The 547,888-nt window shown below is 41.3% G+C and overlaps 4 protein-coding genes and 4 long non-coding RNA genes across 22 annotated transcripts; 3 read left to right on the forward strand and 5 right to left on the reverse strand.

Moving 5' to 3' along the window:
• Nucleotides 1-16,488: 16,488 nt before the first annotated feature.
• On the forward strand, nt 16,489-31,642 carry ASB4 (ankyrin repeat and SOCS box containing 4). Its single transcript, XM_005504919.4, has 5 exons — nt 16,489-16,791; nt 20,899-21,198; nt 23,840-24,330; nt 25,963-26,076; nt 28,520-31,642. Exons 1-5 carry the CDS (start codon nt 16,578-16,580, stop codon nt 28,706-28,708), a joined length of 1,308 nt encoding a protein of 435 aa, XP_005504976.1. The 5' UTR covers nt 16,489-16,577; the 3' UTR covers nt 28,709-31,642.
• Nucleotides 31,643-35,472: 3,830 nt separating this feature from the next.
• On the reverse strand, nt 35,473-39,796 carry LOC135578436 (uncharacterized). Its single transcript, XR_010470020.1, has 2 exons — nt 39,504-39,796; nt 35,473-37,118 (listed from the first exon to the last, which is right to left on the reverse strand). It is a non-coding gene; the product is annotated as an uncharacterized LOC135578436 (long non-coding RNA).
• A 3,968-nt stretch (nt 39,797-43,764) lies between these two features.
• On the reverse strand, nt 43,765-54,270 carry PDK4 (pyruvate dehydrogenase kinase 4). 2 transcript variants are annotated; one of them, XM_065051114.1, is made up of 12 exons: nt 54,150-54,270; nt 53,875-54,089; nt 52,962-53,103; nt 51,853-51,924; nt 51,102-51,286; nt 50,585-50,674; nt 49,978-50,055; nt 49,264-49,340; nt 48,501-48,599; nt 48,102-48,212; nt 47,290-47,403; nt 43,765-46,267 (listed from the first exon to the last, which is right to left on the reverse strand). In XM_065051114.1, exons 2-12 carry the CDS (start codon nt 54,011-54,013, stop codon nt 46,124-46,126), a joined length of 1,251 nt encoding a protein of 416 aa, XP_064907186.1. In that variant the 5' UTR covers nt 54,014-54,089; nt 54,150-54,270; the 3' UTR covers nt 43,765-46,123. The 2 variants fall into 2 exon arrangements, with proteins under 2 accessions (XP_064907186.1, XP_064907187.1); XM_065051115.1 differs by having other exon boundaries at nt 54,135-54,256.
• Nucleotides 54,271-54,412: 142 nt separating this feature from the next.
• LOC135578437 (uncharacterized) lies at nt 54,413-75,651 on the forward strand. Its single transcript, XR_010470021.1, has 3 exons — nt 54,413-55,079; nt 57,045-70,981; nt 72,615-75,651. It is a non-coding gene; the product is annotated as an uncharacterized LOC135578437 (long non-coding RNA).
• A 9,567-nt stretch (nt 75,652-85,218) lies between these two features.
• On the forward strand, nt 85,219-278,298 carry DYNC1I1 (dynein cytoplasmic 1 intermediate chain 1). 7 transcript variants are annotated; one of them, XM_065051124.1, is made up of 17 exons: nt 85,221-85,616; nt 102,153-102,267; nt 104,321-104,435; nt 106,758-106,899; nt 125,569-125,628; nt 129,666-129,781; nt 189,273-189,362; nt 198,115-198,277; nt 199,383-199,482; nt 204,454-204,579; nt 225,845-225,991; nt 230,868-230,981; nt 233,767-233,900; nt 236,620-236,764; nt 251,793-251,933; nt 258,066-258,191; nt 277,323-278,298. In XM_065051124.1, the coding sequence occupies exons 2-17, from the start codon at nt 102,160-102,162 to the stop codon at nt 277,431-277,433; spliced, it is 1,938 nt and encodes a 645-aa protein (XP_064907196.1). In that variant the 5' UTR covers nt 85,221-85,616; nt 102,153-102,159; the 3' UTR covers nt 277,434-278,298. The 7 variants fall into 7 exon arrangements, with proteins under 7 accessions (XP_064907198.1, XP_064907196.1, XP_064907195.1 ...); XM_065051123.1 differs by having other exon boundaries at nt 85,223-85,616; nt 102,150-102,267; XM_065051125.1 differs by having other exon boundaries at nt 85,233-85,616; nt 102,150-102,267; nt 106,809-106,899.
• Nucleotides 240,910-245,507, reverse strand: LOC135578438 (uncharacterized). Its single transcript, XR_010470022.1, has 3 exons — nt 244,737-245,507; nt 244,371-244,409; nt 240,910-243,922 (listed from the first exon to the last, which is right to left on the reverse strand). It is a non-coding gene; the product is annotated as an uncharacterized LOC135578438 (long non-coding RNA).
• Nucleotides 278,299-284,178: 5,880 nt separating the features above from the next.
• On the reverse strand, nt 284,179-382,861 carry SLC25A13 (solute carrier family 25 member 13). Of its 7 annotated transcripts, none has more exons than XM_065051120.1 (19): nt 382,721-382,802; nt 380,544-380,629; nt 360,999-361,052; nt 356,775-356,917; nt 350,090-350,205; nt 333,539-333,678; nt 326,828-326,974; nt 325,103-325,241; nt 324,177-324,270; nt 323,916-324,000; nt 321,672-321,756; nt 321,062-321,220; nt 314,265-314,317; nt 313,161-313,241; nt 300,765-300,905; nt 290,247-290,385; nt 286,411-286,569; nt 286,241-286,331; nt 284,179-285,397 (listed from the first exon to the last, which is right to left on the reverse strand). In XM_065051120.1, the coding sequence occupies exons 4-19, from the start codon at nt 356,882-356,884 to the stop codon at nt 285,208-285,210; spliced, it is 1,929 nt and encodes a 642-aa protein (XP_064907192.1). In that variant the 5' UTR covers nt 356,885-356,917; nt 360,999-361,052; nt 380,544-380,629; nt 382,721-382,802; the 3' UTR covers nt 284,179-285,207. The 7 variants fall into 7 exon arrangements, with proteins under 7 accessions (XP_064907192.1, XP_064907188.1, XP_064907190.1 ...); XM_065051116.1 differs by having other exon boundaries at nt 380,544-380,558; nt 382,721-382,795; XM_065051118.1 differs by lacking the exon at nt 380,544-380,629 and having other exon boundaries at nt 382,721-382,861.
• A 105,683-nt stretch (nt 382,862-488,544) lies between these two features.
• On the reverse strand, nt 488,545-495,057 carry LOC102088984 (uncharacterized). Of its 2 annotated transcripts, none has more exons than XR_010470024.1 (3): nt 494,875-495,057; nt 490,646-490,739; nt 488,545-488,754 (listed from the first exon to the last, which is right to left on the reverse strand). It is a non-coding gene; the product is annotated as an uncharacterized LOC102088984 (long non-coding RNA). The 2 variants fall into 2 exon arrangements; XR_010470023.1 differs by lacking the exon at nt 494,875-495,057 and adding an exon at nt 494,637-494,765.
• Between the last annotated feature and the right edge of the window lie 52,831 nt (nt 495,058-547,888).

Consider the following 547,888-nt stretch of genomic DNA (forward strand, 5'->3'; position numbering starts at 1 on the left):
ATATACAAGTTTCCCCCCTAAATGATGTTAGCTCTCACTGCCACGCTCCCTCCAACAGCTTTCTTCTCCATGCAGGAGAAGGACTACAGGAGCCACCATGGTTGCCTTCTGGGTCCCACATGCAGCAGGGTCCTTTTGCATCAGCTGCAGCATTGGCCTCCCTGTACTTTCTGCTTTTGTGGAGAACACACCTTCCTGGATCGATGCAACTCAGCAATTATCTTCCCGTTCTCTGCACAGTGGATGCCCTCACCTGCAAGGCTCACATGCCTTTGCACTTTTCTGAATGGCTGAGAAATCACAAAAAAGCTCGTCTCTGCTCTTCTTGCCCTTGTCCCCAAGGCCAAGCAGATGCTCCACACTTCAAGCAAAGCATGGCAGGGAAGAGGAGGAAATACAGGTCACTGTTGCCTTTTATGGCAATGGTACTAAAATATTCCTCCCCCTTAGTTTTGGAATATCGATTTTCCTCTTTCTCAACCTTGATTAATTTGGAATTACAGGTAGGTGGGACTTACTTTTTTGGGGGCAGGGACATGGGCTGTTTTTTTGCCTGTCCATACAAATCTCACTCTAATGAAGTCTGCTTCAACCCAAGTATATGGTGGGATGGGTGGGAAGCAATGTTTAAAGTTTTGGGGTATTGGGATGACAAAATAAAGTTCAGCAGCTACCATTAAAAGCAAGCATTTATTAATGCAGCCAATCCCCCTATAGGCACGGACTTTGCCTTCCCTATGAATACATGTACCTTTAGAAAATATATTCCATGGCATAGATGAGATCGTCAAACATTGTGCCTTATTTTGAATGTATCATTCAATTGTGTGAAAAGGCTTAGACAAGAATGATTTTTATCTCAGCTTGCTAAAGCATGCTTACTTGGCATTTGTTTCATCTATTTATTTACACCACAGTTTAATCGCAAGAGCACACACTGCTTACTGACTGGGCCTCTGTTTTGGCACAAGGTGGGTGCAATTCATCTGATAGAATGTCTACAGGGGAGATGCAGCCATCAGAATTGGCCATAAGATCCAAACAGTGGCTATACTGCATCAGAGCTAGAGCTCATCTGGCTCAAAAGCCAACAGAGGCAGAGGCTTAGGGAAGAATAAGGAAATGGGGGAAAGTTGGATAAATCCCCCAGCATTTTTTCTCAGCTCCTAACTATTTTCAGCTCAGTATGATAAGTTTTATCTGCTTAGTAACTTCCGAGAGATCTGTCTTTCAAGTACTTTGCTGTCTTCCCTTGAAGCGAGTTGTGCTTTTTCCATACTTTTCACTGATGTTGAGCCACCTAGGCGCCCTGTATAGTCAGGGCAGGAAAACAGTTACTTTGAGGCAGCAATTAATATGAAAGGTGTCTAAAACAGATCAAGAAATCTTCCTTAAGAAGTGGCCATTTCTCTGCATTAATTGGAAAAGGCAACTATGGTGACAAATTCAAGTGCAAGAATCTGCAGGAATTCAGGCTGTCACAAATTCTCCAGAGCTCTTTGCCTTTGGGGCACTCAGGAGGCACCTGGGAGTGACCTCCTGCCACGTAGTACAATGACTCAAAACAGAAATGAGCTGTGTGTATGTAATCAGCTGTAGAGGGATATGTACCAAGCCTGGGAGAGGAGGAAGTGAGCAGAACAAGGAGACAGGATAAATCTTATTCAAATTTAGTCATTTGAACTCCTCTATAGACAAAGAAAAGCAGCCCTCTGTAAGCTCGTCCAAGTGTGGTGAAGTAGGACAAGTAGCACTCTGTAGATGCCTAGCCTCCCAGTCACTCTCTCCACTCATAATAGAGAAAAGTTAGACAACTTGCTAAGAAAATAAAAGGTAGCATTTACATGGCTAAAGATAGGGAATAATTCCTACCAAAAATTTTGGAAGTCTTAAATCTTGCACTTGTGAAAGATAGGCCCTCTACATGTGCTTCTCTACCACATACCATCATCTTTTTTAAGAGATAAGATACAGAAGCTATGTACACAGAAATCTGGATTTCACAACAAACTATTTCAAAATGTGTCAAGCTTGAATCACTAATGAAACACAATGTGTTTTACCAAACTTTAAAAAAGCTGAAACTCGCTTTTAATCCAGGCTTTGCTCTCTCTTATACTGATGTTAATCCGAAGTAAATTCACTGATAACTTGCACTGGTGATTTATACTAAAGATTAAAGGTCAGAATATTATCCTAGAGCACTTCTGGGGGCCTGATCTGACTAAATACAGAAGTCTACAATGCAGACATGACAGTATTAACTAGACCCTTCAGGCTCTAGAGGACACTGAGGGACCCAAGCTATGGAGGGCATTGAGGCCAAATCTGGTTGGCTACTAGTGAGGAGATAGAAAGCACTCATTGACCCAGAGCTGCTTTTACGAATACTGAATCAAATTCAGAATGAGACATAGGGTAGACAAGACAAGGTAGACATGAGGAAGCAGATAGAGACCAAACTTGATGTTGCTACAGCTTAGCTGTAGAAACAAAGAGGAGATGTCAACACAGCGTGGAAAGTTTCAAAGAGAGACTAATGAGATCTTAAATCAAACTCGTCAGTTTTGTTGAATGCAGATCTTAGGACTAGGTTAATGAAAAGGGCACATGCATCAGATTGCTGCTGACGTGCAAGTGCTGCACCAGCTTCAGGTAAAAATAAAAACTGGCAGACAAGAAAGCTGCTCACCACAAAACCAGGCAGAAGTTGCAAGCAAAGCATACTGAAAGATGAGGGAAAAAATTTCAAAAACTGATGATCATAGAAATTACAATATTCTTTACAAAGACTGTGGCCTAGAACCACTTTAACCCTTTTAGCTGATCAAAGGGAAACTGCAAATTGCTCAAGGACCTCAGCAATTTCTTAAACCCTGCATACTTCAGCTCTGCTAGAGTTAAAAACTACTTCTCAGCTCCCCATTCCAAAGCAGGGAGCAGAGATTCCTGCAGCTGCTGAGCAGCTGCCACAGGGCAAGGCAAAGTTGCTGGTCATGCCCTACCACCATACATAAGTACAGTGTCACCAACTAGTTAGAAAACTAGAGTTCGCCATAATTGCCTGATAAAGAGATGGTATCCCACAGGGTTCAATAATACAGATGCATAGTGCCTTTTACAAAGAAAAAGGTAAAAACAAAGAAGATAAAAAGGTAAAAACATTCCTGCAGTCACACAAAGTTATATTGATTTTCTCAACTTCTGAGAAAAATCCGTGTCAAAATGACATCAGTGGATTTGTTGTTGAGGGTGTTGAAAAGGCGCTTGCAGAAACGATCTGGCTTTCAGCCTTGTCCTACTTCAGAGAGAGCAAAGGTCTCTATGTGGCCTTTGCAGAGCCGGCCAAAGACTCCAGCACAGTCAGCCACAAGCAGCCCGGAGGCATCTGTATGAATTTGGATGTTCAAATAAGTTTGTGAGCATATTTTGCTTATTTCATGATGGTGGGAGGTAATGCAAAAGTGCTCAGTGATGACAAGATGTCAGAATATGTCACTGTCAAAACCAGCCCCAAGCAAGGTTATGTCCAGACGCGGCTCTTGCTTATTGTCTCTGATGCAGCAGTGCTTCTTGCTGCAGCTGGAAGCAGCAGCAAAGGGAGCTGCTTTAATTATCTTATAGGTGGCAGAATTGCTAAACTGGAGAGGTGCCAGGCTAAATCGAAAGTCAGAGAGGTCCTCCCAGACAATCTGCCCTTTGCTGCTGACAGTGTGCTGGGTGTGCAGAATATTACTGATGACTTTGACTGCACTGTCATGGCTCAGCCTTGTCACAAGCATAAAGCAAATAACGCTGTCTTTTTCCAGGCAGAAGCACGCTGAGCTGGTAGTGTGCCTTGGCAACACTATGCTTAAGTCTTGAAGGTGAAATTCTGCTATCTCGGCAGCAAGCTCCTCAAAAACCATGATTGATAACAGTTGTGCAAAGGAAGGAGAGGGCCATGGGGCTTTTGAAAGATTAAAGCTGTGTGTGAAATGAAGGAGGCTCCTGACTTCAAACACAAGTAAAGGAGAACCATGTTCCTGTCATCATCACCCTTCCGTACAGTAGGACTCCCAGGTGACACACAACAATTACTCCGAGTCTGAACCCAGTCTATGTGCGCTCCTTTCATGCCCTTGCAGATAAATGGTTTGATGCACTGATGCCATCACAGCATCTCACTGAAGCGGAACAACCCAGTGACACAGAAAAAGAATGAGAGGGAAATGGTTAATTAAGCATTACTCCTGTGCTGCCCCTATTTATTGATGCATTGCAAATATCAGGGAAATTTCTCAGAAAAAACAAAAACAAAAACAAAAACAAAACCACAAAAGCTGAATTTTCAGGATAGATACCTCAGTAAAAAAAATACAGTGAGATTTAGAAATTCCACAGCTTTCTAAATACTTTAACACAAAGAAAGGGGGGAAATAGCCTTGACTTGTAAATACACTAGCAAACAAGAAAAACTATTATACGCACTAAGTTATGATGTTATGTCGTACAGCAAAATACAAGGGTGATTAAGAGTGTTAGTATACAAAGTTTATTTATAAAATGCAAGATCCTTAAATTGTATTGGCATCGTGAAGCATAAAAGAAACAGGAGGAAATGCACGTGTTGAATGAACGCAGAAGTGCACACTTCTTCATGAACTATGATTCCTACACCTGGTTTCTCACTTTCTGGACTGCCCCACATGTACACCACAGCCTACTTTCAGATTTACCTGAGTGTAAATCCAGTAGAACACCACTAACGTTAACTTAACCTTATCTCAGAGCGCCAAGTCCTGGTACTGGTGTTAACGGAGTTGCTTCAAACAACAGGAGTGTAGGTCTTGGGTGTGGAGGCTCTTGGGTGACAAAAAGGGAAGGAGACCTTCAAACCAGACTGTTGTACTGGAGTGATCAATTCCAGTGCTGTGGAAACCACTTCAGACTTCCTGATTGGAGAGACGGTGGCCACAGCCTGAAACCGTACAAGTGGAGTGGGACTATATGCAGCATGAGGCTGGAATATTTGAAGTTTCAGGCAACCAGGAGCAGCAGAGATCCAAATTAACTTCCTCGTCTCCAGGTGAGATGGCACTGGGGGTTTGGTAGTTCTAGGTGGCTTGATCACCTTGTGTGCATTGAGCTGCTTGAGCCACACTCTCACTGTGTGGGTTGCTCGACATTCAGCTTCATGTTCAGCTGTAATCACATAGGAAGAAGCAAAGAGCCTTGCAAGGGGGAGGCTGACCTGAGGTCTCTCCCTCACCAGCAAGGGGAACACAGATGCAGAGAGAAGCCAGAGCTGCTGTTGTAAGGAGATCATATGTATAGATAAAAACACGCACATCCACACCATTCATTTTATTACTAATATACAGAGCAAAGTGTTTACAACCCCAAGAGCAGCCTTGCAGCCATTTCCTTTAGCATGGGAAATATGCCTAGCAGGAGAAGTAGTTTGGAGGCCCAGACAGCAAGACAGAAGAGTCAGTGAATGCAAAGTAACAGAATCAACTTCGCTCACGTTTTGTGGCAGCTTTGAGTAATTGCAGTCTTAAAATATATTTGACAGTTAGACTGGGATCTTGCAAACCCAGTCCATGAGCCTGCCTAAGCGCAAGCAAGAGGAATGACATATCATTGCCATTGCTTTCAGGGGGAAGAATTTTAAACAGGTATTGCTTGATTGGTTTTGTCTGTGTCTGGATTTGCTTTCTGAATTTTCACATCCATCTGGTAAAATTATGTGAAAACCAAATATATGGTTGTAAAGTTATGACTTGCAAAAATACTATTATCTAATCCTTCAGGTATGTAGAGTGGGACAGATGACTAAAGAATAGACAGGATGCGCCTAACATCTGTTGCCTGCATAGAGCATGATTAGCCACCCTCCACTGCAATTAAGATGGAAATAAAGTGTAAAATCTTTCAGCTAAGCCTTGCATAAGCTATGAGAGCAAATTGAGAACAATACTATTCCTGTAGAAGAGGCTGTCTAAATCATACTCAAGTAAGTCTGAAAAAAGCCAAAAGATCCCTGCTGTTATACAGCTATATACAGACAGTTTACCTAATTGCTGTTATGTTCTTAATATTTAGCTTTAAAAATACTTTCATTTAGGTATAACAGTAGATGTCTATATATGGATTTAGACTGTTAGAATAAAACCATATAAAAGTATCATTCATGTAGATTCATAAGCTAGTTTTCTTTTAAGCATAAACTTTGAACAGATTATGTGAAAAAGACTCTAGGACCTAATCCAACATTCACTGAAATCACTGCGAGTTGCTACATCATAGCCTCTCCTCTGCAAACATGTGCCAAGGAGCAAAGAATGTGGCCTTGGTGGAGCCAAAGCCTTTGTAGCATCCAAACCCACCCCTTCTGCACTCTGCTTTTGTGGAGGAGGCAGATAGAGAAGGCACCCGTGGGATGCAATAGAGCGCTGCCAGATGTAGACATCCATCCTGCTCTCAACCTAAGTCAGCTCAAGAACAGCTTGCACATGAATCCCATTAGGCCATGATGGATCTTCTAGGAAAGACAATAGGCTTTGTGTTTTCTGCCTAAAATAATCACAAGGAAAACACAAAGAAGAACTAGAAGGTGCAGAGTGGCATGTTCCACACTTCGCACCCAGAAGCACTGATATTTCTCCTCAACTCCTTGGAGAACCCTGGGTGGCTGGTCCCAGCAGCCCTCCAGGAGGCAGACAGCTTGAGCTATGTGGTATCAAAACTATTAGAATTTGGCTGCCAACAGCTTTTTAAGAGACATTACCTGAAATTTTTCTGTGGTTTTCCTTTTGTTCTAACATGAACATAAATTTGAACTCTAAAAGCAAAGGCAATTTTCTGTATTATAACATGAAAGAAGCAATGATCATATTTTAAATCTTTGCTTAACATTTTTGATGGAAGCTTGAACTTTCTGATCACTGTGTGGAGGTATACACAGTGCAGAACATGTTGCATTCTAAGTTTTGACCACATTAGTTTAACCAATAAATTTCAGCACAACAAACAACAGATGAGTTTGTTTACCTTCACCGTTTAGAAGTCTTACATGCAATGATCAGAAGGGTATAGAGTCCTCCAGTACCAGCTGTTAAAATGTTCTTGTGGTCTACTACTAACATCCCAATATGTACATTCTGATTTTTTAAATTCTATTTTCCATATAAGTGGAGGGAGATTTCATACCAGTCACTTCAAAAATTATTGATTTAGTGTTTTCTTACAACCTAGTGTCACAACTGTGCAAGTCAATAAAATTGCACATGGTTGAAACTTTCAGCACTCCACCTTAAAGCGTAGGTGGGGCTTCAAGAGTTGTGTAAAGTGTCTTCACTGATGCGAGTAAGTGTTTTGCAAAGCTCAAAAGAAAATATGGAAGATGAGCCTGCTGGCATCGGGCTGGCCCAGGGGCTTCTCTGCATAGCGGATCAGATGCAACTGTGGACACTTAGGCTGTCTCAGCTAGGGCACAGAAAAGGAGACCCATCATCCTTGACATCCTGAGCTGGAGACTCACACAACTGGCTCTTGCTTGCTGCTTCCTAGAAGTTTTGTGTCAAGGGTCTAGTTTTGCTCTGAGTCCTAAAACTGCTTAAAGTCTCTTGTGCTTTATGGAGGTGGTTCAGGGATTTATCTCAGGAAGACCAGACCACATTCCTACTGATCTCCTTCCTCTGGGAGTACACCGGGCGCTTTTAGGTGCAGATGCCCCTGGACCGCCAACACAGTGCCACATATGTCCCCTGGGGTGCTGGTCTCAGGTAGGCTTTGGGTGTTGGGAGGGAAGAGCTTGGGCAGGGGGCTCATTGCTGTGTGCCAGAAGCCTCCTGCCATCCCCACCTGCCCCAAGAATCCCCTGCACTCAGTCCTACAGGCACCACTGGCTGAACTGAGGCAAAGCCAAACATCTGGGCCCCTCTGCCCTAGTTTAGCTCTTGCTCATTGACCCACCCTGCTTCAGTTACAAAACAGTGCTCACAGAACCACATGTTATCATAGAAATCTTCCCTCAAGTATTTCCTCTGGAATTCGTTAGATTTCAGTCTCCTTGGCTATTTACTCTCACTTTTTGCAGAGAGTGAAAACTTTCTCAGAGCTTTTGCTGTGTGAACAATAAGCAACAGTTGTAACAAAATAATACAGAATTATATAAGTAGAGTTTTTGGAAAATTGCCACTTATTGTGTCATTTTTAAGAAGACTAAAAATAAAAGCCTTCAGGAGGAAAACTAGTAAGATTTTATTCAAACCTGAGTTCTCTGATTTCTTCTGCAGACCTGTCCTCTGAGAATCAGGCATATTTGCAAGATGAATAACTCCTTCAGTGCACTTCCCATTCACTCAGTGATGAACATTTAGATGGATTAAGAAAAACATTTTCCTGTGTTGAATAGCACAACAGTTGTTTGTATCACAAGTTAGATTTGAATGATAGTTAAATAATACATTTAAATAACAAAAGAAAACCAATAATGTTCTATTTCTTCATAATATTTGAAAGTAGTTTTGAATATTACCATGACACCTATCTTATTTACTAAACAACTTTTATTTCTACATAATTTTACTAAACATGTTCTGAAAATCAACTAGTTAAACTAAATATTGATTAAATTACTGCCTTTGACAAATATAGATACTTTACTTTTAAAAGCACCCTTCTACAGAACCAGATTATATTTGGCTTACTTTACACCTGATAAAGGAAAATTAATATTTCTAGAGTATGTCTGATCTGGTTTTGATTTCAGTCTTCAGACAAGTGAAACTGCACCCTGCAGCCATGTCCACAGGCTCTCCCATGATGTGACAAGCTGAAGAGTCAGATGTCTACACTGTAGGTATGTACATTTTGATAAACAAGGAAAAAAGTTTTCTTGTTTGATCTGAGCATTGTCATGCTGCAAGAGTCCCATAATCTTCCCAGCTCTCTCGCTCCGGCTGGTATCTGTCTTTGCACAGGTTTTTTACACTTCTCTCTGCTGATCAAGGAAACAGAAATCTGGTCTTGAGAAAGGTGATGTCAAAAATGAGTGACTTCATCTTCCCCTGTCTACTTACCCTTGCTTCAGAAATGTTCTCACTGCCTCTCCCCACACAAAAATCTTCCACCAGCCTCGAGAGGAGAGATTACAGTGGTGTGCAGGCTCCTCAGGCTGTCCTTCTCTTAGAGAAGATATATATTTCAAGCAGGAATAAAAACAACACTTCAAGTTACTATTTCTTAGAAGGAGGTACATTATTGACAAGATTTGGGCTGCAAGAGAGTAATAAGTGAGTTGATTTTTTTTAACGGTTTGGTTATAAAGGACATTTTTGAAACCTGGCTTTTCTCCAAGAGCTTTTCAGTTTTAGATGCAATTCACTTGTCTTTGACATGACTATTATATTAATAGTAAAAGGTGTCAGACTCCCGAACCTTTTGATATTTCAATATTTCTTCTTATATTAGATCTGGGTGATCTGATGGTGGTAAAGAAAGCCCACAGTGTGCAGCATTGTATTTTCCTGTTTCTCACATAATTATTTAAAAGGAAGAGTCCAACTCATGATCTTTACTTTTAACTCAGTCAGAACTCTTACTGGCTTTTAATTGAAAATATGGTTGGAAAAGGACAGACTATAAAAAGAATAAAAGTATGTTAAATGAGGACTTGGCCCAGAGAATTCAGGACAAAAAAAATTAAAAAGCAAAAATAAAGCCTACGTACAATTCCTAGACAAAGCTACTGAGAAAGTTGTGATTGGTCACTATGGCAACAGATTTTTAAATTGAAATAAAATGCTTTTAATACAGCAAGCACATTTTTCTATACAAATCTAGGAAATGAACTCAGACCTCTTTAAAGTGAATATAATTTTAAAATAGGTATTCCATGTAATGTTAGAAATAACAATACAAAGACAATAAAAATATAAATAGCTATAAGATGTTGATGTTTTTACCATATTACTGGTTCAGTCATTCAGAGGCTCAGGAGGTAAATGGTAACATTAGTTTTCTTTCCTCAGGGAGTCTTTTGTAATAATACCTGGTATAAATCAAGGCAACTGTAAGCTTAAATGAGAAATATTTGCTTTTGTTTTCTTGGCTTTTATACTAATGGACTCACGTTGGTGAATCAACATATTGAGCTCTATTCCGCAATACAAGAATTTGTTCATAGAGGCTCCACTGACAGAGGCGAGTCACTTCTCACCCACTTTGCCCTGCTTCCCTCACAAAGGCATGGAGGCCAAGCCAACCTTGCATCATTCATGCAAATTTTGGATGTCTGTCAAAAAGAGCTGGAATTCCTGCAGTTGAAGCAAGATATTAGCTGATACTGCACCAGCAAAACCAGCATCTAATGTGCACATCCTGCTTTAGACTAACATAACTATATTGTCACCTCTGCACCTAAGGACTTGGTCTGTCACATTCAGGGAAGGTAGATGACGATACTTGGAAGGAACAAGCTTAGCAGCTTGTGGTGCTTAGAAATGTAACAAGCAAACCAGCATTTATCAGTGACTGATCTATCAGGAAAGGGTGGGAAACACAGGCAGCAGCAGAGACTGAAAACATTCATCAAAAGCACTGGCACAGCCATGCTGATGCAGGATGGCCACGGAGCCAGCACAGACTGGCATCCAGCCGTGGTTGTGATGTGCTGTTTACTTCATGGTATCCCATCTTCCCTCTCCACATGTTCCACCCTTTCAGCAGATTCTTCCACGTGCTTTATTTTGGCATTGCTTCAAATTTAGTCCTTCGATGCAGGAATAGTCTTATTCCTAGGCTGCTTGATGGCTGTTCAAGGTACCTCAGTACAGCCTCTGCTGAACGTATTCATACTCCTTCATACACTGGTATTTTGATCCAAAAGGACTGGCAGTTGCAAAACTGGAGATCCTTTCATACTTTGGCCATTGGCCTATCCTAATCCCCCTGACACTTTATTTGACACATATTTAATATATAGAAAACAATTGAGTATATAGGAAACCCCCTCACATACATCATCTCAGCTCTGCACAAATTTTACTTTGGCAGGCAAGGCAGAAGTTGCTGGGAAGAATCTGATGAGAATGTCTCATCTTGGGCCAACCACTGTCAGGGTTAAGTCCCGGCCAGCCCTGCCGGGGAGCATGGCCAAGGAACAGGCAGCCAGGCAGGGGAGAGGGTGGGAGAGACACCGCCACCAGCGGGGCCCTTTCTGCGGGCAATTAATTATTTTTGTCTTGCTGCTGTGAAGGAACACTTGTCTTTGACTGACTGCTTTCCACAGGCTTCAGCTGAACCCATGGTCCATGCTTCACTTCATCAGGAGGAAAGAAGTGGAAGAGATTAATATTTTAAGTTTGGTTGCAAAATCCCACTGTTTTAAATACTGTCAGATACTATAGCATCAAGCTGCAAAAAATATGAGAAGAATTTTCCAGTAAGCATAGATAGACAAGATGTGTTTTTTTCCATGCCTTGAAAATACTGTCCACTTGATTTTGATTTCTGTGTACATGTATCCTGTTTACAACACTCATATCTCTGGAATCAAAGAGAACCTACAAGCGTCTCAGTAAATATGGTACTTGTTTTAACTGTTTTGTAGAATAAGTGCATTTTGTGCATACTTTTTGTAGGATGACAAAGTAATAATTATATTATCTTAATAGTAATTTTTGAGAGATTATTCCTCATTTTAAAACATCCTAAATTCAACAGCTAGCACCCTAACATCGATAGCTAATCCAACCCTGAACTTTTGGATATCCTAATGCACTGATATCAGAAGATAGCACAATGTGCAGGAACAAAGGAAGCAGATCCCTGGGGCTGGAGATGGAAAGAGCAGGCATAAAAAAACCCAAACCCCATGGAAGGATGGGCTAAGCTTTTGCCATGCAGTCTTCAGATACAAAGTTCCATGAGAACAGAATTCAGGACTGTTGACATCACCCTTGGATTTCATAACACACACATACCTTAAGGCTTAAGTACCTCACTTGATGCATATTTCTAACTTATACTTGCTTTACTGAAAGCAAAACCAGGAGGCCTTGACTCTCACAGATACCTAGGTTCCCATCTCTTAGGAATTCAACTTTCAGGGGTTTTATATCTAAATGCCTTTGAGGATCTGGGACTATCTTTTTTCCCCCTCCCTAGCAATGAGAGAACAAAAGTGAAATAATATAACAAAGAACAAGAGGTGTATTCCAAACTAATGATACTAAGAAGGTTTCAGGTTAACCAGCCACAGGGTTGAATTTAGAGAGGTCTTTTCTCTAAAGGTAATTTACAGCTGAGCACCTGGAGAAAATAGTTTGCACCTGGCACAGCTAAAGAACTTCTTTCCTAGTAAGAAAAAAGCAAAAAGCGTGGGAAAGATTTATGTAATCTTCACACTCAAAGTCAGCATCCTGGAAGAAAAAAAATCAGATAAAATATAGTGATGGCTGAGGCAGACAGAAATGCGTAGAGCAGGGGGAAAAAGGTCAATATTAATATTAGCAAAAAAGATGTATGATATGAATAAGTAAGAGGGCTGTGCTTAATCCAGTTTGGGAACAGAGAGCTGTCAAAAAGATACAAGGGATGTACTTGGCAACACCAAGGATATACAAGACAATAGTGCCCACAGAGTGGGCAGCAGCATGGCAGACGTGTCTGGATGCTGCAGATGCTATAAGGGCCGCAGGAAAGCAAGAGGATTGTGATCACTACTGCAGCAGTATTTTTACAAGCATGCACTGTTCAGAAGAGGTTAAAGTGTGGGGTTAACTCAAGGATCTATTTTTTTCTTTGGGCCCACAGATCCTATTTTCAGTACATTTCCCTCCTGAACCTGCAAGGCTTCAGAGCAGGGCAGACTCTTCACATGGAGGCTGCTTAAGGAACCCGCTTTAGCCAGCAACCTGCCAAGGAAAGGAAAGGGCAGAGTTGAAACCTCACTGGTCAAGCGAGCTGATGTGCAGTTGCAAGGCTCAGAGATGGAGGCTGCAGGCAATGTTTCAAGGTCCCTCTGTAAGGGCTGGGAAGGGGAAGAACATTTGCAACAACTCTGCTAAAGCTGCAGGTAGGTGACCCTGCATCTATTACTGCCTCCCATACCCACGCCACCAGCGCTGCCTTTGGGACAGGGTTGCAGCAGGACAGGCTGGCTGGCAGGGAGCTGGCAGGGGGCTGCCAGGCTTTTCTGTATTGCAGCTGGGAACAACTCCACTGCTCCGGTTGCATGACCATCATTCTTTTGGAGCATTTCTCCTTTTGCTGGCTTTCTGCCTGTCCCAGTGAGGAGTTCAGGATGTTGATTTTCAACTTCAAAACGCTTCTCAAGCCATTCCCAGGACTGCTGTGGGTTATGTACCTGCCAATAGATTTACTGCCGTACATCAGCAAGTGCCAATGGAGAGTCCCTGGCTCCTCAGAAGACATGCTCTGCATAGCCTGCCAGTACATCCTTTCTCATTTTCTCCTTAAGGCTGTCTTCATCTTCTATGACCAGTCACAACTCTGACTTTGATACAAACTCCTGTGCCACCAGTCATCCTTCTCCTAACACCACCCTGATGCTGTTCCTACACTCATCTCCATGCAGCTTTCCCTGGCTCAGTGCTGCTGCTTGATGCCCAGCCTGATAAAGGACATGGCCCACTGGCATCTGTGGAAATACTTCCCTTGACTTCAGTGGGCTTTGGAAAAAGCCTGTGACAACCCTGACAAAGAGGGTCCCCAGCAGCCCATGTGAAGCCAGTGACGACAGTCCCATCACCTGAAGGGGAAAGCAGTGTGCACCCCAAGAGCGTTATCTGCTCTTCTCTTCCTCACTGTGCCCCTTCGTACCTGGTTCTTCTGACTTGCTGTAACCACTTATGAGAGGCAGATCCAGCCTGTCCCCATGTTTGTGTGTCTGTGGTTTGTCCTGTGAACAGGAGTGTGTTGTGTGGCACTGTGTGAAACAGAAGGAAAGCTTGGGGGCAGGAGCTGTCTCCCTGGTAAAAAAACATGCTTTTGAATTAGCTGTGTAATTTAGAAAATTGATCCTAAATGTGGAAACCAGGTTTTCTTAGCAGATCCCATGTGTGAGTGCACAGCACCTATCAGAGTGGCCTCAGGCCTAACCTATAAATATCATAAATACTACTACTGTTATTTATATTAAATAAGCAATGGCCTATTGTTTCACAGTGAGATGTTCAGAATATTTGGCAGCGTTGGGGCTTAGGTGACATCAGTTTTGACTTTCAAAATCAAACTGCCACCTTGTGGTATATAAGGAAGATGTTTGTAGGAAATTGCATGCATAGTAAAAATTTGGATACATAGTGGAAACTGGTCCCTTTGCCACACCAACGATTTACAGCATTTATGTATTAAATACATTTTATACTATACTTCAGGCACACTAACAACAATTATTATGCCATGCTTTAAAAAGTCAGTCTAACTTTTTGTGATTGTTTGTCAATGTAAAACATAAAACCACTTCCTCATTCTTGTATGTAATTGTACTGAAACCAACAGTGCACTTACATGAGTAGGCTTTTCAAGATTTTACCCAAATGGTGCTTACAGGAAAACACTAACTGTAAAGGCTATAGATATCTATAACTGTTTCCTTTCTCTCTTTAAAGGTCATTACTGTTAAAAAAAAAAAAAAGTGAGAGTCAGAGCACGGCCACTCAAATTGCTGACGGTGAGCAAGTTGTAGTGCATCATCTGGTCTGAGGTGCTGTCCCTGTGCGTCATCTTGGACCATGATGGATGTAAGGTGATTTTAATCAGCTTTCTCTTTCACTGTGGGCCAAGCCACCACAAATTACTTCACCTTGCTTGTCAACCAAGAGCGAGCACGATGGATCAGCACATATGCAGTAATCTGTTACAACAGTGTGCTTGTGCATCCCAGTCTTCAAGCAGCAGACCAGCATGGAGATGTACTGGCACGATCCTTTCAGCTAGATTGAATGTTCTTGTGTCCTCCAATACTATTTATGGAAGATGATAGATGAAAAGCTAGTCCATTTCAAATCAAAATATAGCTGAGGTGAACAATTTCTTGTAGACACATACCAGTGCTTTGTGCATCCATGACTTTCCAGGAATATAGTGGTTTAAAAAAAAAAAAGGTGCAAGTAACAAGAAGCCCATAAGATCTACAGTTCACATCTTGTCCCATTGCTCATGCCAGACAGGCATTAACACTTTTTTAAAAGCATGAAGTGGAGTCATCCACTGCTGAAAGTAACCAAGTAATTCCCTCCTCTTGTGGGAGGGAATGTAAAGGTGTGGAGAGCCTGATGCTGACTGTCAAGTAAGCCTAGAAAGACCCAGATGAGCTGCTTGGGACCTATAGCACTAGGGCAAGCTGTTTTCCTTCCCACAGTGTCTATAACAAAGTGCAATTCTTCAGGGAAGTATTTTTTTATAGAGTTTTCTTCATACAAAAGCACATAGGTAGAAGGAACTCCACTTTGCTGGGTGATTTAAATCAAGGGTGGATAGTCTCCTTCCAGCTATGGTCTCATCCAGCAGGCCAAGTGGGTGCAGGTGTGAACCACTTCTCTGTGATGCTTGGCAGCAGCTCATGCTGGCCATGTGTGGGTTGGCATCTTCACAGACTGCTGTCAATGCAGGGACAGGACTGGCAAAGACAGAAAGAAAAGGGAGGGAGAGGGAAGTGTTCAGTGGGTGATCAGGTTGTGAGGGTGAAAGTGTGAATTTAGGTGAAGGGTGGGCAGGGGAAGGAAAAGAGCCTATGGACCCATACAGCCTTCTGTGCTTGCATGTGAGTTAATTCACATGTAAGCCCCCTTCTGTTTATGAGATCTCCCACCCCATAATGTGGCTGTACAGCTCTAAAGCCCCCTCAAATCAGCATTTCTCCTTCTTAGGAGCATGGCTTGTGACCCCTGAGCAAACTAGGGAAATTCTGCTGCTCATGGTATTAAGCAGGAGACTGAGCTGGATCAACACAATGATCCCTTGGGGCTTCACTGTGAGACCTGTGTGGTGCAGGGGCTCTTGTGGAGCCCTGCTTGATGGTTGAGAGAATGAAAGCAGGACCAAGATGCTGAATGCTGTCCTGGGGAAAAGTGAGCTACCTCCCACTGGGAGACTGCTTTGGGGATTTTTCTTTTTTTCTGAAATGCACTAGTTAAAAGGCATCTGCAAACACAGCATCACATCCCATTGCAGTCAATACATCAGCAATGGTGACTATGAAAAGAAATACGAGTGCTTCTCCAGCTGAGAAACAACACCCAGGACTAGTGTCTTTTAATATAAGTGTATGGCAGGACCAGAGAGTAACCATGTGGTCAATGAAGCTTAATGTGTATAAAGCCCATGGACATATAACTCTTATTTTGGTGTGATTGCTAGTGAGTCTGTCCTTGCTTTCATAAAGAGTGTGGTGATATCTAAGACTGGCATTTCAATGCCTGAAATGCTCCTCATATAAATAGAACAAGCAGATCAGCATGACCAAGCGATAAAATTACCTTCTGGTCTTCAGGAACTTCAGCATACAACTGTGCTACAGGGACTTCAGTGTACCCCTCCTCACAGCTCAAATACGTTTGGAAATGGATCTGGAGGAGACATATGAAGAAGGAGAGAATACAGAGAGGAAAATAACACGAGCTGCAGCTGCAAAGTTGGTGAAAAAGGCTTTTCTCGAAGCCCTCAAGTCCAATGACTTTGAAACACTGGAAGAACTCTTGAGCCAAAAGAAAATAGATGTGGATACAGTGTTTGAAGTGGAAGATGAAAATCTGATTCTGGCATCCTACAAACAAGGTAATTGTGGCAGCATTCACCAGCCAGGAAGTAGATGGGTTTGCATGATTTGCAAGAAATTGTGGCATTTTATCACTTCTGAAGCTGCAGCATCAGCTGATTCATAGGCAGTAACGTCTCTGTAGGTTCATACAACCATGGCCACTGCAGCAGGGGAGCTTATCAGCTTATCAGCTGTGCCTGCCGGGCTGGGTGGAGGGCAGGCCAGAGACCAGCCTCGGCCTCCATGCCACTGATGCAGCTGCTGCAGCTGGAGGAGTTCAGAAAGAGGACATCTTTGTAATTTCCTCGCAGAGAACTCGGATGCAAAGCCCAGAATAGGCACATGCACGCTAAGTGTACATTTCTTGCATGTACCCAGTCACACGTACAGACCATTTAGGAACATAAAATATTCAATGTCTTCTATTTTCATTTTACAGTAGTAGTAGAGTAAATTCTCCCTAGATCAGGAGAGCTAAGGAACTCCTGTGAACCTTGGATGCTGCTGGATGGGAGGAGACTTATTTTTCAAACTGACAGAAAGTGAGGATGTGCTGGTTCATCAAAACAGAAAAATCATCTGTAAAAACACAACTAGAAAAGACAGCTGTTTTGGAATGTAGAAACCCCAAACTAGTTCTCAGCCGGATGATGGCTGAGTTTCCAAAAACTTACAAGTTGAAGCAATGAAACAGGTTTGCTCTCTGCTAAAATCAACATACTTCATGACCTACTTGCTAACAGATTATTTGTGTGTATCTAGAAATCAGTAGTGATCAGCCTCTGCCAGAAGTTAATCATATGTGGAGATAAACACCTCCAGTCCCAGCAGCACAGTAAATGCACTTTCTTTTCTGTGGCATAAAGAAAGAACAACATCCCACCTCTTCTTTTCTGTGTTTACCTCTTATTTAATGATTGCCTCCTGTTCTTTTGGTTTTGTGAAGGTGAGGATGATGCAGTGATGTCGAACTTCCCTTGGGGACAGTGTCTGAACTAAGCCATGGTGACAAATGTATCTTAAAACACCTTTTCTTCTGTCCTCAGCTGACTGAGATGCATTCTGGTTGTCGTTTGAGACTACAGGATTCATGCATAGATTTTTAATTGTAGATCATTTTACTGCAAGAGACCTGTCTCTTTTAGAGAAGTCTCTCCTTTCTCCAAAAACTAGAGAGGTGCACCCTATGGCCTAAATCACACCAACATATTCACTTTGTCTGAAAGGCAGGAGTCACACTGTGAACTCCTGTGGACATTTTACTTTTATTCTGAATCCCAGATAACTATGGTATGAGAGGGGGATTTCTTTGAGGAGGAAGAGGGGAGAAAAATTAAGTCCAATCATCCCACCATTCTGAGAGCCTCAGCTTTGCCATAGCCCTAACTGATGAAGTGGAAAGGAGATGCCATGGGTGACAGAGTGGCTTTGCTTCCTCTCTTTCAAAGAGGCCGAGAGCTCCCAAGGACACTGACCTTGCAGGCACTGTGGCTTTTTCATGTTTCTAACCAAAGAAGCAGGCAAGCTGAACCAGGCCTCCCATGGAAACCACACCTGCTTCCTGCTCAGTGCCTGATCTCTGTCCCTCTGGGTCCACGAATGTCTGTGGCTTTGGACAGAGGATGTGGGTGATGCTCTCTGAGAAGCTCTGAGCACAGCTCACCTGCAGCAGCACAGGCAAAGGAAATAAACAGTGGCCTCAGGCAGGGAAATTGTGGCTATATAAAATGATAACTTGGCTTCAAGAATGACTTTTTTGCCATTATGCATCATTTATGGCTCACATCTGGCCAGTCAGGGGGTTGAGGGAAGGTTGAACAGCTGCAGAGGAGCCTCTTGCCCTGCTTGGGCACTCAGCTGCCTCAGGGCTGACTGCTGTTGCAATTCACAGTGTGGGTTCCTTGGGGAATGGGTTTAGTAGTCTGCAAAATTTAGTCGTAGAGTGGATGCCACCGTCTGTAGACAGTTTCTCACCCCTGACATCTCACACGCTGGCAGTAATAAACAGTTATACTGGTCAGGAACAAGCCATTGCAGCCATGCCAGAGCAGGAGGTGCAGATGCTATCATGACTGTCCATTTTATGTCTGTAAACTTTCAGTGGGAATGTGGCATTTTTCAGATGCATACAAGAACTGCATTACTGGCATCTATCTCAGAATATACTTGCAATTTAACTAGGAGTGAAGAACTTTAATCCAAGTTTCTCCTTGCCACCAGTACTTCTGTTTTTAGCTAACTCTATTCCTCTCCATCTTCTTTTTGTCTAATACAACATCCATGAATGATGTAAAAACTGTATTGGTATGACATTAAGTTTGAAAAACCACATACAATGAGAGATTCAAAGATTAAGGTCTGAATTTATTTGACCTCATACATCTTTAGTATTTTTTCTGTGTCTTTTACATGGTAACAGTATTCAACCAGGCATTCGTCCAAGGAGAAATAGATATATCAAACCCAGAGAGAGAGAGTGTTTTAGACTTCTCCTGCCCTTCTGCACATTATTATTGTGTTTTACTTTTTTTAAAAGGAATTATTATAGTAATCACTTCTGAGAGTGTCTCTGTGCAGTCATTAAGCATGTGGTTCTATTTTGGGAACAATAATTGAAGTGTTCTTTGGTCTTACACCCGTTTGTAAATTTGAAAAAAAGGTCATTGTGAAATTTTCAGAGAAAAATCTAAACATTTTTGAGTCAAATTTCATGCTGAAGTGTCATTGCTTCTATTTGGTTCTTCCACTCAATTTACATCAGCATTCAAATTCTCGGTCCATGCTCCTCAGGGGCAGCAGTTGGCAGGAGGTCTGTGATACAGCTGCAGCCACATTGCCAGGGGTACAATGTGCAATGCATCCCTGGAGGTCTGAATCCAGCTCCTGACATATAAAATCCTGCAAGCTCCCCCACAAAAACAGCAGGATGAACTATCTGTTGAGTCACTGGCCTAAGCAAATGCTGCCTTCTTATTCCAATGCCACCTTTGTTCAAGTATTGGCAGGCTATAGATCCCATTTCCCCCATATTTATAAGCTGGTGGCATTTCAAATGCTCTAAGCATATTTTATTATTTAGTCAGGTCACAAGAAAAACAAAGGCTGCCATTGAAGTACTGAGGCCTGAGCAATAGGCCCTGAACCAAAGCTGACCTCTAGATGAACCTCCCAACCAAATGTTATATGAGTATCTAATAATTAGTGAAAGACGTATAATCATTACTGAAATATGTATGATCATTAGCAAAATTTGTAGCTTAGATAAAATATCATCATTACTGAAGATGAAATGTCATAAGAATATATTTATGTTTTCTTGTTTACACCAAGAAACCAGGTACCAGGCCTTGTTTAGAAATAAGTAGTCAAAGCCACATATGACCACGGCAATCATCCTCGGAAGCTGTAAAAGCCAGAGATAAATGAGCAGAACAGGAACTCCTCAGACATACCCGTGATCCTGGCCAGATCCAGAATGTGCCCAAGTGAGGATGGTAGCCCACCAGACGTTTTTTGTGCATTTTGATTTATAGATTTGTTCGTTAACCTGTACAAAAGAAGGACCCACTCACAGCAATTATGGAGACCTCACCTACAAGTGGACACACTATGTAGGACTTCCCAGCTGCCGGGAGTGGTTCTCTGATCCTTCGCTGTAACAGGGGCACCTCAGCTGAAGCACAGATCTGGTTGATGGTGAAGTATCAGGGCAATTGCTGATATGTCTTTCTTAACGGTTATACTTAATTCTATGTAGTAATGATTAGATGCATTGCCCTGCTTATTCTTTTGCTTCTTTAAACCAAAGTAAAAGTAAGCTTATCTTTTGAACTTGTCTGTGACCTTTGTGCTGGCCCCATCCACTGGCAAAACAGCCTTCAGAGTACATCTACATGGGAATTATCTCTCCAAAAGGCAGGCTATTCAGCACACATAGTAAAATTGCTTAATGAAAATGAAGTTATGCTTGAGACAACTTTGTGCGCACTAAGCTGTAGCTGGTGAAATTACAGTAAATTAAAGCAAAACTCTAACTCTTCCTTCCCCCTCAATTATTTTCAGTAAGTGGATAGTCCAAAGAAAAGTCTTTGCCAAGGATGGTAATGCATTTTCACTCTGTACAGGGTACTGGCTACCTAGCTACAAATTAAAAATATCCTGGGCAACTGGACTGCATCTAGCTGTCATGTATGGACATCTGGAGAGTCTTTCGGTCCTGCTCAATCACAAAGCCACCATCAACTGCCGGCCCAATGGAAAAGCTGCAATCCATGTTGCGTGTGAAACAGCAAATGTTGAATGTCTCAAGATCCTTTGCAACCACGGAGCTAAGCTGAACTGCTTCTCAATGAGTGGGCAGGCGCCGTTGCACTTCTGTACGACACGAACCTCCATGCCTTGTGCCCAGCAGCTGGTTTGGAGAGGTAAGGTAAAGCTCTGGAGTGTCTCTCACGGCATGGCCAGAGATGGTGGGCATGGTCTTTGGTTTCTCTTAGCAGGCAGCTTGTCAAAGTACATGTGTATTTGACCCCTCCATCCACAGCTGACCCATGTCTTCATCTCAGACATCTTTTCCCCATCTCTTTCATCAGAGGAAGTTTTTCCCATTCTGATTCCTCACCAGATCTGTCCTTCCCTCTCCCTGGCCACCAGCCCTTACTCCAGGGTCGTTTCCCATGTCAGTACCTCTAGCCTGCTGTCCAGTCATTCCACAGCAGAAGGGCTCTTCTGAATCAGGGAGTTTCTATTTATCTATTTTTTTTTTCCGTCTTCTTCAGGTAGGTTTACTATTGAGATGTTTTCACATAAAAGTGCACCCCTCTCCTCTTCTTTCTTGTTCAAATTTCCTTGACCTCAGTAAAATTCTTCCAACTGCTTGTTTTTTAAGACCTGCCCTTGAAAAACTGGATGCAGTTTTTCATACTGTCTCTTCATTTGTCAGCAGCCAAACTCCTGCACCCATGTAGTGATTAGGAAAAAAAAAGGCTATTATATATGATTTTTTCCCCCAAAGCAACATACATTATACTGCCAGTCATCTGTAACAAATGAAGCTATGAATAGGCATAATTCCTGGGTAAAGATATTGCTGTTGCACACTATTTCCTTAACATGAGGATGCTGACTCAGGACACAGTAAAAGACAGACATAAAAGGTACAGTAAAGTCAGGTAGTTCAAGACTTAAGCTGCAAACAGACAAATTCCCCTATTTATCACTGTGCCATGGCAAATACAAATGCTTTGGGGGCTAATTTTGCTACACATGTTGTTATTGAAGCTTTTTCTTGAGATGCAGAGCCCAAGTGTGCTTTACGGGCAAGGCAATCTGCAGTCCTGAATGAATAACCACATCACTTTTCTTCTGCTGGAAAGATACGTATTATTTTGTTTGGTAGAAAGGAAAATAAATGCTGCCAGTTGTATCCTGCCCAAAGCAAACAGTCCTGACAGCAGGAGTTGAATTTGCTACCATGGAAAAGCTTAGAAGTCACATGTAGTCTTATAAAATGTAGCATAGCATGAATGCAAATGGAAGGATGTATTTTGTAGGCTTTCTCCACCCACTCGTCAGCAACAGAATAATACTTTACAAGCCACTTTTCATCCCAAAGCACTCTATAAACTCAGATCTCCATATGAACTAAACATTGAGACTCCAAACAAAATGGGAAAGGTCTGCACCAAAATGTGGCAAGTGTGCACATTCACACAGGAGCACCACCCAACTGGTGAAGCCAGGGTTTCATTGATGTCCCTGCACCAAGGTGTCCCAGATACATCTCCCACCTTGCCAGCTCCCCTCAGCAGTGTCACAATGGATCAGTTCAGGTAAATGCACCTTAACCGCTGTTGGTTTGGGCAACTCGCCAACCAAGCAGATCTGATCCCACATTAATTTACCACCTCCGAACTTAATTTACAGACACTTTCATGGACATGTAACACAACTAACACTAAACATGGCTTAATGGCATTACCACTCATGTTTTCCAGCCTAACGATAATTTCTGACTCCTCTCTCTCCTTCCCTGCCCTTACAGCTCAGTCTTACTGTAGGTTTGGCCACATAAGGGCTTTTGTGACCATGGAGAGAAAAGTGGTGGCCACACAGCATGCACTTACTCTTGCACGAGCGCTTTATTGGCAGTTTGCCAAGGTCCCCCAGGTTCAAGGAGCCCTTGCCCGTTACATCAGCACCAGCTCGGGAAGAAGCCCCTTGCCCCTCCTGCAGTTTTACCGTTCTGCTTTGCCCTGGGGAGTGGGCTCTTGCCAGTCTTCCCTCTTTTCTAATAAGCGATGTTCAGCATTATGCCGGCGCTCATTTGCATTTAACAGCGAATAGCGTGTACCTGGGAAGCGACAGGGCAGCGGGCGGGGCCTACCGCAGGCGGCAGGCGCTGGTTGCCCCGCCGGGGCAGGGGCTGGCAGGGCCGGGCGGGGAGCGCTGGTTCCCTGCCCGGGCCGCTTTTCGCTGCTCAGTAGATGGTGCTGTTGCTTCAGCTGCGGCAGACGCTCGGCACGAACAGAGCAGCCGCATCAGCCCCCTTAGCAGCTTGAAAACAGGATCCAGACACTCAGCTGGGGACTTTGGCTATAGTTTTTTATATTATCTATGGGTCTATCTTAAAATGTCCTTTCTTCCCGGCTCGCAGTTGATGAGGTGCTGCAGGAAGCGATCTCAGGGTGTAGATCTGAGTGGAACTATTCTCTGGAGTAGGAGTAGAACTCTCTTTTTTCCCCTTCTTCATTTATAGGAAAAACCATTTTACACTGAGATTTGGACCTGCATGCTGCTACAAAATACAATGTCCTGATAAGGCCTTCTGCCAGCTCAGGACCAAGCTCTTACACCTGAAGCTGGATCCAAGAACCTGAAGTTTCTAAAGGTTTCCTGGAACCTTAAGAAATGTAGAATCCATGTCCCTAGCTATTTGCATTTCCATGTGTGTCTTTCATGACAGTTGCCCACCCTCGCCTTTTTCTTGGGTAGCACAACTCAAGCAGAGATGGCCAAACTAGGATTTAGTTGCCTTCATTGTTTCCCATCATCTTTCTTTGGCAGGAGCAAATGTGAACATAAAAACAAACAACCAAGATGAGGAGACTCCTCTACACACAGTTGCGCGTTTGGGGATCCCAGAGCTTGTGGCCTTTTACGTGGAACAAGGAGCACATGTTGATGCTCTCAATGCCTACATGGAGACTCCCCTGGCCTGTGCAGCCTATTGGGCCCTTCACTATAAGGATCAGATATACAGCCCAGATCACCACCTCATCTGTCGGATGCTCTTAGACTATAAAGCTGAAGTGAACGCTCGTGATGAGGATTTCAAATCACCGCTCCACAAAGCTGCCTGGAACTGTGATCATGTCCTGCTGCATATGCTGCTGGAGGCAGGAGCAGAAGCAAACGTCATGGATGTGAATGGCTGTGCACCCCTACAGTATATCATAAAAGTGACATCTGTGCGGCCAGCTGCCCAGCCTGACATCTGCTACCAGCTGCTACTGAATCATGGAGCAGCTAGGATATATCCGCTGCAATTCCACAAGGTTAAGGATGGTTTTGTGCAGAAGGGATATGGACAGAGGTGATGTCTTGAACAGGAATGGGATGAGAGATCTGAACTTTGATGGAATCTGGATTTCCTTGAGTTTTGTAAACTACAGGTGCAGAATGCCAAAAACCTTCTGAGACAACTTGTTGTAAGATTGATATCATCTAAGTGAAGTGCAATTACAGGTGCTAATGCCAGAAACCAGACCCAGGTCCCATTTTTGTTCAAAACCAGCCTGAAACCTCAAACGCTAAATGCTAGTTCAAGCCTAACTTTTCAGAGCTGATTCCCTTTCTCATTTCAGAAAACCTATGGTTTTGTTGAATCTGGCTCTATACAGCCTTAACTAGGTTATACAAAATGCATATTTCATAGCCTTTACCAAAGATTGGAGATCAAGCCAGCTGATTCAGTTTATGACTTCTGACCTCTAATTTTCAAATTTATTCAAAATGAAATGAACCTTAATAAAGTTTTGGCTCATTCCCAGAAAATATAAGAAACTAAGGGGAAATGTGGGGTGAGAGCTCAGACTTGATTAAAAGAGAAAAAAAAAAGCAGGATTCTTCCCAAAGAATTTCTAAAGGTCTGCAAAGTCCAAGGCACCCACAGAAGTAGCTGACAGACTTCCTATATCAAGCAACTAAGTAAGCTTGCTATAGTCAAGACTAATTCTTTTTATCCAGTGCTCTAAGGAACATTCTGCAGCTCCTCCACTATATATGTAAAGTTTTAACAAGCCAAGCAACCCGAAGGCTTTGAATAAAATGTGAAACCTCTGGCTTGTGCCCTTTTCAGCCCAGGAGGTCTGGCCCTGTCTGTAACAGAACAACACTTAGTCCCCTAGAGCGTGTTTGAGAGCCAGGTCTGGGGTCTCTTCTTCCTGCCTCCACCTTTCTCCTCTTGCATGGAGCAAATCTCCTTTCCAAACCATCATTTGCCACATGTAAAATGTGCAGGGTGATATTTATCCCAGAGGGATGTTCTGCATGTTTGTTTGTAAAAGCCTGTCTACTGTGTGGCACAAAAATGTGCCTTGTACAGTGTGAGTGCAAAGTGTTGTTCCCTGACTGTGACAACAGTCTCTGTTTTTTTGCCTACTGAGCTGAAGTTACCAGGCAGAGCAGTTGTTTCAGGGGCCTCGTGTGGCTTGGAAGCCTTACATCTGAGCTGTGTTATCTCCCAGTCATCTTTTACATTTTCCCGTAACAATGCTTTTTTTATTCCTGTGATGGGATTTTTTCTGTATCTGTGCTGCATGACCTGAAGCAAGGACTTTGTGCATGGCTTTGCCTGGTGTTGAGTCACTCAGCTCAGCTATAAACAAGTTCTTTCCAGATTTGTGTGAAAAAGCCCACCCCTTTAGCAAGCCACATTGCTCTGGAGATCTAAACCAGTGCTTCTGTATGATGTTAACTGGGGTGTGCCCAGCTCCACTGGGGCCAAGCCTGGGGTTTCTTGCTGTACTTGCACTGAGTGGTAAGATGGCGCTTCTGTCTTTTGCATCTCCGACCTTAACCCCTCGTGATTTTTGGGCTGCGTTTGTCTCAGTATGCACAGTGCTGAGCATCCAGGCAGGCCCCAGCTTCTTGGTGGTCCTCATGGTCTCTATGTGTCCTGCCTGCAGGTGCTACAAGCCTGTCATTCCCACCCCAGAGCTGTGGAGGTTGTTGTCAATAGCTACGAACACATCAAATCAACATCGAAGTGGAAAGCAGCCATACCTGATGATGTCTTTGAGGTAAGCTCTTAATGACTTGTAACTGAGTAAAATCTGAGCTCATTCTGCGATTATTTGCATTCTCCATATCCAGCTGCAGAAAAGTGATAGTGCTTTTGAAAGAGAAGAACATCTCTGAGGATTTTGGACTTCCCCATTTCATATCACTCACTGACAAAGGACACATTTTTTGAGACATTTTCATAGAATTGTAGTATCATCTAAGTTGGAAAAGAGACCAGGTTAGTCAAGCAGGACCTGCTTTTCATAAACCCATGCTGACTGGGCCTGATCGCTTGGTTGTCTTGTATGTGCTGCGTGATGGCACTCAAGCTGATCTGCTCCATGACCTTCCCTGGCACCGAGGTCAGAATGACAGGCCTGTAATTCCCTGGATCCTCCTTTTGGCCCTTCTTGTAGATGGGCATCACATTTGCCAACTTCCAGTCAACTGGGACCTCCCCAGTTAGCCAGGATTGCTGATAAATAAGGGAAAGTGGCTTGGTGAGCACCTCTGACAGCTCCTTCAGTACTCTTGGGTGAATCCCATCTGGCCCCATAGACTTGTGTGTGTCTAAGTGGTGTAGCAAGTCACTAATCATTTCTCCTTGGATTACTGGGGCTTCAGTTTGCTCCCCTTCCCTGTATTCCAGCTCAGGGGACTGGGTACCCTGAACACAACTGTTCTTACTATTGAAGGCTGAGGCAAAGAAGGCATGAAGTACCTCAGCCTTTCCCTCATCCTTTCTTACTATGCTTCCCCCCCAATATCCAATAAAGAATGGAGATTCTCCTTAGCCCCTCCTTTTGTTGCTAGTTTATTTATAGAAATATTTTTTGTTGTCTTTTATGGCAGCAGGCAGATTAAGTTCTAGTTGGGCTTTGTTTTCATTGCAACATCACGCTTTGGAGCACCCCTTGTCAGGGATGCTGCAGGAGCTCAGCTGTCCCTGCACTCAGCAAGTGTGAAGATTCTGGCTGGGAGTGGTGTTTCTTCAGATCTCTCAGTGTGTATGTTTATATTTTTTTAAGTCAGCAAATATTTAAAAATACTGTGTTACATGTGTGTGACTATATATCTTTAAGTTGTGCTGCATGGGTTGGGTTTCTGTGAGTAGGACTGCTTAGCTATGAATACAAGGGAGAATTTAAATGAAAAATAAGAGGTCAGAGAAGAAAAGATGTCGTCAAAACTACATGCTTTGACATAATTATCCCTTTACTTCAGAAATCTGCATAGTACAAATACTCCAGTTTAAAACTATTTTTTGATTAATACTAGGCTTTTTCAAATCAGTGCTGAAGTGAAGTGCAGCAACATCTGCTGTGCATTATCACTGATGTTTAGGGAACCCCATCTGTATTGTAATGCATAGTTATATAGCGAGAAGAACTGTGAGAATGTTTTTTCAGACCAGTTTTGTTCAACAAGAAATTAAAAGAAACCATTTAGGGTGAACACAAAATTAAATGCTGAAGGTCTTTTTTTCACCTGAATATAACAAGAATAAGAATAAGAATAAGAATAAGAATAAGAATAAGAATAAGAATAAGAATAAGAATAAGAATAAGAATAAGAATAAGAATAAGAAATATAATAGAAAGTTTGCCAAGCTAAGAGTGTGATTAGAAAGGCAATAACTCATTCTTTTTCTCCAAAGAAAAAATTTTAATCTGAAATAGTGAAACATACTTATTTGGAAAAATCTACAGTTGCTCTATTTCTTTGTTGAGATTGTCATTTTTTGTTGTCAAAGCTATTTGCCAAATTTGACATTAAATTGAAGAAAATTTTTTTGTTGACACAAATCTGTACTTTTCAATACATAAAATGTATCTGAAAAAAGGTGTAACCAGATCTGTCAAGTAGGAAGAATATAAAGTAAGGTCAAGTCACATGTAGTCACATGTATTTACCATTTGCTTCTTTTATTTCAACATCCTTGTTATGCATCTGCAATTTTCTTCTCACGGGGATGCAATTTCATTTATTCCACAAGGCCACTGGGACGCTGAGTAAGACCAAAGGTACTTTCACCATTCGCAGTCCCAGCGAACTCCCCAGTCCCACCAGCATCATGCTGCCTCACAGCCCTGTGGGCAGGTTTAGGGGATTAACTCTTCCTGCACTGGCTCTGAGCTGGCTGCAGAGTCTGGCCAGGTCAGGACTGTCACCACACAAGTCAGCAGAGGAACCCCCACCTCAAGCTAATGGATATAAAACATACCAAGCCTAAAGACTTCATCGTGGTCTTTAACTTAAATATTTGAGGCAAGCCTAAGAAATTCGTACAGGTGTTTATCTACCCAAGTCCATGCTGCTGGGTGTGCCTCTGAAGGACGGAGTCCTGTCTGTGCTTTGCCCCTTGTTCTGCCAAGGGCTGCATGTGGGCAGGGGAAAGGGAGGGCAGACAAACAGCCCTATAGCCCTAAAACAGACTTGTGTTTTGTTTTGTTTTTTCAGCGGCACCAGGATTTCTATGACTCTTTGTTTGCTGTGTGCAGCAATTCACCACGGTCACTCATGCATTTATGCAGATGTGCCATTCGGGCAATATTGTCAGACAGGTGCCACCGAGGAGTCCCATTGCTCTCCATCCCACCATCCATGAAGAAGTACTTGCTGCTGGAACCGGAAGGGATCATCTACTGAGCTGCAGCAGCGCTGGCAGTGCCGTCTCCCTTCCCGAATCACACGCCTCTGCGGGGTGCTGGAGATCCAGGCACAACCCTAAGGCAGCCCTTCACTTTTGTACAGTCACATGCCAGCCTGAAGTCGAACTGGGATTTCCCAGCTCTCCTTGGAGCTGTTGTCTTTTCCTGAACAGAGAGATCACAGCTGCAGGCTGTGGGTGGCACTGAGGGAGGCAGAGCTGGAAAGGTTCTGCCCCCCAAACAAATGCAGGGGTGCATACTTCCATGTTTTGTTCAGCCTAGCTTAAACAATGCTTCTGCTGCCTTTGGATTTTACTCTGCTGCCTGCTAGATAACACTAGATTCAATTTGAACAAACTTTGCTACTGTTTCACTGTAATTTTCTTCAGCTGTTATTTTGGGAGTAAAAGAAAGGATACTGTCAAAAAACAGGATGTTCATTAGAGTCAGAGAAATTCTTTCCCAGAAAGAAATGGGCAAACTGCTTTGAATCATGAGCACAGACAGGATTTCAGTAGTTTTTATATTTTCCCGTGGGTTGACTCTCAATTCAATGTTAGTTCACTATTCACTACACCTGCCTGTATCTTATAAAGCTTTGTCATAATAATATCCCTTTTAATTGTAAGGTTTTTTTTCATTATCAACCATAGTCTGTGAACAGGATTGAAGTCTGTAGCACTGAAATTTCTGTATGTCGATATTCATGCCGGGGTAGCTTTTAGCAGATGCTGTCTCTGTTTGCACTCTCATTGTGACCAAAGGTAAATTCATATTCTGGTGTCAAGAAGTGCAGGTAAAATGGACTTGCCCCTGCAACCTGCACAACTGGGCTCATACCCATCCATATATCCCTCCAGATGGTGTTGGGCAGGATCTGGAAGGAATATAACTGGTCTCTTCATTGCCTATAAAAGGAACCTAGCCTGCTAACATGCATTATACACCTTGTTTTTGACAGCTGAGCGCAAGTGAGAGGAATCTCACCCTAACTAAAAGGTGTTTCCAAGACGAAGATTTGTTCGCTGTGCTGTTACAGACCTGCCTGTCCCCATGATTTGCAGGCCCTCTGCTTTTGGACCTGCTGGTGCTGGTATCCCTGCTTGCAGGAAACCTTTACGCCTGATGAAGCTAGTGTGTCCGGTTCAGGAGGATGAAATGCAGAGCAGAGGCAGTTCGCACACCAAGTATCCCACAGCAAGTGCACATGTGTGATCTGGCCTACAGATAGAACACATTTGTGTTCCCTTTTTTTCTTGGATGCAATCCATCTGGGCCGTTCCCATTTCCTTTTAGACCCTGACAATTCTGGGCTCTGTTAAAAGGGCAGCAAGACATGCCCACCATTGGGTGCCAGTCACTCCTGACTTCTCATTGCATCTCTGACCATGAAGCTGTCAGTCCTTATCATTATTATTATTATTATTATTATTATTATTATTATTATTATCTCTTTGTGAGAAAGCCCATAACACATTAAGCTCTTCCCAGCCGGACTGAAGCAGACAGGCTGTGCAGTGTCTCTTTGTCTTGCAAAGTGGCAATAACAGCACTTGAAGACACCTGCAGTTTATTTAGTATTATAAATCACTTTGCTCTCTTTTCATCTCAGTCTTTGGGAACCAAAGCCTGTACGCAGTGTTAGGAGAGAATCCAATTAATGGGTCTGTTTATGTTTAGATAGACAGGAACGCAGGTTGCTGTTTAACAGTTTCCAGTTCCCATGGAGAATTTCAAAGATGGCACAGACCATGTGAAAGTGCTTTCTCATATGAATGAGGTTGCAATGTAAGTCCCCATACCTTACTAAACTTATGAAAGATTTCTATAGAGTTGCAGGGCTATCTCTGTCAGAGACACTACAGTACTGTACAGGGAAGAATGATCAGGATTTGGGGCAGGTTGTCTAGAGAAAAATCCACTTGAAGCAGTTCCAGGTCGATGGGAACCACTGAATTCTGCACTGAGGAAAACCAGTGAATTTGGAAGGATGAAAAAAGCTTACATTATCTAATCCCACTGCTTTTCTAGAATATGTACCTACGTAAAACAGGCACGAGGAAGAGGGTTTGCAAATTGGCTAAGGCAAGAAAATGTTTGTTGTTTTCTGAACAATCTGACAATGGGGCAAGCTGGGTAGTCCAGAAGAGACAGATGGAGGTAGCTGATTTTATTTGGAACACATCCTTGTGTTGCCTGCTTCTGGAAGCGAAATCGTGCATCTGGAAGAGGGAGGTTTAAGGCAGAACAATAGCAGTGTTTTCTGACCTGTCATAGTCAGGACTCTCTTGCTGAGAGAGAAGAAAAAAGCCTGTCACCAGTGTTCCTAAATTCCCTCTGATCCTCCCTTTCTGCACTGAACATGCTTAATTTTTATTCTGTGGGCACCCAGCCTCACTTCCAAGCTTTGTACCAAGCAGGTGCCAGATTACAGCCATTGTGGTATCTGACAGGGAGCACAGTGGGATCAGGCTGATTATAGTCATAGGAATTTGCAAGCTGTTAAAAACACTGGAGAACATCCCTATCACAGGAAAAAAAAAAAAAAGACCTGATTGATGAACTTTAATTACTTCTGTTGTTAGCATTAGAAAGACCAACAGTAAGCAAACCGTATTATTTGTTACTTTTTATCATTTATTTCTTTTTTTTTTCGCATGCGCTGGATAGAGTTGCTCATGTGAGGCGTGGGGGTACTGGACAATAAGCTCATAATTTACTAAATGTACAGCATGCACAGTCTTATTATTCTGACTTAGTGAAGATGCTTTGAAATTTCATATTGTCATGTAACTCCTGATCATGCTTTTATATTTTCAAGGCTGCAACAGATCGGATGGCTGCAGGTGGAAACAATGCAAAACCCAAACTGTCACCCCTACACTGCAAGTTTGAACCTAGTCAAGACCTAAAATGACAGAAAAGTGTTTTCCAGGTTGTCTGATGTCTTCTTTGAAATTAGTTGCTTTTTGCCATTTGGCATCTCAGACAAGATGTAGCCATATCTAAGACATTTCCACTGCATTTCACAGCCTATTAGAATATTTTAAGCCCAGATGCGCACAAAGAACAAACTGTCCTTTCCCATTGGCAAGCCTTCCCACAGCTCCCTTAATGACTTCTCAGTGGACAACAATCAAATTACATTTTTTGGTCCTTGTGCTTTTCAAAAGATACATATGAAGGGATGTTCTTAAATCACGTAATTGTTGACAAAAGAAGTTATCCCATCTATGAACACAGAGACACTCTGCATGTTTTTGTGGGCCAGTGCAGAGCCATAATTTAGCTGCTCATGGAAATACGGACATCGTCTTTGTAAAGTGCTCTTGCAATAATTTTAAACCTACCCCCTGGTGTTTGGTTGGATCCAGCTTGACTCCAAACTCCACTGATTTCTCCATGGAGAGTATGTAGGTGAAAATGAAATCAGAGTTAATCTAACAGTGTTCAGGAATATGTTTTCATTCAAAACCTTTAAATATCTATTCATATTTGGTCAGCCTTTAAGACAAGGACAATGTGCCCAGAACAGTGTGGCTGATTCAGCTCTCTAACACTGCTGTTTATCCTGATGGTCTAATGCCAAGAAGAGGAACCACAGACTGCAAAGTAGAAACTCGGGACATTGGAAAAGGCAGCAGTAAATCTTGACCAGCTCCTGCTCAGTCTTCAGCCAATATGTCCTTAAAATCTTCTTCATCCATCCTTGAGAGAGGCTAGTTTTACAGTGCTGCTGGCAGCAGGAGAGTAAGGATATATTCTCAACTGCATTCTACTTTGCACAGTGGTATCAAGACCATATGGGCTGCATGAGGCTCAGGGATGTGTTAAGTAGGTCTTCTCTCTGCAAAGGCAGCTTTGGATGACTATATCAATTGGTTCTAGAGAATGAAACATGTTTTGTTAAAGTGCTCATTACTGGTACTTTAAGACAATACTCAAGTGTCAATGTCACCAACCCCTACTCCAAAAATAAGCTACATGATGAGATTTTACTGATAAATGGCAGCAATACTCAGCCTTGGGACCTTCAGCATAAGGGGTGCCGGTTCCACATTCCTCCTCCTCTAATAATGAACTGCACTAAGAGGAGTGTGGGTTATGAAGGCAAAAAGCTCAAAGCCCAAACCATAAACCTAGGACATTGGGGCTACCTCGCCTAGGCAGGCAGGACCTCCATGCTGGTCTGCTCTCATCATTTGAAAAGCCATCGCAGGAAGGGGATGGGTTGCCTGTGGACTTTTTAATGCTCTTTCATGGTGTTGTCACTAGGGCTGTGTGGAGGACGATGATGAGGCTGTGTGTATCATCTTGAAAGGCTGGGACCAAAACTCCTGAGTATACAAAAGCACAATGGGGTTGAAATATCCATTTTAATTCTGGCAGCTCCACATGCATCTGTGCGCACATCAGCATGTGTTTACATGGGCGTGTGTGAAGGAACTTGCAGAGAAGCCTCAGTCAAAAATCTTTGCTCTGGTTTCAGAGTTTTTCAGCCCAAAACAGAGTATCAGAGCTGGAAACAACCAACTCCCATAAGCACTCTGGAGTAAATGAAATTTTACTTATTCAAAACCACTTACTATGTTGAAAAACTATTTATCTTCTTTCCATGGGGCAATATCTTACAGCCTATGCACCAGTTTTGACAGAATGAAATTAACTGCTGTGATCACGAATTTATATAAATCTCCCAGACCAAGCAAGACTGACTACTATTTTCGTAAAATGTCAAGAACACAAATATTAGGGTTTAGGGGGAAAGGTCTGGTCTGCCATGGAAGGTGGCAGCTTTACTTTTAGCTGTAAGCACTGCTGAATCAATTAAAATGATCACAGAGGCTTGACTCATTCGTATTTGAGGAACGTCCTTTGAAAACGCACTAGTGCTTTTGGCAGCAGATTTTCCCCATGGGACAAGTACCTTTAAATTAAACATATAAGAGTTCAGACTCTAAGATTGGAAGGAAGATTGAAACAGTCTGGAGTGGCCTATGCTATTATATACCTTTATTAAACTCTGCAAAGCCAAAAAGGCATGTCAGCTTTTCAGTGCGATGGAAGGTTTGCAGGGCTCTTGAAGGGCTGCTGCTGCTTTTCTGAAACACTGCAAGATATAGATGGGTCAGACACAGCAATATTTCCATTTACTTTCAGGACATAGCAGTAGAATTTCCCTGTACTCCCTAGGGTTTGCTATTCTACCAAATGACAGTGCAGAACATGCTATTAGCAGAGATGCCAAAGCCTAGCTAGTCTGACACCTTAACCTCTTCAAGAATTATATTAAAGTAGTGGAAAGAGCTACCACAGTCTCTATTTGTAGAACGGCAGGGACCTCTGGTACAGCAGACGAGTGGGTCAGAAAAGATTGCTATATACAGCAACTGTCAGATGAAATCAGTCGGCTGCTGAGAAATTTGTTTCTGACTCTTTCTCCAAATGCATCTTAAGCTTTGTAAGACACAAAGTGGAAAGGTGACTGTGGATATTATGCATTCCAATGACCTGTTCGATTTAAAAACACAGTTAACATTTTATCAGCACATGGCAGCTGTGTATTGCCCTTTACCTTGCACAGGTACCCTATGAAGTGCTGCTAAATTACGAATAAGGTGTTTCAAACAAGGACAGTAGGGCACATGAGTATTTTTACACCATTGATGAATCATTAAGTTCTGTTCTTGCAAGCTGCGGCTCACTAGAGATATGGGTATCAGCCTTTTGCATTGTGCCAGAATGACTCCACATTTTAACCTTATAACAGTGCAATTGACATGGCTGCTTAGGCTATTTGTACTGCAATTAGCACTACGTTAGATTATGTCAATATTAGCTGTCAGTGAGGAGTTGCACTGCCTGCATATTGCCATAAGCTTGCTGGCTGTTTGTGGCAGAAAAGAGGGTTGAATAAAAAAAACTTTAGTCAAGAATAGGAATCTATTCCTAATCCTCATAACCCTAAAAATACCGCTAGTTGATCAGGGACTAAGAATAAATAATTGCTAAAACCTGAGGAAAAAGGCACAGGAACAAAAGAGTAGCCATACTCGGAGAAAGTCTATTTTATAATAATGAGCTGTAAAGGAGGGGACAGAACCGTGTGCCCTATAAACACAGGGGCGCTGGCTCACGCAGCACAAAATCGCAGGCATCACTGAAGGGCAGGGCAATGCCCGGCTGGCTGCAAGCGCACAGCGTGGTGGAGAGCACAGGTGAAGAGACAGCCCTGCAGTCAGGGCAGAGCCAGTTCATGACAAAAAGCCGTGTACGTATTTTGACATCCATGCAGAGTAAACTTGACCCTAGAGACTCAATTGCATGGAAGTCCATTGACTCACATCTACCTCCCAAAGTTGAGCCAACCCGTTGGTGAGTCTCTCCTGCTGTTTCCAGGTTCACTGCTGGAGAAAAGGTGCATGGCTGCCCTGAATTCAAGGGCACGCTGTCTGCTTTTGGCTGTGGCAAGCACCTCTGGGTGCCAGCATCTCTGAACTAAACCTGAGCCCGTTTCTCCCACAACCCAGCCTTTCTTTCTTCCTTTCTTCTCTTTTTCCCCTTCCCTTCCCACCTTACAGTGTTTTTTGGTAGCTTTTATTTGGGATAATTTTTTTAATACAGTGAAGCAAGTTTGTCCCAGTTAAAAACAATCTGAAATGAGTTGCACAAGGCACCTGCACACAAAGAATAAGACATGGATGAAGTCAAACTTCTCTCAACTAAAGGAGCTGCAACCAGCTGGAAAGAAAAGAAGTAATATATTTTTATATGTAACTTTTATTTTTTATGTGTCGATACAGTGACAGTGTAATTTGCAGTTGGATAGAGTTTCTCGCTTTCCTTTCGATTCTCTCCCCTGTTCACGGGTGGTGTGGGGGGAGTGAGCAAGCAGCTATCATGGTTATATTGCAACCTTGGGTTAAATCGCGACAGGTCCTCTTCGTTTTCAGGTGACCTGAGTGCAGTGGTGAGCCTGGCGCTAAGCGTCTCCACGCAGGCAGGAGCAAACTGCAGGCAGCGCCTGGAACAGACTCCAACGTGGGCTTGGACTTTGACACTGCTCCTTCCAGCAGCCGTGACAGGGAGGGAGAGCAGTGGCGTGACCAGCCCAGGTGGCTGACTCAACAAAAATGTGTTTTTAAGCTCCCAGTGCAGGGAACACATTATCCCTGTGGGTTCCCTGCCTCTTGCCTAGGGTGCTGCCAGAACAACACTGATAGGCACTGCTGCTTCCCATGGCCCAGCCCCAACCAGAGAAGGCCATGCTGCATACTTAGAAAAAGTTTGTCCCTAAAACAAACAAACAAACAAAACATCACAAGAAAAGAGGGAAAAAAAAATGGATGGAAAGATGTAATTGTAAACAGAATAAAAGACCCAGCGGCTAGCAACAGAAAAGCAGGAAAAGCAGTCACACATTTCCTGAAGGGTATTTTTAAAGTTTATAACCTTTCACTTCTTATTTAAAGCACCGTTTTGTGTCCTTTTATCTAGCACGAGCTGCCAGTCTGCCCTCTGCTTAAACCCAGCGTTCACATCCAAGTGTCTGGAGCTCTACTGACTATGGGAGGCAAGCTTCGCTTTTTTAGGCTCCCAGCCCCAAACAGCTGGAATAATCTTCAGCTGTATAGAAGCAGGTTCTCACATTGTTCAGAGTTTGGACATTCCTAATCCTTTTTCAAAAAAAGCCTCAACTGTGTGAAATGAGCACAAGCTGTGGCTGGTCACTGTTGTGTGCCATTAGAGAGTCATGTCCTTCTGTCTTCAGGTGTGGGCAGAGCCCCTTTATCCCAGCTGAACTCTTGGTGGCTGGGGACACAAGGACAAACTGCCCGCTTTGCTGAATGGGGACACAGTTGACTCAGAGACAATGTCATCTCTGTGCCCAGACTTCTGCAGTGTGGACCTGGTCTCACCAGGCTTGAACAGGAAGGCTGAGAGGTGACCTTCCTCTTGTCTGGGACAACTGGAGCTCAGGTTTTCCAGTATAAGGGTTGCAATGGATTGGATAAGGGGGATGGAGTTGAAGCAAGAGCTGTCAGACTGTTCAGTACTTTTAAACTGGCCACATGTGCATATACACATTTCTGTTCAATGTATGTTGAATGTCCAAATGTATGTCACATACTCCTCTCCATCCCTTAGGTGTGTTGCTTGATTGTAAATTCTTCCAGCACAAGACATGCCATCCTGCAGCCCGCATGGCAGGTAACACAGTGAGGCCGGCCTCTTGTCTGGGCTTGCACTCGGAGGTAAAAATTAATTTGCTTGTTGTCTTCTAGAGACCTTCAGGAGCGTATGTGTCTCCTGTACTGACGAGCAGCTCAAATGATACTGGCTTTGTCCACAATTCACTGGTGTCAACAGGAAGCTTGTCATAGGTTTCAGTGAACATGGTGTGAAGTCTAAAGATGAATTATTACTGCTCTACTATTTATCATTTACATGTGTTAATATGCTGATCCCACATTATATTACACTTTTTAGTGCTTAAAGAAAAAAATAAAGGCTTGGCATATGTTAGAATCACATTGCAGAAAAGAACAGTGATTTTGCATCAGCAGAGGTTTTTGGACATGCTTATATACAAGCTATTGATCTATTACTGTCACAGAGGCACTCCAAAGTCAGTTTTAGGTGGACAACGAGTTCCAAACCAGACTTTATTCTGGGTGGAAAAGTGCGGCCAATAAACTGACCAAAACAGAATTTATACAATTAGTTAGCACTCTGGCAACATAAAATATAGATTTGGATATCAGTTGAGGAGGTTATTGAGGTGCAGCAAAGTGAGAATAATGAGGATCCGCAGTGTGCATGCACACACTCACAAGAAACAAACCAGAGCCCTCTGACTCCAGGGTACCCACAAGAAGCTATCACTCGCTTGGCTTAGACAAGGACTCACAGTCGCCTGGTTAGGCAAGGACTTATTCAAGGATATATCCGGTAAATTATCACTCACTCAAATGAGGAGGTGAGGCGCTCCCAATCCCAGGAAGTTTCCTTAGACACCGTTCCCATCTAAGGGGAGGGCTCCAGCTCAGCAGATCCACTGCTCTGAGAAGACCACACCAAGGGGATCTTCTGCATGAACCCTGTTTTGTAGTCTGATCAGATCTGGCTGTGGGCATTCCAGAAGCTTCTCAGCTTCTCTGTGCCCCTCCTCTGCTAATGACCCTGTCAACCGACTCCAGGTCCCACAAAAGAGCCATTAACTGCCCCATTGAAGGCTCCAGTTTTCAGGAGGGGGGCAAATGTGAAGTGCAACTGCCACAATTACCTATATTCTGTATTCCATACCCATTGTCTATAAAAATGAGAACAAGTAAATAACTGCTTTTGAATCTATTACTAAAAAAAACCCCAAACTACCACTTTTATAAGTGAAAGCTTAACATAATTACACCAATATACTGGTATTCTGATAGAAATATTTACTTTAAAAAAAAAAAAAACCCAAACCAAAAACCTTCCAGTGTTAATATACTCAAAAAAAAATGGTGAAAAGCATTTATTTTAGCCTTTCATTGCCAACAGCTTTGCTGGAATCTCCTTTCTGTTCTTATGAAACAACCTCCCTCTGTGATGTTGAGGATAGACCTTCTCCCCCAAAACTCTCATTTCCTAAAGCAGTAGATGTGTTCATTCCTGGGAAGAAATGGGAGGCTTTACAGTTCTTATCTGTGCTATTTGACTGCAATAGTGTAGATTTCATGTCAAGACACATCCTCTCCTTTAATATCGGTACTCAGAGGTGGAGAATATCATTCTGCTATAGAGCAAAGGAGAAGGCAAGGATAACTCTTTGGAGGAGGATGAAAACATCTCTTTCAGTCAGCCCTGAATACTAATCTCTGCAATATAATTTCCAAGGTCTGCCTACATCAATTTATGGTATTCCAGTGAGTAGTTTTGCCATATCTCCAGCTGTTCTGACATGTATGTTGTCATTCACAAGACAGAACCCTGGGAAAATGAAGGAAGTGCTATGATTTTTTTTTTTTTTTTTTTTTTTTTCTCAATTGAACTAATCATCCAGTGGCCTTGAAAAATGATCAAAAACTTCAGCTACAGAAGATGTGCTCGGAGCATGCACAGCCTGGCACTGACACCAGGAGTAGGAAGGAGAGAGGAACAGGAGGGCAAGGCCAGAGAGGCAAAGCTCATGAAGTGATGAAGCAGAAAGCTTCTGGGCATCTCCACAAATAATGTGCACAACGAAAACTTCAGAGCCTACCCAGTGAGAGTTTGAAAATGAAGCTTTCTTCATCATGTGTTTATGAAAAACCTGAGGCAAAGTTGGTTAGAAACAAGGGAGAGTTGTCCATTGAGTTCAGAGGGGTTTGTTACAGGCTCTAACTAAACACAAACAAGTGCTGCTCTGTCAACGCAAACTAAGTTTCATGCCTGAGCAAACAGCTTTCTATGGTCTGTGAACCAACGACACATACCTGTTAATATCCAGAGTGGTATAAACCATCTGATCCACCCCTGCACGAAGGTTGAATTCCTCCAGTAATATCCTTGGTAAGCAGGGGAGTGACTCTGGGTCATCAATACCCTTTGCAATGCACATTAGTCATCATGCTGCATGCCACAGCGATTGGAGGAAAGGACACGTATTCCTGCCAGGTATTACACCCTGTTTACCAGTTAATTTGTTAAAAATCAACCAGAAGTGTTGTGGAAAGTAAAGCCACTAGAAAAGCGAAAGTTAGAAGCTTTCAATACACCCGAGTTCCCAGTATGCCTCATGGAATGTAGCAATCAGCATCAGTTACAGTTACCTCCGAATTTTCTGTTAAAAGCCTGCCCAGTTAGCACGTTCAGTGGTATTTCGGTGTCCCCAGAGGAGTAAGCTCAGACAGAGCTCTGGGGTTCTTGCACTGCTGCCCTGTGGGGTACAGACCCCGAGTTTGAGCCTCACGCTGTCTCCTGCTGTTGTGTGGCACTGTGGCCAGCCCCAAACCCAGACAGAGCTGCGATGCTGGGAAATGCAGACGGTGGTGACGAGCTGTGCAGACACAGCTCCTGGCTGGCACAGCTTGTGCTGGCAACCAGCAGGATTCCTCTGCGATGATCCCACTGGCACTTGCTGCAAGATAAATATTGCCTGGGATTTTCCATTATCTATCCACCCTAGCCAGCAGTGACACAGCAGTGACGTTGCTTTGAGCTCTGTACTTTCAGCCTCCATGACCACCCAGAATTAGTATGGGGACTTGAGTCATTTACCTAAACATAAATGTTCACTGATAATTGAGAAAGCCAAGAGTGTCTATACAAGGTATTTGCATGAGACTGGCAGCCGTGACAAAGTACCTGTAGAATATCTCTGTTCTTCTGGAGTGACAGATGAGAGACAGGCAGAGTCATCCAGGGTTCCTCATATATCATCAGGTGTTTATTTTTAGGCAACTGGATTAGCTGGGAGTCAGATCACAGCTGAAACCATCTAAATACAGGTGCCTACAATCTGCCCCAGGTGTCATAGGTCCCATTGCAGTTACCTGAACTCTGCCATTGAAGACAGGAGAGCTGCTGAGCTGGCCAGATGGTGAGGCCCCACCCCAAATACTGTGTTCAGTTTTGGGTCTCTCACTACAGGAGAGACATTGAGTTGCTAGAAAGAGTTCAGAGAAGGGCAAGAAACTGCTCAAGGGTCTGGAGCACAAGTCTGATGAGGAGCAGCTGAAGGAGGTGGGGCTGTTAAGCCTGGAGAAAAGGAGGCTGAGGGGAGACCTTATTGCTGTCTACAACCACCTGAAAGGAGGTTGTAGGATGGAGGGTGTTGGTCTCTTCTCCCAAGTAGCAAGCGGTAGGACAAGAGGAAATGACCTCAAGTTGTGCCAGGGGAGTTTCAGATTGGGTATTAGGAAAAGATTCTTCACAGAAATGGTTGTCAGACATTGGAACAGGCTGCCCAGGGAAGTGGTTGAATCACCATCCCTGGAGATGTTTAAAAGACATATAGATGAGGTTCTTAGGGATGTGGTTTAGTGACAATGTTAGTTTAATGGTTGGACTCAACGATCTTGAGTGTCTTTTCCAACCAGAATGATTCTATGATTCTGTGTAGGTGCCTGCTTCAGAAGGAGCTGATAGCTTTCTGGGGTCCTCTGGATACATAGACTGTGGTCACTAGAGAGGGAGCTCAGATATCCAACTCATACATTGGCACATACATATAAATATGTATGTAGTGTCATGTTAAGATGTTGTACTTGATGTGCTGAATCCTATGCCAAAGTGATCCGTTTTCAAGGCCAGGACCCTAAGCCACATAGTACAGAAAGTCCTATCTATAAACAATGAAGGAAATAATTATATTATTTTACTTGATTGTCTTGCTTGGCTTCCAGACAGGTCACATCTGGTTGTATCATGTTAATGTGACATCAAATGTAGCCATCCTAAACTAGAAACTCTCTGTCACCTTCCAGAAGGATGCTCTGCATCCCCAGATGGTGGGAATGATTGTCTTGCTGTGTTTCCCAGCATCACAGGTCTGTTTGGGTTTTCAGGATGACTCCAGGAAGGCAGCGTGAGGCTTGTTTCCCCAGGCTTTCCCCTCACATAGCAGGAAATCAGGTAGAACCCTTATTTTCTTGCCTCTTCCTGCTAGGAACTGCAAAGCGAGGGGTGACATGGGAAAATCTGTGCTAATTCTACATGGGCCATTTTGTTGCACTGCTTTGGTTTTCTTTTATAGCTGCAGCAGAAATATAGAAGAGAGCCAGTGAGGAGCAGCTCCTGACAGCCCATTTTTCTACTTATATAAAAGACTATGTTTTAAGAGGTCTCAGAATATTCTTAAGACACAAGATTGTGTTCTAGCCTCTTGCTGTGCCATCCAGTGTTCTTGATGGCAGGGAAGAACTCAGACTGCCCACAGGGATTTTCTGCCCTTTCCTCCCTGTGAAGTGAGTGAAGAGATGTAGGGCCAACTGAGACTGCCCACCGAGGTGTCCTGCTTTCCCTTTGCTGGCTGCGAGGAGCAGCAGCATCTTGCCAGGTACTGATTCAGTCATTCTGTATTGCACATGCATGCCAGCACAGATGTGCAAAGCCACCTTAGGAACTGCAATATGGGATCGAGGTACAGGCACTTAAAATTGCAAACCCAAAGATATTAAGCCAGAAGTGTGCCCCTTTCTCTTCACCATCTGCACCTTCCATCAGATTAGCTGAACTGGGGGATCGTAAACTGCCAAGTTCTACCTTCCGTTGGCCAAAACTTCTCAAGAATTTAAGGGCAGACAGTTCTTGGGTGTTATAACCTGATCATCTCAAGTCATCATCATCAATACTGCAAGGGAAAAAAAAAATATCTATTTTTCCAGTCCAGTAGTGTTTTTTATCAAAGGTAGCAAAGCTTGTTTTGTAATAATGCTATGGGAAGGACATTAGCACACAATAAGGGCAAAGTCTGGTGCATTTGAAAGCTTGGTTAAGCGACAAGGGAAAAAATGATAATGAACAACCACTTATCAGTGCTGCAGGGAGATTAACATGGATGTGTGCCCAAGGTATCAGTAGCAAAATCAGTGTACACGTTTTAGCTAACGATCTGGAAGAGAAAGCATCAGGTGCTTTGGCATGGTTTCTGTTGACCTCAGAAACCTGGCTGTGTAAGGTCCTGATGGAGGGGCAATGGGGGGAAGTGCAACATCTGCTTATCGCCTGTGAAACCAGAATGCATTTTAGCCATGAGTAAACTTGCTGATGTCAGTGAATCTCTGACGTGCTGGAAACCGGTCCTGTACCCCCAGTGCTTTGCTAAATCAGGAGCCGGCTGTGCAGCCTCTGTCACTCACTGCGTTTGTGCTGTGGAAGGAAAAAAAAACATTTCCATTTCTGGCACCTTCTGGACTGCAGGTGCTTGGCTGGAGCCGATGGCCTGCAAGTAGCGTGTTGCGGGGACACTGTGGTGGCTGCTGTGGCCACGTGCTCTCCACGGGGCTGCAGAGCAACCCGGGTACAGCCCTCTGCATCTGTGGCAGCATGTGTGTCTCGTGAGCCTGCCGTGGGTGAGGTACAGAATGCATGTGTATGTATTTCTGCTTGGAAAAACCTGAGGAGAAATGTGCTAGTCCTGTCTCTAGGGACTACAAGACAGTAAAGGTGGATAGGGAAAAGAAAACGCGATGGGTGTTGCTTTTACTGGTTTGGTTTAGTTTTCTGCAGTAGCTTATTAAAGTTGCTGGTGTACTTCTAGTTCTGGGTTGTTGCTCCCAACACACGACATACTGATATATGTCAGAGTGGTACATTTCTGTAATTGCAAAATGCTTAAAGTTTACACCACCTGATCTGCTTCACTGGCATTACAGGTGAAAAAAAACATTCTTAAAAGGGGAAACTCAGCACACAAGGCTGTCACTTGTAAATTTAGTGCCAGACAGCCAGTGGCTGGCTGTTTTTCACCTCTCTTTTTTCAGGTAAAAAGTACCTACACACAATTTTGCAGTTAGCGTATCTTCTTAAAACGGAGATGCAGGACATTCCGAGGCAAACAGAAGTCTGCCAAAGCACCAGCTGTACAGGACTGTTTTATCATGGCACAGCCTGTTCCATCTGAGAACAACTGTTCTCTTATGAGCCAGCTACTCAAAACCAGTTGTCCTGTTGCTTCGGAGCTGGAAGACACCCATGGAAAAAGTTGTTATAGACTTGATGATGCATGTCTTTTTTAATATAAAACTAAAACTCAGGGTGAACTTTTGTTATTTGTAACTGAACACAAAAATATTTTGGAGGGTAGAATGTGCACTGATGAAGGGTTCTCAATGTCATCTCTCAAGATGAATGCTATCTTAATTAGAAAGAATCAGGTGATGTGTATGTGATGCAGTGATTTTAGGTGCTATGTAAACTCACAGCAGATGCAATATTAAGCACAAGCAGGTCTTTTTTTCAGTGTTTTACCTGCTACATCTATTTGACACAGTATGAAATGTGCTTTCCTCAATTCCATTTCATGAGACTTAAAATAAAAAATGCCTTGCTTGCACTGGGCTTCTTAGAAGAAAATGAAGACACTAGACAACCATTTAGAAGATTTTATTATAAAATTATTTCTACATCCAAGTAAAAGGCTTAAAACCACAGCTTTACTTTCAGGAATAAAAATTCAGTAAATGCTAAAAAAAGACACTGTATGATCTAGACAGATAGCCCTTAGGTATTTTTTAAAAGTACAGAGATTCCACGTGGGTTCCTTAAGTGCTATAGACATCTCTGTCTGCAATGTGAATGTCTTTTGCAGCTTCTCTCTGCAAGCAACATTGCAGATATGTTTACAGCACCCATGGGCTTCAGCTGCTTTGAGATAGAAGTTACAGCTGCAGCTATGTTACAGATGTACAATACAGCATGAGATCATAACTCATACTCAGGCATTACTGGGTGCAGACAGAGAGGTAACATTTGTGTTTGCTTGACAACAATGACTATCTAGGTATCATTTTGTGACCTTGTATTCAATACAAAATCAACACATATTCAAGTATAGTAAGGCAGTGATGGCAGCTTTTCCACATCTGTATATTCTAGACAAAGATATTTCATTTCACTGAAGCTTATTCACTGAGATAAAAACAGCCTTGATGTAATACTGAAGTCATCATGCTCAGTAGTTATCACCAATACTTCTAAAGAAACAAAGCATATCAGGTTACTATTTTATTTTTGATGGATAAATCTGTGCAACAGGATTTCTAGAACACAAAAGTAGTTTCAGCTTTCATTCCTGTTAAAAAAAAATACTTCATATTCACAGCAGAATATGGAGTGGCTTTCTGTCCAAGAAATACAAATTTATTTTAGAAAACTGTCATACAACTGAGCAGGATTCTTTAAATGCTGTACTTGCAACTTCTTGTAAAGGATCATATACACCTAAGATAATACGTTACTTGGTAAAAAAATAATCAAGTCATATTATACAGCCCTGATAAACTTTGACTGGCCAGTTTGGCAACATCCAATAGTTTAACTTCTATTCTGTTGTTAAGTGTACCTTGTTTACAAGTGAGAAAATGCACAAGGATGGGAAATGAAGCAGCTTATTGAGAATGGAATAATTTCCCAACAGCTCTCACTGGCACTGTTCCTGTGACAATTCCTCATTATTTTCCTGTTCATAAGAGTCATTCTACAGTTTTCAGTACTGTTCGTATTTTGAAACTTCTTATCTCCTAAGCCCTTTTCATTGCAATAAACAGTTCTTAGAACAAAATTCTAGATCCAACACCACTCTTCCTGAAAACCTTTCTAATAGACTTTCGGTGCTCATCACAGCTTTCCAGGTGTAGAATTCCCACATACCATGAGCTAGTGTGGTCCAAAACAAACTCAAGAAAGATGACCGGCAGATTTTGGGTTTGCGTACCGACCCACTAAACTTCTAACAGCATGACAAAAAGGAACCACAAGACCATGTTTTAAAGATACTGTTGTTTCCTGTGTCATGCCTACATAATACAGATCACCAAACCCTTTCCGTTCAACTTGCACGTCTGACTTGAGTTCTTGCAAAATCCCAATCTACTTACTTGGCACACGCTTTCTGGAGTGCAGGGATGTATGCCAGATGTAGCCTAACCTTACAGCTGCTATAACAAAGTAGCTTTCCGTGTCTTTCCAGTAGCTTTATAAAAATATCCCAATTTCCTTCTTAGTTACCATATGCGCGGGAGCTTTACTTGGCTAGTTTTTCCATGAACAACTTAACATAAAAAAATCTAGCAGTGCAACTTGCAGAGCAAGGCATCAAATTAGAATTATTACTGAAAGACAGGTTTGTTGTATTTTCAAAACAGGACTTCCTTATATACGGAAAACACTTTCTCCCTACCTCCCAGGGCTCCCTCCCTCCCAGTCAGGATGTATTTAAACGCTGTTTGTATCTTGCTACAAGACTGCCATGTTAAGTTGATGTTTTGCAAATGTTATAAATACAGCTTTAAAGTACAGGTGTTATCTATCTACCTGAGAAGTTCTGTAATAAGATGAACCACTGATAACTATTCTAGGAGAAAAATATACACCATCATAACTGACCTTTATCAGTATTCATAATTCAAGCATTAAACAGGACTTAAAAATTGCACACCTCTATTACATCAAGTCTTTGCTCGTAAGAAAAAAAAATAGTCTGACTTTCCTCTATACACATCTCTTCTTTAAAGACCGATGTGCTCCTATTTTCCCAATCCTGAAGCCCGCAGCAAGATTCCACATTCAGTGCATGCAGCCCAGGCTATAACATCCGTATCTTCTTTCCCTTCTGCCAGTCCCGAAACTGAAGAATTTGCTTGTTTGGAGGTAGAGGAATACCTCCAAACACTAGTCTTTTTTAAGAAGCCAGCTTGATCCCCTTGAGTGCCTGGACACCAACTTCTCTTCAGAGAGCTGCACTCTGCTTTGATACATCCTTTGGGCCTTTACTTGGGACACACCAGTCATCCGCCTCTGAGGTAGCCTGGTAATGCTTGGAAGCTGATTTGTTAAAAACTGGGAGTTTTTCTACTGAGTCTGTTGATAGGGCCTAAGAAAAAAGATCATGAAGGAAAAAGTTATTTGGTTTCTACCTGTCAATAATGCCACTTTGCAAACATTCATGCAGTAGGTTTCAAGTGTTAAGCCACTGACACTACAAAGTTATTTATAGAAATATTTCTACAATACAGGCAGTCATTTCTGTGCTTCAGTATCTATGTTTGATTTGGATGATTTGGCAGGACAAACGCAATAACATCAAGTCATATTTACACATTTTATAGGCCTTCAGAGTTACTCTGTAAGCTGCTTTCAAGATAGTCCTGGAAGTCATAGAAAAGAACTTTCATTTACAAAATTCCAGAGAAACTTTAAAAAATATTCCTTTCTTACTTCCTTATTTTGCAGCTAAAATGCGTATTCTATTGGGAAACTGTCGTATATAGCTGAACTGCCATTTCTTTTGTATTGTTTCTCTGTTTGAGTGCCATTGGTGCTTGGAACTATGGTTTTGGTTTACTAGAAGAAATTCAAAGCAAGTTTTTCCCATGGGTAAGCACAACAAACAGAAAAAATACGTAGTTATTTTTTCCGGGTTACTTATAAAAACAGCAGTGCATGTTACATGCCAGGTATTCAAGGTTACTGATATCTGAATCCCACATATGGGCTATATGGCAGGTGTTGAATAGGACCAACTACTAGACTCTTCAAGGATTAGTTTATACAGACTTTCTGGTTGTCAGAGTAAAGAAGCAACAGTAAAGAAATTAGGTCTGTTGCTCACACCTTCCTGTTTCTGTTACTTCACTTTCTCCTACTACTTTGTATTCCATTCTAAACATTATTGGGGCTTTACCTAGAAGATTTTCAAGTAGACTAGTTAAAGCCGAGTGATCTTTTAAATTCTAGACACCAGTTACAAATCTTACTGGCATTTCTTAATAAAAATTAAAGATTTCCTACTCCTGAGGAGAGAATGTTTACTTTAAAATGATACTGAGAAGTTACTTCACTGCATTAATGGTAGTATCAACACTGTATTTGATTTAACCAAATGAAAATACATACCTTCAAGTAGATAATAGCATCTGTTCCATAACCACATATGGAATAGAGATTTAGATCTCCTTGGAAGTATTTAGCATACAGACGAGAAATTGGCAAGCCATACCCAAAACCAGCCTAAAAAAAAGTATAAGACAAAAGTAATTTATTTTTTACTAGCTCTTGTGACTTAAAATTAAATAGCTGGAAAGAGTTCAGAGATTTTAGACTTAGAAGGTCCTATGCATTTACTCGTCTCTTAAAATAAAACAGAAATCTCTAAGCAGTTTCATAAAGAACATTGAAACTGACCATTAAAAAAATCCAAACCACATGAAAGAAAAAACTAATCTCCATGGAAGAGTGAGGGTTTATATACGGGTCTTACTTTTACACATTACATTTCTGTATTTTCCCTGTCTTGTTTTTGCTAGTACAGCTTGATTAGTAAAAGGAGTTAGCTACTGGTAAATAAACAACAATAATCTAAGCCTATTGTGCTTGCCTCCATAAAGACAACATAATTTATAAGTTTGAGGACTGAGTGGGAGTGAAGACCAAGTAAATTACTGTCATTGGAGTATAGGAAAAAAAAAAAACAGTGTTAGATTCAGGCTGGAATGTTCTTCTTCATTTATACCTTTAAAAGTATATTTTTGTCCACTAAGCTAGATATTAAAAATCTGTTTCAGAAAGCATTCATATTTATGAGGCTCAGTCTTTGCACACCCCACAAAGCAATAGATAGACATAGTGTTTCATAATTTATTAACCTCCCAGTTTGTTCAACACTTTTAGCAACCGTATTAGTAATATGAGTACTGCAAATATCTTACAAGAGGGGTCTGTCGATCATCCTCCATGCTTGGCCTCGGTGCTGTGGAATACATGTAGCTAAACAGCTGCTCGATTTTCCTTACTGGAACACCACCTCCTCTGTCTGAGACCTGGTTCAAGAGAGAACAAAGTTAACTACAATCATGTTTTAAGAATGGTATTTAAAATGCTGTTATTTGAACAATCCCTTCCAACGGTATTACATGCAAACATTTATTTTGCAGCATATTATTTTTCAGTTAAATACCTGTACTAAATGGAGGCTATCAACAAAAGGTTCATGCATAGTATCTCTGATCTGTTTTCAGAGACTGCAAGTTCTTCTAATAGAATTTGCTACAGCATATGCAATCATAATGATTACATTAAAACCATATTGTAGTAGGGCAACAAAATACCTTAATTGCCAGGTCTTCTTTTCCTAGAACAACTGTCACTTCAATTGGAGAAAGGGAAGGACTGTCTTCTTGGAATTCAACAGTTGCCCTCATTGAATTCTATGGAAATGAAGGTTACCATCATCAGAAATCTCTGCACTTAAAATCATACCCCTGTTATGCAGAGGCTGAGCACAGTTACCCTCCATTCCTATTGGTGCCTAGCTTCTAAGGAAAACACTTAGCAATTAGTGTAACAGGAGCAGAGGTGGTCTCACATCTAAAAGCAACGAAGCACAGCCAAGACTCTGCTACGCATGAAAGACTATACTCTTCTCAACCAACAAACAGCCCAGCCAATGTCAGTTAAATAACCTTTAAGAGTCACCAGGTTTCTGGAGAAGAGCCAGAATTCTGTGCCCCACACTGACAGCGCATTAGCTCAGCCCCATTCACTACTTCAAGATGTATGCCCTACTCCACAGAAAAGGCACCAGGGCAAACCTGCACTACAGCTGTAACCCCTAAAAGCAGAAGGCTACCAATGGCCACAAGTCCATGTCCCACTTTTACTCTCTCACCCTGTCCTATTTACCACCACAAAAAAGTGTCCAAATACTCTCCTGCCAACTGAAATCATTCCTTTCCCAACTGCCAAAGCTATTTCCCCAAATAAGAACATTTTAGAAATCTCATTTTACTTTATTCAAATCTAGCTAGAGATTTTAAATATTGATGCTCCAGCTTCGATTACTAAGAAAAGCAGCAGTTTATACTGACATACCTTAAAGAGCTCAAAAAGCATGTGAAAAAGATGAGAAGGAACGTATACGATGCTAATTGGCTCTCCTGGATGTTTTCCTAGGGGAAGGGAAAAAGGTAAGCAAGATTTAAAAGGAGGATGGAATTTTTCTGTATTGTATCAAAATTTTAAAATAGCTAAATTGTATGTCAGAACAAACAAGAAAATCAAATCAAGTCTCAATTTTTTTTTCCCCTCAGATGAGCAAATGTTATGCGCTCATAACAGTGTTTAGATTGTAATTACCACTTGCTTAATAACAATTTATTTTCAAATAAACCAGAAAAAAATCTAGTATTAATTCCATTTTATAAGTAAAGGATTTTAGAGATTAAGCAGATTGCCTGAGATAAGACACACACAGGCACCTTGAACCAGAACCAGTGTTTCTCAGTCAGCCCCACTTCCTCACCTCAGATACAGAGCTCCTCTCTAGCAACTCTAAGTACAGGTTAAGTCTTACTACTCTCAGATTCATAAATATTACCTCAGGAAATCTGATGTTTAAGATACAATGACATTTGAGTTCTAGCACAAGACATGAAATGAGGTGCTTGTAACCGAAAATGAAGAGGAACTATCCCAAGACAGATCAACTGGTATGTACCATTACAGATATAGAAATGGGAGACTTTTGATTCAGTAAAAGCAGTTTTGCTGCCTATCGGAAGACAGATATTAAAGGTCTCATCTTACCATTCACTTGAGTAAGTTTCAGTTCTGGAGATGTTAAGTAATACTGGTCACACAGCAGCTTGGAACTTTCAAAAGCGTCTGAAAAATTTATTTAAATAAAATATGTGAAATGTAATGTCGAACACTGTAGAAACTCATTTTAATGCATGGCAAAATATGATTTTTAACTGTGTTAGCTGCTAAGGTGTTACAGACTCTAGGCCTGTGTTTCAAAGGAATGATGACATTGCATCCACTGTCTGCACTAAAAACTGAGAGTAAATAAGCAATTACAGCAACATAGGTAAGTCTTGTACAACTTGATAATTTGGTAAAGTAGATGTATCTGTTATCTACGAGTAGGCAAGGCCAATCTCAACACCATAGGCAACTTTTAACTCCTCTCTCAACTGTCACTTGCTAGGCCTTATTCCAACACATTTTTTTACTGCTACTTTGTATTTGAAGTTCTGTCCTGTAAAAGCTCATGTTTTGACAGACTGCTTTCAACTATTTCAATAAAAAGCAGTCAGCATCCTATACAGCACATGTTGGTTACCCAAACTGGTTGCAATCAGATACAAATACTGATCATGAAGAGAAGTGGTAAGGATTTGAGAATACATACCATTCACTACTTCAGCAACATCACAGCAAGGATCAATACTTCCAATGTGCCTTGGGTGTCCTGAGCGGGACTTATCATCAAAAAGAAGGGCTGTTTGAGATGAAAACAATACAACATTTAATTCCAAATATGGTATTATAAAAAGCCTTAAATTTAGACTAATACAGTGTGTTCACAGCATATAATTGTGTAAAATACTTGAGTGTTTATGCCTTTTGCAAGTTAAAAATGCTATCTCCTGCCAGAAAACTATGTTGGCTTTTCTGTAGTTCAACATCTAAAGGCTTTTCAGATGTAAGCAATGAGATTCCTACATATTTCACGTAAGACTTATTACAATTAGTCTGCAGTCTAGAAAACAAGTTTTCCCGTTACTTTTGTAAGTCATACATTCAGTTTCTAACTTTTCAGTGTCTTACAAAATCTGAGGCAGATCTACAACGGTTTTAAGAAATGTATACATTAACATGTTTCTCATTAGATTGAAGTTTGTCCTCAGGTAAAAATTTCTACTTACTGTGTTGATTCATTAGCATCCGGGTAGAAATACGGCTCATATAAAAACGATCCAAAAAATACTGAATGTTTTGATTGGTGACAGGATCTACTTTAAAAGTGTCTTTGTATTCAATTACTCCTTGTGCCATCGTAGGAACCACATCGTGATGTCTGTTTCGGACTCTAATTAATGTATCTATAAAACTAGATCAAAAAAGAGATCTTTTTAGAATATTATTCTACGACTACATGGAGGCAAGCTTTTACAATGTCATTATCTAATCCAGCAGCAGCATAGGTAAGTGCATAACCACCTTAATATTAAAATATAGTCTATTTTCCATTATTTTTAAAGTAATTCCTCACTGACCTAAACCAGAATAGTCTGATATTTTTAATATAAAAGGTCGAATTAACTGTATGTTTACTCATTCATATTGGTTTGAGCAGAGGAGTGTGTGAGGAAGGGAAAGAGACACCTAGCTGACATCTCAGAAAGAAGCAGGGATGTGACATCACGGATACTTTGTGTTGATATTTCTGTCGTGACAGTTCAAGGGGCAGTATGCCCTGGGAACTGAGCTGCAACGGGTCATATTTATTTGCAATATTGCTAAACATGATCAGAGATTTAAACCACCTTGTTCTATGCACAGCACTTCATGCAAGATTATCAAATTCAGCTCATGACAGCTGTCATTCTAAACTGACAACACTGTGAAAAGCAGAATGTGAGATCAAAAGTTCAAAGAAACAAATGAAAGGCTTACTCAGATAAGACTTTCTGGTCATCTGGGCTTTTGTGATTGAACTCAACTAGCTCCATTAGACTTTGGATGTACCTATTGAAAAAGAACACAAAAAATACATTTGTTTTTTATTAGTCTAGGAACAGCAAGAATACTTTGTCTTGTCCAAATCATTGCTCTTAACAAGTCAGCTAGAAGTGTGAAGTATCTCTGAAGTATCAAAGAACCATCCAAGTATGGAATCATAGATGAACACTTCTTGACTGCCTCAACCTTAAAAGTTTTAAAAGTCTCTTCTTGTGCCTGCCACACAAAAAAGAATCTAAACCCTCACTTTAGGTACATAGCATCCCCTTACAATGCTTGAGAAGAGAGGTGTTTTAAAAGAAGATCCAAATGACAACACTAGTAAGAAAGCCATGTGAACAACACTTTTCCAAATCTGATCAGCTTTGGCACAACTTAAGTACTTGAGCTGCTTGTGCTAACATCTGACAGTCTTGACGCATGTTGCAAAGGCACAATCGTTTGCTAGATTAAGAACAGTTTCTGGATCTAACTCTAATACTTTGTCCTTAATGTCAGCCATCCTTGCAAATGCTGCAGTTGTACCAGTAAAGCAAGGTTAAATCAGACCAAACCACTGTGTCAACCAGAGATTATGTTAACTGAATTCCAAATACTTGCTGCACAGGCCAAGACAATCTGCTATGGAATGGAAGCTCTGTTAGCAATTCCTTCAGTGAGAGACCCAAACAAGTATATAGACTGCTTCTGCAATTTTTTATAGCTCTGAGGGTCTGTAATGCTACGTGAAAACATGTTTTCTTCTCTCCCTTCCCAAACGGTAAGAAGTGAGATTTGCTCTATCAGCTATTTCAAACTGTTCATTTTTGTTTATTTGTTTTTAATACTATTTAAAAATAACAATATAACCATGTTGGTTTTCAGTTTCACTTTGTTATGTTAGAAAAGGGCAGCATATAACACCTTGCAATTCAGCTTTGATGAATGATCTGCATTTCTTGTGCATTTTGAAATTGACCTTCCACTATTCAAAGAACTTTATGACAAGCAAGTTGTCAAAGCTACGTTGTTTTACAGGCTGAATTCAAGTAGTTCCTACTTACCAGCGTTTTACTAATTGTACTGATGGAGTGCCTAGTAATTTAGCAGGAAGAAGATCAATTTCTCTCAGTATGTTTGCAAACCTCACAGGAAGTTCTTGCCGCAAAAACGCAAAAGAAGTTCTCTCACATCCATTAGTTGAGCCTGTGAATAAATCCAAAGTAAAAACCTCTTTTAAAAAGTTTCAAGATGCAAATACAAATTGCTGCCTTGCCACTTCTGTACTATATCCTTTGGAACCATGCTATTACTGGCCAGTTCTAAATGTACCTACATGTTAGTGCTGAACGTTGTTTACACGATGGCAAGAAACAGCGTGTTCTTGGGAGGAACACTTACACTTCCCATTTAGACACGGGACTTTTTTGTAATCCTCTAGAAGCAGCACATCAGCCTCAGTAAACACGGGCTTCTTCAGGGTGACGTCTGAACATAAGCACAGACTTCACAGCTGTCAATGCGGTAATCGGATCTGGGAATTGTTTGTTCGCCTCATCAGGACAAGACTAATGACAAGACTAATGCCCCATCCCATTAACACCACCGAATAAAGCCTGTAGCGTTATCTTCAGCTTCGATCGAGGCAGTCACGGGCCACCATCGCCCGGCAAATCGCCCAAGGCGACCTCTCCACCGCCTCCAGCCCCGGGGGGGCAGGTACCCGAGCGGGTCTCAGCCCCGCCGCTGGTGGGGCCGCTCCCCTCCCTCCGCATCGGGACGGGGGGCGGCGGCACCTCCAGCGCAGGCAGAGCCCGGGCACCCCAAGGCGGGGATTGCCGCCTCGCCCGGCCCGAGCACCGCCGCTCCCCCCGCCCTCGCCCCTCAGCGGGGAAACAAACCTCCGAGAGACAGACCCTCAGGCGTCCCCGCCGACCGGGGACCCCCCGACCCTCCCCTGCTTGTCCTGCCACTTACCGAAGTCCAGCAACTGCTTGATGGAGAGCGGGGAGGGAGAGAAGCGGGAGAACTGCTCCACCTCCCGCGGCAGCCCGCTGCGGCTGCTGGCCCCGGCCAGGGGGGCGGCGGTGCGCAGGGCGATCCGGGCGGCCTTCATCGCTGCCGGGACGTCGCTCGGTCAGTCTGTCGGTCGGTCTGTGGCAGGTGAACCGGTCGGTGCTTGGCAGGTAAATGGGTCGGTATCGGACGGGTCGGTATCGGACGGGTCGGTATCGGACGGGTCGGTATCGGACGGGTCGGTATCGGACGGGTCGGTATCGGACGGGTCTGCAGGTGCCGGTAGGTACCCGTGGGTCTAGCGCTGTCCGCACACCTGAGGCTGGTGGCTTCACGTGCTGCCTCTATTTACAGTCCCCGGGGAGGCGGGGCTCCTGCAGGCCACGCCCCGCCGCCCGTAACGGAACGTTCCCCGCGCGGGCTGGCTCGTGACCGCCGTTGGCGCGGCTCCCCTTTTAGCCCCCCCCCCAATCTGTCCCCGTCCCCCGGCAGCGGGCGCATCGCCAGACCCGGGGGGGAAGCGCCAGGGGCCGGGGAGGCCGCGGGGGAGCCCCAGGGCCGGGCGGGGGGAGCGGGCGCTGGCCCTGCGCCGTCTCTGGCGACCTTGTTTACCGGGCAGGGGCTGGGCAATGTCACCGGCGGCGCCGCCTTGACAGGATCCAAGGTCGCTGCGTTCCTCCCGCTCCTATTGGCTGCGCGGGGGGGGGATCCGGCCTTCCAGAGAGAACCAATGTGCGCCGGCGGGCCCGGGGCCGTGGGGAGCGGGACTGGGCTCTCCGCCCGCTGCCCGGGTGCGGAGGGCGGGCGCTGCCGGCCCGGAGGGGTACGCGGGTGTCTTGCCGATTAACTGAAGGGGAAACTGTCTCTGTGCACTAACTGGAGGGGATGGTAGTGCTGGAATTACCCAAAGTCTAGGGTCGGCGCAGAGAATACGTGAAGGTGCGCAAGGGGAGCAAAATGAGAGCCAAGCCACAGGGTTCAGGGTGCTTGGCACGCAGGTCGTCACCGCGACCTGGATTAATCGTGACCGGATACCTGGAGACATCTGCTTGGATTGTTCACGAGTCCCAAATCGCCATGTGACCCTTATTTACGCTCTAGAGCTGACCTAAGAGGTGGCTGACGGAACTTCTCTCTCTTGGGCACCTCATCTTCCAGGGTCACAGGTGAGCTGGGAAAAGCCTGCACACCTTTTCCTCCCTACTGGCAGGGGAACTCTGAGCTCAAGACGCCACGTCCGCTTCAAAAAAGGCAGAGTTTGCACGATGAGTTGAAGAATGGAGTTTATTTCAGCAAAGTACTTCCTAACATCCTAAGTCTTTATCAGTAATAGCAGGACCACATAGCAATAAAACAGTGATACAAAAGAATAAAGCCATAATATAGTCATACTTAGATATGACTCCTCCATCCATTTTTAATATGCATCTGTTTCTACACACATACACAAATAAGTATGCTTTTTTAACAGGAAGGAACATGCATTCCTAACAATAAATTCATATTTTAATGTTTAATAGGCTGAGGAGAACACTTTAGCTTATTAATTATTTTCTTGAACTTTATCTCGTTTTTGTCTTCCAAGTCATTGTATGTTATCCCTGCTTACTCTTCTACTTCCATGGTACTTTCTGTTCTATTATTTTATTGCTCTCTGTTTTATTATTTTATTGTGAGAATTACTATTATTGTTCCATCAGATATATTAGGTTTTACAACAGTCATTGTATGCTGACATATGAAATGTGAAATGAAGCAAAATGAAGACATCTAATAATGACAAATGTACACATTTTGATTTTTCCTGCGCTTGCCAGAAGTTGAAAATTTGAGAATAGATGTTGGGGTTTGCTTTTGATGGTTTTAACTTTATTTGCCTGCAAGTTGCAGATGACTCATGGAAGTAAAAATATCATACAGATTTGTTTAAATTATGGAGCAGGTGTAAGATAGCTCTTGTTTTGTTTCATGTCCTTCCTGAAGCCACTAGGCTATAGGAAGCAAAAATCTGAAGATTAACACTTTGCAATAAAATCTGAGCCAAGAAAGTCTTCCACACTAGGCAGTTATTCTAGTTTATAAGGTCACTATTTCTGTTTCTATTGAGATACTTTATTTTAATCTCATGGTGTTCTGAGCTGGCTTAATACAAGTAACTTGAATAACCTTTGTGAGCAGTCAGTCTTATTACACACTCTATTCTGAATAAGTCTACTAGGAGTAATTCCTGTTGATTAAATTTCTTTTCTTTACAGCAACTTGTTTTCTCATAGCTTTCCTGGTAGTTACATGCAGTTAGGGATGAACAAAAAACATATTCAGTTTAGCTATGAACAAGCAGCACAATTGTAGTTGCAGGAAATATAGGAAGCGTGTTGCTTTCCCCAATTATTAAAAAGGCAAGGCTCCAGCAGCTGGAAACCTGGATGCTTTTCAAAACAAAACAAACTTTCTACAAGAAGTGTACACATCAGCAGTGCAGCAACTAACAAGAGCTTTATTACTCCAATGAGCTTTTGGAAGATACATGTCTCCATAATGTAAATTTGCTTCTTGCTCTTTGTATGATGGGTTATATATTACAGTAGGTTCTGAACGATGTAACTTTCCATTCTGTAAACATAAATCATCTATCTGGGAGATAATCGTTAAGGGTGTCCTGAATATTGGAACAGACCGGTAAGTTTTAAACACAAAGATAGCAATATATCAGGATTCATTCTTGGCCAAGCTCTGTGTTAAGGAGACTAAATTGTGAAAATTGTAACAACTTCAGATTACTCCACAATCTCTCCAGACTGCAGTACTGGTTGTTCTCACGTTGTTTCCTCTCCAAACCACCATTTCACCCCTCTGCCTGTAGCTCCAGTGCCCATGACAGTTTTAAGTGCAGGTGTTAGAGAACATTTTGATGGTGAAGAGAGTGCCAGATTCTGAACAGCAGCATTAATCAGATGGGGTCTTATTTCTGCTGCTTTATTGTTTTAACTTTCCTCTTATGACCTGCCCTGGGGCAAGTTTCGAAAAGGCAATAACAATGCTTTCAGTTGCTCACAGTAAGGTTTTACTTACAATCCATAAGAAAATGGAGCTACATTAACATTCTGCTGCTTTTTTTCTTTTCGCAATAGCGGGTTCCAGAAGAGTGGAACGGATGAAGTCTGGATTCCTGTCCATCTGTTCCCCAAGTGCTGTCCATCACAACCCACTCTCCTTGATGTTCCTTGTGTCCTTCCTGCTGCCCGAGACACAATGTGCTGTACTTAGATCAGCGCTGTGTTCCTGGCTAGCCAGAACCCGTGACTGCTAGCCATGTTACCGATGCCTAATAGAAGGTGTTTTGTCTGATTTTGCCCTACCTTTTGCTCCAAATGGACACCAGCTGAAGGGTTTTCTGCCTAATCCACCTTCTGACAAGCACTGGAGACAGAATATGCTGTGCTGGGGTGGCTGCCCTCCCTTGACCAGCCAGAATATGTGTGATGACAACTGACGGGATTGCTGCTCTCTAGTAGAATGAGTCTTGTCTGAGTTTCCCCTGCCTGTTCCTCAATGTGGACCAAAAGTTGAATCTATCCTCCCTAAACCATTTGCCAGTTTGCACAAAGTTTGTAGGAAGTTGATTATCCCAGTTTGGTTGATATGGTTAGGAGGGATGGTTTGGCAAACGGATGAACAGGCAACATTACTGACTTTTTTTCCCTTAGGAAACCGCCCTAGCATTTTCTACTAGGGACAAAGGCAACTTCTGATTCAGCTTTTATAAGAAAGGGTAAATGATGACCCAGAAGGAGCAGTAAGTCAGGGTGGAAATTAATGGTAGAACTGGAAAGTTTTAAATGTAAGCAGAAGGAAGAGTCTGATGACTGAAGGGCATGAGCTGTGTGCACAGCACTTCATGACATTTCCAGCAGTAGTTTGAGCAAAGTGTTCACCCTCTGCCTGCAGACGAGTCTGCATTTATGTAATTGGATTGATACTTCAATCTACTAACACGTTTATTTTCTATTTATGTGGCCCTTTGCATGGAAAAAAAAAAAACAACAACAGAAATAGCATTACGAACAAGGGTCATATCTTCCTGTTCTCATCTTTCTATCACTCGATGCTGCAGCCGCAGGAGCTGTCAAGCTGCCGAGGGCTCCCGGCGCGGCCAAAATAGCCAAAGTAGGTGAAAGGTTGTGGAGCAGTACACAAACAGGCTGGCGTGACCCATTGCCGGTTCAGTAAGGGAAAGGTCCTGCAGCTGCTCCAGCACTTGCGCAATCTCCCAGCCTGCTCATAGTTTGCAAAAGTCAAGAGTACAGTAGCTGGATCGTTTTACTGCTGGAGCTGTGTGTGGCAGCTGCCTTGGAGCTGTAAACACTGGGATGTGCATGGCAACCCAGCAGCCCTAAATGGGAGACACCTTTTTTCCTCTTTCCCTGCCTTTGTTATCCATGTCTGAAATGGTATATTAACTGTTTTAAAATCAGGGAAAAGGAGAATAGGTCACTGATTCCAAAACTGCTTTTCCAAAAAATAGCAAGAGGCTTGCATGAGATTAACCGTCGGTGTTTCAAAGTGGGAGTGTAGAAATAGCAGAGAGGGAAAGAAGTATTTTGGGAGGATAGCTGTACCCTTAAGGAAAAAAGCTTGAATTCAAACTGTGATAAAATATCACTTAACAGTATTTGTCTTGAAAATATTGTCATTAGACGATGTTGGATTCAGGAGGCTGCTTACTATGTAAGAGAATAGTAATCTTCAGCCAAGAACCACATTGCGGAGGAAATAGAGGTGAACTCCCAGTGTGGGCTGGTGCTGATCTAAAGTCTATGGACAACAAAATGTCTGGCTACCAGAGCAGTTCTTGTGGAAGAGCATGCGCCATCCTCTATGAGAGCTGCTGACACAGAGAGAAGAGTGGGAAAAAAAAATATAGAAAAAAAAGAGGTAAGGTGTCATCAGGACAGCCACCATTTTGGGCTACGGCTGCTTTTACTGTGAACTGCTTCTACTGGGAGAACGTATGAAAAGTCAGAAACAAGTGAGTCCTACCACGAAAATACAACGTGCATGGCCTAGATATGTTTCAGCAGAATCTGAAAATAGTTACAGTTTTCTATAGAGTTATGGGAAGGGAATTAGTGGAACATGATGAATCATTCCAAAAGTTTTGGATTAGACATCTTAAGAAACACCTCACCCTGCAAAGAAAGAGCTCTGGCTTCACCCGTAACCCTTACAGGAGCCACAGGCTTTGAGCTGGTACACACTCTGCTTTTCTTTCTCAGTGTGGACCACTACGGCTGAAGACAAGTGGTTTTTGCTATTGTTTGCACTTGACACTATTGACTGTAACAGAACAATTGGTAAAGTGGAGGTGGTAACATGAGTTTCTGCTCAGAACGATTACCTTGAACCACTACTCCAGGTTATTATTTTGTCTGATGCTGATCCTAGAAAGCACTTAGCACTGTTTCCCCAGTTGTTCCCTCTCAGCCTTTCTTTCATCAGATGTGGCAGAATTTATTTTCTTTTAGTGTCTGACATAGGAACTTGAATGAGAAATTTACCCAAGGAAATACTAAGATGAGGCAAGAGACATCACCTGGAAGAGGACTTGCTGGGGTATTATCTGGGCACCCTTTCAAAAGAGATGCAGAGTTTATAGTATTAGTATTACTGGAATGGCACTTCCTCCCAGTGTTTCAGGTTACCCAGGGGAAGTTTGTTTCCCATTTGCAACATTGTGACTATTATTACTGAAGCATGAACTCACAGATATTAATAAGTTGATCTCATAAAGACTGGTTTTCCATAATATCCTTTGCAGAAGATATCCTTATAGTAAGCCTGTGGGAGTTTTCTTATTTGATGAACGGTATAACCACAGGCTAAGCTGTAATAGCTGCAGTTAAATGTGAAAATGTGTATTAAAGTAGTCCTGATAAAGAACCAGTACAATAAAAAATGTCAAAGTGCATAATTAAAACGGTTTGCTACTGGGTCTGAATAAGTACAACAATATTTTTGTGTCATATGACTAACAGGTGTCTAATTATGGGTAAATCATCAATGCAACATTGCTGGAACATTAAGACCAGCCTGAACACAAGAAAATCTTTATTAGCTGAGCAACCATTTTAACCTCATTATATACTAGACTCTAGCAAAATACACAGTTTCACTACGCATTATTAATATGCTTGGATTTTTAAACTCTAATTATTTTAAATCTTTTTTTTGCTTTATCCATGTTGGCACTTTCAAATTACTTCTTTGATATAGTGCTCATCTAATAGTCACTGAACTGAAAAATAAAATGATCAGAGCTATGCTGGTACTTGGTTTCCAAGATTTCAATCTGCCTAAAGTGACATAAAAATCCCACACTACTTTAATCTCACTTCATTTCACTCATTTAAATGACACCAATATTCTAAATGAATTGTGGTGGTTATGTTGATACGCAAACATTCGCAACCATACATGTTATTTAGTTTCTACTTGGGAAAAGACCCCTAGACATTAAAAAATACTGAATGAAGAAAGTAGAATTTAAGCTGACATATTTACCTGTTTTTTTTAAAGTTCAAAATGTGTACAAATACAGATCTTGATTCCCTGCTATCTGGGACATAATACCAGGGTACAAATAATCAACAATATGTTTGCAGGCATTGGTTTCACAAAGCCACCTTTGAAAGAAAATATTTGAACATACAGTAGGATACAGTCTGTGAAATGGAAATGAAAAATATCTTTATCTCCTGTGAGACTAATTGAATTATAAACTTAAAGGGAAAGGATAGCTTTTCACTGCACAAAATTAGATTTGCTGAAATGTGTAAGATCTCCAATTATACCTGATATGAAATGTTGTCATTTCTTCTTACACAGTCACACAGCTACTGTTTAAGTGTGAATTGTCAGGTCTTCCATGTCATGGCTAGTAATTTTTAATACATATATAAGTGGGGTTGAATATTTGGGGATCTCTTTATTCTGGGAAAGAAATACAAGCTTACTCTCTGCTTCATTCAGTATTGGAGAGATGTTTTGAAATTTTCATATTCAGATCAAGCAATAAATCTACTATAAACCACTAGAAGATACTCTAGCCAAGAGAAAACTTGGTAACCACCACAAGAGACCTTGCTAGTGTTCTGTGAGTGCTGGGAGCGAGGGCACTGCCTTCCCCCAGGGTACCTGCTGGAGCACCTGCTTTCCATCTGCTTTCCATTCCACTCCTGTTACTTATTTGCAGCCTCCTATATCCTGGAGCTGAAGACACAGGGATGAGAAAGTTATCAAAAAAGCAACCTGGAATTCAGAAATGCACATGTAGTTCCAGCAAGAACAGGATAACAAAGTAAGTAAGGTATTTAAACTGATATTCCATGGGTGGAGCCACACTGAAGTGAACAAGGATACCTGTATTTATTTCTGTGAGTATTTTAGGCTGTCTCAGAGCACGTACATCAAGTGATCTATACGCTAATCTCCTCTTGTATATGGAAACACAGAGTCTTCAAATTATAGGCATTTTCTTTAAAAAGTAGAATCCTTCTGGATTCAAATCAGTGCCAAGAATCCTACTCGGGATGTGATTTTTACTGAAAATGACCTTCTTTAAAGCCTTGGGAAAAAAAAATGAGATTTTGCAAAAGTGAGCTAATAAAGATACTTATATCACATTTCCCCTTAATACATTATATTCAAACCTCCATTACACTTTTGACTCTTCTTGTGAAATACAGCAAATGGACATGGTGTCTGCCCTTTCCATGAGAAAGACTCAAAGGAGTGGTGGATTGCATTTTGAAAAGCAGTCTGTAATATTGTGTGAGCAGTTTTGACTGCTTAAAAAAGGCTGTTTGACCCTGCAGCTCTGAGAGACTTCAGTCGGAGTTGTGGACCCCTATCACCTTGAAAAATTATATGCTAAGTCTGACCAACATCCTGAATTCAACTGTACTTCTGAAAATGTGGGATGAATTTCCACCCTAAGTCACTCAAACAGACAAATTACAGCATTTTGACTCCCAGAATTTTCTCTTTCAAATAAAAAGGGTGAGTGTCCCCTGCTTAACCATTCCTGGAGAAATCTATCTAAAATTGTACTTTTGAAACATCCAGATAATTCTAGTCCTTTACAGTCAGTTCATGTTTCAAATCTTGTGCCAAATGCTTGAATGCCTTGTAGTAGAGAAGACCCAAAGGGAACACATAAAATTATATAGGAAAGGCACCAATTCACTCTTGCTGAGCAGTAATTTGGTTTGGTTTAGTAACCTGTGAAGTGGTTCACTAAAATGATGAACTTTAAGGAAACCATAAAGAGTGTGATTATTGATATCTGCTGTAGGTGACCTTTATGTGCTGAAAAGATCATGAGGTAGTAAAGACAAAAAAATTACAACCTCTTTTTCTTCTTGCCTCTAATGGTCTGAAATTGAAAAATTAGACCTATTGAACCCCAGTTAAAAGTTAGGACAGCCAAATAAAACAAGGCTACAACCTGCAACTTGCAGTTTTCCAAGTATGTTATTTATATACCTTAGACACTAAGTGCTCCTGCTTGAGGGAGTCGTGACTCACCACCCTCATCTGAACAAAAATTGCTTGATCCATTCACTACCTCTTCCATTAACTTCCCCTCTATGGTAAAGAAACATATTTCAACATTTCAAAAAAAAAAAAAAAAAAAAAAGATAAAAGCACAAATGCAGATCATCCAAAGCTTTTTCTCCTGATTTTTGTCAGTGCTGTGATAAGGACTGTGTGCCTTGCTGTCTTCCCTATTTCTGGGTATCCTTCTGGCTGCTCTTTGTTCCTTGTATTAAAGTAATCTAAAGTCCTGCCAGCATTGTCAAATTCATACTGGTATTGATCAGCCTGCAGGATTTGGTTAAAGCTTTGGCATCGTATTTCTTGACATTACATCAATATGTAGCAGGTAACATTTCAAATGTATTAGCTATGCAGGTGACCTTTTAAATCTCCTTGGGAGAATCTTTCACACTTGTACAGAGTCAGCGTGCCAATTACCAGAGATTTTGAAGGTGGCATTTTAAGTGTCACTCATCATCTTGATAAAGGACCAAAAATGCAGTAGCATGCCATCAGGTATGTCCCATGACACAGACAGTGCCTGGGCGTGCTACATGCTGGGAAATGCTGAAGTGGGCCCAGGCCAGAGCCAGAAAAGCATTGCCTTCCTTGATGTAAACAGTTTCTAACAATTGCCCCATAATCACATCAGCTGAATAATTTTTCCACAGTTCTCTTTCCCAGTTCTAGTAGAAGTGTATGGACTGTCTGATCCCAGCTGCTGCATGTATTTGCTACATAGCCTTGGTTTGCCCTAAGAGGAAGTTTTATGCTTGCAGAATAGATTTATTCTGCATTATGACTGGGAAACGGAGCTGTCATGAAAGATGTTCAACCCAGACTTTCAGTGCTTTTTGAAGTATTTGGGGATGTGACAGCTGTGTGTCTGAAAATAGGTTTAAGGAGAAGTTGTTTACAGGAAGGGACAGGCTTGGTGTGCTCACTATCAGCTGCATTGCTGAAGAACTTTCTGTAATGTTCTGTACTTGTCAGAGTTCAGATAATGACTGACTACATTATGAACAAGTAAAGTGGACGGTTTTCAGCAGGATGGTATGAAATCTTGCCAGCTGCAAATAGTATGAAGAATTATGCATAGATATTGTGATATGAGATAACAAAGGGGATCACTGGGACATCACTGAAATGATGGGTTAACTTCTCAGTGAGAGGGAATTTGTGTAAGTGTTATTTCCACTTCCCGGATAGTGTGTGAATGACTGTGAATGAAATCCTAATCCAAAGGCCACTGTATTCAGTTAAATGTTTCGAGTCATCTCAGCTGTAGTCTTCAGTGGGAACTAGATCAAAACTCTGTAAGACAGGAAAGTGCAAAATGCCCAGTGACAGGAAAAAGTCATAGAATCGTAGAATCATTTTGGTTGGAAGAGACCCTCAAGATCGTTGAGTCCAACCATTAACTTAACTCTGGCACTAAAGCAGAGTCCCTAAGAACCTCATCTACCCGTCATTTAAACACCTCCAGGGACAGTGACTCCACCACTTCCCTGGGCAGCCTGACAAACCTTCCATGAATAATTTTTTCCTAATATTCAATCTAAACCTCCCCAGTGCAACTTGAGGCAATTTCCTCTTGTCTTGTTGTTTGTTATTTGGGAGAAGAGACCAACACCCTCCATGCTACAACCTCCTTTCAGGTGGTTGTAGACAGTGATAAGGTCTCCCCTCAGCCTCCTTTTCTCCAGGCTAAACAGCCCCAGTTCCCTCAGCTGCTCCTCGTCAGACTTGTGCTCCACACCCTTGAGCAGCTTTGTTGCCCTTCTCTGCAATCTTTCCAGCACCTCAATGTCTTTATATTGTAGTGAGAGGCCCAAAACTGAACACAGGATTTGAGGTTCAGCCTTACCAGTGCCGAGTACAGGGAGACAATCACTTCACCAGTCCTGCTGGCCACACTATTTCTGATACAAGCCAGGATGCTGTTGGCCTTTATAGCCAATAGCCAGTTTTATGCTGTATATTATAAAATTTTCCATCATTTTTAATATCCAGGAAAGTATTTTGGAGACTGATTTGCCTCTTGTTCATCTTCCTACATTACATATAGATTAATTCAATGAATTAAAAATTGTTTTCTATGACTGTCTGACTTGAGGAAGACAGTGACCAAGGCCACCTTTACAGCAAGGGAAAATAAAACTGGCATTCATATTCTTGTTTTGAAATCCTTTCTGTGCATACTTTGTTGTTTCTGGCTAAAATAAGCAAAACTTTGGTTTTCAAAATGATGTGAGGATGTTGTGTCTGTCATTGGTCATGGATTGTCAGATCCACATTTTCTTAGCAAGGCACACAAGCCTCCTGCATTGTTCAAAAACATCTTTGCTTTTCTTACTCCCTCAGACGTGGGACAGATGCTCTTGCTATCAGCATGAACAATGTTTTGTTTTCCATGGCTCAGTGATGTATCGATGTTTAGAAAACTCCCTAGACATTTTACAGGTGTAACTCTGTTGCCTGCATTACCTTAAATTCTGAAACTAGGTACTCATCAGGGAATCACATACAGGCCACCTCAATCCAGACAGTAAGACTTGGTGAAACATGGGCAAAAGTCCTTATGACCCTCCAATGAATTGCATAAATTATGTGGCCTATAGTAACAGCATCTAGCTCTAAGCTAAACAAAATTCTTCAAAAGTTTCTCACACTCCACTCTGTTCTTTTGAGGGTGATACTGCCAAAAAACACCCCACACCATTTTGAGGTTGATTTTTGCTCTAGGCCTGTATCAAACTGACTGTCTTAATGGGAATGTACACTCCTGAAAATCAATCCATGGAGTGGGCTGTTTCAAGGAAGGCTCTGATGATAGTGAAGAGTCTTCTGGTAGGGTAACCTTCTGTGAAAGAATCCTGGTCCTATAGCCCTGAAATCATGCTGACTGGTGGAGGGTGGCAGGATAATTGCAAAGTGCATCATTTGCACTTTTCATGTCAGGCATCTTCCTCCAAAACACACTTTTCTCTCCACATCTGTGGCCTGTTGTATAATTTTTCGGAGCCAGCAGCCCATAATCCAAATTTAATTCATGAAGTGGAGCATCTCATGAAGCAGCAGGGCATCTCATGATGCTTCCAGGCATAAAGTTAGCACTGACACCTGTTGTGTGTTCCCAGGGTATTGCCTAGGATTTTGGGTTTAGTGTTTCATTAAATCACAACTTGTAGTTCAGAGGTGGAAGGGAGGGGAGGAACTTTCATGTCAAGGACTGACTGACATAAAAGTAATTTTACTACTCACATTGCTGAGAGCATCAAATATAGTTTGTTCCCTAATGTTAAAGGGCAAGTAGAGAATTTTGACTCTTAGCACTGAATTAATCAGCTCCATCAGAGCTTGCTGCTGCAGGAAATCTTCTGGAGAGGTTTTCTGCTTATTTTACTTAACTTTTACTAATTGCTTCAGTGCATACTTTCCATCTTACTTTTTCCTTTCATAATGACCATCCAGTTCATTATTACAGAGAAACTTCTACAAATATTATTAGAAAGAAGGTTCTAACCTGCTCTGAAGATGGTGGAATTGTCTCTGAAATTAACAGGTCCATGAAACAAGCTCTCTGTTAAACCCATATTGACAGTGTATGAATTGTGCATTAACTTTTGCCTTAATTTCTGAAAGCAAACAGGGGATTGAAAGGGCTGTGGTTTGGAGAGAAGGAAGGGAGAATGCAGGAGGCGGGGGGGGGGAAACAATAGCAAAAGGGAAATAATTGAGAAGAAGAAAGAAAATAGAAGAAGTGGAGATAGATTCCTGGATGCGTTCTTCCTTGCATCTTTTGTTTTTGTTTAAGCTCCCTTATACTTTTACCTTATTCCACCTTTTTCTTTTCTCTGTTGTCCTTAACTATCAGTGATCTCTTGTTCTCTTGGTACAATCATTTTGTAAATTAAAGAATTCAGGTCCAGATAGTGAGGCCTTTTTGAATGCTATGAATCCTAAATTCAAATCTTTCTAAATTTCTAGACCCTAAGAAATATTTGATTTGTTTTCTTTTTGTTTCAATTGCTAGAAAAGATGCAGGGTTTTGTTTTGCTTTTATGAAAGGGTAAAATAACAATTTTTTACTTTTGTTCATTTTCCTCTCTACTTGCAAAAACATCTCTAAAACATCAGGGAACCATATTTTAAAACACTTTTTTGTAAAGTTTGTTTCACTTTATTCCACAAAGAATACTTGGTTGTCTCGCAGTGAAGTATATTTTTATGGTCCTCCCTTGACTGTATTTTTAGAACAAAAAATATCTGGGTGAAAGGTTGCTTGCATAGGTGCTGCTGGGGTGAGTAATAATGTGACCTCCAGGCTGAGGCAGTGCTGCCACCTTTGTTCATTCCCTCTCCAACAATTCCAGACCTTTTCTGAACGGTGAAAATTTCCCGTCACCTAGTAGAGTAGTATTACAGTCAGGGAAGCAATTCTGCTTTGGAAGCAAAAGAAAAGCCTCCACATGCAAACTGTTTGTCCAACTAGCAGCACAGAGGAGCTAATTTACCAGCCAGACGTTTCCAAGAACCACTAGTCTTTCATACCCACAACTACCAGCCTGTTTGATCATGACTTTCCTAGAAAGGTTTACGTTCCTCTCTGAATGTTTTAGCCCTTTCTTTCCCCCCCCAACATTATATATTTTATTGAATACTAGTAATTTTCATTTTACGTCACTTCTGCAAAACCCCTAAGCCAGTCAACTCCCAACCAGCAAATGCAGTGAACCAACCCAAAAAGCTCTCCATCCTTTAAGTACTGCTTGTGGTTGGATTTCTGGTGGTGATATTATTCTGATTGACAGGGAAACAAACTCTTTCTGACGTGGAAGGCTTTATGATTAAGCTTTTGTAGAGGAAAAGCAAGATGACTGGCTAGACGTGACATATCTCCAGAAATCATGTTAGGTTTGAACTCCCTGGCTAAATATTAGATTTCTGATAATTTTTACAAAACAAATTGGTAGGATGCTTTATATGAATATCATATCTTCTAACATAATAGGCAGCACCCAGAAGAATAATGCCAAAATCAAAACTATAAAATTTGAGTTCCTATGGGTTATGAGCAACCTTTGATGTAACAATGTGGTTTCTTCAGGTTCTGGTCTGCTAATAGGTAAAGATGTACCACTGTCAATTTTGTGAGCAAGACGATTTTTGAGGATATCATTTTCTGTAAATATGAAACTCACATAAATGCTTTTCTTTCACAGAATGGTGGTGACAACTGACCCTAGTTCTGCAAGGAGCTTCAGTGGAATTGTGCACTCGAGGCACATTGTGGGTAGGACAATGAACAAGGTATCATAGTATTATCTGATTTCCAAGCAAACAGGCTAAGAGCATTTGAACCAAGTCTAGACATAATTAGAATCTGGATTACATCTGCTGCACAATGTAAAAACAAAGCTACTAGCTCACATAAATGGAAACTATTTAGTTTAAGAAAGGTATGAAAGAGGTATAAACATAGATCAGACAAATTAATTTTTGTCAGAAGCATGGCAGTTGCGGGTGTTGATTCTTTAGAAACAGCGTATTTATGAAAAGTAGGCAACAATACAACTTTATGCCATTCCTATTTTACTGTGGAAGGCAGTATTTAAACATAACTTTGCAGCTGAACATAATCAAATAAGAAGTATTATTTACCATTCCATGAACCTCTCCCCCTTCTTATGTCTGACTTTGTTGAAGGCACATTGTTTTTGTCATTGACAAAGTGTCAGCATTTCTATAACATATGAATCTTTCCCACCATGGAAAGAAGTAGTTCCTGATTCATCTGCGTTTGTCTGAGAGCTTGGCATGCCTACATGTGACCAAGTATCTACGTGCAGCATGATTTGTGTTTTGACTTTGAGCAGAGATGGTAAGGGAAAATATGATATAAGTGTACAGAAATAGATTAGGCTTTAGGATTCAAAACAAGTCATTGTCAGATCTAATTTAGGCCTCTGGTTAAGCTATACATATTTTCTCTTTTAACACAGACAAATTCTGTAATATTTTGAGGGAAAATGCAGCAGAGTTGAAAATGAGAACTTCCATAGGGATTCAAGATTATCCTTCTGAAATTATTCTATACATTCAGGTTTTCCACGTAAAATTTTCAAAGCTGTGCCAGTTTTCACTAACTGGAAGTCTGTCACTTTGCTTAAATGAATACCAGCTAAGAAATTAATAGGGGATAATATTGACACTAAATTTCTGTGTGTGCTCCTTGGGCAAAAATGGAAAGAAATGTTTTTAGAACTGACAAATGCCTTTTATATGCCTAAGTTTCTGGAAGTGCAGCTCAAAGCATCTTAAATGAACAACAGATCCCTCTTTCAGAAAGCTGACTTCCAGACTTAAACTGAGCAACCAGACACTACTGTATCCCAACCTTTATCATTATGCAAATATCTGCTAGGGAAGCTGCTGCAAAACATAAAGGCTTGTTCTTCCTGGCACAGAAACTTTCTGCCAAGTGCTTTTAACAAGATTTTAATCCTGAATTGTGGAAAATCTTGGTGTGCACTGTGCAAACATTATTTATGTAGCTGTTAGAAGAAATGTATGTTGTAGGCATTCTTGGTAAATAATCAGAGAGAAAACATGGAATTTAGCAAACTCCATAAATTAATTGTATTATAATAAATGAAAAAGAAGGAGAATTTTGTAAAAACAGTGTTATTTTGTCTTTAAAGCAAAACTTTTTGAAACGGACAGTAAACACTTTTACAATGCATGAATTCTGGCTACATTCTTCAAGACATCCCAGCCCAGCAGATTTCTCTGGCAGTGCAGGATGTCATGACAGTCAATGCAGTCTAGGTTAGATATGTCTGTGTGGAACTCTCTGAGCTCAAGGCTATTGCTTGCTGAGATCCTGAAATACTTTATTCTTACAATGCTGATCCTTTATTTTGCCTGGTTGCTTTTAGTCATACTTAATACTCCTATTTGCAGATTTTATTTTTATTTGTTTTCAATTTTTACAGTTGATAATTTGAGTGTCTTTTGCTGTTCACTAAAGGATATTTTTTTAAGTTTCTTTGAATCATAATTGCAGATTTCTGAGCAGAAATAATGCATTTTTAAGAAAAGCTTTGAGGCTGCTTTAACAATCCCTTGTTTTTGCTTTTTACACTCCTGCACTGTGTCACCAGATATACAAAAAAACCCCCTGTCATGGCATTATATATATGACCAACAGGTGGTCTTACAGGGTGTGGAAAGTCTGTAATTATTTTGGAGGTGACTTTATTGCAAATTCTAGAAAAAGAATATTTCTTTTTTTCTGAACATTTTTCCCATTGTTTCCCTTATTGGTTGCAGGCCAGCTCACGTTTCTGATGGTGGCAGTGACAGCTTAAAATGAAACAGAAATCTTAGCTCCAGCACACATAACACTAAAAACATAGTAGAAAGGGTCCAATCCCACGTCCCAAGTCCAGTCCCCACGCACAAAGAGATGACCCTCAGGTAACCTGGCAAAAGGAACCTGGGGTACTTCTGTGGATCCTGCACAAAGGACTGCCAAACCCATGGAAGTCAGTTGATGTCAACAGAATAAAACATGTTGCATAGTGGGTTCAATATACAGCACAAATTTAGATAGCAATATCTGCAAAATAATAATGATAACAATGCAGTAGGACATAAACAAGCCACAAGGTTCCTGAAATACATTGATGGTAACTCCCTCCTCTAAGTGACAGAGGAGCCAACAAAGAGAGGTGCTCTGCTGGGCCCCATGCTCCCCAACAAGGAAGGGCTTGTGGGGATGTGAAGATCAAAGGCAGCCTTGGCTACAGTGACCATGAGATGGTGGAGTTCAGGATCCTGAGGACAGGGAGGCAGATGAAACACAAGCTCGTGACCCTGGGCTTCAGGAGAGCAGACTCTGGCCTCTTCAAAGGCCCGCTTGAAAGAGTCCTGTGGGATAAGTCCCTAGAAGTAAGCAGGAGGGCAAGAAAGCTGATTAATGATCAAGGATTACCTCCTGAAGGCTCAAGAGAGTTCCATCCCAATGAGTAAAAAGTCAGGCAAAAATTCCAGGAGGGTCATGGGGATAAAAAAGGAGCTCCTGGCCAAACTCAAACACAAAAATGAAGCATACAGAAGGTGGAAGAAAAGATTCGTAACCTGGAAGGAATACAGAAATGTTGTCTGAGCACCTAGGGATGAAGCTAAAGCCCAAATGGAGCTGAATCTGGCCAGGGATGCCGAAGACAAGAAGAAGGGCTTCTGTAAGTACACAGGTGACAAGAGGACGACTAGGGAAAGTGTAAGCCCGCTGCTCAATGAGAAGTGGGACCTGGTTGCACAGGACATGGAAAAGGCTGAGGTACTGAATGCTTTCTTTGCTTCCTTCTTTAGTAGCAAGACCAGCCTTTAAGAGTCCCAGGTCCCAGAGACCAGCAGGAAAGGCTGGAGCAAAGAAGATGTACCTTTGGTGGAAGAAGATCAGGTTAGTGAATACTTAAGCAAGCTGGACATACATAAATCCATTGGTCCTGATGGGGTCCACCCGTGAGTTCTGAGAGAGCTGGCAGATGTCACTGTAAGGCCACTCCCAATAATCTTTGATTGATCATGGTGACTGAGAGAAGTGCCTGAAGACTAGAGGAAAGCAAATGTCACTCCTACCTTCCAGAAGGGCAAGAAGGAGGACCCAGGGAATTGCAGGCCAGTCCCTCAGTCCCTTGGAAGGTGATGGAGCAGCTAATGCTGGAAACCATTTCCAGGCACATGAACAATGAGAAAATCACCAGGAATAGTCAGCATGGCTTCACTAGGGGGAAGGCATGCTTAATCAACTTGATAAACTTCTATGATGAAATGATTGGCCTGGTAGATGAGGGGAGAGTGGTGGATATTGTTTACCTGGACTTCAGTAAGGCCTTTGGCACTGTCTCCCGTAAGATCCTTATAGACAAGCTGTTGATATATGAGATGGATAAACAGACAGTGAGGTGGATTGAAAACTGGCTGAATGGCCAGACCCAAAGTGTTATGGTAAGTAGCATGAAGTCTTTGCTGGACCCTTTCCGGTATATCCATGTCTCTCTTCTAGTGGGGAGCCTTGAACTGGACCCATCAATGGCCTTACCAGTGCTGAGCAGAGGAGAAGGATCATCTCCCTTGAACTGCTGGCAACACTCCTCCCAGTGCAGCCCAGGACACCATTTGCCTTCCTTGCTGCAAGGGCATGTCACTGGCTCATGTTCAATTTTGCATCTACTAGGACCCCAGATTCTCTTCTGCAAAGCTGCTTTCAAGTTGGGTGGACCCCTGCATATACTAGTGCATGGGGCTGTTCCTCCCCTGGTTCAGGACTTCACACTTTCACTTACTGAACTTCATAAGGTTCCCATCCAGCCCTTTCTGTCAAGGTCCCTCTGGATGGCGGCATAACCCTCTGGTGTATTGGCCACTCCTCCCAGCTCCCAGACTTGTGTCATCTGCAGACTTTCTAAAGGTATGCTCTGCCCCATCATCCAAATCATTAAAGAAGATGTTGAACAGGATCCCAGTTCCTGGTCTTCAGTTGCACTTTGTGCCACGAACCACCACTCTCTGGGCCCAGCTGTTCAGCCAGTTTTCAGCGTACCTCACTGTCTGCTCATCCAGGCCATGCTTCATCAAGGTCTCTGTGGGGATCTTATAGCAGACCGTGTTGTAGGCCTTACTGAAGTCCAGGTAGACAATATGTACTGTTCTCCCCTTGTCTTTGTACTTTCTTTATACTTCTTCCCCAATTTCTCTTGGTAACTCCCTCACTATGGTTACCAGGGTGGCAGAGCTGAGTGCACCAGTATACAGAGTTTTCACAAAAGCAGCCTTGTCAAAGAGAGGATCAATTCCACTACAGCTTTAAAGCCACTATCTGAGAAGTGTAAGAGAGTAGACAATATTATCACTAAATTTTTGGAGGAGGTGAGTAAGAACTAAGTTGGATAACCTGTTATTCTGATGGAATGAATAGTTGCCCTGCCACCTAGTGGCAACACGTCACGGTATCGCAGTAATTGTGATGTTAGCTTTATTATGGTTCTTACACTTCTATGAGGTGTTTTATTTTGCTTTTCTATATGTTAAAGCCCTTTGTACTGATGGAAGATCAAGCACCAATCAATGTCAAGAGCCTTAATGAAAATTCTTATATGTAATGAGAAGCGTGAATACATAGGAGGAAAAAGAATACTGAATAGCTGTATTTTACTAGCAGTGTATCAAATACATCAAAACGCCAATATTTGAAGGAACTCAAAATACAGAGGTGAGTAAAAAAACAAAAATAGTGGTTTTGTAATAAGTAATTTAGGGCTGTTTTTCTTATCTCCTTCATTAGACATAAAACTGTGCTTAAAATAGAATTTAAATGGGAAAAAAATGAAAAATGAATGGTGGCTGTTCCAATCACTCTGGTATATCATGCATACGCTCTACCGTGGAATATACCCGTACCCTCTCATCCACATGTCATATTTTCCTGAGAAGTATGGTGATCAATGATACAATGTGTAGTGAAACGATTTCTCCCATAAGAATTAAAGGGATGTGTTTATGGGCTAAAGAAGTATTCATAATGTAAGTATGCAGGGACGGAATCCATGGTTTCCATGATGGAGAGCAGGTTCGTCAGGTCAGGTCAGGTCAGGTCAGGTCAGGTCAGGTCAGAGCAGGTGTTGCAGAGCAGCTCACTCTTCTGAAAGATCCCAGCCACTGCACCTGGGCACTGGACATCCAAGCGCTTCCCATTGCCTGACTTGATTGATCCTGACTTATCTGAAGAAGATGGTGATGACAAAAATGTACTATTCAGACAGAGGTACCAAAAGCACTTACATTGGACATCTCTCTATGGGGAGAGATCACACAACATGAGAGAGGCTGCAGTTTTGGGTAGCAGTACACAGAACTGGTATCAACAACGTGATCTGTTTATGAGGTTCCCAAATGCAGACCTCCTTTTGGCTATGTGAATGGCACAGCTCAGTAACCACTTTGTACCTTTGTATCTTGAAGGATGGTGGTCATCTGAAATAAATGCTGAAGCATGGCAGTGGTATGTAATGAAAAAGCTTCTCCTTCAACATGACACCTAGATGGTGATGCTATCTATCTGGTATGAAGTTTTTCACAATCCATGTTATATGTGCTCTGAGCAAGGAGGATTTTGGTACTAACTTCAGTGTAATCAGCACTGTCTCCTTACACACAGACACAGGCCCTGGGCTGTTCACTGCAGGGTTGCATGCTCACTTGTCCCATGGAGCTCACTCATACTTTTTGCACAGTCTGTTTCACAGGCTACCTATATGCCAGAGGTTTTGAGACAGTTATAGAATACTTGTCAAATGTGAAAGAAACCCATACAAATCAAAATATATACTACAAAAGAATAGAACTATTTCAGCATACATTGAAATTAATTGAAATTAATTTTCTTTTTTATAGACAGAGAAACATTCTTCAGGTATACAGGGAAGATATAATAAAGCCTTTAATAAAAAGTAGAACATTAGCTATCTTTCTTTAGGACAGTCATAAAAAGAAGTACATATATAGGATAAAAAAGTGGAAAGCAGAGTATCTATCTGGTAATGCCCCCTAAATATGTTTATATTTATCTTTATATTTACTGGAGATCGTTGTATGTATATTGTCTAGACACACATACAGAATTACTTTTGTTTTCATCATAGTCATGTTGAGAAACCCATGCTGAGGTGAGGATAGATTTATCTTCCTGATGTGGAGCATGACACATAGTTAATGGTTCCTTTTGCACAGTTTGACATTTTTTCACAGATATTTACTTTTCTATTAACTCTGTATCTCCTTTATAATAATACCACGGGGTTTTTTTTTTAGGGGATGGGGGAAAAGTAGTATGGCTTTACAAATTCATCTACTCTAATTAGTGGTAACAAACATAGAACTCCATCATAATAATATAGTTATAATGTAAAATCAGCAGTGACCTTCTAGATTTTATATGATTTTTTTAATTTTTTTTTTTCACCTGTGTAACTCTGGAACAGAATTTCTGGGTTGTGTAATAGTTTGGGGAACAATCACAGCACCTTTGTAAACTTTTTACTTCTAAGCTGTTTACAATGCTTTCAACATAAGTCCATGTTCCATAACTTTGCCTTGGTATAGTCATATTAATAGGACATTAATAAAAGCTGCCACTGGTGAGTAGGTCTTTACATCTGTACTGTACTGCAAAGACTGACAGTTAATTTTCAAAAACTAATTCCTGCTAATGAGTTACTACTCCTGGATGCTTTTGGAGATGCATTAACAATATGTGCCAGACCTGCCAGCTGCGCTGCTAGGAGGTTGTGAGATCCAGGAAGCACACACGGCCTGCAGGCAGCTGACAGGCAATTACGTAAAAGCAGGTATTATAGAAAACACCGCACAACAGGTGCATCCTAAGGAAGAAGAGACAACACTAGCTGCTGACGTAGAACTGGTAAGGGTTGCTGAGACATGAACTGGTGGCATGTCATGGCTGCCCAATGAAATGCACAATCCCAAGGCTGCAGTAAAACGTCTTCCTTGCTGTTAGCTACAAACAACTACGCAGGAGCAGGCTGTGAGAACTGAAGTGGCTAAAAGCCAATCTCTCACAAGGTGCATTTACATGATATTTTGCAACGGATGGGTAGAGTTGATGTATAGCTCATCTGACTAAAAGATGTCATCCACATTTAGGCTACGTGCATCTCCCAAAGCTGAGGCCTGTGTTCAGTCATGCAGCACATATCTTGCTGCTCTGCTCATGCATGGGGAAGCTCAGAGGCACGGAAGGCTGCAGGTGGAGCTGTGCAGTGCTCCAGCAGCCCTGAGCTGCTGCAAGGCGTCTGCAAGGCAGCCAGTGACCCTCTGCCCCATGTGCCATAGCTCTCCCCCCTCAAAAAAGTCTTGGAAGCCCATGCTCCTCCCTGACATATGGGATCCCCGTGTAACACAAGGTCCGGGAAATGCCAGCGCCGCTGCAGGAATGGAAGGCAGCAGCACTGTTAGAAACAAGCAGATCTCCAGCCTCCTCTGCATTCCCACCACTCAGCCAAATCCCTGCCTTTTGCCAGTCACACCAGTGGCAAGAAGAAACACCTTATCTCAGGAATGACTGGGGTAGAGTGGGATTGCTGTGAGGTACAGCAGCATCTTGGGCAAATATTGCAGTAGAGTCAAGACAACACTGTCAGATTTCTCTGCTGACACACAAAATGTAATGGGCAAAAAAAAATGATCGTTAGTTTGGTTTAAGCATTTTCCCCTTCCCTATGTCCCCAGACTCATGGCACCATGCAGCCAACTAGACCCATGGCAGCTCTGCCTCAGTCCTGATGGATCATGCCAAACAGCCCTGTTGTAAGCAGGTCAAATAGTGTGCAGGCATTAAATTAGTGCTTGTCTTAGCCTCTCCAAAGCATGGCTTCTGCCTCCTACACCATGAAACAACCCTTTCCAGGAGGACAATGGTGTGGTGTGAGGCCTCAGAGATGACAGAACTCTGGCAAGAACTCCGTTTCCTCCTCCACATTGAGCATCATGAAGAGACAGACAGTTTGGGGACTGTCACATTCCCTGAACTGTGCTCTCATGGTCCCACAAGGAATGTGAATCCATGGGTTTCCTACTGTGGTACCTGACTAGTGCTCCACTCTCCAGCATACAGACAGGGGTGCAGGATGTGATTGCATTGCAGCAGTTAGGGACAGGGTTCATAGGGCAAGAAATAACTAATTTAATACAACTGGTTCCTTCTAGCATGGCCAGCAGTAAGGTATCAATGCCGACATGAGGTATCTACTAGTGACACCTTACTACTGATCTCTCAGCACTCAGGCACCACCAAGACAATGCATGGTACTTCTTTTCTGACCAGACTGTACATTTTTCCTTTCTCTGTGCACACCATTGCCAGGTGTCTCACAAGCTACATGGGAATATGGCCTGTGGATGGGCACTTACATGATTTGGCCCTCACAGAATCTGGCCACCTTTAGCAGTCCAAGAGGTAAGAGAGACTTATGTACCTGGACCTTGACCTCCCTAATACTCACCGCCTCTCCCTAGCCTCCACTGTAGCCTGTCACTCCCAAGACACAGTCTTCCTGCAGAAAGCATACTTCTTCAAAGATGACCTTGGTCTTCTCAGTCATTGTCTCAGATTTTGCACTGTCTTCTGAAGATGTCCAATGTGCTTCAGAAAACTGAGGCCAGCAACTACTGCACATTAAGATGTGCTGAGGCACCTTGGCACTGCAGCGCACTATTGCGACAGTATTATCCCTCATGGATATTTTTCCTCCTGTCAGTTACTATCCCAGCACTTTCTTAATGATGAACTCTGTCAAGCTGGTGTGCAGAAGCAAAGCCACCTCTGAAGTGAGATCCTTCTGTATTTGATGATCACAGTCCCAAAAGTAAAATAAGTTGCCATTGTTTGGGGCCATGGATTTCAGGCAGATATCTCCTTTTTCTTGGGTGGAGACACAGACATAGCATCTTTCCTCCTTCCATCACTGTCTCAACATATCTGGTCTGTACTAGACTCCTAAAGTTGACATCACAGCAGCAACATCTTGGGCTATCACCACCTCTCCCTTCACTGCTCATGGAATGATTGTGCTGTGACTGCTGTCATTTATTCACAGAGAACTTACCCTGGAGCTACCACCATTTCAGCCTCTGCAGCTCCTGCCAGGTCCTCCCTCCCCAACAGGCTTAGGGGTGAGTTCCTCCTCCACAATCCTAGGAGACAAGGAAGGTGCAGTAATCTCTTGAAAGAGATTTGAAAAGAGTAATTTGAAAGAGTAATCTCTTGAAAGAGACCCTCCTCACTCCTTTGTACTATTGGTCTTGGACCCTCACCTGTATCTTGCAGAGCTGCTTGGTCTGACCCTGTCCAGACCTAAAGTTAATCCCAGGTCTTAACTCTCCCTAGTCCTTGTTTACTCTAATTGACACTGGCTTTACACCCATCTAGTGTACAATTTCCTAAAGAAGCCTTCTGCCTCCATCTCTTCTACAGTCTCCACTAACCTCTAGGCTAAACAGAGTGGGACAGGAGTTTTTATTACCAGTGGAAAAGATTCATTCTTGCCCCAGCACCTGATTCTAGAGATGCCTTTTTGGTGAAGACATAGTTCTGTGATCCCTGAAGAGAACAGGCAGACAGACCTTGAGAATGGCACTGGGCACGAAATGCCTACATCACAGGGAATGGATTAGAGGAGATGTGTCAGTTGTATATACGTGACAGTGGCATAGGCATCCCTCAAAGCAAAAATGTTGGAACTGAGCTGCCTACCAAGCATAGACATCTCAATGCAGGAGATGGGTGTGTTAAATAACTGTGGGGAACTAGTCAAGATGAATCCTTGTCACACACCACAACGTCTGAAGTGGCATTAGATGCCTGCCTACTTTCAGTCCCAAGTCATAATCTTAGTGTCCTGTGAGCTGAGGGATCCCAAATCACCTCATCTTCTTTATGCCACAGACATTAAGCTCTCTGTTCAGTCATAAAGTGAGGGCAGATAGCCCTGTTCCTTGTGCTTTTCATTTTGGTTACATGGAGGCAGCCTCCTAACTTGGAACTGAAATGCATAAGTGATCCGATTTTCCAAAAGCCTGGGTATGAAGGCCACTTGTCTGCTGAATTTTAGTTTGCATTGTCTTGGTGGAACAGTCTGTGCTGCCATATCTTTTCCCTTAGGCTTCCTTACTGAGATGGTTTCTGTGTCTCAAAGCTCATCACATTAATTAATAATTTTCTCCAACTCCTCCACTATTTATTTTTAGATTTCAAAGAGAAAAAACATACCCATATACAACTTTAGACACTGACAGCTATTTGGGATCAGAAGCAATGCAAAAATAATCAGGCTCACACACTGCAACATTAAATTCTCTTAACCAAGTAGCAATTCAAAGCAATGGAACAGGCCCCACCTTGGAACTGTTTTATCAGCTATCCACTTCTAAGAAGATTAAACTGTTATATTTCTCTGGTGCTGCTTTCATCTTCCCTCTGTGAGTGGCATCCCGGCCCCCAGGCAAGCAGAGCTGCTTATCCTCAGCTTCAGACTTGGAGTCAGGAAAAACAAGGGAGAGAGAGGCAAAAATACTGGCTTATTTGTCAACAAGCAATGGGTATGTATGAGAAGAGGATGGTTAAAGAATGGAAGCTGTGGCCAGGGCTGGATGTCTCAGGCCTGGGATAAGTGGTTTTCTAAGACTAGTGAATAAACCCAGAGCTAAGACCATGCTTGGAAGCTTTTGTTGTGCACCGACACATTGACAGCCACTTCTAACGAGGTCCAGAGCACTACTATAATTAGCACCTATTATTGTTTCCTCTGCAAATGGGACATCAAGGCCACAATTTCCTATTAATTTACACCAATTTGTCCATCCAATTCATCATTAAGACATAATGGAGAGAACAGAAAAGATGACTGTCTTGGGCATAAATAAGTATGAAAAATAAGGGGCATTCCAAAGAGACATTTTAGAGAAATATTTTCTTTTAGGATCTTCTCTCAGTGCATTTCTTCTTTAAATCATATGATAATTTGCCATAAGTTTCAATTTGTTGTCAAAAATAGCACTTAGCTGGTTTCATACATTTTAATACATCTTCAAGATGACTTAAATTAATGGATCAGCTTGTATGTACTGCTTATTTTAACTTTGACTGGTAAAGCTAAGCTTCAAAATAATATTTGGGGGGGGGGCGGGTCTCAGGAATCCTATAAAGAAATGTAGCATACTTTGATGTTAGTAAAATGCAAACTGTTGTTTTAAATCCAGCATGAAGGATTGGATTTCAAACCAAAAGTGGTGTGGGGAAAAGAGGCAGCATTTTGTAAAAAGGACCCAATAACTGCGTGCTGCCAGTAATTCTGTAAACTCAGCCATTTCTTTTGCTCCCTTCAACGAAGTTCTTGAGTCATTAGGAGCTTGAAGCAGAGCTGAATATAGATCTCTGTTTAGTTTGGTTTTTAAGAGAGTATTTCAATGTTCCCTAAGCCACTCATCCAGTCCTGCTAGAAGCCCATTTCTCTTCCAGGTCCTACCATACAAGCTGTGGAGCTCCCCTTTTGCAGCTTCCTCAGTAATCCAGAACATGAGCATGGTAGCAGCACAGTAAACCACTCAAGCCTGAAGTCCTCCACAGGATGCTGAGTCCACAGGACCACTGCCAGGAAGCTTGGGGAGGTGTCTCCCAGAACCTTTCAGTTCCTTCCCAAGGCAGCTCCTTTGCTGCTATGTTTCCAAGCCCTTCCCAGTACACTGAACCTTTTCAAATAAAAGGAACCAGTTTCATTAGGTGGCAAGCACCCACTATTTGCAAAAGAAGTAACAAAATTTCCAGAGGCTTGCTTTCTTGCACGCCGTTTCCATACCTCAGTTACAAGTGCAAAACCAGAAGCCTGGGTAGTAATGTGTTTTAATGGGCAGAGTCTCAAACATGAAGTCATGTTCATGATTCCTATTTCAGATGTATAGTACTGTTGCATTCTAGGGCAACACAAAAAAGACAGTTTCTTGGAGAATGATGGTTGTCTTTTATGGAAAGATTAAGATTCCTTTGGATTAATTATACCTTCAGAACCAGATTGAATCCACAGTCATCCTGCTTACTGTTGCTCTGCTAAGGCTTGATCAATTTGTAGAAATGTAGCTCTAACTTCCAGCTAATTGCTATTTTAGTTGATGCTTATTATTATCACTTCAAATTTATACTACAGCTCACCAAGCTTTTTCAATCACAGTTGACACATTAATCTACTAACTATTGTATAGGTAGATTGACTGAAGAATTTATAGTCTCATATAAACAGCAAATATGGAGTGTACATCAGTCACAATATATAGTTAATATTGTGAATGTGTTTAGCTTTTTATTTTTCAAAAGCAGGCTGGAAAGGACGGCATGCTGCTACTCTTCTTGACCCAGACTAAGGTTCCTCTATAGGGTATCAGGCCATACATTATTCTCCCTTCAGCTTTGTAACTCCACAAGCTAAAGAAGCTGAGAGAGCTTTCAAGGTGAAGCGAACCTGTCAGAGGAGACAAGCCAGGGCTACAGAGTTGTAGTTGTATGAATGGCATGGATGGAGCTAAGGCTTTCTGGGAAGAGAAAAAAAAAAAGGAAAAGAAAAATAAAAAATCAAACAACAACCAAAACAAAACCCCCACAAAACAAACAAACCAACCCCAAAAAGAACCAAAAAAACCCCATAATCAAACCAAACCAAAAAAAACACAACCAAAACCAAAACTAGCTCCAGATGGTTGTCTCAGATGCTGGGGTCTGTTCAAGCTTGGAAACCTTGTCCTCTGTTGCAAGTACCTTGCCCTCCCTTAATTTCCTTTTATGTGGCCTGAAGAGCAGCAAAAATAAAATAACACTGCTGCAGCCTTGCTGCTCCTTCCCCGGACACCCCAGACATCAGGTGGGCCACCGCAACTGGGCTGATTTGCAAATCCTTAAACCAATACATTCTCTCCGCTAAATCCCTCAGCTACCTACCCATGGTCCTATAGAACTTTGTTGAAACTATTATCTCCTGTCCTTCTAACTAAAGCCTTTGGTCCCAACATTGTAGGAAAGTGTGGAACAGAGCAAGAAAAAAGCTTTAGAAAAGAGCCTGTCATTAAAATCACTTTTTTCTAACAGCACACAGTTGCAATACCTTTGAAGAGTAACCCAAACCTGGAAAAACATGGAACTCATCCATCTGCCACAGATCTCCCTTTACCTTCTACTTGTATACCACATCTCTTATTTTTGCTGTTTCTTTCTGAGAAATAATTTGTCCTTTTAAAGATACGTGTTCTTTTTTATCTTTGCACATGTGTTTGTGGAAAGATCCTAGAGCTGGCAATGTACCAACAGCAAATCAATTGTCAGAGGAATTATTTATGACTGTGTAGCAGACACATTTAAACTCTTAATTTATATTCTTGCACCTATTATGCATATTCAGGCTTGCAGAAATATCTACTCAATGATCTGCCTGGAGAACTAACTGTTTTCAGGAAATAGTAAGAAAAGCTCTCCAGTACTTTACGTTTAACCTTTTCATAACCAAGTAACAACCCACATGTTTCTTCCAAGACTAACTAACCAGTTCATTTGTGAAGAAAAGATTTCTAAAGCCATATGGAATACTGCCCTGTAGTGATTTTACTGCTGTAACAATAAGCCTGACTTCAGAAGTAATATTCCACACTTTTTCTAAAGTTTGCTTTCATTTTTCATTCTGCCTTTTGATCCTTTGGTTAAATCACCGTATTTGAAAAGCTGGAAGGCATTTTGTAACATCCTCTGTTGTTTGCAGAGCCCAGGTGAAGCCTATCATGCAAACTGTCTAAAAAGTGCTGCCATTTCCATTAAGCTTTAGAAATGTCTGCTTTGAAATTCATTTTTAATCTTCCAGTAGCACAAACTTCCAAGAGAATTTTCTTATTTGTTACCACCCTTCGTAGAGTAGAAGTTGCTGGTGCCTAAGGCAGGGAAATGCAATACACTAGGAATTGTCTCATTTTGCATCATAAATGGTTATTGATTTGTCAGAGCAACTTATGCCAATCTTCATTAATAACTTACACGTGAACAGCTCTATATGAAGTAGCTTCAAAAAGAAACTATGTCAATATTTTTTTCCCTTCAACTTTTCGAATCTAGTAACCAACCACTTATTACACTTATTAATGTGCATAGAAACCTCTGAGTTTTACAGAGGTGTCTGTAAGACAAAAGAGAGGAGACAGGCAAACATTTCATGTTTGTAATTTTCTCAATAGCTTTTTTTCCACACAATCCATGGGCTGCAATGAGCCCCAAACTTCCCCCCAGTCTTTCAATTTCTCTTTCTCTTCTCAACCATGACAGCATGGTTGCTGTGTCCCCACATCCAACTGACCTCTGCTGGAGAGAAGGCAGCTTGTCAGATGTGTGTAATTGCTGATTGGTTTGCTCTCCCTTGATCTAGTAAAGCAATTTGAGGCTACAAGAATGACCTTCTGAATTCACAGAGTGAGAACTTTGAAGTTTTGAAAATCATCTTAACTCTGCCCTGCTATACATTCACCTGGTAATTAAGACAGATAAATAATCCGATAATGCCTCCTGGCAGAATGTAACAGGTTGGGCAATATTATAGATTTTTGTTTAATGTGAAAATGTAAAAATAGCACACATTCTGCAGTATACTGAAATGACTGGATGTTTTTCATTACATGCTGTTAAAAATACGTTATTGATCATAAGGGTTTTTAAAAACAAAGCTAATATAATAATATCTTGCAATATAAAGATTTTATCCCTGCCTTTTAGAATTAGCGATAATACAGTTTGCATCCTTGCAACAAGAAATCCACAAAAATGTTGAGAGCTTTTGCTGTAGAAGATTAGAGAAGACAATGGTGAGAAAGAGGTCAAAGAGAACAGAGCATCACTTGCAGGAAAATGAGTTCTTCCTTCAGAGAACTCCTGAACTGGTCTGGTTGTGTATTTTTCTTGTGTTCTCAAAGTTTACCGGTCCTAGGATCACCTATTAAGAATATAGAGCAAGGCTCATTTCTTTCCAAATTTCCTTACAATAGTTTATTCTGAGGAGAAATTGTGTATTTTTTATATTACCCTGGCCACTGAAATTCTCTTCAAACTCTTCTGTATAGGATTCAATAATAATTTTTACCAGATCTGTCATTGTGTTTCATGAGGTGCTTTTTTACAGTTTTTCCTTGACATTTCCATTTTCATGCTTTATTTTTATACATTGAAAAGATTGGATCACCTCTGGCAAATGTGAATATAACAAATATCAAAATCCTGTCCCACTGAACTGGGGTTTACATTTTTTTTTTAAATGTCCTGTATGACTTATTGGTGGAACATGAAATACCATTACTTTGTAACAAAAAAGGTAGGTCTTAACAAGACTTATTTATGACATATATCAATGTGCCTGATATCCTCATACAATGTGATGGCATGATACAGTGTATGATACCATGTTGCATGCATATGATACTGCAGCATCATGGTTATATGTATATGATAGGATGTGACAATAGCAGAACCTCATCGGGCACTGTGGACAACCAGCCTGATCTGTCAGTTCATGAATACTAAATGACGGCAAGGCTCTCTTTAGGTCAGGAACAATATAAAGGAATCTGCTGAGTTTGCAGGGAATTTGCAAATGATGCATAATCCAAAGAAACCTAAACAAACCCTGTGGGATTTATGCTAAAGCTGAGACTAAGATCAACACTTCCAAAAGCAAACAGCAGTTTCTAAAGCTCAATTTTGAATGTCTGATTTTGAAAGGGCCTTATTTTAATAAAGAGATGCAAACAAAGTGCCCCAAACTTGAAACTTTCCAAATTGTGTAATTAAAACCACGGGCTCTTTTCCACGTGCTCCAGCCTGCACAAGCAGAAGATGTTGCTCTTTAAGGACTCTTACAGGAGAGCAACATATGAATCTTTCTTGCTTCAACTCCAATTAAATTGAGAAACTGTTATTTCATCACTGTGTCCTCACCTGCAATGGATGCCATTGTCTTCTTCAGGGTTCTTTTTCTCCCAGGCAGGCGCAGTCCAGCTGTGTCCAGCAGGAACTGGAGGTGATGTGAATCCTTGATGGCTTTTCAGGTGTCTGAATATACCTCACTCTTCCCAGAACAGGCCCTGCACCTGGAATGATGGTGGCTGGAGACCGTGTTTCCCACCAAAACAAACCAAACATGGCTCCAGGGACAGGTTTCAGAAGGGTACCTTTCCTGCCCTCTTGAACCAGATAGTTGGAGAACAGTGACTCATACGTCCAAGTCATCATGGTTTTAAAGAACAAACCATAGCACCAAAGGGACATGTTTTCAACACATGTGGGGCAACATACCTGTGTGCAATAAGAGGGAGAGGTAAGCTGGGTTATCTACACCAGAGGTGGATGTTTTCTGCAGGAATGTGGACTACCTCCAACAGATCTGCCTGGCTGCCCTCTCCCAGGAGATGGATGTGTCAGTGTGGGGAAAGGAGCAGGTGTGCTTCCAGGAGTCTGGACCTCCACTCTGGTGTCTGTCACTGCAGAAGTGGTATGAAGAAATGGGGACAAAACAAACCCTCTGCCTTTGTGCAGCCTTGCCCTTGTCTAACCATGAAAGCTGGGTAACATTTCCCTACTCTGAATCTCTCACCGTTCTTCTCCAAAGGAACAGGGCTTCACCAGGAGTCTGCTGCCCTTGTGACATTTGGCCAGACTGCTACAGGGCTGATGGCTGAGATGCTGTGGGGCTGATGACTGGGCTACAGTGGCTGTGATGGTGAGGCTGGCATGGGGAACACATGTAGACACCTTCAAGGGTGATGGCTAAGCCATTGTGGAGCTGATGGCTACTGCCATGGAGATGGTGGCAAGGATGCTGTGGAGGTGGCAGTGGGTGATGGTTAGGCTGTTGTGGGGCTGATGGTCAGGTTGTCGTGCAGCTGCCGGCTAGGCTGCTGCAGGGGAAACCTGAGCCAATGTGGGGGTGACAGTCAGGGGTGACAGCGGGGGGACCTCGGAGCAGCCAGGGGAGCCCATTTCAGACCGCAGCTGCTGGGAAGGACCAGACGCGTCTGTCCAGGCCCGGCGGAGCCCCGTGCGGGGCGTCCCCTGCCCCAGGCTCTCCACCGCTGCCACCTGCTCCACGCTCCGCTGCCCCGCCCCGGCCCCACCGGGCGCTGCGGGGCTGCCGGGCGGCGGCGGGGGTGTCGCTGCCGGGGGCGCGCAGGCGAAGGAAGAGGAGGAGGAGGCGGGAGGAGGAAGGCGGCAGCAGCAGCAGCTCTCGGGAGGAGCCAGTCCAGCGTGAGACAGCACATTCAGCCGGCGGCGGCCGTCCTGCTGCAGCGGCGGGCAGCACGGCACGGCAAGGCGCAGCACCGCAGGGCGCAGCGCCGCGGGCAGCAGCCGTTCGGGCAGCAGGGCGGCCCTGCGCTCTCCCTGCGGCGGGGGCTCGGTGAGGGCTGCGCGGCGCCGGGAGCTCCTCCGCATCTCCCGGGAGCCGGCGGAGGTAAGGCACCCGCGGGGGTCGGCGGGGCCGGGACGTGGCTGTGCCACGGTGGAGCGGGCGAGCGGGAGCTCCCCTTGGGAGCCCAGCTTTGGCAGCGGGGGAGCCTGCCGGGGTGAGGCTCCTCGGGATGCGCAGCGTCCGCGGAGCCTCGGCGCGGCCGCCGGAGGCGGTCCCCGGGCACCGGCCCCGGCTGGGATAGCGGGCATCCCCGGCTGTCTCGCAGGAACCAGCTGGCCCTTGCATGGAAGGAGGGGCTTTTCCACCCTGGCAGCTCGTCTCCGAGGAGGGAGCGAGCGGGGAGGGCTGCGGTGAGCCCCGCCGGCCCCAGCGGCACCTGCTCCAGTCCCGGGGGCTCCTCCCGGCACCGGCGCGGCCCCTTGGCCGTCCCGCTGCGCCGCTCGGGCTGCCACAGGCTCCCCGGCTGCTGTCTCAGCGCCGAGCGCCTTAAAGCAAAGGAGGTGGGAAAAAGTTTCCCATCTTTAATTCTTTGCACAGCGTGAGCAACAGCAGGTTTACTTAAGACTGCAATGACAGCACAGGGAGAATTAGATCTTTTCCTGTTCCTAAGGTAATTCCCTAAAAGGGTGGGAGGAAGAGGGAATCAATATGAGGCCTTTGTCACTGGTAGTCCATCGAAATACATTTTGAAAAGGATGTTATTATGGTTACATCACCCCAGGAATCCCCCTGGGTCAGCTGAGAGCATAAGGCTCCTAGATATTTCCTAGACAAAACCCCTGATTTACTGTCTGGAACAAAGTACATTTTTCTGTCAGTATTGGCATTGACAGAAAGTACAATTTCCAACTATAAATACATATAAAATAAGGATTTGCAGCAGATCAAGGAATCTAATCTGCTCTTATAGGGGGGATGAAATGGAGAGACCTGAATTGAAGTTGGCACGTGGTTTTGGCACTTGCGCCTGGTAATTTATCCTGACATACAGGGTTTTGTCAGCTCTTTGCTTCTGCATGAGGACATTAAATTACCTCTGAAATGCCTCTAAATATCATGAAGCATAGTGCTGCAAAACCTCTTTCTCAATGGAAATGCAAATCCCAGGACCTTCTGTCTCCTGATAGATGGTAGTATCAGAGCCACTGAGGAATTTAATTTCTGTTACTACCAATGTGCTTTGTTGAAGACTCTCATTGTGCTTGCTAAGTTAATGGGCAGAAGTTATATGTTTTCTTTTCTGACTCTTTTAAGTTCCTCTTTTTACTTTCTTTCCATCTGAGATGACATCTCTATAACAGTCTCCTTACTTAGTTGAAGTAGTTGAAATTCCTTCTACAATTTCTGTGTAGCATTCCTCAGCAAGAATGGGTTTCCTCAACATAAACTTTGAGGCTGCACACAGGTCTTTGCCCCTGGGAGTGCTCACTCTGATAACCATCCTCTGCTTCGTTTTGTTTTTCCCAAACCATCTATTTATGATCCATAAAAATACAAAACGTGTTGTTCCTTCTACACCTTCTTCTCTGTACATGGACTGTTTTTACGATGGGGACTTGCTGTTCTCTTCCTTGATAGATGCAAGACTTCTGAGGGTCAGGTATGTGGACATCCAAGAGATTGTTTGGAGTTGGATTAGCTAGATTTCTCCTGGTTCTAGAAAGGTCTGCCTCAAATTAGTTTACCGTAAAAATGCAGAAACTGCAGTGCTGCCTTATCCACAGTTTAAGAGAGGAATCTTTAAAGGAGCAGCAATAAACCACACCCTCTACATGCAGTGATGGTCGAGGATTTGGAAACCTGGCTATTCAAAGAATAGTCAGGCAAATACTGTTGTACCCTGCAGATCTTAAATTAAGAAGTTGACCTTCCAGCACTTTCTATAGGAGGAAGGGCAGTGAACTGCCCTCCTTTGTGATGCCTTTCAGTGGCTATTTTTTTCATTATTTAAATGCATTTGTTTGTTTTCCAGTTTGTATTTTTCCAGCTTCAGGTTCCGGGTTCCTCTTATGTCTCTCATAGATAAAAGCCTTGCTTTAGCAGCTGTCTTCAGGCTCTTCTAAATGATGCAACAAGAGTTCACTTGCTTTATTTTCAGATAAATTATCAAGTCTCTTGGTCTCCTTTTCCTTTGTAAGACAGGTTTCAAGAATCATTCCTTGCTGCCATCAGTTTTCCAATCTGCAAGAAGAGAGAGAGAGTACTAGACAGAGCTGGATGTGGGTTGTGGTAGAGGTCTCACCATTGCAGGATACTGGACAATGAAGTGAAATGGGTTGGGAGAGAAAAGTATGAGGGAGTGAAACAAAAACATAAGGATATAGAAAGGCATTGCTGTTTTTCAAAGCAATGATTCGGGTAATTGTGTGGTATCTTTCAGCTCCTCAAACTTGACTTGTTCTCACAGGGGTTTAAAATATGTTCACAGTCTCTGTCTAGGACTACTCATGCTTATTAACTAGTGCTGCAGCTCGAGTGCCCTGTTGAACTCCTTTGGCTTAGTTTGACCAACAACAGAATTGGTAATTAGGAATCTTTCAGAGTCCCTGATGCCTAGTGCCAAAATGAGCTTCTGCTTGGAGGTGGTGGCGGGACGTTAACAGAAAGATCCTCCCTGTCCTACCCATGGGATTTAATTTCCAGGAAAGTTAGAGGGTGCTAACACTGAAATCCTCACTGAGGTGCATGGGGAAATTAATATCTACAGAGGTATGACTTTCTGCTGCTGTAGCCAAACATCATGACCTCAGTGCAATACTCATCTGATATTTTCATATTTTAATTTTAAAAACCTTGAATGTAACAAACCATAATGACTGTAGATGTAGTCTGCATGTAAAAGGGACATTTTCCAGCAGGAATACTGATGGAGTATGCTGGCAAACTGCCCTTAGTACAGATGCATCTTGTATTAGTAAAACTGTGCTTTTGCCAGTGCAGCTTATTTTAGTTCATCTGAGCAACACAAGTTATACAGGTGAATACACATTTATGTGTCCATAAGGGGACTTGCTTTCCAAATAAGGGATCTTACAGTCTTCCACTTGGCTGACCTATATAAGCTCCTCCTGAGCTTAAAACTCTACACTCTCTGTTGTTTTGTTTTTTTGTTGTTGTTTTTTTTTTTTCTTCTGTGCCTCTTCAGCATTTTTTGTCTTCACTTCAGAGGCAGAAGCATGCTGGTGAGTGTCCGGAAGGGCACTGTAGTAGCAAGAGCCACAGAGTAGGAATTACAGTTCTGGAAGTGTTTTATGGGCAGCACATCATAACTCCATGCTGAAGTTTGAAGGGCAGAGGTTTCAGCCCTATCGCTGCTGACCTGACAGTGATAGGAGTTTCTCTGTGACTCTCTGGTGGTGAATCTAGTCTTTAGAGTGATGACAGGAGTCAGCTATGTACGTTGTTTGAAAGCCATGAGACAAGCTTGAAAAGTAGGCCCATGCAAACCTCATGAGGTTCAACAAGGCCAAGTGCAAGGTCCTGCACCTACTTCGGGGCAACCTCTGGTATCAGTGCAGGCTGGGGGATGAAGGGAGGATGAAAGCAGCCCTGAGGAGACGACTTGGGGGTACTGGTAGGTGAAAGGTTGGACATGAGCTGCAATGTGCACATGCAGCCCAGAAAGCCAATTGTATCTCGGGTTGCATCAAAAAGAGCATGACCAGCTGGCTGAGGGAGGTGATTATCTCCCTCTGCTCTGGTGAGACCCCCCCTTCAGTCCTGCAACCACCTCTGGAGCCCTCAGTGCAGGAAAGACATGGACCAGTTGAAGGGGGGCCAGAGGAGACCACCAAGATGATCAGAGGGATGGAACACCTCCCCCATGAGGACAGACTGAGAGAGTTGGGGTTGTTCAACCTGGAAAAGAGAAGGCGCTGGGGAGACTTTATCGCAGCCTTTCAGTACTTAAAGGGAGCCTGTAGGAAAGATGGGGACAGACCTTTTAGAAGGATATGTTACAACAGGACAAGGGGTAATGGTTTTAAACTAGAAGAGGGGACATCCAGACTAGACATGAAGAAGAATTTTTTACAATGAGGTGTTAAAACACTGGCCCAGGTTGCCCAGAGAGTTGGCAGATGCTCCGTCCCTGGAGACATTAAAGGCCAGGCTGGATGGGGCTCAGAGCAACCTGATCTAGTTGAAGATGTCCCCACTCATTTCATGGCATTTGGACTAGATGAGCTTTGAAGGTACCTTCCAACTCAAGATATTTTATGATTCTACGATCTCCAAACTCCATTGAAGCCAGTGAGTCTTCATTGACTTAAAAGATTTTAGATGAGGTCCTGTGTAACTGCTGCTTTGACTTGTGTGCAGATGACTGTGTTATCTGATGATGACTCTTGTGATTCTTGGCTATTAACATTAGATGTTATCCTGTTTTCATGTTTAACATGGCTTGCCTGACCTGGAGAGACAGGTTACATCAACCTGAGGAACAAACCTTCCTGGAGTCCTTCTGGACCAGTGCAGCTCTACCCTGTGTATTCCCAAGTGCTGGCTGACTGTCCTGGCTTGGCCCTGGGATAATTAATGAGTAATTTGACAGAGGAAGAGGGCTCACTTACTGCCACTCAGCAGAAAACAGAGGGAATCTTTTAAGGACATCATAGCTTTTTGTTTCTGGTGATATTTTCATGTCTTCACATTCCTTTTCCTTCTTGCTGTCATTCTCTGAGGCTTACCCCTTTCTCTCTTCCTTAATACTAGTCTTAACACCGTGTTCCCTCCTCACTGGTCTTTTCTTGCCTTTTGTCTTTTCTCCCTGGGATAGAAGTAGTTTTAGTTCCTTGTTCTTTTCTCCCTCCACCTGTGGTGTGGTACAAGTAATTCCAAATCCTACTCCTCAGTTATCAATTTTTCACTTCAGTCCAGTAGAAAGATGCAAAGTGTTTTTGTGTTTGAACAATGGGTAGTTACAATAAAGCAAAAATACAAAATTGCTGAGTATGATTAAATATAAATAAATATTATGGAGGATATATTGTTTATCTGTTTATATCCATATCTCTGGGCCTTTTCTAAGGCTTTAGTCTAATATTTTCAGGCCGAATTTGACAGTAAAAGCTATCCCCCCACTATGCTATATTAGTATTGAAAGTTAATCACTGCAGGTCCTAGACCACATGCAGGGAAAATATGGATCTCTCTTGCTTTAAACTGTTCAGCCCTTCCGTTCTGTATCCATTAACACAGATCTTAGCTTTTAAAGTGCATAGACATCAGTTTTAAATCCATACTATTCAAGGAATGCCCTTGTTTTGTGTTTTGCACATTAGGCCACCACTGTTAGGATCAGACTGGTTACCAGGTCACTTGGTAATTGGGGCAAAGACATCTCAAATGATTGCTATTGTATATTTTCAGAAATTAAAATATGTAACAAAACAGGGTCACAGAAAGAAAAAAAAATAGTTCCTTGTATTTCAACCTGTCTGTCCTGGTTTAAGGACCGTTCCGCTGACCAAGCATTGAAAATAATTACTTCTTTGATTCTCACAGCACAAAGAAAGCTGGGGGACTATCTAAACTCATGTGACTTGCTTCATAATACATGTTTGTCTTCTCTTTAAGTAATATGAAAGAATCACCGTTTTCCTTAATCACACTATTTGAAGTCATATGACAGTGTTGTTTGTTTTTCATCAATTTGTTACATTTTGAGCAGTTGATGAACCAGAAGTTGGTTTGTATTATAATCCTGAAGGATTTCAAATCTCAGTTTGCCCCTAAATGAATTCTTATTTTATTTGTCTTTTTTAGCTCTGACTGCTGGTAGAGCTTTGTTACACACTCAGAGCAGTTTGTTACAGACTGTCAACTTCTGCCAGTCTTCATTGCCCAGGAACACAAATTACTTCTGAAAAAAATGGAGAAAAGATATTTCATGTTATATATATGTGTGGGTGTAAGCTGTGTGGTGCATTAAACAATGAATGGCTTAAAAATCTATAAACTTTTGGAATGAAACAAGAAATTTGACCTAAATCATACCCCCTAGTGTGCAGTTAGCTATTCATGTACGTAATCTGCTGTACTTGGCAAAGCCCGTGAATGTTGTATTCTTGCCTTTCACTATCTCCATAGTAGTAATAATAATACAAAAAAAATTGTGCTGATGGAAGAGGAGGGTATTGTACTGGAAACAAAAAGAAAAAAAAAACAAACAGTGATGCCCTTCTCTGTCTACACTGAAAGAGCCTGTGGGAAAACTGTCCCATTCTTTCCCACAATATTTTCTTTTTCACAGAAAGTTGATTAATAGCAAGAAGACACAGGAAAGCCTAGTTTCTCAGCCTTTATGAACCTCTTCAAATATATTAAAAACACCCTAAACTAATTTAGTAGTATTTTTATCTGATAATTGTAAATTATAGAGCTTTAGGTTTTTTTCTCATGTTTAAAGCACAGAACTCAAAAAAATGATGCTAAGTTATATTCTTTGGAAGGGGATAAGATGGGGAAGAAAGGTGTTGCAACCTTACTATGAATGTTCTCCAGACCTTTTACAGCAGTCCTTCCTTTATGTACATAGCACTTATTGGATTTTATTGTTTACTTATCAATGAATCGGAGGGCAGGGAAGTAAAATCTATAGACAGCCACACTGACATACAAACATACAAGTGTTTTCAAACAAAATTATAATATAATGCAATATTAATATTGGTCAATACTAGTATTGGTTGTAAAGTCTGTAAATGAAGATCATCCCTCCTCAGTGTTGATTCGGTAAACTTCTAATTAAAGTTCTTAAAGTTTAATTACAATGTCTTCCAAAGAAAGTTTTTAATCTCACTAAACTAGGTGATAAATTAGGAATAGGTGTAATTAAAGTCAGTGCCCATTTTTTGTATTATTATTTTCTTAAACTACCGTATATATCTATAAAGGAATAAGACTGCTGTGCTTTCTCATATCACATACTGTCCATTTTTGCTTAAGGACTAACTGTATTACCTGCTTACTCTTGGGTTCTCCCCAGTTCTCTCTTGTGATGTTGTGATGATTTTTAGACTTTTTACACTACATTCCCCTCTTATTCCTTAAGACTTTCTGTTGGAACCAATAAGCCCTTATGCTTTACAATTTAATGAGGCAGGAACCCAGACATGGACCATTTCTGGTTGCCTTGTGGACCACCGGTGGTCCCATGTTTTGAGAGCCACTAGTAAGAGTTGATTTATTTTCCAAAAATATCTATAGCCCTGAGTTCTTTATTTGGAGAGAACTGATGGCATCTAACTGGTGTCATCCTCTCAAATTCTGGAGCCGAGGTCCTGGTGCAGTGGGTTGTGCACTGAGGCTTACCTCTGGAGGAGTCCTGCAGTGCACTCCAGAGATGTGGTTGCCCTGTCATTTAGGCTGGGGACTTGTTTGCTTCTACCCTCAGTCAGCCCATTTGCAAAGTTTCTTCTCTGTGTAAGCCAGTGCATGTCAGAGATATGTGTCTGTGTGGGAGAGAAGTGCTCTTGTGCAGCCAGCTTTGCCTTGGTAGGAGGCTGAGCTTAAAGTGCAGAGCATGCCCACATCTTGAACCTGGGATGTGTACCTGAATTCCCCACACTTGAAGTTCTTACGGTACCTGGGAAGCTCAGATAGAACTAGACTGACAAACTGGTGTAGAAACAGAAACCCAAATTGCAGTCCTCAAAAATCTCTGCTTGGCTGTCACCCAGCTCTTGAAGCACATGCCATCTCTAAAAACTCCGTTTTTCACCCTAGAGTTCTGCTTCTAGATGTGCTCCTACCCTTGAACCCCCAGACTCAACAGCCTGAGTGTCTACTGTCTGCCTCTCCTGGGCTGCTTCATCTGCTTTGCATTTCTTGAGCCGATCTGTCAGACTGAGTGCTCCATGACCATGTCTCAAGTAATTTTTGCCTTTGCTTAAAGAGATATTTACCTTCATCTATGCTTTAATCAACAATCTGTGTGTCTTCTGCAGTAGGCACCTTCCCAGTCTGAAGTGTTAAAGATTCTTTGGGTATGACAAAGCATGTGGGAGAAAGAGAAACGACTCTTCAGCACCTTACTTCAAGTACTTGGTGAGAAAGAGTAGTGCTGGGTGCCAGATACTAAATAAAGCATTGTATTTTAAACTAAACAGTCATTGCGTATAATGTAAACTAACCCTGAAACAAAGACTAGAACCTAGAGGCCTCAGTTAGGGACTAATGTTCGCTCTCCTGCATCTTCTTCTTCTGCTCCAATGAATCTTTGCAGAAAAGAAATAAACAGAAAATAGCTTCAATGGTTAAGAATCCAATTTCTGTTCATCTAGCCTTTCTCACCCATTAGCCAACAGTCACCCTAGGGAGGTGGGTTTCAGTCCTCTCAGTACAAAAAAACCTCCAAAACACACAAACCCTGAAACAAAATGCAAACAAAAAAACCGCCAAACCACGTTTCTCCAATTTGGGTAAAATACTTTAACCACGGAGGAGATAAACAGAAGACATAGATTTCTTGGTTCACAGTCCTCTTGCATATATTAAAATTCTTTGCAGTTCTTTATATGTCTTTTAAATTACTGTGTTAGACATCTGCATTTATCATCTTGCCCTTTTACCTACATCTATCTTTGTCCACTTATGTGAATCAACAGGGATGATTGGCTGAGGCTGGCTTTGATTGTTCATCTTGCTTTGTTAGTACAGCCAAAGAAGCCATGGGAAGTACAAAGGGAATGGTAGTGTTATTCCACTTTGCTTCCTTAAAAATTACGAGAACTCATGTGAGATAGTCTGTATATGTCTTACAGCCAGGGCTCTCCCCTGCTTTTTAAATCTTTAGGTGTTTTGACTTCAGAGATGAAATAAATGTGCAATATTTTTAGCCCAATTACATCCTTACAAACACCAGCTGCAAAGCATGGTTTTGTTTTAAGAAAGACATGAGATCTGGGTAAGTCTTGCAGGAAAACCTGTGTGTTGGCAGCATAGCTTGTTCCTTGATGTCTGTCTGGCAGTTGTCATAACTAGATTAAGAAGCAAACACTAGAGCATGCATTTCTTATGTTTGGGTAAATGGCTTCAAGCATCAGTTTGCTGGCCATATACCATAGGGTTATGTCAGGAGGAGGGTAGAAAAGTCAGAGGGGTCAGTTTCACCTTCAATAAGGAGCAGAAGTATGTGTTTTAATGTCTGAAATGTTTTCAGGATGGAGAAAATGAGTCTTTGTTCCAGTTCAGGAGAGACTAGCAGACATTTTGAAGTGAAATTCTATGTTAGGTCTTAGTAAGTAATTAAATGTACTCCTAGGAGGTACTGTTATGATGAACCAGATATTTTATATAGGTTTTGAAGAAGTGGTGAAATCAATGATGGCAACAGATATCATTGAAATCTGAGTATTATATACACAGTGCATACAAAAGAAATTGGAATTAGAAACATGAAATACAAGCCCCTTTTCTTCTTTTCTAGACAAATGACGTTCAGATTGAGGATAAGATTTTGTCATCTGTCTCACATTATCCATCTCTAAAATCTTATAAATTTATAGCTTGCATTTGGTTCTCTTTGAATGTCAGAAAACTTCTTTAAACTACCCTTCTTGGTCCTGCAGTTCCTCTCTGAAGCAAGGAGGGAAATTCACAGAAGATAACGTAGCGCAACTGGTAGGGTCCATTAATGTGTGGGGAGTGTAGAGTCACAAAGATTCAGAATCATGGTAAGTCCATTCCCAGACATATGCAGAACCACATCTGGAGCCCTGTGTTTTACTGTAGACAAACACTAAAAAATGACCGAAGCAGAAGCTGATAGGGAATGAACTGACCATGAATACCCAAAGACTTTGTATTCCTCAAATCAAAATGTTGTCAGGCATGCAGTTGATTGTTTTGTTAAAAACATCCACTCTTTTTAACTAGGGCATGATTGCTCAGTCAGATCCTGAAGGAGATACAAGTCAGTACTGGGTGCATCATTGAGGATCATCTCCCAGCATGACATGTGAGATCACTGTGCAGTTAAAACCATCCTCATTAACGCTTATTGAAGAAAACCTAAGACACTTTAAAAGATATTTTTACAATCTGGTTTTCTTTGAGGTGATACATGCAGTCAGTTCTCTCAGTATGAAGGGAAGATACTTGGTGGGAGATGTGCAGCAGCTTTTCTAGAATGACCTGTTAGCGTGTAGTATTTCAATTCATTCTCATCCTGGCTGGAATGTCATGTATTTCTTACTTTTCTCCAGCGAGTTGGTGCCAGCAGCTTGCTCTCTTCAACCTTGATATCTCTTCCATGGAACTGTGCTGTTGGAATGGAAAAGGTTGTGTTAAATTTGACTGAGGGGGCATGAGAGAATGGGGTAATGAGAAAGTGATAATGCTTCGTTGACACTATGCCTGGTGCTGAAAGAATGGGCAATAGTAGAGCTTTGCTCATATACAGCTTTGTAGGGCCCCTGTAATTCTGCTGTAACTGAGTTCATTTTGTTGAAGGGCCATTATGGAAGAACAAGAATGAAAAGATTAAATGGTAATAGATTGTAAGGGATGTATAACTGAGCAGTTGTGGGTGCATATCTTACACCTTGTCAGCCTCAAAATAAACAGGCTGGAGATTCACTGACCTGTTGCGTAGCAACCAGGAGGAAGCACAGAACCAAATCTCTGGGTGCTGTGATTTGTAAACCTTCACAGAACAAAGTCCAAGGCCTTTGCCCATCTGCTAGAAATGTTCAGAAGCTGAAGGATAAAAGTGGCACATTCCATGAAATCTAACACTTAACAACCATTTTATTTATAGATAAATAGACAGATGCAGTGTAAAAACCTAACTGTTTGCCTCAAGCTTATGTAGGAAAAATATTTAGTCCATCAAATTTTGCTTGGTGTTTCCCTGAATCCATCACACAGGAGATTAGTTAAAATACTGCAAATGCTAAGTTTTTGCAGCTGCAAATATTTGCCCATTGTTGTGATCTTGTAAACACTGATATGCTTGTTTAGCCAAAGTATTAATGTTATTCAGCTGAAGTCAAGTACAAGTTCTGATGCATGATGTAAAGAGGTATGCAAATGTTGACTTAAAAATTGCTGTCAAGGAAATGATTCTAGCCCCTCTTGTCCATTTGAAGTATGTTTCAAACATTATTTTCAAAGGAATACCATGGATTAGAATGCATTTCTGCTAGGGTAGCAGCTCCCTCTGGTTTCTTGCAGACCAAAGATGTTTATCTGCTCTGTACAATTTAATATTTTGCATGCACATTCCACACTCTTACAAGTCATGGGTAGATCCCATGGGTATTTTTTCTATTGAAAAATGTGTAATATCCCTAACTGTTGGAAATGTGTTAGTTTGTACAAAATAGAGGCAAATATGGTACGTAATAGAAATGAGTAATTTTTTTTCCAGTAGAGAGTTCCATATGTAACCGTTTCAATAGTAATACTACTCTCTCTCTACACACCCATTCTTTAAAATCAAAAATCACTGATTAATGTATTTTATTATGCAACTTCCTTTGCCTTTCAAAATAAAGACATTTTGCAGTTTTGGACTCAAGAGTAACTGGCTTTTTGTGAAGTGATATGAATAATACATGTACATCTACAAGTACTAGATGCTGCCTATTTATTTTAGAAAAGTATCTTAATGAATCAATTATTTATAATTAGTTCTATGGGATGACTAATGCCATATGTAACAGTATTTAATGAACCCCTTTGGTAATTGCAATGGAGATGATAATGAAAAGGACAACATAGGAAGTCACAAACCAGGAAAGACTTTGAGGCTCATGAAGTGGTGCATGCAGTTCTACTCTGGTGCAGCCTACTGAATGAAGAGCATGTAAAAATCCCAGGAACACCAACAAGAAATAAAATCAGTAGGTTTTTATACCTCCTACCAGATTTGGAAACAGGTTTCTTTTTAGATGAGCCGTGTGCTAGCATACAGACAAGATGCTATTCTAGGCAATATTAAGAACAGGCTTTAAGAGGAGGGAGATGTTATATCTTCTTTTTCTGCTTATAAAAAGTGTGCACTGTAATAATTTTGTCTTTATTTTTATTTTATCATACATTTATTCCTTTATTTTATTCATCATACATCATACACTTTATGCTCATTTTTTCTTATATTTAGTCCAAGCTACATACATGTGTTGCCACTCTTTGTACCTCTGTAATTCTGTGGTCTGGCAAGTACCAATTTATTAGTTCTGCAGTTGTGTTAGAGTAAATATTTTTAGATTCCTGTGACTGTTTCTGCTGTTAAGTCCTCACATAAATGGTTGGAAAAAATATCTGCTCAAATATCGTGATACTGATCATCGATCAGACCTTGTAGCTTATTATAGAACTGTAGTAAGTCTATTGGCTTGTACCTGTAAAAGCACTTGCATGGCTTTTAGTCCAGTCAAGGGGAAAATGCTGTTGTTTGCATCTTCCATGCTTGTGTGCTTACCACTGCCACTAATGAAATGGTTGTGGGATGTTACTACCTGTGTGATAAGCTTAGTGGAGTAGTTCTGCGTATGTTCTGTACAGCAAAGAAGTTTGTGCAAACACCATAATTATACTAAGATTAATGTAAATGGTCTTTCAAAAATCTTCTTTCATACATTGAAAAGCTAGAAGGAACCACTAGGAGCATATTAAGGACAGGATTCTTGTCACCCAGTCTGAGACATTTACAATGGAGATTTCTAGAACTTAACTGATCACCCAGGGCCATTTATCATCACTGGAGAGGATCTGGGGGCTTTGGGACATGCTTAACTGCTTTTAGACATCTGCTTTAGGAAATGTGAAATCACATCCTAGGATACCCAGACTCTTTTGATTTTACCTGCATTGATGGTAAGGATAGCTCTGCATCTGCATTGTGGGCATCCAGATGTAGTGAGGTAAGCCCGGCAGATGGTGAAGTCCCAGACGTGGTCCTCAGAAGCCTCGGCACTGCATTTGTGTGTGCCCAGGTGATGCCATCCTGGTGGGTGTGGTGGCCCTTTGATGTGTCAGTGGGGTTGGCTGTATTTCCAAGCCTAAGAGGGGACTCTGAGGCATATTTTATGCATATGGGAAAAACTGACATCTTGAAATACAACAGTCCACGTCATTAAAAGTCATGACAAGAGGAGCAGGCTCCTTTCCCCAGTAGCTCAAAGGAAGGAAAATTTCCTCAAAGTATTAGGAGCCCAGGTAAATGCTCTCTGTGGAAGGTGGTTCACATCCTCGTATCCTGCTACATCTCAAGAACCTATGTTAGCACATGGGTGGTAAGCTCTTCCAGAGCGGGAGGACTCTTGTTTTAAAACTGTGTCACTTTGCAGTAAACTGGGCCAAACAAAATAAAAATTGATCTAAGATTATGCACCTTGAAGAGGGGAGTCATAAGCTGCTGCCCTGCTAGGAGAACTGTTCCTACGTTTAATGCAATATTCAGTGTGTTTGTTCCTCTGTGTTCCTTCTTCCAAATTGGTGATTTAATTGTTTCACTACAAAATGTTCTCCTTACTGTTTCCCTCTGACCAATGCCTTTTCCCAGGCTGGAGGAGATTAGGTTGTACATAAGCCTTGGGCAGTCATTCTGCACCAAAGACAATGTTAAAAGTTCATCTTCTTTACTGTTTAGCTTTATCTCTCTTGCTGTGGCATGCCTTTTGGCACTCAATGGCAGTTGTTAGAAATTTGTTCCCAGTAATGAATATAAAGTATTAACTCCACGGTTAATGCCATCTCGAGTGACGAGTACGCTTGCTACATTGCTCACTACTGACTTGCTGGCATCTGAGAAAGGTGGTTACATATCCTTGGTGTTCAAGTTATGCTAAAATTGTAAATAACTAGTTTGAAGGTTGGTAAGCTGTTCAGGGGAATAAGGCACAACTGTAATATATTCCAGATGAAAGTAACTTGAGATTAATTTTTTTCTATAACTCAGCTCTGGTGACATTCTTTGAAGGAAATTTAATGCATCATCTCTGTTGTATGTAAGATCTGTTTTGTTAAAAATAGGCCAAAGTTATAATAGGATTTGATCACCCTGACTGCAGCATTTTAAAGAAGGGGCCAGGTACTAAACCACTGATGCTCAAATAATGGAAAAAGCTAGTTAGCTTCCCTGACATTAAGGGAACGAATTTTTAGAAAGCCCGTTCATTGATATCTGACAAACAGCTTGAAAGGGATGTCAAACCCTCAGGGTTTCTGTTATGAGCTTTAAAATGCATTTGCATATTTTTTGCATAGAAACAGGAGCTCGCTTTTTGTTGCCAAACTGCAGAACTAAAAGGATGCAAAACCGCTATCTAGTCCAAAGGGCTCTGAGGGGAAACTTCATAATAAGAATTCAAATGTGTGCAGTAGATTAGGAAAATTACTTCAAATGGGATTTCAGTCATATTTCTGAGAGACCCACAAATCCCGAGCAGATTGGTAGGCAAAATACTACCTGCTCTGCCATTAAAAAGCTTGGTTTCTTCTCTGGGCATTTGTCATGTAAAAAATAGCTCACTGACGTCAACTGATCACACAGATTAATGTTCAAGGTGCTACTGCTCAGTTTTCTTGACATTAAATGCAATTTTTCTCATGGTTTTGATTTCTGTTTCTCAAATTGAGAACAATATCATCATGAACAGGACCAGAGTGACGAAGGAATAAAGAAATAACGGTCCTCCGCATACAGCCAGTGCAACTAGTGGTGCAATTTGTTAGCAGTTTGATGGCCCTCCTAGTTACACCATTCAGTGTGCGTTGTTGTGGATTGAACCAGGAGTCCCCAAGCCTTGAAAGGGCCATGGGGTATCTTGCCAGAATGGGCAGCTCCACTGAAGTGTGTGCAGAATCTGTGATGGTGTGAGCTGCCCTGGTGTGATTCCTGCTGGTGGGCTCCAGCTGGGAGTTTGACTGGGAAATGTTAGCATCTGTGGTGTGGTCCACACACAGATACAGTTGTGCTGTCCCCTCTGACATCTATAATTCTGCTCATCTGCCTGCCGTTTTCATTGAATGGCTTCTTCTTATAATCACACATTTTATTTTTTTCATTCATTAAAGGAAAATGCTTGCAAAGACAACAAAGCTCTTGAGGCTGAGGTTGCATTTAATGTGCAGGTGATGTTGGCAATATCTTCCATATCATGGGCCTATTACGCTTTTATCATTTTGAGGAGGGAGCTGATGACTACTGCAGAATTAATGACGGGTGAAAGTGCCATATAATTTTTAGCATATAGATTTAATCTCCAGCTGTCCATCCACCCAGGCAGTAATATGAGTGGAGTTCTCATTACCTTTAACGGAGAGTTACCGTTTAAATTTCCCGTGCATCAAGCAAACAATAGACTTCCTTTGCATATACATGGCACTGCCATTGATCTGATTGATTCTGGGTTGCAGTGATGGATGTGGTCAGTGATGTGTGAATTAATAGGAAAGGCACAGTTAAGTCTTCTCGTGAATGTCCATTTTAGTCAGGACTGTCTTTGAAGTAAAGTGCTAATAAGAAAATCAGTATTGATGCAGTTAGATGACAACCCATAATGATGATGAGGTTAGAAAATAAATAAATTATCCGTGACTTAAGTTATGGATTTGTGCAACACTGTTAGGGTTTAAAAACTGTAGAAAAAGGTTGCTATCCTGCGTTCTTTAGAGATCTGTATGTGCTTCCTGCATGATGTTGCCTTATATCTCTTTACCCTTGATTTTCATGGCTTGCATAACAGCATTAGTTGAGAGATTTGAAACACAAAGTGTGTATGCGGCTTCATATCACTGTCCTAGAGAGAACCGTGTTTAAGATTAAATGGCAGGATGGTCTTTTAGTAGCTAAGAAGAAATGCTTTAGCCAAGTTTGTTTGATTGGAGTCACATCAGGAATGTTAGGCACATCTCCTGCCACTTGGAAAGATGATGTGGCAGAGTAATGTGATGCTTCATTAAAGAGAAGCTCAGGTTTGCTAGGTTGCCTGGTTTTGTGCCTTGTCTGCAGGCTTTTGGGGGAAATGGCCCAGGTTTCCCTGGAAGGAGTGGAGGAGGTTCCCATGCAGGATAGCCTGGTAGCTCGATGAGGGTGCTCCCCCAGCGCACCAGTGTCACCTGCACATTAAATGCAACCTCAGCCCCAAGAGCTTTGTTGTCTTTGCAAGTGTTACACTTTAATGAAAGAAAATAATAAAACGTGTAATTATAAGAAGAAGCCATTCAATGAAAACGTCCACTGATCCTGAGATGGAGCTGGTGGTCTGTGTGGGGCTGCGCCAGTGGGGTGGGAGGGGATCCTGGGGTGACAGCTGTTGCAAATAGAATTCTTACTTGCCTAAGATACATGGGGCTGTTTGGGGCAGGTGTAGTTCTTGTACTTAAAACTGAAATCCATTTGTGGATCTGGGCCCTGCAGTCTGGCAGAGCTGCTGAAATAAAGGTTGTGAAACAAATATCCTGCTTTCTACAATGTCAATGTAGTCCAAGAGCCAGCGTTTATATAGAAATAGATTTGTAGCAATGTTAGAAGCACTGTTTTTGATATAATTATATTTTTTAAGTAAATAGGAAAAACCTTTAATTATCTTTTCACCTTGGTTTCCATAATTTTGTTTTCAGCAGAGTCAAAATGTCAGACAAAAGTGATTTAAAAGCAGAACTTGAGCGCAAAAAGCAGCGTTTGGCTCAGATAAGAGAAGAAAAGAAACGGAAGGAAGAAGAAAGGAAGAAGAAAGAGGTAAATATACAAAAGCATCTTTTAGATAGCTCATGCTTGTAGAAGGGGCTTGCTGAGGTTTTGCTATCTCAGCATTTTATACCCCAAGGTACCCGTCATGTGGAATGAGATCCTCAAACCCACATCAGTCTAGCCTTAAAATCAACGTGCTTATTTTTAGTTAAGAAAGTCGAGGTGAGGGATTTGCTTTAAAACCAAGGCACTGTCAGGTGACAACAGTTTAGACAACATGATGTGTATGTGTATGTAAAAAGAAAAATTGGTTTGCCAAAATGCTTTTTCCTGGGCTCTCCTTCAATGGAAAGGGAGTGGAGAGTGGGGAAAGACAGAAAGAGGGCTTACAGTTTTTTCAAGCCATTACAATCTAAATATGTATTTTGAAGACTAGTTTGATTACTAGCTAAGGTAACAGATTTACAATTATTATTCTCCAGTAAAGTAAAACATAATTGCAATTGCATTTTCATCTTCTGACATAGGTGTATCTTTCAGTTCTGTTAAAGTTTGATTGACATATTACTGTATTTGTCCTTGACAATATGCATTAGGTTTTTCATTAAGGGATTTGTACTTTTTTTATTCAGTCACTTAGTGGAATAGAGGTGAGAATTGACAGGGAGTGGATATTCATTTTCATGCAAAGTCAGAGAAGCATTAAGTGATTATGTTTCCTTTCCTTCAAATGTCAACACTTACCATAGTTTAAAGCACCTGTTATCCTTTACTAATAACTGGTTTCCTTTTTAACTGACACTTTAATATTGTACATTAATTTCATGGAATTACTGTGGAAATATGATGTGATCCAAGAAATCAGTGTTCCAATTTTGACTGTCTTTTAAATCTTTTTATGTTGAAACCATTTTTTGTGCAATTACCAATACATGCCCGAGTGAGGCTCCTAGAGTCACTAGAGGAGTCCCCTGTAAGCAGAACTTTACATGTTAACATTTCCAATGTTCATTACTAGCCTGTTAATTAATTAGAGGGAAGGAAGCCAAGCTAATGGCTCAAGGAAGCTATTAAGTCCTTTCCTTTGTCCCTTGCCTCTGATTTTATGCCTCGTGGTGATCTTTTGGTGGTTGAAACTTTCAGTTGACCCTGATAGCCAGATCCACCTTGGGACACACAGCTCGACTGAGTACACTGCAGTGCCAAACAGTAGCACTGTAAATGGAAAAGAAAACCTCTCTGTGTGGAGGTTGAGTGGGACCAGTCAATTCTGAAGCAACTTCAGGATCCGAAGTACGGAGGCAGTTGCTGCCAGACATTCTCTGGAAGAACTATGCTGGGATTGCTGTACCTAAGCCATGATAAAATTACAGACATGATCGCTTGCATTTTGTTTTACTTGCATTACTGGTTTCTGCACTGGACTGCAAAGTGGCACATGGGTTCAGTTCCATCTTCTGCTCAAGAAAAAGGCTGCAAGCCTGGTTCTTCCAATGGAGCACTCTAACCACTAAGCTGGCGTATTGGTGTGTTCCTTCCACCATACTAAACTGTGGAGTGATGAGCCAAACGTAAGGGATTCTGGCTAATGCAGATGTTGCTCCTCCTGTTTCTGGGTCCCAGCAGACCAGAGTGTGAGGAGGCTGATGTGTGGAAGCTCAAATGAGCTATAGATATCTAAGCAAAGAGTGAAAGGTCTTGTGGACTATTAGTTTTGGCTGTTAGTGCCCAGGGCTGCCAAAATCCTGTATTGGACACATCAGTCCTTTCTTTTGCCATTTTTATTCAGGGTAATGATACCTGTTATTCTAGGTCAGCTTTTATATTACCTGAATAAGTTGCATCTGATGAGTGAGAGGCAGATGATGTCCTTTAGTGTACTGTAAAAATCCTTGCAAATATACTTGCAAAGATCAGTTTTCCCATACATTCAGGGAAAAATATTGCTACTGAAATGTGGAGTGTAAATTATCTGAGTTATAAATTATTGAAACACAACTAAGTGAATTTCAAAGTGTATCTAAGCAGTGGTGCATATAAATATTTTCCACATAGTTAATTGCTAGAGTTGATGAAACCTTTTTGTTTTGTTTTAACTCAGGCTGATCTACAGCAAAAGAAGGAGCCAGCTCAGGAAGATTCAGACCTAGACCGCAAAAGAAGAGAGACAGAAGCTTTGTTACAGAGCATTGGTATATCCCCAGAACCACCTCTAGGTATTTAAGAGAAGCACACTGTAAAGCATTCAGCTCTGCCACAATGAATGCATTCTTTCTACTAAAGCATGCTTGGCTTTTTGATTTTTGGCTGTATTAGTGAAGTGAACTCTTCTGTTCAAATGCCTGCCATACCATTCACATATACCAGTTCATGGCATTTTCGGTACTTGTCATTGCCAAAAACATCTGTTTCATTTCCTCAGTAAATTTTTGTGAATGTAATGCAGGTTGGTTTTGCATACCAGCAGTGATTTCTTTTCTGATGGACTGTTTTATCTTCTCTCACATCTATCTGATGACCCACAAATAATATTATTTGTTAAATTCTGTTTCTCATTAGCCCTAAGTTTTGTTTCAAAAATTCAGATTAAGCGTTTGCTGAGGAAGGAGGAGCATAGTCATGTGGGAACTCCCATTGATTTTCTTTTACAATCAAGCAAAACTGGAGAAAGGAAATAAAAAGACAAATCACAACTAGCAAAAAGCCTATAATCAGATCATTACTGTAGATTTTAGATCTGATTTCATGTGCTCTACCTCTTTTTTGGCTTTGATTTTTCAGTTCTAGAATCTGAAGTCCTCAGATTAAAAATACATGTGCCGAAGTTTATAGTATCTGAATATTGGTTACCTTGATTAAGTTCTGTCTTACCTACTGGGTGGCCCTAAAGTGAGAAATTTCCTTCCTTCCTTCCTAGTTATGATATAATGACTGAAGCTTTTAAATACCACTTCTCAGAATAATAGTCTGACAAGTAATGGTTAGGTTATTTTATGTATCATATGTTTTGTAAATTATATCGTAATGTTATTAAATCAGATACATTTTAATGTTCTAGCATTTAAATACTCATTTTTATCTAGAAATGATGATATATTTTATTATCATGCTATTAACTAAACACATATATTCGTGTTGCACATTATCAATTCTTAGTTACTTATTTTGTGTTTGATGTTATCAAAAGAAGATAAAAATTCACATATGAGATGATTCATCCTAGTTAAACAATAGTATTTTGTCCTCTTTCGTTCCCTGTATATACACTCACAATTAATATACGAAGGAGACTTTAATTCTGCCTTCACATACACATATGATACCCAGATCTCACTGTGAATATGGAATACATAAAGAGCCACGACATACCTGTAACCTGCCAAAGGCCTGTCATGAAGATGAATTCACTTTTCATGCTGCAGTCATTTCTGTGACAGTTTCTAGTGAGAATCTGCATGAAATGTTTGACCACATGGAAAATCCAAGTCTCTTGACAGGTCTGTCATTATACATTATAGAGCGTAACAAAATAGTTTAAAGTTTTACTCTGCTAAATCTATAAAAGGAAATGCACATGATTTAAACCAAATGGGAAACGTTGCTCTTGCATCAAAACTCCTTTTTGTGTTTTATTCAATGGGGCTTCTTTGAAGAGTACTTGCATTAAATCTTGACTGGAGCCATCTCTGCATTTTAAATATTTTTGAGAAGCCATTTTAAAAGAAATCAGGATTTTTTTACTTTGTAATTTATTATTTCCTTGCTGAAGAGCTTTAACTCAGGCTGACCTTGAGCTATGAACTTCCTTTCCTGTTTCAGGAAACAAAACTGCCTTTGCATGAAATACGCTTCAAAAGCCCTGGCAAGCCAAGCAGTCAATCATGTTTAGAACTTGGGCAAATAGCATCTGAACCAAGGGAAATTTTTCCTTGAGTGTTGAAATCATGTCCCACCCAAAACTGAAACTTTATATGACCTAAATTACTTAAGAAAACATGATCAGTGAGCAAACTAATATGTATTCTCACCATCTTTGGGAAATGATTTTAACTTAGCTGGATTTCCTTATTTGGCTTTTATTTTTGATGTTATATCCACACTGCAGCCATAGACCATATCTAATGGACACTGGCTTTTGATTTAAATTCAGATTTTGAAAAGTATGCTTGCTCTATTGCCTACTTAACTTTACCAGAAGAGTTCACTTAGTTTTTTGACAAGACAAGCCCCTGATATTTCTTCATACTTCTAAAATCTTTTGCAAGTCAACTTTAAGCTATACCCAAGAAAACAATTACTATTTTATTTCCGCAGATATCTCCTCCACTGATTAGCTGTAGATTCCCATTGGGCTTTCAGTCCTGTCTAAATTCATGTCAGTTTTAACACTTACAAAAGACTTAAAATTCACTTGACTCTCTTCCTTTTCTTTTTCTTTCCTTCCTTATTTGCTTTCACCATTTCAAACTCTCCTACTCATTCATCCACTATCATTTTGGTCCATTGGTTTTGATTTGTCTGACACTGCTCTTCATCAGTGCAGTCGCTGCATGTGTTAACATGGGATACCTGTTATTTTCATTATTTAGTCCCAACCCCTATGTCTCCCTCTTCGAAATCAGTGAGCACACCCAGTGATGCAGGCAGCCAGGACTCAGGAGATCTGGGACCCCTAGGCAGGTAAGACACAGAGTCGATGCTAGCATTGCATAAATGTGTTTTTTTCACGTTGCTCTTTCCCATTTTTACCTTTGCCTCTGTAAATGAGAAGATGCCATATCTAATGTGTGCTTTTGTTTCTGCATTATCCACTGGGTGTTACCATCCAGTAAGACCGGTCTCAGATGTGAGGTAAATAAATGCATGCAGCAAGCGGCTCTTAAGCTACAAGCCACATACCTCATATTGGAAGCAAGAGCTGAATTTATACTTCTAGAAAGGCCCACAGAAAGCTATTAATTCTGTGTGGATATGCACTAAAACAGAGGGAAGTGCCAAGTGGTAGAACCTGTTATTCATGTGCATTATCTTTGTTCACATAATCAGTCCCCTTTGAAGTCCTCCCAGGTCTAGGCTACCAGACTACCACAGGTTCTTGCGTGGCTGCTCATTGCAGTATGTGTCATGGGTATTGGCAGGGAAGAGCTTGTAGAGAAACAGGCTGAAATGCCGTGGGACCTGCTGGAAATTCTGCCTTGGAGACTGTGGGAGTCAGAGTTTTGTGCAGAATGGGAGGGAAGCAGCTCTTCTTCTTGGAAAGGAGTGGTGGGGTGTGTATAAGGGATGGGCACAAGGGCAACCTTCTTGTCTTTGTTCATGTGGCTGAAATAGGAAATGCAAGTGGCAATCACTGAATAACTGCTACTCTGGAGTAGCAATTTTCCTGGAAAAGGAGGGAGGATGCTGCTGGTAAAGCAGCATATGTTCAAGTAAGAAGAGGTCCAAGCAACTATACTGTATATTTTGAGAAATCTAAAACATTGGTCCCAGTAGCTCTTTCTATATCAAACTAATTCAACATAAAGCCGAGTTGTCAGCTCATCTGAATCTGTGAACCAAGACTCTGCTAATCACTTGAAAACACAGTGATTGCTCTCTGCAATTAACAGTTGTCAAAGGTAGACACCGTACCTCTACAGACATCAACACTAATGTCACCATGCTTCAGGTCACCAGATCTCATACCACACTGGCCTTCTGCTTAGAAAAATCACACTTCTATAAGGTGAAATGATATTGTGTCCCCGTTCAGGCAGATGCAGTCACCGTGTGTTGTGATGTGGAGGTTGCACAGCTGCTGCTGAAATCCGCTTCGCCCTTCTCCCAGGTCTGACCTCTATAAGAAATGGAGGGTGTTAAATAGAAAAGCCCTCGCCTGTAATACATGGCAGTTCAAAACACAGAAAATAGTGTAATGCTTCATTCGTAAATAAATGCAGCAGACTTTAGCAAATCAATGTACTTTGAGCAGAACAAATTTTTTTTTAAGCAAAGTACAGTCTGCTGTTCAGGACAAAGTTATTTCCCACAGTCCTACGTGCAGCCATGACAACACCGGCTGGAGACTTCTAAATTCCCGTTTTTCTTCTAAACCCTAATGGTGTAACTTTTTTACTATTAAAATAGTGAAATACCCTTGAAAGAATTTATTTTACTGTGACCTACGCTAGCACTTTGAGTCTCTGTCAGCAATAAGCAAGGAGGGCAGGTGACCAGTGCCTTCACAGAGGAGAATGGTGCTTGTCCCCTTCTTCAAAGCTCACGATGTACTGCATTATGGATTTTCTTTTGGGATCAATTTTCTGGGTTGTTGTGGCTATACTAGGAATTCAGTGGCAATCCCAAGACCTTTTTGTGGTTCACCAGTTTGCTGGCCATCCTCTCTGGTATTGAAAGGGCTGTGTTGTGTGCCAGGAAGGCCGCTGGCAGGTGTTTGCCTGGAGTAATTGCTTTGTAGTAATGGAAATTTGATGATGTCTGTTCCAGGCCCTGGGGAATCTCTGTAATCTGTGGATAGTACTAGGTGGCAAATAGTCACTGAGTGCAAGTAGATGTGCTCAGTGTGTGGATGTGTGAACGAGTGCACTCAAGCATGTAGGTATGATAGTGCAGTCAAACCTGGAGAGCAAAATGTTGATAGGCCTGTCATCACAGTGGTAAAAAGGATGAAACCACTCCACTCTTTTCTCTCTGAGAAATACCTAAACCATATTTCTGACTTATTTTGACTACTGCATATATGAATGCCTGTATATCTGTATGAGGAAGGTTATTCTGCTTCATTTTAACCTATCGTTCCATTTTGCTCTCTATGATAGAGAGAGTACTTTTGCTGAATCCCTTCTCATGCCATCTTGCTTGTAACATCCTCCCCTTTTCCCCATTCTGCTGCAAATTTGCTGTACAATGGTAGACTGAGCATAGGCATTAGAGGAGAGCAGATTAGTTCCAAAGCTGCTAATGCCTCAATCTGAGAGATCAGGGCTTGGCTGTTGCTGCTGCTGACACTGCTGCAGAAATAACAAGCTCGCGCAGGCTGGCAGAAATCCTGCATGCAGTCTGGTTATTCGTTGTTGAAGTGTCCTCCAGGGGAAGACACGGATATTAAAAAAAAAAGCTGTGAAGTCATAGATTTTGGTTCAGTACAGGAGAGAGGCCCTATTGAAAGCTTTGAAGAAAGCAAGAATTCTTTGTACATTGCCTTTTGAGGCAGCAGTTTCTTGTGCAGAACTACGCTGGGTTATTTTGAGTTATTGGCACTTCTAGTAATTGTCAAACTTAATCTATTGGTCCCAATATCACCGAGTACATCTGAGGTATGTTTTGATTGGCAAGCATGTGATTTCTTACAGAATGGTGATCATAGTTTAGCCAGAAATGCAGGTTTCTAACATGTGCTTTTCAGGAGGACAACTCATAAATTGGTGGGAGTTTGGACGGTGGTAAGTAGTTGTTATCCTGGAACCACAGACATCACTGTACCTTACTTTACAAGATGAAAACTAACTGCTAACTTGATCACCAACTATAATAGTTATATGGGGACCAAAAGGGCTCCAGCAGACCATGTGCAACAGCAGCAAACTGTTTGGTATTGAAGTGGGACAAAAATAAACCAAGAAAAGCTTTGTAAAATCGTAATGGTGAGATAAATCACTAAAGCTATTTACTTAAGGACTCTATTGGATCTTCTATCACTGGACATTTCTCATTAAGGATAATGTGCCTGCTCAACAGACAAATAATAGGTCAAACAATAATTCATTCAGAAAAGTCATACATCATTTTTGTGGCACAGGAAGAAAAGATAAGTGGTCACAATGGTCCCTTTTGCCATACGATTTATAGACTAGTAGTGCTGTTATCCTGCCGGACCATTGTCCTTTATCTCCAGCACAATAGCTAGAGCAACATTGTCTTTTCCCTGATGCCATTAAGCTTATTAAAAGAAGGTGTGGGGCAGATTGTGTAACATCACTAAATTATGGAACCTGTGTAGTCCAGGGTTTTATGTTTGTTTGTTTGGTGTTCTTTTGTTGTTGTTTGGTTGGTTTGTGTTTTGTATGTTTGGTTGGTTTGTTTTCTGCTTGATCTTTAGTACCCGGTTGCTATTTCTCATAGCCTTTTCACTGGGGGTAATACTAGGCTTTCCAGTTTCCCCCCGAGCTGTGACAGCAACTCTAAGAATGAGCAGATGTTAGATGCATAATGGTGCTAGAGACTACTGACAGTTATGTTTGAGTGCATTCACTTGGACAGAGAGCCAACTTTTGTTTTATTTTGTGGTCTTGGGGATCAATTCTGTGTAGGCAGAAATGCATTATACTTTGATTCTGGGAGATTTTACCATAACTGTGCACTTCAGAAACAGGTTGAATATGTGCTGCTCTTGGTTATCAGGCTGCTCTGAACAATCCATTAGAGCCCTGTTGTTGCACAGCGAGCAACTTCCGTATCTCCATGTTGCGTTGCACACCCTGCTCCACTTCTCTGATGGCAGTGTTGCTTGTGCTGCGCAGAAAGGACAGGAAAATGACATCGCATCCAGAATGGATGCCTGACTCTAGACAGGTAGGTTATTGGCTCACAGGGCTTTCTGTTATGATGTACTCAGACATGACTCGTTTTTCGCAAGGCAGTGTTGAAGGAACCCATGAAGATTCTCCTTGGAATACAGTATGTTTGGCTCTGTCAGGAGAAGTATTTTGTTTAGGGACATTTATACCCAGTGTCTTGTTGCTGACGGTCAGCTTATGCAGACATGCATAACTCAAATGTAGATTTCAGCTAACTAGATTTGAGTAAATGTTTTGAAGAAAGGGGCTGAGTTAAAGACATTTGTCCAGAGCTTTTGTGCTGTAGCATGGTGTGAAATACACATTTGCCTCCACTAGGTTATCAATATGGAGCTGCTTCATGATAACTATATACTTCTCAGCCCTCCCTAGCAGGTAGCCTGAACTTTTGCTGCCTTAGGGTGCCAGAGAAGATGCTGTCATAGTACACCTGTCATAAAACAGTGCCTGTGGAGAGGCATGTTTTACTACTCAACATACCTTAGACATTTCCTAAATGTCACCTCCTCAGCAGTCGCAGCTGTGAACAGCATGTTTGTGTCACCTGGGATGGTACACAAGGACAAACCTTGTACAGTGCCTTGGAGCCAGGCAGTGCAATACCAGGTCTTGCGGGCTGAGCCAGCTCTCTGGAAAAGCCCTGGTGTCCCGTCACAGGTAGAGCCAGAGCACTTGGGTCGGTCCACGCTTTGCATGATGGCTCAACATAAGATAGTAGAAATACATCCGTTCTGGAAGGATGTGCTCTTGTGGCTGGGTAGCTCTCGTGCTAATATTGGCCTGCATTGGCATTCATTCTTGGGTTACTCTCAGGATGTCCGTGTGTTCATCCTGGTATATTGCACACCTGGAGTGTGTTGCCCTTGTGGACCAAGGTGTGGTTTATCTGTGTGGCCCATTTTTTTCCCTGTATCCTTCACTGCTTCTGTATATTCCCAGCAAGCTTTATTACCCTGCCGTGGTAGGTTTGCAGAGTAGCATCCCGCTTACTGTTGAGCTGGATTGTGTGAGTGTGTGTGCAGTAAAGTCTCATGTGCGCGGCACTTCCCTGTGTGCATTTTGTACTGGAACCTGAGAATCCCATTAGGCTGTGTATAAGGTTTCTCACCTTTCATCTGCTCAGTAAACTGCACCAGGCTCAGCTGTCTTGGATATGTAAAGATTAATGGTTGCCTTTCTTTTTGCAACAGCTTCATCTGTGGTCTTTTACTTTTGAACTTGCATATTTTGGTGCCCATATATTTAGATGCCTGATTATTTTGTGGCTCCCATAAAGACAAAGATGACAGGAACTATTCTTAGTCTTCTGGTAGCTTATTTCAGAGAATGATTACTTCAATGTGGTGTCTTATCTACTGTAAAATGATGCACGGTGGATTATTTCATACTATTTATTTCACAGTCCATTGGTTTGAGTGGTTTTGTCTGGCTGCAGCTACTAATTCTATAATTATTGTTCTTAGTTGGATTAGGTCACTACATGATACTTATTTTAAATGCTTCTTACCCTAGTTATGTTGTTGTTCCTTTGATGTCACAGTTTTTGAGATGCGTTTGATGCACTGAAATTGGTTAGCTGCCTTCAGTGTGTGAAGTTTGCTTGCAGTAAAGCATGGTCAGTCCTTATTTAGATGAAGCTGTAAATATTCAATGAAAGTTCCAGTAAGAATGAGTTTGAGTGTAGCATTAGATAGCAAAGAAATGAAAAAATAAAGGGAAATCAGAGGCTTTGTAGCAGTAATGTGCCATTTTTCGTGACAGGAATATGCTATAGAAGTTGGACTCTGGAATCCTGATTGCCTCATCATCACTACAGTCTTTTATTTCTAGATGAAATGTGGTACATGAGCAATGTTAGCAATAGAACAGTTGTCTGTAATGCTGGAGGACTTTTCTCTGAGGAGCAATATCACCTTTGGCTTTGGCTGTTGGCGTAATTTTTTGTCCGCTATGTCAGTCTGTCTTGCAGTTATGTGACCTCTGAATGTGTTCCCAGTTGTACTCCAGAGAATATAGTATCAGCTGTCACACTGGGTTGGATGTCCTCACTTGTAGGAAATCAAGAGCATGTCTTCTCTCTCATCCTCTTCTGAAGTCTGCTGACAATATTAGTCTGCATTCACGTATGTTTTTATCAGATGTGATTCTGAGTTGCTTCCATCTACCATGGCAACTTAGAGCCATTAATATAAAAGCACATGTAACACATAAAAAGAAATACATACGTTTTCTTTCACTGTACTGATGTCCACCCTTGGTTTGTATTGGCCTAATACAGGGAGAAACAGATGTCATTCCAGTCCTTTTTCTCTGCAGCATATTTTTTACTCATTTTTCTATAGTTATTAGGTGTTCTGCTTTATAATGCTATACCTAAGCAGAGACATGAGACTTGTGTTAATGCTGCCTTGCTTCATGTCTGACATTCCAACACAAACAATTATTGTTTCTCAAATAGGCAATCAAAAGGAAAAAGGTAGTTCTGGAGCATCTGGGCAACAAGAGGGTCAGAGGATGTGAGGATGTCATTATTGTATTTACCCTTTTACAGTTTTTTATTTAATCTTGCTCACTCTCAGTCAAGACCAAAAAAAAAAAAAAAGAAAAAGGCATCTCAGTTAAGAAGTGTGTTCTTACCATATAATATTTAAAATCAGAAAGAGTGTTTGCTGAAGTCTCACAAGTGTATCTAAATGTCACTAAAGTCTTTAGGTTGTGTGCTTTATAGGCTTTTTGCCTGAAAAGTCAGACTTGGCAACTCAGCTTTTATTTTCACTGTTTTATTTTTAAACAGCTAGAATAGTAATATAACACATTGACAAGTTGAAGAAAGGGCATCAGAATGCCATTCACCATTTTAAATATGTGCTTTGCTGTTCAGTTAGACAGATAAAGAAGGCAAAGGAAGAAGGTGGATCCTGGGCTCTCTATCATTTATACAGGAAGGGTGGTTTATTGTAGTAGATTGTCTTTTACAGTCCATGCAGTACATTTCCTATCTTGAGCTACAGAAGACATCTCTCGTAGACAGTAACAAAACCATGTTTCTATAAGATCTGCTAAGACCACTGCTGACATAACCCTATCGCCTGGGGCTTAGCTAATTTATCATTAAGTAAATGTATTTGACAGGTTCTGTACAATAATGCTGTTTCATCACTGCCGCTCGGCTTTGCATCACCAGCATTTCATTGTGTTACTGCCCTCACAAATGAAAGGGATCCTTCTTCAGATGTGACCAGTACAAGTGAGCCTGTGTTGTATTGCCTCAGGAGCAGTAGCCATAGCTGTTATTAGTACCAGATTCTTTTTTTATAGTTTGGGGTTTTTTTGAGATCAGTTTATGTGTACAAAGTGGCTTTTAAATGGCTGTTTTAGTGGCATATGTATTTCATAAATGGGCTGAGCCAAAGGGAAGCACAGAACAATGTGAAGACTCTAAAGGAGCTACAGGAAAAACTGAGGGAAAATAATTACTTTATGGTGACTTTCACTTGAATGGTGTTTTATTAAAAAAAAAAAAAGAAGGATTGCAACCCTAGATAGTTATGTAGTGCAGACATGAGTCTTCCACAGTGGAGATTCAAGACAAGGGTTTGCTTGGTGGCTAGAGGCAAGCGGGATAACCCATGGGATGCTGTTTTGGGGCTTGGTATGGGATGTTTGCCATTACATTGGTAAGGCAGAAATACACACCCCAGCTGTTAGGATTTTTTTCCTTATAATTTACTATGACACCATTGTGAGGATCTCTTGGCACAAGTGTTTTCTCTTACAGTTTTCAAAAGTGTCACTTTTGGCCAAAATGTGCCTTAAGCCTTCTTGCCCAGAATGATGCTGGTGTCAGTGAAGGAGTGATGGTGTTGACCCCATCCCCTGGCCCGGGGGACCCTGGCTGCCTCAGCTATCTTTACTCTAGGACCTCTCCTGCTTTTTAAAGTGATGCTACAAATCTCTCATGCTTTCCACCACCAGCCTATTTACAGGACAGTGCCAGGGCTGGCCAGTCTTCTCTCTTTAGAGCGTGGGCTGCTCGGTATGGGGATCTGCGCTGAGCTGCTTGCACACCTCATGGCTCTCCCTGTTACATTATACGAGGCTGTCACAGTATGTGAGGCTGTCACAGTATGTGAGGCTAGAGGAAGGCAGGTTTCTTGCAGTCTTTTCCCACCTTTTGTTCCTGCACGAGAAGAACTACAATCCTTTTCGTTTCTATTCAATGTATATTTAGCCCTAGATATCTGAAGCCTCTCCCTGCCAATTTATTTTTATTTTAGCCTGTAAACATAAGTAGACACCTTAGGGACTGATTTTTGGCAGTTGCTTTCAAGTGTCTGTATATCTGACCTAGAAAGTAAGAAGTGTTTTTCAGTGTGTGCCAGTTACAAAGTCAGAATGGTCTGTATTAATTAGAATCATCTGCAATCCTTTTAGCATGTGAGCCTGAGCCTGTGGCATCATTAAGGATTTTCATGCTTTCATTCCTGAAGGATGGATAGAGCTCAGTCCTCCAGATCTTTGATTATTTTTCTCATTAGCAAGCATCTCCATGCTATAAATTAAAGGAGAAGGAAAGATTGCCATTCCCAGGGTGCTTCATAAAATGCCTTGGAAACCTGAGCCCCAGCTGCATCCAGAATAAAATGATATTAATGTACAAAGCCCCACTTAACCATTTAGGTTATCAGCCCAGCTGTAGTTACTTCTCTCTAGTTATTTCCAGGCATATCATGCATGTATTTGGTCAGACAATCAAATGATTTTAGGGACTAAAACACTAATCCTCTTAAAACAAAACAACTTACGTGCTAATGCCAGCTTGGCTTAAACAGTTCTCTTGCACAGAATTTCATCTTGATTTAATTAAATTGTGTGAGATCACCTCCTATGTTAAATTGGTTAACATAGTTAAACTGGTATAGTTTGAACATGTAGATGTTCTCTCCTTCACTAGCCTATTACAAAAGATTCCCATTCACAATTTTATGTTTAATTTGAAAAAATAAAACAAGGCTCTGAGTAGCTATTTTAGTAACTAATTTTTAAGGAATTTTCTTCAAATCTGTGAAATGGGAATTGCTGCCACTGGACAGATATTGATAAAAATCCACATTTTTTTTTTCTTTTTTTTCAAGGAGTTTTGAAACAACCTAAGCATTCTATATTAAATTTTTCATAAGTAGAACATTTTGGTTTGCTTTTGAAACTGATTTTGACTCAGAAATTTTACTTACTTACTTTAATAATTCAAAATCAGAATGTAATTTCTGAGCTGGTGTGTTAAAAGTTAGATAATTGGGTCATGAAAACTTTTGACATTTTGACTGTTGATGTGAAAAATGTTTGATAACTCTCATACAATGAGGTCTTGTTTCAACCTAGTTATAGCAAAAATCTCAGCCCTTTCTCAAAAGATTTTGCTGTTTGTAGCACAAAATAAATTGCATAGAGGAAAGGAAGCACCAACTCTTCTTCCAGCTAGTAGTTACGGGATTTTAGCACTAAAGCAAAAATGAAAATTTGCTGAAATCTTTCACTTCTTCTTCAGCTGAATAATATCAGACCTAGAAATTGTAAATTCCAGCCTTTGTGTTACCTCTGACTCCTCTGAAAGGCTACGGATTGTCTTTCCTAGATTTGACTAATAAATGTAACTTTGTCTTTTATGTGATTGTATCCAAAGCCTTGAAGTTTATGAGAAAACTTCTCTTGTGTGAACTCTGGATCTAAGTGTCCTAATGTACTACAGTTCCTTTAAAGCATCTGCAGGAGCTGATAACATGTAAAACTTCTCCCACCAAGTTCTTTCTTTACATTTGTGATCATTTCAGTTCTATTTTGTCACTCTTGGTATAAAAAACAAGATAAAAATATCATTTTAAAAAACAATTTTCAGGGTTTGCTACAAGAACAAAACAACTTGTGCCTTCCCATTCCTGAACATGCTTTTTATTACTGCACTTTCAAAATGACTGTTCATGCTGTCCAGCACTTACAGTAAATCTGTGTCAGTCCATAGGCTCGGCAGAAGCTTCTATTTGACCTGTCCTCGCAGATCCAGCCTGCTACTGACAGTGACCCTCCTGGTAAACCAGCATGAATTTGCAGACTAAGATTTCTGTAGCTATAGCATATAAATTGTGAGAATGACAAGGTTAATTACATTGCCAGGAGACTGTATTCTGTAATGCAGACCTGAATCAAAGGACAGACTTTAAATATACCAAATAAGTTCAACAGATTGGATACATTTAACTGCAGATCTAATTAGTGGAATTCTGTGAAAATGGGAATCAACAAGGTGTTGGTCCTGCGATATGTCCTTAAAATTAAAGGCATGCCAGAGTTGTTCATTCTGATTTAAAAGTCAAGTGGATTTTGACCGTTATTAAATACATTCAGCAGCATAGCCTCGATTTTAAGAATAATTGTGAAATATACATGTTTTAAAATTATTTGTCTGTGATTTTTTATAAATATGCCTTAAAAAAAGAAAAAGGAAAAGTATTTTAACTCATGCCCTTTTGAGAAGGGCTGTTATGGTTGCCAGGCAGCTGAAAGATAGCGGTCTGCTCTCAGGGAGGTCAGAGTTGCTCTTTTTATTGGTGAAGACTGGAAGTCAGAGGTGTCAGCCTGCTTGGAAGTGTAAATGCAAGCCCAAGTATCTGGCTGTGCTCCAAGAGTGGTGCCAAACTCCTTGTTAGCTGAATGTATTATGGCATTTGTATTTTATGATTAGCAGCCCAGCTCCAAACACAAGGATGTGTGGTAAGTCACGGCATTCTGCTCTACGACCATAAGTGAGCGTCTTGTTGAGAGGCACAAATCCTCCCTAACGGCTGATAGCCATCTTGCTCATAATGTGCTTCAGAAAACAAGCAGCACAAGGAAGGTATTTTCTTTTTGCCAATCCCTTCAAAGTGGAACAGATCTGCAAAACAGAGCACAGATGGCAGCAGAATAGTGGCTTAGATGCAAAGCATCTATTGAGGAAAGTGGTACTTTTCCATCTATGGAATCTTCTTTTCTTGATGTATTTTGTTTTGGAGACACACTTTAAATGTATGACAAATATCAGAAAGTGACAATTATAGTGGAGAAAATCAAGATTATAACAATCTAGAATGAAAGGCATAAAAACAGTTTATCTAGACACATATATATTTTTAAACATCTGCAGTAATTTCTCACCAACAGTTTCTTAGTTCACATTTTCTAATTAACACCAAATAGGAGCTTTGGAGAAACTAACACAACAACATAGGTAGAACTCTTTAAAATTTTATAACTAAATAACTGTGCAACATTAAATTATTCTGCCCTTTTTTCAGACACTAAGGGAAGTCTAGATACATGACAGATTACATACTGAAATTTCAAATAATACTGGATTGTAATTTCATGACAATATTTGGTATGGCATCGAAAAAATGCATTAAAAAAACATCTTAAGTGTTGTATTCTACTGGTGATTTTAAAGTAGGTCTCATATCTCACAGTTGTTGAATCCAGTATTTTTAAGACTGCATGAGTTGGGTGGGACCTGGTTTTCATTATATCACCCATGTGCAGGTGCACAGCAATTCTGAATCTTTTGGAAATTGTAATCCAAGCCTGTATTTTAAGAGGAGGCTCCTCCTTGCATCGAAGTCAAAACCAAGAATGCTGTTATTCTTTGTGGGCTTAAGCTTTTTGGTTTGCTCTTTTTTCCTAATTAATTTGTTTTGCTAGCTGCATTTAAAGTTAGAAGAAAGCAAAAAGCAGATGAAAGCTTTCAGGCTCCCAAGTAGCTCTCCTGTCAATGCAGATAGCCCCTTGGCTCTTCGTAGGGTGCTGGCAGGAGATGAAAAGGGGAGCACGGAATCACACACCCAAGAATGGCTGAGGTGGAAAGGCACTTCTGGAGATTATCTGGTCCATCCCCCACTGCTCAGAGCAGAGTCGCCCTAAGCAGGTTTCTCAGGCTATGTCCAGTTGGGTTTTGAGTTTCTGAGGGGACAGAGACTTCACAAACTCCCTGGTCAACCTCTTCCAGTGTTTGACTACCCTCACAGTAAAGATATTTTTTCTTATGTTTAAGTGGAATTTCCTTTTCTCAGTTTGTGTCCATTGTATCTCATGTTGTCACTGGGCACCACCAAGAAAAGTCTGGCTTCACCTTCTTTATTTACCCTCCCAAATCACCCACCCAGGTTAGTTGGGCTGTCTCCAAAAATTATTTGTGAATAACCACCTCTAAAACCACGTCACAGTTGGAGTTCAAGCTGGATGCTCTGAACTGATTGCATGGAGCAATCTCCTGTCATTATGTTCATGAGCAGAGAGCCCATGGTGGCATGTTTCATTGCTGGAGCACTTCGCTTAGGTGCCTGAAGATGATATAAATACTCACTGCGATGTCAAGACTGCTTGCTACCACAGATGGGGAAAATGAAACTAGCCACCTTCACATCATTTTAGAAGCATTACTCTTGTAAGCAAAGGTGCTTTGAGACACCATGTGCTGTGGGTGACTCCATATGCTATGGGTGAAGTCCCTCCTTAATTTCTGGTTTATCCGTTTACTAACAGTCTGTGCTCTCCTTAATGGGATTGACCTTTGATCTCTGAAAACCTCAGCACAGCTTAATCGGTGGAGTCATGGCACACTCCTTCACTGTATTTTAGGGTTAGGAGGGCATAGCTATTTCTCACACAAAGGGCTGTTTTAGGACATTGGTGTTGCTGCAAGGGAAGATACTGGTTTGGGACCTGTCAGATCTAATGGTCTTTCATTAGGAACACATATGGAAATCTCAGTTCAGCGGATACCTTGGGACTCAGTACACTGTCAGTGTGGTTTTCTCCTGGTCTGGAAAGCACAACAACTCTTGGTGACAGGAGATGCCAGAAGATGGTGTTTGCTTTCCTCCAGTTCTGCTTGAAGGTGTGATTTGCACTGCTGCAGAGATTCCTGCCCTGCAGGAGGCCCCTGAGAAGTGCAGGGTTTGCTGTTGTTCTGTGAGTAGCCTTTTTCAAAAGCATGGATTTTCAAGCCTGGTTGTTCGTGACCTGGGAAGGGAGAGTGGGAAGAGAAAAGAAGTCATGCAGAACACATGTTCTGCAGCATCAGCAACAGATGAGGGAGGATTTGATTTGTAGTATCAGGGAAGCAGTCAGAACGAAGTTGTCAGCATGTTGCACACTGGCTGGATGAAAAGTGTTGGACTGGGGCACTTACGAGGGCCAAGTTGTACTGCAATATGACCATGATTCCAGATATTAAATATCATTTTATGACGGTGATTTAGTAAGAATATGTATTGGTGCTAATGCCTCACATGTTTCATATACTATGCCTGAGGCCAGAATCAAAGTTGCTTAATTTAGCTGAGAAGTTCGCATGGATTCCAGACGGTTTCAGATGACAGACTCCATGCTTCATTAATGCATTCTGAGGTTAGGAACTCTCCAAAAGAGTATGAATATTTTTTTTTTTAATTTATTTTTAGTTTATTTATTTTAGTCTTTTGCACATTCATAATCTACATAATTGACATTATGCAATCAGAATAAAATCTTCTGGAAGATTCCACAGGTCATCGTAACAGATGGCGGAGTGCCTGGTTTTCCATGGTAGTAATAATACAGAAAAGGGAATGTTTCTGTTCAAATTCCTTTCACCTCCCAGCTAAAATTTTGCGATGGTCTCTGTCCTCTTAAAACTGTGCTCTGAGGATCTCCCTGATGCTTTGAACATGAATTCAGAATACAAAAGCGTAACAAGTTGCTTTACTATCCAATCCTTTAATAAATGAACGACAGCTGGGTCTCTTCCTTCTATTTATTTCTTTCTACAGGTTATTCCCCTACTGATGGGGGAAAAAGAAGATGCATTGTATCAAAATTATCTGGTCCTTTTTCAGTATTAAGAGCCAAAACAGCACCCACGTTAATATTGTCCTAAATTCAAGAATAGATTATTGACATCATAATACAGAGCAAATCGGAATACTAAAATATGACTATCTAAAGGAAGAGAGTCAAAGCAATTCAGTGTAAAGAGAGGTTATAACACTTGTACCTTGCCTACTTAGTGCAAGATCTAAAAGCCCTCATTCCCTTCATGCTGCTTTAGAACAATCTGTTATTTGATAATAGTTACAGCTTTTTATCCTGCAATCAGCCAAGGGCAGCGGTTGTGCACCAGACTTGTAAAAGAAAGATTGATAGCAGGGCTATTGTTTGTCACTGTGTGGGAGACTTATATAGCAACCAGCTTTGAAACAATGTTGGGTAGTTCTGATTAAAATAGTGTCTGTGCTGTCTGTGTGGTGGGAATGGTCTGATCTGGCTTAGTCCTGACCAGGCTGCTTATGCTGGGTGCGTTTCCAGGGCCCCTTCCCATGCCCTGTGTCCCTGCAGGAGGAGGCTCAGCTCTGATGGTCTGCAGGAGCTTTGTGGAAAGCACAAGTGAGCACTGCTTTCCCCCGCTTGGTCTAATGCTTGTCTCCTTTCCCAATAAAAATGTTAAGGTGAAATTTTTGTACCTGTTCTCCATAGATCTGTGCCAAAATCCATTTAATCCATTTAGAGGGATATTCACGATCTTGTGCTCTGAAAGGGTCCAGAGTGGGAGCACCTCTGCCTGAGTGCTGACCTACTGATCAAGCCGTTCTCTAGCCCATGCATTTGGCTTTGGGCTCTGTAACATTACTCCCTCTGACCCTGTCTTTGAGTGACTGGAAGTCTCAAAGCTAATTTCAGTTTTCTTTTATGAAGAAGGAGGGAAAGGAAAGGGGAAAGGAAAGGGGAAAGGAAAGGGGAAGGGAAAGGGGAAGGGAAAGGGGAAAGGAAAGGGGAAAGGAAAGAGGAGTGGAGAGGAGAGGAGAGGAGAGGAGAGGAGAGGAGAGGAGAGGAGAGGAGAGGAGAGGAGAGGAGAGGAGAGGAGAGGAGAGGAGAGGAGAGGAGAGGAGAGGAGAGGAGAGGAGAGGAGAGGAAAAGGACCAATGGCACCTAATCCTTTTCTTCATGAAGAAATCTCTGGAGAAAGAACTCACGTGCCAAAATTGAAAAGGATTGGCACTGCTTTTTCACTGAGATCCAATGGCATTTCACAATCCCCCCTGAGAACTGTCCACAGGAGAACAAGCATAATGGTGATGCTCATCCAAATGGTCAAGGAATGTCATACGCTATGTCTACTCATCACAAACAGATTAGCTTTAATTTCCTGGTCTGGATGACAGAACAGGCTATTCAACATTGTCTTTTGGGTTGCTAATCCTCAAAGAATCTTTTTCTGTGTTATTGCCATGGAAACTGGCTAAATTGCAGGTCCAGATTACATCTTTACTGTTCACTCACTTTCATTTTGATCTGCAGACATTCTTCAGGTGCCAGGAAGAGGAAAAGGAGAAATCAATATTGTTTCTTGAAACATCTAGTCACTCCCTGTGTACTCCAGCCTCCCTTCTGTGAGCACAGCCACTTGCATTTTGTGTCTCCTAGGGCAAGAGACTTAGAACCAGAAGATCTGCTACCTGCAACCTCATCTGCTGCAGTAACATTGCTCAGCCAAGCTTGAGAAGACAACACAGCAGATTTCTCCCTTATCTATTTTTCAAGACATTGCAAGTGGTAACACAACAATGCAAAGAGAATAATTACCATTTGGAGCACAAATCTAGGAAATGTTTTGCAGATGCACTAAACCAGTTGAAAACAGTTGTAATCAGGAGTCAAAGAGAGCTGCTATTAAAAGTATGCATCAATATCAAGACTGATGAAGTCTCTGTGTCAGAATCCAGATAATTAAATACTTAAGGCAAGAACGTGTCTCCACTACATGTAGGGTCTGCATGTAACAAATGATGGTCTGAACCATAGATGTTGCTGTTCTCATGTTTTGGGGATTTGAGTTTTGTCTTGAGCATGGGAGATCTCGAAACTTATTTTGTTTAGGCATTCAGCTGAGTACAAGGTGAAAGTGCCCTCTCTTGTAACTTGGTCTGGATTCTTGGAGGTGGAGTGTAGGGGCTGTACCTCTTTAGACACCTGTTGCAAGCTCTTGCTTTCATCAGATGATAATAGAGATGATAACAGAGTTCTTTCTGATGGAATAGTCTTTATCCCTTGAAAAATTTTGTAGGTTTGAAAGTGGATGTTGGGGGGGGGCGTCAGGGCAGAAAAACGAAATGGGTTATATATGTTTTCTTGTCAGTGTTTGGAAAACCTGGATATGCATGTATAAGTAGCCCCTAGGCAGCTATTAGATTAGAACCTGGCATTTACATAGCAAGCCCTAATATATGCTGCTGATCTTGGTGACATTATAAGAGTCATTTTCACACAGATACCATTTTTAATGGAGTATCTGTAATGCATTGTTCACTGATGCCTTTGCTTTGCATCACACATTCAGATTCTTATGTCTACTTTCCTTTCCACTGTACTTGAGCTACAGTCAAGTTACAAGGAAAAAATCTGCATTGGTGAGGCCACACCTGGAGTATTGTGGTAAAGATATTGAAGTGCTGGAGTGGGTCCAGAAAAAAGCAACAATATTGGTGAAGGGACTTGAACACAAGACCTATGGGGAGAGGCTGAGGGAGCTGGGGTTGTTTAGTCTAGAGAAGAGGAGGCTTAGAGGTGACCTCATCACTCTCTATAACTACTTGAAGGGAAGTTATAGCCAGGTGGGGATTGGTCTCTTCTCCCAGGCAGTTAGCAATAGGACAAGGGGGCATGGGCTTAAACTCTGCCAGGGGAAATTTAGGCTGGATATTAGAAAGAAATTATTTACAGAGAGAGTGATCAGGCATTGGAATGGCCTGCCCAGGGAGGTGGTGGACTCACCATCCCTGGAGGTTTTTAAACTGAGATTGGACATGGCACTTAGTGCCATGATCTAGTAGATGGACTGGAGTTGGACCAAGGGTTGGACTTGATGATCTCTGAGGTCTTTTCCAACCCAGTCGATTCTGTGATTCTGTGATCTGTTCTTTATTACTCTAGTGTTTTGTCTCTGACCCCTTTGTAATGCAGTTTCATTTTGGAGAATTCTTTCTGTATCAGTGTAAAGTCTTTCATGCCAATATACATCACTAGGGATCATAAGAAGTTTAGGGGAATAAGTGCCTTTTTGTTGCATGGAAAAGCACTTTTGCATTACAATTCTTCATTCTTTTTGTACATACAGGGTGTTGAGATTTATTCTGTTTCACTCTGACATGAGAGGGTGCACCCCATGCCCTTGTCTGTCTCTCCAGAGAATGAGTTAATGTTGGTAATAGAATGGGTAAGTTATACTAAGTGCAGGAGGTAGCATAATTATATGGCTTTAGGAGATGTATTTTAACCTAATTCAATAACTTGTTGGTTTATGAGTGATTCATTGGCAGAGGTTGCTATTGTTGCAGAAAGGCTGGTGTAAATTGAGCATGGCTGGTTTTGGCTGGGTCTGGTAATATCATGTTCTCTGTATCCTCGAAACTTGTAGTCAGGAGAAATGAGAGGAGTTTTTAATTTTGAGGACTATAATTATCCAGTGTGTCTACATGACTTGCTTGCTTTAATGAAGGAATGCTCTCCTTTTCTTCAGCCTCTGCTAGTGAGAACAATGCATAATCTAGAGTTCATACTACAGGAAAAGGTGTTCAGGAGCCAAACTTGATTCCTGATTCTGTCACGGATTCTGGCTGTTTTCTTGCATGTGAGATCTCTGGAGGCATTTAAAAGGCATTTAGATGAGGTTCTTAGGGATGTGGTTTAGTGCTAGAGTTAGGTTATTGTTGGACTCGATGATCCTGAGGGTCTTTTCTAACTGAAATGATTCTATGAGATGTATTTTCCCAAAGGAGAAAAAATAAAGTAAAATAAAGTGCCAGGGAACGAGTGGGCACTTTTGATATTGTTGGCCTCAATATGTCAATTTTTGTCTTTCTGAATTGGATGAATGTAAGTATTTCACAGGGCTTCAGAAAGGCCCTTTGAGTGTTTGCAAAGTGTTTTAGAGATGGTAGCATGGCAAGTTGCACTGCAAAGCAAAGGAACATCACTTTTGCAAAGCAAAGCAAAGGAACATCACTTCAGACCATACCTCTGGAGCATTTGGACTTTTGGCAACATTGCCCCATGACAGCAGTCCATTAAGAGACTGTCATAGCTCTGATTTTCCCAGATGTTTCGTTCCCCCCTTCCCCAGAAATTTTATCTGGAGGAAAAGAAGAAGAATTTGTTTATTTGTCCAAGAAGCCCCCAGAATACATCAGAGCTCGTGTCATTGTGCCCTTTGTTGGCATAGGCACTGTGTGATGTTCGTGCCCAGAGCACTGATTACAGGATGGGTGACCATCAGTCTTAGGAGTGTGTGAAGGGCTCGGCTCTTCAGTGGAGTTCATGGCAAGTGCTCAGTCTGCCTTATAAAAACATGATGACAATAAATTGCGCCTGCACATTTTACTGATTATTGTGAATGCATCAACCATAGTTAAAGAGTTAGAAATCTTTCAGAAAAAGAAAAAAATGTTTCATTAACCAGTATCTGAAAGGAAATCCAGCTTCTTCCCTTTGTTTACCAATAATATGTAATTTGAATAAGTTGCCTGCCCTGTCACAGTTTGACATACAAACCTTGTTTGACGTACTATGGCTGTCCCTTGCACTTGGAGGTTGAATGTACTACATAGAGCATGTAACTAATGAGATGGGGTTTTGTTCATCCTTTCAGTTAATTCTGTGTGTTCTTTTTCCCCCCCCTCCCTTTGTGCTGCACGGCTGATTACCACCCTAGGACCTTGCAATGGGACACAGACCCCTCAGTGCTGCAGCTCCAGTCTGACTCTGAACTTGGGTATATGTCAGCTCTTTTTGTTATTTGTTTATCATTTATTTGCAAGAATTATGTTGAAAATGCTTTCCAGTTGAGCTGGTTTTATATAATTTCCTTTGCTTTGTTGACTCAAAAAGACCATAATTTAAGTTTCCTTTTATTTAGTTTCATCAATAAGAAGCTTCAGCAAAGCCATCTTTGTGGAAAAACAAAACGAACCCAAAAACTATTTAGAGAAGCTTGTGAAAAGATAAGCTGCTACTTCTGTTGCCTGAAACACAATACAAATAACAATTTCATTACAGATGAAATGTTATTATTGTGGCACTTAAATGTGCATGTACAGTTACATTGTTCTTGTTTGTACCTATTGATTCAGACTTTTCTCTCTGAATCATTTGCAAGGTACTTTTTCTCCTCCTTCCTGCCTGCAATAGTTACGCTGTTTCCACATGCAGTAACCATTTCCCCTTTTTCCTTAGGAGCTGTGTATGTGCTTCTAATTGTGCACTTAGATGTGATCATAGTCCAAGAGGAATTGCCATCTTAGTTGAGTTCAGGCTAATCAAGCATTTTAAAAATTATTCTAGAGCTAAAATTAGTATTGTCTGGTTTGGGATAGAACTACTCTACCCCAAGCATCTAAAAAAATTAGTTAATTTAAATAATTTAGAAATACCTACCTGCAGAGATATTTAGGATAAACTGTTTCTCTAAAAAAGGATACATAGCAGTCCCTCAGGTTCTTGAGAACTTGAGTTGTAGGCAAAACCAAATCTCTATGTTGAAGAAATTGCTCTGCCTTTGAACTTATGGCCTTACCTGTCTGGGTCTCCAGGCAAGTGTCTTATGCTTTTACTAGTCCACATGAAATTCATTCACCATTCTATAAGAAAAACAACCATTTCCCTTTGACTCCTCATTAACAGTGCTCCCAGCTGCAGTTAGGGATGTTAGGGCTGTTCACCAGGAGAGATCAGGAGGAGTGGATAGTCTCCAGAGAGCTTTCTAAACAGGGTTTATCCACATCCAGAACTGTTAAGAATGTTTGTAATTTCCACCTGAGTGTGGCTTCAAATAGATCCAGCTTCTACAATTTTGCCTGGACCATGCCAAAAAGGTAGAGTTTTTTGGTTTAATATACAGAAGTTTTAGAAATCTCAGCTATCCTTTCCCAGGAGTTTGGATTAAAAGATGAGCACTGCTGGGAGCAGGGTTCCTCAAATAGCTGTGCAAGGCAAGTTCCTTTGTTTGACTTGAGAAAAGATAGCTCAGTGTATAGCCCCAAGACTTCGATCTTTTATGAGCAGTCAGTGCAAACACAGAAAAGAAGCACACCAAAGAGTAAATCCACAGGTATGCTCTGTAATGGAAGTCCTGCTGCTTTTGAAAGAAAACTGTCTTCAAAACCAAGGTAGAGTCAGAGAGAGGACCAGACTTTCCTCTGGTGCCATGAGACTAGGTAAAAACCAAACAAACAAAAAACCCCACGAAAACCAAACCACAATTAAAAAAAAAAAAATGTTCTGCAGTCAGCAATTTAATTCTGTGTGTAGCGAAACACTTCTAGCACAGACATCTTTCTTGTGGCACCTACAGACAGAGAAATAAATTTTAATGCATGAGCTTTAGTCACTGTCCTCCTACTGGCATCCCATAAGCAGTTTTGAAAGGAATCCTTCAAAGCTTTTGTGCTCTCTAAGATGAATATTCAGTGAACTGTAAATTATAAGAATTATGTGAGCACCTCAGATGAAAAATGGGAATGGGAAAGCAATAGGCTGTTTAGTGCTGCTCTAAAAAGAACTAGAGTCTAGAACATTACAGTCCATATTTAGCATAGTCCAGACACTGAAAGGATGCTCCAGTTGTCCCTAAGGGCTTCGGGTCAAGGGCTAGGCCAGCTTTTAGTTACATAAGAACCATGACAGGTTGCTTAATAGGGACAGAAAAGAACTAAGAGGCCATGATCCTCCCTGTTTTCACCAGTACTTACCAGGATATGGGTGACACTAGATGTTTGTACAAGCATCAGCAATTCCAGAATTAGAAATGTTTTAAGTAAAAAATTCCACACATTCTCTCAGCACAAGGCTCTGGGATGGTTAGCAGTCTACAAAGAGGTTAACTCAACTACCAGTTGTATCCAGCTCTCCATTTGAATCAATGTTCCCCATCCTCAGCAGCCGAGGAGTTATGCATGACCTCATGTGGAACTGTTGTTAGAATTAGGTGAGGTTCTAATTAGCCTGGATTAGACACATAATTAGAGATTTTACTTAACCAAGACCACAGTCAAGAAGCTCTTTCAATGCAGAAGGCTTAAGAATCTCAGTAAATGGAACCAGCAGCCTGGGGCAACAGGGGACTGGTTACACAGGGAAGTCTAACTGACCAAGTAGGCAACAGAGATTGCACATCTGGTGCTGAAAGAGGGAAAAGCAATTGAGATTTTGCTGGGGTGAGATATTTATTAAAGCTTGAATTCACACAAACCCTCAGTTAAAGAAGCTACAAAAATGTAATGCTGCTAAAACTTCAGTTAGCTGAAGTATATCACAAACTGCAGAAGTACTTCTGTCCCTGGTAACGGCACAGAAGTTTTTCTGAAGGATTTTCAGACAGTCATAGCTTTAGTTCATATTGCCAAAGTCACAAATGGTTGTAAGGAGGGAGACTTGTTTATTTTTCCTTTTTGAAAAGGAAAAAGACTCAGAGCTGTAACAACTATTTTCCTGCTCTAGTGGTTTGTTATATGATAGGGCTAATTCCTACTAATTACCTGCTGAATCTGATTGCGTTAAGCTTAATAACAACTCAGCTGGTAAGACAGATTAGAAAAATATATAGCTGATGTAGTATGAACCACATGAAGAGTTCAGTAGGTGTCATCCAATGATAACAATTTCTCTTTGAGACTCCCATTTCCTTTCAGACATCAATCTTAATTGAATACCTAAACCTCTGTAAATGAATTAGATCAAAACCCCACTGGCCTCTGTTCTTCTGACAATCTTGAAAATGGAGGAGATATGGATAATGTGTATGAATTTTCTGCTTTTTCAGATTTCTCTCTGTAATGATATGGCAGTTCAGAAACATCATGTCCATTAATTTATTTCCCATAAATGCAAAAGTGTGCTTGCTCTTATTCATCTAGTTAACTGGATTTATGTGGTTGATTTGCATATTATTTTCTCTGCTGAAAGCTGGCATTTTTTCCAGTAAAACACTTGAAAGTAACTGTTTGTTTATTCTTCCCTCCCTACAGACAGTCAAATAATATTCAAGAAATAAATTGAGTTTTTTTCCTCTCACTGTTGAGTGAACTGTGTATGACTAACACTGTTAATGACCACGTGCAGCTGTCTCTCTTCCTTTTCTCTCACTCATTTACAGTTAGTTGGCTTTACTGATTTATTTCATGTGGTTTGTTTAAAGTTAGAGAAGTAGTAGAAGAAGAAGGCTATACTTGCCATGTTCCAGCTGTGTCTCAGAGCTCCCCTCCAACCCTTGCATTAGGACTCTACTAATCATAAACCTACATCAGTTCCACTACTAATGACACCGGTAGAAGGGAAAATCTCCTTTATAGAAATTACCTACCTTGCCAGTTAAAGGCTCTATTATTGCTCTCAGGTGAACATCTGACAGTTCTAATCCAGCCTGGTTTATACCCACCATACCCTTTCCAGTATTGTGTATCTCAGGCTGAGGATTAACTCTGAGCAGGCAGAACATTGCAGTAATGATGATATGAAAGAGAATCTTGTTGCATGTTACAAGGGGCAAAATCTGGTCATTTCTCTCTCCCATTTACAGTCCTTCTCAGCAGCATGATCTAGAGGTTCAGTAACTGTACTTTATTATGGCAAATGGTTCCCAGGTCATTTTTCTTCACTGCAATTAGGTACTTCTCATGCACAGTGTATTGTGTTTTATCTTAGCAAACACTGAAGTATTTTTTTTACCCTATTCATAAAAGCAAACACTCTTGTTCTTGCTTCTGATTTACATTTAACACAACTAACCTTTTGATGTCATGTATTCCATCTTAGACGCAGACTGCACAAACTAGGGGTGTCAAAGATTACCCAGGTTGATTTCTTACCTCGGGAGGTGGTATCATACTCCAAGGAGACACAGACACCTCTTGCCACGCATCAATCTGAAGGTAAGACTGTTATTACTTTTTTCAAAAAAAACCCATTTTCGTAGAAAATAAGTATTTGAGTAAGAGTTAAAGAATGTAAGAAAAATAATAGTAAATCATAATATAGCTACCTCTCACATATTTTCTGCAAGCCAGGTATTGTTTGTGTGATTAATGACTGTTCTGGTGAGAATAATTATAATAATGACTTTAAATTCGGGTGGAGCCGAACTACTTCTGCCTTACAATGGGCTGTGCTTAGATAACAGTATAATGAGAGCATATTTTCAAATAAATCATTACAAATATAATTAAAATGGTGCTTTATTCATTTTTTCTTGGTTTCTCAAGGAAGTTATTCATTCTGTGCTTTGTAAAGAGGCAATGATGGGAAGTTGCCCTCAGATATTTGGTCAGTGTAATTGTGTCCCCCTCCAGTACATGAATCTTAGGAGAAGTTACAGTTTAGTTTTGTGTGCTGAAAAAGGAGGTTTACATATTTGATGTGGACAGTCCTGCTTTCTCTCTGCTGACAGATACATATCTGCATTCATGGAACTCTTTCTTTGCTGCTTGGCTTTCCTGTTGACAAGTAAACATGTGGAGTAGTTAGTAGGGGAGTGCTGATCTGTCTGTTCCTTAGACTACACACTTGCCAGTGTTGTACTGCAGAACACTGATTGCAGGTCAGTTGAAACCATTTAAACTGAATGCAAAAATGTACTTTAGCCTGATGTAATTTTCACACTATAACAAAGCAGGTAGGAGAAATACTGAAGGCAGCCTTGACTCTATTTTTTGCTGTTAACAATGAAGGATGAAGAAAAGTTCAACAATTAGGTGCTTTCCTGCAGTAGATAGTGTAGAACCCCACCAGGCTCCATAGAGAAGAAGATTCATGTATGTTGCAAAAGTTGTACAACAAAATCTGTCTAAACATAACTTACTGTCAAGGAAGATACAGTGATAAACATAGCTAGCTTTTTTTCTGCAAATGGGTTACCAGGTCTGCCTTCTGCTTTTGTAAAAACCAGAAATGAAAACTGCTGAGCTAGATACTCACATTCTGCTTTCCCAGACCACAACTTTACTCCAGTCATCTCTTGACTGAAATAACACCTTCAAGCATACACAACCCTGTTGCTTGGATGCTGCTTCTTGGGTAGCATGTCCTGACAGCTTTGCCTTCTCAGAGGGAGAGGCTGCCTCAGAAGCCTCCCTGATTCAACCCAGATAACCTCTGCTCGCCTCTCTGAGAACTGCTGAAGCTTTGAGAAGATGGGGTTTACCCCCAAGGCCTTGCCTTCCTGGCTTGAGACCAGTAGGTGCTCAACCCTGTGGCATTATCCTGGAGTCATTGTTATATCAGATGGAGATGATGCCCTTCCTCCCTGACACAGGGCCTCTATTCACTGTAAGAGCATATGGATACAGGGAGTTGAAGACACAGCTTTGATGTGTTCACCTCTCTCAGTCCTGCAACTCCAGCACTCAGTAGCTGACATGCCTTTCTAAACAGGCCAACCTCTCTTGAGGAAGCAACTTCTTCCAATAAGTTCTTCTTTTTCCGAGGAGCTCTTCAGCTGTTACAAAATCCTTTTCTTGAGTAGACAAGAGGACAGTCACCTACCTTTCAAGGAAAACAAAAAGAAAACAAACAAACAAAAAATCCCAAACACCAACAAAAACCCCAAACAACCAAAACCAACAGTGTGCTGCTGTGGAGCCTGGCAGTCAGGACAGCAAGCACAGAGGGCAGTGTGGCTTGTCTTGGTTCTCTCTGGTTCCTTACTTGGATGAAAGAAGATAAGTGCAAACATAAAAAGTGGTGGACTTTAAACTGCCCAGGCCAAACCTGTGATGGGAAATGTCAAATGGTGATAAGTGGTTTTGGTGACTGGATTTATTACCTTTCATATTCTCTGTGTCATCACAGTCAAGGAAAAACATCAACAAAAGTGAAATTTTAATACTTAAACACAGAGAAAATATCACTCGATCGCTTGTCTCAGATTTGTGGTGAAGGGAAAGTTTAACTTACACTTCCTTTCAAATCTGCTGCTGGGAATTCTCTGCACATAACTGGGACATGAATATGGCCCTGCATCAGTAAAGGAGAGCCAGGAAGCTTTGGTTATTTCATTGAAATGGTATTTAATTGGAAACTCTCTAGGGGGTAAATAAGCTCTGTGATTTTCGTCTCCCAGGTCTGATGGAAATGACTTCTCAGGTTTTCAGTCTCCCAAGTCTCTTTGTGAATGCTGAGCCCTTCACGCTGTCACTCGAAACATGAACAGCAAACAGAGGGAATTCCTCAGGCGAGCAGTTTTGAGAAGTCTCTATGCTGTTCCTATGCATTCGTGTGATAAAATATAGCCATTATCTTTTCAAGATAGATTATTCAGCCATTACTATGGTTATGTGCTCGGTTATTCAGTGTCTGAAGCTTTAGAGTTTGAGAAAAGGAAAAAGGAAACCACTTATTTACTTAGATAAGTCTGACTTCAGCTTTCAGAATTCACTCTTTCACTGCCTGCCTTGGACACTGGAAATGTCAAAATGTGGAATTTTACGATGAGATTGTCACATGTTTGCTTCTGGTTTGGAAGACGACTAATGAGGGTACAGCTGGATGGAAAGACCTCTCCTATATGATTAAGCCACTGAAAGAGGACTTTGAATCCATTCAAAGTTCTGCAGCTTTTTTGAAATGTCAGTGTCAGGTTTTCTGCACGTTGCGTCTCTAGAAAGAAAGTCTGAGGTACCTTAGACCTACTGCTGTTCTGGAGTTCAGTGAATGTAGGCCTTTGTGGTAATGGCTATTCCCCACCAATCCTTGTAAAACTGGTAAAAGTAGACCTTCATTGTGGTAAGTACAGTGTGGTGCCAGAGAGCCAGATGCTATGAGAACTGAAGTCTCAGCTTGTCAGCTGCTAATTTTAGAAGAAATAATGTGGCATTATTCCTCACTGTATAGAAACAGATTAACTCCTCTTTTCAGAAAAGGTAAATCACTTTATTTCAGAGGAATAATGACATGTCATTTCCCCCACCCACTCTATTATTTAGGGAGATGTGTATATGCATCATTCAACCCTTTGATCACAAGTACCTAATTCTTTTGCTTTATTTAGGTCACAGTAAGCTTCAGCCTTTTCTATTCTTCCTTGTAGGATGACTTCAAAAACACCCAGATCTTGGCTCTGGAGCCTAAGAAAAAAAGTGCTCTTTACTTTTCCCCTCCTCCTTCTATAATTGGACTTGAATTTAGGTATTCATAGGCATTGAGAGACATTTCACTTGTGCTGCTTTTTCCATTCTGGAGTTGATTAAGACCTAGACTATGCCAAATGTTTTCTGAGAGGTCTCTGTGACACATTCGTTCACAGTACAGAGACTGTCACATTGCCCCAGAATGGCAGCCCCACATAGCCTGGGATGGTTGGACCCTCCAAAGCACTGCAGTGCTGCCCTTTGCTGAAGGTACACCTAGGAGAAAGCAGGAACAGGAAAGCCATGCCCTGACCTCTGCCAGGGTGGATCCCACACTGCTGTACAGTAGTGCAAGGAGGTCTATATGTCTGCCTACAAGCTGCCTTTGCAGATAGGAAAACAGCTCATACATTCAACTCTGCTGGCTGCCCACCTCAGCTCCAGCTCACTGTTCTCCTGCTCTCCAATGGGCCAGAAGGTAAAATCTCGGTGAGGGAAACATCACACTGTACCTGCACTGAGAAGGGAGATCATCCTCTGGGAGAAGGGAGATCTGTCTTCCCTCAAAACCAAAGGGGGCAGCAAGAAGGTGAAGGTCTCTGAGCTCATTGGCTTTGCTGACCAGTGTCAGGGATGTTGTTATTCCTCTTCTGTGAAGCACAAACTACTTCTTCATCAATAAAATGAGATATTACAGTTTTTCTGGCTTACCAGACTGTCACTGCAAATAGGTTAGTTTGAAATGCATTTCTGAAAAAGTAGATCCTGTATACAGGGGAAGAAGATCTGACTTTCTAGAACAATGGAGGTCCTGTGTACTTCATCTCTTTATAATCTTCAAAAGATAGTTGTTCATGTGGGGAAAACAAATATGTTGTCATACTCACCTCCTGAGCAGGATGATCTTATCCTACATCTCAAACGTTCACCCAGTTCTGGTAAAGAAAGCAATTCAGGCCCATGCTCCATCTGCTTATCTGCTGTACTCAACTAATGAGGATGTTTTGACTGTTAGGCAAAGAGGAAAAATAAGCCCTCTACTCCATTTGGAAGTGAACTGGAATGAAGTGCAAAACAGAGGTGAAACTCCAGAAGCTTGGTTGGGTTCTGCATCTCTCTGACACTGTAATTCTCTGACCTAATGTTCCTGAAAGATATCCTTTTTAAAACACTGAGGGAGGAGAGTTCTGCTCACAGTCTAAGACTTTTGAGGCCAAGATATGTGAGTTTAGGTATTTGTTTGTGATACCAAATGTAAGTGACTACTGTAGGGTGAACCACAACTCTCTCTAGGTGCCATTGACTGCATTGACTGGTTCTTCACTGGCTAGCTTGACAGCAGAGCACTTCATGTAGGCACAATAATGTAGATTTCTCATTGCTGAGTAAACTGCATATGACTAAAAGTGTCATACACTGACACCATGTGAAGGCTGTGTCCTACTTTGAGTTTTGGTAATCAGATGAGGAATTACATGTGATTAGGACTGAGAAGCCCCCACGCTGTGAAAACAAGTCAGGCCTCTGTAAGTTCAATGATTAAATCCATAAATAAAGGTATTTTCACTTTGATTGTTAGGGACTGAGATTTCCAGGTTTAATCAGTGTGGAGCTCTGGCTCTGTCTGTCCTGTAAGGTAACGCACAGCAGACCTCTAGCACAGCAAATTCTGCACCAGACCTGCTGTGCCTTCCCGTGTCTGAGTGTAGCTCAGCTCTAGCTCTGTGAATGCATGCTGTACTTTACAAAAGCCAGTCCCAGAACTAAGCGAGATCATACTTGAGCTTTCTCATGCCCAATATGTCTAGAGCTCATGGATCAGAAGCTGAGGGTTAAGTTAAAGAGCTTATTTCGGCTTTTCCCTTCCAGAGAATCTTAGAGCTCAGATCCAATCTGAAAAGGACAAGACAAGTCTGGACCCGTTGAATAGAAATGCAGATGAACATTTGTGCATCACCATGCATGCAACATATGCGTCAGGATACGTGAAAATATGTGTGATGGAAAAGCATTGGACGTAATCGGGGGGGAGGGGAGGTGTGAAGCAGAGATCCTCTGTTGTAAACAAAAGGTGGTGGAAAGCAGAGCAGAACTGGGATAGAAATCACTACTCAAAAGAGGATACAACCTAAACATGAATCAGTGTTAAAGCAGAAGTTCTGTTTTTAAAGAGACAGAGCCTTATTATTAGTACTGATGAACACTAATTTTGTAAGAAACATTATGGTCTGTCCTAGGAAGTATCATGTATCACTGAGTGGTTTTAGTTAGCTATAAAAATCTAGTTTGCCTTTTCATCTCAAACCTTCATCCATTGGGGTCATACTGTGGATCTCAATAGCTGGCATAAACACTCTAATTCAAGACTGCTTTGTTTGATTAAACCAACAAAGCTTATTTTGTACGGTTGTACCAGACTGTACAAGATTGGATGAGACTAGAATGAAACAGAAGACAGATTTGAGGTATTGCACTATATAACAGTCTTTCAATAATTCCCCTTTATGCCCATCACAACTGCATCCTCTTTTCTAAATATCGAGATTTCAAAGGTGGAATATTTATTTATTTTTCTAATTTAAATTGGGCAGAAAAATCTTTCCACGGTATTCAGACAGCTCCCTCTGGTGTTAAAGTGATGAACCGACTCGTCATCCCAAAGGGATGCTGGAGGAGAGGGAGGGATGCTGGTGTGACCTGCAGCAAAACACTCCCCTCATCTTTTGTCTGAAGCAAGAACTATACTTAATAGAAGATACTTGAGTTGTACCGTTGAAAAGCTGTATGAATGTAAGTGCTGATGAAAGAAGTGTGAGAAGAGATGAAGTTGAGGAAAAAGATACTATCTAGAAACGTTTAAAAAGCCTTAAAAATTCAGTTACAGGCATTATGACAAAAATCCAGGGGAATAATACACTAGTGAAAAAAGCTGCAATCCCTTGTTCTTACCCATCCCTTCTTGAAGTACAATTTGTAAAGTACAGTTTGCTAAAATACATATTCTCCAGGACAGCCACATCAGGCAGGTACCAGGTGTGGTGGATCTCTGTTCCACTCCTTGGAAGCTACAGACATTAGGTGTATACTGATAAAGGATTTCTTCGCCAGCTGGCTCATGATAATTTTATGTAGTACAGAATTAGGATAAGGGCTTGGCTTTGAAAAATGTGTTTCTGTGGTTTTGGTGTGCAGAATAATGTATTTGACACTGACAAGGGGTTCTTCTGGGACGAAGAATGAAGAGGCCATAATCTGTGGTCCTGCACATTTTGGTGTTTGAGGGCAGGAGGAGACATCAAATGACTAATCTGAAATATGTAGCATGCATCGGCTAAAATAGGATTTCTATAAGACAATCCTATTCCATTCCTAAAAGGTGGCCTATTTACATCCACAGTCTACGAGTATATTTACCAGCGATCATTGCTGCAGTATTTGTTCCTGTTCTCTGACTCTCCTCCCAGGTCCTCTCTAAAGACTTCTGGATGAGGGTTCTTCTTATAGTCAAGATGGTTTTCAGATAGTTTTCAGCAGAGAGCCTTCTTAATACTAAACGGTTTTGAACAAGCAGATCTGAGAATTTATTAAGCATCAGTAATTCTCAGGGAATTATCTACTAAGAACTGATTTAACAGAGGGAAGATTGGACCTGGTTACACACAGTAGGAGGTCTGTGGAGGAAAAACGCTTTAGGGATCTTAGGCTTCGTCCCTGATCATTTCATTACGCAGAGACAGAGAAATTTGACTCTTTGCAGCTCTTCCACAATCCTAACAAAATCCTTGGAAGGTCTCCTGAAAACCAGACCCACATGCATGAGTGTTTCCTGCTCCAAAGTGGCCCAGGTCTTCTGCAGAACCTGGTTTCTCTTGCATGAGGTAGCTCTGCGTTAAATGCAAGCCCAGGAAACACATCTAATTGTTATTTGCAAGGCTGGAAAGAGAACAACAGACTTGTCACAACTGCCCTCACACCTTCTCTAAACCATTCAGGCTCCAGAAGATGCGAAACAAACCAGAAAGGTTAACGGCCTTTCTCAATGAAACGGGGAGCCAGATTTTAGGTTATGGCTGCCTTGGAGGAGACTGGTGTGCAAGCGTCATTCTGTGCATGGAAGGAATACTGCTTCAAATCCTCTGCAGACAGCATGGGGAAGATCCATGCTCTACCTTCCTTCCTTGCAGATCCTGCTTGATCGTCATGGATGATCCTTGCTCTGTGCTTTTGAGCAAGTGGATCCCACCCTCCACCCAAGAGAGAGGAGGCTAGTCTATTCTACAATAAACCAAAAATGTTGTACTCAGCCTCTTTGTGTGGAACCCAACCTGCTCCTTTAGTTGGCAGTGGGAAATCTGTAATTGAATACGATCCTGGTACATCTGGCGTCACTTGGTGGAAAACAAGAGCTCTGATGTTAGCAGCCTTGACCTCAAGCTCCTTCAACTACCTGCAAGTCATCTCACAGTGCCTTTGACCCGTCTTTGTGTCCTGACATCTGAAACTAGCAGTGATCCATTAATTCAGAGAGAAGCCCTGTAACACCTGTATGCAAATGGGATCTTTTGTTGGCTGGAAATGAAAACTTTCCTCTAAGTCTTTCCTCTCTGGAAAAGATCCCAGCCATGTTTTACACATGAACAACTGCTGTATCGAACTGATTTGTTATGTGTTCCCCTCAAGCAACCAAATATTTCTAAACTTATTTGCAAGTATATCACTATGTTACAACTGAGCTTTAACATGAAAACAGAAGGAGACTCACTAATGAACAGCACCGTGATTTCTTCAGTCAGCAGACAGTGAAAAGACAGCGGCCAATTTTTCTCTATTTGCCATTTTCACATGTTCCTAGTTCTCGTTTTACCATATGTATCATTTCAGTTCTATTTGAATATACTTTGAATTAACAATGTGTTGTACGTATTCCAGTGCTCAAATCAGAAGTTATAGATATGAAAATGTAAAAAGGGGGAAAGCTGGATTAACAGTGCTTCTAACAGAACAATGAAGACATAGCTTTTTGTTTTCTTTAGAAACAAAGCATGCTTTTTCCTGCCGTGCCTGTAATTCCTTATTTAGCCTGAAGGATGGTGCCTATTCAGTATATACCAGAAAACTAATGCTCAGCTCCTTCTATTACGTGTTTAGTAACCTTTGGCAAACTCTGGCTTTGTAACATGGACCAATCTCTGCTGGAATTAATGACAAGATTAAGAAAAATGTGCATTGCAGAAGTAGCAGTTATTAATCCTCAGTGGTCTAAGTAGCACTTAATCTTTCTAATCCTGTAAGTAGATATAAAATTAGGGCTGAAATAGACACAGGCCATAATGTGGAAAGCCCTTCATTAGTAGTATTAAAAAGATGTACAGAAAAAAGCAAAACAAAACAACCCACCACTGCTCTGTTACTTCACATTTCTCAATTTATTTCTTGGCACTTGTGGCTCAAAGAAAGGAAAAATATCCACATGTCAAAATCCCCTCCTCTGTTTTAACCCACACTGCTAATGTACTGGGTCAAAAATTATGCAGCTGAAAATTCTCCTGTTCATCACCTCTCTATCTTCAATTCTATAGCTGAGCCACAGCTTAAGAAGCTGGCTGATTGTGCCCCTCTGTAGCCTCCTTTAATGGGCTCATTGTCATAGGAGAGGCCACCTGCCTTGGCTGGAGGAGTGTCAGCTGCTTGCTCACAGACCAACTGGAGAGGGAGCCAAATGGCTGGATTGGGCGGAATGAAGAGGGTTTGCCACACGCCACGTTGTTACCCACCATAAAGCTGAATGGGGATGCATGCCAAGCTGGGTCTTTGTTCACCAAGTGCATCTTCACAGCCTGACCCCAGCACCTGGGCAGAGCCCTCCAGTGGCAACCCCTGAGCTCCCCTTCTCCCTCCCAAGAGGCACTCCCAGGGTTGTGTAAAGCCATGCTGTTGTTTATGATAAAGATTAATTGTAGATCTCATCTGAAGTACTTGAGAATCCCTCCTTCAACATCAATGGTAGCTGGATCCTTTCTGGAGAATCCTTTTGCTTGTTCACACACATTAAGAGTTACTACAAAAACTGAAGAAAGCATCTGTATGAAGAAACTTTTAATGAAATGGATATGTCAGTGAAGTTAAAGTCTCAGTGTGAATTCCCACTGGCCACTATTAATAGAAAATGGAATTCTCTTTCGCTGCAATACAATAGACTGTCTCCACAAATAATGTTACTTTTCAACCAGACCCTGGCAGCCACTTGCCCATCTATCTTATTTTAAATAAACTTAGAATCATTCACTCTGAGCCACAATTAATTTAGATGTATGCCCTGGCCATAACCTCCAAAACAGTGCTAGCTCTTCCTGCAAGTGAATGTCCAACTTAAGGCCCACAGGAAGTGAGAATATAATAGTTATTCTTCTAAAATGTGTTACACTCGAGCCATGAAGTTTCACACTTAGTTTAAGCCTACAACTGCATGTTGTTGCTGTGGATACTCCTTTATTTTTTGCTTTCCTCACCCTGCTCACATTCTGAAGTTTGCCACATCAGAGCTCAAAATGGGTCCAGCTCCTCAAAGTTTGGCACAGGCAGATCCCTGCACTTATAAATAGCCCCACTGGTCTTGGTAGCAGCTGCTGGATTTTGAGGACTCTTTTAGATCTCACTACTTGTTTTGCAGGTGAACCTTTTCTGAAGGTCTGTCCCCAACTTCAGAGCTGGAGAATTTTTGAAATTTTAGCCCTTAATCATGGTTGTTACATATTTTGTTTCTGGTTATCTCCACCCAGATGTTCAGGTTTTGCTCTCCCTCTCGTAGGCACCAGATACTCAGCAACAACATGCTCAAAACAGCCATTCATCTGCTATGAAACAAAGAAAACACTGAAGATTTTGCCTGTGACTGTGTGAAGAGCTCTCTGTGTGCTGAGGCTGCATCACAGATTATGTGCAGGTTGAGAACTCAGCTCAAAACAACCTTCAAGAGTGGAGTCCCAAAATTGCCTTTACTTGTTGACTTCACAAATGAAAGCTGAGGGATATATACATTGTGGTGGGATTACTTTGGTTGCCCACGCAGCCACTCTCTCACTCCCCCTTCTTGAACAGGGTAGGGCAGAAAATAAGATAATAAAGCTCATGGGGTGAAATAAGGACAGGGAAATCACTTACCAGTTACCATCATGGGCAAAATAGACTTGTCTTGGGGAAAATTAATTTATTGCCAATTAAAATAGACTTGGGTGGTAAGAAGCAAAGGCAAAACTGAAATAACACCTTCCACCCCTCTCCTTTTTCCCAAGCTCAGCTTCACTCCTTCAATCCCAACTGTAATATCTCCCCTCTGCCCGAGTGATGCAAGGGGATGGGGATGAGGGGTTGTGGTCAGTCCATAGCAGCTCCTCCCTGCTGCTCCTTCCTTCTCAGACTTTTCCCCTGCTCCTCTTGTGTCCTGCCCACTGGCTGCAGTCCTTCAGAGTAAACCTACTCCTGCATGGCTTCTCCATGGGCCACAGTTCCTTCAGGAATATCCACATGCTCTGGTGTGAGGTCCTCCGTGAGCTACAGTGTGGATATCTGCTCTTGCATGGTCCCCTCCATGGGCTGCAGGGTAATACCTGCTTCACCATGATCTCTCCACTGGCTGCAGGGAATCTCTGCTCCAGGCCCTGGAGCACCTTCTTCCCCCACCGGCTTCTTTTCTCATGTTGGTGCTCACAGGGCTGTTTCTCACTTTTTTTTACCTCGTTCCTCTCTCTACGATGTGATGTTTTGCCTTTTCTTAAATATTTTTTCCCAGAGGCACCAGCAGCGTGGTGGATGGGCTCAGCTCTGTCCTGTGGTGGGTCTGCTGTGGAAACAGCTGTGTTCAAGACAGGGCAGCCTCTGGTCTCCTCTCACAGGGGCCAACCCTGCAGCCTCTCCAATACCAAAACCTTGCCACCTACGCCTCATGCATACAGGTATTCAGAAAAATTGGTAGCTTAGTAGCCAAAATTCAGATGTTTCTTGTCTGACAGGCTTGGGATCAAGTGTTTACTTTGCCAAATAAGTGAATGCTTTAACCAGTAAATTGTTGGGTGATTTGGGATAAGTTATTTGTTGGAGCAGGCACCAGAGTATAGTGTTTAGTATTCTAGATGAATGTTTCTTTATCATCATGACATAGGACTGATCTGTCTGTATATCTAGAGCAATCATCCTATCTTAACTTGATATTTATGGATCTGAGACAAGGGCTTAAAGGCATTGGGTAATTTGGGTCCCTCTGGTGTTTTTTGGCAATAGAAAATTTGGTGATAGACTCCTTACTTTGGAGGAGATCCATTGCTGAGGATGCTGAGAAGCAATGGATGCTTGCCTATACCAGAAGTAGGAACTTGAATCTGGTCCGGTCAGCTACACAGGCTTTATTTTTCTGGTGGTGATCCCAGGGAACGATCCATGATGCCTGTGCCAAATTGTGTCGATTGAGTCATCTCACTTTCCGTGTTAAAAACTCAGTATCTCTTGGAGCAGCCAGTTGATCCCACATTGCTTCTTGCCAGGCTCAAAGCATACTGTGGTAGCCATCATGTCAGCAGCTTATACAATAAGACAGCACAAACTCTTCTCACATGCATTTCACAGCCTTCTTACCTGCGAGAGTGAGACGTGCAAGGATTCACTTAAAGGGATGATTGAGGCCAAGAAAGCTGAACCCAACACAGCCTTGCAAAGCGGAATATGGACCCTAGCCCAGACTGTCCTTCAGTCTGTGCCCAGGTTTCCAGACCGATGGAACTACTTGATTTGGTCCAGATGTGAACTGGGCTTGGTATAACATGCTTACAGTTTGGACTGATGAGAAATAAGGAACTCTTCTTTTTTACTCTTTGCTAGACTGTGGAAAGCTTGGATTCAGGGCTGTGGATTTCCAAACAGGCAGTGTTCCTAGGAGTTAGGCACTGAAGTGTTTGCATGAATTTTAAGGATATAAGAGCTGCTTAAGTAAGTTAACACACAACAAATTTACATCTGCTTCTCAATTATGCAGTCATGAAAAGTTGTCCAGTGAACAAAGTGAGGGCCTTTGGGACAGAGCAATGGAGTGAATGTCAGGAGTCTTATCTTTGTTACAGTGTACATGTGTAATTCAGATGAAATCACTAACTGAGCTACAGTCACCGCAGAGACATAGGTATCTCTCTTCATTTACTCCTAGTGGAGACCAATAACCATTTAAACATGAACTAAGTGAACTCACAGCAGCCAGATTTACTAGGATTTTTAACTGTCACAGAGCTGTCTGGTAGCAGGACTGATGCTAGTATCCAAGCTAACTAGTTACATCCTTCTGTAGCTAATTCAATATTTCAGTGCAATCACATGCAATAGCTCTACTGTGAGGGACCTAGCCTATTTGTGTAAAATTTCTATGGTCAAAAGAGTGAGACAGACCCTTCCAGAAGGCAATTTACACTACCTATTGTATTTACCATGACACTGAAATAATTGCCTTCTATTTGTCCCCTTCTCCATTGCCTACAGGCCTTAGCCAGTACATCTAAATTATAAGCTTCATTTTTAGATGTTGGAGGCTAGATGAGGTAATTCTCACAATTTTGTGATGGGAATATGGGCAAATGCATTATGTGGTGGTTTTCTGTTAACCCCTGAAACAGTTCTGGGACTATTATTGTTGCTATTTCTTGGTTTTCAGCTCCTTCATCTCTTAGCTGTTCTCCTTTGAAGTTGCTTGTTGTGCCTGTGTGAAAGCAAAGTGAAAAAGCAGGCATATTGTTTTCCTCTGAAACTTATGTAATTGAGGACAGCACTTCTACAGCTGATATTTAAAGGCAATAGGACAGCAAACAAATAGAAGAATGGCTTTGCCATTTTGTTTCTTCGGTTAAATAGTGTTTTCAAACTAGTAGGAATACTTCGTTGTGCAGATTCAATACTACAGCTTATGTGCTAACATTGATTTTGATCCATCAAGCTAATTTTTGTATTGTGTAGTTGCTCAAATGCATGTTTCTGTCACATTTTGTTCAAGGCATGTGCCTTACAGTAAAGACAGAACTAGAGCCTATCAAATTCCTTGCCCAAGGAGCACTGAGCATCGAGTGGATACAGATATAAATCTAAGATTTATAGCACTGTGACTATGAAATGGACAAAACCACACTCTGTTTGCTGAGGCATATATACACTTTTGTCTGCTCTTTCCTCACTTTCAACCGTATCACACAGGTTGCTGGACTGTTCATTTGATGTGATGTTTCTTGTATCAGAGAGACTTGACGAAGTATGAAAAATTAATACCCAACCCTTATGTTTTAGCTGTGCAAGGAGCATGTTTTCAGATACAATTACTGAATTAGTTAGTACTAGTTTACAATTATCCGTAATAAGTCTGTATTAGGAATGGTAAGTAAAAGTAACTTTTCTGTTTCACAGTTCATCGGCTTGAGATAATTTAGTAACAAAGGCTCATGTTGCAATCAGGGAAAGGATTCCCACCGGCTTCAATGGGACCTGGACTAGGACCAAAATTAAGTGCTTGCCATGAGTCTAAATAGCTGGCATTGTCACTGACTCATCATGTGAGCCCTTCAGTACATTGTAGAATCATTTTATTTGGATTTGATTAAACATAAAAGTATTTTGCAAGGCTTTCCAGCTTTGAAAAACAAAGTCATTTACATAAGAGCTAAGCAACCACATAGCTATCCTCTTTTAGCCTGGTTAGTAGGCTTAATCCTGCAAATATTTATGCATGCTCTGTACTCATGATTAGTCCCCTGGCAAATGTGATTGTCTGCCATTAGGCATGTATGTGTTTGGAGGAAGAGGTCTGGTGCTGTAACATCTATTTGTTGTATCCTGCTTTGCTGATAGACTGCAAGCTCTGAAGGGCAGAAAATATCATTGTATATCATACTTACCAGTATGGGTTGTAGAAGACATTCTGCAATGAAATAATGATCATTTTAAATGTTTATATATATGTATATATGTTTAAAGGGGAAAATAAGGTCAATTCACTTTGACAACTGCTAAAAATGTGCATTTTATTACTAACACCTTTTATCAATCCAATGAACAATAGAAACAGCAACTCTGCTCCAAGACTGGCCACATCTTGCAATAATTTATAAATGTCCATATCAAAAATAGTACACTTACTCCAACTTTTTCAAAATGTCCCAGGGTGAGCAAATGCTTTTGTATTATTATTAGTTTTGACAAACCTGACTGTATGCTGGCCATTGTTAAAGGGTTCTATCTGCCTCCAAACTCAGTGAGAGACAAAGAATTTTTAACGAATTTAATTAAAACTTTATGTGGTTTATGGTGTTCACCTCCAGCTGGTGTGCCATTCTTCTCTGGTGAATGAAGTTTCCTCTAATGCATAATGATGTGTTTTATATGAGGGATGTTTGAACCCCCTTCCTCGTAGCCCTGAGGTAGTTTCCATGGTATGACACAGTGGTGAAGTATTTAAAAGCAGGTCTCTTAAACTTAAGTGAATTATGTATATGGTTAAATGCACATGCATGAAGGCATGAATATGAATCTTAAAAATAAGTTTAAGAATTTTTTTTTCCCAGAAACAATCCTTGTGGTCTTGCTTTTATGACCCATGCTGCTGAGCATTTGTCTGTACAAATGGTACGTTGACATGAAAGGGTCTTGTTATTTAACTGCTTATATTGGAACTAGGAAGTTGGATAATCCAGTCCCCTTTGGTTAACACACTGAAAACTGACATCTGTACCAGGCACAAGGTCCCAATATTGATGGACACTCCTAGTGCTGCTGTAATAAAAATGAACAATAACATGCAGATAGTCCTGTTAGTAAATGTTACAGTGTGTTTTATGAGACATGCTGAGACACTGCAATGAGCTGGGCCATTCCCAGGGATGGTTAGAGTTACTGGTGGAATTCTAGTCTACTGAATCTCTCGTGCTGGTGGGGCTTTTGTGTAGGGTCCCTCAAAAGGGCAATGGCCTGTCTGCTTTCCTGCAAGCTGTGCTAGGACAATATTTCTTCTGTCTAGAAACAAGACCTTTCAAAAAGAGGTACGCTGTTGATTTGTTTTAAGCACTTGCTTTTCGAAATCTTGGGCCTGGGTGTGGCCGAACTGAAATACAGAGCTGTCTTTCTGTGGTTCTTTGGATGCTGAGATTTCAGTTGTGCAAGAATATTGAACAAGTTCCTCAGGGAAAGAATGAATGAAGCAAGATGTCTTGGACCAAAGAAACAGGGCTTAGAAGAACTCACGTCTCTACAGGGAATAGTGTGATCCCTGGAGCAGTCTCAGTAATGGAGTCTACAAACTTTCAGTGGTTTTGCAGACACCGGAAAAACTTAGATGAATGTTGAAAGGCATCTTCATAAATGATTCTTCTTGTTCTAATGATTGTGAGGAGTTGGACAGGAAACTAGTTACAAAATCACCATGTGCCAGCATCACTCTTTTATATCACTGACCAAGTCACTGAGGGGGGGAGAGCCCTTTACATGGCCTCCTTGGAAGTTGACTAAGAGGAGACGTTTTCCGGGAGGCGAACCTTCAGTGTATCAGCTGGAAGACTGATAATCAGTGGTTGTCTGGGGATAAGACCTTTTTCTTGGGGAAAGGGACTTCAGCTTCTGAATCCACCTGTGAGCTTTAACACAATTTTCCAAGGGTTAGCCAACAGTAAATCACCATATGTGTTGTTCCCCAGCTGATGAAGAAACAAAATCATGCAGGAGAGGACCCACCGTAAACTAAATCAGAAAAAGTCTTTGGAGAAAATAAAGATAACATTTGGCATTTGGTAGGATGGCAAAGAACTGAAGAGCATTGTAAGCTAAGGAATAACTCCCGGCAACAGGGATGGACAAAAAAACCTCCAGATTAATAGAATGAGCAGGTGGATGAATAATAGATTGTAAAGAATGAATAAATACTGATGAGGAAGTGGAGGAGGTCCTGTAAACCACAAAGACATGTTTGTGTTTTCATAAGAAATTAAGAGGATGCTCCTGGAGGTGACAGAGGGAAAGGATGTGAGGAGCTGACATCCTGCACTGGAGGAAGTCTGACCACGGACTAGTGAGTCATTTTGTTGCATTGCTCCTGATTCCAGATGCTCTTATTGTAGTCTCCACTGCACTTTTGCTCCTTAGAGTAAGTAAAAAATAAATTGGGTCTGATGAGCTGCGATGCACCCTTCAGTGAAGGCGAGGCTTCTCTCAGTCAGCACAGAGAGCTCTTGGACTAAATGTACCAGCAGCTGGGTGTCTGGTCATGTCCTGTCTTTGGGGTGTGTTGTTATCTAGTGGAGTAGATCCTGTGCAGTATAAATCAGAACAACCCTGATTTAGGCTGGCAGGGAATGTGGCAGTCTCAGAACTGCCATCCTGTGCATCCCAATTGGGAAGTCTGTCTCTGGAGGTGAGCAGAGCCAGAGGAAGGGAAGATCACACAGTTACAAAGTCATAATTTAATGATGCAACATGGGGTGTGCAGTCTACTAAGCAGTATCAGTCAGTACATCAAAGGCTCTACAACTCATCTCCTGGTAAATCAGTGCTGCTCTTCGCCTTTGGTTAATGTTGTCAAGTGATCAGTTTTTGAGGGTCCTCTCTGTATTCCTCTGGTCTCCAGCTCTAAAACAACATTATGCTTCACTAGTAACCTTTGTTCCTGGAATCGCTTATGGCAAGCACTGTTGGGAACAAAGTAAAAGAAACCTGAGAAGGACTAAAGCTTGAGACTCCAGGGGTTGAGTTTCAGCTGCATATGCCCGTGATGCACGGCTAGTATTTCATCAGCCTGTGAACACTGACACTCTTGACAGTGGACCAGTGGGCCCTTTGCAGGCACAAGCAGAAAGGCAGGGCCATATGAAAGTGTTGGAGTCCAGGTGTTGGTTGTAGTCCTACTGTTAAAAGCAGAGAGAAGAAATCAAGCAGGAAAGAAGTAAAACCACCGAAACCAAATATTTATTTCCATGGTTTGTAGATACTTTGCACAAAGTGGCTAATTAACAAAGGAAGAAGATGCATGAGAGTCTGATTTATGGCAGGGGTTATTTGCACATGAAACTGCCACAGCGACACTGAGGACTGAAGAATGAGCTTAGCTTGAAAAAGGGAAGTTTTCTCAGTTCAGCTGAAGGATGAAATGCAACCCAGCCTGCCACAGTCCTTATGCATTGTATACAAGGGCATTGTATCACATGGTGCTGCTAAGAACACTGGGGTAGGTTGTCAAGGTACAACCAAGGTACACATCCAGGGATGTGCCATGGAAGACACTTGAACCTTCAAGGTACATTTCTAGGTGACCTGAGTGGGAAACTTCTAGATGATTTGGGCCAGTTATAGACTTTGGAAGGAGATCTGTGCACATATGTTCATAGTAACTGTTGGTAGGACAATACTGGGAAACAGAAACAGGAAATCTGTGCTGCTCACACTTTCACCTATTCTATGGACTTATTGAAGTACAAAGTGATTTAGTGCTAGAGCAGTCATTAGGAGGTATTTTATATACTTCTATATATGTACAAATGTCCATTTATTTTTCCTTGCTTACTTTAAAAGTGTCTTATGAGTCAGCCCTACTCTTAAAAAATGAGTTTCTCACACTCTTCTAATCTTACTGTCACTGCCATATATATTGTTGCAGGGCAGCAGTGTGTGATGAAAGTGATTTTTGGTGCATTATTTCATAGCTTTGCAGTTGAAATATTGCACAATCATTTGAAAAGATATATATCTGCATGTACATAGACTGACATGTCGTTTTAAGGTGAAATACTGTCATTATGATGAAGAATATGGACAATTAGTAAGATATACTATAGATAGCCTTTAAGTGTTTTTGGATTGGAAACACTGATCCTATCAGAACATAAAGAGAATCTTATAAAGATAAAAAATAATAGAAACAGACTTACAAAAATAATGGGCATTTAAGAAGTCTGCCTGTATTTTGCTTTGTCGCTGACTTCAGGCCAGATTATCCATGTGTGGAATGTCTTTAAAAGCATAAAGAAATTATACCATATTTTCTTCAGAAGAAATATGAGATTTGGCTCCTGTATGTTCCTTACACACTTGAAAATCCCTGGATCAAAGCCCACAGAATCTCTCCTGAGGAGAGATTTGAATGTGGATAATTATGCAGGAAACTATGAGGACTTTTATGTTTTAGCTTCATGTACTATTTAAGTAGAAGTTAAAATGAAATAAAAAGATGTATCATGTCTTATCTTGACAGTCTTCTTTTCTTTGTTTTGGAATCCAATGTTCACACTGTCTCCAAAGACATAATGAAAATTTTATGTAGGATTAGTTTAAGTCTTTCCTTCAGAAGTCTTTTCATTGAAAAATATTCTATTTGAAAAGCAAAACTTTATCTAAGCTTGCCACTATTGTCAAAATGACATATTTTTTGGTCACCTTTGCAAAATCTGCATAGTACTGTCATTTTTGATTATTTTTTTTCTGCAGTTTAGAAGATAATGTCCTATCTGTGTCCATGTGATGGGCAAAACTCATGAGCACCTCCTTTTCTGATGGCAAATTTTTCTCTCCTGTACTTACCCATCCCTCTAAAAACCACAGCCTTCAGCTCTGAGCCCTTTGACACTCTTGGTCATTTCAGTGAAGGGACAGCAGGAAGCTGTTTAGCAGAGGATATTCAGTTGTGGAGGATATAAATCAACTATCCGTGTAGGATATGAGTCAATCACTTTTTGGCAGTTCAAGACACTTCTTTGGTCACTTTGAATTGAATGGCACTTGCCACATCTGATTTACCTACTGCAGGTGTGTGTGATGTAGCCAGCGAAAGCCATTCCCTTCTTGGACTCTAGGGCAGAAATACTCACTGAAATACTCACAAAATCTTCATAGGCAAAGGTGAGATCAAGGGTTCACCCAAGGGATCAAAATCTCCTGCACAGCCAGGCTGCTTTGCAGTGCTGTGTCAGACCATAAATCACATTTACATTAGCTTTAATGCCCTTCTGCAGTCCCAGTACCATATAAAACAACTTCAGTGCGCCTGAAAATGAAGCCAGAGCAATTTGCATCCATGTGAATGATTTGCCCTGAAGTGTCAGCCATGTGAACCATAATGCTGCAGTAGGAAAAACAGGAACCTAGCCTGAGAACTCCTGTCCCTGCTTGCCCCGGCTCTACCATCCCATTCCCAGACCAGCTTAATTAGGTTCTGCCTTAATAGGGAACACAGAAAAGCACCTAACCCTATAACTGAAGGAAGATGTTTGGTAGACTCCGAGTCTGCACCCTACAGTAAGAACTTGGTATCAAACAGATCTTCAGGCTTCCTCCTAGTGCACCACTGATTCATCTCAGTGGTCACCATTTACAGCGTGGGTTAATGAAGAAAGGCAATGTATGTATAATGATTAAAGTGCTGATTGTTCTGCAGCCTAAGGCTGACTCAGGAAATAAAGGTCTTTTTGCCTTGCTGCTGGGATCTCCTGCTTTATTGAGGTAGACATGCATGGGCTTCATGTCATTAGGCAAGTGGTGTGTTCTGGAGTTGTTATAAATATGCTCGTTTTGGGTCAGGATTAAAAAAAAAAAGAACAGCGGTCTCTCTGATTTGTTGTAATGACGGTGTGCTGTCTGCACTGTGTCATTTTCTTTACCCTTGTAGTGGGATAACGTACAATTAGGGACTGATGTCAGCCTGTAAAATTTTGGTGTAAAATTTTGGTCGCACCAAAATACCATACTTCTTAACAAAGCTGGCAGACATGTCCTTTGGCAGCAGCTGCTTGCCATGTGATTTAAAACTTCCTGTCACCATAATTGATGTGTTTTTATTCTTTCCACTTCCTGAAGCCTGATCAGAATTAAAATTGCTGTTGGAATTTCCTGTCAAAGCAACTCATTTATTCGCTGAGCGCTGTACTGACAGTACTTTGATTGGACATTGCCTTCAGCTATTCTCGGGCAGAGAGATTGCTGTGAATTATGCTCCTTGCCCAGGTTTGACTTCCCTGCATGCCACATCTGCAAATATATACAGATTGTCCATCATGTGGTAACCTTGTCCTAATGAAAACTCCACATGTAAAATGTTAATGATTTGAATATCAAACTTGGCCACCTGCTGGGGCCCTGGCTTTTCTGTTTATTTAGGAAACCCCACAGAGTTTTTCAACTGATTGTCTCACCATAACTTTCATGTCGCCTACCAAAAAGAGCTCTGCTATATTTCTACACTAAGGAGAATTTACACTCTTTTCCAGTCTTCCTTTTAAACAGCTAATGTTACTGTGTCTTTTTTCCTTCCGTTTTCTGCTTCAGTATGCTGTCTGCATTCCTTCCCAGAGGTGGCTGTGTTAGGCTGCCATGTAGCAGTCCTCAGTTGTTACTGCAGAGAGTTTGTCCAGTGCTTTGGGATCATTTGGGGTGAAAGATGCTGTATAGATGCAAGTCGTTATTATTTGCAGTGTGAGTGCAATGTGGTGGTAATTCTGCCCATTAAGAGAATACACCGTTAAATTCACTGAGGGATGAATCATTCAGTTGCCCTGTTTGTAACTTCATTTTCCTGTTAGAGTTGCTTAGGGAATTACAGGTTATTTTGGGAAGCTGAGTAATGGATAAGTATTGGATTGTTCTGCAGTTCTAACTGACATAAAGTCATTGTCACCTCAGAGTAGAATAGATATAATGATACTTACTTAACTGCCTTTGTAAAGTGTTTTGATAACCTAGGTTTAAAGGTACTTACAACCCTGCAAAGTATTATTATTTTTATTATTATTAGGGGCAATATATTATTTTTAAAGTTTTAACTTACATTATTTTGAGGATGGAATGGGAGTCTAAATATTCATGTGCAACCTCCTTTCCTTGGCCAAACTGGGTGCCAAGTACTCTTCCAATAGTTTAAGGAAATGATTGTGACTGTTTTGGCTGGTAGTGGTGGTACGAGATGTCTCTGGATGTGATTTGCACTTTACGTGCAGCTAATGAAAACAGTTCCCACTAGACTCTAGTTGGTGGTATAAGCTGCTGTTGGGGGTTTACAATATTTACTGTTTCCCTACCTTAAAAAACAAACTAAACAAAACTACACAAACAAACAAACAACAACAATAATGAAACACCACTTCTTTTTATCCAAATATTTGCCCTAAGAATAGACTTGCCTTGTATTCATTATATATTCAGGAACTTGACTTTTCACCCAGCACAGAGGCAACTAAACAGCTTGCCCCCTTCAAGCCTCTGCAGTGCCTGGAGGAACTGAGTAGCATCCCTGGGCTTTCCAGCTGAAGAAGTGGGAATGGGGATGCAGGTGTTTCATGGCCGTGGGAGACTAAGATTACAAAGCAGGAGCTGTGGAAGAGAGTGGGTTACAGGGGAACAGAAGTTCAGGGGGGGACAGTGGGACAGCAGAGGAACGGCTTTGCTTTGAAGACCAGCACCTATCTCCACCCCGCAGACAAAGCGTCAGGTGTCATTTGTATTCAGGGTCACTCTGCATTTAGATAAATTTGATATGTAGAAGAAAATATTGAGTAATGTGTTTGAAAAAAGATGCCAAAAAGAAAGGTACAAAGTCAGTAACAGAAGTGTCCAGCTGTGGGAGGCAGAAGCACTAACAGGACCACGAGGTTTCACTGACCTCTGATAAAGTCAGAAGACTGGAAAATTTGTATTTTACTGAAGGAAAGCAAAAGCAAAATTCTACTGGGAAAAAAGAATTGGCTCCTGCTCTGAGGGTCAGGGCAAGGCTAATGACTGCTAATGACTCATTTTAGCGCAGGATTTAAGGAAGACTCAAGCTATTCAAAGGTTGGTCTTTTGGGTAGGGATGCATAGATGAAACTCCTCACCAAAGGGAGGCAGAGGGAAACATCACATTAAAGAATTTCAGCAGGTCACTCACCCTAAGTAGACACCAATTTCTAGATGAGAAACTGTCGAGATGAGGCTACACATTGCAAAATGTTTGACAAAAAAGGTTCAAAGCAAGTCTCCAGCTCTGGGCTGGACTCCTGCCCGTGATGCTTGGTGAGGGAGGAGTGCGGGCAGACTTCTGAAAAGGAGGGGAAAGGATAGTCAAACTGAGCTCAGTTCTCCTGATGTGGGTTGTGTTGATTTTTGTTTAGGTTTTTTGTTTTTTTTGTTGGTGTTTTGTTTTTTGTTTTTTTTTTCAGAAGGGGGGCCAGGATAAAGAGTGAAGTATAATAAAAAACACAAACAAATACACTCGGTATGCTGCTTCTTCAGCCGCCACGTCAGCCCAGCTGTAAATGCCCAGTGTAGGAACAAGCCAAACCACCAGTGCCGAAGGCTCCAGGAAAGACATAATGCTGACACAACAGTAACTGAGTTCCCAACTGATTTCAATCACTAGATAAATATCAGTTTCAACCCTAAATGATACTCTCAAGTGATTGTCCAATGCCCAGTTGGGCTGGAATGGTGTTCCTCTGGAACCAGCTCGGGCCAACTTTAACTGTTTGGGAGTGCGTGGCCAAGAGCAGACTTATGTGCTGGAGCCTGAAATGCCATTAAACAGGCTGTAGTCAAGAGGACAAAATGCCTCGTGTGTTTAGTCTAATGCACCCTGGGACTTGTTTGCTACAGTTACAGTATTAAAGCTGTAATTATAGTCAGTGAACCGCAGATGCACTGTAGCCATAGGGTTTAAACGGGGTGTTATTGCAGCAGAAACCACTCTCAGTAGGTTATAAGTTCAAAGGGTCATTTTTCTCTCTCTGTTTAATCAGATACTCAAGCCTACAAACTTCTTAGTAATGATCATCAGGTATTTAACATCTCAACCTGTTTTATGCAGTCCCCTTGTATTGATTTTTGGTTTTTGTTTCAGTTTCAAAAGAAAAAGTACAGCTTAATGCTTGCATATGACTTTGTAGTAAGTACTTAGTGTGAAATGAAAATGGAATACCATTTTTATGATGTGGTGGTTAGACAGAGGTATGCCACCCTGCTGCAACACTGAGCTGCAGTTCTCAGTAAATAATGATGTAGGTGCTTTGTACTGGAGTGGAGATGATTGAAAATAACAGCAGAAAACATGGATTTTAGTGCAGGAAAGGGCAAAAATAATCTCTTTGAGACAGTGCAAGTAGAACATATTTGGAGATGGTATTAAAATATGCTTTTTTATAATGTTAAAGCAAAGAGATTTGGAGTTTCTGACACTGACAGTGCCATTGCATGGTGGCAGTGTGTAGGGAAATGGTCTGAACATGAACACATGCATTACGCTAGCAGGTATAGGTGTCAAGTCTCGAAGTGACACAGGAAAAATGTCAAAATTCATATTCTTTTTGCTGCCTGTGCTTGACAGACAAAATTTCATATTGAACCTTAAAGAGATGATAGCTGTATATTGACTTTCTATTTTAGCAATGAGCATAACCTTTTTTTTTTTTTTTCCTGATTAAGCAGGACCGTAATGGTTACCATGTAGGAAAATATAAGTAATATTAAACTGAAATATGTCTGTCTAGGGATCCATTCATTTCCCCAAAATAGCTAGTTTCTATTTATATATGAATGTCTGTATGTTTATATATATTTAAATGCCCCATTTGCTACACTGGTTTTAGCTTCTTGTTAGCATCACTTCTTGTTAGCATGATGTTCTACAGCACAAGGCAGCTGGAAAAGTGAAACATGTGTTCAAGAATTTATGCGGTGTCTTTACTTTCTTTCATTAAGAGAACTAACAATAATAGGTTCATATTATAAGTTAGCAGTGTTAAGCAGTATGTTATAGCCATGTCTGACAGACATGTTGTTTACATTCATATTTTATATTGGTGAAACTGTAGCTTTTTTATCAACATGACATTTTTCAAATGCAATATTTATACCTCTTCTTCCATACAGAGGAAACTTAGTCATCTAAAAACATGATACGTTTTAAATCCATTTGTCTCCTTTTCAATAAGAAAATATTTCCAATTATTTCCCCAGCAAAATACATAAGTCAGCATGTTCTGTATTCCAGGCCTTCTATTAATTGACGAGGGGAAAATTTCTCACCTCATACCAACAACAGCCCATCTTATTTTAACATGGCCGAAACCTTCTCTGTGGGTATGCACAGCCCTCCCCTGTTCCCCTTAGCCGTTTCTTTGGGGCTGTGTGTACCTTTATTTTGTATTTGCTGTCTCTGCCACTGTCCATGGGAGTTGTTCAGACCGAGCAGGGGTGGTGGAGCACATCCTACCATTTTCCCAGAGGAATATCCTTGACTAAACTGTCTGAACTGTGATCTCTCTGGCCCTCGGAGACAGCTAAAAATGCAAGATCTTTTCTTACCTACATGTAGCCCAGGGAGATCATGTGATAAGGAGCTCCAAAGTCTAGTTGCAGTTTATGTGAAATTAATGTATATGTGGCTTGAAAAGACATTTCTGACAGCAGAGTAAATAAATAAACAAATAGTTAATTAATTCATCCGAACATCAAGTCCTTAAAGAAACACACATTGCACACAGGATTATCTTACTGTAGTATGCAATCAACAATACAACACAAAGCAGATATTTGGTAACATAAATGCCAGTCTGGATCAAATCTGTGATCCGTCCAGTGTAGTACTTTTATTTTCAACAACATCCAAAACGAGGTATTTCAGTGGAAGGTTTCAGCAGCTCAGAGTCAGCAGAGGTGGATAATTCCTCCCTTTTTTCATCACACTCAGAAAGATCTCTCTTAGTAAATTGAGATTGCTCTAAATCCTGAAGCATAAGGTTTCATTTTTGTTCTCATACTCTTCTTTTTAGCATTAACTATTACAACCCTGGATATTACTACTGTTTCAGTACATGCTTATTCTCTTGTAAGACCACAACCCCAGCAACATCCTGTCGTAATGAGCTCCAAGGTCCAATTACACCTTATTTGAAAAAACTATTGCCTCCTTTCAGGTTTGAATTTGCTGCTGTTCAGTTGCACAGGCTATTCTCTTGTTACAGGAATTTCAAACTGCAGTATAGCAGCTCTGTGTTGTAGACACGCCAATACCTGAAACGTGCCCTCATTGTCAGCTGGCCCCCCAAATGTTGTAGGCTTTTCTCATATTCACCAGTGGATCAAATCCATGTAGATGAAAGTTCCAAGAGACAAGAACTGCTATTCATAAGAGGAGAATAAGAATGATGATGCCCAGCAGGGAGTATTCACCAGGTCAGTGGTTACAGCAAGAGAAGAATCTGAGGTGGGATGAGCTGTCTTTGGGGGATGCCTATCTCGGCCTGTTGACCACATGGAGAGCCCCGATAACTTGCTTAAACTGGACTAAATTTAGGTAGGAGCAGATCCACTCCAGACCAGCAGGCAGCAACTGTGGCAAGCCCAGCAGTGGTCATTGGCTCACAAACACCATCACGGTGTTTCATTACATATTGTCTGGATGGCTTTGCAGCAGATGACTTGTTTGAAAGATGCTTTGGGAAAGAGAAGGAACATATCTGTGGAACTGACTGTTTGCTTAGTAATCAGTTTCCAGCAGTCAAAGTTTTCTTCCACGCTTAGGCAATGTAAGTAATGCTAGATAGCCCCTCTGATTGCTTCCGATTTCATACAATTGCAGGTTGTAGCAACATTTCTCTTTCACTGTGCTGCTGTTTCCTCAAGATTTCAAAAAAATACTAGGTCATAAGACAGAAATAGCTCCATGCATTTTTCACAGTTATTAACGTGTAATTCTGAATCTATTTTAGCAGAATATGTTTGTGTGTGTTTGTGTGTGTAGATTCAATCTCTACATTGTCAGGTTTTTTAAAGTCCTAAAGGGGAATTTTGTGACTCCGTGTATTCCAGAATTTCACTCAGTGATTACACAAAAAATTATCTGAACAAATTTGATAAAGAAACAGTAAAAGTTACAAACAATGCAAAGTGCACACAGCCTGTCTCATTTTCATGTGGTTCAGGCAATCCATTAATTAGAGTGGAAAAGGTATAAGCATGCAGAGATGTTAGTAGTAAGAGGTAAGTATATAAAATGGACTCACGCAATATTACTGTTGGGCTTAGACAAAGAAGAGAAGGAAATTAGTGAGCAGGAACTAGGAAGAAAACCACAGTGGCTTTGGTCATTGCATAGTTTTATAGATTTATTTTGTTATAGCCTTTTGGTTCTGCTTTTGAGGTTATATTTTTGCACATTGTATTCTTTGTAGTACTGAACTAAATGCAAAATCTTCCCTTGAACTGCTCTGCACAGCTTATTTTACCACAAAGTTACACATTTCTTCCGGGTATGAAAAAGACATCAATAAATTAATGAAACTAATTTTTCTCTAGATGTACATACCGAACACATTTGATCCTTATCACATTGTTATTCTTTATAAACCTTCTCTACCATTCTATCCTGTTTATTCTGTTGTTAGACCGTTGCTCACAGGAGCATTGACCACATTTTTCTGTAGTTCAGCAGTCAACTCCTTTGTGTTGCTCATTTAGACCTGTGGGAAGTACCTTAATTTCAGAAACAGTGAGATGCAATGTGATTTCAGGAGATGCTTATGTGGTCAAATGGTTTTGACACACATACTTGATATGGGAGAGCTGTTTCTGACAAGTGGCTCTGCCAATGGTCCCTACCATCTGACCATTACACTTGGCCTGGTAATAATGAAATATAATTCTTTCTGGTGATAATATGAAAGGAAAAAGGACTCTCAGATGTCACTCACACTACTCAGTGTTCCACTGAATAATGCATGGATGCTAGAGTACCATGGAGATGCAGATTATAGAAGAAAAAATAGAAAAGCAGCACATCTCTGAGAGGAACCCAGGGTTCTGGATGGCATCCTGCTAGGACTCGGCCAGGTTTAGAGACACTTAAAACACATATAACGGGCACAGTGAATTCTACCTTTGTAAATTTAGACTGATTGTAATTGCCATATAAAAGGAGACTCTTTGGGCATCCTACCTTCACTGTTATATTTATAAGTATCTATTCCGTTAATTGGTGCCATTGGGAAGTGCAGAGTCTTAGGCCATGCACAGTCCCCTGCAGGGAAGGCTCCAAGAGCCAGGCTCTGAGTAGGTCCCCTTTGCTGGGAAGGAACGCAAAGCTGGGACAAAGTTGTTTTCTGAGATGAATTGTAGTTGTTTCCAGCCAGAACCTGGCCTTATTTTCTGCGAGTAAAATAAAAACAGCTGAATTAGTTTCTGGATATGAATTCCTTTGGCACACTAAAAATCTTAGCTGTCTGAAGCCAACCATTCTTCTGAGCCCATTATGGAGATACGTCAGGGGAGAAGGTACAATAGATTGATGCTGTAGCCCCCCAGTTAGTTCTTTGGGAGATAATATTAACTAAAGTAATTTAGAGCAGCCCTGAGGCTCCTCTAAGCCATGAAACACGCACATTGGTTCCACGGTTTGGGAAGGAGGGAAGGCATAAGGGTGAATGAAAGGTATAGGAGCATGGTTTAGGATCTGAGCCAAAGTTACTGCAGTCAGGGGAAATCTTGCTATTGACTTCAAAAGGTTTTGAATCAAGCCCTAAGGACAAAAGAATTGAAGTCTGACTGGTTGAATTATAATACTAACAGGATTTAACTTCTCTGACAGGGGTAAATTTCTTCCCTCCTTAGCCGTGAGACACAAAGCAGCGTGTGAAATATGTCGGCTGCCCCAAAGATGCCATCCTCCAAAAACTATTTTACCTGTTTTCCTGTGGTACTGTCTGTTACCATATATGTTCTTGTATACAGTGGTTTCATGAAGCACGCTCTTGTCCTGTTTTCCAGATGAAAGAACGGTACTCTATTCATAGGTGCCATTGGCTGAATGTAATCTCTTGTGAACACAGAAAAATAAACTTGAAATTCTGTTGAGAACTTGATAAAGAGGAGTTCAGTTTAGTGCCATTTATAAAGAGTCAGAGGTTTGTGGAGATGATATTGATTTGTTTTCATATAAACTAAAAATCACAACTGCACACAAGAGCCAGTTTGACTTTCAGTGACCCCGGGGAATTGTCTCTTTCTTTGCAGAATAAAAGCCTGGAAGTCTCTTGCAATCATGTTGTCTCTTTTGTAGACTCTGTAAGAGTTCAGTTATATTTCTCCACCTGCAAGCAAAAAAGGCAAAATCATATTAAGTGAATTTATACTAAAGAAATAGTTTATTAATTAAAATCTTTTTGTGTAAATATGAACAAAAGTATTCACAGGATCTAGGGGTTTTGTTACTTCCTTCCCCCCCCTCCCCCTTCTCACTTAATTCTATGTATCCAGTTAGGAGGTTCCTTTTAATAGTGTTATAAGTGGCCTGTACATAAGCAAAGCTGTAGTTGGGGAACGAAGATACATTATTTTTGAATTATAGAGAAGTTAGCATAGAACTGTGATAAGGAAACAAAGATACCTGTAGTGGTGAAATACTGCAAATTGTTGCATAAAATGAAACTTACAGATGCATTTCAAACTATTGCAGTACACTAATGACTACTGATAGTTGTTTGCAAAGCCGATGTTTTTTCTTTAGGAGCTGGGATTCCTTTTCTTCTCTTAAAAAAAGGCAAAAGTTAATGTATTTTAACCTGAAAGAAGAATCCACTGTGCATGACATTCAGGCGTATGTGATAGATTTCAGTATGCAAGTTGGTTTTTTTAACAGCAACATTTTTGGAATGTACTGAATCGGTATATTTTGAAAGGAAAAACACGTTAAAATGATCAGTTGCATGAAACTGAATTCTGTGTACTGGGTGCTAACAGCAGAAACCTCACACAACACTGGAGCACCAGTTTAACTGTTTCTTGTGGTCTAACACACAACTTGGCATGTAGGGCATATGCCTTTGAGATGGACTTTTGATCAGAGTGAATGACATCTCTTTGTAATGTACTCCATGCAAAATCAGCAAAATAGCAGCCTTCAGTTTCATCAGTCATATACTTTCCAGGCAAAATCGTGTATTTGCAGAGAGACACAAAACTAAGGAACAGAAGAAGTTTAACCACAAACATCTTGATAAGTATACAGACATGCATTCTCCTGAGATTGTGCTGCGCTAAAACGTGGAAGAATCTCGAACAACCGAGCTGGTATGAAAGATGAAATTTAAACCTCTACGATTGTATTTTCTTTATTAATATAGTAACAACAGCACTGATACTCTCTGTCTGTGCCTCTAAACTGTGAGTCCATGTGCTTTGCAATGGTTGGTGTCATTCTCCTTATTCTTTTAACATGGAAACTGCAGTGCTGCAAGTGAAGTCATTTAGTCATTTACCTTGAGTAACATGAGTCAGTGGCAGAAGCAGAACTTGCCATCCATGTCCTTGAGTTTTCATTTTTTTTCCAGCTACTGTCTCTGATTGTATCAGTGGAACAGTGAAATATACTGATTTACAGTAATACTTAGGGCTTTGTCTAGAAAACTGCAAGGAAACAGCCAGTAGAGTGTGCTGCTCTCTTAGGATGAAATGAAAAAAAAAATTCATTAGTTGCTGGTTTGCTAAAAACCTCCTGAATATCTTTTACTTTTATTATCTCTTAATGTAAAATTATTCTTGCCAGGTTAGAATTTACATGCTTTTACCACTGCCTTCTCTGTAGTGGCACTCGGAAAATTGACAGGTAAAACAACTTTGAGTCATGTAGAAGACACTGTGAACCCCAAGCCATAAGTACAGTATAGGAGAACCATGGAGTCAGATTATCTCATTTTTCTTTCAGCTTGACGTTCCCATTCTGAGAGTCCCATTCATGAAGGTCCAAAAAAAGTGTTTACATTCCCCCTTTTCCAGCTGACCTTACCAGTTATCCTCTGACCCTATGTTATGATCTCAAAACATCTGTGAAACCCTGGCAACTTCAGCATTTGGGGGAGGGATGGGGAGAGGGAATTGATGTTGTACAGGATCTTTCATCACCTTTTCCTTCGGTTATACAGACTTTGCAGTATTTTCATGCCAGAGCTTGCATAAGAATATTTAAAGTAGTTTAATGAATTGTTTCTGAAAGACTCTGTGACACTGTTATATTATCTTTTACGATGTTGTCATAAGGGTTTGTTTTTCATTTGCCTTTTTACAAATAACTTATTAGAAACAGCATTTCTCCATGTGTCCAAACTTTTCCCTACATGGCACTTTCCTTCCAACTGGGAATGGAGGTGATGAGCATCCTTTGCAGCTGGTGGGTGCCACTCTTGGCTGGCTGATTAGCTGGCACAAAATGTATTGTGACAGCATGAAAAATGTCGTGCGTTGGCAAATGAACCCATGTCTTCTACCACGCATGCTGCTTTTGGACTGGGAGTTCAAAAGAAAAAAACATGAGTCATGCCTCAGAATGGATGAGTTTTGCTGTTCACTATAATTTGAATAAGCCTCTATCTTTAATGCAAAGACTAGGAGAAAAGATTCAGATAGCTCTTAATCTTTATTTCTGGTAAAAATCAATAAACAGAAAGAGGGCCCGTATCTTCCTAGATTCCACATTATCGGCTTTACAATTTAGCTTGTTTTCAGACTTTTGTGTAACGAGAGAGGATCTCTCCAGATTACTATTCTGGCTTTGTATCAAAAAATATTGTCTGTCATTAAAACAATCTTAAGTATTTAACTAGAAACATGAAGCACAAAACATGAAACTAGAAACACAAATTTTTTCTGTGTTTATTAGCACAGAAAAAAAATCCGGCAGAAGAAATGTGATTTTAATGTTAATGAATTGAGATTTCTGGAAATGATGGGATAAGTGACCATAGTTAAAAAGATGGACTAAATAGGTAAAACTTCAAGTGTGTGTGAGATCAAAAGAGAACAGTACCCTACTGCAGACAGCTCTTTGTGGCTTGTATAAACAAGTGCTCCTGTTGTTACTACCTCTGTTGGAGCTGCAGGCATCATAATGATCACAGAAAACACCATGGAAAAGGGCAGATTTAGCAAATGCCTAAGATGACTGAGGGAAGATCACAGCTTTCTTAATGACATTTGTTTAACTTTTCCAACCATATATTTAGCAGGATAGGAGAGGGCTGACTTAAGCCTTGATGAGCCTAAGGACTTAAGTGCATCAGTGCCAGAGGACATGGCAAAATCAGTGTGAGGGTCCATAGTGCTTCATGCAAGTGCTGTTTCTATTATCATAGAGGGGAAATATTTCTGGTGTGATTTCCTATAAATACTCTAGCTATGGCTACACACTCAAAATTGGAAAAGTCAAGATTCTCCTATGTGCTTTACAGCAGGGAAGGCAATACAAATAGAGCATGAGACTTCTCTGAAACTATGCTGGCTACATCTGTACCATTTGTGGGCACCTAGGGCAGGGGCTGAGCTGTAAAGCATAGCACTGTCCCTCACCTGTGTTCTCTCTATGCATACTGTGCACCTTGGCACGTATCGAGGGCAGCCATACCACAGGGTTACAGGAGCTCAGGCTTCAGCTCCTCCACGTTCTGGATCATACACAAACGTGGCTGCACAGGGAATTTGGGCAGACACAGGGACTCTCGTCTTACTCTTATCCCCTGCCTACTGTTAGTAATGTGCCAGGTAGGTGTACCATGATCAACTCCTTGCCAGAGACAGAGTTTACATATCTCTGTTTTGACCCCAGTCTTGCTCTGAGTCTTTGTGACAGCACTTCATACAGATGTGTGGGCTAGAAAACTAGTCCAATTCTTTCTGCACCCTGTTAATGCAACAAGCTTTCCTTCGTTTCCCATCCTAAAACCAAAACAACATAAAAACACAAACAAACAAAAAACCAACCAACCAAACAAATCCCAACACCAAACGCAGATGCACACATGTAGATGCCACTTTTACTATAATCTGTGGGAGATGCACAACTGCCATGAAGATGGGATTTCGTAGTGCTTTAATTTGGGGTACTGCAAGAATTGACTATATAAAGCTTTTGCAGTATTACTGTGTGTACATATGACAAGAGTTCATTACACTAGAACAAATTGTATAGTGTTCAAGAGACATAATCAATCCTACCCAACTTAGAGTATTTAAGTTAATTAAAAATTTGATGGAGCAAAATATACTAGATTGCCAAGTGAAGGTAGAATTTAGTACTGTAAGAATCAGTCAGAGAGATCATCTCAAATCCTGGCATTTTCTTCAGGGAGAAAGAAAATGGAAAGAGAGCATGCTTTGTGTGCTTGTCCTTTGCCTGCGTGCCTTTGTAATATAATTACTAGGTAAAAACGTAACAGCATAAGAAAAAACATGGCGTGTCTGAATTAAGTACAGCCTACCACATACATACATAGGAACAGAGGCTTCTGTTAGATTCCTGGTGTCCCTGTGCAGCTTGTGAAGTAGGTGCATAATTTTTATTTAGCAGCAAAGTCCAGTACTTGTGGTGAAGACTCAGATTCTGCAACAGATATCAGCATGTTATAGTTGTTGCTGTATTTCTTAAAAAGTTTGTGAGAACAAATGTTCCTGCAGTACATGCTTCTAATAACACCCACTGTCTTTTTCCTTGGCACTTCAGCTTTCCCTTTCATATGGCTTGCTCTTGTTTAAAAGAACAATATATGTTTAGTTTGTTGCCAGAGCTATGCTTGAGTAATGCTGTTTGGGGTGGTAGACTTGAGTTTCCAGAGGAGAATCTGAACATCAGCCTCATTATCCCAGATGTTGACACAACAGTCACCTATGCCAGACAGAGGAAAGATGTCACATGAAGTGCACGGCCCTTACGGCAGCTGTACAGTAAGACTGAACAATGCGGAGCACTCAAAAATTTAGAGAGAGAAGGGCTGTGGTATGCGTCTTTTACAAGGAAAGTGTGGTTGAACAGTGATCGCACATTGAGGGCTCTGATGTTCTGAGGTGGAAAGTCTGCTCTCTCCCCAGCAGGCCATTGCGTTAACGTGGTCAAGGTACAACACACAAAAGAACTTGTGGTTAAGTGCGGGTGGCTTTCGGCATCAGTCCAGAAGAACTCAAAACCCATGTCTCTCTATGCATAGCAAAACACCTCAACTGCTAGGGCTCTGTGTGCTCTCATAAACATCTCTTATTTATATATGTGCATTTGCATGCTCCCAGTGTACAGGTTTTGTCCGTGTGAATGCCAGTGTTTGCATGCTGGAGGGACTGTGTAAAAACTGCACCCACAAAATTATGTGTGTCTAAACCAGGCTGTCTAGATCTTTGAAAATGTGACATTTGCTGTTACAGAGATGTATTTTATCATCAGAAGTAAGTGCAAAAGTTATGTGACTGCAGTGGGATCTTGGATTTCTAATAAGACCATGCTTTTTTGACCCTTAGGAGACTGTATAATGAACAGATTTTAAGACATTTATCAAGCTAAGTATAACTAGATCTGTGACAACTATCTGAAAAGATTTACCTAGGTTTCTCAGCACAGACAATTTACATTTTAACTAGCATATAGTTATATATTTTTTTTTCCCCAGGTTTAATCATTAAACACTGAAAATCTTAATTTCATCAAATGCAATCAAAGAATTTTGTATAGTAGCAATTAAAAGTATAAAACTAGCATTCGAGCTACAGCAAATTAAACAGCTGCACTGGAGTATTTTTAGCAGTCATACCAATCAAAATGCACAAAAGGTTTTTACTTTTTTAAGGAGTATCTGCTGGGTCTAACTCTGGTTTCTGTAATTCAGCAACCTCACTAAATATACTCATGTACTTTTAAAAATTCAGTTACTGATAAGCAAGAAACTGTATTTTTTCTACAAGGCAACTTGGGTGAAAAAGTTCAGAGGGCTTGTGCTGACTGAGTCGCTTTTGCAAAAGGGGAGCTTCCAGATGTAGTTGAAGTGTTTAAATAAGGAAACCAAGAGCTACTTTGTTGTTTCTGTTACTTTTACTGTACTTCATGTGTGGCATTGAGTTTTCCATATTGTAAATGCCACACATGAAGCCAGAGGACCTTGTTTCTCATCATTCCTAGCTCCTGCCACATTGTGGCAGTAGGTCTTTCTATTTATTTTCCTTTTTTAAACTGAAATGCCCAAGCTTTTGTGTGTAAGTCAGCCATCAGAGCCCTACATAATCAGCTATATAATTAACCAAGTGGTAGTTCTAAGCTTCAAGTACCAACACGTTCCACATCCCTACTCTGCTTGGAGACTGAATGAACAAATTTAGAGGAATTTTAGAAGCCTTTGTGATTCTGAGTTGCACTGTGGGAATTTGCCGGCACCCCCCCCCGCCATTCCAGGAGATTTAAGAGACCCCAGTATTGTTATGTGATGATAGCTAGAAACACAGAAGGGGTCACAAGTTTGGCTTCTGTCTTGGCCCCTCTGGAATCTTTTGACCAAGTGCTTGAATACAGGATATAGGCAATATACTCAGAAAGGAACAAAGTGGGTCCAAGGTGTGAGTACAGAAAGACGTTTCGGAGTAGAAGGGAGAAGGAGCTGGGTGGGAAAGGCAGAGGTGCACGAGTAGCCCCATTAGTGTATGTGCTCATGGAAAAACCTCTGGCCCACCTCCAATACAGCCATGCAGTGTGGTGTAACTGTGAGGTGGGTTCACATCTTCTCTGCAGTCTGAGCAGAAACCTGATAGTTTGAGATGTCTTGAAACTGCTGTTGGTCAACAAAGACCATTTGAGCCATGGTATGTGAAACAGTCATAAACTGACATGGTTACATATCCAGTTCTATCCTCAGCTTCTCCTTTTTTTTTTTTTCTGGAAAAAAAAAAAAATAAAATGAACATGCTAGGCGCCCATTGGGACAGAGATCCTACTTTGTCTCATAAACACTTATGGAACCTGCATCTTGTTCTTTTGTGTTGCCAGTCCTGTGCTCAGAGGCAGTATTGCCTTCCATTCTTCTAGCTTTCTCCATATTCCTCTGTTTAACCCTTTGCTTCATCTGGGTTTGGGGAACTCCTGATATTTTACAGATCATTTCTTGTTAATCAAAGCTGTTCTCTCTCCCCTAGTGATTCAGTTTGTTGTTTCTCATGAAATGCATTAGCTTCAAGTTAATGAACTTTCACTAGAGCTCTTTCCTATTACTTGCTGCCATGAAGCATCAATCAGTATCACATCAGTAACTGCTAGTTTATTGTGGTTGATATCTTCAGAAGGAACGATGCAGCTGAGGAGGTGAAGGGAAGTGGCTATTTAGAGCTCAAGCCATCAATTAAATTACTCAGTGAGAAAGTCACTGTCTTGTTCTTCAGTGATGTTCATGTCATGTTGCTGTGTGGGGAGGTAGTGGCGCATCATTGTGCTCTAGTGCTTTGTGATGTTGTACCAGCGCTGAAGATATTTTGGGACAGTGCCAATATTCTGAAAGCTTTGTAGGCATGAGATGCTATAATGAACAAGAGAAATAATTACCAAATCACTCCTCCCCTTACACTGGGAGCTGGAACTGGAACTCAGCTTTTATTTAGTGTGTTTTCCAGTGACAGGGACGGCCTCCTCACTGCTACCAAAAAGGCATTCTCTGGCTGGCTGGAGACCATGTTTTCATATGTCTTTATGCCTGCTTCAGGAAGTGACATTATTATTTTTACTGCACTTTTGAAAACTTTCAATCAATACTATAAATAAACAACACTAGTATTGCTTCTTGTTGTAGGCTACTGTTCTCAAGCTGAGAGCCCTCCAGACCTCAGCATCGCTGTTTTAATCCCTGGCATCTGCCTAAAACTTTATTCTGACTTGAAAGGAACGGACAGGGTGTCATTGGCAGTTCCCCTGAGAAGGTTCTGCAGAGGAAGTATTTTCTCAGAAGGTGTTTGGCAGCAATGGTGAGAACTGCAGAGCTGGGAAGATATGGACATTCATAATGGGGAGTAACCAGAAGGAAGGGACTCATGAGCCCCCAGTTTACTTCATGAACTGACTTGCTGCACCACACTGTCTGGAATGGTAAGCCTAGAAATATTAGTGAGGCTGCTCCTAGACACCTCTCTAGGAAAAAAACATCTGTGCACTGTCAGCCAGTCTTGCCCATAGCAACATACAGTGTGTTGTGTTCGCCTGGATTCCCATGATTAAACGTTTCTCTTGCCCAAGATTGCTACTTCTGACTTTTGTAGACTTACGCTTTTGGTACCTGTAGCATGCACTGGAAGCCATTTTGCTATTAATTATTGGCGTGAAAATACCATCCTAAGTATATGGAACACATGATTACAGTGGCATTAATTAAAAATATTTATCAGTCTACCCTGCTGGCAGTGCCTGAAGAGATTTCTGAGAGATTTCACTGGCAGCACCGTAAATTATTTGTCAATGAATGATGAACACATTGGGTTGCTTATACTTCAGTGATGTCCTCTTAAAAAGCGACTGCCTGCCTGCCACTGCTCTTAGGTTTTTTTTTTGTCCCCTTCAGAAAGGTGTCTAAGGTTAGGCTCCATTGTGGGAGTTAAGATATCATGTTTATGTTTCAAAAAGCAAGCTGAAGCCCTTAGATTTCATCTCCAGCTGAGTGAAGCACACATTTAGAAATTACAACATTAGTATTGGCTATCTGGAGCTTTAGGAAGTGGCTGAGAGCTGGCAGTCAATTAAAACTGGGCTGGAGTTCAATATCAGAGTTATGCTGCCTGTTTTTGTAGGATGTGTTTGAATCCCAGGCTATGCTGCAATATGGTTTTGATGTAGAAGTATGTAAAAAGGAAATGTAACCCTTAAGAAGCTGTCTGCATTTTCTGCTATAGACAGGTTGTTCTACATAACTCCAGTTCAGGACCATATTTGGGCTGGAAAGCTGCACTCCACATACTGTGGTGCACGTTCTTATCCCATTTTTTGAGGTGTAAACATGAGGTAAAGCTGTTAGCTTTGCTCCTCTGAGCAAGGAGCTGTGTTATGTGAATATCAGAGTGTGACTGAGGTCAGTCTTTCTGTCTCTATCCGAATGCTGGCTTTGGTATGCGTGCTGCGCGGCGGCAGAAATAAGAGATCCTGCCTCTCTCCAACAAGGAAAGATGTAACTTCTTCTTTCTGATTTTTTTTTTTCCTACTTCCAGAGGTTAGTGTGTTATTCTTCACTCACACAGATCAAGGTCCTAACTGTAATTTGCCTTGTCTGCTCACTGTGAGTGAGGTGCCCAGATCTGTTAGCACAGTCACATTTGGTGCTCCCTGGAATATTCTTGCTCTTATCAGACAAAGCAGATCAGGTTCATATTCCAGAGACCTGTTATGTTTTTTTCCCCCAGTATGGTTTGGGGCTTGTAATAGGAGTGCTTGGGAGCATTCGCAGCACTGTTGTGTATGCATGAAAAATACCTCCTCCCGGCCCCATGAGTTGGAGAACAAGTTTCAAAAAGGAATATTTGCCTTAAGGGCCTTCCCCAAAGAGAGTGAAACTAATTAAAAGTCTCCTATTAACTTCAAGAGGTTTTGGATCCAATCCCCGGTGTTTTTGTTTTCGGAGAGCTGACTGTAGCCGCGGTTTTCAAGCGTTGGTGCAAGGTGGCTTAGCTCCGATGGCGTTCCCAGCAACCGATGCCCCTTCGAACATGCCACAGATGTGTAAAACAGATTCTCCTGTTTACAAAGCCATTCTCAGATGAAACCACTTAAACTCACTTTAAAAAGAAAGGAAATAATTGTTCCATTTGCTTTAAGGGTTAATTACACTGGCTAACTAGACTATGCAATAAGGAAAAGATCCAGGGATCTTAGACCTAGGAGTGAAGTCATGCCCCTGACCAGTAGAGAAAAGAATGGTAATTGCCTGCTGTGAGTACGAACATATTTTGCTGGCTAGCAAAGAAATGGCATTGACAACTGGCAAATCCACTCTGCTGAGGAAAAAATGTATTTTTGAGGCAGGCACACAGCCAGCGTTTTCATTTGGGAAGTCTCATAAGTGGAATCAAAACTCTTGTGGAGGTAACATGAAACTGTGCGTTAGAAGGTTGTTTTTTTTAATCCCACATTTAATTCTGTCAACATTTCATGCTGGAATAAGAAAAATATTCCTTAGGTTGGTTTTAGTCAATTTCCCTCATCTTTTTTCCCCCCCCCTCAGTTTCTTTCTCCAGCCCTCTCCTCAAGATTTCTTTCAGCGACATGCTTGTTTAGAAAGCAGTGGTCCTTAGGAAAAGGACCATATGGTCTGCTCTCAGACGTGCCATGAGAACAGCAGCTCACACTTTGAACTTGGCCCTGATTTGGGGGATGCTGAAGACCAAGGATTCACACGGAAAGGATGGTCTGCTGGACGACTGGTGGGTCTGGGAAGCAGCAGCCCATCCAGTGTGCCTTTGAAGCACCCATGTCTTCCACAGCCCTTCCTGCCCTCATGAAGTGAGGGCAGTTTTGCAGTGAAATAAGAATTGTAAAAACATTGTGTGTTTGTGAAATTCACTGGAGAGGAAGGGGCAGAGCAGAGGCCTGAGGGATGGGGCAAGTCTTACACAGTCAGTGTCTAACAGTAGTAGGCACAGAAATTAACTGGTTTAGTGTATTTCACGATACAGTCCTAGGGTCTTATCTTTAAATACATTTAGGCCTTATTTAGGTCTAAGATAAGCAGACTTTGTAGCTGATTCTCTACAGGCCTCAACGTGGCTGTACTGGGAGTTCTTTGGTATTGTGGTCTTCTGAAAATCTTCTCTAAAACGTAGATTTGCACCTAATCTTTTTAAATCTAATTAAGAACTGAACACTTCTGAAACAGTAACCATCTGCTTTTGTGCTTAAGGATTTATAAAGAGCTGGAACTTTGGCTCGTAAATCAGTATACATGTACTTAAACAAATAGCCTGGTTACCCAAAGTGCTGAGCACTCCACCTTTCCGGCTGATTTTCTAGGGTTTGGCCTAAAAAAGGGCTATAGAGCTGAGCTCCCATTCTTTCCCTTCCTCCCACACTTTTTAGTGGTTTAAACTGTATTCCTCTCTATAGGGCTTCACTCTGCAACTGTGTGTGCTGCATTTTCTGTATGCCATTTGCAAAGTGAATCGCTAAACTCTGTTGCATGTGGAGTTTGAAATCACAGGTATCCTGCAATTGCTAGAACATGATGTCCTTTTTGTACCAAAAGATTCATTTCAGTAAAATTTGTTGACAAGCCCATTTTTAGCTAAACCTTTTGCTCCTCTTTGTGCTTATCCTGGTCTCCTAATGTGTCAATAGACAGCTGACATTTGGTGTGTGCTTTTTGGTATTTGTCTTGTAGGAATTAGACTAAGGTCACCTTCTGTGTATACTCTGGTGAACAGCTTTCAGTTCGCAGTTCCTTCTTGTCATCTGATAGAATTTGATCCATAGAAGTGAAAGTTCCCCAAGTTCTTTGTATCATTTGTTTCCCCCGTTATTATTTTTCCTTAGAACTTGAACACCGCAACAAATGCTCTGTTGTTTAAGTTTTAGCTTTAGAAGTCCATTATGTTCAGTCTTCTGATCTATGTGGATGCTGTTTGGTGTGGTTCTTTATCACAAAGAACCTTAACCTAGGAGAAATAAAATAAGTATCTACCGACATAAATTTCTAACAGAGCATCTTTTTTGTTTTCTTTTTGTTCCTTTCTGTTTTTAAGACACTTCATAAATGAAATGAGCAAACTTGTTGCCAGGAAATTTGTTTGTTCAGGCTTTTCTATTTGTTACAGAACAAGTAGCATAACAAAGTACAAATGTACTACAAAAAATACGTAAAAGAGTGGAAGAGATTTTGGAACAGGAGCTATAGAAGGCATTAACATGGCCTTATTTATGGACAAAGTTTAAGAAAAAATATTTGGAGGCAGGAAACAAGTGTCTTATTTTCTCTAGAAATGATTTTCTGCTGTGTTAGAGTTTTCTGATCTGGCAGTTTTCTGATGGCACTGCAGTGGCAAAACCAAATAAAAATTCCTGAAATTCGTAGAAGAGTAAAAGAATCTCAGGTGATTGTTAGTGCCAGAAAGAAAAAAAAAAATAAAAAAGAAGATAATTTAATAGTCTGTCTGGATTTCCTCTAAACAAAGATGAAAGTCGTTGTGGAGGGAAGTCTGCTTAGAACGGATCGAGATTTTTTTTGCCCTACGTTGTTTTATAGTACTGCCAAAAAAATGTAATTGATGGAAGTAAGTACTAAAGATAAAATATATTTGTTGTTAACTCTGGGAAATATTTTTTGTCTTTTTACAAAAGCATGTATAATAGCTTTAATGGGATGGAAAAGTGAGGGGCAGACAGAAGTCCCCTATTGAGTCAGGGATACAGTGCACCTGCCGACCATTTTATTTGGCCTGGGTATAAATAGAGGGCTTTGGACCAGGTTGCCATTAATCTCTCATCTTTGATTATTATTCAGTAATATAATCCACAAAATACTTTAAGTGGTATATTTTGATCCCTTGATTTCCAAATTATTTTCCTTGCAGATCTTTTTCTCCTTGTGTGTTTATTGCATTCCTGTGCACGTGGAAAGCCTGGGTCTGCTAGCAAGGCCAGGGCAAAGCTTTCCGAACAGAAAACAGTTCACCCTCATGTTTGAATTGTAAAGTACTTCTAAAGAGAGGCTGGGCCCTTTTAAGCATCAGAGGGGAACTGAGCCTGAACAGCCTTCACAGGGCTGAGTCCTTCAGAAGCAGGGCTGGCTTTGCGCCTGAACTCGCACTCGCTGAAGTTATGAGGGAGGTGTGAAAAAGAGCCACGCTTGTGGTGTGTAAAAGAGACCTCTGAGTGGAAATGAAATGTAGAAGGAGGTTCTAGACGTGTTTCATTATTGCAGGCTCTAGAAGAATTACGGAAGTAAAAGAACAGCACTTTTCACTCTCCCCCCAACTAGATACAGAGAACTGCAATTACAGGTAGGGGACACTGGTGTCAGGCTATCAAAAAGGACAAGGCAGAGACTTCAGCTACAAACACTGTGAGGGTAGTTGTTTGTTCAGAAATATATTGAGCATTTTATTAGTAAGTGGTGGCAATGTTCAAACTAAAAAATCCCACAGATTCATCTTCTGTCCAAAATTCAAACAACTTGTATTTTTGAAGACCCAGTTAACTTCATTATTAGTCAGTTTTCACAGAATCACAGAATGGTTGAGGGTGGAAGAGACCTCTCGCAGTCATCTCCTCATCATTTTCCTCTAATACCTTTTGGGCTTGAGCAAGTGCGTGAAAATACATGTGATCAAACTGCAAAATACTGTCTCTGATCTGGATGAAACCTGAATGATGTGGAGGTTTGAGAGCAAAAAAGATTTTCTTGTGACATTTCCAGTGTATTTTCAGAAAAAAAAAAAAAAAAAGATACTGGAATGAAGTCCTCTAAGCTTTGGAGAAACATCTGAATTCCGGGATAGTCACCAAAACAGACTTCAAAAAACAAAAAAGAGCATTGAAATGCAATGAATGTTTATGAAAGAGGCAAGACTGACACCTGAGGAGATCAAACATCTCTGCTTAAGAACAGAGCGGTTGGCAGTGTGGGTTCACATGCTGCCAGTATTCCTCAGTCAGGGCTGAGGTGGTGCTTTTCCTCAAATGAACTGTGTGCCCCACGTCTACAACCTTTTAATTCTTCCATTCTGCTGAAGGATCGCTCCAAAAGAGTCTCAACATTCCCTGTCTAGAGTGTTGGAAATTGCTCTGTGATGAATTTTATCATTGGCATAAATGGAAATTGTGATTTAGTTATCAATTTCCATTCCCCTTTACTCATGCCTTTCTCAAAACAAGTAGTATTTTGGTATAATTCCTCCTGCAAGTCAACTGGTACAGTACACATGATGGCTGGGTAGTTTCACCTCTCAGTTTGACCTCTTGCGATCTGTGGCCATGGCTGCTTCTCCTCACATATGTGTCTAGCTCTTGGGGCCCCAAGATACACCTTAACTTTTGTAGAGAAAGCTTGCATCTAAGAGGCTAGTTCAAGATCTTGTCCTTTTTCTGAGATGACCAACCCATGTGTCAGCTAGTAGAAACACCTGTCCCTTAGGCTCGGAGAGAGAGACTGAGCTCTTCACCTCATTTCATTGCAATCCTCTGCTGCAAATAGATTACGGACCACTTTAATAATTGGTGGTTTTTTTGTTGTTTGGTTGGCTTTAGTTAATAGGAAAAAACAGAAACATTCTAAAGCAAGTTCAAAGGGATCTTGGTCATCTCACTCAGGAGAAAAGGGGTAAAATCTGTTTTGAATTTAGCTATCAATCTAGAAGTAAATTGAATTAAATACGAAAATGTTTGAAAGCCGAGTTGTATTTCATTTCAACTGCACTGCTGATTTAAATGGGGTGGCGGAAGGGGGAAAGGACTTAAATATTCAGCGTTTTTATGATTAAGTATCCCTTGTGCTCCCACCACACCTCCTCTGAAAACAAAACCCAAAGCATGTTTGGAACAGCTCATTACTGCTGTGCTTCAAGGCCCTGATGGCTGTTGTATTAAAGCATAGCCCAAAGCAAGGTGAAGAGCTGAGCTGCACCAGCGCATGTTTGCACCGTCTGTTTGAATGTGCGTGTGTGTGCTTGCACGTGCACAGCAGGCATTGTACAAACACATCACAAGAGCCAGAGCCCGTGCTTTATACATGTTACTGTGGGCTTCCAAGGCAAATGAAGGAAAAGAAAAAAAAAAAAGTTTCCCGAATTAAAAAGCATGCTAGTGGACGAAAATGCCATTTGAATGATCAGTGGGCAGAAGAATAATGCTATTTAGAGTTTTCCAAGGGCAGAGAAAGAAAGCAAGTCTGGCCTTTAATTCTGAATTCCATGAGCAGAACAGGGAAGGAAGTGTATCTCTGGTATTTATTTCATGTAAGGATTTTGTACTCTACAAGTGGTCTGTGTCACTAATTTGTGTAGAATATTCTTTGGTTCTTGCAGTGTCAGGCAGGCTCAGCAGGATGACTGGTATACCAGTCAAAATGAGAAAAATGACATGCATAGAGATGAAGGCTGCTATTCACCAATGTGTAACAAAAGTTAATAGTATGAATAAGCATGTTCATATTCAGCATAGCCAGGAAGTCTGGCATTAACGGCAAAGTTGCCATTGTCCTGGTGTAGTCTTCAGGTAGTAGTACTGATGAAAACTCATTAGATCTTATTTGCTTTCCTGGTGCTAAAGACTTGGATTTGGTCACTCATACAGATTTTTGTGTAAGGCTTCAGATCAAAATACAGAGCTCTGGTCTCAATTCTTATCTCCGACACTTGGGCTATGTCTATACGTTGTTGTGAGGGTTCAAAGTTTGAGCCCCTGCTCCAGGCTGCATACCTTGATGCTCCGTGTTGCCTGACTCTTGACTTTGCAGTGTGGCACAACGGTGAGCCAGCTGTGACCTCCAGGTGGAGAAACTCAGTTGGGTGGGAACACAGCAAGCCACATGAAGCCAGGAACATGAGCAGACATCCAGACATGGCTGAATAGGAAAGGGTCAACACAACCTGAACTGGTGATCTGTGAAGTGGGACATGATGAACAGACAGGACAGACAAAGCATTAGGCCAAATGGTGAGGCATGGACCAACTTGTCTAGGTCTGGCCAGAAGGTAACACAGGGGCTTGTGAGGACTACTGCAACGAGCACTACAGGAGGAAGCTGGGGTGGTATTAATATTTATGTGCTGTCAATGAAGCTTATTTCCTTAACATTTGTAAAGAGCTCTGGAACACACTATCTGCTAGATTAACCTGCACTGATTTTGCATCCATTTATATGAGAAGACATGTATTTTTAACATTAATTCTGCTGCATGTTTAAATGAGACATGTTTCACAGTGTAATTAAGAAACCTTTCTTTTCACACAATTGTCAGCTCGCACTTTTCCCACTTTGCTAATGCCTTCAATGCACAAAAGCCATGAAGAAAATCTTTCCGTGACATGATGGCATTACCAGCTCTTTTCAAGTGGGAGGACTGTACTCCTACACAGCAGATTTTCCCTGTGTTGTGGTATTCATGCAGCAAAGAGCTGTACTTCTGAAGGGTTTCTTGTTTAAGCTCTTTCATGCTTCTTGCCTTGGAGACTTCTTTTAGACTTGTAGCCAAGAGGAGGTCAGGAAGTGCTCCGTGCTGCAGCTTCTTTTTCTGTATATGTTTCTATGTGGTTCTCCACAGCTCCGTGGAACACATTCCCTTCCATCTCTCTCCCTTTCAGAGTAGTTTATGTTTCATCATTTGCAGATGGAAAAATGACAACTTGACAAACAGGGGAGGATCTTTTTATTTAAATCATGGTCTTCTTTCAGGCTCCTATGTAATGTAACAGGGTGATACTGAGAGTGCAAAAAACTGCTTGGATTTTATTTGCCCAGTGCATGGAAAATGAACTTCCGCACACATTTCCATGTGAGGTTATTTTTAGCTGTCATTCTGCTGATGGAATTTGCCCATCTTTGTGACTTTCCAATTTGGCCAAACTACTGATGCATTTACAGATGATGTTACTGCCTTTGATTTTATGGGGCTGAGTTTGGCTTTATAAGGTCTATATTTTCATCTCTTCTGTACTTCTTTTTTCACTGCTAAGCACACAGAGTAACAACAAGGGATAAATCTTGAAAAAGCCACTAGGAATTCAGCAGCCCAAACCATCCCATCTAACCCAAGACACACAAGCTCCATTCCCCAGTTTTGTTTATCCTTTTTTCCTACCACAATTTACAGCCAAAACACACTAGCTGTGCTCACTCCTCATATCCCAATCACAAAACCAGGAAAGACTTTCTTGAACTAAGCAGCCCTGCTAAGCCCTTGTCTTGCCATTTCAGATTCATTTAACTGTGAGCACAGCGTTAATTAAGTTTCACAAAGATGTGGGTGTGATCTCAGCCATGTTAGTAGGAGCTCTGATAAGTGGTGGAGTTTAAAGTGCAATGTCCTACCCGCTGTCTGTGCCAACCTTCTCCTCTTGTACGCCTTTCCCTGCTATTACATTTCAGTGCTATAGGGGAAATGAAAATTTGAGACAGCACAAGGCCATCAGCCAGAACTGATTCAAAATCCTTTGGTGGTATATGCAAAACCAAGAGGTGGGAAAAGGTGGGACAGGCTCAGGGAAGAGTCTACCTCAGACTGGAGTGTCCACTCAGGGAACTGAAGATGGGCACCAGCTGGCATTACTGAATCCATCACTCCTTCATCTTCTACCGTTGCTGGGCTGCCCATGGGAAAGGGCAGTGCTTCCACTTTCCTCCCCCTGAGGGCAGGGCCATTGACTGGAGTGCTTCCCTACCCACCTGGCTGAGCTTCTTGTGCCTGAAGCCAGTCTGCTCCCTAATGCTGTCATCAGGAGCTGCATCACAGCAGTGGGGCTGGCATTGCTGAGCTCAGGGGACATCAGTTAAAGAGGACATCCTTCTGCCTTTCTGCACTACTGGCCTTTGAGCACAGTGGATGATCTGACCACTGAGTTCACTATTTCATTTTGCATTTGTGTCTTCAATAAGAGATATAGTACACCCAGAGGTGTACTCGCCATGCTCTTCCAGCATCCCAGTTTTCTAGCATAGCAACTGAGCTTTGAAGTGACTTGTGTTCCTGAAAGCAAGTAATTACTTCATAGCAGCCTATATGGTCAAGAGTCTGTACTAAGAGCCAGGAGCAAAACCCTAAACTTTCCTGTATCCTATCTTGTTGAAATAGCTGTTTTTACAGAAATTGATGTAATGGAATCAAAACAAATGCTTCTTTTTTTGTGTGTGTTTTGATCTGAATCATGGTTTTTACTGCAGCATAACAGAGTTCTGCTGTTATCTGCCACCTCCTCCCTCCAAAAATCAACCCATAAAAAACCTGTCTGGATTTTAGCCACCTGGTTATAGTTACTTTCTTATTGTAAAAGAGCTTTCAAAATAGATCAGACATTACAACGTTAAAAACAATTTTCCCTGTAGGTATTGAATATCAGACAGGACTCGTAGTAATAACTGATAGGTATCTAGAATAATCTTCAGTATGGACTGAGACTACAAAGACCTGTCAATCACTGCATTTGACTTTAAACACAGATGATTTGAATTCATGTTAGCAGCATGAGGAAATCAAAAAGATGGAATGGTGCTGTCAGAGAAGAGACGATAGGATTACCTCTGCTGTTCACCTTTTCTGGTACTTGTTTGAGATACTAAATCAAGGTGAAGGTTATGAAAAAGGCTACAACAGGGGTTTCTAACTCTTCATTCCTGGTGAGATTTTCATATTATAAATCTGCTGTCAGAAATAAGTGCTTTACTTGTGGCTTAATTTTATGCAGGCACAAACACCTTGGTTCAACACGTTCTGCCAGAGACAGTCTTGACTGTCTTAATGCAACAGAGTCCTCATTAACAGGGACCTGTGAAAAAGAAAAATGCACACATGCTCTTTTGTCATTGGTCATTCATGAGCAGTCCGATGAAAACTGAAATAAACCATAAATCCCGAGGTGGTGTGGAGCCGGTGTGGAGACATGGGTGTTTGAATCACACAGCTTATGTGAATTATCCATCTTGAAGAACATTACACTCCACCTTTTGAATGAAGTTTCATTAATGTGGTGGAAAGCTCACAGTTTATATTTGTTCTGCTGTGGCTGCTGAATTCAGCACTAGCCTCGGTGCTCACCCCCAAAGCAAACACCTCTGTTGTGGCGATTTTTCCTCTTTTTATCCAACTATATAATAGTACAGGAGACTAAGACAATGATTTTTGAGAAGCTCATCAGACCTGCTTGGGCAGTTCTTTCTCCATGCCAGGGCTATTAAGACAGATTGATAGTACTTTGCTGGCTTCACAATGCATTTGTCCCATTCATTTGGAGTTCTGCCTGCAAAAATAAAAAGTCGGGAGCAGGCCTCGAAAGTGATAAATGCCGATTTGTGTATTTACTCCTAATTTTGGCACTGTCTGGTGTACTGGGCTGTGTTTCAAATGCGCAGCGAGTAGATTTGTCACTGGTGTCTGTTACCTTGTTCTCAGGACACGGATGTGAAATTTGCCTTCAGGCACTAAGTACTGGAAGTACGACTCTAAGTTTATCCTGTCTAAAAGAAATTATTAACCTGAAGTCGTAGGAGAGGGAATCTCAGATCACAAGAAAAGAGATCTTGTCGTTACTGTAATGAAAGACATGCTTACCCCCAACCTAGTGTGTGCTTCTGTGTTGCTTTAATATCAGATTTTAAAATCCTCACTGGGCTAAGACTCCATCCCTTAGGCAGTCACAGCATTAAAGTCAGGCCCAGAAGGGATCCCTTCTTCATGCAGTGCTGTGAAATTCCAAATTTCAAAATACGATTTTGTTCCAGGTTGAAAGAAGACTCTGATATACTGTACCTTAAGTAAAATTTTGCCTTATTTTCCAGTCTGGTCACTCAAAACATGAATGTTTTAAAAAAACCCAAAATCTTCTCATTTTCATTTGCTGCTTCTCATGTTTTAAAATAGTCTAAAAGTAAAAAAAAAAAAAAAAAAAAAAGTCCTTTTTAATGGAAAGCCCCAAAAATCCATTCAGAAAATGTGAAAACGAGCCATTTTGATGTTTTGATGTTGTCAGAACTGTCTCTTCATCTTGCTTTGTTTAATCTCTCCCCTGCCACAAAGCAAGTGGCACCATTCTTCAAAAGACTAAGATTTTACAGAGCTGCACCTTTTTCACAGAATATGTCTCTAGTGTTGCTGGCTTTTGTGATCGGCTGTAGATGGAATAGTCAACTGATGAAATATAATGTGCTTTGAATTATCTCAGCAAAACGCTTCACTTGCGGTGAATTCATTGGCATGTATGCACATCATGTTTCCTCAGATCAGGATGACAACCTCATTGCTGGCTGGCTTGTGGCATCCCGAGTTAACACATGTAAATGTCGCAGCTGTGAGCTGTGTTACAACCCAAAGGACGTAGGGGCTGAAACCAGCAACTTCTTTCATTTTCCTCTAAAAAAAATAGTCTATGCAAAGATGCTTCTTCAAGTAAAAGACTATGAGGTGGCATAACCCAGTTTGGTCTATCTCTGTTTTCATGTGGTTCTCTTGACTTAATGCCCCAATCTATAGCTGAGAGCTACTAAAAGCTGGCTGAAGAGAGGGGCTTTACTGTGTTTCAGGAGAAAAGGGGGGATTTTGTTTTATGGGCAGCCTGTTGCACAGCACTTCAAAGCATCCATTTTCCAAGGTGTGACATATAAAGTAGCCACAGAAATTATTTTACTGATGAATCTCAGCCATGAAGTGGGGGAAGGGACACATATTCCAGTGACTGATTGCAGTGCAGTTTAATCTTCCGATGTACCCCAACTGCAGATGCAGTCTTGCCTGTTTAGACATCTGAAGCTGCTGAAGTCTGTTGAGCTTAAGCACAGAAACACGTACCTGATCCTCCAAGCTGCAGCAGATAAGCTGGGTTTTAACCATAGCAACTGGGAACTTGGGGTGCGGGGGCTGGTTTTCATTGTTTTTTGGGTTTGTTTTGGGTTTTTTTAAATGAGTATCTTACAACCAAAGTTCTCAGAAAAACCTTGAAGCGTTCATCTGAGAATCCAAATCAGAGGGCAATTCTGTGTCAGACAGGTATCTGCAGGTGGGTACAGCTCTAGGTGTGCACAAAGCCTCAGATTGCAAGTAGGGGATTTTTGATATCTGCTTCAGGAAGGGCGATGCCAGGGCGACTGGAGAGGGGCCAGGAGGAAGGAAGAGGCCTTTCTGGGAGGCGGGAGGCTTTGAAGTGTGACCCCGAGCAGAACCGGGGTGGGAACGGAGGTGGGGGGCGGCCGGGGCGGGCAGCGGGGTGCAGCGGCTGCGGAGGCTGGGAGGGGAAGGCGAGGGTTGGGGGACAGGGGGCTTCCCGCGGCGGGGACAGCAGCGCTGGGAGCTGGGTGCTCGCCAGACAAGTTGCAACAAGCAGTTGGGGGAAACCAGTTGTGATTTTAACAGCTGGTTTGACACAATGAAAGCTGAGCCCTGATCACATGCCCTGGGGGAAGCAGTGGCAGCCCAGGAATCAGGAGATCAGGGTTTTGTTCCATCATCTGCAACCAGTTGAGAAGTGACTTTGGGCGAGCCGCTGATGTGCTTGTGCCTTGTTTTTCCCACTGACAAAAGGTGTTGCTTACCTTGATACCCCTGAAACTGAGACGCTAGAAGAAGCATCCTCTACTCTCCCAGTGTGGTAGGACAAAAACACTGAAATTAAAATATGGCAAGTTCAAAACTGTCAGAGGGAATTCCTTTTCCTCACACGCTGATGCAAATCAAGGCTAACACCAGTGACTAAGCTGAACTGGCGTCAGTGGGAAACAGAATTAAGTGGGGTCTGTTCAGTGCCTATATAAGTAATAAGCACACACTCATAAGGGCCCTGACCCAGCTACTCTTCTGTAGTTTAATTTTTTAATGAAACAATTTTTTGCCTGCCTTTTTTAAGACAAATGTTGAAATGAACTTTGCTCATGTAAAATGCATTTACAATATGATTAATGGTTATTTTTAAAACGCTGAGCAAAGTGTATGCATGTGTGTGTCAGGGAGACAAAGAGATGGAGTCTTTGTGTATTTGCTGTGGTAACTGTTTATGAATATAGTTGTTTTTTCCAATTATCCTTGTAATGCACCAGCAGTCTTGTCTCCACTTCTCTCTGTTGAGGTTCAAGTATAAATGTAGAGATTTATGCTCTCAGATATTTCAGTTACAAAAGTATGTGTTCCATCTTAAGCATTGATTTTTATTCCTAAAGTGCCATAGAACAGAGAGAGGGTGATTTGTGGAAAAGATGGAGTTAAATGTTAAGCCTTGGTCATGCAAACAACTATGTGGCCATATTGCTCATTTCAGGGCCTTGGACTGAAATGTTATTTCATATCCGAAAAATAAAGGAGAAATTCTGAAAGGCCAGAACTCATGCTAATGCCTGCAGGAGAAGTTAAGCCCAGAGTCAGGGCTGGATAATTTGACCTAAAGCCTATTACGTGGTGTGGCTTCACAGACAGAGACACAGTATGGAAGTGGAGAATTCATTTCTTCCACAATAGCAAGATTTTGTAATCTTGCTCAAGCAAAAGCATGATGGAAAATAGGAGAGGTGGCCTGCGGAGTATAAAGTCATTTGCACTCGGAATAAATGAGTTTACGAGATAAGTCCTAGCCCTTATGTGTCAGCAGTAAAAGTCCCACAGACTTCAGTTGGTCTACGTTGTACTTAAGGTTTTAAGCACCTAGTGCCCAGCTGTGGCAACCGTCTCCTGTGACTGACCTCCAAATCAGGCACTGTGTAAATGCCAAGATATATCATCTGTGTGTGTGTGCGCATGTGTGCGTGTTTAATATGAAAGCAGCTTTTGTTTTACAATTGCTGCTAGTGCCATAGGTTGTGGGGACTGTTTTTCATTAAAATACTTAGGCTTTTGTGATTTAACACTATTAAATGATCTGAGTGTTTGAAAATTACTTGAGGAGGCCCAGTTCACAAAGTCTGCCACGTGTCCGGGTGCCCTTTCCCAGGGCAGGAGTCATCTCATGCTGCTGGCACAACGTGGTTTCTTCCAGCGGCACAGCAGGAAGAAATCCTCACAGGTTCCAGAGGTTGTGAAAACCTCATGGTTTAGCAACCTCTTCTTCATCCACAGAAACAGAAGGGTTTCTGTCACCTTCTTTCTCAAAGATAATACCAGCGCAGTTATACTGTAAATATTTTAAATTTACGCTATTTTTTTTCAAAGCTAGAGGTCTGCAAAGGCCGTTGTAAGGCTCTGCTGTCTGACCATTATTTCATGTTGGCATTTTTTATTTGAAGGCCCAACCATGGCCAAGAAAAGGAAACTTCTGTACTTTTCTTTTTGTGTTACATCTTCCAGCTGGAATATTTTCAAGCACAACAGAATTGAACATGAGCTTTGGGGAGTAGAGGAAGAGGAGAAAAGGGAATCAGCTAGAGGAGATGATGACTCCAGTGGGGTACTCTGCAGTTTAGTTCTCTGGGGACTGAAAAATGCTTTCAACCAGTGTGATGTTGCAACAGTCCAAAAGAGGAGAGAAAAAAATCCACGTCTGGTCTAGACCGACCAGAAACTAAAAACAAGGGACACTTTGAATTCTGAGACTCTCACCACAACTGAAAAATGTGCTCAGGCCAAGTAGCTGGAAAATCAGTTTCTTGGGTTAGAGAAATGCTTCCCTGAAGAATCAGAGGCAGCTTTCCATTTTAATTGGTAAAGAAATGATTATATTCTAAAGCATTGATTCTAACACTTGAAGCAGTGCAAAGGTTTTCAATCAGGGCTGTGAAGAAATTTGGATAGTTTAATATGGAGCTTAATTAAATGCTGCAGTAAAACAATTTTTTCTGTGACATTTTCTTGCCATTTGGCTGTGATAGGCTATCATTTGTCACAAAATGGAAAAATAATATCTGTCTTCATAGTGTACCAAAGGAAGTCTGACTGCAAACACCAGTCAGGAAGAGGCATAGGGACTGGAGCTGAGTGGTGAAACTCTAGATCAGGAGATGGTTATGAGAAATCAAATACCAGGAGACCTGAGAATCCCCTGAACAGGAGTAATTGAATGTGGTAATTGTTAAGGAGAGCTTTAAAAACAAATGTTGAGTAAAAATTACTTACGGGGTGCTTGTTTTAAGAGGAAGTGTAGTAAATTTCAGGACAAATTTTTAAGTGGCAACAGTACAGGCATGGCCTATGCTGCAGGCAAAATAAATTTTCTGAACTAAATGACTCCTCTCAGTCAGCCAGGCTACAGTGTTTGTTTTCGGGTTGAAATATGTACTTCCTTCATTGCACTGGTGGAAGGATGGCTGAAGCCTGAGAGGAGGACTCTGGGGATCTGGTTGTAATGCCTGGCAATACCACCTGCTCCCTATGGGATTGAGGGGGTGAGCTTTGCATTGCAAAGCAAGGGATGGGATCAGAAAATGCTTCTTGCATGTGGCAGAGATACGTGAGCAGTATTTAGTTTTGCAAGAGACAAGAAAACTTAGGGTTTTTTCTACCAGTCCTGCACTTTTAAAACTGGTGTGTTATTACTAGTCTACTGGCTGTGGAAGGTGTAAGCCTAAATATGTTCATTTCAGGGGAAAGTGACCTGCAATCTTCTGGATTAAATTGGTATATACGTGTCAAATATTATTTTATTATTAGATTTTAAAACAATATTTTATTCAGAAAGCTTCAGTCAATATACTTGAGTCTGGTGAAAGAAACATGACTCATACAGACTGCATTTTATCTATATGCAAAGCCTCTCTTTTACAAAAGAGCAACACAGCAGTTTAAGATAAAGAATAATCCAGGGAGTCTGAAGATGCTAGGCAGTCTTTTCTTGTAGTGCTGTAATTTATTCTTGCTCTTGCAGAACTGCAATCAAAGAAGATATAGACAGACCATTTTTTTAAAACCAGTATAGATGGAAAGTGAAGGAAGAATGGCACGTGCTTCTGTTGAAGTCCTTTAAGTGCTGCAGCTGTATGATAGTTCCAGAATTAATTCATCCAATTTTACCCTTTCTTTTCATCCTGTTCCCTCTTCATCTGATGGCCATTAGAAAGCACAACTTCTCTGTACTAGTTTATAAGGACAAGGTGATGTACTGGGAATGTGCCATACCAGGCATGGGGAGCTCTAGAACGATGAGCCAGAACTTTTTAGTGTCCCTGCAATGCACATGCAAGTATCTCTCTGGGAAGGGGGCATAGATTCCTTGCATGCCTGTGACGCTTGCAAGCAAATGTCCTTGCAAGCTCAGACACACATGAAATACTCATCTGAAATTTGTCACACAGAGCTTAGGCCAAGATCTCACCTCGGTTTTTTTCAGTATTCAGCATGGAGTGGTCTTCCCTGCTTTGGCTAACTGAAATACATTTTAGGAGGCAGCTAGCTATTGCCAAGAAGAGCCTGCATGAAGAATATTTCCATCTGGGATGACTAACGTGTGCCCAATGTACGTCCAGTCTCACATCCCACTCTGCAAACAAAATCCACTGATGAATTAATTCTCTTCTTGCTTCAAAGGGCAGTCAAAAGATGAAAGTGAAAAACTGGACATATTTCAAAAAATTACATTATATGAAAAATAAGTCATACAGCCAGACTGCAAATTGTAGATTTTCAAAAATGTGAAATGTCAAGCAGCCCTATTTGAAAAGTATCTGTTTCCTTGCTTGTTGCCTATTTTGCTAGTGATGGAAAGAATTAATTCAAAAAGGAAAGACAGTGTTTTAACTCCTTCTCAGGATAATGCCAAAAGTACTCAACTTGTTTGATTCAGGCTTGTATCAACATAAACACAATGCATTTATCCTTGCTTGCTTTGTAATTCTTTTATAACAGAAACAGCAAAATAAATTTGAACAGTAAATATAAAAGTGATACAACAGTTTCTGGTATTTCATAGTTGCAAATATTAAGTCTGCTTCTTGTGAAGACACTTGATTTTATTGAATGTGTCATATGCACTGCTGATCCTTCCCATGCACGGAAGGAATGTCAGTGCTGATATAAAACCCCATATAATAACCCACTGGCTTCTCATATATCATTGACTCAGGCAATAAAATATATAATTGTGGTGCTAATTAAATTGCTATTTTAAAGATATGTCTTTAATAAAGGGATTGTTTGTACCTACCCAGAATTAAAAACAGAGCTGTCAGTCTAATTCAGTATATCTGTCAATACAATAGTACACAGAAGCTGCAACTTCTTAGCTAATCTCAGAGGTGCAGGTCTGAGGAGGTGTAAATCCTCCACCCAAGAGGAATGCACAACATGCTGCCCGCTGTTTAACTGGTCGTACATATGTTAGCAAAGCAGAAGCCTGTAATTGCACAAATCCTCAAAAAGTTAGCTGTTTACTAAACTGTTTGAGCAGTACCAGTGTTAACTGCCTAAAACTGTCAATGCAAAACTCAGACAACGAACAACGAAAATGTTGACCCAAGCGTAACAGTATTCATCTCAAGAATTAAAACCCTAAGCCAGTGTCATGTGCAGTCCTCTCAGATGTAATCTTTGTATTCTAGTTTGTCCGGGATGTGCCCGGTATGTTTTTGTATGCTATAAAAATAAATACAGTGATTTAAAACCCTGGAAGGTCCAAGCAGGTAATAAATAGTCCAGCTCTGCAGAAATGTGGGGAATGACTTTCTGAGTTGATCAGTGCTCCCTGTGAACACTTGATCCAGTTGAGCACATCTGGGCATTTCTTCTGCAGGTGTCAGGGGCTTCGCCATGTGTTTACAGCACTTCCCCCTCCATTTACTGCAATTGCGAGGTGGTGATCCACCCTTGTGGAGGCCAAGGCAAAGGCCAGGTGTAGAGCAGGCTCATTGGAGCTAGTAGTTGATCAACGTTCAAAAATTAGTAGTTTGCATATAGACTAAACAAAACCAGGTCTGTATGGAGAGGTCATACTTTTTCATTATTGCAACTTCTATAGTTGGAAAAAAGAGGCAAGTGTGTAGACAGAAATGACCCCTTCTGGTGTGGAACAGAAGCAGGAGTGTTCAATGCTAAGTACAAGCTAAGAATGATTGCTCTGCTTTTACTTCATCATGTTAAACAAAGCACTGTTAGGACTGATTGGCCGACTCCTAGGGCCTGGAGAGCCATTGAGCTCTGAGTTAAGAAGAAACAGTGTTTGGTTCCACTATGTCAGTCTGTATCAATCCCACATATGGCTCCCTCAGGTTCAGCAGACAAACATCTTTAACCTAGGTATTTAATGATCATTTCCATTGAGGAATTGTGTCTTTACAGTAATTACGGTATTACAGGGTGGCCTTAGTGGGCAGGTCTCGAGGCTGAAACTCTGAAGTCAACCCTCTATGCTTCACTCAGCTGCTGGTCTGCTGAGTGATCAATGGTGAGCAGATCTGTCTGTCAGCTTCTGCGTGACACATGGGCATAATAAAACTGGCCTCCTGACAAAGTACTTTGAGATCTACAAAGGAGAAGTGTTACACAGCAGCTATACACTTCTTCATTACTAGCTCTTTTTCATGTGGTTTCTTTAATAGACATTTGGGTTCTGATTTAGATCTTCTGAACAGGGTGTAACATTACTGGTGCTAGTAGCAATTCTGTGTTTGCCAAATGTGACTAGAAGACTTCTACTACTGTGATGTGAGCAGCTAAAAAGTTATTTCTCTAAACCTCCCCGTGTTAGATATACTCTTAAATTGCGAAAGGCTATTTGTGCTCAGGAACTACAGAACTGTCTTCACCTCTCTGGACAATTACTGCGATGGCACATCCAATCTGAGTAGGCACATGTGGAAACAAAGAACCATGTAGATGCCCACAGATTCTTCAATAAATATACAATAAATGCTATCTTTTTCACGTTTAAGTAAAACACAGGAAAATGAATGCTGACGTGTTTACCGTTATTCTGTAAGGTATGTGTCTGTACACAGTCAAGTGTACAAATACATAACCATACTTAGGCACAATAGCACTATGAACATGTGTAAGTATGTATTCATTGGCATTAAGTAATGCACAAAATAAAAAAGAAGGCAAATAAACATTCAGGTTGCAAAGCCAAGCAACACTGGATGTTCCAGAATGCAGGTTTCCTGGGCATCCTTAATTAGCGCTTTTAAATATGTGTGATGATACAGTTTGAATTACTTTATAATATGTAGGGGTTTTTTTCCTTAACAGATTTTTGTTTCAAACAGTCAATGAGGAGTCAGTTTTTAACTCTTCTGTTTTTTATCTTCTTCCATTCAGCACTCTAGCCTCAGCTCTCATGTTAATGCACATGGTCCAAGTTTTACACTGAACACAGAAAACATTAATCCTCTTCCAAGCTTTTGTTTCTCTGGTGCTCCCACACAGCATCTTAATATGCCCCAAATCCTGACAAACATAACTCTGCGACACATCTGCGCGGGGTGGGAATAGTACTATCTTCACAACGCTATTGCCACCGTGCATAAGCATAAGGAGAGAAAGGGCAAAATGTCAGAATGAAAATGTCCAGTGAAAGCTAAAAGTGAGAGATGTGGGAGCTTTCCCATGCGTAGCATTTCCTCAGCACTTTCTCTACTCAAAGCACAGGCCCACTTGACTTTCAGCTCTCAGCACTTCTGCGTTTCAGGCCCCAGGTGTCTCTTGTTGTGCACCCAGAACATGAGGCCAAGCACTCAAGAGGGAGGAAATTCCAAAATGATGTCATCATGCCTACATGTTGCGAGGGGGAAGGAGCTAATCATGCCCAGGCAATCCAAATTCTGGCATTTGCTAACATTTTAGTGTTTGGCTCACAACCATATCATTCTTTTAGCTGAGATTCCCTGTGTATGTGTATACATTTCTTTGTAAATAAGTAAGGACATCTGAACTGTGCCTAACCTGCTAAAAACTCTTGCACTGCCTTCCCAGTAAAACTAATTTATTGATGTGTGTGCTCTTGGAAAAAAAAAAAAAAAAAGTATGGCATGTGTTGTAATAACCTTTCCTGCTGCAATTAAATTGAGAGAAATCGATGGAAACTTGGTTTTGATTGTTCCCAGAAGAGGAAGGAGGGGAAGAAGATCTACCTTAATAGAAGCCAAAGTATCAATACACCCCCACTGCTCCAGCTGCGCCTCTGCCGTTCATTCCTTCTCTGCTTTAGAAGCGGGAATGAACAATAGGCAGGCAAACAATTTGGCACCCAAAATCCAGGAGATCAAGCACTTCTAGGGGACAGCAATCACTTCAGCTTGAAAACTTCCTACTAAATCTCAAGTTCTAAATTTGCTACATGATCTCTATCCATTACCAAATTACAAGTGAGACATTAAAAAGCATAACATGCTGCCTTAAAAATCCAAAGATTTTCGGTTAAATGATAGTTTATTTTTGGTTTTCTTCCTACTAGTTTTCTCAAACCATTCCCCTTTTGAAACTTCCTTGCACAAGCAGACAGGTTGGAAACAGGTTAAAAATGGAAGCTGAAATCCATATGTAAACAGCTGGTTCCAAGACCTGGTGCTCTAGGGAATGAAAACTTGTAATGCAAGACTCACGGAACTCTTGTGGGAGTTGGCTTCGTTAGGTATCTACCATAAGCGTGTCTGTGTGCATATACCTGTACACCGCTGTGATCCTATCTGTATATGCACACGTACCTGAGGTTAGCAGAGTATTCACTCCCTGCTGCACCCGTCACTCCTCTCTCTTCTCACACTTCTCATCTGCTCTTTCAAACTGGGAGTGCCTCTCTCTCTCCTGCATCCCCGTCTCCACCAGTGCCGCAGACTAATGGCAGAAGGACCCTTTTTTTTCCCCCTTCCCGTATGTGTACAGCAGGTGATCTTTTCTCACTGACTCTCTGCTGACTGTGTTAGATGTTATCTGTATTTTGGCCAGTGGACAGGGCAATGTGTGTACTCTGCTGAACTGGAATGCCCTGGCTTGCTCTCTAAAAGCTCTCCTCCGTAGCCCTTCTATTATATATAGGGTATCTAGGGAAAAATAATTGCTAAGTGATGCATCAAAGGTAGGCATCATGAGTACCCCACCCTTATCACACTCCGAGTGGCTGTTTCCTCTCATGTTCTGAAAAATCCTTGATAAAGGGGTGGCATTCATTAGTAGTGCTTCCAGTTCTGAAAATGCCTCCCCATCCATGCTGGATTCCTCCTCCCTTCCCAGCCTGGGGAGCACGTGGTCATCCCTCCTGCCTGATGGTTGCAGAGCCGAGCTTTCCCTCTTCTCCTCACTGCAGCTGTTAGCGGTAGGGGAAGCGATGGCAGATCTTATGCCAAGATTTCCTTTTCTTCCCAAGAGGAAAAAGCATATCTGTCCATGCAGATGACTGTAAAGTATGCGGCTAAGCCATGCTCTCCAGCTAAGATGTCAGCTAGCAAGATGCGCTCTGTGGGCTTCTGGGTGGAGAAGTCCTAGGGTAGGCAACATGGTGGGAATAGTATGGTGCCTATTACGTTACTGAAAACAAAATACAGCTGCATGTTACTGTTGGCTGAATGCAACCTGTCAGCACCACCATCTCCCCAAGAAGCCAGGACTGATTGCAGCCAGCCTTCTCAGGAGAAGGTGCCAGTAGCTGAGCTGTTGAAGAAACATGACATGTTGCCCCCTGCCCACTTCCAGGCCATGTGAACGCAGCAGTGTTAGAGCAGGGAGTGTGCCTGGAGAAGCGCCATGTCCCAAGGAACTGTGTGGTGACAAGCAGATTGCTCAGAAAACCCCAAAGGAACTGCAGCGTTTTTGCTGATGGCTGAATGCCCCGGGGCTGGAACAACATGTGTTTTCTTACGCAATGGACTGACCCAGGGAACTGGTAGTGCTTCCTATGCCTTGATGGTACATCAGGCTCCAGAATCACTCCAGAATAATTCCTCCGTAGCCCACAGATTTGCTTATCCTCATTGTTATTCACTGCAACTCACTCTTGTAGGACCAGGTCTATTTTCAGTTTTCGTAGTTCACTGAATCTAGAAGGCTGAGCGTCCCTGCCCTCTCGTGAGTGTGAGTGGGTTGGGTGCTGGCCCTGGGCAGTGGAGAATGAATCATTTTGTTGTAGCTGGGAAGAAGTAATGAAGGTCAGGTAGGTTTTGAGCCATTTTGATGCATCACTGTCTTGCCAGCTCTGCTGTGTTATGTTTTGGTCTGGACAATCAAAACCCTTGTAACTTCAGACAGACATCAAGAAAAGGAATGAATCGTTTGCCCACCTGAATAAAATGAGAACATGGGAATGCGAGGAGAGAGGGGAAGGGAGAGAGTCATTTGCATAGGTCAGGGAAGGTCATTAAAACATCTGGCAGTAGTAACTGACATGTGTCAAATTTTAGTGTTCGTTAAATTCATATTAATGCAAGAATGGTTTGTGAGCTCCACAGGCCTTTTTTGGTTTCCATGTTCCCCCAGTTGATGGTGATGACTTTTCACAACTGTGCCATGCTTGTTTGCTTGCTAGTGGCATCTGACCTCAGGTCAGATTTCTATTTAACCCCTTCCTGTAGGTCAAAAGACAAATTAATCTGGTGAGAATTGAATTGGAAATGAGGTGTCTGGATAGCATGTGTCCCAACCATGGAATAGCTGCCAGGCTGAAACGTGTTTGCATCTGTTTCTTATGCCATCCAAAAGTCATCTCTGAGGTCAAGGAGATATTCAGCTGACATCTGAGATAGGAAGTTGCCACAGGGAGGACAAGTGGCAGGTGCCCTGGGTTAACAGATTGTCTTGCAGTCTGGGTGGAAATGTCTGAGAGCGTCACTCTGAGTATAAATGTAGATGTTTCCATTTATTGTGCACTTTGATTTACCTGTGTTTACTACCAGTTTATAATTGTAAAGAAGATACATGATTTTCTTCCCCCTTAAGGAGGCGAATCTCACAGATCTTTTTATTCCTTTTTTTTTAGAGGATGAAGATGATGAAGAGATGGTGGAGCCAAAAGCACAGGATGACTTGGAGACAGAAAATCAAGACCAGAAGCAGGAAGTGAAAGAAGGTACTTTAAAAATGAAAAGGAGTTTGTTATTCTCATAGGTAGTTTCTATTATTGGGAATACAGCAAAATCAAAACAGTCACCAGTTTTATAGGTTCAGAACCACATGAGTGGCATAAAAGCAGAAAATATTATCCCAGTGACCCAGCTGGTATGTCTGAGAGGCTTGTGAAAGACACAAGACTCTGGCTGTTTAGAAGAAGCAACACATCCTCATAATTTGGGAACAAAGTAGAGATTCTTGGATTCCAGGACTGGTGCTTACTTGTCCTCTGGCTCAAAAGAGACTCCTTACATGAAAGATTTAAAACACGAATGCCAGGCATTCCAGCAGCTGCATAGAGTTTGTTGGTCTTCAGAGATACTTCGAGCCCGTAACTGTCCGACTGCTTGAGAGGGGCAAACTTAAACCTAGTGGTGGTCAGGAATTCTCCAGCAGAAAACTGTTTTGTTGGAAAATGTTGACTGTCAAAACCAAGTTCTTTTGGTAGGAGCTACCCCCAGGGAACTTAAGGTCAAGGCTGAAGCCAGGCAGGTCCAGTCCTTCTGTGCATTTCCCTGGATTGAGACTCTCTTGGGTTACGAGAGACAAAAATACAGGTTATTACTTCTTTATGGTGCATACAAGAGACACATGTCGAAATGGTGCATGTCAGCACTGGACACAGTAGATATACTGAGTGTCTCCTGTTTTATTTTCTTGGACTAGTTCTAGGCTTCATAATTAGAAGAGGGCTGTTGAATTTGGTCTTCTTTATGTGGGAATTCATTAGAGTATTAGCTATTCTGGTGTGTCGCCTTGAACAGAGAAGCCCATGAAACCGTTAACTGTGAATACAGCAGTGAGTGCTTCTACCTCATCCAGGGGAGCCTGGCATGGTTTACATCAGTGTCCAAAAAAACCTGAGTCTGGTGTATAGTGCCCACATTCGCTATCCCCACACACTGAAGTGAGTTGCAGTACCTGCCATGCTGTTTTGATTATAAATTGATCTTTCTTCCTTCTTACGAGAATGATAGCAATCACCCGTGTCATAAGTCCTGCAGTGTCTATTGCTCATTAGATCCTTGTAGAAACATGGAGGGGGAACTCCCTTCTGCTCCTCATCCTCCTGCTTCTCCCACCGCCCCCAGCCACCGCTTGGCAGAGGGAAACAGCGGGAGCAGTGGCAACAGGAGTCACAGAAGAGTCTGCAAAGGCAGAACAGAAGATGTGAATGAGAAACATGGCAACATAAAAAATCACTTTTTCCTGAAAATTGCCCTTCCTCCCAAAACTGTGGGGTGAACTCACATACAGGCTCTAGCAATCACTGGACCTAACGCAGTATCTTTTTACTGGTGACAACACAAAGACATAAAACCCAATATCACTGCACCCAATGCATAAGCACTGTCCTGAGTTGGTGAATGTCCCGCTAGTATTCAGCTTACAGCTGATCCCACCCATTTCTTTCCACATAAAAGTAATGTTAGCACTAATATGTGGGGAGAAAGCATAGACTCCTGCATGGAGAGACAAAGAAAAAATCTAAATACATTCCTCAGCTGATTTATTTCACTTTTTGGTGGCCTTTCAAGTTAGCCTTTTATGTACTTTGCTAACCAAGCATCACTGCCAACATCTTGTATTTCTTTGTTGTGTTTTAGTCTCGGGGCAGTGCTCCCCTTCCTCGCCTAGCAGACCCCCCAGGAATGGGAGATCAACTGGGTTAGTTTAGGACTAGTCTCAGCCCCAGGAACGGCAGGCTGCAAAAGCAAGGCACAGCTTGTTTTAGCAGAACCGGCTTTGTGAGGTGCTAACACTTGACTGGGTGCAAGGAAGAAGAAAACATGCTCATTGCATGATAGAAAGTGAATTTGACCTGCAGTACATGTTGTGACAGATAAAATAGGGCTGTGCTGATGACTGGCATTAAATGCTATGATTCAAATGAAGTAGTCGTCCCCAAATTGACAGGGAATTGAGTCCCATTTTTCAGCGTTTGGTGTCATTCTCTCCCTGTTGGCTTTAGCCCTTTCACCAACAAAATCCCGTTTTCCTCTCTGTTGTAATCACCCTTCTCAAGTTCTGAGCAACATTCAGAGTTTGAAGCCATCGTTTGTGTTTCATGGAAGTGATTAAAACCATGTTACAAGTCAAACGGGAGTTTAGAAGAACATTTCCTGTCGGTGCTGCACCCTGTGTGCCTACTCAGAATTAATAGCTTTTCTGCAAATTAGCACATAATGGGTTAAAAGCATGTTTATGTTGGCATTAAGTACTCTGGCTTCTTTTTCTCTGCAAGGCAAGACAATATTTTGCAAACTTTTTAAAGAATCTCTAATAGATATTATAGTGGCGCCATTCACACTGCTATATAGTAGTTAAGGCTGTGTCAGCACTTCCATTATGAATCCTGTTTTTCAGGGATTTATAACCCAGCCGTAAAAATTTGCTCTGGGCTGAAATTTGGTTTCAGCTCAGGGAGCACATTTTTTAACAGATTAAAAAAAATCAGCGTGGCCCTTTTTGAGTTATAGGAGTGTAAGAAAAAAAAAATGGGAGAAAGAAGTGCAGGGAGAGAAAGGCAGACTTTTTTTCATCAATATAGCTCAAAAATAGATCAGGATGAAAAATAAAGCTTGGATCCAGGCTGTTCAGTTTCCCCCTCCCCAAACCAACAGGACAGGAGGGCACTATTTTTATAATGGTATTTTAAGGGGAAACATTATTTTTCTTTTCCTCTGTGGTTAATAGGTATTCCAACTTAATTCTACAGACGTTTATTGCATGCTTAATTTCCTTGTCTTCCCCCTGCACACCCCAGAGTTGCTCTGTGGGGTTTGGTGGGATTATTCAGCAGTCATGGCTGTTTACAGGGTCTGACTCTGCTTCTGGACCTGTCTCAGCGTCACTGTAAGGCACACAGTGCACCTGCAATAGGGCAGCCTGTTTCGCACAACACCTCTTGGTGGCACTTCAATACCATGGAGGTGCTGAGGGCAGAGGAGCAGCTTGAGCCCCCCCAGAGTGTTTCTGGAGTGGGAGACAAAGACCTGGCTTGTTGACCATTTGAAGTGTGTGAAGCCTTGGGACGCCCTTGTGTTTCCTCCACGGGTTTGCCTGTTGTCATCTGTGTCTCAGGTGCATGGTCTCCCCATTGCTCTTAGAAGAGCCAAGTGGTGAACTGGGCTGGGATCTGACTGTTCCCAGCCTCTCCTGACCACATAAACAAGAGACTGGTCCCAAACTGTGGCATCAAGTGGGTTGGGGCTTTCCACTGCCAGAGCTCTGGAGCTCCACCTAAGGCGCCTCTTTATGTCAGTAGAAACCACATGAACAGTGGGACAGGCTGGATCTTGAAAGTGGGCCTCAGCCTGCATTTATCTGAAGCCGTGGATATATCCACAGAAACTTGCATGAAAGGCTTTGATGGGGAAGGCTGAGGTCTGCAGCTTCAGAGACATGCTGTGCTCCGCTCTTGCCCTGGCCTTGTGCATGGGACTTGGGTGTCCATGAGGCAGGCTGTGGTGGGGGAGATGGTTTAGCTCTCAGCAGCTCAGGCACGAGTATTAGAGAAGCAGAACAGGTTGCAGTGGGGTTTGTAATGGCCTGTAACACCACAGTATCACTGCCACTGACACCACAGTGAGCTCGGGTGTGCTGAGACACATCCTGATAGTCCAGCCCAGTTGTGGGCTCAGCACAGCCCCTGGAGAAGCACAATCAATAGCCCTGCCTGGTACAGATTCTAATTTAAGGCTCTGGAACCTGCTACTTCAGAGCCCAAAAATTCCTAAATGTACCTCAAAATTATGCCGTGCAAGGGTTTGCGATTTATACCCAACACAACCAAGATATGACGTATATGAAACCACATAGCGATAGAACAAGGGGAAATGGCTTCAAACTGAAAGGGGGTAGATTTAGATTAGATATAAGGAAGAAATTCTTCTCCATGAGGGTGGTGAGGCACTGGAACAGGCTGCCTAGAGAAGCTGTGGATGCCCCGTCCCTGGAAGTGTTCAAGGCCAGGCTGGATGGGGCTTTGAGCAACCTGGTCTAGTAGAAGGTGTCCTTCCCATGGCAGGGAGGTGGAAATAGATGATCTTTAAAGTCCTTTCCAACCCAAACCATTATATGATTCTATGAGAATCCTACGATATGGCACATATCAAATCAGGACATGGCAAATATCAAGCCTGACATTAAAGTGAGGAACGAAAAAGAAGAGGATTGCAGGCTATCAACAGGCAAGGACTAAAAGCTGCTGAGAGCTGCTTAGCACCTTGTGGTTCTCACACTGTACATTTCTACTCTCCTCAGTCATCAGCACCTTTAAAGTTTGGATGGTTTAAACATACACTGGAAGAAATAATACAACTTTTAAAAGAGCTTTGCTAATCACCTTCTGTCTCTCGTTATATCTCTTGGCTCATAACAAGGCTGCTTCCTGCTTTACTGTTTTTATTAGTTTGCCTTTTCTTTCATTCTCCTACTCCTTTTGTTCTTTTTTTTCTTCTTTTTTGCCTTTAATGGACTTCACTTCTCTTGTCAGGTTTTTACAATTGCTGAGGTTGCAGGAGAATATTTTTTATGTTCTGTTATATTTATTTAAATATGAGTCTTTTTCCTTTTTTAAAAAAATATATTTTTGGTTCTCTTGTAAGAATACTTGAATCCTGGTATTTAAATATTTGTGAATTTGATCCTGTACTGTCATCACAACTATAAATATTGTATTTACTACAAACCTGCTTCTGCCAGATAGGAATATGTCTGCAGCACTTTTTACTTCAGTTCCTAAATGTCCAAGGAAATGTTTTAATATAAATTATTTTCTTCTGTTTTGTGCAAAGAAATTTGTGGACAAAGGACCAGATGCGAAATATAGTGTTTCTGAGGATCATATTAAATCATATGAAATAATAAAATGCTCTTATTTTTCATAAAGAAGTGTTGAATAAACGAGTTGTTTCCATGTCACGTTCAATTTTTGTACATATGCTAGACCTTTTTGGTCATGCACAAGTGTACAATGTCTTTCATTATGGATATACCTGCCGTGACCTCCGTGCATATACAACTGCACGGTGTTCTAATTTTAAATGTAAATTCAATTTTATTTGGTACAGTATTATACATTAACATGAGTGCAGAACTTCTTTGATCCATGTTGTTGACCTCATAGCCCCAGAGTTGCCCAGACAACACTCTGCTTGTGGATATGCGGCTCCATCGACATTTCAGTGGGTCCATGAATAGATGTGGCCCTGTTAGGCAGAACATGGTGGCTGCATCATGGGTCCTCCTGCCATAAGCTGTGTCCAGCTCCTCTGGGTGGGAAGCAGAGCACAGGCACAATGGTTCATTGCAAAGCTACAGTACAAAAAACAAGAGCAAAGTATGGGTCTTCCTTTGCAAGAGCTTTTATTGCACACCAGGCAGTGAGCATGTAACTTTTAGCACTGGTAAGCTAAGCATTGCACTAGGCTTTGTTAGGCACAGAAGGTTAGATGTGGTTTCTTTAGTTTTTATGCCAGGGAGAGCAGATACTTGAAGGAAAATGCCATATTCTTGCAGGGAATTTCTGAAGATATTGTCACATCACATAGGTCTCCGTGACAAAACAAAACAAAAAATACTTTGATCAGCTACTTAGGTTTCTCAGAGTTTTCCTTGAAGAGAGTCTGTGTCTCTTGAAAGCCGAGATCAAAGTAACTGTAAGCTCCCAGATAGGAAGAAAAATTGCAGAAAATTACACAGATTCTTTTTATTTTATTCAAGATAATGGACAGACAAGGAGAAGGAACAAGGGGGAAATGGAAGTGGCTCTGGAAGATAAATGGTTAGAAAATCTTCATATTTGAAAGAGCAAGCCTGTCTGTTTGGGGTTTTTCTGCTTATACTTCATGAATTTGCAGTAGTTACAGCAATGTTTTAAACTGGAAAAAATAATGATGTTAACATTCTTGTAAGAAGAGAGTGCCTCAAATAAAACTTCAGAGGCAGCCGAATGAAAGAAGAAAATAAGGTTAAAATATGAAGCTTGATATCGCCAGGGGGCATCTGGCGTGTCAGTCAGATGAATGAGGTAAGCTGATTTATGCCCTACAAACTTTAGCCAAGGTGTTTCTGATGCCGAAGAAGGTTTAATAGGCTGCTGGCCTCCCACAGATCATTGCAAACTGCAAAGGAGTTTTTGCTGAGGTAGAACTGCAATTGTGTGTCTCCATTGCATGTGAACACCCCACAGCTCCCAAGCTGTTTATTTTTTTTGCCTTTTCCCTTTCTATTGATTTTTGGTTGTATTTTCTTTGCTAGTTATACTCAGCAAATGGCCGAGCAATAAATTTATATTTCTAAGCTGTAGAGAAGATTTGATTTAGCAAGTAATTTTTACCATTTGGAGCAGTTTAAAATGAGTTTTCCAGTTGCCTTTGCAGTTATTTTCTCCCCTTTTATGCCATTTTGCTGCATTGTCATGCTTGTTGTCTTTGATTCTCGGAAAGCGATGCTTTAGTGGTGACAGTGGGATATTGCCTCATTACAGGCTTCTTTGCCAGATGAGTTCCCTTAGTGCCAATTAGAATTCAGTAGTGGATGCTGCAATAGGTCAACCTGTACTTTTTGCTAGTCATTCTTTTTTTTCACATGCATTGCTTCTGTCTAAAGCACTTAGAGGCAAATTGTGCTCCTGCCTTGGTAATTTTTGCTCTGCTACTCAGGGGGACCATGAGGGAGGACACAGATGTTCTCTGGATATGTGGAGCTCCACAGGGACCACTAACCTGGTGGCAGGAGGCATAGGGCCAAGGCCAAAGGAGATCATCAAAGGCTAAAGTTTCTAACTTAGCTGCTTTGTCTCCTGAGGGCCAGATTGCTCCTCTACCTTTTGCATTTTTCCTACTCTCTATATGTAGCCCACGTGTAGTGCAGAGATTTTGTCTTCCAGAGGTAATGCTTTGACCAGTTGAAGCAAACCTACGTGTGGTGATAACAGCTTCTCCTGACCACAGGGAGTGCTCTGAAAGCTGGGGGAGCTGAGTACTACAGTAATGCTGACCGGGTCACTATTCCTGCCTGCTCTTGTGCCTTTCAGTCTATCCTTGCCCCTGGGGCTGGTGCTGGTGTTGTACTTGGGCACCAGGGCTCATCATGGATCTGGTGTGAACCACGTGAAAATCAGATGGTGAGCAAGGGATACATCACCCTGATAGCTGAAAGTAGCTGTGTTCCAGTAGGAACTGGAAAATAATTTCAAACTGTGAATTTAAACTGTGCCACACATTTAATTAAATATTAAGATATGTATGACAGGGCTTGAAGTTAAATGCTGATGTATACTGGAGGTTCTCTGAGGCACCATGCTGCATTATCTTTTTTAGCTGCTGGTGTTTTAACCCAGTATGGGCTAGGGACACTGCAAGGTCATTTTCACAAGTAAACACCTCAAATCTGTGATGTAAAACCAAATGTAGGGGACCTTTGATCAAAAGTTTGAGTCTCTGTAATTTTGCAATAAATCCGTTTATGATATGTTTTTTGTGTACCTAATTACAAATCTGGAACAAAATTCTCTGTTAGCATAATTCCTGTGATGTCAACAGAGCTTTTCATGCTGGGAATGTAAGCTGTTGTAGTTGCAAGGTTGGTTTGGTGTAACTGTGAAGATACTAGCAGCATTTTTTGAAATACAAGTAATCCTGAAGTATAACTAAAATGATGTTTTGAAAGCACATGTGGGCAAAGGCATAATTGGTATAGAACATTGCCACAGCATCAATATGACCCTGGTAATGTAATTGAGAACAGAAATTTGCATTGTAGCAATTGCAGCATCCCAGTTTCCTTTGCCTCTGATGCTCACGTCATTAAACTGATGGAGACATAGCACTGGTGTATCCTGCAAATACGGTATTTTTCAAATGAAGGGCTGTACTGGAAATATTGGTTTGGAAGTAAAGGTTTACATCTCTGCAGACACGTAAAGAAGTAACTTCATCTTTCAGGAGCCCGGCTGTCCTGACTGGTGCCAGAAGCTTCCCCGAGGCAGCTCCTGCTCCTCCCCAGGGCAGCTTTGGCCATGGCTCAGTGACATTTCTTGCTCCAGCTCTTAGGATTCCTCCACAAGGAATAAAACTGCCTTAAAGAAACTGGTGTTTGGTCAGTTGCTTTCTATTTTGCTGCCTCAGTGAATGTCTTTCGTTATTTACTTCAGTGTTTCACAAAAGCTCTAAAGCAGAGACAGAATTTATCAGTGACACCAAGGAGAAATGGGACTAAGTGAAGGGAGAGATTATGTGAGCCCTTTTAACACAAAGAACTGTAGTATAAGTTAAGAAGATTATTTTATCTTTGGCTTCTCTGACAGGTCCCCTGTTACATAAGTGTTCTGCTTTTTCAAGTTAGGTATTGCCTAAATGTCAGTCAGAGCCATTTCCTGAAATAGGAACACTGAGTTTATTTAATTTGGGGGTTTAAGTATTTTCCATTTCAGAATAATAAATAATTCAGAATAATAAATATATATAATATATAAATAAATATATGAGGATCTCTTCTATGTAAATGCTACATTCTAAAAATCTACAGGAGTATGTTTAGATTAAAAAAAAATTCTTAGTCATGATTTTAAGAGTAAAGCTTTGATTTTCATCCTGCCATTGCTACAACAAGCTTTCATGTCAAAAGAAACCCACTGAAGATGTTGATTCATTGGGAAAGGGGTGAAATGTCATACTCTTAACTACATCTTTTTTTTTTCCAAGCTCCTCCTAGAGAACTGACAGAAGAAGAAAAACAGCAAGTTCTCCATTCAGAAGAATTCCTGATATTTTTTGACCGGACAATACGTGTAATTGAGCGAGCTTTGGCTGAAGATTCAGACATCTTCTTTGACTACAGTGGCAGAGATGTAGAAGAGAAAGATGGGTCAGTTTGGGTTTTTTTTTTGCTTTTATAAAATAAGCTTTAATAAAAGAATTCCAGTGATATGAAGCCTCAATTTTAAAACTAAATTAATCCTTTTTATACTTAAGAAAAGGTTTAAATCTCTCTTCTCCGTTTTGTTTTGTTGTTGGTTTTTATGTATTATTCAGGTGGTTTATTTTTTTGTTTCATTTTGGGGATTAAATTTCAAATTCTGAATAAATAATTGAAATAGATAAACGTGTGCATAGACATGTATATGTAGATGCGCTTGTGTACATTCCGGTGGTATATGTCTGCATACTTATATCATTATATTTTTACAAATTCAAATTATTGTTGTTTATATTTGACTACTGTCTCAGGTCAGCAATGGATCCCGCTGTGCTCTACATTGTATAGATGAAAATGATGGTCTCCCAAAGTGTTTGCATTGTAAATGCTAAGACAAGAGGTGACAGGTTGTGTATTCAGCAGTTGATAGGGGAGTAGAAGCAGGAAAACTTCTTAGTAAGAGAGGGAGTATTCAGGTTTCAACAACTGCGTATCCATTGCAGCCTCATGCCAAATCAGTAGCTGTGTCACACTGAAGTTACTTACTGAAGGTGACTCTAGAGCATCACCCCTGTGGACCCAGTGCGGCAGCGCTTGGGCCAGCACTGAGCTTCAGCCCATCCTAATGGTGGCCGAAGGCATCTGCCGTCTCCATCACTGGGAGAAGATGCTGTACCTTTAAGATTTCAGGAGTCAGAAATAAGAGAGATTTGGTTATAGCTTAGAGGTGAAGATTCAGAAAAGGGGGAGCTGGATGACAGGGCTAGGTTCAGTCCTGAGAGACAAAGGTGGCAGACGTGACCCAGAAAAGTGAGCCAGAAAAGAGTCAGGTAGACAGTGGGAAATTAAGAAATGTGGTTTTGTGAAACACATGTAAAATTTGTTTGTTGGTGCAGATTTGTTACTCTCAGCAAGACAATGAGAGCAATTAAATCAAGGTGGCAGACTTCCCCAGCTTGGGCAGACTGGAGAAGCAGTCAGGAACTTTTGCGTTCTTTTTCACAGCATTTGAATCCTGGTACTTCAAAAAGTGTCACTTTGTTTGAATTCACAGAGATGTTCAAGCAGGAGCCAACCTTTCTTTTAACCGTCAATTTTATGATGAGCACTGGTCAAAGCATCGTGTCGTCACCTGTATGGATTGGTCTCTTCAGGTAAGATTTGAAGCTGGAATATCTGTTCCCATACACCTTCCAACTTTTCCTAAAAAATACAGCCAGTGTCATTTTGCCCTTTGTTTGCAGAGTATGACGTTATTTCTTAGCTGGCAGCAGGGTCTTGAACAAGTGAATGCATGTTTCTCCATAAAGAAGAGCAATAATGAAGAAGGGCAATAATGAAGCCGTCATTTTTTCATATATGTTACTTCGTCTTTAAAACCAGGATATTGTGCTAAAACTATAGATTAACAAACCTACTATGATGAAGGAGTCTTTACTTTTTTTCTCCCCTCCTCTCCTTCAGCACATGGAAATTTTTTTAGGACAAAAGGTTTAAAATTAAACCAGATAAAAATAATTTCCTAAATATGTAGCGGTTGATTTAATAAATAGTTGTACGTAATAATATATATAAAAAAATAAGAGTAGTAAGAAATAAAATTTATTTTTCTAATATACTAAAACTCAAAATGTGAAAGTATCTGAACAACTTGAAAAGATTGAAAAGAAAACTTTTGAAAAATGCTGGGTTCTTTTTTCAAGTCGTGGAGGAGGATGCTGCAGCTGGTCAGGGGGCATGCTAAAGCAGCGTGCCTGGAGCGTATCCAGCTTCTGTGCACCACAAAGCATTGTCATATTGCAAAATAAAACTGATGGTAGAGCTGCTTAAGCTTCCCAAAACCAATACAGCCACATCAGCAAAGCAAAGAAACCAGGTTAATTAGTTGCTCCGTTGGAAAGCTGTGATTAGTGTGCACACACATCACCACAGGCCTGTCAAATTCGTTTGGTCCCAGTTTCACTCCAGTCCCCCTCATCGTCTCTGCTTTTTCCCTGTTAGCCTGTTCCTCAGTTACTGCCTGGAGCAAAGCATCTGGTTTCTCTGGGGAGGAGACCAAGGAGATTCTGCTCCAAGGTCCACGACACAGATATAAAGAAACTGCTCCAGGAGGACATAAACTTTAAAAATGTGAACGCAAGCCAGTCTACCTAGTTGGTCCCAAACCCAGTCTCAGGCATGCCCTGGTGTGTCCGAGCCCTGATGCAGCCTGCTGAGGGTAGCAAAGATGCTGTAAATGTAGCTCAGGCCAGTGCAAATAACAAGTTTTGCTTAGCCTAATCTTAGGAGCAGCTGCTCTTACTCCACCATGTTAGGTGTTGCCTGTGGGGACAGCAAGTGTTTAAGGCCAAGTACCTAAATGGTGCATGCAGGTTGGAAAGAGGCAGTGGGTGAGGAGCACAGTGACTCTCGCATCCATCCTCTCCTTCCCCTTGAAATGGCAGCAGGGCTCCTTCCACCCTTCTGGGTACTTCTCAGGTAAGGTGGCAGCTGACGGCATGGAGGTCGTGGCAGGCAGCAGGGAGGAGCTGTAGAGTCTCATGAGCATCACTGGTAGGCTGTGCAGAGCTGGCTGTCCGAACAGGTACAGTGCACAACAGCCAGCTGCAGAGAGGCTTCTTGTAATATCCAACTCACACCCCATGTGTGAAATGAAGAATTTATCCCTTTGCTTTCATACAAAATACCAGCTTAACAACAGGTATGCACTGGTGTGACGTGGGTGGCCTTTAAGCACATATGGATTTCCACAGAAATCAAATATGAGCCTGAGGAAACACTTATCTTAGGTTGTTCACTTGTTCAGGGGCTGGAAATTACATGGAATTCTTATCTGATATTTTCCTAACAGGCAGCTCTTACTGTATTCCCAGGGCAGCAAGAAAAAAAGCCGCCTCAGAAGAGCACTGCCAAATATAATTGCTCAGCCCCTGGGGCTCACAGGCATGTTCTGCTTCCCACCTCTTTGTTCCAGGGTGGCCCCTCCTGCCTTCCTCTCCATTAATTCCTCATACTCAGCTCCCTGGCACCCCAGTGAGGGCTTCTCCGCCCCGTCTTCTCTGTGCTGGGGGGGTTCTGTGGGCTGCCCCACGCTAGCTTGGGAGGAGGGATTTGCCTCCTCTCTTGCCTGCTTTGAGAAATATCATGTGGCAGGAGCTGGAGCCAGATGGAGGTATTTCCCCTAACTGCTATCTCCGCTTCTTAGCCACACTCCGGGACATGGCAATGTCCAGTATGCTGAAGGATAACTTGAATAATCATGGGAACTGCAGAACACATTGCTCAGTTTTCTGCGATAAAACTGTTGCTGCAAAACAGCCTGGAGGCAAATAGAAGCTTAATCAAAGGACCTTGATGCATTGATTAAACAAGGAATTCTGTTCCCAGTCACATGTAAAATATGGTCCCAAACATGTGGGATCATTCAGACCATTAAAGCTAACCCGCTAGTCCCTTGATTCTTTTGCAGAGCAAAGGGAAAACAGCTTAGATGCTTCATCAAGGATCTAAGGGAAAGGCTCAAGAGACTGAGTGTAAACACAGAGGGTGGGATCACCTTGCTCTGTCCATGAGGAGGTAACTTAGCTTATCAAAAGCCAAGAAAACCACAGTCTCAGGGATACTGCTGTGTCTTTCTGACTCTTGGGCAGCAGCCTTGAATGCTGTTTCCCGCAGTACTGTTTCCATGTTGTTCTCAGTTGCAGTCACAGGACAGCTGGGAACCTGCTGAGGACTAAAATTGTGTAAATGCAAGTAGATGGAGTGAAGCAGCAAGTGTGTGATTGATGCCAGTGCAGATTTAGGTTGCCTCCCTTGGCTGTTTTTTAAGAGTCAGAAAGCCTTATAATGGTGTTGCCCAGCTAGATATGACCCTAACATCTGTACTTGAAACTGCACTTCCAGTCAGATGCATAAACTATGATTGCAAAACCTACATATAGACCAGCAAGATTCGAGTAGGTATTTGTTTATGGCCGGATGTTCTGCCAACCAGAACGTAATTGCTAAACTATCCAGGAGCATGAACCAACCCCAGAGTGCCTCGAAACTGGTACTTCAGACCTGGTTGCACACCCTAGCTGGCTGCAGCCATGCCAGTGGAAAGGCTTGTCACTTCTGCTTACCAAGGTATCTGCCTCTTCACAACTGCGGGCTCAGCTGCTCGCCTGGATGGTACCTAAGCTGTTCAGCCAAAATGAGGTGCACTGGCAAGAACCTACTGTACATGGTGTTTACTTGGACCTGGGCCAAGCTGGATGAAAAGGTTCAAAAGAGAAGCTGAGTGTGTTGTTCAGAAGTGGTGGTAATCTTTGTTGTGGGAGAGAGAAAGAAAAGAGGGCGGGTGAGATGGATGGGAGCACTGGCACAACTGTGGCCAGAGAGGTAGTGTCTCAGGTGCGGGATTAAACCACCCTCAGATCTCCCCCAATTCTTGAGGAGGAAGAAGAGGTGGTTGGTCTGCTGCATGGTCTAAATCCCATGCAAGTGATTTGGGTGCTAAACTGCCCTTACAAGGTGCATCAGCAGCCAGGGTCTGCTGGGATGTAGGTACAATGCAGTCAGAGCCACCCCAAAACGGGAAGGAGGCAGCTGTGGCAGCCACATGTTGCTAGTTCGCCTACATGTGGGTCCAGGCTCATTTGGAATAACAAGACTGAACAGAAAAATCATCAGCTCCATGATGTATTATCCATGGAAGTGTACACAAAGTGGGAAAGAGCAGCTGCTGATGGCAAAAGTTATAGCTATATGCATTATTTCTTCCAAATGGATTTTGAGAGCAGAGAGGTTCAAACCCCAATAATAATGATATAAAGGGTGGTGGTTTTTGTTTTTATTTTTTAAATGCCTGGTTTGAACTAAATTCACAGCTCCAAATAGCACTATTGGCAGCTCCTTTGTCCCACTTCCTTTACATCTACCAGCTGCCCTATTCCCCTATATAGTGGTGAATAGTTTGGCAGGAATTTACCTGGGAACGACAAAAAGTGACAATGATTCGTGGAGATCATTGAGAAATTTTAAGGGAAAGCATTTACAAGAGGAGGGTATGGGTCCTGTGGAACCCAGGCTACTGGCTCATTGGTCTGCAGCAGCCACGTGCTTTTCTCTGGACATGCCATAAAGTCCACTGCCTTACTTCAGCTATTTAGAGTGAAGGACAGAGGCTGCCAGAGGTGCCTAGTGTCAAATATATGAGAGTGAAGAACTGGGTGCTGTTGTATAGGCAGAAAGTAATTGGTGTTTTGTGGGCAAAGTTTCACTTCTTATGGTGTTTTGAAATGATACAAGTCCATCAGCAGAATGTGAAAATCTGATTTTTCATGTATGATATGGTGTGTGTTTATATGTGTATATGTGTATACACAGAGCAAATACATAATGTGTGTATTGCATGTCTACTGCTGTATTTCAGTGGAAAATGGGTATACAAGAAAAAATGGATCAGATTTTAGAGTGCTCATTGCATCAGTCTTACTGAGTCAGTGGAAATCGAGGTCATCCTGTGCTTTACAAGATGACCTCAGCATCTTGCAAAATAGAGCTTCTGTGAAGAAAATGTTTTGTTTGCTATTTTATCAAGAAGAGCTTTTAAGTTGACTCTATGCATAAGTGAATAGGAAGAGTACATAATGAAATAAGAAAGAACAATTTCCAGGGATGCTGAAAAAACTGTGAATTTCAGAATAAAACCAAGTCAACACTATGATCATAGTGTTTTTTCATTATCAAAATCAATTAAGATAATGGTTTGCCCCTGAATAAATGGTTAAGCAAATAAGTTAGAATTACCCAAGCTTTCAGTTTTTCCCTCTTCCTTGCTTTGCATTCCCTTTCTGAATATCCTGATAGTTGTCTTTTCTGAGAATTATCTGCAGAAAATGACATTGCCTTTGTGGTATCTGAGAATAATTGCTAGAGAGCAAGGAACTGGGAATTTAAGGATGTCAGGGACGAGTAAAATATAAAACCAAAATGAAGCTGAATACTATGATTGGAGTAGCATGTATTATAATTAAAACCAGATATTGCACTTCTAGTGTAGATTATTTCTGTCTCATCTGATTGTACATAGGTTCTTCATCATTCGTCTTATTTCATTTGCTTTTGCTTTTTCTTTATAGTACCCTGAGTTGATGGTTGCATCTTATAACAATAATGAAGATGCTCCACATGAGCCTGATGGGGTAGCCTTGGTATGGAACATGAAGTTCAAGAAAACCACTCCAGAATATGTTTTCCATTGTCAGGTAAGACTGAGGAAGCCATTAATTTCATGCTAGACAAAACAGATTTAGTACATGGTGCATCTTCCCACTGTTTATATGGAGAGGCTGAGGTTAAAAATAGGCTTTTTTGGAAAAAGTACAAGTGGCGGTCCAGTGTTTTTAGAAGGCAACCAGCCTTCTCAAACAATGCTGAAAGCCTGTCAAGGCTGCATGTCATTCTTTGTCTATTTAAAACAGTCCCTAGGAGATTTAGTTTATAAAGCCCTTGCACTTATGAAGTAACTGTGGTGTACCACTTCCTCATCCAGGCAGCAACATATGCTTTCCCACCCACGTTCGCTTCCTCCCATCCTCTGCACTCCAAGCTGCCTACCCTTGCCTTGGTTCTGCTCTGTATCACTTTTTTTCTTTAAAATTGGGAAGTACACTTTGCATTTCTGGGTATGTGTCTTACTTACAGCTTGATAAAAACAGTCTTGATTACAAGAACTACTCCACCAATTCCTGATTGAGTGTCCCTTAGGTTAGCAAACGAGTGATTCACTTCACTCAGTGCTACTTTATGACCATGCTAGTTTAGAAGTTTATGGACAATTCAAAAATAGTTGGGTATTTTATTTCTATAGGTGTGTTTATTGCTCTTTTGCCACTGCTTTTGTATGTGAAGTGGCACAGCCTTATATTGACAGAAATGTTTTGCTCATTGGCCATATCTCCATCAAACTGTCCTGTGGGACAGGGCTTGGGCCTAAATATCCAACCTCTTCATTAATATTCTTCTGTGGTAATTAAATACAGGACAGTGGTATTCAAAAAGCCATATGGAAAAGTTTCAGCAAGTAAAACTTAACAATCAGAGATTAGTAAAATGCAGATTATTCTGTGGTAAAAATTGCTTCTCTTGGAAGGATATGTATTACCTGGCTAATTGTGTAAGCTAAGTGTCATTTTACATTCAAGGACCAAACATCTTTTTGAACTAAGTTTATGTTTGGACTTGGGTACATTATCAGATGTAACATAGTGGGAGGGAGTTGCTGGAATTGAAGTTACTGCTTCAACCCGATTAAGTAACCTTTAATTCCAGGCATGTTTTTCTAATTTGCTATACTGAAAAACAACTTCACAAGGAGTCTGGGCCTGCACAGCAAATATGCCATACAGATTTATATAAATATGTGTGTGTGTGTGTGCACGCGCATTACCTTTGAAATGAGAACTTGTATTTTTTGGAGATCATATTCGGCAGACTGATGTGTTCTTTCAGGCTGCTTAAGATCTTAGCTCAGATGCCATGTTCAAATTCTTCTAGGATGTACATGCAGCTTAATCTTTTAAACAAAATATTCAAGAGATTGCCCATTGTATTTTCAGGACAAATAATCCTTAAACTAGATTGATTTTGCAAGATAACAACCATATTTAGGGTAGTCCTGCATACACAAAGGGGAGATTGACTACAGACATAACAATGTGCTCTGTTAATTAAAAATTCTATCTAGTTTTAAAAGTAGGTACACTTAAGCAGGAGAGGTATGACTCACTAAACTGAAGGCACTGAGACAGGCTATACTCTCCATCAGAATAACACACAAAGGACAAAGTGGTGGCCTGGCTGAGCGTCTGTCTAATTCTCCCATTATGCTGGATGTCCCCCTTTTTAGATCTGGAACCTAAAACCTGTGCATTGAGAGACACATATGGCACTGTGCTTTCACATGCACCCTGGATTCATCATCTTTCAGTTAAATGACATCAGTTCTTCTGTCCATGGGAAATATTAATTTTCTTGGTCAAACTGTCCACAGATAATTTATATTATAATTCCATTAACAGTTGGAACCATGTTTCAACCACCATTGTGAGGCTTCTGACATGTGGAATATCTTCTGCATCTCAGATCACATGGGGGTACCAACATGAGACTAAATGGGGAAGCAATAAGCATGAGACTTGGTCTCTTGAACACAGGTTTTGTTCTAACTGACACAGATGGAAAATAAGGGAAAAATATTATCTTAGCTCAGAGTCTGGAATTCAGTTCTGTAGATCATGATGTTATTCTGTTAGTGGAAACCAACTGTATTATTAGTCAGCCCCATATCATTTATATTACCATTTTGCAAGAGAAACGTTCCTTCATTCAGTCCTGATTCAGTCATTCCTCTAGGTCTTCTGTGAGACAAGCCCAGTTTTTCTTCTGCCATACATAACTTTATAACAGTCCAGCCCAGCAGCTAGAGATGAACACACACCTTATCATTACAGCTAGGTTGCCTAGATATGACACAGTACTTTGAGCGTATTTTCCCAACAGACCTCTATTTTGCTTTCCAAAGACTTTCTATAAAAACGTGGCCTTAATAAATACTATATGGTGCTGACTAATGTACCTTTTGCCTTTCAATTTTTGAGCTCACAGAGCAAGATACAAGCAAGTAGAAACTCATTTCAGATGTGACTGTCAAGGAACTCATGCAAGTCACTTCTGAGAAGTCAAATCAATAAATAGATTTATGCAGACATTTCTGAGGGACTTCTAAGAAATTCCACCTCAGGAGTTCTGATAACATCAATAGAGATAGATATGTGAAACATCTCTGGACAGCTAAAGAGCTGGGCTGGCTCAGCGTCAGCAGGTAGAACTTCAGATACCTCTTGTGCACATTTGGTAAATTATTGAAACTAGCAACTGTAATGGTTTTCTGTCTTTCCTGATATATTGTACAGATTTAAGTGAGATGATTACCAAGAAATTTCTTAATTTTCTTACCTCTTTCTATGAATTTTCTTAATCTTACATAGGATCATTTAAATTGTCATAATCAGAACAACAGGCTTTGCTGATGCCTTTGCTGAAAGTTACCAGAACCCAAACGAAAGTTGTCTATCAGCCATGGCAGACAATGATGCAAAAAGTCTATCAGCAATGATGTTTTCTAACTCCAGTCAGCAAAATGTTTTATTTTAGTTCTCAAATGTGAGGGATGCTGTATTCAGTAAATACAAATTTCTTGCCAAATTTAAAGTCATATTAGGTTGTTGCTCATTAATACAGTGTAGGTGGTAGTAAATGTCATAGCTCTACAATATGTTGTGCTACAAATACTGAGTTCAATTTTACTTAATGTGCATTAAGGGAACAATTACTGTTAGCCAAGCGGACTTGTTTACTCATTAATTAATGTAAAGTGCCATGTGATCTATCCAATCCTTTCTAAACAAAACAGTCCTACTGGCTTCTACTCTCTCCTCCTGTGGTATATTTATTTTCTTATACTTGGCTTATTTTTGCCCTTCTTTGGGTTTTTGTATTTCTACTTTACCCAGTGATGTGCTGACAGTATTTTAGCTGGGACTCCCACAGATTTTTTCCTCTATAGCTCATCATACATCTCCTTACCACAAGGTTAGAAATGGGAAAACAAGGAAGAGTGAGGGATTGGGCAATTTGTTCATTTGTTTTCCTATGCAAGCAAAAAAATGTCTCAGAAGCAAAATCAAAGTGGATGGGCAATACCATTTGCTAAAGGACTGAACGCTCGATGCTTTCCTTAGGCAGTGAGGAATACACTGAGCATGCAGTTAATACTACAGAGTGCAGACTGGGAATGTCCTTGTAGGGAAGAGTCAAGGATGTCTTCTTCCCCCACGCTGGAGCATCACAAACTCTTGGTGTAACCCAGTGCATTCCAAAGGCAAAACCCAAGCCTTTCAGAAGGACTTTATGAGACACTGTGGGTGAGTCATCCTTGGTTGGGTTGGTTTGGCACTATCCAGAGAGGGAATGAATTCCAGCAACGACATAGAAATCACATTGAGTCTCCCTCGGTTTGGTGAGTGAATTTTAAGCAGTGGTTCACACTGCTTCTCTCAGCTACTGTTGGTCTCTCTTTAGGTGGTGGTGACAAAAATGAAAATAGTATGGCATGGTTATTGATTATGTGACTCAACATGAGCTCAGTCCTGTATTGCTTTATGCAATGCATGAGGCTGGCCTTGTACGTGAACATCCCTGTACTATTGATTGGTAGTGTCAATGATATTATTTCTCAGTGATATTTCTCAGTCTTACTCTCTTTCTTAGAAAGCACTTATATGTCTGTAATGTGTTTTGTCACTGAACAAACAAATAAAAATCTACATTACCCATTAATTATGAGGATTATTTGCAGCGCAATGCCCATTGTTTATGTACTGCTGGTCATCTCTGCCCATGATGTTGTTTCTGTTTCCTGGTGGTCTGATCTAAGCTTTCTAAACCCAAGTGACCTGAAGAAGTACCTGAAACTTTGCACCAACATAATCTGGTTGAGCGAGGCAGATGGGAACTCAGATTGTGTTTGCAATAAATTGGCTACTTGAAGTCTGAGCTACTGTTCGTATCAGCAAGGCCTGTTAGCATGGGCACAGCACTGCTCTTATACCACATCGCATAGCTTTTGCATTAGAGCAGATGATCTGCAGAGACACAAGCAACAGAAATAATCAGTGGATCTAAGGGACTTTAGGATATTACAAACCATTTCCTTTCTTCTGGAACTAAAGAGGGGTTATTAAGTTGGTTGAGGTATCTGGATCTCAGCTTCAAATATCCATCACTTCAGGAGAGGAGTAGTGGGGGAAGACAGCGGGAAACATTAGTTGCATGCAAATAAACCAAATTGAATGTTACTTTCTAATTTGGAGGACTCTGCATTGTGTTTGGAAAATGTGATTAATACAGTTTTATTACATCCAAACTAATGATAGCAGCAACAACAAAAAAACGACTACACTGTCTGCAATTTTATTTATTATAGATTATTTCCTGATCTATTAATTTCCTCTTTCTCAGCTTCATCTTTTCCAAATGTCTCAACAGGGCAGTGAGAGGTACAAATCTGACACTTAGAAGTAGCTCCTATCAGCATATTTTTAAGGAAGGAGAGCATGTGTGAAGTAGCCTTTATTTGAGGAAGTAATAACCATTTAAGTGTTCTTTCAAGGAGTTAGATCAACTCCTAGCATAATCACAAAAAGATTTCAGCAGTATATCACTTTTAATAGCTGCAGCTATTTCTGTCCTTTTCCTAAAATGCCATGCAGTCAGATTTACTTGGTTGGTTCCATCTCTTTACTAAACTGTCAGGTTTTTGTGGGATATGGGACTTGTGTTTTCTATTTTAATTCCAAGAAGAGCTGCCCATGCTTGGAAAATATTGGTGGATTGGGTACGGAAATCAGCCACTCAGCCACACCACAAAATGTTTCATTCTCCCCTAGCTTTTTTGTAGTGGCTTCTATACACTGCCACTAAGTTATGTGTTCGACCACTCTTCATTGCTTATCCTGGTGTGGTCTTTTGCTTTTCAACTAAATATATGGAGTCAGAAACACATATCTTAGAATTAGATGCACTGAGGTAAGTGAAGGGCTATATTTAGTGGCTGTTATTGGCCTGAGTTGCCTTTTTTTCCTGGTTCCTTTGGTTCCTTTGTTGTTGTCTGCTCTTTCAAAATCAACATAAATTCCTTCAGATCTGCTTTTTGCTCCATAAGCCTGCCTTCTAAAGGTGCTGAGCACCCAAATCCATGAGACTTGTGTGTGGAGCAGGCTGAGGTAACAGTGTGAATGACTAGTATCTTCTTTTCCTCTTGTCCTTGAGTTTCCTTCTCTGTGGAAACCAGACCAGAGCTCAGTCCCTCCCAAACTTTAAAAGAAAAGAAGTACTACAACAAGTTTAATTGTTGAGAAAGTATGGTTGGAATACTTAAAGAAAAATTTCTCTGATAATTACATTGGTGCTTTTCCACAAAGGCTTCCTCACTTTGTTGCTGCAGCTATTGAAGTTTCAAGTAAACATTCAGCTCTTCAGAGTCATAAAATAGATTGCATACCCTAAGCTCCCTCCAAGCTTCCCAGAATGTCCTAAGTCAAATCAATCCAAAGAACCAGCAGCATGGCCCTTCCCAGAGCTGACTTGTCTGGTTCCCCAATTTCCAGTGAGAAGGGGCACCTGTGGTCACTCTTCGAAGTGCTGCAAATCTCAGAGAAGACAAGTAGCTCTGAGCTGACTGCAAATTAAAAAACAAACAAACAAACTCCAAACCCTCCTTTGGAAGAGAAAGTCTTTTCCAACCTGATTTATCCTGTGACCCTATGATCCTAAGCATGAATCAGATTCTGCCTGTTTTCATAGTAGTTCTCTGCTAAGTGGACCTCTGAATGTCTGCCTGTGAAGATGCTGAGGCAGTTCCCATCCTGGGAGAGCTCCAGTACTCAGGAACGCAAATTTGTTGTAGAATCTTTGTAACACATACCAAAATGTTGTAAAATTGAATCCAGTAAGGCTTCATCAGAGACAGAGAGGTTGTTTTGTTTTCATTTCTGTTCGTTTCCTGCTGTGCGTCATTGGTAGGATGATCTCTCTGGAGCTGTGTAGAGCTCTGCTGTGTCTGTTTTCCAGGATTCTTTGTTGTTATTACATTTGTGACTACGTGGTCATTTGCGCACTGTAATAATTCATGCACATGCATAGGTGCTCTATTTTGAATTAAAATTTGGGGGAATTTCAAACTATGCTGCTGGGGGCGGAGAATACTTTGAGCTACAACTTGTAATAGAAGGATATATTTATTCTGTTCTCATTTTAGAACATTTTTCCTCTGTCCTTTTGTGTTTGTCCACACTGGAACATAGAAACACAGAGCACAGTTTGTGCTGTAAGGATTTCAGTAAACAAGAGCTCATGTCTTGTCTTTTAGGTTTTGTTTTAGGTTCTTCCTGCTGTTCTGAGCTGATACCAGCTGTCTTTTTTTGCTCCTCTTATTGGAGCCTACACCACTTCTAGCCTCTGGTGATGAAAAATAACTATCATTTGGCCTAAGTTTAGTGCTCCGATACTTGTGGAGAGATTGTGTGTGAGTCAGAAGAAGTTACACCCACACATCTGAAGGCTGAATGTAGTATTTGGAAAATGCTTTTCGGTGCTTTAGGTGAGAGGAGAGATCTGGGTCCAGGAGATTTCTAGAGGCAGCCAAAGAGGACCAAATATACAAGAGGCAGTCTCCTGTCTCCTGGATGCTGCTGAACTCAGAGGCATCAGTGGGGGGATGACAGAAGAGGCACTGAAACTGTGAAATTGTATTTTCTGTCTTGGGTGTCACAGTGTCTTGTCCAGTCCTGAAGTCATCAGTATGAAATGCTCCAAATTCTGCTTTACTGCTGAAATGCCACAGCTGTTAATGTGGCATCTACTAGCATCTGCAGCTCAAGAAAAAGTATGCCATATTTCCCACAGAGCCTTTCAGTCCTAAAATCCCTTAAAATTGACTTTATTTTCACAGAAAATCAAGTAATTATATTTTTCATAGCAAGACTGGGAAAAGGAAACCTTCCAGGCAAGGCTGGAGAGAAACTAAGCATGGTTATTTAGACTAAAGGGATGTCAGTTGGATTCACAGAGTTGTATGCCTTCACTTGGCTTTACCTCTATCTTTCCCAACCCTTAGCAAAGCTCTTTTTCCCATGATGACTAGGATCTATTGCGATCTTGTGCGGAACCCCAAAGAGCAACACACCCATCAAACCCTATGTGTACATTATAACAGCATAATTGTATGCCATATCCCATCTGTCTGTAAAATTACTGCTAATACAAAAGGTGGGTATGGTTTTCCTATTAGTAATTAACATTCTGAATTACATGAGGATTGTGTTTGTATATATTATACAAAGTCTGCTAGCAACAAAATGCTGCTTTGCTTAGAGCAATGCTTAAGATAGATCATCTCACTCATTTGAAACTGAGATTTCACTTACGAATCAAAGAATTAGGAAGTGACAAATTTGCTTGTCTTGGGTAGAAAATTTTAGGTGGTTCCTGCTTCTAAGCCTTTTTTGGAGGGGGTAAATTATTATACACTTAAATAATATGTTGTCACTACTAGCAATAACATTGTGCTTTTTGTAGGTGTTAAAATAGGGATTTGTAATGAATCTGTACTTAAAGATGCTGTTTCTCTTGTTGAAGCTCATGTAGTCTTCCTTTCAGACCAAATGCAAAGAATGTTTTGGCCACTCGATATGGCAGGCATTTTTTTTTTAAGTTTCTTTGTTTCAATGATAACTTGCATTGTATCTTTGTGAATAACTGGCATCTAATATGCAATATGCAAATGATGCCATTTGAAGAAAACCTAACCTTTGAATTTGTGGAGTTAGACATGCAGTATTTTTAAACTTTAGCTAGCTAAGGCAAAAAAAATCTCAGTCAAAAACTATACTTCATAAGAGAAAATTACAGTGATATTGATGGTTTGCCAAAACCTCAACCAGTGACAAAATCCACAGTGTCCTGAAAGAGATGCCTTTGCAAAACCATTCCCTTGCAGATGGCTTCGATTATTGATACTTATAAACACATGACATTATTCGTTCAACTCAGAATTTTGAAAAACTCTGTTGATAAAAAATGCAAATTTGTCACACTATCCCAAAATCACGGAGAAAAAAGTCACCAAATCCTGCAGTCATTCCTGAGGGTGTTTTATAGTTTATGAGTTGTTGATCTGGTTACATTTCAACATGACCTAGTGTAAAATATTTTAAGAAAAAGGGAGGAAGGAAGGGGAAAAAAGAGCATAATTTTCCTTTGTTGATGTGAACATTACGTTATATAGTTTCTCTCGTATATCTGAAACTCCCAGTGCTAAAAGGGTTTTGGGTGAACAAAAAATGTGGGATCAGATGTGAAATCAATAAGTCAGTGGGATCCTTCCATGGATTTTTTTTTTTCCATAAAGGATATAAAATACCATGCAATTCCCTAGCTGCACTCTGAATGATGGATAAACAGCCATAGGCATGACTTTTCTGTTTGTGTTGTGGAACTGTTCACAGTGCAAGCTACTTGCAGTGCAGAGTACATTTGGTCCGAATTCGACAAAATTATTTCACCTCATGATTTTTGTCTCTGTGGGAGCTCTGTGTGAGGAGTGAAGCCTCTTTCTGTGTTACCTGGAACAAAATATAAAACAGCTACTCTTCTAAAGTGCTGTAATAGGCCCCAGGAAACAAGGAATCCATCATTACAGCCCAGGATACAACTGTCCTCTGCCTTAGGTCTAAAATCAACAGTTTTCCACCCTCTGCCTCCACGGCTGGATGACTGACAAGTACTTCTCTGAAAAGAACTTTTGTATATGGGCAACATTAATTTAAGGATGATTAATGCTCCCTGCTTCCCACAAAAGGAAAGCAAAAGCACGTGCTGACTGGCTGAGATACTGATATTATCCTTGCAACATGTTCCCATGGGGCAGAGAGTCTTCTGGAAAGCAGCAAAAAGGGGAGTTTCTATCAGTGCCCTCAGAGACTGCCCAGGAATTTGTATTGTAGGAGCACTACTCTGCATAATAGTATTGTATTTGTTCTTGCTATAATGATGATTATAAAAAGTGAGCCTCTGTTAGTAGTAAGTGCCTGTAAGAAGTCATTCCGAGTGTTTGGTGAAAATTTCACAATCCATTATATAACATAATAACAGAATATGAACAATGACAAATATCATAGATTTAACTCTCACAAAGCAGGTGAAATGTTATTAAAACAGGATTGTCTTTATCATGAGAAGTTTCAGAAAAGAAAAGCTGAAGTACATTTATTTTAGCATGAAATGACAAGCAAATGTCCTACACGCAAGAAGCAATATGGTTTTATAAACTTGTCATATTGGAGAGATCAGAGCATTTTCATTATCTCTACAACAAAATGTGCCAGAGTGCATTAGGATCTATGATTAATTCATTTTGATTGCACTTATAACAACGTTTAGTATTTTTGTAGCTAATATCATTCTACTTCAGTCCTGTATTGTTCATGAACATACACTGAATCACCAGTCATTTCATGGCAAGAAGAACATGGTTAACATCTGCTATCTCATGTTTACATCTGTAAATAAATAGACTAAGCCAAATTTGGACTGAGTTAACAATGTATAGGAGTTGTGCAGAACTGCTGTTTGTCATGAGTTGTCTGGTGTAAATCCATTCTTCCTGGCAGGATAGTGATGCATTACAAAAATATCCCATCACTGCTGAAAGTGATGACCCAGGCAAGCTGTTTTTTGAGCAAGATGTGCTCCTCTATTACTACAGGAGACATGAATGGTGCAAAGGCAATGCGTGTTCCCATCCTCATTCTTAAATACACAATTGCCTGTGATATCTTCTGTGTTTCCACTAGATAGCTGTTTATCTGTGCTTCTCAGTCTCTCAATTCTCACATCTATGTGCAATCTTTAATTAATTTTAAATTATTTTCAATTATGTAGTGACACTACTTATAAATGATACATCAGTGAAAGTGATGGATTTGGGCAAATATAATAGCCTGTCAGTCTTCACTAGAAGCTACAATTAAATAAAAAAGATAAGAAAAGATTACTGTAATTATTTTGACAGTGAACTGATAGAAGTTTGCCCAAGTGACACAGACTATAGAGTACAAAATGCCAATTTTTTAGAAACAAGTAAAATAAGGTAGTGTTGTCCCTTTGCTCCCATAGGACTTCCTGGTGACCTGTCTCCAGGATCAGGCAGAGCTGCTTTCAATCAAAGACTTGTAGGGTCCTTGATAAGTAAAGAGGGGTCCAGTAAGTAGAGATTCACTCAGTTCTGGGGTCCCCAGTGCAAAAGAGACTTGGACATATTGGAGTGAGTTCAGCAAAGGGCCTCTAAGATGATTTAGATCATGTCTCATACAAGGAGAGGCTGAGAGAGCTGCCACTGCTCAGCCTAGAGAAAAGGTGGCTCGGGGGCCTCTTATCAATGTGTATAACTACCTGATGGGGGAGTAAGGAGGATGGAGCCAGGCTCTTCTCAGTGGCACCCAGTGACAAGATGAGAGGCACAAAATGAAATATAAGAATTTGCATTTTAACATTAAAAGAACCCTCTTTTACTATGAGGGTGACTGAGTAGTGGCACAGGTTGCCCAGAGAGGTCATGGGGTCTCCATCCATGGAGATAACTCAAACCCTGGCTGGACACTGTCATGAGCAATCTGCTCCAGCTGACCCTGCTCTGAGCAAGCGGTTGGACTTGACAGTCTCCAGAAGTGCCTTCCAACCTTGGCAATCCAGTGGGTCTGGCACTTCATGTTCCTTTTCCCTTCCCTGTCTCTGAGGTTATGCAGAAGTCTGCTGGGCTGTGACTGTCTCTAATTCTACAGAGTCTTCCCAGAACCAGCTTTATGTCAGGGTGTCCTTCCTTCCTCCCTGAAAGGTCACTGGCTCTCAGATGTCCTGAATCAAGAAATTGCCTGTGTAGGAATGCACTTACTGTTTAGTTTGGCTGTGAGTGTGCTTTTGAGTCACTGAAGTCATGGGGAACTTAGAAGAATTAAGTTCATGGACTTCTGAGGAAAGATAGACATATATACAGTTCTTTCCCCAGCTGGGGCCCTAAAGTGTTCTTGGTCTGATATGTTCAATCTTCTGACTGTGCCTGGTTTCTCATGGCCTGTGCATTTATTGTGGGGGTTTGGACTGACTGCTACACTTGAGATTTATCTGCAACTCTCTTATAAGGAGCTGTGACTACTATGCCAAACTTCACAGGCTGAGCTGCAGAGAATTGTTCTTGCAGCATCTGTACTGACTTCTAATTCAGCTGTGGCTTCACTTAGTTTGATTGATCGAATGCGTGGTTTGGGGAACTGCTGCCATAGAAACCACCAAGCTACCACCACAGCTCAAGAACAACTTGTGTTTCTATTCTGAGTCTGGAATTTGCTCTCTCTGCATGCTCTGTGAAGCCCAACTCTGGTATTTCCAGAACTTGCCATCAAGTCATCATCTGTTTTGCTTTCTCTGTGTGGAGGAGAGTCCAGGACACCAGAATGACAGGCAAGCCTAGCCCATACCTCACTCTTTGGAGGATCTCTTCTACTTTTGCAATGTGCTAGATGGGGAGTCTTGAGTCTAGCTCCTGAGACTAAGTCGTGGATCCAGCAGAAAGCAGACTCTGCCTGGAGAAGAGGTGTGCAGGAAGAAGAAGCTTAAGTCCTTAGACCAATGGCTGGGGTAGTTTGTGAGCCTGGGGCTGAGGTGACAAGACTGCATTTGTATTTTATATGAGATAATATCAGAAAATACACAGAAGTCATTCAGAAAAGGTGACCAAAACTCCTGGACTTGTCCACCCCAGCCAGGTTCCCCAGGCACTTGCAAGGCAGAAGTGCCTTAACCTTTGTAGATGCTTTTGCCTGGAGTTGCCTAACTGCAATACATAGAGAGGGCTTTGGTTTGTGTGATGTTTTGCCGATGTGCTTCTCAAGCCCTATCTTTCATTTTGCAATTTCGTTATTCCTACCCCACAAAACCTGCAGGAATGCAAAGAGCTAGATTGACCAAAACAGGCTAAACTGAACTTTTTACTATGGACTCTAATCTTGTTATATCTATTCTGCCATCCACATGCATGGATAGTAATGCATGAAAATGTAACCAGCACTTTAAGGCTATGAAGACAGAGACAGCTTTTGAGAACTTGTCCTCTAATAAATACTCTGCCTCTTTCAGGACTTTCTGGCACTGAATGCTGCCATCTCTGCCCTGCTTGCCAAAATAAGTGCTAAAGAGAAAAAAAAAAGAATTAGGGACGCATCAGTTTTCATTCTTTTATTATATTACCAACATATATATATACAGTAAATTTAATATGTACACAGCAGCTTGTGCATAGGGTATAGTTTTCAAGACAGTGCATAGTATTAGGAGTATTTGCTACAGCAGTTGTTGGTGGTTTGGTTAAATTGTCCCTAAAATTCTGCAAAGTCTGTGTCCCTAAGTGTATTTCTGTGGAGTCTGTAGGGAATGGACAATTAAGCATTTCAGTGGAGCTGAAAAGCTGAGTGTAAAATCTTTTCTTTCTCTTCATTATTGTGCCCTCATGAATTACTGCAGACTGTTCATTTTAACTTATCTTACTGATTTTCTGAGTCCAGATGAAACCCAAACACAATTAAGCTAACATGCAGATTGCATGACCACTTCCATGGGAGGGCGGTCACACTAGAGCAAGATGGAGGTAATGGGGTTCTTTATTTGGGGTAGCTATCTCTGTTAAACAGCTCTTTCATATTAGAAGTTCAGTCCAATAAGCCCTTTACTGAACAAAAAGAAAAAAAAAAGAGGGCTGATAACTGCAACCTGACATTATTTGCTGTTGCAAGGAAAACTGTACACATTGTCCGTAGCAAATAGTGTGCAAGCTGAAAATAGAAGACTCACATCTTGCCCTGAATTCGCAATGAAATACAGTTGGGAATAGATTGTTGCTGCATCTGAATTTTGGCTGCTGGTACACCAAAGCTGTTAAGACATTAATTTATGTTCCAGTGATGTTAAGCTAGATTTACAAATGTGGTTAGGTGTCTAAAGATTAAGAGAAAGACAGGCAATGGGATTTGCCAGTGCACTTTGCAGCACCTACACACCTTTGTCTCACCAACCAACTGGTGTGTGGATAGACACCTTTTCTGGTTGAGATGCTTTAAAAAAAAAAAAAAAAAAGTGACTAAATGTAAATGTGTGCAGAACATTAAGGAGGTTTCATCACTAGAAAGTTATTCAGGCTGTTATTCACCAAAGATTTTAACTTCTAAAATCTCTTGGATTTTCCCTCTGTATGAAAACAGCAACCACTAGTTAACAGAATCAGAAGTGTCAGTAGAAACACATCAGGCAACTTCTGTTTTGTCCCATGTAGGTGATGACTTATTTCTAAAGGATTTCTGGTAGTTGGTAGGAACATTCTGCCACCAGCCCCATATTTTGAAGAAAGGAAATGAACACTCTCCAGTGTAAGAACCGCTTCTTACCTAATGGCATTTCTGATCTTTGCGCCAACTAAATTTTTCATGTAATGTTATTATTTGGTTGATCCTAGAGGCCTCAACCAGACTGAGGTGCCTTGGAAATTAATTTGTTACAAACCCATCTTAACAAAGCAGTGTCCGCCCTAGAGAACTGGCAGCTCTACTCAGGGGTGGTGGCAACAGTGACACCGTTACCGGTGCCCTGAGCTGACTGGTGGCCAACAGCTCTGGTCCAGAAGCCTTTTGCTAATACTGTGCTGAACCCAGTGAGCCCTGCTGCCTGCAAAGAGAGCACCGTGCTCGAGCTGGCACCTACTATCTGCTGTAAATTCCGTCCAGCCCCCGGTATGAGCAGAGATGGCTGGAGGTCTCTGAGCTCCATCCCCAGACACATGCCCTGAGGCACCAGGTCTGCAAGGCTGGTGCAGACCCATGACTTCAAGCTTAAGAATAATTTCATCAAAACAATTAAGGGTGCTGTTGTATAGCTGTTAGAGAATCATGAACTAAATAAACCAGATAAACCAAGAACATGCTTGCTTTTCCAACATGCATGTTGAGGATTTGACCCTGCAATTTGATAAGCAGCCAGGTTCTAATCACAGAAAACAGACAAATTTTGGTACTTAGCATGTAAGCAGCTGTCTGGAAAGAAAACTTGATTTTTCTCTGCTCTTGTTACGAAATTGCTCCTTATTTCTCCAGGCTTTAATTCTCTTATCATCAGTCTAACAAACAAAGTATGATATTCAGCAAAGACTGCATTCTTAGCTTGCACATATGTATAGTAATTCAGGGTTACCAAACTGATTGATTGTTGCAATAGCTAGAGGCTGGCAGGATCTCCTTGTATCGTATTTGAGAAGTATCATGTTTATTTGCTTTTGCAATCCAGCAAGCAGTTTTGCTGCTTTTCTGAGTCATCACAACACCACCAAATGAATATTAGCAAATGCACTTTCCGAAAGGGCTGAAGTGCAGATGCCCTTTTGACAAGGCAGCTTGTGGACTTCCCTCTGCTTATTTCATTCTTGTAGTTACACAGGCTGAACCTGCAGTTACAGAGTTGAAAGTAGAAAGCCTCAGCTTTCTGCCCAGCTTAAAATGAAGGCATGAGGCTGGGTATTGCCTTTCTGCAGACTTGGGCAGAGCGCTCTGGTTCTGCTGTAATGCTCAGATGTCAGCACTGGCATTAGATGTCAGAGTTACCTACCCTGTAAACTCAGCTAAGAAAGAGCTGCATTTCCTGACATACTCTTTTCCTTCTTTTTAAGGACTTAGTACTTTTTCAATAAAAATAAATTTAATTTGTGGCTACATTTCAGCTCCATTGGCTTGATGGTATAAGTGGAGCAATACCAGCTTTGGATTTAGAGCAGTCGTGTGGCTGAGTCTCTCTGTGCAGCTTTCATGTGGTTGGGTGAGACATTCTTAGAATCCCCAAACATTTTTGAAGATCCTAAACTGGAGACATTCACAATTCTTCCCTCCCTTTTTACGATTAATCCTTCATGTTTTAACAAGCACTGAAGTTAATACAGCCTACACTCTTTCCTGTCACACTGGGCCCCCCTCCTTCCTTTCTTTCTCTTGAATAAAGCAATCTGTTCTTTCCAGTCCATACTCCAGTAAATCAAAGGGATAGATGTCGACACACACCATAACCAAGCATAAACTTCCCTTTTTTAATTAAACAAGCTTCAGACATTTGGTTTGAAGAAGTGTTTGTTTGGGGTTTTTTTTTTATTTTTTAAATATGTGAAAGATGTCAACTGCTTTTATTTTATTTTTAGTAGAAGATTAATTTTGGATGGTATGACAAATAATATCTAGCACAAAATCTTTCAGATGTTATTTCATAGTTGAATAGAAAGAGCGTTGGGAGGAGAAATACAGAAGTCTTGACATTTAAAGCTTTTAGAATTAAGAGTTAACCTCTTTGGTAAAGGTTTCCATACACATAAATCATGTTTTAGGTACCTTTTCAAATATAAGTGGGAAAAACAGTTGTAATTATGTTGCTATCTTCTCTGTCGTTTGCTTATTACTATTAATTATAATCAGACATTTATGTGAAACACAGAAATATCCAGACTCATAATAGCTGATACTTAAATTAAGCAAGACTCTTGGAAGGAACAGTGTTGTTTCAGTGTACAAATCCAGGTACCTCAACAGCCAGGGCAAAGTCCCCCTGGAATTTAAGGTATCTCACACCTTCTTTTGTAGCGCAAAAAGGATGTAATAGGGCACTCAACCAGACAAACCAGCGTTCAGATCTGATACCCCTACTTTCCATGCTGATTCTCAGTCCTTGGTCTGGCAGGAAAAAAGGGCCTTATTTAGTAACTCGGTTGCTGTTTGTTTCTAGACGATGATTTTAATTCACCTTTGCAGTTGAGGTGTATCATCCGTTTCTGTTCTGGGGCCACGTATAGGTGTGTGTAGCAATGCAAGCATGAAGAGATGGCCTCCTGGTTGCCTGGCTAGAAGAAGGTAGGGCAGCTCTCAGAGGGACTGGAAGTGCTTAGATTCTTTAAATGTTGATGAGCCAGAGTAAGAACAAAAGGTTGTGAGTAAATGCTATATGTACTTTTGGCCTTTATTTATTTATTCCTCAGAAGGGCAGGCATAGGTCATCAGAGGTCCAGTCTCTATTTTTTGGTTTCTATGGACCAAGGACTATGAGTTTGACACCTTTTCGTGATTCCAACTCAGCGGCAGTACCACAGCTTTGTCCCTCTGCTCTCTGTCCCTCAGTTCCCTCAAGCATGGAAAAGGATCTGCCTCTTAATCTCAGCAGCAGTTAATTTTATTGCCCGCCGTTGTCTGTTTTATGCTGACCTATAGTAGCATGCCACAAACTGTGGTGCTTTTTCACACGTGTTTGCTCAGCTAGAAAATCTACCCAGGAGTTTCCTGAGTGCCTGCTGCAATATAACCTGGTATTTTTGAGTCTAGAAGTGCCTGTGAACTCCTCAGATCGCTTCTTCCCACTGACAAAGTATTGTTTTGAGATTCATCTGGTGTCAAGTGTAGGCATATGGCACCAGTATGGCAGCGCTGCCTAAGGGGGTGGTTTCCTGCAGAAGAGGTCTTGCTGAACGCAGTAGTTGTTGCCTATTGAAAGTCATTATTGTTTAGCACCCAGGTCTCTGTGAACTTGTTCAACTGGTGGCTGGGCAGAGTGCCATTGAATCTATGGACATGAGCACAGACAGCTGAGTCTCTGGGGCCTTACACACATCAGATGTGGGTACTGAGGTCAGGCTTCTCAGCAAGGAGAATCCAAATTACTGTCTGTCATGAGCATGTGTATCTGTGGTTGAAGGGATATGCCATCATTAATCCAAATCTGGGCTGGATTAAACTTCTAAAATAAAAACCAGCTCTGCCAGCCACTTGAAGAGGGCCCGGGGCCTGTTTGAGTTGAGTGCATCAGCAGGAAGGGAGGGAGGGGTGGGAGGGTGGAAGGAGAGGCGGAGGCAGCTGAGCAATGTCACCATCCCCTCACCCCTGTAGTGCTTCTCTCCCTGCAGGCTGTGTCCACTTTGTCCCTTTGACTGCAGGCCCCTCCAAGGGCTGGACATGTTTCTGAGGCCAGCCCTCTCTTTGCCTTGACAAGAGAACAAACATTTCATGCTTTGTTTCTTAATTACTTTTTCAACGTGGTTCTTGGTGTTACAGCTGGGAGCAGAAGCTTTAGCACTCAGGGGGTGGGATCCCCATTTGCCAGACAGAAATCTCAGGTTTATCAGCCTAGGCCTGGCTCTCCCTTTTGCCTGGGCTGTGCTCCCACCTGGAGCTAATTTGGGCTCCCTCATCCAGCAATTCGTGAGCTGCTCACCTTCATGGAGAGGCAGAGGACACACAGGGGGAGAGGCAGCAGCACTAGCGTGGTGACACCCACCAGAAAGCCATCACAAAGATAAAGGAGTAGAAAACCTGGGTGGAAGATCACAAAGCCAGAAGTACCAGAAATTCTTTAGTAGGGTTGCTGAGAAAGCTAAGGAGAGATGGAGAAAGCTATGTAGACTGTATCTACATAGAGGGAGAAAACAGCAGAGCATTAAGCTAAGGTAAATGATTAAATGAGTCACTGCACAGAGCAATTCAGAGAAATGAAGGCGACCAAACATGGGGGTGTTCTTGTCTCTTGCGGGTCGCAACAGCTTGCAGATACAGATGCTCTGTGGCACCCACAGAAAGATAATTCTGGGAACCTTATATCCTAAATGCCACTTTTATACTGTGTACACTAAACTCCTTGTGGAATTGCCCTCTGACATGATCCCTTTTGCATTTCTTTACGCACTGTTGCCATATACTATGAAACCAGCTGCCTCTGTCTCCTGCAATGGGTAACTAAGCACCTACAGTGTATAAAATATGGGTAACTGAAAAACTGGGAAGCTTTACAGTAATTATTGGAAAGTGCCGTGAGATTTCCCTGGAAAGGTGTGGTTAGAAGTGCAAAGAGGGATATGCTGTTATTTTAAAACCTGACCATGCACTGGTTCCTCCTCCTTTGAAGTCAGTGGCAAAACTCTGTTTTAGAGGAGCAAGACTGCTTGAATCGACAAACAAGAGGCAGCCCAGAGGCAGAAGAAGTTTACAGGGAATGGTTTCTGCTGCTCTCCTTGAGCACAGAGATGTTCAGACAGACTAGAGACCTGTCTGCTGCTCTCTCCCATTAAGGCTGAGAAATGAATGCTTTCAAAGTTGTTAAATGAATGGGCTGGATCTTACAGCCCTTACTCATCTGAGTACTGCCATTAACTTTAAGAAAATAATCACTTTATTAAGTGCTATGGAGTGGAATCCTTAAATTGTTAAATTCTAATATTTGACATAAGTTTATTCCTTGGTAGAAAAATAGTATCAGCATAAATAAAAGGATGTATATGTTTCATCAGTTGAAGAATGCGAGTTACTCTGGAGCGATACGTAAAACTAGAAGCAGCACAGAGGGCTTAAGTCCGTGTCATGTCTGTAGGTTATTTTTGAACTTTATGAAAAACACACTTCAGCAGTTTATATCCTGACCATTCAACTGTATTCTGGGATTCTAAATTCAAAAACATGCTAACCATGAAAAACACAACATTTAAAAATACACTGTCCACTTGGCAGAATTCTTCATCCTGCTTCAGAGTCTCACAAGTTTGTTTCGGACGAACTGAGAACTTTGTTGTGGAATGACTGTTTGAATTGGGGTTTCTTAAAATACATGTGGAGCCTTGTAGCTGCTGCGGGATGCACACAGCGGTGGAGCTGTACTATTTTAAAATCATCTGACTATTTCACTTCATGTAAGAATATCTGTCAGCTTAGTTATAAGGAATGAGAGGGGTTGATTAAAACAACTCACGAAGCCATTAAACAAAGAGATAAAATGTAGAACATGTGCTGTAGGGTCGTTTTAATTATAATGTATGGGGGATCTGTGGAAACCGGATGGCAGCTGCATTGTAGCTGAGTTCTAAGCCCCTCTTAGCAATACTGAAATTTTGTTACTCAGAGGTGGGTTTTCTGATCTGTAAAACTAATAGGTCCTTTGGAAATGGTGTTTGGAAGCTACGTTTTGTTGCTATGACTGACCATGGTATAATTACTACACTCCAGCGCTTAGATAGATATGAACTAAAATAGGCAATTATGTATACTAATTATCTTGTCACTAGATACTACACCATATAACATCAGAGATATGTAGGCAAAAGCTTTAGTCAAGAAGGGAAGAGATCAAAGATGTCAAGTGGACAGCCACAAGAATCCAGAGAGAATGGTGAAAAAAAGGTAGTGGCAGATTATTTCATTGTCTTGGCAATCTTATTAGGTAAAAAAAAAATGTACTTCTTATGCTATAGGTATGTCTACTAATTAATTTAGCTATAGATATCAGATAGACACATTAATTCAGTAAAAACTATTTAAACTTCACATTTTGCTTTATTTTTATCAACCTAGTTAGAGACATCAAAAGTTAGCATAATTAATTCTATTTCTATCAGAACAGGTTTAAAATCTCTGGTATAAGAGTTCAAACCTGTCTCTAGCCACTGGAAATCAGGATGAGGAGCAGTAAGGAAAGAAGACAACACATCTGCCCAACTCCATCCACCCCTGCCAGAGACTGGGTCTAGTTCAGTTTGGCAGTTTCTGTGTTCCCAGTTCAACAAAGTTTATTTAAATATCTGTAATGCTTTTTATGCAACTGAAATATGGTAATTTAGTCAACCTTTTTTCATTGAGTAAAATGGGTTCGCACAGAGGAACATCACCACTTCAAAACACCCAGTCACTAAACTATAACAAAGATTTGTTACTAAAACTGTTTGGAAACAGAAAATGCATTTTTAAGAATGTGACCGATAACAGTGAATTTAACTTTCTGATTTTAATTGCCACAGCAGTTCAAGTCTTTCTCTATGGCTTGTAAGCATCACTAAAACTGTCAATGAAAAAATGACATTTGCTTCTGTTTGCAAACTGTCTTTATTAGTATGTGAATTCTCAGGAAATTGTATGAATGCTGTAACTTTTGCTTTCCAATTTGCGTAAAACAAAGACATAACATCCAGGACCAATTATATAAAAATGGCAAATAATTCCTTAGAAAGGATGGAGGACTAGAAGGAATAAATTGTTGACACATGAAGGTTCTGGGGCTGTTCTCTTGAGGACTTAAGATGTTGTATGTTATGTTAAAGACATTGGAAGGCAGTAGTTGGGATAGATACCTATCTCCATATTGGCTTGTGGGGCACTCTACCAGATAGCCAGGGTAACTGCTGCACCAGTCTGGCTCCTCTGCATCCCTAGCTAAAGAAAATATAAAAAGGTAACTCGGCTGTCATTCAAATGAGGAAAAATTCATTTCTGCTCAAACAGTGTTAGGGAAAGTATGATTCCCTCTGCTACTAGAAGAGGACCTCTTTGTAGCAGAATAATCAGTCATTGATGCTGTGAAGGCAGCACACCTTGAGGTGAACTTTGAAGTGTCTCTCACAAACTCAGCTCAAAAAGAAAAGCTAGAGGGGAAATCATGGGACAGGATGCCAACCTCTGCTGGGCTGGCATCTTATTACTTGAAGTTCTCACTTTTGGAAATTAATCACTTTCCCATCACTGTCATGAAGAGGTTATCATCTCAGGTTTTTAGCATTATGCTAAGACTCATCCTATGGTCCATATTTTCCCTACAACCAATGGTTGTACATGGTTTAGGGTCAAAATTAGCTCTTTGCATGTGTCCTATTTACTTTAGCAGAATTACTGATGTGCAAGGAATATGAATAGAGCTCATACAGCGATTTCTAAAATACAAAATGCTAATTACAATATACTTCCTTAAGGAGAGAACTGAATATGACTGACCATGTAACCCCTCTTTTCTTCTCTACCTGTTTTACTCCAGTCCTCCGTGATGTCTGTCTGTTTTGCCCGCTTTCACCCAAACCTGGTTGTTGGTGGAACATACTCTGGCCAAATTGTCTTGTGGGATAATCGCAGTCACAGGCGCACCCCAGTTCAGAGGACTCCTTTATCTGCTGCTGCTCACACGGTAAGGATAAAAATCACCTCATCCTTTCCTTAGAGGAAATGGTCAGCAGGGAAGTGGAGCTGTCTCGTTGTGTCTACACAGATGAAAACATAAGTGTGGCCCTTGAAGTTAAAGAAATAGATGAGAGAGATGTACAACCACCTCCTGTAAGTGCTTAACCATCACACTTGATATGGTCAGGTCAGGAGATCATTCTCCTTTCCAAGGAAGACAACAGGATCAGTTACAACACTTAAGTAAGACACCTTTGTCCCAGCACAGTGGCGCTATGACTCTTGCTCTCCATAGCCTGTAAAGAGAGCCAGGTCACTATAGGGACTGTGTGTCTGCCAGTCCAGCATGGCAGGCAATTTCAATCATTTATTGTTGACTTGTTGTACACAAGCTTCTCTTTTGAACCAGATTAGGCACCTATGGTGGTCTCAATGGAGTCCTGTAAGTGGACAGTGGTGCCCTTGAACAGCATGAGGCAGTTTGCTTCTGTTTCCCTGTAGAGTAACACCCAAATGCTTCTCATGGTCTCCTACTCCAGACAGGGCCACAGGGCAGAGCTTCCACAGTGAGGGGGAGTTTGTGTCAACAGAATGATGTGGAAGAGCATTTCGTCAACACACACATGGACCTGCAGATATAGTGATGGTGGCATAGAGCTCTGGTCATGTCTGAGAGATACACAGGCAGAGCAGCAGCACAGTGCCTGAGAAGGAAGAGTTCCTCTGTGATATGAAGATGATGTCTGTGGTAGAAGACTCTCTTACATTGTAAAGCACTCATACTGTGCTGAAGGAAGAGGCAAGCCTGGACTGCCTGCTAAAGTGTCTTCACTCTGCTATGGCACTTAGTCCATCCTGCACTAAGATGTTGTGCATTCTTGAGCTCTTCTCTTCCAGAGTTTGGGCTCGTGCAGCTTCTTCATAGGAGCTATAAGGCATACTCTGTGGATGGTGAACATTATCTCATCTTGGGAGTGGGCTTGGGACCATTCCTGAGTGGGAAGCAGAAAATACAGCTGAAAGGAGGTGAGAAATGTAATAGTATGATATGAGACTGCAGAAAAATGTAAATTTCCTGAAACATAGGAAACTGAACTACACAAAGCACTCTGAGAGACAAGATAATAATCTTGTTCTAGCAGATCGAAGGATCAGATGAAGTGATAGGTCTTTTGCACCTTCAGCTTTTATAATTCTGCGATTCTTAACTTTGAAATTTGCAGATCAAGGTTCAGCTTTTAGCTGAGTGTGACAACATAATCCCTGGAGTTAAAAGACAATGTCTAGAAGCCCTCCCGCATGAATTAATGCAAAAGATTCAGCATGAGGCCAGTATTATGATGGCAAGTCTCTTATATTAAAAAATGACAGGTGTGCACAGACATACTCAGTGGGCCAGGCAGTACAAATATTGTTCCCTAAATTTCCACTATCATGATGTAATAATCTAATGATCTGAGCCATGGGTTGCAACTTCAACATCGTTTTTCATTTCCCTAATGTTTTTGCTCATTTTTTTCACCAGTAATGTTGTTTAATCTGCTTGAAAAGAAACAGTCTCTCCTGGAAGTGCAATTTAGAGATGTAGCAGACCAGAAAACAAGTGGCAAGCTGACTATCACTGAAAATTGAACAACTGGGACTCAAAATCTAGTGGAAAAGGAAAGATTAATGGGAAGTAATTTGTTTACACTCAAAAAACGTTTAAGACAAAATTGTACCTCCTGGAATTATATATTAAACTGGTTTTATTATTGCAATAGAACAATATGTGATGTTTTGCTTTTGACATATAAATAAATGTCTTTCAGTTGTGGATGGGCACTTTATGTGCTGTCATGAATTGGTATAAATACGTGTTTACACAGTCTAACATGAGGAAGCATGATGATTTAAGGGGTGATCATATTCTACTGTAAAACAGCACTTTATGTTCATATGTAGGAATCATGTCATGGTTCAGCCTGAGCCAGCAATACAACCATGATAGCCACTCACTCACCCCCCTCGCCACCCCTCCGATAGGGGAGAGAATCAAAAGGGAAGGGAGAAACTTGAATTGAGATAAACACAGTTTAACAAAATAACAAAATACAAATACACTACTAGTAAATATATATATAAAATAGAAACAGAATATAAAAGATACTCAAAGCAATTGCTCACAAACTCTGCCAACTCTGAGCAGCCAGTCCCAGGCAGCAGCACCTGGTCCTGAACAGCTGATCCTGAAGAGAGAAAAAAGGCAGAAAGGCCCAGAGGCCTCTGCAAAATGGCAAAAGGTCAAACTAAATGTCCCAAGCAGAACTCCCCTGGCTCTGACAAAATGAGCAAAGAAGGCAAAGAAGCGAGAGAGATAGAGAGTGAGAAGAAAAACCCGACTCTCCTTAAATCTGGAGCATAACGCTAATGGATGGAACGCTCTTATTGATCAGTCTGGATGTCAGTCAAGCTCTGCCCCATCCATGGCCCCCTTCCTCGATGCCTCACACCTGTGGCCAGAGCACTCAGAATGTCCCTGGCTCTCAGACCAGAGCAATTAAAAACATTAACTCTATGCTGGGGTGTAAGTCCAAATAATGACCAAGCTAGCTATGAAAAAGAAACATTTCTAACTGCATGAAGAAAATTCACTCATTTGCAGTCAAACCAGCACAAATCACTTACATAAACTGTAAATGAAGTCTTGGTTGCTAAAGGCTGGCTTGGATCCTAGATGCAAAGAAAAAAAATAAATTAAGACAACTGTGGCAATGTTACTTTGTATACTGTTGGATACATGAGTTGAATACTCATTTTAAAATTTGAACTTAAGCCATATGTGAAAAAAGGAATTTTCTGTTTTATTTCTCTCACTTTGTTTATTTGAAACAGCTAGAGTGGGTTGTTATCACTGACTTAAACCTTCCTGAAGTTTAGTCTCACTGATTGCTGCCTGGATTCACCAGGAAAGAGAATTCTACCCGCAGCTTACTCACTAATTTCCTTTCACACCCACCACACATCTGCACTTGGGACAACAGGAAATTTTAATTAAGACAAAACCCTTTTGCATGATGATTTCATTTCCAAAATAAATAAAAGCAAGCTGGCAGCGACCCTTTGAAAAGAAGGGGCCTGTTTAGACTTTCTGTTACATACAGTTGGTTGTCTTTTTCATGCATGTTCTTTAAGTCTTTTCATTTCTGCCCTGAGTTTTATTGTGCATGAAATTGATGGCTGGTAACCCTGATTAAAGCCAGACCTGGCACATTGAGGTGCTGCTGGAATGACATGGCTCAGTCTCTCCCTCCCCGCTAAATACTCTAGATACTCCACCACTTGCTTTGGCTTCCTCCCACCCCTGCTGTCCCCATCCATTTGGACTACTAGTCAAACACCCATTAAAAAATAGGACTGTGCTTGTTTCACACATCAGTGTGTGCTAATCATATTTAGCACTGTGGTCATTAGCTCACCGCTAAGCAGCAAGAATGTCCATCGTACAAGGGTAATAGTGTGAGACATGTGAGGGACAGACTGGGGCCCACTTGATGATCTGTGGGAAAGTAGGTGCCTGGCAATCTGGAGAGAAAGAGAAAAATCAGCATCAGATTGGGCCTTGTGACTTACTGGTGTGTGCAGGTGGCCTCTGAGCACAAGGTGCCATTTCAGCAGCAATAGCTGAGTCCAACTTCGGTGTGCACGTAATCACACACTGTGTGTTCAGATGCTGCCCTTTCTGCACTTAAGGAGGGGGCACTTACCACCCCAGTATCAGACCTGAGAACTAGCCAGTGCCCTGGAGATTTCTGCCTTTCCCTACTGGCTGGGTAGGTGCCCTGCAGCTGGATCTTAGTCTAAAATAAGTGGTAGTTCTGCCGTTCCTTTTGGCAGGAGCAAATACCAGGTTTCTAACCCTACATGGAGCTGGCTTAGAAGCTCTGTGTGGATCTCCTGTAAGTTGGTCCTAATTTTCTTTAAATAAGGAAAGCATTACTTGAAAGTATTTTCCTCTTTCTGGAGACACAGGTCTTCTATTCATTGGAAAAAGAGGCAGAGAAATATAATTTTTCTTTGCTTGACTTAGTAATATGTCTTACCCTTAATTCAGCAGTTATCACTTGTACTGGTCAAAAAAAATGAAATCTCACTGTTTGCTCTGACTGATTTTTCACTCTGGAGATTGCTGAATGCGAACCATCCCTTATATGTCACCATGAGATATCAGGCTCAAAATGTTACCAGGTTCCTTGGAAAAGGAACAAGCCAAGTTTCAGAATTGCATACCAAGTGGAATTCAGCCTCCATGGAATGATTATACTATGGTGAACCAGGTGTAACACCCTAAATTTTGTCACTCCACATATATAATGACAGATCTAAAAAGGTATATTGGCCAGTGCTGGAGAACGCTGATGGACTTTTTCGTGTTTTTCTACTGGAGTACATTTGCAAATATGTAGTATGCAAGCCAATTCTGGAAAAGTTCAAGTTTTGTGCAGCTGTTTTCTTGAATAAAGTTTTCATTTTGGTTCCATTTGGACAATTTGTCTCTTTCTGCCTGTTATTTTCAGTGTCAAAAGCCATCAGTAGAATGCTACATGTCCCTCTGGGTGAAATCTCATCCACATAATACAGTGTTTTCACAGCATTACTCAACTGGGCTGTTGTATTATGAGGAAAATGAAACTTTGAAAACATTTTCACCTTCATAATGTACCTCTTAAAATTTAAATTAGATAAAAAAAAAACAATTTATGTCTGGCAAAAGCCGAGTCCTGTATTTTCCAGGCATAATGTGACTACTTAATCATTCTTTAAAATAGTATATGAGACGTTAGAAATTTGTTTGTGAAGATATGAGAATGGTTCTCTGATTTCCAGTGTTAATGTGTTTTCAGCATCCGGTGTATTGTGTGAATGTAGTTGGAACACAGAATGCGCACAATCTCATTACCGTCTCTACGGATGGCAAAATGTGCTCCTGGAGCCTGGACATGCTCTCAACTCCACAGGTGGGTTTGTTTTCACCTATACAGGGTGTGGGGGGGGGGGAAGCAACTTTGGTAGAGCAGGATACCTGCTTAATGGAACATTGTTCCTAAGAGCCAAAACCTCACGTCCTGTACAAACTAAAACCAATGGATGCACTTGAAAGAGTACAGCTTGCTTCCAGCAGTCTCTGCTAAGAGCCAAAACCCATTTCCTTTACCACAAATCATGTAATTATTGTAATACGTTAATACATAGGTCAGTTTCAAGTGAAAATGAAATAATCCATTTTAAAGTACGGTAATTACAGAAGTCGCCTGTGGTATATATTGTACTTACTCTACAGCATTGTTTAACAAATACGGACTAGATTGCAATGCACCCTAGGCACTATGGGTTTCCAAGGCACACAGTCAGAAAGCTTACTTTGCTGCCTGCCTTCAGTAGCCAAAGGAACAAGCAATGCAAATTAAAAGTTTTAGAGCTGATTTCCCCCTCTGAAATGTTTGCTACTATTGTCTTTGCCCCCACCCCCTCCACCCCCCTGCCCCAGCTCCTCTTCTTTGTATCAGAAATGAAAGGAAATCCAGGAAAATTGTCCAAACCACTAGTGATTATGATAACAGAAACTAAACAAAGAATCTGATGCTGAAATAGATCTGTGGATCTTTTAAGTGTTGTCTTCTGGAGTAGTACATTTTCTATTTTGAAACATCACTGATTTTTTATACATAATTTCTTGGAAAAAAATACTTTGGTATCATTTTTGCTAAACATCATGCGATCTGATCTTGTTTCAAAAGGCTGTGTAGAAACTCCTCTTAATGATTCCATTAATCATGTATTAATGTGCAAGTACTATTGAATTATTTACTTTTCAGTGTTGACACAAGAGGTGGGACGACTCTATCCTAACCTTAGCTATCTAAAAGTTAGGTCTGTGTCGAGTCTAGGCCAGTCATTTCAGTTCCCTTTACAGTTAATGTAGAGAGAGACTGGGCACTTCTGGAGGAGGACTCATCCCATCCCAGCATGAAATAACATTTCGGATACCCTGGGGTACAGAACTGTCAAATCTTAGGCTGGAAGTGGCTTCTGGAAGTCATCCCATCTAATCCTCCACTCAGAGTGAGGCCAACTTCAAAGTTAGATCATGTTGCTCATGCTCATCTGAGGTAACAGTATGGATCTGGTAGTTGCCTACTGGGACTACAAGAAACCAACACTCTTCCGTAATAAAAGTGGAGGCATATAAAATTACATCTATGTTTAGGCATCTGAATTCCTTCCCCAATTTCTCACTTAAACATCAAGAAGATAAATCCCACCCTTATGTATTCAGTTACTGAAATACTAAATTCTGAAGCAGAGATTTGTGAACATCTCAGCACTCAGATGGAACTTCCCCACTCCAAAACCGGCTTTCAAGAAGGATGGGAACACACCCCACATTACACTGAAGTTTGGCGTGTGGCTCATGGTGATCTAGAAAAGAAAGACACAGGACTTGACGTCAAGCTATATGCCATAGCTTTAAATTGGGAGGAGTAGAGTGTTGCTGATATGTGTCAGTCTGAAACTTTCCAAAGACAGAACCAGAGCACTCGTGTACAGCCATGGTGTAGGCGCTGGGAGGAGAACATCCACCACAGGATCTGGCCATGGCTCCAAAGAGACACTAAATGATGATCTCACCCCAGAAGATTTTCACAGAAATAATATGGTCCACAGGTGCTCTGCCAATGCATTTTCCAGGTCTTGGTTTGCCTTTTTAATAGAACCAAATATATTTCAAATAAAAGTGTAAATCAAGCAGAAATATTTCTCTATGAATTTGCAGCCCTCTCCTCTCACAGGGATGCCCACTTTCTTTAGCTACAGGAAAAATCTCTTCTGAGAAAAATGTTACAGACTTTGGCTCTAAAAGACTAGCAGCTTAGACATTTTAAACACAGAAAACATACCCACTTAAATAGGTAAAAATGAAAATTGCTAAATCATTCAGCCATTTTGTGGGTTCTTGGATTACAGCATTTAGGCTGCACAACCAAGAAGTTAAGAGTTGTGCAAAATCTGCTCAAAGCATATGCATCTTGCTACAGCCACAAACTGTTCATGCTGGTTGTACTTGCAATAGCAAAAATTGGCAGGCTGACTTACTTTGAAATACAGCTACCAAATAAAGAATGAAAATATGTTTACTGGTTTGCAGCTTGATGGTGGAATCTAGAGGGAGTGTTTATGGTTACCTCTGAAAATGTCTGAAAATCAGTGCTTAAAATGGTGGTAGTGACAGGACCCCAGCTTTTAATTTTGTTCTGCAAAGGGACAAATGGCATGCTCTGAAAAATGCCTCAGGACCACAGGATATTATGCCTTTCCTGACAAACAATTGGTTTCAAAAATGTTTGTAAATATAAGGGTGTTGAATGTTTCATTAGAGCCTGGGGCTGGAAAGTGTAACCATTAAGGTATTATCTTTAGTTTCTGCACCATTAGATTTTAAATTCTCACCTGTCATTTCTGCCTGATTTAAGATGATGTAACAAAGACCAGTCAGTGCCTTCCAGCCACTCTCAAAAGTGTGACAGACAGTGGAGGGAATGGCAGGAGCAGTGCACCCTAGTATGTGACACTGCATCTTCTCACAACGCCCTATGTAGAAAAAGTCCTCTGGCTGGGTCAAATTATTTCTTCTTCCCCTCATGCTACCCTGCGTAACATTTAGAAATGAATTAAAAAAAAAAAAAATCCCAGCCAAACAAAAGGATAATAATGAAGAATAATAACCAAGACCTGTTTTGGTAGGAGAGCATGGAGCTGGTGTACAATAAGTCCAAACCAGTGGCGGTTACCGGAATGGCTTTCCCAACCGGAGACGTCAATAACTTTGTCGTTGGCAGTGAAGAGGGAACAGTCTACACAGCCTGTCGTCATGGAAGGTGATGTTCAGCATTCTGTACTTAAATGAGGTTGTGTACCTGTGTTGGCGTGAGGTAGCCAAGTGTGTGGAGTGCGTTTCATTTCTTTTTCTTGAATCAACAGTGTCTGTGCTGTTCTGCTTCACACAGCCAGGACAGGAGCCGCCTGACTTTGGGCACCTGTGGAGAGCAATGACTGCTCTTAGGGTTCCATTTTGCTTGCCTTTTTCAGACATCTGCTTGAAGAAGGGGTGACTGGCACCTCAGAAATGCCTCTTTCTCACCAGAGGTCTAGACAGCTAGTTGTGATGTAGGTGTCTGTGTCTGGGCAGGTTGAATCAGGCCCTAGGAGATGGTTTTGTTGCAGGGTAATTAGGCCTAAACCACTTGGAAGAGATGGCAATCTGCTTTATTTTTTACCATCCTGAGCTCCATCTTCAGTCTCCATGGGCATACATCAGAGAAGAGCCACCATGGGCACACGTGTGTGAGGAGCGGAGCAGGCAGGTTCCAAGGCAGGGACACCCAGGGCATGGCCAGGCGGCACCAGGCCAGGCTGGGGACCGAGCCCCGCCAGTCCCACGCTTGGTGGGCTGTCTGGACGTGCCCACCCTCTCCAGAAGCGTGAGAGGGTTTTGCTGTACAGACAGGAGCCATGTCACAGAGTTTGGCTTTGGTCTGGGCTGTCACTAGGTTTATTTGCTTCAGCGTGCCAGGCGTGCACACGAGCTCTGGCTGACCCACTCCCATGACCTGTGCTCCCTCACACACGGTGAGCACATCCCTTCCTTGCTCAACCACCACTGCTATTTAATACTGCAAGTTCTTTACTTTGCACTCTGTAAATCTGCAGGATAATTGTGTGCACTGTTAGCTTCTGGTAGCAGTTTCTTCCTCTGGGATGCTTGAGTGGCTTCTGTAAAGAACAAACTTTTTCACTGATAGATTTAAAGCTCACCCCCACACTTCAATAGTTTGAAAAATTATCTGAATTATTTTATTTTATTTTATTTTATTTTATTTTATTTTATTTCATTTCATTATTTTATTTTATTTTATTTTATTTTATTTTATTTTATTTTATTTTATTTTATTTCATTTCATTTCATTATTTTATTTTATTTTATTTTATTTTATTTTATTTTATTTTATTTTATTTTTATTTCCTTTCATTCTATTTTATTATTTCCCTTGACCAAACAGACATTGATACACTAGTTTAAGATTGTAAGGCTTCTTGTTATTTTTACCTTTATTACACATTCCTAATGTTGTATAAATACCATTTTGAATATATTTTGTTCAATTTAATTTTTATTTTAAAATATTTTAATTTTAGCCTGATTGCTGACAGTATTACAAACTTGTGTCTTATTGAGGCATTACACTTACAGGCTGTGTGGCAGCTGATGGTTTGAATGCCTTTGGCTGCTGGCATAAATGAAGCATACCCATGGGCATTTCTCACTTCTGATCTTTCAAATATGCTTGGCTTGTTCCTCACAAGAGGATGAAGGTGTCAGATCTTCTGGTTAGCCCACTTTTTCAGCAAACCTGCTGACCACTAACCAACGCACTCCTTTTCTCCTCCTGACTTTCTTTCCTAGAGCTTTTTTTCTGTCATCCCCATTTTGTTTCCAGAGGCTCCTGTACCCTTCAGCCCAGCACAGTGCAGGGCCCTATGTTATTCTGTAAAAATGTGTGTTGAATCACAGCAGGTACACAAGTGTTCTCAGCACTCCAGAACCCACCAAGTGCAGGGCAGACAGACGGGGCAGCATCAGAGGTGTGCTTTGTACCCAGCCCTGCAGCGGCACTGCAGAGCTCAGCCCCAGCTCCAGCACACGCGGCCAGGGTGCCAGGGGAGCCCAGGGGTGGCCACGCTGTCATTGCCAACAGCATCGAGGAGGGAACACAACACCAGCAATGTGAGGCACCCGTTTGCTCCAGTGCAGCTTCTCATCTCTTTGCATACACTGCATTCACGCTGGCACAGCCTTGCCAGAGCTGTGGATATTTTTAATGCATTTTCTTCCATTTACAATTTCTCTATAATGTAACTAAGATGGTAATTTATGATTCCACTTTCTATATACACTATGGACAGTACTGACATACACAAGAGTACAGAGTATCCACAGAAAACTGTGGATATTCTCTCTTACACAGCCTTGTATTTTTCCTTCCTAATAGCTATTCTAGCCTCAGGCTGATGAAATGCACATCTCCCCTTGTTCAAAGTAATGACTGTGTGATAGCTGATCACAGGAACAGTTCCTTCACTTTTTTTGAAAATTTGCTTCCTAGTGACTTGATTGACTGCTGTGGAAAGTTATTTTAGATATATAAGAGAAAAATAATTGCTTATGATAAGTCATTAACATATCTGCATTTTTATTTTAATGGTTATACCTTATGATAATGACTTTCTCAGAGGCACAAGCTATAGTATAATTTAGAATTATCTTATAATTATGCATAAATGTTATTTCAAGCTACAGTAGTAGATGGTGTATGTAAAAGTGAGTTCGGCAAGTCTTAAGAAGTAAGAGAATGTCTCCCTGTGATGGATCCTGAGCATTAATTGTGCCCACAGCAGTAAATCTCTGCAGGCTATGACTTTACAGAGGGGAGAGAGATTTACAGATTAAATGGAAACAGGAACCTAAGAGTAAATGAAAACATTAAATCACCAGATGTTAAATCACTCTTTGAATGCAAATGTCTCTTCTTCCTGCAGTAAAGCTGGCATCGGTGAAATTTTTGAAGGCCACCAAGGACCTGTCACAGGAATCAATTGTCACATGGCAGTGGGTCCAATTGACTTTTCCCATCTCTTTGTCACATCATCATTTGACTGGACAGTCAAGCTGTGGACCACAAAGGTGAGAAATCCAACCAAATTGTAAGTAAAATATATATTTAGTGTAACTGTGTCAACCATATTCACCCTGGAGCATAACCTGCCCTTTAAAAGAAGCTTCAGCTGGCCTGCACTTTGGTGTTAACCCTAGTGCTAAGCGATTTCACTAGGCAAGGAGATGCTTTGTCTTGCAAGTCATCAAACAATCTGTCAAACACTCCCTGCGCAGGCTAAATTGCAGGGCTAATACTGTGCACCACGGTGGTGCAGTGGCAGGAACACTTTTTTCTGCTGAAGCAACAGAGGAAGCACACATACAATTTAATGCAACCAATATCACTCATGAAATTCAGTGCTATAGGAGGCAAAAAGTATGAATTGTCCCAACGACATTAGACACCGATGGCTGGAAGCAGGGAGGAAACATATGCTGGAACTTATATTCATGACCACTGGGGATCTGTTGCTGACTACTCTATGGATGTGTCCCTGTGACATCTTATAGGGAGAGTACTGTGAACAAGACAAACGAATATGCAGTCTTGTGAAGCTTTGAAATCCCAACACCCCATAGAACTGTAGGAATACAGGGTAGTGACAGCATTAGTGAAAACTGTGAGACAGACTAAACACACCAACGTAATTTCATTGTACAGGCTGAGTAAAACAGAAGAACGAGAGGTAAAATCCTAATTATATAAGTCATCTAAACTGTCATTTTTGTCATACACCAGAATAGAGAACTGCCTTGCAAATGCCAGTCTTTTGTCTTGTTTTTATGCCTCCGTTTGGTTCCCATCTTTAGCTGCACCCAGCAGAGTTCCCATACTGGAAGCTGACCCCAGCCAGGAAGTGTCTCAGCATGTGTTTCTCCAAGACATCAGTGCTTGGAGATACTGAGACAGATGCACAGCAAATGTAAATACAAAAGTGATCAGAAGGGCTCATGGGACAGCCTTGTGCTGGAAACAGAAGCACAGTTACCTACATAATAACTTGGATCAGCTTCCAAAGTAGCTTCACAATGCGTTTGTCAATGGCCTGATCCAATCTGCATGCTAATTAACAGGTATCTCTTCCAGGAAACTCATTATAAGAAAGGTGAAGAAATTACCTAATTCACATGTAACCATACACATCACTGGACCCAGCCTTAACTGAAGCAGAAGTGGTCCTGGGAGTGGTCATGGGCAGCCCAGAACGGGTCTGGGCTGGTTCCTAGGTGGTAAATGTTAAAAAAGACTGCAAGATGACCAAGTTATGGAGAGTTCAGGTGTTAGCTGGTTGGGGCTGGCTAGGCCGTTTGGTGTCTGAGATAAGGGAGTCCTGGACAGTGGTAAGTGTCGGCAAGGGAGGGTTGAAGCTGAAGCTGAATAAGGAGAAATGAACTTGTGGGGACTGGAGGGAAGATGAAGGCAGGTACTGAATTCCAAACATACATGTCCAGAAGTCTCAACCATCTGCAGCTTCAATGACATATTATATTATATTATATTATATTATATTATATTAGGGCATAATAAGACCTGTTTTTTTTTTTTTAATTTTAAACTCTGGGATTTTAGAAGTTAGCAGTAACACTAACACAGCATGTTTTGGGCACAGACACTACAGTTAGCAGTATGCAGTTACCCTTGTGGAAGAATTCAGTGCCCAAATGGTTAGGCCAGATTCGGTTCAATACAGTCAGTTTTCAAAGAACCAAATAATTTAAATTTCTAATATCTATCGAGCTGTGGCTCAGCTGGCAAGAGGGGCTTCCTGAGAAAGCTGTATGCCCTAGCTGATGTGAGCTGTGGCATGCACGTGACACACCACACCACCACTGAGAGCTGGAAGCTGTGTTGCTTTATTAGATCTCTTGGTTACTTCTGGAGCAGGTTTGAGCAGCAGCAGCCCCAGGCTGCTGCACCACCAGCCACCACCCTGTGGAGACATCCTCTGAGACGTTAGACAAGTTCTTGAGCTGTGATGTTTCATTTTTCTTCCAATTTGACTCCTACAGATGTTTCCTTCCGTACTGTCTGGATAATTCTCTTGGATGGAGCTGTTACATATTTCGGGGTCTCTTTGTTCAGTTCCCATAGTCAGGGTCAGTCAATCAGTGGGCTTTGAGTAAACTCATCAGCATGTTTTCTCTGAAACAAATAGTGGATTGATATGAAGAACTAAGTGCTACTGCTGGCTTATGAGAGTTCACTCAGAATTGTTTTATTCCTTTGGTTTCTTATTTGTACATTTAATCTCTCTATCAGCATCCGATGCCGTATTGCTTTCCTGCTTCCACCAGTGCAGCCTACTTAATTCTGTGCACATTATCCTCTTTAGTCGTGAAATTCAATTCCTTTCTGTTTCACAGGTTCAGAGTCAATGTCCAATTGTAAAGTGAACTATAAAAGATCTGTGTTTATATTGTCTATTGATGTTGTGTAGCACCCTGGGGTGCTTACAAGAAAGGCACTTTCATTGTAGGCATTTGAGTGATGGATTGAAAGCACCATCTCCCTTAAAAACTCGGGCTCAACATTTTATAGTCTGTTTCTGTGGTTAACACATTTTCTATCCAAAGAAAGTTCAACCAGGTGACTGGGAATAAGGTTTTAACTAAGGGAAGAATGAAGGTTCTGTAGATAACACTAATACAAGGTTCGCATTATTACCCATCACATTAGTCAATAATTAGATCCATGGGTGAATAGTAAGCAATCAGAAGCAACAGGAAAAGAAAAGGAATTTGCAAAGATAGTAACTTGATAGCCAGGGCATTACCTGGTTCCTGATGGAGTCAATAGGGCTTTCAACTTGAATTCATGCTACACCACGTGAGCAAGTCTTGGATGCAGAGCTGTCAAAGCCCTCATGTGAAGCATTTGTGGAGCTCTGCCCTTAATTAGGTATTGTCTGTACGGTGCTTTGAAGAGGTAAAGTGCTAAGTGGAAATGCTAAGTGTTGTTAATTAATTAAGCATTAATCCTCATGAACAAATAGCATGAGGTTAAATAATGAAATGTAAGTATTGTTATTATTACAGCAATTGCTGTTTGGAGTGCAAATTTTTAGATATTGTGTCAAGGGACAGGAGCTAGCTTGGAATTGTTAAAGCATAGCAAAACATAAGCTAGTTTAGCTAAAGCATACAAGATGGCTTGTTTGCTGCTGAGGGAGTTAATAGAGGTCTGGATAGTGAACTGGATTTTGTTAGCTCTTTCATCCACATCTCCTTTATCTCTTATCCTGCCATTGAGGGGAGGTGCTAATGACTGTTTTTCTCCTCTTGCATCTCTGTGCAGTTGGCAAGAAGAGAGACTGGAATAACTGTAACAGCATTGCTGTAACCCCATTCATGCCTGTCTCCCTCTTTGCCTAATGTTTAAGTAACTGTGCTAAGTGCCATAATCAGGAGGGACCAAGGTGAGCAGACTGGTAGTAGGACCACCAGCATAAGCATTAGCAAGGACTAATTGAGCCAGAAGATATGTGTGCCTTCAGTGACAGACAACTTACTTCTGTGTCTGTGCTCAGTTTTGCTTTACTAGCATGTACATCAATAGTAGCTAATCCTAATCCTATTCCCTCTCCTTTGTCTTCTCTTTCTTATGCTCCTCACATGCTGCTCTTCTTTTTTGGTGTCTGGTGTTGTTCCAGTATGAAGTTTGTTATGCTTTTTGAGAAACTACATTTTAAACAGCAAAAAAATCACATTTCTATGCTATGTGCCTTCACATATATTTCTGTACCTCCAATATCTTATGCCTATCTGTTTGATGATTATCTGGGTGTGAGCCCGTCCTCCTACTCTTGGAGTAAATAATTTTACCTTGCACTTTCACACCTTCCTATGAGCATATAACTTCCAGCTCCACTGTTTTTAATTTGGTCTAGAGGTTGAACACCATCTCCTCAGAGGTCAAGCTGAAGCCTATCACTAGAGCAATGCAAAGAAGCATTGGTGGTGTTGCTAAAGATAGGTACCTTTACCCCCCAGTCCCAATCCCCAAAAACCTGGCTGATAGGATCCGACAGGATCAACTTGATAAAGCAAACTTACTGTGATAGAAAATGGTGTAGCAGAATGAGTCAAAGCATTGCATGATTGCATGGATTAGTCACCAAGAAAACAATGCACTCACAAATGGGCGATTTTAAAAGTTTATTAAAATAGCAGAGTCAGGTTGTCGCTCTTTCAAGATTAAGAACTTACTATTTTTTACATTACAAATGCCATGTATCAAAATATCTGGTTACTGGCCAGCCTTTTTTTCTAGTATAATTTCAATCACATTAAGTGGGTGAGTGAGAGCCTCTTCTACTATAGATAGCATTGCCTGAAGTTAAAGATCCAAACAGAAACATAGTTCAACATTTAGTCATGATAAAAGGAGAGTAAATTTAATGAACTGTTACAACTTGGTGAATTCTCCTTCATGAAAACTGCTTTAGCTGTAATTGGAAATGCTGAAGTTAATGACTTGATTTAGTGAGATCCTGTGGCAGGTGATAAATAGCATTCCCCTGCCTTACGGAAGATGTTCCTATCCCAGTGAATATGCAATTATTTATGAAGAGTGTAGGAGCTCCACGAGAGGATCCTGTAAGCCAGTGGTTTGGGCACCAAGCCACGCTGCAAAGGGCTGCCTGAGTGGGACTGGAACATGTGTCTTCCCTCAGGGGAGGAAATGCTATGAAGATCTTGCCATTTTGCCCTGAGCTGTATCTTGTGCCTATGAACAACTCTGGTTTCACTGCAAGTAGGATCTTCTCAGACTGAAGCTTTGATTTTAATGTGCTGACGCTTCCTGATAAAAACCAGTTTTGTCCACTTGGGGCAGGTCTACTTCTCCAGTTTGTAACAAGATCAGACTGGTCTCCAACAGTGAAATGGACTGGTGAAATGCAGAGGTTGCTCACACACCTTATCTTGCATACATGTAAGTGGAGATGAGAGCTGGACTCAGTGAAATTTATGAAGTACCACTGTTTTCTATCTTGAACCTGTTCATTCTTAATATTATTTTCTAAGCTTTCCTAAATCCTTTGGGCCATATTCAGTCTTCTTACATTAGTACATGTGGCATTCTAGATGACTCACTGCATATGAAGTTGGATCCTCCTGGATCCTTTATTATTTAGTGCTTCCATACTTTGGTTTCTTATGCAGCCACTGGAAAGAAGTAATTGCAATGCATACATTAGACACCTTTTGGAGGTATCACCATTACTTCCCATCATTGACTATACTGGTGCAGCTTTAGATAACCAGTTATTGGAGCTTCTGATGGCTTTCTTGCATCTGGAAAGTCTTAGGTTGCATCCGAACTGGCAGATGGGGCAGCACTTCTGATCTCCAGAGTCTGCCTTCTTATTCTGGCTTATCCCAAGCCAGGAAGAAATCAGCCTCTTTATCCCGTGCCACACACAGAGGGTTATACCTTGATTCTGCAGCTGGAAAAGCTAAGATACAAGCAGAAGAAAGCCAGGGTGTGCTCTGACCAGATGCTAAACCAAACTATAGGGTGTCAGGACCTCTGGCTTTCTGCACCCACCACCCCACTGAATCTGGATGCAACCTGCATCTAGTGCCATGGTGGATGATCCCAAAGGGCCTGGAGAGTTTAGAGAGGTATAAGAAGTAACATCAAGAAGAAAAAGAGAGAAGCAGTAAGGTACTGTGAGGGAGACGAAAACTTCAGTCTATTTTGGGAGTATAGACAGTACAGTACAGACAGTTCCCCCTATTTTCTTGTCTCTGTGGAATTCTTTGCTAATCCCTCCTGTTGATTCTGGAGGGGCTCAAACATCATCTCAGGGGCTGATTTAACCCCTCTTATTTTGGACGCCTGGCTAGAATGGTCCCCCCACTGCTGTGTTACACTACAGACTTGCTTCTTGACTCTGCTCATAAGGCAATCACCTTCCTTGACAACCATGCATTTCTAGTGCAGGCTTTTCTCTGTGACAAAAGCAATTAAAATGATTAATCTGGTTAATCACTGCCCAAATGCTATTTTTATCTGATTATAGAGAAAGACAAAGGGTGATAAAATAGTGTGCTGGATTTCATGAAAACGGTCTCTCTGTGGTGTGAGTTCAGAATCTTGAGTTTTGTCCAAAAACAAGGCAATGAATGAATTTGCTTCAGAGCTCACTTTTGTCAAAAGGCCAAGCTGACTTGGGGAAGAGGGTGGAGTTGCCTGTTCAGACAGGATTTTTTTAGTTTTTGCCCTTTACCTCTGGAGCCAGAGGTCTGGCTCTCATCCAGCTGTACAAAAAAGATTATGGTATTTTCTAGGTAATTTTAAAGAGCAAAACCAAAGTGAAGTCAGGTGGCTTGAAATCAGCCCCAAGTTCTTCACATGAAATGTTTCTTATTATTTTGGTTTTCGGTGTAGCCATATTTGAAAAGTGATAGGAAAATACTCTTCAGCTGGCCGACACACTTCATTTACTCACACGAACCATGCTGCTTCTTTTTGAAACGTTTTGTGAAGAACGGCGCACACACATACACAAAAATAAAACAGTCATCTAAAATACCAAGGCTGTTCTGAAAAACTCAGTGGACTAAAGTCCATTTCAGAAAACCCTAACACAAATCCAGCTGTAGACAGTGAAAGCTTTATTTGCACATGGAAAGCAGAATTCGATTTTGGGAGCTGTAAGAAACAAAGTCATGATTCCTTTTTTCCCTGAAATCAAAATGCAAACCTCCCACTGACTGTTCTGTTGCAGAATTACGCTGGAGGATCAGGCTCACATATAATAGTGAAACATTTCAAGAAAGTTATCAATATATAAAGCCTAGAACTTCTTCCCTAATGGAAATTTTCTCCCACCTGCTTCATGCAGCCACCCTTTCTCTGCTATGTGAGAGACTTCTGTTATCAGTAAAAAAAAGGAACTGTATTCAAAATCCCACAAGATGGAGTTGTTTTCAGTAATAATTAGCCTCAAAATCATTGCTTGCTGACCCATGAAAACTCTGTAGGCATCCTGGTGGCAGCAACTACAAATACTAATCTTGACTGTTCAGCAGACGGTGCTGTAGCATCAGGTCATGTCAGCCGTCCTGCAATGTTCCCTCTGCTCCTGCCTGTGCTCCTGGCAGCTGGAACTGCAGCAGCAGAGTCACTTGAAAGGCTGGTAATTCTCCAAGTCCACATGCAAGGCTGGGCTGGGTACCCTGTGATGAAGCAGCATTTTCCATTAAAAAGTAAAACTGAATTTTCAGAGGCCTCACACTGAATGTTCCCATCAGACTCACAGGGGTGGGAAACAACCCCCTGAAACATTACCCTGCTCCCCTTCTCGCCTCGCAATTTGAGATAAACTGCCTCTCTTTTAACAACTTGAGGCCCAAAGTGGGGAGACTAATCCCACTAACTCCAGCAAGCGCCTGCTGCTGCCTCTGCTGCACGACGGGACAGCATGAGCACAGTGATCCAGCATCTCCCAAAGCATCCCGCTCGCCCCCCAGCTCTGCTTCCCGGTCCTGCCTATGCAGGATATAAACAATACACAGTAACAACTGGAGGTTGAAGACCCAATCTGCCCTTGTTTGGTGTTTCAGTCTCTGGTGTTTCCTCTGACCAGAATTTGGTGATTCTTCTGTCAGTGTAGCAAAACTATACCTGGCTCATATTTCTCAGCAAGGCCTCCAAAGTGCTGCTCTGAAAAAAATCGAGGGATACAGTAATATAAATGCAGTATAAGCTACAGAAACTATGAATCAGATTGCTAGTCAGAGATAGTAAGACCTTCTACAGTACTTCGAGCTTCTTAAAAGAAGAAATTGAGCCATCTTTATAAGTAGATAGAAGTTCCAAAAGAAAATGATAGTATTTCTAAAGAAATCTGGTGACTGAAGTGCATACTTAATAGCACAGGAAGAAGTTCTGGCTCGCTTAAAGCATGTTTTAAATAAAAGGTGGAAAACTTGGTTAACATTTAGCGATGAAGTCAGCAGTCTCAGGAAATACAGAACAAATGGCAAATACCTGTACAGGCTTCTCCACTGTTGCCATCACACTGCATCCAGCTTGATGTGGGCGAGTACAGCAGAAGGTATTAAACCTCAAGCAGGGGAAACCTGTAGGCACAACTCTCACAAGTGTGAAGTAAGAGGGGCTCCAGACTGGGAATGAAACGGCATGAATCTAAAACACAGAAAGAGGCATACACCAGCCCGGCCAGCAGGAACTGGGGAGAAAAGTTTGTTGAGGAATACTCTCCTCCCTAGTGCCTCACTATAACACAGTCTGCATATTAGCTTCTTCATAAAATCTTTCTTAAGCCTGTTTTGTAGAGTGTCAAGGCCTTACATACCTTCTTATGTTTGTAAAGTTCATCCATGCCAAGCAGATATCATTAATTCATTTAAATTTACATTAGACATCAAGCAATACTCATTTTTATCAAACTCACTGAAAATAGTTCCTCAGCTAATATGCAGTGGTGAAGAGGAATGCCATACTGTCTGCTTTTTTCCTTCAGAAAACAAAAAGGTCTTTTTCCATTGAGTAAGTGGAAAGACAGGGTAGAAGAGAGCTGGAAGACCAAAGCAGACAACTGAAGTCTAGCAGCACAGCCCGAAGGTGTTGCATCTCTATAAAGGACTTAAAACAGTTAAGGAGGATTAACCAAATAAGCAGTTTACCTGTCATTATAGCTTCCAGGCTATCTCCATAGACCCCAAAAGCTCTGCGGTCTAACTTTCTGATGCTCCTGAAGGTCAGGTGATGTCTGACTTCCCAAGTTCTTTTTATGTTTTTTTTCTCCATGCCACAGTATTAGACATTAAGATCAGTTCTCATTAAAACCGCCTGTGCCAACCATCAAATCTTTTTTCCTTTGCTTCCTTCTTGTATGCTGACCCGTGACACTTTGACTTTGAAGGAAACCACAAAAATGTAATCATCATGTTATCTCCAGACTTGGTCCGCTCTCATAACCCCTTTCCTTTCGGTCTCACCCTTGTCCCCTCCTCCATCTATAATAATTGCCACATGTTTATGCAAAAATATTGAACTTTCTTTTATTGTTGACAATTAAAGGAGGCAACAATTTCAGAATCTCTCCAAGACCAATAATTTCTAAAAGTGACCAGTTTTCTGCCTTGACTGTCTGCAACTTTTAGGATGCCAAAAAACCAATCAGTGTAGTAATACTACAGTACTTCAATAAAACAGGGCTGTGAAGAGTGTAAGGATCACTCTAACAATGAAGCCTGTTCCCTTGCTCAAAAATGGAGTTTAGACTTGATTCAGTGCCCTACTCACCATCTGACAGTGAGATGACACATGTACCAAGTTCACAGCCCAGTGAACTCTCCTTTGAGCACCAGAGGCTCACCAGTGATTCAGCACTAAATCTGACCACCAGGAAGAATTTAAAGACAGGGAGAGGAGTTATTATGCATGTAGCTCAATTTAGGGCACTTCAGTTAGCCAGCAACGTTGGGTGGCTAAAGAGCATAAACATCCCCCTTTTGCTTTCCCATTGTCATCCTTGAAGGTCTGGCTAGTCCTGGAAAAGGTGGAGCAGACTGCAAGTTGTGAGTTGTATAGTATCGGGGTCTGTGGGATAATTACACCCTTCAGGGAGAATGCAGACAGGCTTTGCCGACCCATCAGGGCTGTACCTGTAACTAGTGCCTCTGATTTATGGCATCTTTTAACAGCTCCTGAGACTGCTGTAGCTTTTAAAAGCTAACATAAGCTCAACTGTGTCAAGTCCCATAAGTATAGTTTTAAAATAGGAACTATTGGATTATCCTAAATTATCATAACTATCAGAAAACAGATATGGGAGAAACATGGCAGTCCAGAACTGGCGAAATTCCTATGGAGATCAATCAGTCTGAATGAAAAACAGGATGTCTTTGACTCCATCCAAATGGAGAATGTGAAGGCTTACAAAAGTAGTAGAGCCTTGTACACAGTGGAGAACTGACTCCTCACCACAAGAGCTATGCACAAGTAACCCCAAACAGCTGACATTTGGTGACCCAGAAGGAGACTGTTGAAGGAGGAAAGGTCAAAACCAGGGTAAAGCTGATTTGAGGAGTATTTGCCTCAAAATTCCCAGCAGCTTTTCGTTTCTGCTTATACTCTCTGCTTATACTCTCTGGGTTGGCCTGGCTAACTGGCAGGATCAGAAAGGAAAAGATGGGCACAGATTTAGCAAAGTGGTAAGATGTCTCTCTCAAGGTGGAGAAGACTGGGCGTAGCAGCTAAGGTCTGTAAGAACAGTAAAAGAGCTCAGAACCCAAAGTCCTACAGTGTGCCATATCCTGGTTTCTTTTGCATTCCTCTTTCTTGCCAGTGTGACACTGTTAACACTTGCTTTAAATAAAGGCAGCAGAGTTTTTCTGCCCTATGAATTATCTATGCCAAAAGAGATGTCTTCCTTTGACACCATTTTGTAGGTACTTTAATGCATAAAGGCTATTTGTACAATATTTGGTCCCATACGAGCCAAATTAATAGAATCATAGAATGATTTAGGTTGGAAGGGACCTTATAAATCACCTAGTTACAGCCCCCTATTCCCTGGTTTGTTCAAGGGCCACACACAAGAGCAGCCACTCTGCTCAGGACCACTCTGGCTCTGCTCTTTCCAAGTGCCAGAGAGATGGAGCTTGAGCCTAAACAAACACGTCAGCTTGTTCGGAAAGTTTCCATGCCAAGGGCTAATGAGTCCATTGTATTTGCTGCACACCTAGAAAAATCAAAGCAGCTTGAATCAACTTATAATACCACACAACACTCATGGCTGTTGATAATACAGTGTGAGCCAGAACTATAGGTTTGGCTTATTGTCTTTACCATGGAAGACAATGGGGAGACAAGAGAGTATGTGGTGTCACCGTGCATCTGTACAGTCCAGGTGGAGCTGACGCCCACAGAAATTGTGCCAACGTCTAAAATGCTCCTTCAGTGAAACAGGCAAAGCCAATAGCTTTTTCCATGGTTTTTCACAAGTCAGATGCTAGTTAAAACCTGTGGATACATATACATTCCTTTGTATGGATAATTAGCTACTTCATGTGTGGCGCCTTCTGGATTAAAGACAATTCTTCTATGCAAATAAGAAGTGGAATAGACTGGTCAAATTTATATGTGGAAAAAAAAAATATATTTTTTATATAAATATATAGTATTTATTTAGGTGAGTATCTTCTTTCATAGACAAGTGCTAATTCCTAGACAGCTCCCATGTATTTAAAATGTTCACTCAATTGTTCTTTTAAACAATGCCCATATACAAACACTGAGGATGAACAATAGATTTTGACAACATGCTTAAATAAATGAGACAAAAACATGTGTCTTGGAATTGGCTTTTTCACTTTTTCCAGTAAATTCTCGAATCCTGTCCTATTGAAATCAGTGGCAAAATTCCATTGATTCACTAGGGCCACATTTTCACCCCAAACCATCTTTGTTAGTAATAAGTAGATGTGGCCCAAGTTTGTCTGAAGATACTGCTTTAAACTATTTCTTCTGTTCTATTGAATAACAGAGTGGCTTGATACTTAAGAATGAAAGCTCATCAAGTTTAAATTTCAGTTGTTTTATAATAATAGCCATATGTTAGTTATAGATTGCGTAAGCCTGAAGTTTGGTAATTTAAAACTGCTTTAAAGTGACCTTTACATGGTTCCACATTTCAACATTTTCTAAAAGTGGTTGGTATCGGTCCTTACTCATAAATCCTTACATTAAAAGAATCTGCTGGCCTGGGCCCTTAGTTAACAGGCTTTACAGTAAGGAAGTCCTGCAAACATTTATATACACACTTAAACTTACAAATCGAGTATTCCCAATGAAATCAACAGAACTGCTCTCAGTGGGCAAAATCAGACCAGGATGAAATGTCAGCTTTAAAGAAAGATCAGTCGCAAGATGTGAAGCAAGAGGGACCTCCAGCCTGGCCCAACGCAGTTGGGAGGTTCTTCTGTAGTTAAAGGGTGCAAACCAACAAGACATAGTATGGGAAATACTTTATTTTTCCCCATCGAAAGCTATTTGAGCTGAGAGGGCAGATGTGCAGGGTGCACTATGGGGGCTGTAGCTCAGCTCCACCACTGCTGCCTGGCAGTTCCATACCCTCGGTCTTTCTCCATGTTTCTCCAAACACACTGCAGCTGATCTTGCCTTTTGCTTGGGCTGCTCACATGGCTGCCATTTCTTATTTCATTACAGCGCTCCACTCCCTGTTCATCTCCATTCACATCTCACTCCTTGCATGTCTGAGATCTTTCTCAAAAGCCATATTGTTCCTGTTGTTCAGATTTTCCCTCTAACTTCCTATCGGACTGAATATTGCCACTGTCACGGTAAAGGCAACACAGACTGCATATCTGCTATGCTGTTCACCTCAAACACTAGCACTCCAAAAATGTTTTTGTTTTGCTAACAGGGAAACTGAAGCACACCAGCTAAAACTATTTGCCATGGACTATATAGCATGTGAACCCCAAGACATAGCCTAGAACCAAATCTCCTGACCTTTCCTTCTAGCACCCTGGTATTTAGGCATGAATTGGAAAATAAACTAAAAAGAGCATAAAAAAGGTGTCGCACTCAAGATAAGGTCAAAACAAGTTTTGATATGTTGACAAAAAACAAATGCTGATTGAAATCTGCCCTGGGTTGATTAATATTTTAATAGTCCTCCGAATTCTGTTACTTCTGCCATGACATTACATGTTAAAGTGCTACACGAGCAGCGGATTTCCCATGAATAAGGAAAATCGCAGCCACCTAGCCGTGGACCTGATTTCCTTTCCCTTTGCTATAATATTGTGTTCAATGCCCATTTTTCCAGCATTTAGACAGTTTAAGTGTTTGAACCTAAATTAGATGTTTTCGGTGAAAATACACAGTACAACAGGTAGACATTGTGGATCCATATGGCCCAGTCCAAATACTATTTCCCAGCTCACAGCTGAAAAGATTCACTTTGAAATTTCCTACGAAATACCTCTGCCGCTTCAAAAGCTTAGTCTTCCTTTGGCTCTCAACCCTGCAAATGCTTTAGCACAGGCATGTAAGCCAGGCCACTAACACGTGTAAATAACTCCACTGGTACTTATAATATACTAAGCAGATACATATATTTGGAGAACAAGACCTTGTTTAGGTAAGAAAACATTATTGTAATTTTTTTTCCTTTTCTTTTGCAAAACTCCAGCTTTGGAAAAGAAATAATAATGTTACGTAAATTTGAGGTAACAAACCCAAGCTCTAATTTCATTTTATTGTCACACAAACCAAAATGTTTGCTATTCTTAGGAAATGCGCAAAAAACATTAGGCCAGTTGTGAAAATCTGTGACCTGGTCCTGTAATCATTCAAAATGTCTTTTATGAATTCAAAAACTGGCCTATAGAACCTGATCCCTTTGTATCTTCAGTATGTTTTCAAAGGATTAAATCTCAAGATACTTTTTATGGGATTTTTTTGTACTACCTGAACAGAAATATTTCTTAAATTATTTACAACACAGTACTGCAATAAGAACAGGACACGCGTGTACTCGCCAGCACAGCAGTACAGAGATGGGCCTGCACACAGCCCCCTCCACGTGCACTCACACCCCCCTCCACGTGCGGAGCTGCCGCACTGCACCCCCGACACCCAACGAAGCACCACGTAGTGCGGGAGGACCGAGAACAAAACTGGTGGTATTAAACAGATCGCTTTTATGCTTGAAATTAATAATATACAAACGAAAAGCGATATAATAATTGCAATCAATCGCTCCGCCCTTTTTTTTTTTTAATAATACACGGCGACGCAACGCACTGCAGGCGTTCCCGGCAGCGGTTCCTTTGTAAAATCACAAAATGTTAAGGATTGGAAGGGACCTCGAAAGATCATCCAGTCCAGTCCCCCTACTGGAGCAGGAACACCTAGATGGGGTTACACAGAAATGTGTCCAGGTGGGTTTTGAACGTCTCCAGAGAAGGAGACGCCACAACCTCCCTGGGCAGGGGTGCAGTCTAGAGGCACCTGAGCGAGATATCCCATAGGTAGGACTCGGACGCTCAGAAGGGCACCCCGTGTGGCGCTGTGTTTCTCGCAGGAGTCCCCGGAGGGGCCGGCTGGTGCTGCGGGTGCTCGGCCGGCTCTCCCGGCCCGCTTGCCGGGAGGCAGCTGGCGGCGAAGGGCGGGGGGAAGACCCTCGGAGAAGCCCCATTGTTTAGGTTTGTGTCACAAGCCATGAGACTACTTAATTTCTTTCATCTCTGGAGTTTTCATTATCATTCAAATTTCATTTTCCATTAATTGATCGGGGATTAGCGAAGCCATTATGCAAAAATTAGTCAAGCCAGAGGCGATGAATAATTCATGATAGACAATTACACTTCTGTTCCTGCGGTACTTCCTAACTTCCCTCCGACTTCCCGCCTGCTGGAGCGGGCAGCCCTCGCTCCCGGCCGCGGCGGTGGGCCCGGCGCCCCGGCAGCACGGCGGGGCCGCCCGGAGCGAGGCCCGGCGAAGGGAAGCCGGGCCCTGCGGCGAGACGCGGGGCCGGGCCGGGGGGTCCGGTGCGGGCGGTGGTCCCGCCCGCCGCTAGGTGGCAGGCGCCGCCCGCGGTGCGCGGAGGGGCCGCGGAGGCCGCCGCGCGGTCCCCGCCGATCTCACGATCGTTATCGGGTGCGACCGCAAGCGCGGTTGGCTCGGGCGGGCGCGGCGGTGCCTGCCTGCCTGCCTGCCTGCCTGCCTGCCTGCCTGCCTGCCTGCCTGCCTGCCTGCCTGCACCCCCCGCCCCCGCGACGGGGTGCCGGTCGGGAGCGGGAGAGGCCGCGGGCGCTCCCCCCGCCCCGTCACCCGCGCGTCCCACACCCCTCACGCCGGGCATCTCATTTATCCCACCGGACAGTTGTTGCCCCATTAAAGCGCAGTCCCACCCTTCGCGAGGACCTTTCATCTGGGGAAGTTTTATGACACTTTGTAAATGTGCAAAGTTTTTAATTAGACTCGCCAGACAGCCCCAGGCAGCACTAGCGCCACGAAGTCTTCATGCTTCTCTCTGCTTTACAGCACAACAAGCCGCTCTACTCCTTTGAAGACAATGCCGACTATGTCTACGATGTCATGTGGTCGCCAGTGCATCCCGCGCTCTTCGCCTGCGTGGACGGGATGGGGCGCCTGGATCTGTGGAACCTGAATAACGACACCGAGGTGAGGCGGCGCGGCGGCCCGACGGCGGCCGGTGCTGGGAAGGCGCGGGCGGGCGCCGGGCGAGACCTTAACCCTCTGAGGGCCGGTGGCGCTGCCGAGCACCCCCTCGCTACCCCCCCCGCCGGGGGTCTGCGGGGGCGCCGGGCTTCCCTCAGGGCGCGGGGAGCCCGGCGTCGGCTGCCGCCCGCGCCCCGGGGCGCGGCGGGGAGGGCAGGTCCCGCTGCCGGGGGCGCCTGACCGCCCCCCTCTACCGCCCGCCTTCCCTCCCGCCTCCCTCTCTCCCTCCCCCGCGGCGGCGCTGCTGCTGCTCTGGGTACCTGTCGGGCATGGGGAGGGCCGGCTCCGGCACCCCCGGCAGAAAGCCAACACAAATAGCCGCGGTGCCGGAGTCTCCCTTCCCTCTCTGTTATTTCAAGGTGCAGTTTTAAACCGCGCCCGTTTTCTAGTTTGGGGTTTTTTTTTGCCCCCCCTTTTCCCCCTCCCCGTTGAGCCAGGAGCTTCAAACGCGGCGTTGCCGCTGCCTCCCCTCGCCGGGGCGGTCACAGCTTGGCAGCCCTGCCAGCGGCCTGGGCCCGCTGGCCTCCGCGCTCCCGAGCTGCCTAGTCAGAGGCTTCGTTTCCCTCCCTATTTACCCTCTGCTCCGAAATCTCTGGAGATTATAACTTGCAAGCCCCGTCCCGGTACCTCCTGCGTGTCAGAAACCCAACGTGCCCGGGTCCCTTCCCTCACCTCCCGCCTTTCTGAGCCGCTGGCAACGCCGCTTGAGGCTTTTTTAAGCACGGGGCATCACTCTCACGTTATTTGCGATTTCACACCCTCACCTTTTTTCTTTTTTAAAATTTGCAGCGAAAATTAACGGCGTAAATGAAAATGAAAAATAACAAGTTTATTTCCCGTTGCTGTTAAGTAAATAACAGGGACCACTGGGAAGGAGACGTCACATCTTTGAATTTTGCTGATGAGAAAGGATTAATCAGCTTTTTTCAAAGACTGAGAATGATAAATACTGCATTTTTTAAAGTCACTCTCTAGACGTACCAAACACCCCTTTTTCCTCCCATTATTTCAGATTTTTGAAAATGCTGCAGACTTACATATATATATATATATAAAATTTATTTTTTAATTTGAATTTGCTTTGAAAATGGTTTTGAGAAAACCCGTCACATTGCTGGAGGTCAGTCTTAGATGTCCAGCATCAGTGTTCAGCACAAGAATCAAAATATTTTTCCACATCCGAAGTCTTGTGTATTTTCACTTGATGCCACGTAAAATTAAGAACAAATGAGACTTAAAAAAAGTCACGTATTAGCTGACAGCTTCTTTGTATTTCCAAAAAAGAGAAAACCAAAGAGCAAGTAGCAGTATTTCCCGCCATACACCTTTTTACAATTTGAATTATTTATCTTTTTTTTTTAAGATCAGTTTGATCATTAATATGCCCTTCATGTAAACATGCTGTACATTTCACACAGAGTAAAATACGGGCGCCTTTTATGGCTTCCAGTGAGTGGTGTGTGCCATAAATAAGCAGAGACAGGTAAGAGGAACCAGCACCGGGCGCTGCATTGTCAAGGGGAGCAGAGAGGCCTTTTGAAGTGCTCTGAGCAGGAAGCTGCACAGCCTTTTTAATTAGAGCACATACAGCTGGAGGATATACAGGAGGAGTCTCCTCAGAATTTATTTTGGGAAGGGAGGGACATATCCTTCAGGTGTTCTCATTAATGCAGGCTTAAACACAGAGCATAAAACCAGCATTTTAAGAAGAAAAAAAAAATAACCCTTTCCCCCCAAATACCAGGACTGAAATTCTGCGCTGCTTGAAATCTACTGATGTCTTGCCATTTAATTCAATGAGACCACAATTTCTTTCCAAAAAGTTACTATGGACCGCTTGATCCCATTCCCATCAATAATAAGGCTGTATGTGGAAAACTGCTGATGTATTTCAGCATGTTTACATATAAATACGTAGGAACATCAGAAAAAAAAGAATAATTTCAAGCTTGATCCTGCTTTTATTCTGCATGCAGGGCCACCCCTGATTTCAGAAATGATTTCCACTCTGAGAGGTCAAAATCAGCTCTCGTGTAAGGATCGGGCTGGAATTATTTCCATGGTATCCAAGCTTTGTATTTTTATAAGAATTGATTTTGGGTCTCTGGAGGCAGAAATACCATTTGGTTTCCTTACTGAGCACTGATGAAACAAATTAAAAAATCTCTGTAAATGATAAACTGGCAGAATCTGAATAGACGTGAGGTTTTGTTATGTGGGAGAAGCAGCAAAAGTACCACTGAAAGAGAACTGTAAGCAGTTCTTTTAAACATCATAACTGAAAGTGATCGTTGTTTGCTTTTACCCTCTATCTGGTAGGTCATAATTAGTTCATAATTTTCAAGCTTTCTGTAATTGATTGTGCCGTTTAAGTCTGCACTGGTATTTGCTAAGAAAAAGTCCTTGTCAGCACTTTTGCCTTTGTAATAAGAAATCTTGAGAGACCTATGTTTTAGATCATTATTAATTTTAGATGTCAGATATATGATGTCAGAGTATTTGTGAAGACAGTAGAAAATGACAGTTATATGAATGTGTTTAACTGCTAGCTATTGATAAATAGCTTTGCATAAAAACTAGGTCTGATTGTTATTAATGAGACCGGGTTTTGTTTAATTTGGGAAATAAGCCATATTATTATTTAGGTATTATTTTGTAAACCAATGAAGAAAATACCTGGTTTTAGTTACAATATGCTACCTTCACATTTTAAACTCTGTGTTACTCCCCATATTTATTAAAAACATTTCTCCCAAGAGTTAGATGCTTTCTAATCAAAACAACTAAAATCAGATGACTGTACTGTGGATTTAATCAATCTAATTATTCTCAAAATCTCACTGTAAAGTAACAAGGGTATCGGTGTGCTTCATGTTGGTCTGTGGATACCAGAAATTCTTTTCGTAACAGCAGTGAAAGTCATCCTGTTTTATTTTATCTTTAATAAATGAATATAAAACACTTAAAAAAAATCCTTCCCCACTCCTTCATTCTTTTGCAAACTGAATATCATTTTTATGGATCAGTATAGTGAGGTTTGCAGATCAAATGCTGATTTCTTATTTTTGAGTCTGTAACATTTCTTTTTTGATCAAGAGTGAGTGTCTCCAGGTTATTGACGAGTCTTATTTACCTATGAACTGATATTAAACTGACTTACCAAATTGCTTATTTCTGCTGTGTTGTATCCAATTCATGTGTTTGTTTGGTGTTTTCTGCACCAAAGCACCTAAGCTTTGAGAGCGTGAATATGGTGCCTATTTCTAGAAATAGATAACAGATGTATTTGCAGGCAGGTTTTGACACTACATAAGCAGCAAGAAAAGTAAAAAAAAAACAAAAGGTATATTCTTATCATGCAGGTTTTTCTGACTGCATCTTTCTTAATTGGTTACCTGTTAAAATCTCATTTGAAAATTGCTAAAAATCTGACAAGCACCAACTTCAGAGAATTTATAAAGTGTTTCAAACATGATTTTAAAAACATAATTCTACCATTATAAACTAAAGTCTTATCTTTGAGATCTAAAATAAGCATGTGTAATTTAACCTATCACTATTGAGAGCAGACAAATCTATTTTAAGGTACTATAGTTTGACTATATTTCTGTGTCACTGGAGAAAAGACTTTTTATTTAGATTTTTAAAGACTGTTTCATTATCGCTTTTTTTTTTTGTTAGGTAGTTTTGTGGAATAATAACAGGATTTTACAAAACCATTGGGTTTTGAAAAAAAGCATGGGTTGTGTCTTGTGTCTGCAGCATGTGTGCTGCTTATTTTTATGTGGAACACTGGAAGAATGCTGTATTAACAAAAAAATCCAGTTCTAGAGTTATGTATTTCAGCCTTCTAAAAGATTTTGTGAAAATTCAGTGCCTTAAATACACGCCGTGTGTATTTGTGTATGAAACAAATATCTTTGATCTGCAGTTTTCTGAGAAACATAGCTGGCTAGTGGATTAGTGCTCTAAAATGTGGCATTTAGTTGTTGTTTGAAGAAACCCGTTTCCAAATGTTATGAAATATATTTTGGCTGGAATTAAAGTAGCTTTTTATTTTTTTTTTTTTAAAGGAATCGGTGATTGCAGGAGTGAAATTTGCTTGTTTTCTCCTGTGATTTTTATCATGGATTGATGACCCATGTCAGGTTTAGGAGACTGGCGACTGGCTCAGGCCCACTGAGCAGTACCAGACTTGGAACGAGGAGTCAGAGCTTTTCTGGGCAGTGCTGCCTTGGACAGGACCCAGGCCTTGCACAATGGCAGATGAGTCCAGTGGTTGATTTGCATTTGAATGACTTCTTAAAGCGGGGGGAGGATGGTATCTGCTTTCTGATTGCTCTCCAGCATTATTTCTACATCATTCTGCAAGCAAAATCTTCTTGCATTTCACAAGTGGGGCTCAGGACGCTACCATGAAGCCCTTTGCAGAGGTGATGCTTTAGCTTGGCAGGCTCATGCTAGAGGTGCCCGTTTGGTTTTGCACCTTGTGTTGGGGTGGGTGAGGAAGAGGAGGAGTGGGGAGTCTCCAGGGGAGAGGGGCCAGGCAAGTGACCCTAGTTCCACTTCCTACTGGCACTCGTGACAGAATGAAGGTGTTGGAGCTGGGAAGGAGATTGGCACTGGAGCTATAAAATGTTTGCTTTCAAATTATTTTTCTCCTGGATCTTCGGACCCCTCTCACAACTACAGTATAAAGCTACAGCCAGAGAACCGAGGTGAAGTCAGCAAGACACTGGTTTTGTTAATCTTGTCAGCTTATCAGTGTTCAGACCAGGCCTTAATACCACATTCAAGCTGCTTTTTTTCCTGTTTCTGCTGCGGTGTGCCCACCACAGGACAGGAGGGAGTACCTGCCACCCCTCCAGAGGTAGCCTGCACTCTGGTCCCTGCCCAACTACCTTTTCTTGCCTAGACTGCTTTCCAATTCCATGTTTATTTATAGAGTCTGGGACACCCCTTTGTCCCCATCTCACCATGTGACCCAGACCTGTTCCCATGGATGGACCTGGTGGAGGAGCTGCTTTTGCAGCTATCCTATCCCATTTGCCCTGACCCAAAAAGCATTAAAGCTAAAAAGCCTTGTTTGGAAGACTGTCATGCCAAGCTGCAGACTCCTTGCTCAGGCAGGTTCTCCTATGAGAGGCAGCTGGGTGGAGCATTAGCAGACTTGCATGTTACCATCATTTGTCTTACGAGGTGACCTAAGTCAACCAAGTGTTCTACCTATCTGGGACAAACACCTAAACAGTTCCTTCCTCCTGCAGCATCTTTTGGTGCCCTCATTCCAGTATAGAATACAAATACTTCTCCTGAGATAGTCTTCATAGCTTTATTCATCCCACGCATTAACCAGAATCTTTATGTATTCTTGTGGATCACTTATTAAGTTGGTTGACTTGGGGCAGGGAGAGGGGCTGGAAATTAGACAGTATCCAGGTGTATTTAAAGCAGAAGTCCCTTGGGGATGTAAAGGAGAATTGTGGGAAAATATTGTAGGTGTTCCTAAATGTCAGCTCAGCTGTTCTTGTTACTGCCGTGTCCTTGCTCTGAAGTGATTAGCTCAGGATTTTTCTGACATAATACCTAAGTTTCAACCTGTGCATCCAGTCACAGAGGTGAGTATGGATCTAAAGGATCTGTCAGCATGAACACAGGGATGGGTCTGCTGACCATCAGGTTATCTGGGCCAGAGTCAGAAGCCAGGGCAGGACTGAAGCCAGGTCCTACCCTCAGCTGGTTCTTGGTCATAAGTCAGTGACTTTTAAGGCGCAGATGTGGTTTCGCATGTCTCTGAGGTTAAGGGGAAAAAACTGTTTCATTTACTGCCCTTTACTGTGGAAAAGTCTTCCCTGCTCATTGCAAGCAATCTCTTACTCTTACCTCATTTTAGCACATGTGATTGAAGAAACAATGAACCCTTTTTTTTTCTCCCCCTGGCGAGCTTTGCGTGTTACTTCCCGCAATGCCAAGGGACTTGTGACTCACCCAGCTAAGCAAGACATTCAAAACTGACCCCCTGGGTTCACAGGCAGTGTGATTTTATTGTCCTTCCTGTTCCTATTGTTTTGACAGGTTCCCACAGCCAGCGTCACCATCGAAGGAGCTTCTGCCCTCAACCGTGTCCGCTGGGCCCAGGCTGGGAAGGAGGTAGCAGTTGGTGATTCAGAAGGCCGCATATGGATCTATGATGTTGGAGAGGTATTATTATTGTTTGAGGGTTTTTTTTAAAAAAGCTCGGCTCCTGAAGAATGCTACATCCAAGTTTGATAAAAGACCATGTATTGTAACATGAGTAGGACACCTCCAAAGAATAAGCCAGACCTCTTTCAGTGGCAACCCCGTTGATTTTGGTTTGCCTACAGTGTGTTAGTTATAAATCTACCTTGCAAAAGAGTTAACTAGCTAAAGTCTCATGAGAGAAGTCTTTTTTGAAAGTTTTCAGTGTTTTTAAAGCTTTTTTTAAGTGGTTCTATGGATACAGTTGGAAAAAATTACAAAGGAACATGAAGCGGAAAATAGAGGTGCAAAAAGAAGCCATGTTGTTCTAAAGCTGGTCCTGAATGGTTCACCTTTTACACTCCAGAATCTCTTATTTCATGACGGGCTTAATGCTGTAATTTTTTCTTAGTGTGACATGTACAGAATACATCTTTTGATACTGAATAATGCTGAATATGTCTGAATATATGCAAAAGTACTAACAGGAAGAAATGAGAGGTGTCACTGTGTAGGATGGTAGGTGTACGTGTGATAAAGAGTATGTAGGTGCTGAGAAACAGCAGGATGTGTATTCTGTGTCTAAGGCTGCTCTCAATTCACTCCGCTACATCTTATAAAAAACATCTAAACTGCAGTGTATTTGGCACTGATGGAATCTACCTCTTTGTTGATGAATACAGTATAAAGTGTTCTGTCGGCATTACAATCTCTTGGAACAGTTGAGGGTGAATCTCTGAGCAATCAGCTTTTATGTAGAGAATTTGTTTTTCATCATTATCTATGATAGGATACTGAGATATCCATCTCTACACAGTAGGGAAACATTATAGAATACATACAGAATTATCTGTAACTCTCATAAAGTGATTTTATGGCCCATAGCAAAATTGCTTGTGCATGACTCATATTTTTGGATTGCATTCACTTGTGCAGGAATTGCCTTTCCTCATAAATGTTTGCTGAAACTTCTTGCCGTATTGTTAGCATAATTTCTAAATTGTCTAAGGTTACTGCTTTCAGATTTCCACTATGACACTGGCAAGTCAGGCTGTTTGTATTTATTTTTCATTTTTGCATGACTGTTCTGAAAAGGTGTGTTTTCTGTCTTCCAAGTGATACGACAGGCTATGGAAATGTCTTTGATGACAGCACAGTCTGATCTTGTCTGGGAGTCTAGACGGGCTGTAGAAATGTGTCTTTTTGCATATCATACACCAAATCATTCATAGGGTTGTTTAGCCCTGCAAGCTCACCCAGGAGAAAATAGATTTAGTGTTCTATGCAGAAGAAGTAATATTTAAGTTTTTGGCCTTGCCTCTGTATAATCAGACTTCAACTTGCAAAGTGAGTCACAGTGATGTGCTCAGATCAAAAAGAAAGGCTTCTATTACTTGAAAAGGAAGAGAGGGTCATTCAACAGTATTTAGTTGTGTGAGTCCAGATCAGTGTTACACAGAGTGTTCTGCTTCGTGGGTGTTGTGCGCCCTGCCCCTGCAGAGCCCCAGAGTCTCCAGCTCAGCTCCGTACACGCACAGATGGATGTCCATCCACATGGCTGCTGACAGGTCATGGGCCATTCCCTCCCCTCCCCTCTTCAGCAATGAATGGAGGAGCTCATTAATTTGTTGCCTGGTTCATTCTGGCAGCATCAGTCTCTGCAGTAATTCCTGTACCAAATTTAGGAGAGGGGTCTGGGCTACAACAGCTTCAGATACTACCAAGCCTGCTGTGTTTTTAAGGGCTTTTTTCTGGTTCAAAAAAGAACAGTGCTGATGTATTCTGCACCACAGCTCTTCTTCAGTGAGATGCAAAAATACTTTGCAGCTCAAGAGCCTGGAACTGAAGGCTCACACAGTGAGCAAGAGCCCCTTCAGTCTTTAACCCTCTGTGCCAGTCCATAAAGAGCTCTCTGAGTTATTCCATGCTTAGCTGCCCTCAGGCATGACACACAGGGGATTCACAGCACACACATGCACTTTTGGAAGTGTCTGGCAGAAATATGGGAGCCTTTAGGGCTCTCTCTTCAGTCTGCAGACACTGGCTCTTTCCTTGGCTTAGCTGAGGTCCTCCTTTGACTGTCCTCTTTGTATGGGATTGATTCTGGGCTGTGACTGGGAGTTGAAAAGGGGCAGTCCTTCTCCCGCTGCCAGCCCTAGCCGTTCCCTCCCTGCCCAGTTTTTGTGTTGGCAGCAGTGCTTGTCAACACCCACATTGTGGGGAGGGAGCTAGACCAGCAGAGAAGTATTGATTTATTTCTGTTTGGTTTTGTTTTGTTTTCCTGGGGTATTTTTCTCCATTAACTCACTCAGTGTGAGAGTAGATGAGTGAGCATGTGGCTGGGGATGCGGGGCTGGGAGCTGGACCATTGGCACCTGGCGGGACCTACCTTACCTGTTGGACCCAGCAGTATTGCAAAGCCCGACACTGCGCTGGGACAGCTGACCTCTCAGCAATAGCACTACAGCATCGACTTCTGAAAAGGCTTCACCACTGCAAGAACTCATCCCCATCTGACTGATAACTCAGTACTGGCCACTTATTGGAAGGTGCCATCTCTCTGATGTGGGAAGATGGGTGCGATTACTTGAATTAAAAAGTCAGCAGGACACTTCACAAAGACCCTAAATACACTCCTCAAAACCATTAATGCTGTACCTGTACTGCACCCTTTTAAAAACTTTTCTCATGACCGTTCCAAATATCGCATTAAAACAGCTGTAAATTCATACAACTTTAGTTCAATCAGAACAATGTTATGATTATATTTGTATTATTATAAAGCATATTTTCTTTGAATTTAACTTTATAAGCAATTTTTCTTACCTGTTTGAACAGACAAGATAAAGTCTATGAATTTTGATCAGAGCAGGATACATCAGGGTATCAAATCATTAAGGAAAAAATTAAGTTATAGAAATTTTTACTTTGGTAGATTCATCACAGCTTCAAGGAACAATTCTAGAGAACAGTAAAGTTTACTGCTGCTGTTAACCCATATAGTGCAAAGAGAAAACATTATATGGCCTAGGTGAAATAATACGACACAAGGCCTAACCTTGCATCCTTTGTGATGGCACTGTTGTTTTGCTTGTGTAAGAATTTAGGATTTGTGGCCCTTTGTGATCCGTTATCCAGTCATAGTCTTCATGACACAAGAAATGGCAGAAATACGAAGAACGTGACAGGGTCCATGACCAGGGAGTTAAAAATAATGGTGACATTTTCAGTTAGGCTATACAATGTTATCTCCTTAGAGTATGTACTTTTAGTTGTTTGATTTCGGCATCGTGTCTGAAAATAACTGAACACATTTATTTTCACAGTGAGGGGTCTATTTTCTCCTCAATGCATGTGCTTTATGCCCATTAGCATTAATGGGAGTTATACACACACTTCCAGGGGAGAGGAGACTTAAATAGTCCATATAGATGTGCTCTTGTGGATCAGTAACCGCTGATTTAAAGAATGTAAATTATAAAATGAAATAAAAACCCAAACAAACACGTGAAAATTTGGTTGTTTCAGTGTGATGGGATTTTAAATCTATATAACTTAACCACAGAATATGAGTCATTGTAAATACACTTTATTCTAAGATCTAAATATTCAGACCTTTCCTTGTCCAGTACTTGAGTAATTGTGAGAGTATGTATAACATTTTAGCTTCTGTGGTCTTACGGCTTCTTTACTGGGCAGCAAGTTTTCTGTATGGTCAAAGTTGATTTTAACAGAACATGGACCACTGACTATAGATTTATTCACATGTCCAGATGATTGATAGTTAGACCTAACTGCATGTCTCTTTTGTAGATATATTTTCTAGAAAGCTTGCTCCCATTGTGCATGCTTCAGTGATGTTACACAGTTGCCGCTGTCATAAATTTACTCTAACAACCACATTTGTTGCTTACCTGACTTACTGAGAATGCTCTTTGCACCTTTGGTTGTGAAAGAAGCAGCTTCTCATCCACCTTCCATTCTTTTTTTTTTTTCCTTTCCATTAGTCTGTTCCAGGTCATATTCTGCTTGCACTGTGAATAGATAGAAACTGTAAATCATTTATTATTTGATTGCAATAAAATATAAAGTAAGTTTGCAGCACCGGATTGGAGAGTTTGAAATTGTAATGATAAGGAGCTTATTACTGTCCATTGTATTAAACCAGTTACAGGACAAACTATTGCATCTGTTTGGCCATCTTTTGGACAGTTCTAGTCATACATTTAAAGGGTGACTAGCATGACAGGTGGAACTGGAGTAAAGTAAGAAAAGGTCTTTCCCTAGACCATCTAGGAGAAACTGCTATGCCAAGAAAGCAGTTATTTACCTTTACACAGGTATTACCTCTGTCCTCGTTTCCTTGCAGTGAAATCAGAATCATATTGATGTTTATGTGATTCTGTTAAGTTTCAGAGTTAATATCTCTCTCAGCCCTTTTAGGGCTGCTGCATTAGGTTGTTTGTGTACTTCCCTGTTTGCTCTGTGGTGAGCGTTAATCTATATCTCATTTTCAAGTACGTGACCAGTGAGGGAGGAGCTGGCAACTGCCTGAAACATGTGGATGAAGTGGTACAGTAAGCAATATCCCACTGATGCCTATAAAATAATTTCCTTTGTTTTCAGCAGCCTTTGACAGCTGCTCTGAGGTTCTTGGGGTTCTAGACAGAGAGAAATGTGTATTTGTGACCAGCTCTCACATTCCAGCGTGGCTGTTGAGTCACTTATTTTTCTGGGTAGAGTGGAGAAGAGTTGGTACTTTGTGCTCCTGTCTTGAGACCCCTGTGTTTCACTGTGGATTTCATACAGAAAACATATCCCGCATTTCTTTAATGCAGTGAAAACCTGCTGTAGCTTAGAGAGAGAAATATGAAACTAGATTTTGTGTTGTGTAGTTACTCAGGTAGTTTTTCCAGTAGGTTTACTCTGCCATCATAAAGCTCCTGTAGAGCATGTATTGAGTTGGGAAATGTTTTTGCCACAAGAGTAGAGTTGAGACTCGCCATAAAATATTGTATTTTAAAATCTGTGTTGATTTACAAGTATTCTTGTAACACAGATAAATGGCTCACACACATATTGAGAAGGCAGATTTGAGCAGTAATAAGGGGCTGTCCTTACAACCAAGTTTTATGCAAAAGCGCTCAAAGAGAAAGATACAGCAGTTGCAACAACACACACAATCCAGGCATAAATGATGATTAAATGGATTGTGAGGTAGTGCCTTAATTTCACTATTTGATACTTACACCAGGAAGGTTGGAACACTGGCCTCAGAGAATCTGAAGTGTGTTTTAACAAAGCAGAATCTCTTAAGAATTGTTGGAAAACGTAAAGAGGTAAGGTTTTGATTTGATTCCCCTCCACCCCAGTTTTATAATGTTTAGTCCTGAGAGACTTTTAAAATTGGAAGCTCTTAGAGATGACCAAACGAAAAGAAAGAAAGAAAGAAAGAAAGAAAGAGCATACTGGGAACTCCAGCTTTTTGCTTGAATAATAGCTGAAATATTGAACAGAACAAGCTCTTCATCCCTCATCATGTAAATTTTGACTGATACAGACAGTATTCACAAAGTGATTTTTGAAGTAGGTTAAGTAAGAACTCCCTAATGAAAAAAATGCACTAGTTTGAAATCAGTCAATTTAATTACTGTGTTTTATGAAGGCCATTACCCGTTGCTGATTACTAGGGTGATAAAATCTTTAAGCTTTGGTAGCCTCCATAGGGGGTGAGCCGATCTAAGTAGAGCAAAGTCCAGTCATTATCACCCCAAATACTTGTGTTTCTCATTACAATATTCATTACTTTAGGTTACTGCAAATGCTTTGAGGTCTTTATGTAAGCACTGGTTTATGCTGTAGAAAAACAATGTTGTTATGTTGATAAGTTAAAACCAAGCAGTTACATACTTTTACAGTTTCAAATGAGGCTTGGCTACATCCAGAGGTAGAAATAGATACATTTATGCCTCTGAGTACGCATATTCATGGCTCTGTGCTTGTTGGTAGGGAAAAGCATGAGAGTTATTTTCAGCCTGTTTTGATACTTAAATAAGCTGGAAGTTCCAGGGCGGGTAGGAACAGTGGGACAAGCAGCCTCACCAAGTGGAGCCTGTCAACGGGTTTTTGTGATGTTCTGTGTGATACAACAACGGGTGGCACCTGGTGTACAGGGTCACTCTCCTGCCTGATGCCACGATGTACTCTTGTTCTTGCTAGTCACAGTTTCTTCTGTTTCAATATATATATAAATGAAGTTCCACTTTCATTTTATTACTGGAAGTACCAGATTTTTAACGACTCATTAGAATGGTTTGGGTTGGAAGGGGCCTTGAAAATCACCTAGTTCCAACCCCCCTTCCATGGACAGGGACACTTTCCACTAGACCAGGTTGCTCAAAGCCCCATCCAGCCTGGCCTTGAACGCTTCCAGGGATGGGGCATCCACAGCTTCTCTGGGCGACCTGTTCCAGTGCCACACTACCCTCATGGTGAAGAATTTCTTCCTTATATCTAACAGAAACCCATCCTTTTTCAGTGTAAAACCATTACCCCTTGCTCTATCACTACACATCCCTGTAAAAAGTCCCTCTCCAGCTTTCTTCTAGGCCCCTTGAGGTACTGGCAGGCTGCTATAAGGTGTTCCTGAAGCCTCCTCTTCTCCAGGCTGAACAACCTGAACTGCCACAGCCTGTCCTCGTAGGAGAGGTGCTCCAGCCCTCTGAGCGTCTTCACGGCCTTCTCTGGACTCACTCCAACATGTCCGTGTCTCTCTTATATTGGGGGCCCCAGGACTGGTTTCAGGTCTCCAGGTGGGGTCTCACCAGAGCCAAGTAGAGGAAGAGAATCACCTCCCTCGACCTGCTGGTCACGCTTCTTTTAATGCAACCCAGGATACAATTGGCTTTCTGGCTGCAAGTGCACTTTGCCAGCTCATGTTGAGCTTCTCATCAACCAACACCACCAAGTCCTTCACCTCAATCTATTCTTTACCCAGCCTGTATTTATATTTGGGATTGGCCTGACCCATGTGCTGGTCCCTTCTCTCAGTTTTTGATTAGGCAGTAAAATTAAATGGGCATTAGTGAAAACGGAAGGGACAAATGAAGGTGTGAAGTAGTCATTCTAAATATTCAGTTGATTGTTTTTCCTTACCTTCCAGTTGCTTATGATGAAGTATTACAGTAGTTCTCCAGAGACAGCTTACTAGCTCCCCGGAGAATTTCATAGGGTAAAAAGACATGAGTTTCCAATATGATACAAATATATTTTATAAGAATTCCTGAAGTCCTCATCGTATGAAATAAAAAGCTTAAGAAAACCAGCCAACCAACCAACATCTGGCTCCAGTCCCTTTTATTCATTTGCACTCTACTTTTAAAGCCGACGTATGTTTCCTTTTCCCTTCCAAGGGCCCAGATCCTCCCCCTGCAGCGAGGATCAGAGAGAACAAGCCACATGTGACAGGAGTTAATCATGTAGCTTAATGCACTATTAGAAGGCACTCAGATAACGAAGTGATGAGAGCAGCAGAAGAGAAGCCGTAAGAGATCATTCCCTTTCTGCACAGTAAAGCCTGCAGGAGGGGGAGAAGGCAGAGCTGGATCTGACAGTCTTCCTGTGGGTGCTTTGCTGCTGAGCTGGGAAACGGTGTGAAGGGCAGGAGAGAAAGGCAGGCTCCAGATCGGACATACCAGTCTGTCTGCTGTATGTTTAGCCCCTCGGCACTACCAGTGGCCTCACTGCTAACTCCCCAGTTACTGCTTCTCCTGAAAACCTTTCAGGAGGCTTAGTGGAAATATAATGTGGGTGCAAGCTTTCCGTGGTAGGTACAGGTGAGGCTGTGGAAGCTGAGCGAGTGCTTTAGCTGGTCTGCCAGGTCCTGACCCTGCATCCTACAACACTGGTGGGGACAGGGCTGAAGTCAAGGCATGTTAATAGTGTCATAGAGTATGTATTTTAAATATCTAGTTAGTGTGTTGGCTGATATTTTCTCTGAAAGTTTTTACCCCCTTTCTGATGTAAAAAGCGTTACTGAAAAATGTTCATAGCTTTTGGTAACAGAGTATGGAAAGGGAAAAGTAAAAAATTTAGTTTAAGCTCAGTTTGTGTGCAGCAATTTGTGAATGTAATTGAAATTTGTGTGTTATCATTGTGGTGTTAGAACACTTCTGAAACAAGAGTTGCTTTGTATAATTGATTTTCTGCATGACACTTCTGTGGTTTCAGCATATCACATCCAGTAGCAGTTTTCATTTTGAGAATACTTAATTACATTTTTAATCATTTTTTGTGGTTTGCAAAATGGTCTGTATTTTGAACATGAAAAAGAATTTAATTTGTGACTTGGAAGGTAATGGCTAAACTTAAAATATCAACTGAGGATAACTCTGGGCCTCAATATATCCTAATCAGCAGATAAAACTCCATATACAGTGTTTAATTTAGATGTAGAATGTATCCACAAGTGCCTTATATTATGGAAAAATCTATGTCTGAAATGAAAACAAACAAACCAACCAAAAACCCACCAAATCAAACCCCCTGATATTTCATGGATGAGCTTATGCAGCTAATGGAACGTGTACAAAATCTCAGGGAAGGCAACAACCCTCCTGGAAACTGAAATCTTCAAACAGTTTATAAGCTACTTTTGGTGAGAGTCCATTTGCCAACTTAGAGCCAGAAAGATGCAGCAAAAGTCCTTTACAGTTCCTGTTCCACCAGATTTCCCAGCATGAATCATGGTGTGGCCATGGCTGGCTTGGGTTGGAAGGGAAGCAAGTGGAGCTGAAGACACCAGGATTTATTTCTTCCCTGAGGCAATAGTCCTGCACTCAGCTAAACATCCAGGGAGGCACTTCTGCTGGTGCAACCACCCCACAGGCTGAAGCTCTAGTATTTCACGTAAAAATGATGGAACGATTCTTCCAAACCAATGTAATTGTCAATAAAAAAATATGCAGATAATTGCAAAGAACACTAGGTTCAACGCTCCTTACCTTCTAGATTGGATCCATTTGCTAGAGGAGGAATTCTCCTGGTGGCTTAGCTCCAAGCGTTAAATGTCCTGAAATTCATGTAAAAATTACAGGAGTTTTCAGTGACTTTGAAAAATGGCAATCAAAGCAGGACTGAAGTCCCCATGGGAGGTGAATGGCAGGCAGTGTGCCTTGCTGTTTACTTAATCAGTCTGTAAACTGATGACATTATAGAAGTGGTGGAAAGGTAGGAACTGCAAGAACTTTGCTGCTTAGGACACCACCTCTTTTGAAGCAATAGTTAGCTTTTCTGAAGCAAGACAGATGTTCTTTCTGCTCCTGTAGCTGATTAATTGTATTAAATCTCTTTTGTTTCCCAGGCCAATACTCTCTTAGTCTCTGCCACTGAAAGTCTCACTCGAGTCGATCTGTAGGAGAGGACCCCCACAACATGACTGTGGAAACGTTCTGGTGTGCTGAAGAACAGGCCATAAGCTTATAGCTTAATGTTTGCGTTTTAAAATTAAGAAGTGATCTAAGGAAACAAAAGTAATCTAAATTTCAACTTGCAGCCATCTCTTTCAGGATGACTTGTGGTTACTCAATATTTTATCCTCTGTAGTTGATAGCAAGTCCAGTATTTTGATACATTAATTGAGGGAAGAAAAATCTGTTTGATAGCTCGGACATAATTCTTTCTGGTTAATTCAGGAGAGCCTGAGCCAACTCTGATGTTCTAGATGGAACTGTAGCATTGTCCACAGTTGAAGATACTTTCCACTTCCTGGTTCTCTTTTCCACCTTTTCAAGATTTAATCCTCAGGCTGAGGTTTTCCATAACTGATATTTGCTTCTAGCACAAGTTTTGTTTTGTTTTGTTTTAATTTTTGATATTAAAGACAGTATCATAATGCAAAATAAATAACATGCTCAAATTGAGGGAGTTAGCCTTAACTCTGACATTTCCTATCTTTGAAGTGTTAGAGTCTGCAGTCTTACTGTTCTGTTAACATGCATTTGTGGGTCATGTATGTATAATTCATGGACTGAATTTTAGTCTGTTCTCCTGTTAGACTGGCATCGAGATGACTGCTGCAGGCAGAGGAGTAAGTTTAGAAATGAATTAATGGGCATTGAAATGCTTGAGTTCCTGTGTAGGCCCTTTATACAGTGTATCTTTGCACATTACATGTAAATTATTAAAATAACACCATTGTTTGTTTGGTATTCTGAATATAATTTATCATCAACTGCGTAACAATTCAGCAGCTACTGTTCTCCGTAGGAGGAAAAAGTCAGTTTGCTGAAAATGGATTCCGTTTCTGTTTGAAATTAAGGATTTTTTTTTGTCACATAAACTAATATTTTGTCTTCTTTTTACTATGGCAGCACTAGTTAAATCAGACCCTGCTGGTGAATTGCAAAGAAATAAATCACAACAGACATTAATCTAGATGAGGGCTAAGTAATTAACTTCATAGAAGGGTGGCATATACTGTGTCTCTGACACTAGACTGACTGCTGTGCATAGAATAAATGCAGTATTTAGGCTGCCTATGGTATTCCACCCCTTCAATTAAGTAAACAAATATATATAGAGCTACTCTGGAGTGTATCCTTTGTGGTCTAAACACTGTATCTTATTAAAATCATCTGCATGCAGTGTGTGGGGTTTGAGTTCCTGCCAGTGGTTTCATCCATTGTTAACAGTGATGCTCGGCTCTCCCAAGAGTTAAATACAGTGGTAGTGTAGTTATGTGAAAAGGGTGCTCTTGGTTACTTTGGTGGCCATTTCCTTGCATATTACCTCCCACTTTGTTTCCATCCATGTGTGTGGCATAGGGTGTTGCCTGGAAAAATATAGGCTTTTTCAGGGAAAAAAAAAATAAAAAATCCATATAGGTTGAGAAAAATATCAAAGGCGGTCTGTAGTTGAATCTGGGGGGCAAGACTGGGGCCAGAATAGGTGCTTGCCTGCCTGCTGTATGTGTGTCTAGCAAGACACTTAATATTTACATTTACATATCTGGTTTTGCCACAGTGACAATGATAAAACATGTGTTGAACTCCGGAAAATAGGATCAGTCGTTTAAAAGCAAACTATAATTCTTCTTTTTCATTTGTAAGCATTACGACCCTCATCCTACAAGTGCTCTCTTTTACCTGTAAAATTAGAATGGTAGCCTGTTCTACTTTTTAGAAAACATCAAGCTGAAGTAGTTATATTTTATCATCATCAAAAATATTTTTACCTACAATGTAATAAATGTATTCAGATGTTAAAGTATTACACAAAGTATTTGTAGTAGACTTCTTTTCAATACAGCACTTAATTTTAGAGGGCGATATGGACAATATAGGTTGATAAAAATTCTACTTAGAGAAAATAGCTAAAATTATATTTGCCTGAAGCTACGTTTATTTGATGATGCTGTTAAATTGCAGGAATATAAAAATGGTGAGAAACCACATTGAGAAATAACTTAGTGTGGAGTCTGACATTTTAGTCATTCAAGTTAGTTTACTAGGCTTGCTGTTTTCTACAAACTCAAATTAATCTGAATATTTTCTAAGCTTTAATTAGCTGTCTCTTCAGAGAGTGTTTAATTTGCCCTTCTCAAAAATTATAATAGCAAGAGAGTATTTTAGAAATGAGAGGAACATTAATTTTCATATAGTTTTTGTTTTCCCTGCTGGATATGAGATTTTTTTGCAAACACGGCTGTGTTGAAGCAGAGAGAAGTAAACAGGGTTGTCTAACATAAGATCAGCCTTTGCCTCCAAACAGCAACAAACCCAAATGCAACTAATAAAAGATGTGTGTTAATCAGAAGGTTTCTGATCTGTAGGAGCGTGGTGACTAGCTATAGCAACCCATCAGCTTAGATCAGAATAAGGTTTTCTATGTACAAAAATAAGAAAGCATTGCGCCTCTATGAACTGTGTTTGAATGGGTCGCAGGTTTTTGTCTTGGGAGCTGCTGTCACCCTTAGAGTGTGTGTTGGACCACCAAGCAGGCTCGTCTGCAGACGTCTAATTGAAAGCAGTGTGTGGCGATACGGTTGCATGGGCCGGCTGCAGACCACATACTTTGGCAGATCGTTCCAAGTCGTGGTGTGACGGTTCATTTTCAGATTCTCCTTTTACACCTGCGTCCAGGGGACGTGTGCGTTAGGAGCGATTGTAGACCCTTCTGGTTGGAAAAATTCGCCCCTTCACAACAACCCCTCGGTCAGAGACAACGTTGAGGAAGTTCTTCCCATGGCTGTTTTTTGCTTTGAGGCATCTGAACTCTAGGTGAAGACAAAACAAGAAAAAAGGGTGATAATTAGCAATACCTCTACTAGTAATCAGCGGTGCAGGTTATGAACCAGTGTCTCAGTGACAGGTAACAACGAGGTACGGTCAGTAAAAGGAAGTGCAATAGGTTGAACACAGATGACTGTGCTCCCTTTGGGTGTTATGGGACATTGGTTCCTCCAGAGTGGAGACTGCTGCTGAAACTGCGATTGCATTTTATGTCCTTCTCAGGAGAGTCCCCAGCTGTGCTGAACACGAGCATGGAGGGATAAAGGCAGGAAGAGGTGTCCGTTCCCATCCCAAAGATTTAGAGGCTCCAGGGAAGGCAAGGAGCCAGGAATAAAGTGAAATATCCTCAATGAATAATTCATTTGCGGGAAAGTGGTTTTTCAGGGAAACTGAATCTATACAGAGATGTGGACAAATTGAGCTGAAACACTCTCAGCCATAAAAAAGATGGATAGGAGTGGAATATACAAAAATATTGAAATATGTTGTAATATCTTATTTCAGCCTTCTGGATAGATTCCTTTGAAAGGCACATGCGAAGTGGTTTTTTTCTTTTGGTCTCAAAATTATTTCCTTTTTTTTTTTATGAACCTAACTTAAAAGAATGAGTGTTGCTAGAATGTGTTAAATAACCTGAAAAGAGTGTCTTCAGGCACTGGGTTTTGTTGCTTTTCTGCTTGCTTTGGGAGCCCCACGCTAGCTGGCACGAATGGATCCTGCACGAATGGCAGAGTTGTCTGGTCCCGAGCATCTCCTTTTCCTGAGTTCTGTCTGACCATTTGAAGAGAAGGAGTGTTCAGTGAAGCTCCTGATAGCACAGTTTCTGGGAGAACATGGGAAATACAGTTTGTATTCGTAAGATAGCTGGTGTATGGAGACACGGAGATGGAGGAGGCTGTTCCTGGTTAAACTCCCATTCATACTGCTATAAAACCTACACCTGGCTGGCCTGATGGCCTTGGAGGAAGATGGATCTCTTCTTCTCTTGCCAGATGGACAGGAACCATCTCCTTGGTCAGTACGAGCATGTGTTTGTGCTTCAGGGCTGGAAAGTCAACAGGAGAGTGAGGTGGTTGGCTAGAGTGATCACCCAGGAAACAAGGAGAAGCTTCAGAAAGATCAGAAATCCAAGGGCTCTGTGGTGGCACCTTGAGATACAGTCTTGTTGTGCACTGCACAAATCACATAGAATTGTGACACATTGTCAAGGCAAAGCCAGGTGCTTGTCACAAAGATCCTGGGAGTCATTCCCCTTGGGTCTGGTGATTTTGTTCTTTATCTACAGTGGAGAATAGGCACAAGTTGGAGCAATCTTACCTTTAAACTTTACAAGCCTTGTTGTAACCCCCTGACCCTGAAAAATGAACTGGTGGGACCTACTGTGCTTGACCTATGTGGTCCACCTAGACAAGTTCCTTCTTTCCAAATCCAGGTGATATTTAGATCCCTTCCAGTCTTGAAAGCACAGCTCAATGCATTATCGCCACAAAAAGAAGAGGGTGAGAATGATACTAGAAACAAGGCGCTTCTAGCTGGTGAGGAACCAGCCACCTCTAGCAGATGGGAAGGAGAACAAGAGGACAGGGAGATCTCAGCTCCTAATTTACAATCTCTTTGCTGTTACATCCCATCATCAGTGTAGGTTGGGAAATTACATATTAGAGAGCAGTGTAGGGCAAAGGGACCTGGGGGTCCTGGTGGACAACAGGATGACCATGAGCCAGCACCGTGCCCTTGTGGCCAGGAAGGCCAATGGCATCCTGGGGTGTATTAGAAGGGGGGTGGTTAGTAGATCGAGAGAGGTTCTCCTTCCCCTCTACTCTGCCATGGTGAGACCGCACCTGGAATATTGTGTCCAGTTCTGGGCCCCTCAGTTCCAGAAGGACAGGGAACTGCTGGAGAGGGTCCAGCGTAGGGCAACGAAGATGGTTAAGGGAGTGGAGAAACTCCCTTATGAAGAAAGGCTGAGGGAGCTGGGTCTCTTTAGCTTGGAGAAGAGGAGACTAAGGGGGGACCTTATCAATGTTTATGAATATATAAAGGGTGAGTGCCATGAGGATGGAGCCAGGCTCTTCTCGGTGGCAAACAATGATAGGACAAGGGGTAATGGGATCAAGCTGGAACACAAGAGGTTCTGCTTAAATTTGAGAAGAAACTTCTTCTCAGTGAGGGTGACAGAGCACTGGAACAGGCTGCCCAGGGAGGTTGTGGAGTCTCCTCTGGAGACATTCAAAACCCACCTGGACATGTTCCTGTGCGACCTCACCTAGGCGTTCCTGCTCCAGCAGGGGGATTGGACTAGATGATCTTTTGAGGTCCCTTCCAATCCCAAACATACTGTGATACTGTGAGACTGTGATACTGTGATCTCACTTTCTAAGCCCTTTGTATTCTGTTCTGCCCCACCAAGAGTTGCCTTCCCTTGGGATAGGTATGTATGGCAGATCAGGGTAGCACAGGCTGGGAAAGAGTCACATAGGTGTAATGTTATTTATCTGTAAGAAGATAACTGAAAACTGTAATGCCTCACAGGGACAGGCAGAAATCTGTTTAGTGCTCCTATCTGGAGGCCGCCCCTGGGTTATCTGATGTTACCAACCCACCTCTTCAGTGCTTAATACTTATGTGGCTGCCACATCTCAGCCCTGGTGTTCAGCACACAGCCCGTCGTGGTTTGGGCGCTGGGCAGAGCTTGCTGTGCATGGGGCCTGCAGTCGGCAGGGGGGCTCTCCTTTCCCAGCAACGGTATTTGTGCTGCACCGTTCAGCCTGGAGGAGCATACTAGAGAGTGATCTTCTCTTATCCAAAATCTCCATGTCTAAAATCATAGTAATGGAGCTGGTGGACAAATTAGTTCTGAGAGTTTGCATCACATAAATCAGTGTTTTAATGTTGGCAAGGAGAATAGTTTGTGAATTAGTTTAAATGATAAAATCTTAAATGTATCTATTATTTATTATGTTACATGTCTTTGTTATTTGTTACACATTATTGGTCATGTAGGAAGCAGTTGCAGATACAGATACTGAGTGCTTTTGGGATAATATGAAAGTCAGTTGGGAGAAGAGATCTAAAAAGTTGATAGTGATATAGAGAAAACAGATTTTTCTTTTTTAAATGAGAGGCCCCAATTGTCCTGGGTTAAATATCTTAGAATAGTTTGGGTTGGAAGGGACCTTTAAAGATCATCTAGTCCAACCTCCCTGCAATGAGCAGGGACATCTTCAACTACATGAGGTTGCTCAGAGCCATGTCCATCATGGCCCCAATCAAAAATAGGTCACCATCCTGGCATCTTCAGAAGATGTATTGCTGGACTAAATTCTCACTCCTGTAGCCATGTAACCATCTGAGCACGTGTAACTTCACAAGCAGAGGCAGGTTTATTTGGATGCATAAACGTGCAGTCACACTTGCAGCTTGGTACACTTGCAGCCTGAGCTCTTTTGATGTTTTAAAAGCCAGACAGAAGACAAAAGTACCCCTCTCCCAGCAGCTTCACAGACAAAGTTTGGCTAAAGTTACCACCTTGCTTTGATAATACTGGTTTTCCTCATTAGAATTAGTATCTGATGCAACCTAAATGCACCCTGGTATTTAAGTTAAAGCAGTGTGAGTAATTCAGTCAATTAATTAGGTGTGGGTAGTGCTTACGTTCCATTGTGAAGGGATCAAAGGAGAACACTTAATAGCATTTATTTTCTTGTTCTGCTCCGTACGTTAGTGTCAGTTCATTCAAATAACCTTCTGACCCAAATGTTAATATAGGTTATTATATTATTATGCTTTGGGGAATATTTCTACTGTGCATCGATGTAATGACTTCTGGGACTCGACAAGTGCTGCTTTGTAGTAACTGGAACTGGACAGCAAAATGGCAAAAACACCCAACATGCAAGGAACCCCCAAATAGCTCTAAACCTCTGCCCTTCTTCTGCAAAGTATCTCTTCGATTCTTCCGCCCCTGCCCTGATATTTACAGAAAAAACTTGTGTGGAGAAGCTGAAGGGGAGATTCCACAGACAGACCCAGGCCTCCAGCACTTGTGGGTGTCAGTGGGCCCAACTTGAATGGAAATGACTGGAAGGGGAGCATTCATTCAGACAAGAATTCGAATTGGAGTTTGTGGATGCTTTTGTTTTTATTTGCGAACTTTTGCTGTATAACTATTGTGATTTGGTATTAGGGCCTTCACAGAACGAAGTGTGGGGGGAGTAGAAGTCAGTTTGTTCTTTGACTTGATTGTTGCCAAGGTTTCCCTCTGCATCCCTAAGGAATTTATACTAGAGAGGTTTATTCTACTGACAGTCTATTAGCAGAATTGGCCCCTCATTGAAAGCGTGATGCAGTGCATGAGATTCAATAAGGTAAAATAAGTTCTAAGTAATTAGATTGCGTGGGGGCACTGAATGTTTTCACCTCTGCGCTAAAGGCATTCACTTCAATCATTAATTGTTTTGTGAACTGAGTCATTAAAAATGGCCCAGGTCTTGCTAACACTGTCCACTAACAGTAGTGTGTGTAACGCATACATTTATGGGGAGAATCTGAAAGTTTGAGATACCAAGTTACTTTAATAGGCTGGACTTTGTTTGTCTGTGGCCATGCTGCATAGTAAAGGAAATTAAATGATCTCAATGTCATAAATACATTTAATTTTTTTGTTCAGAATGACATATTCTCTTCTTCAGACATTTAATACAATGTAATGCTGTTTAGGACTTTAAAAAACAAGGAGAAATGAGGCTTTATTAAATTCAATAAGTCTTTTTTCCAGATATTGTTCCACTTTAATTATTTGACTACTTGAAATAAGTGAGACTCATTTAATGTTTTCATTCAAGAGTTTGATAAATAATAGTGCCATACACATCACAAGAAATAAAATCTTTTAGGACACAAGCAATAGTAACAGGGAAGTCGCTACACAGCTGGTTTTGGTTGCATCTGTGACAGAAGGATCTCTGCACTGTCCCTTAACTTACATAGAGCAGTTTGTGTAGGTGTGTGGCTGTGACCAGCCTGGGTGGTGGGGCACTGACCTCCATTCTGGTGTTACGTTTCCTTCTGCTGAAGGGTTTTGAAAGAACGGGGCTGGCTTTCAAACCAAGACCGTAACAGATCCACATGGGTGCGTGTGAGCGGGAGAGACAGCTGTCCCAAATGATTTGCTGCTCTTACTCTGGTCTCCACTCCTGGGAGAAGTAAAGGAGGAAAATGCAAACAGTGGGAGACGAGGAGAAAACCCAGAGAGTGCAGCGACATCTATTATTGAGAGCCGAGACGGCTTTCACACAGATTCTGTTTCTTAGTCTGTAGCCTCAGTAAATGCTGAATTGTGCTATATTTGGTGTTTCAATACGCAGAAAACAAACTTGGTGTACACTAGCCCTTCATAACGTAACTGAGTCACTGATACGTGCACCAGACATATTTGTCCCCAAAATACTGGATGTAGAGGCAAAGTTAGATACAAAACAGTCAAAAAACTCATTGGTCCAGTGAGATACGGAGGAGATACTTAGAACCAGTATTGCACATTCCTGTCCATGCCATCAACACTCAACTTGCAGCAGCGTACGTGACACTTCTGCTGTTTTTTTAGAAGTGAGCCAGTACAGATGGAATATTGGGTACTGCGGACCAGATTAGCTGGGATCATACCTGTGCTCTAGTCAAAGACATCCATTTTCTAAGGTGGACAGCAGCTTTCTATATGCCTCATAGTATATCTCACTGCTTCTTGTTTCCAAACAGTTGCCTTCTTCATGCCAAGCGTAATCTTTAAAGAGTTATTTTTTCACATTATATTTAGGACACAATCACAGGTGGCAGTAAAAATGTGTGCGTTTCATCTGGATGTTTGTTGCTGTCTTATGGAATTTGAGTTAACGAAAACAAAATTTGAAAAAAAATGCCTTTTTTTTAAAAAAGAAAAAGAAAAGTTAATCAGCTTGCATTATCTTCCAGAAATTACAATGTTGGACCCAGCTGGAAATGACTGCAGCATTATTTTGCCTTGGCTCTAAAGCATTCTGTCTGGACGTTCAGCTCTTTAGATTGCATGTCCCTCTTGAAGCTTAACGTTCAAGAGCTCTTCATTAGAAACATCAGTGGTATTAAATGGAAATAGATTTTGCATGATGATATAAAAAATCATACCAGTAATACAGTATCCAGTTGATATAACATTTCTGTCATAATGCATTTCATGTAATTGTGAATTCCTTAACATAGAGGAGAGTAACTAAAACAACACAATATATTTATTTTACTACTAAGAGCTCTAATGAACTTCAGGAAAACAGTTTCGATACAGCCTGTAGGAGCTCTGTTGCTTTGCTCAGTCCCGCAGACAGTTACACTTGGGCACAGCCTCGCTGGCTGCAAATGGCCACACGTGTGTGAAGTTAAACATACACGTAGATGTTTGTAGGGATCAAGGCCTCGCTTTAGTTTGGAAAATCTGAAATATTTTAACCAAGGGGTAGCTTTTGCAACAACACTCTGGCAAAACACTTTGCCTTAAAATTAAGTAGATCAAGTAAAATCAAGCATTTTTTTTCACTGCCACTGACTGTCAAAGCTCCTTCCTACCCGAGTAGGAACCTGCCAGGCTTGTCCTGGGAACTTGGCGTCACTTTACAGCTGCAGAAGTAGCTGCCCATGGCGGGTGGGTGAGGTCCAGGCCTTGGTCCTTCACCGTGCACAACCACCCTGACTGCGACAGGAGTGCTGCTCCGAGGTGGGGCTGCGATTTTGGGCCAGAGGGGTGGCCGGCCTCCCCCTCCCGTCTCCTAATTCCCTGTCGCTTTCCCCCCAGCTGGCTGTTCCGCACAACGACGAATGGACCCGCTTCGCTCGGACGCTGGTGGAGATCCGCGCCAACCGAGCAGACAGCGAAGAGGAAGGGGCGGTGGAGCTGTCGGCCTAGAGGAAGAGGAGGAAGAGGAGGAGAAGCAGCGCCCGCCATTGCCAGAACAGCAGCTTTCCCCCACCGAGTACGCCGGTTTTCAGTGTCAGAGTCAGTCTTGCTGTGGCTTTTGATGCCAATGTACGTGCCAGTATTGCTCAAAGCATTCCATATTAATCACGCTGCTTTACACAAGGCTGAAAATATCCAGAGCGTTTTCATACTTTATATTTCTGTCTGAAAAGTAAGAAAGAAAACACAAATCAACCCTTTATGGGTTTAGTTGTTGCCTTTTAACTACTTAGTAGCTGTATTTAATAGCTAGGAACCCCTGGTTAAACTTGTGCTCACATTGCCCTTCTGGCATAGTCCTATTAAATCCATATGAAGCCAGATATGATTATGTGCAGATGTGGTGTGCTTCACTGTATGGGACTGGGCCAAGGACTTTAGATGTGGTGTTTCACATGGTGACTTACATTATGAATGGATGTACTATACGAAAGTTGCTGCTCCCTATTTATTGCGGTGTGCTGCATGGAACATATTTATTTGAAAGCATTAAAATAAACGATCCTAAAGCATGTGCATAATGAGAGAACTGCATTGTCTGTGTGCTGCTGTAGAGGTTACATTAAAGGCCACATAACAATTACAGTACATCAGTTGTGCTTAAGATGTAAAATCTATAAAGGTTGGCTTGAGTGGATGGAATGAGTTTCCTTTTTTTTTTTTTTAAGATGCCTATTATTTCTAGGCACTTTAACTATATTTCAAATACAGTTGGTCACTGATACTTGTCATGCAAGTTAACACTAACAGTCTGATAAAAGGTTGTGGTTCCCGAGTATGACACTGGTATTGCCAATAAAATGTATCAAGCCTGTTCTGTCGCAGTTTGGTTAATCACTCCTTGCCAGCAGCGCTCAGCGTGTTCATTACCGGGCACTGGGAAAGTCTGACTGCACTGACACGCAGAATGCTCATGCAGCTGCTATGTAAATAGGTACCTTTGGCTACGGGGACTGGCCGGTGATGGACTTGCACACATCACATCCTGCTACAAATTTTACATGAGCAGGCACTAAGCCATGTCAGCCTCTAGGCCTGATTTATTGTATTTTTCTTTCCTCTCCTTTATGACAAACTGGTGGCTTGAGCAAAGAAACAGGGTACAAGCTGATCTTCTTGCATGCTGTGCAGCCCAGAGGGACGTGGGTGAATGAGGGACCTTGGTGGTGAGGCTGATGGCTGCGTTCACATCACAGTGTTAGGCTGAGCCAGGGCACGGCTCTGACACCTGGGTTTGACAGTGGTTCACACTTGGGCAGGCAGGTGAACTATTGTGGCAAGAAACACTGAAAGTCAGCAACAAAGGTTTTGTAGGTAAGATTGCATCATCTTCGGGCAGTCATGTCGAGGACTGTATCATTTAATGCTCTTCAGAGCTATGGTCAGAGCCAGAGCCACTGGGAAGTCTGCACTGCTAAAAGCCAGAGCCAGCTAAGAAAATGAATCCTTTGGAGAAGCTGGATTTCCCTTATCCTCTTGGTGGTTAGAAATAACTCCCAGTGAAAGAGCATGGGCTAGGTTCTTCTTCAAGCTGGGAACTGAAGATAAGTCCCAGTGCCTGTGGACACAGGACCTGAAGCTGCCTCCCACTGCCTATGGAAGCAGCAGCTTAGACATCATCTGTGATTCTGTTATCATCTCGGGGTTGTTTTTTTCCCCAGTTTCATCTATGTGGGCAAAGCAGATTGATCGCTCAGTGGCTGGCAGGGCACACTCTGGCCATCGGTGTGCCACGGGTGGGACCAGGCGCCGGCACAGACACGCAGCACATCCGTGCTGTCACAGAGAACAGGCCGGTCGCTTGCTGCCCATCAGCCCCCTGCGGTAACGCCACATCTGCAAGTGAGGGGACACTGTGCCAGGGTGCGCTGCGGCGTTCAGCTGATGGTCTGTAGTCTCCCAGTCATCGTAGACAGTGCTGGGGAAACTGTTGGCAAATATGGTTCCACTTTTTCCATAATACTATTCAGTTTTTGGAACCTAAGGGGGGATAGGCTGCATGTTCACCGTCCAAACTCCCTACTTTATGGCATTAACAGCTTGTAAAATGGTTTTAAGAGCAGCCTCAGAAGACCTTCAGCATTTGCTGCTGTGTGCAAGTGAATATGACCAAAGTCCCTTTTGTTTTTTCTTTTTTTTACATTTTCCCTCCTCCTTTTTTCAAGCGGGCTTCAGCAGTACAGAGCGGGAACAAGGAAAAGATCTGGATTTCCACAGAAGTGACCAGGGTTGCATGTACAGAGCAACACCACAAAAGGGTCATTTCACACAGCTGAAGCAGATAGAAGAGAACCCAACAACAAAAGGTATTTACGCCCCTTCTGCAATGGTGACTGCCAGGTGGTGAAGTTTCTGACCAGCCTTTGTTGCTGCGCTTCCAGGAATCTCCAATGGTTTTTGTTTGATTTTCCTGCTGCTAAACATCTAGCTCCACCTTACTGGCTTTCCAAAAGAGCCTGTATGACAAGATGGTCCTCAGGACCTGCTTGGTAGGGAAATAAATACAAAGCTACTCTATTTTCGGCAAAGAAGCAGCATCTTCTCCAACCCCTTTTGCCTGCAGACATCCAGAGAACAGAAGGATGAGCACAAAGCGTACGCACCGTCCTCTGTCACTGCTGGGATGCTGCCATGCCTGCTGCAGGCATGGAACAAGTTAGAAAACAGCCCTGGCTCTACTCTGGGGCCATCGCAGGTGAGCCTTCTGTGACGTGAAGGACAAAAAGTGTCTGCTCAGACTGCGCCGGAGAGCACATCATAGCCAGAAGGTGAGACAGCAAACCCAACCAGGGAAGAAGCAGGCAAGTGGCACATGAAGATGAGCAACGTGGGCTAAAGAAAGGCTGAATTGAGGTTTAGGATGTGAGATGGATGTGGGAGAGAAAACTGTCCTGCACTTGCTGAAGGGAAGACCAGAGGCTCCCTTCATGTGAGTGCCAAGGATCAAAGCCCCACCAGCACAAGTGAGAGGCAGAGGGATGGCGTGGCCAGGGATTTGTTCTGAAAGGAGCCACAAAAGAACACAGGGAGACAGAGCAGGTGGCACTGGGGCTAGGAGCTGAAGGCATCAGCTAAAGTGGAAGCAGGGCTACTTCACCTTTTCAATGTGCTCTGTTCAAGAGACCCCTCGGTAACAGAGAAAGATGATGATGGCCAGGGCACATGGAAAGCGCACGTTGGTCAACCTGGAATCTGGCCAGGACACACCAACCCTCCATGGGGCTGGAATGCAAGGCCCACAGACTGCAGGACTCCTTGTGTAAATAGTGGTATCTGGACCAAATGAGTGTTTGAAAGGTGAAAATGAAATGGGCTCCCTCCTGGGTCTGAGAGCAGCACAGACATCTCCAAGGAAAGGCCATCAGAACAAGCATTTGCTGCTTGAGATTAGGCTCAGCAGTTGCCACAGGCTTGTTACATCAGAGACAAGGCAAGCGGGACAAATGGTGCTGGGTCACAGTGATTCAGGAGCTGCAGTGTTTTCCACAGGGTAATCTGCTCCGTGGTAAATCTTCCAAGATGAAAGGTACTTCCTCCTGCAGCTCAGAACCAATGCCCCAAGCATTTGCCTCTTCTGAAAACATAGGAGCCCTTACCATGTCCTGGAACATCATGAGCTCTTAATGCAAAAGACAGCCTGCGTCCCTAGTGCTACGGGAACAAATGGGAATAGGTTCTTTCACACGAGACATATGGAAAAAGAAGCTCTCAAGAGTTTTAGCAACTTTAGATACAAAGCAAACACAGCAGAAGACTGAAAATCCCCCACAAAGCAAGAGGGCATCCCGTGTCATGTGGGATTGTCCCCACTGACCAGTGACAAAGGAGACTGCTGTCACCAGGGCAACATCAGTCCTAAGGAAGGACTTGGCACCTAATGGTGCCTCTTCCAGGAGCAGCAGCTTGTCCTTAGGGCACTTACAGGACTGGTTCTCCTTGAAATTCATAAGCAGAGCTAACCTCTGTAGTAACACCACGATGCCCATTGTGCACTGGTTGCACAGCCTGGGGTGTGGGCGAGCACAGAGAGAGCCCAGGCAGCCCTTCACAATGTAACTGGAGCAACTGGAACAAATCTTGCACGCAATGGTATTGCTTCCCAGGGCGATGAGGAGCAGTTAAAATGAACATGCATCTTAAAATGCCATCTCTGTCTGAAGGGCCAGACACCCTGATGACATCCCCGCGCTCAGCACTGGGAGAGGCTGCCTGTGCTCGCACCTGAGCCCCCGCTGCCCACCGCGCAGGAGGCAGAGCTGCCCTGCGGCACACGGCGTTGACGAAACCCCTTCATCCCAGGCTGGTTCTGTGTTATTTGCAGTGTTTGACGCTCTCTGGAGACACAATACAATGTCTTGTGATGTCTATATTCTCAACCATTAAATAACTTCAAAATCATCACTGCCTCTGGAAATTGTCTTCTAGCTTACGCAAAAATGGCACCTATTTCAACCAGAGTCTGAATTTCACAGCAGTGTTCAAACAGCAAAGGTTGGATGACTCCTGTTGGGGAGAGCAGCTCAGCAGCGTGCCGTGCCTGTGCATCGGGTGGCGTACGGCTGGGACGTTCCTCAGCAGGCTGTCCCTTCCTAAAGAAAGATGCAGAGTGGTTTGTCAGGTTTCGTATTTTTAGCAGGTTCAGAAAAACCTGCCCAAGTTATTTTTGAAGCCTGTGGTATGTTTGCTCACAAAAGCGTCCCTGCAAACCGTCAGTATTAAGTCAGCTTCAACCCAACCCATTCCCTGGAGACCAGGCAGAAAAGCATCCCTTGGCTTCTGTTGGACCAAGAAACGCAAATACGGGGTAACTGCTTCAGAGACACCCCCACCCCATTCTGACGCCAAGAGGGGATATCGTGAATATTTGATTTTTTTCTCTAAGTCCTGCCACAGGGAGTTAGCTGGGCTGCAGGAAGCAAGTGAGGTTACAGTTTATCCTGTTCCTCCCACACTTTGCATAACTCACCCAGAAACCCAAAGCGGACAAACATCTAAAGATTGTCCTCCGGGCCTTTTGTTTGTTTGTAAGGCAATCTGACAATTTCTTGGCCTGTAATCGTTTCAGAGCAGGAATGCATCCTTTTGTGTCTGGAGGAAGCCGACTGTGGGCACAGATCTTCCCAAGATCTCCGGGCACAGCCCTAGTGTGCTTTGAAATGTTTTGAACTGGGTTGCATGTAACTGAAGCAGTCACTGGCTCTTCAACCCTTCTGCCCCTGCCTCCATCCTCTACTGGGCCTGAAAAGAGGGACAGAAGGACAGAAACACCCCCAAAAGACAGTTAATGGGGAAGTGCCACCATGGATGGTGGGGAGGTGTCAGTCCAGCCTTGTTTGTCAGCCTGCCAGGGAGAAGATGAAGGCTGTGGCCTTCTGAGATGGACTTGCCATAGGACAGCTGCACCTGAGCTTTGTCCCTTCACCCTTGGGATAAAGGACAAGTCATAAATATACTGCCAGGCCTGAAAGAGAGCGCAGCAGGAGACAAGGGAACAGGCTGGAGTTATGGTTTGCTTTATAAAACACAAGCAATGGCCTTTATCACACGAGCCAAGGAGTTGTGCAAGTCTCACAATAACCCAGCTCTGATTCCTCTCCCGTTGCTGGCTGTGAGGCCCCGGCTGTGTTGGGCTTGGCCTGAGGCAGTGCAGGGACGTGTCCCGGCCAGCACAGCCCGGCTGTCCCTCTGCAGGCCGGGCAAGGGGGGCAGCTGCCGGCTGAACCCCACGTCAGGCCGGCGCTTCCTCTCCCGGAGCAGGGAAATGCGCAGCTCAGTGCTCAGACACCTCCCCGAGCCGCTCTTTTTCCACATAAAACCTTGACAAGGTACATCAGGTAGAAGTGAGCCTGACATGTCAAGTGTGTAGCACAGGTAGCTCCCGGTGAGAAAGTTTAACTTTTATGACAAGCCTTAACCAAAAATCCTGGCAGTTAATTTTCGAGTAATGTAAGGGGCAGCTTTTTACTCCTGCTTCTGAACCAAAGGAGCCGTCCTTTGGGGAGACTTGGGCAGACGAGGCTGAGCGGCGGCTCAGAGCCCAGCGCAGTCTCTGCAGCTGGTTTGTCTGCTCCCCTCGCCTTCGCACACACCGAACTGCAGATGCTACTCCTGCCACGACTCCATTTCACTGGTAACTTCACAACTGGTCCAAGGAAATAATCTTCATGATGACTCAAACACAACTACAACAATAGAGTGATTCCCACTTCAGTTTTTCCACAAGTGTTAGTCCAACAATGTGATATTTCATACCGAACTCATGCAGCTGCAATGACACTGCACCTACACGTTCCCTCAGTTTACAGTCAACGTTGAAGGCACCCACTCCCACCCCATGGAGACAATAAAGACCAAATGCTTCTTGGTCTTCAGAGGTATCACAGGTGACACCCAACAGTACCTTCCAACTGACTAGGCAGTCAGACTGTTCGTAACACATTAAGCTGCCCCCGAAAGTAAAGATCAAAATATCAAACCTTACCCCAATCCTGGTTTTTGACCAAGGAAAAACGTCTTTTTTTTTCAGTGACATCTACACCAACAGATGTCTTTTCTACACAGAGGAATTTGGGAACTTTATTCTCAAGCTGCAGGTGTTTTGTAGCCAACATGCCCAAATACTAACTTTATAACTGAAGTTGAACAAGACATTTGATGTAAGCTGCTGTTTCTGTAACAAAATACCATGTGTGCATCTGTTTGAAAGGTTTATTTCTATCTTCATAAATACATGATTTTCTAAACACTGTGCAAGGCACCAAAAAATTAAGTAAAATCTTTTCTTTTAGAGTATTTTAATCTCTTTTGACTCAATGAAGTAAATAAGAATCTGAAACCACCTATTTGCCAATTACAAGCCAGCAGTTAAGGCAGGTACCATCGATACAGTGCATGAATTTTCTATTGCGGTTATTTAAACAAGCAGCGTTTTACTATAGAAGTGCATATACAAACTGAATTCCAAACACCAGCAACCCAAGATAGGCACCTAGTTATGAAATTTCCTTGTATGTGTAGTAGAATGCCAAAAGTACTGCCATAAAGTGCAAAGACTATGGACAATAACACTTTCTTCTGAGCATGTTGATACCAGTAACATAATACAAGGGCTAAACATTTATAAATGTGGTTTCCATTACAAAAACATGTTCCACATAAAAGCTTCATAATACAATCCAGAAACAGAACTTGTGCGTGTACATATTTAAAAAGTGGAAACTGTACTGGCATACTTAGGTACCGGGGGTATATCTGCTGACCTCTACAGACACGTGCGAAGTTTATAGCCCATTTACACGTACAGTCAAAATCATTCTGCTCTGAGCACCGTGATATCCACTGAGCTTTTCCATTTGAGTGACGATGTGCAACATCCACCCTGGTAATCTGCAACTGAGCGTTGCCTGTAAGATGATCTGGTTCACAGATCTCACCCAGCCCTCCCCAATAAATGGAACCTAAAATTAGTGTCTTCCCAACACAAGCACATGTCAGATGTGGACAAATACATTCATGGTCCCAAACTTAAAACAACTGGTAAGAATTTCACAGTGATCTGGTTAAGGAAGCACAAAGACAAATGATTACATTTAAGATGAAAATTGCCTTAAAACTCAAATGAAGCTAAACTGTTACATGATGAGAAGCTAAAGGAAAAAAGTATTAACCAATTAGAAAAGTGGCTCTTCCCCAACTAATAACAAAAAACCCTACAGCAATAAACTTAGGGTCCTACTGCTGCAGCAGCCTTTGAGGTAGGTGGCGATGGCTTAAAGCGAGGTAGGTAAAGTCCAAACTTGTTTTCAATCCCTGCAAAAGTAGCAACTGCCAATTTATAACCACCAACATGGTCAGGGTTAGGAGCAGGGAGTGTGATCCTCGACTTAGGAACTGGCTCTGATCCAGCTGGTTTTCTGCAAAATAATAAAAATATTAAATTAATTTCCATAGTATTCACAAAAATCTCACCCATAAAGTAAGCTGAATAAGACATCTGAGTCTACCTCCCAGTAAGGAGCTAAATTAAATGTAATGAGAAATACCCTGTTTTAAAACTGTCCAGAACAGTTAGCAGCCTTCATGTGGATTGAGCATGGTCAAATCCATGTAAAATTTGTAGTTTGTTAATGAAAACTGCAGTGTGGGGGAGCAGGGGTTCGTAAGTCTCTGCTACAGTGCACAACCAATCCAGGAACCTAGACCAGTTTAAATAATTTTTGTGGTGGCTTTCAAACTACTGTCCCCAAGGCTTCACGAATGGTCTGCAGCTGCTCCTGGGATCGCGTTAAACAGCCACATGCACATCCCTCTGTGTTGTCAACAAAGACAGGAGGCAGAGCTGGAGCTCCAACAAATAACTTTTGCACTAGGTGACACCTATAGAGTTTTTTGGATGTCAAATGCCCTGCATAAACAGGGGTGCAGCCCCTTCCCCAAACTAATGAGCGTATTCTGACTTGGACACATTCCCCTACAGTTATGTCCCCAGCCCATTATTCATCCTCTCACTGTCTCTGTTTACACTAACAAAGGTCCCCAGATTGAAATGGTGATAGAAAACGTGGCAATGTCTTGTTGTGAAACAGGTACTGCGATATTATCCCAAACTCCACCAGTGTAGTGTGGCTTAAATCATATTTACAAAGCCTTTCCAGTGTGTCCTCTGTAACAGCAAGACAAACCGAGGAGCACCCAGACCCACACAGAACCAAGTGGGGCTTCATGGTGCCAGGTAGATTCAGACACCACACACTTACATTCCCCCGAAGTCCACGTAAAACCATCTCTGCAGTAGCTCATAGGTCACCAGAGTTACACCAAACTGAGGAGAAGATCGAAATACACGAGCTTGAAAGAAAAGAAAAAGTCCCTCAGTGACAAAAAACACCATTAGAAAGCATTTAGTAATCAAAGCTGTTTTACACACCTCCTGCTCCTTTCCACAGAGCCTTTGGACCTTCTTCTCGAAGGATCTTCACAAAGCAGTCCACAACACCGCTGTAGGTGGTCTGGCCTGCCCGGGCTGCCACCTGTAGCCTTGTTTTGATGACATCCGCAGGGGTGACCAGAGAGGCTGCAGGCATACCTGCACACAACACAAACATCAGCAGGCGGGCACCACCGACTTGCCGCATATGCTGCACGCCTCGCGTACACAGGGGTAACTGTGCCTTTCATCCTGCCGCCAGGAGAATCCAGCCACGTGGGATTCAAGCAGAGGCCAGGAAGGAGAACAAGCGACAAGAAGCAGCCGTTGTGGACGTGGCTGCACCCTGAGCAAACTTCTTTTGGAGAAGCAGGGAGGCGCGGGCTGGATTTTCAGTGCTAACCTGAAACTTGCACAGTTAATAAGCACAATGTTATAGGAGGTGAGGTCGATCTTTTCTTTTTCTTTTCATGCCTCTCTGTGGTTCCTGGCATTCTGGCTGCACACTGTGCTAGAACAGCCTGGACATGGACACACGCACCTCCCCACCATGCAGCAATGTCACCAAGAACCAGATACTGCCGTGCATGCTCAGCAAGGCAGGAGAGCTAAGGTTTAAAGAAAGGGTCATTCTTCTGCTTCGGAATGGCGGGCTGCTCAGCTGCAAAGCCACAGCTGACATCCTCAGCAGAACGCTTGGAGAAAGATTTAAATTTACTCTGGCAGATAATCAACTGAAAGCAAAAACTACCAACTTACAAAATGGGTGGTATTTCTAAAATCATTCCTATCCAAACCAGGGCTGCCCACGTTTAGAATAAAAGAAAAAAAAAAAGACAAAAAAAAAAAAAAGCACTGAGACTGTACCCAGAAGACACTGTCTCTTATGGTTTTATTACTTTTCCATTCTGCATCTGTTCCAAACCAACTTGGTCAGATGTAGATGCATAAATCTCCTTTGCTTTTTTTTTTTTTTAGGCTTAATAATTCTGTAACAACTTTCATCCAAACCAGTATGGTCTGGCTTCAAGCACCAGAACACCCTTCTTGCAGACTGCTCTGAGAGATGTACGCGTGTGCCTACCACCAAAATAATAAGTCCCCCCTCCTCTCCTGGAGCCCTCAAAATAATGGACACACTGAACTTGCACCATGGTCAGTCTGGCAGGCGAGTGCTAAAACCTGGTCAAGGTTTCTGAACTCCAGAGATGTGGAAATTCCTCTTTGCATAGCCTTACCCACACCAGGGTATTGGTGGAATCTTCCATTTAAAGCTGGACTTTTGTCCTTCAAAAGCCAACCAGTGTTTTCAAGAAAAACCAAAGGACATACTTAGAAATAATTCTGCTTACTGCACATTGACTTCCATCTCCTTATTCCACATTCCTTATTACTGAGGATATTGTGCAGTTCAAGATGCTTTTAATCCTGTTTTTAGGAGCTATGTGTACAGCACAAAAGATTTTACAGACAAATAAAAAATTACAGGTAGCTGCTGTGAGGAGCTTACAATTGAAATGAGACGAAGGGCACAGCAGGAGCTGACAGTAAAACAAGAGGGCTGAGGGGCAGAGAAGGAAGTTCATGGAGGCAATAAGCAGATGGAGCAAATTAAGGAGAGATCCTGTAGCTGATACTAGTATCATCTCAGAAAATGCCACGGCACAACAGGTTGAGACATCTGGTGAACAGTGAAAACCAGAAGCAGATCAGGCTACATGACACGCATGTTGCATGTGTCCCTAACAATGGAAAGGAAGAAAATACACCCAGCACAAGCAACGTCTGCTGGCACACGACACAGGTGCATCCAGGCATGGCCAGCGGGAACATCCCAGCACCACAGGGCTGGGAAAGGTGGAGCTCCCCACACCCAGACGGAGCTCACGCTTGAGTCCCAAGTCCGATCACCAGGGGAGATCCCAGCCAGAGATGGAGCCGGTGTTTTGGAGGTGGTGGGGTTTTTGTTCTGGCTTCTCCTTGACTTCTTGTGGCAAAACAGCTGACCCGTACACCCTCACCACGCTTTACTTGTACCAAATAAAATAAATTCCTTGTTTTTGTAAACAGTAGGATGAGTGTTGTATCTTTAGCACTGTAATTTGCTCATGAGAGTTAACCTAGGATGGGATTCACAGGAAGCACTGGATAAAATTCACATTATAGCTAGTTTGGTAAGCCATATCAGCAACAATAAAGACTGCTTCTGTGCCTGGACTTCAAAGAGACGGTTATCTCAGTCTGCAATCACCTGACAATGGCTAGAAAGAGAAAAATAGGAAAATCTAAGAAATGACTTGGCTTAAAAATGCCAGCTTATGTTTCAAGTCTGTAAATATGATCTAAAGTTCAAAAATTGTTCTGTTCCATTAAAATGGGTGAGAAATAGGCTGGCTGTAAGATCCTGTTGGGGGGCTTGGAGGCTGGCTCTGGTTGGAGGTGGGGGTGGGGATGGGACAAGGTGGGTTTTAAGCACCAGTCATTTGAACACAGCTGCTTTTCCTAGTGCTAGGTCAATTCCTTTGGACTACGAGCTACTGAATACAGAGCTATATGCTTCAACAAGACAACTTACTGGTCTTAGCTATAGGCTAGGCCCAGATACTGGCTATAATAGGTCCCTGCTCCTCAGCAGACACAGCCCCATGCATAATCCTGATGAAAAACAGTTTCCCCAGGGAGAAAAAAGCTTGAAATCAAGTGAGAAAACCTTGCACTAAACAACCTATCTGTGCTGGATTCATGCCACTCCACCATTTTTCTCGGCCCGCAGGTTGCAGCAGCCAGTCAGGGGCTGTACTGAAGTAAGAGCTCGGCTGCGGGACAGAGAGACCCAGCAGCCCACGATGAACATGATGGCCACCCCTGCTGATGGGAGCCCTCCTGCTTGCTATGCACTCCCCCAAAGGCCCTGTTGCACCAATTTTCCAGCCCACTTGTTTCCTGAAAGGAAAACCGTGGACACATCAGGAGTAGGACTCTCCAGCTGCCCTCTCCAGGAGGCAGCTACCAAAAGGCGGTTGATCTCCCTTGGGTGCAGCAGCTGGGTGCTGTGCCAGGGACCAGCTGCACAGCAGACACAAAGGCCAGCTCAGGCTGCAAAGCCTGGCTCTGCCTTCTCCCTTAAGCTCTGGCACACTCAAGTTAAACACGTCTGTGACAAGTTCAGTGTGATTTAGCTCTCCAGTCTGCTACGTAGCAGATTTTTAGTGCTCAAGATCACACTCAGCACCTCTGTTATATCTGGGTACACCAGGTATCAGCAACCTGTGGCACGGCAGAAACGTTTTCAAGCTTTTCTGTTTTGTTTAATATAAAAAAAGATAATGGTAAAATCCTCATGAAACCAAGTCACTGGATGGGATACTGTGAGTAGCAAGTCACTGTCACCATTTTGTCACATACTGCTTCATTGTTATTTGGAGAACTGTACTGCTAGTATGCCTTTTGGACTCCATTTACCAAAATTCAAGATTCCTTTAATCATAAAGAATTTCATGAATGCCATGATTTTATTTATAAACCATTTCAACAAAACTTTACCAGTCAGTCAGACACAGCCCAAACCAGCCAAGTAACTACACAAAGAATAATTATATATGATAACAAAGCATCAACACTCAAAACTTTTCCTTCCTTTTGCCTCCTGAACATTACGATTATACCAGGAACTTACAATATCTTTATTTTTAACATCAACTCACTCTAGAGCATTTTAGCTTTCTGTTATTCGGGCATAAGGTCGCAAAAACCAGCATTTTCAAAGTTCTCACTGTCGTATCTATTGTGCTGCAGATGCGACATAGTGCCACGCAAAAAGAAATTTGGGCACTTACCAGCTATTGATCCAGCCAAGAGCAGATTTCCAGGGCTAACCCTCCCATCTTCATTTGCAAGTGATGCTTTCAAATGAGCATAACAGGGGAAGTAAATGGCAGAGAAGGGGATGTCACGCAAAAAACACGCCTTAGCACCCTGTGTTGAAAAAAAGAACAAGTTTTGAGAATGAGCAAATTTAACATGATGAACTATGTTCATCAGAGAATAGAGCACATTGTATTATTTTGTTTTGTTGCAAAGGCCTTATAGAAAAAGCAATTTATCCTCTCAAAATTTTGAGAGACCCACGTATTTCACCATGCTGAGGAGTGTATTTATCTTGTCTACTTGTTCTCCCTCACTCCACTCCCTAATACTGTAGTTATTTGCTGGTAAAAGAGAAAACGTCATGTGTTGGAATAAACTCTAATAACACCTTTGCAGAATTTTAAACAGTCGACATTGTCACCATGCACCTGTAGTGGGAGTTCAGGATGTGTCTGGAGAAGACTGAGCCACAGGACAAGTCTATCCCCTCTCATTCACACCTACAACAAATACTTCAGCAAAAATAGTGCCCAGTCCACACATCTGTGCAGACACTGCAGTCGATAATGCAACACATACTGAGGGAAAGAGGGAAAGAAAGAGAGCGGGGCTGTAACACTAACTCTTTCATAGAACAGTAACACGACGCTTTACTTGTGATTTTTAAAGTACAAGATATCTGTGATACAGTTTATTTCAAATAAGTTTCAAGTCTTACTGTTTAATTCGTCTTGCTAGCAATTTGTGTAAGCAAGTGGCACAAACAGCCAATGAAGTTATGAGGAATGCAGCTGTTTTAACATCTAAGAGGGTGGCAAACAGGCAAGGAAACTTTTGGGGTAGCAGCAAGCAACCAACGGTTTTCCAAGCAGGAGGGAAAGAAAAAAAAAAGCCACCAGGGGAGGTCAACCAAAATAAAATATCAAATAATATCCATGTTCCACCAGCAAAAGGGACTCACAGTCTGCCTTTCCTCAATATGGAACACACCAGGACTGAGACCAGCAGGAAGGCACAAACAGGAGGAGGCTTTGAAAAACGGACCAAATCTTTCAAGCTTGAGAAAGAAATTGTTTGTGGATGAGCTGAAGCTTCTCCTCTTGAAGCAAGGGTGGAGTCATGGTGAAACTGCTTGAGGTTCATCCAAGGAGCCCTCCCGGGGTGCCCTTGTTAATGTACTTCTCTTGTGTGCAGGTCTACCAGGGCACAGCTCAGTGCCAGACATTTCACAGGGGACATGCTAATATCCACAGAATTTAATTAAATCTAATGATACGCCTAGACATATCTGTAAGCTTGGCTTGTACTCTAACAGCAGTTAAAATATAGTGCTTGTGCAAGCTGGATGCTGGTTATCAAGTAAAGACGTAAAATCTGCAAGGTGTCAGAAAAACTGAGAAGCTGCCTTTCAGCAAGGCCGGGCAGGGGTGGGCGAGCAGGATGCGTGATGGGAAAACAAGGTCGCAGGAGATGCTAATAGTGCAGCCTGCAGTTAGAGAATGCCCCTGAGAAAATAAAGATTTGGCTAGAAACAGCCATTAGATCTTCTAGTCAGACTTTCTACATGTGACAGGCTCGGTTAGCGAGAGCAGTGAGCACAAGACACTCTGCCCAAGCCCTGCTGCTCTCCAACACGCTGTCTCAGCTTATTTTTGACATTTTCAGACTGCGAACTGACCGCTTCCCCCAAGAGTCTGTGCAGAGGTTAATGACTCCTGCTGCTAAGACCCTTTGCCTTGCTGCTCAGCTGGATTTGCCTGATTTATGCTGCCAGTCGCTGGTTCTCATTACACCTTTCTAGGGACATGAAGGAAAATGCCACAAAGGCTCTCGAAGCGCTGCCGTTACAGCCGCTCCGCTGTTCACCTGCGCTGGATGGGGCCGTCAGCCAGGGAAGAACGCGATGCTGGGCCGGCTTCTCCTCAAAATTACCTGCAAAACCCATAGACTTCACCTTGAGGGCACAGAGAAGATACAAGAATTCTGGCCTTCCGTGCACAACAGAAGCCCATTTTACAGTTTATCTTTAATCTCCACATAAAAAGAAAATACTAGGGCTTTACCAAGTTCTGTATGAAAAAAAGTAACTTTTTAATGATCAAAAGTCTGCACTGTATCTACCTCAGAAAAATTATGTAACTCACTAACATAACATTCACAGACCAACATGGTTTCTTCAAAGATTTATTTTTAGAGCATGCTTTTCCTCAGAGCAAATCTCCTCTCTGCCTTTGCCCTCAGGGCATATTACTTTTATTTTCTTTGCAATGTTGTCATTAAACACTGCACACATTTTTTCCTTCGCATTTTTTTCATACTCTGAAATATCTTGACATAGTTAAAATAACTTGGGGAAATCAATAAACTCCAAATGCGAGCAACTCTTAACTCAACCTGAACTGCTAATATTCCTCCCCCTTCATTAAAAGGCTGTTTTTCATGGGGTAGAAATAGTATATTGTTAATATCCATAATAATCTGTGTTCGGGTATGCAGAGAGGGAGGGATGTCCATCAACTTAGTAGGCTCAGTGTAAACAAAACGTGGATCAAAACTTGGATCCACTTTAATAATAACCCAGCTTGGCTCTGGTCCAGCATCGCAACAGTCTAAAGTTTCCCCCCCATCGCTCGGTTTAAAGTCTGGGAAAGCATGTTTAAAAGCAGGCCTCATTTAACTTCAAGTTAATCATCCGCAACCAGCCTAGGCCAATTAGGAAGGCTTAGGGAGATTGGCCACAGTATCTTGAAAAGCAAAAGAAACATTTATTTTTACTTCTCGCACCTTTTTGATGTGGACAACGTGCTGAAAGCCAAAAGGAGTTTTAATCAATCCCCAGTTTGCTGTAAGGATCATCCACCTGAGTTTATTCTGGCAGCCAAGGCGCAGACCTGCCAGGCATGAAATTGTTGGGAGATCCTGCACACCACGGCGTGCGCCTCCCGCACACAACAGCCAGTTGGCTCCCATCTTCAATCTCTTTAATAACCTTAAAGCTCTTAATCTCGGATAGTATCTCACTGAATAAATCCACGGAGGGAAAAAAAAACACCAAACCAACAAAAACAACCCTGATTGTCCAAGACTGAGATAAATAAGCCCAAATCAGTGCTGGGGCAGGTTCTTTAGCATGCTAATTCCTGCTTCTACCAGCTCTACCTGCAAATAAGGCCCTAAACAAACTATTTCTACTACAAGGGGAGGGTAATTATACTGACAAAGGCACCTCTGTGTCGGGTTGGGCAGAAGGAGCCGGCAGGTCTGGGAGACGCGGGCTCTCCCGAGTCTCCTGCAGTGAATGCACATTGTCTGGGGCAGGGGGAAAAATGCCAGACGGGGGGACCCAGCAGCATTTGGGACAACAGTGGTGCACCTTGTCTGCCAGGGTTATTTAATGCTTCTGGCACCTGTACTTACAGCCACCCCCTCTTTCTCTCCTTTACAGGTTTAGAATTTATTTGGCATGTATAATTGTTATTTTGATCCTATAGCTACAAACAATAGGCAGCATGTCATTTCTTGATCATTTTGCATTCTTCTTGGGTTTTACTACAGACTTAACCCTTTGGAATCGGAGCCCTAACGGCACTTAACAGGTTCTGTAACAATCAGTCAAATATTACTGGTATTTGCTTTCAAGGGCTGTGATTTTTTCTACTGTAAAATGACATTGCCTTAAAGCTGCTATGGGTTTCTATTCACATATTTTTATACTGATTGAGCACATCAACTTAGAGGAACGAAACACTTATTTCAAATGCTTTGCCAGCAACTCAGTTTCCGCACAAAAATTCTAGCACCTCTTAGTTGCAGGGGCTTTTTTGTTCATTATTTTCAAATAAAATTTTTGAAGAGCAGGTTCTCACATATGGCAACACAGCCACCAACTGGCATGGCGCATGCAAATTAACAGAACTCAAAACTTTTACTACTCTATTTCCTATGTTTATCAGCCTGCTGTAAACCCACTACTTGAAGAGGTGAAATACCTCAGCTGTTATCAAAGCCGCCAGGCGGGAGCTTAGTACACAGCCTGTCACCTGAGATTACACTTTCCAGGTCAACGCACCAGAAGCCCCTTTATGAAGTTGTCAAAAAAGAAATGAAGAGGAGACTTTTGGAAACTTTTCTGACTAGCTTTTTGGGAATGCAAACTGTTGGTGGTATGGGCCAAAGCACGAATCTGAGCTAGTTACCTTCTAGTAATTCTAATCAGAAATATTACCATAACTAACATAACCTTTCCTCGAAGAATCATTTGCTACCATATTATTTACCATCTTCCTGGGATCACAGAATAACTTTGTTCTGCAAAATTATGGAGTGGCACTGTCTGTTATGCTGTAAAGCACTATTCAGAATGATTATTTATAAAAACAGTAATATTTTATTAAACATTTCATGGCAGATATTCTATGGCTATGAGTTTCTATGATGTACAAAGTAGGTGTACTTATAATGTGTATTTACCTAAGCACTTTAAAGATACATTTCAAACCCAAGGGAATCTAAATTCAATCTAAATTAACGGGACTTTATGCATATGACTGTGTGAGACAGACAAAACCAGAAAATAGAGTAGCTGATCTTGTCCGATCACTTTAATATTCTACTGTGACCAGAAATTAAATAAAATCTATTAAAAATACTGAAAACCAGAAATATATCCCTTCCCATTTCTGCCAACACAAATGACACTTTGCATTAGGTTAAGTGACATTTTCCCTGAGTGGGATAAGCTGTCTCTATATTTTTAAGAACAGCTGTCATCTACAGAACATCTGTAGCTAAAGAAGATCTTACTAGTTGTAAGCCTCCATGCCCTGGTGCTTTCACAGCAATAATTACTAGCAGAAAGAAGACAGACAGAGGAAACAAACTCCTTTTGAAAAAGTGCTACTATGTGCCTCCACAAAGAGCAGCTGGGTTATGAGAACTACAGTGTTTTAAAACACTTATTTACACAAGTAGTTCCAAATTTTAGACAAAGGAAGAAAAAAATATTTGCTTTCTAGCTTTAAAGAACTACAGGGGTTCGACCCAGCAGTCAGCCTAATGAGCTGTATATGTAAAATCTTTTTATTGCTGGAATTAACGTGCATTTTATTCCGAAGCTGAGTATCACTGCAGGATTGCTAGTATCTGAACACCCAGTGAAGGCACAGTGAGTCTGAGAGGCAGCTTTGACTTTAAATTGTTGTATTTATTATGATGGACAATTAGTTGAAGTAAAAAAAACCCTCTGTTTTTTCCACATCTACTGGTCTTCAGTTCTTTAGTGGGGAAGGAAGAAAAGGAGAGATCTAATTATCTGGCCTGGACCTCCGTGCACCAGAACAGCAACTTTCCCCCAAATAAGAACTTTTAGAGTTACAGAAGTACACTAAGATAATAATGATCTTCAAGGACAGTCTCCTCAAAGTACTAGGATGGTCCACTCCACTGTGCAAATGGTTGAGCAACCATGTCAGAAGGGCACAGGAGATGAACAGGGAACTGATGACTGAGCTCAAATGCAGAAAGCGAAAAGGAAGAAGAGGTGAGTATGGGCTACCCAGGAGAAATACAGAACCCCGGCTTGGGTGTGTAGCAAATGGAGTCAGAAAAGCCAACGGTCAGTTGGAGCTGGATCTAGCAAAGGGAGAGTAAAACCGGTTTCTATAAACACATCAGCAGTGAAAGGACAACTAAATAAATTGTGAGGCTGTTGCTTAATGGGGACAGGAAACCCAGTGACAAAGTACATGGAAGAGGCAAGGAAATAACGTTTGCCTTGCTTTTTAACTAGTAAAATCTGCCCTCAGGTCTCTCCACGAGCCTACCAGAAAAGTCTGCAGGAGCACAGCATCACCTATAGGCAGAGCACTTAACACATCTGCACATACACAATCTGTAAGACCAGAGGGGACACCTCCAATGGTGTCTAGACCGCTGGCTGATGTTGTTGTGCGGCTTTTATTACCTTCAAAAGGTCAAGTCAGTCAAAGGGGTTCTGATGACTGGAAAAAGACAAACATCACACCCATCCTGAAGAACAAGAAGCAAGATCTGGGAAATTACCAGCTGTTTGGCCACACCTCTGTCCCTGCAAGGTTTACGGAGCAAATGCTCCTGGAAGCAATTTCCAAGCATAAGAAGGGCAAGAGAGAGATTGGGAACACCAAATCATGGCTGACCAACCTGCTTTTCAGACCTGTGGACTAGGGAACAGCAACGGATGTTGTAAACCTTGACTATAAGCAAGGCTTTTGAGATGGTCTGCCACAGCACCTTCATAGTGGAACATGAGCCACACTCTCAGCAGCAGATGATACTGAACTGGGGAAGTAGCTAGTGTGCTATATGGCAATGCTGCTAAACAGAGAGGCCCTCACAGGAAGGAGAAGTAGGCCAAAAAGAACATCATGAAATTCAAATTAGCAAATGCAAAGTCCTGCATCTGGACTGGAACAGCCCTATGTAGGAGTACGGGCTGAGTCTGAGTGGCCAGAAAGCAGCTTTGGAGAAAACGTCTGGAGGGTACTGGTGGCCAAGTTGAGTGTGGGTCAGCAGCGCCTTTCTTTGCAGTAAAGACAGACAGCTACACTCTGGGCTGTAGCAGCAAGGGTGCAAGCAAAGTGATTATTCCCATTCAGCAGAAGTGAGACCACATCTGGAGTCCTGCGTCCAGTTCTGGGCTCTGCAGTACAAGAAAGATATTGCTACACTGAAGTGAGTCCAGTGTGGGGCCATCAAGTCGACTGGGTGGCATGGTAGATGAGGAGAGGACAAGGGAACTCAGTGTGCCCAACTCTGAGAAAAGCAGGCTGGTGGGAGAGCTTACTGCTCTCTTCAGCTACTCAAAGGGAGGGTTCAAGGAAGATAATTCTTCTTGGGGATGCACAGTGGAAAGGTTAGAGACAATGGACAGAAGCTGGAACATGGTCAATTCCAGTTAGGTATTAGGGAAGGGTGAGGGGGTTTTTGGCTTTGTTTGTTTATTTAAACCATGAAAGTGGTCAAATACTGTGTGGGGTTGCCCAGATGACCTCCAGACTGGTTTTCCACACAAGTTATTCTGATTCTAGTGCCAAGTTTGCAAACAGAATGAAGCACAGAGCAGAGATCTCAACAGAGTACTACTGTGAATTGTGTCACTAGCATAGCAGAGTGACCCAAAAGAACATTAATCTCACTCATACAGAGGGGCATCGAAACTACACAACCCAGCTTCTCAGTGATCCTCAAACAGCTATTAATTTGGACTAGACTGCCTTGATAATTACAATCATAATCAATACAAGATTCACTCAGCTGGATGCAAAAACAGTTTACATAGTATTTCCTTTGTTAATTTGTTGATATGAGACATAAGATTTATTTGTCTGTGCCTTGGTTTTCTCTGTTAATGCAAGACAGGAGCACTGAAATTACCTAGATCAGAGGTATGTGGGCATTTAACTTTAAAATCCACAGAAAGTGCTTCATAGGTAGAAATCAATACAAAATTTAAGAATTCAAACAACAAGCAGTAGATCTTGTTAAGACACGCAGGAATTTGTCTCATGAAGTTAAGACTAAAATACATAATTCTTTGCATCTTCTGTCTGCAGTTATAATTAATGAAAGTACATTCTTCTTCGCTGACTACCACATGGGACTATTACAGATTTTTACCCAGATTTCAGCATAAAAGATTCATAGGAACTAAGCAGAGCATGCTGGATTGATCTGTGGTGGTAAAAACAGCTTTCAAGATGATTTATTTCTGAAATGGGAAAAGAGAATTTTCACTGCAGTCCTTAAACATGGTAATAGAAACAGCACCAAGGCAGAGCGAGAGGAACAGAAACACTGGTGTGCAGCAGACTGGATGACCACTCCTGATTTAAGGGGTTTGTAACCATCGACACAGAAGTAAACTCACATTGATGAGCAATGGAAACAGTTCAGCTATACTATTATACCAAGATATTTCCACTCTCATTAGTAGAACACTTATTATTATTTGATGTTCACCTGGTCATTATCCCCACTAAATTAATTTACTAAAAGCACCACTAGAGAAGGTAGCACCTACCATATCCAGTCTTGGCTGAAATTCATTTTAGATGATTAATGCCTCTAGGCAGTGTTTTGGGGGGCTGGTGACCTACACCCAATGCGTTATTAATCCCTGCCTGGCCTCACCAGCACTGCCAGCCTCAGCACAAGCATTCAGAACAGGACTGCTTTTGCCCTTAGTGCTGCTCCTACGGGAGCTGCACCTACAGGTAGTACAGAACTCCTCGGATACAGCCTGATGGGCTCCCCATGCCATGAAGCCTCTTCCCTTTCCTGGGTACAACCATCGTCAGGAGCTACAGAGGGAGCTGGTCTGGGTTCAAGCTAAATGAAGCCAGGAGGAGGAGGCAGCTTTACTTTTAATGAGTTTTCCTGCACCACGTGGCTGCACCTACACTCTTACTGGCACCCAGGAGAGGGGCAGACAGGTCTGCCATTTTCTTTTTGGCTACAGTGCCAAGGTGTTTGGTGGACAACAGCACAAACGTGCCCAATAACAGAGCTAGCAGTGACTAAGGGTGCACTTGGACACAAGCCTTCTGATGTGGCCTCTGCTCTGTTGGGTAGATGACTGTGATTGCCAAGTTAAATTCTCTAGTTTCATCAAATCAGCCAAGTTTTGTAGGCAATGAATCCAAACTGGACATAAAAAAAGACATGGAGCTGGGTGGAGAGGTGGAAAAGAGGCAGAAACAGAGACAACAGAAGAGTAAAACAAATACCCCTTCTGTGGCTTTTTTTTTTTGGTGGGGGAAAATGGACTTAAAACTGTGTTGCTTCGTGAATAAATAACTGCCTGTTTCAATGCAATGTAGTGCTGTAACCAGGTCCTCTTCAGGTATATTCCTTACAAATATTCACCAAGTATCTACTCTAGAAAACAGACATAATTCATGTCTCAACCTGAGACATTAATGCCATTTAAAAATGGAAAAACGTAGCAAACTCTGCTCAGCCACCAAAAGCAGGTATTGAGGAAAAAAATGGTAAAAATACTAACTTCAGTAAACTAGTTCATCACTCTTTTTCATTTTATGTTTTATTTTTACTGTTCCAAGTAAAAGTCAGTGGCTGCCCTCCATTCCTGTAGAGCCTCAGGGCCGGAGACTGTTTACCATATCCACGTTTTCAGTTGTAAATGCTGACCTGCTCAACACCATAATGCCATTTACTAGGAGTTTACACAATAGCATCAGCTTCAGTCAAACACCTAAAAAATTAGCAAGTCAATTTAAAGGGAAAACCAACTCCCCAGCAAATCCTATTCAGACCTGCAACTTCTCCCCAGGCCAAAACACACATACATCTCCTGGCAGGCAGGCCTCCTCTTTGTAATGGTAACAGGACAATTGGAAAGGATTGGATGCTTTAAAATGGCGATGGAATTTAAATAATGTAGGGGAGGGGGATGGGGCTCATTTGTTGGTTTTTGAAGCATCTTCAGTTTAGAGTTGAACTGCTGTGAGTAAGAAGGAGAGGAATACTGCCCGCTGCACTGGAAACACTGAGACAAATGTGTAGTATGGAAGTTTCCTCCTGAGAAGTAGGCTGCAGAATCTGAAGAAACACCACACGGTGCTCTGCAGTATGTGGCATTCATTAGAGTTTTTGTTTCAATATTGTGCGTAATGGCTATCTCAAAGTACTCCAACACCTTTCATACTCCTCCATATCTAATCCTCTTCATCTAAAAGTAGAAGGCAGTACGTTAATCCTTTAAATTGTTTGCAGCATACACCCTAATGGATACAACAGAAGATGTTTCTAATCCTGCTGCAGTCTAACATTAAACCTAACTTTATTTTTATAGTCTCATCCATATCTATGTATCTCATGTACCTATGTGAGAACAGTAATGTAGAAAGCAGAATTGTAGCATTTGTACTATACACTCATGAAAGCAACTTTTCTTGATATTATTTGTGGCAATGTTCTTCTAAACTAGCAAGGTGAAGCTTGCTTTAGTAGTTTATGCTGGGCTCCCACTATCTGTATTTCGCAACTATTATTGTGTTGAAATTAATTCCTAGCACCGGATTAATAATGACATTTGGGAAAGTTGCTGAATCAAACACGGAAGAGCAAAAACAGAGCCCCAAAACTGTGAGCTCTGTATCATGAAGCAGATGAAAATACATTTATTTTTACACCAGGCAGTAATCAGGAATAACAAACTAATCCTCAAAGAACTATACTTATACTTGCTGAAGTGAGAAAAGAAATCTTAATAAGATTCACAGTCACACGCTTAAAAACACAAGACAGTTTCTTCCCTTAAGTAGAAAGGAAAAATTAAGATATAATATCACATCACAAGGAAGAATTTAAAAGAAAAGTACAACTATGTCCATTAGTGAAAGTTTGTGAGAATAATTAAATGACAATTTGGTTTGAAATATTCATAATTGGCTTTTAATTCATGTATATAGATTTAAAAAACATACCTTGTAGAGACCAAAGAAGCCTAAGTCCCGTAATACAGTGAGGGCACTAACTCGTGGACCAGTAGTAATTTCTCCAGCCACTTGTAATCTAATCTTGACAATTTCCAATGGATTGGTAAAGATCACTTGAGAACCTCCAGCCTGAAATTAAACGTGGAAGGCAGCACATTAACTTTGCATCCTTTGCAGTGTAAGTACTGTTAAATTCAAGAGAAGACATTTTCAGTCCTGCTGCAGTCGGTTAAGCTATTGGCAGACAAGAGTTTGAGCATTAGTTAATAAACCAAGTTCACAAGGTAAGAAACCTACCCCTCCACAAGCTGAGTGGTCAGGAAAAGCAGCGAGGAAACGGCCCAGCCACTGCAGGACACTGCAGCACATGAGACAGACACACTAGCTCAATTCTTGCTGCAAGAACACATTCACCAACACCAATTTGTGCAATACTGACAAGCCAAGAACGTTGTAAGGCAAGTAATGGAGTGAAAGGAAGAATTAGGAACTAAGAAACTGAGATGTGCATGCCAGTATTTAAAAAGTGAAAACATACTATTGAAGAGTTTTAGTCTGGCAGAAGCTTTTTCATTTTTGGTATGAGCTCATAAAACAAAGAACACATGGATTCCAAAGACCAGAACTGCAGATATATTGTGCTTTTTTAAAAATCCCACTGAAATACCAGTTTCAGTGCTGATTCAAGAGTCTGAGCTCCACATCATTATTTGTGCACCAGGTAATAAAGAAAAGAAGGTCTAGAAGGATTCCATTAATGAAGAACCAATAAATGTTTGGGGTTTTTTTTTTTTAACATGTCAGTTTCCATTTGTTGGGAATACATCACCCGACTGATTTTGAAAGTTAGATTTGAAACACAGCGGTGGCAGAGCATTTCAGACTCCCTGCTAGTTCACATGAAGTTCATCTCATTCCCAACATGTAACGGAGGGCAAAACCTTCCTGCTACCCTGACACATCCCAAGTTAAAAATTTGAAACAAGAAAAAAAAAAAAAAAGTAACATGAAGGTTACCTAAGTGTATTCAAGAAATACTCATTCAAACTCCATCTGGCCCAAATTCAACAGAATGTCTTTTAACTTCTGTTAATTTCTTAATTATGTGGCCCAACAGCTATGCCCTTGTCTGGGTTCTAAAATCACACAAACGATGCAAAGGTCAACCCTCACCCTCCCCACAACAAAACACGAACTACTTTTTTCCAGAAGGTAACGACTACAATGAAATAAGCTGCATTTAAAAGCCCTTGCATCTAGCCACGTCTAGTATGCAAACACTGTGTGCACATCTTTTTAAAATTATCCAAATGCTAAAAGAATTAATCACAGCTCAGATTAACTATCATTCAAAATAAAAAATATTCACAGTAATACGGTTTAAATAATGTGCTAAAGAAACGGCAAATCACACGAACAACTATTCTTGTCGACCACTTAGACTGAGCATACACGGTGTGGTTACAAATTAAAGTCTTTACATAACCCCCAAAATATCCCAAATGTTTCCTATTTTGACCAGAAAGAGCATGCTCTTGTGTAACTCAACTGGTTTTGACTTTCAAATTGGCATAATTTAATTTAACTGCTTTTACCAAACCAGAATCCTGGTACATATAAATCTACCATTCTTCTTGCCATCAGAAATTAGACTGATAAATTATTTGGCACATACACTGACTTCAGTTTTGCACTTAAACTGAAACGTATTAAGTGAGCAAGCATTCAAAACAAAAAAATGGAGACAGTTTCTTTTACTTGTCTTCTCATCTTGCAAAGTCTCAAAAAAAAACCTCCTGGAAAAGTCCTTACGGTGAACTTCAAATTCCTATATAATAAACATTTTGGTCTATGTATTACAAATATTAAGCATTCCCACATGCCATCACACATATTTTTTTCTTAAAAGGATAAAAACCCAATTGCAAGTGATAACGTTCATTTGCAAGTTTGTTATACCACAACCCTCCTCTAAAACACACTACTTAAAAACTCATATCAACTGCTCTATGTTAGCATAAATAAAATCATTTCTCTCAGTATGATATTTTTGCAGTTCATTGTGCCATGACTCCATGGGAAGCGTTCCTTTAATTTTCACTATGGAAAAACCATATTAAAATTTAAAAGATGACACCAAAATTAAGTTCAAGTCATTATTATTATTAATTCACCAAAACACTCAACAATTTAAAAATCTATAAAAATGTTAAGAAGTGATGCCATATCTAAAGAAAGAAATAGAAGTACATATCTGTTTTTAAAGAAGAATAAAGGCAAATAATTTCTGAATTCAAACAAGCAGAAAGTACTTCAGGTGCTATAAATGTTTATGCTTGCATGTCCAACCTGGCTTCACCGACACTTGCAGCATTAGATGTTTGTGACTCTGGGTAAATCACACGAGACTTCCCCTGCTTCAGCTTGCTATTTGAAAAATGGGGATGCTGTTATTTACCCACCTCATACACTCAAGCTTGCTGCATTCTAATTTTTAAAACACTTAGACCTGCATGCACCAGGCACTATTAAAAAGGCTACTTGCTTTGCTGCCCACAAAGGAGGTCTGAAGAAAGACACTGGAGATTTCCAGTTAAGTCTTTCCACAAAACTGTCCAGGTACCAGCCCAGAACTCCCTGAACGGCCTTTGTCATTCTCTAAATATGACCAAAGATATACCCCAAAAATGAAATGACGGTTAACTGAAAGTGATGAGCCAGACAATACCTGACAGAGGGTCTCAGTGGGAGGGATTCTACCACCTGCCTGCTCCTGCGGTGGAGAGGAAGGTGGTTTATCAGCCAGGGCACAGGCAAGTCTAGCGGTAACAAGTACAGTCGCCTGGTGGGGAGCTTTTGTCACCCTGTTATTTAACCATCTATGCTGGTAACTGTGGCTCCTTCCTCTCAAAATTAGGGGAAGCAAACTGGAGATGGCTACTATACTCTCTAATGAAATGATTTCTTGCTTGTCTAGTATTGGTAACTCCTGTTGTGTTATTCATCATCATAGAATGCAAGTATCTCATAAATATTAATGGCTATCTCCTCCCAGCACTCCTGTGAGGAAAGTACAATGACTCGAGTTTTACAAGAAGGGGATTTGAGGTAAAGAGGTTAATTGTGTGCCAGTGTGTGTGCGTCCCTAGCTCAGATGCGCACAACTTCTAAGAGTCTCCAGATATCCTGATCTCCATATCAGCAGCTTGAATCACAATAGCACACGGCTTCTGTCTTCTTTCGCAGCTTTTGCATCGTGAATGCAATGAAAGAAATCTTATCAATATAATTTTTTCCAGTCTCTTCAAGGTGCTGGTATAAACTGTTATGGAAAAACCAGACCAAATATTATCAGCACGTTGTATCACCCTGCTTATTCATTGTGTTTGGCCAGAAGTTGAAGAACATTGCCTTTTTCTTTGCTAACTTTTGCTGTTGAAAGTGTATCTTATTTTAAAATCTGAAATATGCTCCCAAAGATCAGAATTTGAAAACTATTTTTTTGGCCAGAACAAACACAGTTTAAACTCAGGTTGCTCAAGCTTAATGATGCTTCCACTGTCACAAAAATCAGCTTCATCAACTGTTTCATATAGGTAGCTCCCAGTAACACTTATTTTTCTATATTGAAATTACAAACCTGAAACCCCGCAACTCTGAATTCTTTATCACCTCTTCCAATCTTTTTTAACAGAAACAAATGATCTGACTGTAAAACAAATCTATTACTTTTCAGTTATTATCACGATTGAAATAAAACCTGCAAGATTGAGTTATTCATAGGAGTAGATACCTAGAGGTATTGCATAATTACGTGTAAGGGCCCACAAAGGGTCCATATTATTCTGAAAGAATTTAACATTTGACCTAATCACAAGCACTTATCTTGTTTCATGCTAAGACAGAAAATAAAAGGGAAATACCTCTGACATCCGAGAGCTCCTCATACACACATAGCTAGAAATCCGCATGCCTATAAAATGTTCAGTGTGCTTTAACATGTGGACAGCTAGCTGTGCATCCACGCACATGTGATTTTTTTATAAATAAGCTGGGTTTTTTTCATTTTTGCAGTTCTTCAACTCTCACTTGGTATGATATCATCCAACACCTCTCGATGGCAGTAGAGTCTTGTACAGTAATACGGTTCTGTCTATCACATGCCTCCTTTTACTTTCCCACTTTACTGAACGGAAGGGAGAAGTAAAAATAGTTGAGGTATTTTTTTTTTTGTCCATGGGGAAATAAAACCCTCTCTGTAGTGAAAAAAAATCAGTTTAATAACAATCACTTAACAACAGTCCAGTTTAAGAAGTCAGAATTTTTTTCTACTTCTTCATGTGTTCATATCACCCTGTAATAAACTTTACTGAAAAATAAACAGATTTTCATGCTCCTCATTACATTAAGACAAGAAATTCCTGTTCTTTTCAATGTAACTGTATTTTGTGCCCTTATAAGATTAGACAAGAAATGAACACACCAGACCCAGCTCTCCCAGGGCTTTCACATCTCCATTTGAAAGCTCTGGTGTAGGTTCTGAAGAGAACACAGTTTGCAATTCAGGAAGAGAATTCTGTGTTTTCTATCGCAGAAGAAAGTACTAGATTATTTTCCTTTCATCGCTACTGACCATCAACTCTTTTTGTGCCTCTAATTAACCTTATTACCTAATTCAAATCACAGCCTTTTTGCTGTTTGCAGTTACGAGCATTTAGGGTCAGCCTAGATCTTTCTTCTGCACCCCATGTAACTTGTCACATTTCACCCTTTAAGGTTTCACGGATGAAGAAAGCATTACTACCGCTATTAGAGTGTTTATATTTCTCAACGATATCACCCAGGGATAGCAATTATGGAAATTAATGGCAACCATTAAAACACATAAGCAACATATTATACAATAACCCAAAAATCAACCTTTGCAAAATAAAGAGTCTACAATGTCTTCATTACTCTTTCAATTTACAAAAAGACAAGCAGGTGCAAGTTCCAAAATTTTTAGTCAACTGTTTATCACGTTCAGTCACACTGAATATAATACACTGGCCTGGGCTGTTGCTCCTTTCCAGTTGCCAGATGCAGCTTGTTCTCCTGAGCATTTGCTAGCATCCATTAATCCTAATTAAAGTCAAGATTCCTAAAGTGCTGAGCATTGTAGAGACACAAAATAAAGATTGTTCCCTGTCATAAAAAAAAAAGTCTAAATTAAAAACGCACTCGAGGTATGCAATGGAAGAATTACCATTCTCATTGTGTAATAAAGGGCAACTAAGACATAGAACTACGGAATGATTTACCACAAAATCACATACTAACTCTATGACAGAACATGGCTTAGAAGCCAGATTTACAGAGTGCCACTGCAGCGCTTCAAACTACCTCTAAAAGTCTTGGTGTTTGTACAGCAAAAGATCCCAGCTGAATCGTGTTGAGCTGCTGCAGAGGTGATTTCACTACGGACTTGCCTGTTACCAGAAGAGCTACCAAGTAACAGACATCTATCTAAAGTGATTGTTTTTCTTATTGATTTCAAAGGTGACAACCTTAATTACATGGTGCTGTGTGTCAAGGGCAAAGCATACTGGCTTCTCAAAATCTTGGTCTGTGTTCCTCTTTTCTTTTTCCCCAATAAAACCAGGCTTCAAAAATCCAGACAAGCCACCTCATGTTGTTTTGTGTGCTCTCATCTGTGCTCCTATCTATACAGGATCCTGATAAACCTCTTTAGCAATGGGAGTTCATATAGTAAATACCTTTACTTCAGATCACAAGGAGATTTCCTGAGCCCTCAATCATCTGCTTTTCACTATCCCGACCAGGCTAGCACAGAAACAGCTTGCATGCTGCTCAGGCAGAACCGCGTTTTTCTCCAGCTAATCTTTCTTGCCTTCTGAGGACGGACTTCTCTTGGGCTGCCTAAGGTTTTACTTCGTGCAGCTCAAACAGCGAAAGCTGCTAGAATCACAGAGTAGTGTTAACATCCAAATGTACACAAAATGTAAAGCAAGCTCCCGCAAACATTCACGTAAAAGTGCTCATAACCAGAACTGCAATTAGTCTGAACAGAAGTACAGTCCTGCTCCTGCTTCAGATTTCCAAGACTCGGATACAAGTTGTGACAATTGCCCTACAATAGTTTATGAACGACCTGGCTAAAGAGAAACAACGAGGAATGTGGTTTGTTTATAAGCACTGACCAAGTCTGCAGTGGGAAAAAAAATTAAAATTGTGGATTTGATATTTTCCACGTCATAGGTAATGCAGTTCTCAGAAGCCTCGCCAAAAAATCAAAGTGGAGCCTACTTGATTGGCATTATAAAAGCAATTAAGCTGCAGACCTGTCAAATATGTTAACATTTGGCTCTGTCTGCTCTACTTGTCTATTTTGACTAGTTGTAGAATCATTTAATGATTTACAGACCTTTCAAGTCTAAGGCATGGTAGCTGTATTAAAACTGTGACCCATTATTTCTTGGTCACATCATAAATTACTGTGACATCATAAATATCTTCCTTTTTCTCATAGAAAGCTAGATTTTAATTCCTGCTTTGAGTTTGAGGCTTTGTTTTTTAGGGTGGTTTTTTTTTGAATTTGCACTGGTAAACTCTAAAACATTTTACTGCCAGTAAAAGAAAGAGTAATAGGAGAAAGCGATGTGTAATAAAATGTAATTGTCAAAACAAATAAATGTTTTAAACTGTAATGTATGTACATATAAAATTTTGCAGTCATTATTTCTAATATAACAGGGGAAAAAATACATTTCAAATTGAAAGACCATTAAGCATGTTTGTTGGAAAAAAATGGGCTTTTAAAGAGTTCAGAATTGTTTGGTTCTGCAATCAGAAACGTATCAACCTAAATGTATGTATCGCTCCTCGTTTTGCAGTTCAAAAACAATTCCTTTTTTTTTTAGGGAACAAAAGAAATGAAAAGGAAGAGGAGAGGGGAAGCAAAAGGGGAAAGCATCTCTAATTTATTATGAGAAAATACCTTTGGAAAAATAATTAACTAATCCAAAAGGAAAATTTAAAACAGAGTGAAATCACGTTCTGCATAACTCCTTACTGCTTTCAGGAAAGGCCAGTTTAAACAGGTACGACTGGGTGAAAATTTCAGCAAACTATTTTTTAAAACATCCAAACCTGCAAGGAAATGTGGGGTGAGGTCAAAGAAAAGCAGGAACTCTACACCAGGAACTTCCCCACCCTTTGGTACAACCTCTTGGAAGGGCTATCATGTTACTGTGCTGCCTGCCCGAACTTCATTATAATGCTTAAATCTAAGATTAGCGGAAAATTAATCAGAGACAATTAAAACAGAGCCGTGTTGAAATACAATGCGTTTGTAAATGTGAAGTTAAATTTAAGTCCAGATCTAGCTAGGGTTTTTTGAACCAAAAGTTTGCAATTAGTTTAGATTATTTTCAGTATGCTGAAAATAACTACAAATACAGTGGTTCAGACGAGAAAAATACATGTTAAAAATACCTAATTATTTATAGGATATTCTGTTTCATTATATTAATTATGTTAAATAAACTTTAAATCTAATTAATTTAACAACATACATTTTATGTAAAAAGAAAAGAGTTTTAAATTCAATCAAGAAAGAAAAAAAGTATTAGGAGCTTCTGAACTAGTCCTTAAAGAAGAAATGCGATTGCTATGCTTTTTACCCATGCAGGTAGAAACCCCCTTGGAAAGTAATGGAAGTCAGATTCCCAACTACAGGGAGAAATGACCTCCGAGAATAAATCTGTTAGGAGTTCAAAATGTGTGCCATGTGTTTTCAAAGCTAATATGAGCAATCATCAAGAAGACCATCATTACTTAACTATCTCAACACACTATACCAAAACTTTTCTGTGTAATAGCAGTGGCTTTTTGTGTTTGTGTTTTCTTTTTGGTGTTTTTTTTGTTTTGTTTTTCTTTTATGTGTGTGTGTGATTTGTTGGGTTGTTTGTTTGTTTTTAAAAAATTGTTTTGTTTTGTTTTTTTCAGATATCCATGCAGAGATTTTTTTTCCCTGGCATAAATACTCAGTTTCATTTTACCCACAGCTCAGCCTTCCTTGCCAGACAGAACAGAATTTTATCAGACTTAGGTTTCTGAATAACGAAAACAAGAATGATACTTTCAGTCTCCTTTAGCCTGCAACTTAGAAATGTCTAAATTTTTGCAAGAGATGTAAGAAGTGTGGGAATTGCAGTCCATACATCCTCTACCTCCACTGCAATGCCACAGAGAAAATGCAGCTCAGATGTGGACTTATCTTTATTACTCTCTGAAACATAAAATAAATGTTGTAAGTAGCTTAATAAAACTATTTGCACTGGATCGGTTATTTGGCACAATTCATCTGGAATTTCACATAATATTCCTTTATAAGAATTAATTCTGGGATTTTGTACTTTCTAGATGAACTCCATCTTAACTGTATCTAGTTTTTATGTTCCATAGCAGAGTTGAGGCTGTCCAAGAAGGTCCAATATGTTTCAACTTTATTATGATTACTATGAAGTCTCTAGAAATATGCCTAAAATTGTCTTGACAAGTTAAATAAAAGCAGATCTGTACGGGGTCTGTAATTGTACTGTGCTACATGATTTAAACTGCCTAATAGTGAGCACACACTGAGCAGCTGGGAAGGGAAAGACCGTGTGTGCTCAGAAAAAGGAGGGAGAGCAGAAGAAAAGGTTAATAAAGTAAAATGTTTTTCTCTTTTCTGCTGAAAATTAAGCCTCTGGTTTACTTATATAATTGCATTACTATATGCAGACAAGGAACCTATGTGACATAGTTATTTCTTTTTAGTCAAGCTATAATAATTTTTCTGTTTTTCTTAATATTTTCTATGTAGTTTATGATCACTCTTTATTCTGCATCTCCTTCCTGGTTACTTCCAGACACACAATGTAAATTTTTCAATTAAATGTGGAACTGCTTTATTTAACGAACTAAGCAAAATGACTGTCTCACCAAAAAGCTTAGTGCTAAAGGCAACACCTCAAAACCCTCAAAATAAAATTTATGCCACTTTTACAAACAGTTTTCATTTGGTTAATAGAAGTCAAAAATCAGAATAATGAACCACTGCTGTATCAAAAAAAAAAAAGGTTACTTTTAATAGAAGCTTTTAAGTGAATGAAGTTTAAGCAAGAGCCTAAACTCAGTATGACTAGTGATTATTTTTTATTTAAAATGTAAAATAAATTGAAAGACCATGAAAAAAAGCTTACAGAAACTACAAGATCAATGCCACTGAAAATAAATTAAGTTGTACTTACAGCTTACCCAAGACCATCCTTTTATTAAGGAACCCCCGAAGGTAAGTCACAGCATTAGTAGAAATCAAACCTAGCATATTCGTGTACTTTTTCATTCAAGGAGGTGAAGTCAGAATTGTGGTTTAGATGCTCAGCAGATCTTAGCTCTACCGTATCATTACACTATGTCTTGGAACCAAAGCTTTTTACTAGTCTAATAATGATAAGGGTTATCTAGGATTTGCATGAATTATGAGAGTCCTGAATGCACAGCAGAGAATAGAGTTCACGGTGGGTGTGAAAATTGTGCAAATCTGGAAGTTACATATATTTTTATGGGTAACAAACACCAGATTCACTAGGAAAATTTCTTATAAACAAAGGAGATGGAAATTCTGAGTTAGTAATTTACATAACAACTCTCCTTAAGAGTCTGTAAAAAATATAAAGGTTATACTTTTAATTATATTCTTGGGGGTCTCAAAAAAAAAGTCTCAACCAACCTATCACTTTCATCTTCACATAATAAAAAGCCATGAAAGAGGCTGTTAACTGAACTAAGTGCCACAAGGTCATGAAGTAAAAGATCTTTTTCTTCTTTTTTTTTTCTTTTTTTAGGAGAGAAAACAGTTTACAAAACAGAAAAAGACTTGTTCAATGAAACAATCAGCTTTAGTTACAAGTGCAAAAGTCAGCCATGTGTACTAATTCTCAGTAATTATGATGCAAAGTGAACTCCTTGGGGGCTCAAAAGTCAACGCCTGGCAATGGTTGGGCAAACAGCGAGTGGAGCTACTCAGGTGATACTGACCCCTTCAAAGCCCTTTGTGTTACTGAACAACCCAAACCATCCAAGTATCTGCTCTGTATTAACGCTATACTGTGCTCACAGGGCTGGTATTTAGAACATTAAAACCTAGCGTGCATCCCAGCGCACAGCCCTTGCATAAGCACTGCAACAGAAGCACGGAACAAAAATTGAACTTCTTGTAACACAATCACAGCTGAGAACTAGATGTGGAGAGCGGAAAGGTGATAGGGCAGGTGTCTTTTATAAAATTCATCTAAGTTGGCTGCCTCTTTTTAGACTCTTAACACATCATGCACTCCTGTCTTATTGCCTCCCACATAAGCGATTACTACATTGTGAAATGAGGCAAAAATCCAAGACTGAAAATTTTCAAAAGCACTCAACAGTGTCCTTACAGTCTCCACAGTGAAATTGCAGGTTTCACGTTGGTTTCACGGGGACAAAAAGTTAGGCCAATATGATGCTGAAAGCTATAGGAAAAATCCTGTCTTTGGCATCTCATATTTTTTGCATATATTTACCCCCAAAGAAACCAGGCACCACTTGTAATGAGAGTTTCTGTTGCTAGTCTGAATTGGGTTTAAAATTACAAAAAAAGAACCCAAGGACCACCTGCAGAAAAGACAAGTTGCAACCTATCTACCTGGCACTAGACTATGCCCTTAAGTGGAGCGCTCCAGTTAAAAGAAAACTCAGGGCATTCTGCCACCGCACGTCTACTGCTACAACTTCACGCAGCATCTCATTGTTAATATATACCTCAAATACCAAGTAGGACAAGCCAACATTTACAGCACATCTAAAATAAACCTCAAACCACCTATCTCTTAAAGCAGATCCTTAGTTTACAATGAACTACTGCCAAAAAGCCTGCTGCAGCGTTCTCATGAATGACAGGTCTCTGTAAGGAGTGCTTTTTGTACTGCATTTAAAAATTCACAGCAGTCTGTAAAAATAAAAACTCTAGATCAAATGACATTTTAAATGAAAATTTTGCTGAATTCTCTATGGCTGCTATGTTCATAAGACATTTTATTAGTGTAAGGGGCAAATACATTTTACTCCGCAAGCACTTTATTACATTTTTTCTTCATTTACAGCATGCTTTTTATTTAGGGCTTTAGAGACCCACATTCTTCTCTCCCTCCCCTTCTTTTTTTCTCCCCTGAATGCTCCTAAAGTTACAGAACAAGGGGATCCTACCTGGCAGTCTACAACAGGTCAGTGATCAAACGGAGCAGCGAGCGAGCAGCCAAATCCTGCCCCATCTCCTGAGAATTACAGACAGCCAGGGCTTCTCAGCCTGCATCGCACCCGAGCCGCTGCACCCCGAGGCTCAGATAATCGCTGCGAGCACACACCGCACAAATCTCCGCACCTACCCACGTTAAGACACAAGCATTTGTTTTAAAGTTGCTGCTCATGGTAGTTTTCGACATAGGTAGAAGCTGCTTGAAAATGTGACCTCATCTGTCTTATGACAGCAGAAACAAAGATAGATTGAAAATATACCAACACTGCTCTGCCCCAGTGATCAAAGCCGGTTTAAATAAACAGTGTTCTTTATCTGTAAAGTGCACTGGTCTTTGAACAACTATTCATTTTACCTAAAGTATTTACATTTGCTTGAACAAAATCAATACACCAGATAAAGTAAGCTGTAACACGAACAGACAGAACTAGACCAAACCATGGGGTATTATCATTTACCCAGTAATATGCCAGTTGTTCACTAAGATCCTACTTTGTGCAAGCAAAACACTCTTAAAAACTTAGTGGGTTTTAAATACAGCCTACATTCAGGAATGCATTATGTACCAAGTTGACATTACACAGCCTACGTCTGCTGTGAACTCAAAGAGGCATGAGTAGTTTTTGCCATTTCAAAAAGCCAGTATCACTGAGAAAAGTGAAAATTAGTGGGCGCAATAACACATCAGGAAAGAAGTGACGTGGCAGAGTGGGTGCCACAAAGTAGTAACTAATTATTAACTTCTGGAAAGGTTAGCATGAATCCTCTTTAGGCCATAAGCTACAGCCGACATGAATAAAGACACATTCTTTATTAAGGAAACAAACTCCAAGCTGTGAGAATTATACAGCGCAGTTAAAAGGCACGATGCACAGAAACATTTACCCTTTCATCAAGACCGGCTGGCCTATCTAGGAAAGCACTGAGATGCTCTAGCAGAGTCTGCTCTTGAACCGGATCTGTGGTTAAACAGAAGCCTTAGTCCACATAGTTAATCTTACACACTCCACTTTCATGAATCTCATATGAAGGAAATTAAAGATACTTACGCAGCCACCAGCAAGAATTTCTGCAGCCAGTGGGACAGAGCCGTCTTTAGTCATAAACTTATCTCTCACAAAGTCATTAACCTTAAAAAACAAGCATTTATGAAAGCTGATAAATTAAAAGGCTGGAGAAAACACTCATCACCTGCAAATTCTGTGCAACTGAAAATGCAAATACATCCCTGAAACTACCAAGCTAACAGATATCAAACAGATCTCAGATTTCATATGAAATATTGTAAAGCTGACTACACTTTCTTTTTAACAAAGATCTGCAGCATAATTCATTTATTTATTATTGAAAAATATAACAATCACTAATTAAATAAATCATTGTTTGAATGTTCATGATAAAACCGTTTAAGATTTTAGAAATGCTCACTATATTTACAAATCTAAATATATTTCAAATTAATATCAGAATATTCGATAATAAGTTCTAATACAGTAGCAATTCAATTAACAGCATTAAGTACCTTTCTTTTTTAAAATGCCTATTACTAACTTTGGTGAATAACCAATACATTAAGATTGGGTTTTAATAATAAGTTATTCAGTGCCTTAAAATCATTCAAGAAATAACAAAACTACGGAAGTAAAAACATTTTGGTAAAAAAGTATGCAAACAAGTTCCTTTCTTACCAACACTTCATTACATGCTCATATCATCTCCTGTTGTGCTAGAATTAAACAAACAGGATCCATGTGGAGATAAAAAACCAAACCCCTCCAAATCCATAATTATTCCTTTTTGCTAAGAAATAAAACCAAAGACCTGTGCTACTTACAAACAGGCAGATGAGCTGAATAAGTTAAATAAGCCTGTTTTATTTTGTAGCAAGTCCAATAATAAGTTTGCAGTAAGATTCTTAAAATGTACATATATATATATTGCATGTGACTTGTATGCCACTTGTCATGTTCATAAGTCAGATATAAACAGTTGCTTTGTGCTTTTGTAATTAAGTTTGTATCAAGCAAACATGGTGGAATGCACTCTACCGTGTTGCTGACAAATTAAGGACAAAAAACCTTTAATGCGCTAATTGTAATTAGATGGACTTTACAATGTGGAGAAATGTGAAAATAATCCAGTTGCAAACTTACAGTAAGTTTTATGGCCTTCTCTGGTGCTACTCCTAATAGCTGTGGTAAAAGACCTGTAACATGGAAAAAGAGAATTCAATGCATCGAGTAACTTGGTATTAACTAAACAAATCAACAAATATATGTAGAGATCACCACCTAGAAACGGGCAATTTTTACAGCAATTTTGTGCTATTACATTTAATGAGAGTACTTAAACATTCCATTTTGAGAACAAACTTTGTGCTACCACTTCAAGTCAGAGTAACTGCCTATATTCATGTTGCTTTAGGTTTTTTAAATCTGTGACATTAGCTCACTTTAAATGCTAATAGATTTGCCAGCTATGTTTCAGCACTTTGTCTTACAATAACATTTATTTTTTGCATCTTCACACATAAATTAAGACTTTCCAATTAATTTTGTGAGACGCACGATGCATCCACTTCAAAAATCGCAAGTGCAGTACCTTGTCCTGGCAAAAACAATGGCATTAAACGGCAGGACCCAAGGGGATAAGAATCAAAATAATGCAAAACATTCAAACATGTATGACTGCATTCTTGAGCACTTTGCCCAGCTAAGTCACCAGTTCTCAAAACAAAGGAAGTTATGCTGCTTCTTCCCAAGCAGGGAATTTCCTATTTTGTTATGTTGGAAGGGATGCGCTAGAGAACTGCAAGTGGAAATCTCTGACTGCTGGCTTCACTTGCCTGAAGTGAACCGTCGATATTTTGTAAACTGTTGGACAACACATCTTCAAAATAGGCAGAGCTTACCAATGAAGTCTGGGGCTAAAATGGTGTTGCAAGTATATATCAGCATAACAAAATTAGGACACCATTCAGAATGTGAGAAAATCACCCCAGCTAGAGTCCCTCTGTTCCAGTAGCTCAGACAGCACCTTTGGGTACTTTCTACAAACTCTGACATTTGCACCTCTCCACCTTCGGGTACTTTCTACAAACTCTGACATTTGGACCTCTCCGTGGTTTTATTTTTGGGGAAAGAGACAACAATTAAGGTTCCACCTTTAAGAGCTAACTTGCCAAAAAGCATTTCCCAACAGCTAAATGTCAGGATAACAAAGAGAAAAAGCTACATGCGCTGGATCAGTGTATTCTTCCATTCTGCTACCATACATCAGCTTTAATGATTACTACTGATGCTCTTAGCAAGGAAAAAGCATCAGGGAATAGCACCGTTCGGCTTGTGGTAGCAGAAGGGCCAACCATATTTATATAATAATGCCTTTAAAATTTTAATTGCGTATACACTCCTAACATCTACCCAAGACAACGATGTTGAATTACGAGCATATGGCTGCATATGCAAACCAAAGAACAGAGTAACACTAAGTTCACATACAGCTGCTCAAAAAAAGACATTTCTGCAGAGTTAAATTTCATAAGTTAAATTTCAAAATTTGAATTTCTGAATGAGTTTCAGTTGCACAGGTGACTTGAATTCAGACTTCAACAAAAACCCATTAAGACAGTTGGAACTGTATAACTAAATATTACATTTTTCGCAGCACTACGAAGAAAACACAAGGATATTAAACAAATAGGATTTTTACAAGTTTTATCCTTACACAGACCAAATTCTCTTTGTAACTGCTATGATATTTACATTTTACTACAGAATATGTGTGGCTTTGTGTAGACACTATGGCTAATGAATTTGTATCTTCAAAGCTTAAGAAGACGTTCAATTTACTTTACAAGCACAGTACCTGATTCCAAGTCTAAACTAGTAGAATTAGAGCAGGTCTGTAAACAGATACCTAATTTCAAGAGAATCTGGAGATCATTAATATATGTACATGTATTATTACACATAAGCTATATGAAGCATGACTTTCAAGTTATATTGTATCATATAAATTACAGAAAAAGACAATTTAAAGTATAAAATTATTAAAATGCTCCAGGTGGTGATCTGTATGAACCTCCAGGTTTGAAAGCTATATAAGCAGGATAAATCAAATTCATTTTCACTAGACAGATCTGAAGACGTCCTTTTACCATTTTTTATTTTTCAGCTCCTAAGACTTTGCATTTGTAAAAGGAACTTGTAACATCTCAGGAAAAACATGTTTATCTTGGCACAATTTTTTCCCATCTGGTCCATTCCTTTTGCCCTCAAATCTGAATGGGACTCTTATAACTCAAAACTTTCCATAAAACTTCAATGTAGAAAAGAAAGATTAAAGAGAACAAGTAGAAGTTACAAAAAAAACCCCACACCACCAAAAAAAACCCAACAAAACAAAACCAAAACACAACTGAACAGCCAAAAACCAAGAGCCTCTCTCTACTTCACACACGATTTTATAGTATGAAAGTGCTTTGTAAGTTTAATTACAGATAATGTTGTATATGCCTACTGCAACATAGCATATAGTATTCCAGAAAAGGTAGCATTAATTTTAATACGTCTCATAGCCTTACCAAATACCAGCTAGGTCTACTGTCTCCAGAAGCTTAGGAAGGACTCTTTGTTTGCTCTCATACCTATGTAACAAAGCTATACATCAGTGGTACTTGCGCATTCTGTATGTTATGACTATCAAAATGGAATTATCTTTTCTTTATATTTTTGATGGGAGCCCTGAAACATTGTTGAAAGACTGGGAAGAAAGCAAGCACATCAAGGAACACATATGAAAATACCATTTTTCTGTTGGGTTTATCCTGACAACACTGGGAATTTTTCAGTGTTATTACGCATTAGCAGATCAGCAATATGACATATACACAGATGTAGGACAGGCTCAGAAATATCTGACAGTGTCTTAAAAATCTATGCCTCTTATAACATCTGAGAATAATGTTTTGCACGTAGGTGGCCTGCTAGTATAGTACACAGCAAACATTTTAATGCAACTCATTTTTATATATCCAAGGCTCTTTAGTAGCAATGCCCACATGTTTGACACGCTGTTGTAGTAGGATTCTATGGGAAGGTGTGGGTGTATGTGAAAGGGGGCACTGAGAGCTGCATTCAGTTCGTGACTTCATACCAATTACTTTGTGAAAGTAGCCTGTATACATTGTGAATCTACACGCACTAGTTCATCCAGCCCAGCTGCTGTGACGGCACCGAATAAAAAAAGTCTTATTTGGCCAAAATATTCCTTCAGACATCTAACAGTGAAATTTCAGTTTCACACTGAGTAATGGTCGTGCTTTTCCTTTCATATTAGAAAAACCCACTGACTGAAGAAGTCGTTGCTCGGCTGAAACCATTTGGACATCTGATAGAAAGGCAGTAACAGAATACTGCCAATTTTTTCTCCTACATGATTTACACTATTAACTGGACAATTCATCACCAGTTCCCATTCAAGCACTGTTCCCTCATACTGGAAATGGGCTATTTCTTAAAGATTTTGTGCTGTGACAGAACTTTGGTGTTGGAACAGGCTTGTACTTTCATTCCACAAAAGTGATACTTCATCACATACTTCTGGAGGAAAGCTTCTGGCATAGTCATCTTGTATCATTAGCATGGGAGTGCACTGGTATTAATGAATTTGGATTATTACATTCTATGATTAGAAGGCATCTGGAGTCACTGCAGTGCTAGAAGCATCATTGGAAGAAATAAAACTACCAAGTTCCTTAGCAGTTAATGATCACGGGTGACAGTATTCCACAGCATCTCCTGTCTTTTTCATCCTCTAGAACTGGCATTAACAGCCTGGCTACTGAACATTTTCATGAGCTACATCTTATCATCTCTGGTAATTAAATTTCCCATAAAATTTCTATCAAGTACAGGAGAAATAATCTCTACTAGATGCACGGCTTAAGACTGTGAAGCATTCTGTGACTCATCAGGTGGACTTCTGATTAAAATAGTATTCAGAAATGTAGGTGACCTCATCAGTTGGAAGAGATGTTGACAAATCACAGCTTCAAAAATTTTCTTGTATTTGCATATATATAAACAGCCATGAGTTTCTAAATATGTATTCTAGGTATAAATGCAGCCACAGCTGTGAATTACAGGTATATGAGTATTCTTTTAAGCCATGCTGAGAAAGAGACAGATGAAAAATTTATCTTAGATTTACAGTCTAAAAAAAAATGCATCTTACAACACAGCATTCAAATACTGCATATTATAAACATTCTACAGAGGCTTATATGCTGTTTGTTTTTGTTTTTTTTTTAAATCAAAGTATCTCCTAAGTGAAAACACTGATTATCCTTAGAACCAAATTCATATTAAACAAAATTTAGTGCTCTCTTTATATCCACAAGATGGTGTAATTTATCCTTATCTGAGATGGTTGCTTAGAACATGGTGGTTTTGCCCTTTTCAAGTTTGGAATAAAATAATGATACAAAAAAGAAAAATCACTTCACTTCACTGGATGGAAGTATGTGTCTTGTATTAAACGTATCACCTGAAATGGCTGAGTTCAGAGTAGGGTTTATAACTCCTGCTTGCGTTCTTGCAGTGCAGCATGACAAAGAGACCACTGCTTCTACTGTAATTTTTTTTAAAAAGGGTTTGCAGCACTATTCAGCTAATCACGAGAACTCAATCAATTACTCCTCCCTTTTCTAGTGGGGAAAAAAACCCCACATAACTCAGAACCCACCACTGTGTAAGAAAGTATACCAGTTACTGATGAGCAGCAAAATGTAATGCACTCTGTAGTCTGTCTTACCTGACGTAGTATTTACAACAGGGATGAGATGATTCTTGCTGTAACTTTACTGCATTAAATTGGGCGAACATACTATAAAATGTTCCTTTCAAATTTTTTTGTTCTCTCAGGCTTAACCAGAAACCTCCATTCTGCACTCAGTTGCTCAACCTTCTCCAATACGATCTCCTAAGAAATCAAGCAATAGTCCAGATGTACAGAACTGCACAGAGGAAGCTCCACAGTTTTAAGGAGTTTTCCTCATTTGTCTCTTTAAAAAGAGAAGTTAAATCAGGGTGCCCTTTAAGCAGAGAATCTGTAGAAACAACAGGTCTCAATTTGCCTCTGAAATGATGGTGTTCTTTGCCATCACACAATTTCTACTATATAATCCAGAAATGAGATTATTGCCCTGCATTTAGAAGTTCAACTCCACCAAACTGAGTTTTCACTATTTAATACTCCTCAGAAGACTGAAAATTAGTAAATAGGATGGGGAATAGAACGACTATACTGAAGAAGGTTCCTAAAGTTCCCCAAATTTGGCAATGAATAAAATCACTCCAAAAACATGACAAGCAAATGGATTCAAGAATACGCATTTATGACATTTCTGAGGTTTGTTTTTCCAGGTGAAAAAATGACTGTGCTTCAGAGTTTCAATGAGACAGGAGCAGATAATAGTGGAATTCTGCATATTTATTCTTTCTGGATCCTGGAAGACCCAGACATACATTTGCAGGGAATACATCCTGTTCTTCAGCCAGTAACTGGGACTTTTTACAATTCCGATTGCTATAAATCCTTACAAAATACAAACCATATCAATACCGTTTATTAAATTACTGGCTTGCTTAAAAAAATCGCCTCAAACTCAGTCAATAATAACAGTCTTCCCATTTCTAATTGTGCTGAAATAATTACAAAGTCTGTATTTTGCAAAGGAGCTACTTAGCCAACCTCCAGTAACTCAGGTTGTACGTTGAAGAGTGCACACCTATCACACCACTTAATTTAATGTTGTTTCACATACTGTCTTATAAACAGTTAAGGTTTTTTTCAGATGCATATAGCTTTGCCAGATCATAACCATATTTTTCTGAAATCCTTCATTCTTTATTCCTGATTCAACTGGTTCTAGCAATTAATTTCTGTCATTATAAAAGTTTAAAAGGGTTCCTAAGCAAGCTGGCTAAAAATTAAATATAAAACCACAAGTTTCAAATTCTCCCCAATGAATATGGCAGAGGGGGTAAGAGATCTCAATAACTGGGATACTAGAAATATAATTTGCTTTATGTCTGTGGCAGAAAACAACTGCAGTCTTGTGGAGCAGTTCTTGATTCTTTATGACTACTTCCACGTTACCTGAACTTACACCATTAACACCATAAGTGGGACAAGGATAAAATTAAAAAGAAGCCACCATCTACCTGCAGGCACTTACCTAAGATACTCAAAGCAAGGATGATTTACCTCCTGAATACAGTAAATGAGTTTGTGGAGCTTTCTTCATTGACTACAAAGGGAGCTCAGAACAGCTAACTTTATAACTCCGGTGCAGTAGTGGGTTGAAATCCAGCTAATCTTTCTGGCTGACTCAACAGTGACAAGTCCAGAAGAGGTATACATAAAACTCAATAAAGATGAACATTCCCAATGACTAGTGAAGCACATGCAACTGGTTCAGAGAAACATTTTTGTCACAAAAGATATCACAATAGGAGATCTGGTTAATAAAAAGGTACTATATTGTCTCTATTTTTTTTCTGTTTATAAATTGAAAGAAAACAGATAAGAAAGACGACTGAAACAAAAACGGATGATCTCACACCTGCCAAAGATGACCAAATATTCCTGGTACTAAGGGCTGCTTAGGAAATGAAAACATGACTAACGTATTTTTGCTGTAGAAAATTGCTGCTGTTGCCTTATTGCAGATGAGGATGGAAAAGACAGGCCCTACAGAAACATTCTCATTACACTGAGGTTTTAATTATCAAGAAGTTTGCAAACCCTTCATCTATAGCAGAACAGAAGCAAAAACAAAGACCAGGCAAAACTGAAGTCTTAACAAAACAGACTTAAAAATCATGAGTTCCACTGAACTCTTATTAGGATCTTATCATTAGTATATACCACCTTCTACACTTACCTCTATAAAGCCCAAAGAAACCTTCGTAACGTAGCACTTTCTTGAAGCAATCAAAGCTGTTTTTATACATAAGTTCTCCCACAAAAGAGCCTGTAGAGCGCTGGTTTTGCATTCGAGTTTTTACCAAGTCAATTGGGTAGACTGCAGTGGCTCCAACAGCTGCAAATGAAAATCAAGCTATTAGGAAACATGTTTTTGCAGTGTTTGACTGCAACTTTCATCTTTCACACTTATATCTGAAATATCAGTTGTATCTTTTTTCTCCACAGGATATTCTGGATAGATTAAACTACCTCCCATAGTTTTAACCAAAAGCATTTCCTGGACCTATATCATTACTAATCTGATTCTTCTGAACTGGTTTGGTGACAAATCAGATAGCAACACCACCTGCAAACTCCAACGGCTCGTAAATTCCAAAACTCTCGTAGACCCAGATGACCTCTTCCCCTTCCACCTTAGTCATACCATCCCTTAGACACGGCTTCAAGGGAAAGACTGAGAAGCCTTCCACACTTCAGTGAAAGGCAGAAGGGGAAGAAGGACAGAAAAAAACAAGAAAAAACCCAAACGGGGAATACGAATATTCTTTTCCTCAGCCAAGACTAACCTCCAGCAACTGAACCAAGGGCAAACCTGTACGCTGATTCTGCAATCTGGATGAGAACAGGCCGAGACAAATCGCCTGGAGCTTTCTGTCGAGGCAGGATTTAAAACAAAAGGAAAAACAATAATCAGAACATCATATTTCACGAAATAACATCTCATGATCAGAGAGATAAAAGTATAAATATACCTAGAGAAAACCCTACAATACACTGAGGATTTTGGTTTCAATTATTGTTTCTTTTCCACTGATTTCTAAGTGCCATATAATGTAGCCTCTTCAGAGTGGAACAGCAAATAAAAGAAAGACTGATACTACAACAAAAATATACAACTCTAAAATCAATGATCCAAATGTGCATACGAAGGCACACACATTGCATCCTAAGTGATTAATTTTCTACAGCTAAAAGCAACTCCAGTTTGGAATTTCTTTCTACTGTCTCCAAACCCAGGTATACCTATTATTTCTCAGGCTATCAAAACAAGTATGCAAGCATTGTTCATACGTATTAGCTGAAGGAAAATAAGGTGTCATAAAGCACCGCCACAATTTCATTTTGCTCACAGTCTACAAGTGCTAGATCCAACCCCATGAAAAATAAACTTCAGAAGTGCTCTGGACTTAAAATTGCCAACTAGCAAAAGAATTATGAAAACAGACGTTCTGCAGGGGTGTTAGGTCTTCCATACTTGCTAACACTTTTTATAATCCTTTTTTTTTTAGCACACTACAAGTAAAGTGGCAAAATAAAAATATGGATATATTTCTTCTTGTTAATGTGTTCAGATGTTAGCTAATATTCAAATGTAGCTGGAGTTGGCCATAAAATAAATTGAAAGTATCAATGTAGCTGAAAACCTTTTCAGTCTCAGCACCAAGCATCTGACATTAAAAAGAACTGGATGGAAAAATGAAAAGGTAGGATACATATGCAGAAGAAATGGTAAGATTTAAGCAGGCTTGTATGTCCTACCCTCTTAAAATGGCATAAAGCACAAAAACAAAGATAGTAGCCCCAAAGCAAAAACTGAAGAAGCTGCTACTTTCACCATTGCATTTTTGGCTACATTTTACTGCCACCTATTGTAACTCACGTTATTTGATATTCAGTCCAGAGCAAATGCTTTTAACTCCTTTAGGAGTCTTCTAGGAATAGATGGTGAGCTTTTGGGAGCCAACTCGTTTGAATTCATGCCAGCACAGTCAACATTTAGTCACTGCTCAAACAAACAGAAAACCACCACCCTAGATACTGTCCTGGGGCGGCAGTGGGGGTGTTCACATGGCGGGGAAGGAGAAAGAGAAGCAAAGCAGACGCATGTGTACACACACACACACACAGGCCTGGCTTATGGCCTGGTAGTCCTAAAAATGTAGCCTGCATCAACCCATTGTGGTCAAACTGGCGTCTCCGCACAGACCCAGAGCAGGAAAAAAAACCCAACAAAAAGCCCTTAGACTCACAAGACACAAAGTTAAGACTGCCTTAAAATAGAGACAGAGAAAGAGAGAAACAGAGGGTTAGTTTTAAATCTATCTGCATAGAAACTTGTATAAATAAAAATGTAAGATATGCTAAAATAATATGAAATCAACAGGTTTGACATTTAAGGAACAATCCTATTTCTTTTTGTCTCAAACACAAAATAGTCAATTTTCTTTTATATCATTGAAAGTCAATTCCTTTAGTTTTTGGAAATGCAGAGAATAGTAATGCTTTTACTGAAACTGTGATGGTAGACTAAACATATTCTCTCCTATTTTGATATTCAGCAGAGCATAAGGCAAAGGAGAGAGAATACTCTGAAGCTGGGAACACGCATGTGTGTTCAGAACAAGAGCTGCCATTTAATAGGCTAGATGGTGAATTTACCATCCATGTTTGAAGCAGGAAGTCTTATTTCCTCATTAAAAAGAATAGAGAGCAACAGAATTACAAAACATAAACACCTTAATTAGGTATACAACTAATATTTACTGAATGGCTGGATGACACTCATATACATTTTATCTTTCCAAAGTAAATTACATTTAACCTGTCAAAATGCAGCCCAAGAGAAACGGGCACAGAGAAGAGATGGAAAGGACAAGACAAAGGTTAAAAATAAATTCTAAGAAGAAGGTACTCCTCATGGGTGTTACAGAACACAAAAGTAACCTAGTTGACAACACAAAATGAGGTTGGCTTTCTATCTATCTGGCACTGGAAACAGATAATAGCATCATACTGGCTTCTGTTCTTACCTGCCTCTGAGCCTCGGCCAGGTTGTAGGGCAACGTCCCCTCTTCCAGAGGAGCGATCCTCTCAATATCGGCTAACGTCATGCGCCTGAGGAAATTAATTCAGCTGAGCATTTGCTTAGAGATGGCTTTTCAGGTCACAAGCAGCTACCTGCACGTGACCACTGCACTACACTCTCCTGGTCCCCAACACCACCTCCCACTCCTTCCAAGAAGAAGAGAGTAGGAAAGGAAAGAGAGGAGGACGGATAATTCTCCACTTACCCACGGGGTTCATATAGATCTGCTAACTGAAATAAGATGTCAACTTCCATGGGTGTAACCTGACCAAATTTCTGAGCTGCCAGAACAAACTCCTCTGCAACAGAATAAAAATACAGAAAAGAAAAACTAATCAAACCAGAATAAATAATCCAGAGCACCCCAGAACTGCTTTGTATTTTAGTACTAAGTAGAAGATGCTGGTGGGGGAGGGAGAAGGACAATAAAAGTGACCCACCACAAAAGTGTTCCTGCCACTACATAAACATATGCTTTAAATGGTCTGTCCTTCATGCAAGTAAGCACAACTCTCTGGTTTTAAAGTTAAGCGCTATCAGCAGGATTTAGGATATTTGACATACGGTATCAATCAGTTGCAGGTCAGAGGGAAAAAATGAATTAGAAAGCAAATAGAAAAAAAACCCAGGAGTCAAGAGATGTGGAACTTTTCATGCATAGTCCCAGTAGGCCACGTTAATGAAACTCTGGCATTGCACGGGGAATTCTCTATAAAAGTGGTTAGATATAGTAGATAACATCTTGTTCCAAGCTTGTAGATCAGCTTACTGTGCTGCCAATACAAGTTTATGGAATTCTTCAACTACCCTTGAAGGTCACTTTAATAGGCTGCCAATTTGGCAGGAGCCCTAGGAAGTTTTTTAAACTTTGAAATATCTTTACATACTTTCCTCACCCTGCCCCCACCACCAGTTTACTAGGACTTTTTTCCTCATTGAAACAAAATGAAAAACCTGGAGGGTGGACTCCACCAGGAGTGTACAGAACTCAGCGGTATACCAGGGCTCGATAACGAGGGAGAATTTCTCCCCCTCCCATTGATTTAAAAGCATACAGATGAGCTCCTTCCCCCCCACCCACCCCAACCAAACGCCCAAGGAGACTTCCAGACTGCAAACATTTCTACCAACCCTTAGTGACTTCCACATCTTTTCTATTTCCAGCCAGAGTACTGTAGATCTTTCTAATGAGCTCCATGTTGTTAAGTAGAGAATTAAATCCATTAAAATAGGAAAAGCTGACCTGATGGGAAGTGGTACCTCCAGCAGCCTAGAGTAGAGACAGTAAAAGAAAAAAAGAGAAAGGAGACTGTTACAGGACTATGAAAATCTTGAAACAGAGGTTTTCAAATAACGTTATTTTACAAGAGCGACAGTAGCACAGGGTTGCTTTAAACACCAAAACAAAGCAAACCAAAAAAACCTCCAAAATAAAGAAATCTATGAAAGATTCTTATGTTACTGAAACTAATCATGACCAGAATGTAAAACTCTCCCCACCCTACAAACCTAAACAGATACATATGCAGGATTATAACAACATAACCAGTAGTAATTTACAAAGTTCAAGTTTCAGTACTGCTTCAGTTGGAAATGTTTCATAAGTTGGTTTATTTCTAGTAATGAGGAAATCTACTTCTGCATGTAAAGTATATTACTCTACAGAAAATTTCAACAAAATCAAAACATATTCTGAAAAGGTCAACTGAAACATTTACATTCACAGGCATTTCAAGTCATGGAAAACCAGCAGTAAGCTCTCAGGCTTATATAAGGCACTCAAACAAAATGGGAACAATAAGGTTTGAACAGTTATTCATTCTCAAATGAGAACTGAGCCTAAACCTTTATTTTAAAGTGGTGTTGAGTCTGCACACAGAAAAACTACCATATAAAATCCCTATTTAAAGTGTAAGATTGGTGATCAAGCAAATTTCTGAAAACAATGCACAAGCTTGCCAAAATTTAATTAACCTTGAGGAAGAATCAAAAATCTTATTGTATGTTTTATGAGAAAGTACATGACCCAGGAAAGCTGATAACAAGACTGGGGAAAGAATCAAGGAAGGAAGTATCAGATCTCATTGTCGGTCCCTAAATCTTCTGGCTATACATTTGCTGTATGCTTCTTCCAACATTCTGTCCAGAGTTTGCAGTTCTCATCACTTCACACATCTCCCTGGAATTCTCCCTTGAAAGTCAAAGCAGAACAGACTTCTTTAAACCTGGATACAACAGGACTCTGGATTACTTGGAAAGTGCTACTACAAGTTCCCAAGATTAGAAACTATAGTCAAGACTGAATGTATCTTTATTTTTTTTTCTTCAGTAACAATGCAGAACTGTAATATTTAATTTGGTTTATGCACTTTAAGCTGAAGAAAGTGTATACTCAAGTGTAACAACTGTTACTTAATATATAATGTCCTTGGGTGATGTTTCAGTTCATACACTGTCCCAGGTGTTTGGAAAATACACTCAGGAGCTTAGAAATGACATTACAAAGGAAGTACTTCGAGGATGTCTTCGTAAGTGGGATTCAATGGCATTTTGACGTATTTTACACAGTCTACTACGATGGAATGACTGGAAATAGTCAGGCAAACTCTACATTTGTAGGTCATGACTAAGGTCCATCTACCTGCTTTATTTTTTGCCTCAGGAGACCAAGAACATTGAGGATACATATTCTGCAATAAAGGTTAACCTTCATATGTGTAGATAATAACTGCTGAACTTAGAAATACTCATCCATAAGCCAGTCTACATGCTACATATAGTGGTCAAGGTACATCAAAAAGGAATCCCACATCTGTATCCCAAATTTTTTCCAGTTGGGACACCAGAATTACTCACAGCTACTAGACATTCTTCTACAAATGGAGTCAGCATGTGTGGCCGGATAGTGACCATAATGTCCCTGAAGTCCATAGCTGTGACTCTTCCAGCCTGAGCATTGTCCCTCTGCACAAAAGCTTGTTTCGCATGTTCTAACTGTATCTCCTGAAAACATATGGGGGAAAAAAAAAAATAAGAGTTAGGTTCAAAATCATCACCTTAATAATTAGATTTTATATAGCTCAGCCCTACAAAATATCTCATACTTAACAAAAAACCATTACATGTAATCTAATTTTAATTGGATATTGTATGCATAGCATTCAGCCTTTTCAATCAGTGGCATACATGGTATCTACCATCATTCAGCTCAATATCTAGGAAAACCATCATGATTTCTCTGCTGTCTGGACATCAGGTCATGCAATTCCTTTAACAGAAATGGAGGCATGTATCAACACACCAGCGCAGGTAATCTCCCACTCATGAACATTAAAATGTTCCATGATGTTTATTATCCAGTTTATTGCGTGCGTCACAGCAGGTCAGACTACTTTCTGTAGAAGTGTTTGCTAGTCCTTGAAAGAGGACAATGCAATCATCAGAGATTTCCATGTAGACACCCACTAATCTTTAAAGCATTCCCTCAAAAAGCATCCTCATTTAAAACATAGTTATTTGTCTACAAAAGACACCAGCAGTTTAATTTAGAAGTCTGTGTATTGTGACTGATTAGAGATCAGATCTCAATATTTCAGCAGTAGTAACAGGCAGAGATCAATCACAAGCATTATCTGATGCAACCAGCTGATAATCTCATTTTGTGATTCAAAGGTACCCCTGAGAGAAGAGGGGAGAAAAAAGCCATTTAGTCTCTCAAAAAGGTATGTTTTGCTACTGCGACCTTCACCCTTTCTTCCTAAATTACTGTTAGACTTTCTTATTATTTTTCATTTAAAAGGAACAACCCTGCACAGACAGTAACTTGATAATACATACGAACTTCTTGTTCAGTACTACACCTTTGTCAAAACCAGAAATACCTTTTGGTGATACAGTTAAGACTTCCCAATCTATATTTCTTTGCTGAATGGAGAAAAACAAATAATTGCCGTGTCACCCCTTTAAATGTCACGGCTTGTAAAAACATAACTGGAAATACAGTGCTTAGTCTGAATATATATTCAGAATCAGTTATTCAGAAAATGGAATCAAAGTATGTCAGCAATACTAAGCAAGTCTTGCAGTGGACCATGACACTACCTTATTGTTTCCATTATATCTGCAAATATATGCCTTAAAAGTCTTATTAAGCAAAGACTCAGGCTATTCAAGAATCACCCGCACAATGTGTTCACGGTGAATATGATCTCTGGTAAGTTTACATGGATCTCACAGCAGCATTCAAGGGAATGAAGTGAAGGATGAAAGGCAAATTCAGCCAGTGTAGGATGCGACCTGCCAGAGGTCACCAGCCCCAGCCTTCTGCTCATGCACGCTGCCATTCAAATCATGCTTATCTTTTCATTTCAGCCTCCTGACCTCTCCAGCTTTAGTCCTTATTTCTAATTAAAAGACTGTACCCTGACCTGCAAGGTATGATGAAACCTCCTAAATATATCAGGCAGAAGGATGAAAGGGGCTGGGGGAAGAGGACTGATCAATATTCCATGACTACGTTTCACTCACAGAACTATTCAGAAATTTCCGCTTTTGATGAGAAACGCTCATGGGGGTTATAATTTGAAGTGTTACAATTTCAGTTCTGTCACGTTTCTTTTACATTACAGCTCCCTATGTGGAGGTGTTACAATTCAGCAATAATATTCACTCTGGCTGGATGCTGCCATGTAAGTTCTTGCTTCACTCCAATTGTGACTATAATTTCAGCAGAAATTTGGAAGCAGGCAATTTTGGGAGGTTTATGGTGGGAGGAGCACAAGAACACAAAAAAACTTCACCAGCTTGAGGCACGCAGCTACTCGGGAAGCAAAGAGCTCTGAAGAGGAGTTCAGTATAATAACTCTTGTATTCCTAAATACTCACCACCTGGTAGGTGGAAACATCTGAACAAATGAAGAAAAATATTTGTTATTAAGTGGCAGCATCACTAAAGAAAAAATAAATTGAATTTAGCAGAAGGATTACATGGGAAACTGTGCACGTTGCTTTCTTCTCCTTCTTTCATTCAGTCTGCTTGAACAACTGAAGCTGCTGGCAGTGTTGTACTGGCAGAATCCAGCATGCAAATGCAGTAAAAAACCTGAACATCACTTGCAGAAGTCCGATCTGTCACCACCTGTGTACACCCATCGGTGAGTTTGACGGCCCGTATACCATCAGTGGGACCTTGGCTGACGATGATATCTCAGCCACAGATGCAAAGCGGGGCTCGAGTTCCAGAGAGACTCATTAAGCGAATGCTTCTTGTCATCACCCAGCTAACTGCAAAAAGGCTGTTAGTATTATGCCACAGTTGAGAGCAAGCAAAAACATCCCATGCACTCCATCCTAATGTGATTCCTTTCAATGTTCTTGGCACATGTGGAACCCACTAGAGAGAGGAGTTATCCCACTTGGTTACACACATGGTCAAGGACTCCATGCTGCCATTTGCCCATATTTTTGTTGGCTAGGAAAGGGCCACTTTGTTGTAGATAGACAGCAAGACGAAACTCTGAAAAGGATGATGTCAGTCTTCTAGAGTTCCCTGTTCACACCTCCTCCTCAGTTCAGAAATGAAATGGTTTAAGCATACTGCAAATAGATAAAGAAAGCTCATCCCACCTTCTCAGAAAGGTAAGGTCTTTTTAGGCTATGGTTATTTTGAGCTGTGCTGCGCATTTTCCAGTTGCAGAAAACAGCCCAGGGACCATCAGCCATGGAACATTCCCAAACCATGACCATGGCAGCAACACGGGATACAAGAACGTGCAGAGAATTACATGGCAACACAGTCTCAAAACTAAATTTCACCTATAAAGTCTGTCACAAAAAAAACCCACCAACAAACAGATGTCACTTCTCTAATCCATGTACATTGCATAACAATGTAATAAACTCCTTAAAATGTTTAACTCAAAAGAAAGGCTATGTATTCCCTCAGTCCTCAAGCCTGAAAGCTGAGACACCTCACAGCTTGACTACATTTCAAAATGAGGCTCAGCAGCTACTAGCAATTTATGAGGGAAATCTTTATGAGATGTTCATAAAATCGCCTATGCTGTGTATATGTGGCTAATATAAAAAAATGCCACCCTAAAAATACACTGAAAACCAATAAAGTTGTAGTGTTTAGAGATGCTATCTGACTTGCAATAATGTCTATTGTTTCACCTATTTCAGTCCAATACTGTTTACCTAGACAGATTAAGGTTTAAAGAATTACAATGCTCATTACTTTGCAATACAAATTACACATCCTAAAGAACCTTCTCTGACTAGACTGTCTGTAAACTTAGATATACTTAGAAAACAAGCTTCTCTCTTGATGCTGGAAGTCCAGAATTCTCCCAGGTAGCATAAGTCTTTGTGAAAACTTAATTTGCACATCACGGCAGGCATGCTGGCACCAGAATTTTCATGAAATTATTTCCTATCTGGGGATTTTACCTCAGCTTTCACTTACAGCTCATCAAAAGCTTCTTTACTTTCCACTTTGATAGAAATTTATGTTTGTGTTCCACTCCGACGAATCTACAAGTCATCAGGTACAGCACAATCCCTTCCACTGGAGTAGATCCTGGGGTTCAATTATAAAGAGTACTTCATCAACTAGTACGCTGGGTACAAATAAATTCCCAGACAACGTGGAAATAGATTTATCAGGCCCACATTTAAGCATATATTAAAATCTACCCTGCAGAATAGATTTTACATTCTGAGAAAGGGGCCAGTGTTGCTCTTCACGAAGCAGACTTGCCACTTAAGTGGTGATGGAACACAACCATATCCAAACAGACATAGATGTGACGAATATGTAGTGGAGACACAAAAGTTAATTTCAAGCTAGCAAAATGAGAAGTAGGGTAAAACAACACTCCTTGAGCTCTGGGTTGATGCAAATAGATTATTAACTGTATCAGAGCCAAGTAGTTCGGAGGCTATACTTTTGGGCATCTCTGTTACTTGAAACAAAAAAAGTGCTGGCAGGATATAAATATTCAGAATCCCATAAAAAATCTTCTTATTTAAAGCCAGAAGAAATCCCTCTTGTGCATGGATAAAATATATGGTTATTTCCCATGTACCTTCAGCTTTGCCAGAAGTGATGATTAGCCCAAATGCTGCGACAGATAATGAATATGTAACAACTTTATGTGGCATAACAGGACTCAACATGAATGAATTTGAGTCTAGCTGGATTATTTCAATAAAAGTTGCAAATTGCATTGTACTTACAAAGCAGTACCTGAAGCGCCTTACAGAACCATCTGGCCCATGTTAAGTGCAATGTGAAGAACATTCACACATGAGGAATGCAGAAAAGGTAATATAGTATCTACTGTGCTCTCCTGCTGTCTAAGGTCCAAAGTCAAGACATCAGACCAAGGAGACTGACTCATGCACAGGCAGAATGTCAGAAGGAAAGGCTGAGTACAAAGCGTTACAGAGCTTAAAGCAAGATCTCTATGTCTGTGAAGATTAACTCTTCAGTTTGTGCTGAGAGTCATTTCGGAGCCCAAAATTCGGTATCTATAGTGCACTGCTGCAATGCAAGAATCAGCAAGGAAACTTAAGTAGTTCTAAGATTTACAGTTCTAGAAAGTGGGTAAAACGATGTACCAAATTATTGTGACCGATCAAACATCCTAACAGACTGTACTGATAGCGGACGACTTCAGCAGAGTCTTAGGACAACTAATTTATTTCAAAGTACTTGCTGCCTTCACCAATGTTGAGAGCATCTTTATTAGCAGCCTCAGAACTTCTCCTGAAGGCATCTCACTTTTCTAGAGGACACCCAGAATCATCATCCTTATTCTCCATGTGTATACTCTTCCTCCTTCTTTCTGTGCTACACGGATCATCACCAAAAGGGCTGTTTGGCTCATGGGGACCACTGACTCTGCAGTAGCTACTCTAACTAGCTAACATTTCCTTTTGCAGTAGAGGCGGTTAAAAAATAAAATGAAGCAGGGACAAGACACATCAAACCCAAATACAATTCTCTGCAGAATATGATCCCAGCCAAGAAAAGTCTTTTTAGACAAGGAAAGAGGAACACCCTTCCACAGGATGACAAAGTCTAGTAGTTAGGATTCATCTCCAAAGTTAGAAAGCTCCTGCTTCTGCTCTTGCTTTTCCTAATTCAAAGAAAAAACACAAAATAAACAAAAGACACAAAGAAAGAACTCAAATGTTCCAAATGGCCAGCCATGAGGTTAGGAGCTCTTTTAGGCTTGTAGCTCTATCTCTCTGTTCCCCTCCCTGCTCTGTGCCTTTTATTTGGCAAAAAAGTGTAATTTTTTTTCATTCTGGGTTTTTCTTAGGTTTTCCTCCAAACAAACAGATGCCGGAGGCAAACATGACCAGTACTCTGTTAAGACTGTGATTTTGATCCACAAAAATCAGGATACATGAACACGGGAACATGCGGCCAAAGACCTTTTTTCCTAATCAAGTAACATATTTGCTTCTTTATCCAAAAGAGGTTCTAGTTCACTATTCTGTCACAAAACCGGTCTATGTCTCAGCTACTTAGGAGTTACAATAGTCAATACAAAACCTAAGGGAATGCGATTTAATCATATGATATCTGACGTCCTCTTCATACAAAGTTAATTAGGCTCTGTTCTACAAAGTCAATTTGAAACATTTGTCTCAATAGCATTATCTTAATTATTCCTCATCAAAATGATACCACCTCCTACTGTGAACTAACATACTTGTGTAAACAAGAAAAAAAGAAACCTTGCCGTCTTGAAGCAGGTTCCCATTTTAAAAATCTCTAGTGTAAATACTAATACAGGCATTAAGTATTCAGAAGGAATACAAATAAGAAATTCACGTGTTTTACCGCTTCAAGTATCACTTCTCCTGCTGAAGACTATTTTTAACAATACTGCTGAAATGTAGATAATCTGTTTATTTTTTTATTACCACAAGGTTTTGTTTTCTATAACAAAGTACCCTAAAGTGTGAATAGCCAAGAATTCCTTGCAAAAGAAAGACTGTATTTTATTCTCTATATACCACATTTCCCTGAAATACTCTTAATTCAAAAAAGGTCAAAAATAAAGAATTGTGTGGAAAGGGCTTTGCAGCAAAATAACACCTTTATTGGATCTCAGCACTGAATGAAATACAAATTTGGTAAACATGATGTTTACAGACAGTACTTCTTCTTAATACCAGTTGGGCAACTGGGTCCAAAATGTTCAATACTGTTATTTGCTATTCTTGAACTCATTTGATTTAAATATATAGGAGATTTTAAGACACTGAGGTCCAGGGTTTTGATTTCATGTCTCTGTCTACGCAATAGTGTATTAAAAAAAGGTAATCTTCCATCTTCTGCACAGAGATGCCAAAAACAAAAGAAAAAACAAGCAAAAAAACACAGCTAGTCTGAATCAGCAATTTTTCCACAAGCATATCCTATTTATCAACACATTATTAAAGTCCAGCACCCTAACTGTAAAAGTGTACACTCTGTCTCTCTTGCAAACACTTGGATACTTGCATTCTTCTTATTAATCTTGACAAACTGTATTGCATTAGACCCACCAGTAAAAACTGGGTGAACTCCGCATATGTTAGGTGCCTCTTTCTATCCTTTCCAAAATGCAGCTGTACGAACTCCGAATTCCAGTTAAAAGGAATGTGCTGATGAATTGTGGTCTGGCCAAAAACTTGCTTAGCATCCTCTGGGAAGAAAGAAAAATGTTCATTTAATAATAAAATAACAATAGATACAAGTACATATTAACACAAGTAAAACCAAATATGATATTTTCTAACAGGAAATCAGTACTGTTCATACAATTGAGTAACATACTATAAAGCAAATCTGATTTTTTTGTTGTTTACCAAAATCAAAATAAATGAAAAGTTTTGAACACCCTCACAAATACAATCTCTGAATAATCTCTTTATTTCTGAAGTTTTATACTCACAACATTTGATTAGAAGAGACTCAACTAGATATTTCAAGTTTCAAAGTCAAGTAAGAAAAGATTAAAATTAAAAGACAATTTATAAAAAGATAGCTAAACAATTTTCAACATAATCTTTTCAAGCTGCTAACAATGAAAGTTTCATGTCACTATAATTCAGGCTTTTGTATTATTCCCAGAGTTCTCCACATTCAAACAAATCAACTACAAAAAATACCAGTATTTCAAGATCTGCTCTTCTGTAGTTACCTTCCAGGAGCAGCGTTGGGCAGGGCAGGACAAGGGGGCCATGGTAGGCAGGGACACAAACTTATCACTATCTCTGGCACTAAGCAGACTTTAACCCTAGACCTCTGCTACAAGGAGGAGCGCAGTGTGACAAGTTTGTTTGATCACTCCTAAAGGCAAGCTTCATAGTTTAGTTCCGCTTAGTGGTCGTAACTGGGCAATGGTGTATTACAGGTCTGGCAGACTTTTTGGTAATACGTGGCATTTTTGGTGAAGAAACAACTATTTGAAACACACCAAGTTGTACAATCAGTAATAAGGATGACACATTGCTGGAACAGGACTGCACATATTTTAACTAATGGGAACAGCAACAAGATCTGAGGAAGTACTTGTCTCACACGACAGCGCCCACTTCAGTGTGACAGTCTGTCTCAGCCGAAAATATAGGGCAAAGACACCTTCTGAAGACAAGCTCAAGGCCAGAGGTTCCCAGCTGCTATATACCTTCCTAATTGCTGTATGACTTGTCCAGCAACGCCAGCCAAGAGCCAGTTCTTGTCTCCTGCTGGTTCCTGCAGGCACCCAGAGCTGGTTCCCAGGAGACATTCCCCACCCCCAGGCAGGGCCAGGAGCTGGTCTCCTGCTCCCTTCACCTTTGTGAAAAGAAAGACCAGGAGCCCAAACCCAGAGCTCCTGTCTGTCTACCAGCAGCAGAGCTGGAAGCCAGTTCCCAAGCGTGGCTGATGCCTGGGGGCAGGGAAATCAGCCCAGCTTTGTGCCTGCCTGTGTGCAGAACAAGATGGGAGCCACCTGGCTGGAGCCAGGCTCTGCCTGTGGGGCAGGGCCAGGAGCCGCCTTCCAGCTCGCCCCAGTGCCACAAGAAACGGTGGGAGCCGACTCCTTGGAGCCATGAAGTCCCATCTCCTGAGCAGGTTGGGTTCTGGCTTCTGGTTCAGGCCATGCCAGCAAGGCACGGCAGCTCTGCTGGCCTGGGAATACCCAGCCAGGGTGAAATTCCCACTTTCAGGCAAGGAAGCAGGAAAAGAGAGCAGGGTGGGATGGCTGAGAGCCAGGAAGATGTCAGGAAGTGCCAGAGTGAATGAAGGATAAAGAAATAGGAAAAAATGGTCCCAAGGGGGTGAAAGGGACAGGTGTCCTGCCACACAGACCCAAAAGCTGATGTTACCCACAAGGACGGCTTGTTCTAAAGCATGGGGGCTGTTCACATTCTGAGATTCATGGGGAGAGCACAGATAATACAGTGAACCTCCTCCCACCCCTCAACACAGTCAGTAGCTTCATCTTTAAAAACACAGCACCCACTGATCCAAGCGAATCAGTGGTGAAAGAAAAAGTTGGATTTAACTTACAAACAGAAAGACTGACCCCAGTTAACCTCAAATTCTTAAAATTCAGAACTTCAAGCCCTAACATCCCATGAGAATTTTCTTCAAGCAATGTCAGACAGTGGCCCCATGACAGCATTGTTCATTCATGCCTTCAAGCTCCATCACAGCCAGCTTAGATGTTGTTCGCCAGCATTATCCAGGAGTAAAATTCTACTCTCAGAGCAACAGGAAGGAAAGTCAGTCAGTTCAGGGTGAGGTCCTGTCCCTCTGTTCAATGTCTTTTACTTAGGATGCTTCCTACTGACACAGCTTGAGGCACATTGCCACATGTCATTGAAGATCACCTCTCTAAAGCTCCTGCTTTCTGCCAGACTTCCTTCCCCACCCTCTGAGAAGGGAACCAGCATGAACAAGACAGACTACATTGTCCACAAACAAGAGGAAAATAAGGTTTCTTCTCCCTGGTAGTAACCACTCTGCTTTTCTGGAGGAATTAAGATATCCCCAGAATAGCTCTGGTACCTGTCTCTTGCACAGAAATCAGATGCTCATCCTCTTCCTCCTTCTCTCCCATCCCACCTCCTGGACTTTCCCAGGGCAAGACCCTGATATTATTTGGATGAAATGAGGAACAAGTCACTGTTTACCAAAAGCTATTTTTGGTTGGACTCCAGATTTGCCTTTCTCAGAGAAAAAATGTGCTTTCTCACTGGATGCAAGATAAGAGATGGGAAAATCTTAGCTAGTATAAAAGCAGACTCAAATTCCTTTTGAGGGGGCCAGGGTCCTCATGATCTTTTCTTCAACTTGTTAACATGAAAGTTACAAAGTGTCCTCTGATTATGCCACAGCAATTTTATTTTAATTAGTTATCACACATTAGCTATCTTGACAGAACAATGCATCAGCTATCTTGAGGGAACAATGCATCTTGCTCCCCCAACTCTGTGCCTTGTAAACCCTCTTTAGTTGTTGCCCAAAAGAAAAATTCCAGCTCAAGAAAATTAAACATCAGCAAGCAAAAAGAATGGTAATTTCAGACTAAATACAATGCTTAATTATTGGCATTACAAATGCAAAAGGAACTCACAGCAATGGAACTTAAAACAAGTCAGCTAAGAATATAATAAAGTATATATCCAGGGCATTTGCATTGCCTTTTCTATTTTAGAGATTAAAGGCTACACACGTGCCTCAAGAGTTCATAGAAGTATGGAACAGCCCAAGCAGGAGATGTACACTTAATTTTTGCTATGACTTGGAAAATACGGACTATCACATTAGTGTAGGTATTTAGTACAATAACAAGAGAATTCCCTACACTACTTGATCTTTTCAAAATCATACTGTATATTGATGTCAATATGTCTTAGCAACTAATACCAGATGCTTTTCTGAGCGAGTACAGGCTGGATTACAGCATGTGGGTAGCTGGATGGGAGATTGCTCGCTGTGCTTCTGCTAACTCCTCCATGGCACCAGACATGGTATCCCATCTGCCTTCTCACACATACCCTGTACTTGCCTTTCACAACTATTTGTGGTTCACAAACTCCTATATACACTCAGTGGACAGAGTTTTTCCTCTTTTCTTGCTAGTTTCATCACCCATACTGCTACAACAATGTCACTGACTCAAGTCTTGGCTGTAGTCAGATTGCCCAAGTCAGACATTAAAGACCTTTCGTGCTCCATGAAAAATTCTGAGTGTTATTAGCCTGTGATTTAACCATCAACATGTATCCAATTACATACTAGAACTCACTTCAAGTTATTGTTCAGTCCTAACAGTATTATCTCCTAATCATCTAAGTCCAGTATTAAACCAAAAAAAATGGACAATTTAAAAACATGGTTTCACCTTAAACCTGCAGGTGAAGTTCCATGGCTATCCCCAAGTTGCTGAACTAAACACAGTGAAGAGCAGCAATGTCCTTCAGTAGCCTGGAGATATTTTGTTTGTTTTGATCTTTTTATTTAAAGGAACCTGTTTCACAGAGTCACAGAATAATTTGTGATGGAAATGACAATTGGGTGTCATCTGGTACAATCACCTGTCAAAGCAGGTCCAACCAGCTCAGGTTGCTCAGGTCCATGTCCAGTTGGAGTTTGAGTATCTCTAATGATGCAGATTTCACAACCTCTCTGGGCAACTGTGATTTGATCCTAAACCAATATTTAATCAAAATACCTGATAAACTGAAGCTTTTGAATCCCTATTAAAACACTGTTTATTTGTTTTAGTTTTAAAACGTCAAAATGTCAATGTTCCACCCTCTGGAGCTGTAAGAGCACAAGATCTAAAACCAGCAAAAGACAGAACCATTTCTGTGTTTGTTTTGTTTGAACCAGAGCAGTTGGAAAGCAAAATGAACAACAGGTTAAAGGAGAAGATTTTAAACATTCATTTTTAGAAATCCATGCTGTCATCTGTGTCAATCTTTAAAAAAATTAAACTTTGAAATTCGATTTTGAAACGAATTGCAAAGTCCTATTATAAATGCTTTTCCTCATGCTGTTTCTAATGAAAGAATACAATAGATACCTCACCATTTGTTTCTGATCACTGTACAAAAAAGATATTCTATTTTCCCTCCAGGTGAACTGCCTGTTGGTGTATAACAGGGTTTTTTTGTCCTTGGAGTCCTGGGGACCTTCTTCTCCAGTCTATGTCTATATTTAAATGCTTACTGTACAAACAAGTATGCTGCATTCACATTTCCATACTGTGATTAAAAATTATGACTAGAAATAAGGAGGGGTTTGGAATAATCACATACCCTCATGACAAAATAAAGACCACTGGATTCCCCAAGTGAAAATTGTCTATTTGGATATTTGTAATTTTAAAAGGAGCAAACTGAAAGTCATTATCCAACTATATTTTACATTTCAGAAAATAACTCAGAAATCCTCTACTCATTAATCAAGTTTATTGGGAAAACTAGTTGCCTATGACATCTTGCCACTTGACAGAACAAGCTACCAAAATCTTTACAAGCTACAGCACATAAATAGCTGACGTATTAAATCTGAAATTCTTTCAAACTATTTATTTGCACAACTACCTAAATGTTTCGCGCAACATCATCATTCAGTCCAATGAAGCAATGACAATCTCAATGCACACCTAGAAAAAATTTCACAATGGGTATAGAAAATCTAGATGGTATAGAAAATCTGTACCAAAACCTTGGGCTGTGATAAAAAAATGAGATTTACCCTGATGACAATGGCAATAGCAACTTCTGTAAAGAACACAGGCTAGCTTCTGCAAAGACGCAAACAAAAGACAAATTTGAAAAGACATGAACTATCATAAGTTAACAAGAGTTCCACATGCACCAGCAACCTTTTTAAACCCTTCTGGCAGTAACTGCTGCTATCTTCATCATACTTAAGGCCCTGAAGAGGAACATAATGAGCATTATAGCTACAACTTGGATTAAACGAAGCAAAATTAATGCTAAGAGTGTGGAATAGCTATTTTAGTATAAAGAGATAAGGTCTTTTAAGCCTGAATACGCAAATCCCTGTCATTTGGCTCAGACAAAAGGTGATACCTTTATAAAATCACGTTTTGTTAATGGTTAAGCACTTCTGTTCATGCTTTTGGAAACAGTGTCCTTCAAATGGCTGTAATTAAAAAGTGCATTTTTTCAAAGCCATTTTAAATAAATCCTACACAGAAGAAAAGGCAAAGAAGGAATTCCAATTGGTCAAATTAAATTATCGGTAAGAGTAGCTGTTTCACTACTGTGACTAGGAAACCCCAGCACCTTGCGAACGTGCAAGGAAGACCTGACCTAGAGCTCAGCGGAGATGAGAGTAGGATGATTTCCACAAGCTTTGTGATGGGCCCTCACTGACAATTTGAAACAACTCTACATTTTTCCATAATCTTCATGACTCTGAGTGCATCACAGGTTCTGCAACCTCTTCCCCCACCCCACCCATGAGCATGTGGATTGGGGTCCACGCAAAGAGCTACAGGAGAAAGAGCTGGGAGAAGCCTCATCTCAGGTCCTTGCTCCTCCTTGTCTGAGTCACCCTGCAGGGTTTGGTGACTCTGACCCCTTGGCTTGGCTTCCCAGCCTGACTTTGGATCTGTCTCATCCCTGTGGACTTGCCTGGCATTCACTGGACTCTCAGCTGACTCTGGTCACTGTCACCAGATCTGCTCTGCTGTCCTTGCTTGGGCAGTGTGGGACTGCAGCCCTTGTTGGGTGGACTCTGCCCAAGCCCCTGGCCCCCAGCACCCCCACTCAGCTGCAGGCTCACCTGCCTGGCAAGGCCACTGGCCCGTGCTGCTCCTGGCCACAGGAAAAGCACAAAGAACTTGTGCAGAAGCACATGTGTACAAATATGTGCATATATACATGACAAAAATACCCAAGAAATAAAATCTTGTTTTACTGGAATTGTTCAGGTTTATCCAAGGTTTGAGTTGGTGCTTTTCTGTCTGAGATTTTGTTTTGTTTTGTTGTTTTTTTTATTTACTGTTGTGAACTTCAGATACACAGCTGGCTACAGTTTATTTCCATCCTTTTATGGTCTGGCATTAGGACTGTTCTATAATGGTGATTTTTGTCCACATCACATCTCCTCAAGGTAGTACAACAGCATGGCTTGGTTGTCCACTTATTCCCATTCACCCAGAAGAGGTACAACACTCTGGCAGTACAAGCACTACAATTGCCTTCTTGATCTCCTTGCTGCTTCGTCAAGAAAATGTGTTGAAATACTTGTCATGCTGTAAATTAAATAACGCATTGGAATAGCTTGATTACCAAGGACTGCAAAGGAAAGGTACTCATCCCTTCAACTCCCCTCAGCAAAGCAAGAAGAGCAGAAAGGGCTGTCACAACCACCTTCTTGCACAGGTTAGAAGCCCTGAAATACCACATTTAGGCTGCATTTTCACTACTGCTTAATTCCTTGCAAAACATGGACCACAACCTATTCTGCATTGTGAATAAAAAAAATAGGTTCTTTCCTTCTTAAAATATTACCAGGAAGGTGTCTGGGAGAACACAAAACTGAAGATGGCACAGCAGAAACGGCACATGTCATTTGAAGATAATGGGATTGTATTACATGACTCAAGAAGGGGGGGTGACTTGAAAAAAGACAGCAGCTCAGGTCAGTGCAATTTATCTGCACTCTATTATGTGGTAGCACTACTGTTGTAAAACAGATTAATGCAAAAGACTGCAAAACCGTTCATTTGTGCACCCAATCCATCTAGATTTTCACCTGCGGCTGAACATATACACTTGCATATAAATACCTAAAAAAAAAACCCTGAATTCACTTCTTTTGATATTTTTGCGTGCATGTGCATATGTAAGTGGTAGCTTATTTTTTTTAATAGGACAAGTTACTCCAAATTCAGAGAAAATGCCTAAAGACTAAATTCAAATAATAAAAATGGGAATTTCAACCAATTTAGCTATGTTGAGCTAGCCCAGCTGTGGACTAGTGCTAATTGTAATGGACAATCGGGTTTCTGCTGCTTGTGTGCAACCAAAGCTGTCGTATGAAATTCAATGCCCCCATTTCCACGTGGGTAACGGAAATCATCATCTGGACTAATTTCTCTTATCCCTATCACGGAGATGTTAAAAATACAGGACTTCCAGGATCCAGGCTGACTCAACACCTTTCTTTACACTGACAGGGACTGACTTCGCTGTAGTTGTCCAGGAATACAGATTTACTTCCGAATTCACATAATAGTTCCCTGCAGCAGTTTAATATACCAACCAAAGTGATAAAAGCAAACTCTTGGCTCGAAGAAATGATCCTAAACTTTACACTTTACTCTCCAATACAGACTTGGGAGCTCTACTTCTTTAACAGCTATTTTGCTCAGATAGATGGTATAAAAAAAAATATCACTTTCTTGCAAAGCATTAACATACATTTTCCCCCACTTAAATACTTCAATTTCAAATGCACCACAAAATGTACTCCCACAACAGTACTGTATTAGTATAAAACTATTTTAGTTCAATTAAAATGTCTAACTATCTACCCCCAAACCTACCTAAACTGTAATTTTCACTTTGAGCACTTCCAATATGTTCTCAGTTTTGTTTTCTTTTATCAGCTTATCAAATCAGGTCCCGCATTCCAAATGTTGGAAAAAATAGTCATTAACTGCTAGGTAACAGCAGATTTTCCAATTTAGAAAACTAAATTATACACACTCCAAGAGTATGTGTATTTTTCTATCTGAAATTTCATATTAAAATTTGTAATAACAAAACACCTTCCTAGCTATTAGGTTCTGCTGAAGGTTTTACCTTCTAATCTGTAGTGCCAGGACAACCTGAAAATGGGATGGAGAAAAAAATAAAATAAAAATCAAGCTTAAAGTGGTATACTGCTGCTGCCACAGTTTAAATATATTCTGGTGTGGAAGCTTCTGGTTTGTCCTCAAATGCCACCTAGTAATCATGTTGGGCTTTTTTTTTCCAACAGGATATGCAGCTGTATGGAAGATGGCTGACCCTCAGCTTACTGTTAACCAAAGGGTGACCTCATCTAGTTGAAATTTACCCTCAAATTGGCTTTCTCCCACCTTTTCCACACCTATTTTTTTCTTTTTAAGTAGCATGAAGTAGCAGCAGAAAGCACAATATTTTAGCCACAAGAGCATGTAGCATTCTTGAATTATCCCACCAACTAGAGGAGCTCTCTGTTACCTCTGTCTTTTAGAATTGAAGCCATGATAGTCAATCGTGCTAATCTACAGTTAGCCTTTCATAAAATGTGCATTTTTGACCCACTGAACTGGAACAGCTTCTGAACAGTTCTTCTGATCTCTGACAAGATACCATACAACACATGCATGCCAATCTGATATTGGTATGTACAGAATCACAGAATCGACTGGGTTGGAAAAGACCTCAGAGATCATCGAGTCCAACCCTTGGTCCAACTCTAGTCCGTTTACTAGATCATGGCACTAAGTGCCATGTCCAATCTCAGTTTAAAAACCTCCAGGGACGGCGAGTCCACCACCTCCCTGGGCAGGTCGTTCCAATGCCTGACCACTCTCTCTGTAAAGAATTTCTTTCTAATATCCAGCCTAAATTTCCCCTGGTAGAGTTTAAGCCCATGCCCCCTTGTCCTGTTGCTAACTGCCTGGGAGAAGAGACCAATCCCCACCTGGCACCTACATTCAGTTGTTTGGAAAACACTGCTCATAGAAATAATTTTTAAAGTTCCAAAAATCAGGGTGGTTCTTTTTGTAGTACAAATCTATCCATTGAAGAAGTATAATAAGCTCCAGGTAAATAAAAAATGGATGCCTTCGCGATGGTTTTTCACTTCCAGGTAACGTACCAACATCTGGAGTACATCAGTGGAAAGCAAAACCTTATGATATTTGCTGGGCTGCCCTCATAAAATGAATTGGTTGACTGGCACAACTCGAGGCAGAAAAGAGCCTGTGCTGCACCAGCATCAAGGGAGGACAGCACCCTTGGAGGCAGGCACAGCAGGACAGAGAAGCGGGAGACTGGATTCTCCCTCCAACAGCAGCTGCTTCCCTTCAGGTGGGAACCACCTCCCCTTTGCAAATGGAAGAAGCAACAAAGGCCATATGGCACCTATTGTACCCAGAGGTGAGATTCAGATCAGTGCTGCCAACCAAATGTCTTTCAGATGCACTAAGTAGACTTTTGAGAGCAAACCACAAAGGCCAGTACGAATCATAACAAAAAGTTCAGCATGCATTCTCTTTCAGGAGAGAGCTCTAGCTACTCAACAGAATTCCTTCGGTTATAATTTCACTGCCCTATCCAAACTTTTCAATAAGGACAGTGCAGTCTTCCAGATTATGTTTTCGTTAATAAAAACATTATTGCAAGAACATGTTTATGCTCTCATGATTTTTCCCACTCAAAAATTTTATAGTAAGTTTCACCCCTCTGCCGAAAATGTTCTCTTTTAAATCTTTTTACCTCCCTCCTGCTCTAGTTGTTTGTGCTCTTGTCACTGCTAAAAATTATTAATTCCTCATGACATATCCATACACTGTCCAGTTCAGGTTGGCCGTGATTTTTAACCGAGGTGCCCGAGCACATCTGGTACCTCTGCTAAACATTGCAAATGCCCCCAAAAGCAGGGTCTTTCCAGAAGTACCATCACTTTCAGCAGCTAAGACTCTGGATCTAAGCTTGTCTGCTTTTGTCCTCCTTAGATGTCAGGGGAAACAACATGAAATTATACACAGAATATTACATAACAGGCTTACAGAAAAGGTTTTGAAAATTTTTCCAAGATGCAATCCCTTAAAAATATTTCTACTTCTTGTGTAGGTATTCGTAATTTCAGTTTACTGGCAACAGCCTTACATTTATTTATTACCTTTCCTGACCTCCTTAGAAGTGAGCAACAAACTGCCAGAGCCCAAAGATCACAGATTTAGAAAGTACTAGGCCCCATAAAAAACAAATTTACCCCTTTTGCCCTGAATAATAATAATAATAATAATAATAATAATAATAATAATAATATCATCATCATCACCAAAAGGTCACTTTTACCAAGGTAAACAGCATAACCTAGCTAACTAAAATAAAACACCACATTTATTTTTCCATATAAAATAGTCAGGGCTTGGTGACATGACATGCATGGAGAGGCTGATGGTATGGGGTTTTCTCAGCCTGGAGAAGGGCAGGCTGAAGGAGGACCTCACTGCTGCCTGCAGCTACTCAATGGGAGGGTGAAAGGAAGATGGAGATGCAGAGTGGAAGGACAGGAGGCAACAGATGTAAGCTGGAACATGTGCAATTCCAGGTAGGCATCAGAAAATTACTGTTCGCTAGAACAGTGCTTGAACATTGGTAGATGCTTGCTTATAAGGGAAACGGAGTTTCCGTCCTCAGACATATTTAAAACCTTGAATGGATGTTGCCCCCAAAGCAACCTGGTCTTGATGGCCCAGGTCTTGAACCAGATGGCTGCCATAGTCCCTTCCAACCTGAACTGTTCAATGATTCTATGATCATTCCTTGGGTATAGGTAATGAACAAGAGATATGCTCAGACTACAGCCTGATGTTTGTCAGTAGGTACCTCCGATTAAAAAAATAAAACAACAAACCAAACCAACTAAACAAACAACAACAAAAAAAGACAAAACCAACAAATATCAATTCTGGATGACTTAGAAAACTCAGTTGTATTTTCTAAATGAAATGAAATGCAACTGTGTAAAAGGATGGAGCTTCTTGTAATATTTAAAATGACAGATTTACTTTGTGACTCAACAGGCTTTGTTTTACTTAAGATGCCTTCATGAAAGTCTGCCTGGCTACATAGTATCTTAGTTAAAAGAAAAAACAAAACAAGAAAAACTTGCCAAGTTGACATATGTCTAGAAATTAAAATCTCTGAAAATAGTATCAAGATGACTTCAAAAATGGTTTTGAAGAAAATAAACATACTAACAAGTCTGCCTTACATCCTCTTTTAATTAAAACTGACCATTATTTGTGCAAAATCCAGTACAAACAACAAAAAATATCAGAGACCAAACAAATTTTGCATTTGTAATGTTGCTGCTGGATTATCATATCTAGGCAACTGTCATTTATAAGCCAACAAATGTTTCACTGTGTAGGTGTAAGCTAACACCTCACTAGCTTCAAATGGTTTCTAACCAATTTAAACCAACAACGGAAATTTCACCAAGAAATACTGAATATTGCAACTTATCAGGTGATAAGCTTACAGCCTCAGCAATTTATTCTGGTAGCTCAGATTTAGCTTTTCCTTGCTGGGGTAGTTAGTAGGTTGAGAGAGGTTCTCCTTCCCCTCTACTCTGGTGAGACCACATCTGGAATATTGTGTCCAGTTCTGGGCCCCCCAGTCCCAGAAAGACAGGGAACTGCTGGAGAGAATCCAGCGCAGGGCAATAAAGATGATTAAGGGAGTGGAGCATCTCCCTTATGAGGAAAGGCTGAGGGAGCTGGGGCTCTTTAGCTTGGAGGAGACAGAGGGGTGACCTCATTAATGTTTATAAATATGTAAAGGGTGAGTGTCACGAGGATGGAGCCAGACTCTTCTCGGTGACAACCAATGACAGGACAAGGGGTAATGGGTTCAAACTGGAACACAGGAGGTTCCACTTACATTTGAGAAGAAACTTCTTCTCAGTGAGGGTGACAGAACACTGGAACAGGCTGCCCAGGGGGGTTGTGGAGTCTCCTACTCTGGAGACATTCAGAACCCACCTGGACACATTCCTGTGTAACCTCATCTAGGTGTTCCTGCTCCGGCAGGGGGATTGGACTAGATGATCTTTCGAGGTCCCCTCCAATCCCTAACATTCTGTGATTCCGTGAGTGCACCATGCTAGGCATTGCTACGCTAGGTGTTGTGCAAGAAAAAAAAAAACAAACAGAATTGCAGATCCTGTAAGAAGAGCCAAGTTATATCAAGCAATTACAGGGCAAAGCATAAAATAAATAAGCCTCTGTAACAAAAGCAAGAGTTAGCTCACCCAGTCTGAACCTAATCCTTTGGTCAGGAGAGCCATTGTGAGACTCCTGTGATAATTCTTTGCATATTGAAAAAGTATCAGAGCGTTATAAGGAAAACTCTGAAGCTCATCACAATAGCTGTATAGCTATCTAAACCTCTGTTAAGAGCTATGTGCTTTTAGAAAGTTTACAAACAGGTATTCATGCAACCCAAGTATCAGATAAGCAAACAGGAGTGCTTAGCAAGATGTATCCTTAATTAACGTGTTTATCTAAGAACTGTACTGCTATAATTAATAACAGAAGCAGAGCCCCACAATAGCTGCTGTCTACATGTAAATAAAGTTTTGCTTTGAGACAAAAGCAGAATACGGTGCTAGATTCTGCACCTGTTATACTAAACAAGCAACAATTTTGCATTTGGATTTCCCAATCCCTTCACCCCTTCACATTTTTGCTGGGTTTGGGGGGTTTTGGCTTGCTGCTTCTTTTTTTTTTTAATTAAAAGACTGCCTTGTTTTACAGCATACTCGTATTTCTAAGAGCAGCACAGCATCCATTTTGAAACCCCTTCAGGTTGAATTACAGGACCTTAAAAAAAACAAAACCAAAACAAACAAACGAAAAAAACCAAATAAACCACACTATATCACAACTACATTTCATTAAGTACGAGAGCAAGAATTTCTGTCTGGTGGGAAATTCTACTTTAAAACAAATCAGAACGAAAATCTTCAAAGCCAGGTTCAGCGCTGGTTGGCAGCGCAGACTGAGGCAATCACCTCTCTTTTTGTCCCTCTCCTTTCTCTGTGAGCAAAACCAAAACGGACAACACTTACTTTACCTTTCACTAGGGCTGTGAGAACCGGCACTACAAAAGGCAAGTTCCTGTCCCTGCATATCACCACTGCATTATTCACAGCTCAGAACTGTTAGATTTCATCATTTCTTATCCTTTATCCATCCAAAAGTAGAGATGGAGGTTAAGACGACCTAGTTTTTAAACACTGACATTTTTACCCAACCATCTCGCCTTTTTTTAAGCAACGCCATCTAGTAAAGAATTTCAAAGGGCTCTGCTTCTTTAATGAGGCATTAAAATACAGTCATACGACAAAAAAGCAACTCTACTAAGTCTCTTAAACCCCTGGACTTACATTATCAGCTTTTATGTGCCTGTCAACACTCAACAGTAAGAAGCAATGGTTTGCTCTTTGCCTCGAATTTAAAAGCCAGCTAAACTTCCTCCCACTTTCCTGCTGAGAGCTTTAACTCCTTGCGAACTGTCAAAGCTTTTACACTTCAGCAGCAGATAAATCTACTACACGATGCAACAGCCAGGTGTAATCTCCGTCAGCCACTGGCCACTAATTTACTAGTGGCCATTTCATTCCCCTTGAAAAGCAATAAACTAGAAATACTTCCCACACCCACCCCCCCACATACACACACTGCTGGTGGATCAGCCCTTTTAAATAGATGGTAGCTCTGTCAAAGAACCAGGTACAGTTAACTTGTAACCTGAAAGAAATTAAACATTTTAAATTGTCAACATATTGCTAAAATACAAAGGCATTTCCAACCCAGAAGTAAGCGTGCAACATTTTTCAAGAAAAGCGCAAAGTATTAAATACTGGAACTTCTTTACCCAGAACATTTCTCTAAATATCCACAGCCTGGATGCGGCATTCAGTGTAAAAGCTCATTGATGCAAAGCCCATTATTAATTTGTTTACAAAGATGCCAAGCTCAGTGTACCTGTGAAAGAATAAAATTTGGATGATTTACTTAGTAGAAAATGTGAAGCTCACAGCTGGGAAGCCCTATATTCCGTTCAGTATAAGCTAAAATATTTAGACCATTATCTCAGTATATGGAAAAACAATGACTGCACAGATAAGCCATGCTGTTTCTTTACAACAATGCGATACAGACTTATAATGGGATCCTTGAGATACTACACTTAACAGCAGTATAGTGAAAAACGATCCTTTCCCTTTTCTTCTGTTCCTTTCACACTGTAATTCCACAGTATACAAAACCCCTATTTAAGTCTCCTAACCTTGATAAGGACTTGATCCCACTTTCATTCAAGTCAATGGAAAAAGATCTCATAATTAACCTCAAAGACGCATGACTGGGGCACTGAGTGGCAAAGTTACAGGACAGTATTGTAATAATTCATTTGTGAAAGTATTAGGGTTTTTTTTTTTCATAATAGGGGGGGAAAAAGCTTTTTTTCTTATGATAGAAAATAGAAACTAGCTTTGTCTAAAGGTCAACTGTTTCTGCTGAGAAAGCACAACACTGAGACAGCTCTCACTCCCCACTCCAGGCGTTTGCTGGGGTGGTAGCCACAATGTACTATAGAGAAGTTACAAATGCATTTATGCTTTCAAAGCGGGAGAGGAAGGAATTAAAACAGCTATCTGAGGTTCTGCCAATGTTGGCATATCTCCTCTTTCAAATACCTTAAACACAGCTTGGCATGGGAGTTTCTCTCATCACTAGAAGGACTTCAATGGACCTGAAATGCCAAACTAATCCCTTGACTCACTGTGCTAAACCCCAAGGAAAGCATTTGCCAACAGGAAAAGAAAGAACAAGAATGCCAAGAGTTAAAAAGTTAAGTTGGACTGATTCAGCACTCAGATCAAACAATTACAGTTCTTCCGAGATTATTAACGAGCGCTCCAAGCAACCAGGGGCTCTGACGCAGACAAGAACCTGCACATCAGAGGCATTCCAGGAACCCTGGTTTGTTGGTGCTGGAAGAAAACCTCTGCAAAATACATGTGCCCTCCTGATTTAAAAGCATGCTGTCTCTCGTTGCCTCTCTTTCTATACACATGCACGAGACCGTTAGGCACACAGTACTTCCTTCATCAAGGTTATGATCAGCAGAACTTTTTCCTGAAATTCTTTCAAATCTTTTAGCATCCCTAGTAATTTTTTAAAAGCTGTTCTAACAAGTAATATTACACAGAAAAAGCACATCTTTCACAACCTCAACAGAAAACCAAAATAATGAAAAACCCAAACAGACACAAGAAGAGGCAGGAAGTCTTCTCACCAGCCGCAACTTCAAATACAGATTTTTGGAGATGGTAGAAGGAATACAATGATGCTTCAAGCAATGGTAACAGGATCTTGTCAGTTCAAATGGAAAGGGAAGAGCTTTTTCAACTGAGCAAAAAACAACTATAGGGAATACTAGCAAAAGATACGTGAACCATACATTTCAGAAAGACAGAGAGTCAACTTTCCTTTTACTTAAATCTGTTTAACAACCAAACAATAAAACTTGAGACGTACGGATAACGGTGTCCAAATGTAGCAGAACAGAAATAGCAATTTTATCCAGTGTAGGTAGTTAGGGCAAAAAAAATCCCCCATATTTCTGAAGTGCAAGCTCAGTATCTGAAGATATTCAAAACTGCTAATTTCTGAATCCTTCTCCCAGACATAATGGCCCTTATCATTAGGCAGGTAGCAGACAGTCCTGCAGATATCAAAAGCTCTCTCTATGGTATCTAGAAACAAACAGTCCCCATAATCAAGTAAATCTGATGTTGCCAGTGCAAATACCACACCTCAACTGTAAAACTCCTTTTTTTTTTTCTTGGAGAGGGTGGGGAGGGGATGTTTTACTGTAAAATCTCACAGGAGAAAGTTTTAAGCCTCATAAGGAAGCCAGCTTGAAATATAGCCAATTTAAACAAAAAATAATTCAGGGTAATTCAGACTCAATATTCACTCAAGTCTCTGGCAGCTTACTTGTGGTTTTACAATCATTTTCTACAGCCACCTTTCACTGCTGATCTGAAGGCCTGCACAAGCATGTTGGGGAAGAGAAAAAGAGAAGCGACCAGTTCTGCAGAGAAAACCATGAAGATGACCATGACCCTAACTTCATATTGTACACATCTAAACGATTAAAAAAACTCAGCCAGGAAATTGCTTGGCACTAGTGTAGTTGCACTATCAATCCCTGTGTTTCCTGTGATAAGAGAAGGTGAAATGGAGTTTAGCCTAAGTAGGGATTTTTAAATTAAGAGCGTACATTTAAGAACAGTCTTACCAAAAGTAACTTCTCCTTTGCCAGTCTTGTCAAACAGCTGAAAGGCTACTATGAACAATGCATCTGGAGCACACAGGACTGACTCAAATGCCACAAACTCTTGAAAGGATATCAACCTAAGGGATGAAAGAAAAAGCAAGAGCTATGAAACCACTGGCTTGCAGAAAACTGAAATACAATATAACATAGATTGTACAAAATAAATAAGAGCACAACCAAAATGTGTACAAAATGTTATCAACAGTGATTAAAATTTATCCTAAAACGCCCCATCACCAACACTGTCAAGAGGCCTTTATATCACTAGACGGAAATGACTTTGTTGAACAAGGAATTATTCCTCTCAGCAAGCCACAACAGAACATAAAACAAGCAAAGTGCTCAGCATGGCTACTCACCTCGGCTTTACTGTCTAACTGAACTGCCCTCTGGGGGAGCCTACCTTCCTCCGCTGGCAAGACAGAAAGCCAATAAAGACATAAGTAACTTCCCTTAAGACTTAGTACTTCAGGCTTTTGGAAAGCAAATCCATTCAAGACCTACATGCTGCCACTCACTTCAGAAGGAACGGATCCGAATGTGTTATCTGTTTGCTAGCAACTTATTAGTCATCCATGGCAGCCTCCAGACCTGCATGTCGAGTCACAAATTTTCAAGCAGTAGTCTGCACGTTCTTCCTCAGCCCAAGAGCAGTTTATTCAAATTCATCATTACAGCCAGGTTCCCAATATGCAAGAGCAGTAGCAGAGCAGAGATAAAGGCAGAATTGCCATTCCTTAAGTTAGTTAATAAGCATAAATTCATAATTAGACAACTTGGCATTGTTTCCAGCAGTAGATTTGATACAGCAAAGACCCTGAGCAGTTCTAATTTCTCTGGATTACACCCAAGAGTTTAAATGGAGATCAAACTCCTACTCTTAAAGCGGCAAAGGCCAACCATTCGTCTGTTTTGCTACTTCTTTAATGTCTGGGTTGTACAGCTTAAAATCATCTTCAAATATGTGGCCGCGGGGCCTGCTGGTAGTCTAGGAGGTTTAAGATTGCCTTCTCTCAAGGCTGCCTTATCTCAGCGCAGCAACAGCATAGCTTTAATGGGTTCACATGGCAGTAGCTGGGGAACAAAGATTTATTTCCAAGCAGCACAAAATTCACCATAACAAATGTCAAGAAACACACAAAAAACCAAATTATTAATTTCTTTTTATTAGAAGCTGTATCCTTAGGAGTTCTAATCAAAATGACACTGCAGTCACTTCAATGAAAGCTTCCACTTGGTATGCAATAAAAGCAAAGAACAAAGAGTTTGAACAGCCTGGAAAAGACATTCATTCCATCTAGTTATGACGACCCATGACTGTACAAGCAATTTCCAGTCACCCTGTCTTAAGGGAATTAATTTCAAGTCACACAGAAGTGTGCTTGCTGCACATCAGCAGCCAAACATCCACAGGGTAAGAGAGGCTGATTTCCATGAAGAACAGGAAAACATTAACCAAAGAGGACATTAAAAAAAGCATGGCATGGAGAAGGCCAAAAAGCTGTTCTGCTTTTCATCCCTCACTTTATATGCACCAAATAAAAGAAAGCATATGTAGAGTCAGAAATAGTCTAACAAATAATTAGCCTGGGGAACTTGCCACCATAGGTTATTATGTAGTGTGAGAAATAAATAATAAGAAACCTCCTCAGGTATTCTTAATATTAAACTTACAATTGATGATGCCAGTAAACATGTAAGCATGCCTTAAGCTTTACTGGCAAAGAAACCAATGACTTACTCCATATGCACATGTTCGAACACGGGTAGGCCATCGAGTCAATTATTTTAACTTCCTTGGGAGCTCTCAGTACTCCCCACTGTTACACACAGAATACACAGAAACTTCAAATGGAAGTTTCTAGGTCTTTAAATGGAAGAAAACTTCCAAATGCAACATTTCCTTCAATTTTAAACCAATATATCACTACCTACTAAGTTTTGCATTTCTGTATATTTAATTTTACTATGTGACTTACAGGTTACAAAAGCTCATTACTACTGGTTACATACCTGACAGCTTCCACAACAAAAACCAGATACAAAGTACTGAATTCTTCTGTCACAAATATTACAAAACCCACACACAGCAAGAACAAAATAGACAGCAGGCAACAAGACTCTAGAACAGGATTGTTTAGAATTAAAAATGTAAAATATCTGCCAAGACCATTTTGATAAAGCCACTTTTTGTGTGCAACAACAACCTTGTCCTTACCAACAGATCCCAACAAAAACAGTGCTGAGAGCACAGAAAAGAAATATAGCACCTATCCCAACAGAATCCCAGCACCACGCTAAGAACACATTCTATGTTATTAGGCCTGGATTTGATTAAAACTTCACATATTAACACTGCTACAAGATTTTATACTGGTAGAAGCATTCTTTGTCAGTGCTTGCAAGTAATAAATCCCTCTAATAAGTCAGAGATAGAGGCTTAAAATAACCCTGTATCCATTTTTTAAAAACAATTATTCATAGTACTAGAAAGATTAAAAATGTACAAATTGTGTGGTTCTAGCCAGACTATTAAAGAAGAGACATTAATATCTGCTGTGCCAGCTGAATTCAAATTAACCCAATTTTTACATGTTAATTAAACCAGCTATTTTCTTCTTATTGTATTTTTGCTCCCTAAGTAGACTAGTCTGCTAGTGATTCCCAACAGATCTATTCTAACAACAATGACGTATTCATTTACTTCTATTATGACCACACAAAACAGTAACTGAGCGGTAATTTTACACAGTCAATTACACGTGTGATTCTTAATGCTTAAAGATGCTGAAATAATGTGTACTACATAGCCATATGCTCACTTCTCTCTACTGCACAAGGGCAGTTGCCTGGGTAACACATTTTCTCTGCCGTTTAGCAACAACCTTTTGGGTTTAGCATAACCCTTCACTGAATATCATTAGGTGTCATTAAACAGCATATATTAACATGGACTTCAATACAGTACTTAAGAGTTATTTTATCTACCTAAACAAGTGTTCATTTATGTTACAAAAGCAGGGAAAAGTCTAGTGATTTTAACAGTGCAAAGAGAGGAAGCTGAAATGTTCACAAAATTTTACTTCAATCTTATCCGACCCAACTGGTCAAAGTCTTCCTTTACATTCGTGTCCTCATGAACAGCGGTAACATTGTACAATTTATTCAGAAAGACTGAAATCCTGATATTTTAAAATACATCCATACACAAGACCTACAGGCAAAACACAGCAGGGTATGGTGCAGCAAGACCACTATTTACTGCTCCTCTCCTTTCTTCCATGCTGGTTCTCTCAGTGCTGATGCCCATGGCATCTGGGCACCATGTAGACATGATGCATTCCTACCAGAGAAAGTCCACATGTAGCCATACAAAAAAAAAAAAGCCATTACACACTGTGATAATACATACAAATGTAATGATGAAGAGTTTTCTTCAGAAATCAATGCATATGTTTTTACTGTATCAGCAATTTAAACATGATAACATAATGGGACACAAATTGAAGCTACAACTATTATTTTATGCTGCAACCTGGGTAAACTAAGTACAGTGTAAATTGGTGCATTAGAGGATAAATTTATATCGAATAATAATGGAAAAGGCTGGCATTTCCAAGTGTTATTTTTGAATAGCTTGTCCTTTCTAAAAATAAAGCATACAGTACTTCTCTGTAAAGCGTTAGTTACTACAGTCCAGAGATGTGCAGTAAATACTTAATTTGTTAGACAGATGTTTCAAAGTACAACAAAAGACTGAAAACCTGTTACAGTGGGCAGGATGGAAAATGCCTGGCCTGTTACTGATAGGCCTTGAGAAAGCCAGTGTATTCTGAAGGAGTTTTTGATCCAGCTGAAGCCAAATGAAGCATTTTTTTCAACTAAAATTAGGAATGAGAAGCTTAAGGCCAGGCATCAGTCAAAGCTCTTAAGTCTATTTCATACAAACTACAGCCACACAATATAACACTCTTAAACACCTGTGTTATTACGGATCGACTACTTTGAAAGGCTTCTCTGGTCATCGGCAAGAAAAGCATTTCCTTTTCTTAAAGGAAACCTTAAAAAGATGCCTGAGAGGACAGAGGGAAAGCCTACCTCCAAATATCCCTATGTCCCGACTTAAGATGGAGACAAAACTTGCTCCCATGGCAACAGATACTCACTGCACACCAGAGGGTGCCTTGAGAGGTCTCCTACCTTTGTCACACCAACAGCAGCTCCTGCAGATATCCTCAAATCCTTAATCTCTGGCAATGCAGGAATTGTAATAAAACTATGTTAAGAGATTTTGTCCACAGTAATCATAGTGAGATCATACGTAAGAGCTACTGTTCTTTACACTTCACACTAAGGATTTGTTCTGCTCTGGGATAAGCAATTCTTTGCCCATCTATTTGCTCTGCTCATGACTCACAAACTCTTGCGTTGTCTGCCTTTCACTTACTCATTTTAGTATTTCTCACTGATTACACTTTGTGCATATAGCTAATTTCTCACCAAAATCATAAGGAGTTAAAAAACATTTTTAGAAGTGCTAGGAATATCCCTGGTGATTCTGGGCTCAGACCTTTTTGGTGAAGAGAGGTCAGGCTCACCAGTCATGAAGAACAGATGCTTCTTCAGAGCAAAACAGGGATTTGAGACAGTGAATAAATATCCCAGAAATATCCCAGCAGTATTTTCAGAACTGCACTGCTTTAAGCCACTAACACTAAAACAAAATTAACTTGTCATTGCTCTTTTAACCTGATTTCTGTTTTATACTAGAAATAAAGCTAAATTATTTAACAAACTCCCGTGACCTTAAACACCTGTAAGTCTCTAAACACTGACTAGCCTACTAAAAACAAACTCTAACAAAAGCAGTTTTGTACTTCACTTAAAAACTAGGAGCTCTGGACTGCCAAGTTGGAAAGAATTCAATAGGAGATGACCGGTAGGTCCTATTGCCATCCCTAGGAGATTTAATTCCAGGAACCAAAAAGCGATTGCCCCTTGCTTCATATGATCACTCTGCGAGTTATGTTATACACCACTAGAAAAAGGCACAAGTGCCTGGCCACATGGCAAAAAGTGCTACAGTGCCAGGATAGAGATGAATGCTAATCACTTTCTGTACTTTCTCCATTCTTTCACATATTAGTATAGCAGCTATACAGGAACACAGCCTGAGTATCAGAAGAGACTCTCCAAAGACATGTTAGGAACATGCAGTCCCGTCACAGCACAGTCTGGACTGCAAGAACAGTCCTTACTCATGGCAGAAAGCAGCAATTAGAAGCGTTGATACTACACCGCAAAACTCCTGCAAGATCACGCCAAGCTATGAAATTCCAAGTTGTGAACAAGCTCACAGTTTTACATTTTGCTTTTCCTGACATCAGCTTCTGCTTGTGAGGGAGATCCAGATCACAAGGTACAGATTATATTCTCAATCTTCTTATTACAAAATGGATTTAAAGCTGTGCAATTTGGAGAATGCTGTTTTTGCAGGCATCAAACCAAGGGAAGCAATCTGAGAACTGTTTAACATTTTCAGTCAAAGCTATCTGAAAGCACCACTTTCTTGCTGCCATCATGCCAATGTTACCAGTATAACCTTTTACAGAATTCTTTTACCACAGGTAACAATCATCACATTAACATGTCTGCAAGTTTAAAGTGTCCAGCTGCCCGGTATCTGAGGCTGGGTGAGCAGAAAAGAGAGCACAGAAACCACTGCAGCAGTTTTCAGTTATGCATGCATCTGATCTCTAGGAAGCGTGCATTCTCTAGTCATGCTTTATTTATCTCACGTTTTACCCTCTGCAATCATTGATATGAGTCACACCTGAAGTTTTCTGGCTTCTAAAAATGCCACTACAGACTTCAAGTCCATAGCTAATTATTCCAATGTTTCTCTAAAGATACTTTAAAGGCAAGGTTCAAAAAATGAATTCATATGGGAGAAGAGACAGCTTGCCTGGGCAAGTACCAAAAGCAAAAGCTAGGATTTCAGTAAAGAAAGGGGGAGGAAGATGGAAGGGTAGCTAATCTTGCCTATTGGCAAAGCCAGCCTTTCAAACACAAACCATGTGCAACCAACTTCCTTGCTGTCTTCCAAAGACTGTAAAAGTGGCTCCCTAAATACCTTAGCTGCTCCTCCTCCCTCGTAAGGGAAAAAATAGTGGCAAAAACCTTTAACAGTGCTATGGCAAAACAAAGCTAGGGCACTTTTTTCTACGATCTCTTCCTACACCATCTAAACTTATTTTGGATTGCTATTTGAATATATTTGTGACAGATACATAAACAGAGACAGGGAGGCGCATGGAAGGAAAGAAAAGCAGGAGTTAGGGGAGCCAGCCAACAAACATGAAAGGTTCAATGAATTAAAAATACACAGTAGAGAGAAAATGGTTTGCTCAGCTAAGTCGTACATGCAGTCCCAAACATTGTTTCTGCTCCTTCCACCTAAAAGATACTGTATTCCTTTATGTATCTGCAGGAAAGAAAAAACCACCAACAACAAACAACCCTATCACCTTTCAGGGATCAGACTGCTTTGGAAGAATGTTTTTGTATTTTTTAAATGAATAATAGAAAAACAAAACAAAACCAAACCAAACCAAAACAAACAAAAACAACACAAAATAACACTTACCCATCTTTAGTCTGATCCACCACACCTGCAAGGAGCTGTACAGTGCTTGCGTTAGGCAAACCATCTCCAGTTATCTTCAGGTACCGTGTGACAAAGTCATTAGGAGACATGAAGAATTCGCCATTCTTCTCCACACTTGCATACTGTTAAATGAATACAATACTTAGTGCCTCAAATACATCCTTCTCCAGTTAGTTATTACCACCAGCCATAGTTTCCAATTAGGAGCAGGATTACATTACAGCAGATAACACAGTTCTGCTCTGAAGAACCAAGAGCCTATAACCTAACAGGGGAGACTCAGTGCGGGGTACTCGAGCTGCTGGAGGCTTGGCTTCCAAGCCAGAAGAATGGTAGATGAATGATTTTTTGTTTATCATGTCAACAATTTCTCCATGGTAGTCTAGAAAGAGTTAAAGCTCCAGTACAGGATGTTTTTTTGAAGTAGAACAAGAAGGACATGTGCATTTGCAAACCTGTATGTGGGATCTCGGGCCCACTGAAACAGAAACGGGATACTGCGGCATGTTTTACTTTTCCGGAATGACTCCTTTGTGTAGCCATTCTACTTCGGGATGAGAAGGCAGGTTTACACCTGCGAGATGACACCGCAGTGCTAGTGGAATCCCCCTGGAGTGTCCACCTGGGGGTGCTGTTTTGGAGGAGCTACACAGCATCACCTTCAGCCATGGCTGGTCCCTAAGTAAAGGAGAACCTACACATCCTGCTCCTCAGCCGAGCTGCCAAAAGGAGGCCAGAAAATAGCATTTGCAGAAAAATATAACAGAAAACAAGAACTTGGACAGTTCAGCACACCGCAGAAACAAAAAAGGGGTCCAACACCTTACTAAACACTGCTGGCAAATGTTACTCCCACTTTATAGCATAATTGCTGGCATACTACAGAAAACAATTATTGACAGACCCAAGCGCATTTGCTCCCAAGAGAAGCCTCTAGTAACATGTTGCACACCAAGATAAAGGCATATAAAATATTTTGAAGATAATACATAAATAAATAAAATTGCCTTTGTTACCACTCTTACCCTAATTCCTCTGTCATCCCTTAAAGTTTAAAGCCCTCATTTTCTATAGAAGGGTAACCTTGAAATCAACCCAACAATGGTTGTGGGTTTGTTTTGGTTTTTTGTTTTGTTTTGTTTTGTTTTTTGGGGGAGGTTTGGTTGTTCCACTCCCCCCACCCACTTTGTTTTGTTGTTTTTGTTGTTGTTTTTATTTTTTTGTTTGTTTTTTTTTTCTTTTAAGAAAATAAAAAGGATAAGGACAATAATTAAGAGGAAAAGAAATCCCTGGCAACATTTCTATGACAATGCATCAGCCTTAAGGGAAACAGGTTTGTCTCAGGATAACAAACGTGCACTGAGAACAGAAAAGCAACTGTTGCTCCCCACAGAACATTATCCACACTAAAGTAATAAATAAATTAGATGCTTATTGCTATTTTGTAATGTACTTCAAAGACACATGTTTTGCTTTACACTGCTGTGGCTCTGCTAAGGGAAGGAAACTGCCAGTTTTCATTTCACAGAGCCACACTGGTGCCTGTGGAGTATGGTTATACCTGCTGCAGGCACATGCCAAAGTGTAAAAGTAAATAGATTATTTTCTTCTAGTGCTATATAAACACAGTCTTCAGCTACAGCAATAGCTTCAAGAAACAAGGCTTCACAAAAGCAAGCCCAAACAAAATATAACTTGCTTTGGCATCTATATATTGGTTAGCATTTAAGGATTCATGTTCCAATAGACACTGTTTGCAAGGCAAGCTTTCTACTTGATACACTGCAAGGAATTTTCAATTGTATACTTTTATAAGAACTAGCAGATCAATTGATTCCAATGCAATCATTTGCAGGGAGACAAAATCTCTCAGAATCCCAGCCTCAGAAACTTTTAACACAGCTGCTATTGAGAAACAAATCAAATAAGTCAGACAGCCTATGCTTCTATATTTCATCTTTTTCTTCTAGGCTAACCCCCTGCTAGGGCACTCAATAACAGAAAACAGCACAAGGTTTCAGTGTCCCCCTGTTTCCTGTCATCGTGATTTACTCAAGTGTATTTGAAATCCAATCACGTACTCTACAGTACATATAGAAAATGACCTTGGAAAATGTCAGCTTGATCACTTTGACTAAAATCTAATCTCTTAGGGGTTATGGTAGAAGACCTAGAAAAAGTAGAGTTACTCTTGGAAATTATCATAACAAAAAGAGAAAAACATCAGTTCTACTGGTTTTGGAGGAGAGACATTAAAAAAATGGTTCTTTACAATTGTATTTTTACCCATTTTGGCAATTATACCCACAGAGAATTTGATATTACACAATAGTACCTAATGGCTTTTTGGTAACTTATTTCCATATATTTTAGACAGTCAAGTATTAACCAGTTCAACCCCATTTTAAGTAAGATTTGCAAACATTTTATTGGGAGTCTGATGTAAATGCTAAAGGTTGATCATAATCAACTGCATTTAAACTCATAGTCTCATATTTATTTCTACACAGTGGGTACCATTCCTATCTGGTAATCATATTAATTCTTAACTGAAAGAGAAAGAATAGCTGCCAAGTTATTTTATAAGTGAAGATCCCCCAGTCTGAAAAAGCACCTGTATTGGCCTCACCATCCAAAATTGTCTAAAGCAGCTTAATCAACACTCTTATCATCTTTTATCTGTAAGTATGAAACAACATACCACACTCACTCATCTTTTTTCCTTCTCAGTGAGAAGCACAACAATTTCTGTGTTACACTGAAGAAAATGTTTAGCTCATATTTCATTACTCCACTTACTGAGACTCCTTTTCAGTGGAAGGGGAAGCAGAAAAGGATGAAAAAGGAGCTGGAGATGGTATTCAGTGTGTTGAGCCATGACCCATTCAATCTACCAAAACTCAACACTGAGGGAGCTATAATCTTCAGAAACTCCAGAGCAGTGAATATCCATAGGCAGGTAGGAAACAACTTTCAGACTACTCTCAGCAAACCAACCAAACCCCCACCACAACTGAGTGCTGCCTCATATTCCAGAAGGGACCAGGCTTCTCTCTACTGTGTTTATTCCCTTCCTCAATGCTACCATCTTCTGGGGTCAGTGGTCTGCTCCCTGCCTGCCTTTTCTGCTGCCTTGCTCCTGCTCTCCAAGCATTTATCTCTGAAAAAACCATTATCCCATTCTAAAGAGTCTTTTGCTCTTCTGACAGCCACAAGTTCCAGGACTTAATAAGTTAAACCCTGGCTTTCTCAACTAAAGATCTGATTTCAGAGCTATAAATACTGACAGTATATGATAAAACTATAAATACTGGCAATATACATAGTGACACCCACATATATTGTTAATAATAGCTCACAGGGGACAATGGAAAATATGCCAAGTGCACAGAGAGGGGAAAATTATGCTGGATGGAGGGAAGGTAGAGGGAAGAACTTGGAAAGGTATGAGCTCTCTCAGGCATTCAACCCCTTCACAAAAATAATTCAGATACAACAGCTCCCTGGAGCACTGTGGCACCTACCTCACATACATTTACTCTCCAGACCCACCAACCTCTGTAGTCTTCTTTCATACCACACTACCAAACTAATACAGACAACATACCAATAAATCTTAGGAAAGTTAGGAATAGTTACATAAATTTAGAAAATGGGTCAAAGAAAGCCATATTTCAGCAAAACACTAAAGTACACTTCTCTCAAGAGTACAGGCAAGTATTTGAGTGATTTCAGTACTTGCACACCTCTATGGCAGGTCAACACAGAAAGAATTTTACTTAAATAATAAATACACTTTACAAGATGATCTTCCTGACACTTCCACACATTAGAGAAGCAGAAATAATCAGGAAGCAAGCAGTAAGTTTACCAAATGGTCTAACAGCAAGGTGTCTACACAAACACTCCACCATGTGTAGGAACAATATTGAAACTCCCACCCTATTCTCCGAACAATACGGCTTTTTTTTTTTTCTAAGATAGCAATACTTCTTCTGAGTCAATACAATAATCACTCAGGAATGTATCTGACTTCTTGGTGAGCATTGTTCAATTCTGATAATGGTATTTAAGTCTAACATGGTAATAATACAGTGAATGATTAATGGTTCGAAAAACTATCAAGAGTTGTATGCTGCAATAAAGGAGCAAAAGATATGAAAAATTTAAGCAGAAAGAGTAAAATATTTACTTTATACATACCTTTAAAAATATTGTTTTCAACTCAGCTGGATCAGCTCTCTTGGTTAGAGCCACCTACAAGTAAATACAATTACATTAATATGCATAATTCATACAAAAGATGTCAAAGTGTCATTTAAAAGGAAGAATTCAAACAGCAGAACAAGTGACGAAAATAAATGTTCACCTTAGATAAATTAGGTACTGCTTTAGTTGGCCATGCTTATTTTACTCATTTCACGTTTACACTAAGTTATTCAATATTTTTGTCATAATTGCTTCCTTTATGCAACCCTGCAATTCTTAAACAAGCACAAATTAAAAAGCCAGAAAGATATTCAAGTATCAGATCTTTTCAACATACCTCTCTGCTCAGATTCAGCATTATACCACCTTTACCATATAGATTTTTACACTTCCAGCATCTTTCATCTAAGGAGTTCAGAGGTATGGAGCCCACAACTGACAGATGGCAAGAATAAAATACTCAGACTTACAAACTTGTCCAAGAAAGCAACTTCCTAAAAGACTGAATACCAATGTAATTATTTGGTGTATTGATACTTCTGCTTCCTACTTCCAACATTTACAACTATTTAAACTTACAGTGTAGACCTTTTTGACAAGGTAAATTCAGAAAGCATAGTATCTAGATTTTTCGGCAGATGAAACAACCGGTCAGTTAAAACTAAAATGTAAGTTACATTTATCACCACAAACCCAAAATAATTGAAGATTTTTTTTTCCCAAAACACTGACTTAAAAATATTATATATCCACTACGGTGTGAGCCCAACAGCATTTGCCTCCTTGACATGCCGTGCCATCCATTTGCTGCTTTTGGCAGAAAGTGGATTCATCCCTTCAGTCTGCACCTACTATAGAGTTTCCCATTCTTTCTTCAGCATACTTCGATGCAGCCTTCCTTGCCAACGTAACAACCATCACCTGATAAGTCAATTCAGCACATCAATCTATTTCTAATTAAAAAAAAAATTACTTTGCAAGCAAATCTGGATTTTCAAAAAGCCTGGAAAACATCTCTGTAACGGGGAATAAACAGCCAAAGGGCAAGACATAAAGTCTTACACTCATCTAAGTATCAGAAACTTTATTAAAAAAGTGACTACCTACTTTCTTGACTCTCCAGAATAGTGGTAGACTGTAAAGGCAAATGTGACTGCAAGTGCATTTCTAGTAGCAAACTAGAATACTGCAGAAAACAGTAGGAGTCTGTGTAAGTCTGTACAACATATCCTCACACATACATTTAATGAAGAATCTTCAGTTTTCTCACCCTAAATGGGTCATTTTAAAAATCAAACAACAGCAAACCACCAAAAACCCAAAGTATTTTAAGAAAAGTGTATGAATATGGTTTCTTATAAAATTTTAGAAGCTTTTTTAAAAGGGAAAAACCACACCTGAAGTTATGCTAGGACTCTACTGACGGAGTCCACAGCTGGAGTCCCAATTCAGTGTTTGCACAGAAATCCGTGTGGAGGCAGTTGCAAAAAAATCAAAGTGTAATTGTGAACCTGGGAATCTAAAAATGTGTATTTTCTAAAGTACAAGCTGTCCTAAATGTAATCACTGTGGAGTAAGCAGAGAATTACTTTAACCCCATTTGTAAAAATCTGGTACTCTAGAGGAATTTGGAACTTTGTGGAAAGGAAAAGCCAACATTTCTATACTGCTGCAATGCAGAATCCTGCCACTATACAGGCAAACAAAAGACACTTCAAACACCTACAGCCATGAAAAATAAACCAGTATCACACCTCATCCGCCTTAAAGTTTAAATTTTATACTGTCCCAGAAATCTAAGCATGAAGAAACAAGGCATTGAAAAACCAAAGGAAAAAGGGTACAGTCTGATAGCTGAGCTTCTACTCATTTTGGTTTCACTGGCATTAACAATCTTGGGAAACTCAGTAAACAAAACATGCTCACTGCCCAGCTGCCATTTTTCAGCCCCCTTTTAATTACATGGGGATTTTGGTGGGATTTTTTTTTATAGTAAGTTTATTTCAAGACATACAGTGAAAGGCTGAAGCTGGTTAGGTCAATGAATCGACAGAGGCACTGCAGACTGACAGCCCATGCAGAAGCTGCTGGCAATGGTTTCCCTCTATGTCCTACAGCCTACTTCCAAATTCCTCTATTTCCTGGGAAATGGAAGAGGAAAGGGATGGTTAGCACTGCGTAATGGGTTTGTCCATGTGTCACCTACTAATCTCTATTTTGAAAGGTTGATTTGATCCCAAGCAGGGAACAGAGCCTCTGTTACATTATGTTACAGCTTCAGGATGACCAATGCTAACACAGCCATGCCCGTGCTAAGAGAAGTATTTAATTCAGCCTTTCATCCACCACCAGCTGGGGGCAAAGCTGAAGTGGCACACAAAGACACAAGACATGATCCTGATGACAGGCATTACCAGCAGATTCCCCTTCTGGAAAAGATCAAAATATCACTTTCAATGCCATTCTGAAAATTGTTCGCAGTTATGTTAGCAATCGATGGTGGGCTAAGTAACCTGATGCCCACAAGACTGCAAGCCAGCAGGTAGTGTGCCTGGTGGAAAGTGACCCACAGACACGAGCTGTTTCTCCTTCAGTCAAGTCAGGTGACTATTTACTGACTTTCACATAAGAGGTTTTGGGTGATATGATTTGTTACTGGAAAGACTTGTCTATTTCACTTTTCTCTCCATAAAGAAAAAAAAAACAGCCTGAGATAAAACCAGTTATGAGCTGGTAGGCATGACATCTCTCTAGTTGCAGGAAGAGACATTTGATAAAGCAGATCTAAGGGAAGTAATGTTTGTTACTGCTCTTTACAAAGAGATGTTTTGTAAAAAACAGTAACACTTTAAAAAGACCCCAGTAATTTCTATTAAGTAAGGCTCAATGAAGAAAGTTCTCGAACAAACATTTAGTTTTTTAACAAACAGGAGACAACAGGGAGTACAGAAACTAAAATACAGGGTTATAACAAAGACAGGAGATGCTACAGAAAAGACTGGGATAAGAGAAAATGTCAGCAGGGATTTTCTATTCTAAGGTAGATACTTGAAAGCTTTAGCCAACATACTATGTGTATATGTGCATTATGTATATGAAGAACCAGCCAGCACAGGCAATGTAAGAACTGGATTTAAAAGTGCCAAATCCTCCCATTACCCATGATGTTCAGCAAAGGGAGACAGGGGATGCACAGAGAAAGGGAAAGCTCTGGAAGTGAGGGACAGTAACACACAGGTTGATTTGCATGCTGGAGTTGTTCATATTCTCAGACTCCCTTGCACCTTCATCTTAATTTCAGCCCATTTTCCCCAGTGGAGCTCTTTTCTCCTTATGCTGAATTGACACTGACATGCATTTTCAGTCTCACCTTTGCCCTCAACAACAAATGCAAACAGACTATTCCCAGAAAAATCTAACTGTACAACAACACAAGAAAACAGAATCCACTGTGGATCAAGGAAAATTATGTTTCAAAACAGCTCTGTTAATATATTTGTCATATGCAAGGCAGAAGGAACAGGTTGACAGGTGCTATGTGATATCAAAAGATACAAAAGGACAAATGTAGTAAGTGTAGTCCATCCAGTAAAGAACAACAACAACATGGGTGGGCAAGACAGAAAAAAGGCAGTAGGAAAATGAGAATTAATGCCAATGTAGCATTAACCTAATGGCAAATAAAATGTCTGACCTTCTCACTTTTGTGGTGAAGATCACTTTAGTAGCCACCATTTGGACAGTGTAGAAAGGTGATGGGGATCCAGGAACACTTGGGAATTGCTAAAACATTCCAGAAAGTTTACTGGGACAACAACAAGTCCTGACCAAAGATAAACAGGCAAACATCTCTAATAATGTTTCTTCCTCATGGTTTAACCTCAGTACAGCTCAAGTGTAAAAGAGAAAGTTGATGGAGGTAAACACATCTCTCTCTACCTCAGTATCTTTAAAAACTCCTGACACCCAGCAGGCAAGATGCTGGTGAGCAGCCCTTCTGCAAGCAGAGAACTGGGGCTTTGGCAGGGCTGCCTCGCTGCTGTGCACTGGGGAGTTCAGTCGAATTCCAGAGAACACCATCTATAGGCACGTACAGAAAGATGATATTTGATGAAAGGTCTAACAAGTGATCACAAGCTCTAGTAGCTTCATGTTGAAATTAATATTAGGTTTTAAAAAAATTCTTCCATTCTTACACATGACTAATGAACACAATGTATTTTGCACCACTAAAAGATCTCAAATCAAGACTGTCAAACTCATTTTCACCAGGGCCCACAACCACCTCGCAGTTGCCTTCAAAGGGACAAACGTCATTTTAGGACTGTATAATTGTAACTACTCCTGTTCTAGAGGTATTCTTCAACTGCATCACAAGTTATTGAGTGCACCTGTAAGATGCAAACACCTGTGGCCCAATTTATGTAAGAGGTCAGATTAGATCATCATAATGTTTCCTTATGGCTAAAAGTGTACATACACCCTCAAAACGCACAACTCCAAAGGAGATCATGCCAGAGTTCGACCTTACAATTTTGTTTAAATGAGTGAATGCAGTATCAGAAACCAGTTATGTGCAGTTACTGCCAAGTTTGAATTCAGATCAAAAAGATATTGATACTGTGCAAGTATTACGGTAAAACAACACTTTAGTTTTTATTTTAATACAACTAACTTGCTTACATTTATGAGAACCACCCTCTTCCACATTTACACTAATACTACCACAAACATATCAAAATCATTCTTCTAACCTTAGCAACCTGCAACTTGGTCACTCTCCCTCATCACACACAGCATCCTAAGTTACAAGTGTTCTGCATCAACATCTGTCCAGGGCACTATCTCCTGTTTCAGCTGCCCAATAACAATTTCTTGTTAGCCTGACATATTTTGGCATATTCTCATGTCAGCAAAAACACAGTCATTCCTTCTGCATGACAGAATCCAAGTAAAATAACTTTAATGTGGTCTCAAATGGAAAATGATCTATGCAGAACTCGTCATCAGTTTGCAAGGTAGAATGTGGACCAGCTCACCAAGCAGGGAACCAGGCAACTGCAAGCAAAGCAGGCACAGAATGCAGATCAAAATGACCTTCTCTCTAGACCTCTCTAACAATAAGCTGAGTATTTTTCCTAGGAAAATATAAACAGATGGCATTTGGCATGCCTACCCAAAGGCTTAGGGTAAGAAGCACTGGAAGAGAAGCTGGTAACTACTAAGTGGGGACTCCTATTGCATTCAGTCTGATCAGTCAGAACAGCCAGCCTTAAGACAAAAATATTTATTTTGTAAAAATAGTTCTCAAACATTATAATTACATTTTGCAGAAGTGTGATCCTACACTAAGTAGCAGTTACTCCATTCCTTTGTCTAATAACACCTAGATAAGCTAATAAAAAGAGACATTATTAACAATAATCAACAAAGTCTTCTCCGATCCTATAGACTGATTCAGCATGCAGAGCTAGAGAATAAACACAACTGAAAGTAGACAGTTGTGCTGAGCCTACTCCCCACCATGGTGAAGCAGAACAAAATCTGCTAGCTGACAGAGACAACAAATCTCAAGCAAAATTATCTGCATCCATCTTCTCTCTGTCACAATTACAAATCTCTGGTCAATTCCCGGTCTGGCTTCTGCACCATGATAAGTGGAAACCTCACTTTCCCCAAGTGCATCAAAGCTAACAGACCTACTTCATTGGGCAATTATCTGCTAGCTTTGATCCCACTTTCAAAGTCCCAAAGCAAATGCAGCTGGCTTGTTCACAAGACAGCTCTCACACAATGAGATTCCCAATAAACCATAGTATATTTGCATGCAAACTGACTGGGGACCAACACACAGTTATCAATCACACACACACAGGAAAATGCTTGTCCAGTTTGTCCAATGCTTCCAAGTAGGTACAGAAACAACGGTCAGAGTAGTATATATGTCAAGGAAAACTGCTACAAGAATTTCCAAGAACAGCTAATTAATGCTATGTAAAAATACATTTAGACTGTATACTTCTACCATTTTTCTACTTCAAGACCTGGAAAACCAAAGGACCATAAAACTAGCCCGATACTAAGGTTAAAATAGCTAGGCACTGTCATTACTCAGCAAAATTGTTAAAAGGAAAAAGCATCATATTGTAACAATACTATCCACTCCAAACTTGAAGCACCTGTCAGAAGATGCAGTTAGGAACAAACTGGACTATCAGGTGATAGTCAGCCTCTGGACTAGGATGCAGATGCAACTGCTGTCATTCCTACCGCGAAACACGATGCACTTCCCTACAGCGAGAAACTGAACCTGAAAATGAACTCGTCACGAAAAGCAGAAATTTCTCTTTCAGTTTTCACGTTGCTATCAGAAAAAGCTCAGCTCTCAAATCACTTTCTCTACCTATCATAATGTGCTACAGTACTCTGCATCAGTCCATCTTCTTCCTCAAACTAATATTTCCTATTGTCTGATAGCTCCTCTACAACATGTAGAGGACCTCAGATGACCTTGAGGACTGTGATCCAAAGACACATAAGTAAGCTACTTTGCTATGGCCATTATGTAATATTAACACATCCCAATGCATGTCAGCAAACCAGAGCTCATCACTCGAAGAAATACAATAATTATACATGAGATATATTAGAAGTTCTTCAATTAAAAAAAAAACAGTTTATTTCCAAATGAGCTACTAGTGAGAATGGTCAAATGAAATTTACACCACCTCATGGGTATTTTTAAAAAATACCTCCCTCCTGGCTCACCATAGACAGATAGGAAGACAGATGCTAACACTCTGACTTTTCTCTCCCTTTTGCTTCCTTACACCTTTCAGAAATGGAGGCATATCTAAGCATTATGAATGTCAATCTGCTAAAACATATTTGGTGGCTACACCAGCCCAGTTTATAGACTCCCCTTTTGATTCTCCCAGGGTTTGATATGTCAAAATAGTGCTACTGTACAACCAGTACACTGACCATAAGTTCAAGATACAAACTGCCTCACATTCATCTTCCAAATGCAGTCACCCCACTGCTAGCAATTCATCTTCCAGAGCTAAACTTCAGCCTTACATCTGGCAGAATAGTCATCTCACCCAAAGAAGCAAAGGATAGAAAAATTCTCCAGTGTAACAGCAAGATCAAAAGCAGTTCCTGGAGAAAGCACACAATTAGATACCTGTTATCACTCCAAAATTGTCAGGAGGAAGTGGCAGATTATTAGGACAGTATGAATTTTACCTGGCACCCGATGTTATTAGCATAAAATATGTACTTGGACCAGATTAAGCAACAGGTAACCCACAATTAAGGCAGACATGGTTCTCACAAGGTGGTACCTTCAAGAAGTATCATCTCACCAGCTATGCAGAGCACCTGTGAGCTCTGGGAGGGCCATCGCTGAATGCAACACACAAGCTACTGATGAGCCCCTCCAAGGTCCCCATGCTCGTGGTGCTTCAGGTTCCCAGCAGCTCACAGCTCAACACAGACAATCACTCCTGGTTTCACCTGGCTCCAGCCCCCAACACCCAAATGCTCACTCTGCCCCTGGCATGGCACGAAGCAGCTTTCACAGCTTAAATATCAGGTTTTTCTATCAAGACCAGTGACAAATAGATTCAAAACAAGAGATATGATGCAGTCCCACCAGGGAACTTTTTGAGAGTCCTGCACTGTACCTGACACTATGTAGTACACACAGCAACCTACAAAGAAGTGTCCCATGCTTCATCGGATACCTTCATAATCACAGAACCAAGACAAAACAATGGCAGGAACAGACACTTCAGTGTTACAAAAGGTTTCTCCATGATTTTTCTCTCCTGGATGTCAATGTAATGGAATCTATACTGTGACACACAGTCCCAGTGAGTGTGCAGGATTGTTTGCAGAAATAAACAAAAACCTGCTGCCCTTTGAAGAAAGCAAACCTGGAGCAGTGCCATACAGGGGTATCAGAATTATCTGCTCTTAGATAACTACTAATTCTGCAATAAGGAAAAGAGGTATTTTATGGATGTGCAGTCAGTGCCTATGAACTTGTGGAAAAGGTCTGTCTCAAGTTGTTGCTAGAGTAACTTGTTATTTGTGACTTCATGCTTGTACACGAGCAACTAAAAGAAATGTGCTGAAGGAAAGTTCCTATATGTTCCTACATGTCTTGACTAATAATTGCCTGGCAGGAATTATGTAGGAATAACTGACAGGTAAATGTATTTTGTTTTGTTATTCTGTTTTCTTCTTTGAACACACAAGTTCACTTTTGAAGATCCTATTTATAATCAAATCCATCTATTCAACTCTAATCAAAATGCTACATCTCAGCAGCTCAGAGAACTGGGAAGGGTGTGGGAGTGGGCATGAATCCCTATGTGTGCATTGATCGAATCCTACAACCTTAAAAAGAACAAAAGACAACCGCACAATGTAAACAGCATCACACACACAAAGCAAACTTATTAAAGGCTACAAATGAGGAGACTCAAAGAAAATCTTAAGTCCTGTGGTCAGGAACCCTTCCTCACAGCTTACAAAAATAACAGCAGTATTCCAACACATACTTGGGCAAATAATAACACTGTGCTACTTGAAACAGTAAGTAAAAAAAAAAAGGCTGTTTTGTTTTTTCTTTTCTTTTTTGTCTGTACAGCACTCAGCACACTGGAGTTTTGGGTCATGAGGAGCATGCTCTGTAACAGCAGAAAGAGTCACAGTAATTATCCACCTTTCCCACAGAAACATGCTAATCAGCCTCTGACTAGGGAAAATTCAGAGTTTCAAACAACAGAATATCTCTCTCCCTTAAAGATTTTTACCTGTCATCTCAAAATACATATGCCAAAATATGACTTTGTAAACATGCTCTTTTGCCTGCAAGGAACCATGTCACCATTTGTCCACGGGTTTCAGTTTTAAATTATTAGATAATCTCCCTGAAGACTGGGCAATTACAAAGTACAGGCAGTTTAAGATTTTCTTTTACAATTCTTATTTTCAGCATTAACAATAAACAGGTTTTTGGTGCCTAAATATTAGCAGATTACAAAGTTGCCAAAGGCCACTGTAGGTGTATGACCTTCATTCCTGTTAAGCACCAGAAAGTTGAAGCTGTCAAAGAGAGTACTTGGAAATAATTTGCAGTTTTACATGGGAACATCAAATAGTCCAGTGAAGACCTAAAGCGTTTATGTAACGCAGTGACTGTGGTACTAAAGGTTCATCTGCCAGTGACTTGCCACAACTCAGGCAAAATTGTTAAGGGGTTCACAATAACTCTCCACAATTTTAAGAGCTGTAAGATACCTGACAACAATCACTAAAAACTTCTCATCTCTGCAGAAACATTTCCAGCATTTTAATACATTTTAATTAGAAACTATTCTGATTTTAGTTTGAATAATTTTTGCTTATCTGTGAGCTTATTTTATTACATACATTTGCATAAAGCAATAACTGTTTCCTTAAAACATTAAATTTACTTCTGCTACATAGGCCTCATAATATTTTTATGAGATCATTTGGTTGCAGTGGAAATGGTTATGATGTCAAATTAAGCATTCTGATTTAAAGATAGCAATTTTTAAAAAATTACTTTTAGGCAGGCATGTTTAACAGAGAGGAAATTAAATCATATTTATTTGCCAAGAAATGCATTTCGATTTTCTTTGAGGCACTGCAATTAAACTAAAATCTAAAAATGCCAGATTAATCAAACATGGAGCACAGTTTAAGACACTGTAGAAATTCTAGCACAATTCTTTCACTGTCTCATTAACCAGCAGTTCTTACATCTCATCCCTTGGACACTTGGGTTGATGCCAGCACCCTGACATCAGCCGATGAACTCGGAGCACTGTGTCTGCTGCCCCACACTATGCTACTGGTACCACCTGACAACGCGGCTCCCTTTTTGTCATCAACTGTCAAAAACGAAGTAAAATTCCAAAAACTTCTTTCTGACCAGTCGATCCACCCGTTTGAAATGCTAAATATTAATGTTTTGCCTCATGAAAACGCTGGGTGATCAGTCAGTGGTTACTGTTCACAGCTTTCTCAACCTGTGCCAGCCTTCAGACAGTGAACACAAAAGCCAGGAGAGCTCACACTAGTTTTCTTTATATATCCCTTTGCCTAATGAAGCTGTGGGTCACATATAACACAAAATACCCCCATGCTTTCAAAGCCACAGAGAATTGTGGACGCATATTCTGTATAAAAATTTCTAAACACACTGAAGGAAAATAGTGTATTTGACAGAGTCTTTTTGTGCATACTTTGCCAAGCTCTTTCAATAATTTTCAAAAGTTCAGTGTCCTCTTTCCCTTCCTGCCCATTCAGAAAAAAAAAAAAAGGGAAAAAGTTCATTCAGTTCATTCAGTATCCTTGTCAATGGCACACAGAATAAGGAACTATTAAGTGTTGTTTTAATTATACAGTGTTTCATTTGAATGTTTACACACTTGAGAGTTAAGTACCCTGGTCTGGGCTATTCTCATAACCAAGATACGAATCTACAGGTTACATGTGATGGAACACCAAAAGGAAACTGCAAGAGGCTTACAGTCAGTACCATTTTCCTTACTGTGAGAAGCCCAAAACTCTGGTAGTACAATGGTTATAATGCTGAAAAGACTGAACCCACCATTTCATATCAGTCAGTCTTGAGAGAAAAGATGCAGATCAAATAACTGATTTGGGTGTGTGAACGGAGTAAAAGCAATTGTAGAAAGTTTGTTGTTGCCATGTTTTTCTTCCTTTTGAGCAGCATCAACATGGGACTAATTCATGATCTCTACAAAGTAGTTTCCAGTTAGACTGACACACAATGGCAAGCAGCGTTAGACAGGTGAAGTGACAGGAAGGAGGAAGGCTGACTTGATGTCAGTGACAAAAACTATTTTAATGGAAATGTGAAATTATTCAAAAATTTCTTCCCCTAAACACGTGAAGATTTCTCTAGTCAGATTCAGACTGCACAATGGGCTGAGAGCAGGAATCAACCAGACACAGTATTTTTACATACCATGTTTTTTCTAATGGCTTTTCATACTCGATGCCTCACTTAAAGGTTTCTTCTGCCAAAGATCTGTTAAATCAGTGATGTTCCATCAAACAGTAGTTGTCAAACATGATAAAGACCTACAATAATAAAATACGTGACCAAGAGGTTTTAGTAGCCAAGGATTCAGGGAAGAGTCGTGTTTCCAAGGCACATAATAATGAACAGCATGACGTTTGTTCAGTAACACTAATTTTCAGACCTCTTTTCTTCTATCCTAAGATCAGATCTATGTATCAGGTAATCCGATGGCTGGATCTGACAGGAAAGTCACGTTACAAAGGACAGATGAAAATGCTCAACTGCTACTGCAGAACACACCTTTCAATTAAACCCTTTAAATAGGGAGCCTCCCACCCTGTTGCAGATACAGGACAAATTCCAAGTCTCTCTCCTGCACCATAATATCACACACCAGAACGGAGACTCGACTAAGAAGCTGTAGTGGGCACCTGGCAGAACTTCAGGAAAAAAAAGGCAAAGCAACACCACAAACACACAAAAGTAGAAAGAAGCATTAAGGCAGATCTCATTTCTCAGTGTAGGAAACCATGTGCGGACATTTGAACACAGACCTCCAAACCAGAGTTGTGCGCACAGACACAGAATCTTTGTGTCATGATCCTGCTGATGGCGTTTTATGTTTTGGAGATGTTGCCTGCATTTTGATTAACATCTATCAGTCTTTGATGAAAGATGTAGTCAAATGCTGCTCAAGCTACTCCAACACTGAATAATTTCCTTGAAAACTATTCTAATTTACTGTTTTACTTCCATGAAGTAGGCACATTTGCTAACTTCCCAGAAAAAAACATGCATTGACTGAGGCAAAAATCAAAAACCCCAAATAAGATATGGTTCTATTGGCTTAGAGAGTTCAGGGAAGCTGAGATAAGAAACAAAAATGTAAATATTAAGACAATTAGATTTTCTTCCTCCTACTGCCTGGATGATTGTTATTCGGCTCAGGACCATCCTTGTGAAAGGATCCCCTGTAGACTAAGTGCACTTTTAGGAAGTACGCAAAAACCATCAGGAAGAAGGCAGAAAGATGTGTGCCTTTCTATGACTCCATACGCTGAAATGTACAGATGTTTTTCCCAGCACACAACATCAGAAAGAAAACCAAAGAACAGAGAGTGCTAGTTGTCGTTTTCTCCTCACCTCCTTGCAAAGCCAGCACTGAAAAGACTCTAACCTGCCAAGGAATCTTCTTTGAACCTTCCATTTCCTGATAAGTTTAAACTTATCCTCTCAGAGAGAAATGAAGCTCAGCTCCAGGAAAGAACATTTGTAAATTTTCAGTGAATAAAGATCAGGTAGCATTCCCTTACAGAAACTGAATTATGTAAAAAGATAAATACAAAATTGTGCATGAAGCTGGAAGAACCTGTGGTCAATAGCATTTTACACAACAATCAGAATTCCAGTAAATCAGTTTCCATTACAAAGAAAATACCAACAAGATTACGATGTCACAAATGTGGAGCGAGAAAGAATAAACTCTATTGGGGAAATAACAAGTGGAATTTAAATACATCAGTAACTTGTCCTTTTTTCTGAAGTTTTCAGTTTAAGAAAAATTGGTTCAACTATATCAGAAGTATTCAGACTTTGATCACCTACACTTCATTCCCTCTGGAGTTCCAGAGCTGTTCAGAAATGTTACATTTTAAATTTGCTCAACAGCTGTTTAGCTCAAAAGCCAAGGTTTTAATACTCCAGAACACTAATTACATAAAGGCATCTGAAAGAGGGGTGAAAAAAGGTCTGCTTCTACCTATTCATAAAGCTGGCTAATAACTATGGTCATCTAGCTACATACCACCTTCTTCCATATTCTAGCTTTGGAATTAAGGTTGCTCTTTGCAATTCTTCAATTGCCCTAATCATCAAGGACATAAAAATCATAGTTGTAAAAAGCCCATACAATACTCTTCTGATAGGTCCCCATAATTTCAAAATAGCCTTTAAAAGGCTTGAAATTTTTATACTGATGAGAATTTTTTTTAAAACTAGACTTTAAGAATTTGATATCTTTTCTTCACATGGAACTGATTTACAGTGGGACCTGAAGACTGGAAAAAAAATTAAAGAGCACATGCTAATACCCTTCAAGTAAAAGTATTTTTGTAATATTTCTGTTTTGAACAGAAGACATAAGCAAGTTCCAGCTATATAATTTGTGGGCTAATCTCAATGTAACCTAATGATAATTCTACAAGTAACTCCATCTCTAGGATTATCATTGTTGCCTTACCAAAACTTAAGACCTTAACAAATCAAGTTAATTCTCTATTCTGTCAGCTTTTAGAAAATAAGATACACTGGTCAAAAAGCATTTAATGTGCTTTTAAAAGGTCAGTTTTTAAAAGACCCTTCAGTTTACAACATATCATTAACCAATCACCTTCCTGATCAGTCTGTTTTGCTGTCAGACATGCCTGTCCCAGATACCCAAGAGAGGTGCTGCAGCAGTACATTTTTATCTGCTTTCTGTGAAGCATTGCACTTCACAAAAACATGTGATCCTACATGTCTGAATAAAGACACGTCTGTGAGTTTTTCTCTCTATTACATCAAACTTAATTAATCTAGCATTATGCGATACAATGCAGTGTTAACATCTTTTTTCACTATTTGCACCTATTTTTAATCAAAGAGAAATCATAATAATTCAAATATGGCTGGCAAGTCTTCACCTGTGGTAAATTGCCACCTCCTCAACTCCCACAGCAAACACCATAGTGTAACTACACCCTACCTAAAACTAAATGAATCTCGAACTGATGGCAAGCCCAAGATCCGCCAGAAACCCTATACCTAAAATCAGTAAACTCAAGTGCTTAAGAAGGAATGCAAACTGTCAGGCATCAGAAAGGATGCTGTGGGGACAAAAACACTATCACACAGACAGGAGATGTGGAGAGTAAAGAAAATGTGTCACTTAAGAATGGCAACATATTTTAGAATAACTAAAGCAATCGCAAGTTGCAGCAGTACTATTTATTACAATACACTCAAACTGGATAAGATTTTCAAATATGATATGATGTGATATCTGGGGTTAAGGAAAAAAAAAAAATTACTCCCATAAAAGGTTCGAGGTGCCTGTTCCCAGGGGGATACAAACTTCCTTCCAGCTCTGGTCAAAAGCCTTTGAGATTGGGTCTGAATGGATGAACAAAGCACCAGCGTTATTTCTGCTACCATGGACTGGCTGGTAGGGAGCAAGACTGAGGTGATGTCGAGGTCATAGTCAAAAAGGCAACAGGAACCTAAAACATAAATGCATGAAACCTCTTTGTAGCTAGGTTTTTCAGTTTGTCCTTTATACATTTTAATATGAATAACTCATAAAATGCCATAGTGCATAACAATTCACATGTGTATCAATAATTTTAAAACTACCCATCTAAGACTAAAACCAAGAGGACTATTGCACCGCATACAATGTTCCATCATATTCACCATTAAGGTCACTGCTGTTTACTCTCCCACATTTCTAAAGGGAGAAAAATGCCTCAGAGAGTTAGGATTTCACCAGCTGCTTGACTCCTGCAGGCCAAGACTGCAGCCATCCTCTGCATGTGGCGCTGAGCTAGAACTGATCAGCACTGCTTGAAAACCACGTAGAGAACAGCTACACTAATCAAGGCACATACAACCGTCAACTTGCCTAAAACAACACGCTCCTTAGACAGCAGAGTCAGTTCATGTTTGAATACATAAATATGCCAATCAAAGACACATATTAAAAACAAACAAACACACACTAAACCATTTGCAAGGGCAGTCTGATTTTTTATTTCTGCTTCCACGGAAAAATACACATCAAAGTTTTCCTTTAAAAAATGTTCCTATCAGTCCAGTTACTGGCCTATATAGAGAAAATGGGACAAAAGACTTTCAAAGAGCTTAGGATAAATATTTAAAAGGAAAATGGTGACAAAACTTTCTTGGTGTTTCAGTTCCATTTTTTTACTTTCCCTCTTCTGAACATTTAAACTGTTGCCCACTGGCATTTCAATAACTAGTGGGTGCATTAGTTGACCGATTAGTTCTATGACAATGTCACAATTTTGCCCATGCAAAAATTACAGTTATATCCCCATGGCTATGTTCATGCACCATGCCTCTCACATTTAAGGAAAAAACCCTAGCACCTCTATGATTATCCCATCATGAGCCAAGCATGAAGGGCTGTCAGGGAATGAACCGCCTGATCTGCAGAAAACAGCATAGACCTAATTTTGGTGAAAAAAAACTCCATCTCATTTCTCCACTGAGCAGTGGAAACTGCAAAAAATATCTGTAAATGCAAGGCAGTACATAGTCCTATGGTTGTCATACAAGGCACAACCCTTCACTGGTTGCCAGCTTAAGGTATTTCTGTGCTCAATGCTACATTACAGCATGCCATCCAGGTACGTTTATGGAGCTCTGCTGTGAACCATATTAGGAAACTGATCCGATTGAAAGCTAACAATAACAACAAAAATCTATCTATCTATATATATATATAAAGCTGTACTGCTTTTTGCCAGTCAGTTACCCATTCTATTTCACACTGTCACCATTACATTACCCTAGTATTGCTACTGAATGTTTAGTATTAGCCAAGCTGAATCACAGCTCCATGGCTACCACTGGCTTTTAAAAAACACAGTGACCTGGTGGTTCAGGAAACAAAGAGGTACCTCTCCACACCAACCCAACCCACAGAGAGCTACAGTGAGTTCAGCCCTGGCATCAAGGCATGGAGACAATCAGCCCAGTATCAGGAAGGCAAAACAGGCAAAGAACCTGTCCCAGAGGCCTGGTCTAGCCTAACCTAGGACTCCAAAAAAGTACCAGTAACTTCTCAAAATGATGGAAGTAGTGATGATACCAAGATTTAAAAATTAATTTTAAAAGGTTTGGCTGTCTGGGCACAAGTCTGCCAATATCGGTGTGCTCTCTAGAAATAAAACCTGTGTGTATTTGCAAACTCGATTTTGCTCAGCCTCTGAGGGTCAGATCAATTAGCACCCTCCTCTACCTAAGTCACAGCATGATGCAAAAACCAATCCACTTACGAGCAGAAAGGCACACGCGATTTAAGGTATTCGGGATTCCAGAAGTTCCACCAAGGTGCACATCCAGAACTGCCACAGCCATGGCAGAGCACGTACAAACACTTCAGACACACTGACCAGGCATCCCTCCTCCAGCCCAATAACCATGCGTGCAACATGTCTAACGTGCCTTGGCGGAAAAGTACTAAGCATTAAGCACAGCAGCCATCCCAAACTGTGGCAGGTGGAGGTATCATTCATGCAAAATGCATAAACACTACTGGCAACAGAGAACCCAAATCTCTCCCCTCCCTGCTGGGTGTTCTAACTGCTACCTACTAAATTGGGTTCTGGTCACTCTTCTTTTCCCTCAGCCCTTGTGTTGCTAACTACACAGTGTCCCTGTCCAAAACCGAGATGCAAGCCTTGCTGTTCAAAGATCCTCCTGGGACACCCTTATCTTTTCATTTCTCACTGACTGACTCAGATGCTCCCACACTGACTGTTGTGGTAGCTGTTCCTTGACACCTCAGACAGGCTTCCTCATTCTACTTCCAAAGCCACGTGGACAAAAGTTAGACATGAAAATGTTGACCTAAAGAACACCAAACTCTTCTTAGCCTAAATTCCAGGCTCTGATTTTCACATGGCTAAGAGTAAGCTCCTCTTCGAGGAGACCCAAGGAATGACCTTACTGGTCAGCACAGAAACAGTTCTTGCAGGCTGCCTAGGCATGCAAGATATCGCAAGCATATGAATCCAGCAGCTGAGGTTAGGGACCTCAAATATCCAACAAGAGGAATTTGATCAGGCTTGTGACAAGTTCTATTTCTTCTGTTTCTTTCTCTAAATGTGTGTACTCTCGTGTACAGGCATTCACTTCTTCACTCTCTCTCCAATGTTTCTTTTTTTCCCCTCTTCAGAGAAAAAGAAAAATGCCAACAACCCACTCCTTATGAGCAATTTAATCCTTTAACATATTGGATTTTGTGCAGGCCAAGTAACATTTTTGGTAAAGAATATAATTGCAATTGCACATTTCTAAGGTATTATAAATAGCATGAAATTATTTTAAAATGTTATGAAAAATGCATTTGCAGTGTTCCTTTAAGTGTTTTAACAAAGCTTCAGTTGAAATTGCTTTATTCCAAAGCAATCGAAGATATAGTATTTTTATAAGGACCTCTTTTATCTCCGTGTAAATGACTGAGATACAGATACCTTCCAGAAAGAGAATGCCCCAGAAAATATGCAATCTTACTAGCTGTAGTTATCTAGCACCATAAAACACCAACTGCTGTGTTTCTGAATACTGTGTTGTAGCCGAAGCAAAACAGCACGATAAGCAGAGTCACAGTAGTACCCAGAGCCCTTACACAAGTTTAGGTTTGATGTCACACAAACATACAGGCTCTATGCAGTGTGGCAAAGCCATTCTGTAGCCAAAGCAGCAGACCAAAAGCAAAATGAAGCTAAAATTAAGCAGCACGCCCATGCCATTTTCCAGGAAATACAGTATCACATACCTCCTTGTCATACTCCTTGGACAACATAGATAAATAAAATAGATATTGGCCTAAACAAGCTGGTCAGAAGACACATTGTTATCATTCAGGGCTGTAAGCTTGTCTGTATTACAGTATCAGGAAAATCACCTTTAAAGAATCATTTGAAGCACAACTGGAAGAATTCTAACCTCTTGGGACACAAAGCTGCATAGAAAGAGGAATTCATTTCCCAATGTGATAAGAACCAGATAACTTCAAATACTTTTCGGCAGACATCACAACAGACGAGAAGCACGTAAGGATGTACACTTAACTGTTTGGTCCAGTAACACTCTTCAAGGGCTATACATGAAGCGAGGTCACCCTGCAGTTCCTCTTAGAGGGACATCATAATGGAAAACAGCAAGTTTCAAAAACTTGTTAATACCACTGGCAGTTGCAACATGCAATCCCATCAGTACCTCTCTTAACATATTAAAGGCATAAATCAACCCCTTTCAGCACCTGCTGTCACCCCCACTTTCCTCTCGGTCGATGGGGTGGGTGGAATAGCAGTACAACGACACAAATAAACTCAGTTAAGACAAAACCCTCAGTGTAATAAAGCTCCTTTTCGGGGTAACTCAGTGTTCACTGCAGAAGAGAGCTGCATGGACTTTTTCCACAAGAAGGTCGCTCTGTTGAGTGCCTTCCCTGCGATCATCCTTGCCCGTGGGCCCCATAACTTGCTGTGCACCTTGTGGGAGCAGGACTCAAGGCAGTCCTCCTAAGGGTCAATGTCATAAGCAAAGACTTATGCAGTAAAAGAAACCAAATGAAAGTAAACACATGAACAATGGCAGGGAACGGGAGTAAACTATTTGCTTTCTCCTCTCTTACTGTCACAGTTACCATGCATGCTACTTTGTACTCAGAAAAAAGGTTTGAAATTACCAGCACTGATACAAATTCAGCATCCTGTTATCAGGCAAATTCTGGTCTCTTAAGAAGTCAATGCAGTAATAAGTCATAAGCAGCACAAATACATGTTGTTTTTTGGTTTTTTTTTTCTGAAGGGGTAAATGGAAAGAACAGTCTCACGATACATAAGTTGTTTCAGAATTTACACACTTAGGCACAGTTCCAAAATGTAACTACACATCAGCGAGCCCCGCTGGGCATTCACACACGTGCAATAGGACTTTCCACATGGATCTTACTACTTATCTTTAGAAGTACCTGGCTAAAGGGCAAAAAAAACATTGTGACTGCATTGTTAAACACTTGAAGAAATAAACCATGACACACTGTAAAAAATGTCATTGTTGCTCTGTACATCCATTGCCATAAAGACTTTCCACACAGCCTGTTTTCTATGCAATTCAGAAAAAGCCAGTACCTATGATGGTAATTTAGTTACCAATGGGGTAAAAATCTCCTGGAATATCTCAGCTGCAGTTTTTACTAGCAAATTGCACAAATACAATTTACAGTGCAGTTTTCACAAAACACTTCCAGAAAATATTTTCAAAGATTAAGAAAACACACTGATGTGCAATATACAATTTATACAATGTTTTAAACAGTGTAAAACACTGAGTAACATACAATGAGGAAAAGTAAATGGCACTGTAATGGACATAAAAGATTCCATGCATAAAAAGCTTTGCCCACTTCTCGATACCTGAGTGCTTAACTATGCAGCCTTAACAGTATCCCGTTCAGGTTTTCTTTCTGACAGACTGAATTCCTAGAGTCTGCTTAAAAGGTCAACATTTGAAATCTTGCAAGCGACGAACAATTACATTCACTCCAAAAGACTCATATGCCTTAAAAGGGTATAATTAAAAAATTAAAGGAAGCAGTCATGCAGGACACTGGCAAGGAAAAGGTGCCGAAGAGATTTTAGAAAAATCATTCAACTCACCAGTCCATTGTTTGGCTGAGGTGAAAAAGGCAAACATTACTGAGATGCATCAGTGAGGAAGTTAGAACACAAATCAAGGCCCGTGCCTGCAAGTACATGTGAATAACTTCAGGCCCAGAAGTTCTTTGTGTGGCAAAGTTATTCATATGTGTGCTTGCAGAACCTGAGCTCAGACATCACCATGAGAGTACAAAACACTACCTACATTTTGTCACTGACTTCAACAAAAATAGAAATTCATCTGTGTTTAACAGCAACCATGAAGAAGATAAAAGCCCTTTAAGTCTCACAAGGTAACTTAATAATTAATCCATTCTAGCTGCTCCTAGTTCTACTTTTTTTTTTTTTAAACATAAGTCTCTCAAAACACATTCAAGCCTACAACCAGCTTTCCTCAGAAGCTACATGAGGGCTGTAAACCCTGCAGTACAAAGACCTGTATCTCTGTCTTGCAATGCACCAAGGATGCTAATGACACTAGCAACAAGCCATTGTTCTTTTTATCAGGTATCAGCCAAGACTGATGTAATCAGAAATATACAATATTCATTTCAGTTTCTCCTTATGTATTGAGTCTTTCCAACACATGCTTGCATATTTTGGTGATCTGAATTGTGTAAAAAAACAAGGCAAAAGAAAAAGGACACCATGCAATTGTGTAGCATGGAGCACACGTGCCTGATTAGACACACACTAACTATATACATAACATTTTTTAAGTATATGTGACTAGTTGGGATTCAAACAGACCACACATTAAGAACTAATGCTTGGAGAGGAAAAGATAAGTAAATGGAAGACTTTTAACACCAATAGTCTGGTAAGATGTAAATGCTATGCTGTGTGTACGGACCAGCGGGCAATTAAAAAAAAAAAGAAAAGCTTGACAGGACAGCTAAGATTTATAGGTAATAAACATAACATTTGGGGATGACAGTTTCATGTATCCCAGCAGAGGAATCATATGTTGCCCAGTCAATTACAAGAGCACGCATTTCAGCTAACCTAAGTTCTTAGTGAGGAAAGTGTTGATGGGAGCAGCTCTGTCATGGACTCAAATAACAGCATTCAAATCTGGCCAAACTGAGCACATGTGCTGCCCAATGTTTTTTTTTTTTAAAGTCTCAGTATTCATAAAGGAAGCTTAATGAACACCTAGTACTAAGTTTTGAAACACCAACACTGAATCTAATTTTATCTGCTATTAGAAGTGGAATACCTGCTTTTTATACGGCCTTGATCCAGCTAATGGCTGATATTTTTCTGGGATGGAAGTGTGTTATTAAGCAATTGATAAAAGTATTTCAATTAATTTACCCTTCTGAAATAGCAGAAAAGCCTAACTGACAGGTATATCAATCTCACAGGAGAGCACTGGGAAATTACAATCAAATGTGAAAACCGCAGGCAAAAACAGGTATATGGAGAAAATGGGATAAAAAGCAAAAAGTGACTACCACGCTAAGGCCTGCAGGCAAGGCAGGGCCAATATCAGTGCCTGCTCTGGGCACAGTGAGCCCCGCAAGGCCCTGACCTGCCAGTTGCTGTCCCAAGGGCCCACTGCATCCCCTCACCATATAACGCGTGTATGTCTATTTGTATGCATCTCTATATTGTGTAAGCGTGCATGCGGCGGGCGCTCACGGAGGCACAGCCAGGCCTACCGGCGCTCGGCGCAGCCGCGGCCGGGCCCGGGCGCGGGTGCCCGGCGGGGCGATGCGCGGGGGCGGCGGGCCGGCCGCTCCGGTGAGGGCCGCACCGGGCGGCGGCGGCGCCGGCACGGCGGGACCAGCCGCCTCTCACCCCGCCGGGCGGCCGCGCGGTGTCACGCAGCTAGTGCATTGCAAGCAGAGGCCAGGCCCGCTCCCCGCGGCTGCCAGGTGGGGATCCCCGCCGCGCCGCCTCCGTGCCCGCCGGCACCGAACCCCGCCAGCCACGGGGCCGCCCCCGCCGCGGGCGCTCGGCGGCCCAGCAGCTCACCCTCCTCCTCCCCCGGGGCCGGCGGCGCGGAGCCGCGAGGAGGAGGCGCCACCCGCCGAGTTTCGCCAAGGACGGGCCCGAGGTCACCGCCGGCAGCCGCCCGCCTCCCGCCGCGGCCCCTTCCCCGCCGCCAACGGCCCCGCTGGCGCAGCCCGCCGCCCGCGCCGCCTCCCCGCCCGCCGCCGGCGGTGACTTACCTTGGCAGCCATGCTGTGCCCGGCGCGGCCACCCCTTCCCCTCCTCCCCTCCCCTCCCTTCCGACCGCGGCAGGCAGCTTCCCCGCCTGCGCACCAGCCCGCCAGCGCCGGCCGTCACCGCTCTCCCAGGCACGGACGGGGCGCTCGGCGCCGCCAGCCCATTGGCTGCACCGCCCGGCCCGGCTGCGGCGCGCGTGATCGCCCGGCCCGGCCCCGCGGGGCTGCGGGGTCCGCGCGGGGCGAGGCGGCGGGAGCAGCGGCCTCTCCCCCGCGAGGAGTCCGGGTTGCCTCCGCTTTTCTCCTCAGTTTATGGCGGGCGGGCCTAGAGCCTCCGAGTCGCCTCGGAGGGACACCGGGCTCCCCGGGGCCCTGCAGCCCCGCCGGCCGCTGGAGGCAGCCCCGGGGGACCGTGTCGCCAATTAGCGACTGGTGCTGTTAACCCGAGGAGATGCCTCCAGCGCGTTCGGAAGGCGGCGGGGCAGGCAGGGAAGGATACTGACACCTTCCTAGCAGCCGTGCTGCTGTTACTTTCCTCAGCAAACCCTCCTCTCCTGCCCAGGGCCGTTTTCTTCCCCTGCTCTTTGAGGATGTTTCATCCAGTAGCCATAACCCCAGGCTTCGTTCTGGGATGTCCCGAAAACGAGCCGTGTTTTCAACCGGGTTTTATTAATGCCGTTTTCGTTCCTAAGTCAGCGTGAATGTGACACGTAAGCCACCCTGCTGGAGTCCGGGGCTGCACCCGGGGTGACCGCAGGTATGGCATGCTCGGCCTCACAGACGTTTGCAGACCGTCTGCAGGCAGCCTGTCTGGGGGCAGTTGGCACCGAACCATTTGGCACGCAGGCCCGTGGCTGCACCCAGGGCTATCGGCAGCCCTGGCTGTGCCTGTGCTGCCTGGCCTGGCAGCTGCTCGCTCCTGGGGGGATTTTAGGCCAGCCTGAGGTTGGTTATGCCGACAGGAACTTCTCAGGTGTGTGTAGCTGAAGACTGGTTATAAGAGTAGCTCAAGGGTGAGGTTTTGTGTTTATAGTGGGCTATCAAGTTAATCATAGCCTTGAGGTGGATCTTCCAACACCTTCCCTAACGTGAGTTTTGTAAAGATACTAGAACAGCAAAGGATCTCAAAGACATCTATTACAGTATAAACCAGAACAATTAACTTTTACATTGTTTTTTATTGTCTTAGAGGGAGACAGTGGAGAAATTACAAGGATTCATACATCTGAAGGAGCTGGGTCTCTTTAGCTTGGAGGAGACTGAGGGGTGACCTCATTAATGTTTACAAATGTGTAAAGGGTGAGTGTCACGAGGATGGAGCCAGGTTCTTCTCGGTGACAACCAATGACAGGACATGGGGAAATGGGTACAAACTGGAATACAGGAGGTTACACTTAAATTTGAGCAGAAACAACTTCTTAGTGAGGGTAACAACACTGGAACAGGCTGCCCAGGGAGGTTGTGGAGTCTCCTACTCTGGAGACATTCAAAACCTGCCTGGACGAATTCCTGTGTAACCTCATCTGTTCCTGCTCCAGCAGGGGAATTGGATTAGATGATCCCTTCCAATCCCTAACATTCTGTGATCTGCACCTGCCCGCTGTAAAACTTTGGAGGATGGCTCTTCTTACATTTGTTTTCAGTCCCATAACTCTCTGTTTTTCAGCAATTTGTACAGTCCTCTCTGTGTCCCTCAGAAGTTTCTTCCATCACCTATGAGGCTCGGCAATGTCTCTACCTCCTTTGCTTCTCAGCAGTCTTCTAGTCTCTGCTTCTTGTAAAACCTTCTGACTTGCTGGATTCCCTTCTACCTGCCCCACATCCGTGTGCCTGCTTCATGTGCTCGGCTGTTCTGTGGAACAGCCTTTCTCTTCTTGCTGCATATCTCTGCATATCTTTGACCTAGAAAACAGCAGTTGGAGCAAAGCAGACTTGAAGCCTTCCTCCAACCACACCTTTTCAAATCAACAGAATAAACAGATTATGTAAGCCTATCTGCAAACAACTAGATAAGTAAATACTGTCACCTTGTCATAAATTAATAGATAATAGCAGTCCATTTATAAACAACAAAAAACAATCTCAAATTATTTTAATAATACCACTAAGAAGAGAAAAATTACAGAGGAAAAAATAGCATAACAATCGTCTTAGAATACAACATTCCGTTAATATACAGAAGCCAGGATATTTAGATGTGAGGCTGAAAGTCTGTCCTATTGAGCTTTATTTTTGTGAAAACAGGCTTTAATGTTTTGTTTTGTTTTCCTACATTAAGACTGCTAAGAAAATGACTACACCTCTCACTTTATGTTGCCACATGGTCTCGAGCCAACTGCCATGGAAAACAAGAAAAAAACCTGCCTGTGTTTCAGGTAGAGGTAAAAAAAAAGGATGACCCTGAGCTTCATACAGCTGCTCCGTAAATACAACAGCACGTGAGCTTTTCTAGCACTTAGTGTCCCAGCCTTCAAAAGCTCCAGATGCCTCAAGTCCTGAGTGCGCTTTCAGCAGTACCTTGGTCCCAACAAGGCTAGAAGGTCACTGCCTAGCTTACATGAAAACCTGAGTGCAGTCAGAATAAAATTTGGCCTGGCAGGTCTCTGACCGTGTCCAATGCACACGTACAGGCCCAAGCACCTTTTCACAGAAAAGGCGGTGAAGGCTGATGTTCACTTTTAAAATAGCATGTGATACGACTGTAGTAGATGACAGCACTCTCTTTGGTTACATAAACAACTTGTTTTCAAAGTCCACTGTTCACTGAGGTTAGATTCAGGCCCATGTGTCATACTTCTTTCAGTATGTTTTAACCACAAAGCCAGAGACTGCTCTGGGGAATAGAGGAGAAATATTTTTCATTCTTTCTAGTGAAGCTCTGTCATTGTGCAGAGGAGAATCCAAGATTAGCTTGACTGGTGAGAAGCGTGGCTCTTCTGTGTGGTCAAATATGATGGGATGAGGGTATAATTGTGAGTCAGTTTTCATTACAAAATATATAAGTGTTTCATGGAGAAGTTAGGAGATTCTCCTCAACCAATGTCTTTTTCTGTGTCTTACACATTAACACTTCCAAGACAGAGCACACAGTCATTCCAGGGCTCCCCTCTGTTACGAAAAATGACCTACAGTTGGCTTCTTCTTGTGCCCTCTTCTCATACAGGGCATCTTGAGTTTGTTTGTACATATAGGGATGGGTTTTGCAGGAAGAGCTGCAGCTTACTTCCAAAATAAGCCACAATCTAGTACCTGGAGACTGTCCCTGAGGTGAAAAATTAGGCTTTGATTGTTTTCATGCAGAAGAAAGAATGAAAGCTGATTCACTACTTGGTGTTTTAACTGTTAGGGTATTGAATAGCATGGCAACCGTATCTCAATAGGCACATATGATCTTTGCTGAGCTTATTAAAGATTACCCTGAGGAGACTGACAGCCTGGGGCTCATATGCTTCTTCAGGCTTGATAAAGGACTGATAAAGGATCAACATTTTCCTATTGACTAGTGTAAGTCAGAGCTCAGTGTGCTAGCTGTTTTGGATCTTAGTCTGACATTCATTACTCTTTCTCTGATTTCTCTTACAATGTTCTGAATTTTACGCTGGCAGACAGATGCCTAAAATGTAGGCATTGCAGTATGTAGCCTAAAGACAACAAAATATCGCCTTGGATCCAGAAAGATCTGAGTGCATCTGGAGAGATTTAGAACGAACTGGATTTGGAAAGATTAGATCTGGCTGGAAGCACTAAGTGAAAGGCTGAGGTAAAGCAAAGACTCAAGGCCCTCAAAACCTGTGAAACTATCCAAATTATTGAGCTGTTTTCCTCCATATACCTTCTGTCTGCCCCACGACATAGTACTTGTCTTCTGGCAACTGCTTTTGTGTTGTATTACACATACAGCAGCATGTATGATGTGCTGTATGTTAACTTACCACAAAACTGGCACCGAATATGCCTTCCTATAAGTACAGCTTATAGTAGAAATAAGCAAGTGTCCTCGTTCCTAGTGGGGAAGAGCTGAATGTTCAAAAGAAATGAACACAAGGTTTTCCTGAGCAGATTTTGTTTAAATAGTTCTTAAAACTCTTTATTGACTCTTCTCTCTCAGCAAAACCTCAAGGAAAGGCATGAAGCAGTATCCCCTTCCTTAGGTGAAGGGTTTGGTTTTTTGTTGTTGTTGTTGTTTTTTCTGTGTTTTTTTGTGGTTTGGGGTTTTTTTAATAAATTATGTCTGGCTGATTTAACATATCAGTGTTAGTGAATCTTAGCCAAGAATTTGTGCTCACGCAGTAGGCCTAACCCTGAGAATTTCTCTAATAAAATGAAGTATGACTCAGTTTGAATGAATCACTCACAATTCTTCTTTCTCGCTTTGAAGAATATTCACAGCAGATCATGACTTCCTCAAATATATTTGCTGTTTTTCTGGTTATTTTAAAATGTTGTCTGGCAATGTTTCTTTTTTTGCTGTTTTTTGTTTTGTTTTGTTTTGTTTTTTAACGTATCACACATACTTGTAATTTAAACCCTGTTGTTTATACGTGATTGCTGAGGTCAGGCAAACAATGATCTTGTTTATTGTTCCTTAGAACATAAGATTTTCAAAACTTTCATGTCAGCCCTTAAACATGTCTGTTTAAAATTCATCCTATATCAGTGTTCCTGCCAAGGAAAAACCAAACTGCTCGTTTAAATAGATGAAGGAAAAGTGAGTATAAAAGCAGCACAAAGAAGTATGAACTCATTTAAAAATCCATACAAATTGTAGTATATTTCTATGGCTTTCCCATCTCAAAATTCGACACTATCCCCTACTGTATGTATTACGTCTACCAGGAGAAAGTTGGAAGGAGACAATTATGATTCTGTCTTAGAGCTGATGATGGCATTTACACAGACATTACTGTTAAAATGGAACAGTTGAAAATGCTTTACCATGGCTAGGTTTTAGAAATGCATCTGAAATAGCTCAGGAAACATTGATGCTCTTGATGAGTAGAGGGTTAATTCTTCTGTTGGTGTAAATCAGCATAGCTCGTAGATTTGTGCTGATTTACATTGATAAAGCCCAGAAAATAGAGGGGATATATGACAAACAAAGGATGCTATATTTATTTCATAAGTGAAAAATACCTCATAACTCAGGCACACCATTGGCATGAATAAGTTATGAAAAATCTTCACAGCCAAAAGAACATAATCATCCTTCATGTTTAACAGATTTGTTTATTCTGTAAAGATTCATTTCAGTTGATTAATTATCAGTATCTGCTGATGGTGGAGGTAACAAGCCATCTCTGATGAGAGAATCATTTTAGGACATGCTCAGAATATTTTATCACTAAGCACAAGTTGTGTATGCTTAGAATATTTATCACACTGTGTACTAATAGCATCACATTTTTAAAGCTAAGTACTGAATGTAAATGATATTACAGATATAGGAGTTATCTGTTTTTCTTTTTTTTTTCTTCTTTTTTTTTTTAATAAGGCAGATATAAAAAAGGTAAATTAAAACACAATAATAGTTGTGTTTGCATGTCAAGTGCTGAACTGTGCTGCTGCATTAAATCATTGTTATTCTGAACCAGTAAAAATTTGCATAAGTGCAAATGCCAGCTCCTAACAATACCATCAGAATTGTTTCAGCTATCACCAAATCCAATCTGTACCAGCCAGATTGCATCCTCGCCGGCCATTATTTGCAGATGGAAGTTAGTAAGATGGAGGTTTAATAAATAAAATTGCAACAGCAAGTTGAAATGCCAAAAGAGGGATTAGATCTTCTCAATTCTGAAGCATTTATTAAGAGGAAAAAATTATAATAAATCTGTCAATCACTGAAAAATAAAGAGCAAAAGTGGATTAGATGAATTTTCAACACAGTATATTAATTTACTGTTTGTAAAATTAACTTAGTCACCAAAATATCTAGAATGTAAAGCATTATCTATAATAATGTCAATCCTTTAATAAACCCATTCACCAAAACATTGGTCATATTTGAAGAGCCACACTACTTTAACCAGATTTTACTCACAGAAAAGACTGGGCATAATTTTATGAAACATGTATACGACTGTAAAGTGTTATGTATGAACATCTGCACACACTGTACTTACATTGTGTACAAGAGGACAGCTGGATTTTAATTACCTAAGACTTCGCAAAATGTAACAGAACCTCTGCAGTTTTATACAAAGCACTGAGTTTCTCTTAGCTTCAACAAAATGACATGTTTGAAAATAGAAACATTTGGTCATGTTGAAACTCAGTGTTTTCTTTCATTCTGCAGCCAAAACCCGTCATTTTTTATTTTCCATGGAGATGCAACATTTATTAATTATTAGTACACATTTCCAGAGGACCCCTGTGAGCTAGTCTTTTTCCACAGCTCAAGAAAGATGGTCAGCTCAAAGTCCATGACAGCCAGCTTGGAGCTTTGCCACTAGTTTCAGCGCTTTGCTCAGCCTCTAAGAATATCACCCACTTAAGTATTTACAGCTCTTCGTTATCAGCGTGTACCAGCTTTTCATATTTGTTTTGTTAAAACAGGCTGGATAAAGGCAAAAGTTCAAAAGGTTTTTAATGACTTACAAGACTGGAAGCACTGATAGCAAGTGTGTTTACCTTGGGAAGATGATAACTTCTAATTATTTGGAGCACTTGTTTTTAATCTGATTACTGAGGGCAGCAGATCACATTGTTTAAGTATGTATCTGGTCAAAAGTCACCTGTTAGCCAGTTTCAGCCAAGCCTGAGGAAAAAGTAGCAGTCTCAGAGGTATTACATTCTTCTATATTTTGTAAAAACCATCACCCTAATAAAGAATAAAGACTTCTTATTCCATCCACTGAAGAACAGACTACATTGTAAGTTCTTTTCTTAGTATACTCCAAAGCATCCTTGTCCAAAGAGGGACTAGGAAAGCCCAACTACATCAGCCCAGCTGCTGATCTCTTTAAACTCCAGAAGAATCCAGAATTAATCAGACTTTCTGGGTTGCTCTGCTCACATAGCTAATTCTTTGGTGTATTGTTTCTCTCCTCTTTTATCTTTTTGTTGTGTTTGGTTTTGTTTTCAGTTTGGTTGGAACAAGCCTTGGAGAGGTGGGGAGGAACCATCTGGGTCTATGGTTTCATGCTTCAGAAGCCGGCATGATGTTTAAGGATGAGTTCTACGATCAATGGTGACTTGGTAAAAATGTGTCTTGCAGCTTTTGTGTTCAGTGTCTCAGAGTTTTCCCAGCCACATGTCCACACTCTGCATATCAAAAGGAGATTTTAGGGGCTTTCAGCTAAGTTCCTGAAAGTTGAAATGCAGCAGATGTTTTGATTGTTTAGTCCACTATTTCTGCAGGTGACAAGTTTTAAGCAATAAATACAAAAAATATGCTTACTGAAATCAGCAGGAAAATTCCCATCTGAGAATATGATTTATCCTCTGTTAGATTTTGTGGGTGGATAGTGATGTATGAGGCAGAAAATAATGCAGCCCTTTCCTGCTTCTCCCCTACTTCTACTACAGTGACAGGGCTATCAGATATGAGTCAGCAAAGTGTCCTTTTCCAGGGAGAGAGAGGAAAACTCACAAAAGGAAAAGAAATTTTTCATCTCTGCCATGGTGACGAGAACAACTTTGTCATGTACTGCTTTGCTTGTTTATATTAATATAGAGTGCACATCCTTGGTGTTTATCACCTGGTGGGGGAATCCATTAACTTAGCCTTCATAGGAGCATCAGAGAAGTAGTCATAAAATGCACTTGAGTCCTGTGTACTTTCTTTTTCTGGTATTTCCCTGTCAGCGCAGGGTATGTACAGTCACCGTGAGGCTCATTGCTGGATTCAGCCAGGTAACACAAATAGGTAGGATGTATTGATTGAGAGAATACGTGCAACTTTTGCTACTGAGATTTGAAAGTAATACCTTTCTTGCATCCTCAGCCACAACTCAGATGCTGACATGATAACCAGCACTGAAGTGTTACAGGTTGGTTGTTCTTCCGTTAGGGACTGGCATTTTCTTTGAACGTGGATCCAGTCGCTTTCTTGTTGCCTCTTTGAAACTGTGTTTGATGAGGTTCACATACAAGCTGAACCTGAAGAACATTTGGAACTTCAGAAGAATATTGCTGTCTGCTTAACAGTACAGCTTGTTGGGGAATTGAATCTTTAAGAGACTCCTGAAGGAGCCTGCTAGTATTGTTATATTGTTTAGAAACTCATAGAGTATAACACTTTGCAGCTGGAACTCTTATAGTGAATGAGACACATCTGTCAGACTTTTTGACTCTGGGCAGCTGCAAAATGCAACGCTTATCTCTTACTTTGTCAGGCTTGCGTTGGTTCCCAAAGAGCTCCTGGGTGTACAGTGGAGATTCTGGTGTTGGTTTATTTGCCCTCAAAAACTAAGCAACCTAACAGTCTTCTCTCTGTTCCCTTGTTGTACTTGATACCCAGTAGGAGACCCATATCCTACAAACATTGGGCATTAGCAGAAATGACCTTCAGCTCTAGAACAGGCTCTCAGTGTTATTCAGAAAGGCCTGAGTTTGCTGACCTGCAGTGCCTTTTGCAGAGCCTGTTATTCAGCGCTTTTTTTGGACAAGAACTGGGGAGATGAGTTCTGATCCATTCTTGTGGGATTGTCTATCTCACTTTGCATTGGCACGTTTTAACTAAGTTTAACTAGCCAAATCTTATGAGAGTCTTATTAGTCCAAGCCAGAGCATTATCTCTGGAGGAAAGAAAATATTCCATCAGTGATTACGTAGAAACAAGCTGAGCCCGGGTATTTAAGATATCACTCTATTGTCAGGGAGGAATTTAGATACTTAGATCATGTATGACAATAGCTAAGCTTTCAGTTTCCCTTCAGGCAGATCATCTATATCCTTGCTGCTAAAATGAAAGATACTCACATTGCTGCCACCAAGTTGGAAGTGTGTATGTAAATCATTAATGAACCATTTATTCTGACCACAGCAACATGGTCTAAGGTTGATATTTAGAGTCTGTTAATCATTACTTGTCAGCTGCTTGCTGCATGTCAGAAGGTGATGCCAAGTGCTCCTGCCAGCTTTTCAGAGGTCAGTACCTCTGTCTCTCCATGCATAACTAACCCGCATCCGGCTTCTGTTGGAGCATCTGAAATGCCTCATTGGGTCTTTTTTGTAACCTGTCTAGTGCTATCTGAAGAGATATCCTAAATTCTCTGGGTCAGATCCATGAAAGGATGGTAAAATAGTTGGGAATGTGAAATGGTTGGGAATGTGATCTCAAAGCTCTGTTTTTTCTTGAATAAAGTCTATGGGCGTCTGAGGTGATTGGTGTGTCCACTCAGATCCTTACCTGGCCCATTTCTGTGGAAGCTGAGCAGCTTAGATCATAGCTCAGCCAAGGTTTTAAGGGACAGAAACCAGCATTCCTTCACCTCAGAAAGCTTGATCCAGGAGGAACTTCAGACACTGAACAGATTCTCACACTGTGGCTTGCAGAGGGTACATGGCAGCCAGTGAGAGCTTCAGAAAATACCTGAAGAAGGAAATGGCAATGCCCCCAGTTGCTTGGTGGCTACTGATTTTAATTATTCCGTTCACATTTTGCTCTGCTGTGGAAGATAATTCAAGCTCATTGGACACACTAAAATATTCCAGTTCTTGAAGGGACTGTAGTCCAGTGCTTGTATTTTTAGATGGTTTTTATTTGCCCCAGTCACACACAGATCAGTATTGGCCTTTTATCTACTGCCCTCCTGATAATATATTGTCCCAGTCTCCTTCTCATGTCTTGGTCTCTCCCCCACAGCTATTCTATGTCCTTGGCTACTCCTCATGAAAATCCTTGTCTGAACTCTTGCTTTTCTCTCTTTAGTCCTCATTTCATTCTTTCTGCCACTGCGCAGCTTCCCCACTCTGACTAATTTTTAATCCTGGTGTTTGCAACCTCATCTCTCTCAGCTGGTCTGTTTTCCTTCTTTGCCCAGTGCTTCAAGCCCTTTGCCAACTCCTTTTATACATTTTTTCAAAGACTCCTATTCCTCAGCCTCCATTTTCTTACCTTAAACTGTACTGTTCTTTCCCAAGGTATCAGCTCTGACTTGTTTCCTTTATGCCCTGATTGAGCCATTTCCTCCTCTGAAAGCTGAAAAGAAATTCCCTGATTTTATTTTGGCTATTAAGTGCTGAATTAGCCAACAATAGCAAAGAGTAGTCATTCCATGGAGATGCAGAGTGCCCACATCCATCAGCTGCTGGCTCAATGTAAAACAAATATTTGAAGAATTTAGGTACCAACCCTGAGCAAACCATTACTGAGAATCTGCAGATTTCAATTTTTCCAAAGTTTTCATCTTGTCCAAATTAAATCATTTTACTGGCATGAGGTAATAAGAAGCACATCCCTAATACAAGCATTAGCTGTCCATTACTTTTCATCCATGTGTTCCAAAGTATGGTGGATACCACAGCTAACTTTCTGAAAATTTTTCTGGCATAGAAAAAAACATTCTTTTCCTCTTCTTCAAACACATTGCATTGGTTTTGTTAAAGCTTTCAAAAAACTGTCACTGTGAGCCAGCCAGCTACCATGGAATATTCTGGTCCAGAGTGATGGGTTAATGTGTAAGCAATTGAAAATAAGATCTTATAATGGAGAATGCTGAAAAAAAAAGATCATATTTTATCTCCAATTGTATGGTTAATAATTTTTTTGTATAATCCCATTTTTTTCTTTGTTGCATTCTTTTCTTTTTTGAGACACAGAATGTAAGTAGGTACAATTAGAAACAGTACAACATCAGAAAAATAAGTGTGATTGCTTGTTGTGTTGAAATGCTAGATGAGAGATTCTGCTTGCTTTGAAGAAAAGGACAGGTTACAAAAAGTAGCTTGGAGAAAAAACAATATTTTTGTCAGAATTAAAATGCTTTGTAGGTTCAGTCTTCTAGAAAGCTAAATGAATGCACAGAATGGGCTGTATAGACAGTCTTGATGTCCCTTGAAACAATCATTGATCAGACATTGTAAAGCCTCAAATAAACTACATTCGTCATCAGAGAACAACAGAAAATTAGAACAGAAAAGTATGTTTGCTTTGAGAAGACAGAACCAAAGTTTCTGAAGAAAAATTGTATTTGAAACAGTTGTAGATGTAATTCTGTAACAGTAAAAGTATTTCAGCTAGAAGTGTGGTTTGTACAAATCACTGTTTTTTTGCTGCTTTTGCTTTAGCTGGTATCCAATTTTATTGCTGTAACTAATTTTTAATATAGAACTAATTGTAGATGTAGGATGCAAATGGGTTACAAATTTATATTTGCGAAGACAAAAGAAGTACCAATTCTACACTACTGGGAAAAATAAAAATATTTTCTTGTATACAACTTCTGATGTAAAAGTTCTGATCTGAGTGGAGCATTTCCCTTATGAGGAAAGGCTGAGGGAGCTGGGTCTCTTTAGCTTGGAGGAGACTGAGGGGTGACCTCATTAATGTTTACAAATATGTAAAGGGTGAGTGTCACGAGGATGGAGCCAGGCTCTTCTCGGTGACAACCAATGACAGGAAAAGGAGAAATGGGTACAAACTGAAACACAGGCGGTTCCACTTAAATTTGAGCAGAAACAACTTCTCAGTGAGGGTGACAGAACACTGGAACAGGCTGCCCAGGGAGGTTGTGGAGTCTCCTACTCTGGAGACATTCAAAACCCGCCCGGACACATTCCTGTGTTAACCTCATCTGGGTGTTCCTGCTCGGGCAGGGGGATTGGACTGGATGATCTTTCGAGATCCCTTCCAATCCCTAACATTCTGTGATCCCAGATTTAAAAACAAAATCTTTCAGATTACAGGTATTATTTCAACGCTCGTGGTTTAGCAGTGCTCAGTGGACCTGCGGTGTTTCGTAATGGTTTTCTCAGGGAATGCCTTCCTCATGATGAGCAGTACCCTAAAGCATAATTAGTTTCATGGGGGAGAGTGGTGCACTCCAGAATTTAGAAGTTAGTGTCAATAAGGATCACACATCTCACATTTAGGTTTGCACAGTACTTTTACTGTATAAGTAAAAAAATAGATTGCCTTGACAGTATGCACCACTCATTTTTAGTGGGAACTGAAGTTTCAACATGCTGCGGTGGACTCTTAGTTTTCTGGAGTGGAAGTCACATACATGTGGTTGGTTTTGTCTGATGCTGGAGGGCAATTATGAGTCCAGGCAGCAGTAGTCACTCTGGATTAGCTGGAAGTTGAGGGAAAAGATTTTGAATAGATGCACAGGAAAAACCTGGTTAAAGGCTACTGCTGTTGAAGAACATATTTAACCAAGAATAAACCAGAGGCTGAATTGCACTATATAATTGGTTAATTATAGATTAATTATTAGAAACTGTGTAATTTTCACTACTCCTCCAGAAACAAACCTTTCTCTAATTTTAACCTGAAGTCTGTGTCATCAACTGTAAATTCTAGTTCTCATTACTGCAAAGCAAATACAAAATCATTCTTTTGTTACAGAGATGTGTTGGTCCTGAGAAATTCAGTTTAAGATAAATGTGTCCCATTATTTAAGATAAATGTGTCCCGTTTTGTAAAGGACCACTTTTTAAGCTGAAGTACATTCTTGAAAATTTGTCTTTTTCTCCTGAATGTTTTTTTTTTTTTTTTCTGCAATCCTTTCTGCACTGCTGTTACACTTTTAAACTACAGATCTCCAGTGTTATTTTCTAAGGGAAGCTATTTCCATGGCTGAGGCAAGTGAACTGTGCAAAACAGACCACAGAGCAGGAAAAGGAGAATGAGTGTCCAAGGGAAAACAACCACAACTATGAACAACAATTGTGATGAATGAACTGGGGGAGTCTGAGGTTTTGCGACTCTCTTAAACCAGCTTTTAGAAAGCAAAAGTAGGTTCAGGTCACAAACATGTTTACTTGCTGGGACACTTTTGTGTTGTTTATTTTCCTTAAGGTCCCAGGCAGGCAATTTCTGCCAAGGGATGTATGACAGCATCAGCCATGGCTTAGAATTCAAACTACAATTAAAGATACACACAGCAAGATTTCATTAAGGAAACTAATCACATTCTCCAGGAGCAGATCTAGTTAAATTCCTGAAGTCAACATGATTATTTGCTGGAGTGGGGAAGACTCTAAAGAAAAATAAGTCATTGATCCAAACCCTGTATACAATCCATGGTGTTACACAAAGCTGATTATTCGACTGCCCTGTATATTCTGGCTTTGGTAGCAGTTGACCACTGGCTATGAGAATGCAGTTAGAGTGGTGTCCTCTTCTTCCTCAAGTGTGTCTCTGCTTCTTCACTTGTGTCATATGTATCTGCAGTGCTACATACAGCTCTGGAGCCTTCAGTACAGGAAAGACATGGACCTGTTGGAGAGGATCCAGAGGAGACCACCAAGATGATCAGAGGGCTAGAACACCTCTCCTATGAGGACAGGCTGGGAGAGTTGGGGTTGTTCAGCCTTGAGAAGGGAAGGCTCTGGGGAGACATTATTGAGGCCTTTCAGTACTTAAAAGGCGCCTAGAAGAAGGAAGAGGACAGACTTTTTAGAAGGGTGTGTTGTGATAGGACAAGGAGTCGTGGTTTTAAACTAAAAGCAGGGAGATTCAGGATAAACATGTGGAAGAAATTTTTTACAAAGAGGTGGTGAAACACTGGCCCAGGTTGCCCAGAGAGGTGGTAGATGCCCCATCCCTAGAAACATTCAAAGCCAGGCTGGACAGGGCTCTGAGCAACCTGATCTGGTTGAAAATGTCCCTGCTCACTGCAGGGCAGTTGGACTAGATGAGTTCTGAAGGTCCGTTCCGACCCAAACTATTATATGAACCTACGATTCTATATTGTAGTCATAACTGATTCAGAGAGCCGCTTACAGAAGAGTGTATCTTCAGCCGAATAACTATGAGCTCCAGCAGATATATATACAGGATAATGTCTGCTTGTCTAAAAACTGTTTGTTGTAAATCCTAGAAAGTGGAGATAGCAAACAGTATCGTATTTAAGCCATTTTCATCCCAATAATAGGACCATCCTATTCGGTTTCTTAGTGGTTTGTCTAGTCCAGCTGGAATGCATGCAGGTGATACAGATTTCAATATTTTACTTGGAAACTAGTAAGAAATTATGCTATTAGGGTAATATTCTTAGTATGACACTTATTATTATTATTATTATCATCATCATTGTTATTATTATTGTGTCTGCATTTCTTTTCCCTGTTTCCAGCTATGGCTAGCTGAAACTTGGCATCCTTAGGGATTCCTTCTTGAGGTAGAACAACAAGAGGGAAGAGGACATGTGCATGGAGGGAATGGTGAAGAAATCCCTTCAGAAGGTTATAAGCTTAACTCCTTTGAGTCTGTGGGAAAAGAAGTGATGATGAGCAGGAAGGATGTATTTTAAATGCTGGCCTGTCTCCTTCCTCTCTCTCCATACAGGCTGGTGTAAAACACTTTGTGAGATTAAAAGAAAAGCAGAAAATTGTTGTGAAAGGGTACCTGCTCCTTTTAGCCCATTTCATGCCATGTAGAGTCCTAAGATTGCTTTCAACATCATACTACAAACATCAAAGTCCACCAGGGAGAAAACAGAAAGCAGGAGCAAACAATATGCTAGGTTATTAAGAACTAAAGCAGCTAGTAGTCCTTATAATGTAACTGGAATTATAGTAGTAAACAATTGTGGCATTTCTGATACAGTTGCATTTGTGGATATTTAACTGTGGATATCATGTTTGATTTCCATCACGTTAATATCAAAATACTGATCAAGCAAAAGCAAGCAAAAGTCAAAGTGCTAGAGGACAAGAAAGGGAAGAGTCTGAGGGAACACTAAACACAAGGTGTTTGCTTCACAAAGGAGATGCTAGTTATGTCGTAAGAACAGGATTGATCAAGAAGAAGCTTTGTAGTCTCTGGTCTCTCAAAAATGCAAGAGCAGACTGACTTTCAAAGAAATTGAAAAGCAGTAAATCTAAAACTGCTAAAAAAAGGTGCCCTTTTCCACTGCACATAATTATGTTTTTGAACACACCACTACAAAATGCTGCTGCATTAAGGTACTCAGTAGAAGTCCAAAAGGATTATTATTTTTTGTTATGAATACTAAGGATCTCATCCCAATACAGTTACTAGAATAAGACTTTTTGAGCTCACAATCTGAATTTTAGAAAATGCGGTTGGAGACAAGAGAAGATAACTTATCTCCAGTGACTTTTTTTCTTGGGCTTTTTTTTTTTTTGTCTTTTTTCTTTTTTTTTTTTTTTTTAATGTAAAATTGTGTTCTGTGGGTAATATTTATTATGATTTGAAAGACTGACTACTTTTGAGTAATAAGAATGTTGTAATGCCTGAGGTGGAAGGACTCTATTTCTGTGCATACATTCTGAAATTAGAATTTTTATATTACTTTATCATTTTGTCCCCTGTTTTGGATGCTTTTTTCATCAGATGATAGTTACCTCTTTAGACTTGGGGTTGATTTCAAACATTTGCCTTACTTCAAAAGAGCTTTTAACTTTGTGATCTCTCTTTGTGATCTCTCTTTGTGATCTCTTTGGTACTTTGGTTCTTCCTAGAGCAAAGGCGCTTCTAGTATTCGAACGCTCCATTCAAGGTCTTCAGCTGTTCTTTGTTATTGGTGTTACCGTTCATTCATTTTATACTAGTAGCAGTGATGCCAGTAGAGATCAGGCCTTCACTGTGTTAGGTGTGATATAATCAATCAGTAGGATTTTAAAATTTCATTTATTTATTTATGTGTATAGAAGGCAAAATTTTAAACTACAGATTTTGCCTTCTTTAAAACATATTAGACATCTGCTTGTCATTTTCTTCGTCTTTGAATTTTACTCTGAAATAACTTCCATGGAGTGTTTGGTCCTTTGCTTACAATTTTTGTTCCTTCCAGGATGGGCTTGAGCCATGCTAGCATCCACACTCGAAAATATGATTATATTGCTTCTGACACCTGATTTAGCTTGTTTGGAACAAGCAGGTATCTCTTTACATGATAGTACATAATGCTGTGTAAGAATAACCATTATACTCATGTAAAAGGGATTTTCTTCAGTGGAATTGTCAATAGGTGATTATTATTAACACTGCACATTAATGAGGAACTGTTGTGATATGCCTGTTTCAGGCATACACTGGCCCTTCTATCATCACGTCACATGAGATGCTTGTAGCCTTGTGGCTTTGTAGCCCAGGGTTGGCTTGTTGCCTCCCTGGCCTCAAGAAGCTTCAGCTTCTGTTTTTCTCTGCTTTTCTCAGTTTCTTAAGGTGCTCAGCTCTGTGAAATGTCAGGCTGGTTTCGCAGCACAGCCCAGCTGGCCTTTCACACGTAAGGTCTGGAAGGCAATGACAAAACGGTCTCCAGTGTGGCCAGAAGATCCCACATACGTAGTCCACTGAGGTCTGCAGAGGTCATTCAGGATCAGATCTCTATATAGGGGTGACAGAGCTTTTTATAAACTTCAGAAGAAAGAATTAAGGTTTCCACAAAAGCCCAGAAGCCACTTTCATGGTAAACTAACAGCAAGTATATTATATAGCTGACATTTTAATGGCCTTACTATTTTGGACATGAGGATGAAAATCATGCATTTCTTCCATTTTCCCTTTTTCTAGCCTTGCATTGGTTACAGTGCGGTAACCAGCAGACCAGAGCCTTTTCTGTGTAAAGTGGTGAACATTCAAAGACCTACCACATGAAGTCCCAGTCCTGCAATCAGACAGGTGGGGAGAGCTTCCCATGGGTCCAGAGGCCCACTACAGCCAACAGAAACATCAAAGATCACTTTTGAAGGTATAAGCTCAGAAACTGAGACAGATTTATTTTGATATTTTCCTTCCATCAAAATGCAGACATATTGTAAATCTATTTTTTAATTAATCTTTTTAATTGTTAGTATTGTTAATTATCTAAAATGTACAAAGTCTTCTAAAACATAGGACAAGTGATATAAAAATGTATTTTAATTTGTAATATAGAGGATTATAATTATGTGATTCTATGATTTTTTTTTTCCTTCCCTGATGTTTTCCAGAATGTGCTATAAAAATAAAAACTTACCACTGTCTCCTGGCATGTGGTAACATGGTACTGGCTTGCTTTATTTTTCTTTTCCGGCCAATTCAAAGTCACTATTTTGAAAAATCAAAGTCTTTTTATTTATCTTCCCCTGGATCACTTTGTCCGGAATAAGAGTCCAATATCAACAAGAAGAAACACAGGAACTTAGCGTGTCCCTTTGTTCCCCCTGTGAAAAATGACAGTGCTATACATCTTTGCTCCCACTGGCTGCATGACTGTCAGACAGCAGCATACCAGCAATTTTGGAGTAACTTTCTCAAATGTGGATCATATTTATACAGACTAATTTATGTCTAACAGAGGACTTAAGGAAATAGAGCTGCTGAATAAACCAGCATCTCCTTTCCTACAGAAAGCTGGAAACAGGAGTTAGTGGAGGCCTTTTTTTATCAGTGGTAGCTTATGGAAAACAACATAAAACTAAAGAAAATAACATAATAAAATAATAATAAAAACTGCTTGTTTTTACTGATATCTTCCTGCTGGCAAGGTGTGGAAAATCACATCATTTTAGAACTAGGTCATTTCAGACACTTAAAAAATGTACATGCATTATGATAAAGAACTTCAAAAAAAGAAAGACAAAATAAAAATAATGCTATGACCAATAAGTGAAAAGTGGTGTGGTGTAAATGTCACACCTTGCAATATACGTTACAGTAAACTCTTACATACCGTGTGACCCCTTAGAAGATGAGACCTTCTTCATCTTGAGTGCCTGGGAGAATTAGTCTTAATAACAGTTCACATTACTGACATACTCTAAGCCCAGAGATTTAGGTGGGCTAGTGCAATGCAGTACACATACCCATTCTCAAAAATAGGTGCCTGCCCCAAAGAACTTCCAGTTTCAAAAGGTCTTAATTTGCTGTCATGGAGAGGGCTTGAAATTCAAACACTTTATTAAGTCATTAGCAATTATACAGTAAGAGATTTTGTAGTAATTGTGACATACAAATAAGCCTTTAGGCATTAAGTATATGTTGGTTTTATTATACTATGACTAATTTACCGTTATGTTTCCTTGTGACAGCTTGTTTTCTTCCCTGAGGGACACAGCCATTGCTAATATTTCCATTATGCTAATGTTCTAAGGGCCAATTATTGATATTGAAATCACAACCTTTTTGAAAAAAGTACCGTTCACGAGGCCATGCCATTCACTTTCCTAGAATGAGTTATTTTGTTTTTTACCATTAACATGTCAATTACTTGAGTCTCCATTGATTACCCGGGTCCTGTGGATACTGCTGCCTGTCATCACTGCTGAACACTGATTACTATTCAAGACCCTGTCATACCATAGCATATTTTTGTAAAACCAAACTGGTTCACTTCAGACACATAAGACTTAGGAATTCAAATGGCCAACCCCAGTCTCCAAGAACTAAACAAACCACACAGCTGAGCTCAGATATGGAAAACCCTGCAAACCAAACAACTGGCTCAGTACACACAGCAACCTGAAAAGTCTCCCAGATCCAGAGCCAGGACAACCAGCTGAGAGCAGCTACTGCTAAACAGGAGAGCTTGCAGGCAGGAGCTACTTAAGCTAGCAAAAAGTAGGCAAAACTATTTAAGATAAAGCAGGGCTTAGCACAGCAGTGACACAGTCTGAATGACTTGCTCTGTAAAATATTGCACATTGACGAGATGCTGCTTCTTTTGCCCTCTGTGCCGGTGGAGCAGGAATTCTGCGGAGAGTGTGCAGGTGTGAGGACAGCAAGAAGTCTCAGGTGGAGACACACGCAGATGTCAGGTGGAGGTGTTCCCGGGGTGTCTGCCAGCATGGTCAGGAGGAGCCCTGCTTCCCTTGGGTGCAGCACCAGCAGCTCACAGCCACCGTCCAGGTCACCAGCTTCCTCACCTGCCCAGCCTGAAGCTGAGCTCCGGGACCATCTGCCAGTGTTCTGGTGTTGGTGGTCACCTGGGGTAGAAAACCTGGGGAGCAAATGAAGAATGAGATGGCTGGTGTGTGTGAGTGACTGCAGAAGAGGCCAAAGGAGGAGGGTAGAGAGCTGGATTAAGTGCTGCCTGTTACCTTGAAAAGCCTTGGAAAGGAATGGTTGCAAGGATTAAAAATTAATGTGATTATTTTAACAAATGTTGGTTTTGAGAAGAATAACAGGGGTGAATTCCAAGCAGAAATGTCTTGAAGACTGTAAAACAATTTCCAAAGTAAAATGGTTCCCAAAGATCTCTTGTTAAAAGTTATTTTAAACTAGTTTAGACAAGACCCATATAAGCACAGAAGAAATAATCTATAAAATAATGGAAATAGTTTCTTACCTAGTAAAACAACTGCCTAGAAAATAAAACAAAAAAACCCCTATGTCTGACTGAGAAGAAATGCTCCAGTTTTACGATCTTGTTTGTGCCAGAGATCAATATCTGTTTACATCAATAGCATTTAGATTGCTATTCTTTGTGCAGATTCTGCAGACCAGCAAGTCAGTGTGAGACATTTTGAAAAACATAGTAAATTCCTAAAAACTGCAGTGTGCATCATTTCTTGTGACCAGCACATAACTTTGCACAAATAACTGTCATGTTAACACAACAAATATACTACTCTGTCAGATGTTGAAAGACTCTTGAGGAGTCAGTCTTCTTTGATATGTGGTATTTGATTGCTCTACTATTTTGACAAATTTGATTTAATGGCTTAAGAAAAAGGCAATGCTCATGTCCAAATTCCTTTAGAATTTCAGAGAAGGATGGGAATATTAAGGTGGCTGTTTCATGGCAATTCCAGCACTGATCGTTACTCCTAGCACTTCCTGGGACTGTTCTGCACTTAAAATTGTTTTTCATGTTACACAAATTTTGACTGGGTAGAATTCAACCAGAACTAATCTGGTTAGATTTCCATTAGTTCCTAGAAGCTACATGTTTTTTAATGTACTTACCTAGCATAACATCTTGGTTAGTGGGTAAGCACCTTCAAGCCCCTTTCACACATGAATAACTGAGGTTTAGAGATATCACAAGTAACATTGCCAAAAACATGTAAGTCACATCTTCAAAAGCAGGTTATGTGTATAAAGAACAAATGTCAGAATTGTATGGGCTGCCAGCTCCAACTAAAATAATTGGGAGTTAGGCCTGGGAATATCTGAATATCATCATAACCTTTTTAATTGAAAATCACTGGTATTATCACAAGTCCAGAATGAGAAGAAAAGAAACAGGCACCCAGTTCCTATAGTTAAACCACTGGGCTTTTCATTAAGCATTTATTTTTCATATACGCTGTCAAAGGACATTTGCGTGCTGCTGAATGTGTGTCTTCATGTCTTGTGCAGTACTTTGTGCCTTTAAAGCATTTTAAGAAAAAATACAAATTCAGGCCCATATGTTCCTTAGGTGCCTCTGAGGTTAAGCTGTAGCTGAGCGGAATTGGCAGGATTGCAGTCTCGGTCACAGGTACTTAAAACCTCCCTAAGTTCCATTTTAATCACATAAGCCCTTTTCTAGATCTAGGCTTAATGTCCAAATCCCTCTTGGAAATTTTATCCTGAGAGAATGTCCTGAGGTCATGCAGAAAACTTATGGGAAAAGGAACTGAAATTAGGTAACATCCTCAGATAATGCTTGGCCTCTCTGTAAATCCAAAAAGGAAAAAAAAAAGGAGCTTTGTGTTGTAATATACTAGTGGTGGTTTTGGTGCTCTATTATAAAACATATCTGAAAATTATTAGGAAGCTAGTTTCCAGAGCAGATGCAAGATGCCTTTCAAAAAGGGGGAGATGTTTACATTCAAAGGCTTTTCTTTTTCTGCAGGGAAGGCAGGAGAATGTACAATTCCAGATCATTTAAGGCACATTTGCTTTGCATTATTATCATGGCTAGAATGTCAGATGGCACCAGGAGTGGATTTAGGATGTCTCAGCATGAGATACTCACTGTGGCTGCCACAGAGCACAGTGGTAACTGGGAAGGGAAGGGAAGGTGAGGGGACTATCTGGAGCTGGACAGCAATATTAAAACAGATGATGACTTCCGTGGTGCGCTTAGCAAAGGGAGTATAGACCGACATTGTTCCCATTGCCCTGAACAGGAAGCATGGCTGAACACAGAGAATGAGCAAAGCCACTTGCCATAATTAAAAAGTATATTAACTGTGATTTATGTCTCCTTTCAACTAAATCAGTGTAACATTCTTAATACTATATGGTAAGATTACATATGTGGTATAGTCTCTCAATGAGGACAACATACAGACGGTACTCTATAGTTTTGGGGGTGCGGAAGATGAAAAGAAAACCCTGGGACTTTGCAGATGTAAAGTGCTCCTGCCTTAGTGAGGTTAATGAATGGTGACATTTACAATGCTTGAAGATTTTCCTTCTTTCTAAATAACCTGTTTATGGAAACAGAGAGCACGATAAACCTGACACTAGAACAGTTAGCTATCCCACTTAACACCAAGAAATTAGAATCAATTGCAATGCTGTATCTGCATAAAGGTGGTTAGTCTAGTTAAATGTGAAATTATTTCTAAAACTTAGCATTTGATGTTGTATGTTCAGTTAATGCAGAAATGCCATTACCATATTTAGGTTTTGTCAAATCTTCATTAGATTCAGATAAAAGCTGATGCCAAGTAATCGTATAAACGCAAAACCACCATCACCACCACCACCAACAGAAGTTGCAATAGTTTGGTTTAAACAAAAATAAGAATTAATTTATTTTCATATTCTTTATTGAATAAAGCTTCTTAAAGTTACTATTAAATGTAGCCTGTGGATTTTATGCCTTTAATCTTTCTTACATCCTTTTCTTTCCAGTCCTGCGTATGAAGCCATAAACACTGTTTTATTAGAGAAGGAGAAAGAAGTGAAAAAAGCGCAGTTTAAGAAGCCTTTACATGCTTGTTTGCTCTCAGATCTCTGAAAAGTAGCTTTTAAAATAAAGCAGAAAAGATGTCTGTCTTACATGCAGGGAAGATTTATCATACTTCAAATACATTTTAATGAATCTGAAGAGTTTTAAACTCTCACTGTACAGCTTGCTATTCCCTTTAAAAGTAGTCTAATTTCTATAAGCATGCAGAGGCTGCTGAGACTGCTAAAACAAACATACCCTGACTTGTGATACTACAGGGAAAAAAAGTCTACTTTTATAAGGAAATCTGTTCCAGTATCTAAATTTTGTCTTTATTAGCTGCTTATTGGATGAGATCACAGGTCAATAGGCTCAGGGACCAAAATAAAGGCTCTCTACTTCACGCTTCACCTGGTATACTATTTGAAACTTCAAAAAGTTGCATGCTGAATACATCAAAGATTTTTTTTTAATACAGTAAAGGTATATAATAGCGCTTTTGTGTTTTCTCCCAGAAGTTAATAAGCATCATGCACTTTTAGCATAAACAAAATACTGACATTAATTCAGTTGAGCAAATTGAGCAAATCCAATGTTGCGGCATGAAACAATCTCTTGTTCTCATCAGATGGAAATTAGTATCCTGGTATTTTAGGTGCAGGAGTCTGAAAATGTCAAAGCAGTTTATGCCTGTGGAAAGGTATCGGAGGAAACATCACCAATAAAGAAAACAAATGGCTTGATTTCTTAATACACTCGGTTTTATCGTTTCACCTTGCTTTCCGATATGCAGCAGTTCCTACGTTGTGCAGGCAAGTGTCCCAAACAGTGCACACTACCTGCAAAGTCAGGGCAGTTAGGAATGGCAGAGAAGGTCTCATTGCACTGCTGCGGGTTTGGTGGTGGCACTGCATAATCCAGCTGGCATGACATGTCATCACGGCAGGATGTACATAGCTGGATTCAGGCAATGTGAAGAGTCTTCCCCCAGAGACCAAGGAAGTGCCACAGCTCCTCATCCATCTGCCACTCCTCCACTCCTCCTCTCAGTGACTCCAGGCAGAGGTAGTTCATAGGATCATAGAATCATTTTGGTTGGAAAAGACCTTTAAGATTAATTGAGTCCCACTGTTAACTTGACACTGTCAAGTCCTCCTCTAGATCATGTCCCTAAGAAACTCATCTATGTGTCTTTTAAACACTTCCAGGGATGGTGACTCAAACACTTCCACCGGGCAAATGCTTGAAGGCTACTAAAAGACATGGTTCATGTGGACAGGTTGTGGTGAAAAAAAGGACAGTGTGAAATTATTAGTACTAGCGATATAATACAGCAGAAGTGCCTCTGCTTCAACCATGGCTAGCCTTTTAGTTTGAGGGGGAAAGGTTAACAAATGCTTCATGAAAAAGTTTACAGATACTCTGAGCTTGACCTCCCTGTACTACTCTGGCAGTGCTAAAGGGCCTTAAAATTAATTGCTTGCTATACAGTGCATTAGTGCAAAACGAAAATGTGTCAGTACTGGACTTAGTGCCCAACAGTTCTAACTACAGGACCAAGACAGGTGTCTAAGATCGCAGTAACAGAAATATGTAGTAGCAACAAAATAGATATCAGATAACTCAACGTGTTGTGTTCTTCTACATGAGAGTAATTACAGGAGCAAAGAGGTGGAATCTGCCATTCAACCTTAACAGAAATAATCCATTCACATTTTGGGTCAAGGAGTGTACAAGCCACTGGCAAGAATAATTGAAAAATTGGGCCAAGTAAGGAAGTAAATAAAAAATTAAATGGAAAAAAAAAAAGCAGGGAAGGAATGAGTCACCCATTGACTGATGTTCCATAAATGTTTCTCTGGGTGTCTCTCTTCTTCCTGCACGGTGATGCAAAGGAAACTCTTTAAAATTAAATCCTTTCTTCTGGCCCTGGCTGCTTCTTTCTTGCCTTCCATAAGATTACACAAGAGCATTTGTGAAACAATGAAGTGGGTAGTGGAACTGGTGTGGTTAGAGATAGCCATCTCTTCTGAATAGCTGGGTTTAACCTAAGTAACTCCCAGACCTTCCTGCAAAAGCAAGAGTTGGAAAGAGAATTTGCATCTCCAGGCAGACAAAAAGACTGAAAGTGCTAGGGAAACTAGAAGCCTGTTACCCTGCTGCCAAAAATCTAACAGGGTTAAAAATGTAAAGAAACAAGATTTGGACATTTTTGCAAAACTTTAATAGCATGAAAATATTTTTTAATTAAGTAACGAGAACTTCAGAATTGCTGACCTTTCATGCGACATCACATGAGCTATCCTGAATAAGTAAAAATGAGAGGTAAACTACCTTCGGGACAAACTATCCCGTAAATGTTTTTGCAAGGATATGTGCATCTTCCTTTGAAGCAGCTGGTACTGGTCACTACTGCAGAGCAAACCAGTTGATCCCATTTGGCCATTCTGCAGTTTCCAGCTACAAAGACCAGGTCTCATAGGTGCAATTGCAAATTGTATACAGCATGTGCCCATGGGCTGGAAATTTTCCAAGTATGTATTCAACTGTTCCTTCCTCCAGTGCACTCAGAATTAAGTATGTCTAAAAGTGAGCATCTAGGAGAAATTGAACCGCAAATCTGGCAAGAAAAGTGGTGAACCCACTGTCAAAAGGGACGTTGTGTACCTTCTCTTTCTCCCTGTAAATTGAAACATGGTCCCCCCACAAATGCCATGTCAACTCACCTCCCACTTACAGCCCAGAAGCTCACTTGTGCTTCCCATCTTCACCAGTGTTGAGTTTCAACAAAGCACATTTCTCTTGCAGCACGGAGAAATGTATTTTTTATGACCTGAGGAAGAACTCTGTGACACACACATATGTTCAGGGAGAACTTGACTGACATTGTTGGCAGATTTCACAGAAATTTGGGTTTCTGGCCCTGCTGCCACAAATATTCTCTGCTTCCTGATGGCGTCCATATGTAGATTTCCCTCTGAATTGTTTTACTTAAAAAATTCCAAACTATCAAAAGAATGAGGAAAAAGTAAAGAAAAAAGAAAACGCAGTGTAGTCATAAAAGCAAATGAAGAACAGGCTTGAGCAGTGAAACGGTTAATTAGGAAACAGTTCAAAAAAAAGATCTCTGAAGTTATAGTGGGCTCAAAAATGACTTCTTTCTAAAGGATGAAATTAAGTTGTGTTAGACCATCACTTTGATTTTACTGATCTAACTAAGGAAGAGGTATTATTATTTTCATAGTAGGGGTTGATCTACTGAATTACACATTGCAGGTCTGTCACTCAAAATGACAACACAGACAAGGGATCTTCTTTGATCTCAAAACAGTTGAGGTTTCAGACAGGAGTCCACAGGGAAGACAAAGTTAATTTTTCAGACCATGAACCGCAGAACATCCACAGCAAAGGGAAGAGGATATTAGAGAGAGTACTTGTAAGTCATCAGTGAAGGCCATTGATTTGCCTCCTAATAGCTATTACGATAAGAATCTGGTAAAGCTTTAGAAGCCAATTACCAATTGCATTACTACCATTACATCACAGTTTAACTTAATTTACCAACAGTTTAAAAATAAACCAGTTAATTCTTCACATAGGTTAGGCTGGCCAGATCTTCAGCTCATTTATATCAAGGTCTCTCCTTTAAGTTCACTGTGGTGATTCTGATTTACAACATTTGAGGATGCAGCCTTCTAACTATACGACATTCCAGATGATGCTTGAAAACATAGGGGCTTAGTCAAAATAAGAAATAAACACTTTTTTCCACAAATATTTGGATGATAAAGAGTAAATGAGATTGTTTGGAAATGAAGCAGCAGATTTGCCAAGGCAGTCCATTAAAAACAGTTGGTCAATTTAGCCTTGGATCCTGATTCAAAGCATCGGGAGTCACTATGTAGTTTTCTGTTCTGCTGGCATTTTCAAGTAAATATTTATACGAGAGCCTCTTGACATAGGAATGTTTTACTGCCAGCACATAAAATAAAATAGAAACTACCTGAACTCTTGTCAGTTTATTTTTTTCAGCTAAGCTGGCAGAATATTTTTAACCTTTGGCATCTTAACTGTCAATTTGATCTTCATAATGTAAATAGCAAACAATGGAAGAAGCACACAGCCCTGGGTTTCCACACAGGATGTGTAAACCTGTTTATTCCCTGACCGCTGACATTTCTTTCTACTTACTAGCACAAACTAGTAATTGTAAGCATGTACAATCACTTGCATTTACATGTAAACTTTTATAACTGCAATATCCAAACAGGTTTTCCTTAGCCCAGTTCTTACCCACAGGGACTTTCAGCCACCATCCAGCTCCCAAAGGTGAAACACAAAATCAGTGTTTCTATTCACATCGTGATAAATGGCAGGACATCAGTGCTTGCAGAAAAGGGACATCTCCAAAATTAAGAGGAGCAGCTGTGGCTTAGGCAAGGGATGTGTGGAAGAGGAGGGGGCAGTGGAAGTGCTTGTTCTGTGCGTGGGGCTGTCACACCAGTCCAGGGTCTCCGCAGCATCCCTGCCCAGTCCACCTCTCCTCCGTGATGTGCGCTGATGGTCTCTGTGAAGCAAAGGAGGTTCTGCTGAAAGGCCGCTTTTCAGAAACAAGGAGGAGAGGAAATCTATGCAGAAAATCCATGCAAGAAAAACTGTGAAAAATATTAGAGTGGGATAAAAAAAAGCAAGTAGTAGGATGATGATGCATATTTCTGTGCCCTTACCATTTCCTGTCACTCTTCTACCACGAAACTGGAAGGACGTAATATTTTGAACTGGTGTGACCAGCCTGTGTTTGAGCAAATGAACAAACACATTCTCTTAATTCCAGCACTCATATTGCTAAACCATTGCTGCACAAATTCAGCGCGAGAAAGCAAAAAATCTACACGAGCCCAGAAGTAGTGTTTTCATGCAAACCGTGCCCTGGCTATCCCAAAGGGTGGAGAACTTTCAAAATGGCAAGTGCTGAGTTCCCTCAGCTCCCACTCATTTTCTGCTATATTTTTATATTATTGTTTATAACTCTTGCTTGTAGTGAGCATCAGGCTGAGCTCTGCACTTTGCAGTCCTGGCCTCACACCTGATCAGCACCAACTTCTCCCACTCAGCCCCCTGGTCTTTCAGGGAATCTAGTCCTCTGCTCTGATGTCTCTTGGTCTCTTGTGCTGTCAGTAGCTGAACCCAAATCCTTTACCTGGATTTTCAGTCAACCCATTAAAAGTGATTTAAATATACTGTAGATGCAAAAATTTCCATTCTCAGGGAGGTTAACAAGCATGTCTCCTGGTGCTCTGAGCCAACCAGAGGGTCTGAGCACCCCACAGCAGGACGTCTATGGGCCACAGACCTTTTCCATTTCATATTTCTGCAAAATAAAGAGCCCTTCACACACGCTGGAGAAAATTCTTAATAACTGGATGCAGAACATGTTTTGTTTTCCCTCTCAAAGGAGTTCAGTCTCGAGTGTACTAAGACAACATTCACATTTCTTCTGAGTTTTAAGAGGGATAAAAGGTGGTATTTACAGCATTTGCCATGGAGCCAGTAAAAGACATGAAAAAAACAAACAGTCTCTGGTGGGTGATGATACCTGAATGGATCCAGCAACTCCCTGTGGATGGGGTCAAGCAACCAAAGGGCTTCTTTACCACTGCCCTGTTTTGCTAAAAGCCAAAAGCCACTGTCCAGGTGGGAGGCTGAGGTGGATCCAGCTCAGGGCACCCAGGCAGAGTGTGAGGATAAGGTGCAGCACCTCTGGGAGGAGGTCCTGGCTGCTGCCCTCTGACAGCGTTCCCTGCCAGCTCCTCCACATAGTGGCCTTGGCAGTAGGCTCATGGGGTTATTTAGGTGCACTCCTGTCTGGGGTAAAGATGTTACAGTGACTAAAAACAAACTTTGCTTTGGTAATGATGTGAGGAGGAAATAGGAAAAAGCAGGACAAAATGTTGCTTCAGCAGAGGGAAGAAATAGAGCACTGAGCATCTTCCATGGCACAAGTCCTTCAGCATCCCAAAAAGCGAATCATCTCCCCTTTTCATTTTGTTGTCCTCTAGTCTGAGCAAAAAAGAGATACGTGTGCCTATTATGCTATCTGCTGGTGTGCAACTCACCTGTAAACCTGTGTCTGGTTTCAAAAATCTGTTGATGGCATTTTCCAATGCACTCAGTTTTTGCTAATGCTGTTTCCTCTGATGCCAATGAGATTTGCCATTGTAACGAGAAGGACTTCTGTTTCTGCAGAACCATTAAACCAAAAGTGGAAACATTGGCAAATCACTGCTGCTGATATTCCATGGCTGGTGTTGTTTTGTTTTGGTTTTGGTTTTGTTTGTTTGTTTGTTTGTTTTGTTTTGTTTTGTTTTAATCAGAGAAGAGGCATAAATACCTCTGCTAAAATTCCCTAATAATTTTTCTGTGTTTGTCTGGCTGGTTTCTGTGGGAAAACTACTAAGATTTTTGTTGGTTGATGAGAGAGACTTCTGTGTCCTTTGCATTCAAGCAAATAGGCAAGGTGTAGAGGGCATGAAATGACTTCCATTGCTACATTAAATAAGAAAATAACATTGCAGTAAACAGGATCTAAAACTCTCTACGTCTTGATTGATTTCCAAAATGGAGGGTGGTGTTTGACCTCTATAATTACACCCAGTGTCTTTCATAATAAAAGCAGCTATTTCCACACTATTCTCAGGTAGACATAGGCTTGCTAGATCTTGTTTTCACGTACTACAGCCCAAAGTGAATAAGTTAAATCCTCAAACAATATGAAATTTTTATTTGCTGTTAAGTCTTAGAATCATCCGTAGAAAATGAAACTTGAAGACCTGTGTTATCATTTGACGACAGAGGCGGATGCTTTTTAAAGTACTTCAAAATCCATTATAAAATTGAAAGAATTAGTGACAGTATTAGCCCTATTTTAATGTGGAGACTTCTGTTTTAAGATATTGACATTTTAGCTACTACATAGAAGGTATGGTTTTAGTTCTCTCACTGTCCAATTTTGCATTACTATGCATTTTTAAGTTTGAGCTTAAATTTACTACCTTATCCAGCTCTTCTTTACATAATAGAGTACACCAAGCTTGAGTTAAACTACTTTCGGTCTTTATATGCATTTTGGATATATACTGGAATACCTTGCAGGGATTTGAGAAAAGACACGTTTAACAAACGTATTGCATTGGTGTGACTCAGCAGTCCCATGTGCTTGCTTCGCCTGCCATGCCTTCTCGGGACTTGCAGTGGGATCTGATGAGATGCTTCATTCAACCCAACACTGCAGTGAGATCATTCTGGTGCTTTTTGTTGACTGCCCTATGATATGTCCACTTAGAATGTGAGATGGTACCTTTTGCAGTGAGAGGCCCCAGCCCTGTGGTTCTCCCATTGCTCTTCCACCTCCCCTTGAGAAGTCTGAACTTCAGAGCACACTACAAGCACATGGTTTTGGCTCAACACTTGTTTGGGTTTGTAGCTCATTTATAAGATTTTCTATCAGTCAGTGATGACAGTGAAAAAAAAATCTTGTACAGCCACAGAGACTGATTTCTTTTTGCTTCCATTCAAAACCAGCACGCAATCATTAGGTGAGCTAGGTCAGACTGAAATCCTGATTCCTTGTGCTGGAAGGACAAGCCTGCTGGCACCGCCATGGCCTGCTGCTTGGGGAAAGCCAGAAGAAGAAGCACCAGGGAAGAGACAAAACAATAATATTGCACAACACAGAACTAGAGGAGAGGGTGAGAAGAACAAATAAAAGAAAGAGAACAAAAAAGGTCCCACATTGTGGTGGGCAACATAGACCTCCTGCAAGGACCCAGTGGTAGTCCTTGAGCGAGAAGCATTTAACAGTGGCAGAGCTCACAAAGGGAAGAGGTACGAGGACAGTGACAGAGCTGAGTCACCTCTCTGTATGCACCAAAAGGTTGTGATGGTTCAGGCAGGGAATTGGCAGGACAGTAGGAGGCTGCACTTTCCAGGCTGCCCAGGGAGGTTGTGGAGTCTCCTTCTTTGGAGACGTTCAAAACCCGTCTGAACACATTCCTGTGTAACCTCATCTAGGTGTTCCTGCTCCAGCAGGGGGATTGGACTAGGTGATCTTTCGAGGTCCCTTCCAATCCCTAACATTCTGTGATTCTGTGTGATTTTTCAAGGACTGGGAGGCAGGTCAAATGTAATCACGCTAAGCTAGTAAAACTGTTCAGCCCGTGGGAAGTGCTGTGATGATGGGACACTTGTCTATGGGAATATTCCTTCTAATGGATACCGGCATGTAGTCTCAAACATGATGCAGTGTGCATTGCCGAGCTAAGCACCATTTCCCCCATGAAGAGTCCCCCTTCCTTGCATAACTTCTGCACTTGCACACATGGAGTGGTCATCTTCTGAGGGCCCCTGGGGAAGCTGCTTAGTGAGCCCACAAGTTTTGAGTGGAGTTTGAGCCAGTGCTATTCACTTATTCTAGAAGGAACCTCGAGACTTTTGAATACCACATTTGTTGCTTCCTACAATGGCTGACAGTGGGGTACAACTGAATAAATGAATAGAATTATATTTGATGAAATACAGTATGGCTTCTCATCACTGAATTGATCCACTGTCCTTCTGAGTGGCGCTCTATGCATTTTTATAATCCCTGCACAGTGTTTAGATATTACAGTGACAGACACTTTTGAAACATTTCTAGCTAAATCACAGCTGGGAGTCATGGCACTGTGGTTCTACTTAATGAAGTACCTATTGTTATTCATGAGAGCTTATTGTTGAGATTACGAGATTTTAAAAAACTTTTCTGCCACAATATCTACTGACCAGAAGTTTTCTTCTGAAAAATCATGTGACCTTCAGACATCACTTTAAAAGGATCTTACTTGCTTAGGAAAATCTCATTATCTCGTATTCGAATGTCCAGCTCATGGGAACTAGGAAGTTGCAATAGGATTCAAAAAGTCCTTTCTCAAAGATACCTTCTAAGGCCCTACAAGGCAGCATCATGGCCCTGGGCTGAGATGTGTCTATTGGACAATTGATGCTGCTTTGGAAGTTCATCTGTTCCAGGACGCTGCAACTTCATATTCCAGTAGCAGGCTGAAGAAGACAAACATCACCCCCAGCAACTTGCTTAGGGAGCAACATCTGCATCCACTTTGAAATAAAGTTTTACTGTTGCATTTCTGGCTAATATGAACAGGAATTAACACTGTGTCCTGAAAAGGTTTGTTCAAACACCAGTGAAATATAGCCATGCATACCATTTAAATATAACAGATACTTTTTCTCCAGTAGCACTGTGAGAGTCCCTAGGAGAGGAAAAGAGAAATGACTTCCCATTTTGGAAGCAAAGGGTGAATCATTTGAGGTAGAAAGGGTATCATTAACCAGTTTGGGATATGTCCAAGGCTGTGGATATGCAGTAAGTCACTGCAAGGAGGCAAACAGTAGCAAACTATGAGCAGGAGGAAAAAAAGAGGGAGGAAAAAAGAGGAAGGAAAAAAGAAACTTCTGGCTGAAATATGGACTCAAACAATTGTTTTCAAAATAATAAACCAATGATCAATTCAGTACACAGGGGGAGGAAGTATTTGGCACAGAGAAAGGAACAAAGACTGACTTGTGGACATAAAACCAACTCCTGGCTTGCCTTCTGAGAAAACTCTTATGTAAGCTGAGCTCAGCACCTACAGGGCTTGAGCTATTCCAGGGAAACCTAGTCTCTCCCTGCACATATAAACCCCTTCTTTACTCAAACATCCAATAATGCACTCATGATGCTGTTGTCAGGAAAATGCAGTGCTGCTACTGCAGTAGCTCACAGAACCTTTATCCCCTGTGACACATCAGTTGCATTTACACTCTTTTTATATTTTCATACATTTGAGTCAAATTCATTGCATGGTAGGATCATTTAGACTGTGTGTCAGCTATGACTGTTTAACGAATCCCACAGACAGACAGTTGTGCACATGTGCGATGGCAGAATGCCACTAAATTCCCACAAAGGGAAAAGCAACTATTTTTAAAATGTGTGAGATTGTAATTGCATTGTAATTTTTGATATCATTTTATTTATAAACTTTTAAGTACAATGAGTACAACTGTAAGAAAAGAATCCATATTGAAGGAAAATGGATGAATGCATTTAAAATTCTTCTAAAATAAATATCTTCATGTATGTATACACAGACATACCCACACATATATAATATAAACCTGTAAGTAAAAGCATAGCTATTTCTCAGATTAAAAGCATCTGTGGCAAAGACTCTGGCTTCCTTCAAAGTTCTTAGTCACTTCAATTTATTTTTCATGACATAATATTTTTCAGGTAGCTAGAGTCTAATAAAGGTGTTTTTAAACAAAATGAATAGCTTTACGAAGCTCATAAGGGCACAGCAAATAACCAACTTAGCAAAGTATTTTGAATAGCCAAAGAGAACTGTAATATCTCTGACATTAAAGAAGTTCTGTTCACAATTTGGAAATCCCTTCACTGAGTTAGATAGATGTTGTGTTTTTTGTGGGAGTTTTGTGTGTTTGTTTGTTTGTTTTGTTGTGTTTGTTTGTTTTGTTGTTGTAGTTTGGGTTGTTGTTGTTGTTTTTTAAGGCCACCATTTCTCTTTCAGAGTCAATATAGCTGTGGTGAAGCATGTAACTCAAATGCGTTCCTGAAATATCAGGAATGCAAATACAGGAGGGTGTATGAGTGGCTGCACTGTTACTCAGGGCAGCGCTAAACCAGGACTAACCCAAGCCATGAGCGTACCAGCATGTGCTGCTCACAACCACATGTACAGGCAGTTTAAGCCCCCTGTAGCAAGCCCAGAGTGGGGCAGCATCAGATGTTGAAGTCTATCCATAAATGAGGAGCTCATATAATAAGGTTCTATAGATGATAACAAGCAAGACAAATCTTAATATGCATTGAGAAATGGACTCTGGCTGACTTGGAGAAGAAATATTGAGTTTTTTCATCTTGGTGCGCCTATAAGATAGAGCTGGTTGTACAACTTCAATGAGATTTTGCTTTCCTGTACAGTGTTAAACACAAGCTAAAGCAATGCTGCAGTGTTACTTCCAAGGTAGGGCACCCACTGACAAGTGGTCCGCATCACTCATTGTCCTACTACTGCCATCTAGGGCAGGATTCAGGTGCCTAAATCTAGTGCCAGGGAGATGCCTTCAGCTAGCTAGTCAAGACATCTGCACAGGACTTAGAAAATCACGTTGCAAATCTGCAGCAGGTTCCTACTATTAATGTTTGTTTCTGCTGGGCCAGAGTGTCTCTGCAACAGGGAGAAGGGGGAACTTGGGGCAGAAGCCTAATTTTGGAGAATGCTTACAGCTAGTTTGTTCCTATACGTTGCAGTACCACAATGTGACTCCCTTCTGCTCTGCAGGACTCTGCAGCCAGTAGATGCTGGTGCATCCCCTGGTATCCCCAACCCACTCTGCAGCCCGTAATCCAAGTCCTCAATTGCTTCTCTCTGGTGGAGCCAAGGGTCCTGGCCAGAGATGAGCAGAGTCCACTGTTGCCCAAGAACATGTCTGCGGTCATTTGGGAAGGAGAGGGAGTGCACCTCTGGGATATATGGAGGTGAGCCCTTCTTCATATGAAGCATATGTCATCTTGCAACAGATAATGATCACCAAGAGTGGAAAATAAATAGTTTTTTTCAGACATAAAAACTGTTGGTGCACTGGGAATCCAGTGTGGGACTGATGCCCCACAGTGGCAGCAAGCCATCTTCCTGAGGGATGGTGGGATGGTGGGACATCCGCATGATCAATCCAGCAGACAGTAGGGTTGGGTTCCCTGCCTGTACCACAGAAAATGAAGAAATATGCTGTGTCTGGGAGAAAATACATAGTGTGAGGGCGTGGAAATGTAGGCTCAGATGTGCTATCATGGGAGATGTGTGCTGGTGGGTGGAGGTGGCTCCAGGCAGGGATGCTCCCAGCCACACAAGCAGGGAGCATCTGAAGGCACCACAGGCTTGATGTGCATGCAAGGATGTGAAAGAGCACTACACAATGTGGATAATCTCTGCCTTCAATACCTCTGTCTGTGTGGGACTGCTTTTACGATCTCTGCTAAGGCTGAGGTGGCATGTAGCTGAGGAAAATGTCCTTAACTGTGCTCTGGGGGGTCAGAGCAGCAGGGCTGCAGACACAAGCCTCCTTCCCTCGTAATCAGCGGTGCAACCAGCTCTCAGCTGCATGGACATCAGAGACTAGGCTTCTGTGTAAGCTTAGCCTGACAGGTTGTTGATTAGGCCATGCTAGCTGGGAAAGCCTGCAAGCTTGGAATTCGTGAATTCCCTGATAATAATTTCTTAAAGAAGAAAAAAAAAAAAAAAAAAAAGAAAGAAAAAATAAAGTAGTGCAGCAGCTGTTCCCAGAGCAATGAAAACAGAGATGCCAGCAGGTATCTGTCAGGGACAATTTCAGAATTATAATTAGCGAGTAGAGAGAATGCTCATCAGAGGAATAACTTGAAGATGCAGATGAAATATGGGCTCAATGTAACATTAAGCAGAGGCACAGTTTTTAAAAGTGCAAAATTTATCATTCATGGAATACCAGAACACTCTTGCAAATTACGGGAATAAAATTGTTCTCTTGGCCTCGTAATGGATATATATTTCTATAGGAGTGTATCTTGTTTTGAAATAGCAGCCCCCATGTCCACTGTCTACAACAATGCTGTGATCTATGTGTGGTGCACTTGATGACACAAAAGACCTTTTCTCTGTCTGGGAAATACTGGGAATAATACTCTGTTTTATATTCCCGGAGAGCTGTGCCTAACTGAGATACACATTGACGGTAGGCATACTGCCATGCAGAAACTACTTCCCCAGGCATGTGTGCTCCCATGTGCCTTCTATCAGCAGCTGTAAAACGGGGCACCGAAATGCCATTGTATTATATACAGTGTGAAGTTCAGTAAAGCATTCTTGATGAGCCAGGGGTGAGTCAGCGTGCCTGTGAAATGTGGTTATCTCCGATACTGCCTGATCTCTAACCCAGAAACCCCTTGTTCCCTAAAAATGCAGCTCAAGAAACTCACAGATGGTTAACAAAAGGATTGCTGTGGGCTAAAAATAGAAAAATATCCTATGAAGTTGATGGTCTGTGCTGCCTACCAGCTTCAATAGCCGGTGGTGCTGGAAGGAAGTATGGGAATCGATGTATCAGAAGGCACCAGTGATGCAGGGAGCTGCACCTTCGCTAGGATGTCCTTTAGGGAGAGGTCAGTGCTCGTTAGCTTGATTGGATGAGTCTTGTTGCTGAATGAAGCCCTTGACAGCCTGCTCAGCCTGGAGTAATAATGAAGAAATTCCAGAAAATAGTTTTCACTAAAATCTCATCTCATTCAAAGTCAGGGATCCGCAAGAAGAAAGATGTGTCCCAGGACACGGCATAAGCTGCCACCATGGAAGATCATAGCAGTGTTGTGAATTATTTAATACTGACGCTGGCTCCAGGTTTGAGCACTGTATGAAAGTGCAGTACATAATGGATCCAGTCTCAAAGACATCACTTGTTGTTCATTTTGTGTCTTAATGTGTGCACAGTGGTTACCAGACAAATAAAACTGATACAGTTTCAGCCTGAAGAAGTTTTTTTATTAGACATAGCGTATGACATTAAATCACAAGTCAGTAGGGGGCTGGGAGAGATAAGGGTTTCAACAGACCCTGTGAGTAGCGGTAGCTTTATTCCCTCGATCCAGTACAATCAGCCCCACGCTCCAAACTAATAATCTGGGAAATTTGTCAGGCTATAGGACATCTGTCATCATAACTTCCATTTCAGAGAATGCCTTCTGAAGAGATGAGAACTCAAGAAATTATTTTTCTCAACAGGAGGAAAAAGTAAAATTAGCAATTGCTGAACTGCGAGCCAATAAACCAGCCAGGAATCTTTATGGCTATAAACCTGACAGGTCAAACTGCTGTAGTGTAGTGAATGAGGAATTTTAAAATGAAGAAGAGGAGCCAATACTTTGGGAAAAAAAAAGATCCAAAATGTAAGGAATTTCTTTTATTCCCACTAAGTAAAATCCCATTGAAACTCTTTTCCAGTACATAAAACAGGCTCCAGTACATCTCCCAAAAAACATATCACTTAATGTTCTTTATTGCCTAAAATCTCATAGAACTCTTTACAGGTATTAAGAGTACATTATTGTCTAGGTTTGGAGAACAAAATGTATTTTATTTCAAAAGAAAAGCAAAAAATTCATAAATGGATTTAATGTTCGGGGCATGAAAGAGTATCAGAAGAGACAGGGCTTTTATGTGAAAAAAAGTATCTGCAAATAAAACCAAAACAGAAGAAGGTTTTCTAAGAAAGTAATCTCCTAAAAATATGTGTCAAGGAAATATTTTAAAAAACGTACTTAGATGCTTTTTATTTCTCCTCAGAATTTGATTCTAGTAGCATGCTTTTTCCTGCGAAGGCTTGACAGTCACACAATGTTTTCATCTATGTATAATGCTAGCTATACCAGAATACAAATATATTAAAAGGTCTGTATGTACATATATATATATATGTATATATATACCATAACCTAAGGGCAAATCAAGAAATTGTAGCTATATCAACATTATCTGAACCTTGAATGTTACGCACGCATAAATTTACTAAATAAAATCTCTCTTAAAAATAAATTTGAGCAACTCCAGATTAAGTATGTAAAGAACCTGAGCTGTCCTCACATACACCCCATGCAATCAGCGTACTATTAAAACATTTTCATAGTGATTGCTTCTGCTTCAGTGACTTTGATTTTTAAAGATATCATCCTTCCAAAAAATGGCTCACCTTCCTGATGCCCCTTCTCTGCCATAGGCATTATTTTGCCTTCCTGTTTAGAAATACAGATTTATAAACAAGTAGCAAATCCCATCTTTTTTTATTCCTCAAATATAATCACTACATGCAGCTGGTTTGTGAAGCCCTTCACTACAAAAATGATGATTAACTTCTACTACAAAAGAACCTCTTTGAAATCTAATAATGTCTTAATAGTTTTGGGAGGGAAGTAACAGAAGCTCAATTGTTTTAGGAGAAAAACCCACCCACAATGTCTTATTTTTAGTGAACCTATTTTTAGCATTCTAAAATTAGCATTAGAATAACAACATAGTAAACCCAGGTCGTAGACTACTTCATTATCTTAGTTATTAGCCTGACAGCCTAAGTGAGTCGATTAAACATCAATGACAGAGGAGCTGAAGAGTTTAAAGGTCAATAAATACAGTGATAGGAATCCTTCAATGTAACCTTTTTCTACAGACTTTTGGGACTTAAATGTTGACAAGCTAATTACTCTTCTTTCCTAATGAAGTGAACCTTTCTTGATCAGCTGTTCACTGACCAGCTGATCACAGTTGCTTATTTTGAAGTTTGTAGAATTCTAACCCAACCTAAATTAAACTGGCAAATGGTAGAAATGAAAGCCAGATCCCAACTAGTTGATGTTTTTAATTGAACTCTTGTTAAAGAAAATTCTGTTCCCAAGTTGTAAAAGCAATTAAGTAATTGAGCCAAATTCCAGTTCACAGGCACATGGGAATGAGTCACCTCACCCATCTCCATCCAGGTGGATGAGTGTTGAGAGTATGAAGACTTAATACACAGACTGTAACTTTCTCTGTTGCCTTCTTTCATCTCTCTTAATCTCTCTGTTTTTGCCCATCAAGTGGGGATCTCTGCAATTACCCTGAAAGATATAATCTAAATCCAATAGGAAATCAGAGGGCAACAGGCAGAAGAGGGCGGATAAAGGTGGTTCCACTGCCTCCATGGTCAATTCATAATATGTTCACTGGCTGGGTGAGGAAGCACTGATTCTCACAGCATCCTCCTTTGGCTATGGTGGGCCAGAGAAATGAGTAGGGTGGAAGAAATCTCCCAGTCCTCGTCCCTTTCCTGTCAGGGAAGGATTTGAATAAAATCCTAAAAGCTTTCATGGGAAGCGCGAGGCCCCTTCAGTTGCCCACTAGCCTATTATTAACACTGTTTGTCTCCTGTTCCTGCCATTAATGACCTTGCAACTACTGGTATCAAAAAGCAGTGTATTCTTTCATATAGATGTATGTCCTGTGGTGGGTTTTCAATAGCTCTGCTGGCCATTTGTGCTAGCTGCCCCTCTTTTATATAAAGGAAACTTGAAATGATATTTACATACAAATACAGATAAGAAGCAGAAAATGGAAAATAGAAATAAAATGAGCCACATGTAATGGAAAAGAATTTTACATTCATTTCTCTAAGCTAGAAGACTACACGAAGATTGGTAAGCACAGAGGAAATAGAAAAGCAAAGAATACACTGTGCCGAGTAGGACAGGATATTCAGGTACTGACAGAAAAAGGGGATCCTGGGGCTGCAAGGACAAAGCAGTGCGGAGGATAAGATAAAAAACAGAGCAAACATCAGACAAGAAGACCCTGGGAGGAAAGAGGTGGTGAAGCTTTCCCCCTAGTCTCAGCCAGAATGATCCCTTCCTCTTCGCAGTTTCTCTTCAAATGCTTCCTGTGTTTTGTCTGATCCTGGCTGCTTTGTGGCCCCATTTTCAACACGCCTGTAGGTGGTGGCTTGAATGGAAGAGCTTCCAGCTGAGTACTACAAGGCAGAACCAGGCTAGAAAACAGCATATGTGCATGATAAGAAGAGTCCAAGAAACAGACCAGCCCAAATAAAAGAAAAATTAGAGTGTTAGCTTTACTGGAAAGGCTGAAGGACTCCACTGGGCTGCTGAAAAAATATTTCCTAATGGAGAAACGCTAGGGTTTGATGGCATTGTCATCAGAAGTTTGTTAGTAAACTGCTCTCCATCATAATGAATTTTTCCTTCTGTGGGTTAAAACATGTATCAGTCAGAACTGCATGCTGTAAAATCAATATATGGCTGGGAATAAGTGAGTTTTCCGCATTGTTCAACTGACTTAGTAACAGAACTGGAAAAATCTGGCTCTCTAATATCACATGGATTTATTCCAAAATCTACTCAACTATAGTTTAGGGCTTGAAGGTGTGAGTGGGTGGGTATAAGCAGCAACTTAAATATTACAGGCTTAGTCTATATCCCATGAAAGGAACCCAAAAACCTGATGACATGGTTGAGTGCTCACAGGTGGCAATATTTCTCCACTCACAACCACTAAGTCCAAAACAAGAAGGAAAGGGAGGGGGGACAACAAACACAGAAAGACAGCGATGTGGTTGTAAACTGGAGCAATACTTTTGATCTCCCTGTCCTTGCCTCCAGGCTGTGGGTGGCTGATGATGCTCCTCCTCCACAGCTGGACTGCAGCTCCTTGTCTGGACTTGGTTGGTAGTCAGTTCACACTGACTCTGTCCGTACTAATAATTTAAATCGTACTGAAGAATGTTTCCAGGCCCTAGAAATCAATCATTTGTCCTTTCAAATTGCAGGGGGGATGGACAGTTTAATAGCACGGACACAGGCCGTCCCATATGCCAGGCAACCTCAGAGCCAGAACAGCCCTGGGCACACTGACTTGACGTCCCCAGCTACAACCCCTTGTCCCCACAGACAGGCTGAAATCCTGTTGCAGAGCTTGAGGAGAGAGGTTGTCCCAGCCCTTCCTGCGGAACTTGCCTATTGGGCTCAGCCCCTGCTGACTTTAGAGTTATTTGAATTGTCATGGTGGTGTCCTGTTTACCCCAGCTGGGACATTAAGGGTCAAAACTGGTTCCAGGAGGTCCCAAGGAGCCCCTAGCTCCTCAGTAACAGGTACCAGCTCCCCAGTCTCTTAATGCTTCATACCCAGCTGCTCTTGGTGCCCTGCTTCGTCTCTAAGCCTCAGGCACAACTTTTTAGGAAACTGAAATGAACCTGTAGTAGACCAAGAAAATGATAATTTCTCATGTAAAATGTCAGAAAGGGTATAGACAGGTGGAATTACTCATTTGCTAATGAATATTTGATAGAGGTCCTCTTTAGTTCTCATATAAGGAGAATTCTGTTTTGTTAGCTGGCCTAAGTCACAGTGAAACACTGGTCAACAAACCTACCTAAGCAGATGCAAATATATTAGTGAGACACCATCTCTGAACATAAAGGTCATTTTAATTGTCTTTTGCAGTGTTCAGAGATGCAGATGGGCAAATCTACCATATCAGAAAGAATTTTTTGTCCCACATTTAACTATCCCATAGAGGAGTAAGGTAGTGATCCTCGCTATCAGGGCTGACCCTTGCGTGTAGCATGGTGCAGTTGTGTTCAGATCAGGAGGACACCGTTCCTTCTTGCATAGGCTTGACCCATGTATTGTAGCTTCTCAGGTGCAGGACCTGAGTCAGCAAGCAGTAGCAGCATCATTTTAGTTCTGTTTATTTGTTTGGCTTAAAGATCAACAGCTGTTTTATTTCTTCTCCTTGGCCGTTCAACCACCGCTGAGCTGTTACAGCTGTGATTCCCATAAGTGCATTATCGTAACTTCAACAGCTCAGCGGGAACAATTATTCTACCCAAAGCTGCATCTCCTTCCACCTGGATATATGATAAATACATGGACAGAGGGGACTACCCCCACCAAAAAAGATATTTCTAATCTGAATATCAAATGCCTAAACCTCATCCCCAGACACTTTATAAAGTGTTTCGGTTTAACTGAAAATTGAGGTGGGAACAGCCATATTGGCAGAAGCTTAGCTCCCGTTGATACTGTAATTACTTTTAGTGATCATTTCATTCACATGTGGTCTGCACTCAAAGACAGAAGCACTATTCCCCTGGCAAGATGGGGAAGGTGGAGCAGGTATCAGCATCATTTCCAGAAAGAAGCTGAATGAGGAAAATCTAGCCTGTTTCAACTAAATCCAGCAAGACAGTAACCCTGACAGAACTTCACCAGATTTTCCTGCTGTGTGTTTATGATAAAAATGGTGAGTAGAATCATAGAATCCTAGAATCATATAACTATTCACTGTTATTAACTCTTACCAGTTTTGCAAAGAGAAAAGAATAATTTTTGCCACAGCCACTCAGCAATGCAAATTGCATGTCTTTAAGGGTTAAAAAACCCCTGCTGAAACTAAAAAGAGACCTCCACACACACAGTTTTTTCCAGAAATAATAACACTTGCAGAATCACAGACCAAGTTTAAAAAGAATCAGGTCCATGGCAAAATAGTAGTACACCACTTTTTCTCTCTGTAGCTTTTTTGGAAGTTGGTATTTTGTAAACAACAAACTCTGTTATTGTTTTGACAGCATATGGACATTTGAAGTGTAGGCACTGTTGTGTTGTTCAAAATTGTAAATTAACAGTTATTTTTTGGTTTGAACAAGAATTGCCAAACTGTGATTAAGGTCTCACTGAGAATCAATGAACCAGACTCCGTGCTTTGCCTGCTGAAAGGTTATGAAAACTTTCAAGCAAAATATCCCCTTACATTCTCAAGCCTAGATGTAAAAAAAAAATCATCATTCAATTTAACTGTTTATCATCAAACAAAAATTCAGTCTGTTTTCTTCAAGAGCTGTTGCAAAGGAGCCTATGCAGCTATACTAATAGTGACTAAAATTTTATTTGACAACCAATACAGTAATTAGAAAATTAAACCTTGTTTGTTTTGTTGTGTGATTTGAGTGACATCAGGATTTTCACTCTAAACTAACTTTTTCTATAATTCATCACCCACTAGATTTTATTCTTTCAAGTATATTCCTCTGGGACACAGCTCTGCTTCCTTCTGCTGCAGAAGACCAGCAGATGTAAATCGGATCTCGGCACTCTTTTTTCATTTCTCAAAAAAATCTTGTATTTGTCAGTTTGCTAAACACTAAAGACTTCAATGGAAAACCTGACTACAATATGTCAAGGGAAAGTCTACTTACAGAGGAAGTAAAGTTACATAATCTCATTTTCAATTACATTTCATTTAGGGCATATTCTCATCATCACCCACTATTAAATACAAAGATTCTTGACAAGGAACTCCTTGAGGAAAACATGTCATGTTTAAGGATATATAGCACACATGTTTCGTAAAGGGCCAGAAACCTTGTTCAAAAACTCCTAACAGGTCCATGCTTTAATTACCCTGGGAGGTACTTCTGCAAATCCATGACCTGCATATAGCTCGGATTAGGGAAAGTCTGGTGATTACTGCTCAGATGTGATCGCCTCATCAGCGGGCCACACTTTAATGCCATGTGTTAACAACATCTTTAGGGTGAACATTCACCATTTGAATGTCCTGTTAAGAGATGGGCATGTTATATTCAAGATTAAATGAAGCTAAAGGGCACTTCAGACAATCCAAGTTACTGATGTCGTTTAAGTGTTATGAGTTAAATTAGTGTCTGATGCAGGCCAGCGAGTTATTGCTAAGATGAACTTGAGACAGTTTACTTTTGCTATACACAAATGCATCCTTGCACATGTGGCAATGAAAAACTTTGCTAAATGGACAGATGTAAGAGTGACCACCTTGTTGTTCAAACAAACTTGTCTTCCCTGATGGAAGCGTAATCTCAGAAAATGCCTACCCAAAGCTGGAGAGAGCTGTTCCTGCTGGACAGGCCAGGTTGTTCTCGTAGCCAGAGTGTTGTCACATTTTCTGCAGAAAAGGACACTTGAGGAAAGAGAACGGGTTAGAGGTGATAGCTTTTGGGCATCTCCCTCTGCGCCTGACCAAGGGGCAGCAAAGACGAGACCCCTGTCCTGGGCTGAGGGGAGGCCTTGGGGCAGCGTCACCCTGCCCTGCAGCAGAAGGCAGCGGGTGAAGCACAGGGGCTACCATGAGAAGTTTCTGGCATTAACACAGAACTGAAACATGCGTAAATTAAGCAAGATTTTAAAGCACTTTTGACTAAATTAGTCTCTGGTGGAACTTCGCTGGTGTTTGTGGAGTTACGCCCTGGATGAATCGGGTTCTCTGGCATGAGAAATGAATCCTCACTGACTTTAAATAGAGCATGAGCTGTTTGCAGCTGAGCCAGGCTTGTTTCCTCTTGGAAAAAATTTTCCTTGCAATCTTTGTACCTGGTGATTTTGTGTCCTTATAAATGGACTGACTGAATGAGACAAAAAGTAGCAGGGTACCATGCTGCGTGTATATGACAGGCAGACTAATTTAAAGTCCTAACTTATGAGCTGGGTTTTTCCAAGGCCATAGATTTTCATTAGCTATTTGCTGTGTTAATAAGAGACAACCACAGCAACAAGTGGTACAGATGTTAGCTTTGAAATACAGAGCACCTCTTAAACCAACAGAACTGGCAATAAATGGTGTGTGTATGTTTGCTCATTTGGCAAAGGTATAAGTTCAAATTATGTCTTACGGCCAGTTGACATATACTGGACCAAATTCATCCCTAGGGCAACACCACCAGCTTCAGAGGAGCTACTCAGGGAATGGATTTGCAAATTTTCTCTTAATGCCACTTCATTCCAAACATAATTATTTTTTCATGGGCTATTCAATGTGGTCCAGCTGATATGACACAGAAATAGGACTGCAAAGACCTGTACATTGTTTCTGGTTCTTTCTTTGTGCCTCTGTTGCAATTAGTGTTTCTAATGTGTAACCATTTGCTCCACACACTTCTAGGGGAGCAGGGTCTGTTTCTTATTGTGTGTTTTGTATTGCACAAGAAAGCAGATTTTTGCTTCATTAGAAACTTATAAAACTAATCATATAAAAATTGCAGGACATTAACAATGCCTGTTCATTGAAGGGATAACAAGACAACCTGGGGGACGGTCAGGAGAATCGGTCCAGTTGCTGTCCTCTGTTGGATCTTGCTGAAGTTGGGGTATCTGGCCCTTCTCTACATCTATTGCTACATGGCAGATGAAACTGATAGGTAATTCCACAATTTTATTCTGGTTTTGCTTTTTTACTTTAAGAAGTTGGACACGTCTCGGCAGACATGTCAAAGTCCCATCTAGCTAAATCCACCCTCACTCATTTTTCCTTTGTCTCAGACAGAAAATGTACACGTATAAACCTGAATACACAAATATAACATTACAGAAAAGACCCAGGATGGCATTGATGTATGTGCTACCGCTTTATTTGATCTGCTGGGAGCCAGTAGATAATACAGCTGCTTATGAGCAATGAGCAGTCTGACAAGCTGAGGCTCTGCTAGGAGATGGATACTGAGATGCCAGCCATGGAAGTAGAAGCCTCTTTGCACGTCTACTCATGTCATGACATCCGTGGATCTCCACATCAGTCAGATGGCAAAGGGTGGCAGGAGCTGGATGTTTTTTCCTATTCACCTGTCCCGCAGCACATGTCGAGGAGGTGTGCCAGCAACCCAGCCAGAAGTATAGACCCGCCACTGAAATCATCACCATCTGCTGCAGGTCTTACCTGAAATCGGAGAATCTGGTATCCAGTGATGTAATCAGCACCACCAGAGAGACAATGAAATTTTAACCAAGAAACACCAGCCCCTTCTGGGGAGAGCTGCAGCACCATCCTTCCTCTGTAGGTGCTTCCTCCTGCCTTTGTCTATTGGGATACAAAAGATCTAGTTGAGCTGCTCTTGCATGGAGGTGAGTCATTCATCTGTGCTCCATGCAGGCTGGTGCTGCTGTCACAGCACTACCTCCTGCCTGCACGGCATCGGTATTTCTCAAATTAAGCCCTTAGACTGTGATGGGTGAAGACCATTGGATTTATCCACTACATTTAATGAAACCAGTCTAATAGCTCTAGAAGTAAGTAGGGGTTTTTAAAATTAAAATATTTGCTATCAAAATTGTATCATTTATTCAATCTCCATTACACTTTAATGCATAAATGCACAAAGAAAAAATGAAATTATCAGTTTTTCTGTTATATATTCAATCCTGCATATTCAGTGCATGTGATCTGTGTGGTCCTTCTTTAGCCCTGGTGTCATGCCATTCAATCTGGCAGGATGTGAATCCTCTTGGGTTTTTTCCTGAGGAGTTTTTCAGACTTCACATCTTCAGAATTGCCATCAGGTTACTGATTTTCTGCCTATTTTCAATCCCTGTGGGACTGCAGAGTTCAAGTCCTTCCTTCCCAGTACTACAGCTCTGGGGGGACTCCCCGAGCTGTGTTGTAGCTTATTTGCCCTGGCCAAACTGCTGGTGAGGGACAGGGGCAACATGTCTGTTCAGACTGACATGCTTTCTTTTAAACAATATTAGCTCTGGTGCTAATAAGGAGAGGGAATGTATGGCTTGGAGCTGTCTTCTGGCTATATCCTATGTGAGTTCTCCCTCCAAAAAACATTACATTCCTTTTTAAAATTAATTCCAAATAAAACACATCAGCAGATGCAGTTTCTGAAATGCTGGTAGCTGAGTTTTTGTATTAGTCATGTGGATATGCTACCACCAAAGGAGACTTGCATAACCTGCTGCAAATATATGATAGACAGCTTGTCAGGAAATGCTCGGGATAGGCAATGATTGGGGACTAATTTCATGGATGTTTTCCAGTTTCTATTTTCTCCCCCTGATCCTCCTTTCTCCTTCTCTGAACAAGAGGGCTCCTGAAATTTCCTGCTTAATGTCTTTCACTTTGAATAAACAATACACTAAACATCCCCCCTGCAGCTGGTCCTGCTGAAATTGCTCTTCTGGAGGGACCAGCAGATGATGTTGCTGGGTTTGAGAAGGTCCAGGCAGGAGGGTTTAGCCCCCAGCACAGCCCACACTGAAGCCTGCAACCTGAGCCCCCCGCTCCCCACCTTCCCTTCGCACACGCGTGTGCACACACACACACACACACACACATTCACATGTGGAGGCTTTAAATGAACCCAGATGGCTGGCACACATGGAGTAGGCATCCCGGAAAAGTGCCCCGGGGCGCTCTGGTTGCTGTCATCTTATTCTACAAACCAAGTGCCTTCAAGATGTCTGTGTTATTTCTTAATCGGAGATCACTCCCGTTTGGGCTCTTAGCCCCTTCCTGTTGGGAAATGTCACCGAGGCATCAGAGAGATACATGAAGATTGATTTGACTGAAATCAACTATTCCCTTAACTCAAAGGTTGTAGATTATTATCCCTAATAAAGACCATATTGTAATAAAATCCAAATCAGATCCCAATTGAGAGATTGTACTTTCCCCTCTACAGTGCATGTACTGTTGTCTGATTGAGTGATTTGAGTCTTGTGCAAAAGAAATTAATTGGCTACGACTAATATAAAATGTTGATGAAAAGTGTGAATGTAATGAATGCTGATAACCAGTTTCAATTCTTTTCTTTTTTTCTTTTTTCTTTTTTTTTTTTTTTCTGTTCAATCACACCAAACACATGTTTTCCTTCTTTATTTCTCTATAAAAAATATGCAAACAATTACCTGGCTTTGGAGACATAATTACAAAGAGGTTCATCTCTAAAAGGTTATTATTGATTTATAGAGTTTTTAGCTTAATGGAAGACAGACAGGATTAAAAAGAAACTTTCCCCACAAATAATAGATGAGCTACAAAGGAAATGTAAGATTTAGAAGTAATTTTTACAAGATACACAAGCTGCATGTTTCAGAGGGATGTTTCTTGTGTGTGCACAGTCATTCAGAAACCATAACACAGCAAGGCTGGTACAGGCATCTTCTCCTGTGAGTAATTCAGCACAAAGCATTTTGACAGGCCATGATATCCAGTATCTGTAGATAACACTAAAGATAAAACATATGGCATAATTTGCAATGCCAGACCTAGTGCTGGATTTTAAAGGTGAAATACATGAGTAGAAGTGTGTCTAACAGGAAAATCAGTCAACTCGTGATTAGTAACTACCAGGCAGAGGCTTTGGCGTGTTTGTTTTTGTTTTGTTTTGTTTTGAGTTTTTGTTGTTGTTTTTTGGTTTGATTTGTTTTTTTTTTTGTTTGTTTGTTTGGTTTTTTTGTGTGTGTGTTTTGTTTTGTTTTGTTTTGTTTTGTTTTGTTTTGTTTTGTTTTGTTTTGTTTTGTTTTGTTTTAGTGGATGTATATTTATAAAGGTGTGGATAGTCTGGTTTTGGTATACCTGGCCTTCCTCCAGCTCACCTTGGACTCTCAGGGAAACAGCTCAGAGGGGTGGGTGAGAACAGGACCATGCCCTCACCAAGAACACCACCTCCAGCAGTCTAGGGCTTTGGGCATTTTTTTCATGTGATTTTTTTGGCGTTACTTGTATTTGCTTTAAAAATCTGACCCCATAGCCCCTTAGGATGAGGACTGTCATTTTGTCCTGCACACACTCACGAAGTTCACACTACGGCAGGGCCATGGTGGCGTCTCCCAGAGGTTTGGTGATGGGATCTCAATGATGCCACAGCCTCAAGATCTGCTCAGTGTCTGGGCTTGTGCACTATTAACCAGTGAGCCCTGCCATGAGAGAGATGTGGGTGCTACAGCCATACTGAACAGCAGAGTTAATTCCCTATTCCTCTAATTATCCAGATGAGCAAAGTTTGGTTTGTTGTATTTACTTGGATGCAGCAAGCTGGATTTGTTCTTAAATCCACACCCTGCAACAGATGTCACTTAAGGTGTTACAAAATTATTCACCCGCGACTGTTCATACTGTATATGATTCGTTCATTTGGATTTAAAGCAAGAAAAACATGTCTGGTTCCCATTCACGTAAGATCCTCAGTGCTTGCCCTGTCCCAGCACGCTCCCTAGCTCCGGCACAGCTCCCAGGTACGCACCCCACCGAGGCCTCAGGGCTTTTGGGAAGAGAGTGGGAGCTTTCCTGAGCCCTGAGAGCCCTCGTGGAGAGCACGCTACTGCTGCCTCTGCTTTATAATTAGTATTGCCTGAATCTGATAAAACAGCTTGTAAACAAACACAGTCTGAGGCAATTTTAAAAGAGAAACAGATTAAATCAATAGTGCATCGTGTGCGCTGTGGTTGTAATTGCTCTTGATGGTCGTTAGGCTTGTGTGCTTGTTGGTTTTCTGTCTATAACATGGAAATTCTCAGAAGAATGGTCTTTTGTTTGGCAGCACTGCAGAAGGAGTCAAGAATGTCCATCTAGCAGCTCTGGGCATTCCCAGTATGGCCCCAGCATGGCCATGTGAGTGTTGCTGGCACCACTGGAAGTTATAGAGTCCCCATAACCTCTGCAGCTGCAGCCCGAAGCAGTGGGGCTGGGACCAGATGGACATGCTCTATTTGATTTTATTAATTCAATTTTTTTGTGGGTTATTCTTTGGGAATGTTTTCTACAAGTCTGAGTGACTGTCCTAGATGAACACCTTCCAGCTCTCTGTACAAGCAAAGATGCAAAGACTTTTCATGCTGTCCTTTTCTGCTAGCACATACGTTTAAGTTCCCTTGGTTTAAACCCCTAAATATATATAATTTCTTATATCATTCTCAGAAAAACATATGCCTTACTGCTTTATGCCTTTTGACAATAGTAAGCAACTGCTGCTGAATATTATAATAATTTAACTTTGGGACTTGGGATGTAGAAAGAAGTAGTAGTGCAGGGTTATGTTTCACTTTATATACAATCTTAAAATGGACCATATTATCCTCTTGGAGATTTTGCCACACAGAAACAAGTTTGTGTGAAGAATTCTCTTTCCCTTATGTGTCTATATTACATTACCCCTTTGCACCTGATTATACTAATTTAGTCACGATTCTCCAAGGTATTGGGCTTCCAGATCCTTCTCAGATATGTGTCCCTGTGTCCCTGTTCCCTCAGTATCCCTGCTTTGGTGTGCAAAGCCTTTGCAGACAGAGCTTGCACACCTTGGTCTGTGAGCTTAACCACATGCTACTGTCAGTAATAAAAGCGCTGTTCTTTACTATCACGTAAACCAGGGGAAAATCTATCTGTTTGAATTATGCCTTCAGGATCCCTCAGGGGGATAAGCTGCAGGCTTCCGAGCAGCCCACAGAGTCCTATTCTCTCCAACTAGATCTGAGCTGCGTTTCCTTTTATTGGACAGCCTTAATAGCAATCATTGATCAGGACAGCTAACATTATTTAATTTTATTTAGGGCTCATTTTCCGATGTGATTGCAGTTACTGTTTTGCAACTTATTCATTTTGCATCTCATAATAACAGAGGAAAGTGACACAAAGGATGTGAGTGGTGACACTGTGCAGTTGTTGCGATAAAGCGAATTAACAGCAACTAATATCTGGCAGATAGCAGCAGATCGGTTGATTAAACAGATGGCAGAAAGCTCAGCATTTGCCATCCAGAAACTTCATGTGTTGCTCTTATCTGTTCTCTAGGAAATCTTTGGGATTACAAGAGTACTTTTTATCACTTCAGTCTGCTACAAAAGCAGGTATGAGGAAGTGAACAGTTTCCTTCCAGAGAGCTGCAGAGATGATGTTTATGAGGAGGACAGGAGAAAAGGCCAAATTCCCTAGTTGATATTTCTGTCAGTATGTAGTGAACCCTCCGGATCAGCCACAACATTTGGAAGAGGCAGCTTCTCCCTGGTCCTTCCTTTAGTGACTGGGTGCCTGTAAAACTGCAGAAGGAATAATACAGCCGAAGAGAATGACTCAACTATTTAACTCCTTCCTTAAATTGAAACCGTTCAAATGCTTCCTTCATTTATCTGTCCCAGTGGCGTATGAGAAAAATGGCTTGTGGTCTCTGCCTGGTGCCACAGAGATGAGAGGACGCACATGGCTCGCTGCTCCTCTCTAAGGATCTCTTTGTTCTTCCCAGTCCCCGGGGCGCATGTTCCATGCGAGGCAATGACAGTTTTTGTTATCACGCAGACGTATCGGTTTCAGTGACAATCACTCCCTTTTCAAAAAAACATTATTTCTCATGATTGTCTCCCTCTTGGAAAATGTGGCCTTCAAAGCCAAAGTGGGGGGAAAGAAGAATGAAGGGGAGACAACGAATGTCCTGGCGACACAGAAGTTAAATGGTTTGTTATGGGACAATCAGTCAATCAGCTCAAAGGGGTATAAATCAACATATGTGGATGCAGAAAGGAAACACTGGACCTTGCATTGAAAAAGAAAGAGGGACCGTTTTGTCGTGCCGGGGCAGGTTTAGCAGATATTGTGGAGAAAACAGCACATGCAAGAGGATTAAAGAGAAGGAGGAAGATGGGGGAAGGGAGGTGAGAGGCTCCGTAATAACATGTTTTTTCCTTCCTTCCTAACTCAATGGCACATGTGACCTCATGGAGCCAATAAGTTATGAACATCTGATGTAAAAGTTCCCCCAAAAAATGCTCCTTTAGCAAAGACCACTGGGTAAGCCATGTCATGACTAATTTCTGCAAATGCCTTGATTTAAGGCAGGCACAGGACCTGAAATTCACACCAGGTCTTTGTGTGCTGGAGTCACGCAGATACCAGGCTTGGTGAGAAGAAACTGCATACTTCCTATTTTATTTCACCACTGTTCGACCTGCTTTTCCTCAGACTTAAAATCATTTGCCAGGTCAAAATAAACTCTTCAGAATCCCAATGTGAAAAATGTACCTAACAATTCAATCCTTGTAAGCTGGGAATTGGAAGAGAAAGTGCAGTGGAGTCTAATTAAATTATATAATAAGCAGCTTAACTTGTGGTTTCACTTTGGTTTCTGTTATCCTTGTTATCATAAGCATTGTAGCTGGCAAGGAGCTATTGAAATATGCAAAGCAGAGATGACCAAACTGGAGAGTGTTTGGATTTCGCAAGAGCTTGTCTGTCAGAGCTTGGTTTTGCCAAGTCAAATCCAGAAGGGAGGTCAGGCCAATTCCGATTTAATTCAAAATTTTCCTTAGAGTTAGCAATGAGCTCTGTGTTTGACCTGTCTATTACAGACAAAAATCAAAGGAGATTTGGATTTGCAAATCCTCACCGGTCAGGTCTTGGTTTGCAAAATGAAAACCAGTGCTGGCTCAGATTTAGGTGAAGCTGAGTATATAATCCTGGCTTTAGCTTTCTCTCATTAACAAGTTAGTTGGTTTTTGCCCAGAAGACGTTACTTCAAAGTTGAGGTGATGCTCCTGGCACGCACGCGGTGCTGTAGACCTGTTTAGCCCCCCATGCTGCTGGGAAGTCACACTGCGACTTTCTGAATTTTGACTTTTGTTTCATCCTTCTCCAGTGCCCAGCATACAGCTACAGGAGCCAGATAAGGGAAACTGGTTGACGGTACATGAAGTGAGTGAGGAAGTTCCCAGATAAGCTGCCACCAGGGAAGGTGGCAACTTACAGGGGTCAGCAGCTGCTGGCAGAGGACACTGCAGCATCCCAAGCTAAGAACATTTTTTGAGTAATAATCTATGCTGGGCCTATCAAAGATATGTTGGCAGAGATTTATGCCATGCTTCACCTTAATTGCCAGTAAAGCTGACTAGTGTTTACATACCAGTGGGTTCCTTAATAAAATGAATGCTCATAAATTTGAATAATGAAAACAGAGATCTTTCCAAAAGTTTGGTATACATGCTCGGCCTGCTATGGAAACAGGTTGCACTGCCCACTGAAATCTGAATCTGGGTCTGGGGCTTCGGTTTGGCACTGTTTCTAGTTTTGAAGACTGTGTCATGCAAGCTTCAAGTAAGAATAATTTCAGTCTGTTTAGTGGTCTATAAATCCAAGTGCCCCAAGTACAAATGAATCACTCTGTTCTTTGCTCCAGGGGGTTGACTATTACAAACAATGACTGAAGTCATCAGCAAAAGACGAGGTCACAGACTGAAAGGGGAAAATATGCTTTTTCATTTCTAGCATAAAAAAAATTGAATGCATTGTTTGAAAATGTCAGTGCATGAACTAGACTAAATGGAAGCAGACTAAGTTGGGCTCTGACATCAAATGCTTCCTCCTCCACTCCTATTTTGTTTAATTTGACAGCTACTTACCAAGATACACAAGCTCAAAAATTCAAAATGAGCCACTAAGAAAGAAGGTTACAACGTTATTCATCCTCTTTCCTGGCACCGTGAAGTCTGAGGACCAAAGGTAGGAACGAGATGGGAGAGCCCTGGACTCCAACCCGGACATTGCCTCTGCCGCTGCCAACAAGGCACCGAAACCCTCTGCCAAGGCCTTTCTGTAGCAGTTATCTGCCTTGCAGTGGTGAGGTGCTGCCTAATGAACAATTACTGCTTGGGAAGGGCTGTGAGATTCACAGAGCCAGCACTGAGCACATAGGGGTTCATCAAAGGTCGATGATCTCCAGAGCATGCTGAGGGAAAACTGTTACCATATGCAGCCAAATCCTAGGTGAATCTGTCTCAGGCAACCCCACAGATTCTCAGGATTGGTGAAGAGAAGAGAGTTTAAATGTTTTTTTTAATTTATGTATTCATATATACATTCATATTTATATATATTCACACATATACACATAAAGACAATCAATCTAGGCAAGGTAAACCACTTTAGAATATACACACCATCAAGCAACAGCATGAGCATGGCATGCACTGCGGGGCAGGAGTGACTTCAGGTAACTTACAACAGCTTTTTTTCCTTGGTTGGCAAACCAAATATGACCCTTGGATGTTAAAACCCCAGAGGATACAAAAAACGTCATCTTGCATGTTAACTCCCTGTTTGGCAAACCTTTCTGTCATAATTCAAGGCCGAAAGAGTTAAACCCAAAATTATTCTCTTTAATATATGATCCCCAAATCCTATGTGTATTAAAGTGCTTTTACTTTAGGCTTTACTCTGTAAATAGGAAAATCCCAGTCTTACTTGTCAAGCTGCAACAGAAAATCTAGTATTAGAGGTCAGTCTGAACCAAACTTGAGGTGAAACTTTGGTCCCTGTGAAGTGAATGTTTGTATTTTGTCAGTGGCTTTAGCAGAGCCGACCCTCCCAAAGTCTTCCTCAAACCAAAGCCTTGAAGCGTGGGCAAGCTTCCTACGAGTGGCTCACAGAGAGCCGTCTTCATCCCAGGGGAATGCAAGAAGACTTACTTAAATGGAAAATACAGGCTCCAGATTTGAGCTTCACAGTGTTTCTTTTTTATATGTAACAAAATCTGACATGTCAGCTTTCCATCTCATCACTGGGGAAAATGTTTAAAACCAAGAGTTTGTTGAGTATTATTATCTCCTGTAAATTCAAAGGTATAAAAGGGAAGCCTAAACCAAATGTGTTCTATTAATAATGTCTCATCAGTAAAACCTGCCTCTGACATACTTTCAATTAATGACAATTTTCACTTCAATGGCAAGAGTCTAAGCTTGTTCTGTGATACCCACTCTGTTGCATACACCTGTAAATGAAAGTGCCAAAGCAAAATTCAGGTTCACAAAGTAGTTTAGACCTCATCTGATATTCTCTGTCTAACAAACCACCGTGAAGCCTGAGGCAGTTTGGGGAGAACAAAGGCTTATCCATATCTACAAGAGTAAACTACAAACAAATACTGCCTGAATAACAGTCAGCTGATTGGGCTCATGATGCAGAAATCTAAGCTTAATAATGAAAAACAGCGTGGCCAAGATGTAAAAACAATAAACAGAAGAAACCAGTAGTCTAAAATTAGGTTGTTTCACCCACACGTAAGCAGTGAAAAGTTTCCACTTGCTTCCTGTAGATGGAAGATCCCACTGTCACATTCGTGTTCTTGAGATTTTGGTGTATGCTTTTAAAAAGCGTAAAGGTTCATTTCTCATTTGTTGCTGCAATCATGCAGTTGGGGTAGACTGACCGCTGCTTTGGCTGGAAATGGTAATTCCCAGCTTTAAATTCCTGAAAAATAAAAAATCATATACGGAGCCATTACACTTGCCTTTAAAAGGAGAGGAGAATGTTTTTCTCTCCCTCTCCATTTTTTAGTTTAATATCCAATAATACTGGAAATCTTGCAGAGAGGAAAATAAAGGGAAGCTGAAGAGCATCTCTGCATCGGATAGAAATTCCAGCATTTGGTTAAAGTACCTGCAGGCACAATTACTTTCAAACATTCATCCTCTGTGTGTGTACGTGGGCAATTAGCATGTGCACTCCCAATACTGCTCTGCTTGCTGAAGCTAGCAGCAATCTTATACACAGACTGCTTCCCTGCCTAAAACTGCTCTTCTGTCAAAGGCAAAAATATTTTGCAGAAATTTCTGACCTTTGCTGAGAATCTGTTTTGAAACAAAAGAGAGAAATCTTTCTGTCCTCTTGGAAGACAGCATTTCAATTTCCCAGAAAGGTGACTTTTTATTACAAAGTTTTCATTGCATATTACAACAAAATATGTTTAATGGTATTAAAACAAAAACAACAACACCAAACACTCAAATACTGGAACAAACATGTCTATCAACTAGTACTCTGAAATTTCCATTTCTGAGAAATGCTTTGGGTTTTGTTCTATTCTGGAATGATCACACTTTTTACATTTTGAAATTTCACCTCAAACCAAAAATCTGACTTTTCCCCTCCAAAACTCCCTCTGTGTCCCTGGCTACTTATCATATGTTTTTAGGACCTAGATATGCAGTTTTAAAAGGTGCATCAGCAGTTGGAATGTGGTTGAAGAATACAGCTGCAATTTTTTTTACAATTGTGTCAACAGTAGAGAGGTCCCCCTTTGGGAACGCTGATCTTTCTTTAGGTTTACCAGCTAGATTAAAAAACGAGCAAGAAAGTGTTTCATTCGTCTCAAGCTTCTTCTACATTCTGTGCTGAAAGATTATGAAAACAAAACAAAACAAAACACAAAAAAAGGGCCAAAGTGTTTCTTTTTGAAGCTCCACTGAGCCAACCCCCTTTTATTTGGCCCATTTTCCCCAATTGCTGTAACTTTTAAACCTTAGTGCATATACTAAGCCTTAGACTGATTTAGTATTTAAATGATATACAGTAACCATCCTCTTAAATGTAAATTAAATGCACGCTTACTCTTTAAGACAATTTAAAGTGTCACCTTTATAGCTAAAAGACTGTGACATTTCATGAACTCACAGCCACATCTTCCCACTGATAATGCCAAGCTGAACTGACTGGGCTAAATTCAGCTGTGGGGTAACGAAATGCAACATCCCTTCTGTCAAAAGAGTTATAGCCGTTTACACCAAGGCTGATTCCAGGCTTTCATTATCTACACTTAAACCTAGCATAATTTATTTGAAAAAGTGGCTGAGAAAAGTAACATTTCAGCTGTTATTCGCACTATAGGCATGATGTTCCCTAGTACCATACGTTGGCTTAACTCCTTTGACTACAATGGAAATAAGACACAGCCCTAGCTGAAAAGCAAAGACAAAGAAACTTAACCTAAACTGAATTGCTCTTGGAGAACTTAGTGAAATCATAGAGACTGAAGAGAGAATTAATAACAGTAAATATGCTCCAGTATAAGCTAACATCACGAAGCAAAGGCGTGGGGTTCAAGAAGACATCCTTGAGAGAGATGACTGTCCTTCAGCACACTTCTGAGCAAGGCTGAGCATGAAGCATTGATCGTTATTAGCGATCCAAACATTAGAGCCCAGATTCCAACGTATTTAGGTGCCCAAAGATGTACACTGGTATTTAGATCTGTTATCTTTTTTGGTGTCTCTGAATTGGAGAGGTGCCTTGAAGCATCGTTCAGCCATGGGATGCCTGTGGAAATCAGACCCTGTGGTAATTCATATAAGCAGAAAACCACCACTGGGATCAGCTATGATGTGAATAAAACATTAACATAAGCAGTTTGTTCTCTGTGGAGTTAATCTCTTCCTATGCTCAGCCTCCTTCCTCATCACCTCTCCCTACATGGCTTCATCTCTGCTCTAGCTTCCTTGCTCACAGGACTGCCTTAGAGGAATGAGAAGCTCTCCTTGTGTTGTCCTCCAGTAATCCCTCCATTTCAAAATAGATAGCATACTTGGCCTTCTTAATTAATATGTAGAATTTATCTGACATATTTTTCAGACATCTTCTGTACCAGCATTTTAATTAGAAGTTAGCATGTGTTATGGAGTTCTGTTGCACTATTTCACCTCACCTTGGACTCCCTGGATTGAGAAAAAAAGTGCATTTCAATGTTGAGAGTTTTAAATAAAATGCATTCATTGTTGTCAACATGTAGAGCTAGTAAATCGACAAATTCATCATCCATTATAATCCCTGCACCTGTTCCAGTTTGCTGTCTGCGGTGTGTTTTTGTTCGTGTATGGTGAATGCATCTGCTTAACAAGGACAGTTAACTGGCAGAATTTTTTTATAAACCCAGTGAAGAGCTAAATGAGGTAAACTGTATTATCTTACACATTAATTGTATTTCTCTGCAGACAAACATTTATTAAAGATGCAGGCGGCACACCATACATTCTAATTGTGTTTGCACCCATTTCTGGTTTTATCCTGGTTTCCAGAATTTCTTTCACCATCATATCTCAGGGCTGCAGGACACAGCCTGAGATATCCCTAAAAGGGACCTTCATAGCAGCGCCTGATACACACGCACACACGCAGGAGCCGGGCAAATCATTCGCAGGAACAATTTTATTAGAATGATGCTGTCATGTTCTCCTGTCTGGCAAATGTCTGTGAAGAGATGCAAATTTCTGGGAGGCTGACCATCACTTTGAAATGACATTATGAAAGATTTCTGGGTGCAGTTTCCACGGTGGTGGGGACAGCGCTCCCTGAGGCCTCTACCTGCTCGTTCTCACTCCCACCAGTTTGCTCCTGGAAACTGAAACATCATGGCAGAAGCAGGAATCACATGGTACCTGACAAAGAAAGACCTGTGGGTCCCATATGACAAATTCAATTGGGCACACTGTTCCTGCCTGAAACATATTTTCTCTCAAACTCGTTAAGATTTGAAGCGACAAGGTGACACAGAGGCTCAGGAGCTGGGAACAGCATTCATTGGCAGTTTGGGAGTTGAGGCAGAGCTACCCACAGCATGTCCAAATCAGCGAAAAGGCTTGATTTGATCTGGGTAAAACCCTAAACAACACCCAGGAAACCCAAGGTCCAGAGATGGACTAAACCCAGATCTCTGAGGCCCAGTCCAGCAATGTAGCTGCAAGAACCTCCTACTTTCCTCACCCTCTTCCTGCAGGGTGTGTTATGTGATCCTGAGCTTTTTATGGGAGACAAGGATGGTTGGTTCCTCAGCATGGGAGAAATCCCTCCTCCCGGATCCTTCCTTCCATGTTCTCTGCTCCTCACTGCCTAAAACCTTTCTAGGGTCAAACCAGCCTGTAGCTGAGGAAAGACCAGCAGCAGAACTGAAATATCAGCTGCCTCAAGACAAGAGCTCAGCTTGGACGTTGTGCAAATAGAGCAGGGTGGACTTTATGCAGAGGTGCTGTTTGAAAACAAAGGGGTGCCTGTGGGTCATCGTACTGCTCTGCAGACACACAGTTGTTGCAAAACATTGTTTCACTGGTTTCCTACCACACGCTGAGTTCCATAGAGCTGAAAGTCAAAGACAGAAAAAAGGTTTATATTTTGAACTAAGTGAACATGATATGGAGATGTAACAAACTTGGACCTCCTGATGCCATAGCTCCTGAGACAGCTTCTCGGTGAGCCACCACACTGCCATTCCTGCCAGGAGGGTGCTGGAACCCACCAGCACGCCTCGCATTCCTGGGTGCTGCCCCATTGTAAGACAATTAAAAACCGCAGCAATTTCAGACCTTGGGCGGGCCCCCCTGGCACTGCCAGAGAAGATACATCTGGTCTTGGTTTGTTGACTTTCCTTGGGAATGCTTCAAAATTGAAAGGAGAGGAGGAAATTTTTGAAAGATGGAGTTTACCATGCTAGTTGGTGAGTTTTGTAGACACACGGACATGGAGCAATGTGGATGTCTCTTTAGGCAGCAAAGCATCCACCGCTTCCTCACTCAAGGTGCAGCCAGGACTCACCTGCTTGTGACCAAACTCCCAGATCATTTCTGAAGGTGAGGCCAAGTCCTAGCACTTGGGGCTAAGCATCAGAATAAAGGTCAGATCTCTGCAAAAATTTAAATACAGGTCTGAATTTACAGCCGGTCTAGGGAAAGTAAAGAAAAACGACGTCATTGGAATTAGGGCACTGAGAATGAAACAGAGATTCTGGCCAGAGAGAGGGGGAATGAAAAATAAATCTGCCAGGCTGAGAAACTGCATAGCATGTGGCTCTCATCCACTCCGCTTTTTGCTTCACATGCAAAGAGGCTGCAGAATTAGATTCCCTAATCCAAATACTTTAGGACTGATTCTCTAATTTCCCTTGGAAATTCATTAGTTTTTTTTTTTAAATGAGTGGTAATGCTGCTTGCATTTTTTGGTTATGGGAAGATTAAATGAAGGAAATCTTTGCCTAGAATAATCATCATTACTTAACCTAAATTTATTCCATTCCTCTGAAACTTTGAAAAAGAGCAGCTCTTTGGTCCCTGAAGTTACACTGAAGTAAAACTCAACAGCTTACTAAAATATTGCCATATGAGAAGAAATATTCAGCACTGAGGAACTGATGTGGTGGAGGAATAAAAGGTTGTTTGTTAGTGCTGGCTGGCATCAGGTTTTGAGCAATACCACGAGCCTGCCAACAAGAAGCTGATAACAAGACTTTCTGAATATCTTCCAAAGCTTCACAGAAATGCTTGCTTAATATTTTACACTTAAGCTCTCAAAAATTTACCAAAGAAAAGTGGCCTTAAATATGTGCAAGCACCCCACACACATACGTATGCAGGCATAGCAGGAGGAGAATTGACACTGAACACAAGAAAATACTAATGTTTAAGATGTGCAGACTGAGTGTAAACAATGAGATAAATGTTTATGTTTTGAACTCTAATTTCTCCCCCGTAGTACACAAAGGGCTTAACACGTCAGTTGGATTTAGGCTGCTGGTCACCCTACACTTATGCTTTAGCTGTTTCTCAGTCTTAAACTAAGAGAGAGCTCAGAGCATGATGCCTGGTCTTTTTCTTTCCTTCCATCCTTCCTGGTAGTACAGTTTTAATACAGAGCTAAGAGAATTTTTATTTTTAACTTTTTGTGATGCTTCTGCTACTAGCCAGCATAAAATTTAAGGCAAACAACTCTCTACACAGTGTTCATGATGCCTTTCAGTCTTGCATTATAGCATCTGTTGTCCTTGTTCTAGTCCAAGCTCATCAGGGCAGGCAGTATGCCCCCCCAAATTATGTCTATGAAAATTAAAAGAACATATATGGAGGTGAGACCAGAACAAGATCTGTAGTCATACAACATGAATTTGAACCCGGATCTCTAGAAGTATAAAGCTACTGTATTCAATTATCCCCTAAATTGTACTATCATGGGCAAAGTCTTACTTCTTAAAATGTTCTGTCGAAATGTGGAGTGAAATCCTGGCCCTGTTGTGTCAGTAATAAAACTCCCATTGTTTTAACCGGTTGCTCTGCTCTGTACAGGGAAAGATCTACCCTATCCTTCTATGACATTTCCAGACTGGATACAGTTCAGTTCAAGCACAGTAAATCTGATTCAGTGTGGTTGCCAGTTTGATAGCACTCCCAGATGTCTGGAAATCCCAGATAAACACAGATGATTCTAAAAATCTGCTAAGACAAGATTCCTGGATAGAAAAGGAGGAGATGCTTGGAATGCCATGATGTATAATAATGTCCCTTTATGTAGCTTGGCATTGTCTTATGCAGAGCCTTCCACCTTTTACCTGCTTCTGATTTGTATACAATTTAAACATCTTACTTTTTTTGAGGTCATGGTAGAAATGTTATGTACTGCAAAATGTCTGTATGTGCTCAGCCAAGTAAGTGAACACCCTCTCCCCACCCCCCAGTTTCAGTTGGTCACCAAGACCATGGAAGTGTGGAGTGAAACAGCACCAACCATGCTTGATTTGAGGGACACCCCATCAGGGTACACTGCCTCTTGTTGTTGTTCCCCAGAAGCGTTACAAGGATCCCAAATCCAGAAGAGAAGAGGGTAAGTATGGAGGTGGATATAGCACAGTTTGTACTGAGAGCAAGAGCATAGCGGCATGGGGCAGCTCTACTGACCCTGGTAACAGCTGCTTCAGCTGTAGCACGTGTTGCCCCACAAGCACAGGTAAATGTCCTCATCCTTCCTACTAAAGGCAATAACTTAGAAATGATGAGGATTTTTCACTACTCAAAGAACACTAGTGCTTGTGGAAATGAAAAAACAAAAGAATACTTTGTTTGAGGCAGTGATGCTATAGCAGACCGATGAAAGCAGGGAGAGATGTTTCTTGAATACACCCAAATTAATTTTTTTCCTCCTCTTGCGATGTCAGTCCTGCCAGCTGCTCAGCTCTCTGACCAGAGCCATCAGACTACCTGAGCTCCTTCAGACTCTGAGTTTAAAGTGGTTCAGTGCAGAAAGCCCAGCACCTCTGAGAGCTGAGCTGTGGGAAAGAAATTCTTTCTGTGAACTACATACAGAAGCACTAGTAGAAACACTAAGCGAATGTAGATGTCTGAATTTCTTGGTCAGTGAAAGCTGCTGCTTTGGAGGTGAGGAATATTAATGTGCCTGTTCCAGAGCTGTTCCCCAGTCACATCCAGACACTGGCATAAAAGTAAATTTTGAAAGCAGCAGTTGGAGTATTACAGTAACTTTGAGCTGATAAAGGTGTGCAAGAAGCAAAATTTTCCTACTTACCCTCTGCAGAAATAAGTGTTGAGGAAGGAATTTTACAGAAGAAAGGGAACACCAGACCCAAGCACATCAGTGCCCTTCAAAAAATCACCATTCAAACTGGGAATAGTTGGTCAGCCCAGAACAGTGCCCAGGTGCTGCCACTCTCACAGCTCAAGCGAAGGTTGGGCTTCACTGATCAGCACCAGCTCTGAGGTCTACAGTGGGGAGACCAAACCCCACTCATGCACCCCCTGAACCCTAGAGCAAATTTTCAGCTATCCTGGGGAACTTGTGGGCAGCACAGCCACAAAACTACTCTGAAAAAAGAGGGAAGAAAGAGGCCATAAGCAGAAGGAGCAGTAGAAGTTTGCTTTCTACATCTGTTTTTTATTGAGGGAGCTATTACTGTGAGTAAAGTCAGCTGAGACAACCCAAGTCATTGCAGCTTGAATATTTAAGCCAGGCTATAAATATCTGATTTATTTAAAAAAAAAAAAACAAAACAGTGATTATTGTTTATGCTTTCTTCCTATTTACTCTCCTTTGATTTAGTAGTATGGGGAGGTTTGTATCACTTTAGCATGTTGATTGGAAGCAGCCATCAACTACGTTACAGATAACTTCTCATGGATTAAAGGGTTTTCGGCTGTCCATCTCCTCTCTGTGTTGTGACCCCAGGTGGCTCAGAAGTACTTCAGGTCAAACTTATTATATACTATTCACTATCCCAATAAACAAGTAGCATGTTGTCACATTTGGAGTGCTGTGTATTTTTCTAGTAATTATGCCTTATTATATATTTACTATTCAGAAAATGCAGGTGTGGGCTGTTGAACTGGGGCCAATGAGAATTCACCGAACTGGCAGCAATTCCTCGGTGAGTCATGTTTCACTGTCTGTTGGTTTTATAACTGTTTTCACTACTAATTTAGCTCTGCGATGCAATATGCAATTAGTTCTATTATGGAAGCAGCTGTATTCAGTTTTACAATGGCACTTTCCCCTTTGGCTTGTACCAGAGCCTGTTGTGGTTCTGCTGATTTGATGACTGAAGTTGTAAAGTGGTATCTGGATGAGCCACAGCGAGCCATGAGCCTCATACAAATATGATTCTTGCTTATACACCACTGCTCTAATGCTATTTCTTACAGCCCAATTAGAAATGTGGTCACAGAGAAAAGCTGTTTCTTGCTACAGTAAGTAGTATTGTCATGCAGCGATTTGTTGCTGCGCTGGTATCACCTCTGGAGTCTCACAGCTTATTATAAATAACATTTGGTAGCCAGAATGTGTGTGTGTGGGGGGGGGGGAAGGCAGCTTCTGCTTGGAAATTAGCTTTTCCAGGCTTCAAAAATTAGTTTCCGTGCTGTAGACCCTGGATGGTGGCCCTGGGAATGAAGAAGGGCCAGGCAGGGATAGTGTCTGGATGCAGACCCCAAGAGGTTTCAGTGAGCCCACGAAGCACTTTGTGGGCTTGGTGAAACCTCCCAGGGCCCATGCTAATCCTTAAAAATCCCTTGTGGCACTGGCATGGTTGCTTCCTATACCCAGCTCTTGGATAGCAAGAACAAACAGCCCCTCTCCAAAACTAAGCAAGAAAACAGCGGAGAAGTAAATACAAATATTACACTAATTAGCTGCCTTTACTGTCAACAAGGATGTTACGGAAATCAAATACATATTGCTTATTAGTTTAATGTGTATTAGAGCTACTCTGTTAAAAAGTGCGGTGTCTTGAAAAATGGCTGAGAACATTAACTACATTTTTTCTACTGTGTTATTACCCATTTTCACACCCATACATATGTTCTGGTTTTGTTGCATGTCACACAAAATGGTAATTTGGTGGTGAAAAAATGAGAAATCATGACATTTCACATGTGTTTTTAGTAAAACAACAATTTTCCTCCTAAAGGGCCCCAGTTTTCTTCCTCAGAAAGAAGGCTATTTACAATGAAAACGTTCCTGTTGTGGTGGAACAATGACATGGAGAAAGGCACCAGGCTGAACATTGCAAAGCAAAGTTGAAACTCCTGTGTTTCCAGTGCTTCGAATGCCAGGTGAGGCGAATTGCAGGCTCTGAAACACCTCCTGCCTGATCAGTGCTCAGTAGAGCCCATTCGCCCCTGGGATTGTTTCTGAGCACTGTTGCCTGCAGTTATCATTCTGGTCAGACTATTACAGTAGAAACTATTTTCCAGCAACTTTTTGCTATGAGAAACAAAGAAACTCTCTGCCCTGCAGAGAGCAGCCATTTGGGAGAGCTGGACTGATGGAGAGTTGGTATTTTGCCCAGAGCTTATCGTTTTCTTGCCAGAGGCTGGCTTTATGCTGAACAGCTGGAGTTGCGCACCATTTTTCATTGCAAGCATGTAAAACAATAATGAACTTTATGGTTCTATAAAGATTTGCAAAATTATTCCCAGGTCTAAAGTTTAATTGTTTAATGTCACCAAATGACTTTGCAATAACTGAGCACTGTGGAGTGGCAGAAGTTAATCACTCGACTGAAGTGAATTAAGATTTTCTAAAGCTACATTTATCACTGTAATTTCAGGCTAATTTCATTTTCCATTCATAAAATATGATTTTGGTTTCTGTATCTCTATGAGCTGTGGAGAAGGAACGTGCCTGTTTTATAAAACATGTTTTTGTCAAGCAATGTCAAAGGTGGTGTACATACTGGTAACATGAAAACACTAAGCTTATCTTGGTGCTGCATTGCACATGCCTCTTCACGGGAGTCCACATGTTCCTTAAGACCTCTCCCTATTTTAAAACTCAATGGGGCCAAATCTTCACCATTTGCTTTACCTTATCTATTTACCTTACCTATTCTTCCTGACCACACATCAGGAAGGTCACCAACAGCCTTGCTTGAAACAAGAGTTAGCCAGGACAGAGTTCCTTAAAGCAAAGCCTATGAAGCAAAAGGCCTGTTTCCAGGGGCTGTTTAACTCCTAAAATAGGTGCCTCAGTGCCTCCTTGCTTGACTTTTGCTTTCAGACACCCAGAACAGGATACAGCTGGTTTAATTTTATCTACCTGCGAGTAACCAGAAGTCACAAGCAGTTGAAAAAAGTTGTCTAAGCGATGGCAATAGCCAGTGGAAATAAATGGGTCTCTGTCTGGGGTGCTTTATCCCACGTATCTCCACTGGGGATAGCAGGAGCCCAGACAGGTATTAACCAAAACACCTGTCCCTGGCAGCCTGAAGTTAAACCCATGAATCTCATCTTTCCTTCTCAGCTTGGACCCCTTGGCACTCTGCTCCTTCTTGAGAGATAATTTAGTTCTCATTCTGCCTAAATCCTGTGAAGGTCTAATTTGGCTGATACTCAGAGGCTGGCCACAACACACACGAGAGACAAGCCAAGGGCTGTCCCAATGAGGCAGAGCTGGCTCTCCATCCCGTTCAGAGATATCATGGTCTCAAGGCTTGTTCATCAAGTGAGGGAGCCCAGCTGAGGCCTGATCTGAGTCTGAAGGACTCAAAGAGTGTTTCCCTGAGCCCATGGTGAAGCTGGTGGGCAGAGGAGAGGGAGACAGGAATACTCCTCAAGGCCACCATCAATATATCCTGGCTGCTGGGTGGTCATTGGGAGGCAGTGTCTGGCAGCTCCCAACCTTGATTCAGCACTTCAGAGTAAGAAGTTTGTGGGAAATATGCATGATCCATCTCTTGGCTTCTTAATTGTTCACTGTTGGAGCTAAGATGAAGTCCACCTTATCATGTCCTGAAAATCTGAGAGGGATCTCAGCTGTTGTCCTAAGGACTCTGCAGAATTTTCCCACCATCCTGAGTCAGGTAATTAGTCCCAGAGAGGGACAACCTTCTCCTGAGCAGTCACTCACCTGCCTACAAGTTCCCAACTCATTGGGCTGGATGTCCAGATCACCGCTGGGAGATAGCCCACTCTCCTTGTGCCAAAGGTGCTCATGGTGGAGGCAAAAGGGGCTGGTATTCATAAGTCAAGAATCACAGAATGGTTGGGGTTGTAAGGGACCTCCAGAGATCATCTAGTCCAACCTACCTGCTAAAGCAGGTTCACCTACAGTAGATTGCACAAGAATCCCAGCATCCAACATACAGAAGATTAAATCCTCTGTTGGATTTGTCCTATGAACTGTTACAACTTTGCAAATTGTGTCTTTCAACATTTTTTTCTTCAAATGAACACATTAAGAATTTCTCCAGGAAAAAGCTGCACCACCTGAACTGCAATTCAAATGCTGGACTAAAATCTGCAAAGCACTGAGCCCTCTCCTCAGCTTTTTGAAGTGGCTGGACACTCAGTGTCTCAACTCTTTTTCTTCTAGTGGCATCAACAGGCAGAGACAAAGCTGACCATGAAGGCAAACATCTCTGTGAAATTTTCCAAACACACAGTAGATCACCTACATCTGGACTCCAAATCAAAGTAGCTAATTTGGTATTTTCATCATTTTTATTGCAATGTAGACATCTTCTATCACCAATTTCCTTCTCCCTCTCTTGTGTAATCCCCTTTACTGTGAAGAATATAAAAGGTACTGCTTACTGTTTTTCATTAGTAGTGAATAGGAATGTGTTTAGCCATCTTATGGTACGTATATAGACAACAGCTTGCACTCCCCCTCTACTCAGAGCATGTACTCAGATGGTGTACACACATGTAACATGCTGTCCTGGCCCCAAATTGCTTCCAGGTTAGGTTGTTGCTTCAAGCCTGTTTCCCCTGCTTTTTCTCCCTTACGTTTTATTGACCTGGTAGAAATTAGCCACAAATCCAGCCTGGGATTAGTGTCTTTTGCACTCGTTTGTTCCAATTTTTGTACCCCCTGAACTCTTCCTCTCACACACATACAATTTATTCCCACACATGGAAGGCATGCTTGCTCATGAATTATTTATACGGCTTTGGTAACTTCTACTTTTCAAACAATGAGAGAAGAAAATTATTCCAGTGTAGGAGTCATAATAAGGGATAAATCCAGGCAGGCTGGTGGGCAAGAAGGTGGTAAAATGCCCCAAGTTAAAAATAATACATTGCTTTTGAATGGCTGAGGAAACATCACAAGGACCTTTCAAAGCAATCATCTGCCCTCAGAAATACTGCTGGGTGGCTAAAATTAGAACTGATATCCGGCAATGACTAAAGAGGCTTTAATTTCCTCAGTTTTTCCCAAAGGCTGGGTGGAATAAACTCGCCGGTTGCCTAATGTACCAATGGCAGCGTTCCCACCTATCTGCATGGAGGGAGAAGCTGTCCCTTCGTTTTGTGAGTGGAAACAACACAACTTTGCTGAAAAGAACAGAATTACTAACATATACCAGGGGAAAACTCACTATGTGATACAGCTTCTGTGTTGCTTTGATCTTTCGTTATACTGTGAAACAGAGGTAGGCTCTGCTTTCACTTCCTAAACACAGCCAAGCGAACAAAGCAGCAAATGCAATATCTAATAAAGATGCCTCATTTAGACAGAAACTTGGTAAGAGTTTGAAAAAATAATTAAATGCCATATATGTTTTGAAAAAAAGGAAAGACACTGATAGCAACGCTGAGGATGAAAGGATGTTAGCCCAGTGAAGGAGTAAGGAATTAAATGAAATAATGACTCATTTTACATAGACTCCATCCCAAGTTTGTATAGGAGGGGTAGAAAGCAAAACCTCATGAAGGCATTTTAATGTTAGCAGCTTGGAGTGCAAGGAGCCAGATATCTCACCTGCTGTGTGCTGGCACGCTGTGGCTTTGCGCAGGGAGACCTGCATGTGGGTTTTTGCCTGCCCGTGCCAAGAGCGGGGCAGCATTGCCACACGTCATGCCCAGCGGAAGGCTCGTGTGACACACACCTCCTGTCACCAGGTCTGTGAGGTTTGATGATACAGGTATTGATGTACTTTCTGGTGGGTTGTCGTAGGAACAAGGAAATAGGCAAATGGAAATCAATGGCACCTGCCTGCCCCAGCCTGCCTGTGTGCACAGGGGCTGCGAGAGGGGGTGCCTGGGGGGTGGGGGGGAAGCAGGGCACCAGGTCTGGCAGGTGAGGACTGGAAGGTGACCCCCCACACACACAATGGAGACCTGCGTGTCCTCTCTGCATGGACTGGTCTGAATCCCATTGCTCAGAGGCCCTCCAACCTCTCCTTCCTATCTTCAGTAGGCTTAAACTTGGTGTTTGTCCACTTCATGGCTGATGCATAAGAGGAAACACTGAAATATCATGAGAAAGCTGATTCTTTTGAAATTTCAGCTGGAATCCAGTATGAATTAGTTGATTGGTAAATGTGATGATTGTAGCAAGCTAAATAATTATTCTAAAAATATAATCCAAAGAGGATTTGCAGTCACTCTGCTTAATTCAGTAAGCTACACAAAAAATACCAATTAAAAACGAAGATTCCTAATTAAAGATTTTACTTTTGCCCTTGGAATACTTTGACATTTTCTTTTTGCTGCTCTGCAGAAAGCTATTTGAGACTTAGTCTGGCATTCCAACACAGTCAGTAAGAACTACCAAGCTCAGTTTTTCCTGGAGCCAAATGAATTAACACTCTGCTGCATTTCCCAGTCAGGTCTTATTGCCCAAAGGCTGCCGGTTTTTAGGTTGCCCATACTGATTTGATAGATCGCCTGTCCCAACCTACTCCTTTCTCTTGCAGATTTTCCAGAACTCACTGAACTCAGTACTATGATGAACAGGTTTCTGTGCTGATAAAATATGTTTGTGTATATATATATGTATATATTTATTTTTTTTTTTTCTTTTTTTCCCCATGGAAAACAGTCCCTCCTGTATTTTAGGATCTCTCTGCTGAAAAATGACGCCCAAATATCTTAACATCATGTTTCTTCCTATTGTTGATTTCGGAAACTGTTTGATTCTTCAGCTTAAGTTCTGCACCCTCAGAGAAATCACCTAGAGGCAGAAAAGTGTCAGTTCAAATAGATTAAGCATGGAAAAATGATAGGAGTAAAAACAGCCCTGTAAAGGTTGAGGAACCCATCAGTTCACCAACTGCCCATCAAAACTAGACCTTCCAGGCATCTAAAGTAAAAAACTGACAAGAATTCAGGAAAGAAACATTTTGTGCTGCTGAAGTTAATAAAAAGACACTGGAGGCCTAACTCTAAAGAAAGGAAAAGTCAGGTTTAGGGGATTACAGGAGAAGGAAATCAGTGCTGGAGCAAACCCTTCAGTCATGGAGTTGCATCAGTTTTGAGGTGTTCAAAACAAGGCTAATACAAAAGGTTAGCAAAACTGTTCCTTGCTGGGGTTTGGACTAGATGACCTGAAGGTCCTTGCCAAAGCTATTATCAATGGTACTGTGATACCTTTATAAGGCAGCTTTTGTACTCCAATATCTCAAAAATTGATGTTCTTTTTAGAATGACATTTCACAGCCTGCAAATCCTAAAATGGACTAATGGCTTTGACTTTTTGGGGTAAAAAGATTCGTCTGAAAAGGGCTAGCTTGTGCTCAAAACTTTTGAACCTTTATTTGTTGGACAAGAAATGGCTCACACACTTCCCCTATCAATAATGATGGTTCAGAAGATGTCATTAAAGTTGAGAAGGTCAACAATTTATGAACCACGATTTAAGTAAATGTGCTTTGAAAGAAAGCCTTTGAGCCAGCCCACATCATGGCGGGCTGACATTAGGCCGACAGATACATTTCTTTAGAGACTCTAGGGATACTCAGATATTTGCTCACAGACAAATTTGAACTCAGAGGTAGATCTTCTTATGGATTACAGTATTTCTATGTGTATTTTTTAAAGGAGGCTAAAATGCACAGATACGATTTGTTTCCTTGAAAGGGGATGCCTCTCTTTGCACAGAAGAGGACGAAAAAAGATGAGGGATGGTGAAAGTGAATGTGATTGTCACTTCTTACATTTCTTCTGTCTCTAGTGCTAATTTTGGCTTTAGCTGCATTTAAGATCAGCCTCAGGGCTGCTCTAATATACACCACTTGAAATGGCTCCCAAGTCTTTTTTACTCAGCAATTTCTAGGGCACTTCCTCAGCATTAATTCTTGAGAACTGCTCAGAAAATACAGAATTGCTTGGTGCCTCAACCATCATCAGGTTAATGATATTATTCTCCTACCCTTACAAGCAATCAAATAAAGACAAGTTTGTAATGCTACTACTTTTCATAAAGGATGTAAAACATAAGAGAGGTTGAAAGAAGCAGCAGGTGTGGGTCCAGTGAGGGAGCTCAAAGAGTGGTGAGCTCCACGCTCCTCCAGCCCTGCACAATGCAGTGTGCTCATGCCACTCCTGCAGCACCTAAACAGAGCCCCATCCAGCTCACAGTGGCATCTGGCCCAGAACAAACAGCAGCTGTACAAAATTTGTGTGTATTTTTTGTACGGCTCCTTTGACCTGAATATTTGTCTCAGAGAATTTCAGAGAGAATCGAAAACTGTTTTCGCTGTCAAGGTAGGCAGACCGCATGTAGCCGTGTACCTAATCCTGCATTCCTCCTGCATTCCAGGCACCCACAAAGTCAATGAGAATTTGAGATGCAGAGTGAATACAGGGCCAGGCACATAATTTGAATATTTTAAGGAATGTTCTTGGATTTTTACAGTTGATGTCATGTTTTCTACCCTATCAATATGGATTAACAATGGTCCAGAGCAGCAGGAACTCATTTCCTATTCATATATGCTAATTGCATGGTGCTGGATATCAGGGATTTCTTTCTAAACTCAAAGTTTCTTTTTTTTTTTTTCAGCAAATGGAAAAGTGAAAGAATATGGCTATGAAATATAGAAGTGAAGAGGATTTAACACAAACACTGAAACGTTTGGTACTTCTACATATGTACTCCATACCTAAAAGAAGCAAGACCTGTAGTTCCTTCTTGAGGTAAGTCTGTTAATCCTGTAATTCATTTTTCATTATTGTTTCAATATGCTACTTCATTTTTTGAAATCTCTGTGGAGGTAATTCATTAATAGCTTCCTAGTTAGATATCACCACAGTGTCTGGAATCTTAGAATAATGCATGAAGTAGTGTAAAAACAACTTGCTGTGTGAGACAGAATCTTATACAACGTGGGTCTTGTCTTCATAATTCCAATTCTCAATTTAATGTTTCATATTAAAACACACATATTTTGCAGAAGACCTGGTCAAAAGGTGTCCTGTCTTTGCAGTGAAAGATGATGAAGTCTTCACTTGCTTCTTGTGTGCTAGACAAGGTTGATTTCTGCTGTCTATGCTGCAAGTTTTTTGTTGATATTGTCTGTTGCTGAAAAAATAGGTGGGAAAAGGGTTGTTTCTGTTAGCACAGGCCTTCAGCAATGATGTTTTAAAAGGTGCAAAAAGAGGGTGGTCAAACACTGAAACAGGCTTCCTAGAGAGGTGGCTGATGCCCCAACCTTGTCAGTGTTTAAGAAGAATTTGGACAATGCCCTTAATAACATCCTTTGGTTTTGGTCAGCCTTGAATTGGTCAAGCACTTGGACTAGATAATTGTTTTAGGTCCCTTCCAACTGAAATATTGTTCTATTCTATTCTATTCTATTCTATTCTATTCTATTCTATTCTATTCTATTCTATTTTTTATAACGTGTTTTTATTTCCTGTTTTACATATCTCCATGCAACCTATCTGGAACTCCAGAGCTCTGCGGACAGATCAGCGTATAACTATGTTATTTACATTTTCAGATAATGCACACAATGAACCTGTTTTTCCCTCCTAGTTACTGATGCCCACTAGGAACATCTATCATCATTTTATAGGTCATCCCATCATCATATGGATATAGAATCTGTTTTTCACAAGCTCTTTGATTAGATTACTAGTATTAGATTATGGGGGCTTTGCTGATGCTAAAAGCCTATTTACTTATAATTATGGAAATAGTGCCAGCTAGCTACTACCTTTCTCTAGTCTTTCTGTGCATGCTCTGAATTCAGGTCACATTTTAGTCGTCTGTTCTTTCATATTATGTGTATCACCTTGATGTCATTCACGGAAGACATGGGAAATTTGGCAGTTACTGTGGCCTGTATGCATCCCACATGTGAAACAGAGCTTATGGGGATGGCAATTGCATTCAGCTTCAAAATCCCCAATACGTTTAAGGGCAGGCAGGGGACTTTTTTTGAAGATAGGATGAGACCAGAGGGTCTGGGAAGAAACCTAACCTCCTGCTTCCCCATTGCTCCGGCATGCTGCAGCTCACCTGGGCACTGCCTGGGTCACCTCGGCCCTGCTGCCACGTCCTGTCCCCACACTGAAGGCACAGGGGCCACAAGACGGCTCTGGCCAGGCCCCTTCTGCACACTGGTGAAATCTGTCACGCTGGAAAAATCCCCAGCAGGAGACTGCCATATATTTTCTGCTCATGCAGTGCACGACGTGGTGTTGGCATAGGAATCAAAGCAGGGTAGAAGGTCTGTCACAATATGTGATTTTTAAACTAGAAGAATTAGAGGACAAACACCTTTTAATATATGTTTGGGCTTATAGACAGAGACAAAGAGAAGGGGAGAAGACAGTGTTTAAAAAGAAGGAAATGTGTTTATTTCCCGCATCAGAAACATCTCTTAGTACAGCAACATGGAGAACAATATCACTTTTTTGCTCTACTAAATAATCAGAAGAACAATTGCCAGCACAATTGGACTTTCAAGAAAGAATGAGATACGAATATCAAATCTACCACAGCAGTTCAATAGCACCAGCGCCTGGTTAATGGCTGTCTCGGTCTGTTTGCAAATGAGTGTTTGTATCCATCTGCATGTAGGGCATTTATATCTAGTCCTGTCAATTTGTATTGCAGACACTGCATCTACCTAGATTTAAAGTAACTTTTCCTATAACTTCTGAGAGATTATAAGGTGCAATTTAAGACAAACAAACAAAAAAACATCAGGCTCTTATAGTGAAACTCCTTTTGACTTGACTGAGGACAATACTAGCTGGGAATTAGACAGATCCTAAAATCATATCCAGAAACAACAGCACCTTTTTGAAGATGCAAAGTGTATTTTTTGTTGACATAATAGTGCTTCTCATTCTAAGTTCTTCACAAAAAGTTGGTAGATAAATTTCATACCATGCCTAAGAGGTACTCATTTACCATATTCAAGCTGCAGAATGGTAATCCAGAGAAAGCCAAATGTGGTTTTCCTTCTCCAACTCCTTGTTTTCCTTTGGATTTACTCAGTTTGATCAGGTCCAAGCTTATGGCAAATGACCTCTCCTGCATCGAATAACTGCAGCTTCCGCTTTCTCCTTAGCAATCATTTAATTTACTTCGATACCACCAGAGCCATCTGATTTTAAAAAAGCCTTGTCCACAGCCCTGTTTTCCCCTGGTTCTCCATCTTTTCAGTCATTGTTGCTGTTTTAGTGTTTCATTTAGCCCATGCGTCTCTTTCCCCTCCCTGTGGCAGAGTTTGCAGTACTCTTTCAGGATCCAAATGGAAATATTGCACTTATTCTCCAGATCCACTTCCATGTATGAAGTACTCTCTAAACACGACATTGTTAGTTAAATGTTTGTGTATCTGGAGTGTAAATCCTCCAACTTAAAACTAGCAAAAGTCCACATGAGTTTTTGGGAAAATGGTATGAATTGTATTGCTTATTTCAGTTGCAAACATTTCAAATCAAAGCATTGATAGAAAAAAATATTATAATTATTTTTGTTACATTGCATTCAAAGGCACGTTAATCTTCCTGGAAGTCTGTGAAACTCAGAGACATATATTTTTTCTGTTCCTTGCTGTGATATCTTTGAATGTTTAGCATTTTGGATGAAACAAAATACATTCCCAGGTCTACTATGAGAACATTTTGGCAGAGGGTATTTTTTTTCCATTTTCCCCATGGAATTTTGAAGATGGGGAGGGGTGATATTATATTTAAGATGTAGTTGGTCTTCAACAACTAAAAGTTGTCAGCTGCACAGAAACATTCCTTGCAGTGGATCCCACAAGCTTACCCGGTATCATTCTTTTGCTGAAGAGCTTCCTCTGGAGTCAACCTTGAGGACTCCTGTGCTCCTCCTTTTAGGGGACAGAGTCCTTTCTGTCACTTGACTGAACATGACTGACTACAATAAAAGCCAACACAACTGAAGCACTTCAGTTCAATGGTGCTGTTCCTCCACCAGACTTTCAATTCAGCATTTGGCATCTCGGGCACAAATACCTCTCAGGGGCCTCATCAATTACAACAAACTCTGACCTTTTGCTTCATGAAGCTTCATGAAACAGATAAGAGTTTGGAGCCTCCAGCTTTGAAGACTGAACTGTGGCAATGTGACACGCCAACCCATGTCCCTCTGAGGCTGCTCCTGGAACTGAGGAGGGCAGGTAGGCTATCTATCTCTACTTCTTCTTGGGAGGTTCAGTATGTCAAAAGTGGTCTTTCTGGGAGCCTAAATTGGTCAAATAAGGAACTGGTGATGAACTTCAGTTTCTGAAAGATGCTCAGGCACCTTTTATTCTATGGAAATGACCACTCCACCCATCCATTTAAGAAAAAAATATAAATTATTTTTGGACACAGAGATGCTTGCTTGACTCTTACCTATGTTAAAGAAGGAATTATTTACCCTAGAAAGAGATGGTAGCACCAAGAGAAGCATGCTGCTTCTGCTGTGTTAAGATTTCATTCATTTACCTGGCAACAAAAACCCTAAAGAATTTCAGTAGAAATAGCTTTTCTTATAAAAAACGACCTATTTTCCAAGAAGGACATTTACATGTACAGGCCAGTCAGCCAGCCTGGAATATAATTTTAGCAAATTGTTACATTTACCTCTATTTTTAGATACAAATCCTTTGATGATCTCAGTGGGGTTCTTCACAAAGGAAAGGGACCATTCACGGGAGACTAATTGTAAGAAAAGAGCCCTAAAGTGAAAATACTGCACCTGCTATCTGAGTATAGAGTTGAATAGTTGATAAAGTTTTCAAAGCAAGTTTTGTGGAACATCAAGACTAGATTTTCAGGTAATGGTTCTCCACCCCCAGGATCAGCAGGAATTGCTTGATCTTGACACTTCTGGAAAGCAGGGCTTTCATACGTGCTTTACACATCACACAGTTAAGAATTGTTTCTGGGGAAGCCGCATGTTTAGTATAAAATGAAAAAAATTCTAAAGCAATTTTTATTTTACTTCAATATCTGTCAAAAAAATTGTGTGAAGTCTTTCCTCTCCAAATAACCAAGTTAAGCTTTGCAGCCAAAGTTTGGCATCTTAAGTTTAATGTAGTCAAAGTGTACAAGAAAACTTGCACATAATTTAGCAGTCTAATGCACTTGTTTAAAAAGGAAGAGCAGGTTTAATTGAGCGTATAACCATGTCAACTTGTCACGCCAGGAGCAGGTAGTGTCTGCAGACTGGGGCTGAAAAATGTTGTTGTAGCTGTTGGACTGAATCCTGAATTTTCAGGGAAAAGGGACTTACTGATCCAGCATTTTTGTGACACCTAAAGATCCAATGGAGGACAGTTGGTGTGTGCAACGGATTCAAACCTGGGCAGGTGTGAGGGGCGAAATAATAAAGCTTTAGCCCTTTGGTTTCTTAAGATTGTAAGCTGTCTGCTCATTAGGATATAGGGAAGAGAAAGGAGACCAGCTTGACCCAGTGTTTCAGCTTGGGCCTGGATGATGCAATTGATTTTCTGTAGGTTGGCTCCCAGAGGGGTCATAGTTAGCTTGAAGGCAATAGTTTCCACAGGGCTAAAGAAATCCAGCCAAGCAGGACTGGCTGCAAAAATCAGAGCCTCAGTTTTTAAATACTGAGGATCAGGAACACTCATCAGAGAAAGCACAGCTTTTGGGTGAAGACAGAGAGGATACCGGATTTGGCGATAATACAACTGAATATATAAAACAGTGTAATATACTTGTTAACATAATTGCAGTTGTTTGTCTGATGATCCTATTAAGTGTTAAAATTTCTTTCTCCCCATTTTTTTTGTTTTAGGTAATTTTGGAGTGTGTTTTTTAAGCAGTTATATATGAATTATAAAGGAAATAGGTAAGAAAAATTATAATCTAAATACTATTTTGAACTGGCTTTTTAGAATGTAAGCAGCTATGATAGCCTTACACCTTCCTCCTAGATGTTTATAAACACCAAGGCTTCATAGTGTTGATGGCAAAAGGAGGAGAGATACATGGTCTCAAGAAAACCACACATTTCTCAGAAAATCGAGTAATAGAGACCTTTGTCGATAGCACAATAGCTGTTGCATTTAAAAAACCTGCGGCCACGTGGTCTACTTGTAGGAAAAGACTAGCTAGACAAATTGGGCAGGAGAAAGGGGCGTCACGCCCAGTCTCAGAGAACTGGGGCATTTTTCTGAGGTTGCTCAGTATCAGTCAGTAGCAGAGGTGGAAAGAGAACCAGGATGTTTTGACAGTAGTACCTCATCTAGCAGGCTGCTACTCTCCTGTTTGCTTCCTTGTTGATGTATTTCTAGCGTGCTTATGAACATGGCACCCTGGTGCCAGCTGCAAACTGAACATCCTTATTAACTTTTGTCCAGGAGGTGCCCTGTTCTCTGGCTCTGTGGTCACCAGATGGGCTCATAGGCTCACCAGATGTCCCAGCCCTGAGCTCCAGCATCCCTAGGGATGGCAGCAACCTTGCAGATAGTGGATGGAGAGGTAGTCCTGGGGACCAGTCCCTGGTCCCTGCCCTTCTGGTGATGCAAAGGGCCCCACCAGGAGCAGGAGCCCAGGCTGCACTGTGCAAGGTGCTCCTTGAGAGAGCTGGGACAGAGCATCCTTCTGCTGCTGTGGACAACCAAGGTGCTTAGGGTCTGGCAAAGCTCCATGCCCAGAAGGATCCAACTTTAGTATCAACAAACAGCAATTTGTTAAGAGATTCATGTATCATATTGAATGCTTGAGCTATATTGCAAATAGATAGGATATTACACATCATCAACAAAAATCAGTTAACTTGGAAATCCCATCTAAACTGGGCTTTTGGGGGCCTATTGAGGCATTTGCATATTTTTAAACAGAATCACAAAATAGCACACTAGTAGTTTTACTGTCAAATAACTTGTAAGTACAAGGATTTCTTTCCCCCCACCATGACCACTCCATTTATCTTTCGCTTAAATCCTTCCTCTCCAGAAATAATACAAATCAAGCCTCTGGGGCCTGTTTATGTAATGGGGATTTATGTCATTTCAAGACAAGTGGCATTTGCTAAGTTTCAGGGAAGCACCTGTATTAATTGTGTTTCCTGCTCATGTGTTGCTTTTGTTTGTAATAAAAGAATTCATCTCAGGTGAGTTAACCTTGCTTTTAGTGAGGGCACCTGCAGTTATCTTAGTGCTTATTGTAAATCAAAACATGTTGAGCCTTTAAAGCAGTGAAATAAAGAGGTGCTGACAAGAGGGTATGCCAATAGGATTAGGAGCTTTTCTCACCGCTTGTATTATCAGGATGGAGAACTGAGTCACGTTAAATTACAGGGGGAAGAGATATTCCCAGAAATTCCACAGATCAGAGATTGACTTGCTCCTTCTGTAAGCCTATGGATAGGAGGGGCATTCTGTGTTCAGTTAGATTAAGGGAAAAAAAAAAAAAGAAGAAGAAAAAAAGACACCTCCCTTTTAGCCTTAGGCATCTATAATTGACCAAGATTTTTCTGCTTGTGATTTGATCCATCCAAACCCTGTTAGAGGCACTTGCCCCCAGCTGAGACCAAGGCTGAGGTGAATAAGAATTAGGTGACTCACTCATATGTACTATACATGCATTCACATCTATTAGGATAAATGACATGTCATTCAATTTAAGCACAGGCAACTGGAGATTGTCATATTTTGAAAATGACAACTGTTATTTATTTATTGAGAATATTTATACAGGTTCTTGCTAGGTACAGAGAATGCATTTTTCAGCAGCTCCTGCGACACCAGTGAATCAGGCGATTACACAAAAACCAGAAAGGCAATTCCACAAACGGAGAAACAAAGCTGGTGGGCTACTGGCCACCAGGTCTGAGCCAGCAAAAGCTAAAATGCTGCAAAACACCTTCAAAGTCATTGACTTAGCAGTTTTCTGTGGTCATTTTGAGAAGCGCTCATTGTGATGCTCTGATTCCTGCTGTATTAATAAGTTGCTGCAGAAAGCAAGGTTAGGTGTCAGCAGGCAATGTGATTTAGCCCATTTTTTTCCCCAGGTTTTGGGGTAGAGAGGAGATGGGAAGGACTGGTTTGCCTCCCCTGTCCTCACCCCTGTGAATCCTTCTCCCTCCAGCAAGGCTGGTGTGGTGCCTCCCAGTTCACACACTGTAGTCTGAGGGGTTTTGTCTTCCCTATTCCTGTTTAAATCAGGGCTTTCTGTGTCTACCTCTATTGCCAGGCTGTGAGCCACTTGTTTATAAAAGAATAATTGTTAGTGTTGTTCAGATAAACACTGATCAAAATTATTTCCAATCAATATCCTATCTTTTTACTAAGTACAGATTTTTCATTAAATAGGTAGGTAAATAGAAAAACAGATAAATAGTTTAAAAAGAAAAATCCATGTTGTAATGAAGAGACAAAAATTACAAAGTGGTTGTGAGTTTCCTACTCTCATATCAGTACAAAGCAGGGCTATGTATTACATCCTTGTCCAATTTTCAGGTTGGACTCAGCTCTAAATAATCACTACAGCTCAACAGAACTCCCTCCAGAGTAGACACAAGGAGCTCCATTTAGTGTTGCTTTTTTTTTTGATGTCTATATTATATTCATTTTTCAATGCATTTAACTTTCTTCAGAGAATGTAATCAGTACAAAGATAATATTTCTGAATCTCAGAATTGTTGTCTTCTTCATTCTATATTGTTTGGAAAACTTCAATTTCTTTCTATAACTCTGGATGCTGAACTGTGCACATTAAATGGAAAACTAGAAATGTCTGTATCTTTTATGACTACAGCTAATACGCAATTTTGTATTCAATGGTTCAGTTATGCAGTGATATTATTTGCTCCTCATTAAAATTCCACATCCACCACAACCTTCACCGTGTTTGGTCTTCTTATATACTTTGAAAATACTCAAGAGAAAGGTGCTGTAGCAGTATGAATCACCAAGTGCCCCTGAACTGGAGACAAGGCCCAGCAGCTTTTTGAAGGAGAAATTGAGTGTTTACCTTGTAGCATAAAATACATCCTCTACACTGAAAAAGTGGCAACCAAAGCACCAAAGCCAACATTATCCGTTGCGTGTTGGCTGAAGTTAATGACCCAATATATATCCTATGCTTCTGCAACTCTTGTTAAATCAGAGATGCAGCCCTTGTGAAAACTAGTTGCGAGCTGGAATAAATGTGACCATAAGTGCCTCTCGAGACAGCCCAGCCTTGAAACATTGACCTCTCTGTTTTAATATTTTACTAATTTGTGAGAAGAATCAAAGGAAGTGTGAGAAAACAGGACACTGGATGATTGAATTTTATTTCTATACAGGACAACCAGTGATAGGACAAGGGGTGATGGGTACAAACTGAAACACAAAAGGTTCCACTTAAATTTGAGAAGAAACTTCTTCTCAGTGAGGGTGACAAAGCACTGGAACACGCTGCCCAGGGGGGTTGTGGAGTCTCCTACTCTGGAGGCATTCAAGACCTGCCTGGACACATTCCTGTGTAACCTCATCTAGGTGTTCCTGCTCCAGCAGGGGGATTGGACTGGATGATCTTTCGAGGTCCCTTCCAATCCCTAACATTCTGTGATTCTGTGGGAAGGCTCAGATACCAACAAGGCAAATCTGCTCCAGCTTGCCAGGCATGGGAAGAAGCTCATGAAGAGGTTTGGCCATGCATTTGACTGTATATTGAGGAGAACAGGGCTGCGGGCCAGCACAACCTCTCCCACATCAGGTCCTGCAACATGGGGTCCATGCAGCGTGGTACAAAACAGGGGGGACACATCCATCCTCTCACCCACACACCGGGATGCACAAATAACCTGCTTTTCTGGCTGGAGGCAAGATTTGCAGATTTTTTATTTTTTTTTTTTAATCAGCTTGATAAAATTCTGTTCTTCAAAAAGAAAGATGTCCTTGAGATCCAGATCGTTTCAATCCACCCAAAGTGACATGTTTCTGAAGCCCTGGGCAGGTATTTTTATCCATGTGAGAAAAAAATAATGAGTTACATTGATTAAACAGTCAAAGTCACATTTTATTTCAGAAAGTCAAAGGATTATATAGAGGGAAAGTCCTGTCAGGTTTAATTTTTCAGAATTGTTCCCTACCTGTGTTATGGTTTTGTGTGGGACTGAAATTTCCCCTTGAATTCATCTGCAATTTACAAAGACTCCCCTTTGCCTAGCACTACATTTTTCAGGGAACATACTGAACACCTGAAAAATCCCATTAATCATTTCTGCAAAAGGGGCCGTGGGAAGCTGGCACAGGGGTGCCGATCCCGTTTTGTCCCCATGTCCCCCAGAGATGAAGACAATCCCTCTTGCTCTGTCTTTCCACGATAACTCCTGAGCAGCAAGAGGAGAGCAGTCATGGGGACAACTTTCCCATGGACCTCAGCATCACACAAGGCATCTATTTGATTTGACACGAGGAGTTACAGGGTGCGTTTACATTGTAGTCAGGGTTCAGACTCACAGCTAATGCCCTCCTTTGAAATATGCCATGAGGTACCAGGTTGCAGCAGCCAAGGACACGTCCCAGTAAACACAGTCCTTGACGGGTGTAGGGAGAGAACATCCTCACTCAGGCAGAAGCAAAGCAAAAAGGGGAAGAAAAAGGAGCAAGGCCCGTTGCCCATGGTCCTTGGGCCCACAAGAGAAACTGAGAGAGGCTGTGTGCAGGTGCTCTCTGGGGAAACCGTGGCAGAAAACAGCTTACGCTGTTTCCAAGGTTTTAGCAATCATACTGCAATTTCTTAACAGGGTTAGTATGAAAATACTCGAAACCAATCAATAAATACTTCTGTAGAGACACCTCTAAGTTGCCTAGCTAATCGTGGGCCTGGCAAAAGCTATGCACAGTTTAAAAGACGTTTCCTTTGCTTGTAACTTTTACTGAAGATCAGTCACCTTAAATTATGACTAATCAGCTCACTCAGAAATATCAGTAGCAACAGTAAACGTTTGAGTTGATGCAAAACCACTTGCCTTTGTGAACTAAACTGCAGTTCCCTGCCGCATCCTTCATGTTTTGATTATCTATGAAACCTGATGAAAACCTTATGAAAACTGATGGAAAAGTGATCACATCCTTTATAAGGTCTGAAATGATGGACAGTGTCAGTCTCAGACCTCAGGCTGCAGGAAAAACTTGTATTTGTGGAAACTTTTGCTAGACTGGGTTTTTAAATCTTCTGTACAATTCTTGGACAACTATTGATGAAATGAGCTTTAATGAGAAAGGAATGCCCCAGGAAGCAGTTCTACTTCAGCATATTTTCAGGAAGTATTTTTGCCTACCAGGAGGTTTTGAGGAATATACATTTGTTAGTATCCTGGAAACACTCTTGTTATTTTATTCCATTATGAGCAGTGCTTGAACAAAAACATACTTTTAAATCTTATTAGTTTCTCATTAATTCACAACACCTGCTGTCCAGTCCATAAGCTGCATTCCATCCCAAAATAAACTCATACAATCCTTAATAGACAATCTTTTGTTTTATACACATCATCTATGGAAACAAAAAAGTAGAATGATCAGGAAAAACTGATATAAAACCACACTTACTAAACATTCCTTAACAGAAAATTACTTGTATGAGATTCACACCTTCTTCTAGAAAACCTTGCTGTGGCCTCACTGTACATCCTGTAGTGAAATCTATAACACAGTTAATTAAAGAGTTTATCAGAAGCGTCCTAGCTGGGAGTTCTTCAAACTGCAGCTGATCTTAAAAACTCTCATTCAGTACAAAGCAACCACCTGTCAATATTTCAATTACTGCCCTGCCTGCCTGATCACACTTCAATTGTTTTCCGATAATTATTATAATCATTCACTGCAAGGGCAACTAGTTGTTTCAGGGTCTTAGGTAAGAAGCAAAGAACTGAAAAAAAAACCCAAACAAACCCACCCAGTCATTTGTAAGGATCTTTCCTCAGGGCAGCTCCTTATTTGAACAGCTGCTGGGGAGGCACAAATCAGCCCCAGAGCTGAGCTGAGCCTGGATAGTGTGATGCATCCTGATTTCTGGCTTTTTTTTTGTTCTTGTTGGTCCTAATTTGAGTCCTGCACATGACCAGCCACTTTCCCTACTGGAAATAATTTCTCTAAATTAAAGGTTGCTGCAGTGTTTCAAGCCTGCCAAAGACCTCTCATTGGACAGGTTTCTTAAAAAAAAAGTCAGTGTCAAAAATCTTAACCTCAAGAGCCATGTTTCACTTCACGAAAGGACTGAAAAATCATTTGCCAGTTGGGATATTTTTCTCTATTAGATTCTGTGGGAAGAAAATACTTCAGTTTTGTTTTTATTTTATGGGAACGTGGCTTGGATCTATTGTTATTTATGTGGCTTTATTCTCAGGGGAAAAAAACCAACAACACACACACGCACGTGCACACACAAAAAAACAAACCTGAAAATCATGGCCCACCCTTCTAACACTGCAAAACGTCTGAAAACATTCTAGCTGCAACGGAAACTAGTGCAAGGTAACCTAGAAATGCTGAATATTTTTGACCTGGTCTCTTACTTTTTTGCTCTGATTTCATGCCAGTGCAAATTCGTTTGAGTGGAATTTCACTAAATCTATTTCTTTGAGCTGCTGTGGGTTTTTAGGTGTTATTAGAGAGACTATTTGGGACAAAATCCTGAAAATATGTTGCAATCTATTACAATTTCAGTGGAGCCAGGAATTCACATCTGAGAATAAAAATGCTGTGAGGCAACACATTGGATATTATTACACTGCTCAACCCTGCTAATAATATTAATTGTTATGCATGAGGAAGCCAGCGAGATTGCAATACTACTAATAAATAGTATTGTTTTATAACAGAAAAGCAAAGTAACAGGCACTGGGGTGGAAGGAAGGCAAAAACAGTGGCTCTCCAGTCCTACAGTGTTTGCACCAAATTCAGCAACTGCAGAAAGAGACATGGGCACTGTTGCCAGCAGCTTGGTGAAGAAGACTTCAGCCTAATGTGCAGCTGCAGCCCAAAAGCAAATAATCACTTTGCTGTGTGAGGAACAGCACGCTCATTCGTATGGAGGATGCTGCAGAGCCCTTGTAAAAAGCAGTTTAGTCTGCAAGGAGGGGCAAAGCTCTGCCTCCTCCCAGCTCGGAGGAGAAGAGGTTCCTGCCAGCTGAGAGACACCTGCTGAGCCAGGCTGGCAAAACCCTCTGCTGAGGACAGAATGAAAAAACAGGGTCGCTTTTCAATAAGAGATGAAAAGAGGACTTTTAAGAAAATAAGGTAATAGAAGAATGACTGCATGAGATAAATTATGGTGTGAAAGTCTGTTTTCTTCATCTCATAATAACCCATAAAAAGAAAAGTTTCAATTTTATTAATAGAGTACTGAACTACAAAACTCAGAAATGCTTATTCTACACAATGTGCAGTCAGTCCGCAGTGCTCCTTGCCACCACCAGGTCCTGATGACATTGTGATACTTTGACTTGTATGGATATGAACCACATCCAGAACAACCAGAAGAGAGGATGATAAACGTAAAGAAAGAACAGATCTCTTGAAGGAGAATATGGGTCAACAGTTAATGAGCAGAGCAGAGGAGGAGGCTCAATGTGAAGGGTCTCTTCTCAGCAGCCTGTGCAAGGTGAACCCTGTTGGCAGAGGAGCTCTCCTGCTGCTGGTCCCCATGGGATGGAGGGTGCCTGGAGTCCATGTCCAGGGCCAGCAGCACCTCTTCTGCCGCTGACCTCCAGTTCCTGAGTCCTATACTCTTCCTTCTGGCCCTCAGGACCATTTCCATGCTGACATACTCGTGCTGTCATCACCATCTCTTCCTACCTCCACTTCTTGTGTCCCAGTGAAAGAGCACCTTCCGTGCCAGTGACATTTAGGATAGGCTTGGTGCTTTGGCTGGAGTTCTCCAATATGATGATCTTTTCTCTTTGCCCCATACACTTTTCCTGAGACATAGTAGCAAAACTTTGCAGTCAGTTTTTCTCACCCTTATCCAGAGCTCAGCCTACTTCTTTAGTTTGAATACTGGCAACACAAATGTCTTACCCCAGTTTTCTCTTCCACTACCTGTATCTCATTCTTCTGCTACATAAGCCCATAATCCAATTGTGCTTTGTTGTTTGACTCCTGCCTTTCACGTGTTATAGGCATTTAAAATCTGTTGCACTCTCGTTGATTTTCAGGAGATCAGTTGTGAGGCCTGATGGTTAGATACGTGTATCTCTCACCAAGATCAAGGGAGAAATGGTTGTCCCAGATTTCTGAGAAATCTGTGCCCAAAACAGTGAATCAACTGACCACAAGAAGTGGTTTTTGCAAACTCATTGCCAGTATAGAGGATGGCTGTGAGCAGACTCCCACTGCTAACATTTTTAAAGCACGTCACCACTTAAAGCAGTCCTGCGTGTGTCACCTGCTAGTGTATGACTGGCTTTTGGCTTCTACCAAATGCTCTGCTTTGTTTCCTTTGCGGGATTAGGCAGAAAACATTGGTAGTAGCAACAGAATATTTTTGAAACAAACTATGCACAAATACCTATCCGGACATATATGTAACGGTTGTGGTCAGGAGCTCCATGGTGGCAGACCTTTACAGAGCTGACTATAGGAAAAACACTTTAAATCCAAGTTCTACTGGCAGTGCACAAACAGTACATGATAGTCTATATACTTTTTGTTCAGTTTGTGTGTTTTTTCAAAGTTCCTATTTTTAATGCATATCTTTGAAAAAATACAATTATATCAATACTGTATTTATATCAGTTGACATGTGAAATCTGGGTTTCCTTACGTAAATTGTGTAATTTTGTGAAGTGGTGCATTTAGCAGAAGTAAGTTGTTTAAAGTTATACCATTAGTTCATGAAGTTAAAGAGCATCACATGGTAAATAGGTTCCAACCCTCGTTGATTTGCAGCCTACAAGTAGGCCATCAAGAAGATTTACCATAATCCATTTGTCATTTATTATAATACCTTATAATTTACTCCTATTGCTGCCACCTTCCTCCTCTGAAATGTTGCACTTCTTCACCTGACCTCTGCTTACCTACTTGTTGCCTACTCAGAGACATTTAAAAGTTTCCCTTTGCTTTTCTTCTACTCATTTGAGCTCCTGTTTAGTGACACTACTCTGTTGAGCCATCCCTAGATTGTTCCTCCTTTGATTGTTTCAAATTGGCTCATACTTTGCGCTAGTTCTCATTTAAAGTTAGGTAGCTACTCAAGTGTTTTGCTGAACTTGGGTGTCCTTTGTGTAATTCAGTTTAATCTTTTCTCCAGCTCACAGTCTCCCTTCACTGCCTTGTGATGATTAGTACCATTCTCCTTGCAGGCTCTTCCAGCAGTGTCAATTTTGCAGTTACTTTTCTTGTTGAACTGGTAGGAAAAGCTCATTAACTTGTTATCCACAGTCTAGTCTTTGTTGACAATGAACTGTTCCCCACAAACCAAGAGTTGCCCTAATGTACAATTGATAGACCCTTGCTCCAGCAGCTGCAATCTCCACACTTGTCCCACACCATCAAGTGTAAATGTACACCCAACAGCAGGATAATGACATGGAGCCACCACTGCAGCTTCCATCGAGATGAGATTTCAAGGACTGAAACTAATAACTATTGTAAAAGCTACAAAAATTTTATTAAAAAACAGAGTATTGTTCTTTCAACTTAGGTCTTTCATGCAAAGATCACAACACTCATTACAAACACCAAGCCAGGCACTTTCCACTAATTCTGCTTAAGAGGGCTTCAAGGTTTCCATCTTCAATGCCACTTACCTCTCCCACAATTTCAATTTCTTTTCTCACCTTTTTCACTGCTCCATTTCTTCCAGAGCTTACATACACTTTCTCTATTCTTACTCCCTCTGTGACTAAAGTCCTGATTTCTGTCACTGTCTCTTGGCTCCTTCTCATGCTCCCTCTCCACCACAGGTCCTCCACCACTGACCATTCACTTCAGCAGCCCTCTGACCGCTGCTGCTGCTGTTTGCAGATGCAGGGGGCACATCACTCTCCCCGCCTCCTGCCCTGCCAGGCGAGAGAGCCCCTTGCTCCGCTGCAGGCACCGGTGGTCCCCACTGTGCCAGCCGAGGAGCTCCCATCCCACCGAGGCTGAGCAGAGGCCGAATGTCTACACTTGCTGGTAAACCACTTAACTTCACCCGCTATTAAGGGTGAGCAAATTTCCTTGTATAGTGGAGTCACTGAGATGCTCCGTAAGTGGTTCCTATAGCAACTGTATCCAGGTGAAAACTCCTGCAAGATCTCCCCTTCCCCCTTCCCTCTCCTCACCCGCCTTTCTTTGCAGTGGTTTCTCATGGCAGGGGGGTGAGCAAAAAGGATGCTAACCCGGGAATTTAACTGCCTCGAGCTGCTTACAAGAAGCACGTGTTAAGTGCTGTCACTGGAAAGCAGCACAACCTACCCACACGATTTGTTGGGCAGCTCATTGGCCAGCCAAGTATCAGTGACCATGAATGATCAATATACATGGACTGAGGACACACCTTCATTTTTTGGAAGAAGAATATCAACAAATTTTTAAGGCTTTGCAAAGGTGATTACCTGCTGCTTTCATTCTATTGTACTTGTCACCCTGATTCTGCTCTGTTCCCAACAGCCCTGACGCAAAAATCACCACCTTCTCCCACAGCAAAATTATAATGGAGTTCCAAGCAAGGGAGTTGAAAAGATCTCCTGGGAGCAAGAAAGGAAACTCTCCAGAATAAGTTGCTACAGCATCCGAGAGGGGAAAATACAGAAATCACCTTCCTGCTGTGAAGGAGGACAAGGCTCTGCCTGTGTGGAGAGCTTCACCTGGGACTTCCATTCTGCCTAAATGATGGGTGCAATGGCCACACACCGAGGTCCTCTTTCATGTCTGCTGTGCCCGTCCTACCACGTGTGGGTGGAAGGCACTCTGAGTTATCCTGAGTTCAGCGAGCAAAGCTGACTAGGTAAGTGTAGAACAGCATCCTCAGCCCTTTTTCAAGGGCTGAAAGAGTGCACAAGCCCTTCCTTTGGCAGCACAGTTGGAGGATAACATTCAGTGATGCAGTATGGTAAGAAACTCTTAGGATCGGAGCAACATCAACAGAAAAACAGATTACACAACCGTATTCAATGGCTGGAGTGAGTCATGAAAATGGTAACATAACTTACGAAGTATTGAGTTCAGCTTGGCTGAAATTAGAAGCAAAAAGGAGATAACCTACAGGTCAGAAAATATCTCCTTTGCCAGGGTCTTTGTACAAGTCATTGGACCTGAAGCTTTTCTCTACAGCCACAAGGGCTAGAAATGTACTCTTTATTCAAACAAAAAGTTAAAGTTATGAAATAGCAAGAGCAGTGGGAGCTATAAATAGAACAAATATTTCCATGGCCACAACAAATATATAAATAATAGCAACACTCAATTTGTTTACATATCTAATCACCTCCTGATGGAATTAGTTACAATCATCTTCTTGATATCAAGGAGTTTCCCACAGCAGAGAGCTGAACATGGCAGGAGAAAGGCTGGAGATGCTAAGCCACAGCTCTTCATATACCTATTTCTGCTGGCAACCATACCAGGTATGTGGCAGCTGCAATACAGGAGAAATAAATCACAAGAAGCTGCAAAAACTACCAGTTTCAGTGTCATGTCCCATATTCAGACCTGAACCCTCTCACTGTTTAGATGTTCGTTATCCTTGGTTCATGGTGCTCATGGTAGCTATCTGATGTAGGCAAATCACTAACACAGTCATATCCTCTGAGTAGTTGCTGATAACTGTGAGCAGCCCCACAGCTAATGTTCAGGGTCAGATTCCCGTTTCCCTTCCCCACCAGCCCCTGTGAGGACACAAACCCAGCTATGTGGGGCCTTATCCTGATCCACTGGATGCAGAGACCTGGGTTTGCTCACTCCTTGCTATCAGCCTACACCTGCTCATGTGGGCATCATGGGTGCCCGCAGTGTGGTAGTGCCAGAAGGTGCTAGAACAGAGGTGCCTGCATATATCCGGAGTGACTGAGATTAACTCTAAAAGGCTATGGATTATCTGACTAATCCAGCACGGAGAGAAAGACTGTGCCAACACAGTTATCAATTACCTCACCTGGTGAGCTGGGATGGATTTTTTTGTTTTGTTTCTCTCCTCTGTGTTCCCTCCTTAGGTCTTGGTAGAAAACCTCCTTTAACTTTTTGCAGCTTTAGGGAAGCCATACCATGCTCATTTGATTCACTGTTTGGGATCACAGGATAATTCAGGCTGGGAGAGACCTCACAAGGTCTCAGTCCAACCTTCATCTCACAGCAAGGTCAGCTCTTGGATCAGATGAGGTTGCTCAGAGCTTTATCCAGCCAGGTCTTGAGGCTCCCAGGGATAGAGACTGCACAGACCCCTTGGGCAACCTGCTCCAATGCTTCACTGAATCTCCTTGTCAAGGATCGAAAAGGGTCAACCTATTGACATTTTAGGGACTCAGGAGGCTGTACAATTTGTCATGGAGTATGTTTAGTGAGAGAAAATATCTGACACGATCCATCAGGACCAGGTTGTTATCAGGATTTATGCAAAAAGGTGTCACTGCCAGTGAGGGAAGGGAAGATGCAGGAGGACATCAAAGACTCCCCACTTAAAACTAGGTCAAAATCATTGGCAGTAGCTCTTATCTCTTTGACTCTGAAAAATGGCCAGATACCTTTCCTTTGGAATCTTAATCTAAAGTCTGCTACTTTAAATTCATAGCTTGCAATTGCATCTCCGAAGTGCAGAGTCCTCTTGTGCTTGGTTATGAGAGGAAACAGGGAGTGATTTTCCTTTTTTTTTTTTGTCTTTACTTAGAAAACCTCAAGAGGAAAAATCTTGATCAGAATCTGTAGAATATGTAAGGGAATTACTGAGTGATCTTTAAAACTACCTGAAAATAACTGAAAGTCTCTGCTGATCTGAACTGTGCTGTCAGCTCTCCCCAGGGACTCCCACCCTTGGGGTAATTGCCATACATCACACGTTGCTTGACGTGCCATGGAACAGGAAGAGCAGCACAGCTGCCAGAGGCTGAGAAGCAGAAGCCCTAGAAAAGGAAAAGGCAGGATCCCGTGGCTTTTTTCAGGTCCCCAAAATAAAAGCCATTACTCCGAAAATACCTAAAGAGCTGCAAAGAGATGTCCTAGCATCTCCAGCTTTTGTCCTGCCATGCTCGGCTCTCTGCTCTACTTCATTGTACCCACCTAGATGCTGCCAGCCTCAATAGTTCCATTTTATTTTTAATGCAAAAGATGCTGCAGCAATGGAGACACTGTGTTGAACCCGTTGCTGTCACAAAATGAGGGACAGCTCTCCAACTAAGTATGGTTTTAGAAGCCATACTTAGTAGAGTCACACTATGGCTGAGTAGTAGAGTTAGTAGAAGCATACTATGGGTGTAGAGTCCTGACACCAGTTCTGATCCCAGTAAAAACAAGAAGCAATCTCCAGGTGCAGCAGGAAAAATGAAACAGCAGCAAGTGAATGGTCTGGGAATCTCAGTTTGTTATAACCATTGAATATCCCAGACACGTGCTGACCTCCACATGAGCCAAATGCCCTGTGACTGGTGTACCCCAAAAGAAGCCAGTGCAACCTCCTCCTCCATGTGACCAGATTCTGCCCGGTGACTCTTGCCAAAACTGGTGCCTTGAGAAGGCAAAGCAAAAGAGGAGCACCCTTTTTTCTGCAGTTTTATGGCTAAGACAGGAAACAGAGACAGAGATCACATGCCCTTGGGAAGAAATGTCATTCTGGCAATGATGTAGAGATATAGACCCCCTGGCTCTCAGCTGAGGTAGGACTACATGACTGCACTTGGTGATTGACAGGAGGGGAAGGTTACAAGCTCTCTGCTTTTTCTACCTAGAAAAACATGCTGGCACCATTTTCTATTTATGTGGGACTAGCAAAGGGAGGGCTGGCGAGAGGGGAGAAGGGGGCTTTCAGGAAATGGAAAACAGCAGGGAAGCTGGATTTTCTTCGCTACACTATGCAAATAGAGCATGTGAACATGACACTGAAACTGAGCTGATAAATCTGATTCTCATTTCTCAAGAAGTCTTCTTTCCACCAACCCAACAATACATACATGCATTACAGAGGAAACAAATTACTCTCTGCAAATGAGAATCTTGCCAGTTCATTTTTGTAACTCACCTGCCTCCTCACCACCAACACGATTGTTTGACAATTGAATAATGCTTAGAGCTGTGCAAATAAATGCAAATAAAAACTCCCAAAATTTAGGTGTTTTTGGTTTTTGTTTTTTTTCCCCACACGCAGCAGCTGAGCTAGTGCCACCAGATTCATTCTACACAGCAGTAACACAGTACCAAACATTGCATCACAAGGAGAAGAAATAGCCCAAGTCTTGAATAAGAGGTACCATGCATGTTTACTATGCGAGCTAACTATGTGCCTGCAAGAGGAGCAACATTTGGATTCAGCTACGCTGGAAGCCTGCCACAACTTTGGGAAATGTGTGTGAAATGGCTAGAATCAAAAAAGAGCTTTTAATGTTCCTCAGCTTTTCAACACATGTTTTTTTGGCTTTGGAGCTGAGTAAATTATTGACTCTGAAGAATATACATAACTGTTTTGATGCAGAGCAAGCAGAGAGTGAGAAAGTACTGTAAGAACAGCCAAATGTGCTATTTCTGAGCAGTTAAGTTAGCTGTGAACTCTCCCGAAGCTGCTGGGAACCGATCAGGGAGAAGTTTTCTGCACAGCACAGATCCTGCAAAGGTGTTTGCCCAGTACATCGGGAGCAAAAGTCTTGTTGGCTTTCCAGCAACGGTGCTGGAGGTTCCTGCACCACCACAAGAACGTTCCAGGTTCGGGGAAGGCGCATCTCACGGCTTCTTGCTGAGCTATTGTGTTTGCTGGCCCTCAGTTCATGCTGATAGACCTTTAGTGTTTTTTAAGCTTCCAGGTGTCTTTTCACATCGTTGTAATCTTCCTTATTCAGTTCTCTTCTGTCAAATTGACCTCCTATAGATGGATGTTGTTTTGTTCTGCTGCACATCTGTGCAACACCACCTGCTGCTGCCAGGAAAACCGGAGAGGCTGGGGCCGAGGCAGCTGCCGAGGCCACCAGCCACCGCTCCTGACTCATGGGTGAGTGGATGACTCAAAATTTCTCTTTGATTTTCCTTCCCACCAGGGAAAACTGCTGCAGCCTCAGCTGCAGAAGGCAGCTTTCCATCTGCCTGGCTCTCAGCCAGCGTCACAGCCACATCCCCAGGGGACCGATGCCTCGGCTGCCTGGGGATGCTAGCGCAGGGTCCATGGCAGCAGCCCCTCAGAGGAGAGGCTGATTCAGCAGCACAGCATGACCTTCACAGGAGATGGTGGAACATGCAGGAGGGGAAATGCATGGCTTGGTGGAGGATGTGCCAGCTCAGGGCCAAACTCTCTGCCTGAGACTGCATCAGTGAAGTGATTCACATTGCCTCTGACCAGACTTCACCCTAGGGTATTTGTGTGATTTTTAGTCATTTTGATGAATACCATGGAGACCTACCCTTGGAAGTGTCTGCCATACTTTTCAGCTGATATTAGAGAACAGAGGAGGTAAAATGAAAGAAAGACATCTAAAATTTAACTTTAATTTTTGAGTTTCATGTGGCACATTTTCAATTTACACTTGCTTTTTCTCTTCTAAGTTTACTCTGAAATTAGCAGCAGAAATGCCAAACATCACAAGACAAATTGTTCTCCTGGTAGCTCAAGCCCAGAGGGCACGACAAAATGCTGGAAATATGGCAAGGAAGTCTGCACTATGTCATAATAACAAATTAAGCATCCCCCATTCAAAAGAGTGCTTTCCCTCTGCCATAGAAAATTCCATGTTTTCCAGGGTCACTTGTCCTGGCTACAAGTTTTGACCTGGATCCAACACATCTAGTCTACGGAAAAAAACACACGATTCTTTATATCCAGTTCCAAGGTACTCTGCATCACATACAAATCAATTGCAAATTAGCAACAATTTGGCATGGAATCTGTAATTATTTTAAGGGAAAATTTGCTTGATTTAAAAAATTTAAAGGGCTTGAGAATGATTTAGATGCTTTTAGGAAGCATGAATATTTGCAAAGATTACCTAATATGAAGTAGTCTCAAAGGTTTCTGAATTCTCAGTCATGTTGAGAAACCATGGGTCCTTCTCACAAAAGTTTTAAGTACAATTAATAACCAAAACAAAAATAACAATATTCTTAGAGAAAAATAGTATAAACTAAAATGGTGTATATGCTCTGCAGTTATCCATGTTCATGAACTAGACTTCTGCAAAATGTAAGGACAGTGTTTGGCTCAGATAAAATATTTGTTAGTAATAAATAATTGCTGTAGAGCTTCCGACCCTACGCTGAGCCTGGACTCCATTGTACAAAGCTTATTGGGCCTCTCCTTTACCCTCCACTGTAATTCAGGTTTGCACTTGTGGAAATCAGGTTTTCTTTGCAAAAACATGTCTATTGTACAGACAAATAGACTTTCTAGGGAATCACTCTTCACCTGTCAGATTAAAAGGCAGTTCTGTTTTATGAAGTGCACTCTGTAAATGTGTTTATATATGGAAAAAATATTTGCCTGTGTCTATAAAAAACTCCAGCATGACAGAAGACCCAGACTACAGAAGGTAGTACCAGTCCTACTACTAAGGAAGTTTGACTACAGTGAGATAGTCAACTTTTTCTTCAATACTACCCAAAACACCCTATAGTTGCAATTGTATTTAACCAGCGGACTGGAGAAAGCTTTAGTCTTTTGAAATAATGTTATTAAAATTATTTCAGTTCTTCAATAAATTAAAAGCAATAGAAATTAAGTTTTTCCCTACTGAGCTTGGAGATCATACAAAGTTACGTGATTGTGGTTTTGATAAATAATCATAGTAATACAGTATGTTATAGGGCCTCTGAAACTACTTGGAATATATGATATTATAAGTACTCGGTAAGTACAGCACAAAGGGCATTCTCTGCTCTTCATCTGAAATAGGAATTTAGTACTTTGTAAAACATGTTAAATGAAGTTTGCTCTCTCTTGCAGATAGCTATTTTTTCTTCTTTCTGTGCAGGTGGAATGTTTGAAAATTGCATGAAGCAGGCAATCTTGGCACTTCAGATTGGAGTACGAAATGTTAGCAAATCATCCTGAATGGATCTGAAGTTTAAAGCTGCAATGATATTCTCTGTGACAGTGGATGCATTTTCATTTTTATTTATTTACATATTCACCATTAGAAATGCATGGTAGCTATTGTGTAAAGGGAACATATGTCAGAAGAAAAGGCAGATGCCATTTTAAAAAATTGTTAATCAAAGAGCATATATGCACCGTGAAGTGCATAATAAAATCTTACCCAGAAATGTTTATAGCAGAAAGAGGAGCTGTACAGATGCAAAGAGCCAAAAGATAAAAACCAGAGACAGTCAGTACTTTACGGAGGATGCCGAGCTCCTGTGGTCATAATGCAGTAGAAAACCACCTGCCATGTAGAAAGTGAAATAGTTCAGCTCCATTTCTCAACAAGTCCACACTTCATTTACTCAGAAAAGTAATAACCCGGTTGGGTGACCACAAAACATCTCACCCAGGGCTCCCTTTCTGTCCCTCTATATGAAGACCTCAGGCCTGGGAAGGAGTTGAGTTGCCATGGTTCTGCATTTCGTGCAACTGAGATGCTCTTTTAGGCAGAAGGTTGTGACTGTCATTTCATTTTCACTGATGCTTTTGCTCCTGGTTTCCCCACACAACCAGTTCTGCTGCTTTGGGAACTCCCTGGTGCACATCGGAGAAAAATGTCCAAGTATCGCCAAAGGAACATGCGAGGAGCGCTGGTCTCTCCAGCTTCGTGGCTCAGGCACAAAACAGAAAGTGGAATATAAGTACAAAGCGAAAGGACAGGATGAAAGTTATTTTGCTAGGTGCTTTAATGGGGATTTTTTAAAAATACAGGTTTCACTCTGCTGCCAGTAGATTATGACAATGGTGGCAGGAACTGCTAACCACCTGAGAGCCCTGCATCTCCACATCAGCTCCAAGCTACAGCTCACCCACCTGGGCACCCCATGGAGTGTGCTACGAACCCAGCCTCCATGTGGGGACCCCTCCTCTAGATGCCACAATGGCACCAAGGCCACAGCAGTTACTCCAGGGTGACAGAAGCTGCAGCAAAAACAGTGCCACAACTTCAAGGTCAAAAAAATAGAATTTTAAACAAGTCAAGAAATACTTTTGATGGAGGCAGATGGTGTATTTTCCCTTTACTAGCTACTTAGATTCCTAATAAAAGGTCTAGCAAGGATCACTCCCAGAAGTAAACATGGTTCTCTGTGTAGGACATCATCAGACAGCAGACACAATGCACTCACCTAATTAACCCAACACTTCTATTGTTGGCCCATGTGGAGTAATATTTCATTTCCCATGGGAACAATTTGCTGTGTTTCTTCTAGCGGCATTGCTTGCAGACCTTCTTACTCCCAGCACCGAGCAAGCACAGTTCAACGTCCTGGCTGAAGCTTCAGCAAAGTCCCAAGAAGACTATATATAATATCCAGAGCATTAAACAAATCAGCATATGTGAGCTTTGCAAGAAAAGGCATTTGAGTTTGAACGCAAAGGCCAGTCCTGGGTAAACCTGTGGTCTCCACTCACACAGAGCCACATCTGTGACAATCAGAGCTGAAAGGGAAGCTTTAACCTCTGGGCTTGATGGAGACCAAAATGATGAAAGGATTTTTTAGATGTGAAAAGATGGATCAAGAGTTTTACTAAATCCGGAGTCAGAGGGAAGGTTGAAAATTGGCTTTGCTCTGAATCTTGGACATTTCAGGCTGGAGCAGGTGAGCCTCACGTCCTGAACATTTCATGTGTTGCCAGTGCATTCCCTCTACTTTCAATTCCCATTCACTCAGATTTTATTTACTTGTTTCTTCCAACAATATGATAGCAAAAAAACAGCCAAGCTTCAAAGCTTCTCTCTAAATGCCTGATTTAAATAATGCATCCATTAATTTTTGCACCAGTACTGGTACAACATAAAATAGTACATTATTTTTCAGAATCTGATTCTGCAAACATTAGACCATTTCACTAAAATATTCCTAATGTATAAATAAAGTTACTCTTGTGCATTAGTGTTTTCAGGCTCAAAGCTTTAATGTGTTATTTAAAAATACAAATATTTTCCAAGGTGCAAAACATAAATGCAGCTATATTTAAGTCTTCACTGAAATGAAGCATGAAAAAAAAATTGTGATGAAGGCTTTTCTTCCTGCTGCTGAAATAGAAGACTTTTAACAATTTTAACAGAACATCCTTAATATATACCTAGAATATTATGTGTATAGTAGGTTGTTACTCTGTAATTGGTTTGGCTGATTACAATGATTACACTAAGTTGGCACAATACTGTAGCTACCTGGTGAAAGTACATCTCCAGAGCCTGCAGAAATCTGCTCACTGGAGCCCATATTGTGTGCTTGGAGGTCAGAAATTCTAATTTACAAGCAGCTTTTAAACACTGGTTACATTTAATGCAACAATAAAGCTCAGTATTTTCTAAGTGCTCCTTAAATAAAATTTAATACCCTTTCCTATAGACTGAAATATTACCTTTTAATTTTGTCAGATTTTAAGAGATTGTCTTGTCTCCTGTGTAAATCCAAGAAAGGTTGTTTCAAAACACATTAAAGTAACACTTTGCTCTCTACATGTAAAATGGGAAGAGTTTAACACCACTGAACTTGTCCGTGGTCTGAGTATGGCATCGCAATGTTGATCCCCTTTTCTGAAGCTGTGCTCTCACATGGAGAGGTTTTGCTGCCCGGCTTTGGGTGTGCACGTAGGTGAGCATCACCGGGAGGAAGGAGCGAGAGCTGAGTTCACACCTATGGTGCCCACCGTCCATGCAAGGAGCAAACCTGGGCACCTCCACCCTTGGACATCTTCCTTTTCACACATAGACACAAACACCCGTACACAGCAGAGCATCACCAGTGTGGCTTTGCGTGCTCAGCCTCTCCCATCTCCCCTGCAAGCGGGATGGGGGGTCTCCAGCGGGGGCTGTCTGGTCCCAGCAGTCCCCATGGCTGAGGACAGAAGTCAGGTCTTCCTTGTGACCCCTTCTGCAGGGGTGGGGTGGCTGTCAGTCACAGAGGGGAGAATTTAATTGGCGATTCTGCATTTCAGCAAGTTGAATAACAAAGGCCTGACGTCTCCACTCTTCACACAAAGAAGGAAGCAACATTTCCTACAATGCTGCTTCTCAACCCACATCCCTCCCTGACAACGGGTGCCTCTGGTCAGTGGCTGGTGAAGCTGCCGTGAAAGACCTGCTGTTCTCCCAGCGAGGATTGCTCGCACGTGGGGGCATTGCACCCCTTTGTAGCAGCCGAAAGATGGGCCGCGTGGAGCTTCTGGCCACTGTGCTCCCTGGCCACATGCTGGCAAGGGCTTTCTGTCAGCAAGGGGGAGAAACGCCCTCGCTCCATTGCAGGGAGTATTAAATGCTTTTAGCAAGCAGTGACCACCCTTAATGATTTCCAAGAGAGGAAATGAACCTCCAATCAATTATGACACTTGATTAGGTTACTTAAATTGCTGAATCTTCAGCAAAATCAGCAGTGCCACCTCCCTGACACCATGTGTGTGACTTGATGGCCCTTATAGTAATGCAGCTCTGCACACCTCCTGTTTCACGTATGTTCCCTTTGCTGTTACTCAACTTCCATCTCATTACCAGGATCACAGATTTCCACCTCGTCACTTCACAACCTTATTTGAGCATTGCTCTGGTGATCACCTGGTGATTTTTAGGGAGATGTTTTTTTTCCCTTGAAATGCTAATGCATTCCAAATAAAACCAAACAATTGTAATACTGCCTTTCCTAGGTTTTATTTCAAATGAAACAGAAATGCAACTTCAAAGCCATTGAAGCAATGGGTGACTATCAAAGAGAGTGTTGCTGTCTGATGACATGAAAGACCACTTTAATAGGAAAGTCTTATAGGAATTTATAGTGATCATTAATAACATGTAATTCACTAATTTGCTAATTATAAGAGTGGCAGTGGTAATAGTTAAGTGGAATATTGAAAACGGTGTACTGTGTTATCACAGTGCTGACCCCACTGAGAAGGCAACATCTGCTCTTCTTCCCACCCCACCGCCCCTGCCCTCCCCGGGGTGACAGCTGAGGGGAACCAGTGTTTCCCCTCTGCTGTTTGGTGACCTGGAGCTCTGTGCCCCTTCCTCTGGCCCTACACCGCTCCACATCTTTTGTCCCACTTATTAGTGAGGAGGAGTTTTTAACTTCACATACTGGAAATGAAAAATCTGTGGGTAACTACCTTTACTAAATCCCCTGATCAAGGTGGAAGGCCAGATGGCAGACTGGAGGATGCAGGATCCACAGGAGGTGTAACAAAATACAGACCCATCTGGGTCGAGTCACAGGGAGGGCAGGGGTTTTACTGGGGTTGAAGCTCTCCTGTGGTCTGTCAGCCTGTTAGAGGGCAGCTCTGGCAACCTGAATAAGACTGTTTTAATGGAGGAAAGTGAAAAATGAGGTATCTTTTATGAGAAGATAGAAATTTCATATAAATTAGTGTTGGGTGATTTAAAATACTGAGAACTACACTGCTATAAATTCAGCAGACTTTACCAGATAAAAATGACCAAGAGGGTGTCAGGCTGTAAATTCCCTAAAACAGCAGAAATATTCCTAAATAGGTGGTGTAGGATTCCTCCAAAAATGGAATTCTAATTTATTACTGTTTCCCCAGCCACAGACACAGGAGCTGCTGAAACTGCATGACAAGCGATGGAGTAAAAGACCTTGCCTGGCAAATCACTGGTGGGTCTGGCTGCCACCACTACTCCCAGGGCACAGGTCCTTCACCAGTGGGTGGCAGCTAGGGGGTGCAGAAAGAGATCTCTGCCCACCCAGCCGCTCCCTGCCCTGCGACAAGGAGCTGCCAGTAACCTTTGTACAGTCTCCCACTCTCTTCTATGTTTATCCTGATTTCAGATCTGAAACGTAGCTCAATGTGGTACATGCCTGCAGAAACTCTGGGCTTCAGGAACGAAATATTTTCTGAGAAATAAAAATTTCTATCCAGTGACATCATAGCTAATGCCACAGGGTGTGCCCAGGTGTGGACATGCAGCGGTTTGCACATGAGTTATCCTTGGAAAAGCAGCAGCTACTTCCAGCATTTCCAATAGGCAAAAGCAGAACACCCTTCTGCAGGAGGAGTATCTACCCAGGGGAAGGTTTCTCCCCAAAGGACATCCACCTGTGAGCTTGCCGTCACTTCATAAAGCAGATATGTTGACATATAGACAGAAAGGCACAGCCCAGGCCCTGATGCCACTCTGCATACTGGACACTAGCAAAACACCTGCAGCACTCAGGCATGGGGATTGGACACGAGTGTTCATCCTGATGCCACATGTACCTCCCTGAGGAAGGCTGGATCCTTTGCCTCTGAGGTGGTCCCAGCCTGAATTCAACATTTCTTACCCTCCTCAGCTCAGTGGCTGTTGTGGCTTTTACTTCTTTTGCATATACACATCTCTCTTTCTCTGCAATTGCACTTTTTCTTTCCTCATATTTTTTTTCCCTAAAACACTAACATAATATTTGACTTACCTCATCCCCTCCCAAACTAACCATATATTTGTTTTCAAGATTTTCCAGCAGTAGTTTGAAGAGGTTCAACTCCTTTTGGGAACATTGGGCAGTTTCTCCAATCACTTGAAGTCTCAGTGAGAGCAATCAGCAACAACTATTGACAGTGCTCACTACAGAGCTGATGCAGAAGTACCTCAGATGATCACTGTTGCACATCGTAGTGGTAAAAGTCACCAGCTTGCACCATGGAGATGTCCCCCTGAGAAGGCAAAAATGGTTCTCCATGACCATTTCCCAGCTCAAACCAGGACACTCGTGTCTACCTGCCAGCAGAGGTAGCAGCAGGTCTCTGAGGGGAAGCTGTGATTGTAGGGTGCTCCTCCCAGGAGGACTCTCCCAGAAGCTGATCCCTCTGGGCACAGAGCCTCCGGTCTGACTTCTTACAGCTGTTCTTCAGGCATGTGGGACCTTCGCTGTATTAAGGTGTTCTGTACTTACCTCTGAGCTACCTTGTCAATGTGCAGAAGAAGAGAGTATTTGCATTTCTTGCTATGGGGAATCTTGCTTTCAGTCAGTTCTGTGGCTCTTCTCTGCCCCTTTCTCCCATTTTCAAAACCTTTGAGGAAGCGGCACAGGTGAGACCAGTGTGAAACGCTTCCACCTACTGGAACTGGCTTCAGCAAAACTGAGCAGAAAGCTCCCTGAGCACTCTTGCTAATATGACTATCTAGTGGAAAAATCACCTCCATGTTCCAAATTTGTAGAGCTGAAGCTCACAAAACAGTTTCCAGCAGGGTGGACTCCAGCCACTGAACTCCAACCAGCGCCCTTCGGAAACATCAAATATTTGAGAATTTGTACACCCTGTGCAATGTTTTGAAAGTTTGTAAGGAGTTTGGATCTACTTAAGATGTTGTATTTAAACTCCTGCCTCTGCAGTCTTCTGAGGCAGAAGTGAAAGGACACCTGTGCCCCTTCCACACAGCAGGATCGGTGGTGCCATGGGACCAGCTCCATGCACACCACCACCAATCCTGCGGTGTTTCCTCAAGTCTGTGGCTGCAGGCCATTTTCACTCCATGTTCTTAGGCTTCACACTATCGTGAAACTGATAAGCACCCTTTGATATCAATGAAGCTAAAGCAGAAGGACGTAAGGAGCTGGGAGGCTGATTTAATATCTTCTCTCGCAAAAGAGGTTCGAGATGGTACTACACCAACTCATGTTGCACACCATTAACACACAGCAAAAATCACTGCAGCACTGAGCAGGAGAACAGGAAAGCTATGGCAAGAAAGGACTGAAATGCTCATCTGCACTTACCCCTTGAACACCTCCATATTTCCATGCTGCTGTTCCTGAATCGCACCTACACCCTCTTGGTCAGCCATCACAAAGCATCAAGAAGACACCTAATCTTGATTACCAGCTCCATGGCCCATTACATCTGAGGGAGGAAAACCTTTCAGTGGCTCAATTCAGAACCTGCTGTAAAAATGCACAGCCTGAATTTGTCAAACTTGAGCTTTCAATCTCTCAGTCTTACTCTGCCTTTAATATGAGGTTAAAAAGCCATCTTCTTATGAGACAACTTTCTTCTCCATAAAAGAACTTGAGAACTACTATCAGATCACTGATCAGCTGTCTCCTCAATGAAGCACATTGACTAAGTTTCCTATGCCTTTCAGGTATACTGTTCTTCAGGCTAGGAAGAAAACTCATTTCAAATCAGCATTTTCAATCCAGAAACAACCTGGATCCAGTCCATTGCATCCACTGAAGCTGACCCAGGGTATCCCTTGCTTCATCATAACCTCTTCACTCAGAAGACTCTTTGTCCTTTCTTCTGCTTGCCCCTGAAGATCAATTATTGGTGCTGTTTTACCAAGGACCACCACAACCCACCCCGTCCTCTCTTGCAGCATATCCTGCACTTCGTTTCTGCCTCACTGAGAGTCTCAGGCCAGGGGGGCCACATTTGACGCTGTGTTTGTAAAAGCACCATGCATGCCTGGTGTGACAGAAAGCTACTGCTAAATTGTGTGTTTTCTCAATAAACAATGTGACCTGCAAGCCCCAAATATATATATATATATCATCTAAGTTATTTTTTAAAAGAACAGCAATTTCTAAATATGTCATTGCAACTGCAAAAGAGGAGCCTATTTATAACTGTAATATAGATATTCTATTTAAGATGAGTCACACGGTTTCTGCAGCTCTGTCAAGTTGCAATCAAATCTCTACCCATTGGTTTTATAATTACTCCTTTAACTGCTGTAATATCTCTAAGGTTTGCCCCATGCCAGAGGGGAGCAGACAGCCCTTAGGCTGCCTCCTAAGCTTCAGCTTAGTAATACCTATAAATGGGAAAGACGGACACTACCAATGTGATCTTACTCATGCTCACAGGCAATGAAACAATATTTTGCTTTCTCTTCTAATGGACATTGATCATACAGTAGCTGAGCAAGAAACAGAATCCAATGCACATTTTGATGAAATCCCTTAAATTTCTTTGCACCTAATGCTTCATCTGTGAAATGTCAAGTCAGAGGCTGGGAGAAAGTCACGCTCCCAGTAGGCAAAACGAAGTAGCACCCATCTTGCTGCCACATCTGCATAGACCATTTTGGCTCTGCAGCACCAGGGGCCAGCTGCAGCCAGAACCTGGCTCGGAACAGACTGAAGAGCCACATCTCGTTGCAGTGCTGAGCACTCAGGAGATGGGTCCTGTGGCTGGAGAGCCAGACAACTGAGCCTGTGGGATGAGGTCTACTTGGTACTGCACTCTCCACAATTTCGATGTGCCCTAGAAAAAAAAAATCATAATAATAAAAAAATTAATACACCCTAAAAAGCCACTGAAGCAATAGTCTTGTAATGGATCCATCTGGTTACATTAGACATCTTGCCATTTCACATGTGTAATTTGGAGCAAATCCCTCTTCACAGCGATTCAACAGCAGTGTTGCGTGATGTGCTCGTGTACCCGCTCAGATGCTGCTTTCTGCTTAGGAGTGATTTTCATCCTTTCCCGTTTTCACCTTCAGATAGAGAAGATTGTGGTTTTTTTTTTTAGTCTGGCCTCTTGCTGCCACAGTTTCCTGTTTGCCCTGGTGTCCTGCTGGGATCCTCCTCCATGGCAAACGGCAGCCAAGAAGAAAACACTCTTGGGTCCCAGCTCCACCAGTTTGAGCACCAGCTCACACCCATCTCCACAGGGGTCACAGCAGGTAGCTTGGAAAGGGAGGAGGAAAATTAGTGCCTTAAATACCTCAGAGTTGAATCGTTCAAACTCTTCTGCTAGAGCTTACACCTCTTAGTGCATTTCTGAGCTGAACTGGTTCTCTTTGGCATAAGAAAGCAGTGCTGAGCTGAGCACAAACAGAATTGTTACACCTTTGCTTTCTGGATTTGTTGTTTTCCCCTGAGGGAAAAGTGGCTCTATAGCATCAGCTTGTTACCCAGGTCTTGAAAAGCAAGATCCCAATGTTACTGCCAGCTTGATTAGCCCTGAGCAGCCCTATGACCGTGACAATTTGTCCTTTTCACCTTTGTGGAGGTTTGGGCCTTGCACTGTATAGTTCCACTGCATCCTATTTGGATGCTGCAAACCAACACCACAAGGAAGGGAAACAGCCCACCGCCCACCCTCCACAGCTGCCTTGTCTTGGCTTTTACATCTCCCAGACTGCCAGGTTCCTCGGGAAAGCAGTGCTTTTATTTCACTCAGGGCAGGAGGAACCGAGGCCGATGGCTGGAGCGCTGGCAGGGCTGGTTTCACCTCCATCAGGTGCAATATAAATCCAGACCAGAGCCTGTTCCTTTTCATTAAGAGCCCTGAGCTCACCGCAGAAAAGATGAAAGGGCTGGTCATTATCCATTACATGGGACCCATTCACTTGCTGATGGACTGGTTTTCATCTCCATGCCCTGCCTGTAGGCAAGTATCCCCCAATACCCTAATTTGCTTTTTTTATTCTCCACCATTTATTTTCCTGGGGGCCTTGTCAATGGTGGCTCCATTCCTTCCCCATGCCTTCCAGCGCTGCAGATTCAGAAGCATTAAAAGGTTCCAGCTCACGCTAACAAATTCCAGAAAGTCTGGCCTTTTATTATGAAGAGAGCGCAGGAAGGATTTGCGAAAAGCACATGTAGTGAGAGAGCCGGGGAGATGCGGAGCGCAGCCACATCCTGCCAATGTGCAAAGGTGAACGGGAAGGGGAGGCAGGGAGCATTTGGAAGCCCATTAAATGAGGGCTTATCATCCCATTTATGTAAATCACTTCAAATGCCTTCATTTATTAAAAGTATTAAACTGCATTACTGTTTGGTCTCCTAATTTGGTTGCTAATGTCTAAGACAACTGTTGAAATTAATTTGAAATTAATGTTCCTATGTAATTACTTAATGAATCTCACATTCACTGCCCTTAGCTCTCAATTGACAAAGGATCTCACCCACAGCATGTAAGAGGTTGGAATACTAGCTGTGATTTTTAAACGGTTGCTAAATTACAGTTTGCAAATATTTTACATTTATATCACACACTTCATCTTGAAGGATCTTGGTGTGTTTGAAATGTTACATAACATTCATTCTTTAATAAAATTCCATCACAAAAACTTTCTGGGCATCAATCTTCTTGCTCCTCTGCATGCCTTGGAATTAAATCAAATTTAGCTGTATTATTATCGAAACACAGGATCATGCGTGTATTAAGAGATTACCAGGGCTGTAAAGTCAGACACTAAAAAGATAGGAAATGCTGGAACTGTAGGTCTGTGCAATATAAATTCCTTTTTCCATACATATGTATTCTCATAGTCTTTAATTTTATGATCATATATTTTCCTACACTCGCCCTGTTCCCCAGGGGACTTGTTAGTCCTTGTTAGTGTTCAAGAAAAAAGCAGGCTAAGAGAAAATAAGGTTCAAGAAAAAGCTAGCAGGGGAAGGTAGCAACTTGTGGAGTCCTTGCCTCATTCCCTACAAAAGCTGCAAGGTTGTAATGCATGTTCCTCCTTTTCTGGGTGGCTGACTTGATACCCCATAAATCCTGATCAGCAGAAATGCTGAATATGCACAGCAGTAACTGAAGCTAAAGAAACATTTGAATGGGCAGAGCATTTTACATGCTACCAAATCCAGGGAAACATGAAGTCCTGGGGTCTCACACCCAGCACTTAAAATTAGCGTACACTTCAAAGAGGGGAAAACATTTCTCCATCTCCCAGGGATGGTGGAAAACGTATTAGAGCATTTGCAAAGCACACAGACTGCTGTGATACAGAGACCCGCATTCACCCGTTCTGTACAGCACGGCCTGGACACAATGCAATAAGCGGGGAACAGGACACACTGTGACCCAGGAGCAGAAAGTATCCAGGAAAGCTGCTCCTGCTGTTGTGCAAACAGAGGGAGGCAAGGACCTGATGGGGAAACGAGGCTTTTCTGACACGTAAGAGCTGGACTGAAGGCTTTCTAGGCAGCCTTAACTCTAACTGCTCACCATTTTGTGTGCTTATCTGTGACTTCGCATTTCTCCTTAAGTGTGCGTAGTTTCTGAAGGAGAAAGCCAAACTCACTAGCAGCCGTGCACCCTTGAGAACTCTCCCCTGAGTTAGGTGAACAACACTTTGCCTTTGAACACCCTCAGCATCTAGGCCAGAGCCAGTCAGCCTTCCCCACGCTGCAGACCCCCCCAGTGTCCATGGAGAGCAGAGCTGTAGGTGGGTAAACACACACAGCCGCCGGCATGGCTCACACTGGTGACACTGTGCCCAAGAACCTCACAGTTCGGCTGATGGACAGGCTGGTGAGGAGGTTGTGTTACCAAACACAGGCCCATGTAAACCTCTTTGTGACCTGAATCTTCTTCCCACAACAGGGAGTGGAGACTCCCCCGTAGCCCACACCCAGGCAATCACCACGCACACATCTCCACATACTGTCCTACTTCCTTAAGTACAAAGCCCAACCTCTCCTGTGCTCAGATCTTTGCCAAACCTCTCTCCCCACATTTCCACCCTTGCCAGGCTGCAGATCCTCCTTCCCAAATCCCCATCTTCTCTCAGCATGCCCTCCCTCAAAGCATTCCCACCTCCCACACTTCACGTATTCAGTTAACAGAGATTCCTGGAGCACCTCCAGGAAGGACCTCTAATGAAAACCTCTCCCAGCATGGCCAATCTAAAAATTTCAACCCTCCAAGCACACAGGAAGATTAGTTCCTTTTAAAGCCACATAGGCAGGTAAATTAGGGTGAGTTGCTGCAGTGACACCCTGTACAGCCACCTCAACTTCCCTCTACAACACCTAAGCTGTCAAAGCTGGAGAAAAATGAGCAAAAAGTCCAGCTTCAGTCCCAAAAACAGCCGGGTTGTTCACAAATTTTTTGAAAGAAACATAACAACCAACATGAAGTAGAAAGATTCCCCAGTCATTTTCATAGTAGTAAGCTTAAAATAAGAGGACCGATACGAACAACTCAAACTTCAGGGCAAAAAAATTAAGAACAGCGTAGTGATTTATACAGCCCACAAGCCTCCATGAAAGGCCTGGTTTTGCAATGAGCTACATTCTCATACCACTTCACACGTGACTTCTTGTTTACTCCTCTGCAACACAATTCTCTTATGCAGACAGCATTATATCATTGTATCACCAAACTGACCTTCAAAGCAGATTGCTTGCTTTTTTTGTTTGTTTGTTTCCAGCTGGGGGTTCCATGTCATGTCCTAGCAGCTGAAGGTTATTGCCTCAGCCTAGGCTTCCCTTCCAACTCTGCTTTTGGGAAAAAAACCAGGAAAATATACAAATGCAAGACAACTGTGGCTCAGCAAAAACATTTCCTCAAGGCGAAGATGCTTTTCTGCCTCCATGGCTTCCTCCTGCTGTTAGCAATTGGTGGGACCAGGCTGCTTAGCCAGGTTTCCAGAATCCTGTAATGGAAAGCAGCTGTCCCCATCCCAAGATTGTTCCAGACATCTCCATAACTCTTCTGTCATCCTCTTTTGGTCAGTCTCATTACTCAGCTTCCCAATACCGATGTGTTAATAACACCAGCAATTCCAGAACTGTGCTGAATGTACTTTTTTCCTTAAACTCCCAACACTAACTTGAGGATGTTTGCATTGCTATTTGCTGCTCAACACACAGACTTCTCATTTGTTACTTGTCAATATATCAACCCCAGGACTTCGTATTCTACTGAAATGGGCTGCATGAGCTGCACATTTTGATCTGAACGTCTCCCTTACTTGAGCATATAGAAGGTCTATTTAAAAAGGCTTCCCTTTCTTTGCCCAAGCGGCACATAACTGGACAAACTGAAGGCATCCAACACCAACCAAAACACCAAGGTTAGCAGAAACACTGGCAGTGGAAGGTCTCAGTCTTTACAGAGCTATTTTCAGAAAGCATTAAGGGTCACATCCAATCTTGCCTCCACCATAAATATAGCACCACCTAAATAATTTGAGGACAGCAAAGCTTCCTAGCATTTTGCATTAACAAATACAATCATAAGCGAAATACTCACTTAGTTAACAAGGTTAAAGCACTCAATACCATGACCGCATATCCATCAACTAATACCTTTATTCTGAAAGCTCACTTTAAAGAACTATTAAGTCTGTTCTCTACAGTGAGCTGCTGAAAAAGCAAGCAGCTAATTCAAATTCTATAAGTACATAGCTATATTTGCCCTCTTAAAAAAAATAAAAAATCATTTGCAATTGTGGCCTACATTTCTAGGATTGCCGTATCTCCCTCTGTCTTTGTGTTCACCAGCTTTAACAGCTCCTCTGGGGAGGATTCATGGAATTGGTAATAGGTTTTGTAATTTCCACCTTCTGTTTTCTAGTTCAGAGAGTAATCGAATCCAGTCACTACAGCCATATCTATCTGGCAACTATCTGTCGGCCTCCATGAAGTGAGTTGGAAGTTTGATTTCCGTTCTCAGCAGGCATGTTTGTGTTATACAGATGAACTGCTGTAACTGGCAAATTGGAAGCAATTTCAGCAGAGATTCCTAGGCTTAAATAAGCTTGAGAACAGAACTTCTCAACTCCAGAGGGGTCTCCTCTGTAACAGGCTTGAGAAATGACAGGACAAGATTGGAGAGTTTGGATTTCTGCTGCTGTAAGATGCACTTGAAAGTGGGTTTTATCTTTCAAGGCTATCAAACTTGTACCCACAGGAAATTACAAACAAAAATAAAACAAGTCATTATTAAATGAAATCTTGAGGCACAATAAGTTTTAACAGTCCCCAAAACTTCTTTCTACCTCTGCTGCATTTTAATTGGAATAAATGAGTATTTTATTTCTTTTTTACACCTCCACATCCCCTGTGACAGGCACATTCACTACTCTTCATTCTGGTGATGCTTATGTGGTTCCCCATGATGGGAGCTGGTGCAATACCATCACCCACTGAAAGAGCATCGGTACCATTCCAGGCAAGTCTGTGAATTCCACACACAAGGCATTTCAGAATCAAAATACAAGTTACCAGTTTAGTAAAGGTTAAATGTATGACTAAACTAAGATTAAAAACTTTATTTTTTGTACAAAATAATAATAAATCCAAGCAGATAATGAACTAAGTGTCTTCTCATTTTCCACCTTTTCTTCTTCTCTCAATATAGTCTATCCACAGTTCAATGTTGAACCATTTCATATTCAGGAAAAACTATGAGGTTTCCATCTTGTATCCATGTTTTTCTAGTTCAGCTCTGTACAGAAAAAAGATAGCTATATTAAAACATACAAATAAAATACTGTCAGAAATCTAGATTTTAAAAAATATACTGCAAAATATATGATAATTTTAGAATATGAATATGTCATACTTTTTGGTTCACACCAATGACTTCAACCTCACTCTGCAATTCTTAAACTTCACCTTAATATCTCAGATCACTAGAAGTGACTTCTAAGTGAAAAATTCAAACACTTGTTTAAATCACAGTTATTGCCTTCTGACCAACCATGGCTGAAGTACAAATACAGCGCAAAGCAGCACCTGTGAGCCTGCAACAACTCCAAACACTAAATTAGAGAAAAAAAAATTTTAAAAATTATCTTACACCAGTTATCCTCAAGATTTCCTTAAATCAAATGAGCTCACTAACCTGAGTGCACTTAAATGCATGTCCTTCCAAAACAATTTCAGTTTTCACTTTATTTAAAATAAAAAAATACCAGAGTGTACTATTTTTAAGTCTTGGTGCAATACACCTTCCAGTGAGCAATTCTGAGGGAAAAAGACTGCTTTGTTCCCCTTAGTTGTGGCCAGGATAGCAAGCCAGAAAACCCAAATGTCGTTGCTCCTGTCCTGTCCCCACTTTGCTTCTCACCTGCCTCCAAACACAGCAGTCCAAACGGCACCCTGTTTTAACTCTTAGTCTTACCAATTATGTATCTAGATACAGTAGTCTAAAACTCTAAAAATATTTCATGTTAGAGTGGAATTTTAGAAATGAAGGACTGCAGCATTTTCTTTCTAAAGACCAAATAAAAACATGCTGCAACCAAGCAACATTGCAAACTGTAATTTTAACACTAGTATACAGTCACCAATACTACAGGCTACAGTTCAGGCACAGTTACAGAAGGTTTGTCCAGATCAACTGTGTTTATCAAGAATCACACTATCCCTTGAAACTCTGTTTCACTACACATCAAACTGTAGTACTGGAATACAAGTTAACTGCCTTTAAACCCTACTAAGAAACAACTGTACTGAAGATTATTTTTGTATCTTCTACATAAAAGATCGCTTTCACTGGAGTTCAACATGGGAGATCAGCTGAGGAGCTGTTTAATCAGGCTGTATTACAGAGTTTGCTCCTCATGCAACATACTGAGGGATTAATTATAAAATGTAAGTTTGTACTGACGCTTTAAATTATAATTTTGTGTCACTGAAGGATTAACTGAAACTACAAGCAACAAAGAAGATTAGACAACTGGATTAGAAGTATCCAAATTGCAATTACTTTTTTTAAAGAATGTTATGAACAATTACTTTGCTATTGTTGCTCATAAACAGTATGCTCGTCACACACAGGAAGGAAACCTTAACATTAATATAGATAACTAATCCCTAGAAAATTTGTCCATTTGGACAAAGAACAGCAATGTTATTTGAAGGCACAAAAAAACCCCACCAACCTTTATAACAACATATTCTGCATACCACATATCATAGAAGAGAATCTTGTATCCCTTGCCATTAACCTCACACTACAATTCAGAATTTTCACATACATGTAAAGTCCTTAGAAAATTATTCATTTGTGTTAAATCGAAAAATTGTCAACTGTATCACAATTTGCAAAGAACTTTGTGCTAAGTTGCATAGCACTGCAAAACCCTAAACACATCAACGACATTAGATATATTTCAGGGCTCCTGGTACAATTATCACAAGATGAAATGCCGATCAGTACTTCAAACTGTGCTGTAATCCCTTCAGCCTGGTTCTGAAAAGCTTTGTATAGAAAAGCACAAAGCAGAGCTTTCATTTATTTCAGATCTCTATTTTTTTAAAGTAGATTTCACATTTTCAGATATTAACTAAACAACGCCATTTAAAACATTTTACCCATCTTCTAGAACTGTAAGTTCAAAACAAAATTACCTTAACTGATTGGAGAAATCATCTTCGACGTTGTCATCATCCCAATTGTCTTCCCAGACATGCGCATCTTCATCTTCATCTAAACCAGTCCAATCTAAAGACAGGAAATGAGGTCTAAATATTCTGCACTGCATTGCTTTGGTACCATGTCTTACTGACACATTAGCTCAGCCTCTGCATACGGTAGACTTCAGCTAGCAACAACTTCCTTTTTAAGAGAAAGGTCTGGATAAAATTTAAATGCTTATGAGATAAAAAAGCACAGAAATATCTAAAACGCCCCACAATTTCTTGAAGTACAATAAAATGCAACTTGGTAATAACAAAAAAAAAATCATTAGACACTTCACATCATGGCTTGCAGGATTACACATTCATAAGGGTAATTTTGTATACACACAGACAAGCTGTAGCACCATTGTACAAAGAACACAATATTGAATACTTGACTCCTAAAAGTTCAACAAGAAGTGTACAATTCTAGTTCATACTTTGTTTTTTTTTTTCTGATTAAAAAAGTAAATACATATCAAATGCTTTTGCCAAAACACATTCACACAGATGCTCAGTTTACTCAGATCAGATGCTGACAGTTTATGGATAAAAACCAAAAGCATATCTGTAATGCAGAAGCAAAGGCAGATTGAAAGAGGCATCTGCAAACAGCACTTGCTATGCATATAACCAGCTACTTCTGGGTTTCCAAACCAGCAGAAGCCGTTTCCTTACAGAGGCAAGACACTAGATGTCCATTTACTAACTTCATTTCTATTTATCTTATAGACACATCACCCTCGACAAATTACTGATTATCCACCTAATTACACACACGCACATAAAATCAAACTAGTTAGTGTAGAAAAATAACACAAATGAAATATCAGGAAGGCTCAGAATCACTGTGTAAATACAAGTTAGTTTACTTCACTGGGGAACAGTTTCTCAGTTTTCCTCTACTGGCAGACATCAAGTTTTTTTTTCCTCATGTTACCAAAATAAAAAGCACTCCAATTTTGACACTTGTGACTTTGTATTTCTCAAAGTCTATTAGTATATTTAAAGAGATAACACTATTCTCCCCCTTACAATTCAGTAAGCCATCTGCTGCCCATCCTAAAGCCCAAAGTAACATTAAACATTGATGGAGGTACGGGGGGAAAAAAATCTAGTAGGGTAAAATATTAAAAACTAAGTCACTGCAAACAACTAACTTTATAGGAATGAGGATTGGTCTTTGCATTTTCTTTTCCTTCTTCTAACATCAACAGGCAACAAAATTAACATTTGAAATTCACCAGGACAAGAAAATGCATTTGTAACTGATCAAAAACACACACATACCAGACATCACAATTAAACTTCCCTACTCAAATTATATAATGGGAATAGATGAAGGAGCATAGAAATCCTATTGGTCCTAAGGACAGCAAAAGAAGGAAATGGGAAGAAAAGGTGTAGAAAATATGCAGTGTAAAAAAAAAGAAAAAAATACATTATTTTAATTTAGTTGTACTGCTAGTTGCTCAAAGGGAAGGATTTTTATTTCAGAACTATCTGCAATAAGCCTTGCCTATTTACATGAAATGGATTTTTTACCACACATCATTTATTTGGATTTCAAAGATACAAAAAGCAAAGCTCAAAACAGTTTAACACAAAGTCAGGCTTTTCTACCTACTAACATACAAGTAGCTCAGACAGATCTACACACTTGAAAAAAAACCCACAGCATCCAGCAGCTTCAATCATAAAAGGTCAGTTGCAGAGACTGAGACATGCTCCAAATCACACTGAGTGAAGAAGAGTCAAAAAGGTCCATGTCATCTTCCACACTGGGAGATGCGGGGAGGAGAGAATGAAAGCAAAGCCTAAATTATATTCTCATCACTGTACCTGCAAGATTCTACAGTATCTGTATGTTGGCACCACACCCCAGAACTGCATACTAAAGTTATTATTCCCAGCTACATTACATGCCTGTGACTAAATGAAATTTAAAAAATTTTAAAAATTGAAATTTTAAAAAATATGAAGAGTATTTGAGAGCCTGCTATCATTAATATTACTAAAATACACCAAAATGACTAAATCAATTTCGATAAACTTGTCACGGCTAGACTCCTTAAAAACAAACAAACAAACAAAAAACCTGATCACTGCCATATTTTGCACTTTGGAAAGGAAAACAAAACACAGTTCTTAGAGGATGAGATCCCTAAAACATTGCCATTTTACATTCTAAAAAACAACATTCAAAAAGTTCTTAAGTGACCAATTCACATACACTAGAATCTATCATGCTATACTTACGTTATACTTTATTTGAAGTGTCCTATAAAAATACAATACATCTGCTTTTGATACATGAACTTCATTTGATACATTGTTCAAGGAAAAATGTTAAGCCGGAATAAAATACCCCAAAAAACAGTGTTTTTCTCTCTTACTGTAAGTTTGCATTATCTAATTTCCTTTGGATAAAAACTGGATAATGGAACACAAAGTTTTTCTGCTGCATAGAAAGTGTGTTTTAATTTGACAGAACAACTATTTGGCATAAGCTTGAGCATGTATTTATCGTTATTATTTCCTAAGCACTGAAGATAACATTCAAAGTGGTTTGAACATTCTTTATAACCTCTCAACACTATTACCTCACTTGAAGATTTAAAAGAGCCTCTCTAGAGGTTCTTATTTTTTTGTATGATAGATCAGCAAGAAGCCTGATCGTGGTCCCTCTTTAATAAATCTCTGTTCTAACCAGAAAGTTTGCACAGTACTTGGTTTTAATAGTATAGCTAGATTCAAGTAAAATTAATTTCACTTTCTGTAACAGCAATTCAGTGCTCTGACCAACCCAAGGTTCAGAAGCAGCTTCAGAGACTCCCTTCATCCCTACTGCCAATATTTAATTTACATTAAATAAGATAAACATATTTTGCCTGTTCAGGAAACACATATGGGAAAGAAGGGCTACTCAGTTTAGTTTAGCTATCATCTTAACTACATTAAAAAATTTTTCCATCAGTAAGTGCAAAAATATTATTTTTACTGCTACTGAAGGATTTCATAGAACGTCTTGAGTTAGAAGGGAGCCACAAGGATCACTGAATCAAAGTCCTGTCCCTGCATATGACAGTCCCACAGGATTTGGAACATGTAAGGCCACCAAAACAAACCAACCAACCACAACAAAACAAAAAAAACCCACAACCAAACACTTCAATGAAGACACTGCAGAAAAAAAAAACCCTGACATTTCTTCCATCATTCTTTTTATTATTTCCCATAATCCACAGCTTGAGACAATTCCCAGAAACAAGGACACAGAACATCCAATCATGCACTAATAAGAACCTTCTCAAGATTATATCTTTAAAAGGACACAGAGTTGTTTTGTTGAAGTCAAGATCTAATTTCCTCTTTCAGTATATTTGTACCTACGAAAAGCAAGTCAACACATAAACATTTGTGCATCAAGAGGTAAAGAGATTCAGCATTACTTGGTTTTCACGCTTTTTTTGCCCTACCCCTGCTCCCATCCCTCCTCTGCCCCGCGATCCTCAACCAGGGCGCAGAGAGGCACCAAGTTTCCCTGGCGCTCGTCCCCCGCTCCATCGCGCCATGACACAGCACTTCACCGTGACACCGGCACCGTGACACCCACACCGCCCGGCACAGGCCCCGAGGGGCTGCAGCCCCGCACCTCTCCCCGGGCGGGCGGCCAGGAACCCGCGGGGCACCGAACACCTGCTCCGAGTGGCGGACGCGGTGCCTGCGGGGACGCGCCAACGGGCCGCGGGGACCCTGCGGGCCGCTTGCGGGCAGGGCCCCGCTGACACACGGCGCTCCGGCCCCGCCGCTCCTTCTCTCCCGCCCACCGGAGGCCGCACGCTCCTTCCCCGCCTCAGCCACCGGCCCGGGCCAGGCCGCGGCCTACCGCCGGAACTGGCGCCCCCGCCGCTCCTCCCGGCCCCGACCCGCCCGGCACCTTCGGCCGGGAACTCCTCAAACTCGTCGTCCTCCTCCAGGAGCCCCAGGTCCACCGGCTGCTTCTTCTCCGACATAGTCGGCCCGCCTCGGCCTGCCGCCCCAGCACCGCGTCCCGCCGCCCGCGGAGACTAATGGGATAGCGGCCACCGCGCCTGCGCGCTGCTCGCCCCGGCTCGGCCCGCCCTCCCGGCGCCCCGCCCGCCCTGCCCCTGCCCCTGCCCCTGCCCCTGCCCCACCGTTCTTCAGCGCTCCCCGGCACCCGTTGCTTTCCCGGGTCTCTCCCGCAGGCTTTCTCCGGGCGCGGTTCGCCCTGTCCCGCATCGCCTCTCGCTGGGGTCCCTCAGGGCGGTCTCGCCGGCCCTGCTTCCCCGCCGGCAGCCGCGGTACCCCAGCGCCCGGCCGAGCCGCTGGGCAGCTCGGGCCGCAGGTGAGGAGCAGCTGCCGGGGCTGGGAAGAGAAGAGGCCCCGAACTGGGGTGTGCGCTGCCGGGATCCCGCCTCCCCAGCAGTGCCTGCGGCTGCCAGACCAGAGGGTCACCCGGCGGCCGGGCCTGCGGCGGCGGGACTTAGCGCTCCGGTTTGGGCTCGGCGCCCCGGAGCTGCCTGCCGGGCCGCACGGACCGAAGCTGAGAAAAGATACTCAGCGTGGAAAGTGTCCCGCGTGTTTTCAGTACTGCGGGTGGAACAAATCTACCCGCTGCAACATGAGACCAAATTACAGAAGCCACTGCTGCTACTGAAGACATCTGTTCTCCTTATATTCTTTTATTATTGATTTACACTCAGGCAAAACCTATCAAGTATTGGCCTTCTGTTCTCCTAGTCTATAACCTATGTTATTTTTTTCCCCTCCTAACATTTTACCATATAGCTTCAAAACCTGCATCTAATTTACTGTCTTCTAAATACCTTGTCAATCACACCAGAGCAACAAGGAATAAGAGTTGGGGTGTTACATGAAAAATAGAAAGGCTTTGGGTTTTTTTAATATTTCAAAATGTCTTCATTTCATTTAATTCTAGATTCTGTTGATGATTTAGGCAAAGGCAAGCTTAATGCTTACTAGCCCTAACAAGTTTGTGTGTGTGGTGGCTCCGATGGCTTCTCTCTAGACAATCACCTTACAGCAGTGCTGCTGGTTTGTTGGAGGGGTTGGGTTTTTTTGGCCCGTGCTCTGTGAGAAGCTGATTCACGAGACAATGACTTGCACAGCTGGGTTATACCATGTCCTAGATTTAAAATCGGGGAAACAATGAACAAAAAACTGGTGTGGGAATTAATCTGTAGCTCAGTTTCAACCCAATATATGAAGCCACAGTTATGGCAAGGTGGGAAATGAGCCCTTCTGTCAGATGAAAGGTCTAATCAAGTGGTCACATTTTATTTTTATGTGATGGAAGGACTGACTGAGACTGATGATTGTGAAAATTATGAAAACTTTGGTTTAGTAAATCAGTATGCAGAATCTAGTTATAACTTGATAGGGATTTTTAGCAAGCCATGCATTTTGGAATAATAGATATCCTGCTCTATCCAGAGAGTACAAGATAAAGTCAGAGAGTGGATAGGAGTCTGTAATGTCAGAAGCTGACAAAGATCCACGTTCAATCAGTTTTTAAGGCCCATATTCAAACCCTCTAGTTTTTGCCTTATCTAGAACTAAACTGGAGTTTGAGCATGTTGGGAAACACTGAGATGCTCAACTGCAGCTATATTGTCCAAGCTAAAAAATGTAACTTGGAAACTCCTATGGACAAGTAACTTCAAGGAGCTCTGGAGCAGAAAGCAGCTTGAACTTGTTTTGGCAACTTTACCTACATATCTGTTGTGGAGCAAAGATAGAGCATTCTTTTCCACCTCTTTTTCTTCTCCTTTTCTACTGAGCTGCTGCTTAGGAAGCTCTGGAGTGCCAGTGGAGAATAGAATCTGTACTTCCCTAGGGGATATGGCTGGCCATGGCACAGGGAAACAAGGAAAATCAAGGACTCCTGAGACAATGTCATACCTATGTAGGGACAGACCACAGTCGGTCTCAGATCTGAGTCCTCCTTTGCAATTCCCATCTGTGGAGCTGAGTATTCCTGTATTGCCAAGAAACCCAACTTAATCTTACTTTGTCACAAAAATCTATAGTGTCAAATTCTCCTTTTATTATAATTATCAAAATTCTTGATGATTCTTTTAAATTTGTGGTTTCTGGAGTTTTGTGGTTAAATAAGGAGTTTGGCTCTGAATTAAAAAATAGAAGAATTAGTTTCTAGCCCAAGCAATTCGAAATAAGCTTGAAAATATGAGCAAAAAGTAGGTCAGATTTACCTATTTTACTTGTAAGATTGCTTTAAAATAATAGATTAAAAAAATAATTCTATCCATTGTTTTAAATTCAATACCATGGGTTTTGGAAGCCTAGAATTTACACTACCTTACCTAGCAGAGTGCCACAAGCACCAGGCTGTTTGCTGTTTATTTGGGGGTCAGTCTGTTTCTCTCTTCCAAAGTATATTCAGATATTTTCACTCATGGTGGAGCAAATTTGACAAGTAAATAACTCAGTCTGCAATGCCAAATAGCCTACCATAGAGAGATTCTCCTGGGAAAGGGTCAATGTGGGTGACATACCATGTCCCAGATGTATGCTCTTAACCACCAGCCTGCACAGTAAGCAAGTGAAAAGACCTTATCTTCCTGCAGGTAGTTGTTAGAAAACACTGATTTTAGTGCCAGTCTTGTGATTGTGATTTCTTAGCAGAGGCATGGTCTTAAATCATATTTTCTTAAGGTTTCTTACTGGCATTCTTAGGTAGCCAGTCAGTCTGTAGGCTTTGTATATCCCATGCTTGCTGCCCCCGGGCATCATGTAGGAATCTCACATTTCTCCGCTGAGAAAAGACATCTTTGAATTCCACAAAGCATCACAGCATCTAAGAATTTGGTGATACGGTTTATAATACTCAAGCCTTTTGGTGAGCCTAGCCCCATTAACTACTCTTAATTCTTTAGAGAAAAGAGCATAAGGATTCAGCTGTCCAGAGTAGATTTTCTAGTTTGAACAGATATTTCAAAGGTTACGGGAGAATGCCCAAGCCTCTTGTGTGATTGGAGTTTGATAGTTTCTAGATAGACCATCAAGAATAACAGTTGCCTTTCAGCATCTGTCCTGTGCAATCAGAGTGGGAAAAGGCACTGGTATCAAATCAGAACATGCTGCCATTGATTTTTGTGTTATCCTTCCCCTGTTGCAGTCTCAAGACTGGTGGCAATCTTTACAGTCATCAAGCTTGTATCTTACATGGGCAGAGGACACACAGAGCAAGGAATAGTTTTATTCAGATTAGGGAAGACACTTCCTACGTTCCCAAAACAGCATAAGAGATCTCTGCTTTCTTGGAGCTGTGGCCCAAGATGCTACATGCTGAGTGTACATGCTGTACATGCTCCAGGTTCCAGGATCAACAGCCTGACACTATTAGGTGCTTCAGCAGAGAGGTCTAGATGCCTATCCGTGGAAATTAAAGGAAAAAATTTCTGCAGATTTCAGTGGTTCAGGATATAAGCATCTCTATGAAAACCTTAACTTAAATACACCCTTAACTGGTAGCATGTTTGAAATAATTGAACAAGACAATCCTGAGTAACTCATAAGTCCCTCCATTATTCTTTCCAGAGCTGCACAGCAGCTATTTTCTCAATATGAATTGTTTTAATTTTTTTATTCAGCATGTTTTATGCATTACTATCGGAAAAGCCTGTCTTTCTCTTGGCAAGTGTTACTGCAAGTTGTCTGGTATGGAGATGAGATTATGTAGATTTATTTATTCAGAGTGTAATTTGCATAAATGAAAAATGGAAAGAGTGAAAAGAGTGTCCTTTTTTCTGAATTAGAACCTTTTTTTTTTTTTCTTCAAAGTGAAACCAAAATGTGTATAGAACACTAGTTTGGATTTCCAGATTTTTTTTTTTTTTGGAGGACTATTAGTCATTTTGATGCTTGGGCCCATTTTCTTTGACTTGGATGCTTTAATGGCTGAGAGAATATTCTGAGGAAAATATTAAGAAGACAAAACAGAACATATTGGAAATAAATTTGCTTATAAGCAGTTAAAGGTGTCCTGTTGAAAAAAAGTCTTGAGCCATGTTAAGGATTTTAGGCACTCTGGGTAAACTTTGTTTGGAGGTCTGCATGATCCCAGGCTACCTAAGAGAGCCTTTTCGGAGAAACCCTATGCTACAAAGAAAACTAGAACTGTGTGTATTTGATCCAGCTGCCCTCATGGCATAGTGTGAAATCTGTGTGCATGGGTGCTACATCGATTCGACCACCAGCTTGGATATATCTGGCTCAGACCGGAGGTGCTCGCACACTTTATCTTGATGGGAGAGTGACTGTTTTACCTTCCAGGCTGTCAGGTAATGAGGAAAACACCTAATTCCTGGGGAAAAAAAAAAAAAAAAAAAAAAAAGTGTATTAACACATGATTTTCATTCAAAATGCAAGAATCAATCATGTAATACAAAATATCTCTCCTGAATTATGCAATGTATCTGTCATTTCAAGCACTGGTTCATGCATCCTGGGAACCCCTTCAGAGTTGGTGTTCTGTGTCTCAGGATAGTGCTGCATTTCATGCTGTAGTTTTTCGAATTAAATTTGAGAAAAAAAGCATATCCTACATTCAGTGCATCTGGATGTTAGGACATCAGGAACGGATTGCCCATCTTCTTGTTCTGCCCGTTCTTCTTGCTCTGTGCAGCCCCAGACCTGTGGCATTATCCCTGAAGTCAGTGCCTTTGGTTTGCCTCTATTTATTTATTCATGTCTGCAGAGGTCCTCTTCTTTCCAGCTGCTCCATCATTCACCAGCATCTCCTGGTAGCCCACTCTGCTCCCACAGCCCAGCCCTTCTTACTGGTGACCCTCACTGAGTTCAGGATGCGATTAGGTGGCTGGAGATCATAAGGAATATTAAACACGAGGAACACTTGGATGTTGCTTTACAGACTTCTGTATGTGAAATACACGGTGGCAAGCTATCGGGTTACCAGTGGCTGAAAAAGAAAGTTTTCTCTTTACCTTTGACACTCAAAAGAAAGTTTGATTTATTTTCTCATTTTCAGTTAGTCTAAAGGCAGCTGGGCAGTATGGCTACAAAGCGCTAGCTGTGTGTCATTGTAATGGGGGCAACATGTTTGTTCACTTCTGCTCTCTTCCTCTGTCTAATTGTTCCGTTTTCTTTCTGTTTTTTCTCCACATTTCAGCTGACAAAATGTCTCCTTGGGTTTAGCCCTCTAGCCAAAATTCACCCAGCTCCTAATCAAGAGCTGCCCCAACCAACAGGCTGTTTCCTGTCTTTATTTACCATTCCTGGTATCATCTTTCTTCTCCTCTCAGTCCATCACAGCAAATGTTCACCGTTATTTTCCTTTGACTCTTCCTCCGTACAGGGTGCAGGAAGCTTCCTATATATTTTTCCCCTTTCATTTTCTGGCCACTTGATCTCTGACCTCCCACCTCTACATCCTGGAAGAGCAGCAGATGCATCCAGAAACATTTCAAAAAGCCAAGTAATCCTGGGATAGCCATCTATTCTGTGTAGCTATGTCAGGAGAATTATTATTACCAAGCCTCAATGTGAATTGTATTGATGTTTTGTACATATAAGGGGTAATCACAATGTGATTAATTACTGGGTACTGTTCATCATGACTTGCATTTCCATGCAGATATCAAGACTGTCAGGGTACAATTCAGTTGCCTAAAGAAAGGTTTCTAGCATCACTTAAGATGCCCTAAAACACCCCTGCCAGATATAACCTGGGAGACCTTGGCCCTTCCCAATGGCAGCTGGAGATGAGGCAAAATAGCCCAGGGTTTCTAAAATGGTATCATTTGCCTATGTCTAAGCAACTGAACTGCATTCCTACCATATATTGGAAAAACTGCTATTGGTGCATAAGTGTCATTTTATTGCACAACTGCCTTTGTTTATTTCTGCCAAGTATGTCCTATACTGTGGTAATCTCAATATAAGATATTCACTAGATAACTTAGGACAAATCATTAGGAATCAGGTGAACAGAGTAGCCCTTTTTTTTCCACTTAAAACATACTTCTACCTTTATGTATCTAGATAGTGGCTAAGGTATGGCCAAGGATGAAGTTCAACCCAAACAAAATAAAATGCTGTAGCCTGGAAAGAATTACCAAGCATTATTTCTGATGTTTTCATGGGTAAGCAGGGCTAGTCCTCATTAGCAGTCCTGGCAAGCTGAAGGGCATACTGATACCTAGACCATTTTAAGCAGAAGAATCAGGCCACCAAACTTCAGGCCACCATCACCTTAGGCAGCTTACTCAGCCAGGCAGCCCCTCTGGACTATCAGTTCAGAAAACAGAGATATATGGACTGTTCCAGGTGGAGATTCAGAGCAGCTGGGTTAAGTATCAGCCCTGAAATGTGATTTGGAGGTACCTTTCTGACTATACTAGGAGCCTAGGAAGACTTGCCTCCTAATTTTGTTCTGAAAGTCAGGGGATATAAATAATCTCTTACAAGTTCAGGTAACAGCAGTCACCCTTGTTGACCATATTTTTTCATATCGCAAAGTTCCTCCAGGGCATTTTTAACCCAAAATGTACCTGTTTAGCTTGCTTATCAGCTCAGCTGTCCCCCAGGAGCTTCACCAGTGTGCCTGGTGGGAGGTGACAGTGGCAGTTCCCTGTTGCTCTGAGCTTGCTGCTGTGTGTTGGCTTCTCCATGCTGGCAGGCGGAGTGTACTTGCTGCCCTTCCATCCCCCTAGGACCTGCGTGTCATCAGCCCTGGCTGTCATTCAGCTGTTCTGCAGTGTCACAGGCAACACAGCCTCAGCTCAGGGAATTTCACTTGATTTATTGCCAGTTAACACAAACTTTTAATTACTGATTTGGGTATTGAGAAAACAAACAAACAAACAAACTATATACAATTGAATAAACACTCATGGAAACACCTTTCCTTGCCTTTCCTCGGGCTCAGCTTCAGACAGACACCTCTGCTTCCTCCTTCCTCACCTCTGCTCCCCTTGTTTTCAGTGCTGGTTCTCACTTTCCCTCCATCCCTGTGCCCTCAGTGAGGTGATGGACAATGCAGCCGTTTGAGTCCAAGGCATGGTGGTTTCTGCCTGCTGCCGCTTGTGGTTTACTCCTTGCCCTCCACTGCTCCTTGGTCCTCACTGCTCCTCACCATGGGTCACCCATGGCCTGCAAAGAAGCATTTGCAGTTGGTCAAAGCCTGCATACACCTCTACATTGCAACCGCGCCAGGAAAGAGAAATGGATGTATTTTATCATAGAGACTTATGCGGTAAGTGAATGTCAGGTATCTAAAGTATGTTTTGATGCTGGAGCCATGGATGTAGCTCCTGGGAGACACAGCACAGGTCCCAGCAGTGCAGGGCCAGCGTGGTACATGAGCAGGACCACCATCCTGGCCACCCCAGCTCCTGCGCTGCCAGCTGCATTGCAGGCAGAGGGGCCACAACGCCACCCGGCTGGAGAAGCAGATGGTGCCTGTGGCGTGACCCAAAGCATTACTTTTTACATGCAGAAACCCACAGAGCTCCACAGATCTTCCTCATCCATCCTGAAAAGCAGAGGATGCCTTCCTCCTCAGAGCTCCTATCCACCTGTCATGCCTCCTTCAGCATGTGTAGAGGTTTTGATGAACCGTCTAGTGGTTTTCCACAGAAATAAATGAAGAAATGCTGTACCACTACCAGAGTCACAAATTAATTTATTTTTAAATGAGGACATTCTTGAGAGCTTAGTCAAAGCCTGCTGTGTGTCTTAGGTTGCCAATTGAAGTTGATCCATTATGTCATATCAGAACCACAAGGAGCTATTGGATCAAGTCCTGATCTTAATCCCCCTCATCCAGCCCTTCCACACGAGCGCAGCCCAGGGCAGACTCTGGGCTGTTGTACTTCTAGCCATGAAAAACTGATGGTCCTTTTTGTTTATGTTAGATGGTAGTTTATTCTGAATGGTATTTTAAAGAAAACCCTAGAAAACAGACTCTCTCTTCCTGAATTGGTTCCCAAAGTGCATAAAGTTTTTGTAACATTAATTCCTAGACCCACAGCAAATATGGAAGCACCAGTGACAGCTGGAATGCTTATAAGAATAGCATCAGAGTAAAAGGTGAGCATAATTCAAAGTGATCTACAAAATCAATGGTTTTACAGAATATGTATATAAAATTCATTTGTCTACAATGTATATGTATTCATAAATCCATATATTTATGTGTACAGTACTTATTAAACTACAGCAGGTAAACTGTACAATTAAGCAGACTCATATGATAGTACAGTGGTGCTAATTATTCTAACATACAAAGAAAATTAAAAGTAGGTAGGATCACCTACAGCAGTATATTACAGCCAAAAAATAGTTAGGTTTAAGTACATTGTCACTGAGGTTAGCTGAGAAAGAAAGTAAAAGATCTAAACTGATTGTCATGTGAAGGAGTGCATTAGGAAACAGCTTGCTCAGTTTTACTGTTTCTGGCTGTGTCTTTTGTAATACACAATAGGGGAGACTTTTCTCTGATTTGCTTTTAAGGCTTTAGCGCAATCAAAAGCTGGAGGTATTGTAAAGAAAATCTGCAAATAGCATGAAAATGTATTGTGGTGACATTCTTATTCAGGCTCTGGGCCTGATTTTGAAAGATCCTGAACACCCAAAGATGCCAATGCTAAGCACTTCTGTAGATCAGATCTTTGAGACCTGAAAGATTGTTTTATAATCTTGTTTTCATGCTCTTGCAAACCTACAAAGTCATTTTTTCCCCATGTAGCAGCACAGATATTGTTTTAAAATAATTCAGAACAGATATCTATGCTTTAAGGCAACAGTTTCATGCTGACTGGTCATATACATAACTTCAGTCAGTAGAACAGTTTCCCTCCTTTCAGGAAACTGATAATTTATCCAAAGTTAAGACAAAGTTAATTATTTTAAATATCAAAGTCTCTTCAATGCTGGGACCTTAAGATTCTCTCCATTGCATCATTCTGCCAGGCTATGGCACCATCTTCACAAAAGTTCTTGCACATTAATGGCAAATGATGCATAGGCCATATAAAAATAAAGGAAAAAAAATCCATTATTTGTCTTTCATTTCTTTCATTGCCTTGTCATCCGTAGGGAAAAGTCCATATTTGTCATTGTGTCTTCCCTCAGAAGTGTCTTGAGGTGGCTGCAGTCTAAAGGATAACCAAACCAAAACAATAAGGTTTGACAATGTCTGTTCGTTGTTTATGCAAGCTGTGTGTAAACCACAAGGAAAAATACATACAGATCCGAGAGGTGCAATTGAAGCAATGGGTCCTCAGTTCTCATAAATATAACTACATCTAGAATTTGATTTCCCAGTTATCACACTCATGGTTTGTTGGCACATTGTAACCAAATACATCCAAATGCCTAGCTCTCCATTTCTTTTGAGTTTAAACCCAAAGCTAAATAGATAATTGAAAAAACTATGCTTTTTAATGCTGAAAGAAAAAGAGAGAGAGGGGTCAAAAGGTCTCTCCGAGGCTGTCAGGTATTCGGAATTTCTCACAAAGATATACAAGACTATGTAGAAATGTCATATTTTGTCATATTGTTAATGACATTAATGATCTCCAAATATTCACCAAGGACTTGTGACAGCTGCCTTCTGGGTATAATAGCAAACTGTCTTCTCTTGAAAGCACAAAGCGAGTAGTGGTTGGCCTTTAGTTCTGTGTGAAGCCAAAACTTTCACACTGAAGTCCAAATTGTTTGAGATATTATAAGGTGGGTTTCAGCCACCTGGTGTTCACAGAACAACCCCAGATTCGTCAAAATTTGGCCCATGGTACTGACAATCCTTTAATAATACTGGTTTTACACCTCTTATGGCAATTCTACCTTCCTGCATTTTCAATGACTTTCAGAAATGCCCCTATAATATGGTGATTATTCTTCAGCATATAAAGTGCTGATTTGCTTGACAGAATCATATAACTTACCTTCTTTATTTTAAACAAAAGGAAAATCCAATCTGTTTGAGGCATACGTAAGAACAAACAAAACTATGAATACAGATTTGCCAAGGAAATGTGGCTGGTAATCGTAAGAAAATTTGGGTTTTTTTATATTCACGCAGGTAGTTGTGTATGTTATATACATATATACCATATTATATACCTGCTGCAGGTGTCCTTCTGCAGTGTGCATAAACTTACTTAACAAGAACATCTGAAACAATTATTACACAGAAATCTTGAAATGTGCATAAGAAATAATGATTTTCAGATCATAAATTGTAATTTTCTTTTGCGGCTGTTGCAAATTTATATTAAAGCTTCAATGAATTGGACAATTTTTCAGTAGAGTTTACTTAATGTTAATCTATTCATTTGGGGTAAATGAAGAGTTTAATGGTGAAGCGATGTAACTAGAATATAGTCTCAAGTGGTGTGTTAGGTTTATCAATCAGTGAAAATTGTGCACTTGAGTGTAAGAGCACATGTCTATCCATATGATTCTTGCTACCTCAGTTAATTGAAACCCTTTTTCCACCCTATTATCAATACTTGAAAAATAGCTCCAACTGCATCTATTAACCAGTGTCTTAATAGATGCTTTATCAGCTCCATATAAATTGCATGTATTTCGCTGGAAAGCAATTTCACTAATATAAGGGTCAGTTCTATGGTTCACTGGAGATGTTCACTCAGGAGGTGCTGGGGCATGACTGGATGGATGGATAGAGATGGATAGAGCTGTGGGCCTGGTCTTCAATCCACTGAAACACTGTACAAGGTTGGAGGTCCAATCTGATTGACATTCTCGGTCCTCATTGATTTTAGCAAAAGTGAAGTACGCTCATGATGGAAATGAGTTATACACCTCAATTTCCACTGGGAAATATGAATCATAACAGAAATATGTATTTAAAAATTTTCTATAAAATGTAAAAAAAATCTAGTTTATACTTAGGACAGCAGAATTATGCACCAATTCTGAGATGTCCTGAGCAACTCTGAAATTAAAAGTTCTTCCTTCCAAAGCAACTTCTCCAAAGTTTTCATTGTTATTGACATATTTCCTCTTTCCCATAGATACTTAATTTGAATGAAAAATAAATACAGATTTTCTGAGCAGGTCAGTTCAGTGTCTCCTACTATCATGGACAGTTCAGCTGTGCTTTACTGTGCCTTAAATAAACACTAGGTACTTCCATTCTACAAGCCAAATGTACAAAACCCGTGTCCCAGCATAATTTTGCTGATGGAAATTTCTTCCACTTTCCAGTCCTTCTCCCTCCTTCCTTGCCCTTCACATGCCCTTTCTGGTTCTCTCCTTTCCTGTTGATTTTCACACCCACTTTGCCTTTCTTGGCCAACTGTCAACCTCATGAATCAACAGTAGAAGGAAATGAAAGCATCTGCAAAACAGGAAAAGAAAGAGGGATGCAAGATTCTCAGCAGTGTCTAATCTAGTACTGCCTAAAACTCTAAAGGCTACTCTGATCATTAAAGGCATTCTGGACACGTGAACCCTCAGGGTTTTGCCTCTGCTCAGAGATTGCCCAAATACAAGAGCTTCTGCTTTCCTTTGTGTGGCCAGGTTCTTTAATCAATTCCATCAGATGTGAGGATACAAGGCAAAGGGCAGTTCTGCTCGGTAATGCTTCTCCATCTCAGAAGGGATCAAATGAGAGGCTTACACTGGGACAGCATCAGTGTCTTCCATTAACTTTACCATTATCTGGCAAAGGTGAGTTGCTGGTAGTTGTTCTCTCAAGAAGGCAAATTTGTGGAAACAATCCCTGACAGAGAGAGGGTGTTATTAGTGCATTGTCTGCATACCTCTTGAAAACACATAACCCCCCCACCCTTCTGCTCAGTTTTGGGGACATTCTGTCTCATGGTTACTGTGACTCGTAGTTCCTTGAAGAAGCTTGTTGGCATCACAGATAGCAGAGCTTTGCAGTGTTGAAGGGGATCCTCCAGATAGCATTAATATCTTTTTAGTTACTAATGTTTCTTTGTGTAGATCTGTCCCAGTGTTTTCCATCAACGATCAGTGGGCAAACCGGTTGAGCTATAAGAATTAACACAGTAAAGATCTATACCCAGTCGTATGCAGAGGTATTATACCAAAAGAATTTGCATTACAAATGAGTAAATAGCTTTTCTTTTATTCTTAAAGCACAGTTTTATAGGACTATATGCTACGTGGGAAAGCAGAGCTGAAACTGGTGCTAAATTTATCAGGGCATACAAAGCTTAGTGCTTGTGGCACAGCTGTTCCTGGGCACAAAAAAAGACCCCACACCACAGCCATCAGATCCGAGCTATGGATCTGCAAACTAACCAAGGCCAGCTTAGAGCTCAGTGCGATACAAACAAACCTAGTTTGCAGACAGGAAATTAAGTCTTGAAGTTACAAAAACAGGTACAACAAAGATCAGTGCTTTACTATATTTGAAAATGTATTGTTTTCATTGTCAAGACTTAAAGAAATGATACTATGGTGGGCAGACAGGACAAAACCAGAGCTGAAAGCTAACAGAAATCCTGTTATGCAATGTAGAACTTCCTTTTACAGTGCTATGTTTCTTCACTGAAAGCAGATCATTGCTATAAAGAGCAGGTATTTATCAATTTTCAAAGGTCTTGGCCCATCAAAGCTAGTGTTAGATTTGGAATTTCGTTTTTGTTGCCAAGGTGACAAACACTTATAAATATACCACATCTTATAGTGTGCTTTTAACTTAGTATTTTTATGGCTTTTAAATCAGATACCATTAGCAAATATATTAGGTAATTTAGCTGAAAGACCATTTTCTACTAACACTTTTTGTTACATTTCCCCAGGTACTTCAGTAAATGTCTGTTGTGACATTGCAGTCCTGCCAGGCTTCTAGCATATAAGGATATGTACAGTACATCTGGTAAAAATTAACATATTACCTTAGGGTTTTACTTAAAAAAAAAAAAAGCATTGATAATTACAAATTGTATAAAAGAAGACAAATATTAAGGTTTGGATCCTACAGTCCATTGACATCAGAGGGAACTTTGTGGAGGTAATGACTCCGGGATTGCCCAGAGGCCATACTGTGCATTGTTATTCTTGGATTCCATCTCCCCTTTTTATAGCACAGTAACGAGGCTGAAAGCGCAGGGGAGCCCATAACAGCTCCGTCGCAGGGCCCTTTCCGCTGCAAAGGGGAAGCAAACAAACAAAACCTGCCTGGGTGTTTTCTTCTTTTTCATAGACTCAAAGGCCAGAGTTGAACTTTGCCATCACCTGGTGTGATACGCTGCAGGACGCCAAGCCAGGAGCTTTCCCACCAGGACACCAGCTGGGAGGCAGACTGGCCATGTCCTTGGATGAAGCAGGGCTTGGAAATCAGTGCTGGCAGATGGGAGGAGGTGATGGGCACAGGAGCTGCCTGGCCATGGAGGGTGGCTGCAGCCTCAGGAGATCCACAGAAGACTGACCTGCCCATGGCGAGGTGCTGCAAGCACTAGCGGTGGAGTCCTGAGAGAGCCAGGCAGCAGGGCTGGGGGCGGCTTAGCAAGTGCAGGTGGCCACGGACCCTGTCAGCCCCTGACTGCAGAGAACCCCAAGTGTGGAAGTTGTACTTTTCCTGCTATCCCAAAACCGGATCTGGGGTCAGGGGCTGGGCTCTGCTCCCAGCTCCTCCATCACACACCATCCTGCATTGAGGGGCATCCTGGTTTGGAGTGTGACCCTGTGAGTAGGCAGGGCTGGAGGAGTGGGGTGCTGACAGAAAGGAGAAATCCTTTCAAAATACATTTTTTTAAACAATTTTGACAAAGCTTGCCATCACTGAGGATTAAGCATAGTTCATAAAACAGTGAATAAGCTTCCTACAATAGCAGCATGTTAGTTTGGGTGGAAATGTCTGATGGAGACTCATCCAGGAAACATCTTTCATGCCCGCATATTAAACTTAATCTGGCATCCCTGTCTTTTAAGACTCTGCTGAAAAAAAAAAAAAAGATGTTGGTCTGAAAGAAAAAGAAAGGGAGAAAAAAAATAACCAGTCTCCTCTAACAGTTTGCACGGCAAAGTGTGAGAGTCTTAAGGCAAAATTCATTGTGTGTGAGCTACAAAGAGCCGCCCCGCGCTGCACAAACAGGGCCTGTATATGTCACTCCCAGCCCAGCACTGTCCCACTGGCCTCTTCATTCAGCACAGCTATCTGTCATGAAGAATTTAAGTTTCATATTTTCGTCTGTCAGTTGCGAAAAGGCCTGTCAGCTGAAGCTTACACTACCGTTTGCCAAAAGGCCTATAGCCCACGCTGACAATACACTCTTATATTTGTGCTTCCAGGCTCCAGATAATCCCCTCACTTTCCTCCTCAGCAGTCCAGTTATGATGAGGCTTAAATTGCATATTTTGGGGGTTTTTAAATCCAGATTTTGCTGATAAATGCTATCAGCAGGAATGAAATGAAATACAGCACAGTTTAGCTCTTATTACCAACATAAAGCCTACTATGGGCATTTTGTGAGGGCTATAGAGACAGTATTCATATTAAGCAGGTTAATGTCTATAATGTCTATAGTCACAGGAACTAAACATAGGAATGCTATTATCAGCTTTTATCTACTTTGTTTGCCATCCCTGAAAAAAAAATATCCTTCAAACAGGACATTTCCCAGTTTGTTTCTTTAATTTGATTTGCAAAGGGAAATAAGATAACCAGCTCGTTACAAATCCACAGATGATTGTTTTTATGCTCTGAGATGCCACCAAATTACTTGTGTCATGCCACAGAAGGGAGAAAGTGTCTAAATCCCCAAAGTACACTTTCAAACTCCAACACTTTTCCTGTAAGACAGCTGGCAAAAGTATCACAATAAAGAGCTGTAGTGAAAAAATGGTCACCAACCTATGTCAGTCTGATGTGTTTATGAGAGTAAAGAAGGATAAAAGAAATTAATCCCCGCACCTGCAACTTTAGGACTGCACAGCTTTGATGCTCACACCTAAATAACAACACAGTGAAAATGGCTTCAAAAACTCAGTCTCATCTGAGGATTGTGGAGGGACATAGCACAGTAACCCAGGTTAAATGTTTGCTGTCTTGTCTCTAAGAAATCCATTTTCCAACCATAATGCAACCACAAAGTAATCACATCCTTAACTCATTAAAGGCTTTTAAATTGTGTAATTGATTAGAACTCAATTACATTTTTCTGAAGTCAATATTAAGTTATGTCCCCGTGAAACCACTTGGAATATCTTTTCCATGAGAAGAAAGGTGGGAAGAAGCTTCCCCTCAACTGACTCGTGTTCAGAAAAGAAGGGCAGCTGCACAGCAGTGTGTAAAGCAAGTCCTCCATGGCAATGTTTCTGCACATGCTTTACATGATATTCCTGTGACTGAAATAGTGTGTGTGTGCAGACTTGAGCCAGTAAGTATCCTGCGGGTCAGAAATGAATGCGGTTATAATGCTACTGAAAAAGCTTAAAATAGAGGACTGCCATGAATGACCCAGCTCTTGAGGTCCATGTGTCCTCTACTACAGCCAGATGTGGCAAATAGTTCTTCTCCCAATGGGATCGTGTTCCCAACTGTAAAATATTTTTGCCCCTACTGTATCCTTTGTCTGTGTCCCACTAATAGGAAAAAAAACAACCAAGATGACTGAACATGGAAGGCGTTGCTGTATCACAGCATGCATTTTTATTTTATTAATTTACATATGTTAAGAGCTGAATAGCACCATGTAAATAGATAACAATAGCTGACAACAACAAAAAAATGTTAGTAGTATTATTAACACCAGCAATAATTGTTAGGCATCCAATAAATCTATTTTTTCTGTAATGATAGTGAAATATTGCTAAGATAACATCAATGTGGCATTGTCTGTTCAATCCCTGGTTCAAAGCAGCAAGTACATCCTGCCCCAGAATATTCCCACACAATGACTTTTAGAAAAGAATGGTGGGAATTAAGATAAATAGGGATCAGCCTGAAAGGCAGGGAAAAAGGGAATGGTAAAAGCTGGTGTGCTGTGTAAAGTGGCTCCTGGTGCATGGAGTAAGTTGGAGGTGTCTGTGAAGCTAATCGGTGCTAAAGGATAGTGATTTGTGTCAGCTATTTTTTTTGTCCAAAAGACTGAAATATCTGATGGACAGAGGTTTTGTGTTACTTTATGTTACCACTTGGAGTATTTTGGACCTCATTATATTCTTACTGTTGTTACAAACAAGAATTCCCTTGGCATTGCATATATGTTGACTACCTTAATTTTTTAAAAAATAGAAGTGAAAAGACTAAAATACATTTTGTTTCAGGAATATATTGCTCCAGGATCTGTAGCAAGTGATTTGATTCCCTAAGCAATACCAACTTTTAATGTCTGAGTTGCACTGTCTTGGGGTAAAAATTCAGAAAATAGTTTCATGTCACTGAAAAGCAGGATTTTGCTCCTGAATTCCTGGGAAGCTCCCACCTACGCTAAGTGCCTTCTGTTTTCCTGCCTCCTGGCTCTTTTGTCTCTGGAGTTACTCATTAGGAGCAGGCTCACTGCCTCATTTAAAGAACAACAAACAGAGGCAGCAGATCAACATTTCTTTCTGCATTTCATTTCACCTACAGTTTTGGAACAGCTTGGGTTAAATCCAGGGTACCATTCTCCACAGGCACACACAAATCAGTATGAGGTGTCTGATATGTTTGTAGATGGAAAAAAGAGGGAAAATTGCTCCAATATAACATGTTCTCTTTGCAAGTTAGAAATACTGGCCTCTCTACAGGGCGTTTCAAAAAGAGGGACCCAGTTGCAGAGATATAGTGATTTCAAATCAGGTCCCTCTTTTTGAAACAACCTGTACTGTAGGTTTGGCAGTTCCCTCCTCCAACTTCTGGCTTTTAGGACTCTTATTCCTAGGTGCTGAGCAGCTCATTTTAATTGCGTTAGTTTTTCTGAGAAACTAAGCCCATACCCGCTGTACAGGCCTTCAGCACCTGAGATGGGGTAATAAACTCATGCGGGCAGCAGGATGCTTAACTGCCAGCCACAGCAGATACACACCTCCCAAGTATCTGTGAGAGATCCCAGCCAAACCTTTCTTCCCTTTCCTGTTATTCCTCTTGCAATTATTCTTTCTTCCTGCCCTCCAATCTCTTTGAAAGGATTTGATTATTAGCTAAATTTTTCTGCTTGCAGGTTGCAGTGGGGTTTGACTCGACACACAGGTAGACGCCAGGAAAAATCACTTCTGTTGGGTGCAGAGCTCAAGATAGCGACAGGAGATGTCCTCTCCAGTCAGGGTGGTAATTCAGTGGCATCGGCACAGGAGCTGCTGAGGTGAAAGACCCTGTGCCCGTCTCCTTGAAGTCAATGGCCACATTTCAGTCCTCTTGGTGGGGAGCATTTGGTGCAGCTCTCCAGAACTTCTTGGACGAAGCTGGTAGGACTGTGTCTTTGCTTAGTTGGTCCAGGGATAAAAACATCTCATCCTGCCCTAAAGCAGACACAGCTTGTTCCACTGGAGCTGGTGGTGACAGTCCTGCCTTCTTCCCTAACTTCTTCCAGCAAGATTCATGTTTGGTTCTTTGAGTATTTTATTGACATGTCCATGACGTTCCCCAGAAACTTCAGGCCCCTTTATTTTTATTTTCTCACTTTCTTTGCTAGGGGATAAGAGAGCCAGAGACTAGGCATTTAAATTAGGGTTATACCATTCAATCTTTCTACAGTGTGATAAATTTGTCATAGCCAGCTCTGGGGACTCATTGCCTTTCTGACCATCAGGGTTCATGTTTGTTTCCATCTGGCATTGCAGTAACGAACTTTATTTGCTTCCTTTAATAGCAGGATGGTATGTGCCTCCAGAGACAGGACTCCCAAATGAGAGACGTAGAGGCCACCAGTAGGACCTGTGTGGGAAGCAGTGGGAAGAACATCCACTGGCTGTGCTTTATCTCACTTCTTGCCCTCGTGCTTCCACCAACAGTCCCCTGGCTCATGGCAGACAAGGCTGCAAGAAAATAGGAAGAAAAAACACACTAGCATTTCCTTTTTGGGTTACAGTATAATAAAATCAACAGCATGGAGTTACTTGTCCTGCTCTGTGAAACAGATGGACTAAGGACAAAGTCCTCAATTTTTCATCTTCAGTTGATCCTGGATATTGAATGGGATGGAAGGGTAAACTGGCTATTTTTTTTAGCTGTGTGCAGCTGACAGAGCGTAACATAGATGAAAGTACATGAGTGCTGTGGAGCTGGAAGATTTCTGTGCCTACATAGTGTACATCCACAGTCATCTACTCCAAATTACTCCCTTCACGAGATGTACTGAGGTGGGGGAATTCAGATGCTCACTTCTCCCCGAGACAGAATGTTTATTCAGTTCCTCTCATTTTGTTCTTTGAATCAGTATTTCTTCACATTTTTTAAACTATACATCTTTGTAAAAGTCGAAGCTCCCCACAATGTTATTCATTTCAGTTTGAGAGGATTGAAAGTGCAAGGGCACATTTAATTACACAGTATGAAATAGTCAGATTTAACAGGGAACTGTAAAGCTTTATTTTTTTAAATGTTTCTCAACTCCAGCACTAAGTAAAAGTGCAAAACAAAGGATGCTGGATTTTTTAAATGTCAAAGTAATTTTGGCCTATCTCCGGCCTTTCCATTTGCCACATTAAAGCAGCCCTGTTATTCTGTAAACTTCATAGTCTCAGTGGGAATAGAACACAGCATTTGCCAAGGCCAGCTTTAAGGGTAGGCAAAGTAGGCAGCTGCCTACTCTAACAAGGAGCTAGATGCAGGAAAGAAAAAAAAAAAAAGGCAAATTTGCAAATATAAAACATTATTATTTGCCAGCATTAATTGTTTCCTGTTCAAATTGGCCAGAGAGAGTAACATAATTCTTCTAGTATTTTAATTGAGGAGTGAAGAAACCCATGGGGAGGACATGGAAAAGCCTTCCCAAGGCAGAAGGGTGAGGGCTGGCACGGGCTGCTGCTGCTTGGCCATTTGAGGTGGCCTTTGGCAGCCGGCGGGCGAGAGGCCGGTCAGAGCAGATCTGCGAACCCCGCAGAGGGCAACACATCTAAACACGCTCGCTGCTCCGGGAAGGCCTTGCCTCTACAAGCAAGTACTTTTGGAATAACTTTAGAGGATTTTTGTTCAAAATAAACTGCCTTGCAGCCATATGCAAAAGTTTGTTGTTTTTTTTTTTTTTTGTTCTCATTTTTAGTTTTAAACAGCCTGGTGCTTTATTCCACATCACCTGCAAAATGGACTAAAGGAAACTGTTCTGGGTTTTTTAACCGATTTCTTTTATCTTTGCAGTTACTACACCAGGGAGAAGCATTGGCATTTTAGGTCTCCAGCATCTGAAAACTGCAATGTTGCAAGCTGGAGTCTTAAACAGAAAGCAAGAAAGAAATGACAGTGGTTCCCAGTGAAAGAATGACTTCTGAGACCAGATATTTGAGTCTCTTGGTTCTGGACCAACCAGGCCAATGAAAGTAAAACCCAGAGGGACAGATATATTGCACAGATCAGCTTGGGAAGCACCCTTTTATAGAAACAAACAGGGAAGTCAAATATAGTGCTTTAGAAGTGTATTAAGTATACTTCATTCCTCAGTTCAGAGTTAATTCAAATTATAAACTCACAGATTTCACACCAACTAAAGCTTCCTACAAATCTCACAACCAAGTTTCCTACTGAACCTTAGGGGAAGCTTTTACAATGATAACTCCCTTCCCCCATCTTCAAGCTGACCTGGAAGCGCTCAGAGAATTGTGCTTAGCAAAACTCTTGTCCTAAGACTTTTTATTATTATTGTTATTACCTGTGTTTTTCTCTGAACCAGGTATATATAAGAGAGGGGATTTTCCCTTGCACCAATTAAAACCCAAATCTCACCTCTTCTTTCTTCCCCCTCAACAAGAAGTTAACCCCTGCTGAGCTCTTTCCCCCCAAGGCATCTATAAAGCCTCACAGGTGAGCTTGCTGCAGCAGCCTAATGAGAATGAATCAGCACTGATCTCCCAACAGATAAACACCGATCTTTTATTCTAGCCACCTGGCTCCAGACTTATCAGACAAGAAAATGGCTATGGTTTGAGTTAGGTGGATTTTCTTCTCTTTTGCAATATTCATCCTTTTGTATTTTCCTTCATTTAGAAAGTGCTTTTGGGAGCAAAGGTGCTTTGGAACATCTTCAAGCTGGGATTTTTCTTTCCTAAAATCCACATTCTGATGCTTTTTGTTGGAGAAAATTACCTTGTTTTGTGTATGCTCAGTCTCTTAAAGTCTTTCAGTTGTGTAAGAACTCTTTTTTTTCACCAAGTCCTTGAAATACAGAGGAGTTTGTTACACCTGGGCAGAAGTAATATGGAAATATTTTCATTTAAACGAAGGTTTAATTATAATTAAACCTGGTTCTTACACCTTGGGGAAAATGAAAATACTTCTGTGGTTATATAGGTACATTTGTCTTGTCTCCTTGTGGTTTTGACCATAAGAATGTAGAGTCAAGAATTGTAATAGTTCACTAAAATATTTTCTATCCTAGATACGCATGAATCATGTAATTGTTTGCCTAATGAAGCTCTTAAGAATAAGTAGAAGAAATGAAATGCATTAAGGAGGCTAACAGAACAGGCCATAGCGCCAAATTACTTTGGATTTTTTGATTGTTCTCAAGTAGGGTGTAAAGTGGGAAGATGACAATTCTCCAGTTCTTTTTCTACCTCTTCACTCATTTCGTGTTACAAATAAGTGGTTTATAGGACTGCTTGCAATTTATTCTCTGGTCCTGGCAGATGAGCACTGTTCTCTTGTCTTTAAATTTCACCTTTCACTCCTATCTCATACACTTTGTGGAGAACATCACCAAATAAAGTTGAATCTTGTTTTCTGGAGTACTTTTAAAAAGTTTTTCTGAGCAAATACACTTCTTTAAAATTTGTGATATTAATTTTGGGCTATGCTGCTACCCACAGTTTTCTCTAAGTGTGTCACAGGGGAAAGGAAAAGGAGTCCATGTTTTGAGCCTTTTAAATGTGTGCCAACAACAAAAACAAAACCTCACAGAAACATTTATCATCGGTTTCTTGTACAGCAAGGGTGTTTGTACCAGATAGCAGCACAGATATATTAACTAGAGCTCATCTTGGGTTAAATTCTGGGAAAGCCACAGGATAACAAGCCCTCTATTTAACTGGCATTTTGTATCGACAAGGGAGGTTGTGTTGCTAAAACTCAAGTAGGGTAAAGATCCCTTGTGTTTAAAGGACCATGATATTAACAGATCTGCTGCTGAATTTATAATGGCTGTCAGTGATTTACTGTTTTTTTTGTGACCCTTAGCCATTATGATGGACTTAGATGTATTTCTATACATGCTTGTTCAAGAATTCATTTTCAAGAGCTGAATTTTGGGTTCAGTCACTGCCCGTGGATAATTCCCTGGAACGTGAATGTTAATTGTGTTAGGGACAGTAGATGCTCATATTTATTTACATAAATAAATATTATTATTATATGCACGAAGCATTCTGTGTTAAGGCAATTTTATTTCTTGTGGATTTTAAGAGAAATATAGTCTCATTTTCTCCCTTGGTGACTTAAGTGAGAGTAAATAATTTTTCTACACTGTACTTTGTGTGGAAAGATGGGCAGAGAAATAGCTGTGTAAGTTATAATAAATGAGAATTAAAAGTAATTAGTGGAACACCACAACTCAGAGGACTGGTAACAGAATCCAGAGCCTTTTCTCTTCCAGGTGTTCAAATGCTGGGTAATGAACATGTCATAAATTCCTCCATGGCGAGGTCACCAGTTTCAATGAGGTTTGTGTCAAGAGTGGCAGGAAGGCATTAACGCAGGAGCATGGGTCCCTGGGAGAACACACACTGCTGCTGTCCCTCACAGAGAGGTGAAGACTGGGCTGTGTCCACACCAGCCCCGTCACCAAGGGGCCCTCTGCCAGCATAGATTGTCGCCGTGTTTTATACATATATGTCACCATATACCCTGACAGAGGTTGCAACTGTTGGTGGCAGCTGTGCTGGGAGGACCTCATGGCCCACAGCACTTGCTATGTGAATTCATCTGGGTTTTTTTTTGTCTCATGTGGCTGTGTACAAATACAATGGCAAAGGGTCCCTAACAGGCTTACGTGCTAGAAGCAGCACATTATGGTTTATTTCATGCAGGAGATGTAAACTAGATGACTGTTCTAATTTTGGCCTCACACTATAGTACTCACAGTCTGTTTCCATGTAAAAATCATTACTTAAAGGAAATGTCACACTCACTAACCTCAGTCCATGCTCTTCCTGACCTGTGGAGGAGCAGGGTTGGATCCCAGGTGTGCCTTTTCTGTTTGAAGGCAAAACTGTTCACAGACTTGCTCAGAACAAAGACCAAATCTTTATTTAGCTGAGGGTTTGTATTAACATCATTAGAAGTTTAGCTGTTGTTTTGAGCCTTTTGAAAGCAGCAAACAACATGGTCAGAGGTCCATGTCATTCCATCACTAAAGAGAATTAATTCCTTTTATGTATATATATATTTATACACACATGGGAAGTACAGTCTGTGCAGTTTCTTAGTGCTACTCAGAGCTGCAAAGAGAGCCTAATGCTTGGAGCTTAGCTGCATATACCTTTTAAGTATTTCTAATTGAAAAACACTAAGCATTGTTTTCTCTTGGAGAATCAGTTCCCACTTTGGATTTAGGAAAGAATGCAACACTGAGATAATCTCACGTTTCCCATCATCATCCTTTCATTCTTTTTTACTCCCCCTCTCCCCAGACACAAGGTGACATATCCAAGTACTTGTCCTTCAACAGATTCTTCGGCAAGCAACAGAGCAGAAAGCCCTAATATCTATTCATTTGTAATCTGTCATTCTTAAAGTATTAAGGACAATTGACTTCACATGTCTCAGGTAATTAGAATAGTCATCCTTTGCTCCAGATTTTTAAAGTAAGTGTCTCAAACTCTTAATCAGTACATTTATTGATGTCTTTCAACATATCTATTTCTTGTCAAGTGTGTGTTGGATTTGAAAAAAAATCTTGCATATTGAATTGTGCATAAGAATTATATTAAAACCCTTTTTCTATTGCTTTTGTAATCAAATAAAATATATTAGTGACAACGTGGTATTTTCCACATTCAGAGTAATCAATCTCTTTTTTAATATGGAAAACTACTCAAAAGCAAATTAATAAATATGAATGTCAGGAGTTACATTTACGCAAATGTTTTAGTACTTGTTTTCCCAAGTTTATATTTCCACATCAAGTGATATTAACTATGATAATAGCTAATACCATTTTACGAGCTCTAAGTGGCTCATAAAATATTTGCTGGATTTCTTTGGCTGTTACTGATCTAGTGAGAAAAAGCAGCCATTCCGAGCCTCAGAAACCTGAGTCCTAGCTTTGGCCACTAACACAAGTTTATGTAATTTTTGTTAGCTACAGATGTGGGAGTTCTCTGGGGACAAGTACACTGGAATTGAGTGTCCTCAGTGCTCTCATGGAGCATGAGCACTCTCAGCAGATAGCGCTCTCCTGGTCTGTCAGATTAATGTTTGTGAGAAGGGCAATCTTTAGGGCTTGCTAGGGTATTGCCATTATTCTGTAGCTATGACTATCTGGCCTTACCCACAAACAGGTTTTTCGGGCTCCCTGTCACACTGCTCTTTTCAGCTGTCCTGTTCAAGACACTCTTGCCCAGCATCTCTTTAGCAAGGAACAGGCAAGTCTCTCAACAGCTAGCACTGTTCTTTTGGTCCCGTAATGCTTTAGAGTAGTGGTTACGCAAATCACCCTGCAAAGGAGTCTCAGGTCGACTTCATGTGCTGGACAGGAGAAAAACCAATCTGGAGTGGTTTTCACTGATTTGAAGGCAGAGTGGGGAGATAGTTTGGGCAGCAGGAGATGCATGTCTCTCATTGCCGCAGTTTTCTCCTGTTTGACAAATCACACCAAAAGCAGGAGACAGTTTCTACAGCAGGGATTTTGCATGAACTGCACTGATTAAGTCAACAGTGCAGAAAGCAAAGCGGGTCCCTCCATCTCTCTGCCAGTGTTTGCCTTGTGTACCAACTCCCTAAGACTTTCTGCCTTGTAGGATGTGGTATATTTGCAGTCCAGGTCAAGGATTCGTCTGAACTCTGAAACTCAGAATCTCATCTTTATAGTTGTTTGTTTGTTTGTTTGTTTTGTGTTTTTTAGCACTTGCCATCTAATTACAAAGGATGGAGGGGACTATACTGCAGTAAAACAAAAGCTTAGGAATAACTTGGTGTTGTCATCATGTCCTAGCTGTCCCCCAGCCACAGGACATTCCTCAGCATCTCCCTGGAGAATATGCATTGTAGACAGAGTAGGAACCACATGTAGATACACATGCTCCTTAAACAGATGTGCAGACTTTGTGCAGATCCAGCTTGCTGGAAGAAACAGGGATGAGCTTCAGTAGCTCTTTCTTTCACTGGCAGTCTCTCTCCTGTACATCTTCTTCAGCTGTGCAGGCTGTAATGACAACAACAACAACAAGAGAGAAACTTGAGCAGGTGGGGTGTGATCCAACCTGAGCCCTGGAGCCGCCCCCGTTCTTCTGGGAAAACTGCTAACTCATTATAAGAGAACTCTTTGTACCTAAGACCTGTGTACATTATTTGCTACAGGAGATACAAAAGAATATATTTGAGGTGTGCTTATCCGGAGTTGTCCCCTTTTTGGTGAATTTCTTCCCTCTCTCTTTCATTTACTGTCTCTTTGGGACTTGGGGTGGGTTAAAACAGGATTGTGAGCATGTGGAAAGACAGAACTCCCTACTGAGGCAGAACCTCTTGAGTCTTTGGATGCTGTAGATGCCAGTACAGGACAGGATCCCCTGCAGCCTTCAGATGAACCCCCAGTTTCACCAGAGAGTGAAAGATCTGTGGGCTACAAGGCAGCTGGTGCTGTCATGAGTTCTGTGAGCACTTGCTCTTTCAAAACACTTATGTGTGCTTGAGTGTCTCTCTGTTGAGCAGAGTAACTCGCTTACAGACAGTGGGTTAGGCCTGTGAAAGTAACAGAGCACTGCAGTGTTTTGTCGTAAAGACAGCTTTCCAGATTTAAACAAAAAACAAAAAAACACAAACAAAAAAACAAAAACAAAAAACCAACCAAACAAACAGAAACCCCACAAAACCTAAGTCTTCATGTGGTTCATGTGGATGGTTATCTCCATAAGCTGAGATTTATCTCAGGACTTCAGTATGTTGGGTACCAAAGTGATTCTGAATTGTAAATATTCACTGACTCTTTGTTCATAATGGATTAATTCTCTAATTTACTTCACAGTATCACAGTATCACAGTATGTTTGGGATTGGAAGGGACCTCAAAAGATCATCTAGTCCAATCCCCCTGCTGGAGCAGGAACACCTACGTGAGGTCGCACAGGAACATGTCCAGGCGGGTTTTGAATGTCTCCAGGGAAGGAGACTCCACAACCTCCCTGGGCAGCCTGTTCCAGTGCTCTGTCACCCTCACTGAGAAGAAGTTTTTTCTCAAATTTAAGCGGAACCTCTTGTGTTCCAGTTTGATCCCATTACCCCTTGTCCTATCATTGTTTGCCACCGAGAAGAGCCTGGCTCCATCCTCATGGCACTCACCCTTTATATATTTATAATCATTAATGAGGTCCCCCCTTAGTCTCCTCTTCTCCAAACTAAAGACACCCAGCTCCCTCAGCCTTTCTTCATAAGGGAGGTGCTCCACTCCCTTAATCATCTTCGTTGCCCTACGCTGGACCCTCTCCAGCAGTTCCCTGTCCTTCTTGAACTGAGGGGCCCAGAACTGGACACAATATTCCAGATGTGGTCTCACCAGGGCGGAGTAGACGGGAAGGAGAACCTCTCTCGATCTACTAGCCACCCCCCTTCTAATACACCCCAGGACTTCTCCTTTCCTTAAGAAATTAATTGGTTCTATGCATACATAAAGTTTTCTCCTTTTTGTAATATATTACTTAACATGGAATAGTTAGGAATGCAACGGTTGCACTGAGCAGCAGAAGGAGAATGTTTGCTTCTCACTGAATCATTTTTGTCTCTTTAAAGCAGGGGTGTCAAACTCATTTTGGCTGGGGCCACATCAGCCTCACAGTTGCCTTCAAAGGCCAAATGTCATTTTAGGACTGTATAACTGTAACTACTCCTACACCCCTGCTTTAAAGGATTCATTTCCCCATTACGGAATTATTTTAAACATAATATTTAACCTTCACCTTCTTTAGTTTGCATGCACATTAAATAAGCCTGATAATTAAGGACTGTTGCTGCATTTTGAAAATTTGGGGCCCCATTCTAGAAACAGTTACTCTTACAAAATTATCTCAGTGGATTATCTGACTTTAAATAGCTGTGATTTTAATATATAGATGATTTAGAATTTTGCCTCCATTCATTTCATTGGACGGTACTTACTTGCATCCCTCTGACTGCTTTAAAATTCTTTTATTTGATCATCTAAACATGCACACAGTAGTGTGTTGCTATGTTTATCACTGTTCTAGTTCACTGAGACCCACTTCAGCTGAGCTGCAAATTCAAAATCTTTCCATAGGAGAGGTTAATTGAGTTGTGCTTTTGTGGTTTATGGTGTCACCAAACCCCTTGACACAATCCTAGTGCACTGCTGAATGGATGCTAATCTATTCTTCTAACTATTGACTTCATGTTGATACAACATCTATCTATACTTCTCTTTCCAAGAAGACACTTCGTAATTCAGTTATGATGGTAAATATTGTATCAACTTGAGACATTGTGACTCCATGGAAAAGTAACGTTTTTAGTGAAGTTTATATGGATTTTGGCTTTCTAAAACATATGATACTTTATCAAGAGGAAAAATATTGATTCTGGCTCTGTTCAAACTTTTATTTCAGGATTGGGACAGAAGAAACTTGGTTTCATAAAAGTGTCCAAAGCAATTTTATTGTTTATTAAAAGCCAGAAAACATATCTAGATTTGCTGTTACATTATAAATCATAGGCTTTTTCAAAACTAAAATTGTGTAGACTGGATCTCTCTCTCTTCAATTATACAGCCACAAAAATGAGTTATACCATACACTACCTTTTGTCAGAGTTCAGAAGGATATTGCTGTGAATCCAAGAGCTAGAAACGGGCCAAAGTGGAAGCCAGGAATAAAGTCAGGGCTTAGCTTTATCCCAGTGTGACTCTGTTGACTTAAAAACAACAGCTCAAAGCTTTAGAGTATGAACTCCATCTCAGGCGGGAGTTTTTCCATATGGAATTTAGGAAGGAGATAGGATGTGAGTTTGAAACCTTCCTTCTTGGTTAGGGAACTGAATGTGTTTGAAGTGAAAAGCGAGACTGTTCTTCATTTCTGGTGTAGAGGGCTCAGATTCTCCTGAGTGGAGCTACTAGGGGTAGGATTTTAGCTCAAGGTGGCACAAAGCCAGTGAGAGCAGTTGCTGTCCTGACTTCACTCCTCATCCGTTTTCAACTTGTGAGCATCTCAGAAGCCCTGATTACAATAATTTGAAGTTCCAGGTCTGAAACTGAGCTTTATTTGACCCAGAACTTGGTTTTTAGGTTAAATTATAATACTGTCCCTCTGGCCAGCCACAGGTGGTGTGGTAAAAATGAGCAGCTTTATGGTATGTTACCATTCACATTCTTGCTGGAGCAGATCCAGCTTGGATGTCTAGAAAGCACAAAGCACTCTGGAGCTCTAGCCACAACAAATAATGAGTGGGCTGGTGTGAACATTTTTATCTGCAGTATGTATTAATTGTTCTTTACTTCCTGACAGGAGAAGATGAGCACAGCTGAAAAGAGAGGAATGTTAGGGTATGCCTGGGGAAACATGGGAAGCTGAAAGGCAAGGCCTGGTGCTCTTAACAACCATTATAATAAATTAGCATACGATACAAATAATGCATCAGAAAAAGAAAAAAAAAAAGAAAGCTGTCTTGTAAAGCAGGACATAATTCTGCAATGTGACTACTGTCTCTAGATAAAGCTTTGAATGGTTTTCCCAAGAAGAAGCTTTATGCAAATGCATACTGTCATGTGAATCAGATTAAGGGAAGAAAGACTATTTATGCATGAAATCCAAACATGCTTCTGGGGAAAGGAGAGGAGAAATAAACCCTTTCTTTCACCTCAAATACAATATATGTGCAATGACTAAAAAGAAATTAATGTGTCACCTCTATTTCTGACACTAAGTGATTTCCCACTAACAATTAGCATGAATCACAGTGATAAAAACTGAGATGGAAAAGACCTATTAGAACATCTAGTCCATCTCCCTGTAAATACAGGACTCTCCCTGACGATTTCTATGTATGAAGCATTTTACCACTCAAGAGTTCATGTTTCCATCAGTGCTACCTCACACAGGCATTTGCTTACATGTCTTTACAACTACCACACCTTGTTCGGCTAAAATTACAATTAACGTCAGTTTTTCTCTTCCAGGTCTATGTTCTTCTAGAGAGACTTTTGGTCCTATGAGTACCTGGAACATAAAACACATATTACTGCTTCACAACTTTAAATACAATGGGTTGTCTTTGCTTTCACGCACCACAGAAGATGTACAAACTGTTCATGTATTCAACGGCAGCACCAAAAGCAAGCAAAAGGAAATGCTTGGTTACGGTGAAGTAGAATAATGTAGCAGAAGCCTTTTGGGTAACACCAAGGTGGATTCAGCTGAGTGGGGAAGGTGCATATGAAAGTGTTTGTGTCTGCGAGGTTTCAGTGCTTGTTCTGTTCCATCTTTACCCCAAAGGTAGACTAGAACAACCTTAGGATTGTTCAGACTCCTCCCATCTTGGAATGACCCCAAAAGTAATTAGTTTCTGCTCCGTTTTCTCCCCCTATGTCCTGTCTGCTGGGCTGTGCAGGAGGTGATGGCACATGCTTGGCTGTGCTGTGCCCCCACCAAGGGTCTCTGGAGCAGAAGACAGCTGTCAGTCAGCAGCACAGAGCACCAGGGATGCAGACCACAGTGTGGCTCTTCGTAACCAACGGGCCAAGCTTCAACAAGAATTCAGGATCAAGTCTGACACTAAACAGTTTCACAATAATAGAGGTGTACCGCTAGAAACAGAGTTGGCTGAGAATGCCTTCAAAGGCAGACAGTGCATGAAGCAAGCCTGGAAGTGAACTTGTGTATGCAGCTTGGCTTGAAGGTCAGGGCAAGTAGGCTGGCTCACTGCAGCCTCACCATATCCAGGCTAACGGCTTATTTATCTGAATCTGTAGCTGTTTGCAGCTGTGTGATGCTGTAGGCATATTCCATGCAGTTGAAAACGGCCTGATGTGATTCTCAGCTGACATCAATTGATTGCACCCCCTAATTTCCATAAGACAATAATTTCTCATCCCAAGGGTTTTGTATGAACCTGAGATGTGATGTGAGGCATTTGGCTGGTCAGCCTCAGGATGCACATGTCATTATGGTTTGATTCAATTCCCACCAAAGTTGACTGGAAACTTTCCATTAAACCCAAGGGCTGCTTGGCAGCTCTTGTGGAAGTAAAGGCTGCAAGTGAGTGCAGAGATATAGAGCAAATTGCTTTTGTGGGGGATTTTTGTTTTAAAAGTCGGAGTGGAAGTGATTGTGTGTGGCATCCTCCTGCATCCCTGCAGAGGAGGCAGAGGTCTTGTGCAGGAGTTGCTGCTGTCCCATTGAGCAGGAGAACAAACAAAACATGGGCAACATCCGCTACAAGTTTTCTGAGATGCCTGTGGATGAACAGCCTTCGTGTGTACGCAGCCTGGAACAAATTCAAAGGCTGATCAGATCCCAGGCGGATACATTTTTAAAGTAGATTGTTCTTCTGAAATGCATTAATTTGCTCCACACGAGCTAAAATAATTTAGATAAAATTGATCTGCTCATGATGTCTTTGTAATGTATTTATTTTTAAATGGATGAGGTTTTTCTGATTGCTTGTAATGATTTCTCTGAATTACAATGATCTTTAAATATTAATTGTAGCAGCAACTGTTACAACATTTTCAGGCAGAAATCTGATTTTCTTTTTCTTTAAAATAGATAATGAACATTTAAAAATAAGAGTTCCCAGTCCTGGCACAGACCCAGTCATGGGTGTCCTGATGTGTAACTCAGCACAGATCGTTTTAAAAACAAGAAGTTTGCTGAGCAAATATAAGCTTCCCGCAGCCCAGCATGTCTGTCCCCACAGACCAATGAACTTCCCTGTGACTCGAGATATTTTTAATTCTGCTCTGGACTTTCTCCAGGAAATCAGTAATAATTGCTAATTGTATTTTTGTAAGCTAAATGAAAGGATGCATTCTTTCTTGAAATTCTCCCTTAGTTTTTGCAATTAATTATGTTGCTCTTTTGTGTGATTAATCCTTGTCTTTGTATTACAACTTCACTTAATCGAATAGTGCTGTGCAGCATGCCAAGGGTTCTTGAGTGTAGGATATTTTCTCCTTTTTTATTGTCACTTTTTTCTTTTATCTGCTACTCAAATCTCTTCTAAACTTTTTGCAAAGTGATGTTTTACTAAAGAGCTAAAGGGTTCTAAAATTGCCAGGGAAAATTTGCATGACATTATTGTAACTTGGCAAAGCCCCCCTGCCATGTGTGGAGCTACAAACTGATTTTTACCAGCTGAGGATATGTCCTTACATCATCAACACATACCAAGGCAGTTTTCTGATAAAACTATTTCAACAGGTCAGTCAAAACCCCTAAATGACCTCAGGTTTTCTTTCTAAACCTTTACTATATGGAATATATTAAAACAGACTTACCTGACCACTTTAAATTAGATATTAAAATTACCCTCTTGCAATATGCCCACACTGGAAATGTCAGGCAGAAAGGAGCTGGGTTTGAGTGGTTTAGAGAAACACTTCGGTTGCTGTGCAATTTTGTGGCAAATCTTACTTCTTCCTCTGCAGCCAGGGAAGACTTTTTCCGTGGTGGAAGTGGAGCGTAACTGCCATTCCCGCATAACACAGCTGCAACATTGCCAGCATTAAATGTTCAAAACTCAGGAGACTGGTTTACACAGAGCAAGGTCCTTACTTGAAAATAAACAATTTTCTCTTCCAGTTTCTTATTTCTTAGGGTGCCCTAGGGTCACATTTCCAAGAGCCCCTCTGTATCATAAAGTTAATAAAAAAGCAGGCAAAATCAAGTTCGGGAAAGGTGGCAACCTCATTGCTACAGGACCTGGGGCTTTAAGAGCAGGATTTTACCAACCTCACAGTGGAAAAGCAGAACTGGTTGGAGCTGCTGTGGAAACGTGGTTTTTCTATCACCATACAGATGTCAGTGGGTCAAGGATGAGTCCAAATATCTGTTACCATGGAAACCCTTTCTCCCTTGAGCACGACAGAGGGTGGCATTGCCTGTTTGAAGCTCCACCAAGATGAGCTGGGCTGGAGCCCAGCACAACATTAGCTGTTAGTTACGAAAGCATCAAGGAGGCTGCTTACCTTTCATTATGGAATCACTCTCACAGCTTAATAATGAAGTAATAAGTGAAGGCAGCAACTGAAATGTTCTGTGCCAGTGTACACAGAAGTGGTTAGATAAGATGCTAAAAGGCATTGTTAAAATCCACAGTGCCATCACTATAAGATGAGTCAAACTTCTTGCTGGTGGCTACCACAGTGGATTCCTCTGTGAAGCTTTTTACATGGAGTTCCTAATTGCAAGGAGGATGAGCAGGCAGAGGAAAAGAGTAAAAAAGCAGAATTAATATATTCCATTAAGCACTTAATAAATGCTGAAAAGTAGCTTCAAATATTCAGATGACTGACCTACATCAGCAGAACGTGAAGGTGCATACTCACCTTAAGCCTGGTTGTCATCTCATGGAAAGAAAATAAAATAAATAGAAAGTATTGTGGGGTTGTATGGCCCTGCTTGCATGAGTAATGCCAGGGATCTGCTTCTTGAACTGGGTCCTTTATGCAAATAATAAGTCACAAATGTGGTAAGGATTTATTTTATGTTCTTTCAAATGAAGATGGGTTGGCCATATTCAGTATATTAAATCCTTCCTGCTGCTAAGCTTAAAGAAACGGATTCTCTTGTAACATATTTTGATTTGACTACTGTAGCTTCCAAGTGCTATAAAGCACTAGAGTAGTTTGCCTTGGCCTCACACCTAGTTACAGTAGTGCTAACTTTAAAATTGCTGAAGAAACCCACATCTGGAGTCAATTGAGTGAATTTTAACCAGCTTTGGAGGTAATATGCAAGTAATATTTCATCCTCGTGTGTATTTCACTCATCTTATAAAAAAGATACCTCATTCCAAGACTCCTAGACATATTTCTTTGCTGTCTCATATATCAAGAGTATCAGACTAAGCAGACCGCTTAAAACTGGATATGTCCAAATACTCTCTTATCCTAAACAACGACGAATATTTTTGCCAACACTTCCATTTCCTGCAGTGGAAAAAAAAATACAACCCCAAAGCCTTGGCCAGATCCCTCTTTCCTTGAAATGCATGGCAAATTTGTCAACAAAACACTCTCTGGCTCAGTAGTGGGGGAAGAAGTTTAACAGCTGGAATTAACCAGCAGGAATAATGTGAAGCAGGCTGAGGCTTCGGATTAGGTTTAGTCTAATGCTGGGGTTCAAGGCTGAGTTTGTGTTCCGATCCGCCTGTGCCAAAATCACGGAAGCGACATCCAAAACCAGAACCAGAGAGCAGGCCCTTTCAGCTCAGGATTTGGCCCAAAGCCAGACCAGGGCTGTGGGCAACGGTCCAGGAATCCAGGGCTGAGACACCCGCAGGCCCCAGATTCAACAGCTTGAAACTCCCATTTTCTACCATCAAAAATATTAGTCTGGTGCAAAAAAAGTGCTTCTATTTACAAAAATGTTGTAAGTATAAGTAATTAATTCCCATTTGCATGGACTCTGTTTCTCTGACTTGGGGGTGACCAGCCATATGGGAGACAGGCATTAAACTAAACGAGACCCTGGACTGGTTTTATTATCTTTTTTTTTTTTTTTAAATCTAAAGGGACCACCACTGGTGCGAGGCTCATTTCTTGTAGTGCCTCAAAAAGCTATTAAAGGCAATTGTCATATTGGACAGATGGGCAGTTGAAATCTAGAGGTACCATCTCATTGGTGCTCCCAACATTTGCCTCCTTCACCCTGCTCTGACATGAATTTAATGCAGGTGCAGACACAAGCCTAACATAAGGGAGCAATTTTCTGATTCATTCATGTAAGACCCTGAGGGAGAGTAGAAACAAGATGTACAAAGGTAATGTGGCATTGTTAAAAAATTAACTTCGCTTCCATTTTGTGGAGCCATAGTGCTGTGTTGCTTAGTTACGTGGATCAGGAATTTAACTGTAAACAAGATATTTCACCCCTCAGTCCCTAGGATTTTCAGGTCCATTTGAAAAGCAGTTTAAAATATGCATCTTTTGCCATGTCCTTGGGTCGCTTCTTGCCATTGCTTGTACCCTCGTGGCTGCTGCTGCTGTTCCAGCAGTGCTGGGATATGGAGGCGGTGGTGTCAGTGCTAGCGTGACCACCGCTGGCGAGAGCCACGCTCCCCTCTGAACGCCGCACTTGTTCAGAGACAAGACAGACCACTGATGACTTCTGGTTTGCTTTTTGTTTGTACAAATCCTGGCTGCCTTGGTTCCAAGCATTGGGAGTTTGCCAGCTGGACTATGCACTTATTCATCTCATTGGGAGTGGAAAAAGGGTTAATTATCATGGTATATTATTACATCACTAGTGGTAATTCTGTTTTTGCCCTCAGGATCTCCACTGCTGTGTCTGCTCAGAACTGTTAAATATGACGAGGTCACTCGCTCTGCTTTAGTAACAATGAGTGCTAACAAATTTGGGGGTTGCGTGCGTTGTCACTGCTTCACAGGGTCGTCCCTGTGACCACAAGCGTTGCCCATGCCTTGCATCTAGTGAACCGCACAACAAGTCAGATGTCAGATTGCACTACGTTATGTTGGAATCTGTTTCTAAAAATACAGTGACAAACAACTTCCCTGCCTATTTACACTCCAAACAAGATTAGGTAACTAACAAATATGGAGAAGATGGGGAGAGATAAGTGGTGAAGAGAGGTTAAGAAGTGGGGCTGAAGATATGAACAAAATCCCTTAATCGATAAGGCAAACCTTCAAAATATTTTTCTCCTCCCTTTTCCTTCTGGCTCTGTAGATGGCTGAAAGGAATCTGTCTTTTACAATACCATGTATTGAAGCAACATGTACTTTTGTAGTCTAGTCACCCACTAATTACTAGTCTTTCATTAACAGTACAGAGGCAAAAATGATTAAGTACTTGCATATATCCAGTAGGCTCTATTGTTGAGGCTTAAAAAAATAAATCATTAGCTACATGCTTGTTAAGCCTGCTAAGACTGTTTATATAAACTCCTTTGCTCTTATTTTGGCTCAGACAGATGGTTAAGATACTTCAGCTAATATTTCTTATTTTAAAGAGAAAGCTAATTGCCTAAATGTCAGAAGTGCCGAGTATCGCTTGTCTCGGAGAGTATGGGAATGTAACATGGGCACAGCTCATCCTAAATGTGGGTTGCTATTAGAGGTTTGTTGTCTGGGTACTGATTTGTAAGAACAGCATCGTCGCACTTGAGGAAAACCTCTGTTGTGGCCATGGCTACACAGGTCTCTCAAATCTTGTGTTATTTAAAAAACAGGTTAGTGTTTCTGTACCAAGGGTGCTTTTCAAGGGAATATTTGAAGGCTGAGGCAAACATTAGAAAGCAATGCACTTGTTTGGTTAAGACTTCAGCCTTGACCTCCATCTTTAAGCCCTTGTTCGTTATTAATCACGTGTTTCCTGAATCAAAGAGAATATTTTTGGAGAGGGAAAATTGTTCTGGGACTGGAGCATTATACACCAAACAGACTTGGCCAGATGACAAATAGCCTTTAGATGATAGCCAGGGTTCATCCAGCTGCTCGGCCCCGTACCAAGTGATTGATGGTGTTGATGTTCTAAATAGGCTTAAGATATGCCAAATATCAGGGCTGTAACAAAGTCCTTCAGACATATACTGTAGATAGGCAAGAAGGCATGTTCCCAGCATATGGCAATTCTGAGTGTGGTGTCAGGATTATAAGTAACCTCACAGAGTTTGTCTGGTTTCTTTCGAAGTTAGACAAAAACAGTTTTCTGTGCCGGAATGAGCAGGGTCACATGAGGTCTGTGCGAAGCTTCCGATTACCACCGATTTTCTCTGTAACTGGACACCCTTCAGAGTTATAACAACATTTGATTTCTTAGCAGAGATCAATAAACTGTTTTTCTACCACAGTTCTGAGGAGGAAAGAAGAATAGGATGTGCTCAGAAGTTGCTGTCAGGTGTTTTTTATATCTTAAAGGAGTGGGAAATTCACACCTGAATAGTTTTATCTTGGTAACACAACAGTGTTGGTTCTTTCTACTAATCCACAAAGGGCTGTTCATCAATATCCCACAGGATCAAGCAGCTGCACCGCAGAAGTAACAGTTTCATTGATCATTCCTTTCCCTCGGAGAAACTTCCTTTATTTCTTATTTTCCCTCTGCTTTGCAGTAAATACAGTTCCCAGGACCAAGGGGGACTTGTGTGCCTTCAGGCAGGGAGCAGAAGCAGTCTGGGAAATGCCAGCAGACTGGAGGATGAGCTGCTCTCCGTGCTGGCTATGGGACAGGCATAGGTTGAAGCCCAGGGCAGGAAGGTTTATCTCTGCTTGGTCATTCAGAAATGATGGTTGGGTTAGCCTGTGTTAGACTCACCCCCCTCACAGCTAACAGGCTCTCAGACATTCTCTGGTGCAGCCCCTCTGCTTGGCATTTCACATCTTCATCTGCCACTGAGTCCTGTGGTCTCCACTGGGAAATACGTGTTCCTGGCCCCTCAAGCTTTCCACGCAATGCCATAATCTCTCTTTATAGGAAATTAACCCATCTTGGTTTTGAATGTGTGATTGCATGGTTTTCTAGGAATGACACTGAGGAAAGCAACTTTTTTGAAAAACCTTGATGATGTAGGCTATTTCCTGGATAAAACTATTTCCTCAGTAACTGGAAGATGAATCATGCTCACACATATTAAACCAACTTCTCTACTGAGTCACTAGTTTTGGGCCAGCAGACCTCTCTACAGCGTGCTGCCATCAGAAGTGTCCAAGACAGCCTCTGCTCGTGCATCAGACCTGTACTGCAAACTGGCCATGAAATAGGATCAAGTGACTGCAGGGCAATCAAATTTAGCCAGACCATACCAGTAAACTCAGGATCAGTGATGCTCTGAAACACCAGCTGAGCAACAGAGAATGGCATTTCATAATCACTAGCTCAGTTTGGGGCCACAACATGGAACAATTGGCCCACATTCCTTATCCACTGGGCCTGGCTGTAACCAGCTTCTTAAGTGATCAGAAGTTTCAAAATTCCTCTTTCTGACAGCCCCTTGGGCTGGCTGGAATCAGATGAAATCCCAGAATCTGTATATTTATTGCCGACTCACTTCTTGTTGGCAGTTCACACGTCGTGTCGCCTGCCTACCCAGCCAACAGGCTGTCAGGGGTGATTAGTGGTTAAATCCTACACCTTTCAGGGCTCAGTGGTTCCTCAAGGGATTTCGTTTGCATCCAGCCTGGGAGCAGAAAAAACAAACCAGGTTTTTAATTCACATTGTAATTTAAGTGTGAGCCTGTGCGTGGATGTTCTTATCTCTGAGTGCTCTGTTTCAATGGAGCTTAAACTCATTCAGAGTCACATAAGTTAAATCCAAAGTGAGAGCTCTGAGAATGAATGGAAAATGAATAATCACACAATTACATTCAACTAATTCGATACAAAAATTTAATACATAAATTCCTGATCATAGGTAGCCCTCAGTGTGACACATCAAATGCAACACTAAGAGTAAAGCTGGTCTTAGATTCATAAAATGCCCTGTGTTGGAAGGGACACACAAGGACCACAGAGTCCAGCTCCTGTCCCTGCATATGACAACCCCACAGTTGTCAGACACCATGTGCCTGAGAGTGTTGTCCAGTCTCTTCTTGAACACTGTCAGGCTTGGAGCTGTGACTACCCCCTGGGGACCCTGCTCCTGTGCTCTACCACCCTCTAGGTGAAGAATCTTTTCTTAATATCCAACCTAAACCTCATCTGGCACATCTTTCTGCCATTCCTTCAGATTCTGTCACTGGTCACTAGAGAGAAGAGACCAGCACCTGCACTTCCTCCTCCCCTTGTGAGGAAGCTGTAGACCACAATGAGGTCTCCCCTCAGTCTCCTCTTCTCCAGGCTAAACAAACCAAGTGACTTTAGCCGCTCCTCATGTGGCTTCTTCTCTAAAGCCTTTATCAGCTTCATAGTCTTCTTCTGGACACTGTCCAGTAGTTTTATATCTTTTTTATACTGTGGCACCCAGAACTGCACACAGTGCTCCAGGTGAGGCCGCAGGGTAGAGTGGGACAGTGCAGAGCAGAGCAGGACAATCACCTCCTTCAAGCAGCTGGCAATGCTGTGCTGGATGCACCCAGGACACAGTTGTCCTCTTGGCTGCCAGGGCACACTGATGGCTCATGTTCAACTTGCTGTCAACCAGAACCCCCAGATCCCTCTCCATGGAGCTGCTTTCCAGCATCTGATTCCCCCTGTCTGTATGTGCAGCCAGGGTTGCCATGTCCCAGCTGCAAAATCTGGCACTTGCCTTGTCGAACTTCATGCTGTTGGTGATTGCCCAGTTCTCCAACTTGTCCAGATCCCTGTGCAGGGCCTCTCTGCCCTCAAGAGTGTCAACAGCTCCTCCCAGTTTTGTGTCATCAGCAAACTTACTAAGTAATCCCTTAAGTCCTGAGTCATTTATAAAGACATTGAAGAGTGCCGGCCCTAAGATGGATCCCTGCGGAACCCCACTAGTGACTGGTTGCCAGCCTGACATAACCCCATTTACTAGAACCCTTTGAGCCCAACCCATCAGCCAATTGCTCATCCACTGCATTGTGTGTTTATCCAGCTGTATGCTGGCCATCTTGTCCAGGAGGATACTGTGAGAGACAGTATCAAAGGCTTTACTGAAATCCTAAAAGATCACATCAACAGGCTTCCCTTGGTCAACTAGGTGAGTAACCTTGTCGTAGAATGAAATTAAGTTGGTCAGGCAAGACTTTCCCCTCATGAACTCATGCTGGCTGGGACCAGTGACTGCATTATCATTCAGATGTTTTTCAATAACTCCCAGAACCATCTTCTCCATGATTTTGCCAGGAACAGAAGTGAGCCTGACAGCCCTGTAGTTGCCAGGGTCATCCCTGTTGCCCTTCTTGTAGATTGGGACAATGTTTGCAAACTTCCAGTCAACTGGGACCTCTCCAGATTCCCAGGAGCCTTGAAAAATCATGGAGAGAGGTCTCACTGTTATGACAGCCAGCTCTTTAAGCACCCTTGGTTGAATCCCGTCAGGCCTCATCAACTTGTAGGGATCTAGCTGGAGTAGCACATCCTATAAAAGTTCCAGATTGATTTGGAGTTCATCATTCTCACAACCATGCTTTTCTAACCCACAGTTATGGGGGCCCCCAGGTCCATCATCCACATTGAAGACAGAGGTGAAGAAAGCATTAAACATCTCGGTTTTGTCTACGTCCCTGTTAATAAGGTGGCCATGCTCATCAAGCAATGGTCCAATGTTATTTCTAGTTTGCCTTTTGCCATTAGTATATTTTTTAAAGCCTTTTTTATTGTCCTTCACAGTACTGAGCAGCTTCAATTCTAACTGAGCTTTGGCAGCATGAATTTTCTCCCTATGATGGTGAGCAGCATCTCTGTAGTCCTCCCATGTTGCCTGACCTTGCTTCCACTGACCATGTAATTTCTTTTTTCACTATATTTCAAGAAGAAGATCCCTGCTCAACCAAACTGGCTTTTTGCCTCTCCTGCTAGACTTTAGGCATTTTGGAATTGCCCGGTCCTGTGCTTTTAGTAAGTGTTACTTAAAAAACGACCAACACTGATGAACCCCAACACTTTCAAAAGCTTCTTCCCAGGGAATCTTACTAAGTAGTTCTCTGAACAGCCTGCAGTCTGCTCTCCTCATATGTAGTGTTAAGGTGTCGTGGTTGAGACGGACAAATGACATAGACCAAGTTCTTCCAGGATGAAAGTAGTAGATGCCATTTATTGCCACAAGTGCATTTTTATACAGTTTTACCAATTCATGTGTCTCTTCACTATTGGTTACAAGTTACAGCAGTAACATCTCATTGGCTATTTTTGCTATCATCAATGTTACTCTTCTACTCCCTGCTCTCTCACGGGTACATCCTTAACATCTCTGGATACTCCTTTACTCCCATCTTTCTCACGAGTAGGCCTTCATATCTTCAAGGCTTATTTCTGTTCCCATGCCCTCCGTCAGGGAATCCACGGACCCACCGTAGTCCCCCACATTAAGGTCTTGCTGGAAGTTTTCCTCCCATTATCAAAGACTTTGAACCTGACTTCTTTGTGGTCGCTGTGGCCAAGGGAGCCACCAGTTGCCACTTCTCCCACAAGACCCTCTCTGTTAGTGAGAATCAAATCTAGGAAGGCACTTTTCCTGGTCAGTTCCCTTAGTACGTGCACCAAAAAGTTACCATCCAGATGCTTTAGGAATCTTCTGAACCTGTTGGTGCCAGCTGTATGATATTCCAAATTGACATCTAGCAAGTTGAAGTCCCCCATAAGGACAAAGGCAGATGATTTGGAGGTTTCACTTAGTTCCTTAAAGAATAACTCATCAGTGTTGTCATGCTGGCTGGGTAGCTTGTAGTAGACATCCACGATGACATCTGCTTTATTTGTCTGACCCTTAATCTTTACCCAGAGGCTCTCAACTTTGCCATCACCAGCTGCCAGCTCCATGCACTCCAGCCCCTCCACTACAAACAGTGCCATCCCCTGCCTCTCCTACCCTGCCTATCCTTTCTGAATAACTTGTAGTGATCCATCATGGCACACCTGTCACAGGATTAATCCCACCAGGTTTTGCTAATGCCAATTATACCATATCCCTGGGACTGGCCCAAGGCTTCCAGTTTGTCTTATTTTTTCCTCATGCTGCATGCATTAGTGTAGAAGAACTTCAAGTGTGGTTGATTGTGCCCTTCACCTTGTGGCACAGTCTGAGGAATGTCACTGCCAAGCATCTCCTCAAGCTTTGGTGTGCCACCCCACTGCTCATCACTGGCTGGCCTGGTACTGCCCCCTTGCCCCTTCTAATCTAGTTTAAGGCCCTATCAATCATTCTGGCTAGCTCCTGAGCAAACACCCTTTTCCCCTTCTATGAGAGGTGCATTCTATTGGATATCAGGAGTGCTGGTGAAGGACTGATCATCCCATGGTAGAAAAACCCAAAGTTCCATGGATGACACCAGTCATGTAGCCATGTGTTGATTAGTTGTGCCTGCCTGTTGCATTCTGTATTCCTACCCGCTACTGAAAGGATGGAGGAGAAAACCACCTGAGCCATTGACCAACTGCCCCAAAGCTCTGAAGTCCTTGTTGATTTGCCTAATACTTCTTTTTCCTATACCTTCCCTGCCAACATTAAAAAACAATAGCAGGTAATAATCAGAGGACCTTACCAGCTCGGGGAGTTGTTGAGCCACATCTCTTACCTCGGCCCCAGGGAGGTAGCAGACTTCCCTGTGGGTTGGGTTGAGATATTGAGCCCTCTGTTCCCTTCAGAAAGGAGTCACCTATGATAATTACCCTTCTTTTTCTCTTTACATGTGAGGTTTTAGTGGGTTTGCTGAGTTTCATGTGGGGTGTGTTCATGTCACACTGTGAATAGTTTCGCAGTCCTATTCTTGACTTTCATGTCATCTGCTCTAGGGGACGTTAAGGCCCTAATGGAACACCATGGGTACATGGTCTGACCTACACACCACAAGTCATCAAACCTTATCTAATAATTTGGGCATCAGCCCCTTAACTTCTGCTGAATTATGGCCTGCTTTTCAGAAAGACAGGCAATCATGACTTAAGGGCTGCGAATCACTAAGGCTCTACCATGATCCCATCCGACCTGATCCACAGGTTAATTATGCTCCTCAAAATAAGTCCTGTTTCTGTTCCATACCTTATTCTCCAAGTTGCATGTTTAACCTTCTGTAACAGTAATAGACAGTGATATTCTTTACTTTTTTTGATTTTCAGCAAAAAAGTTAGCATCCTTGACTGTGGCTGGACCGATACTACTAGCTAAATCCAGTTGGATATTCCACTTCATTGAGTTATTTCCATAAAATTACATTTGGGGGCAGGAAAGCTAGATCTGTCAGACAACCTGAATAACAGGTGATAATGTTACTCCCCTTTTCGAAAACAGCAAGGACATTCTTCCAGGCTGAATTGAGCCCAAGTTAGGTTTCCATATCTGCCTGAGAGAGTTATGACCTGCCTGTGAATGGCATGAGTCTGACACCATTGCCTTGTGTTCCTAGGTGGGGTATCCAGCAATCTTTTCTGCTGATGCTGCTTTTTGCGTGGGATGCTGACATACCATTTAGTCAGAAGGGACAGAAGGTGGACATGTGTCCCGCAGCTGGTGGGAAGAACACTGATTCCCAAGGTGGAACATCTTAACATAAGTGAAAAGTGTAAATATAAACATAGAAAGTGGAACAGTGCCAAAAAGATAAATTGGCAGCTTCCTTTGCTTTGGGGTGCTGGAGCCTGGCAGATCAGGAGCTCCCTAGATATGGCTCCTGGAAAGAGGACTATTAAACGCCCTTCTCCTCTGCAATAGGAGCCATTGGATGAAAAACATTGGTTCCTTCTCCCTCCCTGCAACTTTACTCTTGTACATTTCTCTTAGAAGTGACCAAAAGGAATATTTCATACTGAGCAAAGCAAAATACATTCTCTTTCGTACAGAAGAATTCAAACAATTTAAAATGTAATTTAAACTGTTTCTCAGACAGTTGCTCTTTTAGGTGCTAAATCAGAGAACTGAAAATTAGCTAGTAACCCTGGATCATGTTGTCTTTCTAGGAATGACTTCTGAATAGGCTGTACACAAGCAGTGGTTTATCTGATGACTTGCTTTTCTAATATGGCCTTTACTGTAAAGAAATTACAAGGCTTTTTTTTTTATTATCTTCTCTTTGTGTACATTGATGCAGTTGCATTTATATGGGTGTAAAAATGATGTGACTTGAGTTGAATCACTCTTTCTACTATAACTTGCATACTAGGCCCCTACATCATTATTAACTCATTGATCCTCCTGGAGCTTCCTTCAGCTGAAGACATGATGGAAATCTACAACAAAGCTAGAGAATAAATCCAGCCCTCTGCATTTTTGTCCAGTGCCGTGGCAGCCCTTTCTCTTTTTACTCCCATAACAGAGCATGTTCTACAGTATTTTTAATATTGTAACTCTTGTGTAATTCAGACTCCATTACTTGTGCTTCTGGCCTTGTAGATTAATGAGATTAATTGGTCCCTGCCTTCCTTTCTGTATCTAGAGACATTTTCTTACTCCCCTCAGCTCACCAGCAGGCTGAACTTCGTCAGTCCCTGAGGTGTTTCCCACGTGGCAGGTTACACAGATGTCTCATTCTTGCTGCTCTCCTTCAGTCTCAGTTCTTCAGGAAGCTCAGCGCCCACCTCATCCTCCCCTTGCTATGATGGAGAAGCATTTGAACATGTTCTCACTAAGGTGTAGATTTGAACTAAACTTCCAGGAGTCAACAGCTGCTTCGGGCCATTGAAATTACAAGGCAGGTTCTGGTTCTTGCAAACTTGCTAAGTTTCAAAATGAACCTAATGAAAGTTTGGCTTTGGATATTCCCTGCCTGTGAGTATTTGATCTGCACCGCAGCTTTGAGTCTCCCAGTTATTTACAACTAGCTATTTGTATACTCAATGGGCTCCACTGTGTGAGGAAACTGTTTAAAAATACATCTTAAAAAGATTATTTCACTTCATGTGTTTTTTTGCCAGCAGTGTGGTTTATAAAAATGTTTTTTAAAACCTGTGTAGTGCACAGCTATGAAGCTGTACCTTAAAGCGTGAAGCAGAGCCGAGTGCGCTCAAGGGAGCTGCTGTTGGAGCACATTGCAAGCCCTGTGCACCACTTGAAGGTTTGGTGGGAGTTTTGCTTCCCTGTGTAGGAAAAACAGTGATAAGGTTGTGCAGAAGCAGGAGGGAAAGGTTATTTAAAAATTGCTTCAATATGGCCCATGCTATAACATTATCTGAATTAGCCTGGATATTTAAAAGAGAATTATCCATAATGATCTTGCTCTGTTGCTTTACCTTTTGTTTCTACTTTTCCCAGGAAAAAAAAACAAAAACAAAGACAAAAAAAAAAAAACACCGACAACAAGAACAACAAAACCCCAAACTGGTTTATCAACAAAGTTCAGTTGGGGTTTCTGCCTGGATCTCCTGTGTCCAACCCATCTCTCTTCCACATCCATATCTGTCCCGGGAAGGAGCGCTAAGGGCAGTCACAAAGACGAAAAGCCACCTGTACAAAACCATTCCCATCTAATCTCACTGTCTTGATTAATGTCTGCTACCTCAAAAGAGGTGAACTCTGTCAGCCAGGTCCAGCTTCAAGGGGGTTCAGCATGTCCGTCTGCCTTGTGACTCTGCGGGTTAGGGCAAAGCAGCCTGCCTGGAGATGCCGTGGGCTGGGAAAGGGGTGATGGTTTCTCACCCAGGCAGGAGCAGTCTCCAGAAGGACATTTGCCTGCTGCAGACAGAGCAGATGTGCAGGGAGGCTGAAAATTATGGGACTTCAGACGAACACCAAGCCCTATAAATACATTCACTCATTGCTTGATCTCCAAAGTAGCAAAAGTATCATGTTCGTAAAACAACGGTCGGATCTCGTTTTACGAAATTTATTTTGAAGTGTATCAGACTCAAGATTACTTTAATAAAACAACAGATCTATTTGGCCCTGTCCCGTAAATTAAATTTTCAGCTCGGAGCAATGTTTTTGCTCAAGTTAGAAAAGTAAACAAAGAAAAATTTGTATTTCCTATGGGAATGCAGATAGCAGTTGCTATAATTCTCAACAGCAGACAAATATCTACAAATATTCTCCAGACCTACTTCGCATGTACTGCACCATTACTTGGTGGCTGAGCCCCTTGTTTTCAAATGACATGCTAAAAACAGCTTTCTGGCCACAAAACAAAACTAGTTTCAGTGATTCAACTTTAATTTTGCAAGAAGCCCTCCTACCCTGTCATAAATTCTCCTTGCAAAATGCTTTGATGATGAATTCCTTAAAAGCAAATACAAGTGGGGTAAGCTTTCTAGGGAGTGTGAATATCTGTTCTTTAACCCACTGTTTTATCTAAAAGCATGTTTGTTTTTTTCTCAGCCAGATTTCTTGATTTGAATTTGATTTGTGCAAAATCTCAAAGCAATATATCTATTCAAAATACCTGTGATTAATTCAAAGGTTTTCAAATATTCTTCTCAAGCTTGTAGAAATTTTTTAAAATTACAACCTTCAGTGGTTCCTGCTGAATTTTGTGAGCCTCATGTTGAGCGGGATTAATTTTGTTTGTTTTCCCCGTTGGTTCCACCCAAACAAAATCTTGCAGTTTTGTGTTTGCCATCCAAAAATCCTTTTAGTCTCCTTCTTCTCTTCCTTAAAATTTCACAAGTATTAAATTCCATACTGAAAAAATTGTCTTTACACACTTCCATACAATTTGATACCAAAAATGTTTGGAAGGCTAAGTAACATTCCAAATGCTAGAAATCATCTGAAAGGGAACAACCAATTGGGGTATGTAGCTTAATTTTTTTTTCCAATAAAAAAAAAACCCACCTCTCACACACTCTTAAGCAAAAAATTTGGATAAAAAATAAAGAAACTAGAAGTGGCTGGAAAAGATCTTCTGAGGAGTGATTATTTTTTTCCCCACTAGCAAAATAGGTATGGAAAATGTAAGTATGCACAGCTGTGTTTATTCCAATGATTAGACATTCTATTTCTCTGTGACCCCTTTGCACTGAGCTGGCAAGACACCTGGGTATGCTTAGAAGTGTCTCATTCATACATTTACATTTATTCAACTCAGATGTATAATGTGGGCTATCCTTGCACTAGTACCCAACTGCAGTGGTTGATTTTGATTGATGCTTAGTTCATATGAAGAGGTTTGCTTACAAAAAATGTCCAGCACAGAAATTTTGCAGTCCAGACTGTTACTGATGTAGAGGTGAGACGGAGAGAGGTTAAAGGGTTTCCTCACTGTCATCAAAGAAGGTTGGTATGGACCTGAAATTCCCCCTAGGTTTTCTGAGTCTTAATCCAGTGTCTTAACTGCTACTTCAACCTTCTGCTGCAAGTACGCATCAGCTTTGGAGGCAAGGCTTCTGTAATGAGTGTCCAAGCTCAAAAACGTTCACATATGTTTTTTTTCTTCTGCTATCATTGAAGCCAAAAGCAGAATTTCCAGTAAATTGAAAGTTGCTGGACAGATCAATTCATGACTGATTCCCTAAAGCTTATTATAGTCTCTGCCCCCATTCCTTTGGATATCTAGGTATTTCAAAGCACTAAATACTGAGTGGAAATCCAGTTCTTCTTAATAATTGCATCTTAATGTATTGTTGGTTCTCTTAGAGTTATTATAAATTTAAGCTGAGGAAATATGACTGTATATACACAGAACTAGAGTAAATGCAATGACAACAAGAAGCAACTGTACATAATGCACTCACTTTCAAGGTATCTGAATTCATTAGCAGGCCTTCATACAGAGTACTGTGTACAATACAATGTCTCATATCTCTTCTGCTATGTCAAATTAGAGTGCTTTTTTTTCTGCTTCAAAACTGTAACTCAAAATCTCTGAATGGCTGTTGAGTATTAGCGAAAGATGCATTTGATTTGCTGTTTTGCTCATTTTGTACAGGAAATGTTTAGGAAGGGGCAACTCCCTAACATATCTCCATTTTTACTTTATTTATGATTAGGATGTGTTTGTATTTGCAATATGAGTTGTCTTTTCGAGGGGTCAGTCCTGTGCAGAGCTAAGTGTCCAGAGCTTTCCACTGAGGTTAGCAGCAGCAGTCCATGCTCAGCACCCAGCCAGAGTGCACTTCCCATGCAGAATCAAACTATGTGTTCTCGGGATGCATTTAAACACTATCTAAAAAGAGTTACTGGGAGATTTCCTGTGCCCTGTCTCCACAGCAAGGCTGACAAGTCCTGAAACTCAGGCACAAGAAAACTCAACATGGTAACCTATGTCTTCATCATTCAGAGCTGGGGAAGTGTAGGTAGACTGAAAAGCCCTCACAGCAGAACAGTTCTCCAATTAGATTTGTAGGGAAGTGCAAAGAAAAGATCTAACTCTGAGATAAATGGGTTTCCATGTACTGGTTTCCCTGCTTTGGCTAGCCTGTAAATGCCCTGGAATCTACAGAGCTGGATCTATATAGTTTGGTTATGGAAAAGGGAGATAAGCAACCTTGGCAACACACAAGTTGGAAGAAAGGGAGTAAACAAGAATTAAAGAACAAAAACAGCAAGGCTGGAAGGAGAAGGAGACAAAGGGGATGATGGGGATACATTATGAAATATTTTCTTTCCACTTGAACTGGAAGACTCTTCAGGTGGGACATCTAACATGAAGCCAGGCAGAGTACTAGCCTGTTTGTGTTACTAACCTTGTGTTTTACAGGAATGAGCTGGTATTGAAAGGGGTAGATGCACAGAGTATTTTTCTCTGGTGGCAAAGCTGAATTAAGGGGTTTCTACCACCTCAATTAAATTATTTGAGCTAAGGAAAAGAAATACTTTACTATCAGCCTCTAATATTTCAAAAACTTGATTCATCTCACTTGTCCAGTTTCTAACATTGCTGTGAAGAACATGTCCTGCTGAGCATGAACTGAAGCACCCCATCTGGGACAGCGAGCTGGGGGTGCTATATGTGGCAGCGATAGCAGATATCAGAGGGAAATGCCCCTTGTGCTACCAGGGAAACCATGCGCTCCGAGTACTCTTAGCAGCTTCATAGGGATTTCCCTCTGCTCAGCAGACAGAGAGAAAGGGGACATCTCTCAGGGTTGGCTGTCCAGAAGCATCCAAGGGATTTAAGCACCAACCCTCAATGAAATGTAACAGGCAGGAGGTGCCTGAATCCTTCAAACTCTTTGGAGTCACACCTCGGTGGAGCCCGAGGAGACCATCCCTCTGGGATGGGATGTGATGGCCATGACTGTGGGAGCCCGATTGCCTTGGAGAGCCAGTGTGACAGAGGCTGCATCGAGGTGGGGAGAACCAGGGAGTGTTGAGGGAGCGGGTTTATGAGGCTCCTTTGAGCTCAAAGCATTTCACGAGGGGTGGGGAAGGGCTGCCTCCCCAGCCCCAGGTTGAAAGGATGGCTGGAGGGAAGGGGTGGGAACGGGCAGCCATCCATGCCCTGGCCCCGGGCAGAAAGGTGGTGTGTTTGCCGCCTTCACCCCTCCCACCTTTCAGCCACATTAAAGCCTGATTATTCACGCTTGATGTCAGCAAGGCAGGGCCCTGCTACCCGTTGCTCCCAGATCCCTTCCCCGAGGGCCCAGATTACCCCAGTGTGCACCGGCCCATTCAGGGTGGGGTTCATGGGGTGCCCGGGCAGGGGGGCCCAGGGCCAGCACCCTCAACCCCACACAGCACTTTCTTTGTCTATCCCATGTCCCAAGGAGATACTGCTCCATGAGCCTCTGAGGGATGGTGGTGGCTGTTGAAAAGTGGATGTCCTTCATCCTGCTGCAGGCTGTGAGCTCCCTGGGACAAAGGCCACCAGCCGGGTGGAAGCCCTGGATGCTGCTGCAGCACACAAGTGCCATGGGGTTCACTTGTCATGCCAGCCATGGTGGTTCTGGCAGAGCCAGCCCTGGGACCAGGAGACAAGGAGGGACACCTGACTGTCCCACCAAGCAGCTAGGGGCTCAAGGAATGGTCTGAAAATTCAAGAGAAAGGCAAGAGGGAAGAGAGAGGACTGAACTGACCCTTTTTTCCCCTTACCATTCACATGCTTACAGATTTTTATCAGGCTTTTTAGCTGCAGGGCAAAGTGTTTCTTTATAGTTCCTTCCAAAGCGCTGCTGCCAAATTCAGGCTGTGGTTGCAGCAGCTGTATCCCATCCCCCAGGCCCTGCACAGCCCTGCTCTGGGAGCACATCAGCAGCAGTGGCTGGTAGCACTTGCATAAGGTTGGCAGGGAGAAGATTTCAGTAATCTCTAAGGCCTTTGTGCGTGCAGTGCTGTGAGCATTTTGTAAGGGGTTTTGTCAGCTTTTGCAAAAGGGATTTGCCAAAACACACATGATCAGGGCAAAATCCCACCGCCATGCTCTTGCGACCTGGATGCTGTGGGGCTGGGGGAAGCTGGGCGGTGCAGCACATTTCAGGGGCACTGTGGGCTCCCCCAGGTGCAGGCTGCAGGCACCTCTCTTCCCAGCACGGGATTTACTGGCCAGTTAGTGGGAACCATGAGCCACTGACGGTTGCACAGTGAGGAGGCCCAGGCATTAAATCCATGGTGATGGACACCAGTAGACACCCAGCACTTCTCTTTCAACCCTGCAAGCTCAAGCCAAGTGTCACGGTGATGGCATTCTGGGAAAGGGGCTGTGCAGCACCCACAGGTGGGGACAGGGCACAGGCAAGCTGGCACTGAGCAGCTCTGCCCTCTCCCAGCACTGAAAACAAGGGGGTCACGTTCTTGCAGGCAGAATTAGACACTTTTATGGCCTGTCTGGGGCTAGTTTTCTCTCACTCTTCCCATTTTTTTTTTTACCCCTTCCCCAGTGGAGACTTGCTCATTTGTAATAGGAAGGTTCATTGTTTTCCCATCTGATATTTCTTTGATTACTTAAAAAGAAATCCCAGAGGCTTGTTTTCACAAAATAGTGATTGCATAATTGATGTGATTATGATGTCTTTTGCTGTGTCACTGCAGCTTGGTTGATTATTTTGAGAAGCTCTGAGCACTGTTAGTGCTGCCATGTGTTGTGCGTGCATGGCCTGGGCTTTCATCGCCCTCCACATGTGTACAAGAGCCTTTTAGACACCGTGTCCTCCAGCGGGGACTGCACAAGACATTTGTCAGCGTAAGGAAAAGGACACAGACCCACAAATGGCTAATACCAAGGAAATTACGAGTACCGTGGGTTAAGCTGCAAAGCTTTTTCTGATTTAAATGGTGACTTGCTGGTGTGAACAGTCTCCCTAAAATCAGATTTATCATGTGGGTGAGGACACAAATAAAATATTGGGACCAAATTCTAGGCTCTTTCCCTAGCTAAAAATGTACAGATAAAGCAAATGCAGTCCAGCCAGGTGTGCTAGAAATAAAAAATATTCTGAGTACAAAAACATTCAGCAGGCCATTAATGGTAACTATTAATTGTAACCTGAAAATGTATCAGCTAGCTGCAGGTAGAAACATTTAAGAGCTCACCCAAGGAAGCCTTGCAAGAGAGGATCACCTTCCCTTTTATTGGCTAGAACTTTTTAATTATTTTCAGCTTGAGGCTAGAGACCATCCTAAAAGTCCTTTCTTTCTCCTGGTGACATTTTTTTCATTTCTATTCTGTTATTCTCCTTTCTTTTCTTTTTAATTCAGGAATGAAACATTGCCTTCAGTAAAGCTTCTTGGCCAAATTTCCAGATTTCTGAACCTTTTGTTTTTCTCAACATGTGTGCAATTTTCACTATTTTTGTCCAGCAGTGACCTCTGGAATTCCAGAATAATTTTCCCTCCCCTTCCTGGTGCCCTCACGTGACCCAGGAACACAAACATCTGAGAGACCTCTGGGCATCTTCACATCTGCTGGTATATAAGATCAGAGCCATTGTGTGATATATTTTTAACAGCAGGTGTTGGGCTTGGAGAAGGGTGTGTTGGTTTTTGAGGGGCTGGGCAGAATCTGCACCTAATTCTTAGTTCCCAGGCTATTTAGGAACAACTTAAAAATACCCTTAATCTGTTTGTACAAATTTAACATTGTAAAACCACAATAAGGAATTGCTAATCAAGTGCAAGCCTGGATATAGTTTCAGCTTTGCACCATTGCTGTCCTAAAAAAAAAAAAAAATCAAACTTTAAAGCTGAGTCCAAGATTCTAGTTTACAACTTATTTTCATGAAATACTATTGATTGATTACTTGAAGCCTGTTAATTATTATTTAGCCATGCTTTTCAACACAAACTCCTTACAGCAGCAAAACAAACAGTGTGGACGTTTTATCTTTTGCCAATTAACACAGTTTGAACATGACTTAAAACAGGGTGTTAGCTCAGGGTCTGATTCACGACTGGATGTCTCCTTGCTGTGCTGTTGATTTCCATGGCATTTCAGTAACCCCAGTGCAAAACAGAGAGGAATGTTTCTTTTTAATTGACACCTTCCCTCCATGTGTGAAGGAGTGCATGGTACACCGAAGCCTCACACGTGACTCTCTTCCATTGTCCATCAGTAGAAATTTAGCATCTCAATTAGAGAAATAGTATAAGCAGAGTGTTTTCCCCAAAATATCATTGAAATCCTATTTTCACAGAAATCTCTCTCAATTTTTTTTATCAGACAAATCTAAAATGGTGCTTAGTGTTCAGTTATCTGCCAGGTATAAATGGCATAAATGGATGATTACTTTAAATACATCTTCTCTGAGAAGGGAGTTATGGGACTTCACAAAAGCATCAAGCTGTGACTACTTTCAGGAAATCACCTAGAAATAAATAAGATTATAAAGGTTGCTTGCAAGTCCTTAGATTCATATCGCCTTTTTAGGCAGATAATTGAATTCAGTATGAGCTGTAATTCCTTTCTGGTATCACTAAGGAACAAATTATTTATTATTTGGGAGAAGAGACTGGATGACCTGACAGGTCCCTTCAGTTGCAGCATCTATGATTACAAATTCTCACAGCACACACCGCGTGGATGTGTCCACATTAAAATAAAGAGGGAGATTTTAGCCTTACTGAAGCTGCTGAGATTTTGGTGGTAGTGGTTTCACCAGTAGCATGGTTTCACCTGTCCACTTTTCTAGGCTACATTTGAACTTCACCACATGAGCTGTTGGGCTGTCTCTGACTGGAGTCAGAATACGTACTTCTGAGTAGTTATTTTCATTAACACGCCATGTGTGGGTACTTCTGAAATGCAAGACCCTTACCGTAGATTGACTCAATCTGCTCTTGATTCATCCCAGCTGCTGAATGTTGAATTTGTATCCTCCTTTATTCCAAATTTTGATAGAAAGGCACTAGGGGGACATGTATGGCTCCTGGTGTGTCAGGTCACAATAGAACACCAGGTTGGAAGGGACCACAAGGATCATCTGGTTCAACCCTTCTTCAAAAAAGCATGGTCTAGACAAGATAGCACAGCACCCTGTCCAGCTGAATCTTTGAAGTGTCCACTGTTGGGGAATCCACCACTTCCTTGGGGAGATTATTCAAATGGCTGATGGTTCTCACAATGACAAGTTTTCCTCTTGTGTCCAATACAAGATTCTATGACCTGACTCCCTAGGAGCAGCCCAAAATGCCCTGCCTCCTCCCAGCTGCCTCCTGATGTTGCTGACATACCATTTAGTGTCTAAGAGCCAAGCAAACAGCAGCCCAACATGACTGTATGCACCCAGCCTGTTGCATTGGTCAGGACACTCGTGCTGCCCTCTCCTCACCCTCTTTACCCACATCAGGTGTCATTGGGTGAGGTATGGGATGCAAACAGTGTCTGCATCCCTCTACTTTACATCCAGCAAAGCATGCCTTCTGTGGTCAGAGACGTGGCTTTCAGACAACCACAGCAGTTTCTTGAAAGGCGGGATGCCTACACATGAAGCTTCTTTTCACTTCTTTTTTTTTAAAGTTAACCCTATTTTACAATTAAGGAAATGACCCTATTGACTGTCTTGGCATATGTCAAGGTCTCACCCTTTGGGTTCCTGGACTTCATGGTGCTGTGAATGCTGTTGCCTGTCCTGTGTGTTGCATTCCCAGAATGATACAGGACAGCCAGGAAGGTTTCATGGAGCAACTATGGGAAAGGACCTCTGAAGGAAGGGCAAAAGCATTGGGCTTGCTTAGCCTTAAAAAAAATGCCAAGAGCTGACGAAATGAGTGTATGTTGAAGGCTGCTGCAGAGAGGAAAGAATAGTCCTGCATGTTTGTAGGGAAAAAAGCAAGGACTGAGCTTCAGTGAGAAGAATTAATGAAGAGTAAAGGTAGCAAAGCAACAGGGTAGGTTTCCTGAAAAAAGCTGTGGCAGTCTTTAAGAAGAGATCAGTCAGGACTGGATGACAGTAACAACCCATTCTGTCTTGGGTTGTGGTATCTCCAGAATTCCATACCGGCCATAAGTGTTTTTAGTGATTCTATGTAGAATAAGAGTTTTTCCATGCACTCCAGTGTAAGTAGAATCAGAAACAAAGTAGAGCAGGTCTCTACCTCAGTAAAGGTGCTACTGATTGTGGTAGAGGATGAGTTTGGGAACGCTCTTTGTTAAGGTGCTCAAGATGAACATTCGCCACAGTCTGTGCAGCTGTACCTGCTCTCTTGCTCTACTCCATCCAGGGCTGTGGAGTACGCACAGAGGATCCTGTCCTGTAATGAGATGCAGTAATGGACAACTTCCCCAAGCATATCAGACACACATCACCATTTTGCAAATGTCACTATCTTCAATGTGGTTGGAAATACTTTCCAGACATTTCTATTCCCAGTTAGTTGTGTCCATAAGGCATTATGAAACCTGTAGTAATTTTGCAAATTTGTTTTACACTAAGACTGGCTCCATAAGTGATCTGACAGCCAGGTGGGGATTGGTCTCTTCTCCCAGGCAGTTAGCAATAGGACAAGGGAGCATGGGCTTAAACTCTGCCAGGGGAAATTTAGGCTGGGTATTAGAAAGAAATTCTTTACAGGGAGAGTGGTCAGGCATTGGAATGGCCTGCCCAGGGAGGTAGTGGACTCACCGTCCCTGGAGGTTTTTAAACTGAGATTGGACATGGCACTTAGGGCCATGATCTAGTAGATGGTCTGGAGTTGGACCAAGGGTTGGACTTGATGATCTCTGAGGTCTTTTCCAACCCAGTCGATTCTGTGATTCTGTGGTTCTGTGT

Source organism: Columba livia, chromosome 2 (assembly GCF_036013475.1).
Source record: "Columba livia isolate bColLiv1 breed racing homer chromosome 2, bColLiv1.pat.W.v2, whole genome shotgun sequence".
Lineage (NCBI taxonomy): Eukaryota > Metazoa > Chordata > Aves > Columbiformes > Columbidae > Columba > Columba livia.

Excerpts from the sequence above, each read along its gene's own strand:
- ASB4 (XM_005504919.4), top strand. The coding sequence starts at position 16,578 with ATGGATCTGGAGGAGACATATGAAGAAGGAGAGAATACAGAGAGGAAA. Across the intron at positions 21,199-23,839 it reads CCAGCAGCTGGTTTGGAGAG|GAGCAAATGTGAACATAAAA; the intron begins GTAAGGTAAAGC and ends TTTCTTTGGCAG. Across the intron at positions 26,077-28,519 it reads TACCTGATGATGTCTTTGAG|CGGCACCAGGATTTCTATGA; the intron begins GTAAGCTCTTAA and ends TTGTTTTTTCAG.
- PDK4 (XM_065051114.1), bottom strand. The coding sequence starts at position 54,013 with ATGAAGGCCGCCCGGATCGCCCTGCGCACCGCCGCCCCCCTGGCCGGG. Across the intron at positions 53,104-53,874 it reads CAAGCAGTTGCTGGACTTCG|GCTCAACTAATGGATGTGAG; the intron begins GTAAGTGGCAGG and ends ATTTATTCACAG. Across the intron at positions 46,268-47,289 it reads ATGCTATTATCTACTTGAAG|GCCCTATCAACAGACTCAGT; the intron begins GTATGTATTTTC and ends CTTTTTTCTTAG.
- DYNC1I1 (XM_065051124.1), top strand. The coding sequence starts at position 102,160 with ATGTCAGACAAAAGTGATTTAAAAGCAGAACTTGAGCGCAAAAAGCAG. Across the intron at positions 106,900-125,568 it reads GATCTGGGACCCCTAGGCAG|GACCTTGCAATGGGACACAG; the intron begins GTAAGACACAGA and ends TTACCACCCTAG. Across the intron at positions 233,901-236,619 it reads ACAGCCTGTCGTCATGGAAG|TAAAGCTGGCATCGGTGAAA; the intron begins GTGATGTTCAGC and ends TTCTTCCTGCAG.
- SLC25A13 (XM_065051116.1), bottom strand. Across the intron at positions 350,206-356,774 it reads GTGGATCAGACTAAAGATGG|GTTGATATCCTTTCAAGAGT; the intron begins GTAAGTGTTATT and ends TTCATCCCTTAG. Across the intron at positions 325,242-326,827 it reads TAGAAGAATGTCTAGTAGCT|GCTGCTGGAGGTACCACTTC; the intron begins GTGAGTAATTCT and ends TCTCTACTCTAG.